General features: G+C 36.7%; 2 protein-coding genes and 1 pseudogene across 2 annotated transcripts; 1 reads left to right on the top strand and 2 right to left on the bottom strand.

The window, feature by feature from the left end:
- Positions 1 to 1569: 1569 nt before the first annotated feature.
- On the bottom strand, positions 1570 to 2314 carry LOC114704253 (annotated as a pseudogene).
- A 92667-nt stretch (positions 2315 to 94981) lies between these two features.
- Hcn1 (hyperpolarization activated cyclic nucleotide gated potassium channel 1) lies at positions 94982 to 479183 on the top strand. The gene is made up of 8 exons (XM_028885374.2): positions 94982 to 95495; positions 145691 to 146114; positions 315578 to 315739; positions 377493 to 377711; positions 408788 to 408934; positions 429920 to 430160; positions 472669 to 472833; positions 476481 to 479183. Exons 1-8 carry the CDS (start codon positions 95104 to 95106, stop codon positions 477398 to 477400), a joined length of 2670 nt encoding a protein of 889 aa, XP_028741207.1. The 5' UTR covers positions 94982 to 95103; the 3' UTR covers positions 477401 to 479183.
- LOC114704260 (40S ribosomal protein S18-like) lies at positions 334771 to 335729 on the bottom strand. The gene is made up of 2 exons (XM_037209575.1): positions 335580 to 335729; positions 334771 to 335428 (listed from the first exon to the last, which is right to left on the bottom strand). The coding sequence occupies exons 1-2, from the start codon at positions 335727 to 335729 to the stop codon at positions 335009 to 335011; spliced, it is 570 nt and encodes a 189-aa protein (XP_037065470.1). The 3' UTR covers positions 334771 to 335008.
- Positions 479184 to 576716: the final 97533 nt, after the last annotated feature.

The raw sequence follows: 576716 nt of genomic DNA, 5'->3' as shown, positions 1-576716 counted from the left end.
AAGATTCTTTGATGAGGGGTGATTGCTATACTTATCTGTGCACATACAGATACATATTCAGAATGTAGTTGGAAATACACTGGTTTAGGCAAGCAGCAGAAGTAGGTTCTTTTCTAGGGTTCATGAGTTCATAGTTGTGGGTAGTGGGCCAGGTTTACTAGGCAGGATTTAGAGAATGGACCTTAGATGGTTGTTGATTACTCCCATGTTATAAGCACCACTATTGCACCCGTGGGGATATCTTCCTGTGTTGGTCGCTGTTGTCTGCCATAGGCTTTAGAGCTGTGTTGAATTGCTGACTGCTTTTCTTTCTTGCTAGCCTTCTTTGCACCTTCAAATGCTATGAGAATTAGTCCTCGGGGAGGAGCTTCCAGGTCAGTTCAACTCGATTCCTTCAAGTCCAATGTCTGAAGTGTGTGGTGTCTTCAACAATAGGTTTTAACCTTCACCTTCTGAGAGACAACCAAGTGCAACAGCAATCTTGGTAGCTTCTCAATGATTTGCTTATTATGATGAAGATTGTATAAATGTCTGTGCAGAAGTTTTATGTAAATTTAATGTTGATGCAGTAAACACCAAGTAGCCCCTACTAATATAATATCTACCACTATAAGAACCTGAAAACATTCTTGTCCACAATTAACACTGTCCGCCTTTTAAGACCTAATCATTCTGACATACATTCAGTGATATTCCATTGTTTGTACCCTTCAATTTACTAATGAGAAATGATGTTAAATGCAATGCCAGACATTTAGTTAAAAATATGTATTCTTTTATGAAGTGTCCACTTAGATACTTTTCAATTTTGTAAATGTATCATTTTCATTCTGTGAAGTTTAGATATGTCTGTATAATCTTGGCATAATCCAAATTTTTAGGTATATACTTCTCTTATTTACAATTTTTTATTAAAAAAAGATTTTACTTCCTTTTATATACCAACCCATTCCTCCCCTTTCTTCTTCTCCCACCCCTCCCACCTACCTCCATCCCACCCCATCCCTTCCTCATAGAGAGTAAATCCTCCCTTGGGTAGTCAACACAGGCTGTTATACCATGTTGGGGCCAGACCTAGCCCCTCCCTTCTGCATTAAGGCGGAGTATGGCATTGCACCATAGGGACTGGTGTCTAAAAAGCCAGTTTGTGTACTCAAGGTGAGTCCTGGTCCCATTGCCAGGGAACCCACAAACACATGAAGTCATGCAACTTTCACCCACATTCAGAGGGCCTAGTTTGGTTCCATGCAGGCTCTCCAGCTGTCGGTCTAGAGTCAATGAGCTCCCATTAGCTTGGGTCAGCTATTTCTGTGGTTTTTCCCATCATGCTTCTGACACCCTCTTGCTCTTTTCATTCTTCCTCCTGTTTTCAACTGTACTCCAGGATCTTGGCCAAGTGCTTGGCTGTGGTTCTCTGCATCTGATTCCACCTGTCACTGAATGTAGGTTTTATGATGACAATTAGGGTAGACCCCAATCTGAGTGCAGGGGAAGGCTAGTTCAAGAACCCTCTCCACCATTACTATGAGTCTTAGCTGGGGACAACATTGTGAGTTCCTGTGGTTTTCCCTAGCTGCAGATTTTCCCCATCCTTTTAATAGTGCCCTCTGTCAAGATATCTCTTTCCTTATCAGGAATAAAAGAGACAGTCATGTCACCACTCTCTTCAGCCTTGATGGCTTTGTCCAGTTTTTGTGACAGCTTCTGCAGATGCTGGATTCCAACCCCCACAGGCTTTAGGTCACTGTCAGACTCACTGGGAGAGCAGAGAGGTTCTGTGGAGGAAGAGGGGCTCCGGAGGACAGTCTCCCTCCTTAGCCATGGCATCGATGGGCATGTAGACCCATCTGGCGAGAGAGGCACCGATGTCCTCTGACTCTGGCATCCCGGTTGACCCTGTATAGCCTAGTGTTCTTCTGGCTTAGACTGGTTGGTGAGGACCCTCTGTCCTTCTGGACTTCTCATTTTTTCCTCACTTTCACCTGTGTTCCCATCAGCCACCTGGTGCCACTTTGGCAGGACTCCTGGATTCTCTGGGACATAGGACCCAAGGTGCTTTGGGCTGAGCGAGCTGAAGCCTTAAGATGCTGCTGCTCTGGCTCTGGGGTTTCCAGGCATTTCCAGGAGGGGCCAGTCCCGAGGTTGAGGCTGACGGCTCTCAGTGGCGGCCTCCTTTGGAACTGCACAGTGAACCCAGGGGACCCGTCTCCACATGGCCCTCAGCAGACCGGGTCACCACCTTCTCTAGGTGTTCCTCCTTTAGGAGTGATTGTCTGCGCATGGAGGCAGTCATGCCCTGCCACTGAGACACCATGTGCTTGGTCCAGTCTTCTCTGCCCACTAGATTCTCCCTACCTGATACCGCTCTTCGCCCACCACAGCAGATTTGAAACCAGCACCCTACAGGAAACAGGCCGTGTCCAGCCACCAAGCCATCAGGATGTCCGTGCCACCCACCTCATGAACTTCCAGAGGAGGCACTGGGCTCATCAGCATCCTCAGGCCACTGCTAACAAGGACTTGACTAACAGGGCATCGAGAAGCCTTCTATTTCAGCCATATCTGGGCCCATTGATAACCACTGGCCACAGCCCAAGAGTGATTTAAGAAGACCTTGAAGAGGTGACGGGAACTGCCTATGTTCTCCAGAAGGACTCATATAGCACCCTGTTCTCCAGCCTCACATGATCTTGACACCCTTGCTCATACACTACCTCTTCCCTCTCTTCAGTTGGACTCCTGAAGCTCAGCCTGGTGCTTGGTTGTGGATCTCTGCATCTGCTTCTATCAGTTACTGGATGAAGGCTCTATGATGACAGGTAGGGTATTCACAAGTCTTATTACCAGGGTAGACCAGTTTAGGTGCCCGTACCACTAATGTTAGTAGTATAATCTGGGATCATCCTTATGGATTCCTGGGAATTTCCATAGCACCAGGTTTCCCCCTTACCCCATAATGTCTCCCTCTATCAAGATAACTTTTTCATTACTCTACTACTCTGTCCCTCCCCCAGCTCAATCATCCCATCCTTTCATGTTCTCATCCCCCATCCTCTCCCCTTTACTGCCCCTCCCCCTACCCAGTTTACTCATGGATATTTCCTCTATTTCCCATTCCCAAGGTGATCCACACATCCCTTTTAGGGTCCTCCTTGTTTCCTAGCTTCCCTGGAGCTGTGGGTTGTAGTCTGATTATCCTTTGCTTTACATCTAGTATCCACTTATGAGTGAGTATATACCATGTTTGTCTTTCTGAGTCTGGCTTACCTCACTCAGGATGATATTTTCTAGTTCCATCCATTTACCTGCACATTTCATGATGTCATTTTTTAAAATTTTTTTTTCAGCTGATTAATGCTCTGTTGTGTATATGTACCATGTTTTCCTTATCCATTCTTTGCTTGAGGGGCATCTAGGTTGTTTCCAGGTTATGGCTATCACGAATAAGGCTGCTATGAACATAGTTAGTAAGTGTCTTTATGGTATGAATGAGAATCCCTTTGGTATACACCCAAGAATGGCATCATTTGGTATTGCAGTAGATTGATTCTGAGAAACTGCCATACTGATTTCCAAAGTGGCTGTACAAGTTTACATTCCCACCAACAGTGGAGGAGTGTTCCCCTTGCTCCACATCCTCTCCAACATAAGCTGTCATCAGTGTTTTTTTATCTTAGCTATTATGACAGGGTAAGATCATATCTCAGAGTTGTTTTGATTTTGAATTTCTCTGATGACTAAGGATGTTGAGCAATTCCTTAAATGTCTTTTGGCCATTTGAGATTCTTTTGTTGAGATATCTCTGTTTAGCTCTGCAGCCCAATTTTTAATTGGATTGTGTGCTATTTTGATGTCTAGTTTCTTGAGTTCATTATATATTTTGGAGATCAGCCCTCTATCAGATGTGAGCTTGGTGAACATATTTTCCATTCTGTAGGCTGCAATTTTGTCTTATTTACTGTGTCCTTTGCCTTATAGAAGCTTCTCAGTTTCAAGAGGTCCCATTTATTAATTGTTGCTCTCAGTGTCTGTGCTACTGGTGTTATATTTATGAAGTGATCTCCTGTGACAATGCATTATAGGCTACTTCCTACTTTATCCTCTATCAGGTTCAATGTAGCTGGATTTATGTTGAGGTCTTTGATCTACTTGAATTTGAGTTTTGTGCATGTTGATATATATGGGTCTATTTGCAATTTTCTACATGTTGACATCCAGTTATGCCAGCACCATTTGTTGAAGATGCTTTCTTTCTTCCATTGTAGTTTTTTGCTTCTTTGTCAATAATCAGGTGTCCGTAGGTGTGCAGATTAATGTCAGGGTCTTCAATTGGATTCCATTCATTGGTCCACATGTCAGTTTTTATGCCAATACCAATCTGTTTTTATTACTATAGCTTTACAGTAGAGCTTGAAATCAGGAATGATGATATCTCCATAGATTGCTTTATTGTAAAGAATTGTTTTAGCTATTCTAGGTTTTCTGTTTTTCCATATGAAGTTCAGTTTTGTTCTTTCAAGGTCTGTGAAGAATTGTGTTGGGATTTTGATGGGGATTGCATGAATCTGTAGATGGCTTTTGGTAAGATTGCTATTTTTACTATGTTAATCCTACCTTTCCATGAGCATGGGAGATCTTTCCATTTTCTGCTATCTTCTTCAATTACTTTCCTCAAGGACTTAAAGTTCTATTCATACCAATCTTTCACTTGCTTGGTTAGTGTTACCCCAAAGTATTTTCTATTATCTGTGGCTATTGTAAAGAGTATTATTTCTCTGATTTCTTTCTTAGCCCATTTATCATTTGTATATAGGAGGGTTACTGATTTTTTTGAATTAATTTTGTATCATGCCACATTACTGAAGGTGTTTATCAGTTATAGGAGTTCCCTGGTAGAATTTTTGAGGTGACTTAGGCAGACTATCATATCATCTGCAAATAGTTAAAGTTTGACTTCTTCCTTTCCAATTTGTATCCCCTTGATCTCCTTTTGTTGTCTTATTGTTTTAGCTAGAACTTTGAGTACTATATTGAATAGATATGGGGAGACTAGACAGCCTTGTCCTGATTTTAGTGGAATCACTTTGAGTTTCTCTCCATTTAATTTGATGTTGGCTGTTTGCTTGCTGTATATTGCCTTTACTGTGTTTAGGTATGTTCCTTGTATCTCTCTAAGACCTTTATCAGGAAGGGGTGTTGATTTTTGTCAAAGGCATTTTTTCAGCATCTAATGATATGATCATGTGATTTTTTTCTTTCAGTTTGTTTATATAATGGATTACATTGACAGATTTTCATATGTTGAACCATCCCTGCATCTCTGGGATGAAGCCTACTTGATTATGGTGTATGATTTTTTTGATGAATTCTTGGATTTGGTTTGCCAGTATTTTATTGAGTATTTTTGCATCAATGTTCATGAGGGAGATTGGTCTGTAATGCTCTTTCTTTGTTGCATTTTTGTGTGGTTTGGGTATTAGGAAAACTGTAATCTCATAGAAAGATTTGTCAATGCTCATTCTGTTTCTATTGTGTGGAACAATTTTAGGAGTATTGATATTAGCTCTACTTTGAAGTTCTGGTAGAATTCTGCACTGAAACCATCTGGCCCTGGACTTTTTTTGTTTGGGAGACTTTTAATGCTGCTTCTATTTCTATAAGAGTTATAGGTCTATTTAAATAGTTTATCTGGTCTTAATTTAATTTTGGTATGTGGTACCTATCCAGAAAATTGTCCATTTCCTTTAGATTTTCCAATTTTGTGGAGTATAGGTTTTTGAACTATGACCTGATGATTCTCTAGATTTCCTCTTTGTTAGTTGTTTTGTCTCTCTTTTCATTTCTGATTTTGTTAATTTGAATGATCTCTCTTTGCATTTTAGCAAGTTTGGATAAAGGTTTGTCTATCTTGTTGATTTTCTCAAAGAACAACTTTTTGTTTCATTGATTCTTTGTACTATTCTCTTTGTTTCTATTTTATTTATTTCAGCCCTCAATTTGATTATTTCCTGGTGTCTACTCCTCCTTTGTGAGTTTGCTTCTTTTTGTTCTATAGCTTCAGGTATGCTGTTAAGTTGCTAGTGTTAGATTTCTCCAACTTCTTTATGTTGGTATTTAGAGCTATGAACTTTCCTCTTAGCACTGCTTTCATAGTGTCCCATAAGTTTGGGTATGTTGTACATGCATGTTCATTGAATCCTAAGAAGTCTTTAATTTCTTTCTTTCTTTCTTTCTTTCTTTCTTTCTTTCTTTCTTTCTTTCTTTCTTTCTTTCTTTCTTTCTTTCTTCCTTGACCCAGTCTTGATTCATTTGGGCATTATTCAGTTTCTACGAGTTTGTAGACTTTCTGTAATTTGTGTTGTTTTTGAATTCTAACTTTAAGCCATAGTGGTCCAATACAATACAGGAGGTTATCCAATTTTTTTGTATCTGTTGAGATTTGCTTTGTGACTGGGTATGTGGTCAATTTTAGAGAAGGTTTCATGGGGTGCTGAGAAGAAGATATATTCACTGGTGTTTGCCTGGAATGTTCTGTAGAACATTCTATTAAGTCCATTGTGTCATAACATCTGCTAGTTCTCTTATTTCTCTGTGAATATGTAATGTCCTTCTTGTTCTCTTTTGATTAATTTTATTGATTATTTGTTCTTTTGCTTTATTTTAAAAGAAACACAGTATTTGGGGATAAAATCAGACTCTAAGAAGAGAATTTTTACACCCATAAATTGATGGTGTTGAGAGAATAAACATGTCTCACATAATCACTTTTATTATTTTTAATTTAGCCTTTTAGTGTCTAGTTCAAAATATAGCTAGTCTTCCTTGTAGGATAGCAATATTTATGTTCCTTGAGATATTAACATTTTCTGAGGTAGCCTTCTGAGGCAGCAGTCCTGAGACATTAACTGTAATACACAAACAAAAAGAGAGCCAGACACAATGAAATTAAACATGAATTAGGACACCTACGTTATTACTCAATTTCACTATCATTTTCAAGACAAATTAGGGAAAACATTTTATTCCTTCACAATTCCAATTTTCTGTCTACAAAATGGGAAATACATTAGTATCTTCTAGATGATGCTTTTCATAAATCAGGCTCGTGTACAGAGAATGAAAAATATGCCATAAATTCTTCGTACTTAGACAAATTGTTTTAATGCCAGCCTCAAATCATAGATCATTTTGAAAACAGATTTCAATTTGCAGATTAATATGTTTTCCTTGGTAGGAAATCACATAATTGAGCCATTTGTTGAGCATTGTCAAAGTGAATTTTATCCTGTAATACAGAGTGGAGCTATTCTGCTGGTATATATGAAATATTTTATTAAAATAAATTTGTAACTTTAGGGAATTTCAGCCAGTACTTATGGATCCTGTTCATCAAATACAATATTAAAAATAAAAACAAAAGAAACTAGCAAAACTGGGTAATTTTAAATGACTGTCTAGATTAGATTAATATATTATCCAGAAATCTATAATAGTCTCATGCTGGTCATCATTATATGATGTCACCCTTCTAAAATCCAGCTTGTAAGTGCATCTATAATAATATAACAGTACATTATCATTAGACTAAATATTTATAAAAATTTCTCCCTTGGAACATGAAATTTACAATAAAATCCCAAATATGTCACCGATTTTCAGTGTCACCCTTAAAGGAAATTGCACCACTACTTTTAATTCCTTCATGGTATTTCAAAGGGGGTTCTGTGTGACCTCTAGTCCTCAAAATGTATTATAGCAACTGAAGGACATTATTAATATCTGCAGCTGAGCTGCCTAGGCCCTCCTTCTTACTGGTGTGGTTTTGTTGGTTGCTGCTCTGTTTCTTACGTTTGAAGGTCTCCGGCAGGCATCTTCTCAAGAAGTACTTCATTGCATTCCAATCTCTCACCCACGCAGAGCATGCACTACTGTGAGCATCCTCCATAGACACGGGACTTCTTGGCCTTTAAGTCATGATTCAGCTGCTCTGTTCATTCTCTGACCTGCAGAGCAGGTGCCAGAGGAGAGATTCTCTCAGGGTGGAAATGGCCATTCTTTTCAAATTCACTGTTTTGTGTGTGCTCTGTGAGAAGTTCACTAACGAGGGTTGTTGGATGTACTTGGGCTGACACACACTCAACAATTTGATGGACTTCATTTTCCTTTCTGAGCTAAAACAATGCGGCTAGTATTCATTTTTTAAACCCAGGACAGAAATGAATGCTTGTTCTAATGATATTCCTATAACACAAAGAAAGGTCCCTGCTTTACACTTTCAGTGAATTTACATTACAGTGATGGCTAGTATTTATCACATGCATACAAAGTACTACTCATTTAAAATGATTTATTGCATGTCTATTTTATTTAATTGAATACAATCTTTGGGGCCATTTTTATCTTTAAAATATAAGAAGTTAAATATGTTTTGTAATTTGTTCAGATCTCAAAGTTAGTGTGCAATAAACAGAAACTTAACTAGATTTCAAAATTTAAATTTTAAGAATCACCCATATTTAAGACACACAGTTCTACTTTATTTGTATTTACACTGTACAGTTCATTTCACAATGATAGGATCTTATTATTTTCGTGACAAAATATTGTCAAATCTGTAGTTGTAAACCTGTATTTCAGAGACTTCTAGGTTATTGATAAATTTGATGGCTAAGAGCCCACATCTAGTTAGAAAGACCCTTCCTTCCTATATTTCAGAGATATTGAAGATAACTGTCAACAGACAACAAATATAAATGATTTGAAAATCAGTTTTGGAAATAAAAATATATCTCTTGCTGAAACAGATTAGAGAAATTGTCAACAAATAGTCTCATATAGGCACCTTTGTAAATATACAAAAGAAAATGTAATATATGCAAAGGAGGAAAGGAAGACTGAGGGAGTGAACATATCTGATTCATAAGGTAATTGGGTCAAGTGGATAAGTTTAAGATCAGAATACTTTAAACCAATTGGGTTTTTTGAAATAGCAAAAAAAAAAAAAAAAACCAAACAATTATCAATGCCATTAAGTTTATTTTTTAGTATTTATTTAGCTCTCTCTCTCTCTTCTCTCTCTCTCTCTCTCTCTCTCTCTCTCTTTCTCTCTCTCTCTCTCTCTCTCTCTCTCTCTCTCTCTCTCTCTCTCTCTCGGCAGAGTACAGCTTGTGGAAGTTGGCTCTTTCTTTTCACCATGTAGGTTTCAGGAATTGAACTCAAGTTGTCAAAAGTTAGTGGAAACCACTTTCACCTGCTGAACCATCTCACTGGCCCCATACTTTTAAATTAATAAACTTATTTTAGAGTACTGAATTGCATCAAAATTTAATAGAAAGTACAGTTATACTACTTATGCCTAAATATCACCTACTCTGTGATTGTCATTCTGTACTACAGTAGGACATATTTTTTATTATTAAGAATTTTCTATTCATTTTACATACCAACCACAGATTCCCCTCTCCTCCTCCCCCCCCTCTGCCTCCCCCTACCACAACCTGCCTCTCACTCCCTCCTCCTGCAAGGCAAGGTCTCCCATGGGGAGTCAGTAGAGCCTGGTACATTCAGTTAAGGCAGGTCCAAGCCCCTCTTCCCTGCACCAAAGCTGCTCAAGGTGTCAATTCAGTGAGAGGGAGGAGGGATTTTATGAGCAAGGGATATCGAGATCATGATGGGAAAAGATACAGAGATGACCAGTCAAACTAGTGGAAACGCATAAACTGTAGACCAATAGCTGTGGAGCTCCCATGGTACAGGACATTTTTAATATTGATAAAGTTAGTGATTATACTTATCATCTGAAGTCCATGGTTTATAGAAGGGTTCACTCTATACCATCTAACAAACATATAATGACATATTACCATTGCCCTAAACTCCTACTTAACAAATGATTTTTAAGCAGGGAGTTGGTGGCACAAGCCCTTATTCCCAGCATTTCTTAGGCATAAGCAGTAGGATCTCTGTGAGTTTAAGTCCACCCTGGTCTATAGAGTGAGTTCCGGGACAACCAGGGCTACACAGAGAAAACCTGCCTCTAAAAACCCAAAAGAAGTTTTTTCTTTTTTTTTTTCAAAAATCCCCAAAGATGACCTAGAAAATGCTTAAATCTGATAAATATTTTCATCAAAGTGGCAGAATATAAAATCCAACATCCAAATATAGTACCTTCTCTTTATGCCACAGAATAAACCTCCAAGACGGAATGAAAGCAGACAATGTCACCCACACCGTTTCGGAAATAAACAAATAATAGCAGGACGTGGTGACAATGCCTGTAAGTCAAAAGAAGTGGAGGCCATGAGATCAGAAATTCAAGCTAGACTTTATCTTGAACATAGCCTGAGCTACATGAGATCCTGTCTCAAAAACCTAAACAAACAAACAAACAATCAATTAATTTACACCAAAGAAAACAATAACTAGGAGTACACTAGCAAAAGGTAAAGGACTTTTGAGATGAAAAATTTTAATACTCTAAAGAGGGCCTGGAAAGATGGCTCAAAAGTTAAGAATGAGTATTGCTTTTGCAAAGTACCAGCTTTCAGTTCCTAGCATTCTATTCAGTTGGCTCACAGTAGCCTGTAGCTCCAGTTTCCAGGGTTGCAATTCTGTCTTCTGGCCTCCATGGGTACTCATATCCATATACCCACAATCACACACACACACACACACACACACACACACACACACACACACACACACAAGTAATTAAAAAAAATAAGTGCTAAAAAAGCTTAAAAGAGAAAAGAGAAATCAAAGAATACATTAGATAGAATGACCCTCCATGAACAATGACAAAAATAATACTAAGAAATGGCAATATTACCAAAACCAATCTTTAGATAAAATGTAAACAAAATTTTAATGAGGCTCTTCATAGAATTATAAAACATTTCCAAAAATTAATGTATAATTACAAAGGACTCTGAGCTGCCAAGCACTTAAACAGAAAGAACAATGATGGAGTATCTATCACATCTCGAATCATATTTCAGATCTCTAGTATCCAGAAGTACCTGTTTATAAAAAACCATACAAAAATCTAACAGATATGCATATCAATGAACTAGAAAAGAGGATCCAGAAATAAATCAACACATTCACAGCATTTTAGTCTTTGATAGTGGTGTCAAAAGCATATATTGTTAGAGAGAGAGAGAGAGAGAGAGAGAGAGAGAGAGAGAGAGAGAGAGAGAGAGAGAGAGAGAGAACCTCTTCAACAAGCAGTACTTGGAAAACAGGGTATCCACTAGTTTAATAACAAACATATATCTATATCACCTACCCTGTAAATAAGTCACTCAAACTGGATGAAAGAAAGACCTTCATATAAGATCTGAAAGTTTGAAAATGCCAGAAGAAAACAGGGGAAAATACTTCAAGATGAATTCAAGGAAGGACTGTGTAGAAAGGACAGCAGTAATTCAGGAAAGAACACAAACCAAGTGGGATGGTCTGAGGTTTTAATGCTGCTTCTGCACAGCACAAGAGATGGCAGATGAAGAGACACCCTACAGAATTTTGCCAATTGTGTATCTGTGGTCAATAGCAAGAATGTATAAAGAACTCAAGAAATCAAATATAATAACTGTAAATCACCCAAAGGATACAGATACACGGGCTGATAAATAAACAGTTCTCAAAAGAAAAAGAAATTAGCAGATTTCAAAAAACATTTGACAGAGTTTTCACCCTCATCTATAAGGAACATACAAATTACATCTGAGCTCTTACTTCAGTCATACTGGCCAGTGACAATCTGTAACTGAAGTGATAATAAATACTGTAAAAGATAACAGGAAAGAAGAATGCAATGAGATTGTAAAGATATGTTTACACTATTGAAATCAAAATCAGTGTGGTGGTTCTTGAAGAAAGTGAAATTACTGTATTTTTCAGCAACCCCAATCCTAGATATTTACCAAAATATTACAGGGTAGCATACTTCCACACCCAGGTTTATTGCTGCAATCTCCATGACAGCCAAGACAAGGACCAGCCTAGATGTCTGCTGCCAAATGAATAGTTAATGAAAATGGGTTACATGTACACAATGCATTTTCATTTAGTTACAAAGAAGAATGAAATTATGACCTTCATGATAAAATAGAACTGTAGATCACCATAAATAAAAACCTCAAATACTGCAAATTTTTCATGTGCAAAGCTATCATTTATCATCTATGTATCTATATATGTATGTGTGTGTATGTATCTACCTTTCTATCTACCTACCTATATCTCTATCATCTACCACATATCATCTATTACTTCTCTATCCATACATACTCATGCACACACACATTTGTAGCACAAAAACATAGAAAGAGGACAGGGCGGGGGTTCTAAAGAGAGAAGGAAAGTCAACTAAAGAGGGTAATGGGATACCTGTGTCATAGAAGCACAAGGGAGAAAATATTTAGAAGGAGGAACAAGACCACTAAGAGACGGAATGGGAGGACTGGGGAAGGGAGTCAGTAGTCATAGCCATTTCATTGTGTTGTAACAAGAGAATTAACAAGTTGTGGCAGTTTGAGAGTCATTCTAACTGGGTTCCCTGAAGGTCTGAGTCTCCAGGCCTATTGACAGTGAGTCACAAGCCATACCTCAAGGCTCTTGTACATTTGTTCATGAATTTCTCCTTGGGTAAGTTATAATTCTTTGTGTCTACATGAATCTCTTCCTAACACTTGAGGCAACAGTGTCCCTGTTACTCTGTTTTTTTTTTTTTTTTTTTTGATGAGTCTCAGAAGTTTCCATATTTTTCAGTTTGTTCAGATTTTGCTTGTTTTTAAGCTAAAGTGATAGAATTTAAGCTCCTTATTTGGCAGATCAAAACCTGAAAGTGTCAATTTCACTTTAATTACCCATATTACTCTTACTAAATACAATTTGAACAGTACAATGATCAGATACACTATAATTATTTTGTTATATATGTACTTGAACCTTTTAATCTTGTAGAGCCATGAAACAAATGTTAAAATAATTACAAGGGATAATTGCTGGGGTTGGGTTGGGGTGGGGTGGATGAGCAGTAGAGGAAGGAATAGCAGGGTACAAGTGATCTGATGGGGTAAATGGGAAAAACAGAGGGCTCTAATTAGGGAGGAAGAGGGGATAGATAATAAGGAGAGGGATGGGTAAAATAACATTAAGGATATCTGAAAATGTCATAAGGAATCACACTTTAACTCTCTACCTAAAAAAAGTATAATACATGTCAATCTGTATAAATTTTCTTGTCTAGATTGGCAATGTTCCTCTCAAGAGACACAGGTCATTTAACAAAAATCCTAAAACCAGGCATGAGAAATCCCCCATTTAATCATTTGTCAGAGTTGTCCAAGAGACTCCCAAAGCATTCCAGAATATTACTATTACTCTTGGTTGCACCCCAGAGGTGGAAGGTAAGTTCTTATTGCTGAAGACACCATGTACTTGAGAAAGAGGACCCAGAAGTCCACGAACTGAAACTGACCTGAAGGCTTCTTCTCTGAGGGCTAGCTTTTGTAGTACCAGAGGTGCTAATTAAGATTCCAAAGGAAGGAAACACCAATAATCCTCCCCAGCTCTGATGCCTATGAACTTCAACAGCATCTAGCAGAGCATGATCACACTAAGGATATAGTAGCAACAGACATATTTTGGTGGTAACCAACAGCTCTATAATTGAACTTAAGATCCTCTCAACAAGTAGGAGATCATGCCTGTTTGGAAAACAGGCCAACTGCCAAGGGCTAGAGAAATTATGAATCTTGGAGAACCTTGTGTTGATTTAAATAGGAATGGCCCCCATAGGCTCATATATTCAAAAGCTTAGTCATTAGTAAGTGGCACTACTTGAAAGGGATTAGGTGTGGCCTTGTTGGAGTTGGTGTGGCCTTGTAGGAGGAAAAGTCACTGGACTTGGTCTTTGAGATTTTCAAAGATCCAAGCCACCCCCAGTGTCTCTGCTGCCTTCAGATGTTGATGTAGAACTCTCATCTACCTTGTCTGCCTACACACCACCATTTCCCTGCCATAAGGATAATGGACTGCACTTCTGAAATTGTAAGTAAGCCCCAATTCAATCCTTTCCTTTATAAGAGTTGCCATGGTCATGGTGTCTCTTCACAGCAGTAGACTTTGGCTAAGACAAACCTATAACAAACACTATATTTAGCCAGCATAACCTCTAACTACATTCGAAACATCTTCCTAGTACCCACAGATAAGTATAGTATTCATCCCTCATCAAGGAAAATTCTTGCACCATATGGACACCACTAAAGAAAACTACAACCAACCAAAACCCAGAGTTATGGAGTTCAAGTCCCATGGATACATACAATACAACCTCTGCACCTAAGACTCAAGAATCACTGTGGAAGAGGGGACAGGAAGATTGTAAGAATCAGAGGAACAGGGAGTTCCCTGTGAGACTGTGTCCCTTAGGAATTTCAGAAGCTACACAGATAAAGTCTCACCAGTGTGACTGCCTAAACATGAGCTGAACAAGGACAAAAACAATGGACATGCTAAAGTGGATATGGAAAGATCATGAGGCCTCAACTCTATGCAAATAACTACAGGCCACTAAGAAAAAGTCTTCACCAGGGAAGAGCACACCAATTGCTTATTTACACCAAATGGTCAACCATGCAACCATACATACAAATAACATATGCAGACTGAGCAGGTTATATTTATGTATTTAGTAATGTATGTATATGCATATACATACACATATGTAACAACAATTAATGAAAAAGGAGAACATGGATTTGAAAGACATAAAGAATGGTATATGTGAATGTTAGGAGTAAAGAAAGGGAAGAGAAAATTGATGTAACTATATCATTATCTCAAAATATATAAGAAATAATTAGAAGTGGACTCATTCCCCAGTGATCAGATTGGTGAATACCCTAACTGTCATCCCAGACCTTTTCTCCAGTGATGGATGGAAGCAGATGCAGAGATCTACAGCCAAACCCCAGACAGTGCTCCAGGAGTCCAGAAAAGAGAGAGAAGAGGGGTTCTATGAGCAAGTGCATCAAGATCATGATGGGGAAACCTACAGAGACAACCAAACCAAACTAGTGGGAACTCATGAAAGTTGGATCAATGGCTGTGGAGCTTGCATGGGACTGGACTAGGCCCTCTGCATGGTGAGATAATTGTGTAGCTTGATATGCTTGGTGGGGGGGTGGGGGTGGGGGGGTGGGAGTTGACAGTAGGATCAGAATCCATCCCTGGTGTATGAGTGGGCTTTGTGGAGTCCACTACCTATGATGGGACATCTCATGCAGCCATGAATCAGGGGGAAGGGCTTGGACTTACTTCTACTGGATGTGCCTCCCCATGGGAGGCCTTGCCTTCTTGTGTGGGGTGGAGTGGGGGGTGGGTTGGGAGGAAGAGGCTGGGGGGGCAGGAGGAAGGAAGAAGGCAATCTTTGGTATGTAAAATGAATGAAAGCATTTTCTTAATAAAAAAACCAAAAACCAAACAAACAAAAGAAATAATTAGAAGTGAATTTTAGCAAAATAATAATAGAATTAGTTTAATAGTTATAAACATTTTCAAATTGTATTGTGTTGATGTGATATTAGAAATTAATCATAATTAGAAATAAATTTCTTTTTATTTGTCTAGAGTATTCTTTTCTTTGCATGACTGAGTACATTTCTTGAGAGGAAAATACACATTCCAGAAATTGTCATAGAACAATGAATCAGTGTATTGGAAATTGCCCCCAAATAAAACTCAAGGTTTTTTTTTTTTTTGCTTTGCCTTTTACCTTAGTTTCAGTTGTCAGTTTTTGTGGATGGTTGAGAAGTTGATATTTGAAGGAGTTTTTACCATGTGATTTGTTTGGAACAATAGATCAGGTATGAGTAACTGTATGCTAGTTTCACACTTAGGCCTTAAGATAGTGTGGTGGTATGATTGTAATTGGCCCTCATAATCTAATATAGAGTGGCACTATTGGAGGTGTGGCCTTTTTGAAGTAAGTGTGGCCTTGTTGGAGGAAGTGTGTCACTGTGGGGGTTGTCTTTGAGATCTCCTATGCTCAAGATACTGCCCAGTGCCACAGACCATTTTCCTGTTGCCTTCTGATCAAGATGTAGCCAGCACCATGTCTGCCTGCATGCCTCCATACTCCATGCCATGATGATAATGGAGTGAACTTCTGATCTGTAAGTTGCCATCTCAATTAAATGTCACAGTGGTCAAGGTGTCTTTTCACAGCAATAGAAACTCTAAGACAGACAACTTACAATCTATTCCTGCTTACCGATTTGGGCATGAGCTTTTTTGCATATTGTCCCTCCCTAGTTTGTTGTTCAGTGTTCATATAAAATCTACATTGGACAGAGCTGCACCTGATAAACAATGACAACTGATAAGTCATGCTCCAGAGAGGTAATTACAACACACAGGTCCAACTGTAGCTGCTTGGGAAGTAACAGCCTGATTAAAAACCCCAGATTACATTGAATCCAACTAAATAGCTCCGGAGAATCGTCCATGTCATGGTGCTTAGTTAATTACAGCTGTAGAGTCCCTTTTGCCATGTCATGTCATGAATTCACATGTTCTGTGGACTAGTATGTCATCATCTCTTCAGGGAATAAAGTACGCTGTCAATGAGAGCATATAAGAAATGCTTTCAGAAAAATTCAATGCATTGCCCTGGCAGTTTCATATGTGTTTGGGCATACAGTCTCTTCTTTCTGTGGGCTTAGAATAATATCAAAATTAGATTTGCATAATATGAAACAAATTCTGCTTAGAGCTGATACATGTATGCTCTTCCCAAAATAACTATCTGCAACACTTGAAATATATAATTATTGCTTTTTTTGAGACATATACTAGAAAAAGAATTGTTATTTGAACATTTTCCCAGATAAGATGCTGTCTATTCTGTATCTAAACTTGGACCTGAGACTGATATTGGCCAGTGGTCATTGTCTAATATGTCAACAGTTGAGGTTGGAAAAAGTGCTTGCATATTGTGACTTCTCCTTTGATTTTTCTTTTGACAGGTAAACGAGTATTACTGTGCTTCTAGAGAAAAGAGTTCAGACAGAAAAGGCATGAAGTACCCACATGCACTAGCTATCCTTACCCCATCTAAGGGCTCAGCCAGATGAATGAGGTAGCTCTCAACCAGCACATCCCCAGAGAGTGATCAAACCACAACAACAGACTGATAGATGCAGAAAAATGAATGGCAACAATTGCTTGCTGTTTTGAGCCCCAGGTTTTGAGGTAGCTTGCTACACAGTGAAGTATATAATAACACACAGAAAAAAAAAACTATTGTGAGGTTTCTCCTTTAAAATCTTGAAATAGACAGCAGAATCTTGTTAGAATACTGTTATATTTGTTTTGAATTGGATGAATCAGAAAATCACACTAATCTTTAATATGTTTTAAATAGTAATTTGACTTGGTATTGTATAGCTTCAAAGATTAGATTATGCACACCAATGTTAAGAATCCAAAGCCCCAGGCCCCTTTGAGTGTTTTAGTCACCCAGTCTGTTTCAGGACACTTTTCCAACAAGGCTAAATATTCTTGTGTACCTAGTAAGGTCACTCTCAAATTCTCTTTCACATTCCAGTGTAGTTCTTTGGGAAAATGCTATTGCTTATGTTAAGTAGTACAGCCTAGGCTCCAATGCTTTCAACCACTGGTAGATGTATAATGTAAAACAATGTTCTTATTTTTCCCATTTGTGTTACTAGTTTTAAGTCCACTTTTGGGCAATGTACTAGAAAGGACACCATCTTGTTATCTCAAAACCCAAATCCAAGGAGGAGTATTTTTCAAACAGCAAGACCACAGCTGTTCATATTGGCTATTTTTCTTCTTTCTCAATTACTTGAAAAAAAAAGCATTCACTGTAATTCAGATTTGTGTCTAAAAGGAAACTTTCTGTGAGAAGATAGAAAACAATGTAAGCTATTTAGACAATGTATGTTTTGTTCACTGGAAATTTTACTGTTCTTCAACTCCTAATATCTGTTTCATCAAAGCATTCCAATTTGGGAAGAGGGCAGAGTCCTTTCGGAAGAACAGTTTGGGTTGTTTAAGCAATGGGTCCTACAGACAGAAGAAAACTTTAAGAGTGACTGAATGTCTGAATATTTTAAACATCTTTGTTGCTTGCTTTGCTCCATATAATATGTATATAACATATATAATACATTATAATTTATAATGACTGCCAATTTTTGGATAATACTGTAATAATTTCCTGTTCCTAAAATGATAGTATGAAAGGAAAATGTTTTAGATCATTCAATCACACATGTACAAATAGAAAAATATATATTTTAAAAGGAATTATAGGCTTATATTTATAGCTTCTGTGACTAGGTGTATACTTACATAAAACTTCCACATAAGGGATTTATTATGAAAGTAGCTGTAATAATAGTACTATTCTAGCTCATTTTTCTTGAGATTTTATTTGGTGAGGTGAAATTTCACTAAACTTATTCATCACTACATCATTTCAGAAAGGTTTGGCAGGGACTGACTTTTTGTCAAAGATGATGTATTAGAGTCCTTAAGTAGACTAAAAGAGTAACACTATGACATATTTGCCATTAATCCTCATACTCATAGGCATGCGCTCATGGTTGTCCACATATTTTCTTATACAAAAATATTTTGAATATGTTTGAGATCAAGGCATGAAGGACACGTGTCAAATAAAGCATCAAGACTCCACTTTATGGAGGGTGAACAAGCCAGGTATTATCATTGCCTTATTGTACAAGCCTACCTGATATGTTTTTATCCATTCTCTGTTCTTGCCGTCTGTTCTCTGCATGTCTCATAGAACTTCTTCTATAACGGTAAATATGACCGCTTGTTTCTCTATTTCAATCACTTCAATGAGGTTTACATTTCTGCTGTCTTTTAGAAAGGTCTAATTCTTAGAGAAAGGTCCATTTTCAACACAATGGCTACTACCCAGTTCTCCAGTATCCTTTCCCTCCATCGATTTCCCAACCTTGTTTCAGGCTAGGCTTATAAACACACTAATTATTACTTCTGCTCATTCTGATGTCTCACAACTCTGTGATCACTTTATGGACTACTTTCTCATTAAATGACTCATGTGTAGTTTAGGAATCTTTCAAAGTTCAGATGAAACAGTTTTCTGAGAAACCATTTCTTGATTGCTTTAGGCAAATTACTTTCTTAGTTCATAAGAACAATGTTTTTGATAATTCAAATAATATGATAAAATGAGAAGTTTTAATGAATGTATTTAAAAAGTTCAGTCATTAATGAATCAGAAGCACTGTTGAATATGTAAATTATTCATATTTGTATTTAAAATTTCTGAGTTATCAAAAGTCAACACACACATACTATTTAATTGACAAATTTAAAAACTAATTTTGTTTTCCCTTATATTCAGAGAAAATTATAACAAATCTCCTTGCCTACCTGAAAAAAGCAGACATTTCTTGGGAAATGACTTTGCCTTCTTTGTGGTCCTCTAAAATGGACAGCACATACTTCTCAGCTTTCCTACTAATAAAAAGATAGAAAGAATGGATTCCTAATTGATTCACACTTTGTTGTGTCCTTAAATATGTGTCCTGTAATCATGTATAGAAATTGGCAGCTGCCAATCTTGGATTGTACCTTTAAAAATATTATATATTAAGCCAAATGCAAAGTAAATATATCAGTAATAGATTTTGTGATTTCACATTCTTAAGGAAAAGGTATTTTATTTTGGTTACAATGATATTATAATCTTTCCTACCAAATTAATCAAATTTAGTTAATCCTGGTAAGAAAGTGATTACAACGAATACAATTTGTCATATTATAATGCTCAGGCCTCAGGACCTTTCCCCTACATGTCCAACAAGTTTCAACGTTTGCAAATGTCAAAGATTAGGATAAAATGCTAAATACTTTCACTAAGTTTGAAAGGATTTTCTTCTCAAGTACTGTAGAAATAACATTATTTGAACCCCAATTTTAGTACAATTTGTGTATTTCTGTGGCACAAATAAGAATCCTTTTAAGAAAACAAATGGTGGCTGAGGATTTTGTTCTTCACCCCTTCCATTCAGTCATAAACATGGATGCTGACTCTTCCGTAACAGACAATTCCATGCTCTTTCTATGTCTGCTTGCATTTGGTGGCATGAAGTTCCTCACTTTGAACATTACAGCAATAACCCAGTTCTTTGCTCTGGTCTTGCCAAAACACTTCATGTACAATATGCTCCCTATAACTTGTTTCATGCTAAATGCCCATTTAAAATATTTTTTAAAGATTTATTTATTTATTATGTACACAGAAGAGGGTGCCAGATCTCATTACAGATGGCTATGAGCCACCATGTGGGTGCTGGGAATTGAACTCAGGACCTCTGGAAGAGTAGTCGGTGTTCTTAACCTCTGAGCCATCTCTCCAGCCCACCATTTAAAATATTTTTGAAGCCTTATAATTTATACTAATAAAATCTAAATCTGTCATATAAGCTCCCTTAAAATTTAGATATACTGAATAGTCAGTGTTTTGTTACACTGTTTCTTTTACCTGTAATATCATTTATTATTCTTACTTGACCAAAATCTCACTCAGTCTAATGTTTAATTCAAATACTATTTCCTCTGTACAGTTATTTCCAATCCCCTAAAACAGAAATTAAATCTCCCACAGAATATTTTTTAATAGTAATAAGGCCAATTAAAATGCTGTTTTTATTTTAATCAGGTGCCTTCGATTGCAAACGAAGTCCACAATCAACACTGTTACTAGAAACACTATCTTTCACATGGCTAAATCTAAATGGCTGACATGGATGGATACTACTGGACTTTGCTAATATATTTGTAGATGTTTTGGAAAAACTGAAGTTAGACAGGTAAAGGCGATTGAGGTGCCCCAAAATACAGGCCAAGAGGGTGCAAGGGATCCAACTCAGTCACATCTACCTCCAGTAAATTGTGACCCAGTGCATGTTACTGAATGCTGTTGTCTTCCTGCTGAGAGCTATGTTTTTTATTGGAGCAGAACATTCCAGTCCTAGAAGTGGCCACCAGGGCATCTCACTCCTAACTCCCCGCCCCCCCCCCCCCTTTTTTTTAACAAGGAACTTCTTTGTTCCTGCCCTCCCTCCTTTCTAAAAATGCCATACATACATTTTTTTAAAAAAGACTTATTTTATTTTATTTTTCTTTATTAAGAAATTTTCTACTCACTCCACATACCATCCACAGATCCCCCCTCCTCCCTCCTCCCACTCCCCAGCCCTCTTTCCCAAGCCACCCCGCATCCCCACATCTCCCAAATCGAGGTCTCCCATGGGGAGTCAGCAGAGCCCAGCACACTGAGCCTAGGCAGGTCCAAGCCCCTTCCCACTGCACCAAGGCTGTGCAATGTGTCACACCACAGGCACCGGATTCCCAGAAGCCTGCTCATGTACCAGGGACAGATCCCAATCCGCCTGCCTGGGTGCCCCTCAAACAGTTCAAGCCAAACAACCGTCTTCCGTGTCCAGAGGGCCTAGTTCAGTCCCAAGGGGGCTCCACAGCCACTAGTCCACAGTTCACTGGTTTCCACTAGTGTGGTCCGTCATCTCTGCACATCCTCCCATCATGATCTCGATGTCCCTCACCTGCAGTATCTCTCCTCTCTCTCATCAATTGGACTCCTGGAACTCAGCCTGGTGCCTGGCCGTGGATCTCTGTATCTGCCTCCATCTGTCACTGGACAAAGGTTCTATGATGACAGCTAGGTTATTTGCTAGGCTGGTCACCAGAGTAGACCCGTCCAGGCACCCTCTGGACCACTGCCAGCAGACCAAGGTGGGGTCAGCCTTGTCTCCCACAGAATATTATCTTTATGTACACAATATCTATAGTTCTTAATGAATGCTCAATGAGCATTTAATAAACAGAAAAAAACACACAATTTACTCCTGTTGCCCTGACTCATGTTTTCCTCGATTTGAAATGATCATCCCACCATAATGATTTTAACGTAATATCCATTGAAATGAGAATTAAAAGAGAAAGACGTGCTGAATGTAAACGTGTGTCTGATAACATTCTATAAAGTGAATTCTGATGTCGCCAAAATTCAGGTCAGAAAAGAGTCCTGAACCAGCCCCATGGTCCTTTCTTCTTGTCACTCACCATGGAAGTCTCTAGACTTGATCACCTGTTCTTAAGCCCAAACATGCTCGACATCTTACACTGTGTCCATAGCTTCTTGGATGGAGGGTCTGATTTATTGAACACTGTCTTTTGTGAGATTTCCTGTGTTGCTTTTTTTTTTTTAATAATAATTACTTTATTATAGGTTTCATAGAATATTCCAATGTATGAAAGTACCACAATGTATATGGACGCTTTATAATGTCTAGGTTTTAATTCTTACTAGTAATGTCACTATGAACATTTTATAAATGTGTTTTGGTGACTGAATTTGAACATCTTTTTTTGTTGAGTATGCATCTAAGAATGAACTTTTGGAGTCGAACTTTTTACAATTTGATTTTGGACATGTTGCCTCATTATACCATCCTCAGTGTCTCCTCCACTGGGCCTCCAGTAGTTGTTCTAAGCAGAATATTAAAGCAACACCCGACTGGATCTTTCTTCATCTGCCCCTGCCCCTGCCACTCTGGCCTATCTTGCCTAGTATTGCCAGAGCAATTTATATAAAACTTATCTTTAGCTGAACTCCTATTTTTTTTTATAGATTCCTTGCTACTTAAAGATAAAATTCAAATTTTACATAAAGTAATAACATTTTTTATGATCTTGTTAGTGCCACATTTTAACTTTATAACTTTCAGTTCCTACTAACATAAGCAGTATTATTTAATTGCTTGATTGAAAATTTTTATTATTGCCCCTAGTTTGATGCATTTGATTACCAAAGGCACTAACTTGAGCTACATAAATTTTCTCTTTGTTGATTTCAGTGAAACTCTTGGTTGGAGGTTTTTCTCTTTGAGGTTTTTCTGGGCCAGCAAAGCATTGGCTTGTACTTGGCTAATATAATGTGATATTGAAATTACTTGAATTACTTAAGAAATCCCGATGAGGACCTGAGTATATTATTGTGAATTACAGAATGTTCATAATATCGCGCTTATGTTTCTCATTTACTAATGGAACCACATCGATCTAGGGATTTCCTCAGGTGGAATTGAATGGCACAGGTTGCACAATTTTATAAGATTTTAGAAAAAAAAATCCTTGCCAGATAACTTTGCCTTCTCTAATTTACAGCATGATAATTAGAGTTGAGGAATTTGTGAAGCAGCAACAACCTTTGTCTTCAAGGGCCAGAATTTCTTCTCTGCTCCAGAGGATTTCTTAAATAAACAATACAGACAGGAAGGCAAAAGTCATGATCATTGGTGATTAGAAATGTTGTCTGATGACAGCCGGGACTGACCTACTCTGGTGATGGGATGGCCAAACACCCTAATAGTTGTGCCAGAAACCCCATCCAAGGACTGAGGAATATGGATGCAGACATCCACGGCTAGGCCCCGAGTCCAGCGCTGGGAGTCTAATTAGTGAGAAAGAGGAGGGTTTATATGAGCGATAATTGTTGAAACCAAGGTTGGATAAAGCACAGGGACAAATAGCCAAATGAATGGAAACACATGAACTATGAAACAAAGGCTGAGGGGCCCCCAACTGGATCAGGCCCTCTGAATAGGTGAGACAGTCGAATGGCTTGAATCTGTTTGGGAGGCATCTAGGCAGTGGTACCAGGTCCTGGGCTCGTTGCATGAGTTAGCTGTTTGAAACCTGGGACTTATGCAGGGACGCTTGGCTCAATCTGGGAGGAGGGGACTGGACCTGCCTGGACTGAGTCTATCAGGTCGATCCCAGTCCTCGGGGGAGACCTTGATCTGGAGGAGGTGGGAATGGAGGGTGTGCTGAGGGGAAGGGGAGAGGGCAGGAAGGGAGAGAACAAGGGAATCTGTGGCTATTATGTATAATTGAATAGTATTGTAAAATAAATAAATAAATAAATAAATAAATAAATAAATAAATGTTGTCTGATGAAAAACTAGAACTTTGGTAACAATTTAACTGGAACAATGGATGACTCCAAAGTCAGAGTTTATCTATTTGGTGAGGAAATAAATCTCATTATAAAACAAGTGGACACTCCAGTAAGGTCTACTGAAGAGTGGACAGTCCAGTAATGTCTACTGAAGAGTGGACAGTCCAGTAAGGTCTACTGAAGAGTGGACACTCCAGTAAGGTCATGGATCCACAATGCAAAACCTTAGACAATACGATATCAGAATGTAATTACTTTAAATAGATAAGTAGGCTCTCTGACAGAAAGATGTTTGAACAAGAATGTTGTAATGGTATTATCATTCTTGAAGACTTAATCAATTACAAAAAACGAGAGGTTCCAATGTTCATATCAGACAAAGATAAAATGCTAACTGGTATGCTACGTGTTAAGGATCAAGAACAGAGTATCTTATTTTCCATCTTCCTCATTCCCTGAAAAATCTCTCATTTCTTCCTCTCGCCCTTTGTTTTTCACTCTTTCCTGCCATCATCTCCTTGGTAATACCCTATGTGATAAAAATATATGTTCATTAGCATATAAAAAACATAGATTAATAGACTAATGACTGCTTGAGCCTCAATGCTACATTAAAGACATAACATTAGTTACAATGAATTTAGAAAATTGCTGTTTTAAATATTAAGGTCAGTTTTCATCAGTAATTATTTCTGGTCCTGTATCTGAATCCATTCTGCTTGCAAAGTGTATTACATCACCTGCAACTCACCATAAATACTTCCCAAATGTTTATTGTTGAATAACTCCCTTCACAGCACACTGTAAAAGTCACTATCTCCCACATGTGTTCTGCTCCTAATGGAGCAGTTCCTGTCAACTGCCACTGGGAGGTAGCACATGTATTCTGTTTCTGTTACTTTAAACATAAAGTTACAAAAAACTATTGTGTGGTCTGTGACTTTCTGAAAAAGCTGAGCAACAGAAAGTTTCACACTTGAACTCAGGTATGATCATGTGCTTGTATGAGAAAATAGCATCCTGTGTAAGAGCCAGTTTAAATCCTGCTTTTATAACCCAGGAAACAAGTTTCTGCTCTGCATAGATGCTGTTTTAATAGCCATTAAGACGCTAGTAAAGACTGTACATTTAATAAGAATTCACCATATTAAGTGAACATCCTATTCATAGCTCACTATTTCCAGGTTCCTTAGTGTAGAAATTAAGTTCAAAGTATTGTTTAACCATAAAGTCTAGTCCCATTAAAATTGTCCAATATTTTGAATTATTAATATTAAATTCATCAGATACAACTCTATTTCTTAAAGGAATTAAGATTAGTTTTGTCTAATGGTGAATTCTCTCTCTGTGTGTGTGTGTGTGTGTGTGTGTGTGTGTGCATGTTTGTAGACCAGAGGAATACATTGAGTGCCTTCCTCTACAATTCTCCTTTTTTCCTTAGGCAGAATCTCTAGCTGAAGCTCTAGCTGGCTGGTTTTCAGATAACCTGGCTGGCTGTCCAACACGTCACAGGGCCTTCCTGTCTCTACGCTTTACCCACAGCACTCTTCTCTACCCGCCCCCATCTAGTCCTCTCTCATCCTATTTCTACCTGTACCCTATCCCAGGGCTGGTATTACTAGCACGCCCAGCCATGCCCAGATTTTCCTATGGGTCCTACAATCCAAACTCAGATTCTGATGCTTGTATGTCAAGCACTCTTTACTAAATCATTTCCCAGGTCCCTAATGTTGAATTCTAGGGACCTTTACTTCTTAATAATTAGCTATTATTGAATAATAACAATAAGAGAAAAGTTGCAAAATTATTCACTATAAATTTAATCAGAAAAGGATAATATTAATTCATCAAATATAAGCTATTCATATTTACCATGTGTACCCTCAAATTAAGTGTTAATTAAAACAGATTCTAAATATTAAGCATTGGGATTTTTTCACAATAGTCAACCACAAAACACCTTCCAGAAAAAATAGAAAGGAGAAGAGGAAATAATTTATTGTTTTAATTTTTCTGATTGCTTGATAAGGAGTATCTTACACTAGCCATATTTGAGAAATTTTAGTGTCAAAACGGCATCTTCCCAGCCCCCTTTCCTTGCTATTGACTTGGTTTCTAAGAACACCAGGAGTAATTATGTGCTTTGAACATTAAATGAAAACTATATTTCCAATATTTTTTTTCTTGTACTTATTTTCCTAATATGTGACCTTTTGACAACAATGAACCAATATGTAAAAAGAGAATTTCAGGATGCTAGTTTTTGCTGTATCACATGTAGTGATTTTGGAGCCTGTTAGACAGAGCAATAGAGAACATTAAGAAATGTACAAATGATCACCAGAACAGCAGCTCTCTTAACTACCCAGGATATAAATTTACTCACTGATTAATACAGACTCTCAATTTTTGGAGAAAACACACTGACATTTCTGGCACAATGAACATTGATAAGAAACGAGTTCTTCTTCCAATAACCTGCAAGCCTCTACAGTTATAAGTTGCTCAACAGCCTATCTAGAGCACTGCTCAAGATTGTTAGATTCCTGCTGAGCAGTGGTGCCACATGCCTTTAATTTCAACACTCAGGAGGCAGGCAGACCTCTGTGAATTCGAGGCCATCCTGGTCTACAGAATGAGTTCCAGGACAGCCAAGGCTGTTACACAAAAAATTCCTGTCTCAAAAAAAGAAGTGAAAAACAAACCAACAAAGATTGTTAGATCCTTATTAACAGATCATCCTCTAGCTACTTTAAACAGAAACATTGTTTCTGGGGACTTCCAGGCAAGCTGAAACAGGCTTGGTGGTAGAACCACCCTAGCACTTGGGAGAGTAAAAAGCAACAAAACAGAAGCAGGCCTCCGACATGATCTTTATTTTCTTTTTATTCCTGACTCCACTGCACACAAATGGGGTCTAGCGAACATTGTGCATACTCTCAGTTCTCATCTTGAGACCTACTAGCCTAGGGAGACCTCTCACAGTGATGCATTACAGCTCTAGGGGGCTGACAAAGCAAGAATCTTTAATGGGTTCCGAAAACAAAACAAAACAAAACGAAAAGCAAAACACAAACAAAAAGCTCTAGGTAGCCAAGGAAATGTTGGCCTTTGTGAGTTGCTAAAATATACTGTAGGAGCACAAGTTTTTGGTGCTAGCTTCTCTTTAGTACCACAGATCCTTATTTCATGAGAAGAGCATGTTAAGACATCAAACCCAGTGACTAGGATAGAAGAGGAGTTATTTGGAGTCTGTGCAGTCAGGAATCTGGAGCTATTGACAATCAGTGTTAATAACTGGAAACCTGATAACAGAATCATTGTAACTGCAGCTTCAGTAAGGGAAAGCTTCCCCTTTAGTCCCATTATAAAATCAATTTCTGTAGCTACTACTTAGTGACAGCATCTAGGCCATTTACCATGATCATAACGTGCCATTGATAGGCTGCTTCTTAATTGTAAAGGGGGGTGGTCATGAAAATGTGTAGCTTCTATTTCAAGGAAGCCTAATTCATAATGTGGTAATTTTCCAAACTCAAGAAGAGTGTTCAGTATTGCTGCATGTCCTCAAGATACACTGAGTGGTCACTAGACTTTGGGTGAAGTGTGTGTGTGTGTGTGTGTGTGTGTGTATGTGTGTGTGTGTGTGCATGTGTGTTTTGTGTATATGTGTTGTATATTGCAGTGTGTATGTGTGTGTGTGCATGTGTGTTTTGTGTATGTGTGTTGTATATTGTAGTGTGTATGTGTGTATGTGTGTGTGAGTGTGTGTATATGTGTGTGTGTATGTGTGTGTGCATGTGTGTTTTGTGTATATGTGTTGTATATTATAGTGTGTGTGTATGTATGTGTGTGTGTGTGTGTGAATATTTCCCCAAACCCTCTGTCGGTGCTGCTTCTTATGCAATTGAATAAGTTAAGCAAGCATTATATAAAACCATGAATGATAAATAAAAAGCATTCTTAAAAAATCAGACTACTCGGCCAGGCAGTGGTGGTGCACGCCTTTAATCCCAGCACTCGGGAGGCAGAGCCAGGCGGATCTCTGTGAGTTTGAGGCCAGCCTGGGCTACCAAGTGAGTTCCAGGAAAGGCACAAAGCTACACAGAGAAGTCCTGTCTCGAAAAACCAAAAAAAAAAAAAAAAAAAAAAAAGTCAACTATAATTGGTCTGCATTAATTTATATTTGTATGAAGCTGTATTGTAACTAATCATATCTTTCTGTTATCATATTTTACACTATCAAGATTTATGCTTTACAATCTATTTGTGTTCATTTTAAATGTATCATTTATAGAGAAAATATAAATGCAAATGTGCTGGACATTTTTAATATATATAATGGAGTTTTTTGTCTGAATCTGTCAAATGTTAATAGACTAGACATTGTTAATGTCATTCCTGACCTCATATATTATATATACTTATTGGATATAGTTTTTCTTATATTAGTTATAAGCTTCTTTTATTATTTTAGACAAAAGGGGAAATGTGGTGATATGATGTCTCCCAATATATTGTGCACCCTAATAAACTTATCTGGGGTCAGAAAACAAAATAGCCTCTAGATAGACATAAAGGCCAGAAAATGGTGGCATACATGCCTTTAATCCTATCACTTGAGAGGCAGATGGATCTCTGTGAATTCAAGGCCACACTGGAAAAAGCCAGGCATGGTGGCACACATTTTTAATCACAGGAAGTGATGGCAGGAAGCAGAAAGGTATATTAGGAGTGAAGACCAGGAACTAGAGGCTTTTAAGCTTTTAGGCTTTCAGCAGCAGTTCAGCTGAGATCCATTCGGATGAGGACTCAGAGGCTTCCAGTTTGAGGAAACATAATCGGCTGAGAAATTGGCAAGGTGAGGTTAGCTATGAATTGTTCAGCTTTTCTGATAATTCATAATTTACCCCAATACCTGGCTCTGAAGCTTTTTCTATTAATAAGATCATCAAAGGTTCACGTTACATTCATAAGGCTAAGATACTCTCCCAAATAAATGTACATATTGAATGCATTCGGCTATAAATAACCTATGCTTTTGTGATACATGTCTCATGTTGTTCCCTTTGGGACAATTACTCTGATCTTGTCACTTCGTGGTGCTAATGTTACCTTGGACACACAGCAGGCATTTTCTCTTAGATTTGTCCATTTTCTCACATTCTATCATGTCCTCAGTCTGACATATTCAGCTTTACTAAGTATCAGTGATGCCTTGAAGGTCAGAGTTCTGAGGCAGAATTCTTCCACAATGACTACATCCCAGATAATAGTTGAGTACAATTAATTGTGACCCCATTTTGACATAAAGTTCTCCATTCTTCTGTGTCATGCTGTTTGTAACTGTTTCAACTGGAGCACCTTATTTTTCATTCATCGCTGCCGAACTCAAAGAGCTACATTTTGGAGGACTGATCTGCCTCTGAATATAGCTATTAATCCCCTTTGGATCTCAGTATCATTTGTCTTCTCCTTGGAGCACTCCAATATATTTGCTTTCCAATTTACTTTTGTTTAGCAGCCCATATTTCTTAAACAAATTGATACTATCGTGTCATTGCTAAGGTGAGTTCCATCCATTATATGTTAACATTTTTTGTCAGTCACTATTACATGAAACTTCACACAACAGAAAAACCAACTAGGAATTGCATAAATAATTTGTAATTTACTTTTCTTCAACTGCAAGTGCTGACATGCACAGTGGATGGCATCCGAATTGAGCAACCAGAAGCCAGACTCCTATTTTTTGGTGGTATGATTGACACTTTTGTGCATTTGTCATTTTTAACTTTTTATTCCTTTGTAAAACCCACTCTTCATGTCTTCTAAAATGTCTTCTTCCACAGCTTTGTTGATGTATAATTTATATGCAATAAAGTGTACATATGTAAGTAAAAAATTCACTGTTCATATATACACATCAATGTATTATTTTCTTTAATATTAAAAATAATTAACATAACTATTATTCTTAAAAGTTCCATTATGTTTCTTTACTGTACCCCTGGTCCTCTACCATTAAGGAGCTTTTGATATGCTTTTTAATTAGGTAAAATTATTGCCCATTTTCTAAAACTTCATTGAAGTCGAGCAATCTGTTGTATATACTTTTCAGTATATTTTTTTACTCATCATAATGATTTTGAGATTATCTCATGCAAGGTTTGCAAAAATAGGAAATTCCTTTGTGCTCCTGAGTAATACCTTAATATATAGTTATATCTCAAATTATTTATACATCCATCTGTTGTTCAATATTTGGATTGCTATCAGTCTGGGGTTATTATAAATATGGTGGGTATGTATGCTTGTACAAATGGCTTTGCATGAACATAAGCTTTCCTGTCTCTTGAGATAACTATCATATGATAAATGTACAAATTACTTAACATATTTTTTACAATGTATTTTGTATTATAATATTCAACAAACTATCAAAATATATGTATAGATATCAATGTTTTAGATTTGGTTGTCCAAAATAATTGCACCATATTATATTTTCACTGGCATGAAATAAAAATTCCTGTTGCCACTTATCTTCACATGCGTGAGGGATGTTCAGGTTTATGCAGATTTTATTCTGTATTTTCTTTTAGACAGTTTTTACTTTAATTTTTATTTATCTATTAACTTTTATTTAGAGTAGTAAGATTTTGTTTATGATATTTTAGAAAGGCTTCCACTTACATTGGGTGATGATTTCAGGTTTTTAATTTAAAATTCTTGCATTTGAAATCATAGCTTCTTTGGGATTTGATAACGCTCTGGGCACTAGCTGGGTTTCTCTTCACATGAAAGGTGTTTATTTTAATGTAAGTTCAACTCATTTTGTTTTCTTAATTTTTGCAAGAAAAATCCATCCATATTATTATAGGGAGAATGAAAATGATCACAGGTATTTACATAATGAGCTTGTGTTGGTGTTGAGAATAAGGTCTAGCTAATAAGATCTCTAGTACAAACAAGTTTGGAATAGATATAATGGTTACCTTTGGTGCTTAGGTAGAAGAAGAGAAGAAACATTTCCACATAAAGGAAATGATTCATCTTATATCCTCTCGGGCCTTTGTCATACAGTGTGGCTCAGTGAATATTAAACTGATGAAGATGCTGAACTGTTTTGGAAAGGAACTGTGGCCACGTAAGCATTGGTTAAATATTTCCTTCTGATTCTCTGAACAAATAAAACAATACAAGCTGCCACAAACCAGAAAAAAAAATCTTTTAGAGATTATATCCTATGACTGAAATAGACAGTAACTATAAATAAAGGTAAAATTATTATTAAATATCATAAATACACTAGTAGGATAAAACACCGTTTGATTCCACAGATGTTCTGCTGTACATCCTGAAGTGTCTCTGAATAACCCAGCAGCCGAATGTAGTAGGAAAATGATGTCCCAATGGCTGAAAAGGGAAGAGATGCTCTTTTCCAGGGACTGTTCTGCTCTACCTTCAATGTACAACTGTGTAGCAATGATGACACAAGTCACCTGGTTCTTACATTAATTACATTAGGGACAATGGACAAATCTCGTCAAACATCACTAACCATCAGAAGTAAATCATTTCTGGAGTGAAAGGATTCCTGTTTCATCCCCCTCTTTGAGGTTGAAAACTGTGTGTGGGGTACGTAATTGACAGCTTCCATCACTGTTACAACTTTATTTCCCTCATCACAAACTGATCTTAAATTTAAACCTAGCATATGTTACTACTGGAAATTTTCTCCTAATAAAATATTTTTGGAAAATAAAAAGAAAAGAATGCTCTGGTGACATCCACCATAAAATAAGTAGACTGTTAGGAAACTGATATTTTGTATTATATCTTAGGACATTATTGGGGTCAAATATAAACTTGATCTCAGACCATTAAGTATCAGTCATAAGTGGTTGGTTAATTAACTCAAACATCACTCATTTATAGCAAGAGAGTATAAATACAAAGTGCCTCTAGTCTGGGGACCATACTTACTTTTTATAAATTGCCATAGGGAGTGCATATAATTCAGACCCATAGATGTTCTTTTTATTTTACACATAAACTGTCCTTTAGCTAGTATTTATATATCTTAGTCCTTAAAAGTTGCTATTGTTTTATAGACTATTGTCATTATCTTAATAAATGTTCATATTTAATTGCAATCTTGTGAATTATTCATCAGAATAGAGCTTATTTATGCAATGATGGGAAATATAAGGATTCTGGGATAAGACTGAATGATGTTAAAATCTCAGCTCCATGATGGGCAACCTTACCCTGACATGAAGCTTAGTTTAATTGAGTGTTGGAATAAAGTCACTGACCACCATGGTTTCAGCTTATCTGTGTAATATGAGTTAAAGTATATGTCTATTGAGCAATTGTATATAACAATGTAGTGCCTGGTATTCTCAACAGAACGAGACTACTAAAATGGCATTATTTTGTACGTTTACGTATTAGCATTTAACAAGTGTTGGAATGGATAATGAGAAATGACTGATAGTTTTTCTTCCAGCTTAAATATCTGGCTATGGAATTATGCATGCTACAGTGAGCCCTTCTCTCACGCTTCAAAGAGGTGTCTATTCTGGGAACAAACCGGTTAGGGGACAGAAAGCGTGTTAAAGAAATTAAGGTTGCACAGGAATTTCTCCTATTAAACTGAGAGGTTTACATGGTGGAGTGGGAAAACATGAGTGGGTTAGGAAGCATATGCAATAAGAAATGAATTCTAGAGTTAATAGGAGCTTTTTTTTGTAGATCACCTTTTTTTCCCATTATGCTTCAGATATCATAACATCTTAAGGATGCAAAATAATTCAATGTATGCAGCTGATATTGTGTCTTTTTACATAGACATAAATTTGTGGGGATATATTTGTGTGTGTATTCGACTATTTTTTTCCATTTCTATTTTTCATGTGCATGCATGTGTAGAATGAATGCACGTGTGTATTTTTTGCATGTGTGTGGGCACATGTGCATGTGGAGGACTGAAGTTGATGCTGGGAACCATTCTCTCTTGCTCTTCCACCTTCCTTATTGAGACAACATCTCCCATTCAAACCCAGAGCTAGTCCTGTCTCTTCTCACAAGGTTGTAAGGACACGGCACTGGTCCTCCATGCCCACCCTGCATGGTTTATATGGGTTTATGTGGGTTTCTAGCTATCTGAATTTGTGTCTGCATGCTTGTATCACCTGTGTTTTAACTGCTGAATCCGCTCCTTGCCCTCTTTTTTTTTCTTCTTCTAAAAATACATCTTGAAAGGGATGTAAGCTACCTTATTTATTTCTTTATTCCTTGTTTGTTGCTCACTTTACAATCCAGTTTTACTCTCCTCTGTTAAAAGCCTGGTCCATAATAAGCACATTTACATATGGATAAACATAAAGAACCAGCCTGAGTTTAAAATAACAGCTTCAACAGCATATTGGGAGCACTTAAAACTCTAGAGGGCTGTTAGCTCTGATTGGAACTGTTATGACCATTTGCTCCCAAGATAAAACTCTACTGTGCTACCCTTGGCTTAAACTCCCAGTGATTGTACAGAATACTGCTTGGGAACACTATAACAAAACTATCCTGGGCATAATAGCTATATACACTCAGAGTCAGAAAATTGCCAATTCAACTAGAAAAAAAAGGGGGTTGCTTGAATAAGATGCAGCTCTGGAGCTTGCTCAATGTTTCTAAGTAGGGCTTGTGGATGTACATATTAGAGAGCTATAAACCATATCTAAAGGAAAGAATGACTCTATTAGTCATTTCTATTCTCAGAAAGATTTTGTACTGTAAGGAATTTAGGCACTGGTGCATGAAACTTAGAAACAGTCCAATAACTTCATGCATTTAACTTCTATTCTGGCTTAGGAACCATTCAAAGCAGATAAACTGCAGACCATAAGATTTATAATCATACTGTGAATATTTTGATAGCTATTATACCGTGAACAAATTTGAGAACTCTTTTCTCCCTTTGAATCAAGGCAATTCAAATGCTATATTTGCCAGCAAACACAATTTTAGAAATCATTAAAATTAATGAAGTCATATTTTCAAACAATAGAAATATTCACTGCAATTAATTTATTTTTAGATCTATAGAAATAGATTTTATGTTCTGATGTGCTCTGATATTCTCATTCCCTTTATTGTGGGCCAATGATAGTAAGAAGTATTACCATGTGACTAGTAGTCATAGTTTCCTTGTTAAACCTAACCTCCTCACTCATTTGGTATAGCCAAACTATCAATCAAAATTCTGGTATTTTTCTCTCCCAGACACTAGGGTATTTGGTTTGTCTAATGTTCTGGTCTAAAGTCATTTGAGCAGGAAAACTGGGTTGTATAAGAGATAGTCATACATTTACTTAAAATGATACATGGATAGGTTTTCTTTGCTTTTAATTTTCTTTATTTTTCTTTTTGCTTTCAATGGTTAAAACTTAAATGACTAATCAATAAAAGAAAAACTACTGTTTTTATTTCCTCCCATCCCCTCATTAACTTATAGTATGTTTGTAACACTAAACTTGACATCAGTAGTTGGATCCAGAATGTTCCATTGTTAACTTTTCCTTCCCTGTGAAGACAGACCTTTCTCTGCTAGAGAAGGGCAGTGTTAAGTAATTCATGTTGTCTCTATCTGGTACTAACTATACTTCTGATGGCTTTCCTGAGGACTCACCAGAAGCAGCAAAGCAAAAGCGTAACACAAATCTTAAAAGGTCTTATTAATAAAAAACCTGGAGTCAGATATTGAGATGAAAGCTGAAAGACCAGAGAAGCAGAGCAAGCCAACCACAAGTTCTTAACCTCTAGGAAAGCCTCAGTCCTGTTTCCTCACACCTTATATACCTCTCTCTGCCTTGCCATATTACTTCCTGGGATTAAAGGCATGTGTGCTTCCCGAGAAAAGACATGAGCTGTCAGGTGCTGAGATTAAAGTGTATGCCTCCACTGCCTGGCTCTGTTTCCAGTGTGGCCTTGAACTCACAGAGACCCATCTGGATCTCTCCCAAGTGATAGGATTAAAGGCATGTGTGTCACCACTCTCTGGCCTCTATGTCTGATTTAGTGGCTGGCTCTGTTCTCTGATGCCCAGATAAGTTTTATTGGGGTACACAATATATCACCACACAAAGGTAATCACTTGTCAGGTTGCTAAGATACAAAATATCATGGCCAACCCATCAGTTTCCAAGGCAGGGAACATAGGAGCAAGAAAGGTAGCTTACTCCACTACCAGAATAGAAAGAATGAACTGTCAGAGAATGTCATGCAGGCCAATGGTGCTGTGAGAGACATGCTTCCTTGGAGTTAATCACCTAAATATTTTATTTAGAACCTGGCTTGATGATCTTACTGACAAATGTCTGTATTTGCTGCATTTGCTGCTTCTAATCCATGCTATGAAGAGTAGCCTATTTACAATGTCATTATCAGTAGTATTCCTGGCCACAGTGGACAGGGGAGGTTTGATGAGATTGTCCAGGGAGAGTAGTGGTTTTAAGCAAATACATTTTTGTTAGTCTTTCATTTTGAGTGTATTTGTCTCACCACTGTTATTCCATTGTTAAAGGAAAACAAATTTCACATATTTAAAAGCCAGAGCTTCATTATTAGATAAATACCAATAACAATCAGAGAACATGATGCAATCAACTTGAGGGGGTGTTTGGAAAAAGGGGGGATTGGGAAAAGAATAGAGGAGGAAAAGTTAAGCAATTCTATTTTAATTAAAGTTATATTTAAAAAATTTCAGAAGTAATTACAAAAAAAATCAGCTACATGGGGATACATGTTGGGACGGCTACACATTATGAAGTGTCCATTTACAGCTGTCATCAATACTATTCTATCTATTTTCTCTATTTCCCAAGAGTTGTTCCTTGATTCAGAATGAATAAAATGCTTATCTTTGGAATTACATCTTACTCATGATGTTGCTCTCAAAGTAGTTTCTCCCCAAGATATTTTCAACATAGCGAGTCCTGAAACTCTCAGAATTAAATATTACTTAGATTTATTAGAAAAAAGCTTAGAGGGACAATACAACATTAACTGACATTAAAAAAAATTGATGATTTTTGCAAGTCTTCAAGTAATTTTTAGGCAACAAACCCTACTATTTTGACATATTGAAATATTCATATGAATCAAACATTTTCAGCCATACAATAAAATACTATTAGAATTACTCATTTTAATTGTCTTTGGAAACTGTATACATAAACATCACATCACGATCATATCTAGTTTATACTTCTTCCCTCCAAATCTTCCCAGGTTTGTTCAACACAGCTCCTTCCTGACTCAATTTCCTCATTGAAAAAAAATAAACCATTGAGTCCAATTAGTGCTGCACATATGCACATGAATGAGGGGTCAAACACTGGGACATGGGGCAGCCTACCAGTGGCCACTCCACCATAAATGGTGACTGTCACTCTTCCAGCATCTATCAACGGCTAATAGTTTCTCAACTATGGATAGGGCCTTGGGAGGCTTTCTTTACTCCACGCTGTTACCTCTGAACTGAGTTAATCTTGTCTAGATCTTGTGCAGAGAGCCACAGATACTTTGAGCGCATATGTGCAAGAGTTACTCCATGTCAAGGGGAGAGGGGCTGAAATAGATGCCCCACCCTTGGCTGTTTACTCACGGCCCTTTATTCTCAGCACTTTGAATACTATGAGTCTCTGCATCAGCCACTACCCACTGAGACAAGGGGCTTCTCTGATCAAGATTGAGAACAGCAGAAATTGATGGCTATCAATACCAATATTTAGAAGACAGTTGGACATTAACATTTAATAAACCATCAATAACGTTTTCCCTTGAGCCTGAGATGCTCCTAGTCATGCATTTTGACTAGGTTTATAATACCAAGCCTAGCATCGCACTAATCATGATTAATCAAGAAAGCATATTCTGGCCACTGTTGCAGCAGTGGGCACCTCTCACCTTGCTGCTCTGTATGGCAATATGCATGGTCTAGCCACAGACAAGGTTGTTGAGGAATTTCCACTCCCAGCAGCCTGCATTGTAGCTTCGAGCACTATAAAAACTAATTATAAGAGAGAGAGAGAGAGAGAGAGAGAGAGAGAGAGAGAGAGAGAGAGAGAGAGAGAGAGAGAGCATATCCTGGTCAGTCCCACACTGATTTCTCCATGTCCTACTACCAAAGCCAATAGTGCCTTAAGCAGTAGGCTCTTACCTAATCTTGGTATGGTGAGGCGCCAAGAGCAATATGGTCGTAGCCTGTACTGTTTTGGGTTTGTGGGGCTTCCCTGACAAAATCACTCATAGGGAAGTATCCTGTGTGTGGGAGGCACTGAAGGTTTTATTTAATAATTCATATCTTCTGGGAGCAGCATTTTTCACCCATGCAGGGTGCCTCTGTTCAAACTTATTTTAATTTATTTTAATTACCATTAAAATGAGTGGAGTTTCCTAATATATCCTGAAATATGCTAGGTTTTGGTTAGTCTGCCCCTTATCTTGCTAGTCCCCCTCCTCCTGTCTCACCCCTACTTAAACTTTAGCTCCCAATGTTTCCCTTCACACACACACACACACACACACACACACACACACACACACACACCCCACATTTATTCTTTGTATTCTACTTTTCATTCTTGTTTTTTTAACTTGGGATACAGAAAGACACCAGAAGGTGGAACAACATTCCATGCCCATGGATCATAGGATTAACCTTGGGGGGGGGGGATTGTCCTGGCTTGTTTTCTGTCAAGTTGATACAAGCTAGAGTTAGTTGAAAGGAGGGAGTCTCAACTGAGAGAATGCCTCCAGAAGATTCAGCTATAGGGCATTTCATCTTAATTAATGATTGATTGGGGAGAGAGGGTCCAGCCCACTGTGGGTTGTGTCTGCCATCACTGAGTTAGTGGTTCTGGGTTCTATAAGAAAGCAGACTGAGCAAGCAAAAATGAGCAAACCAGTAAGCCAGTAAGTGGCACCCCACCCCCATGGCCTCTGCATCAGCTTCTGCCTCTCCTTCTGCCTCCAGATATCTGACAAAGTTTCTGTCCTGATTTTCTTTGATGATGAACTGTGATATGGAAGTGTAAGTTGAATAAACCCTTCCCTCCCAGAGTTGGTTTGGTCATAGTGTTTCAATAGTAAACCTAAGACAGTAACCATCCTGCAAAAACTAATTCACAGATTCAATGCAATATTCATGCAGCAATAATTAAAAAGAGGCAATCAACTAGAAAATAGGAGGGGTATAGGAGGGGTCTAAAGGACAGTATCTGAGAAGAGATTCAGGGAGGAAAGAGAGGAGGGAAAATGATGCAATTCCATTTCAATTTAGAAAAAAAAATTGAAAAGTTAATAGAAAGTTTTCTTTCACAGACATAGAACAAACAACTCAAAATTTAAGTGAAGGCACAAAACACCAAGGATAGCCAAACTAATTGTGAACAAAAAGAATACTGTGGGAGATGGCACCATACCTAATTTCAAAGTATGTTACAGAGCTATAGTAACAAAAACAACATGGCACTGGCATAAAAAGTGACATATGGATGAATGGAACAGAATAGAAGATCCAGATACAGCATGGCGAAACCACAGCTCTCTGATCTTTGACCAAGATCCCAAAGTAAACAATGGTGAAAAAATGGCAGCTTCAACAAATGCAGTTGGGAAACCTTCATTTCAACATGCAGAGAGAGTCTCAGCTCTCATCTGCACAAATTCAGTTGCAAATGGATCAAGGACCTCAACTTAAGATCTCATACCCTGAAATTAGTAGAATAAAATGTAGGGTGCATGCTTCAATGTATAAACATAAGTAAAGACTTTTTGAGTAAGACTGGTAGCATAGGAAATAAGACCAACAGTTGATAAGGCGGGTCTCATGAAATTAAAAAACAAACAAAAACTTCTGTACAGCAAAGGACACCATCAACTGAGTGAGTAGGGAGGGAGGTCTATTGAATGGGAGATAGGTTTTGTCAGCTGTATATCTGACAGAGAATTCGTGTCTAGAATATACATATAGATAAAAAAAATCTAAATATGAAGAAAACATGAGCTCAGTTAAAATGTATTAGTGAACTGAGTATAATATTTCCAAAAGAAGAAATATAAATGGTCATTAAAAGCTTTAGAGTGTTCAAAAACAGGTAGGCTAACTGCAAATCTTCATCTCTCCCTCCTCTCCTCCAAGTCCAACACCCCAGTCTCCCTCCTGTGGAATTCCTTAATGCCCTCCCCACCTCATCCCATTTCTAAGTGTCATAGCCCAAAACTCAGTAATACATTTTACCTGGAACTCCTAGTTTTACTGGACAACACACACAATCTAAGAACCAGAGAGGGCAATGGAAACCAAGGGAAAAAAAAGAAAAAGAAAACAAACAAAAACAACCACCAAACAAAGAAAAGATCAGATACCAGTACACAGAATTACAATCTTCCCAACCCTCTTACCTAGATGTCAGCCTAAAAACACAATTAATAACAGCCAGGGCAATCAATATGTCTCCTCTAGAGACTGGCAACCTTACAGCAGGCCCTAAGGATTGCAGCATAGCTAAAATACAGCAAAAGACCTTAAAAGAGCCTCTGTGAATGTGATAGAGATCCTCAAAGAGGAAGAATCCTGCATCCTGGCAAAGAAGGGGAGAAAGGATTGTAGCAGCTGGAGAGGTCAAGGACACCACAATAAAACTCATAGAATCAACTAACTTGGATTAAGAGGGCTCACAGAGACGGAACTGACAACCAGGCATCCTACATGGGACTGGCCTAGGCCCTCTGCTCATGTTACAGTTGTGTAGCTTTGTCCTCTTGTAGGATCCCCAACAGTGGAAACAGAGGCTGTCTCTGACTCTTTTATTGGCTTTTGGGACCCTACTTCTCATATTGGGTAGTCTTGCCCAACCTTAATACAAGAAGGTGCTTAGTCTTATTGCAACATGATATGCCATGTTTGATGTTCATGGGAGACCTTTCCTAAACAGAAACAGAGGAGGAGTGGAAGGGGGTGGAAACAGAGAGGCGTGGGAAGGAGGTACTGGGAAGAAAGAAAGGAGGGGAAACTGCAGCTGAGATGCAAAATAATAAATCAATTCATTAAAAAAGGAAATAAATTCCTTAAATAAATCTATGAAAACATGTAGACTCACAATGGAAAGGAAATGAATAGAACTGTAAGTGAAAATGCAATCAAGGAAGAAAATCCAAAGTGAGGGAAATCTTGAAATGGAAAATTTAGGAACTTGAAAGGAAGCACAAGAGAAACAACTTGTACTCACCAATAGAATTCAAAGAGGGAAGGGAGAATCTGAGGCACTAAAGACATGACAGAAGAGAAATGTCAAATCAAAAAATTTCCTGGCATAAAACATTCAAGAAATCTGAGACACAATGGAAAGACCAAATCTAAGATAAATATGAGTAGAGGAAGAAGAAAAAAATCTGGCTCAAAATCACAGGGACTTTTTTAACAAAATTATAGAAGAAAAATTTCCCGACTTAAAGAAAGGCAGTTCTTTCCAGCCTGCTTTTTCCCAAATACCTGGCTGCACTTCCCAAATAATTGACTTGGAGACTTAATATTACTTATAAATGCTTGGTTGATAGCTCAGGCTTATTAATAACTAGCTCTTACAACTTAACCCATTTCTATTAATCATTGTATTACTCTGAGGCTGTGGCCTTTACCTCTATCCCATTTTGTATATCTGACTTGTTCTCCATCTGGCTGGTGACTCCTGACTCCACTCTTCTTCCCATCATCCTTAGTTTGGTTGCCCAGCCTATACTTCCTGCCTGTCTACTGGCCAATCAGTGTTTTATTAAACCAATTTGAGTGGCAAATATTTATACTGTACAAGGGGATTATTCCACACAGTAAAATTCTTAGTAAAATACTTACAAACTGAATCTAAGAACTCATCAAAAAGATCATCCACTGTGATAAAGTAGACATAGTTCAACATACATAAATAAAAAATGTGATCAACAATAAAAACAAATCTGAAGATAAAACCCACATGATTATCTCATTAAATGCACAAAAGGCCTTTGACAAAATCCAACACCCCTTCATTTTTAAAGTCCTGGTGTTTAGGGATACAAAGGACATATCTCAATATAAAGGCAGTTTACAGCAAGCTCATAACCAACATCAGCTTAAATGGAGAGTAACTCAAAACAATTCTACTAAAATCAGGAACAAAATGAACTTGTCTACTCTTTCCATACTTACTCAATATAGTACTTGATATCTTAACTAGAGCAATAAGACAACTGAAGGCAATCAAGGGAATACAAATTGGAAAGGAAGAAGTCAAAGTATCCTTATTTGCAGATGATATAATAGTGCACCAGAAACATTCCACCAGAAAAACTCCTATAGCTGATGAACAGTTTCAACAAAGTAGCTAAATATATAAAATTGACTCACATAAACACACACACAAAAACCAGTAGCCCTCCTATATACAACTGAGCATCTTTTGTCATCAAATGAACTTCCAGTAGCAAGACTGGTTTACATCTGAGTTGTTGGCCAAGGGGATTTCATTGGATCCCCTGGTCAACCCAGGCTTTGGCCAAGAATATAGGTTATTCTCCACAAATTGACAGCAAGGCCCAATTGCTACAATGTCTACATGTCTCATTGACTATGGAGAAGTCAATCTGGTGATTACATACAGCCTTCACACCTATATAGTAAAGGTACTCTGAATGTTACTAAAGGAGAAATGTAAACACCAATGCAGGAAAAAACACTTCAGTCTACAATGGAGTTATGACTTCAAGATGTCTAGAGTGAGCAATGGTAGCACAAAGCTTGTGGGAGTAATCAATCAATATTTGACTTGATTTAAGACTCACTCCATGAAGTGGAGCCCATACCACATACTGCTTAGGTGATCAATAATATGAGACTAGATAGCCCAAGGAACTAGGGTAAAAACAAATACTACTATTCTAAACAATAACAGCAAGAAAAAAAAGGTACCACAAATTGACATCTGCTGACATTCTGCTATATTCATAGATCAGTGCCTTGCTTATCCATCATCAGAGAAGGTTCCTCATGCAGCAGATGGAAACATATACAGATACGCACAGCCAGACATTATGCAGAGTGAGAGACCTTGGAATACTCAGCCCTTAATGGATTGTCTCCATGAAATCCCTCACCTCACTGATCAGGGAACTCCATGGGAGATGAGGCAGAAATAGTGTAATAGCCAGAGGGAATGGGAGAATACCAACAAAACGAGGCCCTATAAATCAACTAGATCTACACACATTTGAACTCATAATGATTGAGGCAGCACACATTGGGACAACTTAGGTCTTCACTAGATAGGGTCCTAGAGATGAAAAGACCCATTCCCCCACTCCTAATACAGAAGTAATTTGCAATTCATAACCATGTGCAAATGAAAAATTAGTTTTCTCCAAGGAAGTCTCACTGGGGAAGGAAACAAACCACTCTTAATTGTAGTTTGCATGTCTAGCAATAGATGGCCAACAGAAAAGGAACTCAATGGCATCTTTGGAGTTTCCTTATTGTCCCAAGAATTTTCCTTTTAAAAAAAATCTTATGTTTTATTTTATTTATATATTTTCCCCATTTTGCCCTACATAAGCTTTGCATATATATTATGGCTCCCAGTTTAGTGTTTTTAAGGAATTCCTGAGTGTGTGAACAAGTGAGTCTCTACACATTATATGTTTCTGGTGCTTTGCAGGAGGGGGAGGGGGACTTCTTTACCTTCTGTTTATTTGTTTTATCCTATTTCAGCATGTTAGTTTTGTTTTATCTATTTTATTTCATTTTTATTATTACCCTTGAGAAGCCTGTTTGTTTTCTAATGAGAGACAGAAAGGGGATGGATGCAGATGGAAGGGGAGGTTAGGAGGAATTGAGAGGAGTGCAGGGAAGGGCAACAATAATCAGGATACATAATGTGAGAAAAAAAATCTACTTTATTATATGTGCATCAAATGAAACAATGTTCTCTAACTGTTTTTAATAATATGTAAATAATAATAATATAACTTCCAACCTTTTCTATCTAGAGTTGTATGGTAGACTATTTTAAACAAATTGTACAGAACCCAGTGATAAAGTATATATAAAAGTATGTACAAATTACAATTTTGAAATGAATTTTATATATCAATTTAACAACTTTTCTCTGCCTAGCATCTTGCAAATGATGTTGACAATTCTGTAGTGAAGAATGAAACAATATTTGTTTATAAACCAATTTTCCTTAGTGTACCTGGGGAAGAATTTCATAACAATTATTTTGATTTGAAGAAAACTTTGTATTTCTGGATTCTGGGATGAAAATCATAAATAAGGCAGGGCTGCCTTTTAGTAGAAGATGAGCCAATGCATCACAAGGAGACATCACAATTACAGAGATGTGTTCATTAGTAATCAAGACAGCAGCAGACTTCCTTGTTTCCAAAGTAATCTAGTGTTGGCAGTGATTGGCTTTGTACAGACTAGCTGTTTCACTGAGGCAGAAAAACTAAGGATTTTAAAAAGAAATGAAGCTGAAAGTTTGGGAAGAACATTTGTGTTCAAGAAAAGTACAACTCTAAAATAAATTTAGATGAGGAAGACACAAGTCAAACTAACTTGTTTGCATCAGTGAATTTAACAGCAATAGTGGGTTTGACTGTGGGAGTGATGAGGTGGATATGACAGAAGAAAATGGCATCTCTAGAACCTTTCCCTAGCATTTTGTTGTTGCATTCTTTCACTGTTGGCAAAGGGATGGCTATGATCTGAAAATTACAAAACAAAAACAAAACAAAAACCTCATATCTGGAACTCTGGATGCCTTTCTTTGTTACTTCTGTTCAAATCTATCATAGTTTGAGTTTTTGTGGTTTGTTCTAGAAAGCTGACAACAACAAATTTATAAAATCTAGTAATGTTTTTCTAAGTCCGAAGCCACCTGCATAAGCGTAAGCTTGCTCTCAGAGACTGGTCTGCTCGCCTTTCTTTTTCTAGGAAGCAGGGTATGTGATAACTGCCTGTGAGTGAATAGAAAACCTAATCAAGAGTCCCTTGTGCCTTCTGATAAAAAGCTGGCAGAGAGAGAGAGAGAGAGAGAGAGAGAGAGAGAGAGAGAGAGAGAGAGAGAGAGAGAGAGAGAGAACCCTACCATCATGCTGCACTCCAAATTTATGGGCAGCTCGTATCTGCCAAAGTCCAACCTTCTGCTTGATGGTAAAGCGTGGCTTTCCCACCCACATCACAGCTGGCTTCTGAGTTGTCTCATCAATGTCACCTACAAAGCATTCTTTGCTTGAGATAATTTGGCAGCCTTTCGCATCCTGGGACATTGGAGTGCAGCCAATCTCACAGTATGGATGCTAGCTTGAGGAAGCTCCCATGGCTGTTGGTGTAAGGCTGACTGAAGGAGGATGAGTTTGAGCAATTTGGATGGCAGAATATACTCATGGGCTTAACAATTTATTACTCAGAATGTTAGAAACACCATATTCAAATTTTCAGTTAGTAAAAACTCTACAAATAGGCTGTTTTCATTTGCTTATTTCTTTTCTTTGTCAGTTCATTGAAACAGCATTTAACATAAAGGAACACTTAAGTAGAAACAACTGTTACACCATAAGCTGAGTTCCTCCAATGACTGATTTTTTTTGAAAATGAGAGTACTCTATTCAGATATGAGGAGGATGTTTTGCAATATTGACCTGGTTGGGTAGGCTGGTTGGGAAGCAATCATGATATCAGATTGGGGATAATTAGTGGAAACAGCAAGTCAACACACATTGGTTCCTACTGTATTTCAACCTCTGCAGTTGTCATGAGAAAGAGCTTCTCTGCTCCCATGTTAAAAAGGATGAGCTAGTCCTGAAAAATACAGCAACCATCAAGAAAATCTGATAGTCCTGTTGGGAGCATTGCCATGTGAGAGCAGAGCCTGGCTTACAGCTTACAAGTTGTCAGTCAGAGAAGGGCTGCTTCTTACCTGTGTTCCTGTGTGTTCATAAGGAATAATCAATGCTACCTTTAAAAGGAAATACACATATGGAGAAAAACTCTATCAATATTATCTGAGTCTCACATTATCTAACCTTAATAATTAGCCCGTGTGAATGGATTCTAGAATATTTGTTATATTTTTCCTATATTTTAATGAATTGTGACAGAATTGGTAATTGTCAAAACCAAACCCCAAACAAGTTACTAAGTTCCTGGTACAAAACCCAAGTTTCCTTTTATATTTCTTGGTATGACAAATGGGGACACAGAGAGAGTACCTTGAGAATAAAGTCCAGAAGAGAATGGAACTTAGGATATAAGTGTATTGGCACCTCTGGAAACAACTGAGCAGTTTAACTTTTCTTGGCTCAGTGTAAGGTTTTGCCTACCTCAGTCAGTGAGAAATCTTTCAGGGAAAAATCAGGTTGTCTGTGTGCAAATTAAGCTTATTGGTTCAAGAGTGGCTTTTTTAATGAATTGGCAATGGAGAGAATATGATGGTCAACGTTAGAGAATTGTCCACTTCTTGCCTGATTCACACAGAATATTAGTGTTATTCAAAACTGTATTTAGTTTCTATGTATAAGAGTGGATGTTCTCAATTGTTTTTCATATTGATGAACATTATTTTTTTTCATATACACTTGGGATACTTTTAAAATTGGATATTCATTGCAAATCCATTTGCATCCAAGTCAATGAAAAAAAAAGAAAAGGAATGACATTACAAGTAATCCTCTATATTAAGTAATTAGATAGTCTTCTTTCTTATACTCAGGAAGCTATACATAAAGCATGTTGTATACATTTTGAAAAATCTATATATGAAGGAAAGCATTTCTAAGTATTCCACAAATACAGACAGGTAGATAAATGATGTATAGACACATCCATAGAGAGATGGGCAGATAATTTTTACATGTATCTAAATATAGAGCAGTGATTCTCAACTTTCCTAATGCTATGACCCTTTGTTACAGCTCCTCATGTTACAGTGACCCCCCCAATCATTAAATTATTTGTCACTATTCATAAATGTAATTTTGCTACTGTTAAAAATTGTAATGTAAGCCGGGCAGTGGTGGTGCATGCCTTTAATCCCAGCACTCGGGAGGCAGAGGCAGGCGGATCTCTGTGAGTTCGAGGCCAGTCTGGACTACCAAGTGAGTCCCAGGAAAGGCGCAAAGCTACACAGAGAAACCTTGTCTTGAAAAAACAAAAAAAAAAAAAAAATTGTAATGTAAATATATAATGTGCAAGATGTCTGATTTGTGACTGCCCGCCACAAGAAGGTCATGGCCCATAGGTTGAGAACCATTGATATAGAGACATAGACACAGACATATGTGGTTATATGGATGTGTATGGACATTTATTTAGAAAAAAATCATGCATTATGCTATCAACAGTATAAAAAAAAAAAAAAATAATATATCTAAAAATATACTGTTATGAGAAACACAAACTGATTTTTTTTTTTTTTTTGGTTTTTCGAAACAGGGTTTCTCTTTGTAGCTTTGCGCCTTTCCTGGAACTCGCTTTGGAGACCAGGCTGGCCTTGAACTCAGAGAGATACGCCTGCCTCTGCCTCCCAACTGCTGGGATTAAAGGCGTGCGCCACCACCGCCTGGCGTCAAACTAATGATTTTCATTATAGAGCCAATGAGGTAAAACAGACAATAAACTGTTTATCTCTATGTTCACTTGTGGATTCACACACAACTACCTTGTACAATTACTGAATTCTTTCCTACTTTCATTAATTCAATCTTTTCTGACCTCTGTTCTGGAGTTAAGCTTCAATCCTGAAAGTCACATACAGAAATTACTTTCTGGAAATGGCTACAATAGATCATTATAGGTACAATGGACAAGCTGGACTGTTAACTTTCAGATCTTCCAGAATTAAGTCTCTATAACTTTAGTTGTGTGCACAAGTGGAGGGCATATACTTCCTATGTGCTTGGAATGCAGTTTCCAAATTTCCTTTCAAAATTCACTTTTTATACATTATTTGTTATATATATTTTATACTGCTGTGTATTATGATATGTAATCAGCTTTTGATGCCATGTAGTCATGGTGGTTTTTGTTTAACAGTGTATGATGTTCTATGGAGGGCTATTTTAGAAGATTAAAAAATCTGTTATTAAAACTGTCCACCTTGCCGGGCGGTGGTTGCACATGCCTTTAATCCCAGCACTTGGGAGGCAGAGGCAGGCAGATCTTTGTGAGTTCGAGGCCAGCCTGATCTACAGAGTGAGATCCAGGAAAGGTGCAAAGCTACACAGAGAAACCGTGTCTCAGGGAAAAAAAAACAAAACAAAACAAAAAACAAAAAACAAAACAACAACAACAACAACAAAACTGTCCACCTAATTGTGTTCATATGACTTCATTTTATACTAATGATCACTATCACAATAGACAATTTTTCTTTATACAGTCTTAGCATGCTTCCCAACAAGAATAAAGAGAATGAAATAAAAGGTGAAATGAATAATAGCTCCTCTTCTCCTATAAAATTACTAAATAAAGGGAAACATCAAATAGAAAGAGCCATTTAATGGTAACAAAGAGTTATAGCCTTTTGAGTGGCTTGTTGACTCTTAAAGGAACCAAGGCATGCAGAAAGAGCGTTGGGTCTTTGGGTTGCCTTTAGTGTATTGTATACTAATTGGCCTTCCTGTTCTGTTCCCTCCAGTTTCTGTCACAGAAAAAGCCACCGGCATCTCTTCATCTTCACGGATCAGAGTGCACCATTCCCCTGCTGTCAGGCTTACATTTCTGCTCATTCTGCTTTCCACAAAATCGACAGCTCTTACGATCTCCAAAGAAAACTATAGGGCAGATCCTGGCTCCCTCTGTGATCTCATTTCTCACATCTCTCACCCATGGTCACTGCCTCAATGAGCAAAGACATTTCCCCCACTGTGGGGTTTGCCTTTGATGCTTCCATGGAGTCCTCCTGCTCCATATTAACCTGGTCCTCGTTTTCTCCTCTGCTCATTGGAAGTGGTCTAGGAGGTTTTGTGGTAGCTTATGTGCTGCTTTCCTACTACCATGTCCTTTCAAGCATATATTGCTAGCCCACACTGTGTTCTATTTGCATAAAGTCATCAATAAGAAAAATTTACTAGCTCAGTCTTCTTGATTTCCAAATGGAAACTGTTGTAAACCAATCAATTTCCAGAAATGTATTGTTATGAATTTACACAGTGTAAATTCATGAACATTTCAAGATTTACTTTAGTTTCAGGTCATCCTGGTCAGTTACTCTGCAATCACACTTTACTAAAGATTCCTGGTGGACAACAACTATCCTCCCAACATGTAGCACGTATTAATAGGTTCTCTTGGATACAAATCCATCTTTTGAGATCCCTCCTCAGATTGTGGTGATGGGGGTAATAGCCATGCTCTAGAAGTGTATGTCTTTCCCCACCATTTGCAACCTAGAATGCAAGATACCACATACTTCTAAATATATGGAAATTGTAAACAGGTGATTACAACCTGGTGTAGCTCCTCTCTCAGCTTCTCAAATGCAACACAAGGTGGAATCTAGAGACTGAACAACTAGTAATTTCCTCACTCTGTGTAACTTTGCAAGTTGCCACCAGAACTAGTTTGAATGCATGACGACAAAGACTGACCTAAGAGTCAGGAAGCACTACTTCCCTACCTCTGTCTTTAATATTTTTTCTTCCTTGGGATTCCATGATTTTGGAGTTCTATGTAGTTCCTGCTACACAACCCACATTCAAAGATGTGAAACAGAGAAACTCAAGCCAAAATAGGCACTGTTTCCAAACTTCTTCATCCAGACAAAGGCTTTTATTTTCTTATATTTCCACCCTATGCCCAACAGCAAAATGTACTTACTCTGGCCTCAGCGGCTCCGTTCTATTCTGTTCCATATCCTGGGATTTTCATAGCTCAAATTACTTTTCAGTTTTCAAAGCCTTTTTATGTGCTTCAAATAGAACAGAACATATTTGTGTATTGATAATGGTAATATATGGAGAACTTGCAAGACTGAGGTATGGAGCACAGATCTTTGTTGCCCCAGGTCTGAGAGCAGGTCAAGTGTTTTTATCTATAAAATAATTTTGTACTTCAAGGGTTTACGGCCTTATTCCGGTCTTTAGACATGCCACTTAACACATCTCACTGTGATGCCTCTCTGTGTAATTGTTTCAGCAATGAAACTATTCCTATCATTATGAGGACAGAGGTCAGGTTTCATAATAATAACTTTACTGGGAATAAAATATAACTCAGAAACATTGGAAATCATAAATAATATGCTTGTCCAATGCTTTGTTAGACATGTTAGGAATTTAAATCTAAAAGATTTATTAAATAGTGCGTATTTTATATTCTCTTATCTATCATAAAAATCTTTAAGTATATCTAAGTTTAATCATAAATGGGTAACAATAGTTGGTTTGTGAATAAAACATACTTTTTAGACAGTCAGACTGTGGGTCCCAACCACAGTTTCAATGAACACAATTACACATTTTTTATTGTAAGAGCATAGGCTGGATTGTAGCATACACCAGCACAGAGAGTGTTTGGATGGCACACTGTGTGGCGATCACCTGATAAATGAGGAAATTAGGAGAACAGTTATTTAATGAATGAAAGGACAAAACAATGTGAGGGCCTCTAAGAGCAGTTCATTACACATTGCCAGCCTTAAACATATTACACTTTCATTCAAGAATGGCATGTTAACACATGTGTGCCCAAGATCCAGCTATACCACTCTTGGGCATATACCCAAGAAATGCTCAATCATACCACAAGAGCACTTGCTCAGCTATGTTTATATCAGCATTGTTTGTAATAGCCAAAACCTGGAAACAACCTAGATGCCCTTCAACTGAAGAATGGATAAATAAATTGTGGCACATATACACAATGGAATACTACTCAGCAGAGAAAAACAATGACATCATGAGGTTTGCAGGAAAATGGATGGATCTAGAAAAAATCATCCTGAGTGAGGTAACCCAGACTCAGAAAGACAAATATGGTATGTACTCACTCATAGGAGAATACTAGATGTGGAACAAGGATGACTGGACTGCTACTCACATCACCAGTGAGGCTACCTGTAAAACAGGACCCCAAGAAAGACACGGGGATCACCTAATGACGGGGAAACGGATGAGATCTACATGAACAGCCTGGACATGAGTGGGGGCAATGAACGGCGAGGGTCGAGGGAAAGAGAGTGGGAGATCCCAGCTGGATCAAGAAGAGAGAGGGAGAACAAGGAATAGGAGACCATGGTAAATGAAGACCACATGAGAAAAGGAAGAAACAAAGTGCTAAAGAGGCCCACAGAAATCCACAAAGATACCCCCACAAAAGACTGCTGGCAATGGCCAGCCGGGTCTGACCTACTCTGGTGATGGGATGGCCAAACACCCTAATAGTTGTGCCAGAAACCCCATCCAAGGACTGTTGAAAAGTTGAATGCAGACAATAAAATCACCAGCATATTTGCCAAATTCTTATTTATGGATCATATGGACTTGTACAGAGGGCTTTAGGGATGAAGGACCTACTTTTTTTTTAATTTATTTTACATTCTGACTGCAGTTTGTCCTCCTTCTTCTCCTCCCAGCCCTTTCCTGCATTTCCTCTCTGAGCCCCCATCCACTCCTGCTGTTTCTGTTCAGTAGAGGGCAGGCCACCCATTGATATCAACAAAGCATGGCTTATCAAGTTGCCATAAGACTAAGCACTTCCTTTTGAATGAAGGCTTTGCAAGGTGACCCAAGATAAGGAATAGGGTTCCAAAAGCCAGCAAAAGAGTCAGAGACAGCTCCTTTTCCCAATGTTAGGAGTCTCACAAGAAGACCAAGCTATACAACTGTCACATATATGCAGAGGGCCTAGGTCAGTCCCATGCAGGCTCCCTGATTGTAGATTCAGACTCTGTGAGCTCCTATGAACCCAGATTAGTTGATTCTGTGGATTTTCTTGCAATGTCTTTGACCCCTCTGGTTCCTAAAATCCTTTCTCTCTTCAGCAGGATTTGGAGAGTTTGGCCTGATGTTTGGCTGAGGATCCCTGTCTCTGTTTCCATTCATTGCTAGATAAAGGGTCTCTGATGACAATTGGGCTAGGCACCAATCTATGAGTATAGCAGAATATCCTTAGGCATCATTACATTGACAATTTTTTCCCCTCCAATACTGTTTGGTTCTATTCTAGGTCTTCGTGTCATCCAGCCTGTGGGTCCTGGTGCTCCAGACAGTGTCAGGGATGGGATTACTCTTGGGTCATGAGTCTTAGGCTGGACCAATCATTGGTTGGCCACTCCCTCAGTCTCTAGGCCATCCTTAGTCTAGCACATCCCATAAGGAGAGCAGACTATAGGTTGAAAGTTAGGTGGCTGGGTTGGTGTTCAAGTCCCTCCACTGGGAGTCTTGCTTGGTCCCAGGAGACAGAAGATACTGCTCCTCTTGGATATCCTGTTGTTGCCTGTATCATGGAGATCCTGCAGCTTTTGGTCTGCAGGACTGGTGCTTCATGTGCTACCTTCAGATGATGGCTAGGGTGGATGTTGGGGTGGGCCAACTCATAACCCTGGTTCCAGGCCTGGGTAGTTGCAGGGCTGGTCAGCCTGCTAGCTCTCCCATGTCCTCGCCACCAGGGTGAGCTCTCCAGCATTGCCCTGGCTAGTCCACCCCTTACAGCACCGAGTAAGGCGCAGGGCCAGTTCTCCTGCTTTCATGCTCTCTGGGTTGGCTCTCTCACCCCTACATCCTCAGTGCCAGCTTTACTGTGCTGTGCAGGCAAAGTGCAGGAGCTACTCTCCCAATTGCTGCAGCTGGTGAGGGGTCGTGACAGCTCTCCTGCTCTTACGACCCTAGGGTCAGCTCTCCCACCCACCAGAAGCAGTGAGGGGTGGGGGTGGGGGAAGGCATTTCTTCCCCCTGCCTACACCACCCTATGGCAGATGAAGGGTGGGGCCAGCTATCCCATGTTCACATTCTCGGCCCGGTTCATCCACACCCCTGTCAATAGGGTCTGCTCATCGTGCTGCCCAGGTGAGGAACAGGGGGACCTGCTTTCCTGAGCGCAGCAACTGGTAAGGGGGAGGGTTGGCTCCCCGCGTCTGTTGCAGGTGGTGAGAGGCGAGGGGTAAAGGGGGATGTCTCTCCCTTGCCCATGAGGCTGCTGCATCAAAGACTAGTGGGGATAGCTCTCCCATGCTCACAACTTCGGAGCTGGCTCACCCACACCTCCGCCAACAGGTTAGCTCTGCTGTGCTGACCGGATGAGGTGCAGGGCCCGCTCTCCCGAGTGTTGTGGCTGGCAAAGGAAGGGTCAGCTCTCTTGCCAGCTGGAGGCAGTAGGGGCCAGAGGCTCCCCCCCAGTTCTGGTTACATCAGTGTTTCCAGCTACGTCAGTTAATGTTAGCAGAGATATCCAATTAATTTTAATATAAGTCTATGTAATATATGATTGAATAATATTCTCCTAAATCAATTATAACCCCCACGAAGAGATTAGATTATCTGAGCTGCCTTCCAAATGTGAGGCGACTAGTCTTAGGTTGTTTTCCATGTGAGTCTTGAGGGTGGGGGGGGGAAGCTCATTTCTTTTTCATATGTCTATTGTGAAACAATTGATACAGAACCTATATTTTGGAAGTGCTCCTTATGGTTAATTGATTGATTATTTGAAGTTCTTTGCTGAGTTCAGGTGAGAGCCAAATAAATCTTTGATCCCAGTGGAGATGTCAGGCAATAGACACTATGCTCTCTGCCCAGAAGAGGGTAGGAACACGTGTCTCAAAACACAATTCTCCTCAGTGCCAAGGATCGTTTGCCAGGTTGGTTGCCAGTGACAGCACACTGTGATTACTGGCTTCATGATTCCTATTCCATCATAAATTCTTGACTACGACAAAGAGAGAGACAAGAGAAGAGGGGAGCTTCTGCCATTCCACACTGACTACTACTGAATTTGCCTGTTACAGGTCCTCCTGTTTATTCAGAAAAATTTTAGAAACTCTCACAAAGTTTTACCTAGTATCTGTTAGTTATTGACACACACACACACATGCACGCACACACATATATAAATGTATATATATTTATTGTGTGTGTGTGTGTGTGTGTGTGTGTGTGTGTGTGTAATGTCTCACATAGTAGAGATATTTTGTGTTTCAAGTGAACAAACAGCGGGGGCGGGGGAGAAGTTCTTTCCACTTATAATTCTAGTTACATTTGATAATTGTGGGAAGCAAAAGCAGAATCATCAAACATCTAATCATAGCACATTTATAGTCAAGAGAAATTAATGCGTCTGTACTCTCTTGATTGATTGCTGAAGCTCAGCTCAGTTTCTCTACTGTTAAATAGTTCAGGACCTCTTGTCAAGGGAACATGCTACCCACAGTTGTTTGGATCTTCTCATGTCAGTTAACTTAGTTAAGACAATGTTCCATGGACATCCCCACTGACCAATTCATTATGAACATTCTCTCACTGAGATTGTCTTCTCAGGTAAGTTTGGGTTGTATCAAGTTGACAATTAAAACTATCACACTCTCCCAGGATACAAATATAACATGTATCATAATTTTCATCTTAGCTTCTCTGTAAAGTACCTAGAAACATAATTAAATTATGCTCCAAATTAAAACCACAAAATGAACTCAATTAGCCTTCTGTGTATATTTTTATTGTCTCAAAATATTGCTTCATTCCATGTGGTTAAAATACTGATTATATTTACAAGAAGTGATATGAAGGAATATAAAAAAAATAACATTGAGAATGTGATTTTAATAAGAAATGTTTCCCATAGTCTCAAGAATTTGAACAATTGGTCCCTCATTAGTGGCACTGTTTGGGAGTATGTCAATGGGAGTAGATTTTGAGTGTTTATAGTTGCTCTCCTCTCTTACTGCACTTCATGTACATTCTCTCTGCTTCTCATTTGCAGTTCAGAATGTGAGCTTTCAGCTTCCTGACCCTAGATTCATGTAAGATACTTGCTGATATGCCTCCCTACCATGATGGACCTTAACAAAAGCTCAAACAAACTCTTCCATCAGTTGCCTTTGGTTGCAGTGGTTTAACTCAGCATCCTAGTCAGGTTTCTGTTGCTATGATAACTATCATGACCACAAACAATTTATAGAAGAAAGAGTTCATTTCATCTTCCAGCTCAAAGTCTCTCAGGAAGGACAATCAGGGCACTGACTCAAGTCAGGACTCAGAGGCAGGAACTGAAGCAGAAGCCATGGAGGTACTCCTCTCATTGGCAGTTTGCACCTCATGGCTTACTCTGCCTGCTTTATCGTACAACTTAACACCACCTTCCCAGGGTGACACTCCACCAGTAGATTGGCCCTTCATCCAACAATCATTAATCAAGAAAATTCCCTATAGATCTGTCTATAGGAAATCTGATGCAAGTAGTTTTTCAATTGTGTTTCCTCTTCCCAGAAAACTTCTGTCAGAGTGTTTAGCCTATTACCAACTTACCACATCAATACATTATTACTAAACTACAAGTCTTTGTTGTTTAGCCACAATATCTCATATTACTTTCAATATCACAATACAAAATATAATAACTTAGAAAGTCCAAAAGCCTTTAAACACTTCAAAAATGTCAATCTCTTTAAAACACACACCATCTCTTTATAGGTTCTAAGTCTCCATTTCTTAGATACTATGAATAGAGAGGCAATGGACATGGCTGAGATAATAATCTGTGGAGTAGGATGTCGAGTCCTTTGGGCATAGGCTGAGGCCTGCTATAGCTTGTTACATGGTAGATTTTTTTTTTTTAGCAGTTTTCAGTATATTTAGCAGTGAATAAGGGGTCCCTTTTCTGAACACCCAATTTGCCAGAGTCAGTTGTCAGTTGTTTTGTTGATCTTTGCCGTTCTGACTGGGGTGAGATGCAACCTCAAAGGTGTTCTGGCTTACGTTTTCCTAATTGCTAAGGGCAATGATATATTTTTTTGACAATTTTTCTTATATCTTCTCTTGAAAACTCTCTGTTCAGATCCCAAGTTCATTTTTTGAATGGGTTATTTGTTTTTGTGATTCTTTGTCTTCTGAGTTCTTTATATAGTCTGGATATTTATCATCTATCAGATGTATGGCTGGCAAAGATTGTCTCCCACTTTGGTGGCTTTCTATTCATTTCGTTGATTCATTTTCCTTAGTTATCATGTCCATCAGCTAATGAAAAGATAAAAAAAGATGTGTTTCATGTACACTATTGAATCCTATTCAGTTATCAAGAAAAAAATGAAATCATGAAAGTTGCAGGTAAATGGAAAGAACTAGAAAATATCATATTGAGTAAAGTAAGCCAGATCCAGAAAGACAAGTATTTTCTTTCATGGAGGTTCCCAGTTTCAAATCTTTAGATGCTAGTGCCTAACTTGAAGTAATTACAAAAGCACAGAAAGTAGAAGGGACCTTTGAGGTGGGCAGGGTGGGAAACCGTGGGAACTGTGGGGGGATAGCAGGGTACAAGAGAACTGAAGGGGAAATTGGAAGTGGGGGTGAATTCAGGGATAATACATACAGAAGACAGAGAGTGGATGGTAAAAATAACACTAAGGATATTTTAAAAAATCACAGTATTATCTAACTACCGAAAAATATCTAATAATAATAGATAATAATAATTCATTTAAGTCTGTTTATGTATATATATGTACGTATGTATGTATATGTATGTATGTATATATATACATATATATATAATCACGTATATAGCTTAAGCAAGATTTTCTCATGTAGAATGGCAATACTCTTCTGAATCACAGTTGGTTCTTCAGTCACAGATGACCATATCTACACAGTTTTAGTGCAAACTAGAACAAGAATGCCTCTCATAGAATTATTTTACTCCTCTTTGAAACATCATAAGCCAGACCACCATTGTCTTTATGGCCCTTGGCATTATCTTCTAGGTTCCCACATATCTCATTAAGCTTTGAAACACTCAATGGCTTTTACAGTCCAAAAGTCCAAATGTTGCCACAATCTTCCCAAAACAAAACGGTCAGGTTTGTTACAGCAATTCCCCCATAAAACTGGTACCGATTTACGTCTTGTCTAGATTTCTATTGCTGTGACAACAGCCATGACCCAAAGCAGCTTGGGCAAGAAAGACTTTATTTCATTTTACAACTCATAGTCTGTCACAAAGAGAAGTCAGAACAGGAACTCAAGGCAAGAATCTAGAGGCAGAAATTGAAGCAGAAGCCCTGAGGAATGATTCTTACTGACTCTCCACATCTTGATTAGCCTAGTTTTTTATACAACTGGGCCCTTCCACATCAATCATTAATTAAGAAAAATGTCCTACAGATTTACCTACAGGCAATCTGATGGATGCTTTTTCTCAATTGAATTTCCTTTTTTTCTAGCTTTTGCCAAGTTGACAAAAAACTCAAACAGGAAACACAACAACAGAAAAGTAACTAATACATTGGTTGGGGCTAGACCTTGCCTGTTACAGTGAAAAAACCCAGTCATGTTATTTTGCTTGTATCTTTTTGAGGACTGTGGCTAACTTTGTAACCTTGTATTAGAAAAATAATTGAATCTGTAACCAGAGGCTAGAAGACAGTAAGGGCTGAAAGCAAAAAGAACCAGAGACTACCACTCAAGAGATTTCCGAGGGAAGTAAGGACTTTAGAAAAGCAATTGGTTTCAGAACCTTCTTGTGAAATTTTGGTAAAGAATCTGGATGCATTCTGCCCACATCCTGAGAACTTGCCTAAGACTAACCTATAATATAATAAACTAATTTTTTGGCAGAGGATACATAATATTGAATCCTTCATATGGTTATTATTGGCCATGGTTATACAAGTTTTCAATGAAAAGGAGCAAGCAGGGCACAAAGAAATACAAAATTTGTAGTTTGTAGAGAAAAAGGTTCATTAAGATACTTAATGCTATAGTCAAATCATGTGCTGGAAGAGAGATAACTGTTAAGGAGATCCCTGCTCTCCACTGGAATAAAGGACTAGATGCTTCCAGGGATGCCTCACCCAGCTAAGCTCCTAACTGGAGAAACTGACCCTAAAGAGTTTTCTGTTCATGAAAGCAACAAGAACCTAAAACTTCTGCTAATGTGATTCAAGGTAGTCAGGGTTCATTCAAAGTTGGTAGCCAAACTTGGAAGTGTTTTTTCCACGTGGTGACAGCTTAGTGGAAAGAAGCGTTAGGGTCCGAGAGAAGCCCCCAAGAAAGACCATCAATAACATATGCAATCAGTAAAGGTGTTTATTATTTCCAACATGCTGGGGTGGCAAACAGCCACCCAGGAAGGAAGGTCAAAAGCTTTTTTTAAGCAGAGTTAGGGGTATTCCAGGGAGAAGGGATTAATCTGGTGCTGATTGGTGGAGGAAAGATTAGTCTGGGGGCTGATTGGTCGGAGGCTCTAGTGGTTAGGGTCCTTCCAATTGCAGAGTAGGGAAAGCTCTCTTTAGCCAGCAGAAGGCTCAGGGGTTCCTGCTGAGCCAGGAGAAGGCTGTGGGGCGCCTGCTGATTGGTTGCCCCTGAGTTGTGGTTTTCCTGAGAACTGCTTGCTCAGATCCAGCCACATCCATTAAACCAAACTAATGCCTGATCCGTGGCAAGACTATTAGAAATCTGTCATGGATCTGGCTTTCTGCCCCCTCCTCCTCCAAGGATGCAAAAGTTCAGGGGTCAATGATTCTCTATCATTTTGGATAGCTGCTGAGGTGAAGCAACTTGTGGCAGAGGAGCTCCTGAGTGAAAGAGAGAGAGAGAGAGAGAGAGAGAGAGAGAGAGAGAGAGAGAGAGAGAGAGAGAGAGAGAGAGAGAACGGTGGAGCCATTTAAGTCATTTGACACCCAACATGGAGCTAGAAGATTTGGTGTCTTTCCTATTGAGTGAGGTCTAGTCTTTCTTTTGTCCAATATTTCCTCACCATGTCTCCATTCTTCTCTTTTGAATTCATAATATATAGTTATATATTAGAATACATGTTAGAAGAATACAATTTTCTTTCTGATTTTACAGGGGTGTTACATTTAATAGATTACCTTGAGTTTTAAAAGAGACTATGGGCTTAAGACAGTGTTGAGACTGTGGAAGACTGCATGAAATTTTGATGTTCAATTAAATGCATTTTGCATGATGATACGGCTATAAGTATACAGAAGCCAAGGAGCAGCATGTGGCATTTGAACAAGAAATGTCTCCCATAGCCCCAGACATTCAAACATCTAGTTTGTGAGGGTAGGAGTTGGGGACTGGGGGCACTGTTTGGGGGTAGTTAAAGAGTTATGGCCTTGCTGCAGGAAGTATGTCAGTATGTTGAGTAATTATAATCTCACTCACTTTCTGTATCTCTCTGTGCTTCATCTCTGCACTTCAAGATGTGAACTCACAATTTCCTGTTCCCATAGCCACATCTGGTGCCTGCTGCTATGCCTCCTTACCATGACGGACTCAACCTCTGGGATGGTAAGTCTAAAGAAACTCTTACTTTTTTTTTTTTTCTATAGCAGCTAAAATGCAACTAAAACAGAGAACTATTTTCACTAGAAAATCTAGTTTTAGGGTTTCCATTTACCAATTATTTGTTAAATGACTTCCCTAAGTAATGAAACACACCAAGTTTTGTGAATTTGTTACGTGGATTAAATACATAACTTATATCAATATTTTTAGCATGGACCCTGGCACATTAGAAGAGGCAATTGATCATTAGTATTATTCTAATGATATATTAAGTTTATGAAAAGTACATATTCTTGAAAACACAATTTAGCCTACTTAGGATTTTAGTTGCTTATTATATGTGGTGTCCTAGCTCATTTTTCAGAGTTGAAATCTTCTCAGGAAATTTATTCTCCATTTTTCTGTCACACAGCTGTTTTGAAAGTGTTTTTTCACTTCCTTCTTTCCTTATTTTATCATAGCTTTACTCTGGTTTTTACAGTTACATGAAGTCATATATTGACTCACGCCTAGCTAGCATATGGACTATTAGCCATAAAAACATCCTGTAAATATGAGCTGCTTCAAAAAAAAAAAAAGGTTGTAATATTTTTAAAAAGAAAATTCCCTTGAAAAGTATAGGTGAGAGGAAGCTAGTCCATAAAATGCAGGCCTTTTATTGAGTAGTGAATTTTCTGCTTTCCTATGAGAGCATCAAGGAGGGAGTGACCCCATAGATTTCCATTAATGTCATGACCCATAACTTGTTCCCAGCATTTCTGCCAATTACGAAGACTTCCTTATCGTCTTTATGATATGCTTACCTGGTTTCTTATACTTGGCTGACAGCTTGCTCATGTCCTCTGGCCCCGACCTTGACTTTTCATACACAGAAGATACGCAGGCTGTCAGTACTAACATTGGAATAGGGGAGAGACAGTCTGGCTGCTAGAATCTGGGACAACTCTGGCAGCTCCTGCAGATTTGTATATTCTCTGTGGTTACTCAGTTTGTTCTCCCCTCTTAAAATGTTAGAAGGCATTCCAATGCTAGAGCACTAATACATATAATTAAAGAGGCGTGACTTTTTATTTTATTTATTTAATTTTTATTTTATTTTATTTTTTGCTGTACTCATTCCATTGCAAACAGTTTGAGTATCACCGCATTACTCATTAGGAGTCATAAGCTCTAACCTACTAGAAACTAAAAGGGATCAATGGCTAGGGGTGGACAGCTTGGAAGGGAGCCCACATTGCTACTGACCTTGGATGGCCAAATTATCCCAAGCAAGAATTTTAGTCTGTATCTCATATTTTAAAAATAGTGCTTTTAAAGGTCCCACTCTTATTTGCATCCATGAGACCCAATATTTTTTTTTGCTATTTTTATATTTTTAAACTTTAAATTTAGGAAGCAGTACAAGTGTGGTGATATAGCAAGCTAACAGTTTCCAAACGTGCTAAAAAAATAATCTCCAGTTATTGTCTCCATAAAGAGACTAGAATAAATAATTGTTCATTTTAAATAATTAGTATTAAGACAAATAAAAAAGAGTCAAAACTGAATTCACGACCACTTTTTCATTTTTAAAAATAGCAAATAGCTTCCACTTAATACATAATTTGATCAATTCATAGTCTAAAAATTTTGAAGTTCTTTCTCTTTAGAAAGATCTAGGAAATCTTGTGAGTTACCAAAACACAATTTTGAATTAAAACTTTCCAATGGTACCTCTTCTGACCATACTGGTTTTGAGAGAGTTTGGCATTGGCGATAGACCTGGATGGTGTCCTCAGTTGTTCGATGTAGTTATGATCACAGGGATGGTCCCATCCTGCCCCCCCCCACTTCCCTTCTGAACCAGAGGTGAGTATCCGGGCCCAGCCCAGACTTCATCCCTGGGCACCAGCCACTCTGGGGAAGACCTGCCCAACTTGGCCCCAGGTTCTGGCCACCAAGCAGGTCCCCTTCTAGCCCCACTGGGAAGGATCCCTTTCTCCAAGCCCCCCCTCCCCCTGCAGCCCCTGCAATCTCCACATCCTGCCCCCAGGCCCATCCACCGGAGACCCCAGCCACTTCCTGGGACTTAGAGATCGGACCCCAGCTCCCATCATGCCCCGGACTTCCCTTTTGGACCAGAGAGGGCTCCCATCCTGCCCTGGACTTCCCTTCTGGACAAGAGTGCCCATCCTGCCCCAGACTTCCCATCTAGATAAGAGCTTCCATCTTGCCCCGGAGTTCCCATTTGGACAAGAGAGCTCCCATCTGGACAAGAGAGAGAGACTTCCTGAATCTGTCAGCTCTGTCTGAACCAAGTGCTCTGATAAGACCAAGAACGAACCACAAGGAGATGGGCAGACATCAAGGCAGAAGTACATACAACAAAATGAAGAGCAATACAGTATCACCAGAACCTAGCCCGCCTCCAACATCTAGACCTGAACATCAAAAATTGGAAGAAGCAGAAGAAACCAGCCTTATGAATAACATCATGAAGAAGGTAGAGGCTTGTGTAGAGGAAAAGACAAAAAAATGGGAAGAACGCTATAAACAACTAGAGGAAAGGGCAAACAAATTAGAAAAAAAACAATAAAGTACTGGAAGAAAACAATAAAGTACTGAAAGAGAATCATGAAAAATCAATGAAACAAATAAAGGAAACAGTCCAAGACCTGAAAAGGGAAATAGAAAAAATGAAGACACAAACAGATGGAATGCTGGAAATAGAAAATCTGAGTAAAAGATCGGGAACTTCAGATGCAAATATAACCAACAGAATGCAAGAGATGGAGGAGAAAATCTCTGGCATTGAAGATACAGTAGAAGAAATAGATTCATCAGTCAAAGAAAACACTAAAGCCAACAAAGTCATGAACCAAAATGTCCAAGAAATTTGGGACACCATGAAAAGACCAAACCTATGAATAACAGGGATAGAAGAAGGTGGAGAATACCAACTCAAAGGCACAGAAAATATATTCAACAAAATCAAAGAAGAAAACTTTCCCAACTTAAAGAAGGAAATGCCTATGAAGATACAAGAAGCCTATAGAACACCAAACAGACTAGACCCCCCAAAAAGTCCCCTCGACACATAATAATTAAACAACTAAACATACAGAATAAAGAAAGAATATTAAGAGCAGAAAAAAAAGGCCAAGTGACCTATATGGCAAACCCATCAGAATAACACCCAATTTCTCAATGATCACAGGGATGGATATCCAGAAAGGAAAGAAGGGGTATGAAGGAAAAGAGGAAGGAAAAAATACAGGATGAAAGCAGGAAGGGAGGGAAGGATAAACAGTCGAACAAGAAAGATAGGAAGCAAAGAAAGGAAGGATAGAGGAAGGAAACAATACTGGACAGAAGTAGACACAAAATTCAGTAGAAAAAGAAGAAAGGAAGGTGTGGCATCACTTGCACTTTGTGATCTGAGCATTATCCCCAAAGAACTATAAAAACAGGTCACAAATAATCCTCATCAAAATTACTCGTCCCTCCTTGTAGCCAGAAGTTTCTCAGGTCCCACCCAGCCTGTGTTCCCATAGCTGCTTATAAAATAATCACTGAGAGACTTAATATTAATTACAAACTGTATAGCCTATGGCTCCGGCACATTATTAACCAGCTCTTATAACTTAATTCAACCCATTCTTATTTATTTTATGTCTTGCCATGTGGCTTTGTGGCTTACCAGTACTTTCACATCTTCCTTCTCCTAATGGCCGCTTTCAGTGTCTCCCTCACCTTTTTCTTCCTTTGTCTCTTCAGTTTGAATATACCGCCTAATCTTATTCTGCCTCACCATTTGGCCAAACAGCTTTATTTACCAATCAATTAGAGCAACACATATTCCCAGCATACAGTAAGACGTCCCTCAGCACCTCCTGTCTTTCCCTTTTCTCCAGCAACTCCCTGTTCTTAGATTTTTTTTCTGTTATTTTGTAGCAACCTCAACCTCATTCTTTTGTGGCTCAGTTTGAGGACTTTGCGATTTGGTCCTTCATCCTTGCAAACCAGAAGCATGTATCTTATTCTGACAAGTTTATTGAAATCTTAGATTAAGGAGAGATAAATAATCAGTACAGGTTTTAGATGATTGTATGGAATGGGTTAATTCTTATTTTCTTTTTCATAATCTCTCCTTCCCAGAGTTCACAAGATCAAAAACTGTCTCAGAATCTGAGGAATGTTTTGAGCTCCCTGGATACTAACGAGGATTTACCTTTTGTTCAATTTCAAGTGACTGCTTTACAAATTGAGATATATGAGATGTATTCCTACTACTCTGTAGCGATGGACACTTGTCAGGGGCCTTCTGATATTTTTATGGCATATTTACATGCCTCCTATGTTTCTGTTCCAATTGTGGCTATTATCTATTCTAGGGCTGATAAGATTGCTTTCTTTGTGTAATTAAAGAGGCAGAGTACTTTGGTATTTATAGCAACCCAACATCATTTCAAAGCTCTTAGCTATTGAATGATTTGTATGGCAACATAAAAGCACAATTTTCTCATCTTTAATTAGGAACCTTCTTAGATCAGGCTAAAATGTTCCTTCACAGGACTTTGTCTCAAACTGCCATTTTTCTATTTCTCCCATTCCTCACAGACTTCCACTATTTTTTTTTAAATTATTATTTTCCAAGAAGCATTCCCAATTAAACTGTTACACATGAATCTAGAACTTAAGCTGCTTTGGGCATGCCAGGTCCCAAGACTTTCCCTTACGTTAAGTGTTGGCTTGAATCTTTGGTTCATTAGAATGAGGTGAAACTTTCTGGTTGGTTTTAATTTGAGGAATGCCATCATATCCTTAAGCCTTATATTAAGTAATTTAGATTTTCTGACTGTTACTAAGCTTTACAGAATAAAAGTTACCCACTAAAAGGATCTGTATTTTCAATATTGCATCCACATTCCTAACCTTCAGTTCTTTGATCCAGATTTAGGCAGAAGAGTGATGCTGGGATTGATGTGTATGCATGTGTTGGTGGTAGTGTAATTTTAACACTCAGCAGGCTGTGTAATTTCTTAGTGTGGTTGTTCTTCCTTTACTGAGAAGGCCATTATCACTTCTACGTAGCCCTCTGAGACTTAAGTTCCGGTATGGTCTGATCTCCGGAATACATTGAGTTATATCCCATTGATATTCTCTTTTCCTTCCACAGCAGCTGCCCACATGAGGTGATTTAGCATTTGCTTCAAACACTTTTTGCTCTTTTAAATTTTAAGTGATTTTTCTCTTCTTTGTAGATGTAATTCTGAACGGCTTTATTAAATAAGAAACACAGAGCCAAATGCAGAGTTAAAAGTCCCAGAGGTTAGAAAGCAGTAGCTAAGAGCTGAGACCAAGACCACCTTCTTACCCCTTGTTGCCACTGCTGTCCTTCCCCTGAGAAAGAGACCTACTTCCTGTGTGTCTGTTTTTTCCCCCTTTTATTTTATTTTACAATACCATTCAGTTCTACATGTCAGCCACGGATTCCCTTGTTCTCCCCACTCCCGCCCCCTCCCCTTTCCCCCAGCACACACTCCCCATTCCCACCTTCTCCAGGGCAAAGCCTCCCCTGAGGACTGAGATCAACCTGGTAGACTCAGTCCAGGCAGGTCCAGTTCCCTCCTCCCAGATTGAGCCAAGTGTCCCTGCATAAGTCCCAGGTTTCAAACAGCCAACTCATGTGATGAGCACAGGACCCGGTACCACTGCCTAGATGCCTCCCAAACAGATCAAGCCAATCAACTGTCTCACCTATTCAGAGGGCCTGATCCAGTTGGGGGCCCCTCAGCCTTTTGTTCATAGTTCATGTGTTTCCATTCATTTGGCTTTTGTCCCTGTGCTTTATCCAAATGCTCAATCATACCACAAGAGCACTTGCTCAGCTATGTTCATATCAGCATTGTTTGTAATAGCTAAAACCTGGAAACAATCTAGATGCCCTTCAACTGAAGAATGGATAAATAAATTGTGGCACATATACACAATGGAATACTACTCAGCAGAGAAAAACAATGACATCATGAGTTTTGCAGGCAAATGGATGGATCTAGAAAAAATCATGCTGAGTGAGGTAACCCAGACTCAGAAAGACAAATATGGTATGTACTCACTCATAGGAGGATACTAGATGTGGAACAAGGATGACTGGACTGCTAATCACATCACCAGGGAGGCTACCTGGAAAACAGGACCCCAAGAAAGACACGGGGATCGCCCAATGACGGAGAAATGGAGGAGATCTACATGAACAACCTGGACATGAGTGGGAGTAATGAAGGGTGAGAGTCAAGGGAAAGAGAGCCTTTGGAAGCAGGAGATCCCAGCTGGATCAAGAACAGAGAGGGAGAACAAGGAATAGGAGATCATGGTAAATGAAGACCACATGAGAAAAGGAAGAAACAAAGAGCTAAAGAGGCCCACAGAAATCCACAAAGATACCCCCACAATAGATTGCTGGCAATGGTCGAGAGGCAGCTGGAACTGACCTACTCTGGTGATGGGATGGCCAAACACCCTAATAGTCATGCCAGAAACTCCATCCAAGGACTGAGGAATCTGGATGCAGAGATCCACAGGTAGGCCCTGGGTGGAGCTCCGGGAGTCTAATTATCGAGAAAGAGGAGGGTTTATATGAGGGAGAATTGTTGAAACCTGTGTGTCTTTTTATTGACTTTCTGTTCTGCCTTCTCATTTGTTGTAAACCCAACCACATGACCTTCTTGTCACTCCCTGTATAGACAGACCTCCAGGTCTCTATGGTTGGTATTGAGATTAAAGATGTGTCTCCATGCTGGCTATATCCTTAAACACACAGAGATCTGCCTGTCATGTGATCGGGATTAAGGGCGTGTGCTACCACTGCCAGACTTCTGCTAAATGGCTTGCTATTAGCTCTGACCCACAGGCACTTTTATTTATTAACATACAAATAAAATCACATTTCAGCACAAATAAAATATCACCATAGTTCTTTGTCTCAAAACACAACAAAAATCAACAATGCAAATGACTGCAATCTACACATATACCCTTTGATAATAACTTTAAATTTTAATGGCCTTGATTCTCCAACCAAAAGATACAGGCCAGCTGAATGGGTGAAGAAACAAAATCATCTGTCTTATACAAGAAGCTGAGCTTTTCCGATGCTACATAGAGAAACTGTGTCTCAAAAAAACAAAACAAAACAAAAAACAAAAAGAAGAAGCTCAGCTTTAAAGATGGGAACTACCTTAAAATGAAAGGAGGGAAAAATATTGCAAGGAATAAGATCAGGAAACAAGTAAGTGCTACCATCCTAATATCTGACAAAATAGATTTCAAAGTATGACCAGCTAGAAGAGACAAAGAAGAGTACTTCATTCTATCAAGGGATCAATCAATCATAAAAACACTACTAAATATATATGCACTAATCTCTGGGGCACTCAATTTCATAAAAAAGCATAATGATGGAATTAAAAGTGTGATTTCATCATCCCTACTTGTACAAGAGATAGGTCACTTGAATCAAAAATAACAGAGAAATCTCAGAATTAAATAACATCTTATAGTAAAAGGACCTAACAGATATCTACAGTATATTCTGCCCATATGTCCAAGAACATACATTTTACTCATCAGCACCTGGATGCTTCTCCTAAATAATCCACCTGCTGGGAAACAAAACAAAACTTAACAAATACAGAAAATTAAAATGATCTCATGTGTCCTTTCTGACCACTATGCAATAAAACTTAAGGTCAACAGCAAAGAAAATTCTAGTTAATATATGAATGCATGGAGATTAAACAACTCATTACTGAACCATGGAAGGGTCAAGAATTTGAGAAAGAATTAAAAATATTACTAGACCCAAGTGAAAACGATCTCCCTTCATGTTTTTAGCCCTTGACTGAATTCAGTTTTCAAATCCTATGATGTCTTTGTAATTTCACTCAGTCATGTGTTCATGACTTCTTTGATTAAGCTTGTGGTTTTCCTTCCAAATCTTGTGTCCTGAAGTTCATCGAAGTATTATCACCATGTGGCTTTTCATTAGGCTTCTTCTGACATCATCTCAGTGGGAAGAGGTGATGACGAGTCATTACCGCTGAGTGGAATCCACTGATGCCACAGACAGGTCAGATGTGCTGCACTCCTTGTCGGTACAAATGCCAATTCCAGATTCCTACTTGACTTTCTTGACAGCACCCTGAAAGTACGCTTTGACACCTTGTTTATTTCTTTTCAGAATGGAAGATGTGGCTTTCTATTTCATCTTTGTTGTTGTACACAGACATTATTTTCCTGTGGGGTTGGCTTGGATTGAGGTGATTATTGTAGAAATGTTTCGATGCCTACTTTTCTAGCTTGCATTTTTGTTAGTATTTTAGTTATAAAGACCATGCTTTTGTTATGTTTTTTTAAATAATTTATTAGTTTACATTTGTCATTTTAACATTTCTGGCTTTCTCAGTTCTGTTTGGAGTATACAAATGTAAAAAGAAAACATAGGGAAATTATTTCTTCTATTCATTGGTTCCCAACACTTTTAGACACTACACACATTTCTCTCTAACTTTCTGATTCTTCTTAGATTTGTTTTGCATATAATGCCAAAATTTTAGTCATACATAATAAGGAATAGAAAAAAAATATTTCTACATTGTCTTCTTATTAGTAGCAGGGGGTACTTTCTATTGTTGAATTCTTCTAAGTCATGCACACACATTTTTTATATAATATGTATTATATATAATCACTGATGTCTTTATTGATTGGTTAAAATAAATGCATACAATATATGAGAAACAGAGTACAGAACCATCTGGAATATATCCCAGAGACTTTGGAGTTGGGATACTGATTTGGTAAATCATGGACTTAAACAGCCATGACAATGTAGCATTAGCTATATTGCTACAATATAAAGCATCATTTGTAACTGTTTTAAAACTGTATGTGTAATACATTGTACCTCATATTAGATTTTTCCCTACTCATTTTGTACTATAAGCCAAGCAAAATAGCTCCTGCCCATACCCTAAGGAAAATATATGAAATGCCACTTCTAATTAAGGAAACTGTATTGTATCCTAAGAAAGGCTATTTGGGGGCAAGAAAGAACCTTGCAAAGATGTATAGCAATAAAAAGTTATAATATTTGTGTGTGTGTGTGTGTGTGTGTATGTGTGTGTGTGACAAGCATTTAGTTCTTAAATCACATTAAGATTTCTCTTAAACTCTCCAGATGACTTCCAGGGAATCTGACATTTCATTAAAAAATTATAACCCAAATATGATGAGTATCACTAGGATGGACTTTAATAATGCTGTATCATTTTGTATATAACATTTGGAAAGTTCTTCAACAATGTTAAAAAATATGTTTTTATGGCTGCCATGCTATGTGAGTTAAGTCACCTCATTTCATAATATTTGATTTCCATAAAGTTGCCTGTTAAAGTTTAGAATCTTAAGTGGTTTATAATAGAGAATAATGCAATGTTCATGAAGGATGGACTGAATATGAAGATTCTGAAATGGTTTTTAGAACAAAGAAGAAGGTTTTAGTAAAGTTCTGGAAGGTAGAAAAGCATTTCACATCAAGACAAGGCAAGAGGAAGGCACATCGATCTGAAGAGTGGTGTGCTGAGCCATGACCCAAAGCAGCAGTGTGTTATTGGAGTGTAAATATGCAGAGACCAATGAGAAAGCACAGACTCTATATTCATGGCTGAGGAAGGATTTGGAGCTGGAGAGTAACGTGAGTTCTCTCTGGATGTATAAACATATGGACTCCCAGAATCAAGATACAAAGATGGCATGTGCTGGTATAAATCTGAACTAGAATCTAGCTAAGGGGAGGTGAAGAGAAGGGACATGCTCTGTAGAAGAAACCTTACTGCGCAGTCCAGACAATGTAGGAATTGTGTACTTGTCTGTTCTGGAAGCTCTTCCCTGAGTTCCTTGTAGTTGGCCAGAAGGAGGAAGAGGCCTTAGATTCCCAGTTCTCCTGACAAGAAACAGCCTCTCCTTATGCAACATCAAAGAGCTCCCTACTTTTAAATCCTCATTTGTAAGAGACACTGGAAGCCCATGTTGTCCTTTATTCTTGATTCTAATCCCCATCTGGCTCTTTGATCAGTAAAATGCATCCCTTTTGACTCTTCACTGATACCTTTCTCAAGATTAAATTTCCTTTAAGCCACTTAAATACTCTGCAGAGTTATGTATTTGATTGTCCTAATTTAGCATCCATAATGCATTAGAATTTAAACTCTATGATGGTTTCTCTCTCTCTCTCTTCTCTCTCTCTCTCTCTCTCTCTCTCTCTCTCTCTGTGTGTGTGTGTGTGTGTGTGTGTGTGTGTTTTCAAAATTGTTATGGTCATGCCTAGGATAGCAATTGTCACACACACACACAAAAAAAAACATTTGTAGAAGAAATCCACTCAAACTAAGAATAGGGCTCATCTGTCCACTGTACTTCAACTGTAAGAGAGTAAGAATAATTGAGAATTATTTTAAAATTTACATAAATGAATCATGAATCTAATTTTAAATATTTGGCAAAATAAAATGGGTTCCCTTCTCTGTGCTGCACTCTTTCATTCATTTTATTTTAGTGAGGGCGTGTTCCCCATAGAGACTCATAAGTGTTGCATCTTTTATTTGTTGCAGCAAGTAAAATTGATCTTTGGTGAAAACCTCACAGAGATGTAATCATGACTAACATCAGTATGCTGGTGAATGGGAACAACCACCCAATTACATTTGTTTTCCAAGAATGTGGGAAATCATTGGATTTACATTAAATATTAGGATAATGCAGGCTATGTAGACAAAATTGTGTAGATGATCTTCTGGGATTTGACACCCTGAAATAGGAGAAAAGGGAATGTGGATAAGTTGAGTATGTGTGTGTGTGTGTGTGTGTGTGTGTGTGTGTGTGTGTTATTTCTAGAGAAAAAAATCTTAACAGAGCACAGTGGGAAAATGTGAAATATACAAAAAGTCACAACAGCATCAAGCTGTGCCACAGCCAAACAGCACTACCATATCCTGGTGCATATTTCAGGCTATAACTTTATTTTCTGAAGCAAACCACTTGATGTATAATGTTTGCATTGAAAAGTCATTTTTAATTTCAACCCTTTCCTATATACACCGTATTTACCGAGATGCAGATAGCACAAACATACCTATACTAAGTAACCTATAAAAAGTTGAATAGTATGTTCCCAGCCTTTTCTAGTCTACAGAATCCTTATACGTAACTCTATTAAAAAGCTAGGACCATGGAAATATTTGAGAAGTGCATAGTCATGTAGGAGAAGTTATATGAAACTGTAAAGATGGTGTCCTTATTTATGGACTATGTGTGACATATGTAGTATTTACATGCCTTAAACACATTCTCCGTGAACCATTTTCACAGTCCTAGAAGATATGCATCATTGCTCCTATTTTACAGAAAAGGACAAATAATCAATCTTCTCAGTTGTAAACTGGGATAAAAAATCCAATCGACACCAAATTTAAATGGACTGTTCGTTACTATGCACTTCATATAATACCTTGAAGGGAGAAGGGTTTATATGTCTAACATTGTAAAAGCCTAATTGTACAAAATGCAGAACATGGCTGTCGCCTTAAGGTCGCCAGCACTCCCACGCTTTGTTGACATTTATGAAATTCTACTAAATTCGGCTTGGAAGAAGTACGCATAGCACAAGGGAGCAGTTGTTTGAAAGTGTTTGGGGAAGGAGGAGAGGAGGCAAGAATGTGCCGTGGGAGTGCAGACAAAGAGCACTGTTCTTAATGTGCAGCCGCGGCAGAGAGAGAGAGATTTCAGGCTTCAGAAAAAGCGTGGGGCAAGTACCGTGATAAACAAGATCAGGCACCATAATAACAAAATGAGAAGATGAGGTGTCTTCACTGTGTTTCTCATGCTCAGATATTTTGAAATTTATTCCCTATTAATGTGTCTAATTTTCATTCCATGGACTCAACATTCTTATTTACTGTCTAAAATTAAAGGGACCAAAGAATAGACATTTTCAGAGCATTTTTTTTTCACCCAGGAAGAAGAGTTGATGAATCTCAAGCTGTAGTGACTATGAGAAGGGGATGAAGCCACCGAGGTGTGAGGTGAAGACAGGGCGCCAGCTCCTCAGATAGATTTCTTTGTTACTTATTTTTGCAAAGTATGCATAGTTTTACTTTTCCTAAGTTATAAACTAATGGACTTTTGACACATGAACATTCTTAAATACCAGCCTTCCTATACTATGAACATGAATGGAAATGAATGAGTTTCTGTGTATAGTTAACAGCCAGTTATCACAAACCAAATTTTCCTGTAAAAGAGGCTTTTTAATATTCGGTCTTAGGGTCTTAGGTGGTGGCACACACCTTTAACCCCAGTGCTCACCAGACAGAGGAAGAAGGAGGAGTATGTGTGTGATTTCCAAGCCAGCCAGGCAGGAGGACACAGTGAGACCTTATCTCAAATAAAATAATTAATTAATCAAACAAAATTTTATCAACTTCACAGCATTTGACAAAAATTAAACAGTGTGAACTTTATCGTCAACATAGGATGATGTAGTAGATTAAATTAGACCTCCATATACATGTTCTGTGGCTTACCACTGCATTACAAAAATTATTGTTCAGACTTTAATTATTAATTACAAGACAGAAATTTGGAAGGAAAAAAGAAGAATCAAAATAGTAAGAACACTATAATGACAATAGAAGAACAAAGAGTGAGGCAGGGTTTTCTAATACTTTAAAAAATCATTCAGTTGCCTCAAAACAGAGAGTTCAAATTTTTGTATGTTTAACAGATAACAGGATAATAAAATAGAAGAGAAGAAATGTCAATTAAGTGCAATTACCTTTTGTCATAATTAAGTTCACAGCACCTCAACTATGATCTTGTTCCTCAAGTGAAAATAACCCCACCCATTTGTTATTCTGTGGAAAAAAGAAAATGTTTTATAATTGGTGTATTTTTATATATGCATGTGTGTCTGTCTATATGAATATATGCTACATGTCTGCTGGTATCCATGGTGGAAAAAACAGGGTGTTGGATATCTTGAAGCTATAGTTATGTGTGGTTATGAGAGGCAATACATAGGTTTGGGAACAAAACTGTTTCTCTGCAAGAATGTCAAGTGCTCTTAAGTGCTGGACAATCTCTTCGGCCTTCAAAATATTCTCTTTAAATTATAGAGTTTTATATGAGCAAAATATTCTAGATGTGATTATAAATCAATGAAATGCCTTTTGAGTAGATGACAAGTTTCCCTCCCAAGTTCCAATGTGCAAAGGAATACCTTCAATAAAAATGCTGAGTGTAGAAGGAATAGTCTGATATTCCTGAATTTTGATCTTTTGTGAACTGGCTATCAGATTTCTAGGAGATTGGGTCACAGCATCTTCTGATATTCATAACTTATTAAACATCTATGTTGGTCTACAAACAACTAGAAACATTAGCTTCCTTTAAGAATTCAAAGATGGGTGTTATGCAGACATGTTATGCACACATATGATGTAATACATTTTACATCCTGCACAGAATTGTAGTGTGACACATGATGCCTGAAAGGACTAGGTTATTTTTTTCTTATCTGCTATCTTCTCAGATTGTGGAATGCATAGTTACTATATGTTTGAAATATTAAATACAAAGAGAACAAATAATAATCTTTCCAATTTTAAGGGTGTCATTTCTTTAAGAAATGCCAGAAATATCAGACACCCTGGCAAGTACAGATTTTTTTTCAGAGGAAGTAGTTTTATAAATATAAAATTATGATTTTAAATAGTCTCTTTTCCATGTGATTACCAGAGGAATCTCAAGATACCTAAAGCAGTTTTAGAATGAATGTAATGTATGAGACAAAAATAGTGTCTCGTGAAATAGCAGTAGTTTAGTGTTGAAAGTACAGATATTTAATATAAAGCAGCCTGATCTTTTTCTTTTCTTCTTGAAATCATAGTTTCCCCTTCCATTTCTTCAAACTTTTTGCTATACATCTTCTGGCTCTCTTTCAAATTCATGACCCATTTTTCAATATTGTTTTATATATGCATATCCATGTGTATGTGTGTATGTACATACAACCTGATTTTTTAAGAATTTGAAATAGACATTTCAGATGACTCAAACAAGCTTCATGGAAATCCTCTTCCTTCTTCATATGTACTTTATTATTTCCTATATTCATGATAGATTTATTGGAGATAGTGAGAGGACAAGAGTGTAAGCGAAACTGAGACTCCTATACTGCATTCATTATTTTAGCTGAAGAAGAATACCAACAGGCACTATACTGTATAACAATAAACACCTGAGACCCTCCCCAAGGGGCTTTAAAAATGATATTTGAGGCCTCATATTTACTCAGTCGAATATAATGTGAATGTGAAAATTAGCAATGCCCAAAGACATGGATGGAAAGACTATTATTATTATTTGCTAAGGTTTGGAATTCCTGGCCTAGAACCCTGCTAATGGATGTAATAATGGTTGCTGAAATTGTCATGAATCAGTCAGTGGTATTTGTCAGCTACAGCTTTCTATTTTATCTAAATACAAGGTAAGGAAAAAAATAACAATTTGAGGACTATCCTAATGCATTCCTAGTCTTAATTCTCACATCATCTAAAAGGTCTGTTTTAATGTTGAAGCAGCATGGTCAACTGAAAGATGGAAGAGTGAGTTGAAGAAAACAAATTTCCTTTTTCTCCAAAATCTCTCCCCATTTACTTTCTTGCACCTCCTTTGATTTCTCTTGCTTTTAAACTAACATTATTTTTAACGTGATCTTTCTGGCAGATACATTTGCTTTGATTTAGGCAGAATATCAGTTCCAATTCATCAGCAAATACTGGGCAGGAGCTACCCCTCACAAGTGCACTTGGGGTGACTGGCAGCCACGAGTGCTTGGAAGTTTGCCTTCCCTTTTCTGCTGGATGAATGTCGCCACTTGAAAAGACAAATCCCACTATAATTCCTGTTGAGTTAGGACACAAGTCTTCATCTAGCACACTATGATTTCATGAAAGTATAAATCAGACTCTCAAGATAATACATCTGACTCAGCTGTTCCTGCTTTTGTACTGAATCTAATTAAATGCACGCAATGCGTGCTTGACACACATTTTGTCTCATTGAAAAAAATAAATAAATACATTTTGTAACAGAATTGGAAGATATAGCAATTGGAAAGAGAGTTGGTCATTTCATCCCAAAGCAAACTCCATTAGCTGACATCCAGAAACTCACTTTAATTGAAAGCAATATCAAATACATTAAATATGTTGAGTACTGGAAAGTTCAAATTAATAGTGTGGTATGATATTAGGGTGCTTTAGAACAAATCGTCAATGCATATAATGTTACTCTATCTAAGATATTTTATTAATATTTTTAATTCAAAACACATGTGAAGAATCACAAGAATCCTGTGTAATGATTATTTCAGAACACAGGTAATTGTGTGACAAATGTAGTGCAAATTGTAACAAATTGCTCAGTTTTAGTGACTTTTAAAAATTGGAACATAGAGAGAGCATGTTAACTGTTGCATGCCATATGCCAGAGGCTATAATGATTTACTCCAGCTGGGAGAACACAACTGGAGAGTGTCAGCTAAGTGTGCCTTAGCACACCTGGCTAAGCTTGCCATAGTTGTCAGCTGTGTTCTGAGATACAACCTTCTGTTGCACCCCAGGAAGCAGAAAGTGAAATCAGGAGATTGGATCTCAGAAATCAAGAGCCCCACATCTTTTGGGCCTAAACAATGACACAGATTTCTTGACTAGACAAGGAATGCAACACTTTGAATTTTAGCTTTGATTGAAAAGAAGACTCCCAGGCTTTACTCTTTTTTTTTTTTTTTTTCTACCCGTGTAGTTTATTGTATGGCTGGGTGTCCCTGTTGTAGTTGAATGTGTTTCTTTCTCAATCACATGCTCATAGTGCAAACGTGGGTTCTTTAAACAGAGTGGAGAGCCACGACAAAAGTAAAATTGTTTGATTTCCTGTGTATGATTTACCAATTAACAAATTTTCACAAATGGAGTATTTTTGCAAAAATAAATGTATCATTATTGATTTTTAAAGGACTTAAATGAAGTTTGAAAACAAATAGAATTTTTGCATTATTTGTGCAGTGTTTTCCAAATTCATTCATATCTATCTATCTATCTATCTATCTATCTATCTATCTATCTATCTATAATGGTTCAAATATTTTCAAATGTGCTACCCTTATATTTAGGATACCATGTTACATATATATTTTTCAGCTTAGAACTCACTGATGTTTTCACTCTGATTCACACTTTATGACTTATTATATTCATATTATTTGTGAAATGTTGGATGGTTCAATATATACAACTACTCCAGTTAACCTGTTTTGAGGATCAAATTTGCAACTAAGGTTTTACATGTTACTATCATAACTTCACCAACTGTAGTTTGGCACTTGGGCATCTCACAGGTTCCATCACAGACTCTGGCTTAATGATTAGTATACTCACTGGCTGGTAGTGGTAACTCCATTGCCTGTTTCTTCACACTCCCACTGGAGGATTGAGAGTGTTAGGCATCTGTGGCCTCACATGCTGAGGAATTGTTCCATCATTGGAAGTCACATGTTAGATCTTAGAGATGAATTATATCTAAAACGCTGCAGGAAGAAATGCAAGTTGTTTCTGGCTGCGTGGCAGTTTTTTCAAAGCACGATAGTAAGTGCTGAGCTTATTTGGTAATGTGTTTCAAATACTACCAGCTGTGGCTACGATAGATCCTCTGAACTCTTCAGTTTATCTTTTTTTTGTTTGTTTTGTTTCGTTTTGTTTTTGTTTTTTGAGACAGGGTTTCTTTGTGTAGCTTTGTGCCTTTTCCTGGAACTCACTTGGTAGCCCAGGCTGGCCTTGAACTCACAGAGATCCGCCTGGCTCTGCCTCCCAAGTGCTGGGATTAAAGGCATGCGCCACCACTGCCCGGCCTAGTTTATCTTAAGAGAACTTACCATCTGGAAAACTGGGAAGTTCTGGATCAATTCTGTCCCTAAGGATGTATCACAAAAATAAGAAGGAACATCTGGAACTCAGTGAATTACCAATATTGGGTTTCTATGGAGCCTACCAACAATGTTTAAAATCTTAATTTATGGATTTATTAAGCGGATGAAGCCTGACTATTGTCTACCCTGAAGAGGCAGCTGTCATTGAGAAAAATGTCCTTCCAGTGGATATTCCTCTAAAGAACAGGAGCCATTGTATTGCCCTATTTGTGTAGTGCTATATATGTAGCAAGTGTGTATATCAGTACAGTCTGGCATCTTTTAACAATGACTACCCGAAATAGTATAGTAAATACAAAGTTGCTTTCTAGCATAGTTAAGTATCACAAAGAATACATAATTGCACATGCTATACTTTCATGCCTGTAGCTACACCATGTTTTGTTAGTGTCAGTACACATGTGGGTAGTATCTTTTTACTGCCTCATTTTTGGCTGCAACATTGGTAGGCAATAGAGATTTCTCAGCTCCATTATAATCTTATGGGACCATTGTTTACTGGATCATAGTTGTTCAGCACCTGATTGGATATGTGAGTCAATGCGGCCCAGTGGAAGTAACCCCCTCTTTTTCAACGTTTTGCTACCCAAGACTTCCAAGAATCCCCTTCTTTCTTCTTACAAACCAAAGTAAAATGGTTCTTTCCTTTATTCTCTGACATTTATGAAAGAAAGCATGATGTTCAGTAACAGGTACCACACTCGACCAAAAACTCCATCTTCTTTCCTTTGTTTCATTGCTGCAGGTTCATGACATCCCGACGTGCCTCATGTTTGTAACATAACATTTTTTTGAAAAACCTCTTATTCTCGTACAATGGGACCTCTAAAGGGCTCATTTACTAATTTTCCAGATATCTTTATGTATTTATACTCACAGTTTCAATAGTTACATACAGTATCAATCTATCATATTAAAAATGAGGACTTTTCGTCACCATTCCGATTTCAAGGTCTACTACAGAGCTGTAATAATAAAAAAAAAACATGTTATTGGCAAAAACAACAACAATAACAACAAAGACAGGATGATCAATGAAATCAAATAGAAGACCCAAACATAAACCCACACACCTATGGACACATGATTTTCAACAAAACCAAACTATACAAAGGAAAAATGAAGCCTCTTCAGCAAATGGTGCTGGTCTAACTGGATGTCAACATGTAGAAGAATGCAAATAGATCCATATTTATCACCCAGAACAAAACTCAAGTCCATGTGGATCAAAAAATCTCAACATGAATTTAGTTACACCGAACCTGATTAAAAAAAAGTGGAAAGTAGCCTTGAATGCATTGGCATAGGAGACAACTTCCTGAACAGGAAACCAATAGAGCAGACACTAAGATTAACACTTAATAAGTGGTACCTCATGAAACTGAAACGTTTCTGTAAGGCAAAGGACACTTTCAACAGGATAAAAATGACAGCCTAGAGAATGGGAAAAGATCTTAACCAATCCCACATCTGCCAAATGGCTGATTTCCAAAATATATAAAGAACTCAAGAAACTAGACATCAAAAAATAACAATTCAACTACAAAATGAGGTACAGATCGAAACAGAGAATTTGCAACAGAAGAATCTCAAATGACCAAGAAACAATTAAGGAGATGTTCAACATCCTTAGCCACCAGGGAAATGCAAATAAAAATGACTTCAAGATTTCATTTTACACCTGTCAGAATGGCTAAGATCAAAACTACAAATTACATCTCATGCTGGCAGCCACTTTGGAAATCAGTGTGGCAATATCTCAGAAAACTGGGAATCAATCTTATCAAAGACTACTGGAGCTACTTGATAGCCTTCTCCCAGAGTTCCAGAAGAGACGCTACCGGCGGCCAAGAAATTAATCTGAGGGATTCTCAAATAAATCTACATACAGGAAACACTTTAGTCCATTCACTTTATTCTTCTGGGCCGGTTCTCTCTCTACACGGCTTCTTTGCTGCTCTCATACTTAGCTCCTTTTCTGCCTGATGTTTCTATCTTAATTCTCTCATTGAGTTCTTTCCATCTCATTCTTTCCTATCTTGTTCTTCCTTGTCTTGTAGTGGGTAGCTGTTCCAGCTCTCACCTGGAAGTACTACCTCCATTGAGGCTTTGGTAACTGTCATCCCTAGAAGGCAGAGCCGAGACAGAAGCCCTGAAGATCCGAGATCTGGTTGTGCTGGCTCTCTTGGTTCCTGAATCTTGGACGCTGGAGGTAGACTGAGCAGAGTTCTCCAGAGAACACTGCTGGACTGTGCTTCACCTTTCCCATACCCTGTAACCTATCCCTTCACTTGTAAGTTACCCCACAAAATAAACCTCCCTTTTAACTACGTGGAGTTGCCTTAATATTTCAACCAATATTCCCCATCTTCCATCTCATTCTTCTAGTACTCCAATCTAGTTCTCCTCAAGTCTGTGAGGTTTACAGTTATGTACCCATGCAATAGCAATGCTCTGGCTAAGGCAAGATCACCAGGCTTGAGTTCCCTCAGGGTCAAAAGGAGGGACAATAAGATTCCCACAAGAGAGGAGTAATTGTCCATCATCTGCAACCCAAAAGGGAAGTGACTAATGGGGAAATGAATCAACTAAGGTTTAAATTCAGTTAATAGATCTGAGAAAGGGGATTTATGTGCTCAAACTGCATTCTTAGAAGTGGTTAGTTAAAATGTTAAGAGCCAACAATTCACTAAGTCACCAGTGAAAATAAAACTGCCTGATTTTCCTTTGGCTCCTTATCTGTCCAAGCTATCTTGGCTGCCACTGTTTTTGTTGTGTTGCTGTTGTTGTTTTGTTTTTTGTTTTGTTTTTGGGCAGGGCAGGGGAAGTGTAGCTAGGTAAACTGTGTCACAGCTTGATGTACCTGTAAATAGAAACTACAACATGAATTTCTAAACAGTCTTATTAATAAAAAACCTGGAGCCAGATATTGGGGTGAAAGCTAAAAGATCAGAGAAACAGAACAAGCCAGCCACATTCTATTGTTTTTAAATTAGTTTTTTTAATTAAGAGATTTTCTTTTTTTTTGGGGGGGGGTTTCAAGACAGGTTTCTCTGTGTATTTTTTTTTTGTGCCTTTCCTGCAACTCAATCTGTAGCCCTGGTTGGTGTCGAATTCACAGAGATCAGCCTGGCTCTGTCTCTGGAGTGCTGGGATTAAAGGCATGTGCCACCACTGCCTGGCTTTAAGAGATTTTCTATTCATTTTACATATCAACCACAGATTCCCCTGTCCTCCTTCCCCCCTCTCTCCCCCTAACTCATTCCCCATTCCCACCTCCTCCAAGGCAAGGTCTCCCATGTGGAGTCAGCAGAGCCTGGTACATTCAGTTGAGACATGTCCAAGCCCCTCCTTCCTGCGCCAAGGCTGTGCAAAGTGTCTCATCATAGGCTCTAGGCTCCAAAAAGCCTGCTCATGCACTAGGGACAGGTTCTAATACCACTGCCTGGGGGCCCCCTAAACAGTTCTAGCTAAACAACTGTTATCCAGAGGGCCTGGTCCAGTACCATGGGGGCTCCTCAGCTATTGGTCCACAGTTTATGTGTTTCTACTAGTTTGACTAGTTTTCTCTACTTTTTCTAATCATGGTCTCAATATCACATTCTTATCTCTATAAGACCTCAGCCTCAAGAGAGTGACTTCCTGTTTCCTCATGCCTTATATACCTTTCTGTGCCATGCCACCTTCCTTCCTAGTGCTGGGATTAAAGGCATGTGTGCTTTTAATGTGTAGGATGTCTGGCTTTGTTTCCAGTGTGGCCTTGAACTCACAGATATCCAGTTGGGTCATAGCCTCCCAAGTGATAGGATTAATGGTGTGTACCATCACTGTCTGGCCTCTATGTCTAACCTAGTGGCTGGCTCTGTCCTCTGATTATCAGATAAGTTTATTAGGGTACATAATATATCATTATATTTCTCCTTTTTTGTCTAAAATAAAAAAGGTTATGACTAATATAAGAAAAACTGTATACAATAAGTACAACAAATATATACAATATATACAGTCAATAGTTACATTAACAATGCCCAGTCCATTAACATTTGACAAATTCAAACAAAAAGCTCCATTATTTATCCTATTTTGGTGAGTTCAAATTGTTGTACCTAATTCATTTTCTATCCTAATTTGTATTACCAACTGAAAACTATCTTTTGATGTCTTTCAAACTTATACACTTTACACCTCTTCAGTGAGTTTCTTTTCTGAATTTGTTAACAAGAAAAACTATAACTATAACTAATCTAATCTTCAATACCCTCAGAGACCTGAGAAGGAAATAATATTATCTAAGTAAGCAGGAAGTGCATACAAGTGACTTCCAAAAAATGTGAGAAATGACAGAAACTGCTGGCTGCCTGGACAGTCACCCAAGATTTCTCTGCAATGTTGGGGCATCCATTTTTGGCCTACCGGCCTAGCATATCTGACAGACTCATCTGTGAAGCAGGATTTTCTAAAGGGCCTTCCTATCTTGTCTTGACAAGGATCAACAGTCCTTTGTTTTATGTCCTGCTTGTCCATTTCGACAGCATACTGTCAGCAGTCAAGGCAAAGGCATTTTCTTACCCAGTGGCTAACTTGCCACAAAGAAACTAAACTCCATAAGGAATTTCTTCAATGCCCATCATCTTTTCTGAAGTGGATTGGTAATGCCAGGAGCAGACATGTCATAGTCATAAAAAAAAGAAAAAAAATCTATGTTATTAAAACATCTTAAATGCCATATTATGTAGATCTCTGAAGTGTCTTAAGATGATCTGTCTATCTAAAATATATTTTTTCTTGACCCTGAAAACATACCTAATATGACTACAAGTTCTATTGTAATGATTAACTACTAATTTGCATTTCTTTATATCCTAATTATTCACTAATAACTTTCAAGAACTAGCAATTTGCAGTACAAGTTAAATGATCTGCATAGGTACAATATCTTGAGCAAGAGTAGAAACATATGTACAATGTTTTCTAACAAAACCAACTTCAAATTTGTGTCAATATACATAGTTTGTATACAATATATAAAAATCCAATGCAATGTAAAATATTTAAAGCTAGTAGTTGCTCTTTAAAAGTAGTTTCAATAATCTACCTTCTTATCATATCCATATTCTCTCTTTTTTTCTTTTCAGAGTAGATTCAATAAGCTACCCTTTATTCTATCATTTCTATATTTTTTTCAGAGTAGATTCAATAATCTACCTTTCACTTTATCATATCTATATCCTCTTTTTTCTTTTCAGAGTAGATTCAATAATCTACTTGTTTATCTTATCAGATCTATATCCTCTTTTTTTCTTTTCAGGCTAGATTCAATAATCTACCTTTAATCTTATATCTATATTCTCTTTTTTCTTTTTCTTTTTCTTCAAACAAGAACCCTAACTCTAATCTCCTTTGTTTAGCCTTTTTCCTGACCATTAACAATAACAACTTGTAACCATCCATCTTAAACAATAATAATTATCCATAACCCATTGAATGACCAAAAGCCACCCACCCCACCTCTTGGGAATGTGGGCATTGTGGTCTTAAAATTACTTCCTGCTCATTGGGGGTGAAAGCATCTTTAGGGGATCCTGAAAAGAAAATTTTGGATTACTTGTTAAGTCCTGGGAGAGGTAACTCTATCATTTGTTGTCTAGTCTCTGCATAATGGGAAAGTACAAGGCTTGTCTCAAGTCCTTGTTTGAGTAGTAGATGAGGCTGGATCATCTCAGCTAGCATCTCAAAATTGTCCTGAGCAGTTTGCAGTCCAAAGCCTATCTTTGGTGTTTGTCAGCTTAATGGCATCATTATAGTCCATGTGGAGTCATCATTATGGGATCTCATTATCCTTTTGGAGACTTCAGATATTGCATTAGGTCAGATTATTCCTTTTCTTAGTAATTTTTTTCCATGTAGTTCTTCCTTCTTCTTTGGATGCTTATTTATCCAAAGGTCTTTAAATTCCTCAAGATGGTTATTTTATTACCCTGAAATGACAAAAAAAAAAAAAAAAGCCTTTCCCAAACCTAACTTTTGGGAGATTCCAAATCTAATCTTTATCATTTTTGATTTATGGTTCTTACTGATTTTTTTTGTTGTCTCTTTTATAGCTGTTCTATCACCCATAGCACTATGGTTTTTTACAATAGGCATTAGGTTCCTTAATTGCTCTGGGAAGGAGTTTCCTCCATGATGACAGAAAAGGACTGGGCAGAATTTGATATGGGGGCCTACAAGAGGTCCCTCAGGGAGTTTTCTGATGGCAAAGGCAAGGGATTACCTTGTCTGTCCCTTGTTGATCTGTGTTCATTAGTCCAATGTCTGCCTTTGCCACATCTTCTGTCTAATCCAGAAAGGAGGGCATTTTATTGGGATTGTTCCTTGAAAAACATTGTTTCTGGGAATGCCCTGTTTACAGTCCCTTTTTAGGTGACCTTGTTTACCACAGTTTGAAACACCTGACATAACTATTTTTCTTCAAGCCTCTGAAAATCACTTCCCTATCCAAGTATCATCATGGTCATAAGATTTGATATTAATTGTATTGCAGCTCCATTCCTTCAAGGGGACTTGCCTTTAATGGCCTAATTACCATTTTGCATTGTGCATTTTCAAAAGCCAGAGATTCAATTATTATCTGTCTAGCTTCTGAATTTGGTATCATTCTATTTATTGCTGAAGACAATCTTTCTAAGAAATCAGTGAAGGTTTCTTTTGAACGTTGTATAACTTTTGTAAATGACTCAATTTTTTTTTCTACTTCTTCAGTTCTGTCCCAAACATTCAAGGCTGTCATTTGGCATAAAATTAGAGCGTGGTCATCATATAAAGATTGTCTTTGTATATCAGCATAATCACTTTCTCCAAGAAGTTGATCTTGGGAAATTTCCATACCTTTAGCCCTACTTCATTGTTCAACGATCTTAGCCTTATCTTTCTACCAGGTCCTCCATTGTAACTGTAGACCATCTTCTAGGACAACTGTAACTAAATCTTTTCAGTCTTGAGGAATAATTCTATTAGATGTTGACCACAAGTTTAACATCTGCTTTACAAACTGAAAATACATACCATATGAGACTATAGCTTCCTTGAGTCTCTTCAAATCTAGCATTTGCACAGTAGTCCAATCAGCTCATACACAGCCTTGAGCATTTGGCAGTTTATGTAAGGTTACTGGATAGACTAAGGTTGGTTGTTTGAAAGCCTCAGGCTATTTGTCTGTAACCATATAATTTATGCCACAAACATTGGGTGCCAGATGTAACACGGATTTATAAACAATCTTATTAATAAAAAAGCCTTGGCTTTATCCTCTGGAAAGGCTCTTGGCTTCTTCCAGGTATCACACAGCTGAATTTCTACTTCATATTTCTGGGTCCACAGCACAATGACCACAATGACCACAAAAACACATGACCCAGCTATATCACCCAAGGATGCACAATAATACCATAAGGATAGTTGCTCAACTATGTTCATAGCAGAACCTGGAAACAAACTAGATATCCTTAACAGGGAAATGGATAAAGAAAATGTGATACATTTATGCAATGGAGTATTACTTAGCTGTTAAAAGCAATGACATCGTCAAATTTGAAAGCAAATGGATGAAACTAGAAAAAAACATCTTGAGTGAGGTAACCCAGACTGAGAAAGACAAACATAGTATGTACTCACTCTTAATGAATATTAGTTGTAAAACAAAGGATAACTATGCTACAATCCACATACCCAGAGAGACTAGGTAACAAGAAGAGTTCATGGGGGACAAACAGATCTCCCTGAGAAGGGGAAATAGAAGGGATTTTATGAGTGGACTGAGGGTGGGGATGAGACATGAGTGATCAGGTTTGTCGGGGTGGAGGGGAATGTATTAAAAGAGACTACTGGAAGTGGGCGCATTTTCAGGTCAGGTAAAAACTTGACATAGGAGAATCTTCCAGAAATCTACAAGGATGACCCTGGCTTAAACTCCTACAAATAGTGGATATGTAGCCTGAACTGACCATCACCTATGATCAGATTGGTGCTTAGCCCAATTGTCTTCATCCAGCAATTGGCTTCATCATGGAAACAGATGTAGACACACAGTCAAATATTAGCTCAAACAGAGCTCAGAGAATTCTGCAGAAGAAGGGGAGAAAGGACTGTAGGAGCCAGAGGGGTCAAGGACACCACAATAAAAATTAACAGAACCAACTAACTGGGCTCATGGGACTGACCTAGGCACACTGCATATATGTTATAGTTTTGTAGCTTGGTCTCTTGTGGCACTCCTAACAGTGGGATCAGGGGCTGTCTCTGACTCTTTTACTGGCTTTTGGAATCCTACCCCTTATACCGAGTTGCCTTACCCAGCCTTAATACATGGGGAAGTGCCTAGTCTTACTGCAACTTGATATTCCTTGTTTTGTTGATATTCATGGGACACCTGTCCTTTCCTAAACAGAAGCAGAGGAGTGTATTGATGGGTGGAAACAGTGGGTAGGGTTGGGGAGAGGGACTGGGAGGAGAGGAGGGTGGGGAAACTGCAGCTGGGCTGTAAAACAAATAAATAAATAAATAAAAAAAAATAGGACTTTTAGCTAATTCATGAGCCATAGTCTCAACTATTTCAATTAAGTGTGAGAGCCAGGACTCTACTGTTGAAGCTCCTTCTAGTTCTGATAATCTGTGGATTTGTTTCTGACTCTTTGACTGTTCTGGGGATGGCCAGGCATCCTTATTTCCATGCCCTTTTTCTTTCTGAGCTGATTAGTAATGTAATGGTTCTGGACCAGTGGCTTATTATTTGCCCTCAGCCACTTTTAAGGATCTTGAAAAACAAAGCACTTTTCATTCATTATTTCCACACTCAACTATCCAAGTATGACTGCTTTTAGTTTTATCAGAGTTCAGTGAGTGCCACAACAAACTAAAGCAGGATTTTTTTTGCAAAGTTACATTTAAAGGAAATTGTGTAAATGAATTTTCCTTTCCAAAATTTTAGTTAGGGTGCATGTAATAACATACCATCTCTTCTGGGAAATGCAAAGAAAATTGTTAAAAAAATAAAGTTTAGACTGATTTTTTCTTAAGCTATCTGGCTGATTACCAATTGTAATTATGGCTCAACAATTTTTTTCTTCACTACATAATGACATGAAATAAAATTCTCTTAGATGTATAGTGAAATGCATAGAAAATTTAAATGAAAACCAAATAGAAACAATCTGATTTTATTCACTTGTTGAGGATACCCTAAAAATTTAGTTAACTGCATTAAAGGCAATTAAAAAAAAAACCTAAGTGAGAAGTGATGCTGTCTTTTGTTGTGATTTCTTATCTTGGAGGAGAAAACAAAAATGTCTTTCTTTTTTCTTTCAATTTCCATACAATACACTGAATAATATTAGATGCCATTTAACATGCTAGTGCTGAGGTCCCAGGACTTTGTATTCTAGAGGGCAGGATAGAGTTTTTATGAGTAAACATATAAAGCATGGAGCTTGTACTCTTGGGTTGTGTATAGTAGAGAATAATCAATCAAGAAGGGATAAGAAGTGTCTTTCTTACAAGAATAGTCAGAGAAAGTGTTACTGAAAAAAAAGACCCAAAGCAGACATCGGTTTCTCAGGTAGAAGGAACACCAAGGACTATGTCCTGATGTGTAAATATGTGTGTTGGGTTTTCAAGAGAATAAGAAGATGTGTGAGGCTTGAGGAGAGTTGGAGGTAGATGTGTTGGTGATGTAAGTAGAAAGGTAACAGGGTTTAGGGGCCCACCACCAGAGCTGTGGCTTCTACTTATGGGGGGGCAATCGTCCCCCAATAGGATTGGGATTAGAGGGAGGGCCCAGCTTCGCTTCTGTCTCAGGCTGTAGAGTGTGAATGTGTGCTTTAATGAGGTGATGCAGGAAGGAGAAATTAAGGCTCGGAACGCAGAGAAACGGGAAACACAAACACGCTGAGTACAAAGTGTTAGTGAGAAATAGATTCCATAGAGAGAACACAGGAGAGATTTACACTCTGGGCAGAGAAGTCATTTTCTGGGTGAATGACCTCCAGGGCTAGAGTCAGACACCTTGCATTTCAAGGAAAAAGGTCAGCCACTGTGTAGAATTAAGGGCGAAACTTCGGAGGCAATAAAGCAAATAGATGAATGAGCCTCAACCACGGTTTTGCTAATTGCTATAGGGCAGAAACAGAATCCCAAACTTCAGCTCTTTAACCCAGTTTGTGCAGCATTCTACTTGAATGGTCACCGAAAGCAATACTGTATTTTCTCCTTTAAAGCAATTTTCAAGTCCTTTTCCACACTTTTTTTTTTTTTTCAATTTCTCACCAAAGAGGTGGGGCGCATTAGCTCTCAGATACAAACCTGATCAATAGGCTCTTTGTTGATAGTGGTGACAGTACCCGCCCCCTCTCTCTGAGTCAATTAGTCATGAGGTTTGGCCTGCTAAGCAAAAGGTCAGAAGGGAACAGAGTTTTCACAAGGAAATTAAAACAGAAGAGTTCAATGTTGGCCAATTATTAACTCCCCCTTTTTTTTTTTTTTTAAAAAAATCTTATTTGTTAACTGATCAGAATATTAGACATCTAATAATTTTCAAGGCCTCAAAATGAGTGTGGTGAATTGTTTTGCTTACACCTTCTTGCTAAAATGAAAGTACAGCTATTCATTTAGGAGCATAGGGACTTTATATTCTGACAAGTTAGTCAGGATGTATCTCTGTCATATAAAACATCTCTATAAAGCATTTAGCGATAGTTTCTCTATTCCAGCAGTTAACTAGAGACAATATTTGCTTTATAAATTTATGATTAGCTTGAAGCATGCTGTCTGTGGACTGTAGAGCGGGTATGGTCCTCTACAGAGTGAATTTGTGTTATCTCTAAAAATTATGGAACTGATTTAATATTATGCTCTAGGCTAAGCTGCAAGTCAATGATGCTAATGTGTTGTGGAGTCATACTAACAGTGAGATGTGTGGTGATATGTGTTCCAGACTATACTTGGGGATTCCTGCAAAAGTTTCAATCACTCAGTTTTTCAAAAAATATGTGTCATCTCTCTTCTCAGTACCAAGGTTTATTCTGCTTTTGGGGGGAAGCATTCCACTCTTGGGAGGCTTTCTGTTGAATTAGGGAAGAGTGAAAAAAACATACATACAAGTGCTTATGAATATACATTAGTCATAATAAAATAGAGAGAAAATAAAGAGGAGGAAGTGGGAACAAACAGAGGAACATGGGAGATCCATTCTTTTCTCCCTGGCCTTGTCCTGGAACTGTGTACAACCTGCTGAGTTCTGGGAGTTGGTGGAGTTCATCCAGAGGAAATTCAGTGAGAGGATGGAAGGAGAGAAGAAAAAACATTTCCACTTTGATACTGGAATCTGTGCTCATGAGTTTTAAATATGACAGCATTCTATTATGGACATTTTAATTTTTATAGGCAATAACTGTTAATATTAAAATAATTAAAAAAGATGAAACAATTTAACATGTTTCAAAATATATCTATGGTTAAAACACATACAGACTCTCACACACCCCCTCACCTTCTTACTTGTTGATTGACTTTCTTTAATATATAGCTTGTTTTCCTATCTTCTCATTTATCTAATTGAACACACAGTCAGAATTTAGCACTCAACTTTAAGCTACTGGACTCACTTCAATAATGTCCCCTCTCAGACACATTTAATTGCTTCATATTTATTAGAAAGTTTAAAAAAAGTGGAAAAGCAATATTTAAGTACTTGTAAGAAAAACAATGTACTTTTCACAAATAGATGGTACAAGTATACACTGGTAAAATAAAATACGTAAAGAACAGAGTGCTGTAGGCTGTGAGGATTACTTTCTCTTTTTCTGTTCAGTTCTGGAGTACAGTATGAAATTGGTATCCACTGAGTATTTGCTGAATGAGTTAATAGAGTGCAAGATGGATAGTTACAGGAGTAAAATAAAAGATCAACTAAATTATGCTTTATGAGAAACTCAACCAAAAGGCTACAAACTGCACTACATGTGAATCTAAGTAATATAATAACCAAACACAAGTATTCAGAAGAAATAAATCACAACATTACTAGAAATGTCTAACAATTATGCAAAGAATGTAGAATTTGATTTAAGAAACTAACACAAAATTTGATTAAATTAGCAAGCGTCTTGCAGGAATAGCTCAAGACAGTTAACCTCAGATTCAGAAGTAACATCTTTAAAAATTAAAGAAGTACTATGGGAAAACAGTAAAGATTTCTATCGACATGCCAAAACATTCCAGGAACTTCCAGGAATGTAGACAGTAAATGTCAATGAGTTTTTAGAAGAAAATTTTTGAATGACTAATAGAAAGGAGAGAAAATCCCTAAAATTGACAAGCCTAGGAAAGGCAAATCTTTAGCAGATTTCTTCACACTCAATACATGCCTTGCACAAGAGGACTCGGGGAAATTTTCAAGGAACTTACTTGAAAATTAGGTTCGAAAGATCTGTATCAATTGGTTCCCTAACACGACAGCAACAGCAAAGAACAATGAACGAGAGAGCAGAAGAATATCTGACTTTTTCAATAAAATCCAACATTGGTTGCTGGAAACCAGCGGATGCGAAGAGTGAGCCTATTGCGTTCTCTAAGACAAACAGAAAGTGGGATAAAGGACAAGACAAAGCTACAGATGCAGAAGACAGTTTTGTTGTTTCTTCTAAGGAGCCAAAGTCTTTAAATACACACACGTTAAAAACTGTGAAAAATGGAAGTATTCTGACATGTTATAAACTGTCAAACTAAATTCAACAACAGGAACAGTCGGCAGCCCAGTTAATTTTTCCCCTCCTTGGTGGTGGTGCGGTGTTAGGTTTACCATACACTCCAACGAACACAAAAATACCACTTAAGCTCCCATAGATAAGAATATGCAACAACAACTGTTCCAGGTCAAAGACACAAAGCTCCCGCAGAGCCCAGTGCAATGGAAGGTGGAACCATGAGGAGTAGCCCAGAGAAAACTGCCACTGTTGTCATTATTCCACTGTGCATTCAGTGGTCTGAGGGGACTGCACAACACTTAGCCCTATATAAAAATTACTGCTAGTCATATGTTTTGAAAAAGTAACTGTGGAATGTTTTAAATCATCATAGAAGTTGAAGTCTGAGTTTATCACAGATACTTTCCAAAGCCAGGATCATTTAGAAACTCATTTTAAATACTTGGGTCTACAAATATGTGTAGCTCTCATTCCTCACCAAAGACTTACTTTTGCTGCAAATGGAAACTATCACAGAAGGAAACAACTGCAAAGAACAGAGAGCTGTGGAGTGCTCAGCACCAATCGATCCATCTGCAACACAACTCTTACACCAGTTCAGAGAATATGACAGAATAGGGGTTGGAAAGATTGTAAAAGCCAGACCATGGGGATATCTGCTCTGAGACAGTGTCTTGTCAGGGAAGCTGCACCCATGAATCTCAACAATATTGTTGCCTAAACAAGTGATGATACCTATGGATGTGTTTACATGGATGCCTGAAATTTTATCTGGTCCCACCCTTTGATGAAGATAAGGATGACTCAGTCTTCTTCAGGGGTAAGGATGACTCAGTCTTCTTCAGGGGTGATCTAGCAGAGAATTTCCCTGATCCTAACTCTAAATACATATAAATATGAGCAACATTGAATGAACTCACCAGGCTGTATTCATAAATCTATAAAATAATAAAGAAAAAGGTGTCATGAATTTGAGGAGTGGGGGGGCACATGGGAGAAGGTAGAGAAAGGAGTAGAGAAATGATGTAAAAGCAGTATTCATATATAAAACTCTCAAAAACTAAATTACCAAAGACTATTATAATCTCAAAATAATTAAACAATAAGAAAAGACTATTTAAGCATGTTTTAATCTACACAAATTTATTAGTATGTCAAAGATGGCTCCCTTCATACTTTGGAGGGTTTTGTGGCTCAAAAATTCTATTTATGGAGTGTTTGGTTTTCCTCAGAAAAGGTCTCATTATGTAGCCTTGGTTAGCCTGCATTGTGCTGGCCTTGGGCTCACAGAGATTGGCCTGCTTCTGTTTGCCTAATGCTGGGATGAAAGGCATGTGTTATGAAGCCAGACTAATGGACCATATTTTTAATGTAAATATATACTTAAAATAAAACAGATACACACATGTATTTGATCAAATGGTAGAGAATAACCAAGGAATCAAATGGATATGAGAAACCAGTTTATCCTTATAAAAAATTGATCAATCTAATTAAACCCACAATGAGCCTATGTTTACTTTCTTGATTCTCTTAAGTAATAATGATTTTAATATGCTATGTTTGTTCAAGTATACATAACAAGCAGATTCGTGCAATCTAAGTAGGAATCCAGACATGCACTTACTTTAGAGAGTGTATTGACAGTTACTATCATAAGTAAATACATATTACTTTTATTTAGTGATGTTCTTTACTTTCAATATTTTTTATATAGATCTATGTTAATATGTACACAGAAGCATAATAATGATGTTGATTGTAGACTTGATTATAAAAGCACATATAGCCAACAACCCAAATGTTCACTAGTAAAGGAAATGTTAAATATATATTGTCTTTTATGAATATAAAATTCTTTTAACTTTGTTTAAATCTTTGTATAAGACATTAGTGTATAAATAATCCTATTCATTACACATGTAAGAATTTTTCATTTGCATAAAAAAACATCTGCTTATATGAGTTCATATGCAAAGGTATAATTGTTCTTACAACATATTTTCACATTTTCTACTATTTTCTCTTTAAAGTATGATTGTGCTGAGTTTAAATAGAAGTTTGATGTTTCTATACATACAAATCAATCAGTATTTTCTTTCTAGTTCCTTTCGCTATCATGATTTGAAAATAATTTACTGGGCTTGCTTTTATAAACATCTATGAAATTCTTACCTACTATAGCTTCAGTATTTAGTTCATAATATTGTATAATGGTTATTCAAGAAACAACATGATGTTGTATTTCTCCTTCTTCCTTCCTCAAAGCGTTACTTAATCATCCTTGTAGCACAATTCACTGAACAATGTATCCTTGCCTCATTAGCTTGAACTAGCATCTTCCAGTTGTAATCAACGCAAGTGAGAACACGTTTCTGGTTTTCATTCTATTTTGTTCCTTAGTTGTCTTTTTCTGTGCTTCATACCACCCTACATTCAACTAACACCTTGTCAATCTGTGCAATATTTTTATTTTGTGGGCCGTGTCTCCCCTCCTCCCCGCCACCGCCCCATGCACTAGCTGTCAACCTTGAATGTCTTCCTCTATCCCTCTTTTTGTTGCATTCTTTTTTTGAGACAGGGTTTCTCTGTGCAGCCCTGCCTGTCCTGGAACTCACATGTGGACTAGGTTGGTCTGTAACACACAGTGACTCACTTGCCTCTGCCTCTGGTGTCGGAATTAGAGTGATGCACTACCTCGTCTCACATACTTAGGTCTCTTCTATTTACATAGCAAACATTTACCAATTGAGCCCTGTCTCTAGATCTGTGCTATATGATTTTACAGAAGACTTTTCCAAGAAAACCTTAAAAGCTCCAAGGGAAAAAAATACAAATAATCCAATCTGCTTGAACATTAAAAACAAATCTGGGAAGAACCATCATCTTTAGAATATTAAATTTGTGGACTATATTTTCATTTGTTTAAATGTATTTTCGTGCTTCTTGTAAAGTTTAGTCTTTTTTGAATTGTATGTCTCATGTTTTTCTTGTTTATTACTGAATTACTTGCAATTACGAAAGGAGCCATTGTTCTTAATAAGTACAATTGATGCTTAGGAAAAACACCATATCATGTACATTTTATATGAACTTTTAAATTTATGTTATCTGTTATGGTTATCCATTTGTTTCTTTTGAGTTTTCAGGGAGACAAGAGCATCAACTTAAACTGGCCTTTGTGATGAAACTGATGGCAATGAGTGTTTTGCTCAGACTGTCATAGCTCTAGTTTTCAAATTAAGCATGATGCTGGCAGTTGCCTTCCAGATAATCAAATTTGTCTGAGTATAAGACACTGAGATTATGTACTACTTCCTTTTTCAACAGAGTTCTGACAACATGTCTTTAGATGTGCAGTATGTTTCAGCATTTGCCCCCATCCTATGAACCAGCCCATAAACCCTGATGCTCCCCTTAGAATTTTCCAGTAAGTCGTCAGATTTCAAGTCACCAATCTATCTTTTTTGTCTCATTTCATATGTGCTTGAGTCGGCTGCATGGAGATTTTATTTTAGATTCATATTAATCTTCTGCTGCTGTCTGCAGTTTGATCTTAAGCAGAGTATTAAAGGGGACAGGGAACATTTTAAAAGCCTTACAATGCAAGTATATACAGAACCCCAGTCATTCCAACCAACGAGATACTCTTCTGAAATAAATTCAAAATTGATATTCTCTGATGAGCCCTCAGAAGTCAAGTTCCTTTGAAGTATAAGACACTTCACAGACAACCCATGACAGAGTCAAATATAATGTCAGTCGTGTTTCTAAGGTGACTTTAAGATATCACACTTATTTAGTTTGGTGGATTTCAGCTCAAGAGTATTTACTGTAGAAACATGTCAAGAGATTCCCTATGGTTCCAGATCTTTTTTTCTCACTTCGTTTCTTATTCTCTCATTGTTCTCAATATTTCATTGTGATTATTCTAGCCTGACTGTTCAAGTTCTACCTTCTCCCCAAAGAAGCTTTTATAAGGGTCCACATTTTAAACAACTGTAGATCAGTACCATGAAGGTGAAGCCAAGGGACTTGACTTGGTATACTGCTGATAATTTTGAGTATGCTGATATAACATACACATGATCTGTTTTTAAAACTAAGAATTATAAATAGATAAAACACATTATCCAAGTAGTACTTGCAGCGAATGATGACTTCTCTTTCTTTTTAGATATGCTCTGGTTCCATTATGAGTTCTTGTTTTCCAGTAGTTCTGTCATATTTAGTTCAATGAAACTCAGGAAAAGTTTACTAAAATAACTGCCTCTTCATGATTATAAACAAGTTGAAATAGAACACAGACAGGGATGGGCTAAAAAATGAGAGAGAGAGAGAGAGAGACAGAGAGACACAGAGAGACACACAGAGAGAAACACATTACATCTGCGGTGTTATATTTTTACATTATTATAAAATTTAAAATTTATGTTAATAATACATTTTTACACTCGTGACTGAAAATAGAGGGATTGGGGAAGCATGTAAAATGGATGCAATTAGAGAAATGGTATTTGTTTAATGAAAAAGTGGGACTGAAACTGGAAATTTTTTGAGGGGGGCAGAACTGTGTGCTTTTGGCAATATTTGATTTTATTCATTCTAATGGCTTTTTTTCCCCCCCTGGCTGTGGCCTCTAGTACTCTCCTCTGACCTTGTGGTTTCCAAGCTCCCTCTGTTGCTAGGTCAGAGTGTTAGACTGTCATTTCACTACCTCTGACCATAAAAATTTGACCACACATACTTATTTTGTGAGGATTTGGGTTTTGATTAGTTGAAAGCAGATTCTACGTGACTTGGGACAATACTCACCATCTTCTGCTCCTTCCTTGACCTCTCTAAAGATTCATGAAGACACCGGACAGTTTTTTGCTCTTGCCTCTCCTGGGAATTAGCTTCATCAAAGGGTTCAGTTTTTCATGAAAAAAAAAAAAAATCTAAGTGATTGGCCTCACCCATTTTTTTCATCCGGTGCTACACGTTGCCACCCTGACATAGAATCCCTCCCTGAAGTGTCCCCTCTCTGCTGTGTGATCTTAGCAGACAGTAAACCAGAGGATCTGTGACTTGGCAGAGTGAACTTGCCTTTGAAGAGGCTGTGGGCATGGAGGCAAAGCGTGTGTCTGGAACAGATGTTTTGGGTTGCTTACAGTCTCCAAACTCTTCCGACTTCCAGGATGCCCTGCTGAGTGAATGGTAACTTTGGCAGCACATTTTGCTTCTATTAGCTAATCCAATGGGTTCGGGAGACACCAAGGGAATAAGAGAAATCGGAGAAGGCTGTCCTCAGCATCAGTCACACATGGAAAACTTCACCAGAGAATACTCCATGGCATTCCGACCAGATTCCAAGCTATCTAGACCTCTAAGCATGGTGTTGCTGAACACAGACCGGCACATTTATCTCTCTGTGTGGTTATTGATTGTAAGACTTATCTTTAAAGAAGGTCAGTTCAGGCCACTTATCTCTTACACATTTCCCCCCGCCCCCCAGCAGTGGTGGCTGACAGACTTGCTCACATATGTGTTGATGCCAGTGGCCTTCTAGAAAGGAATCCCATGCCTGCTTAAGGAGCTGTGTGATAATAAACAGGATAAGTAGAAGGAGGTCAGTTGCCTGTCCCTAGGTACAGATCCTTAATCTGCAAAGCCCCAGGCAGCTGATTACCCGGGGTTTACAAAGATCTATTTGCTGGTTGTGTGTCTCCCCACCTCTATTCCCCCCCTCCCGTCTTCTTCCTTCTCTCCTCTGTCCCTCTCTCCTTCCGTTCTATTCACGAAATTTATTTCTCAGCGTGCATCCTTCATTTTTATTATCCTTGAAAAATTCCAGTGTGTTTCCTTGTCCATGCAGCGTTACAAGTGAATTTATAGGGTGAGGAATTAGCCTGACCCCCGCCCCCTTTCTCCATCCGTAACATCATTCCAACAGGCGTTCAAACAGTGTCTCCGCGAGTTTTAGGTGGTTCGTGTTAGGCTGTTTGGACGCAACTTGCTTGCTTAGTCTCTCTCTCTCTCTCTCTCTCTCTCTCTCTCTCTCTCTCTCTCTCTCTCTCTCTCCTCTCCTCCTCTCCTCCCTCCTCCCTCCCTGTTCCCCCCCGCCCCCCCCCCACCCCCCGCCGTCCTTTTCTCCCCTCCCATTTTTGCAAACCCACACTCAGCGAGCATCTCTCTCCAGACATACAAATAGGCGTCCGGGCGGGCCGGGGAGTTCAATGTCACGCTGGGCAGAAGTGGAGCAGGAGAGCGGCGGCGGCGGCGGCGGCGGCGGCGGTGGGGCGCGCGCGCGGGCAGAGGCGGCCGGCGGCCGGCAGGGGGCAGCCGAGGGGCGGCGCTGGCGCGCGGGTGCTGAGCCGGAGCCTCGCCCCGCGCCTGCATCCTCAGCCTCAGCACCAGGCGCGGCGGAGCCCGGGAGCGCAAGCCACTGAGGGCAGCGGCGGCGGCGGGAGCCAGGCGCGCAGCTGAGCAGCGGCGCGGGCGGGCGGGCGGGCGGGAAGCAGCAGCTGCCGCCGCCGCCGCCGCCGCCGCGACGGGCAGCCGGGCTCTCGGGCAGCCGGCTCCGGCCCCTGCCCCTGCCCCTCGGCCTCGAGCCCCGGAAGAGAGTCTGGAGCCCGCGCCGTCGCCGTCGCCAGCCGCGTCCTCCTCCGGGCATGGAAGGCGGCGGCAAGCCCAAGTCCGCGTCCAACAGCCGCGACGATGGCAACAGCGTCTTCCCCTCCAAGGCGCCCGCGACGGGGCCGGCGGTGGCCGACAAGCGCCTGGGGACCCCGCCGGGGAGCGGCGCGGCGGGGAAGGAGCACGGCAACTCCGTGTGCTTCAAGGTGGACGGCGGAGGCGGCGAGGAGCCGGCCGGCAGCTTCGAGGATTCGGAGGGACCCCGGCGGCAGTATGGATTCATGCAGAGGCAGTTCACCTCCATGCTGCAGCCCGGGGTCAACAAATTTTCCCTCCGCATGTTCGGCAGCCAGAAGGCGGTGGAGAAGGAGCAGGAAAGGGTTAAAACTGCAGGCTTCTGGATTATCCACCCGTACAGTGACTTCAGGTGAGGGCTCCCTGGCGTCGCCCCACCCTGCTCTCCCCCCCCTCCCCGCCCCCAGGCGCGCCCTCCAGCATCCTACCCCGCCCCTGGGAAGGGGCGCCCCGGGGACTCGCAGCGGGGTGCGGGGCAGGCGTGGCCGCGCTGCCCGTGGCTCCCCACTCAAACTAGCCAACTCTACTCTTCAACTAGTTTCCATCCCGGGAAGGTTTGGGGTTAGGGAGTTTCTTATTCCCCAAGAGCGTCAGCGAGGCCCTTTCCCTTTTCCTGTTAAACTTCGCGGGATAGACAAGGAGGGAAGAAGGCCACTATGACCCCTGGACGCGAGGTGTCTAAGTTACACTAGGGAAAGTTTTACTTCGGTAATGGGAGAGTTAGGACTAGGGCAGGTATCCTTGCTAGCGCTGCTCCTCAAAGAGAGAAAAAAAAAGAGGCTTCTGGGATTCTGGAGATGAGGAAACTGGAGACAGTGACTCACAGGTCCTAGCTGTTCCTGCCACTCTCGCCCCTGGGAGTGTTAATCTGTTGTTCTTATGCTTATAGGCACTCTTGTCACCATTGCGTTTCCCCCAGATCAGTGGCTGGCAGGCACAGGAAGGACACTTGCGCTTGGGTAGTCTGACTTGAGGTTTCAGCGGAGCCAGTTGCTGCCCGACTGGGCAGAAGCGTGACAGGAAGCTTCGAGTTCCCGAAACAGAGACAGGGGGGCGTTTCTAGAGCCCCCCCTTCCTGAAATAGAGCGACGACACCCGCTCTTGACCTTGACTACAAATCCATTTCAGACATGTCTTTCCAGTTTCCCAGTCTCGGAGGAAGGGCAGAGCTTGTCAGCAGGAGAAAATGAATATGAGTTCCCTGGTCTTATTTGTAGCCCAAGTATTCACTTGGTTAATAAGCACGTTTAGAGACTGACAAATGAAGGTCGTGAAGTAGATCCTCTTATTAGAGTGACACGCTGCTTCTGAACACAAGCAGAGAGAGCTTCCTTCTAAAAATCCTCAACTAGTAACTCCGGATGATACACTTGTTTGTTTGTTTGATTTGTTCGAACAAGGGGAAGACACAACAAGGAAAGGAGTTCATGTGCACACTGAGAGTTTAGGCTCCCGGTAAATCGCAAAGCAAACATAGCAACAAAAAGCATTACTTCCAGCAGTGTACAGAAATTGACCAAGATTACCGAAAGTGTATGCATGGGAGGGAGGGAGCTGTCCACAGTTCTGAATCAAGTTAACTACCGAATACAGCCCAACAAACAAAGCTTGGGGAGCCGACTGTCCATCTTCCCTGAGATGTTTATTGCCTCAGAAACCAGCAGTCTCTCTTCTTGTGCACGGAGTGGATAGATTTTAGGAAAAAATTAATTTAGAAATGCTTATTTGCAAAAAACACAGGAAAATCCTATTGAAGGGCTTACAATAGCTAATGACATTTATTGTCTGTAGATCATTGAGTTCAATTGAAAGAATTTTCAGGCTGAAAGAACCTCCTGAGTAATCAAATATGCTTCATCTGCGAGGAAGGTACTGGGAAAGGCAAACTCATAGATGATCTTGCTCCATTTAAAGCAAATTAGGTTGTTACAGTCTTTAGAATTTTACAAGTGGGAATCAGGTTCGGATACCACCTCTTTTTGAGTCCTCTATGGGAATATAATCCAAACAGTAGTATAAATTTCAAAAAAAAAAAACTTTGCAAGAAAACAGCCAACAGTCTTAATAATAAAAAAATGAGAGTTATATTCCAAAAACAATCTATGACATTCAACGACAACATGCAAAAAATGCTAAGCTTTGTTTACTTGAAATCATATTTAATCAGATACATTTTTATTCATCAATAGGAAAATGATGGTGTTTTTCAAAACAGTAGCACGTATCAAATGATTAAATTCTCCCCGGCATTTACTTTTTTTTTCCTAAAAGTATATAGCCTATATGACAGCTTTCCATGAATTACAATCATATGTCCAATCTATGGATCAGTGAAACTAAAGGTTTCTATATATTTCCCCCAAGAAAATCTGGTGAAAGAGAAGCAAACGCTGAGCAAAGGTGGGAAGTGAAACCAAGGATGATTCAGTTTCATCCTGCACTTCACAGAAGTGAACGATGACGAAGAAGTTAGCTATGTACTCACAAACTCTGCTCCAGTTTGGGGGACTTGCTTGCCCTTGCACCAGTGGAAACATGGCAGCAATAAGCCAAACAATCATGATTATTTAAAATTTCTAGATAGAAGATATCTGAAAAAAATATTGAAATGAAGAATTACAATATATCTTTGTTTTCTAAAAATGACAAGCTAAGGAGGTCATCCTGTTCTTATTGTACCTAGTTGGGTTCAGAAGACATTATTAATTAGTATTTTTGCATAGTCATGGTACCAAATACAAGCATTTCCAAAACCTATGGCATGCAAGATAATGTAGTTGCTAAACTCACAACCCAAATCAGGCAAAATTCAATGTTCAAGTGGCATTCAGTGGATGCTGGATAATGTTGTTTTTGATAGGCTCATCTCAGACCTTTGCTGAGGAAGTACTTTAAGGGAAGTGTTTGGCTGAAATTACTAAATTTTCAAACTTAAGTTTATTAATCTCCTAACAGAGACAGTAACACTTAAGACTATATTTCCATGGAAGGGAACTGGTTTTGGAAAGTCACAAAACAAAGTGGATTCTTCCCATAGCACCTACATAGTTATCTAGGATTCCAGGAGAGTTTCCTCTGTATTTGTTACCCATGCCAACTTTGCAGAGCGTAGCGTGACACTTTTCTCCAGGACATGCTATGGTTTAACACTGTGCCTAATATTCTGGTTGCCATCTCGGGATGACTTCTCAGGCTAGATCCCTTTTCACTTCCTTCTAGGGTGAGGTTGTGCTCCTGCTGACACTTTCAGACAGCTAGCTAGTGTCTCTTTTGCTCACTAGAGTCCGGAGTGTGCTACTTCTGTGTCTAGCGGGTAGTAGTCATCCACTGCCAGTGTAATTAGGGCAGAGGCTCTGCGTTTCCCTTTCTTTCTCAGGAGAGGACGATGGTAGGAACCTTCAGGGAGTAAAGAAGAGCCCAGTGATATCAGTACTGTAAGAAATCATGAGGAGGAAGCTAGGAATTATATATATATTTTTTTCTGTGATTTTAGTCATCAAGGCTGGGGAAATATTGGCAGGTACTTATGTTTTTTTTTTAATTTCAAGGTTTTTTTTTGTATGTGTATGTGTTGCCTATTGTGTGTGTGTGTGTGTGTGTGTGTGTGTGTGTGTGTGTGTGTGTGGTGTTTGTGTCTTGCTAGGGGTCAAACCCAGAGCCATGGACATGCTAGCCAAGTTCTCATTAAGTTATCCTCTACCACAATGAATGATTTCATTATGAGAACAACTTACCTTGGAAAAAACTTGTTACCATAATGTTTTCTATTTTAGGGATTCTGATGTTACTCTGTTGGCCCATGCTTACACAATGGCTCATTTAAACAAATCATCCCTGTTCTACGAAGAAGCCAGCTGACATTCTGCCCTTTGTTAGGGAGCAGGCATGGGTGTGTGTGTGTGTGTGTGTGTGTGTGTGTGTGTGTGTGTGCTGTATTTTGATTTTCACTTTTCATTAGTAGCAAAGCCTACTGTGTTGTAAATACTCCAGATAAGATGTCACTTTCTGAAGGTAACAGCACCCCCCCCCCCCTTTCTGTGTCTACCTCACAGTGCACATGACTACTGATGTCAGAGGTCACTGACATGCTCATTAGAGAAGGGAGGCTTCAACCCCATTCCCCAGTTCATCAGAATGAGACCATTTATTTCTAGGAGCGCCTCACAAGAAAACAATTCAACTTTCTGGGATTCAAGTTCTAATTAGCTTACTCTCACAGTATCTGCACACTGCATTCTCTCAGTTGTGTCTGTTTTCCCATATCAACAGAGCCAGAATAATTCAGAAAAATTTATTTCTATGTTGGGTGGATCTTTCTATATCTTTAGATCTAACAAAGTTTTTTATAAAGATTATGTCAGTGGTGAGCCAAATTAAATAAATATTTAAAAGATTTTAAGCTATGGATTTATTAAGCTGCCTCTTTACTATATTTCATGACTTAAACTTTTACTTAATGTTTGGAAATTAAATGCCATGTACTAAATATTATAGAAACATAAATATTTTAGTTATAGTAATTCAAATGTTATAATTTTCAATTTTCCTGAATAAATTTTAATTTAAGAATGCTTTTGAGGGCTTGCTATAAATTGAGAAACAGATATGGACATTATACCCATTATATTTACCATCTGCAAACTTGGTTAGTTAAATAGTAACAAAATTTACATATATTACAAAGACATTACTAATTTCATTATATGTTCAGTTAACTGTGCTGAATTCAACTGTATCTGCGTTAACAAAACCCACATACCAAGACATCATCACCAGTGGGACACAGCTTAGGATCTGTAATTCAGCATATTTGCACTCAGTGAATCTCTCTCCCATTGTAAGCACGGCACCAGCAAAATGTTCTTTATGTAAGTTGCATGTGATCTCCTTCCCATTCAGGGTAGGCTTTTTATGTTTCTCAGATAATTCATGTCATAGCTTAGCAATAGATATTGAACTTAATGTGAAGCCTTTCAAATATAGTCCCTTATAAGTATAGTGTTAGCACTAAGAATGTGCATTAATGCACGGGAAGTACATAAATTAGGAGTGCATGAAGACTATTGAATATTTTCAGGGTCTGTGACAAAATTTTGTTCTTATTCTTTGTAAATGAACACCAGACTATGAATTACGCTGGCACCATATTTTAGGAGAAGAGGCAGGGCAGTGGTGTTGAAGGAAAAAGTCTTCCTAGCAGAAAAAAGAACCTACCCATTTTCACATAGACTGAGTAATTTTCTTTTTAAAAATACCTTTCTTTTTGTAGGACTTGTTTTTAAATTGTATATTTTTGTTTCTGAGAATTTCACACATATATAAGTGAAATGCAATCATATTTCACCCTCCATTTCCTTTCTCTAACCCTTCCATATCCCAGCATGCCCCCTCCCAAGATCCCCTTTCTTTTTAGTTCCACCGAGTCTAATCAGTGCTGCCCAAATGTATACAGGAAATTTTAATGGCTGCGTACCACTGGCTTTCCAGAAAAAAAGTCATAGCATCCATGGAATATAACAAACCTTTACAATCCTTCCTTTCCTCTGCCTCTCTCCTCTTTTTCTTTGGTTATAGTTTGGTTATGGTTTGCATCTTTAATACAAGCTATTCAAAAGGTATAGGTATACAATTAAAAGGCATGCATATACTATTATGTTCATGTAAACAAAAATGTAGAAATTGATTGTGAGTTAAATATTTATCTGATACTTATAACCTGACTTTGGCTGAAGAGAAATTGATTTCACGAACCTTTCATCTTTGCTAGTTAATATTATCATAGTGTTCTGTTTAACCTAATCACTGATCACTCACTTAAACCAGTTGTGCATGCTTTGAACTTACATCTTAAAATCTTATATTTATTTATTTATTTATTTATTTATTTTTTTTTGTTTTTTTTTTTTTTTTTTTCGAGACAGGGTTTGTCTGTGTAGCTTTGCGCCTTTCCTGGAACTCACTTTGGAGACCAGGCTGGCCTCGAACTCACAGAGATCCGTCTGCCTCTGCCTCCCAAGTGCTGGGATTAAAGGCGTGCGCCACCACCGCCCGGCAAGAATCTTATTTGTGTAGTCTTTATTTTCAAGACTTGTGTAATTTTAAAACAAAGACAAAAACCATAAAACTAACCACATACAAAGTTAGCAACTATTTATCTGTTTTGGACTTACAGATTTGCTTGAAATATTTAGGGATTATAATTAGTGCAGCAACCAACATGTTTGTGCATTTTATTGTATTATTGATAAAGTTCATAGAATAGACTTATTGGTTATAGGCATTTTGCACTATTGATTTTACCAAGTAATACTGATACCAGTTAAGACATTTCTTAAAATGGCAAGAATGATGCAGTCTCCCTGGTCTGACTTTCCTCTTAAAATATGGGCAAGCTTTTATCACTGCCCAGAATCACCATTTTGCAGAGATAAAAATTATCTTAAATTGTAAACTGAATAATGCTGTAATTCTCCTGAAAATCACAAGTAATTTTCCATTTCTCTCACAACGTATTTGATTACACTCCTAATAATACAAGACCCTGCATGGTTACAAAATGCTGAACTACATGCAGCCCGAGCACACACCACTCATTGACTTGGTGCCCCTCTCCCTCCCCCCTCCCTGAATTCCAGCCACTCTGATAGTTTCAGCTTCTAGAACAAGCTTAGGTATTGCCTACTACAGAGATTTTCATGTGAAATTTCACATTGTTTTCTGATATTCTCCCACTTTCATCATACCACATAGCTAGTAGTTTCTACTCTCTACATAGAATTTAGTTTAATAACATGTCCACATTCAGTCTGTTTCTGACCTGTATCATCATCATGGTCTTTGTTTTCATTTGAGGATCCTTATTCCCACAGAATTTATCATTACTTTTGTGCATGTCCCCGCACCAAAATTTTAGCCCTGCTTGTCTTCTTAACAGTTTTATTCTATTTTGTGTTCCTAATGTTTTTTCTTTAAAATTTATTCTCTGAGAATTCAATACAATTTATTTTCATCATATTATTTTCTGTCCACTGACTCCTTCTAGACCCTTTCTTCTTCCTACCAACCTAACTTCATGTTCTTTCTTTCTCTTAAACTAAAAAAAATCAAAGAAAAATTAAAAAAGCCAATAAAAACTCTTGAAGCCCATGTTATAAAAATGCATATACTGACTCTTTTTTCCTCTCAAACCTTTTTAGGTGACCCCTTAAAAGTGTTTTGAGACTTACTTTATGTGTTTTGCCATTTGTCAATTAGAAGTATAAAATTTAATGTTTTCATTAAATTAACATAGTTGTGTGTCCATCATCAGAATGACTTTTAGAACATTTGACACCCTAAAAAGAAACTTCATGTTCATTAGCAGTAATGTTTGTGTGTTCTCTCCCATACCTCCTCATCAATAAGCAATCACTATCTATTTTTCTGTTGATGGTTTTGCAGAAATTATCCTAGTAATTTCTTGTCAGTGGGCCCAAATAATATCTAGTATTTATATTTTACTGGCTTCTTTCACTTAACATGTTGTTATTTTCAGGGTTCACCAAGCACATTCAATACATTATTTTTTTATTTTTATTTTTTAGTTGAATATTATCCATTTTATAGGTATGATGCCTTGGATTTATCTATCCTTGTGTTGACAGACATTAATTTTTATTAACAATCAGTAGTACTGATATGAGTTTCCTTGCATTTTACATGATTTTGCGAAGTGATATTGTTTCAATTCTCGTAAGAGTACTATTGCTTGGTCAGTATAGTAGCTTTCAATTTATAATTGCTGGGTGAATGAATAAAGAGTCATTCCATGGTAGGACTAAGGCACCATGAATCTTGGAGTCAGTAAATCTAGATAAGAGCAGCAAAAGCTCTGTGTTTTCCCATAACAGAACCTGGAATCTTGTTTCCACTGTTCCTTCAACTTGGGGCCCCAACATTACATTTGCTGCCCAGTGTAGAAAGGAAGAGATGAAAAGGCAGAAAGATTTCATGGCGTGGACACAGTGACATAGACAGACAGTGAGAACTGGGTCAGGCACTCGTCACTTTTTGAATCTTAATTTTGTCATTTCAATCCTCACCCAATAAGAAATGAGATGCCAGCATAAAGAATTCCCTAAACTTCCAGGGAAACATGATTAATTGACCTAATCATTTATCCTTCCTCCTTCCTGAAATGACTCAAAAATAATATGAAGATATACTTATATACACAGATGAGTAGAATGAAGAAGCAGCAGAGAATAGAAGATCTTAAAGTGTTCTGGGAAACAGCTGGTGAAGAAAATGCTTCATGTCCACAGTCATTCGTCCAGTGAATTTTGGAAGAGATAGAGACTTGGACCAGTTTAGAAGTAGTTCTAGGAAAGCCAGGCTGCAAGCAGATTAAACAAGGGTTTCCTAAGTGAATGGAGAACTCTCAGTGCTAGTATTAGCATACTTGGAGTCACGTCAGTTCTTCCCAGTCAGGGAACTAGAGAAAAATACTTCTAATGATAGGTACACATTGCAAAATCTTGTTTATTAACTAATCATGTTGCCAAAGCTCCACATATATCCATGGAGGTTGTAATTATTTTGTGGCATAGCATTGTTTAATAGCCGAGAGCAAAAATGTTGCCAAAATTTTCACTCTAAGTCTCCATTATGAAAGAAAAATAAACAGAAAAATAAAGTTCAAAGGACAGAGACAGTAGGAAAATGAAAAATTACTAATGCAACATGATATTCTCAGAGAGATATTTTATCCATTCAATAATTACAGTGCTTTTAAAAAGTAAGATATTAAGCAATTATTCTTGGGAAGTGGAGAGACTGCTCAGCAGTTATGGGCACTGGCTGCTCTTGCAGAAGATGCGGGTTTGGCTCACAGAATCAACATATGACTCACATCTGTAAGTCTAGCCCCTAGGGATGCAAAGCTTTCTTCTATTCTCCATGGGCACCAGCCATGTGTGTGGTGTACATATATCCATGCATGGAAAATACTCATTCACATAAAATGATCATAAAATAAATCTTGAAAGAAATAACCAAATGAATTTATGTAAGAAGTTGCTCCAAAATAAGACAAAAGGGGAAAATAAGGTAGAATATGTAAAATATATATTCTTTATGTGAAAATATAGAATTAATTCTTAAAATTAAAATATACCAATAGAAATTCCAGAATATAAGTATGGAATTAGTAAAGGCTGAAAATTGGAATTTGAAATTAGTACAACAAAATCATTCATGCAACCATTTTTTTTTGTTGCAGTGTTACTAGTTAATATGCTCCAGAAAAACAAGGAGTTTGGTTAAACATTAGGTAGACACGCAAGGTGGGAAGTGAGACCTCACAAAGAGCTTTCAAGGAAAGAAACAGGAATATGCCTGAGTGGTAGTGAAGGCGACTGGATTAACCCAGGGTGGGAAGCAGACAGAGACTGAGGAGGAAAAAAAGACATCAACATTTCAAAAATGATATCATAAGTATTTTATACATCATTCAAAATCAGATGTTTCTAGTTTTTATACAAATATTTGTAAAATAATTGGATATATAGTATAACAAAGAGCCCTTATCAATTCCAGAGTGAATAAAATATCTGTAATACAGTGAAAAATCAAATTTGCCTTGTTCAGCAGTCAGTAATACCTGCCACATTTTAATTGAAAATGATGGGCCAGTTACTGTGAGAGGGCAGGATAAAGGTAAATGTGGGTTTGTCGGCGAAAGGAAGCTACATTTTCAACTTCTATAAATGGAAGTGAACGCTGTTTAGAGTCAATAAATTGATTTCTCTTTGAAAAACGAGTTAATGCTAAAAGAAATAGGGTGGTTTAATTTGGGAAGCATGCATGGACAAGAGCAGAAACGGAGCAGGACTTGTATGTTCTGATAATCTTTTAATTCTATTTCACGCCCCCCAAAAAACCTATGGGGTTACTAACATTTTGAGATAAATATTGGGGTTTAAAACCTTAGTGACTGAGAGTCTAAGTTTCTTCAATTACAAAATGATAAAAAATAATACATGGAACTCACAAGATTTTGAAGAAGATGCATATTTTTGTCTCTTTATTCATACATACACTATGCATGATTTATATATGTACATTTATGATTAGCAGATTATGTTGGGCAGTTAATACCTTCTATGTTTAGTTATTATTACAAAAGTAAAATTAAAACAGAATTATGAGCCAAGGAAACAAAAATATTTCCTAAGTACATTCTGTGGTTCCACGTGCATTTCTGTTGACCATGGATGCCAGAAGAGGGTGTCAGATGCCCTGAAACAAGTGTTAAAGATGGTTGTTAGAATCCATTTGGGGGCTGGGAATAGGACCCAGGTTCTCTAGAAGAGCAGTCAACGTTCTTAACTACTGAGCCTTTTATTCAGCACCGATGTTCAGAATTTACTAAGCAAAGGGCCGTGGGATAGAAGAACTTCTCATTGTTTAAACTGTGCAACCATTTTCTTCTTATTACTTTCATAGGCACTTGAACAGCAGAATGCCTACTGGGTAGTGGCATGTTTTCTGTGGGCTGTGTGAAATAGGTCTACTCATGAGACAATTAACATCAGAAAACTTCTAATTCACCCTCTTCCTGCAAAATTGTTTAGATATACCAATTTTCATAGCATGGTATAGTTGGCATTAAATAACAAAGTGCCAAACATTTAGAAATAGATTTTAGAGAAAATTCAAATAGCACCGTGTTCCATGTACTGCTTCCTGTTAATCTTCATTTTCATAGAAAAATGGCATAATTGAAACATTTGGGATCTTATTGCAGATCAATTAAATGTTACATATGAGCCAAGTAAGATGAATCATAACTTGCTAAATTCTTCCATTTTATTTTTATTGTCAAATTAATGGTCTGGAAAAATGGCTATTTAGAAATATGTTGCAAGAATTAAAAAAAAAAATAGTGCAGCATGATGGAGCACACGTGTAACTTGGATGTGGCATTAAGAGAATTAGAAGCTCAGGTCCAGAATTGGCTAAATAGTGAGTTCAAGGCCCACCTGGGCTATAACATAACCTTTCTTAAAAGCCAAAGAAGTTTAGAAAATTTGCAAAAAGTGATCCTCAATATCTTATATCATTCTGTTGTTTCTTTTTCCTTTCTTTCTTTTTTCTTTTTTCTGAGACAGGGTTTCTCTGTGCAGTTTTTTTTTTTGTCCCTGTCCTGGATCTCGCTCTGTATACCAGGCTTGCCTCGAACTCACAGAGATCCGCCTGGCTCTGCCTACCGAGTGCTGGGATTAAAGGCGTGCGCCACCACTGCCCAGCCATTCTATTGTTTCTAGAACAGATGCACTTACCGTCATTGCAGAATATTTGAACTTTACCTATTAAATTACACCCCTTTGAGAAGACATATTGATAGGATTTAAAAAGTTATGTGATTTATATATTTTCATATATATTCATATCTATATAATCAGAACCAGTGTATTTTTCTTTTTTTTTAATAGATGCCATTCATAGGTTCAACAATTATTTTTAATGGGCCTTTGTTCTGAGCAATAATTTGCTTAATTTGTTGAGTAAATGCATAAAACCATGTAAATGAATTTTGAGGAAGACAGTAGGAAGCTTTATATATATATATATAGTACACAATAGAAAAGTACATCAGATGTGGGTATGGTTGCATATATATTACATAACATAGTCTCAAAGTTCTATTGTCTATCCTTACTGATTATTAGTCATTCATGGTTATGTATGCATATGAGCATTTACTAGATTTCTAAACTTACAGAATATGTCCAGGATCATACTGAAGGATTAGAACCCTGTGCCCTTGAAAGAATATGTATTTGTAATGTTTTGTCTGTGTCTTTAAGAGGTTTGTGGTTCTCTTTAAGCATATTTATTTCAGTAGGTGAAGTTCAAAATTCTTGTCATACCCAATATTTGCTAAGGCTTGATTTCTAAAAAGATCATTCATTCAAATGCAAGGAGACTTTCATACCCTTGTCCACTGATACTCTATTCATTATAGCAAAAAAAAAAAAAAAAAAAAAAAACCTAAATCAGACTGGATGTTCACCAACAGATGAAACAAAAAGTTTGTTACATATATACAACAGAATTTTATTCAACTGAAAAGAAAATGAAATTATGAAAAGCTCAGGAAAATTAATTAGAACTGGAAGTTTTTTATTAATACTAAAACAGACTAATAAAGACAAATACTATATATTCTCTCACATAAGCAGATCCTAGGTTCTAATTGTTAATATATGTGCATTTATGTGGTAGCAAATGAGAGTAGAAGCCAGGAAACTGGAAAGGACCCCATGAGATAAGAAAAAGCAGGCTTTAAAGGGGAGTGGTGAGTATGATGAGGGTCATGGAACACATGTGATCTGAAAGGAGAAAGGGAAAAGGGGTGGCAGGAAGGCACAGGAGGTGTGTGAGACACAGAGATGGGAGAGTATATATGTTTGAAAATGCTATGCAGAAACCTTGAATGCTTATTCCAAATCAATAAGTAATGAGTTTGACTCTCAGGTTAGATACCTGATTGTTCAGTAAGTGCAACAAAGCACACAATTTTAACAAGAAACATTCATGGGTAAAGAGGGGACTGCAATTCTCTGCAAATCATGTTCACCTTACTTAATGTTGTTGAAACCAATTGGTGAATGGTGAGTATATTAAAATACACCAGTAATTCTCTTATGTGTCAACAATAATGATAAAGATACATAGCCACACATGATGTACTACTGAATGCAAAAGGCAAAACATAAACTGCACACACTAGCTTGAAAAATAATGTTAATAAGACAATTAAATAAATCTAATTTTATTATTTTACAGTAAAGTTAAGTTCAAAGTTAGGTTTACATTTACAAGTGATAAAACACCATTGAATAAATAGTCCTTAGGACATATCAGTGAATTAGTGGATTATTTTGTAATATCACTGAGAAGTTTTCCACTGTGTCCTTCCATGAACTGTGAATTGATACATCTCCAAAGGTCTACTTTATACTCTCTATAAACTACTTATTGAACAGGTATACTCTAGTAATTGCCTTAAAGAGAAAAGGAGGCATTTTCACATACAAGGAAACAAAGCTGATCTTTAAATAGATACTGTTTTCATAATTGTATAAAGTTATCCACAAATACAACCTTAGCAAAATTTTAAACCTACCTAATAGCCCTGATTATCACTTATTCTACATTTAATGGCCTTTCTTTTTCTTTAGAGGTCTCAGCATGGTTTGTTATAGTAAATGTTGTATTGCTTTCATTGCCCCTTACCTGTAATTTGAACCATTCTAGAGTAAAGATTTTTTGTTATTTTAAATGCTACAGTCAAAAACCCAGCAGCATACAGGCCACAAGGTGAGCTCCTAAATTTGAATAAAGGAAAATTTTAGAAATTTAGCAGTAGTATGTCCAGTCTTGGTTTCCATATGTAATTTCCATGAGCAAGAATATCTTTACCTGATGCCACTCTAGTACAAAATACTGAATGTTTTAATTTAGTGTAGCTATTTAATCACTTCATTTTATTCTGTCGGAGGAACATTCATTTAGAAATTTGATTTCCAGACCTTGAAAATACTATGCATGTATACTTTCATTATTTCTATTTACCAGGATACTCTATTTTATGCGGGGTTTTCCTAATTTGGGCATATGTGTATTAAGGGCATCTGGATGTCTTTGTCCAGATGAGTTGCTGTTACAAAATACTATAGAATAGCTACTTATAACCAGTTCGGGAAACTGGAAAGGCCAAGGGCAAAGTGCTAGCAGATGTCTGGTGAGGTTCACTCCTCATTGATGACTGTCTTTTCATTGTGACTTCACAAGATAGAGAGGGCCAGTGATCTCTTGTGACTTCTTTTATAAAGATGCAGCCACGAGAGTTCCATTCTAATGAATTAGGGTTTTTGCACATGGATTAGGGAGCCTTTAACATCAATGTGTTATACTTGGCGCGGGATGCTCTCTTTCCATAGAGTAGACCCTTTTTAAATGTCATTTGTCTTTGAAATAAATACTATCTTGACCAAGTATAATTGTGGACATGTACCGTTGCACAGTGACATTTAGAAGGAATGATATGATTTTACAGTCATCTACTTTTATTGTCCTGTGTCAAATTATGCTTGATGTAACAATGCATATTTAAAAGACATTTTTACAAGAATAGGCTATTACTACTACAAGTATTGAATTCTAGGTTTAACTAATAAAATACAAACTCAACAATTTGAAGGTTTAATTTTAAATTTTTCCACCAAATAGATAGCGAAGGAAAAGGCTTTCCAATCAAAGGCATCTGCTAATGTGTCCTGTGCAAAGTTAATGGTAATGATATCACAGATATTGAACCAAGGTATTGAATTTGAAATCATTTTCAATAGCAAAGAGAACTTGAGTCTGAAAAGATCGAGATGGTCGAGTAGCATACAGCATTTAGTTCCAATAAACAATGAAACCTAAAAGAAAACCAATAACCGAACCAACATGATTATGTTATACAGCAACACTGTACCCATAAACCTAAATAATATGTAAGTTGATGTAACCCTTCAGTAAATGGGAGTCCTGTGCTGTGGAAACTTCTACATAGGAGGAAGGACAATGATGTGCAAGAGACTCTGGCAGACTCAGAAGAGCCAAGAGATATTAAAGGAAAGAGCTGCTGAAACTAGGGTAGGACTGGACAAGTGGTCAGTAGTCATCAGAAGTGGAGTGATGGCTGATTTCAAGGGAGGTGCTGGACATGTATGTTAGAGTCCTGCAACAACCACTCGTGCTAGTTAGTATTATCAAACACTGCTTGAATAGAAGGAAAGAACTGGGAATTCTCTTAGGGAATCTGAATGTCATCTTCAAAAATGGGTAAGAACTTCAATGAAAAGACATCCACTGGCTGTTTAAATTTGGGTTCATAGGAATATGGACGCGATTACCTGCTGAAGGTGATAGAAATTGCATTTATTGCCTTGAAACCTGGAGAAGTAAAAGGAATGAAACAGCTATGCATTCCTTGTTATGTAATCTGAACTAAAGGGCAATGTAATAGAAGAGATAAAATGCATCCTTACAAATGATTTCTGCTAGTAATTAACCTAGAAACTGAGTACATAGTTAAAAAAAATCACAAGTTCTTTAATTTAATTTAATTAATGCATCTGGATATTCAACATAAGTGGCCCTTAGAACAAAACAAAAGCAGACGCAAATGGATCCTCCTGGTGAAAGAGCTCAGAACCACATATGGTTTTGCGAAGGGGATGGAACCTGCGTGGAAACGGGCAACTGGATAAGAAGAGTCTAGTAAGCAAGAACACAGAATGGAGCTCACTGCAATCTGTGTCTCTGGGGTATGTGATTGGTAAAACCAAGTTTGAAAGAATGGCCGAGACTGCTGCCCAAAGTCGTCAACAGATAGTACGGAGAACTTGTGGGAGGGCAGAGGAAGATTCTGCCCAAAGTCGTCAACAGATAGTACGGAGGACTTCTGGGAGGGCAGAGGAAGATTCTTCAGTTTCAGCGTGGAGATGAAGGCTCCAAAGTGTGTACCCTAAGGACATGCAGCTGTGTTCAACTACAGGCAAATTCAAGAAAACTGCATGAGGAAAGCTGTGCTTTTGCGGGGTGGAAAGGGTCTGTACTCCGGACTGTGCATGCAACTGGGTTTCTCTGTTTGCTTATGGAGCTCTCTTTCTTGTGCTAAGTATGACTTTAAGTATCTTTGCCTTGTAATAAGTCACTCTATGTGACCTTCTTTATCTGCTTTATTATACAATAAAAGGTAGGGAAAAGGATAATAATTTGGAAAGGAAATATCAAGTTATAAAGGAAGGAAAATGAAGTATTACTGTTTATCTGTGTTTTAATCACAGATCTGATTTGCATTTATATCAAAACTCTAATAAAACGAAAGGTAAGGCAACTTCATATGACATCATGCTGGGAATATGGCCCAGGTACGATATATGAAAAATCAGAATTACAACCCTACGTTTGAATGACCTTTCCTCTCTTCTGAAGGGTGAAGCTTTCATGGCTACTAGCTTGTGGGGCTCTCCATATATTAGTTTTCAGTCTACTACTGTCACAGAGAAAGGAAGTATATGTAGTGGAATGAAGGAAATAATATAATGCATTAAAATATGTTTCCCCTGTTGTCATAGCCTTTCCTGGGGTTTTTACTTCAGCAAAAGAATCAGGTGATATGTAGCATGCAATGTCTCTTGCCAGTTTCTCTCCCATCCCCCTCATGCCCTCTTCCTCTTTGTCTATAAAAATTATCCACCAATAGTTTTGCATACCAGTTTTAAAAATGTTGGGAATGAAATTATCTCCTTAGAAATTCAACATTTAATTATTTTTAGTTCATTATTTTCACTTTCATGATTTTAGAATATGAAGAATTTTCAAGCTTTTTTAAAGAAAGAGTCAATCAAACAGAATTATTTCAGAATTGTGCATTTAAAAGAGAAAAAAAATCCACTGGGAAACAGATTTCTTTATTTTAAAGAATTAAGTTTTCTTTATGTAACATAAGGGTGATGCTTATTTCTTCCGTATCAGAAAGCTATGTTTGAAGAAGAGTGAAAAAGTTCTTAACCTACTTTCCTCTCTTCAATTTTTACCTTTATCATGCTTGTTAATTGCCTGGGTGTCCTTTAACCATCTATTTTCATGATTCTTTCCCAGAGGCTTGGTTTAATTTTAAAAGTGAAGTGTATTCAGCCCTAATTATGTGAGAGCTCACTGCAGGCAAACAGCAAGAGATAGTAATGACCAAAACGTGTTCTCAAATCAGTTACATGGCTATCGCAGCAAGCTGCTATAAATATTTGATGACTAGGAAATACAGCCATGGAAGGCAATGCTTAGAAGCTAGTGACATTTGAAAATAGGAGTCCTTCCAGAAACAAAATTTCACTAGATAAGATTTTTAAAAATATCTGAATTCGTAATTTTCATATTTTTTATAAGAAGCTAAAATTGTGAGAATTCTTAACAATTCAAATTCCCCTTATAATTAATAACTAGATGTAAGGAGGACCCAAGGATTTCTTTGAGTAGGAATGATATTGACAAAATAAACAATCTGTGCAACCAAAAAAAAAATCTCAGTGTTGTCATTGAAATACACTTTGCTATATTGGCTCAACGTCCACAGTAAGCATTTATCTTAAACAACTTAAACCTGTCTTATTTACATTTACATTAATTTGGTAGGGGAAAGGATGCCACCCAATTGTTGTTGTAGCTTATCACAGATGGGAAAACCTAAAGTCAGCGAGATATTTAAAACAACAACAACAAAGACAACAACAACACAAAATCAGAAGGTGACCAAATGCAGTATTGCTTGCTAAGTTCTGGATATGTCTGGAACCATAACCTAACACTCCTTCACACACACACACACACACACACACACACACACACACACACACACACACACCATGTCACTGAATCTGAAGAGAAATGCTATGACAGGTACTATTCATATCTGATTGTGGCTTAGAAGACCAAACTATGGAGAAATTATGTTTTCAGACAGTTTTTAAAAGAAACTGAGATTTGAACCCATGGATCCAGTTCAGAACCCAGGATCCTTACATCTCTATTTTGTTCTTAATATTCAGTCATATCGTGATCAAGTGGCTCAGACACTCTCTCTAACAAAAATACGCCATTTGTATTTTAAAAACTGAATTAATTTAACTGACATACAAAAATGTTATGTATCTCTCAGATATTGTGGTGTTTAGATACACACTAAACACTGTTTAGTGCTTCAATTACATCCTACCCAAACCTTTTCCTATTTCTTTGTGGAAAACCCTCTAAAATAATTTTTCTAAACTTCTGAAATATGTAGTATGCTATCTTTGCCTCGAGTCATTTTGTACAGTAGCAGCTTCTTACTTTGTATTGCAGCATAGGACTCATTCATCGGTGTTCCCTGTCCTGCTTGCCCTAGCCTCCAAGGCCCACCTTTTCCTCTCAACCTCCATGCCATCAACTGTTTCAGGTTCCACATACAAGTGAGGTTTTTCCCACACCACAGGCCTGTCTGTGGCCAGATTATTTCACTTAACATAATGTATTCTTGTTTCCCCATGTGCTACAAAGAACACAATTTCCTTTTTATGGATATTATTTTTCTGTTGAATGTGTGCCATACTTTCTTCCTTTATTAATTGATAGACAATCGAGTTGGTGCTGCAAAGAATATTGGAGCTCAGGTTTCTCCTTGACATGCTGATTTCTTTTCCTTTTGGTATATATCTGGCAGTGAATTGCTGGATCATATGGTTATTTAATTTTTTAAAAAGTACTTTCATATTCTTTTCCAAAAACAGTGTGCAAGGGTTTCCTTTATTCAACAACTTTTCTACCACTTTCTATAATTTTTTATACTCATTCTTTTTTTGTTTGTTTGTTTTCTTTCTTTTTTTTTTTCAAGACAGGGTTTCTTTGTGTAGCCCTGGCTGTCCTGGAACTAGCTCTATAAACCAGGCTGGTCCCAAACTGAGAGATCTGCCTTCTTCTGTCTCTGAATGCTGGGATTAAAGGCGTGCACCAACACTGCCTGGCTGTATAGTCATTCCTAGTTGAACAATGAGGTTTTTTTTCTTTGCTGATAGGAAATTCTCAATATTTTTTTCATCCCTGATGACCATTTGATTGTGTGTGTGTGTGCGCGTGTGTGCGTGTGTGTGTGTGTGTGTGTGTGTGTGTCCTTTTAACAAAATATTTAAGATAACTGCTTGTCTTAAAATCTTGTTACTTGCTTTCTTGCTATGAAGTTTCTAAAGTTTCTTATATGTTCTGTATATTAATTCCTTTTCAGATGTATGTTTACACATGTTTTCTCCTGTTATAGGGTTTTTTGGACTCTGTTAATTGCTTTCTTTACCATCCAGAGGGTTTTAGTTTGGCCTGGCTATACATAACCTAGTTATTTAGTTACATTCTCAAGTGGGAAATTGCACCTATTATCTAAATTTTGGCTACATTTTCCTTAGAGCTTCACTCCAACCTAGTTCATGATATTGACCATGATTGTATGTGCAAAGATCATATTAATGCATGTGCCTATTTGTTCTCCAAAAAAGTTAAAATATTTGGCAATAAAGAGTTAAGGGTGAATCTTGAAAATGCAATTTGTTTATCTAGGACTGAGTGTTAAATATGAAAACATGACTTATTTTGATTCTACTTAGTTTTTATTGTTTTTTTTATATTCTTAAAATATTAATAATTAATTAACAATTAAATTCTGCTGCCTAACAAAATACTTAATTTTTTTCATTATGTATTTTTATGCTTTTTAATGGTGGTACTTAAGTACTAAAATGAGAAGAATAGTTAAACAATGATAACTGTGAAGAACAGCACTCATTATGGAGTCATTTTGCAGAGGTTGGAAATAGTAACCAGAGTTAAAATCTGAGTTGCAAGTATTATTGAAGATAGATGATTACTACATGAAATGTCAGTGTTTGCCATTATATTTCTGTCACCATATAAATGTCATTATTGTGAATTATTATATACCATAGCATAAAATGGGAGTTCATTAGAATAAGAATGGGTTTTAGTTATTTGGAAAAGTTTAGGATATTTGTTATTAGTCTTTGGTGTATTGGAGAAAAGGTAGCTAGGATAGGAAAGAAGCGATCTCCAAGACATTCCGTCAAGTCCAAGCTTGCAGCACCTCTAGAGTCCATTCTCGTGACTCCTGATGTCTAGTGACATGGTATTCCCTTTAGAAGTCTTACAATTTCCAACAAAATTCAGATGAATTCAGCCTCTGAGATATTTTCTGAGGCTCCACAACTACGAAGTTCAACTCATTACAGATTAATGACCATAGAGTTCGGGCAACCATTGAGCTAAGCCAAGGCCGCTCAGTGAGAGTGGCTAACGTCACCCTTTTCTTCCTCTTAAGTTTAAAACTTATAAAAAATATGCGACAAAAGGGTAATGACAGGTGATTTCTGCTAACAAATGAAAGCCATAAGAAGGTGTATGGAAACATTGGGCTAGTAGTTAATTCAAAGGACAAGGAAAACCGCTATAAAACATGGCACTTGGCACTTAGAATTGAAAGATCATATGAATTCATGAAGTGGTTTGGGGCTGTGTGAGCTGAATTCAGCATCTGAGAGTTGAGCCTTGTGACAAGGCGATTGCTAATTAACGTTTGAGTCATTTGCCACCTGCATTATTTAGAGACATAAGATAGACTCAAGATAGATTGATGTATGATAGTAGATACATAGTAAAGCACCTCTCAAGATTCACACCCCTCACATATTTCATCGATAATGTGTCATCAGGTTTTGCCCATATTTAGTCATTTGTGATTGTGTTTGAATGTATTCTCTTTAAAGGCTCAAATGTCCCACAAATCTTTAAATGTGAGTGAATGAATCACGTTGCATTCTCTTAGAATTTATAATCCATTTCACACTATTTTAAGATCCCATATAGTCTCTGGTTATTTTATCCATTCTGTTTTTTCAGTACTTTCTACTTCCTTACTCCACATTCTACCCAGAGCATCGATTTCTTCTGTCTCACTTTGGTTTTTGTCCCCTCTTGCTTCCTGCCATTTATCTTCATGGCTTATTTCTCTTATCCCAAGATATCTTGACCCAAATATGTTAAAATTTTCCTCAGATACGATTCTAGAGAAATATAAATTGAACATTTCAAAGTATGTTTTTTTATTCAGTGTGATGAACTAAAACTGTAAGGTATATATAGAATTTCTGATGTGTATGTTTATTTTACCATTTCATATTAGGCCATTATTGACATTAAAATCAGCTTTTGTTGTTGAAGATTTCATACCTGTTACCATGGTAAGCTAACTCGAGTAATCAAACGCTACTGCCTTAGCTACTTTTCCTGTTGCTAATCTTAATCATCTTGATCATAGCAACTTAAGGAAGGAAGGGTTTAATTTTACTCAAAGCTCCACACTATGCTCCATTGTGGTAGGAGAGTCATAGTGATAGATGCTTAAGCCAGCTGTTCATATTGCATCCACAGTCAGCAAGATGAGAGTGGGCAGGAAGTGGAGTTTTCCTGTTAAACCACAGTAACACACTTCCTTCAGCAAGACTCCATCTCCTAAAGATTCAAAAGCCTTCCCCCACAGTTTTACCAAATGGGGACCAAATGATCAAACATATGAGCCTACAGGGTATACTTCACAATTGAAACCCTAATATCTACATATGAAAATTTGAAAAGTGATGCCTCATGAAAGAGATCTATATTATTATCATGCTATAATCCTAACAGACATGTATATGCATACTGTATCAATCCCGTGAAGCAGGGCAACATGCATGCAGCTGCAGTGAACCGCTGCCTATTTGTCTTGATCCAAGTCAATGCAGGGTTCTGGAAAAATTCTAAAGTAGGAATAATTAATGATACTCACCGACTTTTCCCAAATGTATTATAACCTTTTACTTTTGAGCTTTCCCCCATGAAACAGAAATGAATTTAATGTAAACTATATTTTTATTTTATTTTTAAATTAAATTGTTATTATATTGAACTTGAAAATTAAAAAACAAAACAAAAAACCAGACATAGAAATTAGCCAGACCCAAAGTCTCAAGTAACTTCTGTTAATCAAGCTAGCCATTCTAAAGCTGTGGAGCTTCAGATGAGATTTTAATGAAGACTAAACTGCATATTAATGGTATTTAGGTTGAAGTATTTTCTTTTTTTTTTTTTGAGACAGGGTTTCTCTGTGTAGCTTTGCACCTTTCCTGGATCTCACTCTGTAGACCAGGTTGGCTTCGAACTCACAGAGATCCACCTGCCTCTGCCTCCCAAGTATTGGGATTAAAGGCGTGCACCACCACCACCTGACTAGGTTGAAGTATTTTCATTGAGGTATTGACCATGGTTTTGGTATTTATATTTATGTTGTATGTTTAGTGTGGGAAAAAAAAAACTGTTCACAATAGAAGGAAGTGAAAAACATACTTAGATGATGATCAGTCATGGGAGCAGTGTACAGAAGACCCTTCAACCTTAAATCATATTAGGCTTTCTTGGCTTTTTTTCTGAAACTAAAGCTGATTTACTACTTTGGTAGCATCCAAGAAAGGTCAAAAGATGCATTTGAATATAACAAATGGGGCTGAGGATTAAGAACAGAAATTTGTAGTGCTGTCCTGGCACAACTGTCTGACTTTTCTTCAAGGGTTCAACACTCATTTCTCTACGGAGAGAACTGAGATTTTAGCTTTCACCCATTTGCTGCTCTTGAGGTGGTGCGACCTAGAAGAATGGAGTCTAAAAATGAGGCAGACTAAAGTCTCGTGTAATAGCCAATTTTATTCAGAGCATCAAGAATTTATACTCTGAGGGTTAAGAAGAGTCATCTGAGTAAAGTATACAATCATAAGGACATGCCACACGTGGCAAAACATGTTTTTTTTTTTCATAGAGGTATAAAAGCAAATAACAGTCAGTATCCAGTTGCAATGAATAAAGTAAGCTCTCTCCTATCTGCTATACTTGGGAGCCGTACAACAACACATTCCAAGAACATTTCTGTGGTGATATATTGTGTACCCTAATGAAATTTGCCTGAAGATCAGAGAACAGAAAAAGCCACTAGATTAAACATAGAGGCCAGGCAGTGTTGGCATACACCTTTAATCCCAATACTTGGGAAGCACACATGCCTTTAATGGCTGGGTGGAGAAAGGTATAATCATGAGGAAACAGGAACTAGAGGCTTTGGACAGAAGCGTCCCTTTCAGCTAGAAGCTCTTTTGGCTGGAGCTCTTGCAGGTTGAGGAGTTGGTGAGGTAGGAGGTGGTGGCAGTGGCTTGCTCTGCTTCCTTGGTCTTCGGGCAAATTTTATTAGGGTACACACTATTTCACCATACAATTCCATGTTTTTGAAGAAACTGAGATCACAAGACTCTTATTTTCTCACAAGCACTCACAATTCCCCTTGCATGACTCCATTCTTGGACTGTGTTCTGCCATCTACCCATATTTGTCCATTTGAATAAAGGATTTATAATGACCCCATGCCATTAGGGAATCTATAGTAAGATTGTCTACTATGACATTTAATGTGTTTAGGAATAAAATACCCTAAAAATATTTAGGTAGGCATCTTTGATGTTTTACCGCTGTGGTGAATAACTGAGATAAACAAGTTAAAGGGAGGAATTACTTTTTTTGGCTCACAGCTTCAGAGGTTTTGTTAGATCTGAGGCTTTGAGCCTGAGATGAGACAAAATATCATGGCTGTAAGAACATATGGCTGAAGTAGCTGACCACATGGCAGCCAGAATGCAGGGGGCAGATGTGGGTGCAGTGACCATAATAGGATACAGCTCCTAAGGACATGTCTCAGTGACCCACTCTGTAAACTACACCTCACCCCTGTAAGATTTCCAATAATGCCATCAAATTATGCATGTATCAGTGGATTAATTCATGGATGAAGTCATCATTTGGAACCCAGCTAGCACAGTGGCCAAGCCTCCATTTAATGAGCTTTTGTGTACAGGGGGACACATCATATCAGTGCTATAGCAATGAGTAATGGAAAGAATATGACTAGAAGATGGAGTGATGGGAGTATTTGGTTGGATTAAGGTCTCAGTCTCATGCCACATCAGAATCAGGAACCTAGCTAGTATCAGATTCCACGTTTAATGTGTACTACACATCTAAAAATATGTGGCAGCATTTACCCACCAAGATGAATCTAATAAAATTCAATGTAATGATGAATCACTGCTTACAACAAAATCATTCTAGTATTGTCAGATGTCCGATCTTCTCAAGCCCATTTGTTAAAGGTGTTTTTCTCAACATGTTTGGCATCGGTATATAGAAAGGCTATTGCATTTTGTGTGTGTGTTACTTTTGTATACTGTCACTTTGCTGAGTGTGTTCATTAGTTTTAAAAGTGGACCCATTAGGATCTTTTATGTATAGACTCATAAACAAGGATTGATTTTTTTCCCTTTCCTATTCATTTCCCCTTGATCTTCTTCTCTTGTCTTGTTTCTCCAGCTAACTGGGGATGGAGAGAGTGGACATCTTTATTTTGTTCATGGTTTTCAGAAGAAATGTTATATGACTTTTCCTTCATTTTGAATGCTATTGAGAGGGGTTTAAAGAATACAGGTATATGAAATGAAATGGGAAAGAAAGTGGAGAAAAGTTTAAGTGGGGAAAGTCGAAGAGGTTAGAGTGTAGTAGAGGACTGAGTAATTATTGCTAAGGATCATAGATTCTGCTCTAAACTCAGGTCACATTTGTGATCATTGCTTGGTGGGTCTGTTCTGGAATGCTTTATCAATCAATTTTAGCTATAGCAAATGATATACTTTTATATCACAGATATATCAAAGATACTTTTATATCACATTAACCTCTACTTGTGATGCTAACCTAAGGAAATAATTGCACAATTTGAAGAAAAAAAACATGAATGACTAGGTCTGCTTGAGAGGAACTTGGAAAGACAATTTAAAAAGCTTTCAAGAGCCAAAGATGGAATAAATTGAACAACTAAATAAATAAATTAGTAGTGAATGTATAAAGTAAGTCTGCCCATACTGATATAAATAAATGATTGGATCAATAAATAAAGAGGAGAGTTCTCAGTGATTTATGCAAGCCTTCTCCCCTCAAGGAAGTGGACTATAAGTCCTTTACCTTAATTGCGGGCTGTCAGTAGTAAATCCTTTAAAAGAACACGCTGAGAAACCCGACTGACACTGCCTCAAGCTGCCAGAATCACACACATCCAAACTGTCAAGGTCACCAGAAAAAGAATAAACTGGAAAGCTGTCACAGCCAGGCTAAGGAGACTTGGCAACAGATCATAATGTGATACCCCAAGAGAATTTTTCAACAGAAGGACCTTAGGAAAATGATGTCTGAGTGAAGTTTGGATTTATTAACACCTAGGTACATTGGTTTTAATGTACTGATATTGGTGCATTATTTGTAACAAATGTAGAAGTAGGGGTAACTTTGTGTAGAGTATATGAAAATTTCTTAATTATAATCATTGTTGTATTTTTACTACTTTACAGTACTAGGAATTGAGTCTATACCTTTTAGCATGCTGGAGAAGTGCTGTACCACTGAGCTAAGTCTTAAAAATTACTTTGACTTATTATTTTTCATTCATTCTGAGACAGATCCTTACTAAGTTGCCAGGCTTTCGTTGGACACATTTTGCATGTAGCTTAGGTAGGACTTGAACATGCTTCCTCTGCTCCTGCCTTTGGAGAAGCTGGGATCAACAATCATGTCTCAGTAGGGTTAGACCAAAGTTTCACATTTATAAAAAATAAAAAAATCAAAACAATTTTTAACAGCTAGAGATTCAATAGCATCTATGAAATAGCATAGGTAAAGCCACAAGCCTCTCTTAACTTACATGTACTTTTTACATAGCATTAAAAATTATGTCATCATTCCATCATTCATATCTCTGAATTGTGTAGCATGGTGACTTTATGTTACAAAGCTATAGACTACAAGCAGGTGCTTATAGACAACATGAATCTAATTTAGTCAGGTTTTCCTGTTTAAAATTACTCGATGGAATCAGTTTTATTATTCTAAAGTTTTGCTATTCTAAATTTTCTATATTCATATAAAATATAACATACTGGTAATATATTTTGTTATATCCTTGAATAAATATCAGCAACTATGAATGTTATGAATCATCAGTATCATCAAACTATGAATGTTACTAATGTGTTTGATACAGACAAGTTCATGCTCACAGAGGCCTAAGGAATCCTGGCCTGTCATTTGTAGCTTTTGAAATTTATTATCATAATGTCAACAGTAATAACAGCATATGAAACATAATCCTGTAGATAAGTACAACAAAATAGCCTGTAGCATTTTCTGCAGAAATCAGCAATAACTCAGACAGCCTTTGTTTATGCAGAGTAGACATTTGCCTGGGAGGAATCTCACATGTGGTTTGAGGCTCAAGTCTAGTAATCCACAATTCATGTGAAATTTTGTGAAACAAACTATTGGAACATATTAGTTGTATGAAACATTGGATTTTGCTTTGACATTTTCATATATATGTGATATATATATATATATCACATATAATATATATCACATATATGTCTTCTATTTTGATTGTATTTACCCCATTATCATTTCTTGTCTTCCTTTCTGTCCCACCGACTGCCTTCTCTCACCATTGTCTTTTCTGAGTATATGTGTGTGTGTGTGTGTGTGTGTGTGTGTGTGTGTGTGCGTTTAAAATCTAGATTCCACATATGAGAGAAAATAAGTAAAACCTGTTTTACTTAGGATGGCTTATTTTCACTCAACATGATAGCTCCTAGTTACTTCTATTTTTCTGAAAATATTTTTCTGAAAATATTTTATATATTTGTGGATGAATTAAACCATATACAGCCTAATTTTTTATATAACTATTCATTTGTTATTGAAATCTATTCCAATATACACATAGGTATATGTAATAATAATTTATAATTTACAGATTTCTCCCTTTTTTTACGTTATGCTTTCCCATTTTCCCATAATGTTGTCAAAATACAGAAGAGAACATATTTTAAATTGTAGACTTTAACTGAAGAATTTGAATATTTCTATGGTTTAAACATATTTCTTACATGGAATATAAACTTATATATTGTAAACTAAGAAGTGACTATATTCACTCTTAACTTCCCTTTTGTCATTCTGTGGAGAACATCTCTGAGTGTATTAAAGGCTTTGGCATCTCTTATTGTTGATAGAGTCACTTAGATCTGAAACCCATCAGTTTTCACAAATGAAAATCTTGCTATTAACTGCTTTTCATAGTGGAACCCTGTCTTAGTTAGGGTTTCTATTGCTGTGAAGAGACACCATGACCATGGCTACTCTTATAAAGGAAACATTTAATTGAGGTGGCTCAGTTCATCACCATTATGGCAGGGAGACATGGTGGTATGAAGGCAGATGTGATACTGGAGTCCTACATTTTGCACGCAACAGGAAGTCAACTAAGACACTGGGAGGTATTCTGAGCATAGGAAACCTCAAAGCCTGCCCCCCACAGTGACACACTTCCTCCACAAGACTATACCCACTCCAACAAAGCCATACCTCCTGATAGTGCCACCCTCTATGAGATTATGGGGGCCACTTTTATTCAAACTACCACAAACACTCTCCATAAAGGTTTACTATTAAAGATGAGTACACTTAGCTATAAATAGTGATACAATTATATTTGATTTTCCTCTAGACACTTTCTTCATAATTCTCATGAGTGGTAGTCAAGAAAAGATGTTATACTTAGTCAAATTTACTGAAAATTTAAGTATTGAGTTGTTATTGCATAAAACCAAGTACAAAGTATCAAAAATGTATTTGAGGACTAGGTAGATGGGAACTTCACTGTTAAGGGTCTTGCAATCTAGTTAGCATATGGGGTTGGGGGTAATTACATACTTAATTTCATATATTTCATACTTAATTTCAGATAGCCTTATATATTGAATATGATTTTATAATAAACAGGGCAGAGTAATTACTTTAAACTACTGGTAAAGAGGGCAGCAATTACTTTATACTGGTAGGTTCAGAGAACTGATGGAGGAAGGTGGCCTTGAACTTGACTTTAAGGGGAGATGCAATTGAAGTGGTGAAGCTATAGAGTTAAAAACAGACATTTCAAATGGAAGATCCAACATGGTTATCTGTAGAACAGCAAGAAAAATAGGACTATTAAGAAAAGGATATACAGATAACATTTTTTTTCTCTCAAACCTGGCCGAGGAATGAGTTTGAGATTTTTGAGTGATAATACTATTAGGTGGCGTTTAGAGACATTTCAGTTTACTAAAATGCTTGGTACTATATTAAACTAATTTGACCATGCTATTTACTAATGTGATTTTGGGTCATTTTGTTTCTTTGTGTGCATATGTGGTATGATGCATGTATGTGTTGGTATTGGTGTGTGTAGATATCCATGCAAACATGCATATGTAGGTCAGAGGTTGATGTTTGTGTCTGCCTCAATCACTCTCCATAATATTTTTAAAAGCAAGATTTCTCACTGAACATGGAACTCAATGATGCTGCTATACTGGCTGGCCAATGAGCTTCATGGGTCTACCTGTCTCCCTCCCCAACCAGCACTTTGGTTTATAGACATGTGTTGTGGTACCCAGCTTATAGGTGGGTGCTGAGGGTCCAAACTCAGTTCTTTAGGCTTATATTGGCCTTTTATTACTTTGACTTCTACATATAGACTTCTTCATTTTGTTTCTTGTATTATTATTATTATTATTATTATTATTATTATTATTATGTTTCAGACATCATTGAAAACCAAGATTTGGGAATACTTGTTTGAAGATGTTTTGTTAAATGTGCTGTTTGCTTACAAAGATTTGGTAAAATTTTGGTTTTGACAAATTATTATTATAGAGGGATGAATTATAATCCATTGCATTATATAGTTATGTTAGTTTGTATATTACTCCAATCTATAAATTCCACATTAAAAGGAAGATTTAATTATTTTTACTTTAACTTTTTTTGAGAATTTGCTGCATGTATACTGTATTCACATCATTTCCACTCTTCTCTCTTCCTCTCCCAACTTCTCCCATATCCCCTCAACTCTGTCTCAAATTCATGTTGACTTCTTTAAGTATTACTGTTGCATATCTATATCTACATATGTATGTGTGTACTAGAGTCCCTTTGGTATCAGTTATATGTATATGTGTTTTTAGAGGTTTGTCCATGGAGAAGGCTGGTTTTCCCCTCTCAGCAGCATTTAATTACTTTTAGCTCTTCATCTAGGAGTGGGGCCCTGTGAGATTCCCCCATCTGCACGGGCATGTGGGCTGGTGTTGTTGCATCTGCTCTGGCATGTGAGCTGGTGTTGTTGCATCTGCACTGACATGTCAGCTGATGTTGCATCTGCCCTGGCATGTCAGCTGGTGGTGTTGCATCTGCTCTGGCATGTCAGCTGGTGTTGCATCTGCCCTGGCATGTCAGCTGGTGCTGCCATTATACAGTTCTTGTTTGGAAGACCTCCTTGTAGACAAATCTTGAGGTAATAATAAAACTTACAATGGATGTAAACTGAACATCAGAGAAGTTTATATTTGCAAGGAACAACAACAGAGTAAATAGTGGCTTCTTTAGATTTCAATGGTACAGGGGCAGGATAATATATTAAATTATTATAATCTAACGGGTTGTCTAGAATAATGTGATGTTTGCTATTTGTGGATGCGTTTTCTTACCAGCATTCAGCTGGGAAACTCAAGCCTACATCCTTCATACAGCATTGCTATACCTTTAAGCTTCCGTGGGAGGAGTGTTTTCAAGAAGCATGGACTTGAACGGGGAGTTACCATTCTCTCCTAGCTTTCACGTTTTAACTTCAAGGTGTGTGAGGTGCATTGGGTCTAGAGGATGAGAATTAGCTTTTTTATTTAGGGAAGGAAAAGGAACAGACTATGCAATAAGCTATGCAATGAACTTCATCTAAATATTCAACAGTATTTTTTGGCTTAATGGTCCTAAATTTGCCTTTCTTCCTTTGCTTAAAATGTTTGTGGAAAATATATGAAAACTGTGTCTTGAAGCAAACTTATCTACTTCAGCCTAAGTCTCCATAAACAGCTGCATTTCCTACTCACATTCATTAACAGTCTTTATAGAACAAGCCTTCACTAACGCAACAGAGTTTGTTGGAGCACCTTCTGTCTCCAAAGTAAGATGCTGACGGCATAATTCTGAACATACTCCTTATTGTCCTTTCTTGACCTCTTTTTTCCTTCTAGTGTTCTCTGTCTAGTTCCATTTCTTTAGTATCAAATCCTACTGACTAAGTGCATTAGTTCAGTGTGATTTGTGCAGTTTCCTTCAATCCCATAAGTCAGCAGACAACATTCTTCTCCCAAATGCTCACATGCTTTATTAATATCTTACTAGTTTTCACCTGATTTGATCACGTTTCTACCTTGTATTTTAGTCATTTGATTGATTTACTTACATTAAACATAATGTCTAGTGAAGTGAAAAAGATAAAAAAGTTATTAAATTGAAATAAAACTTTGCTAGATAAGACAGGTAAAACATGGCATCAGTATAATGAGCTGAACTATCCAAACACAGAATTTCATAATGATTGGTATAATTACATAGTGACTTGTTTTCATATGGCTTAGGTTATTGAAATTTAGCTTAATGATAGACTTATGGAAATATGTTAATAATGTCTGTCATGTTAACTAACATTGTCAACTTGACAGTATCTTGAGTTATTTGAGAGACAAGCCTCTAGGCATGCCTGTAGATTATCTAATTAGGTTAGCCTCTGAATACGGCCCTGAAGGATTATCTAGATTAGATCAAATATGTTGGCAAGGCACACCTTTACTGTGGGCAGTACTGTTCTAGGAGCTGGGACCTGGATTGATTAAAAAGGAGAAAGAAATCTGAACAGATTTGAAAATGTTCAGTTTTCGTATTCGAGAACAAAGCTTCACTATCACTTTATAGAAAATTAAGCGCAAGAAAAATATAATCATTGCAACTTGCAAATAATTGTAAGAATGAAGTTGAAAATAAGAACTAAGCATATATCATTATCTTAAATTGATCACATAATTAATCTTATTGAATTTTTTTTCATTCTTCATGCTGAGCCAGGGTCTCTCTTGGCATTGTCTATGCCAGTCTTTTGGGTATATCTGCCTGTTATCTGAGTGGACTTGACCCCTAACCATTACTTTGGATCATCTCTGCTTCCTCTTTAATATCCCCCTGGAGGACTCATGCTCCCTAAAGTTACAATTTTTAAGTCTATACAATGACTTAAAAATTCACAACTTTGCCCTTCTATATCAACTTGAAGATTTTGAATGTTACACCTCTCAATCTTTTCCTGTGTGTGTGTGTGTGTGTGTGTGTGTGTGTGTGTGTGTGTGTAACATTTAACTCATTATCACAAAAGCTCCTCACTTCATTTTTTCTAGCTTCTTTGGTATAAGACTTGATTCTATACTTTCCAATTCAATCTCTGCAAATCCGGCCATACTCAGATCTTACCTATGTTCCCATCAAAAGGATTCTTTATTTCATCTCTTGTCTTTTCCCAAATCAGGCTTCATACTGGATTTCTAGAAGTTGCATCATTCTTTCAGTGTTTTGCTCCTAAAAAAAAATAAAATTTGGGAATATTGTTAGATATTTTTTTCCAGGTTTACTTCCTATGAGAAAGAGATAATTACACCGAGGGAGGAGACTTTCTCAACACATTAATACTTGTTAATGCCCAAATGAAATGAGGTCATCGCAGCTGCATTCAGTTTAATATCTTCCCCATTATGCCACACTATTATTCTTCAGTAGGTTTTACTTTGATTTATTTTATAATATCAAGGTACTAGCTTTGTATCCTGGGATGGTGGTGTTTGCCTTGAAACACAAATGCTTGGGAAGGTGAGGCCTAAGTAATATAAGGACATCCTATCCCCTATAATAAAGGAATTTGTTTTGATTAATAATATACACTACATGTGGATAAAGCCAAAATATGACATGAAATACTTTTGATGCAAATGTACTACTATCTTTTAATAAAATTGTTTCATTAAATAGAAAGAAAAAATAAGTTTAAAAATATTGAGCCAAAATGATATTATGCTTATTAAATTGAGTTTTTGTTTCTCAGTATTATGTTTGCTGGTCTGTTAAAATCAACTGAAGGTCAGAACTTAGAAACTATTTCAATGAAGTCGAAATTATAGATATGCCATTTGAGATGCTTATGTGGTTTTAGTACATACATAAAGTGGAACTAGTCATAAATACCTAATTTTATATTTGTGAATTTCTATGTGGTAAACAACATTGAGAACTTTTCACTAAGCACTTGTTCGCATATAATGTAAAATTTGCTATGATTATGGTAGAAAAGTGTAAAGTATTATGGAATGATTTAAAATCAAATACATCCATTAAACAGCCTTATGTTGCAATGAGAATTGAATTAGTCATGAAAACAAACACCTGGCTTCAAGTGTTAGATTTGAGTAACTTCTCAGGTAATATTGGCTAAATCCAACACCACTTTAATTGTTTCAGATTTTTTTTATATATAATGGTATAACTAATAAAACTTTTCAGTATTCATAGAGTTGGTGAGAAAATACTTAAAAATGATTACTGGCAGATTATGAAGTTATCTAATAGCTATATTACTATAGCCATTAGCTGACAAACTACTATAATGTAATATTAGTTTGGTAATCAACTGAAATGAAATAAAATGAAGGTGTAGGCGCTGGAGAAATGCTCTTTGGTTAAGAGCACTGCCTAGTTTTCCAGAGGACCTGGGTTTGATTTCCAGCACCAAGAAGCTACTTCAGAAACATATTAAACTCTCGTTCCAGGGCACCTGACTCTGTCCTCTGGCTTCTGTGGGTACTTCATGCATATGGCAAACATGTACAGGCAGGAAAACACCCATATACAACTTTTAAAAATGTAATTGTAAATTTTATTTTATTACTGTTATTTTACCACAACAACCACAAGGTTGTTATGGAAAAATAATACCAAGAAATCATTGAAAGCTTTGATACTAAGTTGCAGAGTCTTTCAGGTTGACCCTGGACATAATTGCCTTCCAAATTATGTTGTACAATGCAGTGTGATAACAATTTGCTAATTGTATTATCTCTGATAATATTTTCCTAAGCCTCTAGTATGTTTGATGCTCTCTTAACACGGAAGAGATCTTGTCACTTCTTTAAAGTCTTTAAACTGTTAATGAAGCAATTTTTTTTAATGAATATTTTTTTTTTTTTGTCAAGGACAGGGTTTCTCTGTGTAACAGCTCTTGCTGTCCTAGAACTCACTTTGTAGATGAGGCTGGCCTCAAACTGACTGAGATCTACCTTCCTCTACCTCCCTAGTGCTGGGATTAAAGGTGTGGGCTACCCCATGGCAAAATCTCTATACTTTTCATGATGAAAATCCCTATCAATTTAAAATGACCCCAGTTTCTTTTAAATCCTGATATGTAACTTGTCACGAAGGAAAAATGTGTAGGAACAATGGACATGAGTTAGTTGTCCCTTGAATAAAGTTTGTTTTATAAAAAATAGTAGTGAGAACAGCAGCTACAATCTGCCAAGAAGATCACCATGGCTCTCTCCAAGGAAATTTATAGGTTGAAGAATACCCTTTGAACCCTCACACCAGGACTAACCAGTAGGTGACCCAGGGGTCCCAAATAATTGAAGACTATCCCCAGGTAGTTGCTCAACTCAACTCCTGAGGCTCAAAGGAACACCCAGCCTGAGATCTAGATTTCCTTCCCACCCTTGGATTATGCTCACCAAACCAAAATTTTAGCTTTCAATTTATGAAAAGGGTGTTCACATTTTTTTATATTTTTAATTTAACCAAGTTTTATCATTTTAACTTGTAAAAATCTCATTTCACATGCTAAGCAGTCCCCCATTGTTCTATTAATATTCATTACTCCATATTTTCATGATACTGAAGTTCTAAAAACAATAAACTCTCCAAGAAACCTGCAGACTAAGGTTGTGACATGGTGCCTTTATGTATTCAAGCCAAGAACAGTTAGAGAGTCCATAGTTTCAGATATCATGTTGAACAATGTGGATATAGTGAAAAGCAGAAATACATCCTGATTCTGCTACATCCACAGGATTGGAGAGATTAATTTTAAAATAATGTGTAATGTATACATAAAAATTCAAAATACTGTATGCATCAAAGACAAGACAGAGTATCTCTTCAAGTTCAGAATTAATTTCTTGATTCAGTTTACTAATGCTCTTCCAGAGCTTACCAGGGACAGAGTGCTATTGAAAGCTTTCTTTAACACAACAAGTACTAAATTGGCCTATATAAAATCAGCATAAAAGGTAGTACTTGGTGGGACTGTAGACTCACATGTATTATAATCTCATGTGAAAGGTAAATAAGCACTGGAATGAGTTGTGGTTATTTTTGATTGACTAATAATTGTCTTAGCAACAACAAACAAACAACGTTGGCTGTGGAAGCAATTTGAATCTCCTAGACCTCCCTTTCATATTGCCAGTCTCCTCAGTGCCACTTAAAATGGTACTCGGTCTGTGTGGTGCTTATCCCTTATTGGCTTCAAGACATTCTCAGGGTCACGTGTCATGCCATGCAGGGTGAGAGGAGGGAGAGGAGGGACTTTGGATTGGAGATCCTGGGATTCTGCTAAGGAGTTAACAGACTCACGATGGAGAAGGAGAAAAGAGGAGAGGATGGGTAGACAGAATTCTAAGCACTTGTAGAGATTAATGGTATAGAAGAAATTATGTTAAAAAAAGCAAATCCTCTCTGAAGCCATGCCTAGATTAGAGATGAGTGAGAATAAAAAATAAAAAAAAAACCCATGGGATAGATGAGTAGGGATTCAAATCAAGCCATTTATATCAGTTTTAAATTGCCAACAGTTCTGAGATGATTCAGTCCCCATCCACATATTCTATAGATTGAGAGTTATTTTTAATCTTTACTGTCATTACATGATGCCAGATGGATTTTTAAACAAATAATGATTTCTGAATTAGTAATAGCATGAAACAAAATAACAAAATTATTATAGCAGATAATTACTATTTTGACACATACATATGATCAAGCAGTTCTTAAGTACTTCCTTTTCCAAGGTGTCTCCACAAAAGGTTAGGTTTCTTTTCTTTTTTTTCTTTTTCCTTCTCAAGATTTCTGCTTTGCTAGCTTTTTCTCTGTTGAAAGAACCAGGCACACAGCCTGCCACTTAAAGTTACATGAATCTTGAAACCATGTCTTTTCAGTACAATCTGAAATGTACAAATTATAAAAATTCTTGCAGAATTTCGTACACTCACAGTCATGCTTAAATTTTTCTCTATACCTCTGGCCTGTGGGAAAAATAAGGGTGATTTCTACCTGTCAGTTGGGACTCAGTCATCTTTTGAACAGCATTCTAATGTGCTTGTATTTCTGTTGAAGCAAAAAAAAAAAAAAAAAAAAAAAAAGCTTAAAAAGTCCACTGAATTGTGAGGGAAGGACAAAAGGAAAGAAGGAAAACTATTTTTATATACACCTACATACAAAAACCTTACATATGTAAATTTCAGAGGGGTGTAAGTGAATTTGAGTGGTAATTCCTTTGACTCATTTGTTGTTGACTGAAATTTTCGCATTGTACCACCATTTCTGCTCAAAATATACCCTACTGTTTGTGTGAATTGCCTCACAATTAAAGAAACTTAGTCTTCAATTCTTAAATACTCGATGGCAAATGTTACTCTGCCCACACACCCTTGATGTTTGGTAAAGACCTGGAAACATATGGCCCTGCTAGAATCGTTTTCTTCCTTGATACACCCCCTTTCTGCTCTGCAATTGCTGGTGGGTGAAAATCTAAAAGCACTTCAAGTATGAAATAATATCTTTTAAAATTATTGCTTTAGATGAAAAAAACCCCAACAAACTGTATAGAAATGGTATCCCTTTTATCCATGTAAGCTTCTAAACTGTGAAGTGAGTAATCTTTAATTTCAGAATCTTTTGTTAAACATGTTAAACACATGTTGCTTTTTGTGCATGGTGAGTGATAAGGACCTAGTTTCATTCTTCTCCATGTAGGCATTTAATTTTCCCAAAACTGTTTGTTCAAGATGGTGTGTTTTTTCCAGTGAGTGTTTTGACATTTTTGTAAAAAATCAGATAGCTCTAGCTACAAAGCTTTATGTCTAGATATTCTATTCTGTTCCATTTATCCACATATTTCTGCTTCCTTGTACTTTATTTTGGTACAGTGGCTCTGAAATATAACTGGAAATCAGGTGTGACGGTATCTTAACTTTTACTGTTTTTTTTTTTTTCCTTCAAAATTCCATTGACTATCAGACTTCTCACGCTTTGCAAAATTGACACACTGTCAAACTGCCTTCCCAATACTGATGTTCATACCCATATAGTTATGCTGCTGGTAGCCTTGGTCGGAGAAGCTTCCTTTTGGAGCAGATGGCAGTAACTACAGGGACTTATAACTGGTCAAAGTAATGTGAATAAATAAATCCTGGCTGTTCAGTGCTAAACATAATTATGCAACAACTCATCCTGTCCAAGCTTTCACGATCATCTCCCAAGAAGGTAGAGACACATGAGTGTGTAAGAGAATGGAGAGGATTGTGGGTAAACAAACTTTGTGTCTCATTATTTCAGCATTCCCAATGCCATCCCTAGAAGTTTGGTGCTCCTGTGTTGGTTGTGTTGTTGTTGATCCAAAAAAAGTTCTGATTATATATATGTAGGTAAGGCATCTGTCTTAGCAGTCTATTGCTGTGAAAAAGCATGATGGCCACAACACCTCTTGTGAAGGAAAGCATTTAATTGGGGCTTGGTTATAGTTTTGGAGTTCTAGTCTATTTTCTTCATAGCGGGGAGCATGGTGGTATACAGGCAGACATGGTAGCTGAGAGTTCTTCGTCCGGATCCGAAGGCAGTAAGACAAGAGAGAGACCTGGGTCTGGCTTGGGCTTTTGAAATCTCCAAACCCATTCTCCAGAGACATACTTCCTCCAACTAGGCCACACCCACTCCCACAGGGCTACACCTCCTAATAGTGTCACTCCTTGGTGACCAATCACTCAAATCTATCAGCCTATGCAGCCATTCTTATTCAAACTCCCACAGTTTCCACTCCTTCCTTCTTTGAAACCCCAATCAGTTCCTCTGCTATTCCCCACAAATACTTAACTATCTTCTTTTGTGTGTCCCAGAGCAGCCCTTTAGACTCATAGTACTTACAGTATTTTGAAGGCGTAGTCATTTGCTCTCTTTTATAGACAACACATTTTTACCATACATTATCAACACAAAACTTTATTTGCAATAATTACTTAGATATTTCAACATGTACATACTATTTTCTGTTATTGTTTCACATGCATTTCTCACATTTATTATACATTTTGTTGTTTGAGAACTTTCTTCTTAAGGAACTTTTAAATCAATTTTACATACCAATCACAGATCTCCCTCTCCTCCATCCTCCTGCCCCTCCTACTCTCTGCCAACCTCCCCCATCCCCTCCTCCAACAAGGCAAGGTCTCCCATGGGGAGTCTGCAGAGCCTGGTACATTCAGAGAATTTTCTACATGCATATATATTTTCATCCAACCTACCCTCAGCTCCCTCCCTTTAATAGTTACTTTTTCAATGCCTCTGATAAAACACCATGACCAAGGTAACATATAGAGGGATTTATTTGGGCTTATGGTTCCAGAGGGTTAAGGTCTGTGGTGGTGTTGTAAAGACACAGTGGGAGGAGCAGAAACCTGAGAGCTCACACCTAGAACCACAAATACAAAGCAGAAGGTGGGTTCTAGAAATGATGTGAAATGGATCGTTAAACACAAAGTATGTCTCCAGCGACAGGGTTTCTCTTATCGTGGGCACACTTCCTGAGCCTCACTAAACAGCCACACAAGCTGGGGAGAAAGTATCCAAAGATCCAATACTACAGAGAACATCTCATTGAAACCACCATACGCCCGTTCAGATGTTCCCCATAATCTCCACTGCTTCTTCCTCACAACTTCATAAGCCTCCTTCTCTTAATAATTTACTTAGTTCTTTTAGTACTGCCTGTATGTAAATAGATGTGGCCTCAGGGACTGCTGCATCCCTGATGAAAACCGATTCTTTTTTCCCCAGAAGCCATCATTGCCTACAGCTCCTCAGCTATGTGAGAATCCACTAGTCCCTTCCCTATCCACACAGGCATTTCTTTTTTTCTTCCTTTTGTTTTTTAAATATTTTTTATTAAGAATTTTTTTATTCATTTTACACACCAATCAAAGATTCCCCTCTTCCCTCCTCCTGCCCCCCCCAGCCTCCCCTTCCCAACCCACCCCCTACTCCCCCCCCACAAGAAGGCAAGCCCTCCCCTGGGAAGGCACATCCAGTAGAGGCAAGTCCAAGCTCTCCCCCCTGCCTCAAGGCTGCATGAGGTGTCCCATCATAGGTAGGGGTCTCCAAAAAGCCTGCTTATGCACCAGAGATGGATTCTAATCCCACTGCCAGGGGGTCCCCCAAGCAGATCAAGCTACACAACTGTCTCCCCATACAGAGGACCTAGCCCAGTCCCATGCAGGCTCCATAGCCATTGATCCAACTTTTGTGAGTTCCCATTAGTTTGGTTTGGTCCTCTCTGCAGGTTTCCCCATCATGATCTTGATGCACTTGCTCATAGAATCCCTTTTCTCTCTCTTTAACTGGACTCCTGGTGTTCTGCCTGGTGTTTGCTTGTGAATCTCTGCATCTGCTTCCACCAGTCACTGGAGAAAAGCTCTGTAATGACAGTTAGGGTAATTCACTGATCTGATCACTGGGGTAAGCCATTCAGTTCAGGCACCCTCTCCACTATTTCTAGTAGTCCAAGCTGGGGCCATCCTTGGGGATTCCTGGGAACTTCCCTAGCTCCCAGTTTCTCCCTATCCCCATGATGTCTCAAACTATCATGGTATCTCTTTTATTGCTTTCCCACTCCATCACTGTTCCAGCTCGACCATCCCGTTCCCTTATGTTCTCATCCCCTGTCCCCTACCCTCCCTTGCCCACCCTTCATCCCCAGTTTACTTACAGATAGTTCATCTATTTCCCTTTCCCAGGGCGATCCATGCATCCCTCTTTGGGTCTTTCTTGTTAGCTAGCTTCTCTGGAGTTGTGGGTTGTAGTTTGGCTATCCTTTGCTTTACATCTAGCATCCACTTATGAGTGGGTACATACTATGTTTGTCTTTCTATTGCAGGGATTTTTGCTTGCTTGATCTTGTGCAGATTATGTTTATGCACTTTCAGTTACTGTGATTTCATGCACACAATGTTCTGTCATATGCAACAAATTCTGTTTCACTACAGACATCTACTTCTTCTAGCTCTTACAATCTTTCTGCCCTCTTCTTTGGTGTTCCTTGAAGCCTGAATGTTTATGGATATCCCATTTAGAGCTAAGAACTCTACCACCTCTTATTCTCTGATGTTGGCTAGTTGAGGATCTCTGTATTATTCTTTATCTATTGCACACAGACAATTTTTCTGATGAGGGTTCAAAGATGCACTAATCTATGGATCAACTAGAAGAATTTGAAGATCAGTTTAATACTATGCCCATTTTTGCAGAATAATAATATTAGGCTCTCATCTAGGGCCTATTAGTGACTACACTAATAGTGTTTTGACCCAGTTACCAGTACCAGGCATAGGTTCTGCCTTTTGGGGTTGATTCTAAATCTAATCAGAAAGTGTTTGGTTACTTCCAAAACATTCATGGCACTATTGTCCCAGTGGCCATAACTTGCTAGGCCAGTGACTATTATATTAAAAGAGTTTACTGCTGGGTTAGACTGTTAAATACTTTTCTGCTCTAGTAGTATAAATTGATAGATCATATCTTCTTGAGACCTGGCCTGAGTCTATTTCACATTGAAATGGTCATGCCAAATCCAGTATATAGCACCTAAATCTGGACAAATTAATATTTGTGCCATGAATGCAACCATGAGAACTACTCAGTATATAATGTTTTTGCTTCTGCTTAATATCAATACTTACCTTGAACATATGTTCTTACATTTTTGGAAACCCAGAGTACCTGTTGTAGTTTATTCACAAGTATATCCTAAATTCTTTCTTAGTCTTATCTAAGTACTAATACCCATTTTCTTATTAAAATTGCTTCCTCCTGAGATCAAGATTTGTGAATATTTTACATATATTTCTTTCAACACTTCCTGTGTTGAAAAAGTGACCATACCTTTATTGGTATTATCATAATATTACCATTTGTAGGTATTATTTGGTAGCAAGTTTGATTCTTGTTTTCCAGAATTTTTTTCTTTTTCTTTTTCATTTTCTTTTGTTTTTGTTTTTAGAACATCTAAATAGACCTTGATTAATGCATTAGCAATATGTCTTTGCATAATAAGGCAGAAATAATCCAGACATCCATTCTGAAACAGACTGCCCCACAGATTTTTCTTTAGAAGTTGTGTTCTACTACATGGGTACAAGGACAGATGATTTTCTCTGATTCTCTGGGAATGTTGAAATCTTGGTGGTTACTGTATTGACTAAAGGATGCCATAAGCTACTTGGATATTTATCACACTCTCAAGTTGGAAGAGTCATGTAAAAGTTCTGAAAGACATTGGTGGCTTAATGTGGCAAAAATGAGAAGGTTTTAGAATTTGTATTTCTCTTTTTGTGTTTGAATGTTTTGCCTACATGCACATGAGTGTGTCATGTGTGTATAGTGCCCATGCAGGCCAGAAGAGGATGTGACTTTCCTAGAACTTGAGTGACAAAAGGTTGTTAGCCACTAAAAGGATGCTGGGAACAAATCCTGGGTACTCTGCAAAAGCAGCAAGCGCTGTTAACTGCTGAGCCATCTTGTTGCCCTGCTATAAGGATTTTAAAAAAATATGTAAATCACAAGAAAGACAGGTGACATTGCTTTCAATTATCAGCAAAAGGAAAAATGAGCCATAAATTGCCAATTAGCTAAGCCATGGAAGGATTATGGAAGCAATGAGAGAATCATTCTGATGTTAAAACGGTCAACTTAAATTTTAGCCATGTATTTAGGATTTAGCCATCTTTTGTCTTTATTTCCAAAATTTAACCATAGTTAGATGAAAACATATAAACAACCATAAAGTCCCCTGAAACTGGTAGTCATTCAGCCCAGTTTTAAAATGAAAGTGTCTCTACTATCCTTATCATTGGACTATATCATCAGTAAGACAACCTAACATCATGTCTCTGGTTCATTCTTATAAACTTATAAAAGCACTCAAATTACTGCAATTCACAGTAGAATGAGTGGTACTAGGATACATTTTTCTTGAGATGTCATGACTGATGACAGTATATTACCTTTTCTTAAAGCAGTGAAGTGTTAAGAATCACAAGTAGAACATCCATTAGGAGGCACACACATAAAGAAAACTAATTGTCCTTTTCCTAGCAGCTATCAATTACCAATGATTCCTCAGTTAGAGATTCCACTTTGTGCCTATCCACCTCCTTACTGTCATTTGGTTTAGAATGAGCTTGAGCAGGTTTCATGCATACTGTCATAATCACTATGAATTCATATGTGAAACAGTTGGTTCTGGAAAGCAATGTTTTGTTGTAATTATCTTCTCTTCTGGGATAGTCACAGATTAATGAGTATATGGACAATAGAGTTATTAGTAATATTTTTTTAAATGAGGACATAGAGTTGGGTTGGTATGGAATGAGGTAGATTTGGAAGGAACTGAGGGATGGTTAAGTATAATAAAATACAGTGTATGGAATTCTCAAAGAATTAATAATAATCAGAAGTGAAAAACAAAATAAAAATAAACTCAGTGCTCAATAAAAAGTAGTTAGAAGCCAAGGAGTACTTTTAGATTGGGCTTTTTGAAGGATTCTAAATTTAAACACGAGGAGTGATTTCATAAACTATTTCTACTCACTCAACCTTCATAAATTAAAGATTTTTTTCTTTTTATGATAAATCTACATGTCATCACGAAGATAGATCAGTGCAGCATAGACAGACTTAATGGACAGAGAACTTTGCTGCACTCTGTCTTTTGAAGTAGTAGACCTTGTGAATAACTACATGACTAACAACTAGGAATAAACAGATACTTGTATTCATTAGACTGACTGTAAGTTATAGTCTTCATCTGAATTGAGTTTGAATAGTATCTTCTCTCTGTTATCCAAAGAAAGTGAATTAGAAGCTTAAATATACATGTCATAATTCTACCATTCAAAGATAGATTTAAAAAGTCTTAAATCTAATTATTTTCCAATCAACCAGGAGAGCAATTGATCACAAATGTTAAGCAAACTCTTATGTGATGAAATAAACTACCTTTAGCTCAGACGTAATTGATGTACAATCTGAATATTCAAAATTCAGAAATATTTGCTAGGCAATTTAAGATTGATACTTGATTGGTCTAAAACAATTTTTTAGACACTATTTGTTAGTTTTTTATTGTTATTTATCAATTATCATGTACCTTATTTCATGTAAGTTATGCACTGTTTATAAATTTTTCTCCAAGCTGGAAACTGTATTGAGGAAGTTGGATAGGAGTTTTAGACAGGCAGGAAATATACACCGTCCATCCTGGAAATGGAGTGAGGAATAATTAGAAGGAGATTGAATGAAAATAGACTGTATAAGTGAAATCTTTATATCATCATTTTTGGTTTTAGGGAAAAAACACCTCAGTTGACATGGCAATGAGAAGGCATCTGAATAACCTAGCCTTCCTAAAATCCAGCTGAGAATCAAGTACACAGGAAAGGAACATTATGATGTAGAACTGGTGTTCACTCAGAGGATATTGAGTAGCTACATTTAATTTCTAAGCAATGGGGATTCTCTTGTATGTAAAGGCAGGTAGAAATGAGAAAATCAGTCAACAGATGTTGATGAATCAAGACCTTCACCAAGGATAGAACTAAATAAAAAGCTGAATTTGAAAAGGATTATAGTAGGAAGTCAAAACAGAGCTGGGCAGACGATCAAATACCAAGATCGGCAGAGAGGATTGGGAGCACATTCTTAAATTTTATATGTAATGGATGCAAAACTGCTATCCTGTAATAAGCAAAAATTTAAAAATCAGGTCAATTATTTTGAAGTGGGTGGGGATGTACACCTCGGTTGTATACTGCATACAAGGTCCTCGATTTTATCCCTACTACTGAGAAAAATGAAAAGCAAAACTATAAATTTACTTGTTTAGACTGATGAAGCCAAAGAAGACAATTCACACAAGGAAGAACCTTAGATAGGGTGGATGCATCTTGTCTAATACCAACATAAATGGCCCAAGAAATGGAGACAGTTAAGGGTTGGGGAAAATTTTTCTGCTAATATGGAAAAATGAGTGAGAATCTTTTATCACGTTGAAACCAAAGACTTGTGAGAATTTTAAGGAAGAGATGGAAACAGTTGAAGTAGCAGAGAACCCACATAAGAGTACATGGAGCAATGTCAAGCCGACGGCACTGGCTGTTAGCAGGCTCACATACAAGGAAGAATGCAGCATGCATTTTATCTCAGGAGCAGTTGGATATTCTCGTTGGTGACAGGGAATCCTGAGGACAGACCACATCAGTATTCAGTTGTTGGCTTGAGAGACACTATGAGCATTCCTGCTGTGGATACTGTGAAGAGGACCCCGATTTTAGAAAAGACAGTATATTATTTTCCTGAAAATAGGTACCACACCCTAGGACAATTAATTGGACTTTTGGAAACTGAACAGTTTTAAATAAGAACGAACTCATGATTGTGAGGACTTAGTGTCATTATGAAAGGGAATTCAGCTTCGGAATTCCTCTTTGTATATTTATGAAAGTGATTTGAAGCCAATGAATGCACAATTTATGACTGATATCTCACATATAACCTAATTGTTATTTTGAAGAATTTTTTTCTAAATAAAATGGTCCAAACATTTATAGCATCTAGGGATGCTTATTCATCCCCTGAAACAGCATTACTTGTGAAACAGCTGACAGTTCCCAGAAGGCTCTGAATGTGTTATCAAAAGAATTCATTGTGGGGACTTTTATTTGTTTGCTTTTTTTTAGGAGTGATTCTCAAGTGGGAGTTGATAGGATAGAATTATTGCACCCTTTAACGTCAACTATGTATTGATGAAATGGGTACTACTGCTAAGAATTAAACTTTTTTTCTCCTTTCTTCTTAGTAAGAAATATTTATACTTCATCACACAGAAAGGAGAAGAGAACCATTCATTCAGCATTTAGGAACACCATTGTATAGGCAAGCACTGTTAATAGTAAACTATGGTAGTAACGAATCAACTCAAGGATTTGGATTTGAGATACCTGTCTTTAGTTTATATCAACCAGAGAGGAGCAGGAGCAGGGGTCTTCAAGGACAGTGAAGAATTGTTAGAGAGGAAAGGAGGATTGAATTTTATTTACTTGCCATAGGCCTTGGAGCGACTTTAAGTAGTTAGAGACAATGAACAAGGCTGAATTTGGAATTTTTCTTAATATTACAAATTAATCTTCACAATACAATCTTACTTATAACCAGCTATGGAAAAATGGACACTACCAGGAAAGAAAATTGTCTATAAAGTGGTATTTTGACAATATTATCATTATTAGTGAGGACTGTATCAATTGAAATGGAAACACATTACTTTAAGATTTATCTTATTTATTTTTATTGTTTTTAGTCATTTCAAGTGCTAAGTGAAGACTTTGTCTGGATTATTTTTCTGCTCTGATTGCCAATAGTACTGCTTGTCCACTGAGTGCTCTTCCTTTGCTGATGCTCCATTATCATTTTTGTTATCTGTATCTTTACCCATTTCCTTGAGTTGAAGATTTACTCCAAGCATGGAGGGAACTGTGACACATACTGGCCATGCTTATATAAAGTTTTGTGGAGAGATGGAATCTTACTGAGGTTAACAAAGAAATTATAAAGTAAAAAATGATTACCCAGAAATACTCACTTTATTAGGGTCTTTGTCCTCTTCCTCCCATGTACCCAGCTCTCGACTCTACATATAGAATCCATCAGAGCAACCTTGAGGGCTAAAGAAGAAAACTAGAATCCATGCTGCTAAATATCTCACCCTAAATCATGTATCCAGTAGAGCTAGAATCTGAACTCTATCTGCTTCAAAGGAAAAACAGAATCTTTTATAAATTATCTCTTTGGGGCAGAGTAGGCAGAAGTAGATAGATTTTATGACACACCAAATCCAGAGTCAGTTCTGCAGCTCTTTTGTTTGTTGGCATTCTACTAAGAACGTATTCTCAGTCTTTTGTTTCCTATAGTACTTATGCACAGATTCTGTTTCCAATAGCTCATTGTCTTATCAAACTTGCTTAAATGTCTGACAGAAGTATATATTTCTATCCCAAATTAATGTTTTTATCACTTGTTTTCTTAGATGTGTCTACATTACAGCAGAAAATTAACATAACACAGGATGTAATTCTGAATTTCAAAGACCTTAAATCCAGAAGTGGTCAAGGAAATAAATACAAATAATAACAAGAACAAAAATCCCACAGGAAACATCTTGAGAATATACACTGCTTTGGGAGGTGTTAAAAACTCAAGATTTAGAAGAAGGAGGGAGGAATGGGGAGAAAGCAGAAGATAGTCAAGGAAGTAATTCTGTTTACGTATGCATATGCTTGCCCAAACCCATGGAATGCACTTTACCAAATGAAAACTCTGAATTTTAAGACATGACTCTGGGTGCTAATAACACACCAGGGTAGGCTCCCCGTTTCTCACAAATGTTCCTGTGGTGAATAATGTTGATCATGGAGTTGTCTATTCAGAGATCAGGGCAGGCAGTGTATGAGAAGCCCTAAACCTTCTGATTAGTTTTGCTGTGAACATGAAGTTGCAGTAGAAATGTGTTATGGTAAAAACAACAGAAGAAGAAGGAGAAGAGAAGAAGGAGAAGAAGAAGAAGAAGAGGAGGAGGAGAAGAGAAGAAGAAGAAGAAACATCACAGAAAACTAAGAAATTAATTTTCAGATGTGATTTAAATGAAGGTAGAATATAAAAATATTCACCATTAGAAGTACAGCTAGAATGGAAGACATCTTATCTCTTGCGTCCATACATTGCCATGCATGGCGATGTGGCATAAGCAAGGATGTTATTGCCTACGAGAGAAGAGGTTGAAGAAGAGGAGGTTGTGGTACAGAGTGCCTTGACAACCTTCAGGTGTTTTGACTTACTTGAGTGTCACTGTTGGTTTAAACCCAGGAAATTGCATTTTAGAAAGATTGCTTTAGCATGGCTTGAGAGAAATATTCTAGAATGCTAGAAAATTCATTGATAAATTCTAAGCAAGGGATAGCATTTTTGGAACAATGGAGAAAAAGAATAGAAATGGAAAGAAGGATGGATAGGAATAACACAAAATTTAGAGAAGGTAAAGCCTAAGTTCCCAAGAAAAATGGGCAGAGCAAAGAGTTAGGAGAGAAACCCACAGGCAGCTGGATAAAAGACTCTCTTATATTTTTGGTTGTGAGCCTAGCCTTTAACGGCTGAGCCATCTCTCCAGCCCTGGATAAAAGACTCTCAAGAGGCCAGTTTTGAAGAACACAAATATTATTGCTGAAAACATGTTTTCCTACACTGTGAAAGGGATGACTGCATTTTCTAGGACTACCTATAGAATGAAACCAGGTTAAATAAAAGTTGTGTTAGATTTTTTTTTTTTTTCGAGACAGGGTTTCTCTGTGTAGCTTTGCGCCTTTCCTGGAACTCACTTGGTAGTCCAGGCTGGCCTTGAACTCACAGATATCTGCCTGGCTCTGCCTCCCTAGTGCTGGGATTAAAGGTGTTCACCACCACTGCCCGGCAAGTTGTGTTAGATTATACTGACTTTATATACTGTATTTACACCTATAGTATACAGCAGAGTCAATAAACTTTGAAGGGAAATTGCAAGAGTTAATGGCACTTGATATCAATACTGAGATAGATACAATGGCTTCAGTGTTGCTGATAAAAGGTTATGGGATGTTGGAAATCATCACTATACTCATGAAAGGATGACAGCTCCTTTCATGTCTATTGACCAGAAGGAATGAAATATTAGTCTTTTTTAGAAAAAAATATCCATCTCAATGACATAAGCAAAACAATGCCTGTATTTCTCAGTGGATTCCATATTGATCCTTGAAAATTGGATTTCTTTTGGTAGGTACGGAAGAATAAACAGACAGTGACTAGAAGAGCACTGTGGGCCACAGATTCTTGGTTTCCTGTTTTTGTGATTCATGTATACAATTCATTTAGTCTTTTTCATCAATTAAATTCTGTATATTTAATGCTACAGCATCTTAAATTTTGTAGATAAGAAAAGTTAGGATTAGAGTATTTACATAATTTACCATCACCAAATCAAGTAGCTGGTAGGAATCTTTGAATGAAGACACCTGCAATGCCAATTGTAAGAGGAAATGAATAAATAAAGCATTTTTGTGCTAGACTTTTAAATTAAAAATGAAAATAATTGTTATTTATTATGTATGAATATTGTAATAGTTATGATTTTCATGTAATTATTTCAATTGTTAAAACATCAAAGTATCTACTTGTGATGACTACATAAGATACTTATATGTTAGGATTAATTAGCCTTGGTGCCTGATTAGATTGGATATCTAGTGTAGTTATCTAATATTAGCTTCAAAGTTTCTTCTTCTCAAAAGCCCATATAGAGGCGAGCCTAATCTAAATGGTTAAATTAAAAATGCTCTACAAGTATGCCTACAGGCTAATTTGATGGAGTAATTTTTTTTTCAGTTAATGTGTACTCTTCCCAGATGACTCCAGTCACACGGACAAAAAACTAACCAGTACAATTGACCCCACATGAACTCGACACACAAACACATCACTATAACTTTTCCTTGTTTTGTTTTTCATGAAGATCTCAAAATAATATCACAATATAAAAAATAACTTTAAAAGCCTTTTTAAATGCTTTCTTACTCCATGAAGGAGGTGCCAAGACACAGTTATAACCAAATCAAAGAAAAACTAACATCTGGCAATGCAAATCAAATCCCATAGCTCAGTGTGTGGCATTTTGAAATTTCAATCATCTGTGGTTTGAAGGGCTTGGGAAACTCCATCTATCCATCTCTGCCACCCACAGTACACACAGATTGTGTTGTAGGCTCAAGCTAACTCTGCTACACACATCTGCCATTATGCCTTGTGGTTATCCCACAGGCTTGTAATCTCCAAAATCTTTGGTTCTCCACTGCAACTGAGGCTGTGCCTTCACCAATAGCATCTCCGGGCCCTATTCAGGGACTCCAACCTCACCACATGATGGAAAGACTAGTTTCTCTCCATCATCCCTTCGACGCTGCAGATTTCATGCCAGCAAACTCACTACAGGGGAGACTCTTACACATAACCAAGCTTAGCTGCCATGCTGAGGTGAAGCCTTGGTTGCCCTGGGCCGTAGCTGTATGCTGACTCTGAGGAAATGCTCCCCAGGAGATTTCACTTCGAAGATGCTCTTGTTAGTCACAGCTGAGTTTTCAGCCCCCAATAACCAACATATACTGTCCAACTAATGCAGCTTTTATTGAAGTGGCTCTTGTTTATTGTTAATTGCACCCAATTCTTCAGCTCTAGCTGACCAGAAATGAGAGTCTTAATTCAAAGTATCACATGAATAGCCCGATAGTCCTCAAGGGGTTCTCAAACTTCCCTCTGACATTTCACAATTGTTTGGATTTTTTTCTCTACACTCCTGTCTTCCAAGCTCCCACCGAACAGCACATTAACCTTTGAGCAGTCAACAGTTTTCCAGCCCAAAGCTTCAAACACTTCCACAATCCTTCCAAAAACAACATGGTCAAGTCTGTCACAATAAGTACCAATTTCTGTTATACTTTCTACTGCTGTGATAAAACACTGGCCAAAAACAGCTTAGAGGAGGCAGTGGTTTATTTCATTTTGCAGCCTACAATCCATCGTGAAGGGAAGTCAAGGGCGGGAACTCACGTGAGGAACTGAAGCAGCACTATGGAGGAATGCTGATCACTTGCTTCTTCCCCATGGCTTGCTTAGCTCCCTGTCTTAAGCAACCCAGGACCAGCTATCCAGGAACTGCACAACCCACAGTGGGCATGACCCTCCTTCATCAATCAGTAATCAAGAAAATGCCCCACATGCTTTCCTACAGGCCAGTCTGATGGAGGCCTTTTCTCAGTTGAGGTTTCCTCTTCCCAGATAATTCTCACTTGTGTCCAAGTTAATAAGGACACTAAGCACTTCAAATATAAAACAAATTATCTTGGTTGACTGAAACATGAGTTTCTGCCAAACATGAAAGTTTATTTTATTAATGCAACAAAATTGCCATTGCGGAATACCTACAGTTATTAGAATCCTGTGTCTTGTTTCCAGAGACTGTTTTATTGTTATATAGTTGTGTTAGCTGACTTGTTACTCTTCCTTTTATAAGTACAGGTATACTTGACAACTCTAAATAGTCTGTTACTTCAGGAACTAATTGTGGTGTCAGTGGCCTAAGAGAAGCTTCATGAAAATAACATTATAGTCATTTCTCATTAGTGTTCGCTATGAACACTTGAAATAAAGTTCCTCTTTTTCTTTCAATTTTGTGCTTAATTGGTGTATTAGTTACTTTCCCTGTTGCTGTGATAAACAATGGCACAATTTCAGGAGGAAGGTTTATTTTGGTTCATAGTTTGAGAGTGTTGTCTATCACGATGAGGAATTAATGGTGGCAGGGACTCGAGGCTGCTGGTCACATTATTTCTGTGCTCAGGAAGCATAGGACAATGAATTTTTAGTTCCCCCTCCCCTCTTTTTTTTTTTTTTCTTTTTCATTCAGCCCAGACTCTAGTTCAGGGACTGGTCACAGTGAGAGTGTCTTTCCACTTTAATTAACCCAGTATAGATAATCCCTCAAAGGCATGCCTTGTGTCTAAGCTTATCTAGATAAATCCTCAAACATTTCTATTGGTCTGTCTACCACGTGATTCTAAGTCCCATTTACTCATTGAGATTCAACTTTACAGTTGGAGTAGAAGTTCTCCAAAATACAAGTAGTAATCCCATGCACGTTCAAAATTGCCTGGAAAAGTTATTTTTGGAAGATAGTACAATATATTTTGTAAAGATGATCACTGAAATAGCATAACATTGAAATTTTAAGTTGGTTCCTGCTTCAAACCTAGAAGAGACTAATTATTTTCAGCTTCAGCCCTGTGTTACTATTCTTTTATTTGGAGCAAAGACAAACATAAACACTCTTTTACTCCAAAACTGCAATAAAGGTTAGAATCTATACTTGATCAAATTTGTACTCTTAGAGGTGATTTGTTATCAACAAAATTCTTAGAACTCTACCTGTTACTGCTTAATCTTTTCTATGATTGCTAAATTGACATTCAAAGTGTTTCAAAATGCCTCTAAACATTATAGCAAAGACAAGGTTTAAAGGTAGAACCTGTATTCTTGTATTTACTTACATATTATTTTGAAAAAGGTTTCTATCTATATTTAGCATCACTCATATAGGTGACTTATTTTTAGATATTCATTAGAGTTTTTGAATTTTATTTGCATAATGAATTATATTTTTTAGAATATTAATCTTAAAGCTTTATTTTAGTAATACACCAATTTTTCTCAGAGTCAACGTTCAGTCATTTGGAAAATAATGTTTAAAAGATACATTTTTTGTCTCTTATAAATTTTGTCATATATTTTTAATAATTGTTTTCTGACAGGAAAATGGCTGATTACTTTCTACATACTAAAATGTGATTTTTTTCCTATTTATTGTAGGTTTTATTGGGATTTAATAATGCTTATAATGATGGTTGGAAATTTGGTCATCATACCAGTTGGAATCACATTCTTTACAGAACAAACAACAACACCATGGATTATTTTCAATGTGGCATCAGATACCGTTTTCCTATTGGACCTAATCATGAATTTTAGGACTGGGACTGTCAATGAAGACAGCTCTGAAATCATCCTGGACCCTAAAGTAATCAAGATGAATTATTTAAAAAGCTGGTTTGTGGTTGACTTCATCTCATCAATCCCAGTGGATTATATCTTTCTTATTGTAGAGAAAGGAATGGATTCAGAAGTTTACAAGACAGCCAGAGCCCTTCGCATTGTGAGATTTACAAAAATTCTCAGTCTCTTGCGTTTATTACGCCTTTCAAGGTTAATTAGATACATACATCAGTGGGAAGAGGTAAGTCACCTGTTTTTCTTTCTTAAAGCCACTGTATCATGTGATTTTCATGACTACAATTTGAATATGTATGTGCTATGTTTAATGACTTGCATGAAATTTAAGAACAAATAATTCCCAGAGTTCTCTTTTCTGGTATTCAAGTGATATTTGGATATTTGAAAGAATTGAGCCAATTGAAACTAACTATAAAACATTCTACCCATTGAATATATTTTAAGCAAATACACTTTAACTGACATATTGTCATCCTAGTCACTGGAACTTCTCCCATGCCTTGGGAGATTGTTTTTATTTAAAAAGAATACATCAAATTTCTACTTTGACAAAGATGTTTAGGGTATGATCGGTAATCTAATATATCATCATGTATAAAAAATGCTGGCATATGTTTCTAACAATATTGGAATTTCAGTGAATTTATGATTGAGGAAAATACATCTCCTTGGTTATCTTTCAATTCTATAAATTCATATTTGAGTTTAGCATACTAAGCCTGTTCATTGGTTTTTGTTGCCTACAGTTATTCATTAGTTTTCCTCCAATTAGTTTATTTCATAATAGTGAAAAAAAAAACCCACCATACCTAGGAAGGAAATTACTACATAGAAAACACAAAGGAATAAATGCAGTGAATCTAGCCAATTAGACCTCTTGGCTGCTGAATAGGGCATCTGCTGTTCTTAGACAGTGGGTGGGATGCTGAAAGCGCTCTGCCAACTGACGTTTCCAAAGGTCTGAGTTAAATATACCACCATCAAGCAAATAAGGACCTCTTTCCACAGCTAGCATATTAACCTTTTTTGGCTTTTTCCTTCATAAGCATGGCTCTTTGTATTAATTATAAACTGGATTTGATTGTCTGTATAAGAACAAGAGCTCAAAAGACCTCCAGATTACCTAATGGAACACTGTAATGAAAGTCATACACTGACTCTGGATTGTTGTTTTGCTCCTACAGAAATGCCTTTTGGTATCTTAAAAGATGAATTATGGTTTTAAAGAAGTCATAAAATGCAAGTTTTATTTACTTTCTGGGCAGCTGTATCAATGTTTTTCTGTCGGCTTGTCAATGACATCTTGGTTCACAGGATTTCAGGAAATGACATGCAATAATAAAACACTGCATAATACACTGATGAAAGCCATAAAATGGATCATTCTTAAAATATGGATCTGGAATATATTTAAAAATAAATGAAGCATATTTGAGAAATTAGATTCATTTGTAACATTTCTAGCTAAACGGAAATTGATGTCTAGTTCTCAAAGCTTTTTTTTTTTTTTGCAATAATTTGAAAATAACAATTGAAGATGATTATTGATAATAACCAATATTTATTGGGGAGATTGTATTAATGACAAGCAGTTTTTAATTCTTTGTACAAATTTTCTCTCTGAATCTTCTCTACATCCCAAAGAGATAAATTCTATTGTTGTCGTCAATTTCAGATGATGACAAACACTCTTAGGCTCCTTGCTGGGACTCAGAGGCTGGTAAGGGGTGGAGCTGGGATTCATATGGCAATCAGATCCCAGATATAGGTCTCACTGTAGCTTGTACTCTTTTCTTTATAAACATCCCATTATCCTACCATTTTTAAAGATAGTTTATGGGACTCTTACATGAGAATGTGGTTATTATAACATTATAAAACTGAACAGCTACTCTTAAAGCAAGGGCAAAAAAATATTTTGACATATAGTCAGTGAGAGAAAAGTCACAGATAGAGCTACCCAGTCAATTAAAAATACAGTAGGCAGTGTAACTATTTTTTAATGACTTTCAGTTTTAACCCAGTTATCCCAGGGAATGGCAGCAGGATGAACAGATGGCATTCTATCAGATAAAATGACAGAGCATGTGGTCAGAGAGGACACTCCTTAACACCGACGTTTTCTGTTCCTGGCAATGGTCACAGGCACCTAGATCTGTGTGGCATGACAGAATTTTAAAGGTGCCTGTGATGTCATTCAGAAACATTAACTGTCTGATATCATTATTGTGAAATGCAATTTAATATGCACTTAGTGAGATTTGCTAACCACATGCATTCAGGAGAATTGTGAGTTGGCAAGATCTTTCTTATAAATAAATGACTTTGGTAATAAATGAATCAGAAGCTCATTTAGCTGAAGAATGTTTTCTTGGTTATATGATACACCCATATAATAATACATATCATGAATGTTTAATGACTGATAGCAATACTCTTACTAAAGATGAAGAAATTGAATCACACTCCAGAATTTAGTACAAATTCATTTATTCCACCTACACAATTCAAACTATAATCACAAAGAAACTTGAATGGCTCCCAAACTGGCATGTCTCTACCTGACTTTTATAAATGCCACCAGGGTGTGTTTACAAGTGGAAATACAAGTTAATCATCAGAAGTAGCTGTATGGGCTTTTGGATTAAGACTGCAGAGGAAGAGATGAATTCACCCACATGTCTTTGAGTTCTGAGTGTTTTAGTACCAGGCTGGCTAATGCTAAATTCAGCAAATTTGGGGAAGTCATGTGTGAAGTCTGGAAGCTGCCACTGTTCTAAATGAATCATTCCCAAGGAAAGCAGCTGCCTGCTATAGGGAACTGTGTTCATCATTGGTGGTGCTTTTTTTCCCACCCCCGGCCTGGATTAGTTCAACTAAAACACAACAAGAGTCTCTGAAGCCAGATAAATTAGAGAAATGTTATGAATGAGATGCAGGAAGTTTGACATTTGCCCTCTGTGGTCCATCAAGGCTACGTGTAAATGTGTAGGAGGAAACAGTTGATGAGGATGATCAATTTATAAATGCCCTAGGGTTAAGGTATCAAGGGGGAAGTTACTTTCTTAAATCAATTGTAAGATCAATGATTTAGAGTGTAAAAACCGAGCTCTTTGACACTAGGTTGAAGTTTTTTATACATAATCAATGATATGGAAATCTGAACAATTTAGATAAATTAGGCTATAATTTTTTTTAGTAAGATCCTGAGCAAATGAGTTTTCCTTACTCTTGTATTTTGTTTTTTTCTTTATTAAGAAAGTTTTTTATTTATTTTACATATGTATTTTGGTTTTTAAAAGTCATTCCCCTAATTAAGCGATATTACTTTTCTTATGGTTGACTTTCAAGTATGCCAGAGTTCCATGCCTGCTTGCTGTTTCATAATCTATCACAGGGGAAACAATTCTGTATGACCCTCCAAAAAGACACATATGGTGAGGAAATCCTTGGAAATTAAATGGAACATTATTAACAATTTGTGATGATCATAAACCTCTAAAGAGATAAAGACCAGATTAAAAGCTTAGCAAACAGGGGATTATTCGCTGTATAAAAGTGAAGGGTTCTCAAAACCTCAAGTGCCCTTTTATTGACCTCGGTCTTTTTGTCCAAGGGAGATGATCCTTGACCCGTTTTAGAGCCTTGTAAAATATTAACTGAAAGCATACGCATCACTTTGTGTACAGTTACTATGGAATGCAACTACAATCCCAGAGCTAAGTAGGGGACTGGGACAGGAGGATGACCATGAGTTCCAGGCCAGCCTGAGCTATGTAGTAAGATACCAGCATAGAAATAATGGAATGAAAAATAACATTTGAAGGAAATGTTTCCCTTCTATAGGAGTTATCCAATTACAGGGTTCAGTATTTCAACTAAACTAGACATTCTTTCATGGATCATGTAAAAGATGGAGTGCAATGCGTGATTGTATAGTAACCATAGCTTTCTGGTACACAGCATATTTTGTTTAGTTCTCATTTCCTATCTCCTTAACTTCTTTTGTGTGGATTTTAGGCATATTACAATCAAGTAAATGTACTTCGAGGCAGGAAGGAAGGCTTGTAACTGAATATCTTAGGCATAGCAGTTGCAGATAGATAATTTGTTGGCATGTTACAGTGTTTTTCTACTAATCAATTTTAGATTATGACATTGGATTAGAAGATTTGTCTACTATTTGTGAGCAGTAACACAGTGTTGTTAAGGAGACAGTCTTATAGGAAACTAAGACACAATTTGGTTTCAGGTTTTTGTTGATTTTAGCATGTTATTTGGTTCAGATTAAAACTTTAACTCTTGGTATATATTATCTGGCTACTAAACATTTTAATGTATTTTAAGCACGTTTGCTTTTAGAAAGCACATAAAACTTCAAGTCTTGTCACAAGCAAATAAAATGTTTGCTCAAACCTGTCCTCTACTAGAGTGTAGAGAGGTTTGCTCTTACCCATCACATCCAATCTGTATATCTTTGATGTGCCTCTGGGGCTCTGCTGCACACTGCACTCATTTCAGCCTCCTCACTTTGCACCAACATTTGCTTGTTTTTAGTTTCACTATACCTGAAAATAACAATTATCCTCATTACAATTAGGTTGCACATGCAGCACCTCAGATTGGAAAGTCATTTTTTTCTTTGTCTGTCCTTTAAAAATTGATTCAAAATCATTTCCAGAATGTATTCTATCTGGATGCACTCAGTTGTAATAGCAGTACTGTTATACTGATGTATTCTTCTGGCTCCGAATATTTCAGTTCATGATAGTCATGTGTGCTGTCCTTGCCTTTTCTAGACATGAACATTTAAATGGAAGAGTCACTGTCCATTTTGTCCTTGAGTCTCCTTGTGTACTAGGATAGGATCTTTTGTTTGTTTGTTTGTTTTTTTTGTTTTTCGAGACAATGTTTCTCTGTGTAGTTTTGGTGCCTGTCCTAGATCTCACTCTGTACACCAGGCTGGCCTCGAACTCATAGAGATCCACCTGGCTCTGCCTCCTGAGTGCTGGAATGAAAGTCGTACACCACCAACACCCAGCTGGATCTTAAACACAATATATTATCGGGGCATACAATCTGTTACTCACATGATAATTTAGGTGCTAAATCCATTAAATGTATAAATAACATGCATTTTTTTATGCTGAAGCATTTTAAAGTAGTGTTTACTTCTAGATAGGTAACAAAGCAGATGCAGCTTTGTAGGAAAAGCAGACAAACATGTGAGTACATAATCATAGATGATATGGTAAGTAGTGACCTGAAAGAGGAAGTGAACAATCATTTCTACTCTGCACAAAGAAGCTTTGCAAGATGCTTGAACTGGGTTTGAAGCTGGAGTCAGGACCATCCACCTGTACTACTGGGCTCCTGGAGTATAGCATCAAAATGAAGACACAATGCATAGGCTGCCTAGCAGAGAGACTGTGCATCTCCAGAGAGAGCTTGAAAGCATAGACTGGAATTCCTGTTAATACTGAACTAAGTAAGATATTGTCAAAACAGTTTAGGCAGGAAACTTACATCTTATTAGTTTGGCAGAGTTCAGGAGGATGGAGGCTGCTCAAGAGAGAGTCAACGCCAATAGTAAAGGGAGAGCTTTATCCCTGACTTGCAGTGCTCTGTGTGCAGCTGCACCAGGCAGGATTCATTTTTGATTAGCTAAAGGGCACATATTAGCCAAGTATTCTTGTCCTTAAAATATGTGTAGCAATGAATATAAGTCTAGGAAGGATATTTTGTAGTGTTTTATTATTAAATGTCAATTGTGTTCATGATTTATTTTTAGGAGTTAGGTATAGAATGGATTACATGCTACAAAATTGGTGTATTTGGTTGTTTATACCAAATGTCCTTTGTTTTCTATTCAATCTAGGGGAAGTCATATATAAGGGACTTATTATGTCTATGCATAATAGCATACTTAGGTTTAAATGATGTGAGTCTTATGAAACATTTTTGAAATATTTTAATTTGATTTATGTTTATTATATCCATAAGCATAAGATTCTCAATTACATCATTCTCTGGGTAGTGTATCTTCTAAGGCATTTTTATATGTGTGGGGAAGTCTCCGTTTTCTGCAGTAAGTATTTATTCTGCTAAAGACCACTAGGTGTCCCCTATCAGTTATGTTACTTCAGGGTTCTAGATTCTTAAATAATAAAACCATTTCTTGTGAAAATACTCATTTACACTATCGGAATCACTGAGCTGATTGGCTTAAATAGTTCTATAAAAAATTAATTATCCTGTGTATTCAGCCAGGCACAACATAACTTGAGACTAAGTAAAGAGTGTTAAGTTACGTTTGAAAGTAATTATACTTTGAGAGAACTGATTTCAGTATCATACTGTATGTTTTGGATGTGCATTTTAGTAGATAACCTAAAATTCTAAATTAAGATTTTTATGAGTGTTATTATGGAGAACATGCTAGATCAAGATGAACATGGTATGTGTTGATTTTCATATCTGTGTGTTTGAATTGATACACCTATTTTGTGAATAGTCTTTGGTCAGTGACCCACAGATTTGTCCAAATCCAAATGGTTCCCACATGGAAGAAACACTTTCTGTATATATTGTTTCATTTGTATGGGTGTTTGTGCACCATATATGCATGCACTTGATTGCTTCTGAGGCTAGAAGAAGACATAGGATCCCTGGAACTGGAGATATAGACAATTGTCCACTGCAATGTGGGTTCTGGGAATTGAACCAAGATCTTCTGGAAGAGCAGCCAGTGTCTCAACTGCTGAGCCATCTCTCCAGCCTCAGAAAACTCTAATTTATGTAAGAGTGTAAGATCAAATTTGAAATTTTCTGCCTTCTTAGCTCATTATCAAAACATATCCAACTTCTTAGCAATTGTATACATGGTGGTGCAATCAGTATTGTTTTGCATATTTTTCTGTACTTCAATGTGTAGCCATCAGTAATTATCGTATAAAGCATATTCAAACTGTCAGAATTGTACCATGGACATACATCTGAGTGTTATCTCCACAAAGATTTGTCATGCCCTCAAGCTAGTGTGCTCATTTTTCCTTCTCACCTCCCCTTTCACCCTTGTTTTCTGTTAACGTTGGAAGTCTAAGAGAGATCCTTTGTTTTCCACTTTTTTTTTAGTCTCTATACCCAAGAGTCAAGTTCTGTATATCCTACTTGAATGTGCTTGGAATCCTTTCACTACTTGATCTTAGTGCCTTCCTATTACAAGCCAAATTCAGTTTTCTTTCACTCGTGTTTCTAGAATAGGCTCATAACTGTATTATACAGCTCATCCTTGTTTGTCCTTCAGTTGACTGAAAAGTGCTATTTTTCAGAATAAATGTTGTATAATGCATCTACTAGAAACATTTCTACAACTTTTCATGATCTTTGGGATAAAACATAATATTGAAGATCTTTTGAAATCCAGTTCTAGCCAAATTCAATTCAGCCTAGGATATTGTGCCTATTAATCCTCAACAATGGTGAACTTCTTTAGGTATCCAGAGAATATATATTTGTATATATTATTCATTTATTACCTTCCTAGAATTTGTTTCATCAACTTCAGCTAATATGTCATTTTGAGGATTTCATACATATGTATGTATCATTTTTACATAATTTTTATCTCTCCCTCTCCCTGTACAATTTCTCCCATGTCTACCTACATTCTTTCAAATGTATGGCCTTTTCTTCTTAAATTATTATCGTCATACAAACATATACAGCAGAGATCATTACAGAAATACATAAATCTAATTTAAAGTGTAGTGAACAACTAATCGTGATGGTGCTCAAGCCCAATGATACATCTGTAAATCAACACCTGGGCCTAAGGCTCAGTGAACATTGAGTAAGAATGGGCCAAGCAATTGGAAGGACCACAGGACCAGAACACCTTTTGCAAGACAGTGTCTTCCACCTAGGACAGGGAAGTTGTACCCATGAAATCTCAGCAACGTTTTTTTCCCCTAATCAAACCACAATTTAATGTGAACATCACTTCCTTGAGGTTGAATTAAATATTCTCTCAAAGTTGGTCACATCTATGAAGGGTTTGGCCAAGTCCTTGTGATTTTGCTTTATTATACTCATCCCTTTTCTAACTTTTCAAACTATAATTTTTCCAGCTATCTATTATAACTCCAGAAAGTGGAAAAATGGCTTTCCTGTATCTTCAGCTCTTGGTATAAGCATCAGACATAACAGTGCATAAATTCCTTCTTGATAAGTTATATTATACCCTCATGAGAACTTCAGTTCTATTATACAGGAAAGGCAACTATGTAGACATTGAAAACACAAGAGAGAGCCTTGTGTGCAGTACTAGCGAATTTATGGTATAGGTAATAAAAGCAGAAGAAAGAGACATTGTTTAGAAGTATGAGGTAAGGGGCTCCAAGAGAATGAGTGTAAAATGTATCCATTTTCAAACTAATAATTGTCTTTCTACATGTCAAGCCAGGGAAATATTTCGAGACGTTGGAAATCATTGTAAGGATCAATCATGAGCATGTTGATCATGTGACACAGGGGATAATTATAGCTTTACTGCTTGTCTTAGGGTTTTTATTACCGTGAAGAGATACCATGACCATGGCAACTCTTATAAGGAAAACATTTACTTGAGGTGATGGCTTATAGTTTCAGAGGTTCAGTCCATTATCATCATGGCGGGGAGCTGGAGGAATAGCTGAGAGTCCTACACCTTACAGGCAACAGGAAATCAACTGAAAGTCACATTGAGGGAAGCTTGAGGAAAAGAGATCTATCTTAAAACCCGCCCCCACAGTGACATACTTCTTCCAACATGGCACACTTCCTAATAGTGCTACTCCCTTTGGGGGCCATTTTCTTTCAAATCACCACACTGCCTAATTTCATAGGATTGTTTTAAGGAATTATTATTGTTGAAAACACTTTGGAAGTAAAGTTTGTAGACATGTAGATTATTATTATACATGTTTCTTTGTATTTAAAACTTGAAGAAACTTTTTAAATAAAAGAACTTCAATTTAATCTTTTATTGTACCTGTTTTCCTTTCAAACACTGGGAACACTATAATGCAATTATGCATTACTTCTGCCCTAAATATACCAAGTTAAGAACTGAAGTAGTTCATGAATATGGCTAATCGAGGACAACAATACTTAGCTTCACATTCCCCCAATGTTTCTGATAAGTGTCTTACACTGTTCCTGTTGTGCATGCACACATAATATATATTTTGATAGCTGCTAGTTTGAATTCATCCACTGTGCTCTTAGAACAAACATTTGCATGCTGTTGCTTTGTGAATGCTGGAAATACAGTTTGCAATGTGCATCTAACTGGAAGTTTTCTTTTGCTGCCAGAGTGTTTAATTGTATGCATGTGTTACATCAATTATGCAAGTAATTACACAGAGGAACAGATCATTTTGGTGGGTCTTACACCTGGCACACCTGTCTTCAAACAAGAAAGATGTGATGAGACATGACTTGGATACAAATGAAACAGTGACACTCATTATTGAAAATAATGAGAAGAAGTGAAAAAAATCTTGATAGGAAATCTTAAATATATTTTAATAGTTCCTTTATCCACTCTTAATGGAAAAGTCTATGCTTTTCATTGATAGTTTCTCACAAAGCAATCTTACTTTTTTGTGATACAGTGTTGAAACTGCTTGTGTTCATTTGAAATCGTTAATTCCATATTTAAAAGAGTGAGGCAGAATATTTGAAATATATTAGAGATAATCAGGGAAAGTTGTTTTAAGACCTATTATAACAGTTATGAGAATGTTAGAATAAAGAAAACCATGGTCTCTCAATTGCACTGGGTAATGACTGAGAAAGTCTTCAGCTTCGCTTTCTTGCTGATGTATGCACTTTGGATTTTGTATTGGAGGAATCATGTCTCAGTGTGAAAAGGAAGTGCATTTGGCTGGTTATATAATTCTGATGGCTATTTTGAGTTTAAGTCTGCCATTTAGGCCAGTTGAGTTTTTTTTTTTTTTTTTTTTTTTTTTTTTTTTTTTTTTCTATATATATATTTTTTTTCTGAGTCAGGATTCTGGTTATCTGGAGTTCTCCTGATGACAGTTGTGTAGCAAAAGAATAGTAGCTGTTCTGAGGCAATCTTTCTAACAGAGTAGTGACATTAAGAGTTTGTTATTGAGTATATAGTAGTGGGTGGGGATATCTACAATAACATGGCATAATTTTAATTTACTTTTTTGCATCAGTATGACTGCAAAGATGTAAATGAGCAAATATTATATTATCAAAGAAATTCAGAGTTTGGAAATGAGAATTAATAAGTCCCTTGTATTCAAGCCCCTTCTAGATAATATTTTCTTAATTTTATAATATGAACAATGGCGTATACTTGGATTGTATGGTTGTTTTAACAATTAAAGGGATAATTCACAGGAAAGTGGTTTATAAGACTCTAAAACTGAACATTTAAAGATCATATTGATATCAGCCTTTATTGATTCTTTACTGAATCTGGAAAAAAATGGAATTTTACATTTGTAGTATTCTTGGTTATACCTGAGAATGAAGACTAGGATTGTGTTCATCTGTGCTCTGCAATTTCGAACACAGGAGCTGTCACTTCTGCATTATACCTAGCAGTGATGATGGAGCAATCAACTAAGTTATTTTGTGGGAAGATGACAAGTTCTTGGTACATGAAGTAGTCCTCTGTTGTGTGCAATGCTCATGTTTGTGATACTAAAATCAAGGATATCTATTTAGTTCTCTTCATTCCATTCTACTGTCAATGACCTTAAGTGCATAGGTTTCAACTATAGTGTGCAATTTAAAAGATCTTCCCTATTTTTTATCTAACCTGACACCCAGAAACATATAGCTTAAAAATGTTCAATCTGATTGTTACCACTCCATTTATCCCTGTATACAATTATTATGGATGTAAGTGAATTTTGTAATAACAGTTATTTCCAGTGGATGCAATACAGTGTGTTGGGAAAATTACTGAAGAATTTCTAGCTTGTGGAATCTTATAATCACAGGAATTTTTTACTCTAGAATACTATCAGAATGTGTATAGCCTCAAAGTAGTATATGTTTTCACTGACTACAAGATCATGTTACAAATAATATATTCTTAAAGTTCTGAGTGACTAGGTTCCTGCTCTCAGATATTTCTCTGGAATTGTGACATTAAAGTCTGCAATTACACCTATAAAGCCTCACATATACTTTGAGACATTGATAGATATCTTATTAGGTTTCTGGTTGACAGGCATCTAAGAAATTATTCTTTATACAACTTGGATAGGTGCATGAATGTGAGTGTCACAATGTGAAAGAGGGAATATGTATGACATGGATGTTCTCTCAAGATCTATAATATATTGGTGACTTGCAGAGGAGGCAGGAAGAAGCAGCAATGGATTTTCAAAAACATATTTCACAGTCTTGCAAACCTCCATTTGTTTCTTCATTACCAGTATTTGCTTGCTGTTGAAGACAAATATTTCAGTGATTCTAAATATCTTTGAGAATTTTACTGAAGAAATTATCTACCCCTCCCCATTTAGTTGAGTCATTATTTGGAATTTACCATCAATCTCCCAAGGTTTGAAATTATAAGATAAATCTTAAGCTTTAGAAGAAAAAACAAAAATCAGTGAATATCTGTTCCAACAAAGTACTATGAGTTTTGACAGAATTTTCTGTAGCAGCAAATTTCTTAACTCTGATTTTATGAGACCTACTTAAACATTGTCTATAGACTATATAAGAGATATGCTAAAATAGAACATTCTCTGTCACACACCGTCTCTCCCCCCTTTTTTCTAGAGTATGAATACTATTTCAAGAGACACCTATGGAGAACATGTTGTATTACAAATACTTAAGTGAACAGTAAGGAAAGATCAATAGATATCATAAAATAACTATTCAGGGATATGAAGAAATATCAGCAAATGATTTACTCAGTATTTATAAATATCATTCCCATTCAAAGTGAGTCAGTTGTCTTCACATTTACACTGGAGTATATTACACTACCCACTATCCTTGTACCATTGACTCTTTTCCTGCTTGAAGTCATTTCTCACATCTTTGGCTGTCATTGCAATTGCTGAAGCTATTCCAAGAAGAATCCATATGTTAATAAATTCCACCAGCAAAACCATTGCATTCTTCACAAATATGAAAGATTTATTGTGAAACATTTCTTTGGTGGTGAACCTGTTTATTAATGTTCATTTTTTGTTATTGCTGTTGTTATTTTTTAGGGTTAAGAGAAACATCAGGTAGTGAAATTACCCACAGCCTTAGGTTGGTAGCAATAAAGATATAAGAGATCAGAGGACTCTATACCTGATCACCACCCTTGACAAGACTGGGTTTAGTTCTGTTTTGTTTAGTTTTCATCACCTTTATCTCTATGTAAGCAGAGTTTTGTCCTTGTCTTCTTTCTCAGTCATTGAGAAGATTTCTGACAAAGTGTCAGCAAAGTATTGATTATTAATTCTAAGATAATTATTAGAAAACAAATGGATATTCTTTATTACACACACACACACACACACACACACACATACACACAAACACACACAAAATGAAGCATATACATAGCATGTAGAAAATTCTATTTTAGGACCCAAAGTTAAAATAGACTTCATTATTCCTTGAACTGATGAATGGAGTATTAAAAGACACAGTGTAACTTGTCCTTTTGGTCAGAGAGCCATTGGTCTTATTTCTTATTTAATTATTTTGTCAGGATCATTTCTACCTTCCGATGCTGAAAATAATAACACTTGTATGAGAAAAAGAAAGTGGTGATAAGAAGGTGATTAGATTAAAAAGGCAGACGAGTGTTTGGACAGAACAATGGTGTTGCTGCTGAGCCCAAGGTTCTGTGTCCTACCCCCACGACACATATGGGAGAGCAGACAGACTCCCCTGGTTGTCATCCAGCCTCCACACAGTGTTATGGAATTTAGGTGTCTTCTGCTTTCCTGCAAGCTATAGATAACTAAAATTTTAAAATTAAACAAATCGCATTAAATTTAAGACAGAGTAGTTCCAAGTTGGTAGAATATCTGGCTTAATTTATAGGCTCAAACATACGCAGGATAATTAGTTGCCTTTTTACCTTTAAAAAGATTCTTAAGATAGTAATTTACCTTTTTACCTCTAATAAATCTTTAGGTGATAATTTACTTTGTTGAGCCATTTTATGTCATATAAATATGAACATTTCAGGTTAAAAATACAACAAAGTGCTGTAGTCATACAACATTCATACTATAAATATTTTCTTCTAAATTATACTATAAATGTTTCCTAAAGGAAAAGATAATCCAAACAAATTTTCCTAATAAAATAATCACAACAGTTTCTTTTAGCTCAGTTATGGAAAGATGTTCCTATTACAGCTCATTGTTATGGAGATGTCCTTGAAGTGGAGTGATGATTGTTGTCATAGGGTTTCTATTGTTGTGAAGAGACACCACCACCATGGAAACTCATAAAGGAAAACATTTAATAGAGGTGGCTTACATTTTCAGAGGTTCAGTCCATTATACTCATGGCAGGGAGCATGGTAGCTTACAGGCAGATGTGGTACTGGAGAAGCAGCCTGGAGTCCTACATCTTGTAGGCAACAGGAAGTTGACTGACACACTGGGCAGTATCCCGAGCATAGGAAACCTCAAAGCCTGTTCCCATGGTGACACACTTCCTCTAACAAGTCTATACCTACTCTAACGAAGCCACACCTCCTAATATGGCCATTCCCTATGAGCTTATGGGGGCCAATTACATTCCAACTACCACAGTTGTCTTGGAGTGTTTCTCTCTTGCTCCATCTTGATCAATGTTCTTCTCTGTGTGATCTGTGAGTCATTAATTGTTTTCTGGAACCCCTACCCCCACACACTTTAGTAGTTTTACACTTGCTAAGTGGCTTTTCGTAGCAAAGATCTATATTTTACCTCCACTTCACAGCCATCATGGGTAAACCAGAAATCCTGGATGCAGACCATCTCACCTGGATATAGACTGACTAGGAGATAAGCACCTTCCTTTATCACCATTGCTAATCCTTTGACAGAAGGAGGGAAAGTTCTTAAGGATCTTGATGGAAAATTGCATGATGTCTCATTTCTTGTAACTATGACCGAAATTTGTCACATGGCCTCATGCATGCTCAGTAAAGTCAAAAAGAACCATTTTGCAATTTACCTTGAAGGACAAAACTAGCTTTTTGCTTCATAGCACTGTCTAAGTAGTTGAAATAGGTATATACAATAGAATTTAATGTAAGACATTTTGATATATTTATCCCCCATTCCCTATCAGATTTACCCATATCTCCCCACCCATTTCATATCCTTTGCTGGGAGAAAGAAAAAGACAGCTCAGTGAGTTCAGTTTTTGCTGCTTGAATGCTTTGGTGTGTGGTGCTTCACCCTGGAAGGTGTGTGGTCTGCCTACTCAGGGTCACACCCATAAAGAAAACAGATTCAATTCCCAGTAGTTTCTGAGCTTGGAATAGGATTTTTTTTGACTATTCCTGATCCAAGCTGGGATGTTTGTATGACTTTTTGTGCAGGTCTTGTGCATACTGTCACAATTGCTGAGAGTTCTTATGTACAACCACCCTGTTGTGTCTGGAAACCATTGTTTCATTGTAATAAACTGCTGTCTCTCTTGTTCTTGACATCCCAGGTATGGCTTAGTATTTCAAGGACTGTCACTCATTGCATAATATCCAGCTGTGGGTTTCGGTATTTGTTCCCATCTGCTATAAGGAGTAAGCTTCTCTGATAGTGGTTGAGCAAGGCACTGATAGGAGTATAGCACAATGTCATTAGGATTCATTTTATTGCTACAGTTTTTTGTTTGTTTCTTTGTTCAGAACAGTAGTATTTAGTTTTACCCCAGGTGCTTGGGCTATCTAGTCTCAGGTTTTTGGTCCCAAGGGAATATTTCTTAAGCAAAATGGCATATAAGGTTGTTTACAAGAAACTTATGACCATGTAGCTTCGGTAAATAGAGATGTGGCTGGAGAGGTAAAGTGGTGTTTTGAAACTCTAATTAAAAACTTTATATCAAAGACAATAGAAAACTGTTGAAGATCTTAGACACTAACATGCAGCTTGGATAAACAGAGATGTGGTGACAAAAATAAATTGTTCTTTTGAAAGTCAGGATAAAGACTTTACACTGAAGACAATAGAAGCCCTTTAAAGATTTTAGGCACCAACATTAGGCAATGTTCATTAAATGTACAGTGTTTACTATGGAGCCACATGCTATTTTTAGCACTTAAAGTATTGGTATAATTAAGTGCTCCTGCAGCCAGAAGTTTGTCAAATTATTTCCACAAACAAACGAAAAAGCTGAAGGCCAGGGAGATAAACAACTTGTCTAAATTTCACAGCTAGTATATGACAACAGCAGGATTCAAGTTTATATATAACCTGTATACCTTAGTCTGAATTTTTTGTGCTTGTTATTAGTGTGTGTGTATGCATGTGAATATACATGCTTGTGTGTGTGCAAGAGAGAGAGAGAGAGAGAGAGAGAGAGAGAGAGAGAGAGAGAGAGACAGAGAGAGACAGAGAGAGAGAGAGAGAGACAGAGAGAGAGAGAGTGTTCATCTTTAGGCCAGAGATCAAACTTCAGGGCTCTTCATTACTATATGCTCCGACTTTTTTTTTAAAGCAGGGATTTTCACTGGAATCTGGAGATTGCTTATTAGGAAAGGATAGTCGGAAAGTAAACCGTGGGGATCTGCTTGCCCCTTTCTCCAATATGTTTCATCACATCTAGTGTTTTTATGTGAGCACTGGGCACTGAATTCAAGTCTTCCTTTTCACAGCAAGCACATTACCGAGCTGTCACCATGGAACCCAAAGTCTTAATGAGTAGTTACACTGTCACTTTCTCTGCTTACATAGTATGCATATAGTTTGAGATGGAGGCAGATTAGATTTAAGACAAAATCACTACTAGGTACCATGCGCCATAATTTAAGCAAGAGAAAACTCATTTGAATGTCTATAATGTAACCTTTTTTCTAAGCCCAAAGGGAGTTTAGAAGGCTGATGGGCATTCCTGTGAGACCTGGCCCTTGTACTTCATGACTCCCTTAGGGCTGCCTCCTGGATACATAAACCAGTCTTTATCTACTATAATTTTTCAAGTGAGCTCAATCTTAATAGGATTATAAATAACTCAACTAATGGAAACACTAATTTCCAAGCTTCAAAACACCAGATTTAATGTGAGTTTAATAATGTATTAATTGTGGATGAATGTTTGCATAATTTAATTTCCTAGTTTCCACACTAAGATCTTTGCCCAATCAAATGGAGAACAATGTTATGAATATGTGATATAATTAGAATAATTCTTTTACAAAGGATATTTATTATACTTGAAATCTTGAGAACACTTTAAGTGCAAACATTAAACCACCATACTTTAAGTATGGATCACAATATTTTCATTATCCTTTGAGTGTATTACTTTTATCTGGACTTTATTTTTCAAACAATTCATACTTGAAAAGTACTTAAAAATCAAGCACTTATTTTTTTAATAATTATTTTTGTACCACTATTATATCCTCAATCATCTTTAAATGTTATGCCTTACTCCAGTAGACATAAATTTATTTTATTGCCTATAATATAGCTTAGAGAGTATTCTGTACTCACTTAAAATATTCTTTATGTTATTACTGGTTTAATATTCTACAATGGACAATTAGGTCAAAGTCAATTAACAACGTTTTTTGTTATGTCTGTAATTACAGTATTCTACAACCCTACTGATTTTTGTGATTGCTTATGTTGGCACTTCTTCGAGATGGTTCTGAATACACTCAACCAAAGTTTGGACTGCTCCATTTCTCCTATCAATTCTATTGGTTTTCACAGAATTTTATTTACAGTTAGCTTAATGCAGGATTGCTACATTCTCTCAGAGGACCACTCCCCTTAAAGTATCACATGACCCTCCTTATAGCTTACTAATCATTATGTGATTTATATTTTCTTATATTTGATTTCCAGTCTTTCACTTTAAAATGAGTTTCTTATAGACAGCATCCATTTGAGTCTTCATTTAACTGTCCTTTTATTTTTCTATTCTTACTTGATTTTAATTTAATAATTTGATACATTTTATGATTGCTTTTTATCTTTTCAATTTCCTTAGAAACTGTGCTTCATTATTTTCCCCAACACTTACTCCAGATTTCAAATGTTCATCTTTGTTTTTATCACCGTCTACCTATTTACCTTCAATCAATATTGCGTTGGTTCACGTATCCTGTACAGAAGATCTTGCAGTTTATTTCCATAGTTTTCCTCCAGCTATTGTACTACATTATTTTATACACCATTAATATGTTCTGCAATTTTAAAAGTATCTCTCTGCCTTATATTTTAAGTTCTTCTTTAAACATTAAAATATGCATTTGTATATAATTTCTGCTGCATCTTATTTATTTGTGTAGATCCAAACTTCCATTTGATCCCATTTTATCTTCAGATTCTCTCTCTCTCTCTCTCTCTCTCTCTCTCTCTCTCTCTCTCTCTCTCTCTCTCTCTCTCACACACACACACACACACACAGTTGTGTATCTACCACACACACACACACACACACAGTTGTGTATCTACCTCTCTATATATATATTCTCTATATATGGAACCCTATTTATTGATCTATGTCTGTGTAATTTTTTCCTCACAAATTTCAACTACTTTATTCTTCTTATCTCCAAACCCCACTGCTCAACTCAGCTTGACAGTAGGTTCTGTTATTTTTTTTTTTATTTTTCACTGCCTTAATCTGCAAATTCTCTTTGGTAGGAATCTAATACTAATTCTGATGGATATTTGTTCAATGATGACTGTGAGCCCAAAAGGAGAATGTTCTAGGTGTTTTGTCAGATTTGGTAATTAAGAGGTAAATCTTCCTTCTGTTCCAACAACACACTCAGAAATAGAATGTTGCACATTGTTTCAAAACTGAGAATCATATTTCAGAGAGATTTCCAACTCAGAATTGGTGATGATATAATTTTAAAAGGAAGGTAATGGTAATTTTTACAACTTACATTGCCCAATAACAATTTATAAGTCACAGTGTGTATTTTTTGTGGAACAATACTATTATAGGACATATTTTTTATGCCATTATATTTAAATCAACAGTTTAGACAAACCAAGTAAAAATGCTAATCACTGGAAACTTTATCAAAGAAAAAAGAAGCTTATTAAACTGACCTTGTGTGCTTAAACACACGCTTCACCAGCTGACTGTGGGTTACATTAAAACCATTTACCATTTCAGATATTTTGTTATATTCTTAGTGTCTGCTCTTATGAGTCTAAGTAACTTGGATTACTTTTACCAACTGATTCTGTTACATGAGTAGTTCATATGGGAAACATCAGGCCATATTCCTTTTGTGAATAATGAATTTTTTAAAATAACTCTTGGTCACAAGAGGGAAGAATGCTTGGGCTTTGTTTCAGCTTGGACATTCTGAAATGGACAAAGGAAAAGTTCATATTTTTTTCTCCCAATAATACAAAACTTACTCAGTTGTATTGATTCAGATTCCAACTTTTTTTTTCTGATAGAAAAACAGTGCATCTTAATTACTTGCTAGAGAGATAGTATTCTAACAGTGAGGAAAGGTCTGTAAGATAGAATGACAATCTTGAATGAACATTTTTTTTTATTCGTTCAAAAAATCTGGCATTCATAAAACAGTCTTATACTGAATTAGTAAAGTGGTAACTAAGTTTTCCTCCAAGATCCATGACTTCACTATCCCTGAGAAGTTGGCTAGGTGTTCAGTCAAGTCATGATTTCTCTCTTGTTGAGTGGGTCTTAAGTCCAATTATAGAGATGTTGGTTACTGCCAAGTTGTGCATGCCACTACTGTGCCCTTAGCAGTATTTAGCTATGCTTCTTGTTGTTGTGATTCATAAGAATAATACCATATGGTCAAACCTTAAAACATTTACATACAGGCAACATTATTCTGGTTGAACAGGTTGTATTTATGTGTGTATATATTATACATACACACACACATACATACATACACATATATATCTATGTGTGTGAATGTGTGTGTAACAGCAGTTAAAGGGAAAAGAAGCCATGAATTAGAAGGAAAACAAGAAGGGGTATATGGAAGAGTTTGGAGAGAAGAAAGGAAAGGGAGAAATTATGTAATTATACTATAACTGCAAAAATAAAAGAATTTAAAAAAATATTCTACATTTTTCTCTGCAACTTATAACTCCTTTTTCTCAACAGACAGGGGGTAGCTAGTTCCAATCTGGGTTTCAATCAATTATTATTATTATTATCAGACTATTATAAAATGGACTCAGTCTTAGTCATGTTCAAAATATGACCTTTCACTTTTGTAAACAGATTTGGCATATTTTCTTATATTTGACATGGTTATTGTCTTCTAGAATGGCAAGGTTTTAAGACTATATTTGTTTCCAACAACAAATTATGAAAAAAATAAATATAGAGAGAGCTGAATAGGCTTTAACATGATTATAAATAGTTTCAGTGCCTAGCTTATAGATTTAAGTTTTACTAACTTTTCTATAAGGCTTTTTTAATCCCTGTATGAATCTGTCACTTTCCTTACCTGTATTTCAAAGTAAACAGAAGAATGCAATCTTCGCTCCTCTCAGTCAATTGCTTAATACATGCTCCATGCTTAAGCTCTCATTGTTGTACACACACTACAACATACTTTTTTGAAAAAGCGCAATACAGCAGCCATGTAACTTATGATATTTCGAGCATTAAGTGACCTTGGGAATCTATAACCTAAGGGTTGTTAGTTCTTAAAATGATTATATGTCTGTAGAAATTATCAGATTTTCCTCTTCTGTTTCTACTTCCCTTCATCTTTAGTCGTTCTTTTGATCACCTTAGTGAAAGTGTTCTTGAACTGGGAAACATGTGTAGCTTCATTCCTCTGGTCTTGATCTTGTTACCTCTGAGAAGAGCAGGTTTAACGGGGTTGCCCCCAGAGGCTTTTCCAGGATTAAGACCACAAGTGTCTCATCCTCTTGCTAGTTATTTTGGTGTCCCACATCCTGAGTTGGGAAGCGAATAATTTGGCACTCTTCCAAACTGTTACTCTTTAAAAACTACATTTTCACCATATTTAGTAGTGATTAGTGAAGATCACTTTTCTAGGACCAAACATTCAACCTGTAAATCCTTCTTAGGATACGTGTCTATTTACTTCAGTGTCTGAACATTTTCAGAAAAATGTTCCCCTATTTTCTGTACCTTTTGATCTATGTTTATGTTCTCCTTTGGGATCTTTTCTCAAAGTAGGTGGTTTCTTAAGAGCCTCATGAGAAAGATTTTTAATTTTTTAATTATAAAGGAGCTATTACCAGGGCTATGTACCAATAGACTGTCTCAAAGAACAACAAGCAAAACAAACAAAAAGAAAAAAAAAAGAAAAAGAAATGTAGCAATTTCCCCCATTAATGGTCTAGGACTTGCATTATTCATGTTAATGTTTCTGATCATCTGGACACATGACCATGAAAATACTAAGTGATCTTAGGAAAACACTAACTCGTTTTTTTGTTTGTTTGTTTGTTTGTTTCATTTGCAACCTTCAACCCCATATTCCTGTGACTTTGAATTTATAAAGCCTAATGTGTTTCACCAAGTAAAGAACCATATTAGAAAAACAGGAGTTGTTGTCCTTTAGTACAGATGTGTGACCCCCATGTGCCAGGGCTTCTACTGGGTAGGGCTGATGGACAAGCTCTCCTTTGGTCATTCTCTGCTCTGGTGTTCAATCTGTACATTATTCATTAGAATTTCCTTCATAAATAAAATATTTTCTTTTGAAAGCATATACAGGTTCCAAAGAATATATGTTAGTTTTAAAAAAAGTTTATTTTTTGAAATCATAATATAATCACATCATTTCCTCCTTCCAGTTCCTCCCGCCAAGTACTTTTACATAACCCTCCTTGCTCTAGTTCAAATTCATGGCCTAATTTTTCATTAATTGCTGTTACATACATGTAAGTAACACACACACAAATGCGTGCTCATGCGCGCACACACACACACACACACACACACACACACACACACTCCTAATTTGTTTTTGCTTTACATAGTGCTAAGGGATAAATCCCAGGTCTTGTGAATATTGCATAGCATACTCAACAGCTAAACTACATTCCTAGGCCTGGGTTAACACTTTTCATTTGGACAATAAATAACTTTAAAACTGTGCCATAGTCTATCAGTGAGAAAACTCTCTCTGGCAGCAGCTGAGGCAGAGAGGAGCATTTGGCCTGCAGTTCTGTGTGAGGCAAATCAGCATGAGAATGAGCGTGAACATTCCACCTCTTTGCAGAATGGAAACACATCCACATTGCCACATCTAGATCACTCCATGGAAAACCTGACAAGTGTAGTAAAGGAGCCATCTCTGCCATTCAGAGCTGAAAACTTACAGGTGACTTGGATTGCAAATGTCTGCGTTTGTGATTTACATTTTTGTGTCAGTTACCAGCAAGAGACCTGTCAGCTGGGTAGAAAGAACAAGATAAAATCAGAATTCCCAGAATTACAGAATTGCATTCTTTCCTGCCTGGAGGCATAACCTTCTTATTTGGCGTTACCTCTGAGCAGTTCATCTTTTAGAAATATATTTAGCGTAGAATTATTATAGGCAAGCGAACGCATCCATATAGTATCTATTTATATAATCCTCACCTTTTCTGCAACATTTTTGTTATATTTTTTCCTAAACCGAACCCGTAATCCTGAATATTCTGACTATTACCACCTAGTAGCTTAGAATAAAGTCTGAATGTCTTAATATGAGGAAGACCTGGAACTGTTTGCCATCTGCTTTTCTCTCTATACTCAGCTGTTAGCATGCCATGTTTTTGCAGTTGATTAAGTAGCTCCACAAGCTTTATTTCTACACTCTGAAGCTTGGTTCTTTCTTAGAAATTTTTACATTGGTTATTTTCTCTGCCTCATCTTCCCTTAACTGAAGTCACTCTGCCTCCACACTGACTCCACGTCCTTTTGAGTCATAGATTATGACCCTGAGCTTGGCTTTACTTATGTGTTTCCTGGTGTGCTGATCTGGAGCCTCTACTGTGTAGTCAGCTGGTGACAGTTAGGTTGTGGTGAATTCTCAGTGCTCAGATAGTTCTTCCACATGGCAAATGCTCAGTCGAGACTGTTGAAGGACAATTCCTGGGAGTCAATGATGGTGGTGTTGTATCAGTGATTTCCATATAAATCTTCACAACTGCTCATCTAGATAGCCACATAATTATTTTCAACAAAGAAGTGTTGCTAGACAATTTTTGCAGTTGACATTATGATAGTTCATAATTATTATACAATGATGTGACAGATTAGGATGCATTAGGATAAACATGATTAGGCTGAAATTTTGTTTCTATTTCTTGTGAGCTCTGTGACTTGTTAAGCCTTTACTTACTTATAGGTTGAGTAGAAATAACAATGGACTATCGCATGGTACTATTGAAAAGGACTGCGTGAGCTAATGTCTGTTGTGTGTGTGTGTGTGTGTGTGTGTGTGTGTGTGTGTGTGTATGAATACTACATCATTAACTGTCCAGTATAGATGCTTACAATAAACTAAAACTTTTTTCTTTTTCTTTTTTTTTAATTTTATAATTAATTTAATTTTACATATCAACCACAGATTCCCCTGTCCTCCCTCCTCCCGCCCCCCTGCCCTCCCCCAAATCCACCCCCACCCTCCATTCCCACCTCCTCCAGGGCAAGGACTCTCCTGGGGAAAATAAAACTCATATGCGAAATATTTTATAGTCAGTGCAAGTGTCCAGAATTATTTTGTGCTCTATTGACATGTTTCATTAATATATTATTAAGTTTTTCCATGTATCTTTTAAGACCTTCAAAAACCAGATTTTTTTTTTTAGGTTCCCTTCAAAAATTCTATAATTTTAGAGGTTAGATTTTTTTTTTTTTTTGGTTTTTTCGAGACAGGGTTTCTCTGTGTAGCTTTGCACCTTTCCTGGATCTTGCTCTGTAGACCAGGCTGGCCTCGAACTCACGGAGATTCACCTGGCTCTGCCTTCCGTGTGCTGGGATTAAAGGCATGCACCACCACCGCCCAGAGAGGTTAGAATTTTTAATTAACACTTTGTATGTTTCCCTATTTTATATATGAGTGAGAAATACATCATCATGAATTAAATATATACTGCCTGATAATAGGTGGAGAAATGTCAAAGGGTCATGGTGTGAGGTATTAGGAAGATAAGACAAGGAAAAAGGGTCGAGGGTGTCTTGCCTTTGTAAATGCTATAAGAAGAGCTCAGCTATGTTATGAATCTTTATTTAGCACAAACATGTAACCACTGCCTCAAACACCTATATCTTATGAGGTCACTCATTTCCATGACTAAAATAAGTGTAATATTGTGACCAGATCTTGTTTACAGAGGACAGAGAGTATGCATTCTCAGCATGTCTGAGAACTAAAGGTTCAAGAAATGTCACCTTTCCCCAGAGCTTACCAGAATGTACTAACCACAATCAGCCCAAGATGCCATAAGGAGAGACTAATGTATGCCCTCCACTCCTGCTGTCCTTCATAAATGTTAAAAACCCTGGAATGCCACCTTTTCATATTCAAAATAGTTCCATACAGCCACAATCCAGGCTTACTGTATTCCTGCCAACTACCTTTTCTCACACTTTTCTACTGGGTACTCTAGGGCTTGGGGTCAACAAAATACCCCTTCCTTCCAATTCTTCTTTCAATAGCTCTCTCAGTTTTTTTTTTCTTTAAAACCAAAATCCCACCTGAGGTTTCTGCTTCCACTATAGCTCATGCAAGTGGTGACTTCTCTTTCAGTTTGCTCATTCTTGGGGACCACGTGATAAAGCTTCTTGATCGTGGTTTTCAGGTCCAGTCCATTTTCTTCTTTTTGCTGCATTTCTCACTCAACCAATCATGTTCTCCAGTCTTCATGCCCCATGACTGTATTTTTAAAGCAGGGGCAGTCTTCCCACTTCTGGTCATCTTTGACTTGTGTTATTGTAATCATAACTAGCTTTCCCTTCCCCTCTTCCCTTCCTACCTTCCTTCTTGAATTTTTTCTTCTCTTCTCCATCCCTTTCTCCTTTCCTCTTTCTAATTCTTTTTTTGAAAAAGGATCACATGCAGCACAGGGTGGTCTCAAACTCATTGTATTAACTGAAGGTGACTTTGAAACTTGGGGTCTTCCTGCCTCCATCTCCAAAAAGAGCTGGGATTCTGTAATCTGTGCATCTGTATGTCCTAAGGAGGAAGCACAAGGCTTCCTTCAGTCTATGCAAACTCTCTGCTAACTGAGCTACATTCCCAATTACCAACAGATTTCTTTACTTCTACCCCTGCTTTATTTTTAATAGAGCAACGGGGGCATGTCTTTGAGAATCTAAGCTAAATAATTACTAAATAGCTTTAGGCATACCTGGCCTCTCACTATGTGGAGGGGTCTGTGAGGTCCTGTGTTGTCCCCATTTCCACCATCTCTGTGGCCTCATCTTTTTTGCTGTAGCCTTGAGTTTCTTCTTGTCATTCTCTCTCCCTCAGGAACTGCACCTGGAATTGGCCAAAGGAGTCCTGATTCTTGGCTCCTGGGGTAGTTATTTCTTCTACCTGGCAGTGCTTTACCAAATGGTCTCTCATTTTCACTGTCTGCAGAGCTCTCCACAAGTGTCAGATTATCATGGATCTTCATCTTCCCACCCTTGCTCAACCATCTTGATGTTCTTTATTTTCTCTTTGCAGCACTTAAAGCAACTTCATGTGTTATAGAACTTAATGAAACATCATGTATTATGTTACTTCTTTATTTCCTCCCTACACCAAAACAAAAGCTGCAAGAAAGCTGAGGCTTCATTTCTCCATTGTTTTGCCTCCTTTTCTAAAACTATTTCTGGGATTTGTATTTATTATTTGTTGAACAAATGATTGAATTATGTAATCACTGTTAAATTTAAATGGAATGGAGTCTTCATATCAACCACTAAATGTTTCTCTACTTACAAAGAACTAATTTTACCAAACTGTAGACATAACAAAGAAAGGAAATAGAACTTGGGATAATAATGTTAGTATTTCAAATTATATTTTCTTGTGAACCTCATGTCTAAGTCAAGAAAACGGTGTCAGGAACTGGGTAGATGGATCAGTAATTAAAGCTCTTGCCACACAAGTGAGAAGACCAATTCAGATCCCCAGCACCCATGTTAATGCCTTGTAGGTATGACAGTTCACCTGTAATTTTAGCTTTAGAAGACCAAACGGTTTCCCTGGAGCAAGCTGGATAGTGAAACCATACGTATGAGCAAGGGAGCTTGCTTCCAAAGAATTAACTTAAAGAGCATTTGAATAAGAGCTCTGACATCAACTTTTGATCTTGCACATCTGCACACTCCTGAACCTACATACATGAAAGCATGCAAACACATAGGCAAGTATATCACACCCACCCACACACCCACACAAAGAGGAAGCACATGAATAAAAATAAAAAAGTGAGTCATATAAACTATTAAGACCTATAGTCTTGGCATTAAGAAGGATGAGAACAAAGGCACTTTTTCAAAATCACAGAATTGATGGTTATTAGGCAGAATTGTGTCTCATAGTCTTAACTCTAGCCCCTGGATCTATTCATTCAGCAGTGACTACTTACTAAGTTCATGCTCAGGGTCAAGAAGACATACAAAGTTCCTTTCTTATGGATTGTGCAGCTTAGTAATAATTGTAGAGATACAATCAGCATCCACACGTTGTGGAAAGGGTGGGGTGGTTATAAGAACCACAGAACTTCTGTGAAACAGTTTCTTTTGGACAAGATAGAGACATTACAATCAGGAACTCCAAACAGCTCTGATTATCTGCATAAAATCAAGTCAATAGGCTTCTGAGTATATATAATGGAGTTATTCAGGAGGTCCTACTCCCATCTGAGTAGCTATTGGCAGCTGATAGCTATTGGTGGAGGGCTGGCCAGTTTTCTTCTGAAACGTGGGCCCAGGTAAGTTGGCCATGCTCTACTTGATGGTTTTATACCAATGGACGTTTGGGTAGAGCTAGTTTTGGATTGAGATGAGTTACTTAAAAATGGTGGACATGAAGTTTAGTGGTGGGTCATGTGGAAGAACTAGGAGTTAGAGGGGGTTAATGATGGGTGAGTATGACCAAACTCTATTTTATACTTGGATTAAATTCTTGAAGAATAACTAATAAAAGTTAGTACATATTCTAGGGCTGTGTGATTGGGAAGAGGAAACTGTACGTAACAGAAGACAGACGGGTGAAGCACATCTCTGGCCAGCTGTAATCTGAAGCTGGTAAAGCTTTGAGTGACGAGAGCAGGGAATCAGAGGAATGGGAAGGAGAGATATGTTCCAGAAAAAGGACACAACATGAGTTCCCTACACAAGAAGGATCAGGGCATGTCACCCAAAGGGAAAAAAAGGCCTTGGTGTCCTTTGATAATGCCAGACTCCTGTTTTGATGTCTACCTTTGCTGATAGACTACAGAAAAGTAAATGCTATCTGACTTTATGATACAATTTGACAGTGAAAAGAGGAATCCTTTGTTGGCTTTTTACACTTCAGGAGTGAGTTTGCCACCAACTGGAAAGTCTAACCTCAATCCCCTTGTTCTTGCTGGCGGGCTTAGTTTCATTTCTTGTTCAAAGAACGCACACCCTCACACTCTGCTGCTTCGCAGCTCGTCCTTTCTCATCCAGCCAGCTTCCTATTTTTATTGCTGAGTCATCCAATCAGACTTAATTGTCTCTCTCTCCAGCTGGCTTCATCCTTTTGGAAGAAAAAAAATATGCCACAGGTGCACTTTTTAAAATTAGGAAAACACAAGTCCCCAAATACAGATGGGGCTAGAATGTAGTGGGGGATTCTGAATTCGATGGAGTTGGTTATCACCTTGCTCCTTTCTTTAGGGAGTCCAGTAGTTTGTAAAGTGCTCATTTTATTCTATAAATAGTCTAACTAGTGGGGTCCGTGGAAAATTCTGTTTGTTTTTTTTTTAAATTCTTTTCATACAGTCTTCATTTTGTGGCTAAATTATTTCCTTTTATTTTTCTTTAGAAATTACAACTCTTTCAAAATCAAGTCACTCGAGTTGCTTTCAAAGTAAATGTGGCATGGTATAAAAATATAACCAAATTAGATAGCTAAGATGTTCTAGAAATAATTATACTTTTTGTTTTTGTGCTGGGGATCAAACCCTGGGACTCACACCTGCTAGGCAAGTAACGTAACAATGAACTATACCCCAGCCAGTAACGCATAATTTTAATTTTCCTCTCCATCGTCTATGAAAAACTATATTTCCAAATACAGCCATTGTTAGAAAGCTGAAGAGGAACGTTTAACATTCCTCTGAAGAGCAAAGCTCACTTCTGTTACCTCGTATGAATGTTAAGAACAAAATAAAGTAAACATGAATATAAAGATTCTAGAGAAGTTGGGGAGGTAGCTCAGCTGGTGAAGAAGTTGCTGGACAACCGGACAAGCACAAGACCTCAGTTCACATCCCCGACCCACACAGTGCAACAAGGAGCATCTGTAACCTTGCCCTGCTTCCCTAGCTAAACTGATCAACTCCAGGCCCAGAGAGAGGCCTTATGCCAAGAAATAGACACCTAATATTAACCACTGAAACACACACACACACACACACACACACACACACACACACTCACATTCACACTCACGCCTTCACAGTGTAAAAAAAAAAATAACTTGAGAATACTCTTTGTTCCATGTACCTGAATGCAAGAAAAAAAGACAGTGCATGAATATTGTAAGATCCAGAATACTGGGGAGGTTTTTTTTCGTGAGATGGTGTCTCTTAGAAATGTTAGAAAATACACCCATAAAACCTCAATCAACACAATTGCCTCAAAATGAACTTAGTAAGAACAACAACAATGAACATGTTAACCAAGGGAAAGAAGAGGAAGCCTATAAGGCCTCAACACCTCATAGAGAATTACAGACAACCAAGGAACGCTGAGGGCTAGGGAATAGTCTTCCCCAGGGAAGAGCACACCAATTGGTTATCCAATACCAAATGGTCAGCTCTGAAAACATATACATACAAATAAAAACAGACATATTGAGTAAGTATACTTCTATATTTAAGAATACACACATACAACAACAACAACTAATGAACAAAAAACACTGAATTTGAAAGAGAGCAAGAGGCAGAGGGGTACATGTGAAGATTCGGAGGGAGGGAACGGATAGGGTAATGATGTAATTATATTACAGTCTCAAAAGACATTTAAAAACCCACCTTTTTGCATAATGATATGAAAGTCTGTGTGTGTTTAGCATGGATACAGGTGTTAAATGTTTGACTTAGGGTTGGTCAAATCTACAGGGTCAATAATCCATGGATATTGAGAGGCAGCTATGTGTCACTGTATAAATTTGAAAGGATCTGAGCTCAAGCAGGTTGGGGAAGTATTAAAAATGGCCGTTCCCTATGAAACATTCAGAAGTAATTTGATGATGTGCTGTTGTCTTATTATTTTAAATATTTATTTTCATTTTTAAATTATGTGTATATGTGTATGGGATGGAGATATGCATCTATATGTGCAATTGCCCATATCACTAGACAATACTATTAGTTCCTCCAGAGCTGGAGTTCCAGGTGGTGTGAGTGACCCAACATGGGTTCTGGGAACCAGACTTGGGTTCTCTGTTAGCCAAGTCCCCTGTTGTCTAATATTATACTTCATGCTGTACTTTTTAGAGTAAGGTAAAGTAAAAAATAGCCAAATGTCTTAGAGAGACTTGTGCTTCTAGACACAATCCTGGTTTTTTTTTTTTTTTTTTGCATTCTTAGCAAAAAAAATGAAAATGCAAAAATTAAAACTTCAATATTGTTCCAAATAATGTGCTTTCCCAATGGTTCATTTTATTTTATTTTGACAGTAATATGTACCTTTGTGATATTTAAAGTATCTTTAGAAAATATTATTTATCAATGTTTAATTCCTTAACGTCACATAGACCTATTTCTTAAGTTATGTTTTTCTGATTCTTTTCATGTTCTGAATTTTGTATTTGATGCTAACATAATTGGAGAAATAGTCACCCTAACTGGTCATGCACAGATTATGTGGTAACACTTCACATGAATGATGCAAAATAATTCACAAAGTAACTATAAAGGTTGTTCTATTTATTCCTTTCACAGATAAGGAAACTCAGGTTCAGACAGGCTAAGAGCCTTGGCTATCACAGGAAATCTGAGAGACTGTCTTCTGAAATTAAAATATCTAATGATGTCAGCGTGGGGGTTTCTTCCCTATATCGTACCACCTCCAGTAAAGCCAATGTGTCGCTTGAATGACTGTGACTCAGGACACCTTGACTTGATAGTGAGAGTACTACAGGAAAGTGGAATTGAATTCAGTGTGATAACATGAGGTGAAATAAGGCAACTGCAAGGAATCTGGAGATTTCTATTTTCAGCTTTGTCACTATCTTATTAAATGAGCTCAGAAAAGCTTTTAACCTTTCAAAGCCTGACTCTCTACTTCTGGAGGGAAAATGAGAAGTGGAACAACCATGAGAATTATCTAACAAGTATGTTCCAAAGATTAAGCAGTGTGAGTTTCCATTTCCTGGAACAAAGCTTGCTAGGTGCAAGAGCTCCAAGTAAATCATTATCATGAGCTCAAATCAGCCTTGCAAGTTGATAGAACATTTTCTAGTTAGAAAGGAACAAACACATGGTCTAATCATAGTATCTCTCCTCAGACTAGAATCAATGCTTGAGCTGAGAAGAAATTTGTCGGAAAAAAAGGACAGATTTATAGATTCCGCATGCCAAGATCCTTCTCTGTTCTTGATTAATTATATAAATTTTAATGTATAGATGTCATCTGAATAAATAAGAGATTAGTTTCAGTGTTCTGTAGTGTCTAATATAGATATCACAACTACTTAGGATTGACATGTCCCAGTCACCTAGCATGATTTTTGTCACTTAATAGATTTTTTAAAAGACTACACCTAATTGAACAAATAAATCATACACTGCTTTCCTTTGTTTTGCTAGCTGGAGAGGTAGATATAGACTATCGATAGAGAATCAACAGTGATACCCATGGTGTTTTATAGCATTGAAGCAAGGCTAGATGAACGGACTCTACTCAACTATTAGTTGTATACTTTTGGAATTTTGCTTGAATTACTCTATAGTATATTGTGTATGCTTATGCATATTATAATCTCTAGCTGTCAAACTAATTTACATAATACACCTACATAAATATATTACGTTCTTTATGTAGCTGAGTTCCTCAGGGCTTTCCATATTTATTCTATAATACCAGAGGGAGAGTTCTTTTTTTCTTTTTTAACTTTGAAACAATTTCAGATTTACAGAGTTGTAAATTAGTGTGCTTGGGATTCCTCTGCAACTTTCCTCTTCTCTAAGTGTTATAATCTTTACAAAACTGACATTTTGATTAAAGTAAAAAATTGGTTTTAGTGCATTGTCCATTAGTATGATGCCATTAATTAAGCTACACATTTTATTTAGAGTCTTATTGTATATTGTCCACTGGTGTTCTTTGTTCTTTGTCCTTGGGACTACATTTAGGACTTGATCTCATAGTGAGAAATCTGCCTTTTTAAGGATTATTTGTGATGTTCATCAATCCTTTTGCAAGCTTGACTTTGAAAAACAGTGGTCATTTTTGTAGAATACTTTTAATTATGGTATTTTAGCATGATTGGACTAGAGCTATGATTTCTTTTTGGGAAAAAATGCATTCGAGGGGACATTCTCTTATTGCCTCTCATCAGGGGCACATGTCATCAAGACTTAGTGCTGGTGATATTTGTTCCAGTCACTTGGATTATAGGATGTCTTCCAGATTTGTCCACTCTAAAATTACTATTTTTTTTTGTCTTCTCCACATTTCATTCATTAGAAGAAAGTTACTAAGAACATTTTCATATTCAAAGGAGAAAAATTATTGTTTATCCACCCAAAGGAGTAGCAAAGAATTTGTAAACTTGAGTTGAAATCACCATTCTACTTAATAAGTGTTTTGTAAGAGATTTGTTTAGACTATACAGTGTTCAGCTTATCCTTAATTGGAGTTTGTCCCATGATTGCATCTGAGCATGGCTACAGCAAATATGTCTGTAGTGTTGTAATGATGATTTTATGTTACTTAGCTTCTCTGACATTTATTATTTTACATTATTATCGGAGGAAAACTTCCCACTTACTCATCGATTCTTTGTGTCAATAGGCACTCATGATCATTTATTTTTCTTAATATTATTTTCATTTACTTTGTTGCTCAACTTAGTCCAACCTTTGGCCAACTCTTAGGTTAGCAATGATATACTGTAGACAAGCTTCTTTCGTGAAGTTGCAGCCTTTACTTATTTTGCATATTGTACTACTTAATTCATACTTATCTTGTATTTTCCATATCCCAGTCCTTGAATATATTAGGTTTCACATTATTTGTATTGGATAGACATATTTACAGAGAACTCTTGGCATTTGGGGCTGGTGAAGTAGAGAAAGTCCTTGTCTCCAGTGCTGTAGGTACTGGTAAGTTGCACAAGATCTAGTGGAGAGCTGGCCTTTGTTAAACCCAGTGTGTCACATAGCAAAAAGAAAGGACAGACAAAAAAGACATGGAAGTGGGACAGGGACTTAGGTGGTAGGAGGGGGTGATTGGTGAGGGTGGAAGGAAGATAAGAGAGGGTGGGGTGTGTGTAACATGAATCTTAAAAGGTCTTATTAATACAAACAAACCTGGGACCAGGTATTGGGGTGAATGCTGGAAGATCAGAGAGACAGAGCAAGCCACAGCTAACCTCACCTCAAACTTCTCAGCTGATCCTATTTCCTCAAATTGGAAACCTCTGAGTCCTCACCCAAATGTATCTCTGCTGAACTGCTGCTAGAAGCCTAAAAGCTTAACAGACCTTAGTTCCTGCTTTTCATGCCTTACATACCTTTCTGTTTCCTGCCATCTCTTCCTGGGATTAAAGGTGTGTGTCACCATGCCTGGCTGTTTCCAGTGTGGCTTTGAACTCACAGCGATCTGGATGGCTAGAATATATTATATACATATATAAATATGTCCAATAGTAAGTTAATTTCCAAAGATTACCATCTGGCATTCAGATGTGCCATTGCTTTTCTGTCCTCAGTGTCTATGTAGGAAACTCTCTGTTCCCCCCAACCCCCAGTATTTTGATACAGGATCTCATGTTGGCTAGGACAATCTCAAAAGTATGTAGCTGAGGATGACCTTGAACTGCTGATGCTCCTGCCCCTACCTCCCAAATGGTGGGATTACAGCCATCTTCAAAAAACCTTGTCAAAACATACTTTTTTTCCCAAATAAAACCATTTTTTATATAATTTTTTATTTAGAAAATTTTTCCTTCCTTTTACATAACAGTTCCTGTTCCCCCTCCCTCCTCTTCTCCAGTTCCCCTCCACTTACTCCCATCCTGCCCCCATCCCCTCTTCATAGAGGGTAAGGCCTCCCTTGGATAGTCAACACAGGCTGTCATATGTTCCCTATAGTGCAATGCCTTACTCAGCCTTGATGCAGGGAGGAAGGGCTAGGTCTGGCCCCAACAAATAAAACTTCTTAAGTTTTGTTTGTACTCTCTTAACTCACAATGGTTACAGAATTCGAAAACACCAATTGTATATTCACTTCTTTCCTATCACACACACATTCTTCTACCAGGTAACAGGTGAAACCATTTCAAATCTTACACTGGCATGGAAAAAGATTTCTTTATTGCTCAAACCATGGTGATTTTCAAAAGGATAATTCCATTCCTGATTACTTTTTTACACAGACTGCCACACCTACCTCTTTACTGAGTGTTCCAATAGGGAAACATTGGTGTGATGCCCCTCTCATTTTTTAAATGTCTTTTTCCTTTTTATTTATCCCACCATTGATGGCCTCCACCCCGTCAAGTCAAATAAATCAGAATCTCTTCAACTCTTTCATCCAGGCAATAGATTGGGTAGAAATAATTTCTGTTCATGTTCCTTTTAAATTTCAACTCCTTGCCTTACCTAACAGTTCCTTTCTGCTCTTGTCCAGTTACTATCCTTATCTCTTTCCCTTCCCATCATCTTAGTTTAGCCTAGTGCTTCATGGCAGCTTTGAGTTGGACTCTCCTCCTGTCTAATCTGGCTTTTGTTTATGTTAGCCCCTTTTAACCCACTTTTCTCACTGCAGAAACAAAACGGTTTCCATTCTAATGCATTCCCTGTATCCTACCAAATGAGTGTTATTTGCAGACTTGAATTCAGGTTCCTAAAATATCACACAACTCATTCTGAACCTCTGTGTTCCTACACCCACAGCAGGGTTGCAGTTCGAGTATAAATGCTTTCCTCTTAATTTTCCTTCAATATCATTCCATAGCCCTTGCCAATAATGGTACCCCCCCACACACACACACCTCTTCTAGATTTTCTTGCTCCTGTCTTTTATTAGGTCATAATGCCATTATTATTTTTTAGTAGAATAGAGGTTTTATTTCATCTTACAAGTTACAGCCCATCATTAAGAGAAGTCAGGCAAGAATTCAAGCAGTATCGTGAAGCAGAATTCCTGAAGGAAAGCTGTTGGCTGGCTTGCTCATAAATTCATGCTTATCTAGCTTTCTTAAATAGCCCAGGAACCCCTGCCCAGTGGTACTAATTACATTGGGCTGGACCCTCCTCTATCAATTAACAATCGAGACATCCCCCCACAGACATGCCCATTGGAAAGTCTGATCTGGGCAATTCCTCAATTGAGATTCCCTTCTGAGGTGCCACTAGAATTGACAGTTAAAGCTAACTAGAACACTATACATATATTTGTATATACACACACACTATATGTATATAGTCAAATCTATATGTAAGCCAGAAGTGTGTGACTGAGATAGGAGAATATTATGGAATCTGAGGCTTGGAGGACATAGTACGAAACCCCAGAACATTACCATATAAACACAAAGTCAGGATGAGGACAGAATTTCCAACAATTTCTAATGTCCATAAGTATACATTTGCCATTTTGTACTGCTGTAGATATCGTTCTATATAAATAAAACACTGATGGCCAGTGACCAGACAGGAAGTATAGGTGGGACAAGGAGAGAGGAGAATTGGGAAAACAGGAAGAAGGGGAGAGAGACGCTGCAGCCACTGCCAGGATAAGCAGCATGTAAAGACGCCGGTAAGCCACCAGCCACGTGGCAAGGTATAGATTTATAAAAATGGGTTAATTTAAGATAAAAGAACAGTTAGCAAGAAGCCTGCCACGGCCATACAGTTTATAAGTATTATAAGCGTCTGAGTGATTATTTTATACGTGGATTGTGGGACTGCGGGGTTTGGTGGAACCTGGAGAGAAGCCCTCCAGCAACATTGTACTTCATATTTATCCCAGGCAGAGTTCCCAGTGTTGGCAATTAACTATAAACTCAAAATATCAATCAATTCTGGAAAATGTTCATGATGTTCTATGTCTTGCAGTATCAAATATTTAGTGAATTTTAATACTTTATGTAAAAATAAGTAAGCACCACTATCTCATTGGTATGCAAGTTAGTAAATGGTAAAATTACATACCAAAGAATTGTATTCAACATTTTTTCTGTTTTATTAATTTTTATTTTTTTTTTTAGAATTTCATACAACATATTCAATTCCCAGTCTTCCTTGATCCACATCCTCCTACTCTACCCACCCATAGTGTGTCCCCTTCTGTGTTAAACCATCAAGGACAGTTGGTGCTGCTCATGTGCTACTGGATGTGTGGCCTTCCACTGGACCATGGTCAACCCACCAGAGGCCACATCCTTGAAGAAAACTGACTCTCCCTCTCCCACCTACTCTCAATGCAAATAGCTCCTTAGCTAAGGGTAGGACTTTGTGTCCACCTATCCTTTCCTTGCTGAGATTTTTTTCTGGCTTTTCGGCTTCTGTGAATTCCCATGTGTAACTCCTGTCCTCTATCCAGAGACACTTTTCTCTTGTCATTAGAGACCATGTTTAACTTTTACAATCTTTCTGCCTCTTCCTTTGCAATGATCCTTGAGCCTTGGGAGGAGAGGGTCTGATACAGATATTTTGGTTAGGGCTGATCATTTCAGTCTCTTATTCTCTGTGCACTGACCAGTTGTAGTTCTCGGTGTTAATCACCATCTATAGCAAAATAAAAAAAGTTTCTTTGATGAGGATTCTATGCACTGTTTTTTATCATTATTGAATTTTATCACATACCCAAATTTTAAGGATGTAATCTTTTTTTCCTTTCTTACCTTTTCACAAATGACCATATCTTAATTCTCCATCTGTTTTATCTCCTCTTGTATATTGCACCAAGCATTCCTCATTGCTGCATCTCCTGCATGAGGCAGTTGTCTATCAGATTTTCAGTAGTGAGTAGATCAGCAGACTCTGGAACAAGTTGGCATGGGTGAACGATAACCAACTCCTCTTAGGATGCACCTACTCTAGTTTGTTACTGTATGGAGAGTGTCGACTCTTGCTGCTAAGACAATGCCAACAAGTGGAACCACTGATATGGTTACTTCTTTTTGAAATATTAACAATTTTAAAATGTTTCTCCTAAAATTTTAAATGCATTTTAAAAACTAAACTCCACAAAGCCCTGTAAAATAGAATGTCTTCCAGTTTTAAAAATGCAGAAATTAAGACTGTGGCAGAATTATTTTAATTCTTCCCAGGTCATATCATCTCTTCCAGACTACCTTAAAAATGAGAACATAAGAGACAGGACAGTGTTCTTGCTAATGAAATATGAATAAAGACAATGAGCTTGTTATTGCCCTATCTTAAAACACCACATTTTATTTTCCAGTTTTTGTCTCTTTCTCTGTCCTGAGGCCTGATCATGAGAGTTATTGGGAACACAATGCAGATAGAGCCTGACTTCTAGAATTTCTACTGGGTACATAGAACCATGTCCATAAAGAGCACTTCCTGACCTTGATATAGACCTGGTAAATTTGTGTTTTATTAAAAATCAAGGACCAATAGGGTTTAGTTGTTTGGACTGCTTGCATCACTCTAATTAATGGACAGGTGTGTTGAGGTTATAAGACTACCTGAAGTCAGAGAATTCTCTGAAATCAAAAACAATTCAGTGTTGATTTAATTTGACTTCAAAGTTTCTTGTTAGCATAAATATTTATTTGTCCATTTTAAAATTGCACTATTATTTTATTACTATGAGCAACGCCACATTTATACAGTGGTATCTCTTACATAAATATCTGGAAGAGCAAGGAAACTTTTGGAGCCCTTAAAAGGATATGATTGAGAAGATGATATTGGGTGATATGTCTAGATATTGTCATGTGTTACAATGATGAAGTTATTTAATTTCCACTTAAAGGTAAAGGAAAATGGAGCTCCCTGATGTATTTCATTCAAAAAAGTGCTCTTTTGTTTGTAATATTTAATTTACTTATGAACAAAGAAAGATTTTAAATTAAATCTTGAATTTGGTAACCAGCATATAACATCACTTTGGAAACATTTTTTAAACATTCTGAGAAAGTCTTGTGGTGTGAGTCATGAGAATAATATCTTAATCATGGTGTGAATGTAGAGATTAGATGACATGAGCAATGTAAACACTGGGGACCAAGTCAACCAAGTATGCCGGTGGTAATAGTCACTGTGCCTATGTAATTTTAATTTTCTCCATATTTGGCCGAAGTACCAACACTTGCAAGAGAAGGAAGCATTCTCAAGCCCTCACATTGATTGACAGATATAGCTTTATACTTTTCCAGTATCAATAATAATTTTTGAAAATGTCTTGATCTCCCCAATTTTGACTATTTCATGTGCCACACATATACCCTGTAACTCTGGATATTGTTTTATAGCATTTGACCAAGAAATATTCTCATATTTTATTCTTTCCTGTGAATTACAATGTTTAGATATAAATGCAAACCTCTAATAGTTAGTTGACTGTACATTCCTCACAGAAAAAGTGCTATCTTCAATTTTAAGGAAGTACCACATTTTTGGTTAGTTTTACTTAAATACTATATAACTCTGTAAATTAACATAGATTAGTACTCTTTAAATGTTTGTTTGTTTTTAACTTAAAACACCTATTTATTCTTTGTGGATTTCACATCATGCATCCACATTCCACTCATCTCCTCATCCCTTGATTCTACCCTCTGTTCTTACAACTTACTCCCCAAAACAAAATTTAAGAGTAATTCCCTGCCCACAGAAATGAAAAAAGAAAACAAAAGAACAAAACAAATTAAAGATAATCTTGGGGCAGAAGCTGTAGTGTGACACAGTACACCCTTTAGTCCATACATCTTTACTTACTTAAGTGTTCCTTGCAATGAGTCATTGGTTTGGTTCGAGGCCTCTGGCTTCTGTTACACTATAGATTCTAGGCCCTCACTGGGAATTCTCCTGGATATCCTATTGTTACCTTGCCTCATGGAGGTCTCGTAGCTTTATATCTGCAGATCCAGTCCCTTCACATGCTCCAACAGTTCATAGATAAGGTGGATGTTGGGGTGGGCTACCTCATAGTCCTGGTTCCTCTTAAATGTTTTAAAGACTTTTTTAAAAAAATTTAGATTATATGATATTCACAATTTTTTAAAAATAACTTCAATGTTTTTAATGTAGGAACTATGTTACTATAAGCAGTTTTGCACACCTTCACCATAGGAACATTATTTGTTATCAAAATTTCTAAAGAGATATTTTAGTTAGGGCCTCTAGTGCTATAATAAAACACCATGACACAAGGCAACTTGGGGAGGAAAGGGTTTGTTTCATTTTGAATCTCTCAGGTCACACTCCATTACTGAGGGAAGTCAGGGTAGCAATGTGGAGGCAGGAACTGAAGCAGGAGCCATGGAGGACCACTGATTATTGTCTTGCTCCTCATGGCTTGCTCAGACTGATTTCTTATATAATTCAGGACCACCTGTCCAGGGCTGGCTGACCCAGAGTGGGCTGGGCTCTTCCACATCAATCATTAACCATGAAAATGCCTTATAGTGTTACCTATAGGCCAATGTGATTAGAGTATTTTCTCAATTGATATTTCATCTTCTCTGATGATGCTAACTTGTGTGAAGTAGGCAAAAGTCTACCAGCACAGGAAAGGGATAAAATCACACACTACATTCGTTCAGGCAATTAGTGCTCATAACAGAAGCCATGGGAGTAAAAAAAATGGAGACGAGTAATTCATTCTAAATCTATTATATTTGGCTTAAATGGGTTTAATCATCTTGAGCAAAAGATACATTTTCTAATTAGATTATATCTAGACAATAATGAATACAGCTTTATTTCTTAAGCACACAAAAATGTCAATGGATCCTGCTCAGAATTGTGGCAATAGATGTAATAATGTGGGAATCTTCAATTTAGTACTTCTGCAGTCACATAATTAAATTAAAAGACTTATAAGTATTTTTTTTGTTTTGTTTTTGTTTTTTGTTTTTCGAGACAGGGTTTCTCTGTGTAGCTTTGCGCCTTTCCTGGAACTCACTTAGTAGCCCAGGCTAGCCTCGAACTCACAGAGATCCGCCTGCCTCTGCCTCCCGAGTGCTGGGATTAAAGGTGTGCGCCACCACCGCCCGGCTAAGTCTTTCTTTAATTAAGGGATAAAAATTTTCCATATATGATTTTTGTCTTTGGTTTGTATTTGGAAGCAGACATCAAATGACCAGAGTAAGACATAAGAATAAAGGATAAGTCCCATCTTCTTGCAGTCACTTACTTTTTCTTCAAATAAAACTATTCATCACATCAAGATTCCAGTATTTATCAAGGTGACTTTTGTTAAACAGTTAAAACAAATGTGATTATTTTATGAACTCAGATACTGTTGTACTCTTTGGTACTTATATTTTGCGTTTGATGGAGAAGGGAAAATCCAGTTAGATGAAGTGATGGATTTCAACTTGGCAACTCATCAACTGAACTGCATGGAATGTTTCCATATTTTAAAAAGCGAATGAAATTCAAGCAAGAGGAAAATTTCCAGCTTTGGAAAATGAAAATTAAATTAATGCAGTTGACGTACGCTTCTTTGGTTCCCTCTGTGGGTCTGAAACATTTCCCACTCTCTACCAGTGAATATTCAGTTTCCAGCCAAATGAGCCAATGAACAAATTTTGGAATTGGAATTGCCTCATAAGAACAAATGTTCATTTTTTCTGGATGATGTTGTGTTTGTTAATTAGTCTCCCACAATAATAAAAAAACCACTTTATTTAAGTTGTAAAGCATGTGGTAATGAAAAAATACCACAGAAAATAACCAACAAAGTAATCAACAGGCATTTTAAAGGTATTTGAGAAAATGCATTTAAAAACTTCAATGAACTACATCCAGAGCATGCAAGGTTTCCTGTCTCATATGCCAAGCTGTTGTGGGTACATGGAGAAGGAAATGCCAACTTTTTGAAATATGGCCTTGTGACAATGGCAAGTAAAAGCTATTGTAGTTTTAGAATAATAAACTAAAATAGTATGGTTTATACATTATCCAGAAAAATAGAATTTGCTCTTATGGGGCAATCCTAATACCAAAATTTGCCCATTGGCTCATTTGGCTGAAAACTGAATACACACACACACACACACACACACACACACATTTATATATCTATATCTATATATCTATATCTATATATATATATATCTCAAGTATATATACACATATGTGTATGCATGTATTGCAATGTGTATATAATATATATTACATATATACAATATATTATGTATTATATATGTATAAATAATATGTATATTATACACCACAGTACCTCATGACACCCTTAATACATCCATCATATAAACTCTACTGTTACATTCTATGTTGTCAGCCATGTGCAGATGCAGTAATTTAGGCAATCTGGATGCAATTCTGAAGCATTTACCTTCAGTAACGTTTTGCCATTTGAATTTATAGAATTCACTAAATTCTCCCAGTCATACTTCTATCATGACATTATCTGAAGGGAAGAAGAGATATAAGCGAAAAATATTTGGAAAGCTAGAAAATGTTTAGGCTTTCCTCCACTTAGTACAAGTTGTAACTTGTTCTGGCTTGAAGACTTGTTGACTATGAAGAAGAAATTTGCACTTTAAAGTGTAATTTTGATTCCATTTTAGATTGGCATTGTTAACTATTGTTTCCCACAAATGTGGTGGATGCTGTTCTCTTGTGAATAAGCTAGATGTGGTAGTATATACTTGCATTTCTAGACTGAGGCAGGAGAATTATGACTTAGACAAGGCAGAAGGATTCAGACATCTTGGTCAGCCTAGCCTGTGCAACAAGATTCTGTTTCAAAGGAAAAATATAGATATGAATAAAAAGACTAAAAGAGGGAATGCAAATATCCTTATAAATAAAGCTTTCTACATCCTCTGTGGAAATAAGTTTTAGGAAGTGTGGGTGAGATTATGTAGCGTGTATAATATGGAAACGCAAAACAGAAAAATGAAATTCCAAAAATAAGGGAGCACAGCAGAAATAGGCAGTGCTGGATCTACGTGCCAACGATTGCTGCTTTGAGTTCTTTCTTCTTTCATCCAGCCCATTTAGTGTATGTTTAAGGAAACAGCTGGAGAAGAGATATCAGTGGAGGAAAGGGTTCACAGGTTTATCAGTCCCTGGAAAATGGAGATTTATGGATTTGAAAGGTTTATCGCTATCCCTATCAGGAAAAGTATTGTCAGTGTGAGAAGTGGTTTGTTTTCAATTTCCCCTTTCACTTTTGCATCATCAGTGAGTTTTGGCATCATTAGTGAGTGAACACCATGGTCAGCATGTGGCTTTAAAAATAGATTTCTAGGTTTTATTAAGATGTTCATATGCAAATATCCCCTATTTTTCAAGAAAGTTTATTACTGAATTTATTAAGTTCTATTCATATTTGGGAAATTAGATTGTTGCTCAAATTTCTAATAGGTCTTATAGTTAAAAAAAAAACCCAATACCAGATATTGGGTTAAATGCCAAAAGATCAGAGAGACAAAGGAAAAAGTCACTGCCACATCTTACCCCTAGGATTCCTCTAACCAAAAGACCACTACCCAAAAGAGATTCCTCAGTTGGAATGCTTTAGTTCCTGTCTCCTGACGCCTTATATGCCTTTCTCCACCCACCATATCACTTCCATTTTAGTGCTGGGATGAAAGGCATGTGATTTCCAAGTACTGGAATTAAAGGTGTGTGACACCACTGCCTGGCTCTGTTTCTCTCCTAGACTGAGTCAATCTCATGTAGTTCAGGGTGGCTTTGAACTCAAAGAGATCCAGATGCATCTCTGCCTCCCAAGTGCTAGGATTAAAGATGTGTGACACTACTGCCTGGCCTCTCTGTTTAATCTAGTGGCTTGTCCTGTTCTCTGATCTTCAGGCAAATTTTATTAGGGTACACAATATATCACCACATTTCCCCCCTTTTTGTCTAAAATAACAAAAGAAGGTTATAACACATATAAGAAAAACTATATACAATAAGTATATAAACTATATACAATAATATATACAGTCAAGAATTACATTAACAATGTCCAGTCCATTAACATTTGACAGATTTAGAGAAAATATACCATTATCTATCCTATTTTGGTGAATACAAAATGTTGTACCTAATTCACTTTCTATTCTAACTTGTATTGCCAACTGAAAACTATTTTTGATGTCTTTCAAACATATACACTTTACACCTCTTTAGTGAGTTTATTTTCTGAATTTGTTAACAAGAACAACTGTATCTAGTCTTCAACTCCATCAGAGACCTGAGAAGGAAATAATATTAGGTAAGTAAACAAGAAGTGCAGGCAAGTGACTTCCGAAACATGTGAGAAATGACAGAAACAGCTGGCTGCTTGGACAGTCACCCAAGGTTCCTCTGCAGTGTTGGGGCATCCATCTTTGGCCTACAGGCCTAGCCTATCTGACAGACTTTTCTGTGAAGCAGAATTTTCTGAAGGGCCTTCCTACTTTGTCTTGGCAAGGTTTGGCAGTCCTTTCTTTTGTGTCCTGTTTGTCCATTTGGATAGCATACAGTCAGCAATCAAGGCAAGGACACTTTCTTGCCCAGTTGCTAACTTTTGCCAAAAAGAAAGGAAAATCCATGAGTTTCTTCAATGCCTATCCTCTTCTCCAAAGTAGATTGATGCTGCCAGGAGCAGACATGTCTCATAGCTATAAGAATAAAAAGAACCTATGTTATTAAAACATAGGTTTTTGAAGATGACCTGTTGATCTAAAATATATTTCTGTTTGACCTTGAAAACATACCTAATATGATTACAAGTTAGATTGTAATAGGTGACTAACTACTAACTTGCATTTCTTTATATCCTAATTAGTTGGTAATAACTTTCAAGGACTAGTAAACTGCATTGCATTATTAAATGCAGTGTATAGGTATAATACATTGAACAAAATTAGAAGTGTATGTACAGTATTTTCTAACAAAATCAATCTGAATTTGTATCAATATACAAAATGTGTATATAATATAGAAAAATCCAATCTAATGTAAAATATTTAAAACTAGTAATTGCTTTTAAAAAATAGATTCAATAATTTACATTTTTATCTTATCATATCTTTATTCTCCTTTTATTCTTTTCTGAGCAGATATAATAATCTATCTTTTTATCCTATCATTTCTGTCTTTTTTTCAGAGTAGATTCAATAATCTACCTCTTATCTATATCCTTTTTTTCATTTTCTTTTTTTCAAACAAGTACCATGAATCTGATCTCCCTTGTTTAGCTTTTTTCCTGACCATTACCAATAACAGCTTGTAATCAAACATCCTAAACAATGACAATTATCCATAACCCATTTAATGACCCAAAACCACCAACTCCACCTCTTGGGAATGTGGGCATCATTTTCTTAAAATTACTTCTTGCTGTCTGGGGGCAAAGGCATCTTTAGGGAATCCTGAAAAAAATTTTTTTGGGTTAATTGTCAAGTCCTTGGAAAGGTAGCTGTAACTTTTGTTGTCCAGAATCTGCATAATGTGTAAGTGCAGGGCTTATCTCAATTCCTGGCTAGAGTAGTCTATGAGGCTGGATCATTTCAGCTATCAATCTCAAAATTGTAGTGAGCAGTTTGTATTCCAAAGTCAATCTTGGAGTGGTGTTTGTCAGCTCAGTGGCATTATCATTGTCCTGATGGAATCATAGTTGTGGGGTCCCATCATCTTTTTTGGAGACTTTAAAGATCATATTGGGTCAGATTATTCCTTTACTTGGTAATTTTTTTCTGAGTAGTTCTCTCTTCCTTGGATACTAATTTGTCAAAATGTCTTTAAATTTTTCAAGATGGTTTTTATTTTCCTGAAAGACAAAAACAAAACACTTCCCCCACCCTAACTTTGGGGATTTTCCAAATCTAATCTTTATCAATTTTGATTCATGTTTTTTTCCTGAAATTTTTGTTTTCTCTTTTATAGCTGTTCTATCAGCCAGAGTAATATGGTTTTTTACAATAGGCATTAGGTTTTTAATTGCTCTGGGAAGGAGTTTCTTCCATGATGACAGGAAAGGACTAAACAGAATTTGACATAGGGGCTGGCAAGAGGCCCCTCAGGGAGTTTCCTGATGGCAAAGTATTACCTTGACTGTCCAGTGTTGACCTACATTCATTAGTCCAATGACTGCCTTTACCACACATTCTGCATAATCCAGAATGGAGGAGCATTCTATTGGGATTATTCCTAGCAAAACCATTGTTTCTAGGAATGACCTGTTTATAATCCCTTTTTAGGTGACCTTGTTTACCACAATTGAAACATTTGACATTACTATTTTTCTTCAAGCCTCTGGAAATCACATCTCCTATCCAAGCATCATCATGATCATGAGATTAAATATTAATTGTGTCTGGGATCCATTCCTCCAAGAGTGCTGATCTTGCCTTTAATGGACTAATTACCCTTTTGCATTGTGCATTAGCATTTTCAAAACCAGAGATTCATTGTTATTTGCCGAGTTTCCAAATTTTGTATTATTCTATGTAATGCTGAAGTCAATCTTTGTAAGAAATCAGTGAAAGTTTCTTTTGGGCTGTGTATAACTTTTGTAAATGACTCAATTTTCCTTCCTACTTCTTCAATTCTGTCCCAAACATCCAAGGTTGCCATTCAGCATAAAATTAGAGTGTGGTCATCATATAAAGATTGTCTTTGTATATCAGCATAATCACCTTCTCCAAGAAGTTGATCTTGGGAAATTTCCACACCTCTAGCTCTACTTCATTGTTCAATGGTCTTAGCCTTAGATGAGTGGATGCCATATGAGACTATTGCTTCTTTGAATCTCCTCAACCTTTGCACAGGAGTCCAGTCAGCTCTTACACAACATTGAGGATATCTATCACTGGGTAGTTCCTGTAAAGTTACTGGATAGATTAAGTTTGGCTGTTTGAAAGCTTTTGGCTTTTTCTCTGTAACATTATGATGTAATGTTGAGATTGGTTCTTTTTTAAATTCTTCTGTCTGGGTCTGAATATCTCTATGATTTGTTTTAACAAGCAACTTTTTTAGTGATAAAACAAAAATGATCAAATAAACAATATTTATAATTGACATTACATTTATCCCATAAACATTAATTATCCTCTTTTAATTGTTCCATTTTCAGATGGTTTAATGTATAGTCAAACAGTGACCAAATGTCTTCCATTGTAAAAATATTTCCCATTTTTAATGTTAGAAAGAAACTTTCTTTTAGCTAATTCTTCCCTTTAAGAAATCCTAATTGACTCACCAAATCTGCTGACAGTGACAATTCAGAGATGGTGTGGCATCAGCCCAAGGAGGGGGCCCATGGAAAGCCAAAACACTCCAAGAGTGGAAAAAAGCAAAAGATCCAGCCATCTACATGGGGGAGATGTGCAAAAGTAGCTAACTCCTGTAGTTTTTGGAACCTAAAAAATCTATGGAGTAGTATGCTGCAGAGAAGATGCAACAAAACTTAGTCAGTGGTTTAGGGAGTCTGGCCCAGGTGGGATGGAGATTCTGGCCAGGTGTAGCTCAGGCCTGAGCTAGGTTCTGCAGGCCACAGTCAAGTGGCTTCTTCATGTATTCATACCCCATGTTGGGTGCCAGATGTTACTCTAATTTCTAATAGGTCTTATAATAAATAACCTCATACGAGATATTGGGGTAAATGCTGAAAGATCAGAGAGACAAAGGAAAAGCCATTCCCATATCTTACCTCTAGGACTCCTCAGCCTAAAAGGCTTTCTAGCCAGAAAGGATTCCTCAGTGAAAAAGCCTTCTTCCTGTCTCCTCACTCTTATATACCTTTCTCCACCCACCATAGCACCTCTTCTTAGTGCTGGGATTAAAGATGTATGACTCCCCAAGTAACAGCATGAGATCTCAAGTGCTGGGATTAAAGGTGTGTGATTTCCAAGTACTGGAATTAAAGGTGTGTGACACCACTTCCTGGCTCTGTTTCTTTCCTAGACTGAGACAATCTCATGTATTCCAGGGTGGCTTTGAACTCACAGAGAACCAGATGGATCTCTACCTCTTGAGAGCTAGGATTAAAGATGTGTGCCACCACTGCCTGGCCTCTCTGTTTAATCTAGTGGCTTGTTCTGTTCTCTGATCTTCAGGCAAATTTTATTAGGGTACACAATATATTACCACATTTGATGATGGATATTTCTGTGTAACATGAATAAACCAGAGAAATTCATTCAGGGTAGAGATGAAACATAGACTTTCTACTCATCTGCAAGATGAGATACTGAGGTAGGACATCATGAAAGGCAGCTTGGATTTCTTGAGTGTTTCTGATTATCAGAGTGAATATCACATAGAAAATATATACTATTGATACATTGTGCGTAGCCACAAGAAAAGGACTGTTCCAGGGATATCATGGGACATCATTTTTCTAACTTACTGTACCTAACAAGGATAAAACTGGGAAAGTAAAGTTTAAAAACATTATTGAATTTATTTTCACTGTAACCATTCATTTCCTTATTTGAATTAGTATTGTCCAATGAACTGTATATTTTCTACAAAAGTCTGGTTTCCATAAAGTTTAAACCATACTAATATGAAATTGACTATTGAAATAATGACTATTTTTATTTTATTGAAGAACTTTAAATTGTAATTAATTATGTTGAATAGAGAATTCCTTCCACTAACATTGTATATTTTAAAAAATAGCTAACTATTTGAAAATAATTATTAGAAACTGCTGTCAATTGAAGACAGGGTAATATGCAAACATTTATCTCTCAGTATTTTTATTTTTTATATTTTAAAGTTGTATCTTTTATTTTTGAAATTAACATAATCACATCTTCTCTCATTCCATTTCCTTCCTTCAAACCTTCCCATATACTCTTCATTGCTCTCATTCAAATTCATGGCTTTTTTTTTTAACTAATTGTTGTTACATGCATATATGGAAATGTGTATACCTATATCTTCCTAAATATAACCACACATTCTGTACCTGTATGTATGCTTTCAGGGCTGACCCTTTGGTATGGGTAACCAATTGGTAGGTATTTTTTCCACCTGGAGAAAACTGTTTCTCTCACCCTCAACATTTCTTAATTGACTCTAGTTCTCAATATCTTCTCTTTGTTTCTCTGCAACACCCAGAATCCATGAAGTCAAGGGCCTGTTTTACAATGTCCATTTCATTCAGCTTTGTGAAAACAGACTGGGATAAAGTTACACACTCAAAGGAGATGATTGTTACCTTTAAAGTTAACATTAACTGGTACCCACTGACCTTGACACATGACCTCTCAACATCCAAGGTTATCAATGTAGCTGGAAGAATGACCAGAAGGCATCAAGTCAAAAGAAGTAAAAGAACACACAAAAGAGCATGATTAGCACAAGTCAATGGCATGTCATACACAAATAGGTCTCAGGAAATACTGTAGTTTTGTAATAGTAGAGAGGATTCCATAAGTGTACTTAGCTTTCAAAACAAGAAAGCTAAAATGATCAACTATTGATGACTGCGGTGACTATATTGCTTTTTTTGACAGACAGTGGAGGTGAACACTGTCCTGATGCAGCCACTCTGTATTGTAGAAGCTTAATGCACAGGGGACAGAGAAGGAATATTTTTAAAGGCTAAAAGGCATATTAGCAATATAAACAATAGTTCCTATCAAAATTGGGAATACACTGATGATCACCGACAGTTTCCTGGCGAAGACAGGAGCTGCCAGTGAAAAAATTTCTAGGTAAAGGGCAGAGGCTGAGGAAATTAAATCAAGTTTCCAGAAATAGTATTGTACTATTTAACTATTAGAAGATCAATTACTGCCCCTGTGAGTGTGAAGGAGCTTGTTATTCCACACATCAAAGATTCCAATCTATGAATTAGGCTTCAAATGTTCCCTAAATTGTGAAACACTTGTTTGCGAACATATGCTTAGACGAACACACATTCACTCCAGGCCTGTGACTCCTTGCAGCTTCCCAAGGAGGTCAGAATCACTCCAAAGTCTGAACGTCTCAGCTCTATATTAAGAGCTGTCTCCCAGATGATTACTTCTTCACAGTAATTCATTGGTTTAAAATTGACTGTCCAAGTTATTTCATGTCTTATGCTAAAATAGAAAAGTTTTGGCAAAGATGGTTGCCCTCGGCTACCAGTTCACTAAATTTTTTAAACAACTGTCTTTGAATATCTCATCCATGGCATTCTCCTGAAGTAGAACTATATATTCATTCTGAGATCATTCTTGTTTTATCTGATTAAAAATGTAAATGTTGAGGAGAATAAATGTTTGTTTCTCTGTTAAAGTTACGACTATAGGACAAAGCACAATTAATTGTTCAAAATATTTCTTAATCTTTTACTGCAGATTGTATTTTTATTATAATTAAAGAAATCCAAATATATCCAGCATTTAAAAAAACTATACTTCTCTTTTAGGTTATTTTAAGTAAAATGAACCTCAAAGAATATTTTAATTATTTAAAATTTTATACTATTTTTTAATGGAGATATAATTCTTATTTGTGCAAAAATTCAGTATTATAAACAAAGTAGATAAGCAATTTTCAGAACATTGAAGCTAGAACAATGTAGCATGAAACTTAAAAGGCCTTATTAATAAAGATGTATCCAGGAGCCAGGTATTGGGGTGAATTCTGAAAGATCTGAGAAGTAGAACAAGCCACAGCTAATCTCACCTTGCCACCTCCTCAGCTGATCCTGTTTCCTCAAACTGGGAGCCTCTGAGTCCTCATCCAAATGGATCTCAGCTGAACTGCTTCTCAAAAGCCTAAAAACTTAAAAAAAAAACTCTAGTTCTTGGTCCTCATGCCTTATATACCTTTCTGCTTCCTGCCATCACTTCCTGTGATTAAAGGTGTGTGTCTTTCCCAAGCAAGACATGAGCTCTCAAGTCCTGGGGTTAAAGGTGTGTGTCACCATGCCTGGTTTCTATGTCTATCTAGTGGATGTTCTGTTCTCTGACCCCAGATAAGTTTTTTTAGGGTGCACAATATATCAACCACAGAACTAGGGAGATGGCTTAGCTGGTAAACACTCGTACCCCCCAAAATGAACAGCCTGAGTTCAATTCCTGGGACCCACATATAGGAAAAAAGACTCCTGCAAGTTGTCCTTTGACCTCCACTCATGTGCTGTGGCACATACATCTCCATACACCTGCATCAATGAATACATAAAATGTGTTTAAATTGTAACCTACTCACTGAGTACACTATTTACCTTCTACTAAGTTGTTAAGGTAATTATATAAGTAGTGTGAAATTATATCATGATAACAGTATGGAGCTTTAAAATATTTACTTATGTGAATATTGGATAACGAGTTAGTCATTCATATATAAAGAATCATGTGTAGTTCTTATATATTAATATACTTTTTATGGAACATTTACTAGTACATCTATATTAATAGTTACAAAATATTGGATCTTCTATTTTACCATCTTGAAATCGAATCACATACAATAGAAATGATATTTCAGTCCATTTTGTTTCACAATAAGACATCAACATATATGTCAATGTCATGCTTTGTTTGTAGACTTGGGACTCTATTCTGAACTCATTATAACACCGCTATGCAAACATGAATATCTTTTTGAAAGTATATTCATAGGGAAGTCTTTTCCCTTATATTTCTTGCTTTGGCATTTTTCCCCTATAGAATGTATAAGCCACTAGAAAGAGTTCAAGATGTGCTAATGCTAAGGAGGATATTTACGAGTCACAATTCTATTTAATGCAGAGTCTGTACTGTCTAAACCCCTCTAAAATACCAACCAAGATCTGACTTTGGATCAACTTACCTTGGTGCCAAATTTAATCAACATCTCATGTCACACTTTTATGACACGGTCTTATGAATCCCAGACTCAACTTGAGTGCTAGGGTTACATTTGGCACTACAAAGCCCAGCTTTCATGCCAAGATTTCTTTTAAAACCAGTTTCACACAATTCACACCTTCTTCAGAGAAGTGATCTGTGTATTTAATTTTGTTGTGAATCTGTCTGCATAGTTAGAAGGATCTCAAAGGAGGATTACTTCACTGGCCATCTTTTCCTAGAATGGACAACATTTAAACTTATTAAGGTCTGAGCTCTTAGACAAGTAAATAACACTAATAAATTACCCAAAGCAGCTAAAGCCTTGTCTTTCTTCTGAGATCTACCACTTAAAAAACAGCTATTATCTCCATATGAAATAAGTATTTCACATCTGTTTAAAAAGTAGGTTACACTTATGTGAGCTTATGTTCTAAAGACAGACTTGTGCTGGTACGACAGACTTTAAAATTCAAAAATGATTACAGAATCTTTCTCAAGACACAGCAAAAAGAAAACACATGTCATTTCATCAGCCAAAGTGGGAGGGAATATCATATCAAAAATTCCATGCTACGTTACAAAAACATGGACTCTAGACTTACCTCTCTATCTAGTCACTTCTAACCAGTTCCGGAACTAAACATTTCAAAGCAGAAACTCTTTGGCGTGTACCTGTCACATCAAATGTGCATCAGACTCTGGAAACTCATCCTGGGAAACTTCAAAAATGCTGGATGACACCAATAAGCTCCGGGGACAACTGAGTCCACCGAGTAACTGGACATTTCTCACTTTATGTTTCTTAAATCCTTTTTTATAATATTTTGTTTAAACTTACAGTTTTGAGGACTTCACACATAACAACTGCATCTGTTTTGCTTCTATCCCTTCCTCCAGCCCCTTCTATAACCCTCCTCTGCCTATCAAATTCACTCTTATCTTTATTATTATGTATACACACACACACACACACACACACACACACACACACACACACACACACAAATACCTTACTGAGTCCATTAGTGTTGTTCATGTGTATGTATGTTCTGGGCTAACGATATGGGCTTGGGCAGCTTTTCTGGGAGCTCATACCTGGAGGAATCTGCTTCTCCCTTCCTCTGCAGCTGTTGACCTCCTGTAGCTCTTCATCCAGAGGTGGAGCTAGGTTGTATTTCCCCAGCCCCTATGGCACGTCAAATAGTAGCGTCATTATTTCAGCTCGATCAAATAACTATATTATGGAAATTTGATGAGTGCATTTTCCCTGTCATGTCTAAGGAACACTGCCCAATAGCAGGTGTGTTGGGGCCTCTGGCTTTTATACTATCCTGGTCTCTTGCATTTATTTTCCTGAATCTTAGGTTATAGGCATTGTAGATACATCAGTTAGCATAGAACGTTCCATAGTTGCTTAATCTCTGCATTTTGACAAGCTGTGGATCTCTGTGATACTCTCCATCTGTTGCAAAAAGGAACTTCTGTGATGAGAGAACGAGAGCTACACTCATCTGTGGGTGGAAGTATTTAGAATACAGTTTAAATGATATTGGGTTAATAAAATTGTAGTTGTAGATTTTTCTATTGGGTTTATGATCTTTCTAGCCATAGATAGTTGACTAGGTTTATACCATCAGGTGTAATTACTTACCACTGAGTAGTCCTTCAGTCCAAACAGACAGTTGTTGGTTACCTCCAAGATTCAAGTGCCAGTATATTGCACCATTGCAGATATCTTGCCAGTCAATTTTTTGTGACTTGTGTGAGCTTGAAAATGGAGCCTGGAAACCCCATCCTTGAGGACTGGATCACATAGTATCACAAGGTGCTGTCCAAACTGCAAGAGAGAGGAGTAATCACTAGTTCTACTCAGTTATAAATCTTCACTAATGTTTATATTCCCTGGAAAGAGAATACAGCGTGGACAAGGACTCCATCAGGCTTACCAAATATATTCACATACCAGCTTAGAAATAGTATTGCAGCTGGGCTCTTTCTAAAAAGTATGTATCAAGACTGCTATAGAAACAGAAAGACAATTTTAAAATATGTTTATTTATTTAAGTGATTGGCTTTATTCTAACTGAAATGAAACCACATTGAAGTTATACTGGATTTATACATTTCATAAAACAAATCAAAGGAAGAAAATCCAAATATTTGGATCACTCTGATTATTTTTTTTCTATTTTTAATTATGTCTTTACTTGTTATTTATATGTATAAATGAGTTGTTACAGAGGACACAAGAGGCTACCAGAACCTGCTGGTGGAACTGGAGTCACAGGTGTTTGTGAGATGCCCAGCTTGCTGTTGGGATTTGAACCAAGGTCCTCGGGAAGAGCAACAAGTTCTCTTAAAGGTGGGCCCTTTATCCTACCCTCTGCTCTTGTTATTTCCCTTTTTAAAGTTGAAAACCCATACTTCTCTCATACATTGCACCCTGACCACAGTTTCTCCTCCCTCCACTCCTCCCAGCACCCACCCCCTCCACCTTCTGTCTTCCTCCAAACCCCCTCCTCCTCCATTTTCCTTCAGAAATGAGCAGGACTTCAAGAAACAACAACCACACACTACAAAAATATACAACAAGACAATGCAAAAATCTATTTTCAGCATAATGACACATGTCTTTTCTTACCTTTTCCTAAAACGTCGTTCAGTGAGTGGGATTGCAAGGCAGGGTAAATAGAGTCTTTGGTTCTACATCATTATCCAGAAGGTTTCTAAGGTATTGAAACTTAATTTGCCTATAAGAAGGTAGAAAAATAATGTTATTTCATGTAGTCTTAAATATATTTTACAGTCTTTTAATATTTACCTCTTTTTGACTAGAAATTATATGTTTCCTTGGCTTAGATTTTATATTTTCCTGATTACCAAGAAGGTTAAACATATTTCTGACTGTGGCTTCAAGTTTCTTAAATGTTTCTTGTCCTTGTTTTTATTTTACACTGAAATTCATATTACACAAAAATGCATTTAGATAGTTGAAAATAAATATTACATTTAACTGTCTTCACCTAGTTAATAGATTGCCTATGTACTATTTTTCTTTTCATTCATTTAATTTTTCTTTCATGTATGGAGTTTATTAATATTATCCATTATTTTCTCCCAGTCTTTTCTACTCTCATTATAAAGAACTGTTTTTTTATTTTCCATTCAAAATGTACCTTCCTTGATAGATGTGTCATTTTTCACATGAAATTAATTTTCATATGATGTGGCAATTTCTTAATGAGGTGATTTTTATGATTTTTTTCCTCTTATTGGCCTGTCTATATATAAGCTAGATAGACTATATTATTTAATATAGTTTTATATTAGTCATTTAAAGTTGCCAAGTAATGATTTCTTCCCTGATTCCATTGTTATGGAAATACCTTAATTTCTCTAGTGTATATAAAAATAGCTCATCATCAACTCTCTTTATCCAGATCTCTCTCTAACACACACACACACACATGCACACACACACACACACACACACACACACATGCATGTGCGTGCACGCACACGCGTGCACACACACACACACACACACACACACACACCACATCACATCACATCAGATGGGATTTAATAAAAATTGTAATGGATCTAAACGTACACTGAGAGAGATTTTATTCCATTTTTAGTATTAAATTATGTTAGTCATGACCATGATATTCTTCTTAGTGTAAGTCTCACTGTTCTTTAATAAACATAATTTTATACTTTACTAAATACTATTTGTAAAAAGCTTTTGTTAGATATATTTCTAAATTTCAAAACTTCAATTGTTTTGAATAGTACCATTTTAACTTAGCCTAAATAATGCAGAGATGGAACTGATTTCTGGAATTTGCTTTGGGGTCTTCATTTCAACTTCTCATTGAGTCTAATAATCTATTTTAAGATACTTTTGGGCTCCCAATTTAAATAACCATTACTGTAGTTAAATAGAGTTTTATTCTCCGTGACTAGTTTTATTCCAAGAGACAGCTCAGCAGTTAAGAGCACTGGCTACTTTTCAAGAGGACATGGGTTTAATTCTCATCACCCACATGGCAGCTCAACCCCTGTAACTTCAGTTCAAGACATCTGATGCCTTTTTTTTTCTGTTTGTTTTAGTGTTATTGCACAAACTAGAGCATCACATATAAAAGCAAATAAAGAAGGTCGTGGAAATATTCCTTCTTGTTTCTTAATGGTAGAGCTTTAAAATTTTACCAATCAAAACTATTAGTCCTGTTTTTTTTTTAAATGATTTTGTATAAAGGACAAGAAACTTGTCTAGTAATCTTCAGTTCGTGAGTTTTCAAATGTATCAGTTATTGGACTTTACTGGCTATTCCTTTACCATCTAACAGGGTTAAGATGAGTGTGGGCTTATGTTTTCTATATCCCCTTAACCACTAATGCACTGGGGAAATTACATAGGAAATAATTAATGTTGAGCCAAGCTTGTAACTGGATTTCTAGAACAAATTTAAGTTGTTTATTTTTCAGTTATTATTATGTCTGAGTAGTTTGTTGGCTGCATATATTATATTTACCATATGTATGCTTGCTGCCCATGGAGGCCAGAAGAGGGCATCAGATCTTCAGGAACTGAAGATAGGAGGTTTGTGAGCTGCCATGTGGATGATGGGAATCAAAGCTGTGTTCTCAGAATAGAAACCAGTTCTCTTAATTGATGAGCTGTCTCTCCAGCCCTTAAGCCAGGTTTTGACAACTTTTGTCTTATTAACTTTTGGTGTGTACTTCGTTTTGTTTTGTTGTATTGAGAACTGTTTGAGATTGCCTTTGTCAAAAAGACTCCTAATTTTGGAATCAAGATAATGCAAACATCAAGAGATAGGTTATCTTGTTCTATTCTCTAATTTATTTTTTCAAAATTAAGTGTCTTAGTTGGTAACTTTTCATTTTTCATCTTACTCTAGTAGATTTTTTTGTTAACTGCTTAGTTTTTAGAATGTTATTTCATTTTCTGTTTCTATCTGAATCACTGGTATTTTCTAGTATTTTCCAAAATACCCCTTCCTTATGTTTTAAAATTTGAGAACATAAAAATATTTTCAGCTATTTCCCATTATCATGTTGTTATTATTTTTCTTCCAGGTTGATTTGATCATAGTCTTCAGTTCCTTTTGTAGCATACAAAGCAATATAATATTTATTAGATTTTTTTCTCATTTTTGTAAACATTATAATATATCAGTGTCAATATACATACTTTCTGTTGTATATCCTACAACTGTCTTATGCAAAAATACTACAATAGTATGCTTTAAATTTATTACCTAGATATTTTGATTAACTTTATTTAGGTCATGTGCTTATTTTGATTTATGTTCAACATTTCATTATATTTTGATTTAACTATTGTTCAGTGTGTAAGTCTGTAGTGTGTATATGTCTCTTTCTCTTTCTGTATGTGTTGGGGGATGGGGTTGGGGTGGTTGGGTGATGTATGCATGTAAAAGTTTGAGTGACTATATCTGTGTGCAGGATTCTTAGGCCAGATGACGTCTTCCTTTGCTTTATTGTCTTGTGAGAGAGTCTGTCACTGAACTGAAATCTTGCAGTCTGGTCAGCTCCTGGCCAGAAAACTCTAGGGATTATCCTGTCTCTGCTCTGTCAAATCTTTTCAGAATTTTTACAGGAGGGTTTTGATTTGAACTCAGGTCCTCATGTTCACATGTGAAATACTCTCATTCTATGAGCCATTTCCTCAGGCCCAGTTTTGGTTTTTGTAACTATCCACTTGCCTTTTAGGAATTTCACTTTTCATTTCATGCTTTTATTTTCCTCTTTCACCACCATATAACACTCTATCCTGCTTTATTCCCAAACCAGACCTCCATAGATGCTCTGCCTTTGTGGCTCAGTTTTACTAGGATTTGTATGCTGAGACTGTGACTGTGAAGTATTGAGAGTTCTTTTTTGTGACTTGCCAGTTTTTTTAAGAGACATCTTTTCCTTAGCTACATTTCTACTAAGATTATTTACACTTCTTAAAAATAGCCCTGGCTGCCTAAGATCTTCCATTCAGCAACAGAGAATATACTATAGTGATGTCATAATATCGTATCACCCTGTAATGCCATAGCCATCTTAACTTGTATAAGTACGTTCTGTCATTTTTACATACTGACAAAATAAGCTTCAAGATGCATTTCTTCGATTATCCTTCATTAAGCAATTTATGACTCTACACTGAAATATAGTATATTTCCATGAGGTGTTTTTTAACCTCCGTTTATCACCTATCACCTATCCATCCATCCATCCATCCATCCATCCATCCATCCATCTCTATCTACTATCTATCTATCTATCTATCTATCTATCTATCTATCTATCTATCTATCTACCATCTATCATCTACCATCATCATTTTTCTATTGGTCTATAAATGATATGGACCAAACCCAAAGAACTGTACATATTAGATGTTTTAATAGAGTTTCTATTGCTGTGAGAAAACAATTGATCAAAAGCAACTTGAGGAAGAAAGAGTTTATTGGGTTTCATGTCTCAATCATAGTCTATGATTGAGGATGCAGAACACCAATAGAAGTCAGGGAGAAATTTTACATGTTTGCTTCTCATGTCTTGTTCAGCCTTCTTTTAAGTCCACCTGCCCAGGCACAGCACTATTCCCTGTGATATGGGCCTACTCACATCAATCATTAATCCAGAAAATGTCTGATGGGCTTTCTATGGCCAGTCTGGTGGGGGCATTTTCTCAAATGACCTTTCCTCTTCTCAAGTCACTCTATATTGTATCAGTTTATTATAAAACTAGCCAGTTTACTAGGCAATCATTCAACCCTTGAGCTATAACAACAGTCTCTTGTTACTATTTTTTAATTCGTTTTTAAAATTTTACATCCTTTTAGATAAGAAATATCTGTTTGCATACTCTCTCATGGTCTGTTCTGTACCCAATGGAGTTTCTTGATATAGATTTTTATATCATACAATGCCAAACAAAACCAGGATGGCAAGCAAATATTTGCTTTTCTTTTATCACCTGTTTGATTTAGATTTATGATGAGAGAGAGAGAGAGAGAGAGAGAGAGAGAGAGAGAGAGAGAGAGAGAGTTTGTGTGTGTGAATGTGTGTGTGAATGTGTGTTTGTGTGTGTGTGAGTGTTCATATGTGTACACTTCTAGTTCAGAGGATAGAACACTGGCCACATGCATGCTATGAAGTATATAATTACATACCAAGGTACATATCCAGCCCTCTTTTTTCAATATTAATTACCTTGAAAGTAAAATACATCTTTTAAGGTAAAGAGAAAGATTTTTTTCTGCCACTGGATGCTTAAATGAAGATTCTTAGTCTTCTTGAGTATAGGACCATAAACTGAGGGAAATGGCTGGTTTGGCATTCTCATCATAGCTGGTTAATACTTGACAAATTTGAAGTGAAAGATTATATTAGGAAGTGGAAGAATTTGAACCTAATATTTCCCATTAACTATGTTTGCCTGCTTATTTTTATATTGCTACTTACTATTCATATATGTCAGAAATGTAAACTGGTATTTATCAATTTCTTTCCAATTGTTTCCTTTTTAAATTCATCTTGCCATCTTCAGAGATGAGTTGATTTTGTGTTTATTGATTATTCACCTTGTAGCCAAAATTATGAGTTATACAGTGACAGTTTTATGGAAAATAAACAGCACATGTAACCATATGCTAAATTAAAATCAACTATCTTACTCCAGGCTTGCCATTTGCTACATAGCAATATATTCAATATTTATTTAGTGGATACACACCCATGTCTTCTAATTGCTACCTCATAAAGGCTTTAGGAATTTTGACAGCTTATTAAATGTTAGGAGCCTGGAATGTTTACCCATTTACAATGTCTTTACTCCTCAGGAGGCTGAAGCAAGGAGACCAGGCCATTAATGACAACCTGGGATACAGAGCGCAGCCCTGTCTTAACACACACACAAAAATACAAACTAAAAACAAAACTAATCATATTGTCCATATTGTTCTAAAATTAGGGGGGTTTTTTGTATTTTTTTTTTTTGTTGTTGTTGTTTTGAGACAGGATTTCTCTGTGTAGCTTTGTGCCTTTCCTGGAACTCACTTGGTAGCCCAGGCTGGCCTCAAACTCACTGGCTCTGCCTCCCAAGTGCTGGGATTAAAGGCATGTGCCACTACTGCCCGGCCTAAAATTAGTATTTTAAGTTGGCATGATATTATGAACATTTTCCTGTGTTTGTCTTAATAGCTTAAAAATAAGTTTTAAGTAAGGACACAGAATTTTATTGTGTTTGTGTATAATAGAGTTAAATATTCCTTAACACATGCACATTTAGACTGACCTCAGTTGGAGACAAAAAGTTTGAAAGTTCAGTACTAGAGCACTTTTGTGGCAAGCACAAGGCCCTGGATGGTAGGAAATCAGCTTATTGTCTGACATAGAGAAACAATGCTTATTATATGATTTTCATAGATAACTCACTGATTGTTTCCATAGTTATTCTTGTCAAAGTAAGTTATAGTAAAGAAATGGCAGAGTTAAAACACGTGTTTTTAATTGTGAAAAATGTATGATAAAAATGGTGCCGTATTGCCATTGGGTGGTTATATTTACAAATGAAGAGTGGTTCTCATTTTAATTTCAAGAATTTGTATTCTTCAAACACCTGTTGCAAATATACACCAAGGAGGTAAATATTTGCTTCTTTCCATCATCGGTTTGATTTAGATTATATGGCTCTAGTGTTCGTTTTTCTAACTTTCAGTGTTTTCTCAAGTTTTAGACATGAAAGCGCAACACTGATGCAACAATTTCTTTGGAAATTTAGCAAAGCAAAATCAATGTTTCCTGAGGCATGGTTGACTGTCATTTCTCTGTTATCTACCAGCAAAATTGTTTCATTTGATAACTTAAAAATTAACGAAAGTAGGTTATTGTTTTTATGAAGAGTTGAATAATTTGCTAAGTGTAAAATAATATTATTTCCTTGTATTTGGAACAGATATGGAAATCATTACTTAGTATTTTGAAGCTGTGATTTTATTTTTGGTGTTATTGATCATTCAGCCAATCTGAAAACATCACAGGAACTTGTTAGTTTACAGTTATTTTTTTCCATTTCTAGGCAATAGAGCACACATTGGCTCAAATGTATCATTTTTGAGAAGGTTGATATATTTAGCCTCTGTGGGCATATGAAATATAATTTCACATCCTGTATTATTCATACATTTTGAAGAACCATTTATCAGCAGAACACAGAATGGTATTAATAGATGCTTTGTCACCTATGTGGCTGGCTCCATAATTTCTTACACTACCATTGTCTATTAATAGAACCTTTGAAGTGTGTCAAGACCACAGACTTCGTTTAATGTTGCTTACTCAAAAATTGAATGGTGATATTTCTGGCAGAATGGCTAGGGGTGTAATCACCACCCACACTGCCTGTACCTTTTACTTCTCCATTGGCTGTCTATACATCCTTAGACATGGGTGAGCTACATAGCCTGTGAGCAACATCTACAAAATGAAAATGAGGAGTGGCATCAACTCTTTTGGTAAGTGAATGCATTTAATTTAATCTCTCAGAAATGTATTGAGAATTCAGTTTTTTTATGATATTCTATATATGGCCATTTCCTCTCTTTTTATAAAGTACATTTATTCAATATATGACCACTTCAGTTCTTTTTATAAAGTATATTTAAAATAGCCAGGTAGTGGCAGCACACGCCTTTAATCCCAGCACTAGGGAGCAGAGCCAGGTGGGTAAATCCCTGTGAGTTTGAGGCTGGCCTGGTCTACAGAGCAAATTCCAGAATAGGCTCCAAAGCTACACAGAGAAATCCTGTCTTGAAAAAACAAAAAAATACACATTTAAAATAATATTTTTCTTGAGTTTTCAATTCACTTCAACTATTTTGTGAACCATTACATTTGGCTTGATTTCTTACAAAGTTTTATATTGGCCAAGGGGTTCAAAATTCATATTTTGTTTTATTTGTCTTATGAGCAATTCACAACCAATAATACATTAATTTCAAAAAGTAATAATCTATTAATTGATAAACTGTCCCTCAAAAACTTAAATTATACTCTTTTGAAACTTAAAAACGAAGTGCATAGTGAATTGTGATCTAAATGGTCTGATGCCCAAATTGAAAAAAAAAAAAAAAAGGAAAAAAAAAACTCTAAAATAATCCTGATATAAAATTATATGAATGGGGCTTAGGGATGTGACTTAGTGTTAGCATGATTATCCAGTATGCCCTAGCCTGTGGATTCAATCCCAACCACCAAAAAAAAAATCAGTCAAAATTAAAATGTTAAATATATAATTGTATAAACTGGAATTTTTTTCATACTATAATCACATTGAGCTATTATGTGTTTGTTTATATCATGTAAGCTTTGTCCTATGAATTTGGATTAAATTCTTCACTAGGCAAAAATATTTTCCTGTTTGACCAGTTGTTTTTTGGTTTTCCTTTATGTAGTAAATATCTAACTAGTGGCAATAGAAAATTATTAGTTTTTGTCTCCATATTTTACCTTTAAGAATTCATAAAATAAACCTTTAGTAAAATTAAGAAACATCAGACATACTGTATCTAAAACTGAGTAGGAAGGGACCTATTTCTATATTATCAGTGTGTGGAACTGTCATATGTACTTGGCATAACAGATTCTTAATGGTGAGGGAGACAAAGGAAGTAATAACATGTCTGCTGTATGGGTGTGGGCTTGTACAATTGGTCTTCATTTGTTCCTAATCACTAACCCTCAAACCCAGTAAAGTTTTTTTTTTTTTTTTTAAGATCTTGAAATCAAAGACCAGCATTGTAATACCAAATTTTGGTTCATGCAGAGTGATTGTGGCCCAAACAGAGCCAAACTAAACTATCCTCTGCCTCGAGAAAGTCTTCTTGTGGTAATGAATATATGTTAGTTATGTACAGATTTTCCATTAATTATTTTAAACTATGTATGTCTATTTTTATTTTTGTCACAGTAGTGATCTTTGTCCATAAAGAGTGTGTTCCAAGGCCACCATGAGATGGCGAAAGCCTTTGACAGTGCCAAACCAAATTCCTATGTGTATCATTTTTCTTGTTGCTATTGTTGACAGGACACCCGACAACAGGGAAAACGAGGGGAGGAAGGGCCGTTGGCTGTTATAGATGGAGAGGAGATTGTGCTTCTCGGTGGGGAAGGCTCGATGGCTGGTGACTCCGCAGGAGAAGGAGCATTAGGCAGCTGGTCACATCACATCTGCTTTTGGGAAGCAGAGAGTAGAGAGAAGTAGAACCTGACTCTAAAAGCTTAAAGCCCATGTCTCGTGACACAAGTTCTCCACCTCTGAAAACATCAAGGCAGGCTCAAGAGAGAGCCAGCGTTCCAACGTCAACCTATTAGGACCATTTCACACGCCAAACAATAACCATGAGTATAAAGTACTCATACTTTATCCGCTACCAACTGACTATTCAATGAGTAACTATCTCAGTGGTCAGAGAGATGCTCAAAGTTTCACAGTGTTATGTAAACCGTATGGTGTTCAGTAATGGTCCTAAAGCACAAGAGTGGTATTACTGGCAATTTTATTAAAGGATATTATCATTACAACTATTCTATTTCACAATTGTTATTTTGTTACCATCACCATGTCTAATAAATAAGTTCAGTTTTATCATAGGATGCAATTATGGCATAAGTCATAAAAGAGAAACTACCCTTTGTCTGGCATACCCATGAAGTAGACAAAAAATATATAGTTCATGTCACAGTATGAGAACACGTCAGAAAGAAGTAATTTTATCACACTACTCAAAGCATCAAGAAATCTGTAATTTAGAAGTACGTATTTCTGGATTCTCCCATTTAATATTTTAAGACCAAAACTGAGGACAGGTGGTGGTTGATGGCAGAGAGCTAAAATGTGGGAAGTGAGCTACATATAAAGGACCTGTATGACACTAACAATCCTAATAGTCTATTTCTTTCAAATGTACAGATAATCTACAAAAATGATTTTGGAAAAGAAGAGAAAAACAGTTCAATAACAAACACTCTGTTTATTGCAGTGATCAAAAAGAAAATATGAGGCCACTTCTTTTCTTTAAAAATGCTTAGCTTTGTAGCTTCAAGCAAGAACTAATATGGGAAAGATGTCAAGCAACTAGTCACATTTTAAATTCCACAGTGGATCGTATTTTCAATATCTGGCAAGGTTTCATTTTGCTTTACGATATTCCTTGGAGCATGACAGTCCACAATTGATTATCACTTTAATGGTTTTGCTGGCAGTACAGACTTTGTGGGCAAGGCTTTCTACTATAAATTGCATGCAGGAAGCCAGATATCAGAGAGTCCCTTATGAGAAATTCCAAAAAAACTAATGCTATGTTTAAAGTCCATTTTAAACATTCTGTAGAGAGAGCATGGAATAAATATTACATTAAAAATCTTGGATGATATACCACCATCCATTCTTGTCCAGTATTAATCTGTAAGCATTAGAAGCTGGATTACATCAGTTTAAATCAGCCTTTCTAGTTAAATCAACTCATTCCACTTTAAGCACTGGATAGCATTTTTATGACTTTAAAAACCATGGTTGATGTAGAACATCCCAGGTGACAGTGTGACAGGTTTTTTTTTTTTGTTTTTTTTTTTTGTTTTTTTTTTTTTGTTTTTCGAGACAGAGTTTCTCTGTGTAGCTTTGCGCCTTTCCTGGAACTCACTTGGTAGCCCAGACTGGCCTCCAACTCACAGAGATCCGCCTGGCTCTGCCTCCTGAGTGCTGGAATTAAAGGCGTGTGCCACCACCGCCCGGCGTGACCGTTTTTTTTTTTTTTTTTTTTTTTTTTTTTTTTTTTTTTTTTTCCTGATTAATATATTGGTGACCACTGTAGATTTTAAAGCATGAGATGACGACTATTGTGCGGGAAATCATCTTTGTTAATATTAAAAGAGTAAATGGATTCATACTATGTCAGCAACTACAACAAGGTATTTTGAAGTTATTGTCTATAATATTATAGGTTACATATTTTCTGCCTTCCCAAAATCAAAGCAAAAATAGTTGAAGTAAATCCAGTCAGTATGTGAAATGGAACCAGTCTGTACATCTTGTTTGTTCAATATATATTTTTCTTCTCTGTGTATATGTTTGTGTGCACTTGTGAGCATGTCTCCATGGAGGCCAGAACAGAATGTGATGGATCATTGGAGTTACAGGTGGTTATGAAACAAACAGTGCTGGCCCTTGATGAGAGCAGTGAGCACTCTAACCTCTGAACTCTCTCTCTCCACCCTCCAGTGAAGTTTTAAAGACTTTATATCTTGACATCCACTTTGATGGTTTTGCTCTACTGGGGAGATTTCTGGTTGTTTTGGGCAATGAAGTCAATGAATTTTGTTGATGTTACATAGATACAGATTGGCTCAACACCAGAAATGAGTGGCTTAAACACATGTAAACTTTCATTGAATAATGAGAATAAAACCTAAATTTGATTATGAACAACCAACCTTTGTGTGTTAGTGTTTCAAAACCGTGTATATGTTATTTGACAGTGATTTAGTAAAGAAATGTAAAGTGATCTTTTTGGCATTGGAATCTGAAAATTGTAAACTTAAAAGTAAATACTCTATCTTACTGACAACAGAAATAAAGAGAAATTCTAGTATTTTTCCTCAGTCATAAATCATGTACATATTAAATGGGCATAAAATCTCAGTTATTATAGAGAAGTAAAAATGGAAGAAGTAGAAATGGCATATTTATATGCATTGATTAAGGCTGCCATAACAAAACGATACAGACTAGGTATCTTTTTTTTTTTTTTTTTTTTTTTTTGGTTTTTCGAGACAGGGTTTCTCTGTGTAGCTTTGCGGCTTTCCTGGAGCTCACTTGGTAGCCCAGGCTGGCCTCGAACTCACAGAGATCCGCCTGGCTCTGCCTCCCGAGTGCTGGGATTAAAGGCGTGCGCCACCAACGCCTGGCTCAGACCAGGTATCTTAATTGACAGTTTGTACTTTTCTGATTTTTGAGTCTGATATCCTAAAATCAAAGTGCTTGCACATTCAGTTCCTGGTTGTGTCCACTGCCCATGGCTTGCAGGAAAGCCCTGTTGTGCTGTGTCATTACATATTTTCATGCATATCCATGTTGTCTCATTTGTGTTCAAATGTTCTCATCTACAGGATACTTGATATTAGACTAAAGCCATTCCTGATGATTTCATTTTAAATGGGTATGTGTTTATGTGGTGTTTGCAAGTGTGGTTATGTGTGCTTACGTATCTGTGGGCATACATGTGTTATGCATGTACATGTCAAGGCCAGAAGTTTAAGATAGGGTGTTTTCCTTGGTTTACTGGGGCAGGTCTCTTGCTGATCTGGTAGCTCCCAGACATTGCTAGTTTAACTACTAGCTAGCTCTTGGGATTACTTGTCTGCTCTTCCTGAGTGCTGGTATTCCAGATGGGCAACCTTGCCTACTTGGCTTTTTATGAGTACCAGATCTGAACTTTGGTTCCCAAGCTCTCAAGACAAGTGCTTTATCCATTGAGCTTTCTCTTTAGCTCCCTAATAGTTTCATTTTAATCTGGTTAAATTTTTTAAACCCAGTTATATTTTGAGGTACTGGGGTTTAAGGATTTAACACATGAATGTTGGAAGTAAGTACCCGACTCATCCATAGTGTAGCTTATTCTTTTCTTTCTCATTTTGTGTTTGGAAAAGAAAAATGCATTTTCACAAAACTGTTTTAGTTACTTTAAACCTACCAAAAAAAAAAAAAAAAACCAAAGCCAAAACAAAAAACAAATAAAAAACAATTCAGTAATTAGAATTCATGAGTGTTGTAATTAAGTTTCTAGAGTTTTTAAAAAGAATTTTTAGATGCCAAAATAGATATCCTAAATCTATGTACGAAAATATGCATTTGCTTTGCCCATAACAACATGTACTGGGCTATTGCAAATATTGGATTTACTTAAAATTTATACATATTTATAACAGGAATGGTTTCTCAGGATTGCAGCATTGTAAGGAAATTGGGATTAAAATGGAGTTTACTTGTGCTATCATTCTCTTACTATTGAGTTTATAGGTGAGAATCATGGGCTCCAGTGGTCACTGGCAGAATCTACAACAGCACACTCACCCCTGGCTAGACACTTAGAGATTTCAGATGGACTTGCCTTGCTGGGTTGACATTGGAGTCTAACATCTGAACCTTCTTGGAGACCATTTCTTATTGAAAAAGACTCTTAGAATTACCTGTCTACAGAGGACCTAATTCTTCTTTGGATCTCTTTGATCTAAATAATAGAAGCAAAACATACTGAGTATGACAAAGCAAATGAAACAGCACAAGGCAGATGTGCCATCCACCACCCAAGGTAATTAATTAGCCAGTGTGAATCACCATCCACTACCTATACTGTGGAGGCATATTCAGTTTCTAACTTTGTCTGCTCATTAACTAAAAACTATAAAGACAAAAACGGGAAAAAACGTGTTCCTTCCAACCTTATTGTACCCATCTCCTATTTACCTCTTACAATTTAATTCTTATTTATCTAGCTTCATGTTTTAAATTACTCTATTCAGCTTCTTACTTTTGTTTTTGTAGAGACAAAAATAATGAATCAATGAAATTTAGTCTTTTTATCACATCAAATTTAAAAATTTTTAAATTCTTTTTCTTATGTTCTTAGCAGCTTTACCAGTTGTTATCTTGTTATCTCTCTCTCTCTCTCTCTTTTTCTCTCTCTCCTGTTCCCTCACTCCCTACCTCTCATTTTCTTTATTTTTTCTCTCCCCATTTTCTTTACTCTTCTCTCATACAATGCATCCTGACCACAGCCTCCCCTCTTCCCCAGACCTGCTTCTCACTGTGCCCACCCACCTCCCTCTCCCCCAGATCTCCACCTCCTACCTTTCCCTTCAGAAATGAACAGACCTCCAAGGGATGTCTACCAAACACAGCATAACAAGATACAATAAGATGAGGCATAAACTCTCATATCAAGGCTGGATAAGGCAACCCAGCAGGAGGAAAACAGTCTCACTAGCAGGCAAAAGAGTCAAGAGACATACCTCTTCCTACTGTTAGGAGTCTAATAAAAATCTCAAATAAACAACTACAGCATGTATGTAGAAGGCCTACCTACCACAAACTCATACAGGTACAGTGGTTGCCACTTCAATCTTTGTGAACCTCTTTGTGCCATGCATAGTTGATTCTGTGGGCCATGTTCTCATGGTGTCCTCAATCCTTCTGGCTCCTACAATCCTTCCTTGTCCTCCTCTTTGGGGCTCCCACACTCCCTCTAATGATTGGTTGTCATCTCTGTATCTGCTCCTAGCCAGAACTAGTAATGGAGGATAGGGAGTCTGAATCTGCCACCATTTTCTGTAACCAGGCTGACTCACAGTGGTGGGACTGGGACATCAACCCATCCATGAAACCTGTGACCCACAACCATTCCTGCCTGCAAGGTGTACTGGGGCAAAGGGGGCTCAGAGCTTGTTGGAGTTGCCAGTCAATGACTGGTCTAACTTCAGGCTCCAAACCAAGAGAGGGAGCACATGTCACACACTGCCTGGATGGCTTGGATCTGGGAGCTGATAGCTCAGAGACCTAGGGTGGAACCAAACACAACGGGGGCAGAGGAAGGCAATGAAATGATTCCTAATGATATTCTGCTACACTCTGATATTTTGCTATACTTATCCCAATCGGTACCCAGCCCAGTTGTCATCAGAGAGGCTTCCTTCAGCAGCTGATGGGAGCAGATAGAAATGTAAACGTTTTTATCTGGAAATGTGTCTTAACTTCTTTGAGCTGTATAGCTATCTTGTCTGGTGTCCTGTTTATGATATGTGCCTTTTCCCTTTCTGGGAGTGTGCTCAATCTCTATGAACTTGCTGGTTCCCAGGGCAGGCTCTCCCAGTGAAGTGTATCTCTGACTTTTACAACTGTTTTCAGCCTAGTAGTGTTAAAATATTCTTCCTGGCTGAAATAGTCTGTGAATTTCTTGAACTCATTTACTCAGTTTCCTGTTCTCTTATTGTTGGTGTGGTGATATTTTTCAGAAACTGGAGGTGGGAAGAAGAGAAAGACAAAGAAAGAAGGGTGAACATTGTGTGCTGTTGTGTAACTATTTTTGTGGAGCTAGTTAATATAGAACAATTAGTTTTTATTCATGTTAACATATTGCAGTAATGACCCTACCAGTTAGAGTGCATCACTAATTTTTGGTCTCCTGAAGCTGGAAGCTGCTGAGTTGTGAGAAAGCCTGGACAAATAGTTATGTTCTAATTATTGTGTTTTGTGAATATATTGTCCCTGAATGCCCTTGATGAGAGGGTAAAGAATTTTCCATGTTAACATCTGTGGTGGAGTCTGATGGAAATGTTCCAAAGGTCGAAAAAATGTTAGAAAAGAATACTGTATAATCCTCCTAAAGGGATTAACAAATGGTACAGCCACTTACTCCTGGCTATGGTCATCAGAACTTTTATCCAATTTACCCAACAGTAGGACTCATTGAGCTCACTAAATTTTTTGACTAAGAACTTTCTGGCTGTGGAGACACTTCAAGCTGTTTGAAAATCCAAATGTGGAGTGATTTTGTGTTGAATTTCTCACATCAATCCTGGTGTCTTCAGACACGGTATCACTGCGTAGGACAAGCTGAAAAGAAACAGCCTATACAGAAGTCTTGGTCTCAAAGGGCTGGGCTTAGAGGTGTGCACTTCCCACATTAGTTTGTCTCAGGAGTTTTTTTTTTTTTTTCTGAACTCTCAATCTTTTTTTTCTCCATGTGTAATAAATTTTAATTTCTTTTCCAGATCACTCACTCATTATGAATGATAACTATTGTCATTAGTGGTGGATTTTGTAAACTTAGAGACCATGATGAACAAAACAGCATGGGATTACATCAGTTGCAAGAGAGAAAATGACACAATGAACAGATATAATAAACAAGATATATGCAGCCTGCTGTACATGTAAAGTGGTAAATCGGATGGATAGAAGAGTTAGAGACCTCAATAATGATCAAAGGGAGAACAAACATGGGGAGTGTATTTACTGCAGTTACAGGTGTACATAATATTTGTTTTCTGAAGAAGGTCAGAATAAACTGTCAGGAGGTCTCAAGCATCATATAAACTGTGAGATGTGTTGGCAAATTAAAGAACTGAATATTGCTTTCTTTAACACATAATGATGCTTTATGAAATGAGATTATGTTTTATTTAAATCTGACATATTGAGATTAATGTGAATGTGAGTAGCAATCTTGATTTTCTTAGCTTAACAAAAAAACCAAGCTGGCATCCAGGCAAATACAAATATTATTTTTTTTATTTCTAATTTGGGAGAAACATCAAACACTCATTTTTCTAGTTCTTTCTCAGCTCCTTTGAAAATCTCTTCTAAATTTACTTCAGATGATGCGAGAGTTCTGTAGCTATTTTAATTTTGTTCACCCAGTCAGCAACTTTCCCTACAGTATATAATTCTGATGTAAATTATGGACGATCTTCTGTGAAAAAAATTATGCATAGCCTACGCAGAACTTTGTGCATCATTTCACAGTCATTGGCAACCTCAACCCACACAGGGTTAGGTGTTTAAAAACTGTCCCCATATGGCAGTACGGGGGATAAAACACAGGTTCATCTGATCCATACATGTTCTCCTCTCTGAAAAACAGAAGTGCCTTACTGTGGGCCAATTACATGTTCTCTACATTGCTATATGCATACAGTACTTAAACCAAACTCCTCCTTCCAGTCAACAGTGTTTCTTTTGAACTAAAAATCAGATTAAATGTATTTATAGAATACAGTCTTGTATGAGGTGTTGTCATTTCATATGGTTAGTATGAAAGGTGCATTGATAATAATTTTATTTTGAGACAGATCTCATTCTGTAGCTGGGGCTACTCTGGAACTCATTGTAACCCAGACTTGCATTGAAGTCATAGAGATTCTCTTGTATCAACCTCCTGAGTGCTGGAATCCTAGGCATGAGTCATCATGCATGCCTGAAATGACACTTTTGATCATCTCTCTATGTGCTAGGTTCCTCTCTTGCACTGCCTCATTCTAATGTCTGGGTAACTTCAAGAGACAAACAAGGCTATGGTTCAAAAGATGTTAAATACAGAGTGCTCAGTTTGGTTGGAGGTGTAGCTCAGCTGGTAGTTAGCTTGACTAGCACACATGAAACCCTGGGTTCTAGGCTCAGCACTTCTTAAATAGGTCATGGGAATGTCCATCTACAGTCCTAACATTCTCAGCTCCTTAGTGTGTCAAAAGTCTGCCAGGACTATATGAGACCCTTTCTCCAAAAATCTTAAGCTCATAATAATAACAGGGTGCTTGGCTCTTCTTTGTTCCATAAAAAGGCAAATAAAAGCTTCAAATCTACAAAGATTCCTCAGACATGCAACCAGAATAGGATGTTCAACCTAGAGTTTCAAAGTACCTTTACTTCACTAATTTACACCTTAACTATATCTTGAGAATTATAGAATGTTTTATGGAAGTCTTTATATTGAATAACCAAAAGTGAAAACATATTTTAGCAAAACTGGACAAAGCAATTGACACTCCACAGGGTGTTTGGGCACTTAATTCCTAACCTATAAATCAGTATGATTACCCTCGGAGACTGGCTGGAATCCCAGTGAAGCTCCTGGGTTGGAATATACAGCACTGAAGGCTGGATTTCTCCATGTGCATGATTGGTCTTGACATCTTAGATGCCAGAAGGCTTCAGGATTTTAGGTTTTAGAAGTTGGGATATACTTGCATTTCAATGTCTCCTGGTCTTTATTGGTGGAAAAATAATCCTGCTTTTTCCTCCATTACCAGTTTTGCTATTTGTCATTGATTTCCCTGGGCTAACTCATAACAGGACCACAGGTCTAATAACCAAGACATCTACATATTTATTTCACATATATTTCTGCCCAGAGATCAATTTAAGATTATTAGTATATATTTTAGCTCAGTCATTTTACAGACTTGAATTTCTGTCTCTCCCCATCACTGGATTCTGTATACTCATATTCTGCTACAGATATAATTTCTGTCATTTTGTCATAACCCAAGTAAGTGAGAGTGGCATCCAGGAAATATTCAAGGATGAGGAAAATGATGAACTTGGACTAATGTATGACTAGGAACACTCTAGGAGATAATCTCCTATTTACAGTTGAGAGAACAGCTCCATGTTGCCACAGAATTGTGGTGTGAAGGAGTAGAGAGAATCGTATGTGTGGAAAATGAATCTATTTGTGTTATATTGACTTATTTATGAACATCTAGGATACTCTTGTGGCACTGTTCAAATGAAGCTTAGTCACCTAAGAGTCAAATAATGCTGTGTAGTTAAAACTGTCCCAAGCAGCTGTTCAGTGTAGTGATGACTACATTTCTGCTGAGAAAACTGGGCTCTAGAAGATGTTGAGCTGTGACTACTTCCAACACTCCTCCTGTACAGCAGATGACTTGGGAATATTCTGTTGCTGGTCTATCCACTGGCAGTGACCAAGGTGGTGTAACTGACCATTCTTTCTTCTGAGGGAAATGATACAAGAACAATATTTTACCTGAAATTAAGATAGCAGCACATTATATTCTAATAGCTTGATGCAATATTTGACCCTCAAAATCAGTGAAGGAGAACAACTGTTATTATACCAGAGAAAAGAGAGGGTATTTTTTCCCTCTTAGCTCTAGGAATCCAAGGCACTTGGGTGGCCTGATAGTGCATTCATCTCACTATGGGAAACCATTTAGTATATGTCACTGAAATGCTCTTAAGGGTCTGCTGAGAGGTCTGCAAGTGTTAATGAGCTTTCCAATGTGTCTGTACCATGCCCAGAGAAGAGCAGCAATACACAGAATTACAGAAAAGTAGGGGATCATTCCTGAAGTAGCTCCCCCACCATAGCCTCCTAAAAAGCCAAAGAACAGTTTCTCTTGCTCATCTACATCATCTAGTTGGCAGTAGTGAGGTTAAATGAGGTTCCCTGTCTCCACTAAGCAGACGGGTATTCCCACTGGAATTCTGCCCAGGTGTTATAGACATTTACCAGCTTTACTGTCTCGCTAAATATGGCTCACCATCAGGGCTAAGTGCAGTTGTGATTCAAAAGCTTGCGGGTTCTTAATATGAATGCCATGCAGTGTGTCCTCTGCAGTGTGTGTGTGTGTGTGTGTGTGTGTGTGTGTGTGTGTGTGTGTGTGTTGTGAAAGAGGAAGAGAGTGCCTCTGTCTTTGTCCATCTGTCTTTGCTTTATGTGTTCATAAGTAAGTGTCTGTCTATAAGGAATAAAGTCTACACCCTGAAAACAGGAAGAATTAGAAGTGGGCTGCTAAAAAAAAAAAAAACATTTCTGCATGTTGATATAAAAAAACCTGGCACAGGTGGAAGGTATGTTATTTCCAGTTTAGTTATATATTCTGAAAATTAAACAACTAAAGATTTTATTAAGTAATATTTTAAAACGACAATTCTAAGGTGCATGGACAGTCTCCTAGTAAAATATGCAAAATGAAAAATATCTCTGTGATTTAAAATGAAGCAAATAGAATTCTCCAATATTTTCCTAGTGAAGGTATCTAAACAGGCAATAAAAACACTTTCTCCTGCTTCCAAATCTTCATTTTCTTTTGTTAGTTTTCTCGCACTCATGTTGAAGTTGACATTATCTAGGGTATTTCATAAAGCCCTATTCTTAATAGATTTGGTTAATCTTGTAGATTACCCAAAGCACATATTACTCATACACATATAGAAATAGTAACATAATGTGGCTGTGCATTTTCCTTAAACAATTTAAGGTGTTTCAGAGGAACTAAAAACTACTCCAAGGTACAAGTCCATTCCAGAAAAGTCCATTACTAAGTAAAAAGGATATTTTTGAATTTGAAAATTCAATACAATATAATAAAACTTACTAAAGGATTGAAATGTGATATAAAATGCATATGTCAATTGAAAATCAATGTCTAATTTGTAGCTGCTATTATATTTTCTTCCTATAAGATCTTTATGGTCCCTATGAAAAATAAAAAAAAAAAACTATGATAATACAAAATACAGACAAAAAATTAACTTCTATTGGTGTCCCAATCTCAGTCTCATTTCACCATCTGTTATATGTTATATGTTATAATTATATATACACACTATATTTACATTTAAGGATTGTTTTAATCTCAGTTTATTTTCAATTCATATTCTAAACACTGTCAAAATTTCAACTTTTAAGAACATTTCGTTAGGGAACTGATACTTTCTGACTTCAAAAGCTGCAATGGTTTAGTGATCCAGGTTCTATAGGTCAGACAAACAAGGATTAGATAGATCAGTGTGACACAGGTTCAACAATCCACCCCCATAAAGATACACATGAGTATTCCCAATAGAGCTTTCAGAAAAGTCGAATATATTGCAATGGTGAAAAGTTATTTTCACCAACTAGACATCCACACGAAAAACAAGTTCACAGACTGAATCCAGCTGCAAACACACCTTTCAATTATTCATTCATTTGCATGCTGCAACATTTCAAATTTTGACTGTCTTTATCTTCACACAAACCCATGTTTCTTCTACTTCGAAACAAAACAAAAAATTCTGGGTCTCTGCATATAAACAGTTCTTGAAGCTATCACCATAATCTTACAATGAAAATACTATTACCAAGTGTGAGATAAATAAGATAATACCCAGGACAGTTGAGAATGTACAGAGAATGATGAATATCTGGACAGTAACCACTGCTTACCATGTGTTCAGTAATAGAGAAAAGCACAGGTCTGTGGGTGGAATGACATGTAATATAATAATGTAGCATTTAAGGCAGATAGTGAGGTCTTCTCTTGAGGGGCTGAGCCTTGAATTGACTATGCAAAGATGAGTCAAAAGAAAATAAAACAATTTTCAAAGAAATTCCTGGTCATCAATGGTATCATTATTACCAACACTATCAAAACCAGTGGTTCCAGGGAAGAAATGGATTATCAGCATGTTGAGGTTGGAGCCAAGATCTCTTGCCATGCTGATACTCTCTAGACAATGCTACTTGGGAGTAAACATACACTTCACGAGAAAATAAGAGATTTTAAACATTCTTTGTATTTGGAATTTGAACAACTCTTGGTCAAAGTTATGCATACTTCTCATTCTGCTGTTCATACATGTATATATAAGCTCTGTTGTGCCTGCATATGTGTGTGTGTGTGTGTGTGTGTGTGTGTGTGTGTGTGTGTGTGTGTGTGTGTGCAGGTATACATGGATGTATGCTGGCATACATGTGGATGGCATAGGTTGATGTACTTTTCCTTAGTTGTTTTCTGCCTTATTCAGTGAGTGAATCTGCCTTATTCACTTGAGCCCAGAGCTTGATAGTTTGGCTAGTTCAATTAATCACCTTTCTCTGTGGAATCCTCAGTCTCCAATTTCTGAGCCCTGGGTCACAAGTAGGGTTCTGCTCCTGCCTATCATGTATTTGAGTGCTGAGGTTAGGAACTCCAGTCCCTACATTTGTGTGGCTAAGTACATTACACACTAAGACATCTCAGGCTTCCATTTTGTTCTAAACACTTGAGTGGCTAGTGGAGTGCACTTATTTCAGTTTTTGTTAATGGTTCTACTGATAGGGACAAGTATATAATCAATTAACTCTGTCTTCTATGACAGCTTTATAGGAACATAAATGAACCACGTTCTTACTTTTCTATTATTTATCTTATATATTACTATAAAGAACTGTACATATTTTGAATTTGGATATATATAGGCTATATATTACCTTAGTAAGTTCAAGCGAACATAACAAAGTACCTGAGACAGGTTACTACAAGCAACAGAAATATTTCATATAGTTTGGGGCTGGATCTGAGGCATGTGGCCACTCTGGCAGATTCTAGTAAGCATGTTATGTTCAGTTGCAATAGTCATCTTCTCGTGTGTTCTCAGCTGATGGAGAAGGAAGGTCTCTGGTGCCTAATTTTATAAGAGAAGACATTCTTCTAAATTTTTGAATGCATCTTGCTCATGACTTCTTTACCTCATAAAAGCATTGCCTCCACATTATATTCCATTATGAATTCTTATTTAATCTACAATATATATTTGATGTCTTTCACTCTTAATAAAGGCAGCGTTACCATCTCCTATAAATAAAGTAACTGAAATTATGTTTGTACGTCAGTAAGTGAGTGATTTATGCCATGGAATGACTGAAGCTATCATCGGTCAGTGATAGCCACTGGAATCAAGATGCATATTTTTAAGCTAGGTGTGGTAGCATGCGCCTTTAATCCCAGCAGTTGGCAGAGGCAGGTGGATCTTTGTGTGTTCAAGGCCAGCCTGATCTATAAAGCAAGTTCCAGAACAGCCAGGACAGTTACACAGAGCAGCCCTGTTTTGAAAACGAACAAAACAAAACAAACAAAAATGCATTTAAAAATTTTGGCATTGATATTTTTAAAACTTAAATATACGTTAAATGTTTTACTGGCACATTACATTAAATATTACAAAACCATATAAACTTAGAGAATAAGATAAGCTGATTTGGCTTAGGCTTAACCTACTTACAAGTGTGAATCAGTTGTCTTTTGCAGCTATATTAACATAATATCACAGCAATGGCCTTATGATTGTCTGATATGACAGCATGAACATGGAGATGTAGGCGATCTGAACCTTTCTGGATACTGGAGGAGAGAATTTCTTTCTTATGACTTCCTGTTGTGGCTCCTAGAGGTTGCTGCTCATCTTTGTATTTTGCACATGTCTCACATCTGCAAAAGCCAACAAAGGCATCATTGTATGATCTTCCTGCATTGAGTTCTCTCAAGTACCCCTGCAGTGTTGTTGCTCTGACTCTCCAGCCTTCCTCCTCCACTTTTAAAGTACTTTGTGGTTTCACTGGGGTCCTCATAGAAAAAGAAAAGTAAACTCCCAAATTAAAAGTTTGATTTAAAAACGATTCCTTGTGGCGGGACGATGGTGGCGCACGCCTTTTATCCCAGCCCTTGGGAGGCAGAGCCAGGCGGATCTCTGTGAGTTCGAGGCCAGCCTGGGCTACCAAGTGAGTTCCAGGAAAGGTGCAAAGCTACACAGAGAAACCCTGTCTCAAAAATAATAATAATAATAATAAAAAAAAAAAAAAAAAAAAAAAAAAAAAACGATTCCTTGCAAAGCCTTGATACAGGGGAGGGGCTTGGACTTGCCTCAGCTGAATGTACCAGACTTTGCTGACTCCTCTGGGAGGCCTGACTTTTCAGAGGAAGGAATGGAGGGGGGGTGAGTTGAGGGAGGAATGCTGGGGGGGGAAGAGAGATGAATCTGTGGTTGGTTTGTAAAATGAAAAAAAAATTTCTTAATAAAGAAAAAATGTAATTTCACATACAATCTTAAATTCCTATTTCCACATAATTTAATATTTTCACATGACGAAAGAGCAGAAAATGGAAATGTTTCTATGCCATCCTTAAATATCTTCATATATATATATGAAGATATGATATATATATCAAGTCTTTGGGGGTTTAAGAAGCATTATGGCTGTAAATAAGACCATAAGATTATTCCATAACTTTTGAGTATTATTTCAGAGGAATGTGATGGAAAGGACACAGACATATTTTATACTGTCCATCTATCCAAATGAGGCATGTGCCAATCTGATGGAATGTTTATCTCATGTCCATGAGTCCTTCATTATGAAGAGAGATTATCTCACAGGTACTACTCCATTTTTGCACTGTTTCAAAATCGGTCAAGAAAGCAAATACTGTTAAATTTCTTCCTTTTTATATAGAGTACATACATATACCACACATACTACCTGTATCAAGCATACTGGTATGCAATGTCAATATGAAAAGCACTATGTTTTGTTTTATTTTCTCCTTCTAATACTTATATCTAAGTTTCAGCTTGAAAGGTTAATGATAAAAAAGTCTATTTAAGTCAGAACTTATTCACTTATTTTCTTTTATTCTTTTAAATTAATTAATTAATTTGTTACCATGGCTTTGTATGTTCTAGGTAATTTCTCTACCACTGAGCTGTGTTTCCAATCTTCTTTTCTACATTGGTATATATATGGATTTTTTGGTTGGTTTTTTTTTTTGTGTGTATGTGTATATATGAACATGTGTACACGTGCAAGTGCATGCATACATAGGCAGAGGTCAAGAGCACACCTTGCACGAGTTGGTACTATTCCTTCCACATTGTGGGTTCTTTATATCCAACTTAGGTTTTCAGGATTGACAGCAAACATCTTTGTCCACTCACTGAACCATCTCGTTGACCTTCATATTTTTTCTTTTCAGATATAGGCTCATTAAGTTAACCAGGCTGGCCTTGAACTATTTGTATTCATCTTCTCCAGGCTTCTTAGTAGCTATTAAAAGCCTGGGCTACCAGACCCGGCTCCTTTTTCTCTGGAACTTCTCTACTACTACTTCCTTTGGTAAATTCATTCTTCATTATGTCAGTTGCAAGACGTCAGTGGGACGGTAGTATTATCTGACAGGGACAGAAGCATGGCCAAAGCGATGCAGTGGTTCACATTAAATGAAGACCCAGAGATGAGGTTTTTGCCTGAATTGTTCTTTAGTGGGCAGCAACTTCTGAGTAGTCTACCTCAAGTGAGACAATAACTGTATTTATAGATTAATTGGTAGAAAATAATATACGACTTTCTAGTTTGGTATGAATAAAAAAAATACTGGATTCTGTCAACTGCTAGCAATTCATTAGGTTTTCAGTATAATTACTTTTCTAGTTTCCACTTTCAAACTAACAGTTTGGGTAAAATTTCTAGGGTATGTTCAAGTTTTAAAATCTATTCCTTCAAATTTTATGTGTCTGCTTATTAAGCAATTTTATGAATGTTGAACTGTTAACCTAGCTTTCATGAATGTATCTCTAACATTTGGTTTACAAACTCTTTTGCTTGAAGGACTGCCTTATGGAACTAGAGACTATCTATCATACAATTACACTGTGACATAGTTCATAGATTGGATTTATCTTATCCAATACAGGGAATTAAAAACCATAGTTTTGTGGATATGATACATACTCGTCTTGATTTACCCTATTACTTTCTGCCCATTTCAGAATAATGAAAATGTCTTATGCTCCTTTCCTCTCATTCTGAAGAAAAACTCCATGGTTCAAAACCAAGCCCTTTCTATGTTAGCCATTTTGTTTGGGTCAAGTTCATTAGTTTCTCTGTCCTCTATTTTCTCATATTTAACATTAAGCTATTAATAGCATTGGTTTCTGTGGAGTTAGATGAGAATTAAGTGTTAACATATGCAAACCACTCAGAATGTTCTCTGGGCAAAGTAAATGTTCAAGTGGTGATGAGCTATTATGATTCAGGAGTCAGGCAGTCTCCAAAATTGGCTTCCAGACAGAGTGACACTGTATGTTTGCATCACCACCTCCCACTCTTATCTAGTACCTCCTGGAAACATTGGAATACAGTTGGAAACACACTGCAGAGGGCCGACTGGGTGAAGTTTCTTTTTCCCTCATAGCTATAGGGGCAAAACAATCTGTGCTGCCTTTTGGATCACAAGGTTCCAGATAGTTTACTGTCAAGCTTGAATCTAACGTCAGTTGATATTTAACGCTCAGATAAGACAACATAATCACCACCTGGCATGTGCTCCCGGCCTGGTGTTGGCATCCCCAAATTCTTATGTGAGATCTGTGAGCAGGCACTATGCCTTAAAAACCTGCTTCCATTATGCATTGTCTTCTTAGGATGCAATAAGAAGCCATCCAAAGGGACAAATAGGATATAATTTAACAAGGAGAACATCCAAACCAACCCTCACTACAGTTACAAGGAGAAGCTCCTTTCCTTTAGGGGCTTTGGATCTATTTTACTCTGATCATCTTGGTACAAATAGTTTTGTGTAAGTTGCAACCATTGTAAGAATATAATCAATACTGTGAGTTAGCTATAAATGCAGCTATAGTACCTTCAATCATCCTACACAAGACTTTAAGAGTTCATATATCTAATAGAAATCTGCATTTTTCATGATTTTTAGTTTTTCTTTCTAATTCAATCTAAAGGACATACTAATTCCTTCATATTCCTAGGATATTAAGAAAACTAGATCTAAGGAATTGTAATTTTTTAAGTTTCTTTTAATATTTCCTTATTCGTTCTCAACACTGATGGTAACCTGACTCCGATGATAGATTAATCACATATTTAAGTTACTTCTTCCAAAATGATTTGCTTTATTAAGAACTGAGAGACAAACTACACATTAATTGAAAATTACTTGCCATGTAAATAACTGCAATAAAAAAATCTATGCTTCACCCATAATTTCATATTTCTTATATTCTAATGTGAGAATATTGTAAATTAGAGGTGCTTTGAAAATTGGGCAGATGATAACTTATGGCACTATTTTTGTTTATCTGATGAAATTCAGTATGACACAGCACACCAGTTCTCCATCTTGGCTTGTTAAAAATTGCACAACTAGCAGGCCCATCATTGATGTCGCCTCTGTTAAGCAATTTGGAGCAACTTAGCCAGAATTTTCATTTTCCTTTGACCTCTACCCATTCTTGTCCTTCCATATTTGTTTTTCTATCATTCTTTTTCATTGTAAAAACTTTGAAAAAAGAATAATGGTGTTTGTGTTATATAGCTCACTTAATACACAGACCATTTTAGGAAGTTCATGATATTTATTAAGTGTCTTTGTACCAATAAAAACTGTTAGCCAGTAGCTTATAGATATACCAATCTTGAAAAAATAAAGGTAATAGTCATGTAGAAAATATTCTGAGTAAATGTCAGTAGTTGGTTTGCTATAAAATTGTGTGTGAACATGATTAACAAACTTGCTTGGGGATAAGATGCGAAGGATAATGCCAGTGATTTAAGAATCTGGAAGGTAGGCTAAATGATGAATTGGGAGGTATTTATATAAATTGTTCTTGATGTAATAGCCATGAACATTTATGATACTATATGTAGCAAAGTAGCAGAAATTATTTTGTATCTCTTTATGGAATTTTCAAAGGAGATATTACACTCAATGAGCATTGGAATCTTGTTTCTCTTTCATTTTCTATGTGCTATTGAAGATCTACTTATCTTTAATTTATGTATTTTACAAGTCATGTTATCACAGGCACATAGCCTATGTATATTTTATAAAGTAAATTCTTTCTCTTTTGTTCAAAATCTTCACTTAACTGTTTTTAAAACTGCTTACAAAAGTACAATGCTTCAGGGGTGGATATCTACAAGCAGCAACACTAGACATCTAAAGTCAACTTCCTTGTAGATTTTCAACCCTTTTTTTTTTTTTTTTTTTTTTTTTTTACTTTAAGATAATTTAAGGAGCAAAAGTAGGGCAGCAATGTGGAAGTCTACATCTGTTAAACACTGTTTCTCTTAGCTGGTCACAAACCATCATTCTTCTCCTGTTGATTTTAGTTTTCTTAAAAAAAAATGAACAGACATAAAAAATATGCAAAAAGACAAAATTCATAGTTAGTAGTTATTTGTACTAGGCTGTCGGCTCCTGGAAGTGGAAAACAAAGTGACCTGGATGAAACAGCTATTTCAGCCGTGCCTCATCACAGAGAAGACAGTCTCCTTCCATGTCCAGATCGTTTTAACTGTTCAGATTGATACATGAAGTAGAAATGAGGGTGTATGCTGCTTAATGAGTGGGAAGGGAAAGTTGGGAGGTTGCTTCCTCCCAATTGCCAGCTTTCAATGAAGCAGTTCTATCTGATATCACACAGCAGAACACGTGCGAGTGCAGGTGTCTATTGGCTCCTGGGATCCTACAGTTGGACCGTTCCTAACTACCTTTGACACAAGTCCTCTCTCTCCCTCTACACACTCTACTTTTTCTGCATTTTATCTTTCTCCAATATCTGCTTTGCTGCACTGTGTGTGAGTTCGTGGCCCTTCATGCAATGCAGTAAACTTACAGGCTAAATTTAATCTACAGACCTAATAGGGCCCCTCATAATTCAGTTGTATAAGGTTATGAGCATTATGCTTATTATTAAACCTTGAAATTCTGTTCCAGGAATCTTTTATATATGGTAAGTCTATTCTGTCATTAAAAGAGAATAAATGTCTTTCCTACTAAGTAAAATAATGACATCACCCTAAACTTTAGCTTCACGAACACAGCCACAATGCAATCATTATATATTATACGTAAAAATGTGTTTTAGCCACATTTTCATTTAATATTTTATTTGGTCAGTTAATAGTTAATTTCCAATATATTTATCTATAGTGTTATTAACCATACAAGAGCTATAGGACATCCAAATTTTTTCTCTTAGTATTTTGAACAATTTTGTAATTTCTAACAGAATGAAATTCACAAACGGGAAGTGATGATACCATAATGGGGGGATATTATACTGCCATGTGATGACCTTCCTACAAGTCTTTGTCCATTTTTATAATTTTCAAATTAAATATTCCAGTCCTCTGGGTTAAGGTCTGATTTAAAATGAGATAGTAGATTGTAATAGCTTTCTAATGTTACTATCCTTTGTATTTAATTATTAACTGATATCTTTATTGAGAACTAAGTTGGGAATAACAATGTAAAACACATCAAAATATTAATGAAGCCAGTGAGGTAGTTTAGTGATGGAGTGCTTGCATAGCAGGTGAGTCCTTAGCTCTAATCTCCAGAATGCAGAGAAAAAAAAGACAAACCAATACAACAAAAAAGGACTAGAAGAGAGTGCAGAAGCCCATTGCTTTTTAGGATGATGTATGTCTTTTCCACTCTACTCTGGTCACTCACTGCGGTGTTTAAAGAGAAAGGACACTGCATATACTCAACTATCTTAATAAACAAACTGCAAATTGTCCCAACTTCAAGTTCAAGATATCTGCTCTAACTCATTATAAGTATGTGAATATCGATCAGTTTGAAGTTGATGAGTTTAGTGACCATACATGTAACATGAATCTTAAAAGGTGTTATTAAATAAAAAACCCAAGAGCCAGATACTGGGGTTAAAGCCCGAGAGATTAGAGGAATAGGAAAAGCCAAAGCTGACCTCACCTCACCAATTCTGAAACTTCCAAAGAGACCTACTTCCTGTCTACCCATATTTATATGCCTTTCTGTTCTGCCATCTCATTTCCTCTCTACACAGCTACACCACTTCCTCTTCCTGCCCAGCTCTGTCACATCCTGTCTGTCTGTACAGATCTCCAGACCTTTATGGTTAATGCTGGGATTTAAGGCGTGTGCAACTACACCTGGCTCTGTTTCCATTGTGGCCTTGAATGCACAGAGATCTAGACAGATCTGTGCCGCCCAAGTGATAGGATTAAAGGTGTGAGCTACCACTGCTATGTTTACTATAGTGGCTAGCTTTTTCCTCTTAGCCTCAGATAAACTTTATGGGGGACACAGATAAAATATCACCACATATACACGTCATGGGATTGGCATGGTGGCATGCACGTGTAATCCCAGCCCTATGGAGGCTGAAGAAGACTGATCAAGAAATTTCAGTCATTTTGAACTACATAGTTTAACCCTGGGCTAAAAAAAAATGGCCAGGAAGGTGTTTCTGTAGTAGAGTGTTATCTTGCAGGTGAAAGATCCAAGATTCCATTCCTAGCACCCCAAGGAAAACACACACCATAAAAACATACCCTAATGATGCATGTAGAGTTGTTTTTATATACATCTGCCCTACCATTGTCTTGAAGACTGAGTGTGTCTTCATTGGTCTTTAGCTTGGCTGTTAATAGATAACATTATGGTGCAGAGTTTCCATGCAACACATCAGAAAACGTATCTACCAGAAGAGGGCAAAGCAGCTCCTTCTCTGGTTCTCATTTGAAGACTCAAGGAATGTCACTGAGAAGTAATGATGCCACCTTCCCCACAGGCCCAGATATATACTAATTGTTATCAGGGAGGAGTATGGGATTATGACATTCATTTATTCACCTGTATTTATGTAATCAAATGTGCATGAATGTACATACCAACAAAATTAGTCTTTCTACACTATTAGGAATAAATGACTTTGCTAGAGTTGGACAATGATTGTACCTGACTTAGGAACCACAAAGGCCTCATTAAGTTGACTTCTGAATCATTTATTAGTTTTAAAAGAAAAGACATCTAAAGTGTCCATTGTTACAGGAAGGAGTTGAAAATATAAATAAATATATCTTTCTGTAATATTTTACTCAATAGTATAATGATTTCAAATATGAAATTAGAAAAATTTTGATCTTCAAAGTGAATAAAATGTGAGTGTATTAAAAATGAAGATACTTATAAGTACAACTGGTAACTCAATAATTTGAAATCCTCCTGGTAGGTTTTTGCACATAGAATGTTTTTATTAAATGTATTCTGGAAACTCTAGAGTATGTGTAAAAAAAATCAAGGAATTATCTTACAATTTGTTTTAGATCTCTGAATATTCATTACTGGAATTTTTAATCTTTCAAAAATAAGCCAATACCAGGTATCTTTTTGTTCATTTTGTCCTTAACTAAGGAGTGTCCTTGTCTAGTGAAAAACATAGGGCAAGCAGAATAAAAAGTAGGTAATGAGCTAAACAATAAATGTGTATAGCCTGAAGATTCCTGTGTCCTCTGTATAAACCAGACAAGCAATGAAATAACTTGCCTTACTTCTCTTTTAATTATTGTTTCCCCCAAAGTTCCTCTTCCAGCTAGTAAGCCATTATGACTGTACAGAGACTACCGTGAAAGGCTTTTAATAATTAATTTGCCTGCCAGCCAAACACGGGAATGGTGAAATGAAAAATGAACATGTCAATGGATGCTGTGCTCTAGATGACATGTGCTTTAGGAAAATGTGTAATAAAAAAAATATAAGCAGGCACTACAGAAGAATATATGCTAACTTTGAACAATGTCACCAGAGTCCTGTGGCAGGGACAAACGGAAGGGAGGAAAGAAAAGGGGAAAGTCAGGGACACATAGAAGGACTCGAAGGTAGAAATAAATATGGATAAACTATGCTGACAGCATTAATTAAGAGAGAATACAGCTTTGATCATTAAAAGTTGTGAGAAGACTTGCTCAGTGTGTACTAATATTTAATGGACAGTTTTAAATAATCCATTTGGTAACTACTCGTAAGGCCATCCATTCTTCCGGTCAACTGCTGTGACTCAGACCTCTCTGGACTGTTGGACTGTTGAGGTTTAGTTTTTCAAAGTCATGTGAATTGGTTATCTCCTGTGTGCTAAATGATGCTAGTATAAGGTGGGCTGTATTCTCGAACAAGAAGGAAATAACCAGAATAATCATGGTAGTTAAAAGGCCAACATTATGTGGTGACGTGTAGTGTTTTGATGCACACATACATTGCATGAAGCTTCAATGAGCACACACTTATTTCCTTAAAGATTTATCATTTCTTTATGAGGAAATTGAAAATTTCTTTTAGCTTTTTGGACTGTGTACAGTTGCCTTACCTACCAGTCTTCTTGACTGCTGGTAATCACTATTCTAGTCTCACAGGCTTTTTTATTTATTTTTTTATTTTATTTTTTTGAGGGCTTCACTCTTGAGTACTGCATCTACACCACTCTTGTCCCTCTTCACACCAGCAGATCCAGCACTGCTTATATATACCTACATCTAGGGCTGACCACTTGGAACTGGCTAGTCCATGTGGAAGCTTGTCCCCAGAGGAAATTGATTCTTTCTCTCTTGACAGTCATTGCCCAGCAGTAGTTCTTCATCAAACCTCAACTTTTGTGAGTTCAACTTTCTTGTTTGAATACCTTATAGAATTCAGTATTTGTGAATCTCTACCCTTTCTGCCACCATGTGTTGGTTAGTTTTGTTTTTGTTTTTAACTTTCTTCTCTATAATGTTCTCATTGCTTTCATTGTTGAACTGAACGTAAATTGTGTTAACATTTACCACTTAATTCTACATGTCAGTACTTCGCACTGTATGCATATCACTGTGATCTATTAAACCTCTTAGGATGGGCAGCTGCCCTCCATTTCCACAGGCCTTTTCTCTCTTTGATTACTAGTCATCGTATTAGAATCAGGTAATCCAATTTTTTGTTCTTTTCCACTTCTTTAAGTGGGAAAAGGGTATTTTATTGACCTCATATTACCAGATTCAAAAAGAGCAACTGTTACATAATATTGAATAGTTTCTTTAGAACAAGAGACATAGCAAGGAACAAAGACAGGGGGAGTAAGTAACCAGTGTCATATAGGCAGATGAGTAGGTTTCCATTCGATTGCTATGTCTTTAGTCCATTCTGTTTCAATTAAACTCATCTGGATGGTCTTAATTCTTTTGTGCACTACACATAATTCTAAAAGCAATTAAGTATAATTCCCTCATGAGTTGGCAGCAGTATTATTAAATCATAAAATATTCATGAGCTTCAAGTGTACAAATTTGCATAAAGTCAGTACTTCTGAAAGTGATCCTAAGTTTTTCCTGATTTTTCAACCTGGGACAGAGAGAAAATAATAATGAAGAAAACCTGGGACTCCACACTACATGAACACAGCTTGCTCCAAGTTTCCTTTATCCTGTGTTTTTATTAGATATGGAGATATAAGAAGTCAGAGTGATTGGCGTTTACTTGGGGATTTTGCCTCAAAGGGACGAAACTAGCCAGAGTGCAAAAGGTCTCACCTCAGAGAAAGCCATTATGATAGGTCATTACTCTCAGGCACTGGGAGCTATAGGCAAGGAAGTCATCTATTATGATTGCTTCATTATTTCCTCCTATGCTTGTCTTCTTTTTTCCTTTTCTACTATGAAGAAAATGACCATTGCTTTCTATGCTGTGCATTTGTATAATGCCAGCACCTAAAATGCAGCTTTTGGTAATACTGGATTTCATTTTGTAAAACTAAGGCTTCCTTTTGAAGGGATACAACTGAAATAATTTAAGATTTAATGTGCCAATTTAAAAATGAGGAAACACAGTATTGATTCCATTATATAATTTGAATAGAAAAATACTGTATTCTAGAGTACCAGTAATAGAAAAAGTTGAATAATATAAAGTTAGCATTCATATTTGAATTTTTATACTATATAAATACAGAAAATAATAAAACAATTTTATATACAATTATTAACATTGTGTATAAAATTATGTCCTTTAAATGAAATGAATTAGATTTATATGTATATACAGTATATATATACATATATAGATAATATATGCATTATCTATATATAGATATTATATTATACATGTATAAAGATACAGCAGTCTCCTTTTATACAGTTTTATAAAATATTTCAAACATGTTTATAATCAAGATAGGGCTGCCTAAATCATTAGTACAACTCAGGTTAGCAGAAAATCTCTCTTCTTAGACATAGATTAGATGGTGACCTATGGGGGAGGGAAAGCAGTGAACTTTTTCTGAGTTCTTCTCAGTTTAAGAGAGCTACTTTGTGACTACGGCTTTCAGATTTCACTGTTCTTTACACCACCATATCATTATGTGGAGGAAGATTTTTTTTTTTTTTTTTTTTTTTTTTTTTTTGTGAGGCCAAAATGAAAATAGTCTTTAGAGCAATTTTCTCTCCAGATTTTGAATCATTTCCAATTAAGTTAATGCCTAAAGCAACAGTGATCTTAGAAAACAGAAGGCTTATTTGTTACCTTTATAGTGCTTTAGCAATATAACAAGACAGATTTAGCAATATAACAAGACACGCATGTGAGAAGCAATGACGAAAGCGAACAATCTATCATCCTTTTGGAAATGTCACCCAGTGATGTAGACCAGGTATCATTATGCACACAGCTACATTCCATAAAGAAAATCATTTGTGTCTGTTAGAGTCTTTTGTGACTGGCTAAGGCCATATATAGAGACAACCCTGGTCAATACCGGGAAAATGTGGCTGGTTCACATCGGTTTCTGTAGATTAAAATAACTGCAATAAATTGGATATAACTTATGGTGATATTTTATTTGTACTGAAATGTGATTTTAATTTTATGTTAATAAATAAAGTTGCCCTGGGGTCAGAGCTATTAGAGCCATAGCAAGAGCGTGGTGGTTAGAAGAGCTATGTAGATTTCTGTGTGTTCAGGGATACAGCCAGTATTGGAGACATATGCCTTTAAGACCTGGAGGGCGGTACTTACAGGCAGTGATGAGGCAGTCATGTGGTTGGGTTTACAACCAATGAGAAGGCAGAACAGAAAGACTATTTAAACACAGACAAACAGGAAGTAGCTCTCTCTCGGGGAAGTTAGGAGCACTACAGGAGGTAAGATTTTATCTCTGAGCTCTGACCTCTCGGCTTTCTCTTTTACATTGGCTCTGTGTTTCTTATTTTAATAAGACGATTGGTTACATCTACAATAACTCCTGTGACAGAACAGCAGAGGATGTAGCAGACATTTCTAGATATCAAAGCAGAAAATAGGATGCTGCATCATACCTCATGTGCTTATTGGTCAGTGTCATTGGACAGGCCCTTACATATGATAGCTTCATTGTAATTTACCTTTTCATTGTCTTTTCTCTGACACCTCCTTCCCACAATGGATTTCAGTTCAATATAATTTGACTATAATGCACTGAAGAGTCTCTTGACAAGATAATTACTCTGGGCTATTGTATGATTTTTTTTTTTTTATTCAGCAAGTGAGAAAGCAAATAAGCTCTTCAGGTCTATGAAAGTACATCTCTAGTGTGCTACAGATTCCTCTTTTTTACTTTTCTCCTGCTGTCTCCTCCTTCCTTCTCCTCTGATACAGATTAATAACAGATGTAACTCCGGCTGCCACCTGTCTCCTGCTTACTTGAGACGTTTCTTTTTATCATAGCACTTTCCTTGCAGCTGACAATTATGCAAAGCATATTTTAATATCAGATTGACAGTGGGATACCATCCTTTGCAAAGAGTAAGACTGTTTTTCCATACCAAATGAAACTAGCACAAAGGGATGTATAACCAGACTAAAATTCATTCTTATTTTAAGGGTCAAACCATAAAATACTACAGGATAGAATTCTATCCAGATTTATGGTAAGTATAATCTTCTCTTTTTCAAGTTCTAGCTTTAAATGGTCCATAACATTGTTTACATATTTTGTTTTATTCAGATTAATGAACCTTTTGTTATTTTCTCATTGAGAAGGCAAACATTTCATAGTGTTAGCCTTGGAATGAAAAAAAAAGCTTTTAAGAGTGATTTTTTTAGAAATATTTATTTATATGTGCATGAATGTGCCTATTTTTATGAATTCATGTGGTCTACATGCATGCTGATGTCCAAAAAGCAAGAAGAGGGTGTCAGATTCTCTAAAACTCGAATTACAGCTGGTTGTAAGCTACCTGATGTGGGTTCTGGGAACCAAAACTGGTCCTCTGCAAGATCAGTAAGTGCTCTTAACTGCTGAGAAAGCTCTCTAGCCCCTTTAAGTGTGACTCAAATTAGAGGAGTTTTCTATATGTATTAAGATTTTTTTTTTAACTTTTTATTTTTTGGTTTTTGGAGACAGGGTTTCTCTGTGTAGCTTTGCGCCTTTCCTGGATCTTGCTCTGTAGACCAGGCTGGCCTTGAACTCCCAAAGATCCGCCTGCCTCTGCCTCCCGAGTGCTGGCATTAAAGGCGTGTGCCATCTTTTATTTTATATCGAAGTGGACAATAGAAATGTGCCAACTCTTCCTTTAGAATTTTTTTAAATCACATTTACTTTGACAATTCTCACTTTCTTAATATTCTGTTACAGGATTTTTAAGGGATTATCTTTGTGGGTGCTATTTTAACAAATACTCATTCATGGCTTCCTACTCTATTGTAAACATGTGTTAATATGTGTAATTTTTTAACCCGATTTTAGGCAAACAGCATTAACCAAGATCTCTTTTCTAAGACCTGCCTACTGATAGATATCAGTGAAAATAAAATAAAATAAACTTTTGTGGATTAAAATGCAAAATACAGAGAAAGAATGATTGAAAAATGTGTGAGGACAGTATAATTTTGATGTTACACTCCAAGAGTTAGTCTTAGCTTCCACTTTTGAAAGACATGATCTCCAAGAACACACATCAGATGGCAGGAACATCTTTGGAGATCCCTCAGTCATCTGTACATCTAGTTTTCTTGGTGATCAATTGCAAGACTAACAGGCTACAAATCTGTTGGACTTCTCAGTCTGATAATCCCCTATGAATTATCAAATTATCATTTCATACTTTCTCAGGAAAGTGCTAGATATACTCTGTAGTTACAGTTTTATTATGAAAGACAGAAACCAGGCCAAACCTATGTGAAATGGGGCAAGGACTTTGTGACTCTCCTAGTTTTAAGATTTCCTATGAAATAAATTTGAAATAATTGAACACGTAGGAATAACTGTGACCAGAGTTCCTAATTTTTTAGATAGATATGTGTGTGTGTGTATGAGTAAGTAATTTATGTTGAATAGGAATAAAATTTAAAAAGTGAACTTTTGCAACATAAAAATCTCGGTGAAATGTTCAAAGGGACTGGTAATAGAATGATAAAATGGTATATTTTCTATTTGAAAAATATTGAAGAAAAGACTTTCTGAGTGGAGACTGAAAGTGAGAAACTTGGACTGAAAGAAATCCAAATTTGGATGTAAAAAACTCAGATAACCTGAATGCTTCAGAAATGAATTTGAGTTTGGCAGATGCCGTAGAACTTTACAAGAGGTTTTTTTCCCCTGACAATTAAACACTTATGTCTGAGAAAATTCAACAGAAGGTCCATGTTTTGGCAGGCACCACACACTAAGTAGACACTGGGCATAGAAATGGGAATTCACACCATATAAAAACAATGTGAAGCCATGAGAGCTGACAGCTAACACCATCGTCTCAGATTTTTTTTTTCTACAAAATTTGGAGAAAATAAATTTGTACTGTGGTATCTGTTATGACACCAGAACGAAGTAGTACAATACATCTGGGGTTGCATGTCCTGCCCTAGCATTTGACTGAGGACAGTCAATGATTGAAGGAAAGATGCATGTTCCCCCAGAGTAAATAGTAGTACTCTGTGACACTCTTCATAAAAATGACACCTCTCTCCAGTCACCTCATTAAGTGTAGTTTCCCATTGTTGTTGAAGAGATTCCCAGAATGGGGAACTAAGACACTTGCATTCCCTTTGAAGGATCTGTCCTTTACCAGAGAAGATAAGTCTTGAGAATACCCCTTATATCTCCTGATTCACTGTCTTCAACCTTGAAGGAATGAGGATAATGAGCTTGCCTAATTTGGTGTGATACTGTTTGAGTTCCTTCACTTAGTGATTTGAAGATTCTCGTTCCACCAGGGATCTTAGTACTCTGCCATCATTTGTGAGTGTCTTTTTACTATTAAGATTAGTTGCCTAGCCAGTCGGTGGTGGAGCAAAGCCTTCAAGTCTAGCATCCAGGAGGCAGAGGCAGGAGGATCTCTGTGAGATTGAGGCCAGCCTGATCTACAGAGCAAGTTCCAAGACAGCCAGGGCCACACAGAAAAATGTTGTGTCAAAATAAACAAAACTAACAAGACAAAACAAAAAAGAATAGTTGCATGCCTAGTATCTTTCGTTTCTTTACATATGTATGTCATGTACAATGCACGTATCATTATATTGATCTGAAAGCCTGTTGTTTTTCGACATAATTGTACTATAGTAATTCTTGTGGTAAATTTACAAAAACGGATTTGTAGTTATGACCCTTCTAAGATGTCTTGTGTGATAAACATTAATTTTGAGCAGAAAGAGAAATACAGCCTGTTTCTAGGCTTATCAAATCCTGCTAAGATCTTTGTAAACCTACAACTTTAACTCTTCCTTTAAAGGAAAGCTAATAAAGTAAAACTGTTGTCAACATGACATTTCTAAGACAAATTAAATGTGATGGTGATACATTTATCTTAGATGTCTTCTTAGATATCTTCTCTGTTTATTAAAAGGGGAATTCCAGCACTTTACTTGACTATAAAGAAACACTAAATCACTAGTACATGCTAGTTGTAGTCAAACAAAGGACACTCCTTAGTTCCAAAGTTGCTGGATGTTATTACATTGCAAAATAGCACAACGAGCAAGTTGGAAACAATGCTAAATTTGTTGGTGCTGGTATAATGTGAGCTCAGTGCTGACTGTTTATGACATGTTTTATTTTAATTAATTATTTATTAGTTTGCAAATTTATTTTGTTTAACTCTATGATGTCAACAATAACTACTTAAGAATTCACAGTTTGGGAGATGGAGAATACTGCTCAGACATTAGAGAGGAAACATATTGTGTCTAAAATTAATTCTTGGGAGAAATTGTGATATATTTCACTAGAGATTATTTATAGACATATATTTTTCATAGCTGAGGCTTAAATGCAAAATTTTAGTAAAAATTTACTGTTGTTAACCACTTTTAGGGTCATAGACTTCCCTCACAAATGCGTGGTAATCACAATATATAAATAAAATCCTGGGAAGAGTATCTAAGGGGACAAATTATTGCCTACAATGTACATATTTTTAATTAATTATGATTTCTATATTATATTATAAAAGCAGGCACTTTGAAAATCTTAATCAATTACCATTTTCTATGCACAAATAATAAATGAAATTGCTTAAAAACAATGGCTAGCATGTTATATACAATTGAAAAGTAAACATGTATTGAAAAATTATCACTGTTTCAAATTATTATTTATTATTGTGACTCTGTTACTGCGTTTATTAGAGTCATTATCTACAGTTAATAAATTATATGAAGTTTACAACACTAATAATTTAAAGGAAAAAGTATTGCATCTGAGAAGAATGTGATACACAAACATTTTTGGCAAGAAAATGTCCTTATTTTGATGCTGACTACATTGCAACTATAAATGCCTTTTGTGAAGTGGTTTGTCTTTTTTTTTAAAACTCTTATTTGTTTTTGTAAAATTTCTTACAATAAATTTGAATCGTATTTAAAACTCAACTTTGCCCATATCTACTACACTTTACTACCTACTCAACTTCTTGTTTTCATTTTAAGACCAAATTGTGAGGCACAAATATTCTTGGTTGTGTGGTCCTCCACTGGAACATGGTTGTCTTATTGGGGACTACACTCTTAGAGAAAACTATCTCTCCCTCTCCAAGCAGTAAATAGAATCGTGTGACCAATTCTCTTCTCCATACAGATATTTTGTCTGACTTTGTTTTGTACCAGTTTTGCAACTACTGTGTACAGCTTAAGAGGTGTATCCAGAATACAGTTTTTTTTTTTTTGATCACCCAATTGATTTTGGCTCTTACACTCTTTCTGTCTCCTTCTTCAATAACAGTCTCTGAGCCTTGGGAGGGAGGGTGTGGTGTATATGGTACTTTTAGAGCTGGCATTCTGTAATTTCTTGGTTGAGGGTTGAGAGATGCTTTGATCTATGGGCATAACAATAATTCATGAGGAGATGGTGTAGTATTATATCCCTTTAGCAGAATACAGTAGTAGGTTTCTCTATTAAGCCCTATGAAAATTCTAGTCAGAGTCCATCTCATTAATGATGCCAAGAACGGATTTCACACTGTGGAACAGGACTTAAATTGAATCAGAACGTGGTTGGTTACTTCCATTATGTTTTTGCCACTATACTAGTGGGTATGCCTTGTCTAACTAGTCACTTTTGTAGCTAGAGATTCAAAGCTGGGAATGATTGATGATTGGATTTCTCTTTTATCTTTTTTTTTAAAGATGGGAGTAATGTTTATTCTAGTTCACTCTTTTACTGCTTTTTGATTCTACATGATTGCTTGAAGATATTCTTTTCTTGATGACGTTTAGAGGTCTTTTGATATCTTAGGCCATGATTTTTTCTTTTCACCTCTTCTTTTCCCTCTATTTCTCTTCACACACATACACATAGAACAACCACAAAAATTATGGTAGACTTTTATTAAACCTCTCTGTTGTTTCACTTACTTATGCACTTGATGTGAAGTTAGGTGTATAAGAGAATATATATGAGAATAGCATAAAATTTTCTCTTTGTTCATTATCCATTAGTAGTGTATCTGCTATTGTCTTCTTTCTCTTCTTTATAACAGCCAGTGTGGAAGCTGGTCAGACAATTGTAAAAGTCACATATCACAAAATATGAAATGATTTTTTTTCTCCAAAAATACAGGCTACTGAAGCAGAGAACTCTTATAAAAGCTTGGATGTGGTGTCAGAGTTTTACTTAAGAATGGGGATAATGACTTGTCATTCAGTGAATTATTAAGATTTGTATGCTTAGAATGATGTAATTTGGTTTTCTGTGCATGACTTTCAAAAATAATATGATCCCTTTTCTCTACTTTTAACCAATGCCTCGTCCATAGAAATGGAAATTAGCTGCAGCTGTGATTTTATGAATGGTTTCCTAGAAACTACATTGAAGTAAATTTCAATTCACAAATGAGTTTTATATTTCTCTTTTAAGCAAGTGCAGATGGGAGATTTGTGAATGTTCATTGTAGCTGTCCAAATGCATTAACGACAGTTTTTGAAGATGATGGTCACATTTTTTTCAAGTTCAAGGTCACATTTAAGTAAGTACCACATTTACAAAATGAACAAATGTACATATTTTAGTAATAGAAATTTTAGTAATCAGCTATCAAAAGGAGGACGCCATTCATAACACATTAAAACCTATTTTTAAAGAGTAATTCAAAGGTTCCTTGCTGTTTTTATTTACTCACAGGCTTGGAACACCCTTATCATCTTTTACTGCAGATGGCCATAATTTATTTATTTTGAAAAATCTGGTTTTATAAAACTCACTTATAGAAAGTACTGATTGAGTTCTTCTTTCTATAGACATGACATTCATAGCAGTCTCAGTGAAAACATTAAGATTATTCAGAAAACATTTTTAATGTTTTTAATTCATTAAAGGTACAGCAGATTCTAGTTACCAAATATACAATATGTATGTAGTGTGTTTTTGTGCGCTCATCAGCATGTGAGTATGCTTGTGTGTGTGTGTACACATGTGTGCATGTTGAAGCCATAGTTCAATGTCGAGTGTCTATCTTAATCCTCTTTACTTTCTCTTTGAGGCAGAATCTCACTGAGTTTCACTAAGTTCCTGTCTAGACTATGTCAACAACAAGCCCCAGAGATCCCCACATTTCTGCTTCCACCCTTCCTTCCTTCCTTCCTTCCTTCCTTCCTTCCTTCCTTCCTTCCTTCCTTCCTTCCTTCTCTCCCTCCCTCTCTCTGTCTTTCCTTCCTTCCTTCCTTCCTTCCTTCCTTCCTTCCTTCCTTCTCTCCCTCCCTCCCTCCCTCTCTCTGTCTTTCCTTCCTTCCTTCCTTCCTTCCTTCCTTCCTTCCTTCCTTCCTTCTTTCTTTCTTTCTTTCTTCTCTCTTTTCCTTCCTTCCTTCCTTCCTTCCTTCCTTCCTTCCTTCCTTCCTTCCTTCCTTCCTTCCTTCCGTCCTCTCTCTTTTTTCTTTTCTTTTTTAATTTGGTGATTTTGAGACAGTGTCTTTCTATATGGGCCTGTCTGTCCTGGAATTCACTATGTAGACTAGGCTGGGCTCAAACACAGAGATCCATCTGCCTCTGCCTCATGAATGCTGTGATTAAAAGTGTGTGCTGCTATGCCTGACTACACAATTGGCTTTCTCATATGAGAACTAGGAACTGACCTCTAGGTCTCATACTTGTATGGTAGGCACTCTTCTGTTCAAGTCATCTTCCCAGTCCCAAATATATAATTTTGTGTGTCTGGAAAAGGCCATGATAATAAATCATTATGATACTAAGCTGTTTAGGTATATAATATTTGATTTTTCTCTGACAAAAATTATATTCTTGTCTGTCGAAGAATTACATTAGATGCATCATAATTTTGTGGCAAGATAAGAAAGATGATTTACAACATGTTTAGTAAAGGATATTGGATTGAAATAACAGTTGTTTCCCTCATTAAGAATATTTATTTAGAGTGAAAGAAAATTTATACTGGAAAAAGTTTTCTCAGATCAACTAATCATAAAATTTTATGTATTTTTAGATAAGGCTATATTTATCAGATTTGCAGATTAAACATATCCTTTAAACATTAAATATGTTTTACCATAAGAATCTGGTTTTCAGTATTGCATCCCTGAAGAATTATTTATCCGATCAAATGGGATATATTTCAATAAACATTGATTTATGTTCTGTATATGGATTCAAACCAGTAATAAACCTGAACAAAAATAAAATAGAGATAAGCATTAACTCATATGCAGATCAACAAGCAGAAAATTCTTTATCGATTTCCAGAATGATGTAAATATGTGGATGACTAATTTTGTTTTTTTAAAAAAATACTACTTAAATAGTTGCATATTCTCTTTGTTATCTATCATTGGTTAATTTTTCTTCATTTATAGCAATACCACAAGAAAAATTATAAATTCACTTTCTCAAATGGACACTTTTACCTTTCTAACAGTCTCTGGTCTTTTTTTTTTTTTTTTTCTTTTTTGATTTTTCGAGACAGGGTTTCTCTGTGTAGCTTTGCACCTTTCCTGGATCTTGCTATGTAGACCCGGCTGGCCTGGAACTCACAAAGATCCGCCTGCCTCTGCCTCCCAAGTGCTGGGCTTTTTTTTTTTTTTTTTTTTTTTTTTTCAAATGCAGTATAGAAACTTACAAACAAACCTGAACTTCCCACAATTAGAGTCCGATGTGTTTAGAGTCTAATGTGTTCTATTGGACTAGGTAGAAATACATAATATAGATTTCTCAGGAAGGTATCACACTGTTCTAATGACTGATTTTGTTTTTCACGTTAATGTAGCTTCTTAATGTACTATTGTGGAGAATGACAAAGAAAGAACACCCCAGAAGAAACATACAGTACAGGACCAGAAGATAGGAGACAAGAGAAAGGCAGAAAAGGGAGAAAAAGAATCAATTGGAAATATATGCAAAGGGAAACTTGTGGGTAGCTTTTGCTCAAAATGAGGAATATTTTAATAAAATAATCTAGTCTTTAAAATATGACCCATTTTAAGTGTAGTGAACTGCCTGTTACAGGATAATTTTTAAAGCAGCATGCTATGACTGAAATAGAGTGAAAATCCCCTTTGGCTGCAGAAACCAGGTTTTTTTTTTTTTTATAAGCATTCTTGAATACTGATAAGATAAAGGCTTTACAAATTAGCAAATCAAAGTAGGAGTTGAAAATAAAATATACAGAGAGAAAGAAGGCCAGAAGAGAAAGAGAAGGAGAAGACAGAATATTACAGCCCAAACTTGATCAAAATTGATACTAGTACTACAAAAGGAGTTAGAAGGTCTAAGATGGAAAATGGAGTATAGTTTGAGAAGCCTTCCATTCATATATGAAGTATAAGAATATGTAAAGAAACTCAATGAGGCTTGCCTCACTATAGAATTTCAGGATGGTATATATTTTATATATTAAAGTAAATAGGCAGAGAAGGTATTAGAAAGTTTACACCATGTAAATATCAAGGTGAAAATGTTTTTTTTTTAAACTACTGGTTTGGAATAGAGATAAAAATTGCTTATGTTGTTATAAAAAAAAGAAGAACTTAGAAAAAACTGCTTTTATTATATAGCAGTAGGAGGCCAATTGGAGACTGAGTTTATGTTGGGGACATGAGGAGAATAGAGAGTGATAAAGGAGGAACTGGCTGAACATGAAGAATGCTGTTCATTTTACTATTTGTATATTCATAGATTTATTGGGTTTTGAGATTGTACTGGAAACCTTTATGGGAAAAAAGTCTATCATATAAATATTCCACAACAGTGAAAAGTATAGAGAATCACAGACATAGAGATTTACAGATCTCTACTATGGGAGTGAGAAGCCAACTTGGCAGAAACATCATCATAAAATCAGAAACAATTCCACGTGTAATGGAAATTGAAACCTCTCACACACAGTCTGTCTGTCCGTCTGTCTGTCTATCTGTCCATCCGTCTGTTTATCACCTATCTTATCTATCATCTATCATCAACCTATCTATCTATCCATCCATCTATCTATCTATCTATCTATCTATCTATCTATCTATCTATTTATCTATCATGAATCTATCTTTCTATCTGTTATTTATATGTTTGTATATGTGTAAACTTCAGATGTACAAGAGATACGTTCCGTGTGCAAACAGGAAGTCCAGTAGCACCATTACATTGATGAAAATAGGGAAGTATTTTATAGAATTGATTGTCACCACTGTCACATATTATAATAGTTAACAAACCAGAGGATTGGCTAAGAAGTTCAACATTTCTGCATGAGTAAGGGAAGGGCTAATAAGATCCAAACCCTAGCTGAGGAGCTCTTGCTAGCTTCTGTGAAGAGAGAGCTCATTTTCTTCAGGGCTATTTCCCCAAGTATAACTATGCTCCAGTGGATGGCATTGCATCCATGCACAACATTAATTGGAATCCATGCACAACATCCAACATTGCATCCATGCACAACAGGACTAATTGGAATACATGGGTTATTTAAAAAAAAAAATGTGTGGAGGGGAGAGGTGCAGGGGTAGTAGGATGTGGGGAATGATAAGTGGATTTGTGCATAGTATTGATTTATATGTGTATGACATTGTCAAATAATAAATAAATTTAAAATATAAGTAAAGGAAAAATAAGCACAAAATAAACAACAATAATAAAGTACTTAAGAATAAAACGAAAAACATATTCAGAAGATGCTACCTATCTTGCAAGAAGAAGATGATGGATGGATTTCAAAATTAGAAAAAAAAGTAGACCTGTATGTATAGACACTTAGGTTTATGTTGCAAAACAATGTATGGATTTATGAAGATTCTAGAAAAGACTGGATTTTTCTAAATTATCTTTCTAAGGAGTGTTAATTTACTATGACCTTTGCACATTTTATTTTATGATATATAATTGTATTATTTTCTATTTAGCAATAGAATGTATTCTAAAAAGATATTTCGTCTGTCTATAATATAGATAGATCTGCCACACTTCATTTCTCATAATGCTATAATATTCCAGACTCTAACAAGAATTTAAGTATTTGATCTTCTTTGTGCTGAAGCATTTCTAATTATGGATTAATAGGAAGTGAGAGTATAACATATAAGAACATATCTACAAAACTATCGTTTTAAAAATATCAGACTGCATCTCTTTTAATGTTAGACTGTATCTATTTTTAGCTTAATATCCTCATTTTCTTCTACACACTTCATGTATTAGTCAAATAAAAATGAATAAAATGATGGAGACATGCTGAAGAGGACAGGATAGTGACAATGAGAACACAAACCTACACAAAGAATTATAGGCAGCTAAGGAATGCTGCAAGTGAGAGAGATAGTCTTCTCAAGGGAAGAGCACACATATTTGTTGACCAAAATCAAATGGTCAGCCCCGAAAACGTATGCACATAAGTAACATTGTTAAGACTGAGTAGGTAGTGTTTACATATTTAGGAATATCTATGTATACATATATCCATGTAACAATAATTAATGAAAAAAGATCATGAATTCTGAAAAGTGAAAAAAGGGATATATCTAAGGGTTTGGAGGGAGGAAAGGAAGAGGAAATGTAGTTTTATTATAATTTTCTGCTTTGCTATAATAGAACCTAAATTTAAGAATTTTAAGAATATAACATAACATAATTTTAAGAATATAATATAGATATCATGGAAGATGCTAGTTAGCAATGTTGAGAACCATAATCTAATGAACATGAGATTATATTTGACTTTCATTAAGTCTGTACTGTACTTTAAGCTCAGAAGACCAAAAGAGGAATCTTATATATATATATATATATATATATATATATATATATATATATATATTCTCTTTGATATGTTCTTATTTAACTAAGCATATTCTATAAGCGGATCATCTGTCTGTCTCTGCTGTTTGTCTATCTATGAAGAACACATCTCCAATTGATGCCACTCTTACTCCACTTGGCATATTCAGTATATTTTAAATGATGTTGAATATATCAGTGTAATAGTGCCTCCTGATTATCTCAAAACAGTGGTGACCCAAATATAACCCCGGGTGATGCACAGCTGAGCTGATCAGAGCACATTCAGTCCTTTAGCAGAACTGCTACCAGTCAACTTTTAGTCACCATGAGAGTGTTCATCAAAGTAACACGTAAGAGAAAAAGATGGGAAGTGCTGCAAGCAACTTGTAATCTGAAAGTCATTGATTTTTTTCAATCACATTAAAATGATACTGACAGATATTCTCAGAAAAAATATATGACTCAATGATATAAAACAAAATAAACCTCACAATTGGGGCATGCAACAATGTCAAATATCAGGATGTGATAAAATAACTCTACCCTTGTCCAAAGTACAAAGGCAGAACATTAATCAACCTAATGCAAAATTAATTACCAAAATGAGTTTTAGGCATTAGAATGTTGTAAAGCAGATAATATATATTTTACTGTATGACAATCCATTATTTTGACATTGCATTTTTTAACATCAACCTTTGTGTGACTAAGTAAAAATAAAAAAGTGAAGGTAGTTTGAAATACTATGACCTGAATTTAAGTACCCATTAAAAAATAAAAGCAATGTTTTTTTCATTAAAATTATAATTTACAGTCAGTTTTAGTTATCTGGATAGTGTTTTACTTTTCATAATTTTCTGTCTATAAATACAGTGTGCTGTAGTATGCAACCCATTTTACATTCAGTTATGGCAACTCAAAATATAGGGCTTTAGATTTAGAAAAGTAACTTGGTGGATAAGATCACTTATTGCCCTTTCCAGAGGATCTAGGAGCCTTGTAACTCTAATTCTAGTTCCAGGGGAATCTACTGTCTCTGGCCTGGCCTCTGCTGACACCTGGGCTCATGATCATGTACCTGCGCTGTTTGAAACCTGGGACTTATACAGGGACGCTTGGCTCAGTCTGGGAGGAGGGGACTGGACTGAGTCTATCAGGTCGATCTCAGTCCTCGGGGGTGGCTTTGATCTGGAGGTGGTGGGAATGGGGAGGGTGGGCTGGGGGGAAGGGGAGGGGGGCAGGAAGTGGGAGAACAAGGGAATCTGTGGTTGTCTGTAGAACTGAATAGTATTGTAAAATAAAATAAAAAATAAATAAAAAAATTCAACTATAAAAAAAATTAAGGATAAATCTAAAATTGTAAGTTTTAAGTTATTTAAATTATAGTTATTGATTTTTCTGTATCTAGCTTTATATTGTATACCTGATGTTACTTTTCCCTTATCCCTTAGCCACATACTATTAATTTCTTTCTCAAGAAAAAGAAACAATACAGCAGTAAACCACAATGTTCTCATACATACGTGTACTTAAAGAAAATGTTTGAAAAATGTGAAATTAAATTTTTCACTGTCATCTGATTTTTCAATCCTGTTGGATATTCTAGGAACTTTTCAACTACTGAGATGTCAGACTAAAAGAAAATGCTATTGCAGTGAGGAACAATGACAAGCTATTCAAAATTCAAGGAAGGAACATAGTTTTTTAACTTGCCCAGGTCCTAATAGGCATTTGGGGGGAGAGATGACTCAGTGGATTTTGAGCTAACTGGGTTGGACTCTGCCTACAGAGCAGGGCTGCCTCTGGGATTTCTCCTTTTGTGCCAGGAGCCCAGAAGACTCTGGTGGACACATGATGAGTACTGCTCAGGACAGCTGGAGAGGAACGTTGCAGAGACACACTTGTGGTTCATGGATCTGGAGATGGGAGGGAGTCTATGATCAAGAATTTACAGCATTTGTACACAATTAGGATAGCACATAAGGGAGTCTTATCAGCACAATATATCGTTGCCATCATTAATTTCTACAGATGCTGTTTGAGAGCCAGCATTTTGTACCATTCTGTGTAGAGCACTGATCACAAATACTTTTGCTCAGCTTGAAACAGAATCATATTTTTAGGCCTTATACTCTTAGATTAGCATTTATATACAGAAAGAATCCTGATGAAAATGTCATGATAAACATTAAATAGTTTAACAAAGTTTTGACTATTTCCTCAGTTTTATTCGTATCTATCTATTGCCTGTGGGTTTCAATTATGTTTTATTACAGTGAAGAGTGGCCAATAGTTAAAAATCATTTTATCATCTTGAGTTATAGAAACACATTTCAATTCTTTCTAAATATTAAGATCACAGGACCACATACCCACTAAAATTAAAAGAAAAACAGAGAGTAAAAAAAAAAATTTCATGTAAAACACACTGGGCCTGTGATGATTAGTCTTGGTTTATCAACTTGGCCCTTAAGAAGTGTCTGGCCGGTTAGCAGTTCTCACTTCTATATGTGGTTTTGAGGATGCTTCTAGAATAGATTAACTAATTGGGGGAGACCAGCCCTTCACATGGGCACTGAAATCTCACAGGTTGGTGGCCTAAACAGAACAGAAAAAAAATAACATGAGGTGGGAAAAAGAAAAAGTCCAATTTCACAAGAATATCCTCTCTGTCTACTGCCCATCCTCACAGTTATGGCTTCTCTTATTGCCCGTCCTCACAGGTGTGCCTTCTCTTCTTATTACCCATCCTCACAGGTGTGCCTTCTCCGTTTACTGCTCATCCTCACAGACATGACCTCTCTTTTACTGACTGCACTGCTTGAGCTGCTTAGCTCTACCCTGCTCCCTCTCATGATGGAATAAATCCTATAAAACTGAGCCAAAATAAATCATTTCTATTGTAAATTGTTTCTCAGGTCTTGTCATTATAATTAAATATGATAAAATTATTATAGGATTTTCAGATCAAAGCTCCTCCCCGGTCTTAATCAGAGGAGCTTGTCTTTGCAGTGAATGATGGTGAATTCAGTGACTCCTTGTTGCACACTATGTTGAGAATAAATGAGAGATGAGTACTCAGTCATAAATAAGAAATCTAGATCACCCATTCTAAGGTCCAGGGAATACTGCAAAAATGGAAGTGGGAAGAAGATAAAAGTCAAGAAACAGGGAGAAGTGTTAGGAAATGCCACCTTCTGGACCAAGGACAGCCTTTGTAAAATCATGAACTCACAGCAGCTGCAGATGTCTGCATTGAGTCTGCACAAGAAGAGACCTTTTAGCAATCAGGCATGGAGTTAGGAAGGGCTGGGGGAGAGGAGCTACCCAACACCGATGAACTATTTGCTACTGATAAATTCTGAGGGCAAGAGGTCATTAATTCAGCTGTATAGCCACTGGTGACCTCATCAGACTTCAGGGCTTGGTTTTAATTCAATAGTCACACTGACGGCTCTGGTTAAACTATACTGGTCACAGAACAATCCGAGAAAAGGATTTGTGTGGGATGTAAAGTTGGGCAATGTGGAGGTTTGATAGGGATGGGAGGAAATGAGAGAGAGTGAGGTAAGAGGGTACTGTGTATGTGTGTATAATTATGTATGAAAATTTCAGAGAACAAAGAACAAATAAAATTTACAAAAATAAAACTGCAGCTAACCACCATATTATTACGGTTAGGTCATATAGAATTTCTATAGCTCAATAAGAAACAATAATAAAAACACAAAGAAGAATTTTTAAAATTAAGGGGAATTTCAAACATGAATATAGTAAATATAACAAAATAAGCATACACAAATGGTAAAACCCAATAATAATAATAATAAAACATGGCTAGGTGTTGTTGATGCATACCTTTGATCACTGTGGAGGCAGAGGCAGGCAAATAAATGACTTTGAGGCCAGTCTGGTCTCCAGAGTGAATTCTAAGACAGCCAGAATTACACAGAGAAACCTTGTGTTGAAACAAATAAACAAACAAAAAAACAGACCAAAAGCCAAAACAACAAATCTGAAATAAATAAACAAATAAATACATAAATAAATAGATAAAGATAGCTAAAGCTGAAGTAATTATATGATAAAATGCCAATATGCAATTCTACATAGGGTTTTGATTTTTTATACTCTTTATTTCAGTATATGAAGTTTATCTAAATCAGCAAAAATGTAAATAATTAGCTGCATCTACTAACATATCTTTTTACAGCATTGTTTGTATAATATTAGAACTTACTAAAGGCTATGAGATTGGATACTAATTGAGTTAGGATCTATGTTGTTGACAAATTATGAAGCCTCAAGAACAATCATGTCTATAATATTTAAAACACTGGAACTTTCTTCCATGAGCAAAGAAGTTCTTATCTAAAAAAACAAACAAACAAACAAAAAAAAAACCTAAAGGCTGAGGGGCCCCCAACTGGATCAGGCCCTCTGAATAGATGAGATAGTCGATTGGCTTGATCTGTTTGGGAGGCATCTAGGCAGTGGTACCAGGTCCTGGGCTTGTTGCATGAGTTAGCTGTTTGAAACCTGGGACTTATGCAGGGACACTTGGCTCAATCTGGGAGGAGGCGACTGGACCTGCCTGGACTGAGTCTATCAGGTCGATCCCAGTCCTCGGGGGAAACTTTGATCTGGAGGAGGTGGGAATGGGGTGTGTGCTGGGGGGAAGGGGAGGGGGACAGGAGGGGGAAGAACAAGGGAATCTGTGGCTATTATGTAGAACTGAATAGTATTGTAAAATAAATATATATAAAAAAAGAAGTTCTTATCTAAGTGGTCTAACATATACAGATCGTGTGTGTGTGTGTGTGTGTGTGTGTGTGTGTGTGTGTGTGTGTGTGTGTGTGTGTGTGTTAAAGGCTGTATTCAAATTTTGGACCACTGCAAACATTTTTCTGATTCTACTATACTATATCTATTTATTTTATTGACTGAGTTCTTTTCATACTCAGACATAAAAGGCCTTGTAGGTAAATGCACCTCTCACAGAAGCAAGGAAGGAGAAATGATACTCATTGGATTTATAAACATATAATCAGTGTCAGAAGATTACTTCATGCTTTAGCCAATTCTAAGTAGATATCATCTTTATTTTACAGACGTAGGTTATCATCCTTACATGGCTGTGTACTTTCAGAATTCTCAGGCTGAATTGCCATTACAAAGGGAAAACATTGACTAGGCTTTTAAGCCTCAAGCTATTGATTTTATAACCTTCTGGTTCCATCTTTGGTTATCTAGGACATGAGGATGGTGCAAGACTTTCAGCTGTTACCTGAAAAACAAAGTGCAATCCTGATAGTAAAAAATTAGCTCTAAAATAAAAATCCAGTTCTGTGGGATGTAAGACTTGGACATTTACTTTGTGTCTAAGTGCAATAGTGCTGAGGTGCCCAGGATTGCTTTTGAGTGCAAGGAAAGATCTATTATTTGATTCTTCACTTACTACATTAAGTTTCAATTTGTGTCCCTTTTTTTTTTCTCCACCAATTATACCTATTTAGCTATGTGAGTATTTTCAGGTTGCAGCTGATGTTTGGACGTGAATGTGAGTGTTTTTATTTTGTTGCTATTTAATAAACATTTGTTGACTGCTGGAGGTAAAGTGGGAAACTCAGGCTAACAATTCTGAATCAACAATGAGGGAAAACATGGGTTGTGCTATTAGGGCCAAGTTGTGATTGAAGCTTTGTCACTTGTCACTTGCACAGGCTTGGTTAAATGACTCAAATTCACGAATTTTCATCTCCGAATGAGTTCAGTGTTGATAGTATTTAGCTCATGGGATGGTGGGATAATTTTGTCGCATACCCATTTACATAAATTGATAGATACAATTTTGAACAATTCTTTTATGTAGCTGTTATCCAGTGTACTTTATTCTTATAAATAAGGTATTTTCAATCTTACTATAAAGGTACTATATAGAATATGTCTTAGAAGCCAACTTATTCATGAATCTCTGCTTATAGGATTAGGAAACTCACCGCTTGTTTTGCTTCTGAAATTGCCAATTCAAGACCTCAAAATTTTTATATGACAGGATTTGTAATCACAAGGTTGTTTCTCATTAGTTCATTTAGATTTAGATTAGTTTCTCATTAGTTTATTAAAAAACAGTCCAGACTTTGTTAACAATATGGCAATCATTGAAATAATTTCTGTACCTTTGCTCTGTTAACTATTAACTTCTCAGTGCAGACTTCAATGTTGAATGAAAAAGGAGTACAATTTACAACAGGTTATTGGATATATCAGCAGCGATTCCTCTTTCAAGCACAGTTAATAGAGAGCATCTGGACTACTTGTGCTTCAATGAGTATCTACTACAGTTACAGTTACAATTACAGCATCTACTACTGCTACCATTTAGAATTGATATTTTCTGTTTCTTGTGTTATTGTATGCATACTCTTAACATAGCTGTTGTCAGATGACCAATAGCATAAAGAAAACTCAGAGAAAATTTAAGAAAAAGAAAGACCAAAACACTCTAATAGTGGAGAATTCAGGAAGGTAAAAACTGATTAAAAGATCAAGCCATGCTTTGATTCAGTAGCTTCAGGAAGTACTGGTAAAAAATCAACATATTGTAAGAGAATACAGATTTAATATATTTGCAAAAATGTATTCAAAGATGCTATTTACACAATATAGATGATCATCTGTGCATCAAGATGATATATATATATATATGACTAAAATAAATTAAATATTCATTAGTCTAACTTTCTTCATTTGTTATGACTTGCAGATAATACTGCTAAATGAGACAAAGATTTTCAAAGTATTTATTTATTTTATGTGTATGAGTGCTTTGTGTGCATGTAAATAAGTCCACCATGTGCATGCAACATCTGTGGAGTTCAAAAGACAGTGTTTGATCCCTTGGAATTGGAGTTACAGATGATTGGGAGCTATCATGTAGGTGCTGAGACTGGAACCCAGGTCCTCTGCAATATCAGCAAGTGCTCTTAACTGCTGAACCATCTCACTAGCCCCAACATGTTTTTTTTTTCTTTTTTTGTAGTATATTGAAGTCTTTGAGATTAATCAGAGTGCTGTTAAGAGAGAAGAAATGCATTTTAATGAATCTGAAATTTTGCTACTGTGAATTTTTTCAGGGCTTCTGCACCATTGAGAACAGAATAAACCCCCTTAGTAGCCTATCTTTTAATAGCACAGTGTGGAAAACTAAAAGAAACAATTCCACATAAAACAGAGTTCTTGGAAGAGTAGAAAACTTAGAAGGAATAAAACAACAAAAATACCAGTATAAAATATACCCTACATTTTTGCTAGAAACTGTAAATTATAGATGTTGGATATGGAAATGTACATAAGAATAGAAAGAAAGTGTAAAGCTAATTCTAGCAGGGAAAGGAATTGAACAGAGACTATTTGCTGTCAGCCTCAAGGAATGATTAGTTTACCATTGTGCTCAACTACAGTGACTGCCTCTTAGAAATGCATTTGTGGGGGGGAATATAACAAAACCCTCTCCAACATACCATTAACTTTCACTATCCCACTTAAAAATCCAGATATTTGCAGAAAGACAAAATCTGGCATACCCTGGAACAAACAATTGGTAGACCATGGCAATGGAGCGCTAATCTTTCTGTTAACAGGCAGAAATGTTGGAGCTACCATTACATCATCTCCAAGGTCTTAAGGGAAACTAGGAAGACAGTGAATGGAATCTCCCCACAGAAATAAAAAGAGAAAGAAAAGAACATTTTAATCCTGAAGCTGCAGTGACTTTTAAATGAAAAAGAAAATCACTTTGTAGACGCAAGAGAAGATTGGAGGCAACAGAGAAGAAAATTTGTTTAATTAAGGATGGAAGTTATGAAATCTGGACAGAGGATAAAAATATTGAAGAATAATGAATATGGGTCTACCATCTATCATCCTGTGATTGAAATTCCAAGACATAAAAGAAGATTTAGAACATAAAAAGCTTCTCATAAAGAAATTCTTTAAACTTTTCTAAGTCTGAGGGGAAATGAGACCAGATGGAAACTCCGATTTACAGGAAGAATAAGGATTATAAAAATGATTTTAAAATTCAATATATATTTATAATACATGCATATTCATAAGTGCATGTTGCAGCCAACTTTTTTTTTTTGCTTTAACAATGGAAGGATTGTAATGAATAGTGATGTGATATTAAAAGTTACTATTTGTTATAGTGCAATGACATTGCATTACACTTAGTTCCCTGTTAACTTTTTCATTATTGAGAATATGTTATCATCCAGCCGGGCAGTGGTGGCACACACCTTTAATCCCAGCACTTGAGAGGCAGAGGCAGGCGGATCTCTGTGAGTTCGAGGCCAGCCTGGGCTATAGAGCGAGTTCCAGGACAGGCTCCAAAGCTATACAGAGAAACCCCGTCTTGGGGGAAAAAAAAAGAAAGAAAAGAAAGAGAATATGTTATTATCCATGGTGTAGAGTAGGGATAACCATGTCTCCCACTTCTGTGTTATGAGACAGTTGTTTTATATTGCAATGAAAAGAGTCTAAATATTGTTCATTTTTTAATTTCATTTTAAGATAGCTTCCCTTATTTGTACTATTGTATGATTTGCACTTAAAAAAAGGGCATAAAATTGTTTTTAGTTTTCCAGTATATGGTTTAATTTCACAGTATGTCAATTTGCCACTGAGAAAAATGCTGATGTTTTATTTTGAAAAGAGAGTTACTAGGTCCTACTGTTTCAATAGCTTTCAAGTCAGGCATATAATTAATGAGAATGTCTATTAAAATATGTTGTTATGCTTTAAAAGGCTTTTCATATTTTCATTTTACAACTTAGAAGTAATGTTTCACCTGACAAACATTACTTTTTTTTTCTCTCTCTGTCATGATAAGAATTTGGCGTGTACTTTAATTTCATTAAAAAGGAGTGGCTTGGCAGATGAATCCAAATATCAAAATCGCAGTTCCCCTGTTATTTTCAACATCATTTCTTCCCAACATTTTTTTAAGGCCATTGATAAGATGAGTCTCGTTCTTAATTGTCTCACAGTTGCCATTTAATCTATGCTAAACTAGGTTATTTCCATGTTCCTCACCATTTGGAGTAAATATTTTAATTAGGCCATTGCTTAACATGGGTTTCTGTAGGTTAGTTATACTTGGTGTTGGTTAGGTACCTTTCTTTGTTTCAGGAGTACTTTGGAACGGCCTCAACATTCTATGCAGCTATGCAGCGGCGGCAGTGTTGTAGCCAACTCCACACAGCACAACAGTGGTCTGGAGCGATTTGTTACTTCTCCATAGTAATCAACACGTGGGCATATACACTGTGTAAACTGGTTAACAATCTGAGAATGGCTGAGAAATTCTTGTTCATTGTAGCTTGATTTACCAATCTCAAATATTCTTAGTTGATGATTCTTACAATTAGATTCCAGATAGATTCTATCCCTTCCAGCTCTGTGTTCACTTCCACTCACCACTTAGCAGATGGCTTTAAGCCTACCGAATGTCTATTCTGCTCCTCTCCCATAAATATTGTCAAAACTCTTTGCCATTTCATGGCACGGCTGTTATGCAGGATTATGTCTTTTATAAAACAATCAGAGACCCTCCCTTGAGTAGTGAATAACAACCTCATGCTCAGTCTCACAGACTAAAAGAAACGTCCTCTTACTAAATATTAGCCTAGAGGGTAATCCCTCATGTAAAGCTTGCCAGGGCTTCAGTTATCTATGAGCTTATCAGGGACATACACAGAAATTTGGTATAATGAAAACACTGTTCAGTTATCTTTAAAATTCTTTTTTGAGAAGTCTAACTTTATTAAAAATCACTGTCACAGAATATCTAACTCTCTGTCTTTTTCATTGTTTTTTTTTTTTTTTCAAAGTTCCTTTTCTTGGGTCTCTTGAGAGTCTTCATATGGCTCCTTCTTTTTCATACTCAGAAGATGAAAAATACACATGAAGGCTGTTCCTCCCCTAAGAATTTGTGCTTTGGTTAAGCAGTAGATATTCTGGGAAGATACTGGAAATTTTGGTTAAATGTCTCAGTGTTTAATTTTCTGGCTTATCCTCACGTTCTTTTTCTTTATAGTGGCTTGAACTTGCTATTTCTAAATCCAATCTTGAACTGTTTGCTTTTTCTTCACAAATGGTGTTATACAATATTTGAAGAAATATTTTGTCACTGTCCGATTTTTGATTTGGCCTCTTTCCTACTCTCTGATTCTTAGCTTCTCCTAGTGAATCATGCTCTTGTCACGAGCTGGTAACCCGAGGATTCTAAGCTGGTGTTCCTCTGGTCCACGAGTCTGATCACAGTAGCTTGGTGCATCACTTCTAGGTCATTACAGCTCATCAAGGACATGGATAATTTACTCACGAGTTTTCCTTCAATCTTAGCAAAAGCATCCTTCCTTTCTTTTTCTGTCACGTTGGGTTTTTCAACAATACTAAAACCTTTTGCAAAAATGAGATACCTCAGTCTTAGGGAGGAATCAATCAGAGACAACTCTGCTGTGGCTGGCATTTCCACAATGTGCTTCCAACAATATCTTCCTATGTTTCTATTTTCAGGCTTTATGGTTTGTAGGGTCAACCTCTCTTGAAGAGCACACATCCTTAGTCTTAGTTTTGGAGCCATTGAGTGGGAAGGATGCTATTTCAGTCCTTAAATTTATTTTTACTTTGTTTTAGGTATATGGGTATTTTGACTGAATTTATACATCTTGGATTCCCTGGGGCAGGAGTCACGGGCAGTTGTGAAGTGCTGTGTTAGAATCAAACCAGGGTACTTTGAAAGAATCACCATTGCTCCTAACCACTGAGCCAGTTCTTTAGCCCTCCATCTCCGTTCTTAGTGGAGTAGATTGATGAGGATATCAGTAACAAAGTATACATCTTGGAGAGGTAGAAAAGGGTAGAGGAACCTGTCTACAAAGTTCATGACAAATGAAATAAAAGCCGGGATTTATCACATCATCCTCCACAGAGATCTTAGAATGACATAGCCGTGGTGCTTCCCCCTGGATGCGTTGAAATGTAAGACCTGTAGGAAAGTACTGAGTTGGTGTTTCAGAACTTCAGTGAGCTGATTGAGCTGTTACTTATGTGCTTGACTAACTGATTGTGTCTTTGAGTTAGAGCGAACAAATAGAGATTTAGAAAATGTTAGATATCATTTGTCGAATGTATATTGTTTACTAAAAAGGAAAAGACTTAAAGCATAAAACACACAGTGCACACAAGTGCGCCAACTTCCAAAGAACGTACTCTGATCCTGGCATATTTAGAATTGTGTTCTCCGAACAGTGGCTCTTCCCTTAAGGCTCTGAATCTCAGCTGTCAAATGTCCCCTGAACTCATTAGGACTCATTTGTCTCTGACAGTAACATCCTCTCAAGAGCTGGGTCATGCTGGGTACTTTATCTCTTTGCCAATCTGAATAAGGCCAGTTTATAAGAAGAGGGATTTATAATTTGGGAGGTATCTCAGGGAATTACGTAAATTTTTGTTTACAAAGAAAAGTGCATATTGAGCATTGTCTAAAGAAACCTAATAGAACACCACAAACTTACCCTTTCCATGAATAACTCAACTCTGAGTACTACATGTGAGTCCAAATGAACTTAGAGAAATTCTGACAACCATCGCTCAAGGACAGCAAGTTTTGCTAGATAACCTCCTAATACTCAGTTTAGAAGTGCCTGAGAGCCATATGTTGTGATAAAAATACAACATATATGCCACGCTGATTATTTAATTCATGGGTAGATTTTGTCTCGTTCCAAGAATAGATGATGGATAGAGTGCATATCCTTAAAGCCATGCTCCATAAATACCATTTCCTTACATCAAGTTCTTTTTTTTTTTTTCTCAGAAAATTGAATGTAAATGATTGCTAAGTTAGAACTATGTGGCTGTGTCTTCCAGTAGCAAACTTTAATAACAGTATATTAAAAGCTGAAAGAGAGGGGTATAGTATCTATACAGTAAAATAATGAAAATATTCATATAAAAAGCTGTTCAAATGACCAAAGTTCAGTTGAACCATTTTTCTACTTTATTTATTTAGTTCTGGGTTTTTTGTTTTTTGTTTTTTTTTGAGTTAAGACTTCTCATGTAGCCATTGCTGACTTTGAATTCACTTTGTAGCCCATGGATAGTTATGAACTTTTCTGTTTTAAATTTGTTTTTTTTTTTTTTTTTTTAGAATTTTATTAATAAGTGCTATAATAGTTCTGTCCTTCTAACTTGTCCCATGTTCCTTGCTCTTCTCTGTCTGAAATTCATGAATTCATATATGTATACACTCTACTGAGTCCGTTTAGTATTGCTGGATGTAATCATGCTTATGGATAACCACTTGGGATGGAAGGTGTATGATGGAGTTCTTCCCTAGGAGAAATAGATTTGCCCTTTCTCAGCGTCTATCAATTGCCTGTAGCTCCTTATCTAGGTGTGGGGCCTTGTGAAATGTATTCCATCCATGTAGACATGTAAATTCGACCACTGTATTCTTGCAGTTTCACGGGTGCAGATTGATAATTGCTCTTGCCACTCAAAACAAACAAACCAACCAAAACAAAACCCTCAAACATTTAATGTTTTAAAGCTCTTAATCTGTTGATTGAGAGATAATACAGTAAAAGCAGAGGTTTGCCATTCTAAGGGTCAACAAGATGTCTCAGCAGGTAAAAGAGATTGCCTGGCAAGCCTGTCGATCTGAGTTCAATCCTTGACACCCACAAAAAGGTGGTAGGGGAGAACCAACTTGTCTAAGGTGTTCTTAGCCTCCACATGGAAGCTGTGGAATGTGAGCCCCACACTTCAGACCTTACACTACACATACAAACCCATAATAAAAATTTAAATTTACTCTTGCTAGCCATTTTCTTTTCTCCAGACAAATGTATTTACTTGTTCTTTCAAGTCCATATAAAATTGTTTTCAAATAATGGCTTTAGATTCTTTAAAGCACCTAGTGTGCTAAATATACAACATATTACTGAAAGACTTAATGTATTTTGTAGTGTATCTCTCCTTATAACCATATCACTTTATTGTGTTATTCAATGTGACTTGAGAAGGCCTGTTTACTTTTTATTGTGTTCTTTGCTGTGTTTTTTTTTTTTTTTTTTTTTTTTTTTTTTTTTTTTTTTAACAAACTCTTTGCAAGCGTGAATTAAGTCCAGGCATGGTTCCTGACTTACATTGTTCATTAGTGTAGGGAGCAGGGACACAAAAGTGTTATCTGAGGATACAGATTCGATAAACACTGTGAAAAAATGTGATCCAGTTACTTACATTTCTAGGTCAGTGTTGCTTCTTTTGTAATATTTTCTCTTGATTCATCTATTTTATTATGTCTGTTTACATAGTAGTTATAGAGAGACAGTCTCCTAGATGTTTATTTTTTTTGGTATGGTAATAGTCTGTTTTAAAATTTATCACATGACAAGGAAATACATGGCTAATTGTAGATCATTTTAAAGATAAACTAAATTTTTTAAATGGCAAGTCTTATAATAGGTTATTGCAATGGATGGCGCTGTGGAACTATAAGCATGACATGTAAGATATTTGGCATCAGTCAGTTCCTTTAAGTTTCCTTACAGACTTAACTTGTAAGGAAACATTTATCAACATTCATTTTTAAATTTAAGTGAGTCCTTTTGATTTTGGCTAGTTTTGGTGACTTGCCTAAGGCACCAATTAGACCTGATCCAAATAACTTGGTTTAACAGACTACTCATCTCTGAATTTTTCCATTCATTATTAATTACTAACCCCTCTACCAGGCTCCATGACACTTCTTTCACTACTTTGACACATTTTTGGTGAACAGAAAATGCATCAGACAACCTCAATATTAGAATAGATATCCACAGAGAAATTTGTGCTGACCTTCACCTCTCAATTATTTAATGAAGCCATGGAAATCTGCTTTTTCTTTGTGAGCTCTTGTCTACCCTCATTAGTCATTACCCACCTAATTAGTGACTAATTAACTCATACGTCTTAAAAGGGAGTAAAACACAATGGTTGTATTTTATTGAAGGGAGAAGTTCTCCTACGCTCTTTCAGAATGTGTGTATAGTTAAAGAAGTCATATTTAGCAGAGGGATTCTTGAGTTTATTTAATACAGAAAGGCAATAATGTTATTGAATCATGTTGAACTTCTTTTTCTACATACTAACAAAAGGATGTTGAGAATTTTAATAAGACTTACTCCACATGAAATGAAGGGAGAATTATTTTACTTTTATTCTAAAGCCTTCATTCTTATACATTTCTTGACTGAATTCACTGCAAGAATGGGGAGTTTATTTTGACATTCCTCTCTACTAGATGTTTGATTTTTTTTTAAAAAAGCCAGTGACAACTCACCAGATTTGATTGTCTTTATTTCCCTAATTGTGTCTGTAATCTTCAATTACTATGCCAATTAAAGTAGCCTTTGGAATCATTTTCCCAACTAGTGACAAGGTTTACACTTAAAATTGAGACTGAAAAATCACAAACACATTTTGAAGGAATCATCTTTATATATGATTACATTAAGCAAACATATATTGGTAGACTTTGAAAATGTTGTCCCAAGAGCAAATTGTGAAAATAGATATAGTTTCTTTGATAGCTCCCACTTCTCTCCTCTGGATTTTTTCAAAATGCATTCTTTATTAGATTTAAAAACTGACTTTTATGGAAAAATTTATATGCACCCTAGAGTCCCTCAACACATCTCTCTCTCTCTTAGTTTCATGTTCATGTTTTTATTTCTTGTAATTACCCACTGAGTCAAATTAGAACTGTTCCTATGTGGATGGTTCTACAGCTAACGACCAGGGCAGGAGCAACCTTCCAATGAACGCCCTCCCAAAGAAAGATGAGTCTTTCTCCCCTGGAAGCCCTCAACTGCCAACAGCTACTCAGTTAGGAGTGGAGCATTTTGATCCCTTCCCATTACATGCTGGAATTTTAACCAGTTTGGCTTCCTGTAAGTAACCACAGCATGTGTGAATTCTTAGCCATGTCATGTCATGTCCAGAGAATAACATTTCATAACGCTCCTCCCCATCCTCTTCCTCTCCATTCTTTACACCTCTTCTACAATGTTCCCTGAGCCACAGGGAAGAGGGGGCAGGGAGGGTGAGCATATATCCCATCAATGGCTGAGCCTTCACAGTCGCTTATTTCCAGTGCTTAATATCTCGGCATTAACCACGGACCACTGCAAGAAGAAGCATCTTTGATCAAGACTGAGAGTTGAGCAAATAAATATAAGTATTTAAAAGCCAGTTTTTCAGGGTGACTAATTAACAAAGCAACAGCAGCAGGTGCCTGTGTAGGACCTATGACCTCCCCCATCAGGATCTTTGACAAGGTTTACATCATATGTGTTCCCTCCTATGGAACAGGATTCTGGCCTAATTAGAAAGCAGTTGGTTACACCCATAACTGTTATGTGACTATTACATTAGGGGCACATCTTGCTTAGTTACTGAGTAAGTCCACTGATCTCTTTAATCCTTTCCCAGCATGGATAGTGCTTTACAGCAAGCTAGCCAGCAATGAGAGGTTTCCTGGTCATTTCCAGATTAGTTTCTCTATGTCCTATTGTTACTAAAGTGTGTGGGGGATGGTAACAACCTATGTCCTAAGTCAGGTCTGACCTATGAATTTAAGTCAGTAAAAGAGACAAATTGAGAGTGGAAAGCCATAATGGAAGATTTATTTAGTGTTGCCACAGTGGAAAAAGAAACAGAGAGTCAACTATCCCCCAAGTCCATCTTCAGGATCCTGAAATGAGATTAAGTTTAAATTGAGGATAAAGGATATTCAGATCCAAGCAGTCGAGGTCAAGGTGTGGCTGTCTGGCCACTGACCCATTTGGTTTTCAGACTCAGCCTGTGAGGGTGGTCTCTGACAAGTGGTTAGAACTGTTTGAAACCTCTTTCCAGCAGATAACCACCTCCTACCTCCCCCCAACACACACACACACACACACACACACACACACACACACACACACACACACACACACATACAGGTTGGCTCCTTTTCCTTTCTCCCAGCATGAGCTTCCTGGATAAATTCAAAGCTCTTTAGAATCCATTGTTTCAATGGCACTAAGTTTGTTAATATTTTCTTTGCCAGGCAAATTACACTATAACAAAATGTTTGGCATCTCTAGCAACAGGCTTGTGCCATCTAGTTTTGATGGGAACCCAAGGGCAATGGCAATAGCTTGTTTTGTTCTAGGTACCTCTGGGGCCTCCCTCAACTGATAACCCCTGCCTTTTACCAAGATGTTCACTGAATTTTTATTTACTTCCCTGACTTTTGTTTTGTTTTGGTATTTGGATTCCGTACAGATACAATGGTAGAATAATGAACACTTTCCACTCTCCTACATTTGTGCAACTGTTCAGAAATAAAAATGAAAAAAAAATTTACTGCTATGGCATGAATAAATATATTTAGTTTTTCATCAGTAAAACCCAGTGTTTAATGCCATCTGGCCAGTGCTAGTGGATGCAGGCTAATAGTTACGGATGAAACACTTTTCAAAACTACATAGAGCCATGAATTTGAAATCTGTGCTTTGAGGTTTATTATTCACAGGAATAATTTATATTATTATATTATATATCCATATTAGTATATGGATCTCTGTGCAGATTGCCCTAATATATGAACTAAGGAATGTAGGTTAGGTAGATAATGTGATGGAAGAGGTCCTCTAGAATGTTATGTCAGTTTATATAAATATTCTCATTATCTTTATATTGTCATCAAAGATTACTATGTCATTGAGAGTGCAGCAATGCGTAGGTAAAGGTTTTCATTGCTTAGTCTGTATTTAGGGTAATCATATATATAATATAAACCCGATAAACCTTCTATATATTGGTAAAAAGAGCTAAAGCAAACTGAATAAATGTAATTCTTTCCCAATCTTTGCTTTTTGTAGTATTGTGGAATATTATTGTACCCATGAGGAAGAAACTGAGCCCTGAGTTTCGAAGATGTAATTTGGCTTAGATTCCATCTTCATCATTTTTCCACTAGTTTTTCATTTTCATTAATTTACCATAATAACATTTATTGAATGTGTACTGTGTGCTATGCAGTGAAAATGGAAATATCACTGAGTTCATCCTTTAGTCACTTGGAATCTACACAGATGTCTAGACATGAAAATATCCACTTATAATCTGATGTAAGTTGCTGGGCCTCAGAGGAAAGTCAATCTATGTGTGAAAGGATGTGAATCTCTTCCCCCCCCCTCTCTCTCTCTCTGTGTGTGTGTGTGTGTGTGTGTGTGTGTGTGTGTGCATGTGTGTGTGTTTGTTTATGTGTCTGTGTGTTTGTGAGATGTAACAGGAAAAATCATTTCTCTGTATTACTGCAGCCAGATAGCTTTCCTTCTTTTTATTGCAAATGGAGATAAAAGGGAGCATAGTCCATGTGGGTAGTAGGCTAAGTACTTTAATAATATACCAGCATTGTCTGTGAATGAGCATCATAGCTTGGGCTGGCAGCAGAACTTAGAACAAGACTCACTATAGACGGATATAGAACTGGACAGAAGGCTTATGTGAACCCCTAGTCACAAGTCCTCTTGCCCCAAATCCCCAGCTCAGATCTCAGGAAAGAGATATTCTGGTCCACTGCATGGGCCACATATCTGAAAGGTAGAGGAAAGGAAAAATGCAGAATGACAGCTCTGTGCAAAGATTTCCCAAAGCCAAACAAAACAGTTATCCTCAGAATAGCCACTAACTTGAGTCATCAGGCTAAAATGTCAGGAATATAGTCTGTAATAGAGAAAGTGTTGGACTAGAGCAGGCTAGGGAAGGATGGATTCAGACAAAGGTACAAGGCAGATTATCAAAAGAAATAAATAAATGCCTTTGATAGTGCTTAGAGGATGAAGGCCACTTGATAGAGCTGGGATTCACTCACTGGTAAATAAATATGGGACACCTGTGGCATTCTTGATGGTTTGTAAAAACCTCCTTATGCAGCCTGCTTAAATTTGTGAGTAGCACAGAAATGCTTGGGATGTGGATCTCCAGAAGCCCTTGAAGAGAGAAATGGTTGGTGAATCTCAGAATTATATGTTGTAGTAAATTCAAAGTCTCTCTGATAGTCTACCAGTCTTACTTACTTCCAGTTATGTTACAAATTTCTATAGGTTGGAAAGGTTAAACCCCACAGAATCTCATCTCTCATAGCCCTGCTGGGTAGATGATCAAGATGAAGCTCCAATGTAGGCTCCATCCCAGTGTCTGACGTACAACCTCTTGCCTTATCTGGTAAGAAAGGATTAGCTTTCTCTCTATAAAAGGCACACTATTTTATCATGAGGTATCTACCTTCTTAATTACCCCTCAAAATTTTTACCACCTAATACCATTTTGTTGGAAATTAGAACTTTGACACGGGACCTTAAAGCCACGTACTCATGCAGTCTATTAGACAAAATAAACCTGCACTGAGCAGCACAGAGAATGAGGCAGGAGCAACAAATATACATGCTTCCAACTCCACTTTATGTAAACGACTAGTTCTGTAGTTTAGGACAAATGATGCTGTATTTAATTAATTAATTAATTATTATCTTGATTGTAGTGAAAATAGAGCATAAAGAAACAACAGTATATGCACCAATTATTATATTTAGGAATATTTTCCTTTTTTTCTTCATCTTATTACAACTACGAATGGCAGATGTTAGACATTTCTCAGAGGCAAAAATAAATGTTGCTCAAGTTTTAATATTCATTGCTGACAAAGCTACTTATCCTTTCGTTGCTCAGTTGTATACAAAACCATACTGTGCTTTGGATATTTCATTTTTAAGTAGTTAAATCATAGTTTCATGAATGTTAGGATATTAACACATGTTCCATTTTGATTTTCAGTTTGCCAATAAAAGGATCAAATTTAAAGCCTTTTTTGCTATATCAAAATTTTTCCTGGGTGAGACAGTTGGCAGATTAAGCAAATAAATTTCATTTCTAATTAGATCTGCTAAATTTCTGTTGTAGACGTGTGGTTCCAAATAATGATTGTACTTAATAAGTTGATACCGAGAACCACACTATATTTCCTTGTGCACAGGTATGAAAATGAGTATATGACTAAAATAAGTAAATCTGACATTGATTTTTATAGCAGTAGATATTTGACTGAATATCAGTTAATGATCAGTTTATAAACTACTAATAATTTCACAGATATAGCTATTTACACATTGAATTTAAAGAAAAACATGCTAAAATAAAGTTTAAAGTATTAAGAGCAAAATTAAATATGGATAGATAAATTTGCAAAAACTTATGGGGTCCAATTGAAAAGACCTATTAAAGCACATTTCTGTAGTTTAGAATAATGGAGTAAAACCAGTGTCTAAGTATGTAACTATTACATGAGGCACAGGAGCATAGAGCAGCATGAAATATTTAAGGCATTTGGTTTATAGTCTTTTAACATTGAGGGATAATTTGTAGAATTAAATATATCTCAACTGTGAACAGATACACTATACAATGTTTAAAAAATCCATCTGAGTTTTAGTTAAATTGAAAATAAAAATAAACAACCCTATCTTAATATTTTCTGAAATTAGACTGCCAAAGATAATAATTTCTCCTTTTAATAATATAGTTAATTAAGGGTATGGCTTTTATCATTTCTGGTAATAAATACAAATTTTAAAATATCCAGTGTCTATAATTCAACAGTTCTGCTACCATGGACTGAATTGTATTCCCGTAACTAATAAATGCTAAAGTCTTGACTCTCCTGGGCTTCCAAATCTGACTTTATTTTGAAAGTTACTACAGGGTTATCACATTAAAATGAATCACTAGATTGAGTCCAATCTAACATATTTGTATTCCTTATTCAGATACATTAGACTTGATGACAGACCCTTTCAGAGGGTGATGTGAGGAGAAAAGTCTGAAACCTATGCACCTAGAAACCTGAGGGCATGAGAATCGTGTAGAGACTTAGGGACTGCATTGTTCATCTTAGGAGGTATTCATTCTTGAATAGTTTGAATTCAGATTTCCAGTTCCTCAAACTCAAAACCTCCCAGCTTCAAAGCTTCCAGATTCTTTTTAAAAAAATATTTATTTATTTAACTTTTATTGATTCCTTGTGGATTTCACCTCATGCATTCCCAACCCCTTCCTGTCCCCTCACATCCACCCTCTGCCCTTGCAAGCTTCCCCCAAAATAAAACAAAATTTAAAGGACAAACCAAAAACTAAACAAAGCAAACAAAACAAAACAAAACAAACAAAAAAGAAAAGAAGAAAAGGAAAAGAATCTCTTTATGGAAACTGTAGTGTGGCCTGTTGAGTCCCACGGTTTACCATTTAGTCCATTCATTTTTACTTGCAAATGTTCATTGCCTGGAGTCATTGGCTTGGCTTGAGGCTTCTGGTTTCTGCTACACCACCAATAACAGGCTCTCACTTGGTGTTCCTCTTGGATATCCTGTTGTTGTCCTGTGTTATGGAGAACCTGCTGCTTTGGATCTGTAGGTTCATCCTCTTCCTATGATCATACAATTCACAAATTCAGTGGATGTTGAGATGGGCCAACTCATAGCCCTGGTCCTGTGCTTGAGTGGTAGCTGGCTTGGTCAGCTTTCTTGCTCTCCTTCATCTTTATTACCTGGATGAGCTCTCCAGCACTGCCCTAGCTAGCTCTCCCAATGCAGTCTACAGCAAGGAGCCAAGCCAGTTCTCCTGCTCTCAGGTCTTCAGATCCTGCTCACCAGCACTCACACCACCAGGGACAGCTCTACTGTTTTGCCCAAGCAAGGTGCCCTCACTCCTTCCTGATTGCTGCAGGTTGTGATGTTCTACCATGACATTCCTTGGAAACAAATACACCTTGAATTTGACTTTCTGTCATGTGTAGGTTATAGGGAGTGTCAGAAGATTGGAAGACAATGAGGGAAAGTGAGGTCAGGGTTTTCAGTTCTCAGCTCCCTCTCTGCAATGACCTTGTGTTCACCTCTCTGTGCTGAACATTGCTGCACTTGTATTTTCTCAGAATTCCTTCTTCCTCTCTTTCTCCTTGTTAGTCCTATTTCACTATGTCTAAAGGCTTTCTGTTAAAGTAAACATCAAAAACCCATGCTTTTTCCTTTAACTCTTTATTTACCCTTAGTGACAACCTTTTTCATTAAATTCTTGCTACAGCTTCCTTGCTTGTGATGCCTTTTCTTGGAGAACCTTGAGTAATATAGAACCATTTGAAACTCCTTAACTACCAAAAATAAATCCTTTTTTTTAAATTTAAATTTTATTGTATGTACATTTGTGTCTTGATCTGTTTACCGTGTCTTAGCCTTGTTTTGGTGGAGACCAGAAGCTGTCATCAGCTTCCCTGAAATTGGAGTTGTGACAGTTGTAAGCCATGATGAGGAAGCTAGGCACTGAATCTGCATCCTCTACAAGAGCAACCAGTTCCTCAAATAGTCCTTTCTTCAGCTCTTATTTGCACAGGACCTTTTTGTTTTTTCAGAACCCTGACTAATATAGAGCTACTTTTAATGACAGTTGATTGTCCTATAGGTTATGTTGCTACTGGACCTTGCATTGATAATACTTACATCATAATGATTTGCTTGGGTAATTCTTTCTATCTATAAGAGAACTTCCTTGAGGGTAGTTGTTCTCTACTATAAGACCAGAATTTTATACAGAATGGCTTGAGTCCTTGATACATAATTGATAATTATGAATTAACTTAAATGAATATTTAATTTAAAAATTAAGCATCATTAGTAATATCAACATTAATAGGTGAAATGTTTCAAAGTTTAACAAGGTCATGGAAAGAAAGCAAGGATGAAACAGTAAGACCAGCACAGGAAAAGCCATGCTATTCTACATCCTTGAACAAGGTGAATGACAGTTATTACTCTGGCTCCTAAATAGATAATTGAAGAACAATGTAAGATTATTATATAAATCACAATGTTCATAGGTTAAATACTAATTAATTCTTCAGTGGTAGAAACATATTCAAATATGGAGATCATACACAAATATTAGTCTCCACAGAATCCTCATGAAGAAACCCACATATCATCCAACAAGCCTGGTATTCAGTGAGCTCCTATGGCAGAGATGAGTTTCATTACTATGCTTTGTATCATGCATAGTGCTTTTTTTATGCCAGTGTTATAATGTCCAAGAAATGAGAAGTGCTCCAATGGAAGTGAGTCAAGGAAAGCAGTAAAGGAGAGATGCCTTGGAGGAATAGATGAACTGTCTATGATTTTGATGATATATTGATTCATGTCCATAGCATGTGCATTCACTAATGGTATATAAATATCAGTTTCTTCTATTAAATTTATATCTGTATTTTGTGGCAATTAATTCCTCATGTAAATACCAAAAATTCAAATAATTGGGACATGTGTTTTATAAAGATACTCTAACTTGTTATTAGTTAAAATCTGCTCATAAATATTTATAGCCACCTAGTTAAAAGTTTTCCACATCTAACAAATAAAATACGAGCTAAAAATTTAAAATCGTAGTATACTTGAGATAAACCTATGTGGTATTTTGTAAAAGTGAGAAAGCATTATTGTCCTTTGCTATTATCTAGATTTGACAAGACAAATTTTACATAATTATAATTTGTCTTCATAACAAGTATTTGAAATGAAATACATTATAAATAATTATTTAATTAAGTTTTTAAAAAATCCATTTGATAAAATATCTTAACCCACATACATTTGTTCAACATATCAGTTGAAATTTCACACAATTCTCATTGCTTCTGATTATTGAAAAATGATTTTACTGTGTTTCAAATGATACAACTTTAATATTACCAGAACATATTTGAAAGTTGAATGACCATGCTTGTTTGTTTGTTTTTTTAACCTACTGGTTAACAACCATGCTACATTACCCCCCCCCCTGACTCCGTGTGTGTGTGTGTGTGTGTGTGTGTGTGTGCGCGCGTGCGCGCGCGCGCATATGTATGCATGTTTACTATTTATATTATATCCAGTCTTATCAAATAAAAATAACATGATTTTCAGAACTTCAGCTTTCCTCTTAGTTCTATTGTGAAGTCTGTGGCTTCTCACTGTCTTCAGTTAAGAAAAGAGTCAGCACCTCCAGATCAAGGCCTCCCCAAGGACTGAGTCGACTGATAGACTCAGTCCAGCAGTCCAGTCCCTCCTCCAGATTGAGCAAGTGTCCTCTATAAGTCCCAGGTTTCAACAGCTATCTCATCAGCAGCCAGACTGTACCACTGCCTAGAGCCTCCATACAGATCAAGCCAATCAACTGTCTCACTATTCAGAGGTCTGATCAGTTGGGGCCCTCAGTCTTTGGTTCTAGTTCATGTGTTTCATTCATTTGGTTATTTGTCCTGTGCTTTATCCAACCTTGGTTTCAAAAATTTCGCTCATATAAACCCTCCTCTTTCTCACTAATTAGACTCCCAGCACTCCAACCCAGGGCCTAGCCATGGATGTCTGCATCCAGATTCCTCAGTCTTTGGATGGGGTTTCTGGCACAACTATTAGGGTGTTTGGCCATCCCATCACCAGAGTAGGTCAGTCCCGGCTGTCTCTCGTCCATTGCCAGCAGTCTTTTGTGGGGGAGGTGGTGGAAATGGGGGGTGAGCTAGGGGGAAGGGGAGGGGGCAGTAAGGGGGAGAACAAGGGAATCTGTGGCTGTTATGTAGAACTGAATAGTATTGTAAAATAAAATAAAAAATAGAAAAAAAAAGAAAAAAAAAAAGAACATTTAAAAAAAAGAAAAAAAGAAAAGAGCTCAGATTCTCATTTCCCAGAAGTTTGGATTTGGCTTCTGGTTCTCCAGAAATAACCAGTACCTTTCTCCTATAAACCAACTTATTATTCCTGTCTTTAACGTAGCTATAATTCACAAGATCATAAGTGGGTCTTGTTTTCCCCCTTACTCAACCACACTGGTATCAATAACCACATCATATTTTGTTCCTTGTGAATATTACAAACATTATGTGTATACAAAATATTTCCTGTAAAGATTTTACACACACACACACACACACACACACACACACACACACACACACCAAACACACTTTTTTTTTCTTTTTACATCATTGTCTATATCAGTCCTTTGACTCAAACGTATTTCTATGTTTTCTTAGCTTGCAAAATTATTTGTTTTCTGGAGGCCTATCCTATGATGACTTTTTTAACTTCTCAGGTTCCTTTTCAATGATCTCTGGGATCAAAGTCCTAGACTACAGAAATATTCCTTCGTGTAAGTTTTTACTAAATAGGGTCCTCAGGCTGAGCTTTTCCATTTCTCTACTTTTTCCATATGTAACATCTGGACTCACCTTGCCTCCTGAGGGTGTTGTTCATGAAATGTTGTCTTGTCACACTCTTCCTCATATCTGCTAGGCTACTACACTTACTTTACAAGGGTGTGTATCCAACCTACTCAAATCGTTATTTTTCTAAACCTTTAGTAGATCTCTTCAATTCTTCCATATCTTACTCTGCACTGGGCTATTTCTGTGTTTCCAAGTGGTCAGAATGATTCTGGAACTCCTGAGAGGTATCTGCTATTGTCATGGCTCACTTGACTCAGGGCACACTTCTGAGACATTGAGATGGAAATGAGTTTGAGGATCAGACTCATCAACTACTTGTTGGAAGTGGATCTCTGGGATAACAGAAATCTTAGTTGAGATTTTTGGCCCATGACAATTTTAGGTCTGTTCTAATGCATACAAAAAAAAAAAAATGACCAAGGTGATGAATGGTCTACCTTGTATAATATGATTTGAACAGTTTTTTTTTTAAAATAAGAGTTGTATTATAGAGGTAACCAATATTCAGAGGAAAAATATTAATAAATTATCCAGAAAGTACATAATTAAAGAGATGTTTGATCCAGGAAATATGATAATTTTTTCCACACTGCAACTCCTACCATCAGGATACATTTGCTTTCTGTATAAGCCTTATAACCAAAAGAAAACAAGATAATCTTCATTTTCTGCCAGTTTGTTGGGGTGCATTTCAGTAAGGTTACACTAACCTAAATATACCAAGTAACTCATTTTACAGTTTCTTCTGCGTGACAGTAATTCAGTGATAAACACTGGGAAATTCCTATGGCAACATGATTTCATAGTGATGCAGTATCTCTGATTAGCTTTCTGTGATTTTTATTCTCCTGCTTACAAATATTTTTCCAGAACTAAAAAAACATGGTCTTTTTATTTTTTTTTCAAAAACAAAACTTAAAGGAAAATTTAGAAATAATGTTTGAGGGGTATATGTCATTTTAATAAGCCTCTGGACTTTAATATTAACATTTTGATTTAAAAATATAGAGATATCTATAAAGGTGGACAAAAAAATGTAGATATTTTTTAGGTTGACAGTGTCCTTAACTGATAAAACCCTAACTTTTTTTCTTTAAGAAGAAAACAAGAGAGACTATAGCTTATACTATAAGAGAGCAGATGGGTTTTAAGACTGTATGATGGTCTTTACATTGTAAACAAGGCATTTCAGTTTTCTGTAGTCAATGCTTTTTATGTGTCTGAGCATCAGTGTGTGTATGCATGTATATGCATGTGTGCAGTTAGATTCAGAAGAAAAGCATGTAGTCAACTTACCAAAAAAATAGAATCAATGAATTTATACATAAATAAACAGCAAGTGTTCATGAAAATACCTCTCCACTCATCCTATTCGAAGTGATTCCTGTCCTATCTGATCCCCATGATTCAGTTTCTTAATAACCATTAACTTTGGAGGATATATGTTTATATCAAAATCACATACATTTTTAATTGGCTTACTCTTGTTCATGAAATAAAAGTCGACAGGATGTTAATAAAATCTCTAAACACTCATATTTATTTTTCTAACATTCTCTTCAAAGACCAAAAAGTCAAATAAGCAATAACTGTGTCTAAATCCTCTGCACATATATTTAATGACATCAGGAAGTAATCATGGTATACTTTGTTTATGACTTAAATGATATAATTAATAAATTAATGCACCTGTAGTATGAGACAGACTACATGATTTCTGAACACATTGTGGATTCTCTCTAGTGAAACAAGAGTCATGGATAGTAAGTTTTGTTAAAATATAAATTATCAATTCTGAATATTTGATGAAAAATATGAATAAAGCACAGGTGGTTTCAATAATCTTCAAGGCTATAAATATTATCAAAAGGCATTATCAGCCTAGTTTTACTAATCAATTTATCCTGTCAAAAATATGCTAAGTCTAACTTACTAAATTTGAATGCTGACTGACTTATATGCATGAGGTCTCACTTTTAAATTGACAAACGTTATTTTAGACTATCTAGAACTGGAAGACAGACACATACATACAAAGAAACAATGACATAAATGTTTCTTAGATAACAATTTTATTTACTCTTTGAAAATTGCATATGTGTTTACAATGAGTTTTATTTTATCCATCTCTACTGCCTAACTTCAACTGCCCCTGAGACCCCTCCCCCCCAATCTGTATCCTTAACAAATCCGTGTCTTTAGTTGGTTTTTATTTTTATCTAATTGGTAGCCCCATGAGTCCAATCAATGCTGACCAAAGACGAATGGGTGTCTAGGGGACATCCACTAGGCCATAGGCAGCCTACAACTGCCACATCCCCAAAGAGAAATGACTTTACCCCCTCCCCCCATCAGTTATAGGGTGCCAATAGCTCTTCGGCAAGAAGTGAACTTTAGCAACCTGTCCCCTATCCATGACAGATTTTGACAGCTTTAGCTCATGCAGGCAAGCACAGGTGCTATGAGTTGATGTGTGCATCAGCCATTTCATATTCAGAGAACTGCATTTCACATCTCTCCTTTCCATCTTCTGCAATCTTTTTAATACATGCATTACTTCCTGCGACCCATGTTTCTGTGACTGTAGCTTCCACACTGTATTTAATCAGACAGCATTTTTTTTTTACATGATACAAATACTCTAATAGTTTAAGAGGAGGAAAGTGCCCATTGAAATGGTCAGAGAAGGAAGGCCTGGAATGCTGTCAACTGTTACTAAAAGAATGACTGAATCATGTTTTTAGGATAAGTTAGATTTAATGAACCACTGTGCTACAGAGCAGTAGACGTGGGAATAATCTGTTTGTATAATGATGTATCTATGTATCTATGTATCTATGTATCTATGTATCTATCTATCATCTATCTATCTATCTATCTATCTATCTATCTATCTATCTACCTATCTATCATGATAGTACTGTTTTACTGGTAGGCATGTATTTGTTTATTATGAGGACACTTTTTTCTCTTTACATATTTTTTGTACTTTTGTGTTTTTTGTTTGGTTATAAATTAATATAGTGTATGGTGAATGTTTCCTCATAGTTTGTTTGCTTTATTATCTGTGATAATTTGACTTAACCTTTTAGACATTTTGTGTTAGCATTTAAAACATGTGTATCTGCCATGAAACTGAGAGTGCATATTCTTAGAATATGAATAAGTATGGTAATTCACAGTGTGTACAGAGCTGAGTAAGTTTTAGGTTAGAAAGTTAATTCTTTCTATACAGGTATTCCATGAGGAGGGTAAAAACTGTGTTTTTATTTTATAGTGTCATTGATTTGATGTTTTATTTCTTCACATGTTGGCCAAGTTTAATTATTATAATTGTGTTTGCACTTTGTATTCTTGTATATGACAACAGTTATGAAGGCAAAAGTGGTATCTTTTTAATTAAGATCATAGTTTGTTTTTGTCAAGGAAAAGCTTAATACACTTTTCCTGAGTTGAGCAAAATGGTACTTACGGCTTTATGGCTGAGTGAATTTTGTCCACATCTCCCTAAGACATCAACAAATACTTAGAATTTGTAAAACACAACAACAATAACAACAACTTTCAGCAATATCATTGTGAGCTTGTTAATGCCAGTGATAGTTTTGGACAAAAAAAAATCCTGTTTATTTTGTGATGCTGTAAGTTGAGCAACTTAAGTAACTAAAAGTTTTTTGGGCAAGTGGTTGGCTTTCTATGAAGAAGAATATACCCTGACAGACCTCACAGAGTATGGAGTAAAGGAGCTGTCATGTGGTTTGATATCAACTATGATGTTCCTTCTGTCTTTCAAATGTTAAAATGAAAGCTATGCACATATGCTTTATAAATCACATTGAAAACTTTTCAAACATACATTTAATTATTTGTTTCTTTGTATCTTTAAATTTTCATTGAATAAAAATATAATAAAAAAACTTTTAAACCAATATACTATACAAAAATTTATGTAAAATATTTCAATCTAAGAAGAATTTTCAGGATAACTGGATAGAAATTTTTAAAAATGTAAAATGAAAGGAAGTATTAGACAATGAATGTTATATAATACAATTAATTAAATTTGAAATAGCCAAGTGCAGACCTCTTTTGGGTAGGGGGAATTAGAAGTATTTTTCTATAATAAAATAAAATAATATTAGAAATATTTTTCAAATTGAATATACTGAATTTCAATTGTTTCATAAACAGCCCCTAAATACATATTATATTCATGGCCCTATTTTAAAAGGTCATTCTCACTTTGAATTTTGGAAGATTGTAGGTATTAGGTTAATTCATATAAAATACTATTTTTTTCAACTTCTTTTAGGGCTTTAGACATTAGCCATAGCTCATTCCAGAAAACTTGCTCACTATGTCTCTCAGGAGAGAGACCTATATGACCTATTATGCTCATAGGAAAAGAGTTTTTGTTGAATTAACAATAGTTTGATAATTATCAATGTGAATTTTGATAATTTTGAATACATATGGACTACAGTGAGACTATCAAACAAACAAAATCTTAAAAAGCTGTACTGAAATCATACTATTATAGGTAATCAATGTGAGAGAAAAGTTATTCTTGATCTAAAAACTTAGTTGACATGTTTTCAACAATAATAGCACTACATGGTAATTTTAAAGTCTTCTTTTGTTTAACCATAGGTTCTGCTGGCTGATACAGTCTCAGATTCAATGTGTTGTTACGGCCTTGAAATATGTTGAGTAGTATTGTTATATAGAGGTACTCTTTTCACTGTTACATAGGTATTGTGAAATGTGTAAGAAGGTGAAAGAATTAATGGCATAGTCACAGCAAGTATAGACTGTAAATATTAGTCTTCACTGTTGATATACAGAAAATGGAGAGCCTCATTCTCTCTTCATTAGAAGAATAGAAATACATAAATTATTTTCAGAGTTTCTGTGTAGAGTTTTTTCTACACTTATCCATATATGATATCATATATTAATATTATTATGTGCCTATTACATACTTTGGATTACAATTTAATTCTACCTTAGATTTGATGCTTAAATTATTTCATTTCATCACTGAAAGATTATAGAGAATGCTGTCTGAATTCAACATCTCAGCAGTATGTATACTCATTGACACTATAAATGTTATTAATGTTTGTAAAAATAAAATTTAATCAACACAAGGAAATGATTAAGTCATATAACCTATATGGAGAAATCTAAAATCCATCAAAACAAAGCACAGAGACTAATTTTATTCCAGAATTTATTTTCTATTGTGATCCCTTCAGTAAGATCCCAATCCTAGTTTGCCTTCTGTTACTACAAAAGAATATAAGATGTTGAATAAGTTTTGAACTTTAAGTGTTTCTTTGGCTCACAGTTTTAGAGTCTAGAAATTCTGAGATTCCAGAAATATGATCTTCTTTTTTGTTTTGTTATTTTTGGTTTTTTGAGACAGAGTTGTTTTTTGTTTTTGTTTTGGTTTTTGTTTTTTTTTGGTGCCTGTCTTGGACCTCGCTCTGTAGACCAGGCTGGCCTTGAATTCACGGAGATCCACTCAGCAACCAGAAATAAGATCTTCTTACTGAAGTGAGAGGCATCACATGGCAGGATAACTAGGACTAGGAAAATGAACACATCCTCCCCATCAATTAACCCAACTCTTGTGATACCAAATCCTTTCAACTGTCAACAGGAGTGTGGGAGCAAACATTTAAACTGTAGTAACATATTAATGTAAATGATTAAAAGTAGAAATTAATATTCCTACGCTCCTCTATAATTAGAGGCAAACTTTTGATAGTTAATAAAAATTGGATTAAAACATATCTCTAGCCAGGCAGTGGTAGTGCACTCCTTTAATCCCAGCCAGCACTTGGGAGACAGAGGCAGGTGAATTCTGTGAATTCATGGCCAGACTGGTCTACAGAATTTGTTCCAGGAAAGGCGCAAAGCTACACAGGGAAACCCTGTCTCGAAAAACAAAACAAAGCAAAGCAAACAAACAAACAAAAAAAAACAAACAAACAAAACAAAAACATATCTTTAAGTGGTATTCTGATCCTTAAATTGTGGGCATATGTATTTCTCCTCTTCTGTCTCTCACATCTAACTTAATCCCCAGGATATTTTGGATACAAGTTCAGACAATTATAAGTTCCTCTTAACATTATTAAAGGCTTTAATTAACTACCTACTATGAGCTAGGCTTTGTAGTAGGGTCTAAGAATAAAAATTATATTTGATAGGTTGAAAAGCACCCCTGAGTCCTGAGAGATGGCTCAGGGGTTAAGAGCATGCACTAACTCCTCTTACAAAGAACCCATGCTGATTCTCAGTACCCATGTTGGGTAGCTCACAACTTGCTTTAATACTAGGTCCAGTGAATCTTCACCTTTACTCCTAAGCATATACTAACACACACACACACACACACACACACACACACACACACACACACACACACACACACACTTAAAAAAACAACAAGAAATAGTAAATCTGTCCTCTAGAAGCAATCCTCCAGTCAGATCTTAAGATGTCTCCTGAACACTCAGTTTAGTCCCTATGTGTAATTCTCACCCACACTTCTAGTTAAAATCCAGATGTGCTTCACTTTTATGCTGCCTAGGGTTAGATACAGTTGCAGTAAATAAGATGAAGGGCAAAACAGTTTTCTCACCAGCCTTAGTTTCCTTCACCTTCTGAAGGGCCCCAGTCTGAAGATAAAACTCCATGCCCAGTGCAGTGTTAATTCTCTGTTTCTCAAACTCAGTAGCATGATACAGCCTACCCACTGGCTAATAACTTAATGAAATGCCTTTTGATCGGTAAGTTTTATATTATGGGTGGGTACTGAATCACAAATCCTCTCGGTAAGAAATACAGACTTTACATGAGAATGCTTAAACGTAATCTTTCCAATGGCGCTGCCCCGTGTTAATAGAACATGCTCCCATATTTATGATCTCTTAATTTTCCCATAAAAGACAATAAACAGAACTTTTAAAAAGGATCAATGGGCAAGAATAGTTGCTGCCAAGAGTAACCTCCTGAGTTTAATCCCCCTGACCCTGATGGCAGGAGGTAACTGACTCCTGTAAGTTGTCTTCTGACGTTCACACCCATATCCCTGTAGGCACATATGCACATCAAAATAAATAAATAAATTTTTAATAGACATCGTTTGGCTATAAAATATGGGTAATGTTGAATAATTGAGGGGAAATAGTTGAACTGTTTTTTTATTATTTACTTTAGAATATGGAAGAAATTGCTAACACAGATAATCTAGGTCACAGGACAATGTCTATGATTTGACTTTTCTGACTTAAAAATATGGGATATTCAGTGGTCTGGAAGTATTCTTTAGTCATAACTGGATGGTGGAGAAAGAAAAGATGATTTTTCAAATGTTTTCATTTAGGAATCATCTACAAAATCCCTAGAGCCTACAGAAAGCTGCCCAGTAGCCTCTTTAGTTGGACCAGAATTCACAATTTCCACTGTGCTTTTGGTTGTCAGAAATTTGGTCCATGACTAATTGCTGTTGTGTACAATTCTGTATATACCTGATATCTTAGACTATGTAGATACAGAATGTTTTTGTTGAAATTTCAGTAGAATATGTTTTCGATAGGCATATAAAGCTGTAAAATGAGAACAGTGAGAACAATATTGTAAAAATGATGATTTTTTACACAGAATTACAAGTTAGGAAGAAAACAGTGTCATTACATTTATTAATATTTTGATATGACTATCTAAAGAATGTGTACATCATCTTCAGTAATAGAGAATTTATATACATTATTTTAATCCATTTGCTTTTACATTTTCTTGCAATTCTCCTGTGAACAAAAAGCCTAAAATCCTTTCTTTAAGATCTTCACCCATTGATGATCATGTAATCAATGGTTTTCTTCTGATCACGTGCAGGCTTACTTTGTCAGTTTTCAATGTTAAATATTCCTTCACTAGTACAATTCATTATTTTGTGAAATATTTTTTCTATTTTGTGAAGCTGTTTCATTTAATTTCTGCCACATATTCAGTAGGACCTTGGATTCCTTTCAGAACATCAAGGAGAAGCATAGAAATAGAGTGCACTTCCCTTATGTTCCCCTCCTGAGCTAGCCCTGTTTGCTGCTACTATGGCAACAGGCTAGCAACAGTTGTAGAGGAAAGCATGCCCAGACTCTGGCCAGATGGAGGGAACTGGTGCCAGTGACAGAGTCTCAAGGGAAGCTATGTGTAGTGGTGATGAATTAGAACTTGGCTGTTTTCCTTTCCAATGGCCAGTCAAGATAGGAAGAGAAGGGAAGGCTGGGAGAGGTGAGGCACCACGCAAGCTAACAGTTGTTCTCTGGAGATTGGACCATGGTAATATCTAGTTTCCTACAACTTTGTCTTGAACAACACAAAGCATGATGATGTCTATATTCTACCAAAAAGTCTTCCTGACATAACCAGTAATCTAATTGTCTTTCTATGAACTGAATTATTATCCTATCTTCTTATTCCCACAAGTAGTGATCCTTTGAATTCATATTATTCCATTATATTTCTTTATTATTGATGGGAACACCTAGAAAAGTCAATACTGGCTTGCAATTTTAAAGTTGTTAAGTTGGAATGTTGCTGGAGGGCTTCTCTCCAGGTTCCACCAAACCCTGCAGTCCCACAATCCACGTATAAAATAATCACTCAGATGCTTATAATACTTATAAACTGTATGGCCATGGCAGGCTTCTTGCTAACTGTTCTTTTATCTTAAATTAACCCATTTCTATAAATCTATACCTTGCCACGTGGCTGGTGGCTTACTGGCGTCTTTATATGCTGCTTGTCCTGGCGGTGGCTGCAGTGTCTCTCCCTCCTTCCTGTTTCCCCAATTCTCCTCTCTCTTTGTCCCGCCTTTACTTCCTGCCTGGTCACTGGCCATCAGTGTTTTATTTATATAGAGTGATATCCACAGCATTGGAACATTTAAATTATAAATATTTCAAATATGCTTCTTTTGAGTGAATAAGTATTTTCCATTTTTGGTAAGATTTTATAGTAATCAAGAAAAAGGATAACAATTGAGCTTTTAATAAAATACAGATGTCTTTGGAGAGTTGTGCTATCAAACATTATGCCCTGAATGAGAGGCCATAAAGTTTTTCCAATTCATGAATAAAGATGGAAGTAAGGTAACACTAAAGGAAAATATTTTAAAATATAGAAGAGGGCATTTTTTTCTTTCATTGATAAAAGACAATTTGTACTCTGCAGCCTTTCCTCTTAATTTTATTAAAAATTAAAATGTAATTTACAAAACAGGTGTGAACAAATAATGTAGTCTATTTTAATTGATAATTTCTTCTATTACATTGTTTTGTCAGGAAATTAAATAAATCAAATTTGAAGAATACTGTGTTCCTGAAATGGTGATAACAGCCATATGACAATTATATGTCTCCAATTCAGTTGAAAGTTATGAAATAAGATTATATTTTGATATGCACAAACAAAACTTGCCAGTTGTTTTAAGAACATATTCATGTGGAACATGACAATGAAAATAGTTTTCACAGTCTTTTTGGACTCTTAGCAAGAATATGTGCTTGAACTACAATAATAGATAAACAGGTATATACATATATAAGCTGTAACTAAATGGTAATTTTATTGTGAATTATAATCATTTATAAGGATGAAGTCATGTAAATCTTATTTCATTCTAGAGTGTATAACTCTATCTTTGTTTTTTCACCAAGGAGACCAACAAGATTGTGTTTTTAATTAGAGTTGAACTTTCTAAGATGTAATTTCATCTATTAGCTCATCATAACAGCATATTTAATCTGGTTCAGTTGGCTAATATTTTTATTTATTTATTTATTTATTTATTTATTTATTTATTTATTTATTTATTTATTTATTTTACAACACCATTCAGTTCCACATAATAGCCACAGATTGCCCTGCTCTCCCCGCCCCCCGCGCCCTCCCCCTCCCCCAGCCACTCCCCATTCCCATCTCCTCCAGATCAAGGTCTTCCCCGAGGACCAGGATTGACCTGATAGACTCAGTCCAGGCAGGTCCAGTCCCCCCCTCCCAGACCGAGCCAAGCGTCCCTGCATAAGTCCCAGGATTCAAACAGCCATCATTTGGCTAATATTACTTGTTCATGACAGGTACTTAATGAAAAGCTGAGTTCCAATAATGAAATTTAAATCACTATTTAAAAATGATAAAAAAAAAAAAAAACTATTATGAGTTGCCTGAGTGTAGTAGCACTTGCCTGTAACCCCAGCACTCAGGAGGCAGATGCAGGTGGATACCTGTGACCTCAGGTCCAACCTGGTCTTGGTCTATATGGTGAACCAGGACAGTCTAGGGTATGTAGAGAGACCCAGTCTCAAAAGAATTATGAGTTGCTTGTAATATGTGATGTATTTATCTACACATACACACAGAATTGTATGTGAACATATCCATGGTAATGTAATACACTTCCACATGAATGTTTGTTGCAGTTTGTGTTGTTTTCTAATATATATATATATATATATATATATATATATATATATATATATAAAGCAATGTGAAATGTTGACAAATAAATTTAAGAAATTATTTACTTTACATGGCTAGTTTTAGTAGTTACTAACTCAAGACATTAACTTTGTGAAAATTCTCTTATGTGATTGTGAAAAAATTTACTACATAATTATATTAAATTATAATATTTGAATTCATAGGCTGGAGAGATGGTTCAGAATTTAATAGTATTTGCTGATCTTCAAGGGAATCTTTGTTTGGTTCCCAGAATCCACATGGCAGGTCACAGCTACCTGTAACTCCAGCTCCTGAGGGTTGGATGCTCTCTTCTGGTTACCATGGACACCTGCACATACCCATCTCCCATAAATGCAAATAAGTTAATAAATTAAATAAATCTTTTAAATTTATTGTAATTTATAAATGGTAGGCTTGATTTTTTTTGAAAGAGCAATTGAATAATGTGAATTTTAAAAAAACATTTTTATAATTGCTTAATTGCTGTGGTATAATGCTTTTGTACATTGGTTTAATAAAATGCTGATTGACCAGTAGCCAGGCAAGAAGTATAGGTGGGATAAGCAGACAAGGAGAATTCTGGGAACAGAAAGGTTGAGTCAGGAGATGCCAGTCCACCATGCAGGGAACAACATGTAATGGCACACAGGTAAAGCCATGAAACATGTGGTGACATATAGATTAACAGAAATGGTCTGAGTTTAAGTGTAAGAGCTAGTTAGTGACAAGCCTGAGCTAATGGCTGAGCAGTTTTGACTAATATAAGCCTCTGTGTGTCTACTTGTGGGATACAAGTGGGAAAGATTTGTCCCAACTGCGGGCCAGGTAAGACACAGGAAAACTTCCAGCTACACTTAATCTGTTAGCTATTCCAAATTTTAAGCTAATTGGATATAAAACATCTCTGTTTGTTACAGAAAATGCCTTTTATGATCTTTCATTTCCATAGAATATTTATCTGTAGAATACAGGCTTAAAAAGTTTTAAGACATTATAATTAGAATACTATTTAATGTTAAGAAAAATCAATCAAAGCAATTATATATATGTGAAATTTGAAAACACTTGAGTACATAGAACAGTTGGGAAAAATCAAGCAAATAAGAACACATGCCTGTGTTCTTGTTTGTATTCAAGATAATGTGTGTATGTGTAAATTAGTGTAGAAATCTAGCATCTTGAATATCATCAGTTTCAGTTAGTTCTTGGAGGTGACTTTCTAAACTTTTCTTTTAAAATGGTGCTTCTTAACCTTTTTCTACCTATAGTTGTTTATAGTATATAAGTATACTAATATAACATTCAATGATAAATCATAAATTTATATTAAAGTGATTTTTTGCTGTACTTATAATTTTACCATCTATGAAAGATGAAAACAAATTTGTATGCAAATGAGATGGATGTGTGTGCTTGTTTTTACATTGAAAAATAAATCATTGCTTAATATCTAATACTATGATGTGTAGATGATCTTCAACAAATTTCAGAGTTTTTTTTATTTTATAATTACCATTACGAGAATGCTGCTTCACATAAATATGTAGTAACAAAAGACAAAAATGTATGTTTACTGTCATTCCAGATATTAGTGCTACTAGTAGATAATTATTAGTGCAACTAATAAACTAGATTAGTGCAAGTCCTGCTCTGATCTTAAGTCAAAGTAATTTGATGAATTTTAATGAAACTCAGCATTTCATGCAACATTTTTCTTTGGAAATTAAAATCTAATTACACCGTCTCATTTCTGTGTTTCCTTTTCTTCCCTTCAACTCATTATGTTCTCCCTCCTTTTCTCTGTCAACTTTGTGGCCTCTTTTTTCTTGTTATTGTTAATATATAAATATAACTTTCTCAGTCTGTTTAGTGTCATTTATAGGTGTATGATTTCAAGCCTGTATTATTAGTATTATTAGAGGCCTCATCCCTTGTGAAGACTATTTCTCCTGCTCTCAGCTTCCTTAATTGTCATGGGGGCCTGTGAGATCAACCGTCATCCACATTGTCCACATTAGCATGTATGTTGGTGTGTCATAGTTCAGGCAACCACACTGTTGCTGTATCATAGGTGAAGCATCCCTGTTTCTTCTAGGAAGCACACTCTCACAGTAGATTTTCTGGCCCTCTGGCTCCTTTAGTATCTTTTACCATCTTCCTAGATGATTCCTGAGCTTCAGGTGTAGGAACTGTATTGTAGTTATGTCTGTACAGGCTGGGCATAAAAAGTTTTTCTCTATGTTTTTGGACTGTTTGTGGTTTTCTGTAATGATCTCTGACTGTAAGAAACAAATATTGTAATTAACATTTAACAACAATGCAATTTAAAAACACATATGATTCATTGTAGTTGGACATTTTCCTGTGTCCCAGCCAGCCGGTGGTCAAGACAAGTCTCTCCCACTCATGTCCTGAAAGTAAACACACAGAGGCTTATATTAATTATAACTGCTTGGCATTAGCTCAGGCTTATTACTGACTCGCTCTTACACTTAAACTAACCTGTAGTTCTTATCTACATTTAGCCACGTGGCTTAGTACCTTTTCTCAGTTCTGCCTTCACATCTTGCTTCCTCTGTGTCTGGCTGGAGACTCCTGACTTAGCCCTTCCTCTTCCCAGAATTCTCCTCATCTACTCAGTCCACCTAGACTTCCTGCCTAACTACAGGACATCAGCATTTTATTAAACCAATGTATAAAAGCATTATCGCACAGCTGTCCAGGAAGCTGGCTGTTTCTGTCATAACTCATTCTTTGGAAGTTGCTTGTTTGCACTTCCTGTCTTTCTAGGTAATATTATTTCCTTCTTGTTTTTCTGAGGGAGTTGAAGATTAGATGGTTGTAGTTACAGATTTCCTTGTTAAGAAATTCAGAAAAGAAACTCACTAAAAGGTGTTAAGTGTGTAAGATTAAAAGACATTATAAGATAGTTTTCTGTTTGTAATATAGGTTAAGACAGAAAGTAAATTAAGTATATTTTGAACTCACCAAAATAGGATAGATAATGGAATATTTTCTCTGAATTTGTCAGACAGAAATGGACTAGATGTTGTTGATGTATTTATTGTTTGTATATATTGTATATAGTTATTGTACTTATTGTATATAGTTTTTCTTATATTAGTTACAACTTTTTAAATTTATTTTTTATTTTTTATTAGACAATAAAGGGGAAATGTGGTGATATTTTATTTCTGCTTTAATGAATAAAGCTTGCCTAGAGATCAGAGGAAAAAGTCAGCTACTACAAGTATACAAAGAAGTCAGGCAATGGTAGCACACACCTTAATCCTATCACTGTGTGTTCAAGGCTGCACTGGAAACAGAGCCAGCTGTGGTGGCACATGCCTTAATTCCAACACTAGCTAACCATGGAGGTCTGGAGGTCTGTACAGACAGACAGAAAGTGACAGAGCTGTGTAGGAAGAGAAAGTGATGTAGCTTGACAGAGAGCAAATCAGATGGTAGAACAGCAAGGCATATGTGTGTGGGTAGATAGGAAGCAATTTGCATTTGAAAGCTGCAGAGTTGGTGAGGTAAGGTTGGCTGGTGGCTTTTCTCTATTTCTCTGATCTCTCTAAGGCTTTCACCCCTATATTTGGCTCCATGTTTTTTATTTATTGAGATTTTTTATTTATTAAGATTTATTAAGATTTAGAAATTCATCTACAATCCTTATATTCTGAGGAATGATTGTGGGGAAATACTAAGGAGCTTGTTTTCATAGTGAAACCATGATATTTCTGGAAGAGAAAAAAAATTGGTGTGCACATTGAAAAACACCTCAGTTGATAATATACTGTAGTCTTGACTTGAGCCGAGGTGTTTTGGGAAATGTTCATTGTCATTACATAGCATAACATTCATGAGGGAATGTTCTCATGTGTGTTCAGAAACACAGGAATGAAGATGGCCCTGCTGCCATAACACTTTGATTCATTGAACATTTTATTTTGAATTATTTTTTGGTCATTATGTGTTCAGAAATCTTTTATTATTACTAAACTCACAACTCCCATGTTCAGTTATGTGACACAATAAGGAATTACAATACACAATGTAAGAAGTTGTGGTTAAAAAAATATAAGCTTCTGAATTGTTTACATTTGAGCTACTTTAATTATTTTAAAAATGAAGTTCATCGGGCGTGTGGACACGCTTTGATCAGATCGGAGCAGACCAGCGATCTCTTGAGTTCGAGCACTGGTGCAATGTCAGAATGCAAGCTACACAGAGTAAACCCTGTCTCGAAAAACAAAAAAACAAAAAAAAAAAAAAAAAAATGAAGTTCATAAATAACCAGGAATTTCAGATATTCAGATATTCATTTTGTAGAAACTGTAATAAGTGCAGAGATGAAAAAGGCTTGCCTCAGCCTGATATACGTTAAGCTTCAAGCATAATTACTATGGAGATCTTAATGAGAGTTGCACATATTTCTTCCTAAGCAGGGAATAAACATCTCATGTTCATACACCATGTGTCCTTGTGAAAGATAAAATTATCTGGGAGTCTTTGCTATTTTCCTTCCTCCAACTTAATCACTAGCTATTTGGTTATTTGGCATGCAAATAATTATTTAAAATCTTAAAACAGCATGAAGAAGTGTTGTTTGTTGGTTGGTGGTATTCTTGGGAAAATAAATATATGATTATTTGTGTTAGGCCAATAAATATAACTAATTTTGCTTTATAATATTATTCATATTACAAATATTTTACTAATTTCAACAGTTTGAATTGCTGAAAAGAAAAAGCACATGGTTTTGATAAATTTTTAATAACATAAATCCATTAACAATGGTTTCTTAAATGACACTGTTATTAAATACTTGAGAAAAACTTCCAAGTGATTTTATAAAAGTGAAATGTAACGTTCTTCTTATCCCAACCAACTGAAAGTACATTATGTCATACAATGGGACTCCTTAAAATATGTTTTGGTGTCATTATTGCTGTTACTTTCAACATAATTTGATTTAGGAGATACAAATTATTGAAAGATAAAGCTGTCATTGGAGAGAATGGTAACGATGCGTGCACGCGCGCGCACACACACACACACACACACACACACACACACATATATATATTCCATTATTTTCTACTAAATATTAAATTTCATTATACAACTCTACCCTTTTAGGGTTTTGGCTCTAAAGATGCATCATTTAAAAATCTAGTTCTGTTTTTGGATGACATTAATCATAACAAATGCAAGAATGTGTAAGAATTTTTTTGTAAATGATAAATTTCTTGTCACAAACACTATATCTAAAATGGTTTATATTATTAAATAGGCAATATACAACTGAACTTGACTGAAAACTAAACATGGGTGTGTGTGCAATAAAATATTTTACTTTCCATAAAGCTTCAGAAAAAACTATGCTTGTTATAATCAACTTTATTATATTGAAATTATAATTTATTAATAATGTAATTACATTTCATTAAAGATTAAGTGCAAAAAGCATGTAAGAGTTTAGATGTGTGCATTAAATTATAACATATTAACATTTAATTGTCTTTTCAACATAATTTCTCATTAATTTATTATGAAGCATTTTCTGTAACAGATAGGAATTTTTTTATATTCATTTGCCTAATTAAGAAATTAAAAAAATCAAGGAAATTTTTATAATTAATTCTACTTGCTTGCTGTTTCATGTGTCAAATTCTCCATTTAATTCATTCTGAATATTATTTTAAAATAGAACAACACTTTTCAATATATTGACATTACATTTACATAAGCCTTACTAAATACAAAAGGATGCCTACCATGTAGCATAATAGATTATTTATTAGCAAGAGAATGGAATTTGCACATTAGCAATATTAGTGATCAGTATCAAAATATCCTATAAAAATACATGTAGTAAGTACTATAGAGAAAATAAAACCTGAGCAATTTTTTTGCATAGGAGATATAAAATACACACAAAGAGACAGCCAGGCAAACAGAAGTAAAATGAAACTGATTTTATTATTATGTATAAATGTTATTATTATGCATAAATTTTCCATCCATTCTTGTGTGTCAATAATATCTTCAGGGTCCAATCATACTATATTTTATTTCAGTAAAATAAAATATAGGTTGCAACATTGCAGATATTTGATCCAGTATGGTGTCAAATGCATGACAATTTTTACTAGTAATGTATTTTAATATTTAAATTAGAATATATTTTAACTTACTATATAAAAATTCAGAACTATACATATGAATGTGTTTCCATGTAGTATTATAATATGTGAATGTACTTAAGTTTTTGTAAACAGATATATCTCTTAAAACATCTTTTTGAAATGCACAGTAGGTTAATGTTATTAATAGTTAATTACAATGCAATAACTAATAGCTTTGTGCTTCTGTCCAGCTGTTTTCACTAGTCAGAGGTGTTATTTCATTGAGTTTTTTATTTTAATTTCCTTCATGATTACAATAGTGGGCATTTTTGCTAATTTATGTCTTCTAAGAATCTCCTATTCATGTCCATCATCCATTTTAACATTAGGTTATTCACTGTTCAGTATTGAGTTGGACTTCTTTATCTATTCTAGATATTAATTCTTTGACAAATTGTAATATAGTTTGAGGTTATGAACCATTCTATAGGTTCTTGTCAATATGTTATATTTTTCTCTGCTGTATAGACACTTTTTAGTTTTATAACACTCATGTTCTTGCTTACGTTTCAGATTTCTGTGGTTTGGAATTTTGTTTAACAAAAAAACTTTCCTATTTAGTATCATGAAACATTGTTCACAATCTTTCTTTACAACATTTATATTTCATGTTTGCCTTTACACTTTCAGTCCCTCTTGAAGGAATTTTGTAACTCATCAAAGAATAGGGTCTACCTTAGTCTTCTGCTTAAGTCTGTGCAATTTCCCCAGTACTGTTCTTTTCCATTGTATGTTCAATAGTCAACAGGGGTTCAGTTGGTGCTTAGACTGACTTTTCTTTCTTGTAAGTTAACATGTCTATTTTTACACCAAACTTGTTGCTATTTTAATTGCTACTTCTTGTAACATATTTTGATGTCAGGTAATATATTATCCTTTTAAGTATGGGGGAGGAATGTGTTTATGGTCAAAGTAAATTATACACATGTATGAAAAGGCCACAATGAAACAAAGTAATTTGAGTAGTTCAGTGATACTAAAACATATTGGGCTATTCATGATTTCTATGATTTTCAACAAATTTCAGCATTTCCTTTTCAATTTCTGTGGATAGTATAGTGTTACTTTAAGCATTCTTAATGACATTGAGTTTTTTTAAATCCATGAACATGGGATCTCTCTGTTTCTCTCTGTCTCTGTCTCTGTCCTCTTTGTCTTTCATCCTCCCTTGGTTTCTCTGTCTCTCTGGGCATACCTTTGTGTCTGTGTCCTCTTCAAATTTCTTCATCAATGTTTGTTAAATTAACCTCTCTATATTAGGAACAAGATTACAGGAAATAGTCACAGTTTTCATTTCACACACATTGTAACAAATATTAAATAGAAGTAATGCTCATTTTGTAGTCGCCTATTCTATTATTCACTATGATTCCAGAGGTTAGGTGAATGTCACATAGAATTGCTCTTTACTAAATAGTTAATTGACTAAGTTTCTCAGTGGTAAGACCTATACAACTTGATATTATTCTTGAATTGATAGATCAACCTTGGTGAGAATAAGCCTGCCACCTTGAATGAAAGAAGAACAAGAAAACCAGTCTAAGTACTACCCAATAGGATTGCAAGGCTTGGAAATGTGTATACAGGGATTTTATTGGATCAAATACTTCTAGAATAGTTTTTCCCAAGTGAAAAATAATGTAATCCACATGTCTATGTTTAAAATTTTGGTATTGTAAATTAAAAAAAAAGATAAAATGAAATTTAATAATCTTACCCCTAACCAAACCACTATTTTCAATGGCAACAAATAAAAAAAACAAGTATTTTATTTTATTTGTTCAGTCTTTCTTCTATCCACAGCTGGAAAATAATTTCAAGATTTTAAGAAGCTGAAAAGTGTGGCACAAGTGTGATTAAAAAGGGATTGGCTTCTGTAGTGATGCAGGGATGAATGAGGTCAGGCTTCTGAGTTACACTAGAGTAAAAACTTAGTGTCGGTTTGTCAAGAAAAAAGCAAATAAATAGTCTGAGCTCTGATTTTGCTTTGAAGCGAGAATCTCCAGATGGTTGAAGAGTGTTTGGGATAGAAATAAGCAAGTGTAAAGTAGCCTTTAGATCTCAATTCCTTTTGGTCTTGTGTCTGTTGGACTCTTGACATACTATAGTCTCCAGATGAAAATGAAGACATTCCAGTTGTATGTTAAGCAATGAAGTAGGTATAATGGAAAATAAGATATCAAAATACTAGGAATTATAACTTGCCTTTTGTTGAATGTGACCTGCCTTTACTATGATGTGATTCCTGGGCTAGAGTACTCTTGTTTCTGTAGAGAAATGTAGTTCAATATTTCAAATTATTCAGAAATAGAGTAGGAATTTCTAAAATTATACCTCTGGTAGAGATTCACATTCTAGGAAATTATAACATAAAAACAGATTGGAGAGAGAGTAAATTTTTATTTCTTTACACTCCAACATACACACAGAGACATATAAACATAAAGCACACAAAAATGCAATGTTCCTGGACTTCAAATACATTCTCATTGTTAAATTAGTGACAAGTATTAACATGATAAATAATATTGGTGAATTGGGAGTATTTAATGTTTTTTTCTTCTTTAAAAGTTCATCTTGACCTTGGCAATTCAGTAACTATCTGCCACATTGTATTTGATCTTTGCTCATGGGTCACTTAAGCTGCTTCTTGTTGAAGTTTCTGTGTGGCCACTACCTTTACATAGTGTTTCTAGTCCTTACTCTATTTGTACATTACAATTAATTTTTTTATTTCTTTATGGGAAGTAGTGTATAAAGGATATTTTATAGACTAATACATATAATTTTATATAATTAACATTTCAAATCTATAATTTCATGTTATTCTGGGCTGTAAAGCTATAGGAAGTGAAGTTGAACCTCCAGATCATCCAATCCATTTCCATGTAGGTACTCAGACCCCTAGGTCATCAGAGAAGGCTAAATGGACAGATGATTAGATATAATTATAATTGAGAAAGATGCACTAAAATATTTCAGAGCATTTTTATTTAATAATTGATCTTTTCATATACTTTTTTTGTTTGTTTTTTTTTTTTTTTTTTTTTTCGAGACAGGGTTTCTCTGTGTAGCTTTGAGCCTTTCCTGGAACTCACTTGGTAGCCCAGGCTGGCCTCGAACTCACAGAGATCCGCCTGGCTCTGCCTCCCGAGTGCTAGGATTAAAGGCGTGCGCCACCACCACCGGCTTCATATACTTTTATTCACATAAATTGGGAGAAATACCTTGCATGTACTGATAAAGAAGACATTATTTTAAATTATACTGGACTTCATTTACAGAAGTCTAAGCACTGCTCACATATTGGTTTGAACTTGTCAGATGTACTGAAAAGATGCATGCGTGTGTAATACAAATTCTAATTAGTCTTAATAAAATCCCAAAGCCAGATATCAGGGTATTATGCTGAAAGATCAGAGAGACTAAATAATGACTACAGGAGTAAGCCACAGTCACCTCTGAGCTCTACAGAATCCTCCCTGGTGAGCTCCTGTCTCCTCCCGCCTTACCACTTCCTGTCTCCTCCTCAGAAGTGCTGGGATTAAAGACATGTGCCTCCCACTGCCTGGCCTCTATGGTTAACTACTGGCTTTCATCTCTAAGCATGCTTTATTTGTTAGAGCACAAACAATATGTCAGCACATGCATATGTTAATGGAGACATTAGAAGGGTTCTAGAAGGCTCCCTATCTCTAGTGCATACTCTCCTTGTAGTGAAGAAATGCAACCAAAGAATGGCATGCAGTTAAAATAGGATTATGTCCTCCATATAGTAACTGGACATGATGTGAGAAAACAACTGGCTAACACTTGTGACACATTAAGGCTGCTGGTGAAATCTGCTGCTTCTCCAGTGTGGTAAACATCTCTGAAATTCAGTGGTTATTGGGGCTGGGGTGCAGTTCATCTTGTAGAGTGGTTGTCTAGTATACATACAAACAGACACACACATTCAAGGTTTGATCTTCAGAACAGCATAAACTGCACAGAGTGACAGATGCCTGTGATTACAGCTCTCATGAGATAGTGGGGCAGTATAAGAAGTTCAAGGTGATACTTAGCTATCTATTTTGACATCATAAGGTCAGCTGTGGTATATGAGACTCTGTCTCAACAAACAAACAATCCCACTTAGGTGTGTTTTTGAAATATTTCTTAGAAATTAGATTAACTTGAAAACTTGCTTTGTTTTGTTAATATTCTATATTTTCCAATATAAAAATTCCTCAGTGATATCATGACATTACTGTTATGCATATTTGTGCTTATTGATCTGTAGGTAGTATTATATCAGAGCTTGAGTGCATGAAATGTAGAGAAATAAATCTAGGTTTAATTTTCTCTTTGCATTCACGCAGAGCCTCTGAATCATTTCTGCATAAACATAAATTTTTCCCATAATACAGTTGCATGTGTCATTTTCTCATCTATTCTTCATATCGACTATTGATTTTTCCCAGCTGAAATGGTAGACCTAATGGGTTGAAACCACATCCTTCAAATGAGAGTTCTCCATGGCATAATATATGTCTAATTATAGGGAATAATGATATAATATAGTAAAATTAATGAATGTATAAACTATGAATAAGTCATAGAAAACATCACAATGTTCTGAGAGGTCAATAGTCTAAACTATGAGTAGGTATCAAATTTGTGATTATGTGATAGTGGTCTAAATATTATGAAGACATCAGTACAGAGGCTAATTTTGATGTTCATAAAATGGAAGTTCTCCTTTTCGGGGCTTTCAACTGCATAATCATGACTGACATAGAGTATCATGTACTCGTTCTGTAAGTATGGGTGTTGTTCTGCAGAAGCCTTATTTAATTTAAAGAGAAAGTCTTTATTAACCTTGAATGAGATTTGATGTTACAGGGTTTACCAAATATCAATTTATTTGCATATGTTTATTCCTGGAAATTATGGAAACTTTAAGAAGCAGAGCTTTGCAGGTAGAGGTGGATCATTGTAGCATATCAGAAAACTCAGTAGATAGCACACTTCTTGTTCACTTTCTGTTTCCTGACTGTGAGTTCAGTATGGCCAGCAATATCCTGTTCATGCTGCCACATTTGCCTTTCCATGCCCATGATGAACTGCAGTGTCCACTCAAATGGAAATGCAAAATCAGCACCACTATGATACTTAGTGTAAATTTCAACATAAACTCTAGAATCACCTGGAGCATAGGCCTCTGAGCGTACCTGTGGAAGATTATCATGGATGTAATTTAATTCATGTTGAAGACCTTCCCATTGTGTGTGGAATCATTTCCTGGGCAAAGAGCTGGTCTGTGTAACAGAAAAATCTAAGCATTGCGATTCATCCATTCATTGCTTTCTACTTATTTACTGTGGAAACAATGTGACTAGCTATCTCTAGATCCCTTCACTGTGAATTCCCTCACAGTGATGGACTATAACCTTACACTGTGAGCTGAAATATCCTAGTATTTTATCACAGGAACAAGAACAAGAAACCAAGAACCCTCACTTCCTTAAGTTGTTTTTCATGTCGTACTTTTTGTCGCAACAATAAGAAAAACTAATGAAAACTGATTATATTTTCAAAGGAACAGCAGTCAGAAGCTCAAACAACAGTTCTTAAATTCAAATATTTGGAGACAATACAACCTAAAGATCTACTAATTCTATACTTATATGCTGAGGAATAATGTTAGGAAGATACTAAAATGTTTATGCTTGTGATTGCAAAGCAGAAAAGTATGTGTACTCAAAGACATACATATGAATTCAAAATATACCATAGTCTTTAATCTGATTAGAGGTGCTTTGCTTAGTGTTCAGTGTCATTGCTCGGTATGACAGTAGAAACAGAACAAAGTGAAAATGCTGTGTGTTCATAAGCAAGACGACTGGGAAGTAGCACAATTACTGATCAGAAATACTTCAGATTTGGAATGCAAATGTTGTTGAAATTAAAATTTGGTCATTATTTCAGTTACTTTTCTATTGCTATGATAAAATACCTTGGCCAAGGTAACTTAGAAAAAAAAACGTTTTATTGGGCTTGTGGTTCCAGTGGATAAGAGTCTCTGATGGTGGATAGTGGCAGACCAACCGAGAGCTCACATCCTGAATTGCAAGCACGGTCAAGAGCAAAGAGAATTGCATGAGTCTTTTGAAATCTCTTAGCGTGCCCCCAAGTGACACACCTCTTCGTCGAAGCCACACCTTCTAATCTTTCCCAAACAGTCCCACACACAGGGGAACCAAGTATTCAAACTTAAGAGCCTATGGGTTCCACTCTCCTCCATACCACCACCTTTCACTCTGTAGGCTTGTGGTCACGTCATAATGCAAAATTCATTCAGTCCAACTTCAAAGTCCCGAGAGTTATTCACCCCTAACACTGTCTAAAAGTTCAAAGTTCAAAATATTTTCTGAGACTCCAGGCAAGATCAAGACCCATCAAGGAAAAACTCCAAATCTTGTAGCACCATGCCTGATGTTACAGGGCCTAGATTTCTCCTTCTGGTTTCGCTTCCTGTATTGTATATCTATACTGGTTCCATTCCTGTCTATATCTCTCCTTGACAGATGTCCTGTGACTCTGGCATCTCTAACATCCAAGTCTCACTTTTACAGCTTCATGCACTAGCTTCTCTGGGCCCCCATGAAGGAATTCCCCTGCCTCATTCCTGTCCTCACCTATTCTCCTTAAACATGGAGAAAGATTCGATGACTTATTTACTAATATATTCTTCATGGCTATAAAGCAAGAGCAATATGGGTGTCTCTGTCAAGTTTTTCTGCCAACTTGGAATGGTTTCTCATCCCCACAAACTACATTTGCAGCAGCTTTGCTTTGTTATTTTTCAGGGGCAGAACTTTCCTTAGGCTGTTTCCTTTCACATGTTGGGAGCTTAGCTGGGTGGTGTCTTGCCCTGAGGGCCACCTCACACTTGATTCCAATTTTGAGCAGGTGACTGCACGATCCTCTTACGGTCTCTCATCACAAGCTTCCCTCCTACATTACATTTCGTGGTGCTCTTTTCCCCCAGCTGTACATTTGATTTTTCTTTTGTTCCACTTGTTCTTTTTTTAGACCTGAATAACTGATTACCAATAACCACGTACAGAGTAAATATCAGGCTCTTTTGAAATCTCCTCCATCAAACCAATTATTCTATGCCTTTAGTCCTCAGCAAGATCATGAAACAAGGGCAAAAGTTACTCGCAATTTTATTTTGCCAAATTTTGCAAAATTATCCCAGTTACTAATACTGTTCCCCTCTGAAACCCCTGGAGGTGGACCTCCATAGTCCATATGGGTCTCTTGGCTGTTGTGCCGAGTTGTACTAGGATCACCTATGAAAGCCCGCACACAGCGTTCAATTATCTTCTAATCTTATATCCCAATGTTTTCCATATTCTTCCCAAAACTAAGTTGTGTCACATTCTTCACAGCAATAGCCCCTCCCTTGTACCAGCTTCTTCATTAGTTACTTATCTGTTTCTATGGTGAAACATCATGACCAATACAACTTATAAAAGACAGTGTTTAGCTGGGCTTATGGTTCAGGATATTTAGAGTCAAGGAAAGAGGACTATAGGCATACTCGCAGGAAAAACTGAAAGGTCACAGCTCAAGTTGCAAACAAGAGGCAGAGAGCACACTGAGAGCCACATGACTCTTTTGAAACAAGAAGTCTGCTGCAAGTGCTGCACTTCCTACAACATGGTCACACCTCCTAATCCTTCCCAAACTGGTGATCCAGTATTCAAGCATTTGAGCCTACATGGGCAATTCTCCTTTAAACCACCATAGTCATTTCATCTTTAAAAATCTTTTACCATTACTAAAATTTTTGCAGTCGCTCCATTCAGTTATGAATACATATGTATTCATGTTCTATTGTTTAAGAATATGTGCTACAAAGCAAAGATAGTAATAATAATGATGGTGTTTTGATGGAAAAGCTAGAGTGTAATAGGAATTGAAACAGTACATTTTTTCCTGTCTCTGGGAAGAAGGCAAGTTCTTAAAAAGAAAATGGAGGAATGGGAAGGTACAAGAGAATGCAGATGTTTGAAATTGCTAGAAATTATAAATAATATGGCTAGATGTATTTAAAGAAATTATAAACAATACAGTTGTCAGCAATAGAGAAACAAACAAACAAACATTCTGGTGAACCATGACTTTGTAGCAAGTTTCTCAGCAAGTCTTTTAGTACCTGTCAGTTTCCTGGTTTCCCATGGGAGAGCAAACCAGTTGAATGTTGGTCTGACTCCTGACTATGTCACTCTGTCCTTGTACTGTTGGATTCTAGGACCGAGCCATAAGTGAATTTATTCTAGTTTTTCAAGTGTGTTAAATGGTGCTACCTCTGTAAAATTTAACTGTTAGTCTATTTAACAAAATAAGCTCCTATTCTTTAGAAAAATGATGGCCAAAGAAGTGTTGCCTTAGTGTGGCCATGAAAATGCTGTTATATAATTAAGTTAGAATATTTAGCACACGCCTTACTAATCATTCATCCATTGTTTATCTGAAACTCAAATTTACTTATTATATAACTCTTAATAGCATGATATATACTAATTTATAACACACAATATGAATTGTTTTGTATTTACTTCCTAAAATGTATAATCTTGATCAACTCCATAATAAATTCGGTTAATTATGTGGTTGTGTGTGTGTGTGTTTGCCTGTTTGTTTCTTTGTGTGTCTTCTCACAACATCCATGGCAGTAACTTCTGATACATTGCTCACTACTCTAGATATTGACCATTGGAATGGAACCTTAGTGAGAATTGGAGCCAGCAAGTCAAGATATTCTCATAGGCTAATTCATTACAGGCTTGTCATCAAACTCATTAATGCTTTTATAAACACAAATAAGCGGTTTCCTAAGGATATGGCTGAATAAGGAAAAATATATTCAACCTTTTTCCAGCCAATGTCAAACATCCCTCACCCCTCTGAACTCAAAATAGCTTGATGAGGACTTATTGAGAAATTTATTTCTTGCCTTGGAGTCAATTAGGTGTCTGTTAGAATTTCTTTATACACCCTGAAATAATTTTGGGGAACATGATACGGTATCATTTGTACCAAACCAATATTCAGCAACTGCTTTAACCTGTAATTTATATAACTAGGGGTAAAGGTAAGAACTATTTTACACAATTTGTAGTGCCCTTGAGGTGAGCTTTGAAAGCATCCATTTCAGTATCTTTATAAAATTGTCGTCCTATGAACCAATATCAGATTACATAAAAAAAAAAAAATACTGGAACTCCAATCATAGAAATGGTGAGTGAGCAGCAATAGTTATAGTATTGCTTATCATTTAGCCATGCCCTGATTTACCACATCATTTTCAAAAGGACCCGTGACTTTCATATTTTGTTTGCCCTTGTTGCCTTACCTTGTGTGAAGGTTAGTAGAAAAGCTTTCAATGGTTGCCTTTACAAATTCATGTAGCCCCTGAGGGTATTTCAGTGTGTTTTACGAAAAACAGAAATACCTTGTATTTTAGTGTAATGTTACCCAGAATTCAGTGAAAATGCAGCTGACTTGAGTGACTCTGTAATATAAAGCAGTATCTGAACCTTGACAGAAATGATGAGGAAAATTAAATAGACTCTATTTTTTCTCAGTACTAGCTATCGTGTGTCTTTCAACAAAAACCGAGCTGCTTTTAGATAGAGATCAGCTTGTAAATGATTGGAATCCATGACATAAAAATCTACAGGAGAGGAAGAAAGGTCACACATTGTTTAAAGTCAATACTTAGGAAGCGATAAGCACAGAGAAAATAGCTTGCAAAAGTGTTATGACCTCAAATATCTGGGTAAAACCACATAAATGGAAGGCAAGAGGGCCTCAGTTACAGTAAGTGCTTGCTTGGGGGAAGACTTGGGAGAAGGCAGTTTTCAAAAAAAAGCCAAGCTGACAGAAAAGGCCAGTGAACATGAGCTAGACCTGAATAAGGAATAATGATGTCTGTGGGTCGCAAGAACCTTATGCATTCACCGGATGCTTAGATTTTCCTTTTCGAAAACATATTGCATGCCTGTCAGTTCAATGCTGCATACATATAAAATCAATTGTGTTGTATGATTTTAAACAGCAATATCCAAATTAATATTTTCAGCTTGTAAACACTGAGCTTCTTCTCAGTCACTTAGTATTTGGGGTGTAGCTTGGTTTATAGCATCTAGACATACATGGCAAATTTGTAAATCTTGTGTGAATGTCAAAATTGAACATTCAAAGCTGTTGGCTTTAATACGTTTCTGTAATTTTGCATAAATTAAAAACCTATTATTTCATGTTCATGGCTGTTTTATCTGCACATATGTCTGTGCACCACCTGCATGTCGTGCCTGTGGGGGTCAAAAAAGGGCATCAGATCCCCTGCAGCTGGAGTTACCAAAAGTTTCGAGCTGCCATGTGTGCATTGCGAGTTGAACCCAGGACAAGTTCTCTGAAAAAGCAGCCTGTGCTCCTAACTGCTGGGCCATCTTGCCAGATCTTTTAAATTTTCATTTATATTTCTAGGTGTACTCAATCATCTCAAAGGGATAATTAAGCCAAGTACATGTTAACATGTTCCTTCACAATAATAATATTTTTGTACTTTTTGAAAATTAAAACAAAGCCTAAGCCATAAAAATGGAAAGGAAACTCTCGTCATTTGATCTGTTTTCTCAGGAAAAGTAAAAATCCAGAAAATTGTTTCCTATGTGCCTTGGGAAACTCATCTGTAACAATAAATTTTTATGTTTGTTGAAGTAGACACTAGGGCGAAGCTGTGATAGAATATGTCTTTTAATTTTGAAATGGCCTAGATATATCAAAAATGATTGGTCTATCATGTACTTCTCTAACCAAGAGGATACAGAGAGCTGATTCTGCACAATCCCCATCCTCTCCCTGACCTTTTAAATGTACAGTGCTGTTCTCCAAAATGTATTTTGAATTGAACAAGAAATATTTTAAAGAAAGTATGAGTGAATCAGCACATGAAATTTTTATTTTTTCTGTCCAAAGTCATCAATGCATAGCAATAGTAAAAAAAAGGCTCATAATTTTCAAATTCTTAATATTTACCTGGCATGCTATACTTGTCTTATTTTAACTGAATTTAGAAATGTTTCGCAGCAACTTAAGTTAATTTTTTTAAATACTGTAAATAAGGACTTAAAGTTTTAAATGTGGTGACATTTCTGTTTTATTTTGTTTTAATATTAGAGGAGCATCCAAGGTTTCTTTTTTTAATTTTATTGTATTGAATTTGCTCATTAATAATTCCATGTATGGATAAAATGTATTCAGGCTGTGATAAGCCTCACCAACTTTCTTCTGCTTACTACTGCTACCTATCACCTTCCTCCAAGTCCATTTCCCACATTCATATCATCCATCCATCTACCATCCATCCATCCATCCATCCATTTATCTATCCATCATCCATCCATCCCTATCTATCTATCTATCTATCTATCTATCTATCTATCTATCTATCTATCTATCTATGCATCCACCTATCATCTATCTGTTTGTCTGTATGTCTGTCTACCTACCTACATACCTACCTATCTATTGAGATTCATTGAGCTTAACTTAGATCTTTAGTTTGACCATAGGTTCTAGTGGGTGCTTTACTAGATACATAACTGACAATGACAGCCATTATGTCCTAGAATTCTGATAGTGGCCAATAGTTCATCAGGGAGATGTAGAGCCCCATGACTCCCTCCCTAGTCTACAGTTGACTGTTGACAGATAGGCCCAGTGCTATACAGGCCTTTTGCACGCAGCCACAGCTGCTGTGAGATCATGACTGGCCTGGCTGTGCCATGTTTGGAAGTAAATCTCTCACAGCCCTTCCCATTTCTTCCAGCTCCTACATTCTTTCTACCTGTCTATGTGCCATCTGGGGTGGTCCATGAGCCTTATGGGGAAATGAATAAATGCCCCATTTATGGCTGAACATCCAATCTTAGCATTGTCTTGAGCAGACGTGTATCTTTAGGCATTCACTGCTATTCATTGCAAAGAGAATTTTCTCTGGATAAGACTGGGATTATACTTTGTTTAAGGGCATAAAAATAAATAGAATGAAAGCTACATGGTGGCATGACAACTTAATAACATTATCAATACCAAACACAAAATGTCTCTTGGGGTACAGACCTAAAATCTAATTAGAGAATGGTTGCATATCCTTAACTGCAGTGCCACTATTGCATTGGTAGGCATATTTTTGCCTGGCAGGTTGGTATTAAAGTTCATAGTGTTCACAGCTGGATAAGGTCTCAATGCCTCCCCACCACCACTGCCCTCAAAGCCTCTGTAGTATCTTATGGTACTATAACATCTAGTCAGTAGGAAGAACTTTTCCCTTACAGTTCTAGCTTGATTTCCCTATATGGTACTCTCAGGAATAGTCTTATCAACTAGTCCTTGTGGTCAACCAAAAGGAATGGCAAGAACCTGCATTGCATGTGGGGCCTTTGGTGCTCTGTGAGCAACAATTCAAATGAGGCAATTCACACCTGGCTCTGAGGTTTTTGTTTAATATCCCTTGGTTAAAGGAGCAGCATTATCCAGATGTGCAGGCATTATTCAGAGCCAAAATCCAGATCCTCCTTTTTTAAACTTGTATTTTTATTGGCTTACAAAGACGCTTTCCATACCCCTTTTAATATATTCTTAATTTGGGTTGCTTTCCCTCCTGCATTCCTCCCATGCTCTCATTGCTCTCATCCCACCCCTGATTCAATTTTCCACTTTAATCTACCCCCACCTGTTTGCACATCCCCTGTGTCCTGGTATCCTTGTCCTTAAGCCGTCTCCTACCCTAATGGCTTTTTTTCTAGTTTCCTTACTTCTACAGCTACTTCAGGTTTAGCCCATATCAGATTTGAGGATGAAAACATGGGAATTACCTTTCTGGGACTGAGTTATTTTGTTCAGAATTTTTTTTTCCAGTTTCATCCATCAACTTGAAATTTTCTCTACTTCATTTTTGTTGCAGCTGAATAAAAGCTCATTGTGTATATGGTATATATTTTATTTTCCTTATCCATTCACCAGTTGATGGACACATAGACTGATTCTGTATCCTAGCATTATAACTGGGACAGCAATGCACATGGTTGAGCTAGAAGCTCTGTGATAAAAATTTGTAGAATATTCTGGGTATATGCTCAGAAGTATTAAAGCAGGGTAAATGATAGCTCCTTTTCTAGATTTCTGAGGAAGCTCCACATTGATTTCCAAAGTTTCTGAACCAATTTACATGAACCAACAGTGGGTAGGGTTTCCTCTTTCCTTGTAGCCTAGCCAGCATTTGTCTTTGTGTGATTCTTTTCCTTTTGAAAAGACAGACCGGCCTGGAACTATGTAGGCAGGGTGCTCTGAACTCAGAGATCCAGCTGTCTCTGCTTCCTGAGTGCTGAAATTAAAGTCATGCACCACCACGCCCTGATGACTTCTTGATAATAGCTACTCGGACTAGCGTTACCTAGATTCTGCAGTAGTTTTAATTTGTATTGCTCTGACATCTAAAGATGTTGAATACTTAAACATATTTTTGAACCTTTCCTATTTCTCCTTTTGAGAATTTTCTGTTCAGATCCATAGTTTATTTTGTTTGTTGATTGCTTTTTTCAATGTTTAATATTTTTTGAGTTTGTGTGTATGTGAATGTGTATTTCAGTGTTATGTATGTACATATATAACAAATATATACATATACATATAACAAAATTAAATTTATCACTATATGTAAATAACTTTTAATATATAACACATATAATTATATAGTTATATATAGTTATAACTATAACATAACCATATGTGTTATATGTTATTAAAAGTTATTTACAACACTATATAACATATATTACATATATGCAGGTGTGTGTATATATGTACATGATATGCAATAAACATATAATATGTATGTAGTAACATATATACACATATATAACATGCATATGTATGTTATACAGTATTATATATAACTTTTTAAATTGGTTCTCATTATATATCTCTGGCTATCCTGGAACTAACTGTGTAGATCAAGCTGTCCTCAAACTCACAGAGGTCCACCTGCCTCTACCTCCCAACTGCTGGGGCTAAAGGTGTTTGCAAACATGCCTGGTATATTCTCTGTCAGAGGTATAACTGACAAAGATTTTATCCCATTTTGTGGGCTGCCTTTTCACTCAGTTGACAGTTTCTTTTGTTGTACAAAAACATTTTAATTTCACAAGATCACATTTTTTTTCTATTGTTGAAATGTTTCAGAAAACCAGGGCATATGTATGGGTAATGAATTTATTCACACTCAGTTTTGGCCATAACTCAAGAAGTCAGGGTGAGAGCTGCCAGAGGGCCACCTGTGCCCTATATACCACAGGTGTTCATGCCTTCAGAACAGTTCTTCTGTTAAAGATCTGGGTCAACATTGCTTCCCAATGCCCTGATGTGAGTCCATGCACATTATCAACCAAGCATTGACATTCTTTTTGACCCTGAACATTTTTAATCTCATTCATTAAATAACTGATACTTATATTTTTGTTATGCTACATTTAGGCTGAGCTATTATTATTTGAACCCCAAGAAGACAAACAGATTTCAGCAGTTCATCTATGTCTTTGGCCAGTTCTTTCTCTGTGCCTCACCTATCATTCTAAAGTTTCATCATGAGAGATGTACTACTACCAGGGTTTCTGCTATATTCCTCATGTGCAAAAACCTGGAAGTAAATGAAGTTACATTTGGCTTTAAAGAGTTTAGAAGAATCATTGAGACCAATTTCACTAAATTCTCCATTTGCTTGATAGGAGGAAAACATAGCAGATTATGGCTGTTGGTATTTCTGAGAGAAGTCCTTGACACTGATTCTAATTTCTCTTCTGCCACTGTATGGTTCTAGTTAATCTCCTTATATTACCTGTCAACAATAATGTACCTTGTGGCACATATTTTAGCCTGTGATCTCATGTAGCTCTTGCTGAACCAAAGAGATTGCATTAAGCTAAGAAAGCAATGTGATTTGCAGACAACTGATATAAAGGGGTTAAATGCAAGAGGATACTTTAGTTTCCTCTAAGAGAAATATATATGATTATTAAATCTCTCTTATTTCTGTCTTTAAACCTGATATTTAGGTCAACATACAAAAATCAAATTTCCAATTTAGAAATGATTCTTGGCATGATGTGTATAGCTTTCCATTTCTATTTAACAAAAAAAAGGACCCAAAGCAGTTAGGTTTCAATATTATACATGGTTATTTGAGAAGAATTAAAAATTAAGAAGGATAAACATGTAATGATTGAGATTCCTTCTCATAGCTCGAAACACAATCTCACAGAAGGCTTCTTCATATCCAGGCTCTTACAGTCTTTTTGCCCCTTCTTCCATGATGTTTCCTGAGCCTTAGATGCAGGAGTTGCATTGTAGATCTATCTTCTGGATCTGGGCATCCTGTGACCAGTTGTTCTCCACATTTTGACCAGTGTGGTCTTCTGGAGTGCTCTGCCTATACATGTAAACTCGATTTCATCCTTTCTATATCAGAGAGACATCGATTGCATGAGCTATTGATCTAACGACTCTTGTGAATGTGTCACTTACATTTAGTTTCTTAAGTCTATAATATTCTTTAATTTAATTAAATTTGAATGTTTATCCATTTGGGTTGTTTAAATCAATTAATTTTCTCTAATTTTTAGTTCAGAAATAAATAGCACTCTTTACTATTAATTAAATAATCTAGTTTATTATTATTGTTATTATTATTGTGGGGTGTGTGCATGTGTGTATGGGTGTGTGCAGGCCACAGGTTAAGTGTGGAGATCAGTATTGCTGTTGAGAGTCAACTCTCTTCTTCCACTGTGAGGTCTGTGGATCAAACTCAGCTTGTCAAGTTTACAGGGAAAGTGCTTCTACCACTTAGCTATTTCTCTGTTTCATTTTCTATTTCCGAATTCTAAAAATAAGGACTTTCACGACTAGCAAGTTATGATCCTTTGACAATGTGTACTTCCATGGCTAACAGGAAGGATTTCTTGACTGTTCTCTTTACCACAATATCCAGACTAGAGCAGTTCTCTACATCTCAGAAATACGTTCTCTCCTGAGGAAATGGACTCTGAACATAGAAAGCTATGAGAAGCAAATATAGGGAAATGATGGTGAAAAGTACTATGAAGGCTCTTCTGGTGTTTTGCAAGTGGTCTATTAAAAATCATTCAATTTGCCTAGTTTCATAATTATACATTTTACTATGATCTAGGTCACAGTTAACTTGATTTATATTTTTTCCTATTCTGCAAATAGGACACTAATAAGCTAAAGATAATTTTTCTCTCTTAAGCTGTTGCAGTTGATTTTGATACTTGGCCGTCTGTTAAACATTTCCACTTACCTTAAATAACTTTGAAATTGTGTATGAAATGTGATTCATAATTTACATTTTCAACAGATTAACTATGTCATGATGATAGATGAGAAAATATGTCTCTTTTGCTTGAGTCCAATTTTGATTACCTGGCCTCAATTGAACTTTGTGAATAATATCATAAACCAAAGAGCTCTTTACTCATCTCTATTGACTTGATGCATCCTTCATTCTAAACTTTATTCTAAAAACACAAAGGCAGGAATTTATTCATTTAAAAATTATTATTCAATAAAAACTGTGTATTTTTAAATTACAAAACAAATAATAGTAAAAACAATAAACTGTGCTACTTGTATTGAGAGTTTTTACTATCATAATTATGGTCATCATTCTCATTCTTGCATGTTCTAGGTACATATATAAATATTGTTGGTCTTCAGAATTATGCTATAGATAATCTTTTCCTTTTCTTCTTTGCCTGGCTGTCTTCATCTGATGGTTTTGATTGTAGGTGACTCTTGTCAGTGTTTTGGAGTTGTTAACATAATTAGACCAAGAAAGCTTATATTTTCATTTGTTACTTGACCTTATCAATTATGTGTTTCTGATTAGTTATAAATTTTTGATAGTTATAAAGGCAGGTCTTTATCATGTCCAAAATCAAGTGACTTGGAGCAGATTCTCCTGGTTAAAATGAAATATTCCTATTTTGTTACTACAAACTGCATGTCTGTGAGGCTGATCTCTTATTGATGGTCAACCTTGTATAATCCATCTGTCTATTTTTTAAAGAATACAGTGATGAATATAAATAGAGTATCAGTGGCACTGACCATAAATACCAAATGACATCCAAGTTCTGGCCTCTTGTCCTATTTTCTTTCAATCATATTATTTATGTCCTCAGATGCCTACTTGATATTTCAGTTGAATAAGCTATGAACAATTTAATCTTAGAACATCCAAATCTAAAATGCTATTATTTTCCTGTGAATTTTGTTATATATTTCCTGCATTGAAAGCTGGCTTCACTATTGCTTACATATCACAAGTAGAGCTTGGAGACTACAGGATGCTTTCTTTCTTTTTAGTCTGTTCTGCATCCAGTTCATTACTGAATACTATCTTATTTATCTCTAAAATTGGTTTTTATATTTCCTGCCACAATTACAGATCACTATTTTCACAAGCTTGAATAATTGCAGCAGTTTTGTGTATTTGGGATTTTTCTCATTATCTCTAAGCACACTTTAGGTAATTTCTTTTGCCCTGGGTCTATAAATCAATTTGTGAGTACCAGTCTGAATGATATTTGTTTTCCTCTGCCCTGCATTACTGAGCAATGTGTTTACTCTCATTATCTTGAACATTATCTACTTTCCTATCCCTCCCCTCTCCTTCGCTTCTTGTTTTGTTTTGATTTATTTATTTTTAATCCTGGCCTTCTCAATGAAGTGAAAAAATGTGAAAGTTAGTCATTGTGGGAAGAATTTTATTTCTGAGAAGGCTTGGCAAAACATCAACTTCTCTCAATGACACAGTGCTGATTTGTACTAGGTGATAGTGTTGAGAGTCTGCTCAATGTGACTAATTTGAATATGCCTCTTGGTATTATGAATGTATCTTGGTTATAGTATTGAAATAAATTGTATAGTTCTAGGATTTGGAAAAATTACTTAAATTCTTTAATAATCTCCCCAAAAATAGTTTCTGAATTTTCTACAATTTTAAAAAACACAGATAAAGAATTATTAAGATCATGAAAAACCAACCATTGTCCCTATTTGCAAGGGGCAGATGGCCCAGGAAGAGGACAAATATAGCAAACAGCAATTAAACCTCATCACGGTGAAGTCTAAAATAAAACCCAAGAGGGCAAAGGTAAGGGAGGGAGAATTTTCCACACTCTCAAGAGACACAGGGAAGGAAGTGCTCCTGGAGGAAATGAGACTGTACTGAAGCTGGATGGAACTGGGAAGGAGGATGAGCCTGCAGGGTCTCTCTGCCTAACTAGAAGCTTCACTTCAGATGCTAAAACCTAGCAGACTTCATGTGCCTTAAGATTAAGTGGAGGCTCAAAAAGGACTCATGAGCGCTGCTTATTGACTTTGATTTTGAACTTTTTCTGATTCATGATTATGTCTTTGGAAAACTGAGATTCTGTTTTTGCTTATTACAGCTGACTCCCCATTTTCCTATTGCTAATGAAGAAGTCTACTACAGAAATGAAACCATGTTCTTAAATGTAGGAAAAAGCTACTTTGTTCAAAATCAAAGTTTATATTTTATATAAATATAATATTTCTGTTAAGCAAACATTTTTTAAAAATATATAATTAAGATGCTGCCACATTCTAATTCATAGCCACTCTTTTCTCCCCTTGATGAATATACATTTTATATATTACCCCAAATATATGTATATATTTACTTAAGCTATCTCAGTTATTCTATCCTGGCTTCAGTAAAAATGATAAAGCAGATATATCAATGGTAAATTTAAATAGATTTGAATTAAGGCAAAGCTATTTATGAAGATCAGAGGTTTACCTTTAAAAGAAAATTTATTTTATTTTTGTCTGGAAGAATATTGACACTGTCTAGCATTTAATGGAATCATGCCTGATGTGTATTTTTCTGTGCATTTTTTACATCATTACAATTATGTCACAGGAGAAGACAAGTGGCTTCTCTCGCTTCATCCTTTTTTAGTGACAAACAAGCCATTATTTCTCATTGAAAATACATTATTCGCTTGAATTGCAAAGTAGATAAGCCTTTTCTTATTAATTCTAATAAATAGGTTTTTGATAGTTTTATACATTTTGATGAGTAATTTGACAGTCACTAGGGCTGTTGCATTTTAATTTAGAAACTCCAAAGAGAAAATAGACTCCTTTTAAAATTTGGTTTTAATTTTTAGGATTTAAAGAAGGCAAATGTGTCTTCTTGGTACATAGTCCATTTTCCTGACACATGGGAAAATAAATAGATATAGAAAAATAAATAAATGCCCGTAAAGACATTGTGAGATTCAACTGCAGTTTCATTTAACGAATCTTAGTTTCATTTAAATTTCTTTTAAAAAAATTTAAATATGTACTCCAACAGATACACTCTCACATACTTTCACACACAGAGACAAACACACAAACACATACTATGCTGACACATTCACATTACACACTGAACTGACACAACACACACACACACACACACACACACACACACACACACACACAATTCTGAAGGCAAAGGCAGCTTAACTCACAGATACTTGGCAGAGAGATTAAGGAATATGTCCAAGTTTTTGTTATAGAGGGTGGTAGAGGTTTTCCTTTCAGCAAACAATGATCACAGTGGGAAATGTGTCAACCTCATTTAAGATTCATATTCCTGTGAGACTGAGAATGGTGGGCAGATCCAAAACTTAGTCTTCATGGTTATGAGTGATGTTAAGACCTGGTCCATTTAACTGATCTGCCAACATTTTAGTCTGCTTCTTTCAGTCATGTGACCAGCAGCCTTTCCTCGTGTCTTATAGCCAGGTACCCATGCAATGCAGCCTGGACAGTATCCCAGTTACCATTCTGACCCAAAGCCCCATTGTTTTTCTTTTATTTTCTTGACTTTTCATTAATGAAATGTGTGATGGGAGCTGTCTTCCTGTTTTGAAGGCAGTTGCTTACATAGAAAAGAGATGGAAATTTAGGAAGGTCCCTGGTGCCTCCTTCTATAGTTATTAATCCCATCCTAAGGATTCTACCTGTATGTCTTACTTGCTTCCCCAAAGCTCTACCTCTTCTCCCTAATGCACTGGGATAAGGGGTTCAATATATGAATTAAGAAGAGGAGGGAAAGACTCAGGCTGTGGATTCTCTTGTAGAGGGTAGCTAGCCAAATACATTTGGTTGATGAAAAACAAATGTTCTGAAGTCCTTAAAAGATTTTGGGGCTCTATCTAGAACATTTTTAGAGTGCTTTTTTTTTCGGTTTTTAATGTTAAAAAATATTGTTCTACAGTCACTCTGATCTACGATTAAAAATAATTGCCAAACAATTTAAAAAATATCTTATTTTGAATATACACCCAGAAACTGAACCTTTCCATATTGTTTCCTTTGAGAAATACTGACTTTTCTTTGAAAAGTAATTTTTTAAAAGTAGTTTTAGCCAGGTGGTGCTAGTATGTGCCTTTAATCTCAGCACTTGGGAAGCAGAGGCAGGTAAATCTCTGTGAGCTTGAGGACAGCCTGGTCTACAGACTGAGTTGCAGGACAGCCAAAGCTACATACACACAGAGAAACCCTGTCTCAAAAAACAAAAAGTAGTTTTATAGTTGAAATTATGACACTTGAATCAATAAAATTTTTGTCCCATATGAGTCGTGAACTTAAAATAATTTTCTCTTTAGAAAAATTAGTAAGCATAGTACAAAAAGTCTTCTTTTAACTCTTATACATAAATATATCCAGTGAAAACAATGATGTGAAGGTTAGAATCAGGGCTGAATGCAGCCTTAAACATGACAGTGATTTGTGAATTTGAATGTTGGGTGGAAGCCCAGATAATAATGATAGTAACCTTTTGGACTCTTCCATTTAGAGCTTGTCAAAATACTGAATTGTATTGAGTTTAAGTAGTGCCAACTCAATAAGAGTAAGTCCAAATCTCAATTTTTAGATTAAATTTTGGCACAGCCTTGCTGTCTGTTACAAGGATAGCCTGTTAGCTCAAGTTGATAATGGGTCCTGAGTCTTAAAGCTCTGTAGAGTTAGGTTGTCAAAAACAGTATCAGTGAAGAGCAATTTTTTTAATTAATTCAAAGTAGTCTCAAAAGCTGAAATATCTTCACTGTCATGAAACTACATAAGAGTTTACAATACTTAAAAAGTTCTGCAAACATAAAGCATATTCAAAACACAAAAACCCATAAAATCCCTCTTGTGAGTATTGAACTTAGAACAACTGGGTTGTCAACTTGATTGCAATTTTTGTGTACTATATATAAATATAAAGACAAGTTCTGTGTATACTATCAACAGCAGGCTTAATTTATCCATTTTTTTCTTTTATTCAACTTATTTTTATTTAAATCATGTTTGTGTGTGTCAAAGGCATTAGGCATCTAAGATGGTAAGGCAAGGGTCTTTCAATCTAGGAAAACTCCATTTTAATGGAGACAATGGTTACATAACTCAGACTTGTGAGGAGAGCGAACCATGAATTTTTCAAATGAGATGACAGAAGAAAATGAATGTGTAGGCTAAGAGAAGGCAAAGGAGGGGAGGCTTGATAAGTAAGCCTTGGCCGGATCATGAAGCCTTATTATGTTAGACTTTAGGATTAGTGTTTATCTCAAATACACTAGAATGCCGACATTAATGTCTGCATTTTGGGAAGAAAACTTTGATTGTAAGATGGAGGAGGGCAAATCTAGAAACATGAAATAATTTAGGATTTTAAAAAACACTAAAGTAGCAGATGACAACCACTTAAAATCAGAACTTTGCAATTCAAGAATCTTTGCAGATGGAAATGGATAGGATTTAGTTACCTAGAAAGGCGAGGTCACTGAGTCAGTCTAGCATAGACTTCAGAAAAGGTTACATTGAACATCAACGAATAGAATGTTATGCAGAGAGTACAAGAGGGATGTAAAGTGTGAGAAGCTTCAATAAAGATTTAGACATCTACAGCTTGATTGTTGTGGAAGTGAATTTAGGACAGTTCACCTGAGGTCAGTCTTAGGGGATCACTGAACTGTAAGTAACAGCAGAAGTTATGAATGTGAAGTCCTTCAAGTATAGTAACCATAATGAACCTCAACTACAGAAACAGAGAATGAGTATAAGGACAAAGAATACGAATGATCAAAGACTTGTGTGAGTAGTATTTTATAGCAAAACAGAATTATATATTGCATAAATAGCAAAACCTATATAGAAATAACTTTTCAATATGCTTGAGATGTACCATTAGTACAGTAGCTGGACCAGGAATATATATTCAATATTTCTTACGAAGGAGAGACTTGGAAGGTCTAAATTGTGATAAGGATAAGATAGAGTCAAACAAGAGAAAGGTAGTAATTAAGGATAAAGAGAAAAAAAGAAAATAAAGAATAAGGATAAAGGAGAAAAAAGAGAATCATCAAGGTCCATTGTAAGACTGTGCAAGGCTAGTGATTTCTCAGCAAAATTGCTCAGTTATGAGATGAGAGGCTTGGCATGGCAGATTCTGGTAAACTTCTGACAGGAATAGATAGCTTCTATCTAACAGAGACAGAGGAGGAGTGGATGGAAGGGGCAGAAAGAAGACAGGGGAGGAGAATAGGAGGAGGAGACAGGAGAAATTGCAGTCAGGATGTAACATTAATGAAAAAATGCAATTAATAACAAATAAATAAAATGGGCTAAACCTTTGAAGGAGATGTTGTGTGAGTTAGCGAGGTACAAGGGCCAATGCCATGAGCAATGAGGGATAAATCCTGTGTGTGTTCTCCACACAGCCTGTATTTCATATGCAGGTGAGTTTGGGTGTATGAGAAACCAGTTTTTATGCACAATGGTTATTACTCTTAAAGATCTTCCCATCTGCAGTGGTTTGCGCAACACATTTCACATTGTGATAGTCAAATATTTCAAAACTTCAGGTGGTCTGAAAAACATTCAGATGCAGTATTATCTGATCTGACAAGGTGTCATATGGTTGATGTCACTCAGTTCTTGAAGGAGTCCACGTTGTGCAGCTGAAACACAGCCTTTTTCCAAGTGATCAGATCTGACTCAGTTGTATCTTGGGCTCCTAACAATTTTGCCAATGCTTGTGGAGCTTTTCAGGTTTGGTTTCTTTTTAGGGTAGTAGAAGAGCTCTGGCATGATTTTTCTTCCTTCTTGGGATTCATTAAAGGGCAAATAGTGCAGTTTCTCCACTAAGATTTGTAGAAGCTTTACTGGCCTCTTACCAAAATTTACTACTCAGTGAATTCTTTCAAGAGGTGGTTGCTAAGACAGCAAACCAGCCCTACTTTATCTTCCAGAGCATATCTGACACAATCCCACTAAAATAAATAAATATTCTTAACTTGATGGGCTCATCTGCCGGAATACCAAGAGTGTGTGCCAATGTATGATGCCACTTTGATGGCCAGGGCATACAGAGTTATGAAGCCCTGCTTTCACTTCCACAATTCTTTTCAGAAGCCCATTTTCACTCTTCTCACTCTGTCAACTTTATCTGGCAAATCTGAGTATGGGGTGGTGCTTGCACAGCCCTACTAGACTGATAATGATGAGTGTAGGCTATGAATGTTGAGATAACCCTGTCACTTGTCTAATATTGGCTCTATACCATGTTTATTCAAGAAATTTTTTTTCATTATTCAATTATTACTTACTTTGTATTACCAACTAATATGTAAGATAAGCTGGATGTATTTTTAAAAAACCCTTTAATTCAAATTAAATTCCAGGAAGAAAAAATTATTATTTCTTCACATGATGGGTTAGTACTTTTCCTTTCTGAGAAATCATGACTTCAGTTTAAAGTGAAGAATAGTGTGGCATTTTTATAAGTGGTGAGTGTGTGTGTGTGTGTGTGTGTGTGTGTGTGTGTGTGTCAAGTGATTTATCCACTAAGCCAACTCTTCAGCTCTTATATTTTTGTAAGTGAAATATACTTGTATTCATCTGTGCTCTGTTCCTATGACAGAGTATTTGAATTGGAGTAATTTACTGTGAAGAGAGGTTAAGGAATATGGAACTGGCACTTTTTCAAAAGAAAAGGGAATGTTGTACATGTGGAAGGAGCTAAGAGAGAGAGAGAAAAAGAGAAGACCCTTGACTACTCTCTAATAGCCACGGATCCAGTACTTCAAGATCCAATTTTGTGACCCCCCAATCCTAGTCAAGAAAAACTCATACTTATTTTCAAGAAAGATATGAATCCATTTATAAAAGTGGTAACTCAGAACCTAATAATTTCTCAAAAAGCCACTTCTCTTATGTGTCCCCTCTAAGGTCATTTTATTTCCTTTCAATGCTATGCCATGGTTAAGGTAATTAATGAATAGCAAAACAAAACTGTATTGCTGTTTGTAGTTTAAAGTTCAGAGATAACAAGATGTTCTTGTTGGAGCAACTAACATTACAAATCTAATATGTATAGGAGTAAACAAACAGAGACTTGAGAGTATACAGGTATACTGTGGAGATTATGAACATCCTATTTCTGAAATGCATTCTTCTTCCAACTCCTCTGAAAGAAAATATTATCAAAATATTATTTGAAATACATTCAGAAGATCTATTTAGTATGAAGTGAATGCTGCTATGGTTAACAGTGTGTTTTTCAACGATTTTCTACATGAACACACACACACACACATACACACACACACACACACACACTTTCTAGCTGGATATAGCCTTTACCACCACTAACTAGAAAATAAAAACAGAATAATCCAACTTATTGTTTATTTTTTAAATGTTTATTTTATTGCAAGCTTCCAAGATTGAATTTCTAAAAGTGTTTCAGAAAATAATGTCATCTTAAAAGTATCCTCATTTTGACTTCATGCTAAATTTGTGTATGGTAAACCTCACATTGTTTTCACACAAACTTCTTCAAAGGAGATTCTAAGATTTTACAGTGTTAATAGCCCCTCACTGGTTGACTAGTGGTATATTCTGTGTACAATTACTACATTTACAGTTATTTGTCATTTATAAGGAAGGAATAGGCCAGGCACCATGGTTAGTTTCCAAGTTAGTTAACTGCTCTAACTAACTCCATTTTCCCTAGTACGAATCCATTAAACAATTTTTTTAGCACATTTGTGTATAAGTTGATTTTCCCAGCATGTAAACTTCTTTCTTAAGTAAATGTAGGACATGGCATTATGTATGTTCATTTCTTTCTTTCTTTTTATTTTTTTTTTCAATTTTCTGGTGCATTGAGGAAATATTCTATGGCATCACATAGTCCTCATGAATATTAAAAAGATACAGTCAGTTATCCACATCTGTGGCTTCTGCATCCACAAATTTAACACAATGCAGAAAGAAAGTAATTGGTAAGAGCAAAAAAATCTGCCTGTACTGAACATGTATAAATGTTTTCCCTTAAATAACACAACTGAACAACTGTTTATGTAGCATTTATATTTTATTAGCCATTATGAATCATTGAGAATTGACTTAAGGTGTAAATAGAGGTGGCTAGATTGGATGCAAGTTCTGTAGTGTTTTGTACAAGGGCAAGAAGCAACTAGACATTTCGTATGGTAGAGCCTCACATTCAATACCACATGAATTCTGGTGGATAACATTTTCCCTTATTCCTACAGAAATTTTTTAAATGAAAATTTGTATAGATCCAGTTACTCTATTACTTTCCTGTGGGGCATTTACCCACCACCCCCACAGTTCCCCAGAGTTTTCTTGAGTGCAATCAGCAGAAAATATTAGATAGAAGGATTTAATAGAAGAGAATCTTGCGGAGGATAAACAGATAGAAAATAAAGGATAGCCTCGAGAGGGCCTGGAACCTATTCCAACGGGCCCCAACTGTCTCTGGCCCAGGGTTTTTATAGAGATGCCAAGGGGTGGAGCAAAAGATCTCCTCCCCCAGCACTGCCAAGTGCAGACCATCTCAGACACCTGCACTCAGGCCCGTGGTCCTGATCATCCTCTATTCGGACCTGCTGGGTAAAGCCATGAGGAACCCGAGAATGGGCTCCCACACTTTCCAACTATAATACATAATATTAAAATATGCCCACATCAAATACAACCCATCAAAAGCATTTTTTTCTAACTGGTGCCCACTTATCAGGTGCTGTTGACTTGAAATTCCCAGAAATTTGAAACTGTTAATAGAATTGTTCTGCACACTTAGATAACTAATATATGATTATAATACTGATAACATATACAAATTAATTGAGAGAAAGAATGTAAATGGAGTTCAATTCTATAAACCCAAATTTTGAAATTGACACTTTTCAAATTTTATAATTTTGTAGTTTAAAATATAAATGTTGCTACCATTGAGCCCTCTTAAAATTGTCCAGTGGATTCATACATAAATTATTTTTAATTTTTCTCATGTTCTTGAAAACAGATGGTATAATTTCTTTCAGAAAAAAATAATGATAATATTAAATGTAGTGGACACATTTTTCAAATATGAAAAGATATGGAATTGCAATTTTGTGTGAAAAAAAAAAAAAACCTGTGGCTGAAAATGGCTGTTACGTAGTACCTTATGTGCCCCGTCATGTGGGACAAGTATGCTGCTTTTCTGAATGACTCAGAAAAGCAGCTGAATTGTGCTTATCTTTCTTCTACTTTTCTTTAAGCAGGGTTTAAGTGGTTTCCTTTCCACTTGGGGCTTTCCTCGAATTATGTTGGGCTTCCTTTCTCTTCCTCTAAAGTTTCTCCCGCTGCCATGTGGCTGCTTGTCCGTCATGTGCCTGACCCACCTGCCACATTAAAATGGAACGGCCCTTCTTCTTCTTTCCTCTAATCTCCGTACAGGCAGCTGCTGAAGTTTTATGTCCCACCTGCCTTGGGGTTTTTCTCTAGTAAAATTGTCTTTGAGCTTTAAAAAAAAGAAAGACAAGGAGAAAGGAAACGACTGTTCTCTTATCCCATAGGAAGTGAAGAGCTGTAGTGTGGAAGCTGAGTAACCGTCAAAGTGAAAAACAGTTTAAGGGACAGTTGACCCTTGATATTACATATGACTGAAATTTCTAAAAATGCGTTTTTAGTTTTAAATAAGCACAATATGTTTACAAATTAATATATGAACTTAAAAATATGATGCCTCTCTACCATATATAGTTGTACAATCAATATTGCTAAAAAGTTCATTCTGTTTTATTAATGTTGAGGATGGAGAGATAACGCAGTGGATAACTGCATACTGCTCTTGCAGAGGACCTAAGTTCAGTCCCCAGCACCTGTATCAGGTGCCCCAAGACCACCTGAAATTTCAGCTTCACATAGTTTAGCACTGTTTGGCCTCCACGGACTCCTGAGTTCACACAGGCACACAATATACTTTAATTATATTTCCTCTCACTGTCACCATACCACTCCTTGCATACCCCCATGTGTATTCTTCAAATTTCTTTTCTTCTCCTTCTTCTCCTTCTTTTCCTTCTTCTCCTTCTTCTCCTTCTTCTCCTTCTCCTTCTTCTTCTCCTCCTTCTTCTCCTTCCCCTCTTCCTCCTCCTCCTTCTCCTCCTCCCTCCTCCCCCCTCCTCCACCTCCTCCTCTTCATGTTCCTTCTCTTCCTTCATGAATTAAGTTCAAACACAGCTACCTATACATGAACAAGTGTAGGGCCATCACTCAAACATTGGCAACTTGCCAGGTGCCACAATCCTGAAGACAACTGACCTCAAGTCACTTCAGTAGCCATAACCTTCTCCCATCCCTCTTGGAATTTGGTCTGGTTTGATGTTGTGCAAAGTTATGTGAGGAGTCTCAGCCCTAGTGAGATCATGATTGCCAAGGTCCTTTTATTTCCCAAAGACACCTCTTTGCAGCATTCCTCGACCTTACAGCTATTCTGTTCTGTTTTCTGCTTGTTCTTCTCTTAGATTTAGGCAATAGGATGTGCTATAGTTCTCACATTTAAGGCTGAACACTCCATTGTCACTTATTCTCTGTTCTGTGACCAGTTGGGGGACTTTGTATTAACTTCTTACCAATGAAAAAGAAACTTCTCTGGCAAAGACAGAGTGCTGCTACATTATGGGCAGAAGGGTAAATATTTGAAGGTGGTTTGATACTATGTCTACTTAGCAATGAAAAAGTAGTCAATTATCTCCTCAGGGCTATGACCTACCCAGCCACAGATAATTTCTGAGAATCATTCTATAGGCAGTAAAGTAACACTTTTCAAATTTTATAATTTTGTAGTTTAAAAGATAAGTGATGCTATCTACAATTGGCATCCTCTTGCAAAAGAAAAATTAGTTTCTCCCATGGAGTTTCAATAGAGATATTAACCACACTTAAGGGTAGACCCCAGGAACAGCAGTAGATGCCCAACCAACACAAACTCAATGTTATTTTTGTAGACATTTTTTGTCTCATATTGCTTTCATTGGGCATTTTTGTTTATTGGTCTGTGATTAAATATAATGGTTTTTGATTTTATGTTTTTGTGGGTTTATGTGTGTCTTTCATTTCTTCCTTCCCTTCCTATTTCCTCCCTTTCTTCCTCCTTTCCTTCCTTTCATTCTTTCTTTACCTGTTTGTTCTCAAAGAGAGAGAGAGAGAGAGAGAGAGAGAGAGAGAGAGAGAGAGAGAGAGAGAGAGAGGAGGTGGAGTGGGTGGGTAGGGAGGATCTCTGAGAAGTTGATGAAAGGGAAGGCATGTTCAGAATATATTGTGTGAAAATATGTTTTTGTCAATTAAAAATGTAAGAGACCAACACCAAAATGGCACTTTTGTCAAATACAAAGCCAAATTAAAACTAAAGCATAAAATAAAAATCTTTTTCTTTATATTCTATTTATTAAAGTTTACAAAACTTTTGATTTACAAAATTTTATTGATGGCATACAACACAGTAATTTTTGTCTTTTTTATTAAGAAATATTTTATTCATTCCACATACCAACCACAGAATATCTCTCCCTCTTCCCTCCTCTTGCTCTCCCCAAGCTTTCCCCCCAAGCCCATCTCCTACCCTCTCCTCCAAAAAGGTATGGCTTCTCATGGGGAATCAGGAAAGCCTGGCCCATTCAGCTGAGGCAGGTCCAAGTCCCTCTCCCTGTATCAAGGCTGTGCAAGGTGTCCCACCATAGGCAATGAGCTCCAAAAAGCCAGTTCAACAACATAATATTTTGATACATGCAAATATAGTGAAATGACTTAGTCAAGCTAATTTTTAATTATTAGCTTTATCTTGATCCTCATATTTTAGAATGAGAATTCTTAACATCTGCTCTTAGTAATTTTGCTGTTTGTAATGTATTGTTATTCTCTGTCATCATAATGACATACAATAGATCTTGAATTACAATTATCATTCATAAATTTTGTTCTTTGACAACTTCACACATGTATATAATGCATTTAGATTACTACTCCCTACCCTTTTTCCCTTCCATCCCTTCCTCCTCTCCCAGTCCCCCTTCATCCCTAGGAATCTTTTTCCCATATTCATAGCTTCTTGTTTTGTGTCCCATTGAGTTTAATCTGGGACTTGTATGTGACTATGAGTTAGGAACTGTCCATTTATACTGCAAAATATATTGTTTTCCATATGATGTCATATCAAAATTAAGTACTGTGTCACCTTTAAGATTTAGAACCTTCCATTTTACAGGAGTTTGGAACAGTTTGTATATTTTTACAGAGATAAAATTTGCTCACTACAATTATGTCAAGAGTGTTTAAAAAAAGTTTATACATATAGAATGCACCAGATTTGAAAACATTTCATTGAACACAAGCAAAAGTACAAATGTCTCTTTAGTTTGTCTTAACATACATCAGTATTCGTACCCTAAAATTATTGATTTTTCTTCAAAAATTGACTCTCTCTCTCTCTCTCTCTCTCTCTCTCTCTCTCTCTCACACACACACACACACACACACACACACACATTGAACTTTGAAAGTGTTTCTTGGGTAATTTCTCAAAGCAGGTTAGATCTTATTAATTTAGAAACATATAGAGATTAGTTGAATTGTATGTGATTTTAAATATCAATGTTTGTGTTTATACATCTTTGTTGATTGCACTCATCACTTTGGCGTTTGGAATCTTAGCTTAGAATTTAGGTCTGCTCCCAGTTAGACTCTGCCATTCCAGACTAGGCTAATGCTAGTTGATAAGGGGAAAGAGCTGGTTCTCGTTCTACTTCTTGTAATACCTAAAAACAATAAACAATCAAAAAAGCAGTTGAATTTATACTTCCACAGTTGGCATTTTGTTCAATATGTAAATTGTCATTATTTTGTGTTTTGTGTAATAATATCAGTTACTATAAAATAATTTTTATAGTAGGGAATATGACACTTAAAGTATCATACATTTTTAGCAACATGAGCTACCCTTTATCTCTAAGGTTCTTTTTAAAGATATTTTTATTTTATAATTAATTTAATTTTACATATCAGCCACGAATTCCCCTGTCCTCCCTCCTCCCACCCACCCCCAGCCTTCCCCCTCAGTATACCCCCATTCCCACCTCCATCAAGGCAAAGTCTCCCCTGGAAAGTCAGCCCAGCCTGGTAGATTCAGTTGAGGCAGGTCCATTCCCTTCCTCCATACACCAAGGCTGAGCAAAGTGTCTCAGCATAGGCCCTAGGTTCCAAAAAGGCTGGAGGGATAGCTCGGCCGTTAAAGACTAGGCTCACAACTAAAAATGTCTCTAAGGTCCTTATTCAAGCAGATTCAATCTCTCAAGTCATTCCAATAGCAATATTCCATCAACATCAATGTTACTTAAAGTATGTATCATGTTTTTTTTGTAAGACACCTGTCAGTATACATAGCAAACTGCCAGCTTATTGAGAAGCAAAAAAGAAGAACTGTTCTATCTGCAGTCTTTCATTTTATTTCTCATCTCATAATTTTGCAAGCATGCCTGATTTGTTGTGTGAGTTTTTAAAGTATGACTTTATGTTTTGGTGACAGATATTCCACATGACGTACGACCTCGCTAGTGCCGTGGTGAGAATCTTCAACCTCATTGGCATGATGCTGCTCCTGTGTCATTGGGATGGCTGTCTTCAGTTCCTGGTCCCCCTGCTTCAGGACTTCCCACCCGATTGCTGGGTTTCCCTAAATGAAATGGTTGTAAGTAACTCATGCTGTTTCTTTTCTGAATTCACAACATCGTGCCCAAAACTTCAAAGTATTTCTGGTAGCACTATTGGCTTTCTCTTCCATAAAGGCTTTGTTTTTTAATATGGAATTAGACGATCCAGACTCTCTAAAGCTAAAACTTACTCTTGTATTCCTGGGAATGTAAATGCTGCTGCCTCTATTTTTAAAAAGTTTTACTTTAAATACTGAGATATACTTTATATAAGTGACATAAACACACACACACACAACCATGATACAATGTGCTTCCAAATATTTTTATATTTGTAATTAGTTTAAGGATATCTCAGTACATTTTGTGGTTAGCGCAAGGAAAAATTAATGGGAAAGATATGTTTTAATCTTCATTGTGCAGTATATGGAAATATTTTTAAATTTTAAAATATTATTTTATTTAAGCAAGTATAATAATATAAAAATTTAAGAAAATATTCACTGATATGAAATCTCATATTCATTTGGGTCTGTCCTTCATTTCACCCATATCTGCTAATAGTACTTCCTCAGAATTTTTTTCTAAAAGCCTTTGTTAAACTGTGTATCTATCTCCCAGTTGATACTTAATTAAAAACACATTTAGTTTTTTGTAACCCCCCCACATGCATATTCACAAATGTATATTCTTTAGGTATACATTTTCTGTCCTTCACTCCCAAATTTAAGTTCAAAGAGATTTTTTTCCTTTGTCCTCAGTGTCATCCTAGCCTGTTTGTGCTGTTATCTAAGAGTACTGGACTGGGTAACTTATAAAAAACCAGAAATTTATTTCTCAAAATTCAGGAGTTTGGGAAGCTCAAGACCAAGGCATCTCCATGTTCAGTCTCCAGTTGCAAAATGGCAGTTTGTGTCTGAGTTTCCTGGAGAGAGGGAAAGCTATTTTCCCATGGCAGAAGACAATATATTCACAATGAATGACCCCTCGTTATCTACCCAGCTTCCACCAATTTCCATCTGCCAACCTTGGCGAGTCTTGAATTAAGTTTCCAAAGGGCAAATTTTGGGAAACGTATTAGAACCACAGAAGGTGGCCAAGAAAATACCTGACATAGTAATTTCTTTATAACCTACTTCATAACATCTTGATAAGTATTGATAATATAAAACTTGATAAATATTATTTATTAAAATTTATATAGACCAATACAAGAAATTTGTATGGGTTGGATCACTTTTCAAATTTCAAAATTTCTGATGCTGCCTTCATCTGTCCACTTACTTATCTTTGAGGAAACAAAATATATGGCCAAGTGTAACACGAAATTTATAAGGTCTTATAAATAAAAAAAAAAACAGAGCCAGATATTGGGGTGAAAGCTGAAAGATCAGAGAAGCAGAACAAGCCACAGCTAACCACACCTCAACAACTCCTCATCAGATCCTGTTTCCATGAATCCTCAGACTGAAAGCTTCTGAGTCCTCACCTGAATGGATCTCAGCTGAACTGCTACTAAAAGCCTAAAAGCTTGAAAGCCTCTAGTTCCTGGTCCTCACACCATATATACCTTTCTGCTTCTGTCATCTCTTCCTGGGATTGAAGGCGTGTATCTTTCCCAAACAAGACATGAGATCTCAAGTGCTGGGATTAAAGAAAAGATGTGTGCCGTCATGCCTGGCTTTGTTTCCAGTGTGGCCTTGAACTCACAGAGATCTGGATGGATCTCTGCCTCTGGAATGCTAGGATTAAGGGTGTGTGCTACCACTGTGGGGCTTCTATGTCTAATTAGTGGCTGTTCTGTTCTCTGACCCCAGATAAGTTTTATTAGGGTACACAATATATTGGGGGACACAATACATCACCAAACAAAGGCAGGCATGAAGATACTGTCTGGGAGAGAAAGAGGAGATACTCTCTCATCAGGCTACGGATGGAGCGTAGAGCAGAAAGACAAGAACTAATGCCAGAGATGACACATCACTGGCACAAATGCAATAATTAATTTGGCAAATAATTATTATTTAAAATTTTTCTAGTTACGTTCCAGAAAAATCACAGTTGCCATCACTGAAAAAGTAAAAGAATTCTTTTCAAATATCTAAAACAAGCACATAGTTGTGTAATTATATCACAGGGCAATATATTATGTATTTGGTTCTAAGCAAATTTATTTAAGCATTTTATGCCTTTATTTCCTTTAAGATTGACTACATACAATTGTGTATGCCAAAGAAAGAGAGAGAGAGACAGACAGACAGACAGACAGACAGACAGACAGACAGAGACAGAGAGACAGAAAGGAGAGGTATTCTGGGTATCAGTGTTTGTTGTATTGTGTTTAATATAATGTGGTTAAAACATCAATCTTCATTATTTCTTCTTTCTATATAAAATAGCTGTATGAAGCTGCAGATCACTTCTTTGTCTCTTTTTGTCAGTTTTCTTTCTTTGAGAAAACTGGAATTTTCAGAAATTATGTGAATAAGCTGTTACACAGATAGAATATAGAGTCATATGTACAGTTCATATGGATCTGACTCTAAAATATCTATTCTGGAATATCTTTGACTTAAGATAACATAGAAAGGTTAAGATCGACGATAAAAAGCAATCTTAATCACAGGCACAGTAACTGCTCTAAATTCAGTGTTTGATTTCTGATACTGAAAAAAAAAAGCCAAACTGATGGTTTTCTTTATTTGTTGAAAAATCTAATTTGAAAGCAAAAACTTGAGACTAGAAATCAAGTTGTGTATAAGACACAGGAGCCTTTCATAAATATGGCATGATAATTAGGCCATGATATTTATCTTTGGCACTCCATTAATTTCATGCTCTTAAGTATTATTAAGAAACTGCATACATATCAAAATTCTGTACCCAAATTTGCTATATATCCTGATGTTTCTATGTTTATATTCAGTTAGCTACTTATTAGCATATAACCTATGATTAGAAATTCCTGTTCTAGTCTTTGATTAGAAATTTGAAGTTACCACCATAACTATGCTATACACTTTTACTGTGTTTAATATAATACAATTGGTTTGATATAGTCATTGTTATGTTAACTTTTTCTAATTTATGTTTTGTTCCATGAAAATAATCTTGATTCCTTTCAGCTAATTTCCTTGCTCATAACTTTATAAATTGTAAAGTAATTCTTATAACATTATATTGAAGGAGTCAATACATGAACTCAGTTGCTGACAAAATGAAGAGAAGGAGAAAGCTGACTTGGGAGCTGCGGCAAGGACAGGGATTCATCTTGTTAGACATTTGTAATACTTGCTCTTATTCCATTTATGAACAGAATTTGAATTACAAAATTCTTTCTGAATTAAGATCTTAGGTTTGGCAGATAATTAATGTCTAAGAAAATGTGTTACATTCCCATGATATCTTTTGGTTATGCTTGCTTGTAGAAAGCACTGAGAATATATTAATTTATTATAAAATTATTGAGGGTAATAGCATTGGATTCAATTACGAATGAGAAATATTAATTTTAAGAACATGACAAGATAAGACCATAGTATAATTTAAATTGCTTATTAACTACTTGAATCTAAAATACTTTCACACTGTATGAAATATTATTGTGACATAAATATCTTGCAGTGAAACATTACTTTTCTAGAATAAGCTTTTTCATGATTGGGGCCTTTAAGTTATACTTAGGCAGTCCATTTCTTTTACCTACAGTCTTTCAGATGAATAGTTTCTTGTTGGTTAACATCGCAAAGGCTTTAATGTAAGCATATTATGACTCCAAAATGTTCTGAACACTCCACATGCAGAGTTTGAATTTACTTTTGTAATTTGGAATATGTTATATCCAAAAGTGTTACATCACATAAAGTTTGAATTTACTTTTGTAATTTGGAACATGTTATATCCAAAAGTGTTATATCACATAAAGTTAGTTTATGGACATAATATGACATAATATGCAAATAATCCATGTGATCAAATGTAGATAAATGACACATTAAATAATATGTAACATTTTCACAACCGTAAGATGGAGAATGTATTAGAAACTTAAGGTGTACAACACACAGTGCTGTTGTAATGAATCATGCCCTAGAAAAAAACCAGTCACATCACGGCAGTATATTTATAATGGAGGCAGTTACTTGATTACAGCAAACATTCTGAATCAAATAGATTTACACAAAATTGTGTTAGTTCTATTATTTTGGTAGCATTTGACTTAAAATTTTCATTTTGTAAGCTATATGAGATTATTTTAAGTATTAAATGTCTCTTTTACTGAAAATAGATTTTTTTCCCTCGCAGAATATACCTGATAACAGTTCCCCCTCCCTCTTCTTCTCTCATTTGCTTCTCTCCTCTCCTACCATTCAGATCTACCCCCTTTCTGTCTCTCATTAGAAGACAAACAGGCAGACAGGAGAGATTGCTGAGCTGTTAAAGGGTAGGCTTTCAACCAAAAATATAAAGAGACAAACATGCTTCTAAGGGATAATGATATAAAATAATATTTTATAAATTAAAAAAATTAACACATCAGAATTGGTCAAGACAAACAAAGAGAATAAGAGAACCCAAGAGAAGGTACAAGAAACAAACCAACTTGTTCATACACTCAAGAATCCCATAGAAACACTAAACTGAAAATCATAATATGTATGCAAAGGAACTGTATGTTAAAAAGAGACAAAAAATAAAAATAAAAACAATAAGTTAAAAAAATTAAAAGCCTTGACACAACATTATGAGATGAGGAACCTCCAAAGATGCCGTTGAGTTCATATTATGTTGGCCATCTACTACTGTACATGCAGACTACCCTCAAGAGTAGTTTGTTTCTCCAGTGAGACTCCCTTGAGGGAAACTACATTTTAATTTGCAAGTGGTTATCAACTGGAGAGTGCTTTTGTGTTAGGGATAGGGGTATGTGTCCACATCTTTCATTTTATTTTATGCTGACCTCATCCTTATGCTGCGTATCCTAGTTGCCAAGCATACAATGGAGAATGAGAGTAAGTCGTATGCTCATTAGTTCCATTTTTCAGCAGGCATTCTTTCATACACTTTCCACTGGGTGCTGAAAACAGTACAAAGCTTAAAAAAATGTGAGCTTTACTATGAACTACCCCAAGACCTCTGAACATGGGCTGAATATTGTAATATAGTGCATGGTTTCTACTGACCAAGCTGAACATCCTTCAAAATTATGACACTTACACAGCCTCTTCCACCCTTCCTTAAAAACCCATGAGTGATTCTCTCCACCTAATTTCCTGAAGATATGTTAGTGTCGGCCCTGTACTTTGCATAGATTAAGATGAAACATTGTGAGGGGTATACACCAAAGGACCATGCAGTAGTAAAGAACTCCTTTCAGCTATCATCATCTGTCTTTGTGTCTGTGACCTTGACTGTGGTCAAGCCCAAGTTACTCTTGTTAATTCCAACTGAAAGTCTGCAATTGTCAAAACAAATGTATAAAGGCAGAGGATAAACAACTGCTGATATCTCTTCTTCTAACTAAATAATTTGAGAAGAAAAAAGCAATATGTAAGTCGATCGTGGAAGCCTAGGATGATTATATTGTCTACTGATGATAATCTAGAAAAATTTTAAAGTATCATGCCCATTCAACTACTTAGATAATGACTGGTTCCAATAATGTCACTAAACTAATAGACTTAAGGAAAGATGCTAAAGCAATATAACTAAGAATTGAAGAAAAACATTTCTCCTCTCTTGGGGTTTAGTAATCTACTTTATATTTCAATTTCTCTGTATTAGAATTATATTATTACAGTAGTATTGACTTTTTTTTCCAAAATAGAATGTACTGCCATAACAGAGTTTTTTAAAAATGTCCTAACAAAAGGCAAGTGATTTGCTGACAAATCATTGCAGCTCTACTGGGGAAAAATGCATTCATAGCCAATATGAACTTATAATAATAAAGTAGGTCAGCAGCATGCTGAGTGCTGTGGTTTCTCTTTGCCATCTTCTCTCTGTCCACGAAGACTGCCTGGTTAACATTCCTTGTTCAACAAAAACATAGCACCTCTCATAAGGAAAGGAGTTTGTAAACTCTTTTCTTCCTTCTTCTGTGTGAATTATTTGATGAGAATGAACATATGGAAGCAAATTCTAATGTCATATTTTGTTTGCAAATAAAATTTACAATACAGAAAACTTTAAATTGAATTATAGTTCTTTATCACAGAAGATTAAAACGCTTACTATAATTGCATGCATTTATATGACTTTGATTCTGCTAAGTTATTTAGAAATATATGACCAAAGCCTGAGACTTCTAGCTTACCTGTTAAGGTACTTACCTGGTATGCATAAACACCTGTGTTCAGAACATTGGCTTAGCTCCTCAACACTACGTGGAATTAGGTGTGGTGGTGCATGAGTCTAATAAGATCTCAGGAGGTAGAAATAGGACAATCAAGGTCATCCTCAACAGTAACATGAATCTTAAAAGGTCTTATTAGTAAAACACCTGGTGCCAGCTATTGGGGTGAACTCTGAAAGATCAGAGAAGCAGAACAAGCCACAGCTAGCCACACCTCAACAACTCCTCATTGGATGTTTCCATGAATCTTCAGACTGAAAGCTTCTGAGTCCTCACTGGAATGGATCTCAGCTGAAGTGCTACTAAAAGCCTAAAAGCTTAAAAGCCTCTAGTTCCTGGTCCTCACACCATATATACCTTTCTGCTTCCTGCCATCACTTCCTGGGATTAAAGGTATGTGTCTTTCCCAAGCAAGACATGAGATCTCAAGTCTTGGGATTAAAGATGTGTGCCACCATGCATGGCTGTTTCCAGTGTGGCCTTAAACTCATAGAGATCCAGACGGATATCTGCTTCCCAAGTGATAGGATTAAGGGCATGCGTGCCATCATTTTCTGGCCTCTATGTCTAATCTAGTGGCTGTTCTGTTCTCTGACCCTCAGATAAGTTTATTAGGGTACACAATTTATTGAGGACACAATATATCACCACACTCAACTTCATAGGGAGAGTTAGAGAGTAACATGGATTACATGGGAGCCTGTCTTAAACAAAAAATATGTACAAGGCATAAGTTCTAAGCCTATTTTTCTTTTGTAGGCCCATTCTTTTTTTTTTGTTTTTTTAAATCTATTTATATATTTTGAAGTATATTCGAAAAACTCAAGCTTCCTTGAAATGTGCCTGGACTGTACTTTAACTTACAAGCTTCTTGCCTCTGCATCTCTAGTGCTGGAAATACAATACTATATGTTGTATTATGCCATAAGTATACTGATTCTTAAACATAAGAAACAAATGGCTAGAAGAAGCATCTGTTAGAGAATTACCTCAAGAGCACCAACTAAAGTTGCTGAAGGAACTCCCATGCAGGCTACTATTTTTCCTTCCACTCAAATTTATTTATCTTGGTAAATTAGTTTTCATAAATGGTCTTGATGCAAATCCTTTGTAAAATTTGTGTAAAATGAACTCAGCTATGCTAAAGAAATGAACTCAAAATGCACATTTTCAATTTTTTTTCTGAAAATAAAAAGACTAACTGAGAACCATTTATCCGCTAGTAACATGCAAGAGGCGCTGACCAGGAAAGCTGTTTATCAAATCTCATTAGTCACTCTGAGAGCACCTTATCATTGTAATTCATAACCTCAGATCAGCTTCATCTATCACAAGCCATATTAGGTGCATGTCTCCAGAAAGCAACTCTTGAATTATGTGTACCATTGCAATGATTTTGGATATCATGGATGCATATAAAAAGCTATTGCACCTTATAGAGTTTTGAATAAAATTTCTTCTTTTACTGTTGCCATAAATCTAAAGCTATCAAGCAATAAAAGCAGTTATAATGTCTCATGCCTTATGCATTACATATATTTACATTTCCTGAAAATATTTTGAGTTCATATGGACTATAATAAAGTGGTCCATTGTTTTCATTGTGTGAGTGGGCATCAACAGAATATGAAATAGATGTTTCTTTAATGTATATTACAACACTAACAGCTACACAAATGTCATGCAATTCATATAGACTTCTCATGTTTCCAAAATGTCTAAGATTATCATTCTGTTGTATAATATAGAAAGATATTTCTTCATAAATACATAAATGAAATTGCCTATTTTATGGGGAATTATATAAATACTTCCCATATTAAGAATATTCTATCATTTTCTCTTATTTCATTCTTTTGCCTGCCACAGCACTAATTTAAATGTTACTCTAGAAATATGCTGCAGAATTAGAGACCTGAATAAGCTGTGTGCTAAGTAAGGTATATAAGAAATAACAACAGGAATGTTTCCAGAATCACAGTGTGAGCATTTCATAATCCCACTACAGACTCTTCCATTTTTGAGAATTTATTTTTTTTTTACCATGCAGCAATCTAAAATTGAGTAATTCTTGTGACAAATTAATTTAGTTTAATAATTTTATGGGGTTGACCAATTTTACTTGCATTCCTACAAGTATTAATGCTATAAGTAGTTCATCAAATGAGAACTTAATATATAATAGAATCTTTCCCAGTCATTTTATACTTTGAAGATACAAGTTGAATCCAGTAAAGCAACATTTAAATACTCTTCTAGTCAGAGGCCTCAGAAATTTAGCTCTGCTCAGGAAAGATGAATGAGAATATGTTTCCGCTCTCCATTCGGCTATCCCCTACCAGACAGTAATGGCAACATCCCTGTGCACCATGCGTAGATATTGTATTTGCATATGTTTGGTGATTGAAAAATGTGGGCATCTGCCATGTTACTTTTGTGATTCACAAAAATATACAGCAATGAAATGCAATGCATTCTCTATTGGTAACATTTTCATGGCCATATTATAAAGTCAAGAAAAATGTCTCTCAATATGCCATAGAATCAGATGACAATTATAATGTCTACTATAAAATCCATTAACATAATTAATATGTATCTTATGCAGCCTGAACCATTATGATTGAAATGTTAAGCTTAGTTATATTTGGGGAAGGGTTCCTAGAAAACAACAGAACTGGGAATACGCTCAATCCTGTGTACTGGGCATTTGCTTTCCATAATGCAGAATGCTGACGATATTTGAGTTTGCTTGTTAGCAGAATTGATGGGAGTCTACTTTGACCAAAATTAAAGAATGATTTGTTTAGCGTTAAGTATTCAGAACCTGACAGCAAGCATGCCAATATTGTAAAAGCAAATCTGAGTGGTATCAGTGTAAAGGAGACCCACGTTTGTGCCCTTGTGCCCTGGAATGTACTAGATCCAGCTCCTGGTTCTCTTATCTAGTCTAGCAATGTAGCATTGGGAAGTTGGCCTAATATCTTTGAGTTTTGTTTTCCTTGAACAGTTTTACATTTTAGCACAATATGCATTATGTATTACGAACATTTGTAGTTTTGTGTGTGTTAGGGTTGATATCTCTCCTCTATAAGTTGGTATAGAATATTCTTATTTAAAACGAATGATGATTGGTTCCATAGCTGTGTTTTCTTTTACTCTGACAAAATACCCTGACAGAAACAACTTAAATGAGAAGAGATATATCTGATCACAATTACAGGTAATAATCCCTTGCAATAGGGAGCTCAAGGTGCCAAAAATGTGAAGTAGCTACACTGCATTAAAAGTCAACATCAAAGAGCAACGCATTAATGCATGCAATGAAAAATGGAAATCTTACACGCTGGGGAAACTCTCAAGTTCCTGCTTCTGTGACTCCTCTCTGTGTGAACTAAAGTGAATCCCCTCTTGCCAAAGTTACCTTTTTCAGGGTATTTCATCACAGCAACAGGAAATAAAACTAAGCACATTTGAGTATGGAGTTCAGTGAGCAGAGTGCTTGTCTAGTGTACACAGTGCTCTGGGCTCAGTGCCTAAACACAGCATGTTGGCACACATCTGCAGTCCTAACACTGAAAGTGGAGGCATCAGATGTAGAAATTCAAGGTCATTTTTAATTACATAGTGCATTTGAGGCAAGTCTGGGATTATGAGGTGTGTGTGCCTGTGTGTGTCTTTGTGTCTGTGATGATTTGGATAGCTAGAACTAGAAGCAACTGTTCTTTATCCCTAGAAAATATAAAGTGGACAAAGACACGCAAGAAGTTAAGTGTACGTGGTATAAACCTAGAGATAGCATCTACAAAAGTTGAATGCAAAACTGCTTTTACTTTGCTGCCATCTGCAGAATATTAAACAGAAGTCCTCAGGCCACAAATGTACATGGAAGGAACATTTAGAATGAGAAAAGCACCAGTGGCATTTACTAATAGTTGCAAGAAGGATCCAAAATTGCATAACTCTCCCCCTGGGATCCACACAACAGTGATGAGTGACAGAATATAAATAGAATATATTCAGTCTTACGTACAATACATTGTCTCCTGTTGACGTGAATTATGTTAAACTGAATAGATTGGGGTAAACTATAAAGAAATTAAACTCATTATTCAGTATCCTCCTAATACAAATGAGCTCAGTCCCCTTATTTCTTTACTTTGCACCCTTAAAGGATGTAATGTTAGAGAGGAAATGGTGGGTTATTTGCATAGAATTTTATAGAAACCATGAAAATTTTACAACTGTTTCCAGGATATATGAAAATGGTTTACAAAGAGAATGAACAAAGATGCGGCAAATTACATCTTGGGATGTTTGAGTCATAAAAGAAATGATTTCAGAGAAATTCTGTGTGGTCACAAGCATTGACTAATAATAACAAGTTATGCCATATTAGGCTGGCCTCCATTTATTTCACATGGATGAATATATATGAGATATTATGAAGGAACTTGTTGAAAATATATTTAGATATATTACCTTTGTGTATAGGCAACAATAGAATGAAGTGGGGTAAAACTTGATTATGACCTTACCCCCATCTATAACTAAGATTGATAAGATGTGGACATGAAAGACAAAGTGCGGTGTACATATGGATTTTTGACTTCAAATATGAGATGATTTTGGCATGCTGATGATAAGCTGCCTGAAGACATCAAAGACACAGCTAACAAAAACTATGCTAAGTTCTAGAGTTATATTTAATGAGGCCTTGTTAAAGAACAGCATGAACTGAGTCTAATAAAATGGACTTTTAACAAATTGGGGGACAAGGGGAAAAATGAAGATGAGAAATCAACAGACTTCAGCTAAAGACATGATTACTTAGGATTTTTGTATCTGTAATTTTAATATATACCAGTAATTGAAATATTGGCCATATTAACTGAATTGGAAATCTAAAGTAAATTTTATAAATAAAAAGTGCTAAAGAACCATTTTCTAATCAGGCAGATACATTGTATTCTTTCTGACATTTGAACACTTGCTGATTGTCTATTTCGGTTCCTGAAATGACGGCTTCAAAAGTAATTTATGGCCATTCAGAAGCCCACTTGTGTGCAGGATAAAATAGACCATTGTGACACACTGATAATTAACTCTGATTGTCAAGAATGGCTCATCTCAATAATCACACTTGATTCTTGATTCTTTGTCAGCATGTTTAGAAATTAAAAGATTAAAATGCATATATATATATAATAATATATATTAAAATGCATGTATATGTGGAAGGCTTGTGTTCATGGAACTAGAAAGGGGACCATGAGAGAAGAAAGCTCTTAAGGAGGGGGCCAGAGATGCATTAGGGAGAAATTAGCTGTATCTATGAAATTCTTCACATTAATTTAAAATTGCTTTATATAAAAATTCATTGCCGGGTGGTGGTGGCGCACGCCTTTAATCCCAGCACTTGGGAGGCAGAGCCAGGCGGATCTCTGTGAGTTCGAGGCCAGCCTGGGCTACCAAGTGAGTTCCAGGAAAGGCACAAAGCTACACAGAGAAACCCTGTCTCGAAAAAACCAAAAAAAAAAAAAAAAAAAAAAAAAAAAAAAAAAAAAAAAAAAAAAAAAAAATTCATAGGAAGACTTAACTTGTCACTATGTTTCAACAGTAATATGGTAATTAAGCAACTATGGAACTCAGAAAGGTCCTACTAAAGCCATAAAATTACTTAAAAACATAAGACAGATTTGAATCAACAGATCTATGGAATATGCTCTATTTATTCAAGGAGAAAATAATTTATTTGTGTTAACATTATGATGTTCTGAAAAACAGCAACTATTTACTATGGGGAACCAGTTCAGTTCTTAGGATTTCTCAAAGTTGACATCCCTTGTCTACATCAATTTTCATGATACCTGTTACTGAGAAACATCTAATAAAAATCAAAATATAGAACTTTACTAGAATCATAGCCTAGTCAACATTCATCATGATTCATAGAACTTGAAGTTAAAGATTTACATTCTAAGTATGGCAGATTAAGAAAAGCTCTATTAATTACTCAGTGTGTGGCATCACGTTCATGCCAAAGGTAAGTTAAAGTAATATAGATTTTTTTTTTTAAGTTTATTGTAAGAAAGTGGTTCTTCACTTTTAAGTATGTAGTGACCATGGTGCTCTCCAAAATACTTAGCAAATTATTGCAATTGCATATACATGTAACACTCTTTCCCACACCACAGGCCAAGTTGTAGCTACTTATTTGCATAATATTTGGATGTATTCTATGCTATCTATCTATCTATCTATCTATCTATCTATCTATCTATCTATTTATCTCTTTATCTATCTATCTATACTCTACTCAATAATTTATTGGTTTAATTTTTGAGAAATTATTTTTAAACTGTCTGATACAGTGGAGAAATCAATAATGAAAGGTCTAGCTCTCCTAACTGTTTTTTTTTTTCCCTTTGGAAAATAAAACATAGAGATCTATAAAAAGCTAATGTCAGGTGACACAAATCCTATTAAGAAACAGAGAGCAGGAAAACAGAATACCGTGACTCGGATAAAATTCTATCTAAGATAGAAGAGTTCTTCCATTCCAGTTCTGAAGGTAGCTGTTGCTGGAGGGCTTCTCTCCAGGTTCCCCAAGCCCTGCAGTCCCACAATCCACTTATAAAATAATCACTCAGACGCTTATATCACTTATAAACTGTATGGCCGTGGCAGGCTTCTTGCTAACTGTTCTTTTATCTTATATTAACCCATTTTTATAAATCTATACCTTGCCACGTGGCTGGTGGCTTACCGGCGTCTCTACATGCTCTTCTCCTGGCGGTGGCTGCAGTCTCTCTCTTCCTTCTTCCTGTTTCCCCAATTCTCCTCTCTCTGTCCCGCCTATACTTCCTGCCTGGTCATTGGCCATCAGTGTTTTATTTACATAGAGTGATATCCACAGCACTTCCCCTTTCTTCTTTTTTTAAAAAGGAAGGTTTTAACTTTAACATGGTAAAATTACATATAACAAAACAATTACCGATCAAGAATTATAGTTACAATATTAAAGAAGATGTCCTATCTATCTTATATTTGTGAGTTTAAGGTTTTATAGCTAACTTATCTTTTATCATAACTGAGGAAATTACGACTATCTAGTCTTCAACCACATCAAAGACCTGAGAAGGAACATAATGGTACCTGAGAAATGGTAGATGGATGCAAGCAACTTTCGGGAATCTTGCAAGAGTAGACCAAGACAGCTGGCAGCCTAGACAGTCACCTAATGTTTCTCAGCATTGTTAGTGCATTCAAATTGGCTACAGGCCTAGAGTATCTGACAGACCATTTTTAGAAGCAGGATTTTTAAGAGACCATCTTACCCTGTCTTGGCAGAGTACAGTGGTCAAACTTCCAAATGGAAATGTCTTAGAAGCCCAACATTCTCTCGGGATCAAATTGGTGCAGCCAGGAGCAATTGTGTCTCACGTCAACAGAATTCTAAGTTATTTAAATGCCATATTCTCCAGGTCTATGAAGTGTTTGAAGATTACCTATCTATCTGAAATATATCTATGTATACCTAGAAGACTTAACTAACATGGCTACAGATATGATTATCATAGATGACTAATTATTAATCTATTTTTTAATTATCCATTACAATTTTAAATGAGCTATATAAACATAATACCTCAAACAAGAATAGAAATATATATATATATATATACAGTATAACAAAATTAACTTCAAGTTTGTATCAATGAACTAAAATTTATACCAATGTAAAACATTTTAAACATAAACTAAAATCTATACCAATGTAAAACATTTTAAACAAGTTGTTCTTTAAAAGTAGGTTCATTAATCTACCCTTTTATCTTATCATCTCCATATCCTCCTATATATCATATCCCCTTTTCTTTTTTAGAAAGAGATCACATTTATAATCAACCTGTTTTAAATAAAAATATTGGTTTTTCTCTGTCCCACACCAGAGGGCTCTTCTGATTTGGGACACAAGAATCTCTTAACCATTTTTTTTTTTTTAAAGCAATATGTCTGGGTTTAGAGGTGGAGTGAGCCAATTCCACCTCTAAAGCCAGCTTAGTATATTTGGGAATTTGGGCGTAGCATCTCTTACTACTTCCTGCTGGAGGGGGGCGCTGTATCTTATGGGGACGCAAAGAAAATTTTAGACCTATGGGGTAGTCCGTGAGGCTGTATTGTGTGAACCAGTTGCCTTGAAACCGATCTGGATGTTGGATCATCTGGGCCATGGTGTCATCGGAGTCCTTTCAGGGGGTCTTGGCTGGTGAAACCTGATGTATCTTAATCTGGAACAAGTCCACAGCCTCTGGCTTTCTGTGGAAACAAAAGCAGAACCTCTTTTCCAAAGTAACATATCCTTATATCCAAATTTTGAAGTCAAGGTACCTTTAAAATATACATTTTGGCATAACTCAACAGGTTTTGTAATCAAATGTTTTTCTTTAGTTATGAATATCAAAGAGAACATAATCCAGATTCTCTGTGTGGTAGCCATTTTAATGTGGCTTATGTTTTATATTACCTTGAGCCTTGAACCTATTGCTTTAAACTGTACCATTGTAAGCCTGAAACGGCGCTGTGGCTGCTGGCTCCGCCCACTTCAGCTTCCCAACATGGCAGTGGTACGTTTTCCGCCAGCTCTGGGAGTCATCAAGTCTCAGAAATAGTGGGTCTAAGCTTTTATCAAAGCAGCGTGTAGCCCAGAAACCTCTTTTTTTTTTTTTTTTTAAATACTAGTAAAGACTAAATCTACCACACAGCTTAATTTGCCGCTGGCAGATGCCTCATTTTCGCCATACTGCCGGTCAAACGCACCCGCCAGGAACCCGCCAGTGTCCAAACTTGCGTTTTTGCCGCTTCTAGCTGCCCGTATGAGACAAGAAGCAGGAACCTGGTTTTGGATCTGTTTAGAATTGGTTATTAAATATTCTCAGGTTTAAGGTGGAAACTCGAGCCGTTGGGTGCCATTTGTTGCTGGAGGGCTTCTCTCCAGGTTCCCCAAGCCCCGCAGTCTCACAATCCACTTATAAAATAATCACTCAGACGCTTATATCACTTATAAACTGTATGGCCGTGGCAGGCTTCTTGCTAACTGTTCTTTTATCTTATATTAACCCATTTTTATAAATCTATACCTTGCCACGTGGCTGGTGGCTTACTGGCGTCTCTACATGCTCTTCTCCTGGCGGTGGCTGCAGTCTCTCTCTTCCTTCTTCCTGTTTCCCCAATTCTCCTCTCTCTGTCCCGCCTATACTTCCTGCCTGGTCATTGGCCATCAGTGTTTTATTTACATAGAGTGATATCCACAGCAGGTAGCAGTTGAGTACAGAATACAAGGAAATGAAGGAAGAGGCTATTTATATAGAAAATGAGTAGTCTAGGAGGGAATCATAGAAGCTGCAAAGCTGGATAGGATTGCTCAAGTGGGGAAATGACATTGGAAAGATATTCAGAATCTTATCAAATCAAAATATGTCTGTAAACATAAAATGACTTGGAACTCAGTTTAGTTTGGAGAGACAAATGAAACTCAGTCACCTCTGATGTGCCAAGTGCAGAAATGAAGTTCCATTTTTTTTTTTTATCTCATAGAAAGAGTGCTATCATCAGGTACCAAGGTTCAAGAGTATGAGCTTAGGTCTAAGTCAGTCCTTAAAAGTCATTAGTTCATCAGATCAGCATAATGACTTGCCATACGGAATGAAAACATGAAGCATCTGGACAGAACAGCACATAGTATCAGGGAAAGTTGACTTGAACTATAGTGTCCAACAATGGAGAGAGAAGCCCATTTCTCCCTAGGGAAAGCAAGGATGATAATGTTCTACACAAACAGCTCAGATATATATGTGGTATATTTTATAAAGATGGTAGATGGCCATATAAAGGGCATGAATTTCTAGGATCATGAGTGTGAAGCATGCTAACACTTTCAATGTCATAATTACTAAGCATATCTTGCATTATACCAAGGAGAGGGAATTTAGGACATACTGAGGATCTTATGTAGTACACTGCTGGTACTGTCATTCAATCCTAAGTGATCCTAGACCCAACACTACTTGCTAATTGCTATTCCATAAGGTGATTATGATGTCCTGGAATGTCAGGATAGGGGAAGAGAAACCAGGACAAATATTGGGTTTCTGGAAGTCTTGAAACATTAATGAAACTGGGACTTTTTGATTTACGTTACTGCCATCCCTACTTGAAGAAAGCTTTGTTAAGTTCCAAATTAAAGATGTTTCTTTGTATATAAGCATGTATGTGAGTGTGTATATCTATGTGTCTCTACATATGCATGTGTGTGCCCCTATATGTGAATGGACATGTGTATATATGACATTATTAGAGATCAGTGTATCATTTTCTCCTTACAATTCTGTTAGTCATTTTTCTAGGACATCTCTTACAAAAAGTCCTTCTTAAAGTATTCAGTTTATTTATATTTATGGGAAAATGGCATTAGTAATCTGCTTTAAAATGAGAGTGCAATTTTAAGATAATATTATTCTGGTTATCTGGATGTCTTTACTTTTCAAACATGAATCAAATCTTCCATGTTTCTCGTATATTTGCTCTATATCATTCTATCTTTTTCATGACATTGATGAGTACATTAACTCCATGGAAATAGAATAAATTGCTCAAGTTGGAGGAGAAGACTTTTGCATTTAAATACATCTTAATTTTATATGATAAAAGTAAAATATTATTTTTAAATGTCCTTAATACTAATTTATTTATGTATTTATGATATTACAGGTTTTTGTCACAGCAAAAAAAAACCCCACACATTCCAAGAAATTAGTCCTCACGTTTGACCCCATTACATTTCCCTAATATTCATATATTTTTTTTGAGCTTTACTTTTTATACTGTGCTCTATAGCCATATGTATGTGGAACTGAAATTGAGAGAGATTGTCTTCAAGAAATTATTTGACCTGAGAAGACAATACAATAATTAAATTCATAGGAAAATATGTTTGTTTTTTACAGCCATAATTTAATGAACTAGTGGTAATGTGAGACATGAAAAATCCATTTTTGAGAGTATAATCATGAAACAAAAATGTAAACTGATTATCTGCTGAAATATTCTCCCTTTTGTACAAGAGTTGTAGATTCTTTTTCTACAAAAGAAACATTTTCAAAGACTCTCAAGGAATGCTCAGAAGAATGAAAATAATTTCTCATACATGTTTCTTCTCATCAAGTATTTGACAGTTGTGATTTTTTTTTGGCACAGACTATAATGTAGAGACACAATTTAAATGCATATCCTTCCTGGAAATGCAGTGATGAGAAGCACAGCCTTCAGTAAAAGCTAGAGGGAATGTTCTCCTTTAATGTTTGGGCTTGGTATTTATTAAGAATTCTACAGTGCATATCATCCCATTACTCTTCAATGAACACTTATTAATAGTCCTAATATTATGTCAGGTAAACCAGAGTTCTCTGTAGTTAATATCACTCAGTTCAAATGGTGCATTAATGGAGATACATTAGTTCCATGCCTCATTAGTCAAAATCTGAGGCATTATTGTCTGTCTAATCAATTGTACCTCTTCTATCAGGTTTAATTCAAACCCGGAACATTACTCCAAAAAATCAACATAGGATATTATGTGTGCTTTCTTTACAATCAGTGCAGAACTAATCCCTCAACATCTCTGCTTATTGGTACTAACATTATTCTACAACTGTCTTCCATAAAGTGCTGCTGTGGATGATCTGTATGTCAAATGTGTTGCTCTGATTGGTCAATAAATAAAACCCTGATTGGCCAGTAGCCAGGCAGGAAGTATAGGCGGGACTAACAGAAAAGAGAATTGAGAGAACAGGAAGGTGGTGGGAGACACTGCCAGCTGCTGCCATGACAAGCAGCGTGTGAAGATGCTGGTAAGCCTCAAGCCACGTGGCACGGTATGGATTTATAGAAATGGATTAATTTAAGATGTAAGAACTAGATAGCTAGAAGCCTGAGCCATTAGGCCAAACAGTTTAAATATAAGCATCTGTGTATTTATTTTATAAGTGGTCTGTCATACTGCCTGGGCTTGACGGGACCTGGAGAGAAAACTCTCCAGCTACAAAGTGCTATGGTTAGTCGTGCTGCTAGTTAGGTAGAGAAGCAATATCAGTCTGAGAGGAGGTCACCTTTGTCTTGAGTCCTTTCTTGGTTCATCTTTTTTAAGTTGAGCCAACATTCCTGTAAAAGCTGTTATATATGGAGCAGTGTACTACATTAGCTTTCTCTTAGTGACTCTTTAATCCTTTTAATAAGACTTCTTCCTTGTAGACACACAGCTTAACTCGGTGTTGAAGGAACTAGGCAATTATTAGCCTAGAATTTAAAAATGGCCTACCAAAATATGATCAATTAAAGAGGCAAATGCTGTCCTTTAAAGAGCCAGGTGATTTTGACAAAGTGAAGTCTGGAGTCCCCTAGAACATAAGCTCCATTTTTCCAAGTCCCTCCTTCTAAGGTCTGCCAATGGTCCTGAGGACAAAGTGTAACAAATAAAGGGATCTAAAGCTGCCAATAGTTTCTGTATTGATAATATTCTAAAATAACTCAGGAGAAACCACTTAATAAAATATAAATGCTCCTTCCCACAGCAAATTGAATGAAATTATTTTCTTCTGTTCATCTCATTAATTCATAATAACTTATTAGATCTAGAATAAAATTATCACTATTCCATTTTCATTATATTGTCATTGTCTGTCTCTATAAGGAGATTTACTAAAATTTAGTAGGTTTGCCCAGTGTAGGAAGCAAGGAAATATAGCTTATTTGTGATAGTTCATGCTATGAACAGGATACAGAGTCACACATGAGAAGTGGCTCTGGGCATACCTCTGAGGGATTTCTGAGATCAGAGTAACTTTAAGCAATGTGCCCGAGGAATTGTTTTATTGATTATAAAAAATGGGACTCATTTCTTCTTGGAAATACCCACAGTACGGACCCGGCGGCCAGTGGTCTTGGTGTGCTGACCTCGGACACGAAGGCCCCAAAAGTGGCGCAGCCCACTGTGGGCTCTAATCTTTTTCAGACGCTCCAGGTCCTCCCGAAGCTTGCTGTCTAGACCATTGGCCAGAACCTGGCTGTACTTCCCGTCCTTCACATCCTTCTGTCTGTTCAAGAACCAGTCTGGGATCTTGTACTGTCGTGGATTCTGCATGATGGTGATCACAGGTTCCACCTCGTCCTCCGTGAGTTCTCCAGCCCTCTTGGTGAGGTCAATGTCTGCTTTCCTCAACACCACATGAGCATATCTCCGCCCCATACCCTTAATGGCAGTGATCGCAAAGGCTATTTTCCGCCGCCCATCGATGTTGGTGTTGAGTACTCGCTAAGTGTGAGGATCTGCACTGGCTGCAGGTGGCAATTTCCAGCACAGATTCCGATACAAGGAGCTCTGATAGAGAAGCTTTTCGTTTGTCTACTTATCCCATCTTGTTCACTAGCCTCTACTCTGTTCATTGCTGCAATCTTCTCCTCACATGAGAACTCTGCTGCTTTGACTTTCCAATGTGTACTGAGGACCAAAGGCTTTCTAGGACTACCCCTGGCCTTTCTCTCCAGACTGTTACTGTGAAGGCATCTGCCTCATGGACTGAGTTACAGGTCCACGGCCTCATGAAAACAGACATTTTTGGACTACCCATTCCAAGTCATCTAAGCCACTTTGAGGAATTCTCTTTTAAAATATATTAATTTATCTCTCCAATACCTCTATAGAACCCTAAAAACAACATTTATCAATTGTTTTTTTTTAAAAAAAAGCACAGGCCTTTCTCTCTTCATTTAGTAACAGATGTTTGAGCAGGGAGGAACATCTGGAACATCGGTGTAGTCAGCTGAGTTTAGATAAGGAATTCATTGTTGGTTGTATGTGCTGGGCTTAAAGCTGACTGGACAGATGCAAAATAGCTCTTAGAAATCGTCTGCCAACATGAAATAAAAACTGTGGGAACGAGGAGATATATGCCATAAGGCATCTTTCCCACCAACAGTCACAGAAGCCAAAGAGCAGATTGCCACCAGCACCGTGGGTGCATCCATAAAGTCCTGCATTTATATGTATGTCAGTTAAATATTTGTAAACACAGAGAAAACTGAAGCTTCAAGGATTTTTCTAGCACAGAACAGTTCAGGAAATTCAGATAAAATGTTGAAATTGTTATAGCCTTTTACATTTTCTAGTTCACAAGAAATCTCCTGGGTATGGGACTTATGTGAAGGTCTGAAAGGGAAATGCATGCTTTTTAACAGATATAAACATTTCATTTATTGAAGATTGGCTCCAGAAAGGTTCTAGATTCATCAGTTTTATTTTTCATTAGTGGCATTTGCTTCAAATTAGTATGTCTTGTATCCTACAAAACTTAAAAATCAAATTATGTTAGTAAAGTTTGTATTTAAGTGCTTAATAACTAATTTCTATACACGTTTGGCCCCTTGGTACCATAGCAAATGCACTTAATGGTTAAAGAGAAATGCATTTATTAATTAAACATTTTATATAATTTGTAATGGCTTAATATCTTCTAGGTATTATTAAACAATGTTCTTGCCACCCTGCTGCCATTTGAAAATTAAATTTGAAATCTAAGAGTTTCATATTCCTAAAATACATTTTAAATAAAATGTAATATAATATTTGGTAATAATCTGAGGAGAGGGAAAAGAGTAGGGAATTGAGAAAACTCATTTTACCATTTTAGCATACATCAATGTTAATTGTCTATTTCTTACTATAATAAAGGTATTTATGGTTTAAAAAGAGACTGAACACATTTTTTTCTAGGCCACAATAACAATAATAATACTTTTTTTTTAAATATTGCATAGCACGTCCTGGGTGGGAAGATGGAAAAAACTAGAATCAAGAAAAATTAAGTGAGCTGAAATTTTAGAACTTGTTCTATAATAAATAGTAGGTCAAGTTATTAAATGGTACATAAATTGATAGAGACAGAATCAGCCTATAGAAAATGTTATCACTCCTAAATATTAGAAATAAGCTTTCTCTTCATCAGAATTTCTGCACCATAATTTTCTCTGACACGTGCTCGTAGAAAAACGCCCTGCCAATTGTGTCTTTAAAACAAGCATGTGTACTTTCTATAAAGTCTAGCAAGCATTTGACAGAACTGACATCCACTCATTCTCTTAGTACGCTCACTCTTTTGCAGACAAACATCCCAATCCTGTTCCTTGCATTAATCTCCTCCTGGTTTCTCTCCTCTGAAATACTGGAATGTCTAATTCTTTTCCTGAACCCATGCTCTGTAGAACTAAACATGACACTTAAATGCAGTTCAACCCAAATAAAGGGGAAAGTCAGTATTGCCTGCTGCCATTTTGTTATGTATCTTTATTACTGCTAATTAACACTTTGGCTTAGTTGTTTCTTATCTAAGTCCCATTCTGGATTCATCATTGTTACCCCCTATTAGTAATATCACATCTTTTTATGGTTGCTTTCATTTTTGTCTGTTTGTTTGGTTTTGGTATTTTCAAGACAGGGTTTCTCTGTGTAGCTTTTGCGCTTTTCCTAGAACTTGCTTTGGAGACCAGGCTGGCCTCGAACTCACAAAGATCCACCTGCTTCTGCCTCCCGAGTGCTGGGATTAAAGGCGTGTGCCACCACCGCCTGGCATGGTTGCTTATGTTTTTGTTTTGTTTTTCATACCTAGTGCCAGGCATGGGAAATCTCCTTTTAAGTGATGGGTTAGAGTAGTGGAAGATACTTCCAAAATAATACAGGCTATTGCCATCGCTCTTGATTGCCTCCCTGAACTTGTAAGTAAGAACCTACTGCCAAAGACACCACGTATTTCCCACACAGGGCTTAGAGAAATTGAGCTGCATCTGACCTGGAAGTCTCCTTTCTGTGGATTAGCTTCCAAATACGAGAAGGTGCTCCGCAAGGAGCAAAGGAGAAAAGCAATCGATAGTCCCAACCCAGACAGCTGTAAGTCCTAGGAGTTACAACAATGACCAACCAGGAAAGATAGCCCCAAAGGCAAAATAAGGTATGAGGTCCCACCTCTAGACGTGAAACTACAGGCAGTTAATAGCTACTGAGAGATCGTCATTCCTTTCTTGAAAAAGCCTTCTCTTAAGTTATCTAATTCAGCGTAGTCAGCCTTAAATATATATGCATAGGAGCAACACAAAATGAACTCAGCAAGCTCTATTCATATATTTTAGGGGTTGCTAGTGCATGTGCATATGTGTTTATGTGTGTGTACATTCATATGTTCCTATATATGTAACAGTAATTTAAAAATAGGTTATGAATTTGAGAAGAAGTATGACACTGGAGGAGATGGACAGGAAGAAAGAGGGCTGAACATGATGTAAATGTAGTACTCAAATATGAAATTCTCAAAAATTAATTAAAAGAACTAAAATAGAAAGAGTTGAATGCTCTTTAAAGGATGCTTAAAATTTGTCATTGGGAATTTTTAATTATCAGATTCTAAGGTATCAAAATCTTACATAATGCTAATCTTTCTCCTAACGATTTCTAAATAATTGATCAACTATGAAGTATTTCAAATGACTAGATTAGTTCATTTCTTTAAGTCTAACAGATATTTGTGGTTTATGGTCACTAAATTTTGCCAAAATCATTAATAATGTGACATTGCCTAATCCTTTTTTGATAAGTTCTTCTAGTGTTTCCTGTGCTTCTTTACTTAAAAGTAAAACCTTTTTTTCATCGTCATTTACTATGCACAATTTTCACCAAAACTTAATTATATTTTAAGAAGACTATTTTTCAGAGGAAGTTAGAAAACATATTAGGTTGTAAATATAAACATATTACTGAGAGTATTTTTTGGGGGGGTTCCTCACTCCCTTCCATAGTTGCTTACCACTGTGCTGTCCTTCTAGTTGTGTATATGAGTTCCTCATCTCTGCATTCTCATCTGCATTTGTTTGCTGTGGGATAATGCTCTTATACACTGTAAAGATTTGTCATTCAAATTGATTATAAAATGCTGATTGGCCAGTAGCCAGGCAGGAAGTATAGGCAGGGCAACTAGACTAGGAGAATTCTGGGAAGAGGAAGGGCTGAGTCAAGGAGTAGCCAGCCAAAAACAGAGGAAGCAAGGTGAGAATAAGAAAAGGTACTAAAGTCACGTGGCTAAACATAGGTAAGAATTATGCGTTAATTTAAGTGTAAGAACTAGTAAGTAATAAGCCTGAGCCATAAGCCAAACAGTTTGTAATTAATATTAAGCATCTGAGTCAATTATTGGGAAGCAGCTGCTGAGTATTTGGGAGTTTCTGGTAGGACAGATACTTCTGCCTACATTTGTCATTTGTTTACTTTATATTAACCATTCAAGTTTGTGCAACATGGAGTACCAAGGCAGTTTTCCAATGCGTAGTCCTGATGGCTAAGGATGCTCATAGAATATGTCTTCAAGTAGTTACAGATCATTTGTTTTTCTTCTTTTTAGAACTGCCTATTCTGATAATTAATCCATTGACCCATTTACTGATTGAATCATTTGGGAATTGAGGGAATTTACTTTTTGTAGTTCTTTATATATTTTTTATATTAACTACCTCTTTGGTATATTATATGCAAAATTAGTTTCCCATCTATAGGCTGTTTTTCCATTACTAATTTATTTTATTTTATTTTATTTTATTGTATGACTATGATTGTTATGCCACATGAGTGTATGTAACTCACATACCTGTCTGATATCTACAGAGATAAGAAGGCATTAGATCCCCTGGACCGGAGTTATGAATGATTGTGAGCCAACATGAGGTTGATGAGAGTTGAACCCAGGTCTTCTGCAAGAACAAGTGCTCTTAGCCCTGAGCCTTCTTTCTGGCCCCTTTCTCCAATCTGATGATTTTATTTGTTTGTTTATTTATTTATTTTATTTATTTATTTTGCCATACATAGCTTTGTGATTCAGTAACACATTTGCCAATGCTTGTCATTATCCCTGTACTATAGCAGTCCTTTTCAGGAAACACCTACCTATGCCTGTATCCTGAAGTCTATTACACTTATTCTTCTAGCATTTTGATGGTTTCACAGTGTTATATTTTACATTTGAACTGCTTTGAGTTGATTATTACACTGGGTTAGAAATATGGATCTACTTTCATTCTTCTACATGTAGAAGTTTTCTACAGTTTTCCCAGTATTATTTGTTGAAAAGCCTGTCCTTTTCTGACGTGTATGTTTTCTACACTTTTATCAAAACTTATATGGTCAATCTTAATCGTACAGCATTTTGTGTATTTGAATTTAGTCATTCAACAAACATTAATTTGTTTATTATACATAGACTTGTCCTATGCTAAATCTTGCAAGCACAATGGAAAAATCAAGGATTATTTTCTGATTTATTTTCTCTTAAGGAAAGAAAGGAACCTCTCTGAACAGTGTATTTTCTGAGCATTTCACCTTCAGGAAAGTACATAAAAAAAAGCTGCACACTCTGCCAGGCTAGCTAAAGAAGAAGAGAAAGAAAGTGAAATAACAATGAATATCTATGTGTCAGTGGCTGGAGGCAAGAGCGTGTCTAAAAAACATCTCACTATTTTTTTTATAGGAACCAGCAAATTGCTATGGTGATGTCATTGTTATAGGCTGTGCTGTATCACTACATATTGAAGTTATCCATACTGCATTTCCTCATATCACAAACATTTATTTACCCACATTCCTTGCAGATCTCAAGCTCAGACTCTTTGTCATGTGTTCACAGCTAATTTTTATTACATTTTACTGATATGTTTTATGATCAGACTGGGACAACGTTTAGAGCTCATCTCTATCAATGGTCCAGTTGCTGCTATACCATCAACCTCTCCTAAGGGCTTCCCTCAGACACTGACCATCAGGTCTACATCCCCACCCAATCTCAACCTCAATCTCTCCACCAATGGGCCCCTACATTATAAACATTCTAGATCCTCTGCTCTAATTCCAATAGTACTTAGAGCCTGCTAGGAAATATAGCCAACTTGTTGGCCAGGACTTCTGCCAGCTTATGTCCCCTTGCATCCTCTGCATCACAAGAGAAGATCACAAGAGCCATTAGCCTCTGCTGAGGTTTCCATAGATGGCATGTACTCATCTGTTAGATCACCAAGAAACATGATGATTTTTATTTTTATGCCACTAAATTCTAGACTGACTTGTACAGTAATCTATACATAGAGCAAATGGCTTCTGAAACAAAATCTTGAGGGTGAAACTGATTTATTTTACTTATAAATTCTGGGATGCTTAAATGCTAATTAACACATTTGAGAACGACTGCCATCATATACAAAAATAACTCATTCTATTTAAGACTATTGTAAAAGTTAGATGAGTGAGTACATACGGCTCTTTGACTAGCTGATTAGCTCCTACTAATTTCTCACAAGTTTCTGGATGTTATTTTTATGCTATTTCCATCTATGTACAGCATAATATGCATCCATTTATTCTTTTATTTTTAAATTTTATTTGTGGTGTGTGTGCATGTGTGTGTGTGTCTGCTTGCCTGCAGAGGAAAGATAAGGTATCTGATCTCCTGGAACTGGAGTGAAGGGTGGCTGTAAGGAGCCTGACACAATAGGTACTAGGAAAGGAACTCCAGTCCTCTGCAAGAGCAGCAAGAGCTATTAACTGAGCCTTTGTCCCAGATGCCCCCATTCAGTTTCTTACTCCTTTTCCTCTCATTTTTCCAGACTATTATCAAATATTTTTTAGGTTTTTTTTCTCCTGAATTTTCTTTTTTTTAAGGTATTTTTTAATTCATTTTACATACCAAGCACAGATCCCCCTCTCATCCCTCCTACCACTCCTCCAAGCCTCCCTCACCACAAATAGATGGTCTCTGGAGTAAACTGGGGGCGAGGGGGCTAATAGAGGGGAGGGGATGGGGGATGAGATCAAATATTATATTACATTTTATTTAACATGCATTTTCAGGAACTTGAAGCTTTTAGATTTCAAATTTAATTTTTAAATGCTGCAGGGTGGCGATAACATTATTTAATAATACTTAGAAGATAATTAAATCATTACAAATTATATAAAATATTTAATTAGCAAGTACATTTGTCTTTATCGCTGTGGTATCAAATTTAAAGGCTAAATGTGTATAAATTAGTTATTAAGCACTTAAATGCAAATTTCACTAACATAATTTAATTTTTAAATTTTATGAAACTACAAGATAAATGAAAGTGATTTTATTACTTTTAAACAAACAGTGATTTCACATTGCCTCCATGTAGCACTGACATAGTTATGAAGTATTAAAGTAGTAAAGAGATTCTAAATGACATTATGAATGATTTAAAATTTAAATAACAATGAACACAAAGTTTCTAGTACCTAGAGCAGAAAGCTCAAAGCTAACCCCAGCTCCAAAATGCAACTTGTAAAATGTCTGTTTTTGTATAGTGAGACTACATAAAGTGAGCTTTTCAGGGTATTGATCAGGTATGCTTCCATGAGGCAGAGGCTTTGCTTTCATTATCTTCTTCAAACCTTTTAATGGATCCCCAGATTTTATCATAATATTAAGAATAAAAGATGATTGATAGAGGAAGAATTAGTTTGCTTGAGGGACAAGCCCCCGAATGTTTACCCAATCCTAATGATACTTATGTACTTATTGAGCAAGACTAACTGTATTCAGTAGGTTATCCATCCATACATCCATGCATCCATCCATGAGTCCATCCATCCATCCACCCATCCATCCATGTACATACATACATACATATAAATACATCGTAATTAAAGAAGAAGTCATAAATTTGGGAGGCAGTGGAGAAGATGTGAGGAATTGGAGTGGTGGAAATATAAATCCAGTACTAATGCACAATTCTCAGAAAACTAAACTGAAGAAAAAAAAAATGAAGGTAATAGCAATTCAGTGAGAGTAATTGGGCTACTGAAAGGAACACAAGCAGTGTGGAGACAAGATTCCTGTCCCAATCACACTCCAGATTGTTCCCTTTTCACCACGACACCACTGATTTTGCTAGCTAAAGATGCAATGTTCTCTTTCAGTCAGTGCCCTGAAATTTTGAAAATAGACCTTAATCACTGAACTACCTAGACACAGTCAGATTAAAGCCCCATCTGTACTCAAAGGCAGCCTGTACAAGAACTTGAGATACTCATTTGACACAGGAACGATGCCAGGGGGAACCTGCATCATAATTCCAACCAGGTACTTTCATAAATATTTGTTAATTAAAGTTTGTTCCCATTGATACTTAAATGTGAATAAGTACTTCTCAAGTTTATGTAGAAAACTTCATTATTATATTATTTGCAAGCATTTTATAGTCATTATTAGTTGTAAATACCTTATCAGTCACTATGGTAAAATATGCACATACACAAAACAGCAAATTATTAAAAATAACCTTTTATGTACATAAAGATATCTCAGAAAATATTACATTGTCCAACACTAAAATTGGACATTATAATATTTGGGTAAATTTCAAATGATAACTTTTCATCTTGAATGATACTAATAATATTTATAACTTGTCAAATATAATTAAATAATTTGGGTATTTTTTTAGATAAGCCACAAATGCTCTGGGAAAACACTTTAAATTTTGAGTACTATTTATGCATTTTAGAGAGGAAAAATAGTTTCTCTAAACATAGACATGTAGATGTTTTTTACTTAAAAACAAACTAAAACTTGAGGCACAAATCAATAAAAAAAAAAAAAAAAGATGCCAATGAACTGGAGTCTCGAAAAGACACTATTTTTGAATGCTTTGCTTTTGACATTTAAGCATAGACGTTTGTGATGTATTCCGCCCTTGGTATCATGGTATCTTAGTAACAGGAGGCTGCACAATGCACCTGAGGAAGAAAACAAAAGCTGACCAGTGTTAGCCAGCTCTGAATCAATCTTAGAGCACACTACCATGCAAGAGAATTTAATCCTACCTCACCCACAGAGCAGCAAGACTGCTACTATGTGTTTTTCACATGAATCACTCAGTACTCTTGTTACTGCAATAATTTTATTCATACAATAGAACACAAAGGAAAACTACTAAATATACATTTCATATGTTGTATATATAACCTGATTTTTTGTTATGTTATGAATTCAGATTATACTTTTGTTCATCTCTGTGGCACTGTTATAAATTTTTGTTTTTCTTTTATTTTAAAAAGCAGTTGTGGAAGTTTTTTTTTCCTGTAGGTAGGTACACAAACACATAAAATGTCTTTGATTTCTTATGTTGCTGATATTAATGTTGCCCCAAAAATAAAAATGAGAGATTTCCATGTCCACACATATACCACTCATTTGTAGTGTTTCCAATCTCTTTGTTAAAGATGGGGGAAATATACATGAAAGCATTGTGATGCCAGAATCTTATGCAATATTTTCATCATATTTCAATCAGAGTTTTGCTTAATCAAACATTTAAATACGAATTAACTGCAGGGAGACTTGTAGCCCTTTGGTTGAGGACAACACATACAAGAATCTTACCAATGCAAGCTTGGGTATAAATGCATAGTGTCTGTTTTCTCATTCCTACATAATTATGGCAATATTGTCTGTCATTCAATTTTGCTTCCACTTCATCTTGTAAAATTTGGCATATTGTCGAACGTGTTCTGTTGTTTACAAGCACTTACTTGTTTCAAGTTGTCATTATACCATATTTTAGTCATAGATAAAATCTTCTAGCTAACCTTTCACCTTCTCCTTTTTACTGATTTAATTCTATATTCCAGCATCCTATCAGTAGTATCTTTTAATTGGTTAATGAAAGCCAACTATAATGTGTTTATGGTCCAGAACATCAAGGTAATCTTTCTATTCTCTCATTTCAAACTCGACAACATGAAGTTTGTAAAAGGTCCTTCGTCAGATTTCACTGCTCCATGGTGTGTAGTCCTTTACAAAGCTGTTTCTGTGGTCTCTGTGATTTAATTATTCTTTCTTCTAAACCTTTAATTGCCTTGTCTATCATTATCATCCCTGCATGAAACAACCTCTAGTTTCTCCTCAATTACATTTGACTTTCAACTATCATCTCATCTTGATGTCACGGTTTGTGTTCCAATATTTGTTCTATAGTTATCGCAGATTTGTGTCTACTTTGTCTAAGGACTTAAAAATGGTTCTGAGTTTTTCTTTCTAAAATCCAGTGAAAGGATTTCTTTATATTATGATACAGGAAATGCTACACAGATGAAGTGAATTGTGATTAGGCATATATAAATTGTGTAGCACTTTATTGTGTGAAATACAGGGTAAGAAAGCACCATTCCTCCCCTGTAGGCATGTACCATCATAGTCAAATTCATATTAGTGATCTCACACTAACCTCTGCCAGAAGTATCCAGTTCAAAAGTCAAACATGAAAGTCACAAATCATCCCTTATATCTTGGTGTTCCCTACTATTGGTACACCATGCATTTCATGTTAGATTACTGGAATACATTATTGATAGTGGAACTACTGATTTTTAGTGAGAATTATAAAGAAATAAATCTCTTATTGAAATTATTCTTTTTTCTTTTATTGAAAATGTATTATTTATACAATATATTCTGAGTACAGTTTATTCTCCAACTCCTCCTAGTTCTTCCCAACCTGTCATCTGAATCCACACACTTTCTGTCTCTTGTTAGAAAACAAACAGCCATCTAAAAGTAACAATAAAATAAAATAGCATGAAATGAAAAAAAAAAAAAACAGAATAGGACAAAACAAACGAATAAGGGAAAAAGAGCCAAAGAAAAAGCATGAAAAATACTTGTTGCACAAATAGAAAACTCATAAGAAAAACAAAACCAGAAGCCATAATATATACACAAAAGACCTGTAGTTTGGAGATAACCTCTTTCTTCAGAATGGGGACAAGAATCTACTTCTCTCAGCTCTGGGACCCCATCTGGTGCCGACCCATTCAGGTTCTGGGCATTCTGGGAATCTTTATGAATTCCTATGAATATTGGTCCTATCCTGCTGTGTTTAGAAGGCCTCATTTCCTCTGTTTCCTCCATTTCATCTGGTTCCTATTCTTTTCACCTTCTCTTCTGTAGAGTCACCTGAGCTATAGGGCGGGGGGGGGGGGGGGGGGGCGGGGGGGGGGGGGGAGCGGGGTGGGTAATGGAGACTCCCAATTAGGGTTGAGTATTTCAAGATCTCTCACTCTCTACATATTTTCTGGCTGTGTGTCTCTGTATCTGTTCTGAACTGCTGCAGCAGGAAGCCTCTGTGAATATGCTTGAGCAAGACACTGATCTATGAATATAGTCGAATGTTATTAAAAATCATTTTATTGGTACATTCCTTTAGTAGAACAGTAGTATTTGGTTTTCCCCTAAGTCCCTGATAGTGAAAGACTGGGGACACAAAACTGGAGGGAGTGACCTTGGTTTTGTGTCTCTGACCCTTAAACTGCACACAGTAGTTAATGCCTCTTCCACTCTTGGAGCTTAATGGTCATCACCAGTAACAGCTCAGCAACAAAACAAAACAAACTACCAAACAAAAAGAGCCAGACTTTTACTAGAATACTTTTTTGAGTAACAGTTATGAAGGAGTGGGTAGATGATTAGTGTATTATTTTTGCTAAATAAACATACTGATAGGAAAAAAATTTTTCTAAGCCTGATCTTTTCTGGAAAGCCATCGTTCACTGAGACACAAAAGCCTGAGAAATATTTAAGACCTAGACTCTACTCTCTGAGCACATTGATCTCATATTCTATGCTAAGATGTTTCCAAAAGATAATGTAGACTATCTACCAAGGAAGCATATGTGGAACCATTATCTGATTATCATGAGAAAATTGGCATTTTCTGTGTTTCTTAATATTTGTGTCTCTTCAAAATTCATATAGTCTCAATGTGATGACATTTGGAGGTTTGCCCTTTGGAATAACTATATTTAGTTAGCTTCATAAGGATGGCATCTTCATGGTGACCTAAGAGAAAAAAAAATAACTTCTTAGTCTTGCAAAGTTCATGATGATAACTCTATAAGGCAACACAGATGAATAAGAGAGAAGCAGACGAAATTACTTTAAACCAAGTTTTCTGAAACAGGAGGAACTTGAAAATGAAACCCCCTAGATATATAGATTCAGAAAGCATGTGCATAATTTACATTTAGGTTTTATGAAAAGCTGAAAATGCATATAAAATAAGATCTGTACCAAAAGGAATATAATTGATTTGTAATAGAACAGGCAATCCTTAAACCAATACTCATTGAGATTTTTATTGGCAAATGTCTTTGTTAATTTCCTCTTGTCACAAGACAGAACAGGCAGAAACTTTGTATTTACTCTTAGGGGCAGTGATCCGAATATCCTTTGTGGTCAGCTCTCACACAGGTAGGAGACTTTATGGCCACCTATTTCGTCTGTTTTATCTATTTCCAAAGTGTCATATTTAAAGGTACCATGTTCTGAATGCCATCAAGGCAAGTAATCCCCTCATAAAATATACAGAGAAAATCTCTATATATGCGGATGTTACCAAGGAAGAGTAATGTGGAGACATATAAAGAAAGGACCACACCACTATCCCAACCGTGCTGGCTTCCTCAACTTGGACTTCATATTTTCCAGAACCATAAGAAGTAAATGCATAATATGTGTACCAGTCAGTTTATAGTATTCTATTATAATGGCCAGATAGGTTAAGATAAATTTTAATGTTGAGTTACATGTTTTAGTTTCTGGATTTAAGAAAAGAATTTTTAAAACTATGTGTATGTATATAATGCAGTTTTCAGAATATACTCTTGGTTTTATTTGGTTCCAGTAATTTTCTTGTTATGGTTTTGATAACTAAGCATCAAAGAAAGGTTAGTTAGTAAGCTTTATATTGGGCAGTGACATATTTCTTTATTATTAGTCTGTTGTTTTATTAACGTAGCTGAATTTCCAATGCAGTACATACATACATAAATTCTAGTTTTCTTGCTACTACATCCTGCTGTTAGGAATGTTCTTTATATATCTGACTTTTGGAAGCCTCTCTTTGACACTAACTATACGTGAAACTGAAAATTTTTAGAGCAAATGAACCATGCTTATTAAGTAAGTTAGCTGTCACTTTAAGAATTAAAGCCTAACAGGATGAAGAGAGGGAAGAAGGACTGTATGAGCCAAGGGCATCAAGGTCGTCACAAGGGAACCAGAAGAAATAACCTGGGCTCATAGGAGCTCACAGACTCTGGACCAACAGGAGGGAGCCTTCATGGGACCGACCTAGGCCCTCTACATACGTTGACAGTTGTGTAGCTTGGTCTATTTGTGGGAATCCTAGCAGTGGGATCATGGCCTATCCCTTGAGCTTGGGAACCTATTTCACATACAGGGTTGCTTGCCCAGCCTTACTACAAAGGGAGGAGCTTAGTCCTACCTCAACTTGATATGCCATGCTTTCTTGACACCTGTGGGAGGCCTGCCCCTTTCTCAACAGAAACAGGAGGAATGGATGGTGGGGGGGAGGCAGAGGGAGGGAACAGGAGGAAAAGAGGGAGGGGAACTTACAGTCAGGATATAAAATAAATGAAAAAAATTTATATAAAAAAAATAAAGCCTTATATGGTTTCAGCACAGTCCTGCTAAATGTTGAGGAACCAGACTGAGTATAAAGGACGAAAACACGAAGAATGCCTTCCTGGAACAAGTGAGTGGCAAGTTCTAAGCACCTGGGTGTTTTGAAAGGTACATGGTGTGTATGTATAACTTAGTGACTATGTTCCTCTATGAGTTAGAGGAAAAGAAAGAACTATTTTAAAGAAACATGAGGGAATAGATTTAATGGCCTCTCAGATGGAAAGTTAAAAAGACAGGTTGTTTAGGGCTGGCGTGTGACCAGTTTGTCACATTCAGGAAACTATCTGCACCACAGCCATCTCATCCTCTCATCAGGAGTGAAGAAGGCCAGAGAGCAGAGAAGGGATCACCACACCGAGTTAGCCTCCAAAGTTTCACTTCATGGACTCGTTCTAAATAAATCAGTATCTCCTATTCTTCATGGAGTTTATTAACCAGAACATATTGCAACTCCATACATATCCTCTGAGGTACTGAAGCAGAAATGGGATTGGGACCGATCAAATAATCAGCACACTGTCATAGAATGAAAGAAGGATAAAAAAAAAATAAAAGAAGACGCTAGCTCTCTGATAACCAATTTGTTTTGCATTAACAATCACAGAAATGTAACGTTTTGGAGGCAAAAATAAGCATTAGATTCTCATGGCTTAAATTTCCATTTTACAAATGAGCAGGTACCAAGAGAAGAGAAAAGACATTTTTAGTATTCCTTGAGAATGCCACGTGACTCTAGTGAGTTTTATTTATGTTGCCCCCTGCAGATTCTCGACTTTCTTCTAAAGAACTATTCAAAAAGGAAATCCACAGAGACTATTTGTTATTCAAGTCATAAAGATGAGGGACAGTTTACAGCAGTGAGCGGTTACTATGTTGTGAGTTGGGTTGTAAAGACCACAGGAGCTCCAGGGATAGTAACAACAGACTCTCGTGATCAGTAAAACACAGAAAGGAAGTCATGTCCACAGGACTGCATGGAAAAAGCTAAAGAGCATTGACAGAAAACACAGCCAGCTCTGAGCCTTTGAAATTGAAGCCCACAGCCCTCAGACTCCTAGGCAAGATTTTTCCATTAACTGAAGCCAACCTGAAATCAGAGGGTAAGGTAGCATGCTAAGAGTGAAACAATTTGTTTTCCGGAGGAGGATATGCCTTGTCAAAATATAATGTCAGATCTCAATCAGCCTTATGATTCTAGAGACGGACATCAGTACAACCCAAAATGATTCAGAATGTTCTGCCCTAGTACACAGGTGTGTGTTATTTATAGCCAGAGAAGTGAATGTGACATCCATAAGGAGGAAGTGGAGTGAGAAGGGCTCAGTTGGTTACAGTGCAAGTCTGTCTCTGTTGAATACATTGTCAGCACTGGCTTCCGTGACTGGATGAGACTCGGGTTCTCAAATACTACCTACAAGAGCAGGTTGCAGTAGTTAGACTGCAGTTCACTGTGCATGGAGAAGCCTTTAGCTTAAGGAAAATATAGAGAGAGGCAATTTAGGACTAGACAAAAGTTTTAATTAACATCATTCCACATCCTAAGTGCTCCTCAAAAAAGAAAAAAAAATCCCTTTTACTACAAATGTCAGTAGTCAATTCAGAGACTCATAAATGTTCAGAAGTCTGAGACGAAGTGACTGTCAGTGCCCAGCTGTAATGGAAGCATCTATTTCCATCCCCATCCCCAAGGCTCAGGATGCATCATGACATGGGGCAGAAAGACTGTAAGAACCACAGGATGCAGAAGTGTACTGGAAAATAATAACATGGCTGTTGTACGTGTGAGCACATGGAGCTGTGGTTACTAGTACTATGATTACTCTAGGGATCTTGCATAAGATTGTGAGGCCCCTAGCAGTGGGATCAGGACCTGTCCCTAGCTTTTTGGAACCTATTCCCAACGCTGGGATGCCCAGCCCAGCTTTGATGCAGGGGGAGGAGTTTGGTCCTGCCTCAACTTGATATGTCATGCTTTGCTGACTCCCATGGGAGGCCTGCCTCTTTCTGAATAGAGGAGTGGATGAAGAGGGGTAAATGGGAGGTGGACAGAGGGAGCGGGAAGAGAGGAAGGAGGGGAAACTGGTTGGTATGTAAACTTAATGAACAAATTTAATTAAGGAAAAAAGAAGGTCTTGTGCAAGATCAAGAGAGTTCAAAATTCCTTCTTGGAGTGGGAAAGGAAGGCCATAATACCCCACCTTATCTCAGGAATTAATGGCAGTTGATGGCTGCTGAGGAATGAAAGCCACTTTTCTTTGGTGGGGCACATTGATAAGTTACCCATGTTCAGGTGCATGACATGACATCCCCCCCACACATGGATAGCACTAATCGGACTTAGCAGGTTATAAATATTTTTCAAAAAGACATAAATTTGGGAGGAAAAAGAAATGTTTTGAGGATCTGAAATGGGTTGGAGGGAAAGATTAGGGGATAGATATTATAATACACTGTATACACCTATGAAATTTTCAAAAAAAATTGAAACACCTCCTTATTTAAATTACTTCGGGGATTCTGACTGAAGTTCTCCAAAATCTTGGATGAGTTGTCCTGTGGTTTCTAGCTATTGTTTGTTTTTCCTCTAATGCAGCCTATGTGCTGAGAATATTAGCCTTCCTGCTGAGGTACTCATTCCTTTCATACGGACTGCCTGCCATTTGCTGTTTTACTTACTGAACAGCTACTTGGAAAAGTATTTGTTTCCAGGATGTACTCCTAGTAATGGTAGTACAGATCTTGCATAGTATGAAATAGCAACCCTGGATTTGATTAAGAAGAGAGGTTAGTAATATTATCATGGCCTACTAGAGTCTAAAATTCCCTAAAACTCAGTTAAATTTCCTAAAAGTGACCAGGAAGATGAGAGAGAAAAACATGAACTTCCTGTCAACAGTGCTTTCCATTTTGAAAGCATATCTGTGAGATAGGAGCCCATGAGCCCTGATGGAACTCTTTATTTTCTATGACAAATAATTTGTGATGAATCACCCTGATGTAACCTTACACTGTCTTCTTGGATCATGCTTCTGAACTTTGTTATATTAATGACCTATAGAATATGTAAGTCTCCAGACATGATAGTCTTACAGGGAAGAGTTAAAACAGACAGCAAGTGGATTTGTATCTTTGGTTCAAAGACCAGTTCCCAGATGGTTGATAACCTGAAGCACAATGTCTGCCTCCATCTCCACAGTTGTGTTTACTTCCCTTTCTCACATCTATGTTACTCTAAGGACCCAGCTGTTGACAGTTATATTGATTTATCAACATCAGGTTCTAATGGGATGCATACTATTTTCCTCATGGTTTGTTAGCAGAAACATATGTCTTCCCCCACCACTACTAAAATGTCATTTAGAAAAGATCAGATTATTTGATCTTAAAAGCTGCATATAGAACAATATGAAATCGATTAGCAGTATGTTCATGCTGTTTGCATGACTTATTAGCTCAGATGAGCTCTGCAATAGATACTTTAGGCCCTCAAAGAGGGGGCAGAAAGTAGAAAATCATATGATGAAATCCAGACATACATTTATGCTTGTTGGCACATATTATTCAGTAAGTATAGGTTAATGAATGTTTTCTCACCTTGGATTACATTTCAACAGAGCACATTAGTATCAGTTATCTTTTATCCTCAATATGGCATGATAGATTAAAAGATAAATAAGGAAAATGAATCTGTGTCTGTTAATGTCAACTTGTAGTCAGTTTTGTTTTTTCCCCTCAAATGTAATTCATCCAAAACTTCTCCTTAATAATTTTAAAATCTCACACTTCTAGCTTCAAACTTTTAGAATGATAATTTTTGCTCCATTTTAGTAAGATACATTCCGCACCCAGCTCTAACCTTGGTAAACTTACTTTGAAAATACACACCCTTATATATTTAGAATTACTCACTTATAAAAAAAAAAATCTTATCTGCTGGTCGAAGGTGGTTTCTGAATATTCCTGACAGTAGTTGTTTCTCTAATTTTCAGTTTCCTTTCTGAGAAGCAGTTAGAGGATTGAAATTTTCCACCATGAAGTCACACACCTAGTCTATGACCTTGAGATGTTTTGTCTCCTCCACACTAATGAGACTTTAGGCAGCTCATTTGAAGAAACATCTTTGCCTTTGTTCTGCTTAGCAAAATTAAATTGATCATAGCTGACTCTAAATAACGTCCTTTAATTTATTTTTGTATTATGTTGCTTTTAAAAGGCCCCCGTAAAATTTGTGGATTTGTGTTGGTGTCAGCATTAGAAATGTTGCACTGTATTCTTTACAGTCACCTGCTGGAGGCAATAACCTTGTATTTATTTCAAAAATGAAACTGAATATAACACTCTCACATTTGCTGTAATAGTTATGGCATGACAAAACTCAAGAGTAAAGGTCAGCTGCTGGAAGCCTTCATAAATACAAACTATAGATCTCACTTCTAATTCTGACCTTGATCTAGCTTAGATCCAGATATTTAGTGACTTTCTATTTCTGTTGTTTTAGATACCAAAATTATCCATACATATTTCACTAACACAATAGGCAGTACAGAAATTATTTATGGTTCTTTCTTTAATTGTTATATACCTGCGGATGGATGTAAAACTACATCATAACTGGCTGAGCCAGTAAGAGTAGACAATCCACTGTCAGTATTTCATAACCATTTACTATGTGCCTGATACCATGGCTAGAAAGAATCATATCAAAATGTGATCAATATGTCTAAATTTCAAACCTTACAGAAAATCAAAGTATGTTTCTGGAAAATCATCTTTTTTTATTTAAAAAAATTTATTCATTTTTACATACCAACCACAGATCCCCCTCTCATCTGCTTCCCACCCCAAGCCCCCCTCCGAACCACCCCACCCTTCATCCCTTCCTCCAAAATGGCAAGTTCTCCCATGGGGGGACAGCAAAGCCTGGTGCATTCAATTGAGATAAATCATCTATAAAGTTTAATCTACAACTACTCTTACCCAGTCCATACATGGGGAATTAGTCTGGGAAGCCAAGGAAATTCTAAATTAGCCTATAAGATGTTATGAGATGTAAATGCAGAAAATTTTTAAGTGTTTGTATCACCTTGGGCTTTCTTATGTTGGGAGCATTTGGCATGGGAAGGGAAATGACAAAATTCAGTATTTCCTTGTCACCAACACTTGCTGTGTTTTCTCATATGGAAAGAATTCTGGTTTTTAGTCTCTGCCATGAGAAAAAAAATGGAGCATATTGAGAGCAATCTTATCTGATTAATTATGTTTCAAAAGTATAAAAATAGTCCTTTTTTGTTTGCACTGTATAAGTCAGTGGGCTAAATAACAATGGAATGAAGTCAAACAGGATATATATATATATTCCATTATTCTCTCACCAGATACATAAGCATCATTTTCTCTAGGCTAACCATACTTTTATATATATGTACAGACCACATATTACCAATTCCAAAGATAGATTTGTTATCTTCATATAAGAAAACATACAGCAACTTCTGTTGGATACCTTGACAATTTATGTATAGTGAGCATGCAGTCCATTTTTGTTTCATGAAGAAAATATGTAAATGATGCTATTTGAGTTATTAATGGTTTTAATAACTTCCATTTTCTTTCATGTTCACTCTCTGTACTTTGGTTCCAAAATCAGTATATCATTGTGAAAGCATGTTTGTCTTCCTCCTGAAAGGCTATCAATTAAGGAGGAAAATGTATTAAAGTATGTTGGGAAACTTAGCCAATGATATGGACTTCTTAATGAATCATTCATGAGAAAAAAGAATATCTAACAAATTGGAAATACTATGTTTTGTTTCAATTTTATATCAGTATTGTAATATATGCTGAATTGTTTATGACATCTGCTATGCAGATATTAATTGGAAGAACAGTTGATCAAACTGCTAAGGGCATCTGTTCAATTTCAATAAAATTAAAGTTCACATTTCCATCACAGTGAAAATACCCTGAATCCTAATGAGATTCTGCCTTCCTTTGTGATTCAGGAGATCTCCAGCTCCCAACACAATTCATGCTAGCTACACTGTAGAACGGAAGAATAGTTGTGTACCAAGTTGATACTCAGCTCTCATTACTAGATTCCATTAGTTTCAGTCACTGATACAGAGATGTTTAGGGAGTGGTCCTTGTCACACTGGTGGTTTTCTTTATACTGGCAAAGCAAATGGATATTATCAAGACAACATATGACAAATTAAGAATAATTTCTGGTTGCCATGGAGATGGGAAGCTGGACAAAGGTAAGAGGGAGAGTATCAACTATACATGTTGACTAACATCGTGAAAGACTTGTAGAAGCCAGGAAAATAGGAATAACAGAAAGCATATTAAGTCAGAGAAAACCCCTTGTAAAAGCGTGGGCTGTAAATTTCCTGGTTTGGGAACCAGGAAGTAGTTCGGGGTGACAGGAGAACAGTCTTGGGTTTTTGAGGGTGAACTTGAGTATCTCTGAATACAGAAGCATAGGAATATATCATTGCCAGTTCCTTATGATTTCACGATAATTTTGATTTTTGAGGCCATGATACAACTTTGAACATGGATTGACAACATTTGGCTGTTTCTGATTGCTCTAAAGGATGGATTGTAAAGGAGTTAAAATGAGGAGAGAAGCTTCTTTTTGCAACAGACTGAAATCATTACAGGAAACTACAACCGATAAAAATGCAGAGTTGGGAAGGCCACTCCCAGTGGACACATCTACAGAACACTCCCACAGTCACACACAGAGAAGAACAAGCAACTGAAAATGCTGAGAGTGGAAGAGAATGCCACTTGGTTATCTAATACCAGATCGTCAGCTCTGAAAACACACGTACAAGTAACATTATATAGACAGATCAGATCATGTGTAGGATCATACATACACACATGCACACACACACACAGACACACACACACACACACAAACACATATACATATGTTCATGTAACAATCATTAATGAAAATAGAGGCCATGAACTTGAAAGAGAGCAAGGAGGATTATATAGGAAGGTATTGAGGGAGGAAAGGGAAGGAGGAAATAATATAATTATATTGTAATCTCAAAAATAAAGGAAAAATGGAGATGATATGTTATTGTAGTTGGTTAAAAGTTTTTGTGTTGTAATCTAAACAAGAAAAAGAAAACAATTGGGGTACTGTGGAGAGGAAACTGTAGTCTTCTATTGAGAAACAAAGCAACTAAAGAGACCTACAACTCTAAAACTCTAGAATCAGAATACAGGGATGGTGAATGAGGAAATGAGTAGGTTTGTTGTTAGCTGCCACTTACCACATGTTACAGTGATATCTACCTATTTGATGAGAGTGATGAAAGAGATGCAGTTCAGTTTTAACATGAGTGTGGAAGGGAAAGACAACTTAAGGTTGGTTGGGTCATGTTCAAAAGACAAGCATGGTTGTTATTAATAATTCCAAGCCATCCCATACCACAAATGTATGCTAATAGAAGTGAACAAGAATAGGTCCTGACATTAATTGATAAAGTAAGATGGCTTGGAGCTGCAGACTGTAGAAATGACATCTCTGTGGATGACAAAGAAAGGAGGTGAAACAGAGTTTTTCAGTTGTTGTCTAGGAACCTTTATTGGTTACCTTGTATAATTTTGCACTTTTCAGTCTGCTGGCAGATCACTATTTCGTGCTCAGCTGGTAAAACGAAGCTCATAGTGTTTAGAACACTTGGATTCATCCAGTGGAAACACAGGCAGTACAACACACAGCCAATCAAATGAGGCCAAACACAGATGGGGTTTGGGGAAAATAGGTTATACTGGTGGGAGTCTTTGGTTATGTAAGCTCTGTTTGGACATAGTCTGGGAACCCACTAAAATTGCCCAGAAAAATAAATTGGACTAAAGGCCAAGAGACTAGGAAGGGTTATTTTGTGACTCTTAGTCAACTCTGTTTTTCTATATTATTGAGAGTAAAACATTTGTCTTAGGCTTTGTTGTTTGTGGGAAAAGGAAGATGGAAGGGAAAGAAAAGATTAACAAATAGCTGTTTGATGAGAGCGAGATATTTGATAGCTCCCTCCACAGTAACTAAGAATATATGAGAATGTCATTTGCTCAGTGAAGAATAGGTCACAGCTCCTCTGATAGCTTTCAAAATAATATTATGCTAAGGTAATAGTGAACTGGCCATCGACATTTTCCAAGAACTTCTTTGTTTTCTAAAAGGTCAATTTATTAACTAACACTCAAGGTCAACTATGAGACTCAGATATGTTTGTTTTTCTTAGGCTTTAGGGACTATTTGAAATATGTGATTCCTCTTTTAATATTAGTTTCAATCTCTTACATTGTATGTTCACAGAGATTCTGCTGATCATTGGGCTTCCTGAAAAAGACACTATAGTATGAATCAATTCCATGAAAATTTAATTGAAAGAATAATTATATCTGAAAATTCTTCAGCTGATAATCATATTTGTCTCTAGAAATATCTTACATACTTCTATCTAGTAATATTATCTTGCAAAACTATATTAATCAAATTCCTACATTTATTATTATTCTTAAAATTATAGTTACTATCTTAAATACTGAGTACTATCTTGTTTTTTTTTATTTCTCTGGAAGCTATCTGCCTAAAATTTTTCCATAGTGCACATATTCTGATTAAACAATTTATTCCTCAATGGTGTTGCTAACAAAACATGAATATGTATCAGAAACCAACCTGAGTATCTTTGAATTGGCATGTATAATTGTAACCACAGGAAGATTGAGCTACTTTCATTGTGAAGAACCAACTAATGACAATAATGCTAATAATATCACATGTATATTTTATTGGAAGTAGTCATTTTCTACTCTATGTTTCCAGAAATGCTACTGTTCCCAAGATGGAACCATGTCCATCTGATTTTTTTTTTACCTTATATCAACTTTCAATTATCATTTTCCACCAAAATTTGCCATAAGGTATAGAGAGAAAACAATTGTATGAGCTACTAATCATTTTAGCCATACATTATATTTCCAGTGATAAAATAAGACAAGCCAAGGTCATCCAAAAGCAACTGTAGTCTGATGGCTACACTCTTAGACTACTCAGTAGAGTTTTAGTTGGAACCTGTTATTTACTTTCAATTTTATGTCATTTAATTTTTTGCCATAAAGAATAACAACTAGAATGATCGTCATTGTGATTGATTTATTGTGTACCCTAATAAACTTATCTGAGGTCAGAGAACAAAACAGCCACTAGATTAGAGGCCAGAAAATGGGGGCACACGTGCTATCTGGGCCTCTGTGAGTGCAAGGCCACACTGGAAACAGTCAGGCATGGTGACACACACCTTTAATCCCAGGACTTGAGTCTCATGTCTTGCTTGGGAAAGACGCATGCCTTTAATCCCAGGAAGTGATGGCAGGAAGCAGAAAGGTATATAAGGCATGAGGACCAGGAACTAGAGGCTTTTAAGCTTTTAGCAGCAGTTCAGCTGAGATCAATTCACATGAAGACTCAGAGGCTTTTAGTCTGAGGAAACAGGATTGGCTGAGAAGTTGATGAGGTGAGGTGGCTGTGGCTTGTTCAGCTTCTCTGATCTTTCAGAATTCACTCTACTATCTAGCTCCATTTTTTTAAATAAGACCTTTTAAAATTCGTGCTACACCTCATGTTCTTTCTTTTTTTGTGTTTATCTCCATCATGCACACCCTATTGACACTGTTGGAGTCAACTGTGAAGCTTCTGGAATGTGAAAGCATTTGAAAGCTTACTTAAGCCTAATGTACAGATGTATCGATATTGGTCTTACAGGGACATTACCATTCATTCTAATGTCTTTCCTGCCTGAAAGAAAGAGAATCAATAGAGATGATTTTAAGTCCTTTATAACAAGGTATAAAGAAAACATCAAGAGCTATTCTTTGTCTTATTCTCAAATTGGAGAGTTGGTACTCATTCAGCTCTCCAAATCGTATTGCTGTTTCTGCCTCATTTTTAATATAACTTGAGGCAAGCTTGTTGGTTGGTCTTAAGGGAACTCATTAAGCTACATCTCTTCTAGGCCAGCCTGGGGTGGATATATGCATACACTCAAATAGAAATATACAGATGATTTTATTAACCAAGGTCTATAGTAGTTAAAGAAATGTGAAGATAAAAGACTATTGAATCATTGGAACAACTAAATCGTTTCAGAAGTAGCTTGGGAAAACCATGAAAGTAATGCACAGGAGAAATTATTGAATGTTTACTTCCTTCCCTGACTGCTTCTTCTGGACTGAGGAATACATGCTGTTAATTATTAAGGCACTCATAACTGTGCCTGGAAGCCACAATGCTATTTCCTTCCATACTGAGGAACTAAGAATTGATATATTTGTGATCTGTGTGTTCCTTAATGAAAATTTACTAAGCATCAAATTTAGAATTCCATCTTATTAAGGTGCTTCTGCTTAGTCTTCTACAAGAGTTGTATTAAGTGTGTGTTTGCCTCAGGAAATGCTGATTGTCATGCCTTGTTCCCAAAGTGGAGAATCTTGACTCGAGTAACAGTAGAATTGGAAGCAAATAATTCTATAGGAGAATTGAATAGTCCTCCACTTCTGTGATCATTGAAAAAAATCTTGAGAAACAATGCCCAATCAATGAAATATAATATCAGTTGAACTGTCTTATATCTTCCTGTTACCTTCTCTTACCATCAGAACTTCTGTGAACATTATGATTTCTTCAAAGTAAAAAATGCTACTTTCCTTCTTATATAAGAAAGCAGCTAGAGCATCCTCATTGTGCCTATTTCAAAAGGACTAGCCTAGCATTCAGTGGGAAGCAACTTCACATTATTTTTTTCAGGATATTAATGCCATAGGTCAAATGCAACATTTTGCCCATGCATTTTTGTTCTGATTTTTGAGAATCTAAAGGAGCTCATTGACAATGGGAATTATGCATGAATCACCATTTTACCAGCCTTGTATGCTTGTAGAATCAGAAGTAATACTTTTTTTTTTAAGGAAACAGATTTTGTTTTAAGTATTCTTCTTTCTGTACTTATTTGCTACATACTTCAAGACAAGATGAGTCTCATGTGCATTCAAGGATGTGACTGAGAGAAGCTATTTGAACTTTTAAATTCTTATAAGAAATTCCTTCCTTCCTTCCTTCCTTCCTTCCTTCCTTCCTTCCTTCCTTCCTTCCTTCCTTCCTTCCTTCCTTCCTTCCTTCTCCTTCTCCCTACTATTTGTATATCTCTCTCTCATAAACACACACACACACACACACACACACACACACACACACACACACACACACACGAGAGAGCTATCATAACATGATTCCATTAATTTAATTTTGCCTCCTCTACTATTTGGTGTTAGAATTTTCTGTGGAATTGTTCATGGGATCAAAGATTCTATAAATCATAAAGGTTACATTTATATAAGGCTTATGTGGACTTAGATGTCAAAACAGATCATTCTCTGAGGAATGCTGAAACAGAAGCATTACCTACTAAGAATACACAGAACACGCTGAGTCGCATCACAGGATAAGAGCTTTAAGTTGGGGGTTAGGCTTCTAAAAATAGCTAAGTGCTCAATCCATTCTGTCTTCTCTCACCACCTTACACAGGAGAGTATTCTCTTGGCTTATCTCTTAGAATGCATAAGCAATTTACCAACTGGAAATGACTTGTTGCTGAAGGTTTTTCTGCTTGTGTGCCACTTAAGGTGATGCCTTTAAAATTTAGTAGTATATATTGTTGGTGGTTTATATAACTATTACTCAGCTGTTAGAATGATCCCTTAAAATATTTTTCCATAAGCAATTGTAACTGACAATTCATCTTTTAACTTGAGATTGAAGAGATTTTGACATAAGGGAAATGTTTCTACACAATTTTCAACTTTATTAAATACAAATCTCATGAATTAGTGGTAGGAACTGATGTCATTAGGGCAATGGTGGGTACATAAATGACAGTGAGTGACATACAGTTTCACACAAGTATCACTTAATAATAATTAGACGTACAATACAATTGTCAAAATGATAACACTTATGCAGACCATGGTTTGTTTTTCTTCTTAAACACCTTTATTTGAGCAAGACACAAAATACCAATCATGGTGCTTCCTAAAATATGTTGTGCCTTTAGCCAGTAAGCCAGAGATCTATGGGAGAGATATTATTCTTACAGTGGGGGCAAGTCAATAAAACCCAAAATTGTGTCATCACTTGTAAGATGAAGATACTGAAATTTGTTCTAGCTACTATTAGGCTATTGTAATAATCATAAGATCTAAAATGATGTAAGAGACTTATATAAACCACACTTGATATTTTTGCTTGTGGTTATGATCATTATTATGGAAATAATACTAGCAAAACCATAAAGACATGACTTTTGGGTTCTATTTATATACCATAGAATTCATAGACAAACCATATGGGACTTAGAACAAGTAACAATGTTACATTTTTCTATATTAGAGTAAATGAAGTTGAAATATCTGAATATATTTTATATATGCACTTTTTGATACTGTTATCTTATAATAGAAAATTCAGTTTTCTCAAATAATGAATATAGCAGATATTTGCCCATATCCTTTATAATTTCAACTTTCTATAAGTGTATTGGCAAAATTGTTGGATCAGTATTTTATTTCATTTTCAGTGTCACTTCTTAGCTCTGGTAGAATGAGCAAAGCCCAGTGGTAAATCCAGACAGAAAATGAAAAAGCAGGGAATTTTGTGACAAGCTGTCAAGTCAGAAGGATATGTTAAATGTTAAGAGAAAATTGTAACTTTGCTGGGTTGGAGTTTCAGAACTAGTAACAGGTGAAAGTATATTTTTATAGTGACAAAAGAAAAGCTATATTATGTATATATGCTTCAATAAAGTGACTAATTTTTAAGTAAGTGTATACTCTCATATAAAATTGTGTTGTGGAACATTACTTTAACTATGTAAAGGTATGTTACATTTGTTTATGCTGCATTTGATTAACAATGTAGAGATGTGTTATCTAAGGCACCTGATTGGTCTAATAAAAAGCTGAATGGCCAAGAGCTAGGCAGTAGAGGTATAGTCAGGGCTGGTGGGCAGAGGGAATAAGTAGGAGGAGAAAACAGAGAAGGTGGAAGAGAATGAGGAGGAAAGAGAGGGAGACGTCCACCAGACAGACATGGAGTATGACATACAGAATGAAAGAAGGTTAAAAAGCCCCAAGGCAAAACATTAGATAAAGAGAAACAGGTTAAAGTGAGGTACAAGAGTTAGTGGGGCTGGGCAGCAGTGGTGCATGCCTTTAATCCCAGCACTCAAGAGGCAGGGCCAAGTGGATCTCTGTGAGTTCGAGGCCAGCCTGGTCTACAGAGTGAGATCCAGGACAGGCACCAAAACTACACAGAGAAACCTGTCTTGAAAAACAAAACAAAATAAAAAAGCTAGTGTGGTACAAGCACAAGCTAAGGCCAAGCATTCATAACTAATAATAAGTCTCTGTGTCATGATTTGGGGCTGGTTGGTGGCCCAAAAGAAAGCCTGTTACAAAACTGTTTTTGCTATGGTTTGTTTTCTGTGTTATGCCCATATCCGAAATGAGATTTTAGTAATTTCTCATGACATGTATTCGTGAAAAGGTCAGAATTGAGTATAGCAGCAGAAAGTACTAACATATGCATATGGATTAAACTCAATCATGCACAAATGCATGATTAAACGAATGCACAAATACCATCAGTAAATTTAGCTTTTCACTTGTAGAACTATATTACGTGGAAGACAGAAAGCTTATTATTATTTGCCCTTAAATCAACAGGCTTTGTATGTGTCAGCCTTTTATGTTTTTTTTGCATAAAAATCCAAATTATCCCCATATTGTGTGGTCTCACATATAAATGGACTAGTCTCCAAATTATCTAGCAATGCCATCTAATGACTTGTTTCTGCATCTGGTAACATTGATGTTAACGAAGTATACACTTAATATATTTCATGGTATAATAATGGAAAACTAGTATCAGAGGATTGACCTAATGCTTAACTATCCTGATTCATTGGTGTAGCAGGCACAAGCTTTACTTATTAAGAAATGAAATTTGAGCCTAGAGGTAGAATTGCTGACCTGATTTGATGGCTGATTACTACAATCCCAGTACTCAGGAGGCTGAGCCATTAGGATGAGTACAAGACCAGCTTGTGTTACATACTGGAGTCCAGTAGTAGAGCTCAAACAAGAATATGACACCCCAGCTCAACCAAAATTCAAAAATACTTGTGGATCTTTATTTTCATTTTGCTTATTTCCTTTTGCACTTCATCATGATCAACACGTACAAACATCATATGAGTAGATCTAAACCATTCAACAATAACAACTCCAAATGATAATATACTAATTACCATTAGTATATTATTATGATATATAGGATTATATATACCATTATAATATTCATCCTCATCAAACTACTTGGCTTTAAAACTAGCTAAATTAATAAAACAAATTTCTTTAATTTTAGGTTATTAAATTGAAAGTGCTCAGTGGTCAGTAGGGAGAGATGCTGGCTGAAGTTTGACAAGCTGAGTTTGATTCGCAGGACCCACAGGATGGAAGTGGAGAACTGGCTCCTCCAATTGTCCTTTGACCTTCCTATGTGGTTGCCATGGCATGCAAAGGCGCGCACACACACAAACTAAATACACATATGTGCATAGCTAGTTTTATATAACATGTTTCTATGTCCCACAGCCTGTGGCTTTCATTATTTTAACTTCATCTCATGAACTGATACCTACAGACACCCTGGGCACCTGCATTTATATGCACATGACCCATTTGCAGGCCCACATATATAGACATAATTTTAAAATAATTTTAAGAGTCTTTGAAAATAAACACTTAATGAGATATCATTGCTCATTTTACTTTGCCCCAGTTTGAGAAAGGCACACATTATCAATTAGTGTTTCAGACTGACTCAGCTTCCTGTACCTTTTACACCTTCTATACTCAGTAGGGTAGAGTCCAAGGCCACAATTTCTTTAAAAGAAAAAAAAAATTTTTGTTGTTTTTCCCTAAGGCAGGGTTTCTCCTTGTAGCCCTGGCTGTCCTGAAACTCAATGTTTAGACCAGCTTTGCCTATAACTCAGAATTCAGAGATCTGCCTACCTCTGCCTCCAGAGTGCTAGGATTAAAGATGTGTTCCACCACTTCCTGGCTGAGAAGAATTCTTATAACAGGATAAGCTGTTCTTGTCTAAAACTTGGGACAAGTGGAGATAACAGGAATCCAACGAGACAAGTTAGTCAATAAGATAATGTGAAATTAATGTATGGTTTGTACAGTCAAACTGTCTTAAACATTTCTTTAGATTTATTAATTTTATTTGTATGAGCATCATGACTGAATATATGTATGTTCACCATGAGGGTGGGCATGGTGCCCACAAAGGCCAGATGATGGTGTCAGATCCCCTAGAACTGGGTAAATTTAAACAGGAATTCTAAAGATTTTCTGTGATATGGTAATGATCTCAAAATGAATCAAAATTGGCCTGGTGAGATGACACGGAGGGTGAAGGCATTTGAAATACAGGCAGGCCTATCAGTGAGTTTGGTTTTTAGAACCCATGTAAAATGGAACGAGATGATGGACTCCACAAAACTGTCCCCAGAACTCCACATGTGCACAGTGACATGCATGCAAGCATATACATGATAATAACATTAATTTTAAATGCATGAAAGCCATGCATTATAACCCTATTAGTGAAAAATCATTCTGAAATAAATACTTATGATGGCTCAAAGAGGAATTTTGTACTATGGTTCAGACATAACTTTTTTTTTGAAATGGCACCTACAATTGGGTGGCTTTGAGAAAATTTCTTAATTCCTCTAAGGTTAGGCTTCATTCATTTATTTAAAAGGGACAATAAGGTGTACTAAAGCATTGCACAAAGTATATGTATCTTCCATTGTGCCTTCTTATATATTTATATTCATATATATATACCCATAAAATATATTTACAAATACTTATTCGTAAAATATATTTTCTTCAATTTACATGTAGAAAGAAGTAGCCACAAAAATATTTTTATTGTTTTAAAAGATAATTATAATAGGGTAATCACTATAAATAATTAAAATAATTCTCAATCTTGAAACAATTTTATAAGTAGTGTTATTGAATTCTTAGTATAAAAATTTGGGTTAATGGACAAACCACATTTTGATCGGCTTTAATTTTTCCTAACATAATGTACAACATTAAAGTAAATTTGACAAAAATATCCATGATCCTAAGCATCATTAATTTTTAATTTATAAATCTAGTTACTGTAAACTTTGCATTTTATCATCATTATTGAAAGCAGAAATAGCACACAACGAATGCAAGGGATTAATTGACCAAGAAACAAGGGAAAAACAAGCTCCTACACCCACTTTTTTCCTTCTTGATTTTAGTGAGAAATAACCTTGCTTTGAAACCTGCCCGACCTTGGGGTCATCTTGTGTTGTAAGCTCCCCTGAAACTCAGTCAGAAGTGCTAGGATGGGCATGTGCCACCCAACCCTTCTGAAAACAAACTTTTAAAAAAGTTCATATACTGTTTTACTAAGAACCTCCCTCAACAATGAACAGACATTCTCTAGATTCATTTTTAGTAAACAATAAAATTATGTCAGCTCTGTTTTCACAAGCATATTTTTTGGGGTACAGAAGCATTATATGTGGTAGAAATAAACTGTTTTGAAATTTTCCATATCATGAAAATACACAAAGTAGATGAAAACAGATTAGAGAGTGTGGCCTGGCTAGGGATTTCAATTTATTATTTTTTAACTCAATTAAATTAATTGTTAGTACCTTACATACAAATAGTTTATACATTATATTCCCCTCCCTCTTCTCCCTTCAATGCCTCCCATGTCCCCCAACTCCCTTTCAAACTTATGCTCTCTTTTTCATATATATATATATATATATATATATATATATATATATATGTTTTTTTTTTTTTTTTTTGTATTTATGTATATATACATACAATATATATATAATTTATTGATTCTATGTAGTGTTGCTCATATGTATGTGTTTTAGATCTGACTACTTAGTATTCAAAAACAAATTAGTGGGTTCATTCCCAGGGGAGGATTAATTCTTTCCCTTTTGGCAATCATTAACTTCCTGTAGCTCTTAATCAGAGGTGGATCACCATGAGATTTCCCCCACCCACACTGGCATGTACACTGGTATCATTTTCCAGGTCTTGTTTAAGCAACCATATTGCCTAAGTATCATGATTTCCTGTGGTGCACAGCAGACTCCCTTGCCTCTGGCTCTTACAGTCTTTCCACTCTCCTGCAGAGTTCCTTGTGTTCTGAAAACTCACCCTTATACTCACCTATGAGCATAGCTTGCACCTCTTATCAAAGAAATTTCTTTTTATAGTATACAGAGATCATTACAGAAAACCACAAATGGTCAAAGTGCAGAGAAAAACTGTGTATGAGGTGCAGAACTTCTATTGATAAACACATAGGAACGAATCCTTAAAATGGCTTGACATTACTCTTTATGGAAATAATAAAAATAATAATTTGGTTATTTAACAACAGGTTTATACCTTATTAAATCATATTGACCCTCCAAAAATACAAAGAGTTGACAGGAAATTCAAATATCTGTAAGCAGTTCCTAGCATTAATATATGAAAAATCAGCTTTCTAACTGAAAACTCTGATTATGTATTTGATGTCATTAAAAGTGTTATTACTAAAATGGCAAGTAAATTATTTTGAAATATTCAAACAAATCAATTTGAAAATAGGGGAATTGACCTCAACAATACAAAGACAAATTAAAGAAACTAAGAAACATCCTTCATTTGTTTAAGTTGAGGGAACTAATTTATTTACTAGTGCACTTAAAACACAGGACTAATGTTATATATCAAGCACATTGTGAGTCATAATATGACATAAAATACTATTTTCTAAAATTTCTTATCATGCCTTTTTTCTTAGACAGTCTGTGCATTTGTTTTGCATGGGCCTGTATCATGAGGAGCGTGTGTGTGTGCACACACACACACACACACACACACACACACACACACACAAACACACACATATAAGTATGTTTATTTATATGTAATTTGTTTAATACATTTTTATAAAATTTTTATTATCATAGAAAATAAGTAATTTTAATTTTAATAAGTAATAAATAATTTTACTATTTCATGTTGACATTTTGATTCATATGTATCTTTGCATTTAATCCATATTCAGTGCAGCCTTTTACTATATCTTTCTCCTACTTTTCTTCTCCCACTGGTCTTTCTACTCAGCTTAGTGATCCATTTTCCCCCATCATAGAGTATATTTATCTTCCAGATTTCACAAATGAGAGAAAACATAGCTATTTATTGAAGTCTAGCTTATTTCACTTAACATGCTAATCTATACTTATCATACTGGAGCTCTTGTTTTAGATATCTTACCTCAAATGGCAGAATTTCATTCTTCTTTATGACTGAATAAAACTGGTCTTCAAACACAAATATCTTAACAGAAGTGTTCTTTGGCTATTTTCATTTTAAATTTATAGCCAACATGGACTGGAGTGCTCCCCCAGTTTCATTGGAAATGAGTTCACACATATTCTGACCAAAGAACACTGCAAATTCAGTTGACCACTTTTAAGTGGATCTCACTCTCTAGTGACATACTAGTAGTAAAAGGTTATAAAATGAACTTTCCACCTAAGGTAGACATTTCTTTAGTGGGATTATTGCTTTGATTTGTTACAGATTTATCAATCTAATGATTCTAGAGAAATACTAACCAAACAGAAAAATCAAATTTACATTTGAAGGCAGTTATAATTCTATTTCTGCCACTACTTGTTGTACAATTACAGTCCCCATGTAAATTCATGGTTGCCCTCCACTAGCACTGTGAAACTGAAGAAGACTGAACATTTCCTGCCCTGACTATAATCACAGGTATAGAGAAAGTAAAATGATGACATATTCAACTGAACAGTCACTCTTAGGAATCAGTAACCAGCTTTGCTACACTACTTGTCACTCTCTGGAAAAATATGCTCTGTTCTATGTCTTGTCATAAGAATTCCCTGATACAACCATCTGCCTTCTATCTCAAAAAGAGGTAGAATAATAATGAGAGCAGACACAGACTGAACACACTGATCAAAATGCCTTAGGCTTGCTCACTGAACTCACGCTACACCTCGTGCCTTAGTTCCATCACAATTAACCCTCAGATTCTTTGTGTGCCACTCTCTGTAAACTGTATTTCAGATTGTCCTGAGATTTGATTTACTTAGACTATTTATACTGATACTTGTTTACAAATTATAAAAACAATTAATTCGGGTATTTAATAAAGGAATATTTAGCCCTTTATAGTAATGAATTTGTAGTTTCTACAAAAGTGGTTGGGCTGGAAGTTTTGTTTTGTGTTTGAGACTAAAGTAGCTGAATATGACTTAGATTGTTATATGTCATAAGGTCTACAACACTCTATAATAAGCATTCATATTCTTTTCTTTGCAATTTATGTTGTCCTAATTTAGCAAAAATTTAGAGAATCTTCAGAAAATGCCTAGAAAATATTTTGTGTTAAATTAGATAATTATTAAAATAAATTACTTCTCTGGGAAAATTCTCAGGTGGAATTGGTAAATATATATGTGTGTATATACACACATATATATTCTTACTATGTGTATATATACAATATATATTGCATATTGTATCTCTATATGTAAATAGAAATATAAACATAGATATAGACATAGATACATGTATATATAGAGAGAAGGAAATAGTGAGTTTGGCTCTGGAGTTAGAACATTTGGCCTTATGCATACTACTAAACACTCTATATCTGAGTGATATTTCATCCTACAAATTATCATCAATGTAATTATTCATTAATAGATTAATTAATTAATTAATTAAGTTTATTTTTATAATAATAAAACTTAATTTTGTTAATTAAGTAAATAGAATAAACAATACAAAATTATCTGTAAGGAACATTGTTGAATAATTTTTACTAAAATGAAGAAGCGGTAACCTTGATTAAATTATCACACAGGCAAATTATTTGTTTACTTTCATTAGATTCAAATTATATGTAACTTAGAAATGTTTGTACTATTTGCATTAAATATACAATCTCCTGTTACATTGTATTATTATCAATGTAGGATAAAGTGTAGTATGGTAATTTTTAAAAGATAAAAAGAGATAAAATGCATAATAAAACTAATGATAACTTTTATATAAAAACATATACCTGGATTCACACAGTCTTGGTTTCTAAGTATCCTTTATTTACATACCCTTTATTTCATTTTAATTTTCCAATGCATATGATATTTATGCTGATCATTTATATTTTATCCTTAATGCTTTGTCTAAAATTATAAATGTAGTCTACCTAGAAAAAGAAGAACAGTAGAGTTTGACAATTGTAGTCTGTTCTCTAGCACTAAACTACATCTATTCCAATATTAGTTCTTGGACTCAGTGGGCAAAGGCATTTGCCAAACCTAAATTTTGAATTCAATGCCCAGTATATATACAGTGGAAGGAAAGAATTCACTTTTACAATTTGTCCCCTGACCTTGAACTCCACATGTCTGCTATGGCATACACCCCACACTCACACATACAAAGAAAAATTATATATGCATACATAATATATATGCATATATATGCATACATATATATATATAATGCGTATTGCTTCTTCCTCTTACAAATTTGTGATTTCAAATAGGCCATTTTTGAATCCTGCCCATTGTTAACTATTTGTCAAGTGATGGAAAGAATAACACCTTTGGCTAGAACAGTCACGGGAGCCTTTAATCTCAGAACTCTAGAGCCTGCGCAAAACTGTGTAGGTCTTTAATCCCAGCACTCAGGAGGCAGAGGCAGGTGAACCTCTGTAATTTAGAAGCCAGCCTGGTCTACATAGTTGAGTTCCAGGACAGCTAGGGTAGATAGAGAAAGCTTGTCTCAAAAAAACAAAGAAATAAACAACAACAAATCAATTAATCAATCAAACAAACAAATAAAAACCAGAGCTCTAGTGAAGGTGGTTCAGAGTTCAAGGGCAGTTTAGACTTCCTAGTAAATTCAAGGACATTTGAACTATAGACTGAGATCCAATCCTGGTTACTCTTCTGTCCTGTGATAACACCCCTTGACTTCATTAAGTTATAAAGGAAATTATTTTTTATTGAAGAAGATTCTTTTCTCATACAATATATCCTGATTATAGTTTCTCCTCCCCCTACTCTACCCAATACTTCCCCCCTCCCCTCCCCTCTGGATCCTCTCCCTTTCTATCTCTCATTAGAAAGGAACAGGCTTCTAAGAGATAACAACCAAACATGACAAATAAAATATAAAAAGATGAAGCAAAAGCTATCATATAAAACTTGGACATAGCAATCCAACAGAAGAACTAGAGTCCCAAGAGCAGGCACAGGAGTCAGAAACCCACTTGTTTTCATAATCAGGACTCCTGTAAAAATACTGAGCTAATGGATATAATGCAGAGAAGAGAACCAGTTGCAGATCCCTGTAGACCCTGTGCTTGCTGCTTCAGTCTGTGAACTCATACGTATCTTGCTTAGCTGATTCAGATTGTCTTGTTCTCCTAGTGTCCACCATCTCCTTTGGCTCTTACACTCTTTCCACTCCTCTTCCTTGATTCCCTGAGCTCAGATGGGAGGGATTTAATGGAGACCTCCTATTTAGACTCCTTCTCCATGTAATATTTGGCTGCTGGTTTCTGCATCTGTCCCCATCTGCTGCCAGAGGAAGCTTCTCTGATGATGACTGAATAAGGCACTAGTCTATGAGTATAGCAGAATATCATTAGGGGTCATTTTATTGATATTTTTTTAGACATGCAGGGTTTGGTTTCAAGGGGCTCCTGCGCATGAGAATGAATGGGTCTGCGACTCTTGTGCCTGATCTTGGGATTCTTTTCCTCCTGTTGGGTTTTCATGTCCAATTTTGGCATGATGGTTTTTGCTTCATCTTAGTATATTTTCTTGTGTCATTTTTGGTTGTTTCTCTAGAAGTCTGTTCTTTTCTAATGAGAGACCAGTAGCAAGTGAATCCAGAGAGGAGAGAAGGAGAGACTGGGAGGAGTATACTGGGAGGGGAAACTGTAATCAAGATGCACTGTATGAGAAAAGAATCTATTTGTAATAAAAGGAAAAGAACACAAAAAATAAAATGAAACAAAATAAAAGCATACATTCAATTAATCTTTCTGTATCTGCCATTGTCCTCTGGTTAATCTACTTTCCTCTTCACAATCTTCACTCACTATGTTCATCCTTGTTCCAATTTTGGGCCAGGTAATTATTTTTGTTCTTGTTTGGGGAAAGATTTCTTAATCATCCTTCCCTGAGAATACTGTCATATAATTACATAGCAAACTGGCTTCTTTGGGCTGACAAAGTTAGAGGTACTGGTACTAACTGTCCCCAGGGTTTGGGTCTCTGTTATGGAAATGCATTATGAAGGGGTTTGGCTGAGCAAAATTCTTCATTTAATGGCCAAGAAACAGAAGAAAAAGGACAAAGAGCCAAGGTCCAACAATCCTCTTCAAAGACAATCCCCAATTCCCTCAGGTCTCCTAATAATAGACAAGGTTCTATGCAACTGTGTGCATGTGAACTGTAAGCATTCTGTGACTGTTCTCAATCATACTTTTTGTCTATATACCACTTTTGTCCTATACCCACCATTAAATATCCATGTTTTTACCAGTTAACTCATGGTCTTAATGAGATCCCTTACAGAGTTACTCACCTCAATTTCTGCTTGGGATTGAATAGTGTACTTGCCTTGAGTATATAATAAAATAAATAAAATGCCACTGCAATTGACATTATAGTTATAACACAGACATACTCGAATTTGTAAAGGAATACACTGAAGCTGGAAAACTACCACAACATATATTAAGAAAATATACAGAACAATTTTTATTTAACATTTTGATCAATATACAAAATTACAGAAATTTCATATATTAACATATTACCATGTCATATTTTGACAAATATATATTCTAAGTCAATTTAAGCATAATTATCTTCCCAAGCACATTTTACAATTAAAAATATTCAAAATCCTTTCTAGCTTCTATAAAAGTACAGTGCATTGTTTATTATTGTACAAAAGCACACCATCGTCCCTTGTATCAATCTAATAATATCTATCTAATAATAATTGTTTCTATCAAATAATAACCTACTACTCATTTATCACCTTCCCTACTAGGACTGTCATACTACATGCTACTCTCAACTTCCATAAAAACAGTATCTTTTAGGTCTCATTTATGAGTGAGATTATATAATGCTTGTCTTTTTGCATCTGATTTTTTTCATTTACTGTAACTTTTTTAATCACTACCATTGCTTTCATAAATGACAGGATATGTCTCACCTCATTGGTGGATAATAGATATATTTCTGCTACATTCTCTTTATTCATCAGGTAATGGACACTGGGGTTCTTTTCATTTTGTAGCAACCGTGCGTAATGCCACAGGGAAAAAAGTGTAAACACTCTTCATGCTGACTTTACTGCCTTTAATGCACACCCAGTAGTGAGGCTGATAGCTCATATAGAAGTTATAATTTTAAATTTTGGAGAGATCTTTGCACTGTTTTCCATAATGACTGTGTTACTCTGAAGTACCATCAATGCTATGCAAGTTTTCCAACGTTAGGGGAAGACTCCTCAGAGAAGTTTGTGACTTTAGAAAGACAAACCAAGAGTGTCGTCTCTGAAGCTAAAGTTCAGCTGAAAAGTGTATCAGTATCCCCTGAGGTTCCATATTCAGGAAAATGAAAGAAAAATACGTAAGTTTTGAGTGTATTTCTATGTCTTATTTTGGAACAAAGCTGCTATTTTTAGTCATTCTGATAAATAAGTTGAAAAATCAAACTGAAAGAATGCTTTTTGAACCAACAAACTTGTTCCTCAGAATTTATTTGACAGAAAATATATAGAGTGACAAAATTTTTATTGTAGAATAGTTTAGAGTAGCAAAATCTAAAACACAAAAGAATTAACTATGCCATGAACAACAATGGACTGGTATATAGTTATGTGACTAGTAGATCATTTGGAAGGAGTTTTGTGTGATACAAATAGTACGCAGAGATGTGTGTGTTATCTATTTTTGTAAAGAATAAGTGCTGACTCATGGTGTGTATATGTGTGTGTATGTTTGTGTGTGTGTGTTTGTGTGTGTCTGTGTGAATGTTTACATGAATATGGGAAAAGATACAAAGAGCTCTATAACTGATTTTCTGGGAAATATAAGTGAAGAGAAAGAGAATATATGTAGAAAATGCAATGAGTAGAAAAGTTGAATGTGATTTGATAAGTAAGAAACTTCAGAGGATATATATTTAATCCTACCCATTTGTTGTGTGTGTGTGTGTGTGTGTGTGCACGTATGCATGTGTGTATATATATATATGTGTGTGTATGTGTATGTGTGTGTGTGTGTGTGTGTGTGTGTGTGTGTGTGTGTGTGTGTGTGTGTATTAAGAAATAGACATGACAAGTGTGGTGACACATGGCCTTAATCCTAGCACTCAGGAAACACTCAGAAGGATCTCAGTGAGTTTCAGGCCAGCCTGAAAGTTCTAGGACAGGCAGTGCTACATAGAAAGACCTCATACACTCAAAGAAAAATAATAAAACAAAAATAAAAATATGAAGAGAAGAAGAGAGAAAGAAAGACTTAGATTTTCCTTTCCAGCATCCCAGCATTCTATACTGCCACCCATGAAAGCCAAGAAATAAATGATACAAATAAAATTAAAGTTCCTTTTAGGTCCTGAATGGTAATGGACAACTTTAACCCCAGCACTCAGGAGACAGAGGTAGGAGGATTTCTATGAGGCCAACCTAATCTACAGAGTGAGGTCAAGGACAGTGAGGGAAACACAGGGAAAAAAAAAACTGTTTCAAAAAACAGCAAAACCAAAACAAACGTGCCTTTTGACTGGAAACTTCCTTGGACATTTTAATTTTCCCCTTCCATTTAAATATCTCCAGGTGCCTTAACAAAATTTTTGTCTTGTGACAGAAGTAACACTCTGCATGGCATTTAATATTCATCTATAAATTTTAGTGATTGTCGATCTCATTCATTGAAAAGAACACTGTTTAATGCCTCTGTTGAATCATACAGCTTTTAAATGCACACTGTTTCTAGAGGCCCAAGATAGGGTTCCTGCCCTGGTGTGGGGACAGATTCAGGCACATGTGATGGCTAGTACCCACCAGACAACACTTGGCATGCTACAGGTTAAAGATTGAAATTGTGTGTGAACATGAAATAGGTTTAAGGCTTTATGAAACAAAAGAATGGGTCCTAGTTGCTATTTGACACATAGCTAAAAGCCTTTGTTTGGTAGTATGGTTTACAATGAATTAATTTTTGGTTTATTGGTATAACTGAAATTTCATGAATATAATTTATTTTAAAAGAAAGGGCATGTTCAAGACTTTTCATTGAATATACTGTCTTGCCTTTTGAATGTGTGCTTCTTGTCTTGGCATATCTAAGTGTTTCTTCTTTGTGAAATATGTATACTTTGAGAACCTCCTTGACATGTTCTTGACATAATAAGGAATATTTCTACAAAGTAAAAATTTCATGTGGGTCTAATATACTATTGGCACAGATAACCAAACAAATATATAGATAAGTATCTTGTCTTAAAATCAGCTGATTTTTTTAACCCTTGCATGTGTAAACTTTTACATTTGTAATCTCTGATTTGGATAATTTAATATCACAGCCTGACTTTACTTCATCAGTAAATAAAAAGTGTCATTGAGAACCCTAACTCTTTCTGTTAAATGTTTTATTTGCCACAAAGCACATTGTGTTTCAACTCTTCTGGGTGTGGCTTCTTAAATCTCATCCAATTCCATTTTTTAAAACAAACATATTTGGTGAAAGCTATGAAAATCATACACTATATATTTGTTCATTATATTTTAATAGCTTTTGAAAATCCTTGTATTTGAGGTTAATTTGTACAAGAATAATTTTCTTGCCATGGATATTGAAATTGTCTACTGTCTCACTCTGAAAAGAACTTGAATGTTGTTAATGTTTACTGCTGTCATCTTAAAATTATCAATAATTTTCTGTTAGAATTTTTATATTTTCAGTAAAATCTACTGGAAACATACACTATAGATTATCCTATAGAGCAGAAATAGCACACACACACACACACACACACAGGCACACACACAGCAGGTATGGGATGCTATGCAGATGACCATCAGCTGGAACAACAAGATGCATATAGACATGAATCAACAATGTGGCATCTTATGCATGTCTCCAACATGGCTAAGCCATCAATGTTCCAGGTCAGTAGGAGAAACAGTTGCAGCTTAAACAGAGGTAGCAATAGCAGCCACAAGAAAAGCTAAAGGTGCCTGTAGTTAGGGTACTTACTCATGGTAAGAAGCTTACTTGCCCATTCTAGATGCTCCTACTCTGCACAAATAGTATCCTAGGTATGCCGCTACACTCAGGTAAACCATTATAAAAGTAAAGGTTTTTAAATGCAAAGTGCAACCATCACATCTAGAAGTTTTCATGTCCAGTTTTGAAATTTGCTGGAACAGCACCAAACAAATATCCACAAACTTAGAAAAGCAAATTAATTTTAAAGAGTATCACACTTTACAGAAAATAGCACTCTATTTTCATATGAAGCTTTAGATGAACAAATCACTGCCAAGAACTGCAATTTTGGGTAAACTTTTCCTGTGACCAAACAGAAAATAATAGGGTGCATAAACAGACATTTAGAACTGTAAAAAAAAAAAAAAAAGTCCTGTAACTACCTCTGGCTTCTTTCATAACCTTGATAAGTTACAGGAAATGTCAGAGAGAATATTAAAATGCCATTGCATAGATTAACATTAAATTCAGTGTAACAGCAAAGATGTGATCCCTGTGGTAGAACTGCTCCATGTCTTGACTGCTCTGATAAACACATGAACCTACATATGTAATAATATTTTATGGAACTAAACAAGCAAGTACACCAATGAGGTCATTGTAGTGTATTTATGTCCATTTCTGTATTGTATTTATGTCGGTAACAATTGGTTTGAAGACCGAACTACTGAGGAAGCTGACCGAAGAATGCTTGGGCTCCCTGCTCTTGGCACCTCCATGTAGCTATAATCATTTCAAAATACAAAAGTACAATTAAAAATTCCAACTCAGACAAGTATAAGACTGATTTCTATGGTGTTAAGTATTAATAAAAAAAACATTCTATGTGAATCATCAACAACAGATGTACCAAAATTTACATTGTAAAGTAATGTATTAAAAATCCATTCTAATGTTCTCACAGCCCAGGAAACATTTTTAATAGCTCCAGGAACAACTGTATCAACCAAAAGATTGTCTTTGCAAAATTAAAAAAGATATGAAAATATATTTGTGATCTTGCATTAGCCAAAAGCAACTGATGTCACTATGAATGTTATTTTTGAGGATGGAGCTAAATGTTGTATATATTGTGCTAGCCTAAGAAATAATTTGCAGAAGAACACTGAAAACTAGTCAGTCAAGATTAACATATAAATGTTCATTGTATTTTATATCACCGTGACCCAAAAATCAATTTTATAGCTTACAAGGTCTTAAGTTATTCATCAGTTATTATTACCTCATTTTGTTAATAATAAAATAGGGTAAAGGAAAAGTCTTCATATTTTATTGTCCTTAGCATTTTTCTGTTGGGTTTGAATTAGTGATCGATCATTTTCATTTTATAGTTGTCCTCATAAATAATGTAAGCCTTGATCTAGGGAGGTGGACAAGCTTTGAAAGGCATTTGAATTTAAGATGGTCATGGTGGCCCACACTTGCACTCCTAAACAGTATGCCATATTTGTTATATAACAAGACCCCAGTCTCAGAATGACAAAACATACAAACACGATGCTTAAAATTTGTGCAAGAGAAAACATACTTAACAAGTTTTTTTCTGTAAAATTGAAATTGGAATAAGATTTTGAAATTGCACCAGAAATTTGCAAGTCATAATTAACACAAGCTAACTTTGGGGATTTTTAGAATGTCAACCAAGTTATGACCGCATTTCCAAAACATTCTTGTTTTTTATTTATAAAACACAGAAATATTAAAGACCACACACATATGTATACACACACACACACACACACACACACACACACACACACACACACATATATATATGAAGTTGCATTCATGAAACCTGAGATATATAGTATTGACAAAAATTCTTGTATTGGGATTCTTATGCTTAGGCCCACCTGCTACATTTTACAGTTGCAAATACAGTTACTAGAGAATTATGATTCCCTTGAAACCTTAAACAAGACTCAACATTTATTCTGAACAGGGTTATTATGACACTTCTACAATTTTCTCAACTGGAATTCTACTTTTTAAAAACAGTCAACGTAAAACTGACTGGGAGTGTATGCACTAAAAATGATGCTATTTCTGTTTTATCTTGATAGATCAGACTTGAACTTAATTGAGTCATTTGCTCAGCATCCAGTAGGAAGTTAGGTATACGTGTTGTTTTCCAGTGCTTCTGTGGCTAAGTCGCACTTATTTTTCCTTTTAGTATCCTATTGGCTCAGTTCATTTTCTTTTCTCTCACCTTTCAGAACGACTCTTGGGGAAAGCAATATTCCTACGCACTCTTCAAGGCAATGAGTCACATGCTGTGCATTGGCTATGGCGCCCAAGCGCCCGTCAGTATGTCCGACCTCTGGATTACCATGCTCAGCATGATTGTGGGGGCCACCTGCTATGCTATGTTTGTTGGCCATGCCACAGCTCTGATTCAGTCTTTGGACTCTTCACGGAGGCAGTATCAAGAAAAGGTACGTCACTTTCTCTCTCATATCTTCAGCCAGCCTCTTCACAAAAAAATCGAATGGTGTTCAAGCTAACAAACCAACATCCCTCCATCAAAACTGTGAGGAGCTGCAATATTTAAAAGAAATAGAATCTGTTTTGATATTTTTTGATTCCAATCAAGATAATTTTCCAAGAACTTGTTTCATTTGTCTTGAGTTATATTTACATGTGTGTGCCTGGCATACAGCAGCCCTAGCTTTCCTCCCCAAAATGGCATATACCAGGTATGGTGCAACTGACGTGTCCTTTGAGAGTTGGAGTCAGGATAATTAGGAGTTCGAGGTGTCATGCTTGACTATATAACGGGTTTGAGGTTAGCTTAGTCTGAAAATTTTAAATATATAAATTTTCATTCATTAAAATATAATTATATCTCTAAGATGTATAAAGAAGATATACAAGGTGTTTTCATGGTTCAGGTTCTGTATTCCAAGAGCTGAATTTCAATTACTGGAATCATACTATAATATAGATCCCTGACTAATTCACACTATAAGAAATGAAAGTCTGCAGTAAGGGCCAGACAACCGTTGCTCTCCTGTCTGTGTTCTGTGTTTTAAGCTAACTAAGCATAGGCTGCCCTTATCTCTACAAAACTCATCACACTCCTCACGATGTTCATTTGTTTTTGTTTTTCGAGGCAGAGTTTCTCTGCCCTGGCTGTCATGGAACTCAATTTGTAGACCAGACTGGCCTAGAACTCAGAGATCAGCCTACTTCTGCCTCCCTGCCTCCTGAGTGCTGGGTTTAAAGCCTTGCACCACCCATGCCTGGAAACACTCTCCAGTTTTTAAAGTCCTGTTCACAAAGGCTACCTTATATTCCTATGCTTGGTGTGCTCATGGAACTGACTGTCATGTTAAACTTCTCTTTAAGGCATAGAAAGGGACAAAACTAAGTTAAGCTATGATTTCATTATTTTTTATATATCTTATTATTTTAAACAATTTTTAAATATAAATATATTTTGATGATATTCTTTCCTCCCCAAAGTCCTTCCATATCTGTTCCCCCTCCCTACCCACCCACCCAACGTTAAGTTCTTTCTCTAAAAACAAACAAAAAACCAATACCATAACAAAACTTTCCAAAACCAAGGAGGGAAAAACTGTAGAGTCCAAAATATGTTGGTCAACAACTCCTGAATCTGAAACCTGCCCTCGAGTGGTTGGTATACCCAACGTCACTCCGTTAAGAACTTATTTTCTCTTTCCCAACAGATATAAATGACATTTTTTCTGTTTTTTAGCTTTTAAAATATAACAAAGTAAAAAAATAGTAAGATAAAATGAAGACTATCACATTGAACTTGGACAAAAGAAACCAACAGAAGGAAAAGTGCCCAAGAGAAGGCACACAAATCAGAGATTCACTCATTCACACACTCAGGAATCCCACAAAATCACTTACCTGGAAGCCACAGTACAAGCACAGAGGGCTTGGTGTAGACCTGTGCAGGCCCTGTGCATGCTGGTTCTTTTTTTAGACCAGTAGTATCTGATTTTAACCTAGGTCCTTGGGCTAGCTACTCTCAGGTTCTTGGTCACTCAGGCAATGTCAGGTAAGGGGTCCATCTCATGTAATGAGCCCAAGGTAAAATCAGATATTAGTTGGTTACTCACACATGCTTTGTGCCACCATTGCCCTAACATATCTTGCAGGTAGTACACCACTATAGATAATGAGCTGCTGTCTAGCTTGGTGTTTGCATTGCCCTTTAAAAGTGTATAGAGCACCTTCCTGTACCAAAGTCCCTGGAACTAGGTCTTTGCACCTTGACACAGAACATTTCGGAAAGTGATGATTAAGTGCTTATAGAATAAGTGTGACTGGTACTAGGTTAGATTCAATTATTCCAAAACAGATGAATGTCACTCTAACTGTTGCTTTATACACAGAGTCTTTGTTGCTATATATACAGTCTTTGCCACTGTAATCCTGTAATGGGAGAAAGGGAACAAAGATATTTGATTTTGCTTAAATATAACTACAATATCACCAACTAGCATAATCAGCAAGTTGATACTTTTTTTGATGAAATCATGAAAGGTAAATTGTCAAAATTGCCTTGAGATTTATTTTTAAGAAAAAAATAAAGAAATTGTAAAGAATAGACATAACAGTAAAGGAGAAAAGACTATACAAAACTGTTTGTCTGAAAGTTTTATATTAATTGGAATTCAAACCAAACTGTCAGCTGAAATGTATACTCAAGTAACATAATACAGACTGAGAAGGTTATATTTAGGAATATATATGTATACACATACATACATTCATATAACAATGGTTAATGAAAAATGTGGCCAAGAATTTGAAATAGAGCAAGGAAGGTTATGTGAGAGAGTGTGGAGAGAAGAAAGGGAAGGGAGACATGATGTAATTATCTTATAATCTCAGAATAAAAGAAAAAAAAGCATAAAGTAAAATAAAATAATTATGACTGTGCACATGCTTTTGATAATATGCCCATAGAGGGTAATTCGGGTAAAAAAAAAAATAGTTCAGGGTCAGCTTTTAAAATTTTAAGTCTCCTTTAATCAGATCTCTTTTCTAAGCATCAAACCTTTTTTTTTTTACTCTTGAAAATAATCATGTATATAAATGTATTGTTTCATCATGGTTTTAATTATTTATATTTAATTGTATATTTATTTTATGTATTTTGAAGTCTCACTCTGCTGTCCAGACTCACATGGAATTTCTGGACTAAGAGTTCTTCTAGTCTCAGCCTCCCTAATGCCTAGGATTACAGGCTTGTACTACCATACACAGGTATTTACTTATGTAACCTCCATTTGCTTGAAGACAGATAACTTTTTAGAAAGTAAGTTTTTGAATCTTTTTTCTTTCTGAAATTCTAAGATTGATCACTTACTCCTGGAATTAAATGATGGATTATCAATGTGACTGCCATGAGGGTTGACACAATTTCTTAGTTGCTGAGCTGATAGTATGTTTTTCTTCGAGGACTGATCGGTCCTTCACTTGCTTGGTTAGTATTACCCCAAGGTATTTTATGTCATTTGTGGCTATTGTAAAGGGTGATATATCTCTAATTGCCTTCTCAGCTTCTTCGTCAATTGTATATAGGAGGGCTACTGATTTTTTTTTGAGTTGATCTTGTATCCTGCTATGTTCCTGAAGGTGTTTATAAGCTGTATCAGTTCCTTGTTTGAATCTTTGGGGTCACTCAAGTATACTATCATGTCATCTGCAAATAGGGAAAGCTTGACTTCTTCCTTTCCAATTTGTATCCCCTTAATCTCCTTATGTTATCTTATTGCTCTGGCTAGAACTTCAAGTACTATATTGAATAAGTATGGGGAGAGTGGATAGCCTTGCCTCATTCCTGATTTTAGTGGAATCGCTTTGAGTTTCTCTCCATTTAATTTGATGTTGGCTGTTGGCTTGCTGTAAATTGCCTTTATTGTGTTTAGGTATGTTCCCTGTATTCCTCATAGCTCCAAGACCTTTATCATGAAGGGGTGTTGGATTTTGTCAAATGCCTTTTCTGCATCTAGTGAGATGATCATGTGGTTTTTTTCTTTGAGTTTGTTTATATGATGTATTATATTGACGGGCTTTCGTATGTTGAACTACCCTTGCATCCCTGGGATGAAGCCTACTTGATCATGGTGGATAATTGTTTTGATGTGTTCTTGGAGTCTGTTTGCCAGTATTTTATTGAGTATTTTGCAACAATGTTCATGAGGGAGATTGGTCTGTAGTTCTCTTTCTTTGTTGTATCCTTGTTTGGTTTAGGAATCAGGGTAATTGTAGCCTCATAGAAGGAGTTTAGTAATGTCCCAATGTCCCTTCTGTTTCTATTATGTGGAACAATTTAGAGAGTATTGGTATTAACTCTTCTTTGAAGATATGGTAGAATTCTGTACTGAAACTATCTAGTCCTGGGCTTTTTTTTTTTTTTTTTTTTTTTTTTGGTTGGGAGACTTTTAATGACTGTTTCTATTTCATTAGGGGTTATTGGACTATTTAAATAGTTTATCTTGTCTTGATTTAACTTAGGTATGTGATACCTATCCAGAAAATTATCCATTTCTTTTAGATTTTCCAGTTTTGTGGAGTAGAGGTTTTTGAAGTATGACCTGATTATTCTCTGGATTTCCTCAATGTCTGTTGTTATGTCTCCCTTTTCATTTCTGATTTTGTTAATTTGGATTCTCTCTCTCTGTCTTTTGGTTAGTTTGGATAGGGGATTGTCTATCTTGTTGATTTTCTCAAAGAACCAACTCTTTGTTTCATTAATTTTTTTGTATTGTTCTCTTTGTTTCTATTTTATTGATTTCACCTCTCACTTTGATAATTTCCTGGCATCTATTCTTCCTGGGAGACTTTACTTCTTCTTGTTTTAGAGTTTTCAGGTGTGCTGTTAAGTCACTAGTGTGAGATTTCTCCAACTTCTTTATGTGGGCATTTAGTGCTATGAATTTCCCTCTTAGCACTGCTTTCATAGTGTCCCATAAGTTTGGGTATGAGGTGTCTTCATGTTGGTTGATCTCTAGGAAGTCTTTAATTTCTTTCTTTATTTCTTCCTTAACCCATTGGTGATTCAGTCAAGCATTATTCACTTTCCATGAGATTGTAGGTTTTCTGTAGTTGTTGTTGTTGCTGTTGAAATCTAACTTTAAACCATGGTGGTCTGATAGAACACAGGAGGTTATTCCATTTGTTTTGTATCTGTTGAGATTTGCTTTGTGGCCAAGTATGTGGTTGATTTTAGAGAAAGTTCCATGGGGTGCTGAGAAGAAGGTATATTCTTTCTTGTTAGGATGGAATGTTCTGTAGATATCAATTAAGTCCATTTGAGTCATGACATCAGTTAAGTCCTTTATTTATCTGTTAAGTTTCGATTTGTGAGATCTGTCCAGTGGTGAAAGTGGGGTGTTGAGGTCTCCCACTATTAATGTGTGGGGTTTTATATGTGGTTGAAGCTTTAGTAATGTTTCTTTTACATATGTGGGTGCCCTTGTGTTTGGGGCATAAATGTTCAGAATTGAAACTTCATCTTGGTGGATCTTTCCTGTGATAAGTATAAAATGCCCTTCTTGATCTCTTTTGATTGATTTTAGTTTGAAGTCTATTTTGCTCGATATCAGGATGGCTACACCTGCATGTTTCTTAAGAATGTTTGATTGGAAAGTCTGTTCCCAGCCTTTTATTCTTAGGTAGTGTCTATCTTTGAATTTGAGATGTGTTTCTTGTATGCAGCAGAAAGATGGGTCCTGCTTTCATATCCATTCTGTAAGCCTATGTCTTTTTATAGGTGAATTAAGTCCATTGATATTAATGGATATTAATGACCAGTGATCGTTCATTCCTGTTATTTTTTGGTGGTAGCGTGTGTGTACTTCTCTTCTTTGGGGTTTACTGCTGTGGCTTTATCTATTGCCTGTGTTTTCGAGGGTGTATCTGACTTCCTTAGGTTGGAATTTTCCTTCTAGTGCTTTCTGTAGGACTGGGTTTGTGGATAAGTATTGTTTCAATCTGGCTTTGTCTTGGAATGTCTTGTTCACTCCGTCTATGATGATTGAAAGTTTTGCTGGGTATATTAGTCTAGGCTGGCATCCATGGTCTCTTAGGGTCTGCATTACATCTGTCCAATTCCTTCTGACTTTCAAATTCTCCATTGAGAAATTGGGTGTTATTCTGATGGGTTTGTCTTTATAAGTCACTTCTCCTTTTTCCTTAGCTGCTCTTAATATTCTTTTATTCTGTACGTTTAGTTGTCTAATTATTATGTGTTGAGGGGACTTTCTGGGGGTTCTAGTCTGTTTGGTGTTCTATAGGCTTCTTGTATCTTCATAGGCATTTCCATCTTTACGTTTGGAAAGTTTTCTTCTATGATCTTGTTGAATATATTTTCTGTACCTTTGAGTTGGTATTCTTCTCCTTCTATCCCTATTATTCGTAGGTTTGGTCTTTTCATGGTATCCCAAAACTCTTGGACATTTTGGGTCATGACTTTGTTGGCTTTAGTGTTTTCTTTGACTGATTAATCTATTTCTTCTACCGTATCTTCAACGCCAGAGATCCTCTCTTCCATCTCTTTTATTCTGTTGGTTATACCTGCATCTGAAGTTCCCGTTCGTTTACTCAGATTTTCTATTTCCAGCATTCCCTCTGTTTGTGTTTTCTTCATTTTTTCTATTTCCCTTTTCAAATCTTGGACTGTTTCCTTCATCTGTTTCATTGCTTTTTCATGATTTTCTTTCAGGGCTTTATTGTTTTCTTCCAGGGCTTTATTGTTTTCTTCTACTTTGCTTGTCCTTTCCTCTAGTTTTTTATAGCGTTCTTCCCATTTTTTGTTTGTCTTTTCCTCTATATAAGCCTCTACCTTCTCCATGATGTTATTCATAAAGCTGTTTTCTTCTGCTTCTTCCAATTTTTGATGTTCAGGTCTAGATGTTGGAGGAGGGCTAGATTCTGGTGATGCTGTATTGCTCTTCATTTTGTTGTATGTACTTCTGCCTTGACGTCTGCCCATCTCCTTGTGGTTTGTTCTTGGTCTTATCTGCGCACTTTTTCCAGACAGAACTGACAGATTCAGGAAGTCTCTCTCTCTTGTCCAGATGGGAGCTCTCTTGTCCAGATGGGAAGTCTGGGGTAGGGTGGGAGCTGGGGGCTGGTCTCTAAGTCTCAGGAAGTGGCTGGGGACTTGGGTGGATGGGTGTGGTGGCAGGGCATGGAGATTGCAGGGTCTGCCGGGGGTCTTGGAGAAGGGGAGCCTTCCTGGTAGGGGTAGAAGGGAACCTGCCCGGTGGCCAGAACCTGGGGCCAAGTTGGGCAGGTCTTCCCCAGAGTGGCTGGTGCCCAGGGATGGGGTCCAGGCTGAGCCCAGGCACTCACCTCTTGTTCAGAAGGGAAGTCTGGGGCAGGATCAGGGGACAATTTTTATCCAAAACAATCAGAACTATTGCTTCAAAAGTATGATGCTCTTGACGTTAGAAAAATAAAGGTCAGCCAGGGCTTACATGAACTATGGTTGACTCCCAAAAATTTGGTTAGGATCCTTATTATGGGGCAGAGATATCGCTGCGATTCATTGCTTTCAAGAAAAAACCCTTTCACTTGGTTCCTTTCATAACTGGTAGATATTTTCTTCCTCACTTTACAAATGAGGGTGATATGAACAAGAGTCCCTGTGGTTCCTTAATTAACCTGGAAAATTTCCATGAAGTTAAACTGTCTACTTTACCTCTTGAGAATTGAATTTAATATATTCTAGTATGTTAAATTGCTTGTACTCCAAATATCCTCCAACCAGGAACATCCCAAGGCTGTGACTCTAAGTAAGACACTTGTACAGAAAGACTGCAGTGTGCTAACATTGTGCTAGTATTTTTTCCTAATTATTTCTTTTATTTTCTTGAGATTATATCATTTTCCCCTTCCCTTTTCTTCTCCAAACCTTCCCATATATACCTCCTTGCTCTCCTTCAAATCTGTGACCTCGTTTTTTCACAATTTTTGATATTTATCCATAAATACATAAGCATGCTCAACCCACATAAGTACACTAGTCGGTTATTTAATACCAAGTAGTCAGCCGTAAAAACATGCATACGCCGGGTGGTGGTGGCACATGCCTTTAATCCCAGCACTTGGGAGGCAGAGCCAGGAGAGAGACCCTGTCTCAAAAAGACTGAGAAAAAAAATAATACATATAAGTAACATGATATAGAAGGGGATTGGTTTAAGGTTACTTGACTGCTACAAATAGGGCTTCAGGGAAAATAACTAAATGAATGATACTTTGCATTCTCACTTGAATAAAAATGTTTTTGGGTTGTCATACCTACTGAAGTAAGTAAAGATTTCAATCAGCTAACCTAACCAAAGTGAAAAAAAAATCAGTCAATTGCAAATTATTTGTCCTAGCGATTTTAAAATGTTCTGTTTTTATGTGTAAAGTTTATAAAAAACATATATCGTTCTCCTTTTTCCTCAATGATAATTCTTGCTCTAGTACTCAGTGTTCCATGTTAAAACTCCCCACATGTATAATGTTTTTATGTATAGTTGCAGAAATATACAAAGTGGTAGAGATTTATCCTCATTAAGCCTTCTTTAGTACATTGCAGTTTCTGTTTTGAAGCACATGGCAGCTTCTCATACTAGTGCTAAAGGCAGAGTTTCGTTTTGTGTTCGATTGATACAGCTCTGAATTTCTTCTAGAAATGTTTGAAGTTTGTTTTACTATATTCTACAAATTTCTCTTTTGAGAATTTGATTTTAATGTGCTTAGCTTCCTTATACATCATTAACTGTAAAGCCGCTTTAAAGAAGTTTTACACAGTAGAAGCTGATATCCAGGGGTGCAGTCATTTGTCAGGAGCCCTCAGTGGAGAGAGTGTACCCACTCTTCCGGCCTGTGACTTCAGTTTGTCTAGTCAGATTTCTAGGGCCCATTGGGAAGTGGCCTAAAGAATGGTAATGACATCAGTGGGCAGAGACAGACATCAGGCAATCAGAATTCCACTTTAGGAAAACAAGTCATAATAGCAAGTGGGATATGATATAGGCCTCTCTAGACTGCAGGTTCTATGATCAAATAATGCATAAAACACTTTCTGATAGAGTCACTGACAGAGATATATTAAATAAGAACTTCAGCAGTATAATCAGGCACATCTAATGAATAAAATCCTAGAAAAAAATATTATTTCATGAGTCATTGTGTTCCAAACAATCATAAGAGAAAAAATAATGTATGTACTAAGCATCAAAATCTGTCTATTTACTGAATGTTTGTTTGTGTGACATCTATTACAAGAAACTGGGAAATAAGGAGCAAATAGACACAGCATTGTTCCTTAGGGAGTTTCTCACAGTTCAGTACGTGGGAACAGGGGAGTCAAAATCACTAGTAATAAGATTCATAGGAAGCTCTACATCATGAAGGCTTTTAATTATAAATGTTAATAAAAGAAATGTTAACAGCATGATAAGCCATTGTAAGATTTTACATTGTATTTATGTTCACTACAATGGGGTGAGAGTGTGGGGAAAGAAGAAATCAAGAAACCTGAAGGATGCATAGAAGAAGACATTGCACTGGGCCCTACAGACGAAACATCAGCATGAGAACAGCTGCCAGGCTTCAAGACAGTCAAGGAACATGTGACCGAATCCTAGAGAAAGATGACCTGTCAAGTATAGAACAGCACAATCATCCTGAGAGAGACTTTGTAGACTTCATTAGGCCCTACTGTAGTTTAGCTTAAATATGCAGCGAGTCTGCTAATCATATGGACTGGAAAAGTGATGATAATAGAATTGCCTGGGACATTTTTAATGACTGTCAGTAAGCTGCGTAAGTCCGTTAGAGGAAGTTAAAAGCGGCCGCTTGTTCTTTGGCATTAAACCAGTGGTCCAGCTTTACTTTGTGAGGCGTCCATGAAACTGTCAGACAGGGAAGTGAACCATGCAAAGTGGAAAAAAAAAAATGAAAACCCTGTGCAGACTGACTTTGTCAACCTGGTTCAGAATTTGGGAAGTCTAATGCCAGGCGGTTCATTGTCAGAATGTTTAAAACACAGTATAATTTGGGGAAAAGTTTCCAGGCAGCCATGAGTCCAATCACTCCAATTACAGATGCACAATGAAGAGTGAAGTGTGACTATATAGAAATTCTTCTACAAAATACATGTGACCATGAGGATAGGTTCTATAGCAGAAGGCCTAGAATGTAGTGTGGTCTCTGACCAATAGCCTAGAGGCCAGCAGGCCACAAAGTACATGTGGCATCTCCCCTGTGGATGGGTAATGGTCTGGGGAAGGAAGAGTCTGAATAACCACTCTGGGAAATTTAGGTGACATCTGCCCCTATAGATAGCAAAAAGGTCACAAGGTTGTTAACAAAATCCACTCTCCGCTTTCTGGATGGAATGCATGTAATTGATTTTTATCTCCTCCCTTGAGGAGACACCCCTGTGTGATTAACATTCCTGATTCTCTTAGTGCTTCTGGGTGAGTGCAAGGACCTCTGCGCCCCCAACAGCTGCACAAACTCAAGGAAGATTGCAGTATTAACAGGTGTAACTATTAAATAATGAAAACATTGTACAAACCCTTTTAGGATGGGGGGGGGAGGGAGAAAGACCTATGCTGGGCAAATGCTAACTTTGTCCAAGGAAAAGACCCAACCCAAGTGACTTAAAAGAATTTATGACTTCACAAACAGCCTTTGTGGCTCAGAAGCCCTGTCAGTGTGTGGCTCTGCTCCCGAGGCCATCTGTGAACACAATCTCTAAGCTGGTCCTCTAGCTGAGATGCTTTCCAAATTTTTGCTGTGTTTTATATTCATTTAGTGAGTTGGTGAAAACAAGCATTCTTGGGCCCCACTCCCAGAGTTTCTGCTTCATTAAGCTTGGCATATGACTTACAGACTTGCATTTTCCACGAGATCCCAGATACTACTAACCTGATTTATCTGAATATCTGAAACTGTGCCATGGTCATGTCTCTCTTCCAGACCATGACAATGGAAAGAGAACAGGACACATTCATTTCTGTTCAATATCCACTAATGAGAACTTAGTCATGTTGCTACTGAAAGAGCAAGATAAGTTGACAGCTCTGTGACTAGCCAACAGTTCTTTCCATAGGGAACAGATAGAGAAAAGATAAAAGTGAGAAACTAGCATTCTCTGGCAGCGATAGAACATCAAAGAAAAGGAGGTAGGAAAACGCTTGTGTTTTCCCTGGAAATCCCTGCACTGTGAATGAGCACTGTGTGGAAAACAGTATTCCTTATGAGATCTCAAGCCACTGGGATTTCATTTAGTACAAAGTGGAGAAGCATTGAGATTTCATATGCCCCTACTCTATAAGAAGATTGAAGACACCAAATGTGAGATCCACAGTGAGTACAGGGCAGAGCTGAACACAGAATACATTATCCAGGTACTTCCTACGTACAGCTTTTCATCTATCAGGGGATGGAAGGTATTAATAAATTATTGTAGGAGTGTATTTTCTTTAACATAGGCATCATTGCTATTAAAAGTGTTATATATATCACAGGTTCTAATTACTTTATTTCCCCTGACTTTTCAATTATGATCTAACCATTTATTCTAAAGACCTAACACAGGTTTTTGCTTTCATATTCGGTGACAATTTGTGTAAAACTAAATTATAAACTCTGGGTCATAAATACTATCATAACTAACTTTTGTCAACAGAATTTTTCTCTCTTAAGAACATATGAAATGCAGAAAATACTTTTTTTAAAACTGACTATATTGCTAGTCAAAAATTTTAAAGAGCAAATAAAATAACAGTAGATAAATAATGCATCCATAAACCACACTGACATAAAATGCTTTCACTTTTATTTAAACACACCAATATTTTACTTAAATGTTGCATTTTTCAGATAATAACATAAAATATCTCAAATTCATTGTTTAAGCTTTGCCAAATAGCATACTTTCAAAGATTATTCTAAGTTAATACTACAGTTAGTGAAAGAAATATTTGAAAGTTACTTAAGCAACTCTGTATAAAGCTCTATTAATATCCTTAGCATTGTCATACTTAATAAAAATAACATTCAGCTTCAGTATTATAGTTTTGTTGGTGATATTTAGAGAGGATCCAAGAAGTCAACGAATCATTTAAATGTTCAGATTGCTAGTGTTGTTGAATTCCTACTCCAAGCCTAACCTCTGAAGATAGAAGCAAAACTGTTAAAAGTTGGTAAATGGAGCTGGGTAGCAGTGGCGCACACCTTTAATCCCAGCACTAGGGAGGCAGAGCCAGGCAGATATCTGTGAGTTCGAGGCCAGCTTGGTCTACAGAGTGAGATCCAGGACAGGCACCAAAACTACTCAGAGAAACCCTATCTTGAAAAACCAAAAAAAGAAAAAAAAAAAGTTGGTAAATAGAAAACAGTGAGGAGATCGCGGGGGGGGGGGGTTAGAAAATGAAAGCTCCATGACAAAGACATATTTAAATGTGGTAAATAGAAAACTTTACCATCAAAAGTCACCATTATTGTGCCAAAATGCCTGGTTTCGATCATGTTGCATAGTGTTAAAGATCGCAGTCCTCATCTGTTGTCCCTCTAAATTCTGATCGGCTTATAAAATGATTTACTACAGCGAGATTCCCTCTGTGGGGGGGGGGACAAGCATATAGTAGAGACAAGCTAGGCCTTGGGACAGAGAGTAAGAGCATGTGGATCACAGAATGGCTGTACCCTTCAAAGAATGTGACCATTTCTAATCGGTCCCAAGGAATTTAAGCAGAATATGATTATTGTGCTGTTTTCTTTTCTGGTTTATCCAAAGGTTTTATGGTTTAATATCATTACCACTTAATTCCCACAGATACTTTTCACACAATATTTTAGTGTTCTCAACAAGCAGAGAAATGTCAGTGACAGTGGAAATGCACTCTAAGCAGGTGGAGCGTTGGGATATAGTTCACTGGCACAGCACTTTCCCAGCTTGCTCTGGTGCTAAGTATTAGGGAAAAAGAATGTGGTAAGCATTATTAAAACATCAGAAAAATTAATGTAGATTTGAGAGAAATTGACAGTATGGCTTGATTATATTGACCTATGTTAAGTTAGCATGTGTGTGAGGTACATGTGTATGTGCACACCTATGTACAGCTGCACTTACCCCTATATGCATGAATGAAGTCCTATATTGTAACATGAATCTTAAGAGGGCTTATAATATAAAAAAACCAGAGCCAGATATTTGGGGTGAAAGCTGAAACATCAGAGAAGCAGAACAACCAGCCACTAGCTTACCTCTATGAAATCCTCATCCTCAAGAGAGCAAGTTCCTATTTCCTCACACCTTATATACCTTTCTGTGTCCTGCCACATTACTTCCTGAGAATAAAGGCATGTGTCTCCACTGTCTGGTTCTGTTTCTCTCATGTAGCCCAGTGTGGATTTGAACTCACAGAGATCCAGATGGGTCTGTGACTCCCAAGTGATAGGGTCTTAAAGGTGTGTGCCACCACTGCCTGACCTCTATGTCTAATTTAGTGGCTGGCTCTGTCCTCTGATCCCCAGGTAAGCTTTATTGCAATACACAATATATCAACAAACTATATGCCTCTCTACCTTATTTTTTTGAGAACTAGTTCCCACGTTGATCCCTTCTGTTTCTTCTGTGTTAGGAGGACAGAAATGCATTGCAGTGCCCAGCTTTAGGTATGGGTGCTTGGAATCTGGACTCAGGTCAAGTGCTCAGCCATCTCTCTAACTCTAGTTAATTTGTTTTAGAAGGAAGGGTGAAAGGTTAAACCCCTGATTCCCTGGCAGTTTTCCTTGGAACTACTTATTCCTACTGAGGATGATCCATTATTCTTGCCTTATACAAATATGTTAGCGAGAAACATATATTTAACAAAACCAATATACAAATGCATTGTTTCTTCCATTTTATAAGTAATTCAGATGACTTGATTCTAAACTTCAAGAAATTGATGAAATATGTATGTAATTATCATAAAATCATTTGTATTAGCATTCTGAATAATCTTGCATAAAACAGCATATCATCATATCCTAAATATAAAATCATTTAATTTTCAGCCCATTTTATATACCATCTCAAAATTTTGGGAAAAAAAGTGTGTATGCAGCTCAATAGAATAGCAGCATCCTTCCATTTGAAATGCTAAGCTACCTATCTGATAATTAGTGCTGCACAGATCACATTAACACAAATGTTGTTTTAGATTAACAGATTTCAATTTGTTTTTTTTTCAATTCTCTCAATTCTAAAAAGGACAATGTTTCTGTTTAGATATTCTCATTTTTGTTTTCTCAAGTCACAATTTAGAGATAAAATACCTGAGATCAAGAGATATCAAATTGTATCCCACACCAACCTGAGTGTCAATGATGTTAAATGCAGTCTTTAAAAAATGACCCACTTTCATCTCCCGATGTCTTTTGTGAACCAAATGAGTTTTGTTATGATCTCAAAAAATAGGACCTAGCACCCTAACTGGCAAGGTGGAATTATTATTCCAACATTTTTCATCTGTGCAGACAGTTTTGGTGTTCAAAAGGTCAAATATGTGATGAGTAAGATAATCAGATTCTTCCATAGTTAATCACTACATTAGGCAAGCTGGGGTATTAGATGAGCGAGAATACTAGAAGTTGAGTGTGGCTAAAATTAGCAAAATTTACCTGAAAACTTCAGCTTTGCCAGTGTTACATAGAAATTTATAGGTTATTTTGACTTGAATAGCATAGCACAGGCTTCACATTGACTTCCTTGGGCTGCATTTGCTATATAATAGAGGCATTGTTGAGGTATCTACTGTATTATAGCCATCCAGTAGACATTCACATGTAATTTTCATTTTCTTGAACAGAAAACATTTGCAATTACACAGAGTTTTCAAAGTATCTGATACTTCATAGAACTTTAAACTAAGAATTTCCCCAGCAAAATCCTAAACGAGTTAATTTACAAATTTAAAAGGTAGAGAGGTTGGAGGATAAGTGGATTATAAAATTTTCTAAGCCACAAACCATTTTCTGTTTTAGGAAATAGTTATAATAATAAATTCCATGTAGTTTCTGCAGCAAGTTCTTATGGATTTCTCAGATGTGTAAACTCTCTTCTATCACTAACTGAAGAGCGTGGAAATATTACTTGGATTTATCAAAGAAACAGAAGGATCATGTATATATTGCTATTAAAATATTGGTGAAAAATACTCAGTACTCTTACATTATCTGGAAATGACCCACATTGTTTTAAGTGGATAAACAAGAATAGCGTTCTTAATGTGTTATGGAATTAAAATCTAATTGGAGATTTTTAAATTATATATTCATGTTTTAAAATTAAAATATTGAATTATTTGAGGGCATTTTTGTAAAATTATAATTGCTTCAAAGGAGAAGTGGTGACGGAAAAGCATACCAAAGTTATCAAAACATGGTCAGAGCAACAAATTGCCAGAAGATTTCAATGTAAATGGTAAATTAGTTGCACTTTTAGAAATATTATTAGCATACTTGTTCTCTTGACTCCATTGTTATAGTTGAAAATGGACACTCTTTGTCACTGGGAAAATGACATTGATCTCTGCTTATGTTCCTCCATAAAAGTATGGAAACCAGTTGGGCAGTCTCTGAAAATTGTTGTATTCATGTCCATCAATAGGATGAATTATTTTTACCTGATAGCAGAACCTTGCTTGGTTTATCTTATACATTCCTATTAGTTTTGAGAACTTCTAGGATTTTTCTGGAAAACAATTGTTATTTTCATATGCATTGGATTTTACAGGACATACAATTTATTAGAAAAACAAACAAACAAAAAACTTATAGGAAAATGCTTTCAATTCAGGAAATACTAGTCTTCTTGTTATTATTGTAATCCTTACATGATTTAATAGTAAGAAATCAAATAAGGTATGTAGTTTTGTTCCCTGGGATAACACTAGGTGACTTTTTAACAGCTTTCCAATAGAGGAAAACACTCAGTGATTCAGGATGAGTCAAGACAGCTGTTAATAGTGACTATGTTCACAGCACATTCATATGCTCTGCTGTTCTTCTGGAAAAGGAAGTAACATTTCAATAGCGTTCTTATTTTAAATCAAGTAAGAAAACTAATCTTACTTTATACAAGCAGTAGGCTATCTCACTCTCTTAAGTCCCAGGAAACTTGAATATAAACATATGCATAAAAGATTTGCATATAATGCATTACCACTGTGTTAGTAAGCTTCCCATCACTGCAATAAATTCCCTGAGATCTTTATCACACACATATAAAAAGTTATTTGGTTCATGACTATTCTCATTCTAGAAGTTCTGAGTCATGATCACTCATATCCTTTGATTTTTAGGCCAGTGGAGAGATAGCAAAGTCTCTGTCAAATGTGTAGTAGAAAATAAAGGGAAACAATCAGTGACCTTCTGGCCAGGAAGCAAAGAAGAGAGCCCAGTGTCCCACTCCACACTTCTGGAGTAAGTCTAAATATGACTACAAATCTCTTGCCAGACCCCACATCTTCAAGGTATCCCACCTCCCCAATACTTCCCTTTGGTGGGAGCAAATTTTAATCATGGGATTTGTGGAGACATTTAATATCCATATTATAATAGCCACAATATATTTTACATATATATTTGTATAGAATACAGAAGACTTTATGAGACATTTGTGACAATCAAGAAATGCATCATTACACTGAATTAATTATGGTTATAAAAGTTTATTCATATTTGTATCAGCTTGCAAAACTTGAATCAGGCCAGTGTCTTTGATTTCTTTATTGTGATTTCAACTAATCAAAATATAAGACAAAACAAATCTTAGCATAAGGTTCACTTTAAGAAAGTAAGAGAGTGCTTCTTCTGTATATAATTACTGACCTCAGAAAGTGAAATTGTGCCAAGTAATTTTTCATATGAAAAGGATGGTGCCATTTTAAAAAAGGGGGGACCATGGAGGTTTTTGGCATGGATGGTTTCATAGTTTGATGCATGGGGAACTATCTCTTACTCCATATTGGGAGAAGTGTTTCTAATCTCCCAGTAAGGGTTGGAGAATGTGTTCTGATGTTGCCTGGCTCCAAATCCAGCTTCAATCTCAAATGAAATACACTGCTATTCCAGAGTGAAAAGCTTTCTCTTTCTGGCCATAGTGTCTCTTTATCCAGAAGTGTCAAAAATTATTGTCCTGGTTTACAAATTATTATAGTTAAGAGAAATATAAATACCCAACACAAGTGCTGGGGGATACCAAAGGATAGCTAACCATACCAAATAGTAGGGTGACACCGATGATAACAGAAAAGACTGCCCGTTAAGAATTCAGAGAACTGGCTTTATCTCTGACATTTACTAACTAGATTTAAAACCTGCGAAAATGAATTCTCCACCCTGGGCTTCTTCTGCTCATCTGTGAAATGAGAGGATTGGAAACAATTATCTCCATGGTGCCCTCCAGCTCTCAATGTCTCTTTTATACTAAATATATGTTAATCTCGCTGACATGATCCAAAAGACACTTAAAGTGTCTTCTGGGTCATCTTTATGCACATAATTCATTAATGTGTAATACTGGCTAGGGACAAAGTACAAAGAGACCACTTTTCTTAGAATAACCTGACCGTTTTTATTCTATATGAATGACCTTAATTACTTATGCCAAGAATTATGTCTTAAACAAATATCATCTTTCTATACCACCCTCATGGGTGATTTTATTTCTACCAATTTTGTATTTTAGAGCTTCAAATTAGTTGGCTGGCCACTATGTACACTTAATGATACCCAATCACACAGCCACCTGATATTTTGATCACAAAGTCAGAAATAATTAAACTAAAATTCCCCCGAGTCCTGGGAATCGGTGTCAACGTGTAGTTACAAGGAGTGTTTGCATATTTTTGCCTTTTCAAACAGGTAACATTTTAATTGGCTTTACGAAGAATCCACCACCGTGCTTGCTGGAAGTTTATTTTTGCAAGCACACTAATTACTAAGGCTACAAAGAATGGGTTGCAGGTGATTCTGTTCAAGTCAGGTCCCAGAGTGACTGGAAAGTTACAGGAAAACTAAAGACGAGAACATAAAGAGATCAGGCACAAAGGAGCTGAAGAAATGCCTGCAGCACAAGGCAAGAGAAAGAGGTGGAGAAATCAGGACACTATATTTTAGGAGCATCGGGGACGAGAAATAAACTGAAAACATTAGGAAAAGCATTTCAACATTGGGGATAATCCAGAAACACCTACTAGAATTTCTGTAAAGAATGTTGCTTCCAATGATTGTGATGAACCCTCCATGACAATTTGAATTATGCTCCACATGCCCTATTTACTGTACCATGAGGGCAGAGGCAGACAAGGAGGTCTTAACTGACAGAAATGCCTGAAGGATTGCAGGCCCCTCTGACTGTGACATCCAAGGGACACAAAGTAATACTTTCAGGTCTTTTTTACTTAAAAAGTATGATGATGTATTTATGAGCACTTTTATCTCTGATCTGTTGAGCTTAGCACATTTCATATGCATTCTTGTTTGTACCTTTGCAGTAAATTGTTTCAAATTAAAATGCCCATAACCCAGGAAACTGAAATTCATTTAGCACTAGAATATACCAGATCGTATTTTGCTCTTCAATGCTATCTAGGTACCTTATCATACCATTTTATGAGATGAAGAAACACAAGATGAAGAGAGTCAAGTTACTACTTTAAGGCATGAAATAGAAAAAAGGGACAGATGTGAAATTTGAATTCACATCTCTTTCTCCAAAGGGCAAATTTCCCACCATATACTGCCTCTCCTCTTCAACATCTTAAGGGGAGCCATGGATAATGGGGTTATTCTCACCCCCTAGATACACATTGGTTCCTCAAATTTTGCCAGTAGAAAAAGGTTCCCAGGTCATTTAAATGACCATTTTTTTCTTATTACTAATGATTAACAGAATGACCAAGTTTCAACTATGTTGGAAAGAAAACCGCAAATTACATTATAGGCAAGTGAGAAAGGGCATGTCTCTCCTGAGATCTTTTCCTTTGAAGGGCATCTTACATCTCTCTCCTATTACTGCCTTTCACTATTTTCCTTGATCCACCACTGTTCACTTTCACTTTCACAATTTTGTGAAGACTACAACTTCACAAAACACAAATACACTTTGAAATTTGATAGTGTAAAGGTTAACCTTCTATTAATCTGAAATGTAGTCCCTTGCCCTCTGCATCCCCCAACCATATCTTCCAGCCACAGTCCCTTCTCCTGGGGAACTACTGATTTAGACACGTAGTTTAATTATTTTCTGGTCCAAGGTAGGATTTGATATTTTCTTTAAGTCCTTGTCTGTCCCATTTTTTCTTATATGCCAGATTTCTGAATGCATTACTCTTATTCTCAAGCTGAGCAGAATATTGAAATCATCTAGAAATCTTTAAGAAATAATAATGTCAGTAGCAGCTGGCTTTCATTACCTACATCACCATTATGCAACAGTTAATTCACAGAAATATGAACAATGTTTGAGAGTCTGGAGACACAGTGAAATTGCTTTTGCCTTAAGCATTGTACTTACTCCAGGCATTTCTCAGGATCTTCGTTAAGACACAAATAAATCCATGTGCTTTTGTGACTCTTGAAGTTGTCAGAAGACCAAGTGCTTTCTGGAAGCTTTAAGTTATTATATGAACATTGTCATTACTATTATCATTGCCCAACACCGCATTAAAAACTGACAGATTTGCAAAATTCCCATAATGCACATCTCTGCCTAAACAAAGTATTACCTGACATCTGTATAAAGTATCTTCTTCCTTTGATTTTCAACTTGAGATTTGCTTCTTTTCTGCATTATTATCTCAATGAATATAAGACAACAAACCATCTCCAAAACATATGTATTTATAGGAAGTCAATAAAAATAAATAGCAATAGAAATTCAGATTATTAAATGGCCACTCTTGCTTCACTCAGCATTTTTCCCTTCCTCTTTCAGACCATATGTGCATAACATAGTTTTTATCTATAATATTTTTGTGCATTTTGCTTAACCAAAAGTCCCACTCCACAAGCCACAGGGAATTTGTGTAGCCTCTGCTGTTGCTAAAAAATTCCAGTGACTTAGGAAATTTTATGATTTCCAGTTTTGTGTTTTTATGGGATTCCTATGAGTGCAAATATGTGTGTCTCTATGTCTGTAAGTGTTTTGAGTACTTTTTCCTTTGCTCTTCTTATTCTGTTTGCTTGTTTTGTACTACTACATTTTGTTTTATTTTATTATTACTTTTTAGATGCCTGTTTGTTTTATAAGGACAGACAGAGGGTGTAGATTTGGATGGGAAGGGAGGTCATAAGGATTTTGGAGGAATTGGGAAAAGAGATACTGTACCTAGAATATATTGTATATAAAAAAAATCTATTTACTTTTTTTCGGGGGTCCTCATATTGCATATTTTTTTAATTTTATATTTTAATTTAATTTTACATAGCCACGGATTCCCTTGTTCACTCCCCTCCCATTCCTCCCCCCTGCCTTCCCCCCACAGGCCACGCCCCATTTCCATCTCCTCCAGGGCAAAGGCTCCCCTGAGGATTGAGTTCAACCTGGACTGAATCTACCAGGTTGAACTCAAAAAAATCTATTTTCATTAAAAGAAAAAAAATGTCCATAGAAATGAATGAGAAAAGTAAAGAATTCAAATGGGTACAGAATGTCAGCGGCACCAGGAAGATGTGTGTGTGTGTGTGTGTTTGTGTGTGTGTGTGTGTGTGTGTGTGTGTATTTTACAGATAGTGTCATGCTTGATCACATTTTATGAGTCTTTCCATTTTTTCAGGCAGTGTGAGGCTAGATGAACCTAAACTAAGACAGCACACACTACTATCTCTTGTTATATAATATAAAAGAATGAAAAGAAGACACATCTGTAATTATAGTAAACACTAAACTGCTCAAGAGAAGTAATTTAAAAAAAACACTGAGCATCAAGAAGTATCTATATAGATTCTACTGTTTACCAAACTTTGCTGTATTTATATTTATTTAGAACATACTCAATATTTCTTATTATTAATTTTATTTTAAAGGTTCACAAGAGCCATAAAAGAGTATACAGTGAATATCTGAATGCAGAGCCAGCTTCTGCAAAGGAGAGGGTAATGTCTACCCAGGAAAAAAATCACTCTTGGAAAGAACACCAGACTTTTACCTTGTAATATTTTCTGTTGTAATTTTTCTACTTTTATGGGGATTTACCAACAAGGCCAGCCAATATCTTCAGGCCTGAAAGAATCAATCATTGTTTGAGAGCATGTGTGTCACTTCATACTTACACTAAAAGAAAATAAAAACAAAGGTAAAATGAAAACATATGACTAAACTGTGAGCGAGCTACTTTACAACCATACTTTTATACTTGGGTTTTTATTTTGATTTATTTTTTCCTATTTACTATATTGGAAGTCAAAATCAGAAGACCACTCATGTCTTTACTATGTAACTTAATCTGTAATGACTATACTGTTTAGCTCCTTCTATTTCTATTTGTTTGTTTGTTTTAAAGCCCAGTCACAGTTTCCCCTCCCCTCCTCTCCTCCCAGCCCCTCCCCCATCTCCCCTCTGTTCCCATCCCCCAATCCACTCCTCCTCCATTTCTGTTAGCTAAAGGGCAGATCTCCCACAGATATCAACAAAACATGACATAACAAGTTGCAGTAAGACTAAACACCTCACAATGTATTATTAATGCTGGGCAAGGTGACCCAGTGTGAGGAGTAGGGTACCAAAGGCTAGTGAAAGAGTCAGCGACAGCCCCTGTTCCCACTGTAAGGAGTCCCACAAGAGGACCAAGCTACACAACTGTAACACATATGCAGAGTACCTAGGTCAGTCCCATGCAGGCTCCCTGCTTGTCGGTTCAGTCTTTGTGAGCTCCTATGAGCCCAAGTTAGTGGATTCTGTGGGTTTTCTTATGGTGTCCTTGACCCCTCTGGCTCCTACAATCATTTCCTCCTCCTGTAGGGTTCCCCAAGCTCTGCCTAATGTTTGACTATGGTCGCCATCAGTTTCCATCAGTTGCTGGATGAATTCTGTCTGATGACAATTGGGCTAGACACCAATCAATGAGTGTAGCATAGTATCATTAGGCAACCTTACACTGATTTTTTTTTTCCCTCTGGTCATGTTTTCTTCTAGGTCTCTGGATAGTTGTCCAGCCTGTGGGTCCTGGTGCTCCAGACAGTGTCAGGAGTGTGTGTATTCTCCTGGCATGGGTTTTAGACTAGACCAGTCATTGGGTGGCCACTCCCTCAAACTCTAGGCTACCCTCACCTAAGCATATACCATTGATAGGACAGATTGTAGGTCTAAGATGATGTGGCTGGGCTGGTTTCCCACTCCCCCCACTTGAAGACTTCCCTGGTCACAGAAGACGGCCAGTTCAGGCTATGTATCTGCTAATGCTTTAAGAGTCTTAACTGGGGTCATCCCTATATATTCCTGGCACATTGCTTTGCATCAGATTTTTACCTGACCCCCAAGTATCCCTCCTTTCCAGTAGTCTCTTTCAGTCCTCTTCCCTCAGTCCCCACAACCTGATTTCTAATATTCCCACCTCTGTCCACCTGCGGTCTACTCACCATTTAGCTTCAAAATAACCAGAAATTCATTTATCATAGAAGTTAAAAGCTCCTCAAGTAAGAATGATTGAAAGCATAACATAAAAACTTCCTTGCTCCCAAACCATTAGAAAGAATACTTGGTAAACTGGTTTGCACAAAAGCCTAGTGTTTTATGCATAAGAATGAACTCCTTTCTTTGTAACGTCAGAATTAAATCAGACACTGTGAACTGTATAAACAAATACCATATTAAAAATATTCCTGATAATAAATAATTGTTTATAAATTAAAGATTTCTTGAAGAAGAAATCAATGAATTTTACTAAATGAAATATGTGAAACTTAGTTATGTAAATCATATTTTATTAAACTTATAGTAATGTATTATTATTAGCATCTGATGTGAATGTTTGTACACAAATTCAAATATTGTAAATTATATTTTAATGATTAATTTGATTCAGCTAATTAGGTCATGTAAACAGAGTGTATTATATATGTACGGGTTGTCAAAAAACATTTATTTTAACAAATTTTAAAACTCTTAAAAGAAACTTTCATATTTTAAAATATATTCATAGTATAATAAGCAGTGATAACCAATAATCATGAAATACTAACCCAAATGTCAGTCTATATGATAGAATGTCCCTATCTCTGATCATTACTAATAACCATCATTTTAACTGAGACATGGCAGACATTCTTCATTTTCATTTCTCAGATGATGAATAAAAGTGTTGGTTCTCATTCAGTGACTATCTAGGAACGTAATATATGCAGGCATCATATGATTCAATGATAAACATGTCAGGCCATGACTTTCTTACTTTCACAAAATTTCAGGTGCTCTGATGATAACTAAGACGCAAAGTCAGCACTGTTCTTAAGTGTAGAGCAAATATGTATGTGCTGTAGAGAATCCAAGATATGCCTTGGTGTGGCGATTTGAGAAGTGAATTAAAGGATACTTTGGACATAAAAGCATGTAGTTGAAGAACTTTCTAGATGGAGGATCCAGAAATAGCTGAGTAAGAATATCTGAGTTACTTGAAAGAAACAATAATGAATGTATAAGGTGCAGCAGAATATCATGTAGATGAGAAAACTATGTAGACTGAAGCAAATTGGACTTTATTCTGAAAGCAACAAGAAGCCATTAAAGAGTTTTAAGGACAAAAGGGCAGTAAAATGACCCTTTTGAAAATAGTCTCTGTCCAAATCATGAAAATTAGCTGAGAATTGTAGCAAGGCATGCAACAGAGACACTGTGCCTGTAGTTAGAAAGTTAGCCATGAGTTTAGTGCCGAGATAAAGTGGCTTTGACTAAAACGGTGGTAAGAAAGGTGCAGATAAATAAAGAATCGTTGAAACTTTGGCATGTATAATATAACATGATTTTTTACATGTCATATGAATTGAATTGAAGAAATATATAATTCAGGGACTTGGTGTTTTAAAAGGATATTATATTCTGCATATGAAAACAACTTAAATGTAGCTAGGGATATTAGCATATTGATAGAGTACCTGCCTATCATTTTCAAGGCCCTGGGTCCAATTCCAAGCATCACCAAAATAAAAAAAATGTATTTTAAAAATCATCTGAAAATATAAAAAAGTGACTTTTTTTTCTTGTAATGCTGAATGTCTGGTATTTACCATGCTCCTTATTTCCTGCAGTGATCATTTTAGTTCTATTTTATGATTTGAGCATGCAAAAACAGGGTTACACTTAACATTGACATTTTCACTTACCAGTACCACCCACTTTCAAATCATCACAGCTTGTTCTGCATTTCTCTTGCATTCAGCATTGTATACAAAAAAAAAAAGGTCAATAAAGACATCCTGAGGCTAAACCCAGAATGAAAAATCATTTTCATAAACATCCAAATTTCAGGAATATACTCACATCTTAGAACTATTTTAAAATTCCATATATTATTATACTTTAAACTAATGTAAAGGATGAAATATTTGAGATTAAAAACAACTTCTAGGAATTTTAGGAAACAATTTATAATGCATGGGAAATGCAGGAGGGTATATAGAAACAGTAGGGAAAATGGGAATAGTCAAAAAGAAATACATAGAAACGGTATGTTAGATAAATGATCAATCAAGGCTAGCATAGATGGTTTAGCTCAAATTCAGAGGCTTGGTATCCAATTCAAGTTGTTCAACCTAGGATTCTATGAATATATCATCAACAAGATTGAGATGTGAAATAGCTTGAAGATTCCTCAAAAAAAGATAGAATTAGAACTTTTATGAGCTGGGGAGATAGCTTAGATTGGTGAAGTACTTGCAGGACTGGAGAATCCCTTGGGCTTGCTGGTCGACCACTTTAGCCAAATCAGGGAATGAAATTTTCATTTGTCTTAAAAATGAAAAATTGAGACCTGTTGAGAAAGACATCCAACAGCGACTGCTGACTTTCACAAGTATGCATGCAGATGGCTATGCATACTTGCACCCTTGCATGCACATGGCATGCACACTTGCACATGTATTCACCCTCCCACACAAATTGAGTTTGCATATGTTCCAGACATATACTCCTTTGTATATACCCCAATGAATCATAGACAGCTTCAGATAGAGAAACTTGAATTTCCATGTATATCTTGACACTTTTCCCAATAGTCAAGTTAAGAAACAGCCCAGATGGTCTTCAACACATGAATGGGTAAATAAAATGTGATAAATTCACAGTGGGGTTTTACTCATCCATATAGAAGATTGAAATTATATCATTTGTAAGAAAATGGATTGAACTGAACATAATCATATTAACTGAAATAGCAACTCTCATAAAAAAATCAAGCATCACATTTTTCTATCACCTGGGAGCTAGTTGAAGAAAAAGAGCATGAAGTAGAAGGGAGGCCATGTATGTGGAAGAGAACTAGAAGACTGGGAAAGGGTAAAAACTGAAGAGTAGGATAAGTGTGATCTAAGTATGCATGCATGGAAGTTCCCTAATAAAACCCTTGCTTTTTATAGCTAATGTATGTCGGTGAGATGATTGCAAACCTAATAGTTTTCATAGATTCATGGCATTTATATTCCACATTCCTTTTCTTATGTCTTATGGAGGGTTTGTTCAATGATGCCAACATAGGTGTTGTAGGCTGCAACTGCAAATCTTCTAAAGAAACCACAGTGGCTATCACAATACATAGAGTCAGGAAAGGGTGAATGAGGTTGAAGTTAGAACTAATCATGGAAATTACAATGTGATTTAAAAATCCAGCACACAAAAATGATTATCAATATCATCAAGAGTTGCACTTGGCTTTGTGGTCAATGTTTACTTTGTTTAAAACAAAGGAAGCATTATGGGTTTTGAATTTCAGTTCTGAGTATGGAGTTATAATCACCTCTTAGAAGCAACAAGTTAGGAAGTGGAAATGAAGGAGGCAATTTGTAACTTTTTATCTATAACCACAGTTCTTTAAGGAGTAAATGAAGGTAAATTGTTATGTAATTTTACAGAAGAAATCAAGGGAAGGTTTAAACACTATGTTCATAATTATAGAGTGTAAAGGAAGATTTGAGATATGGAAGATGGAAAAACACCATTTTATGACAATAAACCAATAAATAATGCCTAAACTTAATCTATATAAGAAACAGAAGCAAAGCATCTCCAAACATGAAGACTGCTGGGATAGAGGATGGGCTACTACTATTCATAAAAAGTGCTCTTTTTATCTGGCACTGAGTAAGTTTCAAAAATGCTATATTGCTACAACTAATACAAACATGGATAGTCTTTAACTTTTTTAATCCGTGAGCCTGTGTAAAACTTTGTACATTCAGTTTATTTCATTCTCCAAACACCACTCCATGTCTTCTTCAAAGTCTGATTTTTGCCCACTGCCCTGCACCCTTTTCTTCAACTATCTAATTATTGACCACTCTCCATTTAAACTCTGGATTCTGTCACTTATGTTTTTTTTTTTTATTCTCCTCTCAAATTTAGGTAGTTATTATCCATATCCTTAACTTGAACCACTTCCCTATCTCAGCTGCTTTTAAAATGCTACTTCTGTTTTGTACCAGCTTTCTCCTCAGTTGACACATCATCCTTTGGTCTCTTAGTCATCGATGACGTGTGTATTTCCTTCTCTGAGTGCCTGACCTACATATAAGCATGGCCACATGCCATCAGCCACTTAAACTTAGCTTTCCAAAAACTGAATTTATTTTTCCCTGCTCTCACTCAGATATGCTTCCTCATGTCCTAAGATAACCTGTACTTGTCATAGAGACCGGACATGGAAATTTAATGTTTGTTAAACTTCAACCTGCTGTGTCCTAAATGTAGACTTCGGATTCAGGAGATCTGGGTAGAGGTTACAAATACATATTTCTAATTTGTTTTCTAATTGCTAGTGGCATTTGATGATGTTTTAACAATTGATCCAGTACTGTGGAGATAGATCATTAGGCAATAATTCCTACTCTACAAGCATGAAGACCCCAGTTTGAATCCCTACCTCTGGCATAAAAATCCAGGCATGTGCTGTAATCCCAGCCTTAGGGAAGAGAAACAGGTAATACAGAGGGCTCACTGACCAGCAAGACTAACTACAATGAGAAGTTGTCATTCAAAGAGAGACCCTGCCTAAAGGCTGTAAGGTGGAGAGCAATAGATAGACACTGCACATCCTGATACTCACAATAGTACATTCACACACACACACACACACACACACACACACACACACACACACACACACACACACACCTATGTATGTGAATAGATTGTTTTCCAAATAAATCATTTCGAAATTGTTAGACAAATAATTACTAGGCAAAGTGAATTATTAAAATAAGTAATGCACTAAAAAAAACAAACAACTCAATTTGAGTAAGCTATAATAAATATCTCTGCTGACTCCTCACAGGAGATCTTGCCTTGGAGGAGTTGGGAATGGGGGGGTAGGTTGAAGGAGAAGGCTAGGGGGCTGGAGGAGGAAGGACAGGGGAATCTGTGGTTGATATGCAAAATGAATAGAAAAATCTCTTAATAAAAAAGGGGGAAATAAATAAATATATAAATATCCATATAATGTTGGATCAATAAAATAAGAAGTCATACAACTGAATACCACCTTAAGTTAATCTGGAGTACAGAAAAAGTGACATTTGAGAGAAAATGTAACTATATTCAACCAAGACAATAAAATTTTTATGCATAATGCTCTCCTGTAGCTGAGTGTCAATTTTCCATTCCATAAATGGACAAAAAAGCAGATATTTTCCTTATGCATGTAGGCTTAACAAATAGGCATTGGTTTGCTCCACCAAGTAAAGTAATATTATTATTATTAATTTTTTTTGCTGCATTTCACATACCTGAGAAGCATGGCAAGGAATAAGACATGTAAAGTATCATATGCTTCAAGGTTACAGTTTTAATGTTTTGAGCAGTTGGGCACCAGTGCATTATGGAATGAAAGCAGAGATGACTAAAGAAAGAATGAAACCATGATTGGGCCAGAATTAATCACACATCTGTGGTTACATATTAGTGAGTGTAAGAGTCTTGGAAGCCAACCCTTTGTTTATTTTTTTTCTAATGTTAAATATTTTCAGGACTCACTGGACTGCAGACTATATTCCACAAAATTTTGTCTAAAATTAAAGAACACAATGAAACCGGAGAAATACAATGTTAACAAGAACACAAAATCCAAGAATCTTCCATAGCATAAATTCTCCATGAGCCCAATTTTTGATAATCGAGGCTTGCTGAGTTTCTGGCGGCTTAAATGCCAAAACGCCTGGGGTTAGGTATGCATCTCTAGTAAGGAAGTTACAATCAAGATTATCCCACAGAATTCCAAACCTTTTTTTTTTTTTCCCAAGGAAGTTTCCAGAAATAAAGACAGATTCTAATCTAGCTACCTACATTATCTTGCATAGAGTCTGATAGAGAAGTCACTGAAACTTCTGTGCCCCAACAGCTTGGAGGAAGGAGGAAGAAGAACAAATCCCAAATCCTTTGAAGGAGACTATCAGAGAATATACAAGTTTGATATCTCCATCAAAGTTTAATGAATATTTTCCTCAACTATTAATCAGTTATACACAATGGCAGTGAAGAGTTGACACATAAGATCAAAATGTTATGTCATGTTGCTTCAGAAGGGTGGATGCCAGCATGCAGGTTTCTTGGCTTTAAACACTTCAAACAGGCGGCTTCTCCTCCTCCTCCTCCTCCTCATCCTCATCCTCATCCCTTTTCAACGAAAAATGGTATAGTTATTGAATGAAGAATTTTTTTGTGACAAAGTGATATTTCAGTTTAGGGTAATAGTTGATAAAACTGAATCTCTGGAAAAACTATTAAAGGATTTCCTGTTTTATGTAGGAAAATAGTGAAAGACTGTAGTTACTTGATACTTAAAATTTCTCAGTTAGTGATGCTTGCCATCAATCACTAATTGCAGGTTCTGTAACTGTGTGTACCCAATAAAGAGACATAGACCTTTCAGCCAGGACTCTGTCATCAGAAAAAGATAGAAAACATATCATTTGTGTTTTATTTAATGAAAGAATCATCTCAGTAACATTACCCTATGTAAAAACCTAAATTTTTTATATTGATTCTATCATCACTGCAGTGAAAATAATTTGCTGTTTTGGAACCACATATTGTGACACATGCCATTAATCCAAGCACTTGAGAGACAGAAGGAGGTGTATATATGTGAGTTCAAAATAGGGCTGGTCAAAGCAGTCCAGGACTGCAGTGACCCTGTCTTAATAGATATAGAGATAGATATAGATAGATAAATAGAGATAGAGATAGATATTAATAGATAAATATGGATGCATAAATATAGTATACAAACTATAGTATTTTTGAATGTCTGCATTAAGAATACTTGGAGAATGCCTCCCAAAGTTTAATGTATATATGAACCATAGAAGAACTATTCTTAAAGATATGGATTTGATGCCTGTAATTCTTCTCTTCCAATAGTTTCTCAAATATCTGTGTTCAAATGCTCCTATTTGGTGAAGCTGAGTAGTTATCTTAGCAGAATTTTGTATGTGTTTATGCAAAAATAAAAGACACTTGAATGAAGACATCTCTAGGATTACATGCAATCATTAGCTTTTCCCAAAGCTTCTCCTCCCTAGGTCTTAGAAACAATCAATTTTTAGAATTAGTCCCTTAAATGAAATTGAATATCTGTTAAACTCTGCCTATAAAAATACTGTAGAACTAGTCTCCTACTGATATTCTCTCCAGCATTCTTTGTCACTAAGAAACTATGGTCTTCAAAGAATGGTCAAGTTTTTTGCTTCTAGATTCAAATTTTAACTAGGTTCAGATCTTAGTCAGAGGTTTAAGATACAGCTCTTTGTGCTAGGAAAAGTTACTAGACTTCTCTCTCAAATGTCAACCAAGAGTGTCTTGAGTTCTTCCACAACTCAACTAGTAAAGCCTAGAGCCCACCCCACCTCATTTTATTCTGGCCTATCAAAAGCCCTTCAGGTGCCTGCCCTGAAAAACTTTCTCCCAGAGTTCAGGGAAGGTGCTACAAGCAGCGGGAATTCTAATCTTAGGAATATCAAATGAATCTACTTATCTGAGGGTATATCAATAAATCTATGCACACTATGCTCTTTCAGTCCATCACTTTATTGTTCTAAGTAGCTTCAACTCTGCCCCAGATCTCTCTGCTGTTCTTTGTTCTGCTGCTTCTCTAAATCTACAGCTTCTTTTCAGCTTCATTCTTAGCTCCTCTCTTGCCTGACTCCTTATATTTCTAGCAGGAGACTCCTTGCAATCCTCAGAAAAATTTCAAAACCCTCAAGGTCATAGCACATTACTAGAACAGAGGACAAGGAGCCATTACCATAGTAACACAAGGTTCCAAGGTCTCAGGACCAGAGGAGAGGGAGCAATGCAGCAAACTCTGAGACATTGCTTTTTATCAGAAGACTCATCAAGTGAAGAATTGGCAGGCTGTTGTTAGGGTGTTTTGTGTTAGTTGCCTTGGTGAGACACCTGTGACTCTGACCTTGTGCATAACTGTAAAGTTTCAAACTTATGATCTATATACAAAATCCTTTACTCTAGTTTGGACTTGTGCTGAAGTAAAAATGAGCTAAATGTGTGCAGTTTCTGTGAGACTGAGGAGAGATTATTATTTTCTGTGTTAGTCTGAGCAAAAGGAACAAAGCAGACTTGGGTAAGTGTCCACAGTCTCATGGGACAATGGATCCGGCTATGAAGCATGTCCTAGTATATTTTCTATATATTAAAATGATACAGCCGAATGAAAAGCCATCTTCCTGACCACCCACAGATATATGTGCCCATAAGATTGAGATGTAATCATGAGATTACACACACACATTTTATGAAAATGCATGGTAATGGGGAGACATTATAGCTGTAATTGCATAAGAAGTTTACAACAAGAAACAGCCAATTCATTCAAAAGGCAATAACTCCAACACACCTTGTGTGATGGCTTAGTCCTCTAACAGAGCCCTTGGTTTTGATAGGTTGACCTTTTGAACAATAGTTTTCCCCTGCTGTATACACCCACGGCCTTTTGCTACCAGCTGCTCTTAATTCCGGCCCCAATCTTTCTGTCTCAGAGCTACAGTTCAAAATTCACCCTGAGCTCCTGTCATGCCTTTTCTCCACATCTCATTCTTTTCAGGATATGGTCACCTACATAAAATACCTTATACAGTATGACACCCATAAGCACGTTAGACCTTGGTGCTCTAGTTCCTGCCTCAGCAAGGATTTACTCTTTTTATTACAGAGTATTCCAGTGTTATTGAATGTGGTGCAACAGCACATAGGATGACTTCTAACGTGGCCTAACAGTGTTTTCTATTTTTTTCCTTCATTTATAGTATAAGCAAGTGGAACAATACATGTCATTCCATAAGTTACCAGCTGACATGCGCCAGAAGATACATGACTACTATGAACACCGATACCAAGGCAAGATCTTTGATGAAGAAAATATTCTCAATGAACTTAATGATCCCCTGAGAGAGGTAAGATTTACTGTCCTTGATATGAGTGACACACTATTATCAATTATTTCTGTTCTTCTAGGCAGTCCTTTAGTCTGCATTGTAACTTATTTAAAAGCATAATCAGAACTACATGCTAATACATTAGTTGTTGCCTTTATTCATCTTTTTGTTTCTTCCCTGAGAGACTTCTAATTATTTCAAAAAGAATATCAGAGAATCATTCCTTTACGACTCTTATTCCATTTAATGTATTCATGACTCTCAAAAGTACATTCTACTGCTTTGTTGTCCCCATGTTCCCAACATCCCATTCTTTTATGCTGGCCTTCTTTTGGTTTGAATTTTTGATAGTTTATCCTTGCCTTCATACATTTTCTCTGCTCATCCTTGGAATCCTGATCAGGAGATCCTAGCCTGCTTCCAGTAAATCAGCTCTTGGTATCTCACGGAGATATTTTTGTGGCCCCAAAAGGCACTCTCAGCACCCTCTTCCCATCCCTTCCCCAAACTCTCCCCTCTGCTACCAGTCACTTCGCTCCTAAACCCAATTGGATGCTTTTGATTCCCTCATCGAACAGTGCTTGGCTCTCAACTTCTCTTTTTACCAAATTTCCTATAGATTTTCTGTGTAATGGTTACATTGTGGTGTGATCATCAAGTATTTACCACACCTTGTAGCCCTTGAAAATTATCAAAGCCATACTGGTAATGAGTCCTTCTCTAAACTGATGAGAGCTGAGAGCGCTTTGTTACACTGCTAACAAGACACAAACCCTGATTCCCCTGCTGAGCCTCTTTACACAGAAGCATTCACTGGAGCTCTGGAGTTTCATTCCCTGACTCTGAACTTGTTTTCTTTCATTTATTTTATTATACATTTTTAGTCTAAGCATTTTAATTCAAATTCTTTTTCATGAATTTCATTTTCTTAAAAGCTTTACTATATCCCCTGGCACCATGTAAGTTATGTAATGAAGTCATTATCTTCCATCAGTGAAACACTCAACTCTTGAAATCTTTCTGAAATTTTTAGTTATTCTTTCAGGTCACTTTGAATATAAAATTTGAGATCTATTTTAGACCTTTTTTTTTTTTCAACTTGTGCACATCCTATCTCTAGTTTACATTCACAGTACATCTCACATGCATGCCTTACATCCTCTTCCCCACTGCCACAATCTGAAATTTGCACTTCTTAGTTTTCTCTAGCCTTGAGTCTACTTTCTCTTTATTGCCCTTAAACCAACACAGATGGTACGAATTTTCTTGTGGACATGAGCTATCATTTCTCTGCTCAGGAACATTTTGATCGTTAGGTTATGAGTTCAAGCTTTCTGCACTCTGGCTCCAGCTACCTTTGGAGTTTTCATTTCTACGATTGTCTTGAAAAGTGATCTGTACCCAAAGGGGGACACCTTGTTGTCTTGCATCAACATCAATGATAATAATTTCTCACTCTACATAGTATGTTTTCCAGAAATGATGCTCATCTCTTGATAATCTAGTTCCAGCAATACTTTATCACTCCCTTCTTTGATACAAGGCTAAATCTAGTATTTCTTTTCAATGAACCCAAGAGTACTTAGTTTGAAATTTTTATGTACTACTTTCCTATTGCTTTTTTATTTTTCTCCTCCTTTGCCTTGAAATTTCTTTAACCATAAGTGTTCTTTTGTCTACATTTTAGTTTTTTTCCCTTTGTTAATATTCTTCACACATTTAACATAGAATAGCAACAAAATATTTTCATTTCAACTTTTCTCTTTTATAACCATCTCTACACTACAGTTGTTACATCCTCTAAAATTTATTTGTATTGTGAAAAGCTATAAAATGTGTGAAAGGGTTCTAAAAATAAAACAAATATCAGCTATTATGTTGTTATAACTTATTTTTTCTTCTGCTTCTTAATAGAATTAGAATGTATAACTCTTTGGGCTTTGTAAAATATAACTCAAATGTATTTTGTATTTTTACTATTTAAGAAAAGCATTCCATTTATTTTGTTTCTTAAACCGCCAGTTGTGTTTGCTGGAACACTTTCCTTTTACTTCTTTTCATATCCAAATCTCAAGACAATTGAGTCAGTTTAAGGTTTTCAATGGTCTCAAGAAGTTCAGAGATGACCCAGGCCGGGTAACAGGAGAGAGACAAAGGCACTCCAAGAAACAGTGACAGAGGCAAAGAGAAAGTTCAAAGAGAGGAAGGTAAGCTACAACTCAGATTTTAATGCACAAAGGCCAGAGAAAGGTAGGATCACAGCCTAAGATGTCCTGAAATAGTGCAAAAAGCTAACAGAGCAAGTGCAAAATGTACTTTAAGAAATTTCGCCCTATGTGTCATAGTCCATTGTAATGAAAACGAAAGAAAAAAAAAACTCAATGTGTTGTGAAATGACTAGAGATTTTCTGGATATGATGCTCTGTGTGCTTTCCTCTTGTCACATCATGATCTTCAGTGAAGAAAGAGTCCAGTATTCACTTTTATCTGTATCACCACCAACGTCCCATTTCATTACTTCTTACAATCAATTTACCACCTGGTTGTCACTTTTTTTTTTAAGTTATTGAAATGCCATCTTCTCAGGTTCTTGACATCTTTTGCCTCAACTTTTAGGTGCAATAACAACTTGGGCTTTCCATTGGCAGCTCAAATGTAACTTGTAATTGGACTGCCACGTTGACTTTAACAGAACCCGATTAATGGTGTCAAGCTTTTCTTAGAATTCAAACATGAAGTGCATCTCCTGAAGGAAGTACAGCCTCCTTACCATGTCAAAAGGAAACTATGGCAGTGCTTCTCCACCTTCCTAAATCTGTGATCCTTTAATACAGTTCCTTATGTTGTACAGACCCCCCAACGATAAAATCATTTTGTTGCTACTTCATAACTCTAAGTTTGCTACTGTTATGAATCATAATGTAAATATATGATATGCAGAATATCTGGCATGGGATCCCTAGAAGGGTTGCAACCCATGGGTTGAGAAACACTGCTTTGTGGGCTGTTTTTATCTTTATATATTTATGCTAATTTTTCACCATTAAGAAATTATTGATAAATTTCTTTTAAAAAGTTCTGATTACCTCTTTCTTTTTTTTTTCATGCTGTTCTCTCCTCGATCTTTTCTACTCATTTTAGTTTTACTTCCATTGGTTATTCTTACCAGACATTCCGTTCTCCATACATTTTACCATCACGACTTTGTCTCTGTACAGTGATTATCATTTGTGATTTTATTGTCTCGTTCATGTCTGCAAGCCTTTTGAGACTAGAATCTGTGTCACAATTACATTTGTATCTCCAATGATGAGTATGTACCAGTAATTCATAGAATGATTACGGAGTTAGATGATTTTTATTATAATCGTGAATAAAAACCAGATTCGGAATCATGCCTGCTTGATAAAATTAGATTTCCTAGAAATGGAAGCACTTGCCATCCTTACAAAATGAAAACTTTTTGTTCCTCTGACATTAGAATAACACAAAAATCTGTACTTTAATGCTGTAATATGTATTTGAAGGATAAGTAGAAGAGGATAAGTGTGGAGAAACAATAACTGTCCTAGTTAGCCTGACATATCAATTTGACAGATCAGGGTCATCTGAGAGGAAAACTTCCATTGAGGAATTGTTTACATCAGATAAGCCTGTGGGCATGACTGTGGGCATTTGTCTTGTCAAATGATATAAGCTGCCCATGTCCACTGTGGGAAGTCACATCCCTATGCAGATACTCCTTAGCATGAACCTGGGAATGAGCCAACAAGCCACATTTCTTCTTCAAGTATCTGCTTGAATTCCTTAAATGACAGGCTGTGACTTGAAAGTACAAACCAAATAAACCCTTTTGTCCCCAAGTCCCTTTTGGTCAGAGTATTTTATCATAACCATAGAAATCAAACTAGAACAATAGCATTAGTCATTACTGAAATAAAATTTGAATCTAAAACAATGTTCAGTCATAGCAGAAATTAGGTAATTTATCTTTGCCGTATGTTAGAGACTACTTGCCGAAACCTTTAACAAATAATTGGCTCATGCATATTGTTCAAGTCTCGATATTAATGCTAATTTATCAAAGAATCCTTCCCTGGGCAATTCATCCAGATCAACTCCTTTGTAACTACTCTCCATCACATTTGCTGTGTGCACATCATGTGCCTTGCTTTCTCTTAATGTATACTTGTGTGCTCTCTGTTCTGTCACACAATGAGTTTTTGAAAAGGGACCTTGTCTTTCTTGATTCCTTCACCCTCCCTAATCCTACATATAACTTATATTAATTAATTATTCAGTAAATAAGTACAAATAAATATGGATCGCATACCTGGCAACTCATCTCAGAGAATCATTGATTGTCAGTGTAGCTGGAGAATTTTGTCTATAAGAGAGTGGCATTTGGAGGAGTGAGAACAGCACTTCTAGGCATGGCGAGCTTCATTCTTACAGCCTAGTATCATTGTATATTTGATAATGGCCGATATACTTTTCCTCACTATTTGCAAAAATATGCTTACGGTCTGTATTCATTTGTAATTGTGTTGCAATACGTGCACTGTATGCAAGGTAGTTCTGTTTTATTTGCAGCCATTTTTATATTCTAACTTTCAATGTGCTATGGGTTAGTTGTTTAACAAAGAGTTAAGGAATAGGGGTAGGGAGTGATCGTCAATCTAGCACATTATGGAAGGAATATGAATATCCTTTCTGCTCACTGTAATCCAGTAGCATTCATGAAATACATGAAAGATATCACTCTTCCGCCAAATTCAGATGATGGTAACTGACAGTTTGATTTTTAACTTTATTATGACAATATAATGTTTGTGGATGATATTACTGCCCTTATTAAAGAGATCTCATACACTTCTTTTTCATGCTGTTATATGGGCACATGCTTAAAAGATGTCTGTGTATAGGCAAGAGTACCCTAATCAAACTCAAACTGCTAGTACTTAATCTTACACTTTTCACACACTAGAGCTTGGTAAATAAATTTATACTGTTTTTAAGCCAGGAAGTCTGTGATGTTTCTGACCACAGCAGCCCAAATTAACTACTCTAAACTAATCACCATGCAATTCTGCACAGAAAATGCTCAATGAATCATCAAGCAATTGATGGTGACTGGCCCATCCAAAGCCAGGTAGTGACACATCCAGGACATTGGAGATTCACAGGGGAAGAGGTTCTTGTCAGTTCAGCACTGGCTAAGCCTCAGAACCTGGACACTGAGCTCTAGCAAAATCTTCCCTGTTGTGGGAATGAAGTGATTACAAATGTGTCTTAAAATCTCCCTTCATTTCTCTGTGAGCTAACATAGTGTGGCTCAAAGTAGAAGAACAAGTACAATTTTCTAAGAAAATTTCTTTAAGATGGTACCCAGAAAATTACTATCTTAATTCAGGAAATTTATATTGTGCTGTATTCACCATTTCTCCTGCCTATAATCTTGGTGCTTTGCAGGTATGCCTAGTCAAAATTACATGCTTGCTGACTTAGGAATCTGTGAGCTATAGGCACCCCCACACCCTCCCAGATATCCAAACATATGCTGGCTTTCTTTGTCTTAGATAGTCTTAATCCTTTGTTGGCACTTGTAATTATATATGCTCTTCCCTCTCTGTAAGAAATAGTGAGTGAACACAAGTTTTTGACAGGCAGATTAGGACCATGATCGACAGTACAGTATCATACCACTAACCAGCACTAACTAAACGGGTGGTTTCAAGCTATTTCTTAATTAATTTGCCATTGCTTTCCTCATGTTTAAATGCAGAGGTTGAAAATATTAACTACGCCAAAGGGTGCTGTTAAAACTAAGAAGGTAAAATATGTAAAAGATGAGGAAAGTGCCCGGTACATAGCAAACATATATATTTTTTTAAATATTAAATAGTCAAGTAATTCAGTGCAGACTAGGCTATCATTGTAGCCTTAATGGCTTTTATGGTTCAGTGAAAGACATATTTGAAAAACATCAAGTATAACTAACTATATGTAAGGCACTGAAAGGGCGATTCAAAGTATTAGGACAACATGCAGGAGACACTGAACTAGACCTTACTGTATGTCCCATTTCTTTTGGAAGTTATTCAAACAATTTGCTAGTAGCTCTCCCTTCGTTTCAGCTTGCAGCTCTCTGGAGGCAATGCCCCGAGCATCAAAACTTGACACGGAAATATTAAGATCATAAGACTGACGTGTACTTTAGTAATGACAGCAGTATATTTAAAAATGAAATTTGATTAGAAATATTCAGTGAACTCTACCCCTTGCTTATGGGTGCTTGTTGGAATGCATATGAAGAAGGAGGAGGAGGAGGAGGAGGAGGAGGAGGAGGAGGAGGAGGAGGAGGAGGAGAAGAAGAAGAAGAAGAAGAAGAAGAAGAAGAAGAAGAAGAAGAAGAAGAAGAAGAAGAAGAAGAAGAAGAAGGTCTATTTTTGGCATGATTGGTCTTACCCTGATTCCACTGGAGCAGAATGGCAAACCTAACACTCAAGAAAGAGGCTAACGCCCTTCTAAGCCAGTCTCCAATGTTCAGAATGGTTCTATTTTTAAACAATGATGTGTGAGGAGCTGAGGGCTGAAAATAGGTACAGATCATGTGCCCCAGGAGATTTTCAAACATCAGTATATTTCATTCTCGTAAGACATGAAATGGACTGAGCGTATTAGCCTGGCCTCTGACCTTTAATTTGTAAGATGGGTTTGTTACACTAGAAGGCAAAATTAGTGTGAATACTTAGTGTAATTTTGAATCACTTTTAACAGTCTACACCTGAGTACCTAAAATATATTTTAAATTACATTTTGTTAAAATTAACCAAGTAGGCTAGATGCATTGCATTGTAAAGCTATGCCTGCCTCCCAAAGTTATCATGTATTTATGTAACAGGCACAAGTAACAAAGGATGAGATAAAGAATATGATCTTCCAGAGGGTTTAATTCCAAGAACTTTTTACTGTTGTTTTTTATTGTTTTGTTTGTGTTTGTGTTTTCACCATGCATCTCTAGGTCCTATCAAGGAGATGGAAAACACTTGCACTGATTTTTTTTTTAATGTGTACAAGGTATTGACCCTGACTTGACTGGAAAGACAAATTAAGAGATGCAGTAATGCAGTTTTCAGTCTCAAAGGAAGTGCTTCCTGTATACTGGAAGAGACAAAAAATATGTATAGAGAGAAGAATGAAAAGAACAAGAAGTAAAAGCAGAAAACCATTAAGAGAAACCTTGGAGATGCAGGAAATCACCCGTAGTTAATTGCTAGAGCGAGGCTCCATAGACAAAAATAGCTGACAAGAATGAGCACGTTCACCAAGGCCAAGAGCACCCAGCAGAGGCCTCAAAGGAAAAAGGCTGCTCTGAATGTGGAAGCAAATGCAGAATGTGAGTAGAGAAGGGAGGTAAAAGATGGAGTTCAGAGAGAGAAAACATGGCAAACAAAGGAGAAGCTTATACTAAATCAGGTTTCTATTTAGTCTTTCTTTGGACTTTTCCAAGAAAGAAGGAAACAAATGACTGAATGCGACTTTTCATTCAACAGTCATTTAAGATAAAATAAAATAGAAAGTTTTAAAAAATGATTATAATTTTTTTTCTGTTGAGGAAACCCATGCCTTTCATCATAACTAAAATAGTGGTGAAAATTATGTTGCATCAACTTTGGAAAAAATGGTTGAAAATTGGATTCAAACTAAAATAATGAAGATGATTGAAGAACAAACCTAAGAGTATCCCTGATTATTGCTAAGAAGTCTGTACTCAGCAGTATTTAGTAACATAATTATGACAGAAGAAAAACTGGGCTTTGAAAAGAATACATTTTAAAGACATTATATTAATTTAGTGTGTATCTTTATGTGTGTGTGTGGTGGTGGGGGGGGGGGTTCTGTATGTGGAAACCAGAGATCAAGTTGCAGGAGTTTTCTTTTTCTTTCTGTCTTGTGGGTCCCAGAATTCAGACCACACTTTTTGGTAACAAAAGCCTTTGTTCACTGAGCCATGTCACTGGCCCAAAAGCAAACATTTTGTATCAAGGTTCTACACTAAGCTAAATGCAAACCTTTTGTTTTCCATACTTTTAAATTAGAACTATCAAATGAGAACATCTTTGGCATTTTTTTTTAGCTTACACAAAGCATATTTGTATTTATTTATTTATTTATTTATTTATTTATTTATTTATTATGTATACAGCATGTATGACTGCAGGCCAGAAGAGGGCACCAGAACTCCTTACAGATGGTTGTGAGCCACCATGTGGTTGCTGGGAATTGAACTCAGGACCTCTGGAAGAGCAGTCAGTGCTCTTAACCTCTGAGCCATCTCTCCAGCCCAAAAATAGCACCTCAAATGTATACGTGAGCTACAGAGCTTCTTGTTGTTAAGTCATGAGACCAGTTAAGGATTCTCCTGTGAATGTTCTCAGCTTTTGAAGATTGCCTTGGCATCTGTGGAGCAAGGTGATTATCTTAGTGCCTTTTCTGTTACGATCACAAAATATCTGATAAAAGCAAAGTGAGAATGTAAGGGTTTATTATGGCTTACAGTTCAGAGGATACAGCTCACCATGATGGAGAAGAAACAGCAGCAGGCCAAGAATGTAGATGGTGGCAGGAGCAGAAGGCTGCCTAGTCACACGGAATCTACATTCAGGAAGTAGAGAGAGAACTGGAAGTGGGGTCAGGATACAAAACGTCAAGGTCTGACCCAAGCAACCTATTTGCTCCAACAAAGCTCTACCGCCTAACACAACTTTCTCAAGTGGTACCACCTGCTAGGGACCGAGTGTTCAAATAGTATGTCAAGTGTGTGAGGAATTTTACTTTTAATACCACTTTATCAAATAAATTAAATTATTGCCACTATGTGATGGCATGCTGAGGTAGATAAATGTGTAATGACTGTGACTTGAGACTGCAAACGTGACAGAGAGCCACTAATACTTGGAAAGATCTAAGCTCTACTCTCTCAGTATTCTGATATAATGTATACATTTAAAGTCAGACATCACAGGGCTAATAAGACTGGAACACTGTGACCTGGAACCTTTGAAATCCTCAAAGTCCTTTAATATTGAGAATTTAAACATCATTTCCCCTACCCTAGTAATGCACATAATTTATGTGTTTATAACATTTATTTATGATTGCAAAGTATGAAAAATAAATGTTTTATAGAGAAGAGACGAAACTTTTGTTCCTTTGGCAAGCTCTGTATAAACGTGTATGTGTTTAAATTATCATGATTTATGAAAAGAAAAACACTCCAAAAAGTGCTCAGGCTGACAGAAAGTGGTCAATGATATTATTTTTGTAATTATAACAGATATTGGAAGTCTCATTCCTGTTATTAGCATGTTTAAATGTTGTAATCTCCCAATGTGAATTCTACAGCTGACCTGACAGCAAACTGAGCATAATTTAGACAGTTACAAAGATGAGGAGCAGGAAAATCTAGAGAAATTGAAGAATAATATCTCAAAACCTAATTTTTTAAAAGTATAAATACCAGATATACAGCTTAAATTGTAATCACAGAATTTTAATTATTATTTTTCAAAATGAATCAAGACAAAAAGGCCCATAAAAATTCAGCCTTTTATGGGAAAGACTTCACAATAAATTTTGAACTTTAGAAATAATATAAGTGAAAAATAATACATTCCATTGAGAAAGGAAAAATTCCCCATGTATAGGTTTACTTGAGGAAAAATAGATTTTAAACTTATTTCAAGATACCAAAACCACATTAGTGGTCTAAAACACTAAAGAACAGCAAACAACTGAACCAAAAAGAACTGTTTGATTTCATAGTATGATTGTAAAACATTATATTGAGTAATAAGATTTGCTTCCACAGTCATTTCACTGAATTAAAAAAATTTAAATGTCACAATAATTATATGTTATAAATTATTAAAGGGTTGTTTCAAATGTAACATTTTGTTCTAATATGGGATTTTCATTGCTTTATAGTAATATACACACATATATTTGTACACATATAGATTATATACCACATTTGCATTAAATACATAGCATACATATACTTAAGACCTTATTAAATTTCTTTCTTCAAACAAAGTACATGTTAAAAGTTTTAGCAGACTTGAATTTATCTGCAATTTATTTATTTAACTTTAAGTAAACTCAATTCCTTAAGGCAAAATGATGTAACTTTTGTACTTAACGATGTGACAAACAGACTAGATTCTGGAACATTAAAAAAAATCATAGAGTAAGTACTAATACAACACAAAGCTGGTCACCAGTTAATAGTTTTGTAACAATGTTGAGTTCAAAGGTAGAAAATGTCTCATGATGAGGATTGGAAACACCTGGGAAAGTTGAGTGAGGTATATTTAAGATCATTTTATATAATATTGAAATATTTTGTGGATTTAAAATCATTCCCAAGTAAGTTTTTTATTTAAAAACCTATATTTGTCCTAAGAAAAGAATGATCCCTGCTCTCTTGCATAGAATCCTCTTGATTGTGGCCACTTTTAAATTCAAGTTAATGATAACAGTCTCTCATGGTTATTGCAAATATTAAATAAGGTAATAGTGTTTAAAAGATTACAAATTTAAGTTACTCATCATGGGTTAATTATTATTTCTGTCTTAATTCTTGCCTGATGACAGGTACCTTTAAAGGTTTAATTATCTTATAATGATAAATATTTGTATTTTATAATAATGATTTTACACTAGAACACAAATGGAATATTTCTTTTACTTTTTTTGAAATATGTTTCTCATGTGTATAAGTACATTGTACAAGCCACAGCAGATATAATTTACTTTATAATGTTTTATAAACTTCTCAGGGACCATTCTCATTATACAATAATGCCTATTTAAGGCTGCTTTTTCTTACTTTGGGTTAACTAGGGAGGCCAGAAATAGGGAGAGCAAATACAGCAACTTGCATTATAATGAGACAAAGACCCATTTAAGCATTACCAATTTCTACCACCAGTCTGTCTCTAAGTAACTATTTCCAAGACTGATCCAAATCTGTATAGTAGTCAAACCTATAGTTTGCTGTGGTTAGTTGAAGGGGACTAGGAAAAATTCTTTCTTAAGTTGGTTAGATAGTTTTAATTATGATGAAAACATTTCAGGTACAAGTAGTGGAGATAATTAAAATTTTAATTTATACTTGTAAACTCCATACTTCTGAATGATTAAATCTATAAATATTATGCTATGCATACCCACCAGGTTTTCAATATGCTCCCATAATTATGGCACCAATCCTACATCTCTAATCCTGATCTTCAGAGTCATTGTCAACTGCCTGCTTGTGCACATTGTCATGTGCACCTGTTTTCAGAATGCCAAAAGCTTCACATTAACTGTACCAAAGCAACATATTCTTCACCTACCTGGGTATCTATTTGGAGTTCATTTCTCCCCAAACTGAAAACGTCACAAGGACTTTTCATGCATGCAGACTTTTCATTTCTATTCAGATTCATTATCGCTGGATTGCTTGTAAGCTCCACATGCAAGGAGCAGCAATACTGCAGTTTTGGTTCAGACCTGCAGAAAGGGCAACCACATTTTTGTCAAACTTACACAAACCTTACCTACTTTGTTTATAGGCTTCCATGACAAGACATAAAAAGCTAGATGGCTTAAATAATAGAGTCATTTACATACAGTTCTGGAAGCCGGGCGGTCAAGGCTAAAATAAATAGCAGGTTTCGTTTGAGGCTATTCTCATAAAGATATCACTCTTTTGACTTTACTTTGACTCTATCAACTTTTAAATGTATTTTCTCTTAAAGCATTTGTAAGTGCTAGTATATAAATGTTGGAGGAACACAACTCAGTCTATAACAACTGAACAACACATACAATACTTATAAAATTCTAACTGATGTAAGCGATATGTCAGTGTTTGGCTCACTTCTTGAAGACTGTTAATCTAGCAATTAATAGTATAGCTAGGTTTTCAAGAAGACACTTTAAAGGAAAATACTAGAGTCCACAATATTTATGAGCAATTGCTATCTAGTTTTCCTGTCTACTCATTGAGTTTTAAATGTATAATATGATTAACACAAAATGGAACACTGGTTTTATAAAGAATGGCAAAGAGGGCCACATTGTTATGTGGGAAATGGCCTGTCATAAAAGATACAACAAAGGAATTAAATTGAAAATGTGCAGTATGACTGCAGCTATGTTGAGGCAAATAGATTTTCTTTTTTTACAGAAACTAAAATAAAACTAATTTGCTAATATAATATATAACTGGCTAGCCTTAATGCAATGGAAATCAAATAAAATTAATATTGGGAAACGGTATACACTTGTTAGTCACTCCGGTTCTATCTATAACTCTTTTAACTCCTACCATTTAAAATTTAAAGATAAATATTTCTTACCCTTATATTTTATTGCATAATATTTGACACTCAAATTATTTATCACTTGTAATAAAAGCTTTCTTAAAAGGCAGAAGAAAATGTCCCAGTTAGAGAAAGAGCCTGTAAATATTCCATCTTAGAGACATAGAAATCACAGGAAATGTTTTTAAGAAGTGAGAGCAGGTTCTTAACTTGTCATTCAATGTCTAGGTATGCTTTCAAAGCTTTTCTAAAGCAATAATGTCTTCTTGTATAGGGTGATTTTCTTATATACTTAATTAAACATCTTGCAGTTTTGGAGTCAAACCATCAAACGAATGTTATTCGAGATTGTGAAAGAAGAAAAAGTTTTCTTTCAAAGTAACTGCCAATCCTTTCTTTTATATTAATGGAACGTAAACGTAAATCACAGTTCACTTCAACTTTATTCTATCAATAAAGAAACTTTATTGTGTCTTATAATTTATCTCCTGATTTTCAACCAAACTATTTTTATTATTTATAATTAACTTATGTTGAATACATGCATACATAACTTCCTCCCTCAAGTCTAGATTTAGGCTTCCGGGTACTCATTTATTTTAGGAAGCATACTTAACTATGTAAGTAGAGACTTTGAGTCATATCCCCTAAGGTTTAGATTCAGATTCTGTAAATCTGGATTGGAGCCTAGTAGACTATGTTTTAGAAAAATTACATAAATACATCTGTGAGGCTACTGACTCCCTCTAAAGAATACAAGGGGTAGATAATGTCATACTTGACAGGTCATTCAAGATCCTTCTTCTCAATTGGTGTTTGTCAGCCTGAGCATCATGCCTTATATGAGGGCCATACCTATCAATGATCCTTAGTGTGTTCTGTTGATGCTTAAGCATTTTAAAGTCAGGTCTACCAGTTCTACCAGTTCAACCCATTGATCTTCTCTGTACTAAATGTCATGTTGGACAATTCATCTTTCTTTGCAGCTCTCCTAGGGATTAAGGACTGCTCATAGGCTGCAGGTACATGGAATATCCCAGAAACCCTTAACACAATATTGAAATGTTTTGATTCTTTTTTCTTTAAATTTTTAATATTCATTAATATCACATGATGCCTCGGATTCTTCAAGTAATGATCTCATGGCAAACGACATCCTTAGAAGTAAGGTCACTTAAAATTAACTTTGCTTAGCCATTTCAATATATCTGTTTATTCTTCTTGGAGTCTTAGGATCTAAATCTCATTTCCTATGACTCAAACTAAACCATGATTCAGCATTAGTTTATAGAAATTAAATATTGTGTCACCAACAGGAGAAGTCTCAATGATAGAGAGAAACAATATGAGACCTCTACAGAGTGTCAAACAAAGAATTGGGAAGCTTTATGAAAGGGCCGAAGCACATACTCAAGTGGAAGAAGAAAGCCTCGGAGGGATTTGAGATACATCCTTAATGGACATGTTTTAAAGAAGTGAATACTTGCTGCTTTTGCAGAGGCATCCGGTTTAGTTCCCAGCACCCATCTGGCAGCTCAAAAGTCTGTAACTACAATTTCAGCAATTCTGACATACTTTTCTGATTTCTGTGGGCACTGCTCACGGGTGGCTCATATGTGTGTATGCTGAGGAAACATTCACACACACAAACTTTTCGAAACTAGAGAAGGGGCGAATTATTCATGACTTAAGGTTGGAAAAGGTCAGAGACTCTAGGAATGGATTGGACTTTCCCTAGAATGAGGTTACTGTTTGCCCTTTTCTGCCCTTGTATGGAAAATGAGGATGTGGTATTACAGATACACAGCATTAGCAGGACAGTCTACAAAGCTGATGATATGGAGATGCCGGTATAGAAGGAAGTAAAGGATAGTTAGCCGCAATCTTAGCTATCCCATTCAGTTTCCTCTAGCTTTCGGTAGTCACGTTTTCACTGAGCTGTCACTTGTCATCCTCCTATAATACAGGTATGTGGTTGTTTCAGCTCAAAGTTACCACACAGCTCATTAGTGTTCCCATATGGCTCTCTAATCTACCTCACTTGTACTTTTTGTTTATCTTGCAGAATGTTTCACTGAAAGTTCATATGTCTAGAAATGCATCATGCCATTTCCTTTTAAAGTAGGGCATCAGATACTTTGTAATTCTCTTCACTCTCTATTGAAAAAAATGTAATATGAATCACACATCACTTTAAATTCTCCAATAGTTATATTAATGATGAAAAGAAATATAAATTTATATACAATATACTCATTTAAAATGAGATTTCAGATGCAACCTCTATAAAATCATCATTAAAGTAAGAGTTTTTGTTTCTTAATGTCTACAGTACACAGTCTGGAACACATTTTTGTTTTCATAACACCTCTTGATTTTGTGTGCCAGATTTTCCTCAGAAACAACCTATATGTAGATTTCATATTCTTGCCTGGCCAAGTTCTCCCAGATATGTTTTTTTCTAAATAACTAAACTGACAGGTTTTGAACTTTAAACTGAAATTGATTAGAATTCAGTAAACTGAGAATTCAATTTATCAGTCACACTAGCCACATTTCAGGGGTTCATGAACTCCATTTGTCTGGTGACCCCCATGGTAGGCAACGGAGCTCTGAGAATGACCATATATTTCTCTAAAAACTGGCTTCATTTCCTGAATTGTATGTGATTTTTTTTTTGTTAAATCGCCTTTTTGAGACCTATTTGGCTCATCTCTATGATTCTGTTAATGATGTAACTGTTCATTGGGTTTTTAATTATAGTTAAATGAGAAAACACAGTATTCAGAAAACATCATGTGTCATCATCACTGTGATAAGAGAGCACACTTGATAAGCTGTAAACCAGTGGTTCTTACGCTCTTTCTAATAGTAGTCCCTTTGAAAAACTACTAAAAGCTACCATCTAGTCCTATAAGGAACTTAACAGTGTTTTACATAGGGTTTCTGTGGCTGTGATGAACCACCATGACCAAAAGGCAAATTGGGGAGGAAAGGGTTGATTTGTCTTACACTTTCCTGTCACTGCTACTGAAGGAAGTCAGGACAGGAACTCAAACAGGTCTGGAACCTTGAGGCAGGAGCTGATGAAGAGACCATGGAGGGCTGCCATTTGTTAGCTTGCTCAGCTTGTTTTCATTTTTCATATATATATATATATATATATATATATATATATATATTATATATATATAATTTTATATATCAGCCATGGATTCCCCTGTCCTCCCTCCTCCTGTCCCCCTCCCCCAATCCACCCCCCATTCCCATCTCCTCCAGGGCAAGGACTCCATCTGGGGATTCAGCTCAGCCTGGTAGAGTCAGTCAAGGCAGGTCCAATCCCCTCCTCCCTTCACCCAGGCTGAGCAAAGTGTCCCTGCATAAGCCCCAGGCTCCAAACAGCCAACTCATGCACTGAGGACAGGTCCCAGTCCCACTGCCTGGGGGCCTCCCAAACAGTTCAAGCTAATCGACTGTCTCACTTATCCAAAGTGCCTGATCCAGTTGGGGGTTCCTCAGCTATTGGTTTATAGTTCATGTGTTTCCACTAGTTTGGCTATTTGTCCCTGTGCTTTTTCCAATCATGTTCTCAACAACTCTTACTCATACAATCCCTCTTCTTTCTCGCTGATTGGACTCCTGGAGCTCCACATGGGGCCTGGCTGTGGAGGATCACCAGCCCAGGGGGATCTATACCCTTAATGGCCTGGGCCCTCCTCCATTGATCACTAATGTAGAAAATGCCCTACAAGCTTGTCGGATTACAGCCCAACTTTAAGGAGCTGTTTTCCCAATTGAGATTCCCTTTTTTCAGATGACTATATATAGCTGTGTCAAAGTGACATAAAAGTAGCAAGCACACATAGTCTACTTATGTTTGTATTTATTCTCAGCAGGGTCAGAGCAGTCACCTGTAGCCTGTTTCCTCACAATCCATACACTTTTATTATTTGACTAAAACATATCATCTCTCCCCTCCCTCTTCATTGTTCTACCCCTCCCATATTGCATCCCCCTACCAAGTTCATGGTGGCCTCTTCTCTAGCCGATGTTGCTGCCTGTACATGCACATGCATCAACACAGGAATACAACCTGCTATGTCTGCTCAGAATCGCTTGCATATGGAAGTTTCTAGGGCTGCAGTTCTTGAGTGCTTACATTTTGTAGCTAGGCAGACATGGATGCCCGGTGCTTCACACCACAGAATACCACTGGATTTTTAAAAGAAATAAATTCTTGTCGGTCTGTGTTCTTGCTCACCGAAATCATTCTGAATCACTAGCTGTGTTTTGTGACATTTGCTTTCTCCCGCTCTGAAATCTATGCCAATTTCGTGGTGAAAAACAGGAAATGCTTCCTGTTTGCCCAACACAGAAATGATCATATAAGAAAAAATTAAATTAACACATGGAATAAATTTTTCTCTTAGTTTTCAAAAAATATTTTGCTTAAATATATTAGAGCAGCCCAAGGCATACTTTGAACCTCACATATAAAATACATGTAAGTTTTTTGGTAAATATATTATTAAATATAATTATGAATTTAAAAAAACCTCAGTAATAAATGAATCATCATTAAATAATCTGTCAAGAAGGTATGTATACTACATAAAATATATTAAAAGTAGTCGAAATTAAATAGTCTGAAAGAGGCATTTAAGAAAAATAAAAGGATGATAGTTGCAATGTATAAACTAGGAAGAACTCATGCTAAAAGTGATTTTCATTTTTCATCTTAATGCTCAGACAATTGTAGGATATGAAGTTTTAGACTGTGGGGGTGTCTAGTTTTTGTGACTTTGATCTAGGTGACAAAGCAAAGCTGATTAAACTGGCTAATGTCTCTGAATATACTTTGATCTTGTGAACTGGTCTATGACTTCCCTCTCCTTATGTCTGTTCTCTCCTGCATATGTGGAAATATAAAAAAAAAATTCAATTTATTCTTGAATTATTTTCTCCTAGCCAAAAAAAAAAAAATGTAAAGCACTGTACGTCAGTGGATAATTAATGAAACTTGTTTCTTTCCCCTTTCTTCTTCATCCCTAAATTGCACTCAGATTAAATTATAATGTCCCTTTTGGGATTTTACAAAAAGAGCCATATATATCTACTATTGAAGAAAAAATAAACGAAATAGTTTTTAAAGCAAGAAATAAGAAGTCACTGACAAGGCATGAAGGTGTTTGGTTTAGTCACAGCGGACTTTATGGTACAAGACACGACTACACCCTGTTCCCACTTCTCTAACCAGCAACAAAACCAGCAGCCTCCCTCTCTGTCTTATAGATCTTCCATTTACAGTTCAGAGACCCGAATACAATTCCCCTATAATAAGTAGGATAGGTAAGTTGTAAAACAGAGCAAGATATTAATTGCAAATTGTGTTTTTAAAACTGTGGCAAACTGGAACACACTTTTTGTCACTTACAGAAGCAATTGCATACTGTTTAGAAAGCATTGTTCTCAGAGAAAAGGAAGTCTGATGACTAGTCATTGGTTTGCCTTATCTGTAATCAAATGTCCATAAAAAACTCCTCAAATACCTGCATTCAAGACAGTTTCTGATTGTCTTTTAACTTCATAGTTTATGGTGATTGCAGATACTAATGGTAATAGTGGCTATTTAGAAACCATCAAAAACCTTAAACTATTGAAATGCCAATCCAGGCATCTCACACTTAAACCATATTTCCTCCTCTTACAAGAGTGTGGTCAGTAGACAATTCTTATTATCTTCTATTTCAGCAAGAATAACATGAAACAGGTTTGTTGTGATAAAAGTTACTTTTTGTAAAATTCTTGAAAAGACTTGAAACCCAGTACCTTAGTTATTTTTCAATTACTGTGGTATGATAACACAACAAAGGTAACTTATAAAAGAAAGCAGTTAATTTGGGGGCAGAGAGTTCAAGAGGATTAGATTCAGTGACCATGACAGTGGAGAGCATGACAGCAGACAGGCAAGCATGGTGCTGGAACAGAAGATGAGAATTTACTTTACATGTAGAGAAAATACATACTAGGGAGAGAGAGAGAGAGAGAGAGAGAGAGAGAGAGAGAGAGAGAGAGAGAGAGAGAGAGAGAGAGAGAGCTAATTGGGAATGACATGGGCTTTTGAAATCTAAAAGAAAAAAAAATCCTAGTAGCACACTTACTTCAATAAGGCCATACCTTCTAATCCTTCCCAAACAGTTCCACCAATTGGAGACCAAGCATTCAAATTTATGAGCTTGCTGGGCGGTGGTGGCACACACCTTTAATCCCAGCACTCGGGAGGCAGAGCCAGGCGGATCTCTGTGAGTTCGAGGCCAGCCTGGGCTACCAAGTGAGTCCCAGGAAAGGCACAAAGCTACACAGAGAAACCCTGTCTCGAAAAACCAAAATAAAATAAAATTATGAGCTTATGAAGGCCATTCTCATTCAAACCACCACACTCAGCAAGAACATTCATTCTCAAAAATGAAATTATACACCTTTAAAATGTCCCTAAAGATGTCCAATTGATATTTTTGAGTACAATTAGTCCAGGCTACTGAATGAGAAAGAAAATGAGACAATAATGGTAGCATTCTTTAATAGAACATTCTAGGGGATGAAATTTCACTTGCTACAGATTGACCAACTGTCCTTTGCAATACTGAGAAACGTGAAGAGGTAATAATTAAGAAGTCTCTAGGTCTGTGTGCCTTGTTAATGTCTTTAATTTCCTAGAAGGAAGCTATCCTGTCTTCTGCACGGTATAAAAATATAGAGCATGTTTGAGGTGGGATTTAGCAATGTTCTAACAGCCTCATTTGTTAAGAGCACTCTGATTCATTTGTGCAATCATGGTAATTATATTTATAGCTATCATGCTGAAAACATTTTAGAGCTATGCTGTTTAGAATAATAATAAGCATGATAGTATGCAAAAGAATCAGATGTTTCACCAAATGGAGCATTCAACAATGATTGTTATTAATACAGTATTACATTGTGCTTTCTGTTACCATTTGGGATTATTTTAAATGGAATTGATTTTTTAATTTATGCATAAAACATACAAATTATAGATGTTCATGAGATATTTAATGCATCTATTTATTGTGAACTCTTGCAAATAAAGGTAAACATACCTAGTTTCTTAAAACATTTGTTTTTCTATAGTACAACCATTCAAAATTATTTATTCTAGCTTTCAGAAATGCACAGCATATTTTTATTGCTATTGTTATTGTCTGGTGGAATAACACACTAGAATTTCTTCAGGATAACGAACCATAACTTGATATCTTGAGCTCAACCTCTTATTATCACTCTTTCCTTCTCTCTAAGCTTCTATGGAATCAGCTGTTTCAGATTTCACATCTGAAGGAACTTGTGTGACTTGTTTCTTTCTGTGCTTACTTTGTTTTTAACATAATGGTCTCTGATAACATTCATTACCACAAATGACAGAATTTCACCCTCTTTCTTGACTGATTCATGTCCTATTGTATGCATTTATAAAATTTTCTTTATTCAGCACCTAGAAATTTTTAACAATGCTGAGAAATAAATCAGGCAATTTTGTAAAATAACATCAAGGAATTCTGTTTTGGCCTTGGCACTAACATATTTTTCCAGATAGAGCTTTCAAATGCTCTAATTTTGTTAATAGTTTCATTTCATTGTGTTTCCACCTCCTATGAGGAATGACTTCAGTTTCTATGCTTCTTAAACAAGATTACAAACTCAGCATAACATATATATATATATATATATATATATACATATATATATATATTATATATATATATATATATACATTCTTTGATGGAAGATACCTTGATGCTAGGTTCTTTTATGAAGAAGCTAGAAGAAATGGCATAATGGTAACATTTCCATTACCATTGCCTGTTCTAATGTTTGCAATAACACATTTACTATATCCCTGTTTTAGTATAGAAAGACACAAATATTTTTAATCAGAACTAAAATCTGCAAAACGAAGCCAAACATGTAGATCGTCAGACTGTCTAGACAACAAATAAGAGACAGGGAAAAGATAGATGTTCTCTCTCCAGCTCTGGCTTCAGTGGGTGATTCGGAAAGATGGTTGGTTCTTGCCAAGCAGAAATCAGATTTCATCTACAATCATTCACTGGTTGCCTTTGGTAACATCTGCTCTCCATTTTTTCCACTCTAATGTGAATGATACTTAAAAAATAAAATGCAAACCAGCTACATCTGTTTTCTTCTTTTTTTATAACTCCTGCTAGTGGGTACTGGGTAGGCTGTTCAGCATCATGAAATACAGGACAAGCAGCATTGCACCTAGGAGTTACAGGACTTTAAGTTGTAATTTCAAACACAAAATAAATCATTGGGTTAATACAGTTGCTATTTTATTATTTAATTAATATATTATTGAATATTTATTGTATCTCTCTGCTACACCAAGTGCTAGAATGAAACTTTAGTACAAATTTAAAGAAAACTTATTACATTGGTGATATATGTGGACTACAATTTCCATGTATTTTTATAAACGTAAATTAACCATTATAGTGTATATACATGTTTTTAAGGTCAACATATACTTTTCTCCCAGATATGACTCAGTTTCCTCTTCCTGTGTGCTTACTCCTGCCACCTTTAGGAAATAGTCAACTTCAACTGCCGGAAACTGGTGGCTACGATGCCTCTTTTCGCTAACGCGGATCCCAATTTTGTGACGGCCATGCTGAGCAAGCTGAGATTTGAGGTGTTCCAGCCTGGAGACTACATCATTCGAGAAGGCGCCGTGGGGAAGAAAATGTATTTCATCCAGCATGGCGTTGCTGGTGTCATCACTAAGTCCAGTAAAGAAATGAAGCTGACAGATGGCTCTTACTTTGGAGGTTAGTAAACATTCAGGGTAAGATAAGTCCGACATCTCAGAAATGTCTGTCCCGAGGCTTTGGAGGCCTCTCGGGTTTGTCCATTTGGGATGTGAGCTTTTCTTTGAATCCTTGCAAAAGCATTTGGGTCACAAGTTCCATACAGGTGTCTGTATAGTCATGTAGAGTCATACATACACTAATGAGGGGAGAGTTGTAACCACTTTATCTGGAACCAGACAATACTGGGTGAATAGCCAAACAGTGCATTTTCCCCCCTCATCCAAAAGTCCCCAGAGTGTTCAATGACTCTTTTCATATCAGTTACAGGGGCCTCCTGTATTGCCCTATCAAGATTTAGAGTGTTTGTTATTTTGTGTCTACACCTTTGTTAATATATACAAGAACTTTCTTCCTTAGCTTTTTGAATGCTTTATGGATGCAGTGAGAAAACAAGGAAAGGCAGAAGTCTGTCTTTAGATGTACTGCTGAAAGTTGTTGTCACCACTGTTGTTCACATATAATTGACAAAATTCATGGGATCCCTTAGTGCTAAGCAAGGGAGAGAAGTTCATACTGTGGTTAGGCAGTAACTTATGACGCTGAAAATCCTGATTATTTGGTTTGTTTCCAACATGGTTATAGTAAAATGCATGCTTATGTTTGTATACATGCACAAAAAGTCCTATTTAAGAGAACAGAGCTACTGTCTAAATATGTTTTTAATTAATTTATCTTTAAAAAGTTTTTTCACTTTACGTACCAATCCCAGTTCTCCTTCCCTCTCCTTCTCCTTCCCCATACCTGCCTCCAGTCCCACCCTCCATCCACTCCTCAGCGAGGGTAAAGCCTCTATTGGGCAGTCAACAAAGTCTGGCATACCAATTTGAGGCAGGACCAAGCACCTGCCCGCCTGTGTCAAAGCTGAGCAAGGTATCCCCACCCTAGGGAATATGTTCCAAAAAGCCATTTCATGCATCTGGGATAAGTCCTGGTCCCACTGCCAGGGTCTCTCCAAACAGATCTGGCCACTTCTCTGTCACCCACATTTAGAGTGCCTAGTTCATTCCCATGCATGTTCCCCAGCTGACAGGCCAGAGTCCATGAGCTCCCAACAGCTTGGGTTGTCTGTCTCTGTGGTTTTCCTCATCATGATCTTGACCTCACTTGCTCCTGTAATCCCTCCTCCCTCTCTTCAACTAAGGTCTAGGAACTCAGCCCAGTGCTTGGCTATGGATCTCTGCATCTACTTCCATCAGTTACTGCATGCAGGTTCTATGATGACACTTAAGGTAGTCATTAATGTTATTATAGAGGAAGGTAAGTTCAGGTACCCTCTCCATTGTTGCTATGGGTCTTAGCTGGGGTCATCCTTGTGGAATCCTGGGGATTTCCCTAGCACCAGGTTCCTCCTAGCCCCCTGATGGTTCCTTCTACCAAGATATCTCTTTCATTGCTCTCTCTCTCCATCCCTCCCTCCACTCTAAATATTTTAAGGAGAGTGTGTGATTAATGTGTGACTAGGTGATGAATATGTTGAAAGAAAACTTAGAAAGGAAAATTTCAGTTATTTCAGTTTAGGGTCATTCGTATATCCTAAGGGTCCTTCATTCAGTGTTTGGATACTAGTGTTTTAAATCAAGATTTTGTTACTAAGAATGTTCATATTACTTCTCTGTCATTATATCTAAGATTACTTAGCTAAATAAAGCAATGCTACACACATCTGCTTGTGGACAGACACACACATGCACACACACATGTGCACAAACATAACACTATCCTATATTTGTACATATGTTTTTTTTTCTATAACCATCTGCATCTGTATAAATCTAAACTGAATTCCTACTAATGTTTTCAAATTTAATCCATTACCACATGGAGTAATCTGGTCCAATCCAGTTTTCTTTCTTTCTTCCTTCCTTCCTTCCTTCCTTCCTTTCTTTCTTTCTTTCTTTTTTCTTTTTTTTTTTTTTTTTTTTTTTTGGCTTTTTAAGACATTCTTTCTCTGTGTAGCCCTGGCTATCCCGGAACTCACAGAGATCTGCATGTCTCTGCCCCTGGAGTGCTGGAATTAAAGGCTTGTGCCACCATTCCTGGCTTCCAATTTCTATTCTTATTTGTAATTCCTCATTCACTAGCCAGATATCCCTCTTAAATGTATGTTCAATTGGGTGTACATGTATAATTATAACATAATAGACAACTTGCAGGTCCCTGAGAAACAACTTTTATCAGCTAGAGTTCAGTTGTATGTATATACTTGCCTCGATTCTTATAGACTCCATGGACTTCCAAAGGCACTGAGGTCAGTATCTTATTTTTCTGTCCCTATCAGTGACACTGTTTTATTCAGTCATACTGCACTGTTTGTCACAATCTCCATATCACCCAGTGTCTTAGGGTTCTGTTGTGATGAAATACCATGACCAAAAGGCAAGTTGAGAAGAAGAGGGTTTATTTGGCTTACACTTCCACATTGTAGTTCATCATTAAAGGAAGCCAGGACAGGAACTCAAACAGGACAGGAACCTGGAGGCAGGAGCTGATGCAGAGGCCATTAAGGGATGCTGCTTACTGGCTTGTTCCTCTGGCTTTCTCAGGCGGTTTCTTATAGAACAGAGGACCACCAGCCCAGGGGGTGGCACCACCCACAACGGGCTGGGCCATAACTGATCAATTACTAATTAAATGCTCTACTGGCTGACCCCCTGAATTTATGGGGGCATTTTCTCAGTCTAGAATTCCTCCTATCAGATGACTATAGTTTGTGTCAAGTTAACATAAACCAAGCCAGTACACCCAGCTGTGTTCTGACCTCATAAATTGCTTTTCAGTTTGCATATAATAAAGCTTACTCTGTGTTAAAGAAATTCATAGATTTTCCACAGATGATTATTGTCCTGTATATACCATTATTTTAATATCAAACCTTACTGTTCTTTAAAAAGAAAGAAGACAGAAATCCCGTGCATTGCTGAGTTGGTCCTGTCACTTTCAGAACCTATAATAAGTACTGTTATATTAAAATTAAAGCTCCAATTTCAATTTTTAATTGAAATTATGAAGGAAATTGAAGTTTTGAAGTATTCACCTTCTATGAAATGACCCGCATATAATTTCATATTAGTTACAGGAGTTATGTTACTAGCTTTTTTTGAGTTTTGCTTCCTGGGCTATCTTGTTTTCTCCATGGAGAGAAAATTTGTTCTGCACTTCCTATGGACACATATATAAATTCCTTTTTACTGCCTTGTTTAGTTAGCTGGCATTACCAACACTATGCAGCAGGAGGAACATTCTTATCATGATACTCATTGGGGAAGAAATGATCTACATTTTTACCATTAAACATAAGACTAATTGAAAGGTGTTTGGGACTTTTTTAAAAGTTTCTTGATTATATTGAGGGTAGTCTACATAATTATTTTAAGTAATAAATGGAATCTTGATCTTGTCCATTTTTGTCTGTGTGATTTAGAATAAATATTTTTATTTACTTTCTATTGTTTTATTTATTCTAAATAAAATAGAGTGCAGTTTCCTTTCATTCCTTAACTTGTTTTTGCAGTTGATTACATTTGGATATTGAATTTTGATCCCTATTCATAAAAGTAAGCTTTTGATTATTGAAGCTTACAGAGGAGTTGGATTGGATTTGCTTAAAATTTGTGATTAATTCCACAAGAAATATTGTTCTTTTCTTTTTCTTTCCCTTAATGTATTTTCTGAGCTTTTAATTAGGCTAATTCACACTTCAGAAAATGGATTTATAAGTTTCTTTCTCTGCTCCTGTTTTCTGAAGAATTATTAACACTGCTTCTTTAAATATATTGTAGATTTCCCTAATGAAAACATTGGAAGCTAGGATTCATTTTTGCAAGGTTATTGCATATTTATTCAATTTCTTTATAGCAAAGATACAATGTTTATTCAGCTTACCTATTTCTCACTGTGTAAATTTGGTTAGTCTGACTCATCTATAACATTATTCGGTGTTCTCATCAGTACATGGTCCAAATAAATGAGCATGAGACAGATGCTCGATGTCTATTGGGCAAATTTATAGGCACCAGAGATACAGAAATGAGTAAAAGAGATCAAGTATCCTACAGTTATCTAACTTTTAACTTGTGGTTGTTTAAAGAAACTCAGAAATGACTAAAATTGTAAGCTGTTCTATTAGATGACAAAGAGAAATGCTTTGGGGAAAGTAAAGCAGAGAATATATAAGAAATGCCTCTCACCTCCTACAGTCATGTAAGGAATTACAATGTGGGCATGTGGAATTAATGGAAGTTCCAGAGTTCTTAGTGAGTAATGATGGTAAACACAGGAACAGACTAATGATAGTTGTTCTCACTGCTCAGGTCAGATGGATGGTGATGTAGTGAATGCCGAGGCGCAGGTAATAAGGTACTGTGGGAGAAACCATCTGGCTGATAGAGAAGAAGAGTTACCTGATTCCTTCTTGATTCCTCTTTGGAGATCAATTATATAATCTTAATTTTCTTTTACAAGTGAGGAAATTGAAAGGCTCTCAGAAGACACCCCAGTCCTCTGCTTCTCTTGCTTTTACAGTCTTTCTGACCCAACTTCCAAGAAGTTTCCTGAGCCTTAGGTAAAGGGATTGTGTTGTAGATGTATCAACTGGGCATGGGAACCACATGGCCAGGTGATCTTTGTGTTTTGACAAGTTGTAGGTTTCTGTAATAATTTCCATTTGTTGGGAAAAGAAAACCCCCTTTTTATGAGGATTGAGTGTTTTACTTACCTGTGGATATAAGAAGCATTAACAATGCAGCTAGATTGTAATGGTTTATAAAAGTAGGTACTTCTCTAGATTCTATGGCCTCATGAGTCATCAGTAGTTAGATAGGTTTACAGTTCTTACTAAACATGAATTCCTTCTGATTGAATGGGTCTTAAGTCCACATACACAGCTATTGGTTACTGCCAAGATATAAGTGCTACCTTTAGGTATATCTCACCACACTACTCATTGTGTTTCATATATGATAGGCAAGCTACACTTATGAAATCTTAACAATGTAGTAGCCTAAACAAGACCTAAACAATTGCATCAGTTGACATGCCAGTGTGGATGGAAGAAATAACATGGGGATCCATCCATAGATGAAGAGGTACAAAATATTAATGGTAACAGAGAGAAAGAGAATCAGCCTTCCTTTGGGATAAGCTCTCTAATTTGTTATCCAATACCAAGTGATTGGTCCTAAAAGCATATACATAATACATATACACTTAGATGCATACATACATATGAGCAATAATAAATGTATTCAATAGGTTTTATATATATGTATATATAGCAATAATAATAACTAAAAAATAGATAATAAAATAACAGATAATACATGAAGGTGTAAGGAAGGCTTGGAGGCAGAAGGGGAACAGTGGTAAGGAGGAGCAGGATATGGTAATTGGGGACTGAAGACAATCTATATATTATATACATTTATGAAATTTCATAATGAAACTATTTGCTTTGTACAATTAACAAAGGCTAATGAAAATGGAAACATAAATCAATAAATAACGCACAAAGGAACTGAGGCTCCTATCAGTTAAACAGGCTGCATACCTGGAATGAGACAAATCTTGGCTAAGCATTTGAATTTCAGATGTCTGTGTGTTCTGTCTGTAGCACCTTTACTCTAGAGGGGCATTATTATCCTCCAGGCCTAGGATATTACAGATGGAACATTTGCACAGGTTTCACTTTTTCTTCAAAGCTGTCCATTATCCTTTTATGCCTGCATTTGCAAAGGCCTTTTGAAATCTCCTCTTAGGTGCTATCCAGTCTCCATTAAAGTAATCATACTGTTAAAATACTGTCCCCAGAAGAAGTAAAACCATTAAATACCTCATTAAAATTTTAAATTATCTATCTCGGCACCAAATTTTCATGATTTTAAAGAAAAGTTGCCGTATTCCTAGAATAGTGAATTTAGTTATTGGTATGAACTCTATTATTATATGAACTCCAGACCAAAGGACATCTCAAGTTCTACTGCCAGCCCATGATTCATAAGCTCTTATGTCATAGCAAAAATAAACAATACACTCATGAAGAAAATATTCTCTTTAAAGATTCCTCAATACTGCTTTATAGTATCCAGCACTATGCTAGAAATTAGAGGATACAGTATGACTTTAACATACATCTTTAGAAATTTTAAGCCCACAGTGTATTCAGCACACCTGCTGTTTTAAGGCATACAGAAATAGGATGGAAAAACCAGAACACCAGTAATCCTTGTCATGGGGACCTGTCCTAAGTTAGCAGAGGACTGAAATCTCTGAACTTTATTCCATCTCTACTCCATTGCATTTTTTAAGAAGTAGGTACTAGTTTTGGAGAAGGTGTGAAGAACCTGTTGATGGTGTATTCACAATTTTATTACTTCAAATTTCACCCTACATTTACCAAGAATAAAAAAAAAAATCAGTGACAAAGTGATTCCTATTTTTGTAGTTTTTGCCTCACTCCCCCTTTAACCCTTTACTCCAAGCTCAGTGAAATAATTGTTTCCAGCCTGGTTAGACAGCTCTGAAACCTCTTTTTGAATGTCCTGGCCTATTTGGAAATAAATCAAGGTTTCCTTTATGTGGGTTCTTAGCCCTGTTAATGAAAGACTTAGACTCCCCATGGGAGGCCGGAGGGTTGGGAGGAGGGAAGAGGGGAATCTGTGATTGGTATGTAAAATGAATAAAAAAATTTCTTAATAATAAAAAAAACTATTTAAAAAAGACTTAGAAAAAAGAAAGAAACTCAAAGACCATTTTCTATTAGAGAATGAGGGAAAAAGGAACAGGGTAGGCAAACTGTAAATCCTGGTAGCTGGTAGAGAAAGAGATGGAGAAGAGAAGGGAAAGCTATGCCTTTTAGTTAGAACTCAAGAAAGCAGACATGTTCAACCATGAGGGCCAAGAAGCAATTGCAGAGTGGACAGGGGGAGTGAGACTGGGAGGGTGAGAAAGACCAGAGGGTGAGGAAGGAGACAGCTCATTAGGAGAGAGAAAATACCTCCCAAGTAGGAGCAGAGAGGTCTAGAAGAATGAGGAGGAAGCTCACAAAGGACAGGGTCACAGAGTGTGTGACCCTCTATAAGACATTTGTATAGCATCCACAGCTCCTACTTTTGTATGCCATAGGCTTTTCTCACACCTGCTGTGTTCATTACAAGAAGCCCAGAGGAGACATGGCTTCCAGTCTTTCTCTGAAAGCTGATCATGAAGGAGATAATTATTCCTCCCACATTCTTAGAATGCCATTAGGTAAATCAGCTTTCCTAGGGGCTGACTGGTCTCCTGACCTTATGACTGACAGGCTCAATTGGATTAACATTTAAGGGAGAGACAATACTGTGCAATGTCCTAATCTTTAAAGCAGATATCATATATCCACCAGGACTTAACTTCCATTCTTCTGACTAAAAAGTAGTAGCTTTCCCTTAATGGATCTCAACAAAACTCATATACGCCCATTTATCCAGAGTGTGTTAAATCTTAAAGAGGGGCAATTTTAAAGCTTCTCTTCTAGTGTCACCAAGAAAATGGCAAACAGGTTATGAGGGTAGGGTCTCAATAGCCTCTAGGCTGATCAATGCCTCTCTAGCTACCTAGCATCACCTCCTCCAGAGTGGAGACCTGAAAATCATTTATGAGATGCTTTTAGTAAATCTGGCTATTTCTGAAAAGTAAGAGAGTGATAACAGAAAACCTGTGTCCCTTAAATTGATCATCCTGTCTGGACTCTGGCAAAGCAGATTTGCACATAGGATCAAAGAGGTTTGTGGCTTCTGGCCAAGATTAGGAACAGAACCGCTCATTTCCAAAGTCCTTACCCTAAAGATTCATGACCAGTGTCTGTCTTATGTCCTCATTAATTAGATGAAAAGAATGTTAACCATCATCTACATCCTAATTCCAAAGTTCTATTATTTTATAAAGTCATTTATAAATGAATCTGTGAATGAAAGGACCAAATCTAATGTCTGATACATTTATCAGGATGAACATTATGACATTTTTTGAAGTAATCCTATCTGTATCAAAAATAGTATAAAAGGAGGAGAGAAGAAAGCTTTAAAAGTCCATATAAACAACATGGAGTTGCTCATAAGGAGCTACATTTGGAGCTTTTTAAACTAGCAGTCAAAGCCAAGTTTTAATCCCATTAAAAATCTCAATGAGGCAAGGATAATTTCTAAAAGTATAATTCTTATTCATTCTTATTGGTGCAACATATCTTTCTGGAGTTCCTAAATTTTAATATTCATCAATAACTGAGGGAGGGTAATTTTTGTTTTGTTTTGTTTTTGTTTATTTGTTTTGTTTTTACTGAAGTGAGTGGTTCTATAGCAAACTGAAATAAGCCTAGCAGGTTATGGTTCCGTTTAGAATACAACCTTTTTTGAATATTCAAAAAATATTTTTTTCTCTCCATGGAAAATATAAATTGATGTTTTGATTATCAGCAGTCCTTGTTGTTTATATTTTGTTTGTGTTATTCAAATGCTGAGTTTTATAATCATATGCTAACAGTATGCCATTAAAGGAATTTCTGTTGATGAAGAGCAGATGGAAGATTTTATCCCCCACAAAGAGAATATGTGAGACTCAGGAGGTAGAAGGAAGCATGGCTTTCAGTTAAGCACACTGGAGGGGAACCCAGGCAGAATATACACCATTAGGGATAGCCTAAGAGAAGCCCACCTCTTGGAATGGCTTTTTAAAAGATTTCTCTGTGGAATAAACCTGAATTTGAGATTTGAGAGTAATCAATAAGTCCTTATTCACATCCAAATGTCAACTCCCTGGGCCTTGCCTGTGTCACACGATTTCTAAGAAAGGCTCAGACTCTACTCTAGGGTTTTGCTCCACATGCATCTTGTATCATTCTGGCATGTGTCTAAATCAGTTGCTATGACTGTCTCTCAGAAACAATAATATCAGAAACCTCAGACAATGGCTCCCAGATTCTGTACAATCTGACCCAAACTAATTTCCTGAACTATTCTGACATTTCCCCTCAGAAACACTTAATCCACCGGTTCCCCCTTAAGCATGGATAGCCCTTGTGGTCCTCAATCTGCTTTTGGAAGTGTCTCATCTTTTCAGGCTGTGGCACGCTCCTCATCTTTGTAAGGTATGACTGACGTGTTGCCTTTTTCACCCCTGCCCAGGGTCTTTCTCCTGCTGCTCTCGTAGCACTTGAGCTACTCAACTATGTATTGTTTTGTGTTACTCTCGAGTGCTAAATTAAGAAATTTGAGTTTAAGATCTTTTTATCTTTTTAACTTAAACCATGGAACCAAAGCAAAATGCCAGATAGTCACTAACCCCAAGATTCTAGCACTGTGAGTGAATGAATAAGAGATGGTTGGGCATGTGGACATATTTCAACTTGACTCCACTTACAGCCTCATAATTTTTTCTTTCCAGCCCCAGAATTCAAGACACATTCAAGTAACACATTCAGCATAGCCACGCTCTGTGTAAAACTATGTTTTTTTTCTTAAAAAAGGAAACCAACACAAAACAAATGACAAACTGAGTTAAATGAAACTAAAGGAAGTGCATAATTTCCAATTCACAGGTAAAACTTATAAAAGTATTTTCTAGTTTTGAATTCACCTCACTATCTTAAGGATCAAATAAAAGAGCTCCATAATTTAGGACAGGAGAATCAAGAAACAATGTTTGTCCAGAAGAGTTTTCTATGAAATTAGAAATCTGTAATATCTACTGCTGGTAATCAGTGATTAGTCACTGATCACATACAAACACTTCTATTAACAATGCACATTTAATAAAGATTATGCTATTGTTTTGTTGATATCTTCATTGTTAGTACCATAATTTTTACTAGATAAACATATATGCCATCAAATCCTATTTTGAAACATTTCGAATGTAGTTTTGGAGTAGTTGTTTTCCATTCATTTTTATTGTTGTTTTGAGACATGATCTCATGTAACCCAAGCAGATCATCAATTCACTCCATAGCCGTATTCTGATTCTTGTGTGTCTGGATCCCAAGTGTTAGGAACACAGTTATGTATCACAATGCTCAGCTGTGGGAACCATTTTATAGAAGAACATTTTTATAGCATTAAAACAATTCTCAAACATTAATAAATGCCTGTCTCCTAGCATATTTTTAAATTTGTATATAGTTGAATTTTCAACTCCAAATGTCTGCTTGCCTTTCTGACGTGTATAAGTTATTTAAAAAAAAACATCATTAGTATAAGTCAAATAATTTCAATCCATATTTGGTGATTCTAAGCATAAAACTCACTAATTTTGAATGTTGATGCCCACTCCCCCTAATTTTATATAATGAATCTCTAATCTTCAAATGATGATATTTTGTGAGTTTGGCTTTTACACAATAAGGCTTTTATCTTTTCCATGATATGTGGACACAAAAATGGTACTCTGCCACCTGCAAGATGACTGTCAGAATAATCTGATAATGTTGGCACCTTGATCTCAGATATCCAGCCTCCCATTCAAACTGTATTTCTATTGTATATGCTTTGCCCAGCATATGGCTGTTGCTATAGCAGCTGAATTGGAAGAAAATGACGATAAGCAAAACAGTAAGATTCCTTCTTGATCCCTTCTTGTTTTGTAGCCCTGTGCCTTGGCTTTGCAGCTTGATTTCAGAATCTCGGCACAGGTTTGCTGATGAAACTCTTGTTCTAGTTGACAAATCCCTTCCTCACCTGCCACAGCTGGGTGTGACTGATGAGCTAACATGGGGGAAGCAGTGTGAGTTCTTCGAATAAGTTGTGAAAACTATTATTCTGTTGTGACACCTCTTTAAAGACCCGTTATCCTGCTCTGTTATATTTGTGGAATCAGAGAGAGAAATTAGGAGCCGTATCTGGAAAGGTAGCTTCCACAAAGTGTATAAAAATGGCAACTTCACAAAAGGGCTCAGGTTTAAATTTCACTTGTAATAAACCAGTGCCTCCTCTTACCTTTTTAATTCCACACCAAATTTCGAGACAAAGGGAATTGAAGTAATGATATACCAGTGCCTCTTCTTACCTTTTTAATTGCACACTAAGTCCCTAAATAAAGAGAACTGAAGTAATGATCGCTCTTCACTGTTATCTGTCAAGGCACTAAGTTTAGATTTGGAAGCAATGAAGCAGCCTTTGAAGCCGGGCGGTGGTGGCGCACGCCTTTAATCCCAGCACTCGGGAGGCAGAGACAGGTGGATCTCTTTGAGTTCCAGGCCAGCCTGGGCTACCAAGTGAGTTCCAGGAAAGGCGCAAAGCTACACAGAGAAACCCTGTCTCGAAAAACCAAAAAAAAAAAAAAAAAAAAAAGAAAAGAAAAGAAAATGACTTTCTCAAAATAACATTTTTCAAGTAAAGAGTACACCAGGTTCTGGGATCATCAGCACTATGTAGTATTTCAGTTTAACATGTTCTTAAGGTGTTCTTTAGTAAGGAAATGAAGAAACACTGGGAAATGTGTCCATATGTGTTTCCGAGACTTTTGTCTTTGGCTCATTTTCTTTGTTTGCTTTACTTTGTTCTAGTTTGTTTCTATTTTATTTTATTAACATGTTTAGATACCTGTTTGGTTTCTAATGTGAAAGAAAGAAAGGGTGTGAATTTAGGTGGGAAGGGAGGCTGCGAGAATCTGGAAGGCGTCAGAGAGAAAAAGCAGTCATCAGATTATAGTATATGAAAAAAGAATCCTTTTCCAACGAGGAAGCACTGTTTGTGAGTAAAGCACTGATGTGGGACTCTGTTGTGCGAGGAGGATCATTTGGAAGGCGATGTAGGTGCCCCGCCGAGCGGCACTGCTGGTGGACAGATGGCCAGTTTCGCACTGTGTCCTCATTTCAACTCTATCTCTAGCCTGGGCCTTTTCCTGTGGCTCTCCACCTGTGCTGACAGTGGAGACTTTTCATCATGGCCCACATTATACGTGCTCTTCCATTTAGACTGCACTTCACCTTTGAAGGTCCAACTAGCTCCAGACTTGCGCCGGTGCCATCGATTGCCCTTGGTAGTGCCCGTTTCACCTGTTTGAGGAGCTTCGGCCCATTTTATTAGTTGATGGTTTCTCTCTCATAATATTCCAATTAAATTAGCAAACTCTATATTTAGGATCAAATCTATAAAAAGATTAGGAAGCAGCATGATGTGGCGGTATGCTCAGCATCCTGGCTCAGCCTCCGCATATCCAGGCTCTAGTAACGTGGCTGTGGGGAGGAACTAACTGCGTCTCTCCAGGCAATCTGTCTAAAGGCCAAGAGCTCAAGACCATAGCCTGTAAAATGAGGTTATTAAGTCAGACACCTCCTACAGTGCCTTTGAGCTGAACAGTTCATTGGAATGTGTCATTTGGGGGAAGTGTATGTGCTTGGCGACCTCTTTAATTTTAGGTGTCTAAGCATGTAAAATGACTTCTGACCTCTTCTAAGTCTGCATTACTTTTTTTTTTTTTTTAAAGAAAATCTGCTTTTTCTTTATGACATAATTATTCAGGATGCTTTATTTAGGCCAATCATCTAGTATTTTCAAAAGAAATGGGGTAAAAAAATAAAAAATTCTATGCTTTGAGGTTCTTAAAATCTGTTGAGAGGGAGGAGGATATTAGAGGACCTGGGCCTTGGAGAACACAAGGTAGGTATCTCCAAGACTCTATTTCCATATTTATCTATAAACTTGGATTGCTGGTAATTCCTCCCACATTCGGTTTGCTTAGGAAACTAAAGGATTCAACATATCTAAAGTGGTTAAAACAGCATATGGTTTCTAGTATATGCTGTGTAGTCAGCATTAAATATGCAAAAGGGCCAATGTCACATAAAGCAAGAGATACACATAAAGGACATTGCCAAGAAATCATTGCTCATGTCAAGGGAACAATGTGTGTATTCTCCAGACTACATTCATCCTAATCTGGTGGCACTGAAACACAGCCTAGTTCAGTGTGCAAGGTAGAAGGTGGGCTGTGTGGATGGAATAAGTTACCTTAAAAGATTTTCAACCTAAGCCAGGTGGTGGTGGCTCATGCCTTTAATCCCAGTACTCGGGAGGCAGAGCCAGGTAGATCTCTTTGAGTTCCAGGCCAGCCTGGGCTACCAAGTGAGTTCCAGGAAAGGCGCAAAGCTACACAGAGAAACCCTGTCTTGAAAAACCAAAAAAAAAACAAGATTTTCAACTTAAATAAATCTTCAATCTTATAAGTTATAATCATTTCACTACATGCACATACACCACATATGCACACATATACATAAATAATATGCTATAGTTTCATAAAATCGAAATTCTATAAACAACTAGTCTTAAGGTACCAGGTAGGATGCTAAATAATTTTATAAGTATAATATTATTCTGCCACAAAAAAAAGATTTTGAAACTTTCAATAATAAAAAAATGAAATATTCATGATGAGTTAGATGTAAACAATACACACAGTGATGTAATAACTTGATGTCCAATTAACATGTACAACTATTAATTTTTCATGTATTATTTAAAATATAAAAGATTTCATATTTTTAATTATCAGTTTTTCAGATATATTAGAAAAGAAATGAAGAATGGCATTTTTTAAAAAAGTTCCAAAATAAATTTTTCAATTGACAAGAAGGAGGAATCTAATTCATCATTTTGTACAAATAGAAAGGGTAAAAATGCATGGACTTAGAGAACAGTATTGATAGATCTCTAACTGTTAATTAATTGCCCTATCTTAAAGTCTCAGGTGTAGTATCTAAAAGATATTTTCAATGATATTTCATTATAGCAATTCAGAAAACAAGAAATCTTCCCACTTAGATGTTAGCATGAAACTCATTTTGTATACATGCATCTTCACACACACACACACACACACACACACACACACACACACACACACACACACACACACTCCTCTAGCACATTGCTAAAGTAATCTGAATTTACTAATCATAAACATGCTAGTTAAATGTGGTTGTTTTTGTCTTTATCTGTGGAAATACTTCATGGTTGAACTTTCTTGTCTGGAAGTGTGAAATTGCCAACCAGGATAGCTGAACTAAGGATAATGAAATAGAAAGTGTTTTTTTCATTTAAATTGAATTTTGTCACCTGTTTTATAAAGTATGGCAAACTCATTGAAATGTTTAACTGTCCTTAGCCAAGTTTAAATGCTAGAAGTATTTTTAAAAAGTGCTTTGTACTTTGTGCCATATGTTATGAGAAACACAGAAAAAAATTCATTAATATTTAGATGGCATATAATGAATAGTTCCCATAGATGAGCTGTACACTGTGTACCCTACAAAAGAAATAGGAGGTGCTAGAGATATATCTCTATGTTTTGAACACTGATAATTCATTGGTAGCTCCTCACATTAATATAGTCATACTTGGTATCAGTGAGGACATCAGTCAAACACTAAAAGAGACCAGAATTATTTTTAAAAAGCAACATTTGAAATCTTAAATTCATTTTAATACAATAATTCACATTTTGAGTATATAGTTACTTATCCTCCTATTATAAGTTTTAAATCCATCTACTAGACTCTCAAATGTCATGGGATTTATAAGGCACTCATAACAGCAAAGCACCCCTGTATTTCCCACCTAAATACAGGAGGGAAAATATTGATACAGTTCTCCCTGATTGCCGAGGAGTAAAAGGTGGACAGAGACAGTAGGACAATTGTGCTTATAATTTCTAACATTAAAGAAAGTAGATAATAACTAGATAAAGCTTTTATCGATATCATTAGCATTTCCCTAACATTGTAGGGCACAAAATAATCCTTCTGTATTTTGTCTTAAAAATATACACCATTTTCTCTGTTTAATTAGAAGGGGAATGATGTAGGGAAATACTGAATTTCATAACCTAAGATTCTGAGACTTGGCTTTTTGTTTCTCCTCCCCTTCGCTCCTCTCCTCTCCTTATCTCTTCCTTCTCCTCTCCTCATCTTGCCCTCTCTCTTCTCCTCATCCCTCTCCTCCTCCTCTTCTTTTTCTTTTTCATTCCTACACTCCCATTATTAACTTACGGGAATAATCCAACAGTGATTGGCTATTAGATTCTATAAATAGCCTAAGGTATCACCATAATTTGACCTTAAGTAACGGTCCCAAAGTAACATAGGATGCTGAATCATCTAAAAAACATCATCAGACTGTCAATAGTTGAGGACCTTCTAAGTCCCTGACATGTTCTTACTTTTAAAACTTACACTGACTACAGAAATGTGTGCATGTAGTAACAGGAGAGTGACACAGGAGAGCTAATGTGAAAAGCAGCAATCTTCCATCCCTTGTCATCCCAGCCCCATTCTCCAGAGCAACTTGGTTTATGTTTGAGCTTCTAATTATTGTCTTCTCTATTAATCAGGGCATGCTAGAGGAACAGAACTCATAGAATGAATATATATGCTAAAAAGGAGTCTAAGTAGATTGTATTATCTGGATAATCCTACATTGGCTATCTTCACTCAGCAGAGGCCAAGACTCTGATAGTTGTTTAGTTCATGAAGCTGGATGTCTCAGCGGTCACATTCTGGCATTTAAGATGTAGAAGATTCTTGGAGAGGTCTTCATTCCACTTTGAGGCTACATAGGCTGGGTCCTGATGTGAGTAAAGGATGATAGCATCAGCTGCAGCAGCAGCAGCACCAGCAGCAGCAGGAGCAGCAGAATAGATGCACTCACCAGCAAGAAGCAAAGGCATGCAAGCAGCGCCTCTATTTCCTTTGACTTTTTGTATCTGTAGGGACACTCAAATATGCCACCAACTCTAGGGGAGGGTTGCCTTCAAGCTTGAGAACCTAAGTTTGATACCCAAAACACACACAGTGCAGAAAGATAATGAACTCTTATAGTTGTCTTCTGACCTCAACATGTGGGTCATGGCATGGACATACACATGCAGAAACATACAGGCACATATAACCATATGCACAAAAAATGTGCAAATTTAATTAAAAAAATTGTAATTTTAACTTTAATCATTATCCCCTTCACTTTACCTGTAACTCTGAACGTTAGTAAATATTTTAGTTGTCAAAACAGTTATTATATAGTACCTTATGTAGGCACTTTTTAAACCCTTAATTTTGCCTTTTTAAAATATATCCAAACAACAATGAAAGAAAGTTTATGGAAATAATGGTGATCTAATGAGTAGCACCTGAATAATGTTGAAAGTAACCCTGAGGCTGCTGAATCAATCTCTTGTCATATGTGGTTCACAAAGTCCTTCAGATTCTTTTGTGTCACAATTAGCATGCTTTAGTAGCTGTAAATGTCCATTTTGCCAGTCTAGTGGTGGGTAGGGTTTATTTTAGGAAACAAAACCTGACAATCCTGCCACCATTAGAAACAATATCTTTGAGTAGAGTTCCCTGTTGATAAAACTGTGAACAGAAGACAAACTATTTTGTCTAACTTTTATAAAAACAATCTTGAGATTTTTCTTTCAGGAAGTATGGGATGGGATGAGTATGAAACCAAAATAACCTTTTTTAAACTGAGCACTGAGGAGATTCAATAAAAAAAAAAAAAGTTTAAGTGAGATGCCTTCACAAATAAAATATAGCATTCCCAAAGTGTCTAGATCTAGAGATCCTGAGGAATATGCAAGAAAATAAACCAATTCCCACTAGCAGCCTAGTGAGAAGTTTACTTATAACGATATAAGAAGGGTGAAAATGGGAAAAAGAGATAGCACATGGAGACGTGAAATTTCATTTCCAGACCAGAGGATCCATTTTAGAAAGACATTTTAAAGTTAATGTTCAATTCTTTATATTAGCTGTGTGCCTTGACCCACTTGTGCTGAAACCAAATGTTGGAGGCCCTGACATTAACCAGGGAGAGGAAAATAGAGCTTCCAGGAAAGAAAGGAAATGAGTGTGAAAGAAACGACCTTCTAAGGGTTGACACTGTCAAGGCCTCTGAAAGAACAGCTATGCCTTTTTGGGAAGATTTATCTATAAATCTAATGACATTTCCATAACTGTAGAGATTTGGATTTGAATTTACCAAAGCTTCATTGTGCTGTGAATGTCAATGAAGAGCAAGGTTGACACTTGTCCTTCAGAAACATAAATGGTTTGAGTTGAGAAGAGAATCTAGAGGATAAATAACAAGTAAAAATTAAAGCAAATAGATAATCAACAGTTGGAAAGAGATTTTTTTTAAATAAAATTCCTTCCTACACAGTCCTATGATTATCATAGCTGTATGTTATCACTCTATCTCGTTACATGTTTACTGTAGTTCTTATTATTCCAGTGACTTATTAGAAGCTTTTAATCTAGTTTTCTAGAATGTAGTTTCATAAAAGAATAGAGCTAAGTGGTGTGTCTTGTATGCACATAACACCCACAATGATCCTAGATCTGTATTAGGAACAAATTGTAATGTAATTTTGAAGTTGAGTTGTAAATGCTGGACTTTTTTAAATAAAAATATTCATTATATTTCTGATTGCTGCAACACAATCCCAAACAAAACAACCTAGAGAAAGAAGTGCATATTTTAGGCTTCAGTTTTAGGGTACTGTCCATCAAGGTCAAGATGACATGGCATCAGAAGCTGATGCAGCTAGTTACACAGTATCCTCAATCCGGAAGCAGAGAGGGATAAAAGTCGGTGCTCAGCTCATGTCCTTCACTTTCTCCTTTTAATTCTGTGTAGAAGTCTAGGTCACTGAGAGAAGGTGCCCCATATTTAGGGGGTCTTCCTATACCAGTGCATTCAATATAGAAGCTCCCCCTTGAACATCCCTATTGTTTTGTCTCCTGGATAGCTAGATCCCATCAAGTTGGCGATCCATAATAATCATTAAACGGGATAAGTAAATGTTGGTAGATAAATGGCTGTGGGAGGGAGATGTAGCCTGAGTTAGAGAAAGAAATTAGAAAGTAATTTCTAATGAGCTAAAAACTTTTCAGTTTAACCCCAAATAAAGCAGATCTTAAAATGTGGCCTTGAAAAAATTAGTAAAGTAGCTTTTACCCTCCGTTTTTTTAATTGAAACTTGTGAATATCTCATTCAGAGATTAGTACATTTACAGTTGACCCAAATTGTTTTTTTTTTTCAAGTTTAATTGGACCCATTATAGGACATACAAGAAAGAACATTCAAAAGAAAGAAATTACCTGCTCTTCACTCCAAACTAGCAACTGTGACATCAGATCTTAAACTTAACATTTAGAATTGAAGAGCTCTTCTCTTCTGCAAGGAAATGCTGCCATATGGATTACATTGTGGTCTTCCATTTCCACAACCATTTAATATGCTTGGTGTGTGATGAAATACCAGCACCCGGCTGGGAAATTAAAGTAGTGTTCAGCTCTTCTCAGCAAGAGAGCTGCAGTTTGATATATTCTGTAAACTGTGTGCTGTATCAGCCAAGGGATAGGGCTGACATAGTTAGGAAACACAGTTGGACTTGTTAAAACAAGCGTTTCAGGGCACAGATGCTAAGTTCTTCGGAGACATGCTTCAGATCACTTTGCTCCTACCTAGCTATCAACTGCATGTATTTCTATTTTAGTTCCTTTCAATTTTCATCTTTAAGGCAATTTATATAAATGCTATCTTCAACTTCTAATGGATTTCAAAATCATTTGCTGGGGAAAAAGAGGTTATAGTACATTAAAACATTTTCTTTTCTCTATGAGGGCCACTTTAATCAGTCCAATACAGTATCTGTCAAAGTGGCATGCTGCAACAGTGTTACAAGGAAAATCAAGACTTCTTAGTCTCACTAATAAAAGAATTTAAAAACTGGCTTGAAAAGAAGCTGAAGGCCAATTATTAATTTGAGAGAAAAAATAATAGGTCAGGCAAACTGTAAATATTAGCAGCTGCCCTGAGGATGGAGATGGCTAGAGGAAGAGAGAAAGCCATACATTTCTGAATTAGGTAAATCCTGGCATAATCAACAATGGAAGTCAGCAATTATCTGCATTGTGAAAAAAGAAGGACATTCAGAGACACAGTGAAGAAGACTAAAATGCCAGGGCAAGTATGCGTAGGCTTTTGTTAGTATCCAAAAGAAAAAGAAGAAAAAGGAAAGGTCATACTTTTCTGAATTAAACCTTAGGAACTCAGGCAGGCTTAGCAATGCTGCATGGTAGACGTTTACCAAGCTATACCTCAAAAGGAACTTCCTGGAAGGAGGAGTGCATTATCCTGTTAAGGGGATAATGATTCCTCCCATCTCTATAGCATGAATTCAGGTGAATCATATTCCTGAGGGGTGATCTCCTGGTTAGGTTATTGACAGGGTCAGCAAGAGTAACTCTTAAGGGAGAAGACCATATGATATAATATTCTGACTCAGAATCCATTCTTTTGACCAGGAGGAAGTAGATTTTCCTTTAATGGACCACAACCAAGGCTGGTTATCTACACCTTTTCATACGGTATTTGAGGGGCCAAGCTGATGTTTTCCCATGTAGTGTTAACAGGGAAATTGGAGTTGAGTTCCAAAGGTAGATGTCCTTCCTCATTTGCCTCACATCTGCTAGGATTACCTTACAAAGACTAAGTTCTTACAACTTCCTTTCACCATCTATTATTTGTGTTGAAATAAGTAAATTAGAGTATTTTTGCTTCTGTGTAAATAACAATATTATCTTGTAGGACAATTATAAAGAATAAAATGTTACACTTGTATAAACAGTTTTCTTTCCTTTAGTGCCAGTGAGGGGCATGAGTTCCAGGAATCCCAGAGACACCAAAAATATAAAGAAGGGTGCTCAAGTTCCTTAAATAAAATGGTGTAATACTTGCATATAACCTAACTTCCACACATTCTGCTTTTAATTCTATTTACATTACTCATGATTCCTAGTAGAATGTAATATTCTACATATTTGTGAGAATGTGCTATTTGGTGATGATGAAAACAAGCATGATAAATATTATGTACAAACGCAGTTAAATTTTCCATCAACATTAGACTGAATCTTTAGATACTAAGCCCAAAGATACTGAGGTTCAAACAACACATGTTGAGATGTTAAAGTGCATGTGTGAGCTGAAATGTGTATTAAATACCAGACTTGATTGAGTAACACAAAATTATTTATTATAATAGTCTCTATCTCTTTTAGTCAATAGTCAATTTAGTCAATATATATTAATCTATTTAGTTAATATGTTCTGTGTTATTATGGAGTTACTCTTCATGACTATTCAGGCAAGACAGTATACCAAAGATGGGTCAAAAAAAATAATTCCATCCAAATTCAGCTTGGTGAGCTATTGAGTTTATTGAGTTTACTTATAGGACTGTGGACACAGGATGACTTAAAAGAACATGGGTAACTGGAAAAAAAAGCTGTTATCCATAAAAGGTGCACATCATCATGAGTGGTGATCTCAGGAAACCTATATTACTATAATCTTATCTTTGGTTCATCTTGAGCCCTTACATGCTCTAGCACTTCTACCAACACCGCAGAACTAGGATGCAGGACAGAATGGTAGCTGGAATCCCAAGAGAGGGTCATGTTGCCCACTGCCCTCTCCTCCTGTTCGGAACTGTTATCAGCCTATTACATAGCTCTAGCTAACACTAATGCCTTGCTTATTTCATTGCCATGATGACTAAGGAGCCAGATTGATCCCTGTTCCAAGATGGCATCATGAATATGCCAGGTGGCAAAGGATGTACCACAAACATGGAGGCATACTTTAGGAGACTGGCTCTCTTTCAGTGTTTTTCATTATCTCAAGGTCTAGGATAACTCTGAAGGATGTGATTTTTTTGCTGGAATTCTTTAGGAGATGTTATTGTCATGGCTAGTGTAATTAGAAGTTATATGCCATGACTTGTCACTCTGTCTCCTTATCTGTGTTCTTTGAAGTTCTCCTCTACACTAGTTTCTAGAAGGCATGCTACATCCCTAAACTCTGGCTACATTATTCTTACTCTTTTCCATTATACTGAGATTTCAAAAATATTCTTATTGATTATTATACAGTGAAATTATTTGAACTTTCTATCTAAAATGCAAATCCCTAGACTTATGTTCCATAGGCCTTCAACCATATGTGTGAACTAACTACCCAAACAAGGCATACATGGACACTTATATTTATTTCTTACTCCTCATTTGTTTTTCCTTTCCATAGACTGTCTTTCTAATTGGTCTATTGACATACTGATTATATTTGAGTATATTTATCTACTAAATACTAACAGTATTTGTTTTGATTAATATTTATTTATTCATCAAGCCTTATTGGAATCCTACTTTATATGCTAGTCACTGCATCCTGTAATCAGTCTGTCTTCAAGAAAGTAAACATGTAAGGAGTCTGCATGCCTTAAGATCACTATGATTCAGTGAATTAGGAATGTAAAAAAAAAAAAACCATAACTTAAGAGATCAGAATCTGTCCAAAATTAATGCTCTCTGAACAAGGGGACACTTAATTTGGACCATAGCAGTAAGTAGGAGGTAATGGAATGAGGGTGGAATGTGCATTCCAGGCAGAAAGAATGATGAATAAAAGCTGAATTTAGTGGATACATGAGAGTTTCAGGATGTATATAAAAATTATTTGGTGGTATGCTTGGAATGTAGCATGTGAGGCAGGTGGTACAAATGATGAGACAAAAATGTAGACCACAAAGACCTATGTATGTCTTTGTAAGGGCTTGGAATTTCTTCCTATACTTGATTAAGCAAGAATTGAAAGCTTTTACAATAAAGAGTATGATGATCAATGTTTACATTCAGGAATAAACTTTCTGCTAGAAGAAAGTACCCATGCAAACAAGCAGACTGGTGTCAGGGACAAGGACAGAATCTCTAGTTAGTAGAGAAATACAACCCCCACCCCCACCCCTGCGATAAGACAGGGAACTAGATCATCTTACAGTCAGGTTGCCTAGCAACTGGACATTGAGTCAGAGCCCTTGACCCTTTCACCCTGTAAACATCCTATACAAACATCCTGTTAGCTTGCCCCATCTTATGCAGATGACAGCTTCTTGTTCCCCCCACCCTGCAGGAACTATATAAACCCTTCTGGAAGGAAATAAAGTTGCACCTTGATCAGAATCTAGACTTGGTGTATTTTCCTTTGTATCTCCTGTCCCTACATTCCTCCTTAGAGTGGACGAGAACCCGTTGTAGCCCTGCAGGCGGGGCAGACTGGAGGATGTTAAGAGCCTGGTCAAGTACCTACTAATAGAGCATCTATCCCTGAACTCCTCTCCTCAGCTACTGTGAAAAGCCAACTATCCCCATCCAACCCCTCCCTGCCTCTGCAAGATGGGTAAAGGTACAACCAGCCCTCTGCCCCCAGCAAGCTGAATACTTACTGCTCAGAACTCAAATTATGTCCTATGGGTCACATATTAATAGGCTCCGATTGCCTACCACTAAGAGTGACCTCTATCACATACCCCAAGTCATTTGTAACCCTGTTTCCCTACCTCTGTCATGTAGCATGTTTATGCATTTACTGTGCCTGCTTCCTTATGGCTTAAGACCTCACTGTTCCCTGGAAACCTTAAGACTAGGCACCTCATTTTATCTGACAACATTGAAGCTTCATACTTCAGACTCCTCGATACTGCCTGCTATGGAGTTGATGAAGCTCTTTCATGGAGGATACCTTGATTCAGCACCTTCTTTTGAACTGCCACCTCTTTTGGAAAACATGAGAATTTGAGTAAGTCCTAGGCATGGGGTTAGGAAGGACATGAAACCATGAAATTCAATTAAAGAAATTCTAGTCAATCCGTATGGAAAGTAAGATAAAGAGGACTTTCACAAATGGTACCATGTTTTGGTTCAGATAACTTGATGAGTAGGAAAATGTGACTGTGTATGGGTCTTGATTGGGTTCATTTTTTTCTGCCAGTTAATGAATTAAAGTGCAGGGAAGACAACTGAGTGCAACAGATATTGCCATGGGAAATCTCAGATGCAGAAAAGAAAATCAGCCCACAAAAAGAGGTCTTTATTAGGGATGAGAACACACACACACACACACACACACACACACACACACACACACACACACACACACACCAAGGCACACAAAGAAAAACACCCTCTGTAAAGCAGAAGGGAGACTTGGAATGCTGAAGTCCTCTTTCTTCTTGAGAGCTTGAGGCTTTAAGGGTTGTTGACAGAGTCTTCCTCCCTTAGTTTAAGGTTGGCCAGTTTGAAAAAAGATGGGGGTTAGCCGTGGATCTCTGCATCCACTTCCATCAGACACTGTATGAGAGTTCTATCATGACAGCCAGGTGTTCAGCCATCCGAACCAGAGCAGTTCAGCTCAAGCACTATCTCGACCATGGCCAGTAGTCTAGAGTGGAGGTATCTTTGTGGATCTCTGGGGACTTTTCTAGCACTCTGCTTCTTCCTATTCCCCTGGGGTCTACATTCATCATGGTATCTTCCTCCCCATTCTCCCACTCTGCTCCTGATCCAACTGGGACCTACCACTTCCCTAAGCTCTCTTTCCCCCAACCTTGTCTTCCATTACCCCCCTCTACCCCCAGTTTGTTCATGTAGATCTCATCCATTTCTCTGTCCTGAAGCAATCCCTGTGTCTTTCTTAGGGTCATCTATACTAGGTAGCCTCCCTTGGATTGGGAGTTAGAGTCTAGTTATCCTTTTCTTTACATCTAGTATCCACTTATGAGTGAGTACATACCATGTTTGTCTTTCTGAGTCTGAGTTACCTCACTCAGGATGATTTTTCTTAGTTCCATCCATTTGCCTGAAAACCTCATGATGTCTTTGTTTTTCTCTGCTGAGTAGTACTCCATTGTGTATATGTACCACATTTTATTTATTCATTCTTCAGTTGAAGGGCATCTAGGTTGTTTCCAAGTTCTGGCTATTACAAATAAATAGTTGAGCATGTGTCCAGGTGGAGCTCCAGGAGTCCAGTCAGCAAGAGAGAGGAGGGACTGTATGAGCGAGAAATATTGAGACCATGATTGGAAAAAGCACAGAGACAAATAGCCAAACTAGTGGAAATACGTGAACTGTGAACCAATGGCTGAGGAGCCCCCATGGAACTGGAGCAGGTCCTCTGGATAAGTGAGACAGTTGATGAGCTTGAACTGTTTGGGAGGCCCTCAGGCAGTGGAGCCAGGACCTGTTCTTGGTGCATGGACTGGCTTTTTGGAGCCTGGGGCCTATGCTGCGACACTTTTCTCAGCTTTGGTGTAAGGAGGAGGGGACTGAACCTGCCTTGGCTGAGTCTACCAGGCTGGGCTGACTCCCCAGGGAATGGGGGGGTGAATTGGGGGAGAGGGTTGGGGAGTGAGAAGAGGGAGGATGGGGGAATCTGTGGCTGATATATGAAATTAAGTTAATTACAAAATTAAAATATTAAAGAAAAAAGATGGGGAAGCTGAGAGGTCCACAAGTTTGGGTAAACATGTCCTGGTCTGGTCTTGAACTTATTAGACCTATCACAGACAAGGAAGGGACCTACTGTAAAAGGAGAAAGCCCCTCCCCAAGACCTTTGTTTTAATCTTTTGTATCAGGTCAGGAGGGTGAAGGAGAAATGAGTCATCTTGGAAGTTCATAATCTTTTTTTTTTTTTTAAATCTAGTCATAGCCATTCTTCCAATCTGTTTGTCTGTCAAGGAATCAAACTCCCATCCCCACATGCCATTTAATATGGCTATAAATATAGATACATGTTTTCATCAATAAAAGTAAAAGAGTCAAGGAATGCACTGAGTTTTAGTCTTTCTAAAAGACTTCAAATCTGAAGAATATACATGTTATATGCATCACATTTAAAAGTTAAACAGCAACCTTGCCTTGGAGGAGGTGGGAATAGGGAGTGGGTTGGGAGGCAGGAGGAGGGAGGAGAAGGGGATATGTGGTTGGTATGTAAAATGAATAGAACATTTCTTAATAATAAAACAAACAAACATATAAATAAATAAGTTCAATGGCATCTTGACCTTGTTTCTATTGTGATAACATACCCTGACAAATGCAGCTTAGGGTATGGTATTTTAGTAGCAGGTTACAGTCAATGCAGGGAAATCAAGATGGCAGAAACTTGAAGCAGCTACTCATATCCACAGTCAAGTAGAGGAGAGAATGAATTCATGCAACCCTGTATGAAGCTCAGTGTCTACTGTTCTAGACAGTCAAAAACTGCAAACCAAGGGGTGATGCTGCCCATTTTTAGTCTGGACCTTCCCATGTCAGTCAACATAATCAAGATAATTCCTACAGACATATCCAGGAGCCAACCTGATCTAGACAGTTGCTGAGATTGCCTTCCCAGGCCAATCTAGATTGTGTCAAATTGATTAAACTAACAACTACAATTGGTAACATCTGGAATATTTTACTTTTATGCATATGATTAGCTAGGAAGTGAACTATTCCACAAATTGCAGATTGTTTCTCTCCTCAGTGAGGTCAAGCCAACAGCTCAACTTTACAGCTTCAACCTGTCTTAGAAAGATCATGAGTTCTTATGCATTCTAATGTTTCAGTTGTGAATTAGCCTATTAAAATGAGCATTCATGAAAGAATGGCTCTACTTCTATCTGCCAAGATAAACACAATTTCTGCTACATGGTAGAAAAAAATATACTTTATCATGAAATCTTTATGTAGAGAATGGCATGTAGTGGGAAATATTTCTAGGCCTGCCTTTGAGGAAGTTTTTCATTATGAAATAATTTGCTAATGGAAACAATGAGAATCCATTACCTTACTGCCACACTGATGGCCAGCATCCCTTAACATGTATGACTAGGCAGAGGGGAGTCAGCCTAACTTAATAGATTAAGGCTGAGGAGAAACATAGGATTCCATGATCGATGGCAATTAAGTCACAGGTCATTTCTCCTGTCATATAAGAAACATATCTGATAGTTGCAACCATAAAGCCCAGTGGATTAAGTCTTTGTAAATTGGGTAAACTTTTTACTACTTTATGATGAAATAAGTTAATGTAAGAACAATCTGTATGGAATTATTTATAGACATCAGATTTTACCTTTTAATTTTTCCATTCTTTGTATCTGCTTGCTTGTGGATTTTTAAAGTTTATAAATTATGATTTTTATGTTGACTTTTTTCTTTTATGCATTGATGGTGACAGTAAATGATCGTTTGACTTTTTCTCATTATTTATTTGTGTCCACATATGATCAAATGTGAATAAATTAGGGCTGTTAAGACTGATTCCTTACCTTGACTAAGGAAAATTTAAATATAGAATTGCATTATGATGCCCAAATACGTTTTAACTCTTTTGTTCACTGATTGATTTATTCATTCATACTCTAATAATCTGTCCCTAATTGTTATGTCAGTGCCTATTGTAGGTAACAGTAATGAAGTTAGAAATAAAGATGGGAAGCGACATCCTGCCCCACCACAGTTTACATTTTATTTGGTCCAATAAAGAGACAAACAAATGGAAAAATCAATTCATGGCATAATTTTAGATGACTATAAATGCATTAAAACAATTAGACAGGTTGTAGATAAGAACACATCAGTGGCCAGCCTTGTTCCAGTCATATGCCACTGTACCTGAGCTGGCCTGGGTCAGCCAGCCATGTACCTATGGATTAGTCATTGGGGTTACAGTGAGCATGCTACTGAGAGCTTTAGTCATCACTTTGCACCGTGGCTCATTGAGATGACTCAGGAAAAGCTTTTTAGTGTATGCATAGGAAATAATAGAGGTTATCCTCAGTTTTTCTTTTCATCTGTGGAGAGCAAAGAGTGTATAGAAGGAAATGTCAGTGTTATTACGCAGGAGAATGAAGTTAGAGATGTTTGCTCCACTTTTCATTTCTTGTGTCCCTTACTTAATTAAGCTCTGAAATGCTTCCTGGCTGTATGTCACTGTCCTTGTCACCATTAGCAAAATCTCTTCTCACACACTTTTCTCCACATTCTTCTGCCATCTGTAAAGCATTGTTTCCTCAAGAGAACTCTCTCTTGGTCAAGACAAACCTACACTACAACCGATAATTTTAATGTTTTTCTGTCTTTGGTCTATTATATGTACTTCTTAAGAGCTAAGTATAACCAAAGGGTTATAGGGTTATAGGGTTATCTAGGCATCCACTGTGCAGTTTGCATCCTACATTGTATCAAAATGCCCAGGGTTTTTTCCTGTTATTCACATTTCCTTACTTCTTGTAAAACAGAACTATGTGGTATCTATGACCTTCAATGCATTGAACTATTAAACAGAGATAGATGGATAGGTACATACAAAGATGTTATGTAGGAAAATGTATATATACATGTGTAGGTGCACACACATACACACACACACACACACACACACACACACATATATTATGCAGTTTCTGCTTGGACTCTATGGAGGCACACCCTGCCGTGTGTGTGTGTGTGTGTGTGTGTGTGTGTGTGTGTGTGTGTGTATCTATAGAGTCTGAGAAGAAACTGTATAGTCATTCTAATCAGATCCTGACACATGATATATCTGAAATAATGTGTTTGCGCAGAGAGATAGAACAATTTTGAAGTAACCCAATGTGAAACTTCATACTGTCATTTCTAAGACTGGAAAGCATTTTTCAATCTACAAACTTATTTTTTTTTCTCCTAAAAATGTTGCTGCCGACTTAGGTTCATCTTGAATGTATTTCTGCCTGTGGCAGAATAATCTTAGATAGGGGCAGATGTCAAAGAGTCTTTTGACAAATACACAGCTAGTTTATACAGCAGCAACAGAAATGTGTGCATTTCTAGGCAGGTGATCTATTTCTTAAAAAATCTACCATTATTATTAAATTAATCACTTAGTCCAAAGAGATGACTTTGGATTCGTTTGGGATAACGTTTTTTAAAAGCAAAGCTTTTTCATTTTTAAAAATAATAAAAATAATGTTAACTAAAGAACTTATAAGAATATTTAGATGGTGATTCAAGTGATACTGGTTTTCTGTGATTCACAGATAATAGAACCTTAAGACTTGGATAAAAGATAAAGATATGTAGAAAACTCTGTTTTCTGAATACTTTTCTGTGCATCTCAAATAGAATAATGTTCATTAAAAGCAATTTAAGACCTACAGGTGAGAAGTGATTTATTTTTTATCTGAATATAAACATGTTATTCTTAAATAGACATCACTGAAATCTTAATTGAAATTAACAAAATTTGATTGAGAAAACACAAATTAATCCCATTAACCTTCCTATGTATGCTTTCTAGTCCATCTGTGGCAAAATTCATTATTAAATCACATTTATTTTGAAAATATGAGAGCTTTCCTATGTATAATTCAAATAAAAAAAGTACAGTGTAAGTTTACGTTTAATTTAACATGGATTACTTAAAAGATTATAGGTGGAGCTGGAGAAAGAGCTCAGTGGTTACGATGACTAATTGCTCTTCCAGAGGACCCATGTTCAATTCTCAGCACCTACATGGCAGCTTATAACTGTCAGTAACTCCATTCTTGGGGTCTGGCACCTTTTTCTGAACTACACAGACACCTGGCATGCCCATGATGCACAAACATACATGCAGACTAAAGTACTCATACCCCTAAAAACTAATTAAATGCATGAAAAAAATTAAAGGATATATGTTAAGTCATGGAATAGAAAAGAGGAAATCACATCTGTTGGCATTTCTAACATTTACCTTAGAACAGTAGAAATACATTATTTATGGAACTAAATTTAAGTTAATTATCTAGTATCTGTGAAAAGTTCTGTCCCCTAAATTGAATAACAAAATCTGATTTAAATGCTATCATAAAAGAGTTCCTAAGTCACATAGATATTAATTATGATCTTGATCGATATTTGACAAAATGTACAAATTTGAAAGCTGTACTGAAGACAAAACTTTGACAAAGATGATGCACATGGGAGAAGATTAACAGTGAATATTTCTGTTATCCTGGATAAAACATTGATGAATGAGGTTATCTCACTGTGTCTGCATCTCAGGTGGAAGGTAACATCTATGTGTGTACACAAGGTTACAAATGATGTTTCAAAAAGTGTTGAAATTGAGAAAAACTACTAAGGATTTTTGTTGTGTTGACTGGAAAAATGAACAGTTAAACCCATCAGGGTAGCTATTATTGCATACGATATTTTGTGTGGTCCCATAAAGAACACAGGGTGAGGCACACAGATAAAACCTGATTTAGAAAACAAACAAACGAACAAAAAAACTAACAGTAGCTTTCTTTCCTTTATACCAATATTAGCAAGATAATTTTAATGCTAGTTTAATTTCCATAAAAGTAAAAATAAATAAGTACTGCCAATGTAATTCAATACATTATTAAGTCTTATTTGAAGAGATAATTAACAATGTCCATTAAATTTGTATATCTATCATTTTATTAAGAAAAAGTCACATTCTTTTCATTAATACATGATATTTCTATTTGACATAAAACTGGTTTTGTTCTAATTAGCCTATAAGAACATTCTTTATCTTTTTGCTTCAGTGAAAATATGATGAAACTGAATCGTAAAAGACTTTAAAAAAATATTTATCTGATCATATGCTGTATCTAGCCAACTTCAGTTTATCCCAGTCATTTTAGTCCCTTAATCTGATTGCCTACGCAGTATGGTCAACTGGAAGTTTCAGGATCTTCAGAGTCCGTGTCTCAAAAGTTAGGTTAAATCCATAAGGGTAGCTATTGTTGCATACAATCATTTTTGTGGTCCAGTAAACAACACAGAGTGAGACACACAGATAAAGTGTGTGTGTGTGTGTGTGTGTGTGTGTGTGTGTGTGTGTGTGTGTGTGTGTGTGTGTAAGTGTGCTTAAAAATTGTTTTAAGATACCAAAACAACTATAATTAAACCCCTTGGGACCTTTGCTTGAATCATGTAGTTTTTGTTTGTTTGTTTTTTGTTTTCTTTGGGGGGGTGTTTTTTTGTTTCTTTGGGGGGGTGGTTTGGATAATCTTGGAGCACTGTAAAACAAATGCCAATCACTTTGTTAACAAGATAAATTTATTTAAACCCATTAAGGAAGCTTTTCAAAATCTTTGTCTACTTGTTCTTACTTGTCTAGTGTCAGAGAATGACAGTTGGCTTACCTATTCAATGATGGAAGATTAAAAAAAAACTCTGATGAGGAGTTCAAGGTAATTAGACACAGAGACAATATGAGAAAAAAGGAAAATAAAGTTTACAACAGTGTTGATAAGCAGCAATCAGTGTGAAAATTATTTGTGACAGACAAAACGTTCTAACTTGAAAAGTTTTGTTGATGTGTCTAAAGAAATAAGTATTTGCAGGCATGGAGACTAAAATGATCAAGAGAGACACTCTTTCTCCCACTGCTGAAGTTACAGAATGATCATATTATGTGGATGCTGGGCAATGTATAGTATTATAGCAAATTACATCTTTCAGAACTTAGTTTTACTTGTTTTAAATGTTATAGGTTCCAAGTTTCTATGGACCCTCTGCAAAATCCAGAGGGAGCTGAGACATGATCTGAAAATAGATGCATTTTAAAATTAGTTCCCTGCTTGTAACTTGAACATGGTTGAACGTTTGACAACACTAAGCAATTGTTATCAATTTTTATGTATGATAATATTTTGAAGATTTTTATTTTAAGAATAGTTATTTAATAGTGAACACTGAAACTTACATTTGGAATAATATGAATTCTATCTGAGAATTAACTTCAGACAGAAAGGGGAAATATATGGGGCACCAGGGAAACAAGTCTCGATATTTGCTTATCATTATTAAAGCAGTGAGGTAAATAAAGGAAGGCTGGTCACACCATTGCGTTAGCACATACCATTCTACTGTTGTACACTCTTCTGGTATTCAAATAGTATATACTAGTCTATCTTGTTTCTGTATTTACAATTTTTAAAAATAAGGCATTATTAGGAATGGGGGGGGTAGAAAAGGCTTGCTTTGTGTGACTTTTACTTAAAAAGAATATTGCTCAAAGACTAGAGGAGGAGTTTTCAGACTGAGATAAAATCATATGGGGAATGGTAGGATTGCCTGTAGTTCCAGTTCTGGATAAGCTCAAAGAGGAAGATGTTAAGTTTGAGGCCAGCCTCGACCTCATGGTGAGACTCTGTCTCAGAACCAAAAGACAGAGGTGTTTGTGCTGGCTGTTCTGAAAGTAACTAAAGGCCAGGAGGTTATGAAAAGCGATTCATATTCACTGCTACCTGGAACTGTGATCTCACCTTACATTGTCTGTTGTAATTGGCTAGACATTCTCTACCTCAAGATTGAGTTACTAAATCAGAACTGGAAAAGTCTCACTGGCCTGGTCGAAATAAAGATATTCTAAGGAAATATTTCTGTTTTTTTAACCTGTCAGTCTGTTGAAACAATGGACCCAAAAGAAATGGGAAATTCTCTAGGAATCTCATGCTAGAAGAAAAAGGTCTCTCTAGAGGGGGAACTTGACTCCTTGACAGAGATTTCACACAGTTCTAACAACTTGTCTCACCACCTTGCAGGAGAGACTAAAAGCCAGAGAATGAGAGGTCACTGGTGGGTGGGACCACACCTTGGCCAGGACAATTGAGATGTGCATATTCTTGGCCTCTGTTTAAATTTTGATCTCACTTCAGGACCCAGAGAGGGACACTGAGGGATCTCTTTGTCCCTCTTCCAAATGTGGCCACATTGAACAAGACTTTTAATACTCTCCATTAAAATAGAAAAACAAACTAAACAAAAACCCTGTGAATTCTCTCTCCTCCAAAAACATGGAAATAAAGTAGTATTCTGTTGAATATCTGATGAAGTGAGGCTCTTCTAACCATGGCTTGGAAATGTTACAATCACAGCTCAGCTAAGCTTTTGGAGAGAAAACAAGTTGCTTTTCACTGGATGATGGCCAGACAATCTCCCATGGGAGAATTTCCTGGGTTGTTTTTATCATGCTACCCAAATGAGTCAGAAATGTTGTTGTTAATACAAAAGATATTGCAGAGTGGCTAAATTGATGAGGTTTTGGGCCCACTTCTTTTACTTTGCTTAACAGTATAAGCTAATATGTTTTTTAGTCTTTCTAGATTTTTTTAAAAAAATCTTTGACAATTTCAGGCATGCATATATGATGAATTCTGATCATTTCTACCATCTTCATCCTCTTTCATCTTTTCCTCTCTCACATTGAATCATTTCTTTCCAACATGCCCCTTCCTAACTTTTGTGTCTGTCTCTATTGTTGTGTTTGTCTGTTTGTGTTTCTATTTGTCTCTGTGTGTGTGTCTGTCTGTCTCTCTCTCTTTCTTACTCCTGCCCCCATCTCAGTGTGTATGATCTCCTAAGATTAATTACAGTTGCTTTCAGGAGCATGGGAGGGGCGTTAGTTATTGGAGCATGAACAACTTACCAGCACTACAACACCAAGGGAACCGAAACAGGCCCCTCAAGTAGCTGGTAACTGCCAATAAGCCCTCAGGGAATAGACAGTTCATAAGCCCCTTCCCCACAAAGGATGAAATAGTGGCAGTGTCAACCTTATATGTGTCCTGAGCAGATAAACACAGTCACAGTGAGTTTCTGAGTTCCTACCCTTCGGTACTTGGCATTCTTTCAGCGCCTGACTTCTGTGATAGTCCTTGATCCTGGAAAGGTGCTATAGAAATGCTCCATTTAGGGCTGAAAAATCAATTGTCATTTACTTTGGCCATACTTTGGCCAGTTGTGAGTCTCTGCATTAGCTACCACCTACAGCAATGAGCTTCTCTGATGAAGACTGAAAGCAACACCAACCTAAGTATTTAGAAAGCAGTTGAACAGCGTATCCATTTAGCAAACATCAATAGTGATAAATGCCTTCTCAAAGCTTTTCATCTTCCCAGCACAGGCTTTTGTCTAAAGTTTCAACATCAGGTAAAACTTCCTGTGGAGTAGGCCTCCAATTCAGTCAGAAAGCAATTGGTTATTCTCATAATAGGCATGCCACTATTACACAAGTGAGCTTTTTTTCCCCCATGTCAGTTCTGGGGGTTTGAACTCAGATCCTCACACTTGTAGAGGATGTGCTTTATTGACTAAAACATCTTTTCACCCTGCTAATGGACAGTAATGACATGTATTGTTTTAGAGATCACTGGGGCACCTTTGACCAACAACTCATACGGAGGAATCTGGCATCTTACTTGGATTTTTGTTAATAATATTCTTGGGGGCACATTATCAATCCATGAGGGATTTCTTTGTTCAAATATTTTTAATTCTGCTTTTAAACAGAAGTACAAAACATATATTGTTTTTGGGCTAAGTGAAATTACAGTGGAGGATATCTACTTACGGGGGAAAAAAATATCTGCCAGAGTAATTAGCAGACATCCCTTTAAAGGCCAAATAGCCAAGATGTAGACTTTCTCTTTACATGGGGTCCCTGTCACAGATTTATCTTTTTAGAAACAAACATTCAAAAATGTAAAAGAGCATTTCTTAATTTCGTATAAAATCTGGGCAGAAATCTGGTATTAGGACTTAACTATAGGACTATCTGCTTGTCTAACATTTTTCTCAGAATGACCATTTTTTTTCCAATTTCATTTATCTTAGATTAAGTAATAAAACAAAATATTCTACAAAGTACATTTACTTAACATTATGATCATTTAATGCTTGTTTGTCATTTTTAATTATTTATTACATTTTTATCAAAAATAATCTTTTCATAAAACATATTTTGATCACAGTTCCTCCTCTTACCCCAGATTCCCTAACCTCCACACCCTTCTAATTCCATGGTTTTTTTTCTTTTTCTCTGAAGAAAAAAATTAAACAAATGAAAAATGAACAAAAGTAAAATATAACAAATAGAAAAAAGAAAAGAAAAAGCACACAAAACAAAAAACATATACAAGCTCTCTCTCTCTCTCTCTCTCTCTCTCTCTCTCTCTCTCTCTCTCTCACACACACACACACACACACACACACACACACACACACACACAATTCATAAGGATGAGAATCAGAAACCACAATATAAATGCTGAAGACCAGTAAAGTAAATAATGACCAAATAAGGCAATATTCAACAAAAAAATTTCCAGAAATAAGTTTGAGCTTGTTTTGTGTTGGCCATTTACTGCTGGGTGAGGATGTGGGTAAGGGAAATACTCATTCGATTACTGGTGAACACGCAAATTTGTATAGCCTCTATGAAAATCAGTCTTGTATTTCTTTAGGAAGCTGGGAATAGGTATACCTCAAGATCTAGCTGTACTACTTTTGGGTATATAACCAAAGGACTTTATATCTTATTACAGAGATATTTGCTCATCTGTTTTCAGAAATTAAGAATAGCTTAGATATCCATCAATAGAAGAATATATAATAAAAATGTGGTGCATTTATACAGTGGAACATTATTCAGCTGTTAAAAAAATAAAAGCATGAAAGTTATGTGTAAATGGATGTAACCAGAAAAAAGAAATCATCCTGAGTGTGGTAAACAGACCTCAAAAGACAAATATAGTTTATGTTCTCTATATGTGGATGTTAGCTTTTAAGATTTTGATAGCCATGCTACCACCAAGGTTAGATATAGAATAAGAAGCAGGCGAGGAAGATCTCCCAAGGAAAGTAAATAGACTGTAGAGTTAGTGAGAGATGGGTAGGGGAAGACTGGAACAGGAAGGTTAAATAGAAATGGGGAGAGAGGAGAATGGAATAAGGCAGGGAATGTGGGGAGCGACAACTAATACTAAGGGCCATTTGATGGGTCATATGGAAACACAGTACAATAGAAACTTCTTAAAAGAAATACATAAATGAAAAAAATCTAAATGGAGTCTCCACATAACAAAGCCCCAACTAGACATCTCTCACCACCAAGTGAAAACTCCAGTGCGAGGAAGGAGTTACATGTAGCAGAAATTGTAATTGGTCTTAATAATAAAAACCTGGGGTCAGATATCAGGGTGAAAGCTAAAAGATCAGAGAAGCAGAGCAGCCAGCTACTAGAAAGATTTCTTACCTCTGGTAATCCTTCAGACTGAAAGCAGGCTGAGCTTCTGTCTCCTCTCACCTTATATTCCTCTCTCCACTCAGCCATATCACTTCCTGTCTCCACCTCCCTAGTGCTGGGGAGATCCCAAGGGCTGGCATCAAATTGCCTGGCTGTTTCTCTTTTAGACTGGATCAATCTTGTGTAGCCCAGGGTGGCCTTGAACTCACAGAGATCCGTATGCCTCTGCCTCCCAAGTGCTGGCCTCGATGGCTAACTAGTGGCTTGGTGTGTCCCACCACTGCTTGACCTCTATGGCTAAGCTCCATACTAGTGGCTTAGCTCCATACTCTAATTTTCAAGCAAGCTTTATTTGTAGATCACAAACAAAATATCACCACAGTTACATATAATTGAGTTGTTGGTCAAATAGGCCCCATGGAAACCCCCAAACAGCTCAGGCTATTGCCAAAACTATTGGTTTCTCACCACAAGCTGACAGTAAGACCCTATTGCTGAAGACAACACCCACATATCTCATCAAACATAGAAACTAAAAGTCAACCTGGTGCCTAACTAGAGCCTTCACCCTATTGGCTTATTTGTTTCTTATCCATCAACTGTTATGTACCACTAATGAAAGTAGCTAGTCAATGATGTGAATTCTTATTGTCAATATATTTGAGTCTATATAAAAAATAAATAAACTTATGTCATTTATATGATTACAGTGTTATTCATATGATTACAATTATTACCTTGATTTTGTTGATTAGTTGTCATACAGAATGATGCTTCCTGCACTGGAAATAGATCAATAGAATCTTAGCTTCTTCAAGATCAGTTTGTGAGTGTAGGTGTTCTCTTAGTTTGAAGATTTATTCACTCAGCAACTTTCTATGCTTAGCTTTCACAGAGATTGCCAGCTAGGAATGACACTGACCATTGAATATTGGTTTTCAACTCAGTTCCTGGCCTCTCTCTGGCTCCCTGCACAGAGTAGGCAAAGATCTCATTGTGACCTATCAAAGGGAAAAGGAAAAGGTGGAATCTGATAACCAAAAGGATGCATAAGCATACATTTCCAAAAGGAGTGATGTATAGAAATAGGTCTGGTAGGCATATTCTGGGAGATGGCTTAGGGTTAAGCTCTGAGATTTTATTATGGACAGCACAAGGGGTTAAGGTGGGGGAGATAAAGCATCATAGGAATTTTAGAGGCAGGGTTTGTAGCTACTCAGCTGCCTTCAGGAATAATGAATTCAGTGACCCAAGAGCCTGTACAGGTGCAGGGGGCCACCAAGCCTATAACTCCTGCACAGTTGGACTTCCAGTCATTCCCTATGCAGAGAAATGGCAGGCGTCTTTATTGGTCTTCTTCTGATGAAAACCTACTACTAGGAAGAGTTCTCCAGTCGGGTCACTAATCTTGTATACCCTCATTAGAACCCGTTTTCTGAGTTTTGTGATAAAAGCATGGCACCTCGCCCACACAGGAAAACCCTGCTTCTGGTAGACCTTTCAATAGGAACAACTAGATTAATGTAAGGCAAAGTGTCATGAACTCAAATGTTCTCTGGATGCCAAAGCTTTGATTATTTTCCCCTCAAATAAACTTTTATCATCACTCAGAGGACAGCTGATACTTTTCTTTTATGTCTAGCTTCAAATCCACGGGTTCACCATCACCTGTCCAGTTCAGCTGCAGCCCCATTTCGCAATTACTTGTGGAAAATTTTGCTCCTTGCGAGGTGCAGTGGTTTTTGCTCAGGCAAATCCCTGTCGCTCATTTCTAAACTTATCAAAACTTCTTTACATATTTTTATTTTGACTACTAAAAACACCCCTTTCAGTTTATTTTGCAAACCAAATATAGATGAATATTCTTATGCCACAGATATTTGGTTAAAAAAAATCTGCCTTTCAGAGAAAGGTAAGTTGCGTGATTTTTCCACACAGAGTAAGATGTTTGTCATTTCCTAAAACAGTATTTTACATGTAGACTCATTCCTTAAGAGTCCTGCTATAGCATTATAAGTGAAGATAAAAGTTTCCATTATTAGAGGATTGTGCTCTATGCCACATCAATGTACAATGATCCTGTATTCTTACATGGCTTATGACCCCTCCCTCAATAAACAGTGCTCCATGAACCTGGATTCAAGACTACCACATCCTACTGCCGTCTTCCCTACTGCTTTTTTTTTTTCTGTCTTCTTCTTCCCTCTGGCCTATGGAGTATAGTCTTTCTCCCTGATTCAAAGCTGGTGTAAGTCCTGTCATGTTACTCCAGGCAAACAAAGACCTTCTACATCATAATTAATGATGTACCATGTAAAGTCATAGAAAATAACTAGAAGAAAATTTGTCTTTGGAATGAGTTTTAAGCTTTTTAAAACATAATGGTTGATTTCTAATGCTGGAAAAATTGGTGTAATTTCCTCATTATGTATCCCTCATAACTTCAAAATATTAGTAGTAATAGGGGAGTGGTTATAATTATTATCCCTTAATTTCCATTCCTTTTGTTTCTTTTATCCAATTTCTTTCAAGTAAGGAGCCTAGCTTCAGATATAAATCTGATAACTACAATTACTCATTTTCTTGAAAAGCCATATCTGACAATACCTTGGAACTTTGAAAAATGCAGAATTTAGGTCTTTTCTAGATTAGAAAACCCTAAACATGCTTTTTAATGAGGTATCCAGATAGTGGCTATAAATATTAAAGTGAGAAAACTCTCTAGAAATTGAAGTTGATCATTTATTTTTGTGCTATACAAACCACAAAGGTGTACACTGAAATTTTTTTGTCACATAAGGATGCATGAAAAGTGTGTGTATGTTAACATGAGGTGAGAGAGTTGGGTGAAGGATTGGAGTCAAATAATTTTTTTTTGTAGTAGTAGACCTGTATAGTAAATATACAGCGAATCTTTTCTAAGATAGAGAGAAGTATTTCTGTAATGTTTTTGTCCTATTTTTGTGGGAACATATTCAGCGACACAAGGAAAACAGAGCTGACAAGAAATCACTTCCCAAAACACATCGAAGGTCTCTAAGAGCTGGAATCATTTGATGAATTTTTCAAGAGCTGGCTGCTTTTTAAAGAAATTTATAATTCAAGGTGTTTGATTAACTTTTAAAGAGTTGAGTGTTGACAGATTTAAAATCACAAGGAAAGGACTGGGGTGATCTGGTAGACTTTTAATGCAAGTTAGACTAGACGCAATAAGTCAGTGTCTTGCCCTCCTTTGTTTTGTTACATGTAGGGCCATTGAAAATTCAAACCCATGCATGTTCACACCGGCTAACACAGGAATGACAATTGCTATTGCTTGTTTAGCCAACATGTAGTTGAAGAATTCCTAAGATAATCAATATCTAGTATTTAGCTTACCCAAGTTTAGTGGTATAAGTATGTATTTCATGTCAGTTTATGAATACCATGTAAAGCTGATTTATAAAGACACTAGATAGCCACAGAGTCACAGTGGAATGAAAAGACAAGAAGGTAAATTGGAAGAGGAAGGGAAAGAAGCAAAGGGCTTAAAACCACAAACTTCAGTGAAAACGTACATACAGACAACAACAGAACATGATGTCACCTCAAAATGTTTGTAATCAATTGGAATGAGATGAGCGTCTCATGACTTGTACAAGATAGAGCCAACGGCCCAGCAGTTAAGAGCACACACTGCTCTGGCAGAGGACTAATTTATAGCTTTGGAGAGAAATGAATTAGTTTAATACAGGGTGAGAGCTGGGATTTGCTTGACAAACTGGTAGCTTTTTAGATGACCTAAGTAACCATAAATAACAATTGCCAACAGGATAGGAGAGAACACAGTAACGCTACACGCTGTCCCAGCTCTATGCACATTCAAATGACCAAATCCATATTGGAAAATGTCAAGACTGTATATTCTCAGTCATTAGAGTATTTATCATGATGCACAGTCTGACAATATGTAGCCACTCCTTTATAATATCGATATTTGAAAATTTATCATTTTTAATCTGTTTTAGAAATATAAAATTTGGAATATATAGTAATACAAAACTGTTATTTAATGTTCTGGCCTAGCCAGATTTCTTTTCAAATCTACTTAACATCCAAAACACTGCTATAAGACAAAATTGACATGCAAATTGGTAAATCCAGATGTTAATGTCTCTTATACCATATGGAGGCACTATTTTGTTAATTCTAGTGTAACTAATAGAAAGACCAGAAATACAATAAATATGAAAGAAAAACAAAAGGTGATGTTTTTCTGACATACTATTATGAGACACTGTATTAGAAAGCTAAGAAAATTATCTGAAAAAAATAGCCTTTTGCTGCATAATGGATAATTACTCTCATTATTTCATGATACTGAGATCTAGGAAATGAAGCAACTTTTGATTCTGTTACAATGAACAACTGAGTACAACTTTTTCCATAGTTTCTAGACCTTAGGCTAAACACGTGACTTCAGAAAGTCTATCAGGAGTTCCCGATTAACTCTGTGTCACTGGGATGTCATAGTGTTTTAGAGGTCATCGAAATCCTTCTCAGTTGGAAAATGCTTGAAGCTATTTGCCCTACCTCAGGAAATAACTGCTTATATAGGTGACAGTCATGTCAAGTGGACTTAAATGTTTAGAATCAGGGTTAACGAATGTCAGCAAAAATAGCACTGGGCAGATAATACATCTCATAGCCAAAGGATTATTAAAAGTAGCCGCACGGTGTGCTGGGGCAAATCTAATCTCTCAAACTACAGTCTTCCTGATGCTGAAATTGGAACTAGCGATCTAATGTGCCTGTGACAGGGCACGTAACTGACAGTTTTCATCTTTGCCAAGTTCAGTAACCTTTCAGCCACTTCTGTAGTCACCCTGTAAAGCACTCTGGGAAAATCCTACCTAGATTTTATCTCCTACCTATAGTTGCTCTTGTTATTTGAAAGAGCAATTATAGTATATGACAACATAATCTGCAGGTGAATGGTATTTTCACTAAGTGCATTTGTGCTGAAGCTCTTCCTCTGTGTATGGAATTGCAGATCAAATCTGGGGCCTTGTGGACACTATGAAGCACTCTTCCACTGAGCGACTCCATGGCCCCACACTAAAAGAAGTGTTTACATTAGGTCATTCCTAGCTAGGTTCTCAAAAAATGAACAAAGAGGATAAGTAGACAGTTGGAGAAATAAATAGGATTTAGAAGATACGTGGACACTCTTTGATAAGCTTACATTTTGGAATGCAGGTTAATCAGGAATTCTATTTCACTTTTGGGTTATTTATTTCATCTTGTTTATGGAATCAACTTGAGCACCCCAAAGCAACTTAAATTTAAAAGGTCCTGAGTTCAATTCCCAGCAACCACATGGTGACTCACAACCATCTGTAATGAGATCTGGTGCCCTCTTCTGGCCTGCAGAGACACATGCAGGCAGAACACTGTATACATAATAAAATAAATATTTTTTAAAAAGTTCTACTAATGATTTATGATATGTCTATATCTAAGAAAAATGGTAAATTTTCTTTATTTTAAGACCTAGCAAAAACCTTATAGTTATTTTGTATGTCTTAAACTAGGAACACGACAAGTTCTATTAAAGATGTGTTATATTTATCAGGGGAGCCAATGTTGTATTATCTAAATCTCAATAACAGAACATAGTGTTATAGTTTCTTTATAGACTGAAAATTTGATTAGTAATTCATTTCATAGACTATGCTGCTTTTTGGTTCATTGATTCAGCCAGCAAATATTAAGCAACTATTATGCACCATGTGGACACTATATGTATACAGGCTAATGAGACTTTATAGGCTAGACACGAATAAAGTCTATGCTACAAATTTGATACTTGTCAAACTTTTGAGATGTTAATTAAGGGTCATTTTTTACAATAATATTCAAAGAATGTAGATATTTTTCTGGGTCTTCTCAACTAAAAGTCATCAGTCTATGTTACAATCGAGAATTTAAAATCATCAGGCCAATATCCTTCATACTATACAAAAACAAGAATCTCTTAAAAACCACATGCATTTTGATGTGTGTAGCTGGATCAATAGGAAACTATTACTGCCCTACAGCGCCATCATGGTCAGATGTTTCCGTTCACATTCCTGGAGAAGCAGAAGATTGCTGTCTGGTTTGTTCATTTGTTTTCCTTTCTGCCATCTTGGCATCTATCTCTGTATTTTATCCATGTAAATAACCATAGCTTATAGAACAGTGTAAATATCAGCCTACTTGTACACTAATTTCATAAATTTAAGTGTCAAGTAAAATCCTTTACTGAACAGTAGAGATATTTCAAAAACTTTAATTATGTAAGAAACTTTGTGATTGTAAGTTTCTTTATATTTGCACGTTCTTGTTTATTTGTTTATGTGTTTGTGTGTGTGCATACATGTGGGTGGGCATGTGCCATGGCATATGTTCAGAGAGAGATCAGAACACAGTTGTGCCAGTCAGTTCTTTGCATCTACACCATGAGTCCCAGGGAGTGAGGCAGTTAGCATTGGCAGGAAGTGCCCTTACCCAATGGACCAATGGATCTCATGTGCTCCAAACTGGTCATTTTAAAGACAAGAAAAAACTGAAATTACTTCCAAGTTTTAAAAAAGGCAATGCCTACAAGAACTTTATGTAATTAATAAAAATTTGAAGATAATGTTTTGTAGTAAAATGGAAATTCTAATCAGAAACATGAAGTTACCATATTTTGAGATATTAATTTTAGCGAAGAGTTCTTGGGTGATATTTAATAAGGAGGCCACATTTGTATATTTGAAATATTCTTTTCTTATTATAATCTTTAAAAAATACATGAAATATATTAAGGTATCCTGTCATAGAGTCATCTGGAACCCAGCTCTGAAATTATTTTCTTACTCTACACTTTCCGAGCCAGCACTTAGACTCACTTCTGATTCTCTCTATACCACACTATCTGCTTCCTGCCCCCTAGAGTTCTTTTGATTATAACTTTTCCTTTCCAATTTGATTATAAATTTCTTAATGTCATTTGAGATAAACCACCCTCTCTTTTTCTCAGAACTTGGAAACTTCCTTCTCTCCCATTTGAACCCAAAGCCTTAATTGATTTACAACATTTACAGTTTTTAAAATGGACATTGTCCAGCGCCAGATGGTCAGGCCTGAAAACAAACAGACAAATAACAGTATAGGGATTGGCCAGGCTTCATTTAGGGATGTGTGTGTATACATATAGATATATACATGTAATAACAATGTGAAAAAAGAGAGCATGAGTTTGAAGGAGAGTAGGGAGGAGTATTTGGAGAGTTTGGAGGGAGGAAAGGTAAAGGAGCATTGCAATGATAACCTCAAAAATAAAATTTAAAAATGAATATTAGTAATCAGATGGTTTCAATAGCCAAATGAATTTCCTGGTAAATAGAAAACAGATGCTTCCAATCATTGGCTACTCACATGAGGCTTTTAATGGTTTGAGGCATTCAACACTTGGGAAAAGAACCTTACCAGTGAAGACATTCTCTCTTCTTTTTACAGAAATTTGCCTGCTGACCAAGGGCCGGCGCACTGCCAGTGTCCGAGCTGATACATACTGTCGTCTTTACTCCCTTTCGGTGGACAATTTCAATGAAGTCTTGGAGGAATACCCAATGATGAGAAGAGCTTTTGAGACCGTTGCTATTGACCGACTCGACCGGATAGGTACTCTTCAGCTTTCCGTTTCCTCAAGCACAATTTCATTTTAGGTTCAAATTCTAGTGCATAGATATCTTGTTAATTTGTGTGAAAAAAAAATAGCATACCGCTCTGTAGTAAATAGTTGTTTAGAAAGACCCGAGGTAGCTCCTTCTTCTTCTAAATGCTCTGGACTGACTTGTTCATGTCTGTTTTCACTAGCTACGCAATCTGATAGCCCAAGTGATACCACTTCAGTTTGAATTGTCAGGTAAAAAGCACTGGTACAAATTCCAGATAGCAGTAAAATAGTAGTAAAAGCCAAAATCATGAGTCTATATTACATTCTGTATTTTATTATAAGGTTCTTTTTTTCTTTAAGGGCCAGTTTTACATTTTATACTTATATTTAAAATTTTTAAAACTTACGCAATTAAATTGGGCTCAGCAGAAACATCAAAACGTTTGTAATACAGACTCAAACAGAACAAGCCTTTGTAGACATGCCCTACATAGATGTTTCTTAGCAAACATCAATGTTGTAAAGTATTTTATGCTACAAAACAAAAACAAAGTTAAGTAGAACTTATTAGTTATGCTAAAGATGTGCGTAGTTTCTCCCAGCGAAGTAGGGCCACATTGTCTTGCTGTTAAATTCCCGAGCTATCCTGGAATATGCTGAAAAGATAAATTGAGTTCATTCTTCAAGCCTTAACCAGTTTGTCCACCTCACCTTTCCTTCCCCTCTTCCTTGGCATAGCTCTGCACTAGATCCATAATTCAGCTTAAACGCCACTCCCTGTAGAAACATTTTCTTGATTCTCACCACATACTAGGCAGAATTCCCTTGATGTATTCTCATACGGTCTCCTACATTCCCCTCTCACAGCCCTACCTTTGTTATAGTAACTGTTCTAAAAAAAAAAAAAATACTAAACTTTATGGGGAGAGCATCTTTAACTCACCATTACACTTGCACTATCTTGTCCACAATGCATGTGTGTTGAAGGGGGAGGAAGGGGGAGGGAGTCAATATACCTGAAGCAGATGGAGTTGGGGTCAGTTAGAAGTAAAGAAAAGGTGTCTCAAGATCTTCATTGTTGAAAAGGTAAGGTCTTATTTTTTATGACAGCTTCTCACCCATCTTTCTTTCCCTCTATGTAGCACAGAATGAAAGACTTTAAGGGTGAAAAAAAAATAGATGAGGTAAAGTAAAAGTAGTGTGTGGACATTATCACAGGGCACACACACACACACACACACACACACACACACACACACACACAAAAAAAGTTCATAGTGACAGCTTCTCGAGTTAACAGAACATAGTTATCCAAGAGATGGCGCCCATGAAGTAAGCAGACATTCCTAAAAGCAGGATTTGAAACACAACCTCTTTTTTTGTTGTTTGTTTGTTTGTTTTTTGCTATATGAGTGTTCATGTTAGACACACAGAGAATAACTTCTGAGTACTTGGGACTGATTTCCTAAACCAAATGGGTATCTTTAGATAAATAATTAAAATTCACTATATCCAGTAATTTCTATTAATCTGGTTCATCTTCATTCTCTTCAAAATTGTAATTTCTCAAGAAAATTCCATGAAATCATTTTAATCAATAATACAAGCAATAATGTTTCTAGGAAGCACCCAACATTTGTATTTTTGACCCTGATAAAATTCTAACAGTGCATTAAAGCTAAATCAATCATTTTAATTATTTTCACAGACAACAATACTTCAGTTATAAAATGTTGACTGTTCAAATACAAAGCAACACTGTCCATCTCAGTTGTGAGATCAATACTTAAATATTTATTATAGTTATTTAAGGTAACATATCAAATAAATAAACTGTATTGTAATATATCAAATACACCCGTATTCATTACTAATACTAACATAAGAGGTTTTTTTTTTTCTTTAGGAAATTAGAGGAGCTTTGAAGAAAGGAAAAATAACTATTTTGGCAATGATATAAAATGATCACTTCTCTCATTATCCAAGAAAATTATCATATGGCATCCTCTTGAAAATATGTTCAGTTACTTTTGAAATGATACTATTTAGCAGTGAAGCATAATTTATTCACTTTTCAGTTACCATGCTCATTTGAGTATTTTTATTTTTATTTTTTTGCATATGTATGTTTTTTTATTGAAAATAGATTCTTCTTTCATATAATACATCCTGGCCAGTTCCCCCTCCCTCCATTCTTTCTAGACACCCCCTACCTCCTCTCTCCCCAAGATCCACTTCACCGCTGTTGTCTCCCCTCAAAAAAGAAAGCAGACCTCCAAGAGACAACAACCACACACACACAAAAAAAAACAGAATACAATGAGACAAGGCAACCCAAGAGGAGAAGAGTCCCAAGAGCAGGAAGAGTCAAAGACACACCTGCTCCCACAATTAGGAGAATCACAAAATCACCAAGCTAACAGCCACAACATATACACAGAGGACCTGGTGCAGACTCCTGAAGGCCCGGGGTTTGCTTCTTAAGTCTCTGTCAGCCCCCATGAGCCCTGCTTAGTTGGTTCAGTTGGCCATGTTCTCCTGGTGTCCTCCATTTTTGTTTGTTTGGTTTTTTTTACCAACGTGCGATTGATTCTAATTAATATTCTACCAGGGAATGCCTATCTATTGCAAAGCTCTCAAAAAAATTATGATAAGAAGTAGAACTAAAGCTTATTTATGTCCTGGAGTGAGCTGAGAAGTGCGGAGCTCTGTGCTTTTTCTCTCACAGCCTCTATTACAGAGGAGGGAAGCGCGTGAGGCAATCCACACTACTCGTGTGCAAAAGCATTCCCCTGAGGAAACTTGCTTGCAAAGGCTAAAATCTGGAACCCATGTCAGGTTGTTCACATGTAATTGGTATTTGTATTTTTTTTTAACTCCAGAGATGAGAGAAATATGAAGCTAGAATGAAGAGTCATTGGTGCCTGGCATTAGTCAAAGGCAAAATCTCTTGAGATAGTTGCTCGTCATGATACTCTATCTGTATAAAACAGTACCAGATTGAGCAATCTGGGTCTGGTCTGAGGGACTGCCTTTCTACAGGCACCCAGATGGTTCAGATGAAGCCAATCTGTCATTGGTAGCAAGGCTTCACTATCAGAATTTCTTCCTTTCTTCACAGCCTCTTCACTGTCTAACCCAAATTTCTAAGCAGTGATCTTAACCTTCCCATGAGATAAATACGATAAATACATCTGCTTTACAATCCTGAGCATTGTGTAAATGGTTCTCCCTAAAGCCTTTTGTTGATTGTGTGTCCCGAAGCAAATGCTCCAGTGTTGTCTCTGACTCTCCATTGCCTTACCTTACAAACACAACCTGAAACTAAAACTGACCACCACCGCTTCTCTACTACACCACAAATTATGCTCCGGTTAAATAGGTACATTTCTTTTATAAATAAAGTAGCTTTTTTTTTTGCCACCTTTAGTCTTTCCAATTTTTCTTAAGTAGAGTGTGAGATTTCTAAGCAGATGCAACATTGTGCGCGAGGCAGATGCTCCACTTCTGTTTGGTGGTGACAGGTGAGGTTCTTGACTTCTAAACCCATGGGTCTTAACGCTGACATACATCACCCTGGAGTAGCCAGTCTCTTGTGGCATTCTTAGTTCCTTCCAGCCTGTCTAAGTGCCTATTTTTCCTTTGCTGATAGGCAAGAAAAACTCCATTCTCCTCCAGAAGTTTCAGAAGGATCTGAACACTGGTGTGTTCAACAATCAGGAGAACGAGATCCTCAAGCAGATTGTGAAGCACGACAGAGAGATGGTTCAAGCGATCCCTCCAATCAACTACCCTCAAATGACAGCCCTGAATTGCACATCGTCGACCACCACCCCAACCTCCCGCATGAGGACACAATCTCCACCAGTCTATACGGCGACCAGCTTGTCTCACAGCAACCTCCACTCGCCCAGCCCCAGCACACAGACGCCCCAACCCTCAGCCATCCTCTCACCCTGCTCCTATACCACAGCAGTCTGCAGTCCTCCTGTACAGAGCCCCCTGGCCACACGAACTTTCCACTATGCCTCTCCCACTGCGTCGCAGCTGTCACTCATGCAGCAGCCACCGCAGTCCCAGGCACCCCAGACTCAGCAACAACAGCAGCAGCAGCAGCAACAACAGCAACAGCAGCAGCAGCAGCAGCAGCAACAGCAACAACAGCCACAGACACCTGGTAGCTCCACCCCGAAAAATGAAGTGCACAAGAGCACGCAAGCTCTTCATAACACCAACCTGACCAGAGAAGTCAGGCCCCTCTCGGCTTCGCAGCCCTCGCTGCCCCACGAGGTGCCCGCTATGATCTCCAGACCTCATCCCACTGTGGGCGAGTCACTGGCCTCCATCCCTCAACCCGTGGCAGCTGTCCACAGCGCGGGCCTTCAGGCGGGGGGCAGGAGCACAGTGCCACAGCGTGTCACTTTGTTCCGACAGATGTCCTCGGGAGCCATCCCCCCCAACCGAGGAGTGCCTCCAGCACCCCCACCACCAGCAGCTGTACAGAGAGAATCTCCCTCAGTCTTAAACACAGACCCAGATGCAGAAAAACCGCGTTTTGCTTCAAATTTATGATCCTTGCTGATTGTCAAAGCAGAAAAGAAATACTCTAATAAACAGAATATTCTCAGATATTATTTTAATCTATCTGGTGATAGATCCCTATAGCCTACTCTGAAAAGATATTTTAGACAGCTCTGGCCTACATGCAAATGTAAAAACATATATACATATATAATTAAATAAATATACATATCTCTATATATAAATGCCCAGGAGACATTCAAAAGACTTGTATAGCATTCAGTGTTACATGTCTTCCTTTCTTTAAAACCATTAAAGGATTTAACACATTGTTGTAAGATCATTGATTTCTAACCCACTTCTACTTAATTCCTTTGATATATGTATTTCTCTCTTTTATGAAGAGTCCTTGGGGGGGTCAATGGCATCAAAACTCAGATTTTAAAAAGGCAACTCCAATTAGTTCCAGAAGAGCACCAATCAAAGCTTTCCTTCATTTAGCTGTGCCTCTGTATCTAGATTGCTAATTATGTGGGATGAAATAACCCAATCCCAGTTTATAGCTCTAAATTGTATTTTGGTGCTTTAAATTTTGAGTTAGGTGAAGGAAGACATTACATGCCCATCCACCATAGGAGACTAACATCGCCACTGCTAAGGCTTTCTCTAACCTCAAGCATGTTCATTGATTTGGCAGGAAGGTGAGGAGATATTTGTCTTCGTGTGTTGTTGGACTTCTACCAAGACTCTGTCGATGTTAGTTGTAAATAACTTTTCCAGCCCAAATAAAAGCAACTCTTCTGTGTTGTATAAAGGTAAAAGTCACTGTTTAAGAATTCAGTTTTATGGCTTCACTTCAAAAGTTAAGAGTTTTAAATTTTCACAAAATCTAATAATTGTGACAATTGTTCAACTGTAATGCAATGGCTTCAGACCGACAATATTATTTTAACCTGCAATATTTTATGCAAAATTGTATGCTTGAATCTACAAATTGCTTGTATTACACCAAAAATTATTACTTTTCTTCCTTATTGACATAATCAAGCATCTGAAACTAGTCCTGGCATGCTTTTTGGGGCAAAAAAAAAAGTAGATTCTAATCAGTCATTGTAAGAAAAGGCTTACAGTATTTCTCACTTCTAGAAGATGTAACAATTCATTTATTGTCTCTTTTAAATTCTTAAAAGGGTGACTTGGATCTCTGACTAAAATCTAGAAGTGAGGTTTTCACTTTAATTTAATATTATCGCTGTTATTATCATTTAAACAGTTATTTGCAAACCACAGCTTGGTTTGGAGTTAAATGTGTTCTGTGTCTTCATGTTAGTTGGTAGTTTATTGTGATGTTAATGTGAAGAAATAAATATAATAATCATCACATCTGTTTGGAAATGCACATTTGCCCTATGTATATTGTAGCTAAGCAGTTAGTAAATCTTAAGGCATGTGGTAACCAACATAGTCCTTAGATAGACCGGAGGTTTGCTCTTTTAAATGTGCTGAAAGTAGGGTGGACATGGTGACAGGAAGCAGGGGTGAAGTTGAGCTGTCTGTAAGCATTGTTTGTTTGTTCCTTTGTTTCCTTAATTCTTTCTGTGAGCATCAGCCTCTTAGAGATCATGTGTGCTTACTGCATCCCACACGTGTGGTTGGATGGAACACAATGGGAAGATTCCTCATGTTTGACTTCTGTAAATAACTCAAGAGAGTGACCTGACATGGAAGTCTTTAGTAGCATGAACATGGACGATCCACTTAAGAATTTAAAGACCACACATTCTGTTGGGACAGGGCCTCTAGATAGACTTGAGGACAGAAAACAAAAGCAGAAGCAGAAGCAAAGTGAATTCATGCTGCCTGTTATGCCTTTTATGGATCTAACACCTATGAAACCAAAAAGAATTGCTATGCTTAATTGCTAACAGATCCTAATTTGTGTGGAAGCAATCAACAATGCTAGGCAATATGATGTTATTTATTACTGACATGCTGGTGACTAACGACAGCATTTTGGGAATGGTATAAGAGAGAGCTCATTCGGCCTACCTAGAAGCTATGAGAAAGTGGCAAGACCATTTACATATCAGTACGAAACTCTTTAATTTTTTATTAAAATATAAAAATTAGCTTCAATTTATTAAGATCATGCACTAGTCCTTTACATTATTAAAGGTTTACATTTGACAGGATTAATGGTTTGGTAGTAAAATATTTTTTTATATATAAAATTTTTCGAGCACTATTGGGAAACATCAGCAAAATTGAATTGCATGATCATTCAGTGCAACCATAACATTTTTATTCACTTTGTACTAGAATGGACAAAGAACCCTAAGGTTTATATGTTAAACTAACAAAATGGTACAGGGTAAATTATATACACATATGTATGAATGTACATATATATATTTAGATTAAGGAGGAAAGTGACTCACATTACTGTAATATAAAGGTACAGTGCTAGGTGAACATGACCTTTTTTTCTCTGTACATAGTTAAGCTCAAGGTTGGAGTTTTAATCTGTACAGAAAGAACTGTATTATTGATCTTTTGCTGCTGAGAAGATAAGAATATAGCTGATCCTTGCCACTGTACAACCAGGGAAGAGTTAGAGTATGTCTTTTGTCTTTGCTCAAAGCCATACATATAAATATATATAAAGATTATTAATAAATCCAACAAAAATAAACTAAAATTATGAATATTTTATTTTATTGTTGAACTCTGATCCAATGTTTTGCTTTGTTGATGACTATAGATTTGCTTGTTTGTCTGTCTTTGTATAATTTCCAAAAAAGATTTATTCTTGAAAATCACCATACAATTCTTAGAGATATTCTATAAATACAGAATGAAAATAATTTAAATAGAACATGGATTTCCCAGTCATCCCTTTGTTTTACCTTTCCCATACAGTAAAAATTTGTTTATTTTATTCTTTACTCTATGCCTCTTTAATATTTGGTGTTTGTCCAGTTTCACATCACAGCCACATTTATGTCATTGAATATGAGGATGATTTTTAACCTATGCACATTGTCCTGTTGCCTTTGGGATTTTCAAATGCCTCTGATGAGGTTGATCACAATGAGGATAAATAGCGAAGCAATCTTAAACACATGAGGATAAAATAGTGTTCTGCCATTTACTGTCATCCTGTAACACACATCCTGCCTCCAGGTCTCCGTGACCTCTCCATAAGGGAATGATTACCAAGTGAATGCCATTCCACTTTTAAAAGCTGCTTATTCTACCATTTACAGAATTAAATGAACATGGTATTTTCAGGACACTGCAAAGGAAACAATTGAGTTATTCTAATAATTCCTAAAGGACATGAACAATTTATGCAATATGATGAGTTTAAACTTTTAGACATATTATATTAAAGCTATAATTACTTACTTTTCAAAGTACAAATCATTTCTAATAGTCTGTCAGGGTTTTGTGTAAAAATATCTCCATTGATTTTTTTTTTTTAAAGATTTATTTATTTATTATGTATACAGCATGTATGACTGCAGGCCAGAAGAGGGCACCAGATCTCATTACAGGTGGTTGTGAGCCACCATGTGGTTGCTGGGAATTGAACTCAGGACCTCCTGAAGAACAGTCAGTCAGTGCTCTTAACCTCTGAGCCATCTCTCCAGCCTTCCATTGATTCTTAATTGACTTACAGTTTTTATTTTATAATTTTGCTCTAATTGCTCTTTTGGACCTTCCTTTCCTTATTTTTATAATATTAAACTGCATGACCCAGGTGTCTCTTACTTCTGTCTCTAGCACTCTGGCATATGTGTCAGACAACGCAAGTGTGGGGTAAGTTGTTGTCACTGTTGTTATTATTCACATTCACTAACCCTAACAAAGATTTACTATATGTTAGGCCAGTCCACCTAAGAGCATATCAGTCTGTGCCATGAGAAAAAATTTATTCCTAGAATATAATCAGGTACTGAGCTACACTGAATCCTGAGTAGTCAAAAAATTGTCATGAAATAATGCTTTTGGACATGTGGACCAAATTATTCCTCAGTTCTTTTAACTTTGTTCAAAATATTTCCCAAAATATTTTCAAAATCATGTTGGAGATTTTTCTTTCAAAGTTTTTTTTTTTATTGATTTTATGGTTATTTATACTTGCTATGGTCACTTGAGAATAGTGACTTTCTAAAGCAACTTAATTTCAATTTTAACAACACATTTGTATGATGGCATTTAAAAAAAAAAAAAAAGGCAAATGATTGAGCTGACCATAAAGGGCAACCTTATTCTTAAAAGAAATGCATGAACTATTAAAAAAAATGTTGCCTAACTTCAGGAAAGATTCAGATTCACACCAAGCCAGTCTTTACCTTTCAATTTGAAGTTTTAAGTAACGGCCATATTGTGTATTGCTTTCCTTCACTGGGGCCATTGACATCTTCATGGATGGGTCATTTTGGCCTTGGTCACATTCTTAGCTTAAAGGTGTAAGAAGCATAAACTTTCCCATGTAAGAACAACTATCCTGGTGGAGTGGAAAAAGCCACCACCACAAAAGATCCCTCATTGGACTCAAAGGACATGTCCGTGATTTTTGAATACCTGATTGCTTTACACTTTGGGTAATTCTCACAGTGAAATGCCCTTTCTACCTTTGCTTCATACTGAAACAATCTCTCTCTGACATGAGATGATGAGGAATAGAGATAATTTTCCAAGCAATTCTGGAATAATGGTGATGTGAGTGACATACTTGTTCCATGTATAATTTTTGATATCCCAGATAACAAAAAAAAACAAGACAAATGATGTTTTTATAAAATTAAAATTAATGTGATAATCACGACCTAAGACAGGACCCAACCCCACTCTTACATGACCATGCCTCTCTTATCTCATCATAATCCTACCCGTTTCCTCAGCCAAGGGTGGTTGAGTAGGGACAATGAGGACTTGATTGTGTTGAAAGAAGCCTTGCCAACACTTGTCCCTTCATGAGATTTGTTTAAAGACAATATCAAAATAAAATGTATACAAGTCTACGAATTTATTTTTAAGATACTTGGTGTAGAGAGAATGACAATAGAAAGAATAAATTCTGAAGAAAGCATCTTCATGTAATGATAAATGAAACTTGCTTCTAAAATGTGAATGTTTAACAAAACACTGGTCATTGGCAATAGTCATATCTCGCTGAAGCTTGAGTGTGTCATAGATTAGAGAAAACAAATTTGAAACGGTAAAGTTGGATTTAAATCCTTTTAAAAAGTCATTTTTATTATCAGGCAAAGGTTTTATAATTTTATACTTTAATCTTAATTTTGCAGAGAAATCAAAGGGTACATGGTGAAATGTGTGTTTTGCTAATGTGAAAAGAAATAAAATTTAATTTGTGACAGAGCAAGAACTAAGGGTATTTGTTACCTCACACTACTTGTGAGGCTGCTAGGCCTGAAGTAAGACCTGTGTTTGCCAAAGAGTGGGAATAAGTTCGGGAAACCAAAAATTCACCAGATTTGCATATCAAAACAGTACAGGGTGAATGAAGGGTGAGGGCATGAAGAACCATGAAAACGAGTTAGACTATGGAACAGGGAAATGTTTGGGATTCAAATAAGTTAATTTTCCCAGAACTGACTGGTGGTACCGTGTTCCACAAACTGAGAAATATAGACATTCTTTCGAGATATTTTATTCCTAGTGTAGCATAAATCACCATTCAACTAAATGAGAACTAGCTCTTTATTATCCTGTAATTTCAATTATTTTTTAATATTTGAATAGACAGTGCAATTGACTCAGTGGGCACAACTGCAAAAATCAGTGTACACAGTAATTCTCCAAAAGTAAGGACCATTTATCTACTTTTAGATTTATTAGAATGACTTAGAGTTACTTATATTTCTTAAGCAGAAATAACAGACTTTTGCCAAAACAGATGTTAAATTTTATCAGATTAAGTATAGGGAAGAAAATTCAGATTTGTAGAGGCAAACATATTTTCTAAAATCATATTTTAGTTTCTTTTTAAATTGGCAAACCATTCAGAAACGGGTGACACAATTTTGAAGGAAGTAATCATATAACTCTTTTGAGAGTCAAAAATCAATTTACCCAATGTATGGTGTCATTTTATTTTGGTTATTTATGTGGTGAAGGCCTTTGTTTCTCAGTATTTAAAAATAAAAATTGCTTGCCTAACTTATTTAAGATTTACTGCCAAGGGCTTACACAAAATTCTATTGACAGCAAGCAGTTCTGAATGCCTGAAAGTATGATATGCTGATATTTAGCATGAAGTATTGAATTTGAGTAATATTAAATAGCATTTCATAAACAAAATAGTTGCATAGACAAAGTAGCATATGTCTTCCACATATCTCTATTACAAAGATCCAAAGAATATTAACCATATTCGGCCACAGACAAAAGTATGAAAAGGTGAAAGTGATAGTGTTCCTCGGAGTAATCATCATAAAACTCTGGACACATCCCCGCACAACATAATAAATCAAAACCTTTTTTGACCTCCCAATCAAGAGCAGCCTTCAGGGTCAGTGCCAAGTTAATATAAATATTCAAAATAATAATTTATCTCTTCTTGGCAACAGCAATCTCATTTTATGAGTGAGCCAAAATTAATCTCAAGCCATAGTTTCTCAATCTGATAGATGATCAGGTTAGCGCCACTGTTTATGATAAAAAGCAAATTGTGGCTCATTTTGTGTGTAGGTCATAACTATCCCTGAAGGTCTAGAGATGATCTGAAAGCATTGACACATGCAGTTTCACAGAGTCTGTCTATGCAGGAAAAAAAAGCACTATGGTATTTACATTAAAAGACTTAATGACCTCACAGCTTAAAATATGAAATATCTAAAAATTAGTCTTTGTTTCTTAGAGACAAAAACGACCTGTGTTAATTTTGCACATCTTTTTTAATGGTGTGAATGTTTACATAGGACATTGTGTTTCTATAACTAAAAGGTATTAGCTTTGAATTGCTTAGAGGAATTCTTTACATTGGTAATGGTGATAAAGTGAGCTATCTTTATATTAGTGGTTTTCAAAAGCACACAAGTAAAAATGTATTACAATGTTTTGCCACTTCCTATACTAAGTATGAATGTTGGTCAGCTTTGTGATTACGTGTATCTCAGCATTTTAGACTAAACTTGACTGGATTTCTAGTAAGATGGCAAAGATTCTTTCTACAAGGGTGTTCTGTGAGCAAAAGAAAGGGAGGAATGGAGGGATGGATGAAGGGAAGGAGGGAATTTGGCTTAACAATATTACATTTTTTAGTCAGTTGATTACAGATTATTTGCCTCATCATATATCTGAATGTTAGTTGGATGTGAAAAAAAGCCCAGTGGAAATTTTGACTTTGCCAGAAAGATTCTCAAGCATTTATTATAAATGTTGGACATTTTGCAAATGGGCATTCATGAGTGTTCTAGACAGATTCTGGCTGTTATTTCAGGATAGACTTTCCTTCCTTTAGTTCAGTGGCTTCTCAATCTGTGGGTTGTGACCACTTTGAATCATTCAAGGGTCATCTAAGACCATTGGAAAACACACAAATATTTACATTATGATTCATAACAGTAGCAAAATTAGTTATGAATTAGCAATGAAAATAATTGTATGGTTGGGATTCAGCACAACATAAGGAACTGTATTAAATAGAGTGCAACATTAGGAAGGTTGAGAATGATTGCTTTAGGAAGTAATATATTATAATAATTCAATTAATTTCAGTTGGTATGTCTCACAAAGAAATGAGGATATGTATACAAAATCTTAAATAGTTTGGAAAACCTATCCAAAGGAATCCCTACCTATCAGCTCCATACACCATATTTCATAAAACACATAATCCTGTGACAACAAAAAGTGGAGTTTCTGGTAAGAAAAGTTTTGATACTTTTAATGACATTATACCTTGTAATTATGAATCCATTATGAATTGTGAATCCATTAAAAGCTTTACAGGCAGGGTTGGGGATTTAGCTCAGTGGTAGAGTGCTTGGCTAACAAGCGCAAGGCCCTGGGTTCAGTCCTCAGCTCGGGGAGGGGGGGCGCTTTACAGGCTTATTAGGAAATAGGTATACTATGTCTACAGAAAATTTATAAGCATACCATTAGCCTTTTATTTTATATATGGGATAAGGAAAGAAAGAGGGACTAGCCAGCTGTTAGAAATAGAAAAAAAGACTGCATATTTCAGTTTTTAACCTATTTTTTAATGTGTACTTGCAGTTAATTTTCTTCTAGTCTGGCCAAGAATTGACATGTAACTCACAATATCTACAGGCCACAGGTTCCAAAGTAAACAAATTTAGGACATGGGAAATATAAACTGCCAAAAGCCATTCAACTCCAATGCATGGAAGAGAACATGGCACAGATGAGTATCAAATGTAGATCTGAAGGTATTGTTCAGTATTCATTTCTACTACATGCTGTATACAGCGGTCATTCTAAAGCCAAGTAGAAGCATACTTAGGAAGATGTTTTTAAAGTATGTGATATATAGTTTTTTTTTTTTTAATTTTGTATGAGGCTCACCATCGTCATCACTTAACATCACATTCCTTTTGGATTTTTTTGCAGTGTATTTCTATGGATTATTTCCTCCCTATATGCCTTTCTCCACAATACATTACATAATTGCCTATATAATATGAAAAAACACTCAAATAGTCATGGGCTCTATTTAAAATACCTAAAAAATGGGTACTTCAAGCCAATATAGCCATCCTAAGGGAAGTGACAAAATATAAATAAATTTAAAAAGGAATAGAATGGGGCTAATCTGAAAATGAAATATAAGGAGGAAACTTGTGGAGAACAAGATCCATGTATATTCATTTTTATTTCCGTTCTGCCCCATGCAGTATTAACAATGGCATCACCACAAATCCCAAGCACTTAATTTCAGTGTTGTGGCTACTGGAGAAAAGGATGATATTGCCAGAATACAGAATGGAGATAGACCCAAAAGTGTGCCCCCTTTTTTTTTAATTGAAAAGAATACCTACAAAGGAACAAGCAAACAGGGAACTGCTCATCCTGGGCAGAAGCAAACCTATTGGCAGGAAAGGCATGGAGGGGCAAACAGAGTACTCTTCAGATACACAAATGCATGGAAGGCCTCTGAAGGGCCATGGTGACAGGGTTTCCCACAACAAGTGAGAACATACAATGTTAACAGTGCTTACACAAAACTGCACATCAAAGGTGTGTCTTCTCTCCCACACTTATAACAGCAAGCTTCTTTTCTGACTGTAAACTAACAGGAGTGTTACCATTTTTTGTTCTCATTATGGTCAGTATCACTCTTTATGTAAAGAGTTTCAACTTAGGAAATCCGGCCCTTAGATGGTGGAAGTGTATATGGGAATAGCATGACAAAGACTTGCCCAATATAATTGTCTCACAGTATATACACCTTAATTTTTAAATTATTAGAAGTGCTCTTCATTAGTTCTGTTCACACTATGGTAAAAACTTATTTGTAAATACATAACATATTTCATTCTACCAATAAATCAATTCAGAAGAAAGAACCATGATAGGATTGAGAACCACCACCATCAATGCTAATGAGCAAAGGTATTTTTTTCTATAACTTTGTTATTGGTGAACATTTCAATCTTTTTTTTCTTTTTCTTTCCTTTGTATTTCTCATTTCTTCCCTTCCTTCCTCCCCGCCACCACAGTCTCTATCTATCTCTAGCTTTCTTGTTTTCTATTTTATGTTCTTTTTCTATTTTTATATTGCCTTATAATCCTGGCTATTTTAGAATTTATGTGTAGAACAAGATGCCCTTGAACTTGTGGCAACCCTGCCTCTGCCTCCTGAGTGCTTGGATTATAGGTGCATGCCACCATAACTGATGAAAAGTCTAGTTTCTATAAGATAGTGTATTACACAATAAAAAGTATTCAACCAAGAACAAATAAAGTGACTATCAGGAAAAATCACCAAGAGAAGAAAGTCAGATGAATTTGGAAACATCAAGTTGGACTGACTGCGTTTTCCACAGGTTTCTTACCACCAGGTCTATAAGATCTGAATAACCTAGTAATAGAAGGAGCATGGATCTTATTGTATAAACTTTTATAGTTAATGAAGCTTCCACATTTCTAATAGGAACTGGATGTGCAGCCAGAGGTGTTCAAATGGTAACATCTGATGGACATCTAGTGGTCCTTTTACATGTATTGTTCCTTTCATGTTGTTTAGAACTCCTACTATTTAGTCACATTGTTTTTGCTTACATCAACTTTCTTTATATATATCCCTTGAAGCTCATATATATATCTTATATCATGTCATATATATCTTATGACATATATATATTCTTGAAGTACAAACTAAGCTGTTACTTCAGCTCGCTGTTTAGGTGTGCATTAACTTATCAAACTCATTCCTTGAATACTAAAATGTGTCAAGAAATACCTTAGATATTGTGGAGGTAGCTATGATATAAGATAATATTTGGGGCTAGACAGGTGGCCTGGTGGTGAAGAGCATTTACTGCTTTTATAGTACACCTGGGTTCAGTTTCCACACTGATGTGGTAGCTCACAACTGATGTGCTACTGTAGTTCCAGGAGATTTGGGGATCTAATGTCTTCTTCTGTCCTCCAAGGATACCAGGAATATACATCTGTACATACAGAGTTGCAGACAAAAACACCCCCATGTGCATAAAATAAAAACATAGAAATCTTTTCTCTTTAATTTTTACAGAGTAAAACAAAGGTTTGCGCCTCCATTATGCTTATGTCTTTAAAGAAAGAAATAGATGATGAACAAGTCAGTAAAAGTGTAGACAGAGAAGAAAGCACTGGACGACAGAGGGGCAGGGGAGGAGGAGGGAGTGCCGGGAATAAGGACTGGGAGGAGGCGCTTTCTCCAGTGCCATTATCCATGATGATTCATAAGAGAGAAAAGTGAGGAATACCCAATGGCCACAGACAGACAGACTGTCTGATAGCCCAGTGCCTTTCTGTGCCTGTTCCTGAAGTTGTGACACATGCATTGGCAGCATTGGTATCCTTCAAGAGATTGTGTTAAGAGAAGGTTCTTGGGCCCAATGTCGCATGAGCAGGAGTGTGCTTTCTGATGGAGTCCCTGGGAATTCACATGCATTAGGCTATTGAAAAGCATGAACAGAAGAGACAAATGAACTTTCAGAGATATGGACACTTCTAAGAGTGACACGTCACGATAAAAGATCCTGGCTATACAGGGAGAGCGAGAGGGCTTCAGACAAACACACAGAGCCTCGAGGCCATGGCCAACTTTACATGTCAGCATTTTACCCTGGACCATACAGACCTTGCTTTGGTTTACATTCCTTTTCCCAGCCTGCCTCCTGGTACTTCTAGGGAAGCAGAAAAGAAAAAAATTAAGACATACTATTATTTCCTCAGTTTAACTAAGTCTTGCTATCACAGCCACCAATGTTTCTAGCCTAATATTAATCTGCTATACCTTCTTCCCAACTAATTTTAATGTTAACAACCACACATTCTCATTGTAAAAGTAAGTGGTCCAGTGTTCTGTAACTGAGCTTCTATTTTCCCATTAAATCTATGCACCTGCAGTGTTTTAAAAGTCTGGCTATATTGACTGGCTCTACTTTCTTTACTTGTTTGTGTGCTAATTACATAGTTACGCAGTATCTCAGCTTTCATTATTAATTTTTTGCTCTCTCTCTCTCTCTCTCTCTCTCTCTCTCTCTCTCTCTCTCTCTCTCTCTCTCTCTCTCCCCCCATGTGTGGTGTATGCAAGGGTGTACAAGTGAGTGCAGGTGTGCACACCCATGTAGAGACAAGGGATCAACATCTGATGTCTTTCCTTGATAGCTCCTCGCCTTGTTTTTTTTAAACAGGGTCCCTCATTGAACATGGAGATAAGCTTCTCAGCACAGGGTTTTAGGCATACACTACCAGATAACGATCTTTGTGAGTCTTAGGGAACCTGACTCAGGTAATCATGATTATAGAGCAATCACTTTACCCACCCTCACCCCTCCATAAGTCAGTGTGTGTGAGTGGGGGGAGAGACACAGAGACAGAGAAACAGACAGAGAGATGTGTATAAGTGTAACTGTTTATACCTGAGCAAGCTCATGAGCCACTCTTCATGTGTGGTCAGAGAACAAACTTGGGCGTTGGTCCTTGCCTTTCCACTGCATTTGGGATGAGGGCTCTTCCCTGCTGTGCAAGCCAGGCTATCTGGTCACTGGGAATTCTGGAAACTCTGTCTGCCTCCCCTTTCCCATAGGGCACTGGGATTACAAACATTCATGTGCATCCAGTTTTCATGTGGGTCCTTAACATAGGTTGTGCAACTTATGCAACAAGAGATTTTGCCCATGAAGCCCTAACTCCCTCCCTTTATTTTCTTATATGCTGAGAGAGAGAGAGACAGAGACAGAGACAGAGAGAGAGGGAACATCATCAGTTAAAAGCACCTACTGCTCTTGCAGAGGACACCAACTCTATTCCCAATACATACAACATAAGGCAGGTCACAGCTGCCTGTCACTCTAGCTTCATAGAACACCTGCATGCACCTCTGAATACCTCTCCACAGACTCACAGATATACACAATTAAATGTAAATTTAAAAGATGTGTAAAAGGAGATTGGTATATAACTTCTATCTTATGGGGCAGATATAAGGGAAATCTTACTAAAGCTTTTACTCTAGCTCTTGACCCATTTTTGACATTTTATGTGCAACAAGAAGAATTTTCTGAGTCATGACACAATGAATTTTATGGGACAGAACTGTCCCATTAGCCTTCCTAGTGGAAAGGGCTACACAGGAAATTCAGCTTTTTTTTTCCCCAGAGGAACATAGACCTAACTGGGGTGCAATATTTCTTTGGACCACACACTCCAGGGTTTAGTATCTGGTCTGATATTCCCAGATGAGTTTGAGCAGGTGATACTACGTAATCAGTAGTCTTGGTATCAACCAATCACAGGGCCAAGGAGACCGCTTTCTTCTATGTATTCTTAGATGCAATATGAAAAGAAGACAATATTTCTAGACAGACACACTGAGTTCAACAAAACTCTCTTTGAGTTAGAAGTATGATGATGGAGGGGCGATACAGTCTTCCTTCTCTTTAACATGTGTGGTGTGACAGTAGAATTTGTCCTGAGGTCGTTTGTATGAAGGGTTGATAGGATACTGTATACCACAGTATCCTAATACTAGAGTTTAAGCAGATGATACTACGTAATCAGTAGTCTTGGTATCAACCAATCACAGGGCCAAGGACACCGTGTATACCATCTTAATGATTAATGGTTAAAATGTGTACATGTACCTACACACATCTCTATTTGGTTACACACGGAGACTCACCTTCTTAGTGGCATAAATAGAAAGAGGCAGTTTTCTGAATGACACCACATCAAGTTTTCTTCTTCTGCGAAGTACAAGTCCTATTTAAAAGCCAAGTGCCTGTTTGATGTGCTGAGAGAGCTGACCCCTGTGTACCTGAAGCTCCGTAAGTGTCCAAGCATAGTCCAGCTCCTCTGACTCACAGAAAGCATATTCAAGTGAGAATTTGAACTTCTTGCTCCCTCTTTAAATTAAGGATCATTGCTAGACAGACTTCAGGCAGTGACATAAGGCCATTCTTTCTCTATTTTTTTTCTTTTTCTTATAGAACTTGTACTTTAAAGTACCCTACTACAATTGCAAACCTGCACAATGCTTGGGGTTGGTAAGCTCTTCAGGCTGTCATCTGGACTCAGTTCTAAAAGCTTTGTTCACAGTATGGGCTGAGATTTAAACTTCTCTATTATTTCCTGGTTTCTGCAAAAAAAAAAAAAAAAAATTAAAGTAAGAGAGGAAAAAAAAAAGACACCCACTTCACAGTAGAGTCCTTTAATGTTACTGTGGTGAACACTGTTGTCAAAGATCTGTAGACAGGTGATAAAAGAACAAGACTAAAATAATCAGAGAACTGTGAAGTCTGAAAATTGAAGCTTCTCCGAGTTTCGGGTCAGCAGGTGCTGAGTCCAGTTTTAGAGGCTGAGAACTGTTCATTTCATTGAGTGTTTACTGCTAAAATAGATGCTAAAATTAAAGACACCGAGGGAGCATATCATTTATATTTGTGGGGTCGGAGAGAGAAGGTTCTGCAGCTAAGGGGATGTTCTCCGCCTTGCAGGGGATCTGAGTTCATCTCTCAGTGGCCACATCTGGTGGTTCACAACCATCTGTAACTCTAATCCTAGGGTTTGCCAATGGTTCTGGCCTCAGCAGGCACCTGCATTCATGTCCAAATACACACATAGAGAGACCCAAAAACACTTTGGAATAATAAAAAGAAAATAATTAAAACGACCTTAAAATTTTAATTTTAGAATTTGTTTTGCTTTTAAAGCATGTATGGCCAGATTAAATGTAGTTGCCAATAAAATCAAACAAACAAACAAAAAAAAAACAAAGAGGAAATGTTTTTAGGAGAGATAAGTTATTGTCAATGACAACTGCAATATTCTGTGACCTTCCTTGGCTTATTTATAGTTAGAAACAAAAGGGTTGATACAAGTTCAGAGTTTGGCTTAACTTAAAATTTAAATGAATTAATTTTTTATATTGGGGATGGCATGAAAGGCCAATGCCCTTTACACATTTCATTCTTTGAGGATCTGGTCAATTATTAAAACTGATATCACCTCTTAACACTGTTCTTTCTTGAGGAAATGATATCTTGTCTGTCATAGAAAGCCTAAAATGTATATTTTAATATAGATACAATAAAAGTGAATTTTGTCTTTGAATTTTCTAATTACCATTTTCCATATTATTCCATCCAGTTATACTCTTTCTGTTCTACCAGACTCTAAAAAACAATCTGGCATCATTATAAGCTCCATGTGAGTTAATTAGGCTTGGATTTTCCTAAGGTGTGTTTGCATTTTGAAAGGAAATGCAATCGTAAAAATGGGAAACAGGCTATAAAAATAACCGAGTGTTAAGTAATCTTTGCACACCAGTCAGTGGCCTTATCTGAAAATAAAGAAGTTGACAAAAAAAATCTTTTAGACTGCTTCTAGAACAAAGACTTTGAAGCTTAAAGACCCAGAATGATTTGACAGGGGCTATGGATACCATTAGGATCACTATAATACTCTATCATACAACAAGTCATATCCTTCCTGAGTATTGGGGTGTATGGAGAAAATAAACACTTGAAAGGAATGGTGGGAGCTATAACTAGGAGTGCAATACAGATGGCGAAGGGATGCTGAAAAACTGTAATTATACCAGATCACGTTGGTATAATAACGATACAGATAAAGCATAGAGAACTATGAGGTAATAAGATGCTTATGCCAGTAACATAAGAGATTTCCTGAAGATCTAAGAATGATTGACTAGAGTCCACAGTTATTTAGGGCAGTGTCCCCTAAAAGGCTCTCAAGTTAAGGATTTGATTCCTAAGTTAATATTCAAAAGTGGGATTTGTCATAATTAGATCAAGAGGGCTCTCAAATAGTCAATAAGACAATTTCTTCATAGGTTAGTCATTTAAGTGTGTAGTTGTAGAGATGATGGAAGCTAGGAATTGGAGCCTAATTGGGGGCAGTACTGGTATTTCAAGGTCTTTTAGGAATATTTCTTGTCCCTGGTGCTCACACACTCTCTCTCTCCTTCTGTCTCTCATTATAAAGTGAGCAGACTTTCTCTTCCATGCCCATATTCTATGTTATTGGGCAGAAATTTACTGTGGACCAAAACCTTTGAAGGCAAAAAAAAAAAAAAAAACCTCTACTCTACTTTGAAATAACTTATGTCAGGCATTATTTTGTCCCCATGAAGAAAAGGCTTATAAGTACATCAGCAGACATAATTTCACTAACTTACATTATCATATCTTTTCTAAGAAACCTGTGGTACACCACTAACCCTAATAGAATTCTGTCTTGAAGTTTCTTTCTCCGTTCCTAATATAACTTACTAATGGTTTTACCTACAGGGAGGTTTTCCTTAGTGTTGTCTTTCACCGTTTTTCTGTTCAGTCTATTCACAGTTTACCTATTTCATCATCTCAGCCCATTAAATGAATCCAGGATCCTATCTTCACTGGTGCCGTCACACCTCTGCTAAAAACCAGCTTAGAAGGTGGAGCTCACAGCCAGTCATCCCCCCCCCTCCCCGCCACTACACAGTATAACGTGTGCTCTGTTTTCTTCCTTTCAAATGTCTCTTAAATTCATGCTGATATCACTGTTGCCATCCTGCCCCTGCCGTGGCATTGTCTTTGACCTTAAGCCCCTGCAGTTAGGATTCTGCAGCACTTCCATCTCACACACAGGTCTCTACATGCTTTCAGTATTTATACATGTACTGTGTAAGAATACAGCATATGTTATGGCCAACATGTCATCTCCTTGACTCTTTACTCAGTTTGGAGAACAACTCCAAGTCAATCAAATCAGTGTCTCTGCTTTGCGTAAAGAAGCTTATATCTGCCTTTTTAGCAACCCTAGCCATCAATTATCATTCACACTACAAAATACAACTTCCTACTCCCTTCTCTCAATGTTAGCAAAGCCATTTAATACCTGTACCCTCCACTGCAAACATCCACTTTACTCTTCCCTGGTCTTCAGTCTCTGTTCTACACTAACAGCTGTTGGCTATTTTGTGTTTAATAGTTCCTTAACTACGAAGCAACAAGTGTTTCTTTAATTAAATCTGCTACAAAAAGACTACATAATGAGTATGTGTCAACCACATCATAAAAGCAGAGGATATAAATGTGATCAAATCCAATGACTGGCGATGCACTACCTAGAATGTGCAAGGTCCCTAGTACTAAAAAAAAAAAAGAAGCAAATTTACTTACTGACTTTCAGATGTAGATGTACTTCATAAAGTGGATATATAATTTTATAAAAGTAATTATTCACAGCCAAGACACTGCGAAGTTTTAAATCTTAGCAATGGAAACCAGAGAATGGTCTTAATAGTCTGCAATAGACAATGAAGTAAGTAGTCAGAGGCAAGAGCAGCTTCCCAACAGAAAACGCAGCTTGTATTGAGAACTGATGATGTGTTAAATTTAGTTAGAAAACATCACATGGTGTTGGGGAGTACATGACATTACATGCATGGGGCATTCCAGGAAAAGGGAATATCAAAGTGAGCCCCGTTGGCATGTGGAAAAGTGACATATAAAAGAAATCATAGTGGGACAGAAAACCCAGAGTTCCAAAGTGGAGTATGTGAAGTTCAAGGAAGGAAACCTCCAAAGTTTTGTGGATCTGGTAAATCTAGAAACTTTATCATATTTTATATTGTGGTCCTTACCTTGAAAACAATGAGAAAATGCAGAAATTTTCGTAACTCCCCTGCTTAGAGTACAATAGCACACCTAATGTTTGAATTATCTATGTAAGTAAAGACCCAAAGAGCTATCTAAGAGCAAGAGGAAATTCAGTGTACATGAGGACAGACACAACTGAAACCAGGCCAGGCCCACCGTGGCTTCAGCTCTCTACATGCCTCTTCTGTGTTTCCCAGTGATTTGCTCCAGCTGCACAGAAATCTCCGCCAAAGCTTGTGGATTCATTAACCATCGCTGAGGATGGTCAAAATGAGTTTTCTGTAATGGTAACAGCTTGTGCTCTGTCAGACTCCTATTGAAAAGTCTCCTATAAAAATTGATAAGGAAATCACTGGTTTTCTTTCAAGAATATATTTAGTATCTTACTCAGTTCAAATTGAATTTGCTACCCAAGGTCCAGAGTAATGAGTTATTTATTTACAGTTGTTACTTTTTTATTTTGCTAGCATTTGAAAGATAAAAATATTACCTGTTCTAAACCTGGTGGTATGAATAAACCATCCAATTGATTCCTGTTGTAACAAGAAAAGTGGTTGGCCCAAGAAGGTTTGCAGCTGGAATTAATGGTATATGTCTTTAATCCAAGCACTTGGAGGCAGAAATAAATAGATCTCGGTGAGTTCAGTCCAGCCAGGGCTATATACGATGAAACCCTATCTCAAAAACAAAAACAAACAAACAAACAAACAAAAAAAATGAGACAGAAAACAAGCAAATATTTGCAAATTTAATAAGCATTTAATTTTGAATCCAGTTTTACATTTTTTATTGTTCACCTTCTGACAGTTTAGGTTCTGAGATATTTCCTTGGGAAAGCATCATAAATTATTTTTTTAACCTTTTGCTCTTTAGATTGATCTAAAACTAGTAGAATTTCTCACCCCCTCTACCCCTCCTACATGCCTTCCTAACATGTTCATCTTTTTTCTTGATTGTGATCTTTATGACCTCCACCTAGCCAAACAGATTGTATTTTCTTCACTGCACAAATCTCTCTTTATTTTAATATTCTTCAGATTCTCAGATTACAATTGTAGACAATTTCTACAGATTTTGAAAATTGCAATTTATCTTAAATTCCTTCAGCAACTCTAATGTTTCTAGTCCTTAACACTTAAAGAATATGGGGTCTCTACTACCCACTATGTATAAATAAGCAGGGCTGTATTGTTCATGAATTAAATGATTAATGTAAATGTTTCCTCATCTAAATTACAAAGTCCTTAGTACTATTAAGTCATATTTCAGTGTTGGGCACAATGACTAATCTGATTCTAAGAAAGTGGTTGAAGAGAAAGTCATTAAATAAAATTCGTTTGATAGTTCTGGTATCTTCGTGTTCCCATTTCTTGCTCTTCAGGGATCTTAAGTACCTGAACTTCTCATTCTACATGAAACAGGACTAAGTATGCTTAGAGACTTTTATTCTGGAATATATTCATCATAATACCTCCAACATTGTATGTGTAAGTAGTTATTAACAAGTTACTCTGCAAACCTAATGACTCTTCTTTATAAATGGTAGATGTTGCCAGGCAATGATTGCACATCCTTGATCACAGCACTCTGGAGGCAAAGGCTGGCAGATCTCTGTGAGTTTGAGGCTAGCCTGGTCTACAAAGCGAGTTCCAGGACAGCCAGAGCCATTGCACAGAGAAATTCTGTCTCAAAACAAACAAACAAACAAACAAATACGTAAATAAATAAAAGGCAGATATTGATAGTAATGGTACAACTCCCTGCATTAAATTAATTAGGCTCTGAATTTGAATGCTTAAAACAGTTTGTAACACACAGTGTACAATATTCAACTACCAACTGATAGCTGGCTGAAGCTTCCAAGCCAATACTGTCTTCTCTTCTCATTTCAGATATATCAATCCACCTGTTCGTCCATACAGATATTCTGCAAATGTCTAAATATATTCAAAACTGAATTCTGCACTTGTTATATAATAACTACTCCTGGATGAAGGCAAACAAACATCTGCTTACCCCAGATAGGAAACTAATGACACACTAAAGCAAAGATACCCCCAAGTCTTACTTAAGTTTTTCTGTGGTTACTTACAGGCCTAAGAGTGAGGGATTGCTTACGGTAGCAGAAACTGACTCAAAGTCAGATGCATCACCAAAGCCTCCTCCAACACTCATAAAAGCTGGAAACCTGGGGCACACTGCACAGCCTGTCTTTTCCAGATTTCTCAGTTAGTCTGAGCCTATTCCAGGCAGCTCATCTGGTCTCTGCTTCTTCCAGGTGACTAGGATTGTCTGAGAGTCTTCTTGCTGCACAGCTTGTCTGAGTGACTATGAGCAAGCTTTATTGCTTATATACTCTTAGGGAGGGGAAGGCCTAGTAAATCTGATCAGTTTCAGGGTCTTCCTGAAGCCATTTTGAGTTCATTACTTTCTGTCTTAACAAGATTCCATGCAGCTTTTGCTTTTTACCTTCTCTTAAATTAGAACATCCTGTTCTGTCTCTCTGTCTGTCTCTGTCTGTCTCTCTTTCAGAGAGAGAGAGAGAGAGAGAGAGAGAGAGAGAGAGAGAGAGAGAGAGAGAGAGAGAGAGAATAAATGTCCTGTCTTAAGAAATTTCACCTCTATGATTGAAGGTTTAATCTCTGGGGAAACTGCTAGTAGCATCATTTTACCACAAACACAATGTGTCTTCTAAGGCAGAGTTTCTACAGCCCTACATGGCCTTAAATTTGTGATTCTCCTGCCTCATTGTCTTGATGCTAGAATTATAGGCGTAGACCACTACACCTACTTGTCATTTTATGAGGTGTGTGTGTGTGTGTGTGTGTGTGTGTGTGTGTGTGTGTGTGTGTGTGAAGTTTGTAAAGACAGGTCTTATGTATCCCAGATTGCTCTTAAACTCAATATGTACATGAGGATGACCTTGCCTTCCTTATCCTCTAGCCCCTACCTCCTAAGCCCTGAGATTATAAGCACACACCTTTGGGCCAGGAATGTTTTAAATTTTACTAAAATAATAAAAACACAAGCTGTATGTCTGTCTGACTTCTTTCATTATTGGCTGTGATAACAAAATGTCTTTGACTAGGTAATTTACAGACAGAAAATGTATTTCTGATGGTGGGAGGCTGGGAAGTTCAAAATTGGGAAGCTGGCAGAGTATCTGCAAGACCCCATCCTCACAAACTGAATCTTCTAGTTTTGTTCTCATGTAATAAAAGGGCACAAAGCCTACTCACATCTCTATTGTAAGAATGCTAACTCCATTGTTGAATTATCTGTCTTCACAAAAGTTTTGTTAATTGAGTTTATTAACAATCTGCCCTCATGACTTACTACCATCACTTTAGGGATCAACCTTCAGCATGAAGTTGAGGAAAACAGATATATCTAGACCATGGCAGCACTAAAGCCATGAATCTGAGCATTGTACAAGGATTTTGGTTCTGTGGGCAACATAAGTCCAAAATTTCAACTCAAAGTGCAGGTTCCACAAGCTTTAATTTTAAATACTCTGTCTTCTCTTTCAGGAACTCTGTGAGTATGACTTCCTTCCAAGGTTGAACGTATGTTGTCAGGTTTCTATGATCTTATCATTACCATACATTAACTTCCTTATACTTTCCGAACACCTGGGTGACCCAAAAATAGCAGAATTCTCCTAGGGGAGTAAAGAAATAGAAATGAGGGAAGGAAGAATTCAAAATGTGCATCTTCTTCTCTTTCTTTCCCATAGTAAGAAGGATAGAGTTTGTAAAAGCCTTAGTTTTCTGGAGTAAGTCCCTGCTCTTCAGCAGTCATCCCAATTTCCTCTCAACACTCTCACTCATTAGTAAAAGCAACAGGAAAGCCAGAGATAGGGAAGCAACATTTCCAATATTTATTTCACCCATCTCTTCATAACTGCCTATGGATACATTCTGGCATAAGAATATTTCCGCAGTTCTCAGCTCCCAAGTTTTGATGCATCTTTACCCCAGTGATTTAACTCTTGAGTTCAGCCTGAGCAAGTGAGGGAATGGTTAATTTTTTCTTTTTGACACATCATTCCTGTCTGCCTTGCGTTAGATATACTCAATATTGTTTTTTTTTTTATTTCATTTTCACATGAGAGAAGCAGAAACTGTGCAGTGCTTTCTGAGTAATGAGTTAACATCTTGTTAACGTGCAGGTGAGATAGGTGTAAATACACATCAGCTCCAGACACTTCCATGTAAGTGTAGAACGTATCTTCCCCTTTGATCCATTCTGTCCATGGGAAATGAATGTCTAAAGCAAAGCAATATGATTGGAGAAAAAAAGGAAGGAAAAAACAAAGAAGGAAGGAGAGAGAGAGAGAGAGAGAGAGAGAGAGAGAGAGAGAGAGAGAGATGATTTCAGGAAATAAAACTTTATTTTCTGTTTTCCTCTGATTGAAGTCAGATTGTATATATGTATGAAATTTTTTTTCCTGTTACTGATTCCTGTTTCTCTCCTGTATAGTAGGAGGAATATCAGAGTGTTCAATGAGAAAAATTGTGGATTATTTTACTCTGGTATGAATATGTAAAATGGCTAAACAAGTCATCTGAATTATTTTTTCATCAATAGCATTTATTAAGATATATCTGCATACTAGAATTGATTTCAGTTTAAGTGATATTTTGATATTGTTTTTTTCAGTGTCAGACTCAAAAGAAACACATTTTTATATAAGCTTCCGAAGTGTTATTCAAATAGTCAAATCTCAATTCAAGGGATTTACATACATGTGTGTAAACAGATACATGTGAATATGTTGAAATTACATGAATTCTGGCCACTAAAAATCAATGCTAAATATTGTTAGAATTGTTGATAAATACATCAAATGAACCCTAATGCTAGGCTAGTTGGATTGGTCAGTTACAGAAAAAATGTAAAATAAATAAAGTATTTTCTATGAAGTAATAATATTTCAATGAGAAGACCAATATAAGTGTAGGTAAAGAGCATTCAAACCAATCAACAACAACAACAACAAACAGTTTAAAGTTGATATTTTTAAATTTTATAAATAGTTTTTTATTTTATTTTACAATACTATTCAGTTCTACGTATCAGCCACAGATTCCCTTGTTCTCCCCCTTCCTGCCCCCCTCCCCTTCCCCCCAGCCCACCCCCATTCCCACCACCTCCAGATCAAGGCCACCCCCGAGGACTGAGATCCACCTGGTAGACTCAGTTCAGGCAGGTCCAGTCCCCTCCTCCCAGATTGAGCCAAGCGTCCCTGTATAAGTCCCAGGGTTCAAACAGCTAACTCATGCAATGAGCACAGGACCTGGTACCACTGCCTAGATGCCTCCCAAACAGATCAAGCCAATCAACTGTCTCACCTATTCAGAGGGCCTGATCCAGTTGGGGGCCCCTCAGCCTTTGGTTCATAGTTCACGTGTTTCCATTCGTTTGGCTATTTGTCCCTGTGCTTTATCCAACCCTGGTTTCAACAATACTCGCTCATATAAACCCTCCTCTTTCTCGCTAATTAGACTCTCAGCGCTCCACCCAGGGCCTAGCCGTGGATGTCTGCATCCAGATTCCTCAGTACTTAGATGGGGTTTTTGGCACAACTATTAGGGTGTTTGGCCATCCCATCACCAGAGTAGGTCAGTCCCGGCTGTCTCTCGACCATTGCCAGCAGTCTTTTGTGGGGGTATCTTTGTGGATTTCTGTGGACCTCTTTAGCTCTTTGTTTCTTCCTTTTCTCATGTGGTCTTCATTTACCATTGTCTCCTATTACTTGTTCTCCCTCTCTGTTCTTGGTCCAGGTTGGATCTCCTGCTCTCTTTCCCTCGACCCTCACCATTTATTGCTCCCACTCATGTCCAAGCTGTTCATGTAGATCTCATCCATTTCTCCGTCATTGGGTGATCCCCGTGTCTTTCTTGGGGTCCTGTTTTCCAGGTAGCCTCACTGGTGATGTGAGTAGCAGTCCAGTATATATATATATGTGTGTATATATTGATATATAATTTTGGCATACTCATTTTAAAATGATGTGGATATTTGAGAATTTTATTATAAAATGGATTTCAAGTTGTAACAAATTATCTCCTAGGCTGGCATGTTTATAAACATCAGAAAGTTATTTTTTATTTCTTTTTTTACTTAAATTCTTTTTTCATTTTACATGCCAACCACAATTCTTCCTCCTTCTCCTTCTCCCACTCCTCCTCCTCCCCCAACCTCATTTCCCATCCACTCCTCAGAGAAAGTTCTCTCTTAGGGAGTCTGGCATACCAAGTTTAGGCAGGCCCAAGCCCCTCCCCCTGCATCAAGGCTGAGCAAGGTATCCCACCATAGGGGGTATTTTATACACTTGTAGGCAATCTGGGAGCAGAGTGTCAGCATGTTCCAGTTCTGGTGAGACATCTTGTTATTTGAAGACTGCAGACTTCCCAGTATGTTCTCATGAGATGCAATAGAGGAGGCAAGCTCTTAAAACTCTTCAAAATGACACCAATCAAATGAGATAGCATCTTCCTCTTGATTTTATCTTGTCCTTTAGCCTAAACACCACCACTACCAATGTTATCACTTTGAGTAGAACTTTACCATACAATGTTTGGAGTGAGACAAACCCTTCCTCAAAACTGAATGGAGAGCCACAGTTAGGCAGAAAAGACCATGATAGGTTGCCAAGCAGTTCATAGTACAAAGGAATCAAGCCTCTGTAACTCTAATTTAGTTATTAACAAATGACAGATTTATTCTAGATTTATTCTAGAACAGTGATTCTTAACCTTTGCTGTAAACAAGATGCTAATGTAAAATCTACCCAGGAGATTCTGGTTTTGTTGTTCTTTGATGTGACCTCAACAATGAGGCTTTAAATTTTTTCCACAGGCCAATGTATGGCCAAAACTGGAAAGCACTGCTATGAGTCCTAAAAAGAAATCTAACTTTCACCAGCAATCATGTAAAACTTTCTTGGAATTTGTGTGGTTTTCAGTGAAAACCCATCAAACCTGGCTACAGAGGTTTCAAATTTACAAGGAACTATCACAAGTTGACAAAAGAAACATGGACATTTAGGGAAAGGACAACATTTAATTGGTAAGTTCATGTTATAGTATTTTCTGTGGTACATAGAACAGAATGGATGACAGAAATGAAAGTATGTGTGAATCTGGGATTTATCTCCTTGTCTATCCATGTATGTGATTAGTTTTGCCATTATCCCATGAATGTGAGTAATGTATAACCCAGAGACTGTGTTAACAGGTACCATCACTCTCCATCTACCTCTACTCTTTCCATTTGCAAGTATTAGAACTAAAAACAACTAGAAATAGTTCCCTCCTCTTCAATTTAAATTGGGCTTGTGGGTTTCATTTGCTGATAACATTCAGAAGTCAGAAAGGATAGGATCCCAATCTTGACCTTGAGAATCTTTAAATCTTCCCACTCTATTGCTCTCTTGGAATCTTGGATAACTGTGACAAATGAAGCAGAAAACAGCCTGCAGAAAAACCAGAAAGCACATTAACAGAGCAGGACATCCTAGCCTAGCCAGTTTCCAACTGGTTGAACAGGTGACAGCCACCATATAAATAAGCACAGCCCTAAGTAGAAGACTCATTTGGCTCACCAAACTTAAATTATCAAGCCACAAAACAGCATCCTAATTAAATTATTTCTGTTCAACCCAATGAACTTTGGGGTGTTTTGCAAAACACTAACAGCTATTGCCTGACTTCTCAGCAACAGTGACTGATAAAACAGTTATGCCAAATCAGGTCAACCCAAGTTCTTCCTCAGAATGTTTCCTACATTTTATCTTGAGTTTCCCAGCTGTATGAGAATGCCACCTCTAAACTTAAGAGAAAGAACACATAAATACAGGGAAATAATAACAAGAAAAGTGGAGTGAAAATGTCCTTCTTGACATTTCAGTAATCCATGATTCCAAGTCTCTGACATGTCAGCTTTACATTAGCCCTTTACTGAAGTTGGATCAAAATCAATAAATACCTATGTTTTAAAGTAGCTCTGTTTGAAAGAACCATTAGTAGATCCTAAAGGAACCAAATTAAAACTGACGTCAGAGCAATTTAAATAGCCTAATGTTTCATACATAAAACACAATGTGGAATCAGTAAGCGTTAGGACCCACAGGAAGAAAAAGTAAGAACATGACCCTGTCCTTATAGGATTATATTTTATCACAGAAGAAAGACTAGAGCACTCATAATTAAGTCTTTATAATTTTATAATTAGAGAATAAGACTGTAAGAACAAACCCCAATTTGGCCTGAACACAGTAAATTTTCATGTTAGAATTATGTGGAAAGCAGAGCTGAGCTCAAACACAAAGGTCAAAGACTACATTCTTTAAAGTTAAGATATCAAAATATGTCCTTTGCTGGCTTATTAATGTTCCCACTGCTAGAATATTTTTAACCATAAACCAGTTATGATAAAAATGAAGGGTAAAATTTTTAGAGCCTATTTCAGAAAATATATGTTTTCTATATTTATATTGTGAATAGAATATACTTAAGAAGGATTTGTATTTCTTGTATTCCACAGTACTTACATGAAATAGGTAATGTTATATTTCATATTATGAACTGGTAATTTCATTAAAATTAGATTTCTCCCCTTCGGAGAGAGTACTAGTATATTTGAACAATATAATTGACCATGGCATATAATATACATTGTTGAAGCAAAAAAAACAAAACAAAACAAAGTTTGGCATCAACTTAATTAGCAATGTTGACTGATCTCAAAGTTTACTTTAATTTTAGATATAACTATCACTGGCTCAAGATTTCCACAAGAGAACTTGTTCTGTGTCTAAGAGCATCCTTTAAGGTTCTTAGCATAGTTTTCTTTCACTTTATCCCAAAGATTAATAACATTAAAATGAAATACATAAATTTCTCTTGTGAATGTTAAAATCCTCTGAGTCCTGAAAATTTTGAGTTCAGCTTCAGTTATATTTTAAATTTTCTTAGTTTTGTTTTCTATTGATGTGACAAAAGGCCATGATCCAAAAACAACTTGAGGAAAAGAGTTTATTTCATCTTAACATTCCCAGGTCCCACTCCATCACTGAGGAATATGTGGGCAGAAGCTCCAGGCTGAAGCAACAGAGGAATGCTGTTTCCTGGCTTGTCCCTCAGACTTTGCTCAGCCTGTTTTCTTATACAGTTCAGGATAAACACCCAAGGATAAGCATTAATTGCTCTCCTAAGACTAAAGAAACTGTAATTTCTGTTGGTTATTGGAATACAAAGACAAAGAAAATCTGGAGATACATTCATTAGTCATGTGTTGAGAAAGCAAGGAATAGGAATGAGCAGGAAGAATAAGGGCAACAGCACATACAAGCAGTGACCATACTGTCTTTTCCTAATGATCCAGTACCCATATTTTAGCCTAATGGAATATTTACCATTGCCTTTTGTATATGTGAGAAATAGCTTCATACTTCTAAGAAATTCACCATTAATTTCCTAAGATATGTCTTGTGGTTCTGTTGAAATCAAATGATCTGAGATGAAGACCTGTTGGAAACCTGTCAATTCAGAATAAATTTCTGTTTCTTTTTCTCTTGTGCTACATGGTCAATTTCCTTTGCGTTTTTATTCCCATTAGTTGGCTAGTTTTGCTTCTAGGTTATGTTAAGGTGGTCTGTTCTTGTGCAGATGACTGTAGTAAGACTTTCTTTAGATCACCAGTTCTCAAATAATGACACAGAGACTTCTTACTAATTATGAAAGCTTGGCCTTAGCTTAGGCTTGTTCCCAACCAGCTCTGAAAACTTAAATTACCTCATTTATACCAATCTATGTTCTGTCACACAGCTTGTTACTTCTCCTCCATATTGTACATCAGACTTTATGGTGAATCCCACCTCTCTTCTTTCCAGAGTTCTGACCTCTGTCCAGAAGTCCTGTCTGTCCTCTCCTGCCTAGCTATTGGACATTTAGCTCTTTATCAAACCAATCAGAAGGTGCTTTGGCAGAGATGCATCTTCATAGTGTACAAAAAGATTAACCCACAACAGGTGACCATCAATAATAATTTGATTTTTTTTTAAATTTTGGCCCCCAGAAATTTCATTTAACTATAGAAGTGATCAGGAGATTTTCATGATAATGAACTTTAATCTAGCAACCTAAAAATTACTAGGAGTTTATGTATTAACATTTTTTTCCTGGTCAGAATACCAGGGCATAACAACCAGATAAGGAAGGACTTGGACAAAATATGAACTCTCCTCTACATGTGGGATTTTTCTCTCTTCTTATCACCATTTCACAGAGCCTACAATAAAGCTTCTCAGATCCTTTGAGCAACGGAAAAATCATACTATAATGAAGGCTTGTCATACCTCATCTCACTTGGAGATGGGAACAAGATGGAGAGTTTTCTGTTTTTAAGTACCTCAAAATGCTTCTTCTCATTAGTGCAATAGGGCAGAATTATAAAGTTAAATATTCTATCTAGAACATTTCACATTTCATTCATACTCAGCATCTGCTAATGTTCCTTGTCTCATTGGGGATCAGAATCATTATACTAAGGTTATATAACTACATCTGAACACAGGTCCCCTCCCTCTGCTCATGAAGTGTCATCTGGAAATTAAACTAATGAGAAGAACCAGCAGATCCTCTTCACACAAATTCTACTCTAATTGGCTGTCCTCCTTCACGGTGTTCCTTCAATAACAACAGAGGCTGGCAATCTTATTCTTCATCCTTTATGCTCGTCACAACCCCAGATGGATCTTCAGTCAAGCTGATTAGCTCTTTGCACACCTGCTAGCATCATTATGGCTAGAATATAACATTTTACTCATTCACTAAACTAAAAATAGAGTGAGCCATGTGTAGCATCAGCATTTAACCAGGAAGTAAGTGATATATGGGTACTCTGTTTATCATGCTTTTATTAAATCAAAATTTGTACTTTAAGTATAGTATTTCCCCCCTAATGCCTAAATATGGTCCCCTGGAATTGGGAGCAACAAAACAAGCTACATTTTAAATATACATTTAAAATATACTAGTTAAGAATCAATATTTTCAGAGAGAAGAAAGTAGGTTTCTAGGGTTGGATTTATTAGGAACAAGACTTTTCTTTATAGCAGCATATCATGTGTTAGTTATGCTTTGTAAAACAGCTATTGAAAAGTTGAATTGGGATTGTGTGATATTTTGATTGTTTTCCGGCAAATAAAGCTTGCTTGGAGTCAGAAGACAGGGCCAGTCAATAGCTGATCATAGAGGTTTGGAGGATTGTAGAGAGATGAGAGAGGAAGTTGTAAGATGGGGCTGAGAGAGGATCTCGGCCTTTTTGGTTGGAGGAATGGAAAAGGAAGAGGTGTTCTCTCATCTTTCGGTCTTTTCTGTTTTGTTTTGGTTTTGGTTTTTCGAGACTGGTTTTCTCTATGTAGCTTTGTGCCTTTCCTGGAGCTCCCTCTGTAGTCCAGGCTGGCCTCAAACTCACAGAGATCTGCTTGCCTCTGCCTCCCGAGTGCTGGGATTAAAGGTGTGTGCCACCACTGCCCGGCAATCTTTCGGGTTCTTTTTTTTTTTTTTTTTTTCGAGACAGGGTTTCTCTGCGTAGCTTTGCGCCTTTCCTGGAGCTCACTTGGTAGCCCAGGCTGGCCTCGAAGTCACAGAGATCCGCCTGGCTCTGCCTCCCGAGTGCTGGGATTAAAGGCGTGCGCCACCACCACCTGGAGTCTTTCGGGTTCTAAACCCAGTATTTGACTCCTGATTTTTTATTGACAAAGATTACTAGACTAATACTTTAGTGAAGTATTTCCATTTCTATCTCTATACAAACACACATTTTATTAAATGTGTCTACCATCATCCCACTTATGAGAAAATCATGTTTATGTCTCCTTCATCGGTCAAGAGTGTCCTCTAGCTAATTTGGGCAGAATCACTCTCTGCTGGACATGACCCTTAAGGTTACTTTATTCAGACATTTGGGTAAGAAATCAAAGTACAGTAATGTTTGGGAGATTTTTATGTTTACGATGTCTTCCTATCTGTTTTTTTTTTTAATTTATGTATGTGCAATCTCCTCACCTTTAATATAAGTACCTTGAAGTGACTAGTCCATTTTCTCTCTTTTTTGTTTGCAAATGTTTTCCTACTTGTGGTTCCTCTGTCTTCCTTGCTCAGCTCATGAACTCTCAGTTCACAAGTTTGAGTAACACACTTGAGAAGACTTTAAACTAAAACAAACAAACAAACAAACACAAACCAGAAAGGATTCCCTTGATCATGTCAGATCTGATCACCTTGTACAGAGGGATCTGTGTTTAGAACCAGGTGGACATTTCATTCTGCAGAGGTAAAAGAGCTATATTGTGAGTCTACCATGGTGCACATCAAGCATTTACAGAAGAACGTAGAATCCAGGTGCACAGTGAAAAAAAAAAAAAAAAAAAGCTGGCAGAGCAGAAGGGATAAAGTGAGTCAGCACAAGGAAAACTCCAGAACTGAGTTAATTAAGATTGTGGTAAGTTAGAGTCAAGCAAAGCACATTAATGATGCAATTGGAAAAACACGCTGAGCTGAATCTTTGGAGAAGCCTAAAGCATGCAGTGACCTGCAGAAAGAGATTTAAAGATTGCTACACTGTTGTCTTCCTGTCTCAGGAGAATTTAAAGGTTTTTGTTTGTTTGTTTGTTTGTTTGTTTAAGGATTTTTCCTCAGTCCCCCTGGGAATGGGTGAAAAAAAAAAAGAAAATTAAAAAGAAATATTTATAAGGGAAATATACTTATTATGTTTAACTGTAGCATCCATTAATGTTTTAAAAATTATCCCTAGGAACCTTCTTAGTTTCTTTTCCTATTGCCATGATAAAATATTCTGAGAAAGCAACTTGAGGGGGGAAATATTTATTCTGGCTTACAGTTCAGGGGTGTAGTTCATCATACTGGGGAAGTAATTGATCACAAGGCATCTATAACAAGGAAGGAAATAATGAAGGTGCTCTTCCCAGCTCCCTTTCCTCACCTGGAGAATTCCTGATCACAGCTCCCCTTTCTCACCTGGATAATTCCTGATCCCAGCCACCACCAGGAGAGCTTCCCATCACACTTAACACAACAATACCTCTCAGGCATCCCCAGAGGCCTGTCTCCCAGGAGATCTCAATTCTGTAAATTGGCAATAATACTAACCATTATATCTTCCAAGCATTCTGGTGATGTTTGTGGTCTATATATGCAAATCAGGAAACCAAATCCAAGAAAATTTAAATGATTCATCTAAGAGTGTAGGACAACCAAATGGAATTACATTAGTTAGGTTCCAATTTCTGTTTTTAAATTTTATTTTGCCAATGAAAGTAATAGAGGAGAAATCATGAATTCATATGATCTGAATAAAGAAATGGAAATGTGAGACTGTGTAGACTATAAAATCTTAACTTCGCTTTATCAGAGTAAGTCACTCTTTTAAAAACCAAATATTTAAGGGTATAGCATTGAACTACACAGAGCACTGATAAATGCTCTCTGTGACCCTGTTTCACTTACAGATATCTGGTGATACCTTTATTTAATTATATTTAAGAAAGTATCCGGAGTAAAATATACATTCCCCAGAAGAGGATAGGAAAAAAGAAATAAAAATAAAAGGACTCGGAAATATAGTCAGAAGTCAAACTTTCCTCACACGCTAGTAACAACAAAATTATGGAGCAGCAATGAAAACTTTTACAATAATCTCAGTGAAGGAATTTTTGTTTGGTTCTCTGTACATTAGAAGTTTAAAAAAACAGAGTGTTTTTGAAAATTCAGTTCTACTCAAAGTTAATCTTTAAAGAAATGGGATTAAAAGCAAAATTGTACATAAAGTGAGAGAGTCCCCATATGCACCAATGCCTGCCACATCCATAGCTTCTTTAACATCTGTATCAACCACAGACTGGAGCACTCGGTTACAGTAGAAATTACACAGACAATCACTGTCACCCAGAAAGATATTTCACATGGAAGTTCACTCTTGCTCTTGAACATTCTTTGCTGTCGAACACCTTCAGCACAAGTTCAGAGTACACACAGGGATGACTGTGCTGCTCAGAAAACGCTGTTGCCTCTGTTCATCTCTCCCTTCTCACCAATCCTCAGATCTAGTAACTGATCTTTTCACTGGATGGGTTTGCAGTTTTCAGAATGTCCTTTATTTGGACCTTACAGCATGTAATCTCTGCAGATCAACTTGTTTCACTTGGTAATAGGCACTGAAGTTTCCTCCATATCACTTCATGATTTGATAACTCATTTCTGTTAAGTGCTAAATATCTTATTGTCTATATGCACTATGATGTTTTTCCGATGTCGGACATATTGGAAGATTCCAAGTTTCAGTAACTATGAATACATTAATTTACAATGTCTCTATGCAGTTCGTGGTGTAGACTTAAGATTGCATTTGTGTTGGGTTACGTAAGGAGTACAACTGATGCATTATATGGTATGTTTGGTTGGTAAGGAACTGCCAAACTCTCTTCACTTGTCACTGTTCAAACTTACATTTTTTTTTATTATGTATGAAGAAGGATCTTTCAAATGCTTATTTTCTGTCTGTGTGTCTTTCACGATTTGAAGTCAAACACGGCCTTTCTGCCTCTTTTTTTAAATTAAAAAAATTATTTAACTAGATTAAAAATGATTAATTAATTAAATTTCTTCATTTATTTTACATCCTGATCACGGTTTCCCCTCCCTCTTCTCTTCTCGTTCCTCCCCACACCCTGCCTCTCCTCTCCTGGCTGGGCATCCACTCCTCCTATATCTCCATCCAAAAAGGAGCAGCAAGTCTCTCATGGGCATCAACAATTCAGGGCACATTGAGTTGAGGCAAGACCAAGCTCCTCCCCCTGCATCAAAGCTGTGAAAGACCCCCACTCCATTATGAGGACATGGGGCGTTGGGCCAATAAAATGACCCCCCCGGTCCCAATAACTTAGACTAAGAAACGCCATTCTGAAGGAATCAGAAAAACAGGAGTTCACAGCTGTGGCTGGCTGGCCACCTGGCCTTGAGAGAGATAACTATGGCCAGCCATCCGGCCTTGGGAGAGAGATAACTGTGGTCGGCGGCCTTGGGAGAAAAACAGTTGAGTCAAATCAGGATATTTTATGGCTGCCCCCTGGCCTTGAGGAATAAGCAGCTGGGCTGGAAAAACACCCACTATACCCTGGGCAAGGCCAAGTCAGCCACATATCAAACTTCTGAGAATTAAGAATACGACCCCAAGTTCACCCTGGCCTTCTTTGAAACAACCAATAGGAGCCCTGTAACTATGCTTCTCGCTTCTGTAACCACGCCTCTGCCCCTGGGATCCCATAAAAAGTCCCCCTTGCCCTAGGAAGGCATGCAAGTCCTCCGAGAGACTTTGCCCCAGGTACCTGTGTATCTAATAAACCCTCTTGCTGTTTGCATCTGATCTGTGGTTTCGGTGTGTTCCTTGGGTTTGGGGTCTCTCTTGAAGGAAGATCTCCCCTGGGGGTCTTTCATTTGGTGGCCTGTACGGGGAAAGAGACCCCTCCCTGGGACCACCGACCCACCGTCAGGAGGTAAGCCGGCCGGCCTCGGTATATGTCATCCCTGTCCTGTCTGAGTGTTGTCTGTTTGTCTGCGCGCCTGATCTGTCTGTGGCGGTGAAGGCTGAAGGAGCTGATGAGCTCGGACTTCGCCCACCGTACCCTGGAAGACGTTCTACGGGTGTCTGAAGTCCCCTCTGGGACACGGTCTGAAGTCCCCTCTGGGGCACGGTCTGAAGTCCCTTCTGGGGCACGGTCTGAAGTCCCCTCTGGGGCACGGTCTGAAGTCCCCTCTGGGGCATGGTCTGAAGTCCCCTCTGGGGCACGGTTTTTTGGGGCCACTCACGTATCCGAGGGATACGTTGTGTTGGTCGGAGACGAGGCTGGACCCTCGCAGTCTCCTTCTGGTTTGCTTTCGGTTTGGAACCGAAGCCACGCAGCGCGTGTTAGTCTCATTTATGTTTGTCTGTCGTTCTTTGTTTTCTGTTTAACTGTTCTCCTCCTAGAAACAGCCATGAGACAGACTGTCACCACCCCCTTGAGCCTCACATTTTACCACTGGTCAGACGTAAAGACACGAGCCAACAACGAAGAAGTTGTAAATAAATAAATAAATAAATAAATGGACCACCCCTTTGCGAGGCCGAATGGGTCATGATGGAAATAGGATGGCCTCGCGAGGGAACCTTTAACCTCAGTCTTATTTCACAGGTGGAGGGAAAAGTTTTCGCTCCGAGTCCCCATGGCCACCCGGACCAGGTCCCATACATCGCCATGTGGAGACTCCTGGCGACAGAACCCCCCCATGGGTTAAGCCGTTTCTCTCCCCTCCAGCCCCCCTGCAGCAGCAGCGCTCGCCGAATCACGGGGCTGAGGAAGCCGGATCGGCGGATCCCTCCCACTCCCCATTCCTCCCGACCCCTCCACCAGCACGTCCTTTCCTCTCCCCACGTCCCGCCGCTCCGGCGGCGGGCGCGGGATGTGGTGGGGCGCGCAGGCGGGGCCGGGGATGGAGTCGGCGGGGGACCGCCCCCCCCCGGCCGGCGGCCGCCGGGCGCACTTCCACCGTGGCGGTGCGCCGAGACCGGCTCCAGGACGGCTGGGGAGGCCCGGTTTGGGGAAGGTGGCCCGGGAGGGGCGGCATCACCCGTGGACGCCGAGTCACCCCGCCCCGAGTGTTACAGCCCCCGACAGCACCACTGCTCCCTCTCACCCCTCCTACTCCCATTAGCCCTTTACAGAGAGAGTGGGAGGATGAGGCTCCGGCTCTCTCCCCAATTGCCGGTTGCCTGCGAGGAAAATGCGAAGATGCACCCTTTCCCCTCACCTGCCCGAACTGGGACTTCGCGACCCCAGAAGGTAGGGAGCGCCTACGTCTCTATCGCCAGTTGCTCTTAGCGGGTCTCTGATGGGCCGCTAGACGCCCAATTCGGCTCAGGTTAGGAATATGATCCAGGGAAAGAAAGAGACGCTGGCAGCGTTCTTAGAATAGGACGTATACCCCGTATGATCCGGAAGATCCAGGACCAGCGTCGGGTGTCATCTTGTCTTTCATCTATCAGTCAAGTCCAGATATAAGGGCCAAGTTACAGAGACTAGAAAGATTGCATTCGTTCAGTTTGTCAGGAAGAGAAAGTGTTTAAGGAGAGCGAGCAGGAGGAAGGGAGGGCGAGAAACAGAGACAACATTATTCGAGTCTCACCAGGGATGGTTTGAAGGATGGTTCCAAAGGTCACCATGGTTTACGACCCTTGTCTCCACCATTATGGGCCCCCTAATCATCCTCCTGCTCATTTTATTGTTTGGGCCATGCATCCTCAACAGATTGGTGCAATTCATCAAGGATAGGGTTTCTGTTGTCCAGGCTTTGATCCTAACCCAGCAATATCAGAGGCTCAGACAGTCAGAGATGGAGCTGACCCCTTATTCTCCATCCTAAAATGAAAGAATCCATTTGGTACAAAAGAAAATTTGGGAATGAAAGACCCCCACTCCATTATGAGGACATGGGGCGTTGGGCCAATGAAATGCCCCCCCCCCCCGTCCCAATAACTTAGCCTAAGAAACGCCATTCTAAAGGAATCAGAAAAACAGGAGTTCACAGCTGTGGCTGGCTGACCACCCGGCCTTGAGAGAGAGATAACTGTGGCCAGGCATCCGGCCTTGAGAGAGAGATAACTGTGGTCGGTGGCCTTGGGAGAAAAACAGTTGAGTCAAATCAGGATATTTTATGGCTGGCCCCCTGGCCTTGAGGAATAAGCAGCTGGGCTGGAAAAACACCCACTATACCCTGGGCAAGGCCAAGTCAGCCACATATCAAACTTCTGAGAATTAAGAATACGACCCCAAGTTCACCCTGGCCTTCTTTGAAACAACCAATAGGAGCCCTGTAACTATGCTTCTCGCTTCTGTAACCGCGCCTCTGCCCCTGGGATCCCATAAAAAGTCCCCCTTGCCCTAGGAAGGTGCGTAAGTCCTCCGAGAGACTTCGCCCCAGGTACCTGTGTATCTAGTAAACCCTCTTGCTGTTTGCATCTGATCTGTGGTTTCGGTGTGTTCCTTGGGTTTGGGGTCTCTCCTGAAGGAAGATCTCCCCTGGGGGTCTTTCAGCTTGGCAAGGCAACCTAGCATGGGGGAATAGGTTCCCAAAAGCCAACCTAAGTGCCAGGTTGTCACTCTTTTTAAACTGGTTTGCTTTTACCTCATAGGATTTTAACTGTGTTTTGTGCATTTTAGACAAATAGTGGTTTGCTGAACATGTTAAAAAATATCTTCTCTGTGTGGCTTAACTTTTGTTTTCTCAGCATTGAGTCTCAGCAGTTTTAAACATTAAGGAAGTCCATTTTACCTATTTAAAAAAAAAACAAATCATGCATTTAGGTTGTATCTAAAATGTTATTCCCTCACCCAAGGCCCTCCATAGTTGCTTCTATGTCATTTCCTAGGAAAAGTGTTAGAGGTGTGTAGGCTGCAATTGTGTTTGTGATCCCCTTTCAGTTAATATTTATGAAGAATGTTAGATGTATGTCCATGTCTTTTGATTAGGATTTCATTGATTCTCTAAGACAAATTAGAAAAAATCATGTGATAGTCTATTGGGTCTCTTTTGGTGGTTAACACGAAATTTGTGTCCATTTATTTATTATTCTTTAATACACTTCAAGTAACAATTTTTTTGAGATTAATATATTTTCATCAATTCCCTCTCCAAACCCTTTTGTATCCCCCTCCTTTCTCTCTTTTAAATTCATGGCTTCCTTTTTCCATTAATCATTGTTATGTGCATATATGTATCAATATATATGTTCCCCAAAATCACCTGCTCTGTCTGTACAATGTTACTTGTATATATGTTCTTGTGGTTGACTACTTGTTATTGGACAGCCAATTAGTGTGCTTTGCCCTGGGGAAGAGACTTCACACCGCTATTCATTTCATCTCTAGCTGAAACAGAAGACATACCTTTGGATTTCATTTTGCTATGCAAAATTATCCTCAATCTATCTTAAATCTGGCCAGGGAGGTGGTCCAGTGGATAAAGATGCTAGCTGCTAATCCTGAGAACCTGAGTTCAATCCCCCAATGCCTGTGATCCATATGCAGATAGAGACAACCAATTTTAGCAAGTTGTTCTCTGGTCTCTTTACGTGTGCCATGACACATGTGTGTGACTATACACATGTACATGCATATATACAGACACACTAAAAAACACAAATATATATATATATATATATATATATATATATATCTATATATATGTGTGTATATATGGATATATATATATATGTATATATATATATATATATTCAAATCTTTAAATATGTTTCAAACAATAAAAGAGACTTTCGAAATGTAGTTTATCAGTACAATGGAGAAATTTATATAGATTTATTTCCTAGACATTGCCAACCTCAATTTCAGCCCCACAAAAGTCTAAGGAGAGGCCCCAGCTAAGCTTCAGTGTGCCAAGACTTCTGACCTACAGTTCTGCAGGATGATATATTGCTGTTTAATTCCTCTTTAATTTAAATTTTTATTTTATACATATGGGTGTTTTGCCTACATATATGTGTGTCTGGTGCTAGCAGAAAAGTGTATATTCTATGGAACTGGAGTTGTAGACAGTTGTGAGATACCATGTAGATGCTGGGAACAGTACCCAAGTACTCTGGAAGAACAGTGTTATTAACCATTGAGCTTCTTTCCAGTCCTCATAGAGACATAGGTGTTTTAAATTGATACATTTGTTCCAGTTTCTTACAGCTGCTGCAGAAATCTACTACACTCAGCATTTCTATTAACATATATGTCTGAAATTGTTACTAATTCCAATTCTTATGCTAATTATAATTGTTAATATAACTAATGGAAACAGGTTAACAGAGAATAACATTAAAGGTATATTAATTACCACCTCATAATATCATGGGGGGTAGAAACTGACACATCAAATAAGAAAGAACAAGGGGGATTTGGCTAAGACATACCTAAAAACAAAATGATACAGTTTTGTAAGAACATGCAACAGGGAATTCTTGCAGGTGCTCATCTTATGTTGAAAGTCAATGACCACAGCATTCTTTTCTTCTAAGTTATCATTTATTCATGCTGTTTTGTTTTTTTGATAATTTTAAACATGTACATTTTGTGTTTTGATTATATACACCCGTCCCCTTCTCTTCAGTTCCTCTCTTTCTCCACTATCACTTTTCCCTCTGTCTTTGCTAATGTTTCTATTGCAGTGAAAAGACACAATGACCATGGCAACTCTTATAAAGGAAAACATTTAATTGAGGTGGTGGCTTACAGTTCAGAGTCTATTACCATCATGGCAGGGACCATGGGGATGTGAGGAATCCATGGTGCCGGCTACATCTTGATTAGAAGGCAACAGGAAGTGGACTGACTCACTGGAAGTAGCTTGAGCATAAGAAACCTCAAAGCCCATCTCTACAATGAGACACTTCCTCCAACAAGACCACACTGACTCCAAAAAGCCACACCTCCTGATAGTGCCATTCCCTTTGGGGACCATTTTGTTTCAAACCACCACCCCTCCAAATTTCATGTGTTAATTCTTAATATACACTGAGTCCATTTAGTGCTGCCAATATGCACACACTGCAGGACCATCTACTCATTCATGAGGAGCCTCTCACAGCTGTGTCCACAAAGAAAATTTGCTCTCCTTCTTCTAATAGCCATCAGTTACCAATAGCATCTCAGCTAGGGGTGGAAATCTGTGATCCCTGCCCAGTTCATGCTAAGACTTTGGCTTGACTTTGAAACATCTTGTGTACGTAGTCATAGCCACTAGGAGCTCATTTTGCAAGAGCATTGTCATGCCTTACAAAACACTGTATCTGTGTAGTTATCATCTACTTCTGGCTCTTAAATTCTTTCTTTCCTTTTTCTGAGATGATCCCTCCACAGATATTTTTAATATCATTATTTTTTCAATGTCCTTAATTATACTTATGAAATGGATAAGCTTGATTCACTATACCCAGTTTCTGTGTCCTTTTGAGATCTAGCGTTGTGTCTGGAAAAGGATGAACTACTTCAGAAAGAGAGGAGCTAGCTGCCAACCACCATGTAATAGAGGAGTTTTCAAAGGACGGGCAGATAGATGCTCAATACCTCTCCTATTTAATGTTTTTTTCCTAATGATTTTGAAGCTTCTCTCTAGGGTCATTTTTCCTGGTATATGCTATATGTTCTTAAATTTTGAGACCTTAGATATTACTAGATCATATATACTAATAGTATTTGGTTAAAATCTGAAACTATATTTTCCCATATTTTTTGAGGTATAAAAACTTTTTTTTCTTTTTATTATCATTCTGTTACTTGTTGTATTTTATTTTTTATTCTGTTCTTCTACCATGATGTTTCCCTTTTTTCTCTTTCCTGATGACTTCCTTCTGATTTCTTCTCCTGTCTTTCTTTTTTCTCTTATAGCTATATACCCCATCAAAATCATTCAAGCAATATAAAAATTACAATACAGTTATATTCTATTTTTAAGTGAATGATTACAATGAATACAAGTAAAACAATTTATTCTTATATCACTAGAGAAGAAGATATGCAAGTATATTAGAACATTCGTAATGTATAATAACCTATTTCAATTTCATATCTTTACATAGCCTTTTCATGTTTGTTTTTTAAGTGTAGAAATAGTAATGAGCCTACTTGAAATGAATATTGACTAGTAGCTAGTTATTGTGATCTCCTAAAGATATTTAAGGAAATTCAACAGCTAAATATCAGTATAAGCTAAAGATAAAGGTAAGAGTTGTAGACAGAGTCTATGAATTGTCAGTACAGAATTAAGTGATTGCTTTTCAAAACACTGTGTTTGAATTAATTGCAAACCTACAGGTAAATAAAGTAAGAATTCTATTATTGTAACACCCTCTTAATTAAAAATAATTATGTGTATATTTGTGATACACACACACACACACACACACACACACACACACACACACTTCCTTGCTAGTATTCCCCCTTGCTGATTAACAGTGCATGCAATGAATTGTAATTTTTCTCTGCCAGTTTTTTACCTCTGTAGGTCTTTATTCTTTGGGAAGAAGAGACAAAGACACCTTTGCAAGTAATTTGCTTAAGAGGTAGCTTCGTTTATCTCAAAGGAGACAGCAGAGTCACTTAGAACATTTTGTTGTACTTAAGCACAATCCATATGGTATCAAACTTCCTACACAAAATTAAATAGGATGATATAAAAAGTGAACTGGAAGGAAGAATGGAGAGGATGGGCAGGTGGAACAGATATGTAATGAAAACAAATACGGCCATCTATTCAGTTCATAAATAGATTTATAAAATTAGATTTTATAAATCTAAGTGATAGTTAAACTTCAAGGTTTTTCTTTAACTAAAATGAATAATGTAATCCTGTTAGGAATAAATAAAACATTAGGAAAATTACAAACAATTTGGAGGCAGAAAAAGCTTTGGAGCTTGTATATCACAGAAAGCATCATTATATGAGAGGTCACTATACTTATTAAATTTGTGAGCAGTGAACTAATCAAGTTGACAATTAAAATGAAGACATACTAAAGGAGAGGCCAGCTGCATCATTAAAAACTAACGGCAGAGTCAAAGCTTGTTCATTTCTTTTGATTATCCATCAAGTGATTTCAAAGATCATCTTTATTTAAGAATGACTAGTCCAAGTGTTCAATACCATGAAGGAATTTGCGCTTTATTTCTATTGGTTTAATTTTGACACAGGGTCCCACTGTGTAGCTCTGCCTGTCCTGGAACTCACTCTGTAGACCAGACTGGCTTAGACGTTACAGAGAAGCACCTGCCTTTGCCTCATGAGTGCTGGAATTAAAGGTGTGTGCCACTACACGTCACATAGAATTTGAGTTTTAGACTCCAGTGTGCCAGTGAATAAGACGTGATCATCCATCTGTCGTATGGTATTAGAGTAGTTCTGGTGGATTTCGAAGCCTGACTTCATCACCCTCAAGCTTGTCGTCATTTCTAACACATCTCCCTTTATAATCTTTCTTTTCTCTGTTATTGTTCATGATTTTCCCTAAGAGGGTAGGGTTTATTTCTGTGCTGGAGGCAGTTGTGGGAAGGTGGTAGGTAGTTGGAGATGTGGGGCACTGGGATTGCTGCCTCCTGCCTTAGCAACTCGGAATGGAGGAGCTCCCACTCCTGTGCCTTTTTCTATGTCAGCAACTCAAATTCTGGTATTTCAAAAGCTTATATAGAGATGTGTTTTGGAATTCAGATTATTTCAGATTTTTTAACAACACATATTATGGCTGTATGTAACTTAAATAAATAACTTATAAACCCAAAGAGGCATGAATGACATCCAATAATCAAACACACTAATAGAACTTGGAGAAGTATGTGGGCATTTACAATATACACAGGTTATGAACGGTCTCATATCAATTCAGTCATTTCAAACAGTTTCTTAAATGAGTAAATACATTTTTTTTCAGGAATTTTTGATTTTTAGAATTCTAAATGAGCAATTATGAACCAAAATGTTTACTCTGGGTATCTAAAGGTCTCACGCTAAGGGAAGTGATGGATATTTAATGAACATGAATTCTTGAGGATTGATGAATTTCCTCTTTTAATGGAGAGAACCAGAGAAAACCAGTAGTTACGGAGGAATTGGGGTAAATAGAATGTGTATGTATGTTCTACCCCTTGCTCTAAATTATTCAGGTTAGAGTGAATTCTGTAATATCAGGCAATCCACCTGACTCATGGGAAATGGAGAATAAAGAAGGAAACAGACTTAACAGATTTATCTATGCAAATTGTATAGTATCAAAATAACTTGCTAAAAATATAAAGTTATATATAAATGGATATTTTTAATTTTCATGTAAAGCAAATAGTGTGCAACTAATTACTCTAGGATTTGGCTTTTTGGTGGAGATGGTTAATATCTGATCAACACAGAGTATTTTATGTTCATATACCTAAGATCAGAAAATCTTTACCCCAAAGAACAATTAGTAAATATTTTCAGCTTTTTTGAGCAGATCATTCTCTGTCACAATTCTGTTCTAATGTTATAATCCAAAACCTGTCACATGCAATCTATGAATGAGTGTGGCTGTATTACAATAAAGCTTTACTCATGAAAAGTGTGGGTCAGATTTGGCCCCTGGGTCAGTCAGACTACCTCTGCATTTGTTTCTATCTTGTCCTCCATGTATCATATAGCTATGTCCTTGGTCTCTATGTTGAAAATACCTCATAAGATCTTTAGGTTAGAAGCCATGCCTTGTATCTTTTCAAAGACTTAATGGCTTTTCTTTTATTTAATAATTTCATGGTTGTTTAAGTACTGCTGGGAAGTGGGTCATAGTAGGAATAAGAACTAATCCAGCCATGCTAGAGTGAAAAGCAGCAGCTGCTATTAGTCCATACACTGTATTGTATGGTTTTGCCTCAACAATCCTACTTCTTTGGGGTTTTTGGATTTTGTATTGTATATATTTGTTTTTGAGACAGGGTCTCATTATGTATTCCTGGTTGGCCCAGACCTTTCTGTGTACCAGGCTGGCCTAAAATGCACTGATATCCACTTGCCTTTGCTTCCTGAATGGTGGCATTGAAGATGTGTACCATTGTTCTTGGCCTCAACAACTCTATTTCTAAGAGAAAAATTCTTACAGAGAGTTATAGAGAACTTTCTCTTAATAAGAATAGCTGCCACAACCGGCAAATGCTCAATCATACCACAAGGGCACTTGCTCAGCTATGTTCATATCAGCATTGTTTGTAATAGCCAGAACCTAGAAACAACCTAGATGCCCTTCAACTGAAGAATGGATAAATAAAATGTGGTACATATACACAATGGAATACTACTCAGCAGAGAAAAACAATGACAGCATGAGGTTTTCAGGCAATTGGATGGATCTAGAAAAAAATCATCCTGAGTGAGGCAACCCAGACTCAGAAAGACAAACATGGTATGTACTCACTTATAGGAGGATACTAGATGTTAAACAAAGATGACTAGACTGCTACTCACAACTCCAGGGAGGCTACCTAGAAACAAGAACCCCAAGAAAGACACAAGGATCGCCCAATGACGGAGAAATAGATGAGATCTACATGAACAATATGGACGTGAGTGGGGGTAATGAAGGGCAAGGGTCGAGGGAAAGAGAGCTTAGGGGAGTGGGAGATCCCAACTGGATCAAGAACAGAGAGGGAGAACAAGGAATAAAAGACCATGATAAATATAGACCACATGAGAATAGGAAGAAGCAAAGTGCTAGAGAGGTCCACAGAAATCCACAAAGATACCCCCACAATAGGCTGCTGGCAATGGTCAAGAGACAGCACGAACTGACCTACTCTGGTGATAGGATGGCCAAACACCCTAATTGTCATGCTAGAAACCCCATCCAATGACTGAGGAAACCTGATGCAGAGATCCACGGCCAGGCCCCAGGTGGAGCTCCAGGAGTCCAATTGGCAAGAAAGAGGAGGGTTTGTATGAGCGAGAGCGAGAATTGTTGAGACCAAGGTTGGAAAAAGCACAGGGACAAATAGCCAAACGAATGGAAACACATGAACTATGAACCAATAGCTGAGGAGCCCCCAACTGGATCAGGCCCTCTGGATAGGTGAGACAGTTTATTAGCTTGATCTGCTTGGGAGGCATCCAAGCAGTGGGACCAGGACCGGTCCTCAGTGCATGAGCTGGCTGTTTGGAACCTGGGGCTTATACAGGGACACTTGACTCAGCCTGGGAGGAGGGGGCTGGACCTGCCTGGACTGAGTCTACCAGGTTGAACTCAATCCTCAGGGGAGTCTTTGCCCTGGAGGAGATGAGAATGGGGGGTGAGCTGGGGGAAAGGCGGGGGAGGGGGGGCGGGAGCAGGGAGAACAAGGCAATCCGTGGCTGATATGTAAAATTAAATTATAAAATAAAATAAAAAAATAAGAATAGCTGGTGATCTTGATGTTCATTAAGATTTAAGTCATCATGTGACTTGAATATAAAAAAAACCCTTCATTATAATAATAAGTACATGTTTCTATAATTAACACCATAGATGATATGATTTTTCCTTGTTTCTTTTTTCATTTTTCTTTATTAAGAAATTTTCTACTCACTCTACATACCACCCACAGATCCCACCTTCTCCCTCCTCCCACCCCCAGCCATCTCTCCCAAACCACCCCACATCCCCACATCCCCCAAATCAAGGTCTCTAGTGGGGAGTCAGCAGAGCTCAGTACACTGAGCCTAGGCAGGTCCAAGCCCCTTCCCACTGCACCAAGGCTGCTCAAGGCATCACACCATAGACACCAGATTTCCAAAAGCCTGCCCATGTACCAGGGACAGATCCTGATCCTCCTGCCTGTGCCTCCCCCACCCAAACAGTTTTAGCCAAACAACCATCTTCTGTATCCAGAGGGCCTAGTCCAGTCCCATGGAAACTCCACAGCCACTAGTCTATAGTTCATGGGCTTCCACTAGTGTGGCCGGTCATCTCTGCACATCTTCCCATCATGATCTCGACATCCCCTACCTGCAGAATCCCTCCTCTCTCTCATTGATTGGATTCCTAGAGCTCAGCCTGGTGCCTGGCAGTGGATCTCTGCATCTGCCTCCATCAGTCACTGTACAAAGGCTATATGATGACAGCTAGGTTATTCACTAGACCAGTCAAGTAGATCAGTCCAGGCACCCTCTGGACCACTGACAGCAGATCTAGGTGGAGTCATCCTTGTGGATTCCTGAGAGCCTCCCCAGCACCCTGCCTCTTCCTATTCCCATGATGTCCTCATCTATTATGGTATCTCCCTCTCTGCCCTCCCACTCTGTCCCTGTTCCAGCTCGACCCTCCCATTTCCCTATGTTCTCATCCCCCACTCCTCACCTTCTGCCACCCCCCCACCCAGTCCACTCATGTAGATCTCATCCATTTCTCCTTCACAGGGTCACCCATGTGTTCCTCCTATGGTCTTTCCCTGTTAGCTAGCTTCTTTGGAGCTGTGGGTTGCAATCTGGCCATCCCTTCCCTCATATCTATATCCACTTATGAGTGAGTATATGCTATGTTTGTCCTTCTGAGGTTACCTCACTCAGGATGATATTTTCTAGTTCCATCCATTTGCCTGCAAATTTCATATTTCATGATATCATTTTTTTTAACTGCTGAGTAGTACTCCATTGTGTATATGTGCCACATTTTCTTTATCCATTCTTCAGTTGAGGGGCATCTAGGTTGTTTCCAGGTTCTTGCTATTATGAATAATGCTGATATGAACATAGTTGAGCATGTGTCTTTATAGTAAGATTGAGCATTCCTTGGGTATATGCCCAAGAGTGGTATAGCTGGGTCTTGAGGAAGACTTATTTCCAATTTTCTGAGAAACTGACATACTGATTTACAGAGTGGCTGTGCAAGTTTGCATTTCTACCACAGTGGAGGAGTGTTCCCCTTGCTCCACATCCTCTCCAACATAAGCTATCGTCAGTGATTTTTATCTTAGCCATTCTGACAGGTATAAGACGATATCTCAGAGTTGTTTTGACTTGCATATAGATGATATGATTAATGGCAATCGAAATTGAAGAGCGAAAATCAGACCTATAAGAAATGCCATTTATTTAAATTAAAATGTTTCAAGGAAACTTATTTTCAAGAAATCACGTTCATTAGGATGGGAGTATAAACTAGTGATGGAGGACATATGCAATATATTCAAAGCCTTGGATTCAATCCCCAATACTGAAAGAAAAAAAAAAACAAACAGATCACGTCTATTTTAGAACATATAAAAGTCAAGATCCTCTTGTGGGCTGTCTTAGTCATTGTTCTATTGCTGTGAAGGGACATCATGACCAAGGCAACTCTTATAAAAGCAAACATTTAATTGGGAGTTTGCTTACAGTTTCAGAGGCTTAGTCCATTTTCATCACGAACAGGAGACATAGCAGTATGCCGGCAGACATGATACTGGAGGCATGCTGAGAGCTCTACATCTGGATCCCAGGCAGCAAGAGAGAGAGCCACTGGATCTGGCTTGGGCTTTTGAAAGCTCCAAGTCCACCCTCAGTGAAACACTCCCTCCAAGAGACCACACCTACTCCAACAAGACCACACCTCCTATTCCTTCTCAATGTAGTGCCACTCCCTGATAACTAAGCCTTCACATATGTGAGTCTCTGAGGCCCATTCTTATTCAAACCACCACGTGCACCATGCATAGTTTCAAGAGTTTAGGTTCTATTCCTTACAGGCATTAAATGCAAAAACATAAATGTGGGGGTTTTCTTGTCTTTTCAGCAGGTGTTGCTCAGAAATGAAACAGTCTCTCTCTGTGTGAATAGATCATCAAAGTTTTGAAGGGCTGAGTGAGTGCAAAAAAGATTCCTTCTCATCTTAGATAGAATGCTAAACCCAACGTTTTTCTTCGACTTGCCAAGGATACTAAGCATCTATTACAGCATAATGCCATCATGTGTATGTACCAACAGACTTTGAATACGTTGAGAAATTAATTCCTTTAATCCAATGTAAATCTCTTCAGAGGTCTTAAATTTGGAACAGAACAGAGCTGAACAAATTGAAAATGAAAAATTATCATTAAACATTCATAGTTCTCCATATTATACTACACCACACATTTTAACTCCAAACTAATACATACTTTCATTTATTGTCAAGTATCTAATTTTTGCATAAATGTTATAGTTGAAAACTTTCAAAACTATGGGATTCTTTTGTTTCTAAACAGACTTTAAAATGTCTTCCTGATAATAATCAAACAGAAACATTTTTTTTTTCTGTGTACGTCCATCTTGCCTGGTCCTGCCTTCTGACTTTTACTATAATGACACACAAAACTGACCTATGTTACTCTTTTATTACCTACCAAATGTAACCTCCTTATTTGTTCACACTTTTCATGAGGTAGCTGTGGTTTGTTCTGCTTCTCTGATCTTCCAGCATTCACCCCAATAACTGGCTTCAGGTTTGATTTTATTAATAAGAACTTTTAAGATTCCTTCTACACACCTTTATTTCAAAGATAAAACTAGCAAAAACAAAAAATAATGTTTTATCTAGATTCAGCTCCTAAATTTATGAAGCCTTGAACATTGTTTTCTTCAAATGTCTTAATTTACTTGTAGAATCACCTCCATTCTTGACTTCTGCAATTTGGTTCTGAGATGTACTCACAGATGTATCATCATGAGAAGAGTCTGTTTCTTGCTTTTATTTATGAATAAACTACTTGCATCCTGTTAGCCTTCTGTTTTTACTCCTTTTAATATTTTCTGTGGAAGCTGAGGAAATGACTCAGTGGATGCAAATTCTTGCTCTATGAATGAGCTGCTTCAGTTTGAATTCCACCATCCATGTAAAAGCCAGAGAATGACTGTTCATGTCTGTAACTGCAGCATGAGGGTTGGGGCAGAGACAGGCAGATCTAGAGATCGGGCTGGCCAGCCTCCCTAGCTAAAAGTGAGCGAGTTTCTGGTTCAGGGAAATGCCATTTCTGTTAAGGGACTGCTGACTCCATTTGCTTTTTAGTTAAACAATGTTAGACTTTGATCATGTCCTTAGCTAGAAGTCAACATTTTTGACTGGTTGTTCCTCAATAATCTTGTTAATTACTCATTGTAAAATTGTTTCCATTGTTCTGAGAATTGACTGACTGTAAGATGTTTCACGGTGTGTTAATTGTCTGATCACAAACTCATAGCTTGCTCATGATTTCCCATGATCATAAAAATAACTTCAAAATTCTACTTTTAATCACTTGCGCACTTGGTATGAAGAGACTACGCTGCCTATAATCAGGGCCATTTTCATTCTCCTTCTATGAGAGGCTGAAAATATGGCCCAGCCATTATTACATTTTAACTTTGCTATATCTTGGTGTTGGCTCCTGGTTTTCAACAACATAACAATGTCTCAAGGCAGTAAAGTGTAGAGCAATAGAAGAAGAAGATGCCTGGACCCTGCTCCTCCTCCATGTGTGGGCACCTGTACATTCATATTCATATACTACACCACAGGCAGACAGACACAAACACACACACATGCATGTACACATACACACCACACCACATACACACAAACACACAGAGAAAGAGAGTTACTTTCTAAACCTGATTCATTCTTTTGCAAGCTAGACATATATTTATTTATTTATTTATTTATTTATTTATTTATTTATTTTTGTTTGGCTTGACTTCACAAAATTTGATCTAGAGATAAAACTGAGACCTAAGAAGACAAAGCAAGGTTTATGCTCCTAAAATATAATGAATAATTGGTAACATTTACAAGCCATATAAATAAGATATGTATCTTTTAAGATGAATATTTTTTCATATTTTAAATCTACTTTGAATAATCTTGGACTTCCAAGAAGATCCATTATATAGTATATAATCTCTACATCTCATTCCTTTGCTATCTTCCCTGTTAAAATGAGAAAATAAATGCTTATTTTAGCTTTCACCAGATACAATGTAAAATTAATTGGAAATGTGAAGATGGAAAATTACTTTTATTCACATTCTCCCCAGGTGTATTATTTTTCTTGTAACTGGCCTGGCCGAAATGAAGACATTCTAAAGAGACACTAGTGTCTCTCAGTCTTAGTATCAGACTCTTGAAAAATGGCCCCCAATGAAATGGGAATTTACCCCAGAAATCTCATGCTGGGAGAAGGTAAGGGGACTAGGGGTATTTAAAACAGTTCTAACAACTCCCCCAAACCATCTTACAGGAGAAGTCTGATGCGCAAATAAAAGTAGGAGGGACTACCATTATATCTTAGGCCCCCTGCTTAAACTGTGATCTCATGTCTTCAAGACCCTGAAGCCAGTTGTGAGGGGTCTGCTGGCTCTCTCTGTCCCTCCTCCCAATGTGATCACTTTGACTAAATCATTTTCTGCCCTCTGCTTTGAATTTGGCTCTTTTGTGAGCTTATTGATGACCAGTGGTTAGACCTGACTCAAGAGCCCAGGTTGTGGAAAATGATTAGATCTGAAATGAAGTCACTCTGGGAGGGCAGTGTGTGGTTGATAAACTTATGTGGGGGGTCAGAAAACAGAACAGCCATAATATTAATTATAGAGGTTAGGCAGTGGTAGCACATGCTTTTAATCCTAGCATTCCAGAGGCTGAGATCCATCTGGATCTCTGTGAGTTAAAAGCCACACTGGAAACAGCCAGGCATGGTAATCCCAGGAAGTGATGGCTGAAAGCAGAAAGGTATACAAGGCATGAAAACCAGAAACTAGGGCCTGGTTAAGCCTTTAGGCTTTTGAGCAACAGTTCAGCTGAGATTCATTCTAGATGAGGACACAGAGGCTACCAGTATGAGGAAACAGGATCAGCTCAAGAACTGGCAAGGTGAGGTGGCTGTGGCTTGTTCTGCTTCTCTGATCTTCCAGCATTCACCCTAATACCTGGCTCCAGGTTTATTTTCATTAATAAGACCTTTTAAGATTCATGGTACAGTAGTGCCTGCCTATAATCCCGGCCCTTGAGACCATAGGGAAAGACCACCCAAACTCTATTAATTAGCCGAATTTTCTTAAAGCAGAAGCTGACTAATCTCCTTGGTAGGATTTGAGACTGCCACCTAGCTTAACAGGTTGGTGGGGCCTTTAAAGGCAAAAGCCACAGTTTCTTCCAGAAGACGTGCATTTCTGCAGGTGTGAGATAACACCCTGGATCTTCTACATTTCTGGAATTTCTTGTATTGTCTAAATACCCTTGAGTTGCTTACAGGGCTAGCCTAGACCTGCAAGATGGTGTCCTCAACTGCTACCTTGCAAAAGTGGAACAGGAGGGTCTTGAATTTGAGGCCTGCTCAGACTTTGTGATGAGACCCTGTATAGAGCCACTTAGATGGAGTTGCCATTTTAAAGGTAACTGAAAGCCAAGACGTTATTAAAAATGATTCTCATCTATGGCTTCCTGGTACTAAATGTGTTCTCACTTTGGTCCCTATTTACACTCTGTTTATTATTATATTTCTTTGATACATGGACATATCAACCTGAAGATTAAGGTGCTAAAACAGAAATTGGGAAAATATAATTGGCTTAGCAGAAATGAAGACACTTTAGAGAGATACTTGAGCTTTTTAATCTATCAGATTGTTGAAACAATGAAGTCAAAGAAATGAGAATTTCCCGAGGAGTCTCAGACTGGGAGAAGAAAAAGGCCCTAGTCACAAGGGGTACTTGGTACTCAGTCTTCCTGAAAGAGATTTCACACAGTTCTAACAGCTTGTCAAAACACATGGCAGGATGAGACTAAAGACCAGAGAATGATGAGTCAAGGGTGAAAAGGACCACACCTTCTGGGGGTTCTCAACCTATGAGTCATAACCCACATGGGGTCTCCTATCAGATATCCAATGTATGAGATATTTACACTATGATTCAGAGTAGTAGCACAGTTACAGTTATGAAGTAGCAATGAAATAATTTTATGGTTGGAGGTCACCACAGCATAAGGAACTGTATTTAAAGAGCCACAGCATTAGGAAGGTTGAGAACCACTGCTCTAGACATTCATATCCTTGACAAGCTATTTAAACTTTGGTCTCACTTCAGAACTTCATGGGATTGAGGAGTTTATTGTATCTTTTTGTCTTTCTTCCCAGTGTGGACACATATAATAAATCCTCCTTTGCTGTTACCAGTTTTTAATTTGGATTTTTTTTAAGGATGGGGGCCCAAATCTGACTTGAGGCACAGGTTGTAACCCAAATTTGATAACATCCTATAATATTACCTTAGTTTTACAACCAAATAGAAGCTTCCACAGGATATAAGGTAAATATATTTGTCTGTAATATACTGATTAGAGAAAAAAATAGTTTTAACAACGATGCTGGAGAGTAAAGGAATTTTAGTGATCACATGCATAGGTTATCCATTACTTAAATCTCTAGGGAAATGGAGTCCCCTGGCACCGACTCCCTATAGAGTTAACTTAAGCTCAGTTGTGTTTCTTGATGTGGATAAGTATCCATTTTGTCATCATGATTACCACCATCATTATGTGTTATTAACCAATGTGAAAATTATCAAGTTGCATAATGATAGCAATCAGTTAGCACCATCTGCCTTTGCGCCTTTACTTAAAAGTATTTTCTGAAATATGAATGGAGTTTAAATTTGAAATTTACCCTTGACACAAAATAGCTATTGTTGTACAGAATGTGGGGAAAATATTTATAAATTATTATAATATGTAAGATAACACATATGTTATTATCATATTATTTATATTACTTCTCCAAAGTTATCATTAGGCATGGATAACAATCATTGTCTTACTATGGAATTAAGTCCAATTGTCTAAGATGATAATGGCCCTGGAAGATCAGACTTGGCTAGTCTTAGGGGCAATTAAAAGACTGATCTTTTAAGAATTTCAATTCCAGGCTTTCTTACTGAGCATATTAGAAAGATGCACCCCAGGGAACTTTAAGGAAGTAATGAGGTTTTCATTTCCATATGTCAGATGAGCTTTAGCTAGTGTACTTATTATCAGAAAAGGCCATGAGCTAATTTCCTGGCTCATTCATCTCAGCGAACATCCTGAACAACATTTTCCAGGAAAGGGCACAAGGAGAAGTGTGGTTTGGGGGTAGTTTACCACTGAGGATTTTTCATGCTTACCATAATGCAACAGAATCTTCCAAGGGCGTTTAGGAACATGGAAAAAAGGCACGTGCAGAAGAGAAATCGTCTTCCAAAAGGATGTGGCATCTACCCACATGTGTATAACTTTGATCAGTGTCAAGGCCATTTGATGTAGGGAAGATTTGAAGAACACATCTTGAGTTAACCTACTTGATGGTATCTTTGCCAAGCTGTTCATTCAAATTGAAATTCAGTAGATCACTCCAGCTGGATAGCTTCACAAATTGCTATTTTAGAACAGGATTCTAAAATTAGAAGGGCTATTTTGAAATACCGTGCAACTGACTTGCACACATTACAGCCTCAGACAGTGTGGCTCATTCCCAATAGTGGCAGCCTGTAGACGTGAATGGTCTCACAGGCTGGAGCTTTCACCGTGACGTTCCTTTATACTTGAATATGTGGTACAAATCATATCCTCTTACCATCTTGTAGATCATTTTCTGTAATGCTGGAGATATCTTAGAAATCAAATGATGCCCTCATTCTATCACTGGATACAGGCAGTCATTTACATGGTCTGGATTTATGTCCTGAAGAGGCAGGAATTGCTGGTTCTCTTTCTAAACATAAGAAGACATGCCAATGCTCATGTGAAGAATAACTCTGAATAATAATTCTCTGGGTGGCACCAGTGTCAGAGCTGATAACAGATCTTTCAATGTTATCAAAGTCCTCAAGTTAGTAAGAACTGATCAAAGATTTAGGCTTTGAAAGTAGGTCTGTGTGTGTTTGGTAGAAACCCATTCTTACTTTTATTTTATCTGAATTTATTTATTATATAAAAAGTGTCTTACCCAGTGTTGTATTGTTGTGAAGCAACATCATGACCACAGCAACTCTTCTTATTTTAAAAAAGCATCTAATTGGGGCTTCCTTACAGCTTCAGCTTCCTACCATTGTCATCATGGTAGGGAGCAGAGTGGTGTGCAGGTATGATGCTGGAGAAGTAGTTGAGAGTTTTACATCCAGAGTGGTGGGCAGCAGGAAGAAAGACAGAGAAAGCCACTGGACCTGACTTTTGAAACCTCGAAGTCAACTCCCAATGGCACATTTCATCCAGTAAAGCCACACCTATTAATTCCTCTCAAGCAGTACCACTCCCTAATGACCAACATTCAAATATGTGAGTTTATGTTGGCCATTCTTATGTGAACCACCACAGAAAATGATGAAACTAACTGTGTACAGAACATTATTTTAGTTTATCTGTATCACAGGAAAGAAAATCAAATCTAGGAAACTAATATACAAAAATGTTTTTTTCATCAGAATAAATATAGAACTCTTTGATACATGTTCTCAATTTTTATTCCTAGGCTATTTTATTTTTCACTGACTTCAGAATAAATGATTTTTTTAAACATCAAGCAAGGCTTGCACTTGAGTTCACACATTACCCACGGTTTCCATCAGCTGATTTTAAAATGGATTAAATGAGCAATAAAAACTTCCACACTGTTATAGACTTTACATAATGTATATATTTCGTTACTGAGACCAGAAAAATCTTAAACCTGCTAAATCAAGAGCTGGATTCGAAATAGATGGAATATGCATAAAACATAATCAATTTTTAACTTTATTATTTATTTTGAGAATTTGTGACTATTTGTGCGAGTGTGTATGCATGAGTGTGTATGTGTGATGTGTGTGTATGTGTGTGTGCATGTGTGTGTGCATGTGTGTGCATGTGCATATATGTGTGTGTACGTGTGTATGTGTGTGTGTATGTGTGTATGTGTGTGTGTGTGTATGTGTGTGGTGGAGACTGCTAAGCAAATGCTTTATCTTGTGCCACATCTTCAGTCCTAAATCTTCTGTTTCTTTTCTTTTTCTTTTTTAATATATTTATTTCTTTATTTATTTTACATCCCAGCCACAGTTTCCCTGCCCTCCTCTTCCTCCAGTCCCTCATCATCATCCCCCTCCCCCACCCTCCCCTCTCCCCCAATCCACTCCTCTTCTGCTTCTGTGTAGGAAAGGACAGGTCTCCGATGAGTAACAACAAAACATGTCATGTCAAGTTGGAGTAAGACTAAACACCTCCCCATGTATTAAGGCTGGGCAAGGTGACCCAATACAAGAAATTGGGTCCCAAAAGCCAGCGAAAGTGTTGGAGACAGACCCTATTCCCACTGTTAGGAGTCCCACAGAGGACCAAGTAACACAACTGTAGCAGATATGTCGAGGGCCGAGGTCAGTCCCAGGTAGGCTCTCTGGTTGTTGGTTCAGTCTCTGAGCCCTATGAGCCCAGGTTAGTTGATTCTGTGTTTTATTGTGGTGTCCTTGGTCCTTGGTCCTTTTGGCTCCTACAGTCCTTAACCTGCTTCTGCAGGATTCCCTAAACTCTGCCTAATGGGTTTGGCTGTGGGTCCACATCTGTGTCCGTTGGTTGCTGGATAAAGCCTCTCTGAGGATAGGCACCAATCTGGTCGCAGGAGATGGCCAGTTTAGGCTACATATCCGCTATTGCTAAGAGTCTTAGCTGGGGCCATCCTTGTAGATTCCTGGGTGATTTCCTTGCACCAGGTTTTTACCTGACCCCCAAATGACCCCCCTTTCCAGGAGTACTCTCTGCCTCCGCCACGCCCCTCCATGGCTCATGTTCCCATCCCTGCACACCCCTCTGTCTACGTATGAAATCTCTTCTATTTCCCCTTCCCAGGGAGACCTGGGTGTCCCCCCCTCCACCCCATGAACCCTAATTGTCATCTAGTGTCTCTGGGTCTGGGGATTGTAGAATAATTACTCTTTATTTTAAAACTAATATTCACTAGGACTGAAAACATAGCATGTTTATTTATCTCAGTCTGGATTATGTCACTCAGCATGATTTTTTCTAGTTCTATCCATTAGCCTTCAAACTTCCTGGTGTCCTTGTTTTTAACAGCTGGGTAATACTCCATTGTGTAAATATACTACATCTTCTGTTTCTAACAAGAAGTATGAATAGGAAGAAAAAGGAGGAAGAAGGTTGCTTCCTTTCAAGTAGGTTTTAAATATTCAGGTAGTAATTTAAATATTTTATCATGACCTTTTGTATCTCTACTATAAACATCTCAATCAAGCTGTGGTCCTTTCCACCACTGATCCACGGTTATCTGGGTAAGTCTCATCCTGTAAGGTGGTTTCTCAGGCTGTTAGACCTGTGTGAAATCTCTTTCAGAGACAAGTGTCTCCTCTGACTAGGGCTTCTCCCTCCTCCCAGGTTGAGCTTCCCGGAGATATTCATCTATTCAAGCTAGTTATATTTCTCACTTTCTGTTTTAGTGCCCTAGGTGGAGTATATCCATGCCTACAACAAATACAACAAACAGAATGTAAGTCTGGACCAAGGTAAGAACACAGTTAACGCCAGGTAGCCATGCATAAGAACCATTTTTCACAGCCTTTGGAAGGACTTGCACAAGCAACCCCATCTCATCGGTTTGAGAAACTTCTCATCAGGATGCCAAGTCTGGCCTCAGACTTAGGATCCTGCTGTTTCATCTTTCCAAGTGCTGAGATTCCAGGCGACACTCCCATTCCCAAAGTGACTGTATTTTCTTCTGAAAAACCCCACCCACAGGCACTATCTCTGACAATGTTCCTTGAAGATATTGCTGATTGACTTCTCTTTCTTGAACTTTAGGTCTGACTTAAGCAACTTATATATATAGGAAATGGCTCTTAGGTCTGGTATACCTGTTGTACCTCTGCTTTTCTTGTGGGTGATGTCCTAGTTGCTCAAACATTTTGTTCCGGTTCCTTTGTAGTGTCAGTAGGCAGCTTAGTTACAAGGCTTTCCAAAAGACAGCTGTCAAGTAATAAATACACAACAGCTAGTTACAGAGTTTTACTAGAACACAACCAATAATAGTAAAACTATTTTTGAAAAGTAAGCAATTATGTAAAGATGTACGAAGATCTACCACCTGTCAATCTTTAGAAGGCTTACATAGTTTAAGAAACATCTACGTATAGAGCCTGCAGCAATTGGCAGCAGGACATAGAAAAACTATGTAGAGGCTGCTTCTAAAACAACATTTAAAAGTTTTTGGTTTTGTGGAATAAACCAGAAAGACAATTTTTGAATGCCCCTTTAAAATCTGTAAGACACGCAAAGGCCTGCATTACACCGCACATGTGATGGAATCTTGTTACAGAACGAGAGGGTTTTCCAGGGCCTGTTTTACTTCATTTTAAGCAGGTGCTGGTTGGTTTGGGGAACCTGTAGCTGGAGGAACTAAAGAAAGAAACACTAGCAAGGTCTAATATGAGATGAAAATTCTTCCTTAGCTGAACATCAATATGCACAGTAAACCAAACCCTGCCAGACACACGGCCCCGCTCCTGACTCACCTATTACCATATTTACTTGTAAACTAAGCATTCCTCACCAGGTGCTCCAAACTTCTGTCGATATCTTTCTTTATTGTGTTGATAGGGATGCAAGACTTATCTAGGCCTGGGAAATGTTCCCTGAGAATCAGAGCAAATCTTCCTGCTTCAAGGAACTTCTAACTGAGAATGAAGAATTCATCTAACCATAGGATGTACTTATTTTTAGTTTTAGTTTTTGTTGCTGTTGTTTTTTGAGACAGGGTCTCTCTTTGTAGACCAGGCTATCCTGGAACTTACTGTGTAGACCATGCTGGCCTCTTACTCAAAGAGATCCTCCTGTCTCTGCCCTCAGTGTGGGCCACCACAACTGGCTAAGCATGATAATTCTTTACTTACCTATTTTTCCCATTAAAAAAAAGAAACTATCTGAGACCAACTCCCACTTCAAAAATGGGGGCTACAGATGGTTTTTACTCCATTTTCCTAAGCCAGGACTCAAATAAATGTCAGTGGCCATGTCAGAGGAACAGCAGGTAGCAACTGAAGTCTGGAAGGTAGGCCCACCAGGAAGCAAAGCACTGATGGGTGAATCTCAGATAGGCAAGGCCCCAAGGGCTTTGGCTTCAAAATGTCTCTTGCTACTGCTGTGCCTTTCCATGTTTGGCACTGCTGTTTTTCTCTTGTATCTGGCACGGTGCAAATGGGTGTGGGGGGATCCCCACCACTTTTAATGTAGTGTTATCTACATGTTTTCCATATCCCTTACATGATTAACATTTTACATATTACAGGTGAAAAACAAGTTGTCCCAAGAACATGATTATCTCATGGAAATATCTCATTCCACTGGGCATTTTTACCTGTGGATTGTTATTAAGATGATTTCCTCCTAAGCTGTAGGGTCTAACTGAAGCAATGGTTTTATACAATAATAGTGTTAGTTTAAATAAGTTTTTGATGATTGAGGATCATCATACAAATAATAAGCGATTATTATAGAGGTTAGCTTAGTGGGAAAACTAATACATGTAAAAGCAAGATATGGTGTTGCCCCTACCCCTGATAAAGCAGGAGGAGCTGCAGAGTATAGAAAATAGAACAAGGAAATGTCACCCAGCTAGTTTCTCTTGAGGAGCCAGATAGACTGTAGCTGAGGTTAATGATGAAGAGAAACAATTGAGTCCCAAAAGCCAGCAAGCTCAAGTTTTTTTTTTTTTTTTTTTTTTTTTATCTTAATGTTGAGAGGTAAGTTCACAGGTTTGGTGTGCATCATAGCTAAAACAAAGCTTTAAATAATGACTTCAGGTTAGGTTAAGATGTTTTTGTTAATGGCTTTGAGGTAAAAAAAATCTTGGAAAATATTTTTTAAATATTTAACTAAAATATTAAAATACTTTTAATAGCTGAGTGAGAGGTTAATTGAGGTCAGGGAGCAGGAACAATGGTAGCCAGGCTACTCCTGGCTGATATGCCTTTCTTGTTGGGATGGGTTGGTGATCAAAAGCAATCATTGATTAGTTGTACCCATTTCTGCCCTTAGCTTCCTGATATAAAAAAAAACTGTTGATGAATGGGTATGCACCCGAGGATTTGTGACTGATTCTTTTTCATATAGAAAAGTTTAGATTTGTGATTCTTCTTAGATTTCTTACCTTAGAGACAAGTAATAAAATGATTGGCCCTTTCTTTGTAATAGCAAAACGCAGCCTGCCAGTAAAAGAACTGGCTGAGAAAAATGCCTTACTTGTTTATACTCTGTTAATCTATAACAAGCTGTTTGGGCATGAATGTATGTGGGTTCTTGGGACAACTTGTTTTTCACCTGTAATATGTAAAATGTTTAATCATGTAAGGGATATGGAAAACATGCTTTTTTTTACTTGTATTCATTGTAATCATTCACTTGAAAAATACAATGTAACCACTTTGTAATTTTTATACTGTGTGGCTACATTCCTGCTGGGCTACACCTGGCCTGGCTCCAGAGCTAGCACCTAGACCTAATCCATCCTTTGTTTAACCAATACCTTTTGTTTCTCTAGCTGCCCTTGCCCTCTGTGAATCTTGTCTGAGAGTCTCCTATGGATACAAAACCTGTACAAAACTTGCTTCCAGAAACCTGAAAAACGTGGTACCTAAGAAATTGAGGAGTTTGCACTTTGCATTGTATCTTTGGGAGCTCCTTTCAGGTTGTTTTGAACATATGGATATTAACTGGCTAAACTGTAAACAGAGAGAATATAAAAATGCCCTAGGTGAAGGGAAAGTGCTTCAGTCCTTCAAGGCTGGCCCCCTACAGCCATGAAAGGCTACATTCATTCTTAAGTTGTCTCTGAGTCTTCTTTCCATGGATCTATGTGAACCCACACACCTGTGCTGCCACAAACAGCCACATAATGCTTGAAAGATTTTGCTGGGGTACATAAGCTATAAGGGCAAAAATAAAGCACAGTAGGAAAGGAAAACTGTAGGAAAGATGTAGAAGGAAAGAAATAGAAGGAAGACATCAGGAAGTAGTTAGAAGGAAGACATCGAGAGAGACAGAAAGGAAACTTCTGGACAGAGGTAAGAAAAGAAAGAACAGAGAAAGAAGATGATGGAGATACTCTAAAGGTGTGTGTATGTGTTTTTGCCGGCTCCAGAGAGTTAAGTTTAGCGCTCCCCCCAGCACCACCACCAGCAGCCCCAGAGAATTAAGTTTTACTCCTTCAGATTAAAAAAGTCAAGTTGTGTGATCAGTTCTCTGACAAACCCAAGGTACAGGAAACCTAAGGATGTTTACTGGAAGCCTCTGACTGTAAGAAAGACAGAGTGGTATCTCTCTAGTTCTGTAGCTGACTTTGATTTGGGCTCAGGTTCCCAATGCCTTTAAGAGTTTTCTCCTCCATCATAACTGTTGCTGTTTCTCTAATACTAATACTCAAATATCCTTCAACAAAAGATTCCTTAAAGAAAAAGACAGTCATTAAAATGCAACTACACTCAAATGTTTTAAAAGTGCCACAACATGGTAGTTTGAATGTAATTGGTGCCCATCATCTCATATAGAGTGGCGCTATTAGGAGGTGTGGCCTTGTTGGAGGAAGTGTGTCAATGTGGAGGTGGGCTTTGAGGTTTCCTATGCTCAGGATAGTGCCCAGTGTTTCAGTAGATTTTCTGTTGCCTAAAAGATGTAGGACTCTGCTACTACTCCAACAACCATGTCTGCCTGGATGCTGTGATGCTCCCTGCCATGATGATAACAAGCTGAACCTCTGAAACTATAAGTGAGCCATCCCAATTAAATGTTTTCCTTTATAAGAGTCCCCATGGTCATGGTGTCTCTTCACAGCAATAGAAACCCTAACTAAGATACCCGAACTGTTCAAAAGCATCCAATGGCCCAAAGGCAAACAGGAAGACAAAAGCTGAGGTACATTGATCAGGTAGAGACTCACCAGAGGTCTCAAGTATCTAAAGTCCACATTTGTTTTGCTGCTTCAAAATAGAGATAAAAAGCAGTTGATGTCTTCTGAATTGGAAAGATGGGAGTAAAATGACTCTAGTATCCGCTAGGAACTTCCATCTTTCCTCTCCCCGAGGTAAGCTCATTGTGAGTGGCAGACACCCCCCAAAATGTCTTTTGTCCTTCATGACAAAAGTCATTTTGCTATCAAACCTGGGGTCATAACCTGAGCTCCAAGACAGATTCAGCTACCCATCCTCAATAAAGCCAAATAAAAGAGCTAAATTAAAAATGAAAAGCAGATAAAGATTATCAATGCAGCCACACTGGCAGGAGGGACAAAGATCCACCCCCCCACCCCTACCCCCACCACACAGCCTGTGCTCAGGAATTTCTTCAAGTGACTCAAAGAAGCCAACAGGAAAACCTTAAAAGATGCAAGCAAATGAGTTTAGCTCTCTGACTTACTATCTACAACTGGAACACAAATATCTTAGTTTCAGGACTTTTAGACAAATTTATCCCTAACAAATTGCACAGTACTAGATGACCATTTTCCTTAATGCATTACTCATGTGGCTCATCATCGGCAAAAACAAGGACAAAACTCAATTCTCAGTTCTATACAAAACATTTCACATCTGTTAGCTCATCTAATTCTCACAATAGTAGCTTAAACTAGCACCTCCATTTGCTGACAAAAAGAAATATAATTAAAGACCAAAGAGTGTGATGGTAATTAAAAAGATTAGGACAACCAATGAAGGCTATGTTCATCTTCTGTTACAATATGACATAAATTTATTAGACTGAAAAACAGCTGTCTACAGGGGATGGGGGAAGGCAGAATACAGAGGCACTAACTCTTAAAAATATTACAGCTAACAGAATAAAGCATTACAAATTATCTAGACCTCAGCTTATGAGTGAGACAAAACTACAGATTAAATAACAAAAATACAATATATATATATATATATATATATATATATATGACACATGGTAGAGATAGTCATAATAGATTATGACTAACATAACAAAGAAAAATGAGAACAAAATCTATAGGTATCATCATGAAAGTCTTGCCAGCATAATTAACATATGGAGCCTCATCTGAAATGTCAAGAATGATGACTAATTTGGCAAAGTTAACAAAGAAGAAAATACATTTTTGAAAGAAATAGTATTTTAAGTTATGTTCTGCCATGTAGGGGAGTATAGACACTGAAGAATTACTGAATCATGTCAAAGGAGGTAGGACCTTAAAATGCTTCTGTTTTCAAGGAGGGTTTTAAAAATGTTGCCAAGCTTGAGTTTGGGAAACTTTTAGAAAAAGAAGCCTGACAAACGCGTATGTGGCTGCAGAGATGAAAAGAGCATGAATAACTGAGAGAAGTAGTTAGGGAAATCTAGAGGCGGCTCTTCATGATAACAGACACACACCTGCAGTTCTTTCACTGTTAATTTTCAGAGTATAGTCATTCTTCTCAAACAGGTGCAAGAAAACATGTTTCGTCATTCATTTCTGCTATAGATGTTTGCAAGACCTTTGATGCAGGAAGTGACTCAAAAAATGTAAAACCAGAGCACAACATCTTTTCAAAAATGGATAGGAATTGAAGACCAGTCTAACTGGCAGTGAAGGTAAAACACTAGTAAAGCACTAATAAGGACAGCGGAGGTCATGTCCTCACTCTGTTACCAATAAATTTGCAAGTATAAACTACCATCCCGGCTTCTCAATGCAAGTGGTTATAAAATAAAGAAACCAAGGGTAATTATATTCGATTCTCTTTTCACACTAAATCATAGTTTTCTTGAATGTTCGTCTAAGAATAGAACTCTGCTTATAAACAGGGAAGAAGTTGCTTGGACAACTAAGCCAGCAGTAACCATAAACACGAATGTGCAAATAAAGGAATAAGACACTCAGAAAACACACTTGCTGGAGGACAGAAAAGATTAATAGTTGTTTGTTTTAAGGGTGTTCGCATAACCTAATGAAGTAATGCATACATAGATGCAGTCAAAGCCAGGAAATATGACCGAGAATCTCAGCAGTGGGACAAAGAGTCTGTCTTATTCACTCACTGTTATATTACTGTGAAGGGACGCCATGGCCAAGGCAACTCTTATAAAAGAAAGCTTTGAGTAAGAGGCTTGCTTACAGTTTCAGAGACTTAGTCCGTTATCATCACGGCAGGGAACACAGCAGCAGAGAGCATGGTGGCAGGTGAGTGTAATGCAGGAGCAGTGGCTGAGAGAGAGTACTTGTCCATAGACCAAGATACAAAGAGAGAAACCCTGGGCCAGGTGTGAGCTTCTGAAAACCTCCAAGCCCAGCTCCGGTGACACTCCTTCCAACAATGCCACGCCTCCTAATCCTCCTAATCTATCAAAGAGTTTCAAACATGCTCACTAAGCATTCAAATATATGAGCCTAGGAGAGTCATTCTTATTCAAACCACCAGAGAGTGTATGACCAGGAGCTGTATATCAGGGTCACATGATTTTTTTTTTTTTTTTTTTTTTTTTTTTTTTGCCTTTTGAGGAACCTCTATGCTGAATTCCATAGTGTTTTTTTCCAAAGAATGAGTGACTGTAGAATGCTCAGACTAAATGGCACGTCTGTATCTCACCCTCTCTCTTCAAGGCTAGAGAACATGAGGGAAGAGGACGCAGAAAGATTATGAGAGTGAGAGATTGTGAGAACAACTGCAAAATGGTGACCCCCGTTCACTAACAAGGCCATTGCACACGTAGACTCACAGCAGTTATAGTACCCGAATAATTCATACAAGGTCAAACCAGTCAACATTCCAGCATGGGTGGAGGAGGGCTCACAGGCCCCACCCCTAGTGATCGGTAACTGAAACATTCTGAGGTAAAAGTTGGTTTTATTCAGGGTGGAAGATCCTGGTAGGTCGTGCATTCACTAATGTGTGGCCCTCCTTGCAACACATATGATCAGACTGACTTGATTCACTGGATTATAAAAATAATTAAAAATAAAGAGGGCATTGTTTTAGTTAGGGCTGCTATTTCTGCAATGAAACATCGTGACCAAAAGCAAGTTGGGGAGGAAAGGGTTTATTGGGCTGACACTTCCACATTGTAGCCCATCATTAAGGGAAATCCAAGGGGTAGAATCTGGAGGCAGGAGCTGATGCAGAGACCATGGAGGGGTACAGCTTACTGTCTTGCTCTCTCTCTACCTTGCTCAGCCTGCTTTCTCATGGAAGCCAGGACCTCCAGTCAAGTGATGGCCCCACTGATAATAGGCCACCCCCACCCTCATCAATTAATAACCCAGAAAATGCCCTATAGTCTTGCCTATAGCTTAATCTTATGAAGGCATTTTCTTAGTCAATTTCCATTCTCTCAGATTATTTCAGCTTGTGTTAAATTGACATAAAATATCCAGCACAAACATGAAGTCTGGCATGCTAGAAGGAGTTGAAGGGTAGAGGGTGGTGTATATATAGAAACAATACATAGTATACATATATGAAACTCTCAACAGAAATACATTTTAACAAAGACAATTCAATATTCAGTTAACAAGTGAATTACTATTTCAGTGTCAAGTACTATTGTAGACACTGGCTACAACTTTTGATATTATACGGTAGATTATCATTCTCAGGTGTTTGAATTCTAATTGGGACAAGTCAGTGAGAAAATACTTGCTAGAGGTAATTTCTGTAACTGAAATGGAACAGTATTTTATGACAGTGACCCATTAAAAATGCAACATGCCTCTTAGTTTTCCCTGAGTTTCTAATAGCTATTGAATGATTGAGTTATTCATATTCACTAATATTGCTACAGTGCAGTGGTTCTCAACTTTCCTAATATTGTGACCCTTTTTATGTTGTGGTGACACACAGCCAAAAGATTATTTCATTGCTCCTTCAGAACTGTAATTTTGCTACTATTAGATATTATGATGTAAATATCTGATATATAGAATATCTGATATGTGACTCTAGGGAAAGGGTCATTCAGGTCCTAAGGTGGTCACGACCTGCAGGTTGAGAACCACTGCTCTAGTACATCCATTGGGTCTATGTTAGAAGACTTGTGAAGTCAGCTTAGAAGATGAAAGATCAAGGCTGCAAATCAGGACCTTTCCTAATTAGAACTTTCCAATGGATTTAATTTTCCCAGTGAAGATTACTGTCATTTAAAAGAAAATGGTCTGAAAATACTGAAGTGTCCCTCTTCCAAAAGAAATATGGCTGAATTTGTGGAAAAGGTCTTTAGAAATTCTTCTTTAAATGTGAAGAAAAGTGAGAGATTCTAGGAATTAACACTTGATCTTTTTAACTTTAGGAATAGGCCTGTGAATTTGCAATCTTACCATTTCCTGAAAATTTAGAAAGTGAGAGGTACGTGTGATTTTAATGTTTTTTTTTTTTTCAATCTCATATTTTCTGCCTTGTTTAGAAAAATAGTTAACTAATGTCCCTTTTTGAGATTTTCTGTAGCAGTAGTGTTCAGAAGAAGTGGAATGTGAGAGGAGGGAAATGGTTCAATGGTGAAGGCACTGATCAGGCACCCTGACGACCGAATTCCGTCCCTCAACAGAGTTACAAGTGGGATGTGTAGTGCACATCTGTAATCCTAGCGTTCCTGTGGGAAATGAGAAGTGGAGACAGGAAAACCACTCACAAACACTAGCAACCAGCACAAGCATACAAATACAAGGTGGAAAAGTAAGGATCAACTAGTCTGCTGCCCTCCAAATGAGTGCTATGGCATGTGCCACAATATATAACCTCTAAACTTCCAGCACACACACACACACACACACACACACACGTGCACACACACACGTGCACACGCACCTTAAACATGAACATAGACATCCCCACCACACCACAAAAATTATAATACATCATATATACTATAGAGTTCATATATAGCTGAAAATATTGTATATATATATATATTATATGTATATCTGCAAAAGTATTAACCACATATGTAACTTTGGATTTTCTAGTAGCCATAAATAAAAAGGATAAAATTCAAATTAAGTTTAATAACTTACTTTATTTAACTTATATCCAAAATGTTATCACTTAAACATGCAAATAATAAAGTTATTAATAAAATATTTGCATTCTTTTTGGAGTGTATGATAAATCTTCAAATCATATATAATTTTGTATTTTTAAGGTTTATTTAATTTTTTATTTATGTACATGTGTGTGTGTTTGTGACTTTATGTGCACCATGCATGTTCCAGTGTCCAAGAAAACATCAAATCACTTGGAATTGCAAGTTACCTGTGAACTGACCTTGGGTTCTCTTTGAGAGCGGTATGTGCTCTTAGTCACTAAGCCACTTTCTCAGTAGCTACAATATTTATTTAACACATGTGACATCTCAAACTAACCACATTTTCCCACGTAGCGGTCATGTATTGTTAATGACTGTAATGCTGAACAATGTAACTGTAATGTACATGTAGATATAATGAACATGATATTTTAAAAAAATCTTTGTTCAAAGCCCAGAAATAGAACTTTATTATCTGGCTTCTATATCACACCTTAAAACCTGGGCTTATGCCTAATAATTGTTGACCGTTTCTGAATATGTATCATGGGCCAAGCCTCATTCTAGGCTCTTTGCTTTTACTTTTGCATTTAATAATGAAGGTGTTATTTTCTCTATTAAACAGAGAAGAAAACTAAAGCATTAGAAAGGTTCATTTTGACCAGTCGCCAGCTTTTAAGTGGCAAAACCAACTGGAGTCCAATTTATGCTTCAATGTGTGCTCTTGACTATGACAGTGTTCTGGCAGAGGGTAAACAAATGACTTAATATTTTAGAGCTGAAAGCATAGGGCAGAACAACTGCCAATCAAAAGAAATAGGTCCCCAATGTTCTCATCACCAGTAATGTTTGCCAGACTCACTTGAACTCTTCAGTTTATGTTTACCTGTGAACTCTGAGAGCCCCTTTCAACAAATCAACTGCACCTCTGGCAAACTTTGTCATGAGCAGAGAACCGTGCACCTCTGCCAGAAGACCTTTGGGTACCTTCCTCTATCTTGTTTACTAATTTGGTAGATTTCTTTCACCAGTTGAGTTTGTTGCATTAAAAATAAAAAAAAAGCAAACCAGCAAACAAACAAACAAAAAACACCTTAAAATGTTATGAAGTAGTCACCAGAGAAAAGTGCTTACACATGGATTTAACCAACAGAAAGTCTTTATTAGCAGACTAATACTGGGTGTTCAGGATCCCAGTGTAGTACTAAGCCTTTCTCAGGGTGAGCTTTTAAGCACAGAAACCATGTTCTGGGTTGACATACCTTAGGTAATAAGAATCATTAGAACTACAGAAGCCCAAAAGCAATGTTAGTATATTTAGAGACTTTCCCAGAACTGTCGACATTGATGGAGTAGGTCTTTGTTTTCATTTTGGCAGGTGGTACTGTCTACTGCTGAATTTTATGATCTGAATGATACTTCCATCATGGAGTCAGTTGTGCTCAGATCTAGGGGCCCAGTAGCATCTGGCAAACAGTGAATTCACTGGGTCTCTCTGGAATATTATTCCTTATACATTTACTTCTAGTTCGTGGTACCTATTACTCAATGATATTGCACACACAGCTCCTTTTGCTATGCCAAGCTATAATTAATTATCTATGCAACAAAGCAATTCTCATATATCTGTACCACATTAAGATATTTGACACTTCAGACCTCTCTTAGTAGTTAATGTATATCGAATGCATTTCCTTATTGAAGAAGATTTTGATGATTTAGCACTGCAGTGCTTAAGGGTCAACATCTCCTGTTCATGTTGGTACTCCAAGGTCAATGTAGCTGCTGAACACAGACGTCTACTTGCTTACACAATCCATCTAATTGAATCAGGAGTGGCGATGTGATTCTCCTATTTTCTAAAAAGAGAGAAGATAGATCTGTGTTTAAATGCTACCTCATTCAAAGATCTGGGTACTTAGCCCACCAATTTCCTTTCTGGATATAGATGAAAGGCTATGTATGGAGTTTGAACAAGCTATGGTTATCTACTTTGTTTGTTTGTTCTTTTTTTTTCCTTTTCTTTTTGTGGCTTCAGATTTAGAAATGAAAACCTGACCTCCTTAGTGTTGTCAGTTGGACTGGGCATGAAATTCCTTACTCTGTCACTAACAATTGTAATGGTGACTTTCCATTCTCAGGATATCACGCTCTAGAGAACTCTTGACAGTTATCAAGGGGACAACAGGTGTTGAAGAAGAGACCAGCTTATTCTCATGTGGTGGCTCCACCTGATTAAGCCAAGAACTGTAATACTGTAATCTGAGAAGGAAATTAGGACATCCCTCTGTCTTGACTACCTTGTTTTAAAAGTGGCCTCAGCAACCTCAATTAACAGACACTTTTCTCCCTATTTAGTTTTAACTGTAAAGTACAATAATAATCTTTTGCTTCAAATTTTCTGCTGAAAAGCAAATAAATCCTGATTTGCACAAATGTGGCAGTGCAGGTCTAAGCAATTTCCCAGCATCCTGGTGTGCTTTGGATGTGCAGACAAAAAACGAGTACTACCAGATCTACAAGATGCTTTGTGGGAGTGTAGTTCTAAGGAAAGCCTTGACTGTACAGCCACTTGGGAACACCATTTCTCTGCATGGCTTCTGCAATTCTTCTGCCTACAAAGCTGTATGTCTATGGGAGCAAAGGAGGTCTATTTTTGAGGGAACAATCAGTGTATGTCCATTGTGAATGCTAAAAAGAAGATTGAGGCATCAAAAATGAATACTGTGACCTTTAGGGTCCTGCAGTCTCAAAATGGTTCACATCAATCCCATCACTTTTAACACAAGGTCGCTATTATTTGTTAGAAAAACCTTGAGCATTATTGCAAGAATTATGACTTAAAGCTGTCCTAAGGTTGCAGGCTAAAAGTGCAATTGTGCTATATTTTAGATACTCTAAATGTATATTTTTCCAATATATTCCTACAACTTATATATTATAGATTGTATTTGAAAACATAAACCAGGACATATTTGAAAGACTGTAGCTGTTCTTCTTGAATATTTATTTGTCACAATTTCTAAATGTTACTCAAATTTATTGGAATTGATTGTTGATCAGATAATATAGAGGAAAAACAGATATATATATTTGATCTTAGTATAACAATAGTACAACTAAAACTAGCTTTGAAAAACCCATCTCTGATCATCATCAGTCACTCCACATTTACCCACAGAATGAGTCCTCTTGGCTTTTAGGAAGGTCACCATATTGTAATTGTATTTACATTCTCTGTCTTGTGTCAGTTACACTCTGTAATCACCAGCCAAACTCCTTAAAACTACTCAGAAAAAAAAGAGCCAAGAGTTTCTCTTGGTAAAAGCATTGTCTTCCTGTCCCAATTTATTTCTGTAGTTTATCTGGAGAGCTGATATTTATAAGTGAACATTCTGTTTCCACTCAAGACAAGGCAGGATTTATGAATAGACCACATCAATAAAATCAATATGCTAAATCTGCACCTTAAATATAAGCCATTCTTGGTATTTTAATGAGCATTGCCTTCCACCAGCAAAATACTGACACCTTCATATTGGATGTCATTTTAAAAATATTCCTTCTTCTGACTGGTGTTGTTTTCTTCCTCTCTTGGCCCTAGCCAGCATGACATTTGCCAAGGTGTCTTGTAAAATCCAGCCAGCAAAAAAATTTTAGGAAGACTGAAAAATTTTAGTATTTGTATTTTTAAAGTGATAAATTGAGGACTTTACAAACATTTTGAAAGTGCATGACACCACAATGAAGCTCAGCAAGACTCATTCCTTCCCATAAGTAAATATATCCTCTCTTAGTTCATGTGAGGGTCCATTAACTTCTATGAGTTCAATCTTGGAATACACTCCTGTACCTCATAAGTTTTGATTGTCATATAGTTCATTGACCAGTAAATCTGAGGCCTTTCTCAATTAGCAAAGGATCAATTAAGGTTACAGCCCCAACAAGATAAATTCATTTTTAAGTAGAATCATCTCTTGACAAGTGGATTAAGAGTGGATTTCAAATGACCTCTAGAGATGCTGTAATAATAGTTTACATATAAGCATTTAGAATACTGAACCACTCTCTCTGACCTCTATAAACATGCAAGGATAAAATCATTAAGTACTTCAGTTTCCTCCTCTATTTCATATTAAGGGAGAATTATTATTTATGTACAAGGTTATCAAGTATCTTAGTGCTGAAAATACTGAAAATTAAAATATTGACTATTTTAATACTTTAAGCACAGAAGATTGCCATTTGATTCATCTCTTGTGCTGAGTTTTTTACAGACCTTTCCTAGAGCAACAACACATCAGAAACAAATTAATAACATTATTAACTACTTCAAATGCTCTTCTTATACTAGCTAAGATGTCTTAAAACTCAAAAACTTTGGCTTAACTCTGATTTCTCAGTATTACAAATAGATATTTAAAATATTATCAGGAAGAATGAGTATGACTTTTCTATCACTTTTGACGTTCTTTTTTGTTATTAAGAACATTTTTTATTCATTCTATTCACCAAAGATTCCCCCCCACTACTTTCCTCCTCCCATCCTCAGCCTCCCCCACCAACCCATGCCCACTCCCCACCACAAGAAGGTAAGGCCTCCCATGTGGAGGAACATCCAGTAGAGGCAAGTCCAAGTCCTTCCCCCTGCCTCCAGGCTGCATGAGGTGTCCTATCATGGGTAATGGGCTTCAAAAAGCCCCCTCATGTACCAAGGATGTATTCTGATTCTACTAGCAGGGGACCTTCCAAGCAGATCAAGCTACACAATTGTCTCACCATGCAGAGGGCCTAGTCCAATCCCATGCAGGCTCCACAGCCATCGATCCAACTTTCGTGAGTTCCCACTAGTTTGGTTTGGTCCTCTCTGCAGGTTTCCCCATCATGGTCCTGATGCACTTGCTCATAAAATCCCTCCTCTTTCTCTCAAACTGGACTCCTAGAGCTCTGCCTGGTGTTTGGTTGTAGATCTCTGCATCTGCCTCCCATCAGTTACTGGAGAAAAGTTCTGTGATGAGAGTTAGGGTATTCACCAATCTGATCACTGGGGCAAGCCAGTTCAGTTCAGGCACCCTCTCCACTATTTCTAGTAGCCCAAGCTAGGGTCATCCTTGGGGATTCCTGGCAACTTCCCTAGCACTAGGATGTTCTTAATATTGGAACAAGTGTGTCATTTTACTTTCCATATTTGATAGTTAATCAAATGGTGCCCCGAGTAGTTGTTTTCTCATTTAATGTGCACAGCTCCATATTGCCAAAAGCTCATCATATTTTTTTAAACATTCAACTTGACTCTTAAATCATTAGAGAAATAGTAGCCATAAAATATGTTGGATAGGTTAATGCCACCATTTATCACTTGTTAAGTTACTGTTCAAGTATTTCTTGAAAAATCACTATGCCAAATAATAAAAACACAATAAAGAACAAACTTTGAGGGAGTTTCTTGGTCTCAGGTTATGGTTTTTTTTTTAATGAAAATTTCAAGGTATTTTTCAAATTCACTGATTTTTAAAAATTCTAGAGAAAAAAAACTGTGAAATAGGTATTTTGAAACTTTATAATAACACAACAAATCATGGGGCTTTGAAGATTCTTTAGCTATGTTTTACCAGACAGAATGTAAAATGACATGAGTTTGAAGTTGAAGAAGGAGAAGAAGAGGAAGGAGGATGAGGAAGAAGAGGAAAAGGAAAAGAAGAAACATTTCAAGTATTCATAATGAAGACAACAAGAATAGTATATGGTTTCTTGCTTTATTATCTATTTTTACCCCCTTATTAGGAAATCTTGAAACATATATCATCTACCACTTGGATCTCTAAAACATAAGAAATGTAGGAACAAAGCAAATACAAAGACCAACATTTTACAAATAAGTTGATTGCTTATAACAATTCATAGTGTATACACACATGAATACTTTAGTATGTGGAATGGTTTCCTTGTATCTTGACAGATATAAAACTGAGGCATGGTAACTACTGAATATAATTTTAAGGGGGAATGACTATTTAATCTAATGCATTATCCATTCAAGTGGAGGAACATATTGGAGGCTTTTAGAAAGTTTCAGACTGAATGATAGAAAGATAGACTGCAGTGATAGCTTTTATTGATAAAGTATGAACGGTTGTGGTATAAAACATAGTTCATTGTGTGACTCCGTATTTCATAGGAGTCATAGAAAATCCAGTTTCTTTTAGCTTCTCATTCTTGCATTGCTGGAAAAGTCCCTCTTAATTTGGAAGTACACTTGACTTGATTCATAAGGCAACCCAGTGAGGGCAATGAATGAGTGGAAATAAAGTCAGCAGAAAACATTTTCTATCAGGCCAGGCTGTTTATACATTTTTGTCCGAAGTAAAACATAATCTCATATCTATAAAAACAGCATTGGGCAAAGAAGCAATTTCCAGGGAGAATCAAAACAGAAGGGAAATATGTACACCAAACATGTAAAGGTTGGACATGAAATATATAAAACATTTAATGAAAAGCAAATGAGGATAATGTTAATATTATAACCTCTCTATCATTTATTATATATTTATAATATATTATTTATTACATATATAATATATATTATTATTATACAGTGGATATTCTAACAGTTTCAGCACAGTGGTTCTCAACCTGTAGGTCATGATCCTCACAGGGGTTGCATATCAGATATCCTGCATATCAGATATTTACACTAAAATTTGTAACAGGAGCATAATTACAATTATGATGTGTGAAATAATTTTATGGCTGGGGTTACCACCACATGATAGTAGGTAGAGTTTTTCTCTCCAGGTCCCACCAAGCCCTGGCAGTCGCATAGCCCATTTATAAAATAAACATACAGATGCTTGTATTATTTAAACTGCTTGGGCATTAGTTCAGGCCTATCGTTGTCTAGCTCTTACTTTTATACTCAGCCCATTTCTGTTAATCTATATGTCGCCACGTGTTCTGTGGCTTTATCTGCTGCCTTTACATGATGCTCCTTGGACGGCAGGCTGGCGTCCTCCAGACTTCCACCTCCCAGTCTCTCCTCTCTGTTTGTCCCACCTATGCCATACTTCCTGCCTGGCTACTGGCCAATCAGTATTTTATTTATTCACAACATACAGGACATCCCACAACACATGAGGGACTATATTAAAAGGCTGCAGCATTAGGAAGGTTGAGAACCACTGCTTTAGCATGAAGAGAAAGTCTTTTATTTATTAATAATAGAAATTATTAATGTGTTAGTATGTGAAAATAGTTTCCCTGTGCGTGTGTGTGCGCGCGCGCGCGCGTGTGTGTGTGTGTGTGTGCGCGCGCGTGTGTGTTTATCCTGAGCTTATCCTGAGCATTCTTTAAAGTGCTGTGAAGTATTCATAAGGTATTCTAGGAGGTTAGTTTAATTGCTCTGTAAATGGCTGTCATTAAGAAAGTCTGGCCGGAAGCCTACATGACAGTTTGATAAGACTTGATGGTACATCGCCATGCTGCCAATTGAACAATGAGAATGCTGACACCTTAACTGCTCCTGGGCTCTTACTTTTTAGTGGGCTAAAGGAAACTCTGAAATCATCTATTTCATTTCATTTATTCCTACTTTGAAAATGAAAGCAAACAGCATAAGCTAATAAGCATTAATTAGAACAACACTAAATGTTTTACAAGCTAACTCAGTTTCTCATCCACTATCATGTATTTTTTTCTTTATTGTGCTTCTTTTTTGCATATGTGTGTACTGATGTGCATGTGGCATTGTTTGTGCATGGTCACATTGGTTGTGCTTATGTATGCATGCTTGCAGAGGCCAGAAGATGACATCAGGTGTTTTCCTTGGATGCTTACCACTTTGTTGATGTAGAATCTCTTGTTAGTCTTGCTAGTCTAGCTTACCCATTTGTTCTGGTTCCATCCTGTCACTGCCTCCCAAATGATTCTAGGTGGACCAGTACCAACCCTAACCCTGATCCTGCCTTTATGAGGATGCTGGATCAGCAACACATGCTTTTTGCACTGAATTGTCTCTCCAGCCTCCACCATGTACTTCTCTTTTTCTACCTCTATACATCTTTTACAAACTAGTGTATTGAGAGGCCTGCCTAGTTCAGTTGGAAGAGAATGCCTGTCATGAAACAAACCGCATTTCACTCTCTCCTAACTACGTAAAACGTACTGCTGTACATTGATTACTTCACAAAAATCAAACATTATGTATAAGGACAGGAGATGGCAAAGTAGAAGATGTTATATCTCTTACTCTACTCAGTCTAGTCAAGCTGTATTTTTAATTCTCAATTAAGTGAATCTATTTGCTGACTGACTATTTCACACCAGTGCAGTGGAACACACGTCTTTCTCCCAATAAGCTGTCATCCAGCTGAAGCAATTAAGCATGACTAGGTAACCACATGACACACTTATTGACTCTCATTTCCCATAGAAATTTTAGGCAAGTAGAAGCAACATGAAAGAAATTGGGATAGGTACAAAGTGGAAAAAAAAAAAAAAACTGGCATGGGTAGATGCCTGAAAGAATATCATGTTTTGTTTTGGGACAATTAGCAAAATTCCTTCTCCTTTTCATAGAGCGATTCACAGTTTGTCCTTTTGAATAAATTCCAGTTCCAGAAGCTCTTCTATTGAAGGAAGAGCCAATGAGAAGGGTAAGAAATAGATAAGGGTTCACAATACACTTGTGCTTCTTTCTTACATCCCTAACAACCTAGCATCTGAGGTCCATAAAAGAAATAGCTAGGCTTGAGAGTCACACATCCCTAGAGGATCCTGAGAGACTTTACTGCTGAAAGAACCTAGGACACATCACTCCCAAATATGGAATCTGACTGCATTGGTTATTTTGAATTGAATGTACTTTTAAGCAGGTATTAAGCACTGGCTTTTCCCTGAAGTTCCCTTATCAACCTAGTGAGGATACATTTGCTCTCTTCCAGCTCCCTCTTCTTTCACCAATTAAAGAAGATCAAATCTCAGGAGTCTGCAGGGTGCAGAAACCTTGTCATTTGCCTCCCCCCCCATGCCATTCATTGTCACTAAAATGTACTTATTGTCCCTCCAAATTTGCATATACCCCAGCTTCCCTCTTTCCTATGAATAAAGATATATGTTTCTGTATCTCATTTTGGGGTACTTGCCTTTCTGTGGTGTCCAGGGCATGCAATAAATACATATGAATTTTCTCCTGTTACATCCTTAATTGCCAATTCACATTACAGACTTAAATACCAAGCCTCAATATAAGAGAGTATGTTCTCTTGTGCCTACATTGCTTAGTCTAGTGTTTCCATTATACAAAAGGAGATTTCCATTTTTACATTGGCCTTTCAATGCCTGAAAAGTAAGGGATGAGATACATTGAGGAAAAAGTTGGAAAAACACCAGGTTTACAGATATTTGTGTCTATCTAGGAATGATTAATTTATATTCTTGGAATGGGTCTTGCACAATGTTGTCTGTTCTGCTTTCCATATGTTTGGCCACCATTTACAGGAACATCTTACTCTGTGGCTATGCAGATCAATACTTAGCACAATGCAAAACTGTTCTTTCATCTAGAGCTTTTTGACATAAAGCTTGCCTCAACATATCACATGGTATTGCATAAATACAAGTCTTATGTCTTTATCAACTAAGAATAAATTCAAACAATAAGAAAATATATACCTACACCTATGGTGAGAAAGCAGACAGCATAGCTTTAAGATCTCAATGATTCTAAATGATACATTTATTTTAACAAGGTTTTGATCATTTCTAGACACATGCCTTTGCAAACTTCCCAATTAGTGAGCTTTATTTTGAGAGGAACTTTAATTATTCTTCTCATTAGAGTGCCCAACTATGAAAGTAGAGACTTGAGAATAACTAAGAACCTGCTAAATTAAGAATAGTGCCTGAAACTTTTAAGTAACTGTTTGTATTTTCCTAGAAGTTCTTAACTGGGCTCAAGAGATGACTCAGAGGTTAAGAGCACTTGCTACTCTTCCAGAGGTCCTGAGTTCAATTCCCAACAACCACATGGTGTCTCCCAACCATTTATAATGAGATCTGGTGCCTTCTTCTGGTGTGCAGGCAGAACACTGTCTACATAATAAATAAATCTTTAAAACAAAACAAAAACTAATTAAAAAATAAGTTCAGTCCCTGTAGACATACAAAGTCCCCTAAAATCCCAAATTTCTCTTAAAAATTCAGTCTTTTAATTCTGGGTTCCTATAAAATATTATAAAAAATGAAGTTCTTAACTTAAAATAGTCACATGCAATAACATTCTTGTAAAGGGTAAGGAATAATAGAGGGAGATTGTGGGTAGAAGAGAGAGTAGGTCTGTCACAGGGATTCTGAACTTGGCTTAGCATCTGCCATCTCAAAGGCGGCATGTCAGAATGACAGATCACAAATGGGGAGTCCAAATGAAGTGCAAGGGGGCTCAAATGCAGGCAAGGAATACTCATTAGTTACATTAATCTTGACTTAATGGAAGTCTTGGCTTAGGAACGTGGTGCTTCCATGAGTGAGGCTAATGTTCTAAATGGAGGATGCTGGCAGAAGCAAAAACTAAGTTGCTGTAAGTTCACAGGCCATCTTTGCAATATTTAATTTACGGATCAAAGAGATGAATGATGAAAAAGACTGATACTTAAAAACTATTTGGTCATGAAAATCAATTAAAAATCAAATACAATAGGGTGTACATGTGCATGTGTTTGCACACCCACAAGTAAACACACACACACACACACACACACACACACACACACACACACAACACACACAACCTCCCCCTCAGCAAACTCACCATATCTGTAAGATAATGGAGGTTTGGTTGAATTTTGAGTGAGTGCTGATCCCTTGTTTGATCCTTTTGAAAGTGTTATTCCACTTAGCCAAACTAACTCTCCTAGTTACCTATGCATACTATTTTTAAAACATGAGAAAGCTGGGAAAAGGCCCAGTGAGCAAGATTAAAAGTAAAAGTGTATGTGATGACAATATCTTATCAGGTCACTAAGTTTGGACCTAGAAGCATTTCAAAATCCCCAATGGTTGCAGTCGAAAGTGTCAGAACCTATTATGGTTTATTTTCTATAATTTTCCCACTCATAAATTATAGCTGTTTTGAGATATTTTCCTCTCTGCTTTTCCTTTCTTTTCTCCCCTCTGCCTTTTCTATTCCCTTCTAAGGTTGTGTTGCCTGTAATCTCAGCACTCAGGAGGCAGAAGCAGTGGAATGTACTGTAAGTTCATGGCCAGCCTGGTTTACAGAGCTAGTTCCAGGACAGCCAAGGCTACACAAAGAAGCCCTGTCTCAATAAATAAAAAAAAAAAAAGGAACAAAAATGTAAGATGTAGAGTGGTTTGTGGGGCCTTAGAACTGCCGCTACTGAATGTACCAGACTCTGCAGACTCCCCATGGGAGTACTTGCCTTGTCGGAGGAGGGAATGGGGGGTGTTTGGGCGAGGGGAAGGCAGGAGGAGCCAGAGGAGGGAAGAGGGAGGAGAGGGGGATGGTGATTACTATGTAAAATGAATAAAAATTCCTTACTAAAAAAAGAGAGAGAGAGAAAGATACCTGATGTTGACCACTGGCCTCCACACACATACACCAAAGTTCTCACTGAGAAGTGTTTGTGTTATTAGCCTTGGGCCTTTGTGTCCACCAGCAGGGACATAAAGCATTGTGCTCAGGCTTCAGCAACTATACAGAACTGTAGATGTTTGGATGCTACATGCTGGAAAACAGGTGAAATTAAGCTCTTTAGTTAAAATTAAGCTATCCTACCAGACTGTCTTGTTCTGGGCAGTCTAAGGCATGAACTACACTGTTCTTCAGAAATAAGCCTATGTCTTTAAAATTCAACCATTTAAATGCCTCAAGGTTTATTCCATGTAGAAGTTACTGAATGTATTTACATGTAGGCTGAAGTCTTGGTGGGAAGGTGGGGGATGGAGAGAAAGAGAGAGAATAATGAAATGAAAAGTAATATTTAAAAATTAGGTAAGCCTTGGGTCTTGGGATGTGCACATGTTGTTACTGGCTTCTCTTTTCAGTAGTCAGAAGGTTTAGGAGCTAGACAAAAACAGTTGCTTTTGTTAATGACATTTACTCTTAATTAAAATTCTGTAGCAAAAGGCAAAAAAAAATTAAATTTAATGAAAGACAATTCCATGACAAGTTTGTAAATAGAGAGAATGTATCTTCTTTTTTAGAGTAAATTTTTGAAAGCTTTCAGGTTTTTGTTTGTTTTATGTTTTGTTATTTTTATTGTTGTTTGTTTTTAAGACAGACTTTCTCTCTGTTGTGCTGGCTGTCCTGGAACTTGCTCTGTAGACCAGGCTGGCCTTGAACTCAGAGATTTGCCTGCCTCTGCCTCCTGAGTGCTGGGATTAAAGATGTGCACCACTACTGCCTGGCTCCTTTCAGACTTCTTAAACTTACAGTTTTTTGGAGTGAATTAAAATAAATTTATTTCAACATATCAATTACATGGTGGGTAGAAATACAAATTGCAGTGAAAAAGTTATGATGTATACTGTTCCCTAAGTATTCTCTATTAATGACTTAAGAAGTCAGAATGCTGGCTAGAAATTCATCATATTTTTGAGAAACTTGCTATGTGACTTTGAACAAAGAAATAAACCTCTTCCTTAAAGCTTACATTTTGTTGAAGAAAGGTGAAAAATAAATTTATCTATTAAAAAAGAAGATGAGGGGCTGAGGAGATCACTCAGTGGATGAACCACTTGCCTAGCAAGTGTTGGGACAGGAGTTTGAATATTGAGAACCTGTGTGAAAGCTGAGCAGGCATGGTGCATGGGATGTTATGTATGCTGTGAATGTGTTGCTCTGATTGGTTGATAAATAAAATGCTGACTGGCTAGTATCTGGGCCAGAAGTATAGACAGGATAAGCAGATAAGGAGAATTCTGGGAAGAGGAAGGCTGAGTCAGGAGACGCCAGCCCGCCATCCAGGGAGCAGCATGCAATGGCACACAGGTAAAGTCACAGAGCACGTGGCAACATATAGATTAAAATAAATGGGCTGAGTTTAAGTGTAAGAGCTAGTCAGTGGTAGGCCTGAGCTAATGGCCAAGCAGTTTTAATTAATATAAGCCTCTGTGTGTTTATTTGAGTTTGAGCGGTTGCAGACTGGGCAGGACATAGGAAAACTTTCAGCTATAGCATGGTGGCTGCCTGTCATTCCAACACTTGGGATGCAGAGACAGGAATCCCCAAGGTAGGCAGACTACATAGGACAGCCAGAACAGGCGAATTCTCAATTCAAACAGAGATCTGCCTCAATAAATGAGGTGGAAAGCCAGCCACATGTGTACACATATGTTTATATGCATGAGCATGCATACACATACATATCAATACCACACACACACACACACACACACACACACACACAAATATTAACCATTAACAAGTATTCACCATCAATTGCAGTCCTGAAATTGGCATGTGAGGTGGCATATCCCGTGAAGGTAGACCGTGATAAGTTCAAGATTTATACTAAATACCTCAAAGCGACCAGTATGAGGTCAGTGACACTCTGATACTAAAACTTCACAGAAACTGTTAAAGAAAAACATCTACCCAGTATCATAAATAAAATATTATATACAAGTTTGATAAAGACTCTCTAAGAAAACAAAACAAAAAAATGTATATCATGTTCAAATTTGGTTTACCCCAGGAATTCAAGTGACTCCTCTTCTCCACCCCCAAATACCATTTTCTCATTAAATTGTTCTGCAAACACTTAGAGAGTTTATCATTATTTGTAGTGTTGCCCAGTGTCTCCTCCTTCCTTTTAAGCTTCCCAGGCACTTCCCCACTCTTCCTGGGAAGGATGCTATTTTACACTTACTGCAGTCCTTAGATTAGGAACTTCTCAGCATCTGGAGCTCTGTCTTGTTTTTCTCCAAGTTCTCATTGATTGCTCAATAATCATTGACTTAGTGTGATCCAACAGGAAAGGAGCTCACACATGCCTTGACTCCAAAATCCCTATTTCCCTATTGGTAAAACTCTTCTTGTTAAATCCCAGCCCTTGGAGAAAATGCTGTCCTTTATTAATATGTATGTATTTCTGACAACTTAACACATTTGCCAGTCATTTACACCTCAGTGTTAATTGGTTTATCAGAGACATTCTTTGCCTAATTTACTTAGAACAAGCGTCTATAGGGATAATTTATAGAAAGTGTGGAAAAGACTAGAAAGAAGAAAGAGTAGGAAAAGGAGAGATAGAAGAAAAATACCTCCTATATTTAGTGCTTAGAGGGGGAGGCAAGTAGCAAATCTGCAGAGATTGCCTACAAGTTGACTAAAATGAAACAAATGAAAAATTCAGACAAATTAATGATTTGATGTCTGGCTCAAGTAATATTTAATAGTCATGTAGACAATATTATTTAAAGATTTGTTTGACATTTATTTGAATTGAATGGCAAGATTGCTTAATAATTCAAGTTGAAAACAGATATATTCATTTATTGTTGGCTTCTAGGGGTAGAGATAGAATTAGTGTTCTGAAGAAAACTCCTGCTAAACATTTTTCAGGTACTCATATTTAGATGTGTTGAAGGTTAGTGTTAGGTCCAAGATTTCCTCAGAAATTTGTGAAAAGAGTTCTTGCCTGCCAGAAAAGGTCACTTCCCTTGCCATATGCTCTTGGTTACACATCAAAACCCACGCTAGCTTCCAGGCTCCTTCAGTCCCTATACACAAATGCTTGTTGTGCATTTCCTGGCCTTTCTCACCTCCTTTACACTTCCTCCACTTTGCTGGCTCCCAGGCTTCCCTCCTCCTGATACCTGTTCTTTCTCTATATAAACAAGTTTCTGCCCCCTCCCTCTCATTCTCAATTCTCCCACAGATATCCATGACCATGTCTAGTCTTCTTTTTCTCTCTGCTCTGGACTCTTTTCAAATGTTCTCTCTCTCTCTGTCTCTCTCTGTCTCTGTGTCTCTGTCTCTGTCTCTGTCTCTCTCTCATCTACAATAAAAACCTTCCTCTCCAATCATGGGGTAGTCATTTCTGTGGTTTGACTGTACCCTCACTTACCGTTGGCATCTGTGAGCTCAATTTTCCTAGTCAAGTACCAACTTTGTAGGTACAATGAAAGATTTGAGCTGCAGATGGTCTTTAAAATCTCTCTTTTTTCTGGTAAACAGATCTGTTGTGTGTACTGCTGTGTGCTTACAGAGTTCAGTAGGTTATGCTTCTCTATAAGAGCCATAAAAAGCATGTTACGTGGAACCATACTAAGCATGTTCTATGGAATACTGGTTCAACAGCTTTGGTCTGGTGCTGAAGTCTGACTTCCAGTTCCCAGCTTTAGTTTTCTTCTCATCTGTTTGATGCTGATCAAATCTCCATTAAAAGTCCACTAAGTTTCTACATGCTATACAAACAACTTTAGATTAATAGAATTGTTTTGAAAATTATACAGAGACACTCTGACTATCCCTCAAACATTTTCCTCTATTCATAACATTTAAATTATCATACATATTTGTTTTATGAACAATGAACTGATATATATATAATATATTATTAGTAAATATATATATATTATTTACTAAAATCTATTCTGTATTTAATTCTTGTAATCTTTACCTACATACTTCACTTTTTCAGAATCCTATCCAGGGTCCCATATCATGCATGTTTCTTTTTCTTTTTTTAGTTTTCCAAGAAAGTGTTTCTCTGTGTAGCCCTGGCTGTCCTGGAACTCACTCTGTAAACCAGGCTGACCTCAAACTCAGAGAGATCCACCTGCCTCTGCCTCCTGAGTGCTGAGATTAAAGGTGTGTGCCAGCAACACCCAGCCCTATTCATGTTCCATTATGCACCTCAGACATGTTACTGTTTCTTACTCTTTTGTTGTTTTTGAAGACCACAACAGTTTTGATGCAGATAAGTCAGATATTTTACAGTGCTTTCCAATTTTAATTAACAAGATGTCTTTCACTTGTCTTTTCAGTTGTGAGCCTAGCTTTAATGGATGAGTCATTTCTCAAGCCCAAATGTGTTTCTAATAATCAAAAGAGTAAAATGTGATCTTGTAAAAAAAAAATCACAAAATGAAAATATAACTCTGATATGGTAAAGGGCTATTTCTTAGAACACATGGAAAACTGAGTGCTCAGCAACCAAGACAATAATGAAACTTAATTACAAAATTGACATCCCCTCAAAAAAAAAAAAAAAAAAGACATGAGAAGTCTTGGTGATGAAAAAATCCTCAGCACCACTTTATACTAAGGAAATGCAAGTGAAGGCTACAGTGGTGCATCACTCCGTACTCTTTGATTGGCATGTTTAATGACATGAAAGTACTAGTTTCTGGAGAGGATACAGAAAAAAAAAACAAAAACAAAAAAAAAAAACCTGATTCATAGCTTTGACATGTATGTAAAATGATCCATCCACTTAGGAAATAAGTTCGACCATAGCTGCAATAAAAAGACACATTTACCAAACTAAAATCCATAGCAAAGTAAAACACTTTTAAACAAGTTGTTGCTCTTTAAAAGTAGGTTCATTAATCTGCCTTTTCATTGTATCTTATCTATACTTAGTATACTTATCTATACTATCCCCTTCTCTTCTTTAGAAAGAGATTGCATTTATAACCAACCTGCTTTAAATAAAAACAAACATTCATAAGCAATATTTTGGGAATTTGGGCATATCTTCTCATATTACTTCCTGTTGGATGAGGGCCCTGGCAATCTAATGGGAATCCTGAGAAAATTAAGAATTACAATCAAGTCCTGACTGGAGTTGTCTGTGAGGCTACATTATCTGAGCCCATTGTCTTGAAACCATTCTGGATTTTGGATCATTTGGGCCATGGTGTCATCGGAGACCTTTCAGGGGGGTCTTAGCTGGTCAAACCTGATGTATCTTAATATGGAACAAATCCATAGCCTCTTGCTTCCTATGGAAACAAAAGCAGAGCCTCCTTTCCAAAGTAACATATCCTTAGATCCAAATTTTGAAGTCAAGATACCTTTAAAATATACATATTGGTTTAACTGAGTAGCCTTTACAATCAAATGTCTTTCTGCAGTTAAAAATCCTAAAGACAACACAATTCAGATTCTCTGTGTAATATCCATCTTTACATGGCTTATTTTTTATATTACCTTTACTATCTCTTTAAAGACTATATCTGTAATTCTTGCTTGAAAACTGTTTTGTTATATGTAATTTTAATAGGTTAAAGTTGAAGCCTTCCTTTTGTTTAGACAGAAAAGGGGAAGTGATGGGGGAACATCTTTTTGTATGCTGTGAATATGTGTTTCTCTGATTTGTTGATAAATTAAACCATTTGGCCTATGCCAAGGCAGCTAAGAAGCAGGCAGGAAATTCAAAGAGAGAGACAGGAAGAAGGCTAGGAGAGATGCCAGCAAACTGCCCAGGGAGCAACATGTAATGGGACACAGGTAAAGCCACAGAACATGTGGCAATACATAGATTAATAGTTAAGGGTTAATTTAAGATATAAGAGCTAGCTAGCAAAAGGCTTGAGCCATGGCCATGTAGTTATAATTCATATAAGCCTTTGTGTGTTTAGTTGGGGGATGCAAGCGGGAGAGATTTGTCCTGACCATAGGCCAGGGCGCAGGAAACTTCCAGTTACAAAAGTTTTGTTGTTGTAAAGAAAATCTTTGCACACCATGGTAAGAATATAAATCAGTAGAACCCTATGAGACAAGGATGCAAAAAAAAAATGTACAATTTTCATAAACCACAGCCATGTAGATCCATAGGAGATAAAATCAGTATGAGAAAAATATATCTGAACCCCCATTCTTATTATAACATTATCCTTCACTTCGACTAGCATTAGCTATTTTTTGACAAATTTTTGTAGGAAGCTTCCAAATAACACTTGCAGCTCGCCTTGTGTTCTTGCCTCTTCTTCACTATGAAGGCCAATCACATATCCTGCACTGTCAGGTAACAGTGGTGCTCCATTCTGGGGCAACACTTACCACAGCGTCACATTGAAATCAAGTGATAGGACCAGGTTCTGCCACACATTTGTTACCTTAAGCATCTGAAATAATCTAACACTTGAGATGAATCAGACCTGTCCTAATTCTAGGTTTCAGTCCAGCAGGTTAATGAACCTAAAGTTCCAAAATCTCCCAGTGATACAAGATCTCTGATAGCCATTTTACATGTCCCACTGTGACTGTGAGGGCAGTGAACTGATGAGCTTCTCTAAGTGAGTTCCATATTTCCATTTTAGAATCCCCTGAGGGTTCTGCTTTCCTTGACTTGAGATGTTCAGTCTTGTAATACATCCAATTTCATTCTCTGATCCCAAAATTAAAATACCCCCCATTCATATCTTTTCGTTAATGTTCACAGTGTTAGAAAAGGACATGATGAGAAAACGATTTCAAACGTGAACCACCTGCTTCTCTTTTATTTCACAAAGTCAAAGGAAGCCTGCCATAGGATAATCTACGGTGAAACAAAATTTGCTAACGTATCAAATATATTTTGTTGGAGCCAAACAGTGTTCTTTCTTCCCATTATGACAACAAAGTATAAATGACATCACTGGTTTAAAAATGACTTTCCAAATTTACTTGTCTATGACTCAGTAGTTTCAAGTTTTCTAATTTCTCTCTAGCACATGCTTTTGAACATTGAAGATGGCAAATTGCAGAAATAAAAACATTAAATGTGTTACTTTTCACTTTTACCTTATTCCTACTAAATGTGTGTTTTGCATCTTTGGAAAAAAACAGAAATAAGAGCTAAGAGAATTGCTAAATTTAATACATATCTGTCAAGAAAAAGAAAGGCAACAGACAATCACAGGGTAGTTTCATAAAGCATAAGTTATTTGTAAGCTTTAATGAGAATCATCAATCAAAGGAGGAACGTTAAGACAATAAACTACACGAGGAGAATGCATACTCTTTCTTACTATACAAATTAATGTGTACAAAATAGAAACATAAATAAGTGATCATGGTGCATTTGTTTCCTTTCCATTCTTTGAACTAATATCTCCAAGGAAGAGACAATCAAACAAAATTAGAATTAAGAACACTTTCATGAATTGCAAAGTTCCAAATTAGCATTAACTGCATGCTACTCAGAATACACAACTGCCTTAATGAAATCATCTCGTTATTGGATTATATTACTTATTGTTTGCTTGGTGTTCTGAATATATGAAAGGCTCCCCAAAGAGATGATGTATTTGGTGATCAAATATCGTATGAAAAAATAGAGACAATAGTTTTATCCTGAGTTACAAAGTACAGTTTTCATGGTGCTCAATCCTTTGAAGTGGTAGGATTCAGGGTACAAATAACTGCATTTACTGAAGGACAATGGAAAAGTCTATAGTAAATAATGTTAATGATTATAAAGAAAATAAGAGTAGTGTGAAGTTCACCAAAACCATGGGAAAGATGTTTCTTCCGGAGTTAGGTTAAAAAAAACTACTGAAGCCTGTTGAAGACGGGAAGAGGAGAAAGTGTCTTTATCTTAATGTCTCCTATAGAAGTTGAACAAATGAGAATAGATGTATACACTATTCAACTAAAAGTATTCACTTCTAGTTAAAGAACAGATACATAATGTATATATACAATGTCTACATGCCAGGAGCTTGTCATCCCACATGATCTCAAATAACTTTGTAACTCATTTAGGAATGTCTCTCCTTGTCTGTATATTGTACAGGCAAAAATATATTGCATATTTGGATAATATTGAACTATTGCAACTAAAAGAATGGGAATTGCCTAAAGAAATATCTTTTTTCTCTAGGTTGGTGTCTCCAATCCCTATGCCCCTCTCTCTCTTACTGTGGTCTCCACAATAAATTTATATCTGATGGCCTAAGGCATAAATATCAAATACAAATTTCATTACGTTTTTTCTCTTAATCTTTAAGAAATAATCCTCAAATGTACTTAGAACCTGGTGCTGATTGTCTGGTTATTTTTTGTATGTTTGTGCTTGGCTTTGTCTATATGCCTAGAGGTCATAACACAACTTAGGAGATGCTTTTCTCCTTCAAGTATGTGAGTTCTAAGTATCAGGTCACCAACCTTGGGGACAAGTCATCTTGCAGGCTCCTGAATTGATAATTTTCTCATTTGTGTATTATCAAATGTGCAATTATTAATATAAAAATCAACTTTTGCAATGAAAAGATATGCTTGTTATCAGAAAACTTAAACTTAAAATGTATCTATAATTTTTGGAAGAATGAGAAAGATATTTAATTGACCTGACTTGCATCCAGGAGAATAGATATCATAGTAGAAAGTTGGTCTTACATAACACACATTTTTTTGTTTGTTTGTTTTTTTTAAGACAGGGTTTCTCTGTGTAGTTCTGGTGCCTCTTCTGGATCTCACTCTGTAGACCAGGTTTGCCTCAAACTCACAGAGATCTGCCTGGCTCTGCCTCCCAAGTGCTGGGATTAAAGGCATGTGCCACCACTGCCCAGCCTATAATACACATTTTTAAGGATGGATATATTCAACATTCTGCTACAATTTTAGTGATAAAAATAACCCATATTCTAAATTTATTAGTCAAGTACTCCTTATTTTGAGGGACAGGGCAGAGAACAAAGAAAACACACATAGCATTTCAAGAACAGCACTGTAATGTCTCTGCTCCGCTGGCTACTTCGTAATCACTCTGGATTCAGTCCAATCTACTTTAGTATTACCTAGCTGCTTATTCACCTCGTTCCTCTCCATTTCTTTTATGAACGCAATGTAGGTCATGATTTGGGGCACATAAATGGTCTTAGTTAGGGTTCCTATTGCTGTGAAGAGACACCATGACCACAGCAAATCTTATAAAGGAAAACGTTTAAATGGGGTGGCTGACATTTTTAGAGGTTTAGTTCATTATCATCATAGTTTGACATGGTCGCATATAGGCAGAAAATGTGCTGGAGAAGTAGTCCAGTGTCCTACATCTTGAGTTGCAAGTAACAGGAAGTGGTCTGAGAAACTGGATGGTGTCTTGAGCATATATGAGACTCCAAAGTCCACTTCAACAGTGATACACTTTCTCCAACAAGACCATACACATTCCAACAAAACTGTACCTCCCACTCCCTTTGGGAGCCATTTTTTTTTTTTCAAACTACCACATAAACAAAAAAAAAAAAAAGGAGCGGGGTAAGCATCTCTGACTCAAAGAAAACAAAAAAAAAATTTGGAAGTAACATGAAGGTAACAACTGAACATTTCCAATTCTTCTGACCCCTCCAAGTTAATCAGGCTTTCATATATGGTACCTTTCTTTCTCTTTAAATGAGAAATACTATTTGGTTGTCATACTTCCTTTATCCATTTTTCTGTTTGTGGGCATTCAAATGTCTATCAACAACCATGACCTTGCTTTAATAAAGTTCAATGAAGGTAGACACAGATACTGCTTCAAAAGTCTAACTTCAGTCTTGAGGATTTTGTATGTACAAATGTAATGTTGGATTACAAAACAGTTTTATTTTTGATACTTTGAGGACCCTCCATAGTGGTTACCAGATGATCCTACTGATTTCTCCCAACAGTGCACAAGGTTTCAATTGTTCCACACACTCCCAACATTTATCTAATATTTTCTTGCAAGTATTCGTTCCAAATGATTGATGATGGTGCTTTTGATTTGCATTTCTCTGGTGATTTCTGATGTTCAACAATTTTTTCATATGCCTATTAGAATATGGCAAGTCAAACTCTGTTCCCGTTGTAAAAACCATGTTTTCTTATGTGTGAATTTTGTAAGTTCTTTGTGTATTGTATGTTGGATGTAGGATCTTTTATTCTTCAGATGCATGGTGTTTAGAAGTTTTCTCCCATTCTGCACATCATCACTCCATTCAGTTTCTTATCTTCTTGGCAATGATGATGTCAGCCTCTCTACTTTAGCTTATTTACTTGTGTTTTTGGTATCCAGAGGAAAAGAAAACAAAACAGTCCTTGGGTCTGGAGAAATGATTTAACAGTTAAATGCCCATGATATTCTCCCTAGAACCCACATGGGTAGCCCCAAAAGGCAGTAACTCAGGTCCCAGAAGACATGATACCACCTTCTGGCCTACATAATCATCAGGCATATATGTTTTGCACAGACACACATGTAGACAAAATAGCCACACACATAAAATGATATTTAAGAAAATAAAGCACACATTCCAAAGAACTATTTCTCTGAAAAGTTTATATCAATAGAGCAGCTTTGAACCTGGTTGAGCAAGTGTCTCTGTAGGAGGCAGTAGGAGTCTTTTGGGTATATGTCCAAGAATGACATAGCTGGATGTTGAGGTAGATCTGTTTCCAGCTCCCTGAGGAACCACCACTGATTTTCATAGTATCCATATCAGTTTGCAGCCCTACCAGCAATGAATAAGTGTTCCCTTTTCTCTGCATCCTTGCCAGCATGATCTATCATTAGTTTTATTGATCTTGGCCATTCTGACTGGGGTAAGATGAAACCTCAAAGTAATTTGAATTTACATTTCCTGATGGTTAAGGATGTCGAAGATTTCTTTAAGTGTTTCTTAGCCATTAATGTTTCATCTTTTGATAACTCTGTTTAGTTTTGTAGCCCAATTTTAAATTGGGTTATTTGTTTATTTTATGTTTAATATTTTTAGTTTTTTTTTTTTACATATACTAACTCTTTATTGCGTGCATAATTGGTAAGGATCATTTTTAATTCTGTAGCCTGTGTTTTGCTCAAATGATAGTGTACTTCTCTGTACAACTTTTCATCTTCTTAAGGTCTCATTTTTTAATTTTTAATTTTAGTGCCTAAGCTATTGGTGTCCTGTTCAGAAAGTATTTTCATGGCTGTTGAGTATAAGCCTACTCTCCACTTTCTCTTCTATCAGGTTCAGGATATCTGATCTTATGTTGCGGTTTTTGAACCACCTGGACTTGAGTTTTGTGCAATAGAGATGAGTCTATTTTCATTGTTCTACATCCAGCCATCTAGTTTGACCAGCATAATTTGTTGAAGACACCAAATTTTTTTGACAAAGAAGTCATTGTCTCTTTTTGAAGCCCTTGTTGGATATCAAGTGACTTTAAGTGTGTGTAGTTATTTCTGGGCTGTGTATTTTATTCTGATATTCTAAAATTGTACAAAGTTTCAGTTATCCCAAAGAAATTATGTATAGAGATTGACCATGCACTGTAGTGCCTACAGTCAACAATAATATATTTTTCTTTTGCATTTTGTGGTCAATACCATTAAATGTTATTATCAAACACAGAGACACACAGCAAGGACATAGGAAAATTTGATTTTGATAGTTTCACAAATGAATTAATAGATACAAATTTGCCTAGTTAAATAAATGTAGACTTTTTCTACCTAATAATACATCAAGCAAAGTTTTGAAATCTATAGGGGTTCTGCAAGTATCACGGGCAGCAGAGAAACAATCCTGGTAAAGTAAGAATAAAACTCCTGTTCAGCTCAACTTAGTTAGCTGGCACTAGGCCAAAATGTCTGAAGTCTGATGCCGAGGTTTATTTTATACATCTAAACACAATAAAACTTTGTAAAAAATTTCCATGTGACAATTATCACAACAAAACTTTAGGCATGGCTAGGTTGAAACTCCCCTGTAAACTGCAACTCTTTAACAAAGCTCTCCTGGCCTTTTCCACAAGAATAGGTTCTATTGAGTAAGAAACTAGGGAGAAAGTGTTTGTAATAATCACAGAATGGGTTCTACTGACTGAGAAACACTGCTCAGGATTCTGGGGGACTCCATGGTTGGCTTTACAGAATAGCAAAGATTACCAGGTGTTAACACATCCATTCCCAACCTTCTGTCAATTTCTTCTGTTGAGGAAAAGCTTATGTGTTTAACAATTCTGGTTTCTCTAGTACTGTCTGTAAGCAGGTGCACATCATGTTCATCTAAAAAATTAAAATAAATGATAAATAAGGAAATATGAAAGCTGTAGTATATATGAAATATAAACAACATTGGAACATTGGTAACTAAAATCCTTTAGAATAGCATGAATTTATCTTTTCAATCACAAGTTTTCCTAAATATAATCTGTTCCTCCTATTTATTAATTTCTTTCTTTTTTTTCAGACAAGGTCTTATTATGTATTCTGGCTCTCCTGGAACTCACTATGTATAACAGGCAGGCCTAAAAATTTGCTGAGATCCACCTGCCGCTGTCTCCCCGGTGCTGGGATTAAAAGCATGCACCATTATAGCAGGCTATTTATCCTTTTGGAGAAGTTATCCTGAAGAGTATTTTTACTCTTTGTTTTATCAATATCGAGAACTGACAACTATAAATTTCTTGATTTTGAATTATAAAATGAATAAGAATTCTGAGGGTCTGAACCTTTCCTGGAGTCTATCCCATAAATATGTGCACACCTACCTATATACATGTGTGCATATACCACATATACCAATATATCATATACTGTGGTATTGAAAACCATGAGCTAACACTGATATGTTGCAAGGTAAAAATTTATTAATGGCCAGGCCATATTTTCAGTCTTCCATGACAATAAAAACGTACCAGATTAAAGGTAGAGTACCCCCTTTATACCAAGCAAGCAAGTGATTAAAAATGGGATTTTGCTGTTATTTTTGATGATCACAGGAAAGGTACATATTATGGGTTTATGGTCAGAAAGTTAATATGCCATGAAACAATTTATGGTTAGTCAGTTCTCTGAATAATGAAAAAAATTTACTATGTGCAATTCAAAGATTATTGAAGAAGAACAAAATTTAAAAAAGTTGACCATTAGCCTAACGTTTAGCTTGGGACGTAATTAAAGCAGACACCATAGAGGACAATACAGAATAAATCGAAATTTAACTAAAGGAAAAATGGAGTCAGCTGTTCCTTAACATCATACATACATAAAGAGAAGAAAGAGAAGAAGAGGAGGAGGAGGAGGAAGAAGAGGATGTCATTTAAACAGGAAAACTTTAAAACTGAATCCCAAAAATAAATAGTCCTGTTATCTCCTCCCAAGTCGTCTGTGTGTGTTAGGGTATGGAGTGTATTCCTATGGTGAGTGAGTGTGCTGATATACCCACAAAAAAATGAGATGCCACACAGGCCTTGCTGGTCATGCATGGTTGCCTTGATTGTAGTGGTCTAGTGCAGTAGCTTTTTATAATTTTCTGGTCTTATTCACACTGGTATGATATGCTGTACTATATATAAAATATATTTATTAGACTATATATAGAATATATGGTAGACTATATATAGCATAATATATATATATATATGTTCCATATATAAATAAAGAATTGAGCTAGAGGGGAGTTAGATGAGAGATAATAAGTGACTAATTTAAAGTGAAAGACTTTTTAGATTTAAAAGTAGTTAACAGGAAGAGCAGAGCTTTTAGAAAGAATCACTTTTCAGTACCAGTTAAAAATGCCTTTTATCTCTGGCTCCAGCAAGCTAATGCTACACCCTCAGCTATCCCACACTAGATTTTCCTGAGACGTTGCACCTGTCTGAAGATCACTTATTTCTTCAATCTGTAGCTTTAGTGTAGCTACCTGATTATAAGCCTGTGTGGTAGTTCACAGTCAAGACTATCACTAAATGTTTTCTCTTCCCCTGTGCCTCAGATTATTTGGTATGAATATAATAACAAAAAATTCTGACTGCTCCAGTCCAAATATAATGGGTTTTTGTCTTGTTTAAATGCATTTAGCTAGTGAAACTAAATTAACAATGTATGTATATAAGATCTTTTTTTTTACTGAACAGCTTGACATCTTTGGGTTCTTATAGAATAGCCAGAAGCAGTGGATGGAAGCCAACCAAATTTTTTTCTTTATTAAGAAATTTTCTACTCACTCCTCATGCTACCCAAAGACACCCCCTCTTCCCTCCTCCCACCCCAGCCCTCTTTCCCAAGCCACCCCACATCCGCACATCCCCCAAACCGAGGTCTCCCATGGGGAGTCAGTAGAGCCCAGCTCACTGAGCCTAGGCAGGTCCAAGCACTTCCCACTGCACCAAGGCTGTGCAAGGCCAACCAAAATTTTAAGACCATGAGGAAGAAGGTAAATTACAGAAGCAAAATTAAAAGAATAGGATGTTTGTTTTTCTGAGTCTGGGTTACCTCACTCAGGATGATTTTTTTTCTAGTTTCATCCATTTGCCTGCAAACCTCATGATGTCATTGTTTTTCTCTGCTGAGTAGTACTCCATTGTGTTTATGTACCACATTTTCTTTATCCATTCTTCAATTGAAGGGCATCTAGGTTGTTTCCAGGTTCTGGCTATTACAAATAATGTGCTATGAACATTGTTGAGCATGTGTCCTTGTGATATGATTGAGAATTCCTTGGGCATATGTCCAAGAGTGGTATAGCTGGATCTTGAGGGAGATTGATTCCCAATTTTCCAAGAAAGTGCCATATTGATTTCCAAAGTGGCTGTACAAGTTTGCATTCCCACCAACAGTGTAGGAGTGTTCCCCTTGCTCCACATCCTCTCCAGCATAAACTGTCTTTAGTGTTTTTGATCTTAGCCATTCTGATGAGTGTAAGATGGTATCTCAGAGTCATGGTATGTACTCACTCATAAGTGGATACTAGATGTAAAGCAAAGGATAACCAGACTGCAACTCACAACTCCAGGAAGGCTACGTAGTAAAAAGGACCCTAAGAAAGACACAGGGATCACCCAACAACAGAGAAATAGATGAGATCTACATGAGCAAACTGAACATGGGGTGGGGGGGATGGAGGGCAAGGGTTGGGGAAAAGAGAACTTAGGGGATCAGGAGGTCCCAGTCGGATCAGGAACAGAGTGGGAGAACAAGGAAAAAGATACCATGATAAATAAAGACCCCATGGGAATAGGAAGAAGCAGAGTGCTAGAGAGGTCCACAGAAATCTACAAAGATACCTCCCCAATAGACTACTGGCAATGGTTGAGTGAAAGCCCAAGCTGACCTATTCTGGTGATCTGATGGCCGAACACCTTAACTGTCATGATAGAACTCTCATCCAATGATGATGGAAGCAGATACAGAGATCCACGGCCAAGCCCCAGGTGGAACTCCAGGAGTCCAATCGGTGAAAAAGAGGAGGGATTATATGAGCAAGAGATATTGAGACCGTGATGGAAAAAGCACAGGGACAAATAGCCAAACTAGTGGAAACACATGAACTGTGAACCAATAGCTAAGGAGCCGCCATGGAACTGGACCAGGCCCTCTGGATAAGTGAGACAGCTGATTAGCTTGAACCATTTAGGAGGCCCCTAGGCAGTGGGACCGGGACCTGTCTTTAGTGCATGAGCTGGCTTTTTGGAAACTAGTGCCTATGCTGAGACCTTTTGCTCAGCCTTGGTGTAGGGAGGAGGGGACTGGACCTGCCTCAACTGAATCCCCAGGGGAAACCTTGCCTTGGAGGAGGTGGGAATGGGAAGTGGATTGGGGGAGCAAGGCTGAGGGTTGGGAAGAGGGAGGTCAAGGGAATCCATGGCTGATATGTAAAACTAAATTAATTATAAAATAAAAATATAAAAAAAAATAAAAATAAGAACTAAAAAGTAAAAAAAAAAAAAATAGGATGGGTGCATCTGATAGTGTTTGGCTCATCTCAGAGGGAAAAAGGACAGGGCATTTCAAGACCCACAGGCACATGGAATGACATACTTTGTCATACCAACAATTACTTTCTTAGTGCTTGATTTTCTCATAAGAAATAAGGTCAGTATTATTCACCCCATGTTTTTAGCATTTCTATGATACATAAATGGACAAAGATTAATAATTGCTTAATTTGCTACAGAAAATATTTTATTGTCTAAACCTTCATCTCTCTGTTGTAAATGCTCTGAAAAGGCTACATGAATCTTTCCTTTGCTGTGGGATGTCTTTCGGTATGCTGTGAATAGGTGTTGCTCTGATTGGCTGATAAGTAAAGCTGTTTGGCCAATGGTGAGGCAGAATAAGGTTAGGTTGTACATTTGAACTAGAGAGAGAGGAGAAGAAAGGAGAGTGGTATAGACACTGTGGGCTGTGACCAGGAGAAGCAAGATGTGAAAGTACCGGTAAGCCATGAAACCACGAAGCCACATGGCAATGCATAGATTAACAGAAATGAGCTGGGTTAAGTTGTAAGAGCCAGCTAGTGAGAAGCCTTAGCTATAGGCCATACAGTTTGCAAGTAACATAAGCTTCTGTGTGTTTACTTGGGTTCCAGTGGCTGAGGGACCAGGCGGGACAACGGGAAACTTCTGACTACATTCCTTTTTTTTTTTTTTTAACATCAATCTGTTTAATATTTTCATCAATTAATTGTATGATTCTGCTTAACATGTATGTGGATCTTTGGCTTTAAATAAGACAGAAACTGGGTTACATGACAGAATCATCACAAACAGATCTTGGCAGTTTTTGCACTAGCTGATATGGTTCACCAGTCTGAACATTAATCTTCACAGAAGTGACAGGGCTGGAGCCCAGAAGGGAACTCCGTGGATAAATAGGTTTATTATGCAAGCACAAAGACCTGAGTGCAGATCCTTGGCATCCAAGTAAACATCCAGGTAGCCTCCTGTACTTGTAACTCAAGCACAGGGGTGGGGTGGGGAGGGAGGAAGCTTGGGCTTGCTATATAACCAGTTTATCAGGGGAGGGGAGGCAAGGGGAGCTCAAGGTTCAATGAAATGCTTTGTGTTAAAAGAATAAAGTTGAGAGCAGTAAAGGAGGCATCCTCCTTTGTCCTCTATACAAGTAAATAGATGTGTGCACTCACACACAAGTGTAGGCTATACATACAGCACATACGCAAAAGTTTAAGATGATGAGGCTTCATTATTGAAAAATCAATTGCTTATAGCCAGCCTTGAGAAGGAAAGGGAAGACTATTGTGAGTTGTTTAGATGTAAATAAGGGTCCACGTCATTTGCAGCCTTAACATAAACTACTGAGTGAGAGGCATCTTGGAAAAATCCCTGCTCCTTTTAACTGCATTAATAAATTGCCTCTTGTTTTAAAAATTTTATTTTATAATTTTATTTAATTTTACATATCAGCCACGAATTCCCTTGTTCTCCCCGCCCCACCTCTCTGGCTTCCCCCCAGCCTACCCCCCATTCCTATCTCCTCCATGGCAAAGACTCCCCTGAGGATTGAGTTCAACTTGGTAGATTCAGTCCCAGGCAGGTCCAGTCCCTTTCTCCCAGGCTGAGCCAAGTGTACCTGTATAAGTCCCAGGTTCCAAACAGCCAGCTCATGCACTGAGGAAGAGTCCTGGTCCCACTGCCTGGATGCCTCCCAAACAGATCAAGCTAATCAACTGTCTCACTTATTCAGAGGGCCTGATCCAGTTGGGGGCTCCTCAGCTATTGGTTTATAGTTTATGTGTTTCCATTAGTTTGGCTATTTGTCCCTGTGCCTTTTCCAACCTTGGTCTCAACAACTCTTGCTCATACAAACCCCCTCTTTCATGCCAACTGGATTCCTGGAGCTCCACCTGGGGCCTGGCCGTCAATCTCTACATCTGGTTACCTCAGTCATTGGATGAGTTTTCTCAAGCTCTACTATAGAGCGACAGTAATAAAAACAGCTTGGTACTGGCATAAAAACGATATGTGGACCAATGGAATCGAATTGAAGACCCTGACATTAATCCGCACACCTATGAACATACAATTTTTGACAAAGAAGCCAAAAATATACAATGGAAAAAAAAAGCATCTTCAACAAATGGTGCTGGCATAACTGGATATCAACGTGTAGAAGGCTGAAAATAGATCCATATCTGTCACCGTGCACAAAACTTAAGTCCAAGTGGATCAAAGACCTCAACATAAATCCTGCTACTCTGAACCTGATAGAAGAGAAAGTAGGAAGCAGTCTTGAACTCATTGGCATAGGAGATCACTTCTTAAATATAAAACCAGTAGCACAGACATTGAGAGAAACAATCAATCAATGGGATCTCTTGAAATTGCCTCTTTTTTAAAGTTAATAACACTACAATTCTTTTTTCAGAATTAGGCATTTCATAATAAAATGTTTTTCAACTCTCAAAAGAATGACCAAGATAAGGAAGGAAGTAATATGTCAGGGAAAGTTGAAATTGAAATTCTAAGTTTTGAAAAGGAAGACAGAGGAATCTTGAACAAAAGAAAATTCTCCTAACAATTTAAATGGCCTACTAGTGAATTAGATATGAATTATAGACATTTATGCAGTTCGCATTTTAATCAACAGATGGAAATTAATTAGAAATGGATCTGAAATGGATTAGCATCAGATGGAAGTTTATTCATTAAAAACACATTTACTGATTCATTGTGAGGAGGGGCATGTATGCACGCTATGACACACCTGTGAGGGTCAGAGGGCAACATTCACGGGGAATTCTCTCTATCCGCCATGTGCATTTTAGAGATTGGACTCAGGTTCACAGTCCTGCACAGCAATAGATATTGCCCATTAAGTCATCTCATGAGCCCAGGTTTATTGTTTTAAGTATAAAAGAATTTAAAGCAAAAAAAAACCCCTCAATGTTTAGTATGGAAATCCAAAGAATTTAAGAAAAAAATTGCAGGAAGAAATGGCTGCATAAAAGTGACTGTTATACCAATGTCTGTTCTCATGGTTACAGACTCTTCAAAGTGTTTCTGACACTCAGTTTTCTCATTTAATTTGATAACAAATGAAATATATTCAAATAATCATAAAATTAATAAAAATGATGCAGGATTTTTTTCCCAATAATCATAATAAGTGTAACCACCCTTATCACCCTGTCTTCTGTGAGAGAATCTACTTTGTTGGGTATAAAACGTGATACATTCTTATTTATCATGAAATATCATAATCTCAATCTCACCACAGTTAAAATTAAAATTTTGTTCTCTCTAAAGAGCAATCAAGAATCTTGTGTAAATTTATCCTGTGGAAAATACTTCATGATTTTGCATAGACCCTTAACACTGTTTTCTTAGTTTAAAACAGCAATTGTAATCATATTAATGGAAAAATATCCAAGCTAGTCATTAACCAACACTCTATAAGGAAATTCTCATTGCCTCATGTCATCTCAGCTCATCAGCCCTCTATATTTACTTGGTGTGATTTCTGTCAGTAACTCACTAAAATCATTATCCAAGCAAACAAAGTATCCCACAGATGCTGACATCTTTAGTGGCCTTGCTCATTCTTAGCTGGCTCTTCTTCAGAATCCTTCAGGAAAAGGTTTCCTGTTTTCTGTCATTTTGCACTCATTATCTTGTTCCATTGCTATCTTGACATGTTCCCTTCTCACAGCTTTGATTCGGGAGACTGAGATAATGGAGTTGAGGCTGTATTTAGGAGAGACAATTTTTATTTATTTATTTATTTTTTTTAAGAATGACTGTCATCTGCAAAGATTTCATAGCCTCAGCCTGCCCCCATTTGGTTTGGTTGGGTAGTGGCTTCCTTGGAGTATTATTACTTATTCCTCCTATATCATTTGCACTCATCTTTTCTGTGAAAGGACTGACCCCTTGGCGGAATGTCACTGCACTGAACTTGAATCACTTATTCAAATGGATTCCTTAAAAACCAAGAGATAAACACATGCAATCACAACCTTCCTAGTTAACTTTTCTTCATCTCTTTTCTGCTCTACTAGAACACCATAAACTGAATAAGAAAGTAATTTCATCCTCACAGATCTGGAGGATAGGAAAATCAAGAAAAAGACATAGATGGTCTCGATACATTAACCACTGTGGACAGCATCATATGTCTGGGGTGGGTGGGGGACTTCATGAGAGAGCAGGTAGAAGCCTGCTTGCAAAGCTAAATTTCTGTGATAACTGCCGTGATACAGGCATTAATTTCTTTATGAGAGTGGAGTCCTCAAGGGCTAATCATCTCACAAATCCTGGTTCCCACTTTGTCTCACAGTAGTAATTAAATTTCACTATGAGCTTAGGAGAGGGCACTTGAACCATAACAAATCTTCAAGAATGATTCCTGAACTCTGACAAAGGCTTCCTATTCAAGAATATTGTAGGTCAGTTCTCTAGCCAGTCTTAACAGTTACTAAGTAAATATATTAATGAGAACATAGGAGTGACATCCAGTCAGATACTTTCCTACCTAGATCTCCAAAAATTACAGGGAGAAAAAAAAAACAAATTGGGCAATCTTGTTGCATGTTATTGAATAACTGTACAGGAATTATGAATAAAGGATTGAGTTTCCCATACACTTTATTTACTAATTTGTTTAATTAATTAATTTTTCTGAAACAGGTTACTACTTTTTTATGAAGCTGTTCTGGAACACAAGATCTTCATGATTCACTGTCTTGACTGCTAAGATTACAGTGGTGTGTATCACCACACCCAACCAATCCTTTCTTTAAATGATTGACTATCAGATTATGAGAAGAAAAAAAAAAAAAAACCCAAGATGGCGAAATAAAATACAAATACAAAACGGCTCACTCGGTGGTAAATAATTGAAATTTAATCTAAGAGTAAGAAATGGAGACATTTTAGTTTGTGACTGGAGTCACAACTTTAAAACTTTCGTCAAAGGTGATGACAATATTCTCATTGAAAGGGGCACACCTTAACTGAAAACCGAGGTCTCCCAGGGTGTCTTCCATGCCAAGATCCAATTCAATGCTTACTCTCCTTCTTCTCTATGGAAGCCGTGAGAGGAAAGCTTTGAAGAGACACCAGTATTTATAGAACTTTTAGTCTTTTGAGTGGCCCTGAAACACGAGCTTGGTTTCCAGGTGCTCCCAGGATAACTGGATGTAACTGGGTATAATCTAAACCGTGAGGAGGATGACTTAGAGAGTCAACGTCCAGGACCTCGAGGACCTGGTAGCATCTCATTACTTCTTAGCCCCAGGGAGCTCCTTCTTGATTTATGTCCAAGTAGAAACACGCTCTTTACTGCCTGGCAGGAAGCCCGGCGTAAGGGAAAGGGTGACGTTGCATTTTGCAAAGCGCCATTAGAAGCCACAGACCACGTCCGGACTGAGTTGAGAGATGTTCCTTAGTTTGGGGTTCATTTGGAATGTCTTCAGAGCCAATATGAAGTGTTTCTGGAGCTATTTCTTAATTCCTTACATTTGTTCAGTTTCATTTGAGCAAAGCATTTTGTCTGCACCTGAAAACTAGTAAAGGGTAAGAAAAATTAAACTGTAGAATACTGTTTTCAAAACCCAATTTTAAAAACTATTATCTTTACATGCTGATGCTCTCATCTGTGGCTCTTTTGATTGATTGATTGATTGATTGATTGATTGATTGATTGATTGTAGCTCAAAGGTGCCTCAAATTTGAGTTCAGGGATTATTCATCATCAAGCCTGGCCAGATTCTTTAAGTAATACTGTGGTGGTATTGTGTTCCCCAAAATATTGTGTACCCTAATAAATTTATCTGGGGTCAGAGAACAGACAGCCACTAGATACAAAGGCTAAAAAATGGTGGCACTCACTCATTCCAGAGATAGAAATCCTTCTGGATCTCTGTGAGTTCAAGGCCACATTGGAAACAGCCAAGCATGGTGACACATGCCTTTAATCCCAGAAAGCCAGCCTTTAATCCCAGAGAGTGGTGGTAGAAAGCAGAAAGATATATAAGGCATGAGGACCAGAAACTAGAAGCATTTTGGTCTGGTTAAGCATTTGACTGGTTAAGTTTTCAGGCTTTGGAGCAACACAGTTCAGCTGAGATTCATTCTGGATGAGGACTCAGAGGCTTCCAACCTGAGGAAACAGGACCAGCTGAGGAAATGGCAAGGTGAGATATCTGTGGCTTGTTCTGTCTCTCTGATCTTCCAGTGTTCACCCCAATACCTGGCTCAGGTTTGATTTTATTAGTAAGAACCTTTAAGATTCATGCTATATACATACATCCCAATTTTTAACAGCTTCCTTTGGATAGTCCTAATATATATATAAATTATTTTCCCTCTTTTTCTCCTTGTCTCCAGAGTGTATGGAATGCTGACATCTGAAACTTGTTTTTTCTTCTGACCATCCCTCCTGTTCTAAGAAAACCCACACATACTAACGCACTGTCCTCATCTATACTACTGGCTTGTCATTAGTCTTCCTGTGTTATAAGCCCCCAGCTGGTGTGGACTGTACCCTATTCAAAGTTTAGAACCATGGAAACAACCATAAAGATACTAATCAATATGTTAATTGAATATTTATCATGTGCCTGGTCCCATTTTTGCCACTTTGTATTTATTACCTCTTTATTCACAAGAATTCCAGGAAAGACAATTATTTTTCATAAGTTAAGGAGCATATAACAGAACATATAATTCACAATCTGGTAAACATCAGAACAAATGTTCAAAACTGTACACCTGTCATCAGATAACGTTTAAAACTCTCTGAGTTTCATCTCTGACTCTCGAATGCAGAGTCATAGGGGGTGTTTAGTAGAGAGGACACAGTCAATGGCCCTCCAAAACCATTCTGGAAATGCCCTAGTTTGCTTTCTAAACATTTCATTTCAATCCTGTCCCAAGAGTATCCAAGAAGCATCGCTATCTCTTTCCATCCTTTCGACTTAAAAAAGTCAGTCTGAGCTGGCTGCAGCAAGAGGAAGTCCTATTTGGAGTAGCTGTGAGGTACACTTTGCAGTATCTTTTCATGTCTCTTTACTGCCTGTGTCCCTTACACCTCAACTCCTGATAGGTAATTAAATCTTATTTATACCCATGCCATGTTCTTTGCTGTGAGGAGGTACATGCTTTTTATCCCCCTCTGACCTTTTATCTTTTGTACTGTTATTTGTCATGTAGTTGGTACTTTTTCTCCCCAACAGAAACACCTTGTCTAAATTCTTAATCTAATCTCTAAAGATACCCCAATCAGAACAGCTTGTTGAATAAGAAAGGTCAGCTCTTCAGGAACTAAGAGGCAGTTTACAGCTTGCAGCCTAAGAGCCAAGTGAACTCCTAGCACATGAGGAAAGCTGACAAAGACTTGTGAAATGAAGTCTATTCTACCTTAATAAGAGCTGGCTACAGACTTGGTAAGCCATGGGTCAACACTGTAAAGACGTCACCTGGCAATATTGTGGAACGTTACTAGGAGTTACAAACATCAGCTTTTATCATTTAAAAACAATCGTCACAGAGTCTAGTCCATGAGTGAAGCTGGTAGTGAGGAATCTGTTTTGCATTTCAGATAATAGTTGCATGATCTGAGGGCACCTTAGGCCAGAGTACATTTAAGGTAACTACAAAAGAGCAGATGACTTGAACTGTCCATTATACACAGGGCACTAACCCCGCTAGGACCCACAGAATTTACTGTATG

The sequence above is a fragment of the Peromyscus leucopus genome, chromosome 11, assembly GCF_004664715.2.
Source record: "Peromyscus leucopus breed LL Stock chromosome 11, UCI_PerLeu_2.1, whole genome shotgun sequence".
Classification (NCBI taxonomy): domain Eukaryota; kingdom Metazoa; phylum Chordata; class Mammalia; order Rodentia; family Cricetidae; genus Peromyscus; species Peromyscus leucopus.
This window is presented reverse-complemented; position numbering and strand designations above follow the sequence as displayed.

Coding starts and splice junctions, on each gene's coding strand:
- LOC114704260 (XM_037209575.1), bottom strand. CDS start 335,729: ATGTCTGTTTTCATGAGGCCGTGGACCTGTAACTCAGTCCATGAGGCA. Junction 335,429..335,579: donor CAAAGCAGCAGAGTTCTCAT/GTGAGGAGAAGA, acceptor CCTCACACTTAG/CGAGTACTCAACACCAACAT.
- Hcn1 (XM_028885374.2), top strand. CDS start 95,104: ATGGAAGGCGGCGGCAAGCCCAAGTCCGCGTCCAACAGCCGCGACGAT. Junction 146,115..315,577: donor ACATACATCAGTGGGAAGAG/GTAAGTCACCTG, acceptor TTTTGGTGACAG/ATATTCCACATGACGTACGA. Junction 408,935..429,919: donor TTAATGATCCCCTGAGAGAG/GTAAGATTTACT, acceptor TGCCACCTTTAG/GAAATAGTCAACTTCAACTG.